We start from the raw sequence: 486,932 nt of genomic DNA on the forward strand, positions 1-486,932 counted from the left end.
TTCTGATTTCTAAGACTTAGATCTCGTAACTTGTGCTTCCTTGTTGCCTTTTTTTTTTGTTGATGGAGCTTCCAAATGTGCTGCCTTTTCGATGATGGTGCTTCCAAATGTGCTGCCTTTTCGTTGTCGGTGCTTCCAAATGTGCTGCCTTTTCGTTGTCGGTGCTTCCAAATGTGCTGCCTTTTCGTAGTCGGTGCTTCCAAATGTGCTGCCTTTTCGTTGTCGGTGCTTCCAAATGTGCTTCCTTTTCGTTGTCGGTGCTTCCAAATGTGCTGCCTTTTCGTTGTCGGTGCTTCCAAATGTGCTGCCTTTTCGTAGTCGGTGCTTCCAAATGTGCTGCCTTTTCGTTGTCGGTGCTTCCAAATGTGCTGCCTTTTCGTTGTCGGTGCTTCCAAATGTGCTGCCTTTTCGTTGTCGGTGCTTCCAAATGTGCTGCCTTTTCGTTGTCGGTGCTTCCAAATGTGCTGCCTTTTCGTAGTCGGTGCTTCCAAATGTGCTGCCTTTTCGTTGTCGGTGCTTCCAAATGTGCTGCCTTTTCGTTGTCGGTGCTTCCAAATGTGCTGCCTTTTCGTAGGCGGTGCTTCCAAATGTGCTGCCTTTTCGTAGTCGGTGCTTCCAAATGTGCTGCCTTTTCGTAGTCGGTGCTTCCAAATGTGCTGCCTTTTCGTTGTCGGTGCTTCCAAATGTGCTGCCTTTTCGTTGTCGGTGCTTCCAAATGTGCTGCCTTTTCGTTGTCGGTGCTTCCAAATGTGCTGCCTTTTCGTAGGCGGTGCTTCCAAATGTGCTGCCTTTTCGTAGTCGGTGCTTCCAAATGTGCTGCCTTTGCGTTGTCGGTGCTTCCAAATGTGCTGCCTTTTCGTTGTCGGTGCTGCCAAATGTGCTGCCTTTTCGTTGTCGGTGCTGCCAAATGTGCTGCCTTTAAGTAGTCGGTGCTTCCAAATGTGCTGCCTTTTCGTAGTCGGTGCTTCCAATTTTTTTTCCTTTTTTGAAGGTGCTTCCAAGTGTGCTTCCTTTTTTTGATGGTGCTTCCAATTTTTTTTTCCTTTTTTGAAGGTGCTTCCAAGTGTGCTTCCTTTTTTTTTTGATGGTGCTTCTATTTTTTTAATGTTGTTTTGACTCTAGTATTTTAGTAAAATGTTCTTGGTTTGACTAGCGTATTATTCCATACGGTGCATGTATATAAGCGAGTCCTAGACAGCAGGACGCTCAGTTTTGTTACTGACGTCGACGGTGTACGGATCACCTAGTTTGTTTCTTCTGGTGCATAAGACGTGTAATTGCTTGTTCTTGAGACTTCGATGGCATCTTTGCCGACTTTAACGTCGTACTCGATGGAGGATGTACCATCGACTACGGGAACCATGACGTCGGCGCCGACGATGTTGGAGCAGATCCCGTTGGCAACGCCTCTGACAACACTGGAGGAGACTTCGATATGTGCTGTTCCACCATTAGCTGAAGTTTCATCAGCATTGAATACTTCAATTAATGAAGAGCGTACTTCGCATCAGTGCAAATACTGTGGTGTATCATTTACTATCACCTCAAATGCTCGCAGACATGAAAGAAGCGGTTGTTCTTATAATGTTCAAATAATACAATTTCAGTGCAATAAGTGCAATAAACTAATTTCACGTCTCGATAGTTTACATCGTCATTATAAAAAATGCTCCGAGACGTATAATGAACATGGTTATTGATTTGACTCATGTGTTGTACCGGCTAATGAGACTATATAAGTGATATGAACTTCAGTCCGTCTCTGGCTGCGGTGATACCGGATCGGATAGACATTTAAAGTCATGTAAAAGGCTTAGTCCGTACAATAAGAAGACTGTTTGAATCGAGGAATCCAAAAGGCTTTAGTAATTTGTCAGTGTTTTTTTTTTTTGTACTTGTAGTAGTGTATTGAATTTATGTAATAAAATTTTTTTAAAAGAACTTGTGGTGTTTTTATTTTCTCAAACCTAACACTTTTTTAGTATTTTTTTAAATTAAAGTTGTTTTGTATCGGCCAGGGATTGAACCAAGGACCTAAGTCGATCCAATCAATCATTATATGGATTAGAAATTTATTTAATGAATTTTGAACTTTTTCCCGAATCTCTAGCATTACAATTACGAATTTCCAATATGGTGGTCTTGTTGTCTGATAGGATGATGGTAGTAGATGATTTAAAGTCTCTTTACGAATGTTGAACATGGTTTATTGAAATTATTATTTTTTACATAAAATTAAACATTATTGCATCGATCGGGTATCGAACCGAGGACAGGAATCGATCGAATCAATATGTAAGTTAATGAGTGATTTATTTAATGAATTTTGGAACTTTTCCCGAATTTCTAGCTAAATAATTACGGATTTTCAAGATGGCGGCCAAATTTCAAGATTATGGGCACCTTAGTAATAAATGATTACTGCACTCTAGCGGGTAAGAACTAAACTAACATGGCGTCAGCGCACTCTAGCGGCCGAAAACAAGATGGTGGTCTCCAGCAACGAAGACAAGATGGCGGATTTGACGTCATAATAGGTGACGATATATATGCTTTAAGAAAAGTGGTGGGAGTCAGTCTGCTAGCACCCACCTAGGGGGAAGGATCGGTCGCCATTTTTAATTTTTTTTGTACTCGACGGGTTCGAACCGATGACTCCGAGCTCCGTGTCGTTAATGTATGATTTTTTAATTTTTTTATTAAAATTTTATTATTTAAATTTTTTTATAATTTAAAAAAAATTTCATTAAATTCGGATAATAAATAAAAAAGTTAAAGATGGCGGCCGTAACGTAAATTGCAACGGTGACGTCATCGTCCAATATGGCGGAAAACACAATGCCGGAATTTTTCGAGAACACAATGACGTCATCCAAGATGGCGGATCCAAGATGGCTGATCCAAAATGGTCGCCGGGGTCAAGGTCAAGGTCAAAGGTCAAGGTCACAACCATCCAAGATGGCGGTCATAATCCTAGATGACGTCAGAGGCTTATCGGAGGCTGTAGACAAGGATGCTTAAGCCTCTTTTAGGAATTTGGGTTCTTTCTAGGGCAAAACGACTTTTGAGGATTTTCGAAATCCGAATTTTTGAATTGTGGAATTATTTGAGATTTTTTGGCGGAAATTTTTTTCAAAAAAATTGAAATTTGGACGATTTTTGAGGAATTTTGGGCAATTTTTGCCCAATTTTGGTCATTTTTGGCGATTTTTGAGGATCAAATTCCAGGTCAAACTTGTCCCGTTACGATGTGTCCCGTTACACTCCTCCAAGATGGCCGCCGTGACGTCACAATGTAAACAATCTTCAATCCTCCGCCTGGCGCCTGCGCCAGAAAATACTAACCTATACTACTGGTCTTGTATTTATCTAGATGCCGCAATGGCCATAAATGTCAGCACTGTCGAAAACAAAACTGATTTTACATAAAACGACACAGAATTGTAATGGGAATTCGAATGAATACACTTCGAAAATATGTATTATGAATATTAATAAAAATAGAGATTGTAAAATTTCAGGATGCCGGCAATAATGACCAAAAATATATTTAAAAATATATTTAAAACATATTATTAAACCAAATAGCTATAAAATATTCAGCAAAAAACAGCTTGCAGGCATTACGCTGAGAATGTACTGAGCGATGGTCCGTGCAAACTACTCGTAGTCAAGACAGGAAACAAAGATGTAATAAGTGCAGGTGTGTGTTTAATTCATGCGAAAGGTCAAATACAATATTAGGCAACTCCCGGAAAATATTGCAGGTATAATATATCCACTGTATTTTTTTGTAAATGGAACAGAATATTCGTGTAAAACTACAGCTATTTGGTAATTTACATAAAAACAACTTTATCATTCCAAAACAATATTGTTTGCAGTAATACTGGGTTTGGATTATTACCCGGGCATTTATGCTTTGTGTTGTCCAAGTACCTCCAATACTTAAAGTTATTTGTAAAACTTCCCTGACTACCTTTCTGGTATCAACTGCGCACATTAATAAGCATAATTAAACAAAATTACGTCAAATTATTGAATATTCGATTATCTTTTCTAGGGTTTGAAGAAATTATGCTTGAATTAAACATCGAATAAAATATAAAATTGTGCGACAATAATTATTACTCGAAAAACGTAGTTCATATATGCAATAATAACCATAGCCATGTGATGTACAAAGTTACAATATCTTTCTTGTAGTATTCAGTGGCGGATTCATAGGGGGGCGCAGGGGGCGCCCCCCCCCCCCCTTGACCAGGGCAGCCCAGCACCAAGCATGGTTCTTGGCAAGGGGAGGGTGCGCACCCGGCCGCCGATGTTATACAATACACATTCATTCATCATTTGAACAAAAAAAAAAACGAATTCACGCACATGCAGGGCCATCGAGAGGGTGGGAGCTACTACGTTTGTCAGGCCCCCTCCCTACTATTTAATATGCAACGTTTCAAACTCTTTCCGTAAACAGACCCCACTCAGATATAGTGAGTAGTTTTCAAATCACGTTGCGGTTCTGAAGCTCTGCACGTCGTGTGTCCAGGTAGGCGCGGCCCTTAACGACAACATGGTAGCATGGACTGGCTGGTAAGAGAGTTCAAGCAGCATCGACGGTGCTGTAACCGCTGTATGACGGCTCGCCTGCGGGGGAACGCAGCACTCGCTGCAGTGCCTGGGTTGGAAGGGGTGGTGGAGGAGGGGGATGCGCCGAGCCGAAAGGTGCCGGCTGCGTGAGTCACGTGCCGCCCACGTGGGTTTGCTCGCGGGGGGGGGGGGGGGGATGGGGCGTGGCGTGGGTCACAAGGTCGCGAACTGCGTCCCTCTGGAATGCTGCGACCCGCACGCTCGGGTTCACAGACCTCCGCCAGGCGCGCTGGCATCACGGCAGCCTTTTGGAGATACCCGGCGCCTCCACCTTTTGAACTGGGAAAAAAAAAATTAAAACAAGCAGCGAGAAGCTGTGCTTAGAGACGATTTGGAATCATCACACAATAATGTTCAAAGACTATTTTTTAATAAAAAAACGTTCTTCTTTTTGTTATTGTTTACTATTGTTTTTTTAATAAAAAAACGTTCTTCTTTTTGTTATTGTTTACTATTGTTTGGCACCATTGACCCCCCTCCTCCCTCGGAAGTGTTTGCAATCCAAACAACGTGACTACTCCTTGCGCTACGTCACATGTTTTTGTCAATTCTGTTGTGTTTGCAAATAAGCCGTTTAAGGCCACCGCATACCCTGACACAAAAACGCTGCGCAGAGCTTCAGAATAAAACCAAGCGATTAAAAAACTGTTGAAGATATTCGAGTGATATATTTTTAAGGAAATAATTTAAGAGTACGCTGAGATTGGATGAGTAGTTATATTTTGTTTTTTATGTGTATTTAGAGGAGAGTGAAAATAGTTCAAACACGTGTATTCAGAGAAATTTTTAGACATGAAACTCCCAATACAGGTTATCTAGGATTATACTACCTATATCTATATTCATATGCCACATAATGTTATGGTTTCCGCTAGAATCTCATAGTTCCCCAATGCACAATGCGCACCAGTTCATAGCCTTGCGCCCAGATGCGATACCGCGCTAGAAGCACCAGCGAGCGCGCATTTATCCCGCCTCGCTAATACAAATCCACCTTGACTAGGCGGGCCCCTTAAATTTCCAACGCTTTACGCTGACGTACACTCTACTAAACACGCTAGTGAATGAAAGTTAACTTTGAGAAACGTGCACAGCTGAGTCATTTAATTTATCAGCGATGCAATTTCAGGGGCAGGTAAGTGGAAGACTGAATACTGGGACTGCAGGGCGGGCGCTGGCGCGGTTAGTGACGACAGCGACGTGTTTCGCCAAGTAGAGCATGATTGCGAGGACATGTCGTCCCACGTCCCTTTGACGAGACCGGGACTTCATGGACAGCAGAAATGCCCAGCATGGACATGTCACGCGGTAAATGCAGAATAACGCGCCTGAACAATCTCCTTACATAGCGCGTTCGTGCAATTCCCGAGCAATGATTGTAAGTTAGATTAGGTTTGCTTAGGTGAAGTAAAGGGCATGGATGTAAGATAATAGGTTGTTGATGAGTGCAATCTTTGCCGTGTTAATAATTGAGGTCAAAATTAGATCGTCTCACCTCCCCCCCCCCCCCTCCCTTTTCCTGGCTAGCAAGAATTATGTTATATTGAAGCTAAACGATAATTCCTTGCTGATATATTGTTATTCTCTTTGTAACATTTTGCCTTTATACCAGCTACGGTTTGCTTCGTTCACTTGGTGCTAATCAGATTGATTTCAGCTTTAGAACGTTCACCCGCTCCATAGACTAAGGCTGGGTTTAGAAGCTACGCGAGGAACGGCAACGACGCAATAACGCAATACGTAACCTTCGCAAGACAATCGCGGTCGTTTACATAGCACTCAAGTCGCAAGACGTCACCAACCATAGAACAAACTTCTTCGCCTGGCTTCTTCTGATGATTCACAATAATAATAGAAATTGTGAACAATCTATACACATAATCTATGCACATAACGTCATGGTTTTTTTTAAAAGTTTGCGAAACGCTTCTCTTCAAAAATGACCGTCGTAAACGCAAGAAAGTCGGAAGTTGAACAACGCTTGCGTTACGTTATTTCGCCCCTGCGCAGTTTACAAATCGGTACTCTTAAAATGTGGTTGCTGAACATTCAGCGTCTTGCGTGCTCGTGATGTTGCGCAGCTCGTAAACCAGGCCTTACACAGACTTGAAATCAGGTAAGAACCACCGTAAACCAACCGAACTCCAGCTGGTCGCAATGGTGTTGGTCGACGGCGGGCAGGAAGGCTGCGGCGGCCCGCTTCCCGTCAACAGGAACCGCGCGGTCGGGCCTCGGGGACGCGCGGACCGCCCTCCGAGGGGCGTAGCTCACGACCCGGGACCCGGCTAGGACGACCCCGCCCCGCGCCGCGCCGGCTGCGAGCCGCGCTCCTCCTTGCTGTGCAGCGTTCCAGCGGGACTTCTTCGCAGCCGGGGGCGATCAAGAGTGCATGCAGAGGGGGATGGAGGTATATCCATCCCCCTCCGAACATCAAATACTAAAAAAATAATCTATATAAATATTTAATTCCCATAAACAAAAAAATATTGAAAGCTAACAATGGGCAAAATGGTTCTAACATCCCCTTTCCCCTTTCCCGAAATGAAATCTGCGTAGGCTAAGCTCCCGGAGGCGTAACGAAAACTGCAACGTCCGGGATTGAAGGCGCTCAGTAAATCTCTTTCACAAGATTTTTTTTGTCGCCATGTTTTGTCACGAATAATTATCGTGAGCGTCTGTTTTGTACTTAATTATTGTTCAGTTTTATCGTTCAAGTTGAATTATTGAAGGTTTTGTTCTATCCTTCGTGTGGTATTATTGATGTGTGAAGTTTCGCACGTGACGACATTACGCCAATATTATAGCAGTATTATTATCCTCATCTTATTTTTACATTAGACCTATTTACACAAATACACTATTCTACGTGAAATATAACACTCACAAATTCTGTATTTTTACTATCAATACCATTATATAGAAAACCAAAAAAATAAAAACTTACAATGCTCCATCTCTGTCTGTCACTGATCCACGTGGTATCCACATGACATGACCAATGGATAAAACCTAACTATTCTCTGACATGAGGTCTTCATGCGCTTTACAGATGCCACAAGACGTACAGAGGAACATATATTTGTAGCAGTGTGGTAGTAAAATACCTATACCGCGAGATGGTAGAGTCCTCAGAGGGATGCATTTTTCGCTATAATAATAATAATAATAATAATAATAATAATATCTGATTGTTCATTAGACAGCAGTAAGGTTTGCCCGCGCTAGCGATTGTTTCCTTGTGGTTGGCGGCCGTTTGTAAGAGAAGTCTCTGCCCTATTTGGCCGGGCCATTCGTTCTGGGTGGCTATGATTGGTGTGCTGACGGTAGGCGTGTACCTGAAGAAACCCAGCCAACCACGGAACACATTCAATACTGCAAAGATATAACAAACAGCTAGTCAGGAAATATTTCCCGCGAAAAATGCATCACTTAATTTTCAGATGGTTGCAGTTTGCGAAACTCGGAAAACTAATTTTTTTACGTACTGTACTACACTTTGCGTCAGTATGTGAGTATGTCCACACCACCAGGTTATTCACTTGCCAGACTTTAACACGGCGTCTTCCTTGCGAGTAAATATCCCGCAGGAGTTGGTGCTTCAGACTTACGTATATAACGAAACAAACACTGTCCGACCAGTTCTTCAGTCAAGTATCTACATCAGCAAGAAGTGACCTTGACAACGCTATGGCGGAAAGAAAAATGAGCCGGAAGGAGGGGAGGGAGGGAGTAGAAAGCAATTTGTGCTTGCTAACGACCAGCATATTAACGACCAAGCGTATCTTAATTAGCCGCACAAAAAAAAATACAGACGGAATGAGTTCCGTCAAAATATTTACCGAGTTCTCTTGCTCCAACAGTCAAAGTGCACTGTATTCTGAATGTTACAGAGTTTCAAGACGCTTATATGCATTAAGAATTTTTCTTTCAAGAAACCCATACGTAAAAATCTCATATTTTAGTCCATCCGAAAAAAAAAAACATTATCCAGGTCTTTTTTCAGCAGTAAAAATTTCAGAAGCTAAATGCACCACATGTATTTAACAGTTAAAATGTAAATTAATACTTGAAATTAGTGACAGTAACTATTGCTTGCATTTTTCTTTTGTTTCACACGTTCATGCCACCAAAAAATAGTACGAAGTTAAGGATACAGCCAGCACGCCAAAAAAAAAAAAAAAAAAAAGTGGTACGGTAAATCTCAGATCGTTTGAGTCCATGAAATTCCCTTTTGAAAAGTGGCAGACAAATTATTTGTTGAAATAACCATATACAAAATAAAACACAAAAACAATTCTTACCATTAGATCAGAATATTAAAATTAATACCAACACCAGTAACCCAGAAAACTAGACATTGTTTGGACTAGGAGTCTAAACATGGCGTCCTTCGATAAATTTTCTGTGTACGTGAAGGATTCTTAAATGAACTTTGGTATAATTACTATACGAAGCAGCTTCCATTGAATAGTGGACACGATGCGTACAGAATTCACATACATGTGTAGTTTTTTAGCTTTAAACGAATACTTTATTAATCTTGTTTAATAAAAGTTTATATACTTTTAATATCGTACCGCCAAATGTCTCAACGACAGATACATGGCCCGAGTTACTATGAGCATGCATGGAGAAATTTAGTAAACAATATGCAGCCAATTCCAGTGGCTATCAATCTATTTTTTAGTTTAATTTGATTTATTTATTTTCAACTTGTAAAAGTAAGCGCTAGTTAGGTTCCAGCAAGTGAGTTAAAGGGCCGTGAAAAATCTCTTAAGTAGTTCCGTAAAATTCTCACATAGCGCAGTGTCGTGGCTGCCAATCACAGAGGAAACTGGTTGCAACGCATTCTATTGGACATTTCGCAACCATCGATACAATTGTTACGGCATAAATACTACAGATAGCAGCACCGCCCCACGAATCAAATTATGTTATTTTAATTTTCTCAATGACTTTTTAAGTTGCAATTATTTCTTGTTATGACCATCAAAGCGTACAAAATGTGTTCCAGGATAGTTTCGCTACCATAAAGTTTCATTTGGCACACCAGCACGCTTGTTACGTCCCCCGATGACCACAAAAATGACTATACACGAGTTAATGGCGCCAGACGCGGGTCCGCCATCTGGACGAAATCAACGAAAAAGTCAGCTCTGCGCATGCGCGGAATTTCGGCAACAGATCGGCAACGGATAGTACACCAAAATCCGTCCCCTAAAAATAAGGGACTGGCCGTGTCCTATCGTGCACTGGGATTACAGGTGTAGCGTATTGGAATACCGGCCTGAAAAGACTAGGCAAGAGCAGCAGTTCTTGTTCGCTACCTTACCCGGACGTCTTGGAACACAGACTGCACGCTAATGACGCGACTACTCACACCCGGGGGTTGCCTGGACAGCGCGAGGCCCGGAGAGGCTGAGCGCGCCCGTCGGCCAATCAGAGGCCGTCACGTGCGCGGTGCGCGCTGCTGATTACAAGCCGCGGTGGCTTTCGTGACCGCGTCCACCCCCTCCCCCTCACACCCTCTAGCTGGGTCACGTGCTCAGACTCGTCGCAGCTGCCACAGCTCAGACATCCCGCGCATGCATAGCGGCCCAGAACTCGACACACGCCGAGAGAAGTCCATGGGCTTATGATTAAATATATGTGTATATGTGAGCCAGTCTTTCAGAACTCGCCAGAGACGCGTAACATCTGACCTCGGTTAACGAGAAAATTCTTGTGTGTTCTCATGTCGCAAATACACTTATGAAACGAAATTTAACGCAGAATTCTTTAAAATAATGCTGAGCGTGATGAACGTACGCAAAGTGTGTTTTTGGCTACATTTCTGGACGCGTATCACACGTAGTTTCCGCACCCGCCGCTAGAATACGCTGCCGGAGCAGCTACGTCGACTATCGGATCATCCAATTTGAGGACCGAAATTTTAAACTATGTAATGTAAACGGCTCCGATAAAAACGAAAAAAGACTTGAATAAATACTAAACCCCGACTTTGGGCCTGATTTCCGACAAGGAATTTTGTTAAAATCTTGTTAAAGTTCACTAAGCAGTTAATAGTATAATGTTTCCCTTTGGCAATGTGAACTTTGGTTCGCACCATCCGCCACAGATGGCAGCACTGTTGTCACACATTTTCCGTTCCATGTGACTTCCGTTCCATTTACGAAATTACTACTACCAAATGCCGTATACCGAGAGCTGAGATGTTATACTTACATCAAAGAAATTAAGTATGTGTCGTACATTTGAGTTGTAAGCATTTTTTTTCGCTCAATAGTTTTATAATCCCCCCACTCTTCACCAACTGATTGGATATTGTGAGTACAAATTTTTGCTACGCAATCACGAAAAACACTACTACTGATAACAATTCAAAATTAAATCAAACATGCTATATACTTTTAGGGAAAAAAAATATTTGCACAACTTAAACTGCGAAAATTTTTAATTGGGTAACTTAGAGTATTCATACTGTAAAAAAATACCTTCTTTTCTTAAATGAGCTATCTTTTCAAATAATTCGCTAAAGTTACCATAGCAATTTGTTTTACAGTATGAATAGTTAAAGAAACCCGATAAAACATTTTTTCTGAATAAGACGTACAAAGAATTTTCTTTCCAAAAGTATATTGTGTTTATTTAATTTTTAATTGTTATTAATAGTATGGTTATTCATCATGGCGTGGCAAAAATTAGTATTAGGCTACATGTATCTTAACATTTGGTACAAGGTAGGGATTAAAAAAAAAATTGAAGGAAAAATGTAATAACTCAAATTATAAGATTTTAAAATTTAAAAAAAAAATTCTTAGAACTTAAAAAATTATGATAATTACTTTTTTTTATCAGAATAGTAATCAAGTGGCGTATTAACTATACTTGGCTTGCTGTTGAGTTGACATTCTTGAAGCATGGTGTTTGTATTTGAACAATTTGAAAGTCAGAAATATGAAATGCAGGATAGTAAACGGCATGCCGGACCGAGGGCTATCGAGCTGAATGGAGGCCACCGTCCCTGCGCGCGCACACGGCAGTTCCGACTGGAGTTCGGACTGGTCGTGTGTGTCACGGACGCACCACAACGCCGACATACCACAACGCCGAAATGCCAAATTGACCACAACGCCGACAGCTAGAAAACTGCTGTGTACCACAACGCCGAAAAATATCATTGCAGGACTGCCACAAAGGTTAGGTTAGGTTAGACTAGGTTAGGTTAGGCTAGGTTCGGTTAGACGAGGTTAGGTTAGACTAGGTTAGGTTAGGCTAGGTTAGGTTAGGTAAGGTTAGGTTTGATTGTGGTATTTCGGCGTTAAGGTACATTTAAGAAACACACACAAATTCATTCAGTTGTTATCTCGGCGTTGTGGTACACATCAGTTTTCTAGCTGTCGGCGTTGTGGTCAATTTTGACGTTCGGCGCTATGGTATTTCGGCGTTGTGGTAACGACCCGTGTGTGTCGACCGACAGACCTGGCCTCGTGAGAGCGCCGCTGCGAGCAGGACGTACCGACGCCGACCTCGCGTCGAGTGCAGCGTGGGCGGGGGCGAGATGGCGCGGCGGCCTTGGAGCTTCCCCGCGTTCCTCCCGCCGGCTACCTACCGCCATTAGCGATGCCATTGTCGCCATTGCGGCGAAGATGCTTTCAAGTGCGGCTGAAACTTTTGGTTTTATAAATGAAAATTTGGAATGAGAATTTCATGAACACATTTTTTCTGTTGTATCTCATCAAGAGCACCATCTAATTACTTTAATTTTTTTTTTGATGACGTTAATGAAAAACATCATCTCGGTTTCAACTAAGTATATTTTAACCATTTTTTATACAATTAAATATTAAAAATGTTGGCTTCGTGAGCACAGCACATACTCTAATGGAATGAATGCCTTGTTATTGATATTGAGTGACTCCTCCGGTGAAATAATAATAATTGGTATTTAGAATTCAATTTGTTTTCTGTCGGAATGACTACAACGGTAATAATAATAATACTGCTAAAAGAAGTATAGTCTTAAAAAGTAACAAATAGTAAAATTAAAAATATTAACACCTGTTATAACTAACGATGGAAAAAAAATTAATAAAAGTGGTTGATGTATAAATTTAAATGTTTTACGTTTTGACTCACGTATTATACCTGTCTCCGCGAGCCGGCAGTGTTCCCATTAGGGGCGCTTGCGACCCTGGTCACGAAATACAGCCATGGATAAATTATAAAGCGGACCATGCGTCCAAGTGTCCAATCGCCAGCATGGTAGATTCTTTTCTATTCTGTCCAACTCTTCATCCAAAACCAACCTCTGTCTCCTGTATTCTCATACACTCTGTACCCATTTATGGTCTATAACTAAGAGTGAGGGGTTAGTCATGGCATCAATCGCTGCCATGGCTGGCCGATCCTCTCCTAGTACACGATGCATGCGACCCTCTCCCTTCATGGCTAATCCCAGCATGTCTAAGGCTTCGGCCTGAGACGCATTTAGGTCCCTCCCCCACCCGGATCCTCCCAAATACAATTAGTTTTTTAGTTAGGCTAGGAAAACAATTAGGGTTATCAGTTCGCTTGCAGCTTTGGTAGAGTGAAGATTAACTCTCTCTTCTAACTATTATGGAATCTAGTTTTTTATGCTTCCGAATTTGACCTCGATGGAAGATGTACCATCGCCAGCAGAGATCCAGATGGTAGCGAGACCGACGACTGCGGAGATCCCGATGGAAGGTGTGCCGTCGTCACCGACAATGGTAGAGGAGACTTTAATGCTTGCAGTGCCGTCAGCTGAGGAAATATCTATGACGCCGTCATTATTGACTTGTTTGACTATGGTGAACTCATCAACGATGACCATTGGAGGTACAACAGCGTGTTCGGTACGGCGAAGTCACCACTTTTTAAAGATGTTTTCGAACTACATCAATGCTCGTCGACTCGAGGGGATGTGCCAAGAATCCGCCTCGCAAAACATATGGCTGTAAGAAATTTAGTAAGCAATTACCATGAAAATACAAATTAAAATGACACTCGAAGACATGCAAAGGTCCTGCTGCGAGGCATAAAGTAAGATAGCGTTGCAAATATGCGCTTATGAGTACACCGGTAATTAGTACAACAGCAGTAAGTAACGTCAGCATCGGTCTCGGGCATAAAATATTATTGGCATCAATTTACATCCTTGAAACTACTATATGTTTTTCCCATTTTTCCAAAATGCATGAAGACATGATAACAGTAAATGCCCAAAGAATTCTCTTAAAATGAAGTTTAGCTGTGATAAAAATTATCAATGGTTTACAATTATTGACTGTTTGAGAAGACCTGCAAAGGTGAAGTTCGTTTCCTTACTGTGGAACTACCTGCGAACATTTCGTCTCCTCAGTGTAAGTTGGATACTCGTATGCGTACAAGCACACTAACAGATTTGATGCAACCGATTGCGATGCCGCCTGGAAATTAATCTAAACCTAAGACTGGCTTGTTTAATTAACGGTAAGTGATAATATGTTCTACTTTCCGAAATCTGTATTTCGTGGAATATTGAAAGACTACTATTATCTAAATACCTTAAGTGAGTCGAAATACAGTTTTACTTATTTTTGGCGATATCAAGCAGAACATAATTATTAACTCATGAATCTTTAATATATAACTTGTGGTTGGACTGCGTGCACGGTAAACCATATTCATTCGAGGACTAAGTAAAGAAGTGCGCTTTCAAGACAGTAAATACTGTAATTTACAATTCCAACGAAGTGAAGCAGTCTGTTTAACAGAGTATCGAAAAACTCTGCTGGAAAGACGGGAGTAATCAGATCGGAGCTAAGAGTTATTCAGTTCATCCCAATGCAGAACTAAATGCTTATTAGATTGCTAACTTCTTACATGTGTTCCTGTAGTAGAGTATAATTTATGTATAAAATTAATATTTGTAAAAGTTATGTTTTATTTCTTGCAGCTGTATCCCAGACTTTCGTGTTCAAATGATTATTGGAACTTTTTTCGGAATTTCTTGTTTAACAATTACGAATTTTCAATATGGTGGCTAAAATGGCCGTCAGGATGGCAGATGCAACGATAGCTGACAATCTGGTGATTGACATTACTGCATTCTAGCAGGTAATTAATAAACCAACATGGCGATACACTCTCTAACAGACTACAAAACAGTTCATGATAGAGGATCCAAGACGGCCACCGTGACGTCATACTGGTTGGCATATTATATCTGCTTATTATTATTGGTGGGGGTCTGTTTGTCTACTGCTAGGAAGGAGTATTTCTATTTGCTCTCAGTAGGGTCGAACCGAGGACTCCAAGGTCCATGGCGTAAGTTTTTTTAATTAAACTTTTATAAAAAAAAATTGTATAATTCTTTTAATATTTTTTATTATAACTATGATTTTTAAGATGGCAAACATTACATCATCCAAGATGGCGAAGTCTAGCAAACGAAATAAATTGATAAATTCGTATGACGGAAAGTTCTAGAACAAAATGGCGTACATGATGTCATAATCCAAAATAGCGGCCAAGTCATTTAGAGTCTCTGACATTTATGGGGAAAAAAATAAGAAATTTTCACTCAAAACGGGAATTCACCCCTTTAAAATGGAATATTTAAATTTTTTGAGAATTTTGGTGGGAAATGTGTCCTAAAAACTTGCGGTTTTTGTCATTTTGGCCAAGTTTAGAACAGTTTTGGCAGATGTTTGGCGAATTTTAGTGAAGGTAATGGTAAAATTTCAAGGTCAGTTCATCCACGATGGCGGCTGGTCACAATCCAATTTGGCGGCCGATATATACTGGAACTATATATATAAAAAATTGTAAAAAAAATTGTTCAAAAATTACTTATTATTATATTGATTGATTCAATCGATTCGAATCCTTGGTTCAAGACTTGGTCAATACAGAAAATGGAATTTTAGCATACAAAATATTTATTAAAATTTTATTAAATACATGCTAATATTATAAAGCGGAAGAGTTTGTTTGTTTGTTTGAACGCGCTAATCTCAGGAACCACTGGTCCGATTTGAAAAATTCTTTCAGTGTTGGATAGTACATTTATCGAGGAAGGCTATAGGCTATATTATATTATCAATAACATTAGGGATCCTTACTAAAAGTCCAATTTAGAATCAAATGCGTTCGAGGGGTTAGAAACAACATGCAGTACACGTACGAAGTGTATGTTGACAATGTCGCAGGCGCTAGAAGTTTATTTCATATTGCCTATTAAAATTGTTGCCACGCACTAGATGCCTTATCATTCTTAATTTTCCCATACAAGTAAAAAACACCCGTGTGATATTAACAACGAAGCAATCAGTACCCTCATAAGAGTTCAATTAGTATTTAAATACTTTTTATCACTTTAAATCGCAAACCTAAACTATTGTTTTTTTTCCTCTCTCTGTGTTTAATTTGTTTTTTTTCTCTTTTAGTAGAATTATTTTTATTAATTTTAATTAATTTTCATTTTTCGGACCATCAATAATTTTCCTCTCCCGTTACAATTCTGACAAGGACTTGTGTGTGTATATATATAAGCGAAATACCACTCACTGACTCACTCATCACGAGATCTCTAAAACTATACACCCGATTGACTTGAAATTTAGCATACTTACTCATTTTGTGATGTAGGCGCTCACTAAGAACGGATTCTGCGGAAATCCGATCCCAAGGTGAGTTTCGGGGGCGTAATATATAAATATTTCCAGTTTTTGGTAGGAAATCACCATGGCAACGGCTGTTGCTTTGTTGATACTTCATTCGTCTCTATGGCAACGACTATTTCATTGTTAGTGCAGTCCTCATCACCGTTGAAATTTTGCGGGTACTTTAAATATCAAAAATTGCCCTTTTTTTCAAGTAAATATATTTTACAGACTTGAAACTTCACAGTAATGTTCCTTATGTTACGCAGGATGACATTTTCCGAAAATTAGATCCCATGGGTGGTTAAAACCAGGCAACTGTGGGTACTTTGTCTGCATGAGAACAGCATTTTGCATTGCTCATGCCTTCTGCGTCTCCATGGCAACGGGCATCGCGCGGCAGTGGCGTACCCACAAGGAGGGGAATGTATAATGAGCGGCGCAAGAGTGATCTGCCTGTAGACTGCCGTAGCGAAGTACGGGTAAATCAGTTGTACGTTGCGTGCACGAGTCGGGAAACCATCGGTGCTATTCATTTTCTCTCCGGTACTTTATACAGCATGTAATAAATTTTCACTGAATTTTTTTTATTTACAATTACTGTAAATGGGAGATGTGGCTTAATTTTTTTTCTATTCGTATAGCCGTGCGAAGCCGGGTCGGGCAGCTAGTATGATATAAAGTTTCCAAAGCGGTTCGTACATCATTCTTTAACAACATATTTGTAACGTATTAGAAAAGCCACATGGCGATGTGTCATGCTGTTGAATATTACTGTTAGCGGAACTAACGGTAAACAACTGTCTCTTCTTTATCTTTCTTCCTTTCTCTCTCTCTCTCTCTCTTTTGAAACTCCATGGAAGAGTTTGCGCTCGCTGACACCCTGCAGCACTAGCGCCAACTGTGGGCGCTTCTGGGGACGCACCACAACGCCGAACGTACAATAACGCTGAAACCATAACGCCGAATGCCAAATTGACTACAACGCCGACAGCTAGAAAACTGCTGTGTACCACAACGCCGAATTACCACAACGCCGAAAAATGTCATTGCAGGACTGCCACAAAGGTTAGGTTAGGTAAGGTTAGGCTAGGTTAGGCTAGCCTAGGTTAGGTTAGGTTGTGGTATTTCGGCGTTAAGATACATTTAAGAAACACACACAAATTCATTCAGTTGTTTTTCATTTTGCTCATGTGGCCCTCCCTCCCCGCAGCAACATTTTTCGGCGTTGTGGTACACAGCAGTTTTCTAGCTGTCGGCGTTGCGGTCAATTTGGCATTCGGCGTTATGGTATTCGGCGTTATGGTATTCGGCGTTATTGTACGTTTGGCGTTATGGTATTCGGCGTTATTGTACGTTCGGCGTTGTGGTATTTTGGCGTTGTGATAACGACCCGGGCGCTTCTGCCTGCTTCCTGTTACACATTTCCGTCGCATTCACGAAATTACTCTCACCAAATTCCGTATACGGAGAGCTAAGAAGTTATACATCAACAAGACCAAGCCGTGTAGTATCAGTCTGGCAACAGTGTTCGTCTTTTATTCGGTACTTACAAACTAAGTATGAGACGGACTATACTAAGCTCTCTCTTCTTACATATAAAAATCTGACTCTCTCTCTCTCTCTCTCTCTCTCTCTCTCTCTCTCTCTCTGTCGGAGCTCAGCCAACAAGGAAAACTGCTTCCGCGAGCGCGGAGGTTTACACAACAACGTCAGCATAACAAACATGCATGGTCGCTGAAGCAGAACATGGATCGAACCGAGGGTATATATAGCTGAAAACGTAAGGTGTAAAATTATTCGGAAGCCAACCTGTTTAATGTGGGTCTATGAAGGATTTCGGGGGGGTGGGGGGGGGGGGGGAAGAGACACTTGTAGATAAACAATGAAGCTGGATCACCATAGAAAAAATAACAGAGTAACAGTAGGTTTTGCGCACAATATATTTGACCGCCATGTTTTTCGAACCTGTTGATTCACAACAACTCATAGGACGATCGTGTGCTGGGAGAGAGGTCGTGTGCACAGGAGGAAAGAAATGAATATATTTTTATTTCTGTTACGGACGATTGGCGCGACAGCCAATGGGATTAGATTAGGATGACATTTTGTACTAATTGTCGCAAGAATGCTCAGGTGTGATTCCTGCTTTAAAATAATTAATGATATTTATTGAAAACAGTCACTAGCAATTAATGTAAATAAAAAAATAAAATCGTTTAGTGGTTAGATTGGTAAACTTAAAATTTTATAAAACCTAAATTAATTCATAGTTTTTAAAAAAAAACGTGTTCCCAAATTACTAGCCAGATGTCACGGGATAAATTTTCGGTAGTTAATATTAGTTATTCACTAACCCTACCAACATAATATGTCGGATACATAGCGAATTTGGAATTAACAGAAATATTTCAATTGTGATCCCATTGCACACAGGTCGTGTGCACAGTTGTGTGCATGTCCTGTTATGCACTCGCTTGTGTTTTTTTTTTTTTCAATGGTGCCCAACCACAGCTTAACAGACGATAACAAAAGGAGGAATGCGACATTCCCTCTTCAGATCTTTCCTCTTGAAAGCTCCGTGTGTTGTGTTCCGCTGGAGCGAAGGAGGCCCCCGCCTTGCAGAAGTCTCTGGCTCCAGTCCCGTGGTTTCACCAGGTCATCCGAGGCGAATGTCGCGATGGTTCGTTGCCACAGACCGCAGCCGAGCTCTTCCCCAACGTTCTAGCAGACCTCCGGCTTACGGTGCGAGGGATTCTGGGTTTCGAGTCACGGGTAAGGCATGGGTGTAACATACACACGCTGATATTTTATTACGATTTGATAACAAAGTTTGAACGAGGACGTATTGACACTTTAGCTGTTGGCGACAAGCTGTAGGCCTCATAGCAAAATAATAATAATAATTTTAAATTCCCCCAACATTCTTGATGTGTTTCGTGTTTCTCCGTCCGTGATTGCCTCGCTGTCCACGAGGCAGGGCTTGCAGTGTCTAACCGCTGCACCACTGAGCTCTAGGCGGCTTTGGAACGTTCCCATTTAATATTGAGGCGTTTGCCACGCCTCCTTTTAATTTGGTTATTAATTATATCATATGTTATGATAGATTGTTTGGCACTTGGTTCATTTTCGTCCTGAAGATTGATTAAAACATAAGCATTACGGACATTCACGGCGCTGCGCTTGTGTGTGTTTCCGCGAGCCAACACCGCGCGGCGCGCGAAGCCTTATGACGTCATGGTGACGCGTTAACCTGCGACGGTCTGCGGCTGGCGAGCGGGGAGACGGTGCTGGCGGCTGGTGGAGTCGACTTCGGCTCGTCGGGTGCAGGCGTGTTGCGCCGCTGCTAAAATGGAAAAGGCTGTTCCATTCACCTACGCATCGACCAGTGCCCAGCCCGGGTTATCGTCCACCATGCTGCGCAACTACAAGTAAGCCTCGACGCAACCGCTATTAACAACCGGGCACCGGGTTGGTTTTTTAAGGAAAAGCTATGAGCAGAGAGACTTGACTGATCATAAACTCAAATTCATTATCTTGCTAGTTTCTTGAATCGTAATGTGGCGAAATAAACTCGACTTCTCCTTTTTACGCTACGTGAGAATTTACGTAAACTGCAAGCCAGACTTATCACGTTGCTGTGGTGCGGGATCTGAGACTCGCATAATTACGTCGAAACGAGAGTCCGGTTAGACCAGAATATTCGGAATTGTGCCTAAATAACATTTATAGACAATTACGTCATCCAGGAGTGTAATCAACGGACCTGTTAGGGAAAAACTTATCCTTTATAAATGTTTGTAAAATTACCCGTAATATAGTGTTTATAATATGTGATTACATTAGATGTCCTTTTCTTTAATGCGAGATCTAGATCTTCTGTAGATTTGTGTAAATGGTTCTGTATTTTAATGTACCAAGCCGATGCCAAGCAGGAATATTAAATAGTAAACAGGCAGTGATGTTTTCAATTATTATCCAGGTCATTCTTTTTTGCCTAGGGATCGTACTTCTCACTGCATTTAGTTGGTACACCCTTCTGCGGCTCCCGACTTTAAACTCGAGCGCCTTAAGTAAGGCCTCAAAACTGCGCTACTCTGCTAGTCAGAGTCGCAGACGCGGTAGTTTTCGGTGTTTAAGATACTTATTGATTTTTTATATCACCAGTATGGCATTGGCTTGGATATATAAATTACATAAAGAGGAGATAATGACTAATTTAAAAGCTGCGTCAGTCGAGCACAGTGCGGACGAAAGCATAGATGTTTTAAGACAAAAGTTTGTGGCGCATTTGAAAGGAGAAAGAGTTTCGTGGCAAACGGAACAGGCAGAAGCGAGTGGGTGTGGCTCGCTTAGTACAAATTTTCTAAAAAATAAGTTTGCTTTGCGATCACTAGAAAACGTTCCGAAACTGCAGTCAGCAAATGTAGAGGATATATTAGAGTTTTGCATGGCCGTGGACAAGCTAGCTAACGCAAATTATTTTTCCAATGAGAGTGATTTAATTTTGGCTGTTGCTTCGCGTTGCACAGGCTTAGCTTACGATATAGTCATTGCGGGTTATAAGAGTCATATGTCATGGGTTGATTGTAAGGAGGCGCTGTGGAATAAGCTTTGTCCTCGGCGGGTTCGTGAGCAATTAATTATGAGTAAAGTTTATAGATTTCAGGAGTTAAATGAAACCGTCTTGCATTTTGTGCAGGAGATTTTGGATTATGCGAAGGCACTAGGAGTGAGTAAGACTGAGGAGGAATGGGTTAGTCTTGTTCTCGAAAATGTTTGTCCACAGGTGCGTCATGAGTCGTGTTACGTGAACAAGCCACATAAGTTGTCAGATTTATTAGAGTGGGCAGTGGCGGTGGAAAACGTTTGTTTTACCAGTTTCCAGTTCAAAAAGCAATTAATGCAAGGCGCGGTGGGCAAAAGTAGTGAAAGTTCGCGAGGGCCAAATAAAGTTAAGAAGGCAGGTACGTGTTTTAGGTGTGGGCGTTTAGGGCATTTTGCTCGTGACTGTCGGGTTTGACTTGAGGTCTAAAAGTTTTTTTTTTATCGTCGTATTGGTTAGTTTTTTTGGGGTTTTAAATTTTTTGTTTTCTTTTTGGGTGGCTGCTCGACTTAAGTATAGGGCTTATGCTGCTGAGTAGGTTTCTTATTGCGCCTTACGTGTCTCAGAGGTGGATTACGGTTACTACCCCCTAGTTAGGAATTATGTTGCTGTTTGTTAACGAGTAAACGGGAAAGTGGCACAAAGCATTGTTTGGTCTTAATCATTGTTTTTTTTTTGTCTCTCTCATGTGTTTTTCTTCGCGTGTTTTTTCTCACTGTGTGCTTTTTTCTTCTTGCTTTTCTTTGAGGTCGTTTGTTTGAATGGCGTGTTTTGAGTGCTTCCCCGTTTTCTCGCCTTATAGTGGCTCGAAGCTACCTAAATTTCTTTGGTTTTTGGTGTTAATTTAGAATTTTTTTTAAGGGGGGGATATTGAGGCGTTTGCCACGCCTCCTTTTAATTTGGTTATTAATTATATCATATGTTATGATAGATTGTTTGGCACTTGGTTCATTTTCGTCCTGAAGATTGATTAAAACATAAGCATTACGGACATTCACGGCGCTGCGCTTGTGTGTGTTTCCGCGAGCCAACACCGCGCGGCGCGCGAAGCCTTATGACGTCATGGTGACGCGTTAACCTGCGACGGTCTGCGGCTGGCGAGCTGAGAGACGGTGCTGGCGGCTGGTGGAGTCGACTTCGGCTCGTCGGGTGCAGGCGTGTTGCGCCGCTGCTAAAATGGAAAAGGCTGTTCCATTCACCTACGCATCGACCAGTGCCCAGCCCGGGTTATCGTCCACCATGCTGCGCAACTACAAGTAAGCCTCGACGCAACCGCTATTAACAACCGGGCACCGGGTTGGTTTTTTAAGGAAAAGCTATGAGCAGAGAGACTTGACTGATCATAAACTCAAATTCATTATCTTGCTAGTTTCTTGAATCGTAATGTGGCGAAATAAACTCGACTTCTCCTTTTTACGCTACGTGAGAATTTACGTAAACTGCAAGCCAGACTTATCACGTTGCTGTGGTGCGGGATCTGAGACTCGCATAATTACGTCGAAACGAGAGTCCGGTTAGACCAGAATATTCGGAATTGTGCCTAAATAACATTTATAGACAATTACGTCATCCAGGAGTGTAATCAACGGACCTGTTAGGGAAAAACTTATCCTTTATAAATGTTTGTAAAATTACCCGTAATATAGTGTTTATAATATGTGATTACATTAGATGTCCTTTTCTTTAATGCGAGATCTAGATCTTCTGTAGATTTGTGTAAATGGTTCTGTATTTTAATGTACCAAGCCGATGCCAAGCAGGAATATTAAATAGTAAACAGGCAGTGATGTTTTCAATTATTATCCAGGTCATTCTTTTTTGCCTAGGGATCGTACTTCTCACTGCATTTAGTTGGTACACCCTTCTGCGGCTCCCGACTTTAAACTCGAGCGCCTTAAGTAAGGCCTCAATATGTTGCATAACGCACCAGCTGCGTTAGTTGTGGCACGCAGTCCCGACAGTTATATTGGCCAATAAGCAGTTCAATGTTGGGCTCTGGGTGTTTTTTTTTTTTGACATGACAACGTCTAATAAATCGATGAACGCCGGCTGCACGCACGAAAAAGTGTCCCGTCACGCACATTGTTCCGTTACGCTGTGTGCCGTTACGCTCATTGTACGCTTGCGCCGCATCTATCTCTCTTCCACTCGACTGTTTATAAAGTGAAGTGAAAAGTTAATGTGGTTTTCATTGCTTATTACAACAACAATTTCGGCAATAAAGATTAATTATTCTTGCTTTTTAAAAATCTGATTACTAGTATAATTATGAATTAAAATAAAAATGATTCAATTTTCTTCATAAAAGTATGCAATAATTTCATCAATGTTTTGTTATGACGTCACGTTAAACTATCGTCCGTAAACCGACTTTACAGACAACCAGTTATTTTTTTTAATACAAATTGACAGCCGGTAGGTGCAACTATCAATACTGGGGTTCACGATGGGGGGAAAGGTTCTTGGCAGGTTGCTCGTCGCCGTGTTGTTTGAACCGCCACCGTGTACTGAAGCAGCTGTCCACTCCCGTGCTTGCAGCATGCAGGCGACGGTGGCGCTCCTGGCGGCGGGGCTGGTGATGACTGCCGGCGGGGCGGCGGGCAGACACCGGGGGACGACCGTCAGACCGCACGGCGAGTTCGAGTGCCTGAGCAGCGCCGAGTGCGGCCCGGACCACTGCTGCACCGTCAGTGAGTGCGATGCCCCGAGACGTCTCGCCACGATCACCGTCTCACACGGGGAAGCCTACAACTCACGTAGTGCAAGCATTTCCGAAGATTTCCGATGTTTTGCGTTTTGGTATTAACGCCACTTCAGCCGCTAAATCAGAAGTTTCCAATGAAGACAATCATGTTGTGACTAACCTAACCTTACCCTTCGATTTTTTTTTAATTTCAATTTTTGAGAGAAATCCGAAGTTGCACGAACGTAGTAGGGAACAGAAACTACGTGAGTTGTAGGCTTCCCGTCTCACACGCCAGCTTGATGTTTGAAGTGTAAACATATTGGCATTTGGTAGGAGTGATTTTGTAAAAAAACAATAGAACGGACGTCGATGAACGGAAATGTGTCACAAAGACGGCATACCCATGTGTAGCACCATAAACACGTAGCCTATATGGTCACTTTCGTAAACATTAGGGTGCTTACTGAACTTATTGGTGTGCCAAATGAAACTTTATGATAGTGTAACTACCCTGGAATACATTTGGTAAACTAAAATATTCATAGTAAAAAGTAATCTCACGTTTTAAAATACATAAGTAAACTGGCATTACAATAATTATAATACGTATTCTCCGTTCGGTAGCACATCGGTGGCGCGCGCGCTTGTTAACCACAAGTGACGTCATTCAAATCTCGCCATTAAATTTTTTTTTTTTGCTTTTTACTGTAAATTTTTTAATAATAATGTAGAATCTGCCTAATAAGGTTGAGGTTTGTTTTCAGTGATTATTTACAGACAGATTTCAGTCGTTTAATCAAAACAAATATGTAAACATATACTTAGGGTTATGATATGTAATTAAAAATGTTTCCTGTTAAAATCATAGTAATGCCATAAAATTATAACTTCTAACATGTATGGAAACTTTAGAAAGTATTAAATGTTCATTGAATTTCAACAATATAGGCAGTAAACAATTCTTTGTCGAAAATAGGCTCGAGTAATTGTCAAGGATAAAATGTCTCCCCGGGCGATGAACTATCACGCTATCACGTTACCAAAGTGCATCATGGTTACAAGACTGTTGTTTCCATGCACATGCATGATAACACACCTGCTACTCATTGTCATCGTTGTTAATTATGATAATAATCAGTTCTTGGTAAAAAAAAATGTACTGAAACATTTGCAAAAAACTGTTTGTGTCTATGAATAAATAACTCTAAAACGAGTGTAATCATAAAATGTTTATAATACTAACATAGCAATTAATACTGAAATTTTTTTACATAACTTTACAAAATATCTTAAAACAGTGTTTACACAGCCGATTCAAAAAACAAAACATTACATGTGGTATTTTAACCCTTAGAATGCAATGATATGACAACGCAGTGATGTGAAAACTAAACAATAAATACAACGTAGTTCATGCAAGCTGGCAAAATATAGCTGAAACGCTCGCACCAAATCTCTATAGCAATTTGCACACTGTCCACACAAGCGAGCACTTCTCGTGCGATGTCTTGGAGTGTCGGGAGACCGTGCCCCCTTCGTCGCTCAGGCATGCTGTCGGACACGGTTATGTCTAAGAGACCCGCCCCTCAGAGGGTGCATCTGCCCCGAGTCCCAGTTAGCTCACTCGGTTCTCCGAAAAACATATATAACACTAATTGGTACTTATACAACAACAAATTATTTTTCCTTACGATGCTGGGTTATCACGAACACTTGTACAACAGCTCGACTGTATTGAAAAGGGGGGGGGGGCTTCCCAATTGTTCCAATAAGCATTTCGTAATTCTTTTGGTTTCGAAAGGCACCACTCACAGTCCATTTGAAAGTTCCCAAGTATATGTTTGGGTCTTCATGGATGTGCACGGTGTTCAATACATTGTAAAAGGTATGACCCGTCCACTGTTGTCCGTCGTGTACCCCGAAGATAACTGTTGTGGCTTTGAACACGCTCGAGTTTCACTCTTCTTTGTACAGTAAAGGATATCTGAAATATTTAAGTTTACGCATGCTAATCCTTTTTTTTTTTTTTTTGACTGTATGAAACTTTCGCGCATATCTCCTGGTTGTTCCTGCTGCGATACGCCTGTTTTGACACCTTTTATAGTTCCCAGGTCCAATGACCCCTACTGTCCATACACATTCGGGTCACTAAGGTCGGCTACACGACGGCCCGTGCTGTTGGGTCACTAAATGCCTCCGACCCAACCGCTCAGTCATGAATACGGTGCGGCAACGGAAAATTGGAACAGGCATATCGTCACTCGATTATAACACATTCGCACGCATTGTTACTCTCAAGGCATGGATAACAACCTCAACTGTCAACTAACAAAGAGATGACTATAAATGCTGAATTTCACAGTCACACGCGAAACATAACTGAGCCCGTTTTTTTTTTTTATATAATACCTGCTACCCATGCTTACAAAAATTTCTTGTATTTAAAACCCTGTTCAGATGATTCATGTTGACCTCAAACGGAAGTATTGACAGCATAGCCGAAACTGGGTCTCTGACAAGTCCCACTATTATTTCTCGCATTATTTTCGCACCAGGCTTGACTCGATAATTTGGGCTATAAATATCAAAAAACATTTTCATTTGGTCATTGACTGATACCAAGGTTCTAATTCATTTGGAGTGGGTAGCTTACGATTTCGTTACACATCATTCCGCTTGTTTCTCACTGGTCAGGTTACGGAGTGGTTGTGTACCAACTTCGCCGTGTTAATCATCGAAAGTCAAATTGAGAACGAACGAACACCAACCCTTTCTTTCCCACGTGGATAGTAAAACATGTTTTTGTTAACGTCTTTGTTTAACACCACTCACTTAAAGATGGCATTTGTAAGAGTCTTCCTATAGCTAGAGACCGGAATAATTCGCGGGTTCAATGACCTCCAGGATAGACTCCGCTACACTCTACACACTCGGGCAAATGCCACCTGTTCATTTAATTGGCTGCTGACTTGTGAGTCGTCTCGACCGAGTGTCTGTGATTCGACACTTCTATGAGTGAGGGTCTCTAATTGGTAGGGACCGGAAAAATTCGCGGATTCAATGACCTCTAGGATAGCCTCCATTATCCTCTGCACAACTCAAGTAAACACGCGTGTTCATTGGTTACTAAATTGTGAGTCGTCTCCACTGGGTAGCTTGTGATTCGACGCTTCTTTGGTCGATAGTCTCTCATTGGCTCAGAGAGCTCCAGTTAAACCGGGAGCCAATAGCAGAACCAGCAGAATTATACACATGTTTGAATTTCAGCCTATCACGAAATGAATCCGCGAATTTTTCCGGTCCCTACTAATTGGCCCTCATTACTCCAGATTAACAGTGAACCAGTGGTGGAAGCAGCACTAAAGTATTGAATTGTAGCATATCACGAAATGAATCCGCGAATTTTTCAGGTCTCTACCTAAAGCGGGTTCAACTGAACAAGCTTCTTGCGCTGACGCGGACCGGGGAAAAGCAGGATGTGGTGTGTTCCCGCAGGGCCGGACCGCTACAGCTACCCGTCCTGCCAGCTACTCGGCCAGGGCGGGGACACGTGCAGACCCTCCGCGCGGCCCTTCAACACCAGCCTCGCCTACCCGGACGGCCTGGTGGTCTCCGCCCAAGACGTGCACTACATCATGTGCGCGTGCGCGCCCGGGCTGGTGTGTCGCCGCGGCGTCTGCTCGGAGCATCTGGCGCCGACCCGCTCCAACTCCCTCGAGGACTAGCCCTGCAACACGCCGCACAGCTTCACTGCACCTTATTTATTAGTCACTTCCGTGCCACGGGGCTCCTTGTGGAAGCACGAATACGCCATTTATATTCACCACTTTTAACGTGTTAAACGTTAAGGCACTGCAGATAGTTTTTAATCAAACACCTTGCGTCCATGAGATTTTAGTAAAACAATTATTTTTCCCTCTGAATTCAACAAAACATTTTTTTTTTCTTTTACTCCAACAAACAATATAATAATTTCTTACCTATGCCACAACGAAGCTAAATTTTAAGCAATGTATGGCAAAATACTATTATAAAAACGTTGAATCCAAATTGGCGTATTTCGTCAAGGTTCATAATCTGCCGAAGTATCCACAGGAATTTCGGAATACATACCCTAAAGAACTGACTTCATCAAAAGCCATAACCGGTTTTCTAGGCAAAATACAACATCCACACACAAATTTATGACAGTTAGAAGTTTTAAAAATTAAAAGATTAGCAGGGAACACGTTCTGTACTTTGTATACAAGATAATAAATACTTCCATCGCGTTTGCAACGTGTTTGTGAAAGCTGAAGGGTTAGGTGGACTCAACGGTGGAAGAATCCCCGTCTAGCTGCAAAGTATGTATTTAGGTTTGTGTTTCACAGTTACGTAGGCGACGGAAAAGAACCTGGCCGGACTTAACTGCAAATGTGTGGGCCGAAACCACCGCTAGACCAGTCTGTACCACCGACGATGTGACACTGCAGCACAGCAGATAATTCGTTCAGTACTTTTACTGTCTTTAAATATGGGGGAATTTGGCTAGCATCTGGATTTAATTTCAATGAAGTATTTGTATATTTATGTATTTATAAGAGGTGAAAGGTAAGGTTTCTGATTATTTAAAACACTTGAGAAATAGCACCCGTTCTGATAAAAATAGAATGACATTTTTTACAGATGTCTTATCTATTAGTGCTCTTGGAGTACGGATTCCTTCCAAAGACCTGCTTTTCATATTTCCAGTAACACATCAGCCTCAGCTATAAACACGGTTTTAGGGCTTTACATGGTATGGTGATATATGTATGTTTCAAACACGTATACCTATTACGTTTTCTCCCATGGTGCAGAACTGTAGTTCACTTTATTATTGTTGTGCACCCTCTTGATACATAAAAAATCGTTTGTTAATGGGGTCTGAGATAAAGTAGACGAAACAAAAACGCAAGTAACATTGCACAGTATCAAAGTCTAGTTTATATCACAAATCCATGATTATTTCGCGAATTTATTTCACTCCAGGTTAGATTCAACTTGTTTATAAATAATCAAGCCGTTTTTTTGAGTGCTCATTGGTCAATAATAAGTAACACACATCATTTGACGGGTTATGCGCATGGGTAAACTAGCACATAGTAGTCAAAGGCATGTCAAAAGCACTGTAGTCCAAGAAAAAACGGGAAGCAGATGTTTATGTGCTTAAAGTCTAATTTCCACTTAATGAATTCGCGAAATCATCATGACTATAGTTTATTCTTATCTAGCCTTCTAAGCCCTGTAAACTGAACCATATGGAATTACTGTGTAATATAAAATATTCTGTATAAATTTTTTTCCTAATAAACAATTTATTCCATGTAAATATTTTTTTTTTCATATCGAACGTTATGTTACAATAACCAAATGTGGTATTCAACGTAAGAGAAATACATAATTAAAAGTAATTCCTAGTTTGCAATTTTCTAACGAACCTCACAGACGCCAGTGAATATTAAAAATAAACCAATAAAATCTTCTCCCAGTATAAAAAAAATATTAAAAGGTTTCTCTTGACAACACATGTTCTGTCTCTTGTTGTATGCAAACACATTTAACTATTTTTAATAATTGGCTATTAAAATGGCACTCATCCTAATGAATAAACATTTGAAATTAATCATATTGTTTCATAACAAACTAGCCGTTAATGTTCCTGGAACCAGTAAAAACATACTGATTATTTTATTGATGGCTTAACTGATGAAGTGAATTCAACTGTTCCATCCATGGAATCCCAATGCTTGGGACTGATTCGCCAGTGAAACTTAATTAGTTAACTTAAGTTAAAAAGAGTTTTGCCTAATGTCATAGTCAAACTACCTCTAAGGGTTTGAACTTTAAAGAAGTTCTATCTGTAAAGAAATCTAAGAAAATTATTGCATTTACTTGTAATTGTTTTTATTTGGTGTTTACTTTTTACGTGTTCTTACTATTTTAGCATGGCATATAGTTTTTTTGCGTATTTAATCTAACCGCCAGACAATCATGTCATGTAATTTGTTATTTGCATGGAGATAGGCAAGTATTCACGATTAAACTTGAAGTATTATTAATATTGCATCGTTAGTTACCTGTGTTTCCACAGCTGTGAAGTCCTACTTTCTAAAAGTTACGGTAAACAATTTGGAATAAAACTTTAAAATATTTCATGTATGTTGTTTACAGCATTCAACTCTTAGATTGCTATACTTGTTTCTTCGTGCGCTGTTTTTCATATACCATATTAATTTAAAATTATATTTTTTGGACAAAGCATTTTTGCATATTGTAAAGCACAAAAATACGTATTAGGCTATATATACACGTATAAATTGCATAATCAAAAACATTTTAAGGGGACGAAAAAATAAAAAAATAAATAACTTTCTCACTGGGAACTGTTTTAAAATATTCCAAAATATATGACATAAAAAAATTAACCTACAGGTGTATTTATTTCCGATTTTTGTTGTTGATGAATTCATGTTTTTGGACTCCACTGAATATAACTCATGTCAAAAATGCTTTATGTTTCAATTATATAATTATTGTTTTTAAATCCTAAAATGCATTTCTTCAAAAATTGACACATCAAAAAGTTGATCAACGTTAGTTTTTTGCGATCAAAGTTAGATGGGGGTCGAAAGCATGAAATTTGTTCACAATGAATGTAATTAGTTTTTCAAAGCCGCACCATCTCAATTGCTCCTACAGTTTTCGTGCCCGTATCTGTGAAGACTTGTCTTATCAGCGCAAGAGCGCGCTGTAATAGAGTTGAGGCTCGCTCCCAAACTGCTTCGTAAGAGGAAACACTGCCGTGCGTTTGGAGAAGTGGGGTTCTATACTACAAGGAAGTTCAAAATAAAGGCGTCCTTAGTTCAGCTGTTTCCTTCGACACGCATTTCTTGAGACCAGCCAGCTAGTCAGTGCCGTGTCTCGCGACCAAGCGACGTGCCGTGACCGGTGACTCGTCACAGTTGCACTTTAGGCGGATTATTTATTCACAAATGTGATTTTATCTTCTGCCATTATGTGGATTACATAAATTGTAAACTATGTAAGGTGCAAATTTAGTAGGTTTTGTTTTCGTTACTGTAGGTTTACCCACATCTAGGTGATTGTATCTAAAACCAAAGTTTAGGAAAATTTTAAATGCTCTAAAATAGTGAAAACATATGAAAGAATTGTAAAGTTATATATATATTTATTCCGACGTGAAGTTGCACGAGTGACTTTAAACATTTGGGTATGTTCGGGAACTGATCGGGGGTCAATGAACCTTAGACTCCTTTAAGAATAGGTGTGTGTGTGTGTGTATGTATGTGGAGCGGAGAATGAAGGGTGGAGTGTGGAGAGTAAAGAGTGTACAGTGAAGAGTGGAGAGTGAACAGTGAACAGGAAGAGTGGAGAGTGATGCATGAAGAGTGGAGCATACTTAGAGGAGTGTGGAGAGTGGAGAGTGAAGGGTGGAGTGTGGAGAGTGAAGAGTGAAGAGTGAAGAGTGGAGAGTGAAGAGTGGAGAATGAAGAGTGGAGAGTGAAGAGTGGAGAGTGAAGAGTGGAGAGTGGAGAGTGGAGAGTGGAGAGTGAAGAGTGGAGAGTGGAGAGTGGAGAGTGAAGGGTGTAGAGTGGAGAGTGAAGGGCGGAGAGTGGAGGGTGAAGAGTGGAGAGTGAAGGGCGGAGAGTGGAGAGTGAAGAGTGGAGAGTGAAGGGCGCAGAGTGGAGAGTGAAGGGCGGAGAGTGGAGAGTGAAGGGCGGAGAGTGGAGAGTGAAGAGTGGAGAGTGAAGAGTGGAGAGTGGAGCGTGAAGGGCGGAGAGTGAAGAGTGGAGATGAAGGGCGTAGAGTGGAGAGTGAAGGGCGGAGAGTGGTGAGTGAAGGGCGGAGAGTGGAGAGTAAAGGGCGGTGAGTGGAGAGAGAAGGGCGGAGAGTGGAGAGTGAAGAGTGGAGAGTGAAGGGCGGAGAGTGGAGAGTGAAGAGTGGAGAGTGAAGGGCGGAGAGTGAAGAGTGGAGAGTGGAGACTGGAGAGTGGAGAGTGGGTAGTGGAGAGTGAAGGGAGTAGAGTGGAGAGTGGAGAGTGGGGACTGGAGAGTGGAGGACGGAGAGTGGAGAGTGAAGGCAGCCCACCTCAGGCGCAGTACACGGACGTGACGGCGTGGCTGTCGGCGCCGTGCTGCCTCAGCTGCACGGGCTCCACGTCCACCGTGTAGTTGCCCGGGAACCAGCCCGTCTCGCCGTCCCTCGCCCGCCGGCCCTGGTACCAGCCTGCCGGGCACACGGCGACACTCGCACGCACAATGCAACCCAGTACAACACTGGTTATTCGTAGAGACCGGAAAAATTCGCGAATTCATTTCGCGATAGGCTAAAATACAAATCGTTATACCTCAGTGCTGCCTCTGCTATTGGTTCACAACTCACATGGGTGTCTCTCGGCCAATGAGAAACATCCGACCAAAGCTTTATCGAATCACAGGCTGCTGCGCTCGAACGTGTCACAAGACAGCAGCCAATGAGTGGGTGGCATTTGACCGAGTGTACGTAAAACAATGGAGTTCATCCTAGCATTGGCGTAGCTGTGTTCATAAAGTTGGGGGGGGGGGGGGACAAATAATGATTTTGATGTCATGTAAACCCATTCCCCTCTTACTAAGACGGGGGTTCCGGGGGTCCTACACCGGAAAATTTTTATTTTAGAAGTGCAAATAGCGCTTTTTAAGCAGTTTTTGTATCCAACCATTGGATACATCAATGTTAAAATTACCTAGTATTGTTTCCTTAAGATAAAATTTGAGACTGAAGAAATTACAAATAATTTGGGCAGAATAATATTATAAAATAAAAATATCACGGTCTAGAAAGTTGGGGGGCACAGTCCTCTCCACCCAAAAGGTTCAGGGGGACACGTCCCCCCTGTCCCCCCCGGTTCCTACGCCCCTGCATCCTAGAGGTCATTGAACCCGCGAATTTTTCCGGGTCCCTAGTTATTCGTGAAGAGCTGGGGCGGTTGACGGCGACTCACCGTCGGCGGACCGGGTGAGCACGTGGATGAGGTCGGACACCTGCAGCGACAGCTCGTCGGGCTGCTCGGCGACGTAGGCCCACTTGACGACGACCTGCGGCCAGTCGCGCGCCGCCTCCGCCGGTTCTGGAGGGTGCAGCGCGTCGGCCCAGCGCCGCCGCTCCGACTCGCACGCGAAGTAGATCAGCTGCGCAGGTCACACGCTCCGCTTCGCTACCGACCGGCAAGCCAGTGGCGTAGCAGGCGGGTGGCAGGGATGGCCTCCGCCAGGGGCGCCGGAGCAGTTGGGGGGGTCGACGGTTTCGCGGTTACTGAACACTCCCCCCACTCTCTTTTAATCCAAGAGGGGGCGCCATTTTCAGTTCTGGCCAGGGGCGCCAGTCGCCTTAGCTACGCCACAGCTGGCAACCACCTGAGGCGCGCTCGGAGCTCCACATGCAGTTGTAGTATAGACAAACCCTTTAAAACGTTTCTCGAACGATTCTTGCAAAGGGAAAGTTTTATTAAAAAAAATTGGTTGTCTGTAAAGTCGGTTTACGGACGATAGTTTAACGTGACAACGTCATAACAAAACATTGATGAAATGATTCCATACTTTAATGAATAAAATTTAATCATTTTTATTTTAATAATAAAAGAATAAATACTTGAAATTATACTAGTATTCATATTTTTAAAATGCAAGAATAATTAACCTTTATTGCCAAAATTGTTGTAATAAGCAATGAAAACCACATTAACTTTTCACTTCACGTTATAAACAGTCGAGTGGAAGAAAGATGGATGCGGCGCAAGCGTACAATGAGCGTAACGGGACACAGCGTAACGGAACAATGTGCGTAAGGGGACACTTTATCGTGCGTTCAGCCGGCGTTCATCGATTTATTAGACGTTGTCACGTCAAAAACATTTTTGATATACTGCGTTTGATAGGAGTAGTTTCGTGAATGGAACGGAAATGTGAAACCACAATGCTATCATCTATGGCGGATGGTGCGAACCATGGTCCACAAAAACAAAAAGAAACTTTACAGAATTAATTGTTTCATGAATATTAACAATATGGGCAGATTTTAACAAAATTCCTTGAAGGAAATCAGGTCCAAAGCATTGGTTTAGTATTTTTTTTTGTCATGTATTCTTCGCTTTAATCGGAGCCGTTTCATTATATATTTTAACCTTTCGCTCTGCAAATCGAATCATTCGATAATCGACGTAGCTGCTCCGGCAGTTAATTATAGCGGCGGGTGTGAAAAACTACGTGTGATTCGCGTCAAGAAATGTAGTTGAAAACACAATTTTCGTGTTCTAAGTTAAATTTCGTGTCCAAGTTTCGTATCATAAGTTTATTTGCAACATGAGAATACATAAACTTGCTCTTTACTGAGGTTAGTTGTTTACACATCAATTGCGAGTACTGAGAGACTCGCGCACATTTTTTTGTATGGACGTGCGCCACAAGAATGTACAAGAATGATGAATACCACAACCGCACAGAAAACAAGCCAAATCAGCCGATGTAAAATTTTAAATGAATAGACATCATAAATAGTTCCGTCGAAGAAATTAGCCAGAAAAATATAACACGGCAGAAAATACATGGTAGGCAGTTGTAACATAAACATAAAAGAACAGACGAACGACAACCTTGGACAACACAGGGATAAACGCACGAACCCAGCGATCAAACTAAACAGGTATCCCGGACAACGCAACGACGAAGTCACATACGAAGTCACAAAGTAGGCTTCCTAGGACACAACAGTTGCGACGTTTCGGAAACTTACATCTGTTCCCGTCATGCAGGCACAAAAGGTCAATTACAGAATCATTATGAGCATTAACACACACTCCAATCATATTGTACCGGGTGGGCACAATGTCCCATCACCCCCCTACTAACATGTTAAATGGTGAATATGTTGGACCAATACACAGTACCACCAATACATATACACCAGTTTTGTCTTTAACTGTCCACAACATCTGTTTGCATCCCGTCATTCTCCGAACACAAAATAATTCGGCGTCACGTTCTGTGCGACAATTTGCGCAGCATCGCTGGAGTAACCCTTTGAAATGCATGCCTCACGGCCTCCTTCAAGTCATCAACATTTTCATACCGCTGCTCAGCAACAATGTCTTTGATGAACCCCCAGAGTGAATTGTCACATGTTGTGAGGTCGGGGCTACGGGGTGGCCAGACATGTGGAGCTGGTAATGCAGGTGATCGGGTCATCACATATATATGTCCGGCTTTCAGGGAAAAAGGGGGGGGGGGGGTAACGGGACTTTGTGCCCACCCTGTATGTTATGTTACTAATTCTAGTTTAATTAGGCGCAAAAACCCGAATTTGTAAATGCCAAGTAATTGATAATACCACCTCGTTACCAATGCACACGATGTTCAAAGAAAGGGCTACCAACCTTGGAGACTTTCTTCTGGCGGTGGTTGCTGAGCAGAGTGAGCAGCATGCAGAAGCCGGAGCTGAGTCTGTCAGGGAGGTGCAGAGTTCCCTCGGTGTTCATGAGCCGCACGTCCTCCCTGCTGCAGTGGTCCACCACCAGGAACCTCTCCACGTGCTGCGGGAACAGTCTGCAGCAGACACCACCATCCCCCCGGCTGTCAGCAGCGAGGCATGACGCTCGCTGCAGCGGGGTGCGCACAAGGGAAAACTCCCCACTCTCATCCTTCCATCCAGCTACCAGCATGGGCGTAGGAACCCGGAGGGGGGGGGGGGGACAGGGGGGACGTGTCCCCCTGAACTTTTTGGGTGGAGGGGAATGTCCCCCCCCCCCCCCCCAACTTTCTAGACCGTGATATTTTTATTTTATAATATTATTCCGTGCAACTTTATTTGTAATTTCTTAACTCTCCAAATTTATCTTAAGGGGCCCGCCTCGTCAGGGGTGTATGTGTGTTAGTGAGGCGGGGTGATAAGCGCGACGCTCGCTGGTGCTTCCAGCGCGGTATAGCCTCTAAGCGCAAGTCTCTGAACTGGCGCGCATTCGTCTCGTCGTCACAGGATAACTGTGAAATTTGAGCGGTGACCGTAACATTATATGGCGGAGAAATGAAGATAAAGGTTTTATGCAAGCCCCTTAAGTGCTTTCAAGAATCTGTACTGATTGTTTTATGCCTAAAAATTACTCTGAAAACACGCGTTTTAGGCATTTTAACGCTGCTAAAAATACAGTTTAAAAACATGATCCAAAATTAAAAGTACTTTTCGGGCCTCAGCTAACTCTTAAATGCTTTTCGTAAACATACCCCACTCGGATATCTTGAGTAGTTTTGAAATCGCGTTGTTTTTCCTGAAGCTCTGCACACCGTATGTGTGCCCAGGTAGGCGGGCCCCTTAAGGAAACAATAATAATTTTAACATCGATGTATCCAATGGTTAGATACAAAAACTGCTTAAAAAGCGCTATTTTGCACTTTTAAAATCAAAATTTTCCGGTGGAGGACCCCCGGACCCCCGCCTTAGTAAGAGGGGAATGGGTTTACATGACATCAAAATCATTATTTGTCTCCCCCAACTTTATAAACACAGCTACGCCAATGGCTACCAGCAGTAAAGCATGGTGGTGCGCGGGACGTTTGCCGAAATGCGCACAAAAGAATATTCCCGCATGGTAGAGAAGAACAAAGTTTATTGTTTTTAAAGATTTCCTTTTCATAAGATTGCTTCTTTTCTTTTTCCTCCTTACAAAAGGTCGTATTTCAAATTAAGTTAAAAATCAGAACATAAACGCTTATACAGGAAAATTACTTCTTAAAAAATAAAGTAATTTTCTCTTTTTTTTTTTTTTTGAAGAACTACAGAGGAAGAAGAATGGATCACGAAACTAATTACATGCGTTATACGCGAAGACTACTTATTAGCAATTCTTGTTGTAATGATGCATTACCTAACATTTTCAAGAATGGTGATAGTGGCTTAACATGTTGAGATGGGCAGAACATAGTATTTTTTGAGATATCCCACGGTTGGAAAATTATGTGGCAATTAACCATCAGCTTGCTTGTTGCAAAAGAACTTTCGACCTTGTAATGAAGGTAAGACATGATGGAGGTGATGATTATCTGGCGAATAGACAGAAAATTTAATTGGGTAGCAACTATTTCCTTCATCGTGAACTCTGTCGAGACTGCACTCTGTCACGGTGCCAGCTTCACTCACCGATGTTAGATGGAAACTAAAAGCAAATCTTGAATGTAATAACACGGTCAAACACTTTGAAAAATAGTGTCAGAATAAATTCTACTACTTAGTAAGTACGCTAAATTATTGACATCTACATGAAACTGGTACTATTAGCAAAATACTCGTCCTCATAAAAAGTATATACATAATAATATATAATAATGCTTACTGTCAAAGAATGTTTATCTGAGATTGTACTATAAACTTCACTGACGATCATCAATGAGTGCTAAATTAAAAGGAAAAAATGATGAGGCTTCACCAAAATACTTGTTAGAATATATTCCATCAAATATTTTATGGAATATAATAATATGGAATTCCATAATTTTATGGAATAATTCTGTAGCCCGCAACCATGGCGCAGACCATCATCTGGACAGAAAGCGGCTTCAAGCAGTGTCCATGTGGTAATGAATGAATGGCCACGCTCTGTTTGTAACAGTTTCGTGTGTTACAGGGACAATTGCTGGGTGCCAAAAAACCATAAGCTAACAGTCCCTATTTTAACAGATCTTATTGGTTGTTTTAAACAATTTTTGTGTGGACATACAACAAAGCTACACTAAAACCACAAGACATTACAAGAAAAAAAAACACAAACACAAAGAAAAACAAGCCATTGCGTTAGGTCAGCAACATTTAAAATACTCTAAAGTAGTGTAAATGTATGAGACAGTTATGTTCTTGTTACAGATTATTAGCCCACAGTATTCTACTACTGCTTATTTCTTCCACATAATTCTCTGTGCTGTTTATGAATATAACATTTGACATCGCCTGAGTTAGGCTTTTTTTTTTTTGTATTTATCTTTCTTGTAAATTCTTGTGGTTTCTTAGCGGCATACAGTGTAGACCAGCAATTACGTATATTCATAAGATTTTCAAAACTATCATCCCCAAAGCAGGAATCGCTCAAAGAACTGACGGGGAGTGCGCGACGACAAGCATGCTTCACTCTCGGGCGCGCCCACCTGCGCTTCTTGGCGAGGAAAAGGACGTCGTTGAAGATGAAGAGGTAGATGGACCTGGCGGAGAACCACTCGGGGTTGAGCTCGGTCACCTTGCCGCGCTTCACGAGCCAGCGGTTGCTGCAGTACAGCGGCAGCATCCTCATGCCTCGGTCGAACTTGAGCTGCTTGCTGAGCGCCAGCAGCTCCTCCATGCGCTCCACGGCGCGCACGCCCTCGTTGCACTCGTGCACCACCTGCACGCACGTGCACGTGCCTGCACTGCCCTCGCGTGCCCCACACAGAGACAAAGGTTTGCTTGAATCAAACAAATATTTGTTTATATATGGCGAAACAAATATTTACTTGGTGGAACAAAATTGGTAAGTAACAAAAATGATTTGGTACACCTAACCAAATATACATTTGAGTCGACAAAATGATTTTGTTGGGTCAGCAGAGTCTTTCCTACTACAAAATATTTGTTTGAATTAACAAAATATATATTTATTTCGCCATACACAAACAAATATTTTGTTGAGGAAAGCAAAACCTTTCTTTCAGTGCAGGCCCCTTTTAGACGAGGCGGTCACCATAGTTGCCGTGTGCACTACGAGAAGACTGCGAGGAAGTTCAGAGCCTTAGAGGTGATACTGTGCTAGAAGCATCAGCAGGTTTCGCACTTATCATACCACCTCACTAACACAGATACACACCTGACTAGGCGGGCCGCTTACTGGAGTCATTCCCAACAGTTCTTCAAGAGAAGAACTGCTGCAATGATTTAGCATGTGGATTTACTGGCATATACTTCTGTGAGGGCTGTAAACTACCAACACGAGCTCCCTAGAGCCGTAGAGAATCCCTCCAGATGTGTTCTAAGCGATCAGAGCCACCAACTGCCCGTGCGAGACCTCAATATTCGACCGGGCCGGTAGAGGTAATCTCAGCGGGGAGTCCGAGTATCAACAGAAGGTCGTTCCGCATTACTGCCTAAATTTTTCATGCACATGCGGGCTTGTACGGTCTGTTAGCCTATAAGCTAGTATGGTAACTGCCACGGTGCAGGACGCATGAGATGCCTCGGGAACTGGTCCCATGGGGTTAACCCCTCGGATACTTCAACGGCTCCTATGCCCCAGAGTTACATCATTCCTTCATGTCCGGTTGATTCCTTTTTCACAGCAGAAGCCACACCCAGACTAGCCTTTCCCATTGCACCAAAGGTTGTTCACAGTGAGCTAAGGTCTTTGGCACCCAATGCCCTGAGGACCGGCAGTGGTGACCACTTAGGTAAAGTTCCTAAAAAACTATCTGCCGTTGCCTGCAGAGAGGGCTTTTCCACATCACCAGATACATCTTTGCAACATCTGAGGATGTCGAGGGAGGGGGACTCCCAGGTATAGCTCACTTTAGTAAACACCCTTGCTATCATGAGGAGGTAGTGAGTTGCCTTGGGTGAGGAGAGGCTATATATTCGTATCAACACACTCTTTCCGTGATCCTGAGAGTAATTCCCGACAGATATTTCAGGAACAATCATAAAGGACCTGCAACTGCGTGCAGATTTACTGGCGTATGCTCCTGTGTGTCCAACTGCACGAGCTCTCTAGAGCCATAGGGAAATGGATATTCCATTTCAACGCAGTCCGGAGGCATTGGGGAAGAGCTATGTAGAGAGGATGAGGAAACCCATCCCAGCACCGGTACTACTACAACCTCTAGCCCATTCAGCAACCAAGGACATTCCTACTGGCTAGCCCCTCCAGCAGGCAGATAGCCCAGGGAGCCCAGAGAGCCCGTGGTCCCGACGGTGTACCTCGCTGATCTGCCGGAGCGCAGCCTCGCAGGCGCCCCGCTCCTCGTCGTCGGGCTGCATGCAGCTGAGCACGGCGCCCGCCAGCAGCTGCAGCTTGGTGATCCTCTGCATGGGCACCAGCAGGAACGACTGCAGCGTGAGGCCCTGGCACAGAGGGTGCGCCTCCAGCGACGCCAGCGTCTGCGCGAAGGTGCTGGTCTGCTGGCCCCTGCTGACCCCATCCGTCCTCGCTCGCCTCACCCTTACCAACACGATAGCCTGACGGCGGCGACGCCAACATTGATTGATAACTAGGGGCATGAATATAGACCGGAAAATTTCGCAAATTCATTTCGCGATAGGCTAAAATACAAATAGTTATACCTCAGTGCTGCCTCTGCTATTGGCTCGCAACTCACCTGGATGACTCTGGGCCAATTAGAAACACCAAACCAAAGCTTTATAGAATAACAGGCTGCTACGTTGGGACGTCTCACAAGACAGCAGCCAATGAGTGGGTGACATTTTACCGAGTGTACGTATAACTATGGAGTTCATCCTACAGGGCATTGAACCCGCGAATTTTTCCGGTCCCTAGGCATGAATATTTCGCGAATAAATCTGAGAGCCTATTAGACTACAACAAAGTATACCCGTACCAGTCGTTTCTTCCTTGTGATTGGCGGCCGTCTGCGAGATAAGTCAATGCCTTATTTGACCGGGCCAATCAGGACTTGTTTGATTCCGCACTGGCTCGCACGGTGATTGGTGTGGTAAAAATCTACATTGACCTGAAAGAAACTCACCCAATTAAGAAACACAGATGATGCTACAGTGTTTTAACTTTCAGCTAGTCTCGGAATCTTTTCGCGAAATTTGCATGCCCCTATTGATAACCAATCGTTTTCAACACAGCTAAGATTTCCGCGCGACAAAAATTGCGGTTGAGACAGAAATTCCATTTTAAAACATTTTCTATTTCTATCGCGTCGCGGGCGCACTGTTACTGAAATGCGTGTCAGAATTTTGTTTTCGAAAGATGATTAAACTGGTGCATTGGTGATCATATAATATTTCTTGTAATTTTAATATTTTGTTAACTAAATGTATCTGTGAAATCTATTTTAAATGTTGCCTCACTGTGATTTTGAAAATGTAATGTTAAATATTAAATAATCTAATTACGCTCTCAAACATATATATTAAAAATTTCTGCAAGCATTTACGACTGGCGTATATTTGATGGGTATATAACCCAGTAAAGCATACATACCATCGTTTATAGGCTATTTGATTGTCGCGCGGATAAAAAAAAAACCGCTATATTTTGCTGTCGCATCGCCATCTTTGCATAGCGCCGTCGCGTCGCGCTGTCGTGACTCCAGCGTGAGAATATAGAAGCTATTTTGCATGCGAGACAGAATGACCCCATAAAAGCACGAACGGCGAAAATTTCAATTCTACATATTTCACTCGCCTTTTACAAGTAGCAGATAACATGTACCGTATACCTGGCTAAAACATTGAGTACAAACAACTCAATGCAATGCTTTCACAGTGAAACATCTGTTACAATTGTCCAAAATACATTTTATAAAATGGTGCGTAGCTTCCAAGCACCTTATGAGTGGCACTTCATAGATAATGAAGCGGGGAATGTGTAGTGTGCACATAAATTAATTTGAAACACGTGTAAATGTGTGCAATGTGCGAGTTGAAGGTATGCGATTGTATAGGAACAAGTGCAAGCATCCGAGTGCGGAAGTAAGTGCATGAGCAAGTACGCAATTGTGTAATTATACAAGTGCGCAAGTATGCTGGTATACAAGAATGCAAGCGTGCTGTAATGTGTAGCTGCTACCATTCGTAAAGTTAATAGATCGCTAATACAGTCTACAAATAAGCTTAACTCTGAAGTATCATAAATGTAACAAACATGACAGCGAAAAGCCTGCTCATTTACCTGACTCAACTTTATTCGCTCTCAGCGTTATCCCTTTTGGTTTGTTAATATTTTTCGCTGCGCTCTGATGATGTCATTGCCTCGATCTACCCTACCAGCTGACAAAAAGTTTTATTTAAAAAATAATGGCATGAAAACTTAACATGTGGACCTTTTTTTTAATATTCTTCAGTCTTTTAAAATCATTCAGGAAAGAAATAAAATCCAGTAATAAGAATTGAATTGTAATTTTCAGAGCCACATCAGGTGTAAAGTAATTTTCTCCGAAATTTCTGTTGACATTGCAGACACCATCTTTAGGGTAGCAGTCACCTAATAAATTCCAAAATCAACGCGGCTAGAACCCAAAAGCGCAGATAATGACTGCGAAATCGTGCCTATCTAATCAATAGTAAAAATTAGTCAAGCAAAACTAAATTGAATGTCCCATCTAAGGACAATTCAAAAGACAATTTACTCTTTAGGCTTTAGCAAAAAGTACATAATACTGAGATAATAACGTGACACTGTCTAAAAAAATTATGATCACCGCACTCAACATTACCGAGAATGTGCCTACAGGATGGGTGACCACCCCTACTTGACTTAAGAGACGCACGCAGAAAAATGTTTCGAAATGTTTCAGGAATTTTCACACGATTCACTCAGCGCAGAATATTTGAAAACTTGACAACAAATGGAACTGCCCTTTAACAAGAGCAATATGTTATTTTTTTATGCTCAGAGTTCTTGAACTGTTGTGTAGAGAAGTGACGGCAGAAGTGAGAAGTAGTATTCAGTACTTTTGTTAAAGGATAGGTCCTGTAGTTACCAAGCTTTCAGAGAAATATTAAATTTCTGATATGACTCTAAAACAAAATTGTGTTTCTGGGGGAGGGGGGGGGGCTAGGGGGAATCATATAGCTGTATTGTTTTTAAATCTTCCTGTTCAGTTGTGAACACAAACATGACGTAATTATACCATGCAAACGACATTAAAGGCATCCGAATACACATACAAATGACAGTATAATTTTTTCCCCTGACAACTAACGACCACAAAACACATAGCAGTATCCTTAGCTAGAAAGACTGGACACGACAACCCTGGGACATAGTTATGCGACAGCTAAACACTCCACGAGCAAACAGTGATGTTGTTGTGTTTCCCAAACACAACCTCGCTATCACCACCACGCAGTGCGAGGAAGACGGACATTACACCCCGACACGGACAGCCAGCACACGGGTCCCAGGATGAGACGGAAGCGACACCGACGAGACAGTTAGGTACCTGCTTTCCTGGCTCCATAGAGAACTCAGTCGGTAACTCACTTCCTCCATGGCTAACCCGCCGCGCGTCGTGGTCGTCGGCTCGAACCTCCTCGATCTGCCACCAGGAGCGTGCCAACACGTCACCGCTCGGTACATAACAGCTCGTTAGCTCTGCTTGGCTTGGATAGAAAGGGCACGGGGGAAAAAAAACCCTTACTGAGAAATATGAACGAAGAATTCCCGGTGTACAGCTTCCCAACAAAACGTGGGGAAAATACGATCACACTGGTTTTCATAATGGAGAGTGTTGAACATAAACTGTACCTCGGACATTATTTGAGGATGAAAAAGACCTAACATAACATTCCCTAACCTAACTAGTCTAAAATGACCTATCCTTTCTATAACAAAAAAAAAACTACCTTTTCACACTACTCGTGTGCCTTTAATTTATTCCAATTTTTTATGCAATGATACATCACCACATGTGGTTAGAAATTTATTTTGTTCCTTAAATTCCTAGCCAAAGACTTTACACTCAAAGTTACCATTGCATCATTACTCGAAGGATTAGTACAATAAGGTTCAACTATGATTTCAAATGGAATGATAACTCAATATTCAACTATTTTGGTAGGCCTAATCAAGAAATACTGAAAAATGCATGCGAAGTTCTAGATGAGCTAGCACAGTTGCAAACACCTTATTGGCCTTTGCTCTATGACCAGCTAGCACAATCGCTACCGAGAATTCTACGTGAGCGGCGTACGTTGTTCATAAAAGTCCGAGTGTTAGTGCTTCAGTGCCTCATTTATAGCATTCTCGGAAGTTTAGCTCGGGCAAAGCTGTTAATAATTTGAGTAACCAGCAAGATTTTCTTGAATAGAGTACAAATAACCAATTGAAATACTGATAAGCATGCGTTTGTTGACAACTGATCTAAATATTTATTTTTCTTAAAACTGTAAAATTACAATTTTTTGACAATTTTACAACTTGTGCTAAAGTACTCTTAACGACGAATCTTTTAACATCAGGATTGTTAAAAAAAAAAACTTCCAGCAACCAAAAGTTCTTCTTTGAAGTTAGAAATTTTGTATTTTTAGCCTTCGTCTTGATTTTTATTTTATTACTGTTAAGAATTAATTTCGGCAATGACAACCTTTTTATGACGCAGTTGACTGAAGCATAAACTTTTGTGCCAGGGGTTCTGAGTTCAATTCCCAGTGAGACACGTATGTTTGCTGCGTATTTTTAATGTATAATTAGGTATAGTTTAGCTCATAAACCACTCCTACCAAAAAACAATCCTCATTAAGTTCAATTTTAAAAATATTTTGCAATATTATGTAAATTTAAGTTCCTGCCGTAATTGTCATCCCATGCCTTGAATTCTACCCAATACGACAGTCATTGTAAATAAAACAATAAATAAATATAAAAAATAAAATGCTGTTATATATTTTTAGTTTCTGGTTCCTCGGTTCCAAGAGTTTGACCAGTTTGTTAAAGAACCATAGTTTTTCGAAGGAAATTGGAAATCAAAAGATTGTATGATTCTAGTATCTTTCTCATGTGCTATTCACATGCACTAGCTTTGTATTTTCACAGGAATGTACCACGGAGAACTCTGGACCCTTTTACTTAAATCCAAAATAAATGTGTTATCTTTAAAAGATTTGTGCAATGGGAGTGCATGACTTGATGTAAGTTTTTGGACATACGCCATTGCTAAGAACTTTTTCTGTTGAAGAAAAACTAATAAATAAAATAAATAAATAAAAATAAAAATAAAAATACTCAAAAAAAGATACAAAAATCACACAAAATTAAGCAAACAATTGCTGTTGTCAACAAGGATATGAACACCACAAAATATTCCGAAACAGGAATATGGTCAGCAAGCAAAGAAAAAAAAAAAAAAAAAAAAAAAACAAAGAAAAAAGTACTAAGAGAACGAAAAAATCCCCACAAATGATGACAACACAAAAATATTGAAACCCAAAATAATTCAGCTGAATTATTTTGGGTTTCAATATTTTTGTGTTGTCATCATTTGTGGGGATTTTTTCGTTCTCTTAGTACTTTTTTCTTTGTTTTTTTTTTTTTTTTCTTTGCTTGCTGACCATATTCCTGTTTCGGAATATTTTGTGGTGTTCATATCCTTGTTGACAACAGCAATTGTTTGCTTAATTTTGTGTGATTTTTGTATCTTTTTTTGAGTATTTTTATTTTTATTTTTATTTATTTATTTTATTTATTAGTTTTTCTTCAACAGAAAAAGTTCTTAGCAATGGCGTATGTCCAAAAACTTACATCAAGTCAAAATAAATGTATTGTTGGATTCACTCTTGATAAGCACCTATAACTGTAATATTATTTGAACAGATTAATTTAGCCCAAAACAAAAATGTTCAGTGGAGTTACTGTAAGCTTGTTTTATTCTTCTATTAATTCACCAAATATATTGGCCAGCCTCTACTTTTAATAAACTAGAATACCACGCTTTACCTCTAAATTCGTAAAGAAAGAGACTCTCTTATTCTACCACTGTTCTAATATTTTCAAGATGATTAAAATTCGTAAGTCTCCGCTTATCGCCTCTGGAGCCCTGTCGTTAAAAAAAAATTGTCGAAGAGCGCATAATTTTTTTTGAATAGTCTGAAATATTCCATAATTACTTTTAAATGTTTTAATTGTTTCTATATATCTTTTGACATCCTATTTACGCACTATTCTAAATAACGATCGTTTTTTACATTTATCGCCGTTGCCATCGTTGTAGTCAAGGTACTTATAGGGACATCATGAATTATTATCTTTAGAACGTCATCCTCAAAATTATCATCAATGTCTTCAACACCATCATCAACATCATCAACGTCATCACCTTCTTAATTATCAATGTCATCATCATTCTCGTCTTTTAAAGTGCCACACACCGTTAACGTCATCATCAACGTCATAAAGTGACTGCGAGGAGACTCGAAGGCACATCTGGGCGCAGGCAGCAAGACGCACTCACGTGAGTCTCTCCAGGGTCCTGGTGCGGCAGTTCTGGTAGGCGCAGTAGTCCACGTATATCTTGAGGTCGTCGCGGGCGACGTCATGCATGGCCTGCATCATGCCCCGCATGAAGATGTCCTTCTTCCTGCACGCCTCCAGCTGCGACAGCATCTTCTCGGCCACCTTGCGCACTGCAACAACCACATGCTCTGGAGCAACCTTCCATTCCAGAGGACTCAGGTTTCAATCCCTGTCCATCCATTTGCATGGTGTCCCACGATCCCTCCCGACAAAAGTCACGATGATCCCCCACTATCGTACAGGAAATTATTTTAACCAATTTATTGTTGAAGTATCGTAGTATTGGCAGTTTTGGTGGCAAATTGGAAGCCAATGATAGATTCATGCTCAGAAGACAACTATCGGCCAATGGGTATATATAATAGGCTACATTTAGTGTATGGTTCCCGCCTGGTAAGTCACAGAATTCTATGGGGAAGTCTAAGATTCATTGACTTCCGTTCGATCCCGAACATTACAAAATTTGCCACACTCTCGTGTCTGGATTTAAAAAAAAAAAACTCCATTCTGCGAGAATTCATAAATTCTCTAGGTTTGTAAAGTACTTATTTCTAAAATCACCGAGTTCCGTTCACTTAAGATGTGAGAACTCGGCGATGGAACGCAACTGACCCAGCACAGGAGCGAGTGAAGTGAGCGCACCTGGCACGACGTCGCCGAACACGAGGCGGCGGTCCTCCTTGCAGAAGTCGGCCTCGTCGCACTGCTCCAGGTGCACCATGAAGTGGTTCTTCAGGATGTTGAGCGAGCTGATGTAGGACGCCTCCGAGGTGATGATCTCGAACTTGGCCTCCATCAGCTTGCGCACCTCCGCGCTCAGCGTGTCTGCGGGAAGCGCCGTTAGTTCGTGGCAGGGGCGCAACAACTAAATTTCCAAAGGGGGGGGGGGGGCAATATACCTTTTTACAAAGAATCATCGATCCCCCCTATTGAAGCGGGGGGTCCGGGGGTCCTCCCGCGGGAAAATCTGTATTTCAAGGTGGAAATGGTGCTATTTAAGCAGTTTTATTATCTAAAAATTGATTACACAGCACTTTCTTTGCCCCCGTTTGCCCCCACTTCAAGGTTTCAGAGGGGGGGCAAAATACCCTTCCCCCCCCCTGTTGTTGCGCCCCTGGTTCGTGGCAACAGTCACCAACTACTTTCTGGCTCCCCGAGGTTTCGACTTGCCTTGTTGCAGATATTTCCTGAGAATGCCTGCAACAAGGAATTATTTTGAAACGTATGGGACTGGCCTAGACTCAGAAGCCAAAGAGTACCTAGCTAACCAGCATTGACAGGGGCAGGTTTTTTTTCTCGCAAAAATAGACCTCAACAGTGTTTTGTCCACGAAAGCAGTTACTACCTAGTGATTGGAGACCGTATGCAAGAGAAACAATAGCCGTGTTTGGCCGGGCCATTCAGGACGCGATTGTTTCCGCACAAAATTACTGTGATCCGTGTGCCGACAGCTGACATGTACCTGAAAGAGATTCAACCAATCACGAAACTCAGATGATGCTACGGTGTTTTAACACGCAGCGGATCTCAAAAAAACCTTTCGAGAAGAATACACGCTCCTAAGCATTATGCCTCTCCTCACATCGGCGTGCTGGTCTAACGATAATAAGCGCTTTTTACGATCTGCGTTACTGCGTCTTTGAGTTGAATCTTACATTTACTTATTACATTCCTTAACGAATTAGTAAAATAATAATCAACGGAAAGAACAAATGTTGTGTCTTACCTTACGATTTCCAGAACATCGCACATATTAACAGGTATAATGGGTTCCGTCTAACCAGTAAACATGAAAATTATTGCCAAGTAGTTATTTCAGTCAGGAAGGCGTTAAAACATGAAAATACGTGGCATGTTCAGAAAGTAATAGTACTGTATTATCATATTGTCTTATAATTTGCGAGTTGGAACAAGTGCAATGAAGACTATGTTACAGGTGAACGTTGCACAGTTTTTGGCAGTAATGACTATCAGGAGTGATTTTAAAATGTTCAAATTAGCTAGATCACACTTCGGTTCAACTGCTAAGATTTGGCGTCCATGCCAAAAAAAAATAAGAACTAAGAATGATGATTGATTGCATTCTGCTTCACTTCAACAAAACTTCGCTCTGGATTGTTCAAACTCTATATTTTGTTTTTAATTTTTTTTTCTATAGTCAAACAAATTGTTGCCAATTTGTGCTCATCGGAAAGTCTTAGTCTCACATTATCAGTTCACTCATTTGGTTTACGTCCAAGGTCATGGTCAGGGCGGAGCAGGTAGGTGGTCATGACCTCACTCTAAAGCACCTCAATGACAATGTAAGGCTTAATTAATGGCCATCGAATATGCAAAATTAGAGAGTAGCCTTCTATTTCAAAAAAAAATATTAGGACATAATTATAAGCATTTTTTTTGTATCTACCTATCAAAGGTGACAATTTTTATTTAATAATTTCAGGTTTTGAAAAAGCACTTAAGGGTCCTCAGATAGCCTAGAAAAGCATTTTAAAATATCAGGTTATCTACGGAGAGGGGGGGTCTTCCATAGTACAGTCTTCCCCACCCTGAACCCCAGGAACAGGCCTATCAAAAATGTACTCTTATAGCTTCTTGCAGTCCCGGCTACGCCCATGCACTCCAATATGCGGCGGCAAGATGCAGGTTTAGGCTGTAGACGGCCTGGTGGTGGTCGTGTACAGTGGCGTAGCCAGGATTTGTGTATGGGGGGGTGTTAAGAAGCATGCCCCCCCCCCCCCGTATTAAACCGGGGGGTCCTCCCCCGGGAAAATTTGGATTTTAAGGTGTAAAATAGTGCTATTTTAGCAGTTTTCGGTTCTTGAATTTAAATATTGTATTGGTAAAATTTTTATTAATTTTAATATGAAATTTGTTTGAGTGATGAATAAGAAATTAATTAAAGATTTGTAGCTAAGTTGGGGGGTGGGGGTTTGAACCCCTTGACCCCTTCCCCCTGGCTACGTCCCTGGTCGTGCAGACGCGGACGCACCTAGCGCGCGGCTGGCCTGCACCTCCGGCAGCTGGCACCAGAGAGTCCGGAACTGGCCGCGCGCCGCGCCACCTGCGCCGCAGTCCCTCGCCGAGGCCGGCGGGTTGGCACTCCTGGGTGAGCAGCTCTCGAACTCGCGGCTGATGTACTCCCGGGCCAGCTGCAAACCAGGGGTGGCACCATAGATGACACAAACACAGAGACGTCACTCTCATGTTAGCAACACTTCCTCATTGCAGGACCCTAGGGGGTCCAGTATAACCAATATATCACATTTATGAGTAAAGTTTTCTTTAAAATTGTTTTTAAAGGAAATCGATATAACATCTCAGGCAGCAGGAGACTTTCAGAACTTGAACGTATACACATGTGATTATTTGGTTTTAGAAAAGAAAACTGAACCTTTATTGTTTTGGTTTTTATTTAAATTTTTTTCAATACTTTGTTCAACCATCAAAACTTTGAAAATTTCGTTTAAAACAAGTCGTAAAAACAGAACACAGCTCAAATTTATGTATATGAGATATGTCGGTCTATAATGGAGAGGGGAAAAAATGCTGCCCACTGAGAAATATAAAAACCCTTCTAAAATAATCTCTCTGTAACCTTATGCGCTAATTGTCTTTTTCTGTCTTTGCTTCTTTTTTTTTAATCCTTGAAGAGAGGGGTCCGGATCCCACGAACCTCTCCCCCCCCCCCCCTGTCTACGTGCCTGCTTATTGCATTCACTCTTTTGGGGGTGGTGGGTAGTAGGTCTCTGTATACGTACAAACCTCAGTCAGTTAAGACGGGAAACAAAATCGCCAAATACTATGTAAGAAATTAAGCAATTTTTATTATGTAGTAGTGTGTATATCCGGCATACTAATGCCAATAACCATTACATGTTTAATGTCTTCCGTTTGTCAAAATACATTTTATATCTACATGCTCAAACATATATTTTTACAGCCATGTAGAGCGACATTTTCGTTGATTACTTTTTATACAAGCTAGTTCCCCCCCCCCCCTCTCCAATAGTATTTCGTTTAGGGGAGGTTTTTGTTTAGAACGCGCATCCAACATATTTTCTGTCCTAGTTTCGATTTTTTAAAAAGGAAAAAAAAAATGGATTTTTCAAGTTACCTAGGAACTAAAGCATCGAAAGTATACACATGCTTGCGACTATAAACATCTTCCACAAAAACAAAAATCAAGTGTAACAGTGTGACCAACCTTTCGAATAGTTTTATATATGCCCACATTAAAGGTGATGATTTTGGTACACTAAAATTAGAAAGCTTTACAACAATTGAATATTTAAAGATGCAGAAAACAAATTTGAAGGTGACAGAAAAATAATTATTATCTCTCGATTACAAAGCGTACATCATACCTGTTGGTGCTTTATTTGAAGGTTGGTAATAGCATAGTGACTAATTTTGAATAAGATATTCGTAGCGCCTACCTAGTGTCAGGCCCATTGGCGGGGGGGGGGGGGGGGGGGGGGGGGGGGGGCACTGCTGTGCTGTCCGCTCCCTCCTCGAGCGCAGAGAGCGGTCATGGTATATAGTGCGGGCCAAATGTCTGGCGAACTGTCAGTGCCGTGATGAAGAGCGTGTTTAGTAAAACTAGACGGAAGGGAGACGCGGCTAAGGAGGTTGAAAAATATCCTGGGGCGTGGCATTTTTCTTCGGGTCCTATACTCAATTCAAACACTTAATGTAACTACATAAAATATTTATGTTCTCCAATATCACAAAACGATCGATTAAATATTTGCTCATTTTCCATGCAGAGAAAATATTAAGACTATTTTTAACTCAATGTATTGAATAACTTAGATCGCATTTCATACTATATGCCAAATAAGGTAATTATATAATTATTTTAACCTTCACACACAATTTACATCCCTTGCACTAATAAAGTGGTCGTATAAAAATTTGCTTTGCACCAAGGTTTAAGATAATATTAATATGGTTTAAAATAAAGTCGAATGAATTTGATACTAAGAAATTTTTTTTAAATTTCAACCCCTGTTTTTACGGTAATAATTCGTTTCATTAAAAATTGTTTCAGCCAAAGTATTAGCTGAAGTTTAGGATTCATGCAATAAATAATAATGGATTATATGGTAAATCTATTTAAAAAGTAATGATCATTTGTAATATAAAACACTGTTATTTCGACCCCTTGAAGTAATAGTTGATTAAATAAAAATTTATTTTAAGAATAGTTTTTGTCAATATTTAGAAAGTTAACAAAAATTAGAATGGTTTCGGTAGTGTGCATACATGGTTCTAAAGTTATATTTATTTTCTTATTCCAGCCCCAGGCTTTTTCAACCCCTTGCAATAATGGTTTGATTTATAAAAAGTTGTTACAGACAAAATTTTTAGATAAAAATTATAAGATTTACAAACAATCCAAACGGAATAGATTGTGTCTTTACTAAGGGAGTTACAATTTTTTTTGTCTTCCAGCATCCTTTTTTTTCCACCCCTTGCAGTTATGGTTGGTCGTATAAAAATTGTTTCAGACAAAAATTTTAATTTATGTTGTTTACAAACAATTCGAACGGATTTAATGGTGTGTATATTAAGGGAGTTATGATATTTTTTTTTTGTCTTTCAACCTCTGTTATTTTTCAACCCTTGAATTAATGGTTGGTCATACAAAACATACTTTCAGTATAAATTTGTAGATTTATTTTAACGTTTTTTTAGTAAATAGAAAAGGATTTAATAACGAATAAGGAACGTATTTTATGAAATTATGTTATTTAGAAAAACTTTTTTTTCTCCCCTTGCAGCAATGGTTAATCTTATCAAAAATTGTTTCAGACAAAAGTTTTAGATAAAAATTATAATATTTACAAACACTTTGAACAAATGCGAAGGTGTGCCAACGAACAGAGAAATGATTATTTTGTCCTCCAACCCTTGTTTTCCACCCCTTGCAGTAATGTTTAGTCGTATAAAAAATCATTTCAGGTTTTATAATAAAACAGAACGGATTTGACAGTGGACATGGTACATATATTTTGACCTTTTTTTTTTAAATTCTACCCCTTAATTAGTTCAGTCCCCTTATCAAAAATTGTCACAGACAAACGTTTCAGATAAAAATTATAATATTTACAAACAATTTGAACGGATTTGATAATGTACCTACTACGGGAGTCATTAATTTTTTTTTAATTCAACCCATTATTTTTTAACCCCTTGCAGCAATGGTTTGTCTAATAAAATATGTTTCAGGACAATGTTTTAGATAAAAATTATAAGAAATTGTATTAATTCATATACATTGTTTTAATACATAATTTATAATTGGTACGAACTCAATTTTGTACCTACGAAGGGAGTTATGATTTTTTCTTGACATCCAACCCTTGTTTTTTCAACCCCTTGCAGTTATGGTTGGTCGTATCAAAAACTTTTTAAGACAAAAGATGTTGGTATTACTCCTACGAGTAATAATGCGTCCAAACAAATGTGATATTTTCCATATGATGGGAGTTACAATGATTTTTCCATTTTTCAAAAAAACCTTCTCCATTACTATCCCTTTGGTCCGATATTGCCTATTAACAAACTCGACTGAATTTTCACTACTAGATTTTTACATCACTTTGGAAGTGATTTGTGAAAATATTGCGACAGTTAACTTGTCCACAAAATTGTGATACACACACGCAAACTTTTGAGTTGACGATGGTTTTGTGGTCTAGCCTAGACCACAAAAGCATCGTCCCTATGTAGCTATTTCCGTAGTGTGTGTTACTTTCGGAAAATTTTTATATATTTTTTTTATTTCCTGGTCCCTAGACCGTCTAGGGACCAGGAAACAAAAAACTATATAAAAATTTTCCGGAAGTCACACACACACTACGGAGACAGCTACATAGGGATGGGAGTATTTATTTGAAATCTACCTAACATGTTAAATACACAGAAAATACATACTTCACTCTTCCGTTCATGTCTTTGTTCATATCGTTTAAAGCGGAAAACAAAACTCTCGGAATCATGTGTAGTCATTTATGGATTTCCAGTTATCTAGAACTACAAAATAACTGTTCAAGATGCATTCTTCGGTGATAAGTTTTTGAATTTGCCGTTTTTCTAACAGTGCAGTCCTGTGTTAGTTGAGGTATGATGATTAATACTCTTTCTGTGATCAGTGTAAGAGACAAGGTCCAGTGTAAATCGTGCCCACATTATTCAAGCAATGTAAATTACTTTATAACAGGGCCTAATTGTTGAGCGAGGAATGGCAACGAAAATAACAACAGCTACACACTGAAAAAAAGTGCTTCCAGCTTCAGAAAAGTACTAGTAACTAAAATTGATTAATTTCTTCTGTAAAACTAACTTAAACATTTTTAAGGAATGAAAATCATTACTGAACGAGTTTTTAAAATGAATGTAACACCAAAGAAACTGCCATAAAAAAAGAATTTATGACATTCTTGCGTTTGATTCTCGAGAGAACGATCTCAGTAAGATCGACTCACTCCTGAATCATCCCGAACTGTGTGCGCGCATCGCTCACCTCTTCCGCATTTTGGTTGTAGATCTGATACAGAGGCTCGTTGGCGTATGTCTCCATCTCTATGCTTCCTCTCAGAGTCTCGTAAATATTTTCGTAATCATCTAGAATGCAATAAACACAACAATGTTAAAGATTATTGCAAGGAACATGTACTATAAACTATACTCTAAAAAAAACTTTAAAATATTTCGATGAGCATTGACTGCTGAACCACTTAGAGTTACTGTGCCATATTCTATATCTATGGACAATAAATTTTAAAGAAGAATTAAATGGCCATGAATTTTTCTGCGAATTATGTCTGATACCCAAGTGTATAATACCAATTCATTTTAGTTAATAATATCAGCACAAGGGGAAAATATGAAAATTGCATATACTGGAAGATCACCAATACTTACTATTATCATGAGATCGTTAGTAAGTTAAAGTGATAGAGACAAATATAGTAGTTGGTCCTTAAATACTATGCTAACTTTAATAATGTCTTAATATACCTAAGAACCTGTACAGGTCAGCCTTCACCCGATATGTGGAAGCGACAAAATCACTATTTCGTCACCACAGGGAGAATAGTTAACACCCTATTTCAACAGTGGTACAATGCCATTTAAAAAAAAATTAGTGTTATCTACACTTTCATGCTCATAGAAGTCATATGAAAGAAAAAAAGGTTACCTAACATTTTACAACATGCTAAGGACTGCACTCTCATACACAGGATTTTCACCATTCATATATATGTATATTAAACACTGTTATTAAGGGCGCCCATATCATGTTTTGTAAGGAAAGGCATATACCTGGGCGTATGGAGTATTTTTTAATATTTTGGAAGACGAATGGCGACTTGTAAGTGGTCATAAAAAAAAAGTTCCAGATCCGACCCCTGTTAAACACTTTGTCCTGTTAGTAAAATACTCGGCCACGGTATATGTAAAAAATTGGTTGTCTGTAAAGTCGGTTTACGGACGATAGTTTAACGTGACAACGTCATAACAAAACAATCATGAAATACTTTTATGAATAAAATTGAATCATTTTTATTGAATTATCACTATTTTGTATGGATACAAAGAAGGAGTGAAATGAAATCTACAATTTGATAAATTTACTTTTATTTGCACTCATTAATTCAAATATGTTTATTACTTTAACGAAGAGATTATTTTAACTATAACTTTTATACATGTTTGCTATTTAACTTCTTCCAATCTGTGTTATTGTGTTAAGGATAGGACGATGATAAGAAAAGTATGAAACGAATGGGAGTGTTTGAAGTTTAATGTGCCTCGAAAAAGTCAAATCGATGGTTGTTCCAATCGAGTGGAAGAGAGATAGATGCGGCGCAAGCGTACAATGAGCGTAACGGGACACTTTTTCGTGCGTGCAGCCGGCGTTCAACGATTTATTAGACGTTGTCACGTCAAAAAAAAAAAAAGCTTTATAAAAATATTTGAGTGTTGAACCACTTCTATGTAATACCGAATTATAAATCATTTGCTTAAGAAAACACCTCACTACACTATATTGTTCGTTTCACCGGGCATGTATCTCAAAATGAAGGTGACTGGAGATGTGCTGCTGTTGACGACTCTAGTAAGTACCGCCGCCTCCCGGCAGGAGCGCGCGAGGCCACTGACCCTTGGGCGAGGCCGGGGGCGACGGGCGGACCACCTCCTGCGCGCGCGAGTTGTTCCTGGAGGGCAGCGTGGACAGCGGCGGCGGCGGGGGCGGCGTCTGGCCGGCGGGCGACGGCGGCGGCGAGTCCGAGTCCGAGTCGGAGCTGAAGGAGTCGCGTCGCAGGGTGAGCGGCGGAGGCAGCGGCGGCGGCGGCGCGGGCTGGGCGGGGGCGGCGGCGGCCCGCCTCCACGGGGGCGGCGCGGAGCCGCTGGACGACGTGGAGGACATGGACGACGAGGACCTGGTGGGCAGCCGGGGCGCCGTCGGCCGACCTCCGCCCGCACCTGCAGGGCCGCAGTACACGTCTGTGGACACTTCCTTCGTGTTCTTCTTCACATCTACCCCGGTACCCCGGCACCACGAACCGCAGGTTTGGGATGCATTTCAGATAACTAGGGACCGGAAAAATTCGCGGGTTCAATGCCCTGCAGGATGAACTCCATAGTTCTACGTACACTCGGTCAAATGCCACCCACTCATTGGCTGCTGTCTTGTGAGACGTCCCAACGTAGCATCCTGTGATTCGATAAAGCTTTGGTTTTGTGTTTCTAATTGGCCCAGAGTCATCCAGGTGAGTTGCTAGACAATAGCAGAGGCAGCACTGAGGTATAACTATTTGTATTTTAGCCTATCGTGAAATGAATTCGCGAATTTTTCCGGTCTCTATAGATAACATAAACTTCAGAAACCACTTCTGACGTTCATTCCAAGAAGTGTAAATAAAATACGGACTGCTGGGATAATGTTATTCTTATGGGATTATGGCTTGGTGGCGTATTTACTAAGTTGTGCCTTGACAATCGTAACTATTCGGCTATGTCCGGGCGTGTCCACCGCTCTTTGCCTATGATCGGGACCCCGGGGACCATATTGCATGACGTCACGTCTGCCATTTTATTTTCCTGCCATTATCCAAGAAATCGGAAATAATTTTTAAATTATTAAAAAAAATAGCTATATATTTCAATAAAATTTTAATAAAACTTTTAGTATAAAACGTTGGCCATCTTGAAAATATGTAATTATAAACTAGAAATTTGGAGAAACGTTTCCAACAATCATCAATCAATTTGCCAATTTATTTACTGATTGATTTGATCGATTCCTGTCCTTTCGACTATTGCTCGATGGAAAAAATTTTATTTTAGGTAAAAATACTTATTTAATCAAATATGGTGACAAATCCTAAAGGCGGCTTAGATTCCTCATCCACCAGCCTTCAGTAAGCCGATGATTACATACTGACCGCCATCTTGGAAATTTGTAATTCCCGACGGTGGACACGCCCAAACATAGCCGAATCCTAACGAATGTCAAGCCACAGCTCCATTAGAATAACATTACCCCAGCTGCCCCTATTTTACACTAATATTCCAACCAAAAATAGCCCATAATTCAACATAAATATTAATCCACACGACGTTTTGCTATATCACGAAATATTTTAAAGCCGCTGCCGTAACCTAACCAAACTCAAACTCTCAAAATTTTTCACGTACGTTCAGGTTTAACTACGTGCATAAAAAATACCCATTTAGAATTTAAGTATTACCGAGCTCAAATAATGTTTGCAGAACCTCGAAAGTAATTGGAACAACTAAAAAATATATAATTCGCTGCTCTAAAAAAATTGCCTTACTAAACTGCATCACTGTGGACGCGACCATCTTTGCGTTGCTTCCGAATTCTCACAAGGGAAGCCGATACACCCCTACATGCGTCTACTAAATCAAAATTTCTAGGTTTGCGTCATTCGCGTCCACTGATGCGTCCTGACTTCCATTAGATTCGGAATAGTGTTGTACGTAGTCTGTGCATAACACTTCTTAAAAAAATAAAAAAACATAAATAGTTTAAATTTTAGCGCGAAAAAAGACAACGGAAAAATTAAATAAAAGTATTATGTACTGGTGTTTTAAATCTTATAAGGGTATTAAAAACTCTTAATTATTTCTTAAATTATGGGATTCATAACCGAATTTTATTTTGATAGCTACGTTAAAATTATGTGATTGTGTGTTATTTACGTTTTACTGAATCTCCGTAGATGTCACGAATGTAAGCGCCAGCGCGCACATTGTGCTACCAACTGTCAACAGGTGGTGCTGGCAGTGAAAGTATTCGGACAGCATCCATGCTTTAGAAATGCGTCCTTTACGTCGTAGCTGCATTTGCTAAGGGACGCCAGGACGTGCGGGCTACGGACGGGTCGTTACCACAACGCCGAAATACCATATAACGCCGAATGTCAAAATTGACCACAACGCCGACAGCTAGAAAACTTCTGTGTACCACAACGCCGAAATAACAACTGAATGAATTTGTGTGTGTTTATTTAAATGTACCTTAACGCCGAAATACCACAATCATACCTAACCTAACCTAACCTAGCATAATATAACCTAACCTAACTTAACCTAGCCTATCCGAGCCTAACCTAACCTAACCTGGTCTAACCTAACCTAGTCTAACCTAACCTAGTCTAACCTAACCTAGTCTAACCTAACCTAGTCTAACCTAACCTAGTCGAACCTAACCTAACCTTTGTGGCAGTACTGCAATGACATTTTTCGGCGTTAAGTGTATTTCGGCGTTGTGGTAATGCGGCGTTGTGGTACACAGCAGTTTTCTAGCTGTCGGCGTTGTGGTCAATTTGGCATTTCGGCGTTGTGGTGCGTCCCCGCTGCGGACGCATGCCTGTGTGTTGTGCGGCTGTACCGTGCGGCGGCGAGGGGACCGGCTCCTCCACGGTGATGGTGATGACGGGCGGGCGGTCCTCGGCGACCCCTCTGCCCACCTGGGACTTCGCCCCGCGCGGCTCCTCGCCCTGGGACAGCGCCTCGAACCTCATGGCCAGCAGCTTCACCGACGTCGGCCTGCGCAGTCACCCCAGCGGGAAGCCTAAGATGCACATAAAGTTCTGCCATTCCCGATTACACCCGAACAATTCACCTTCGGCCAACCTCGGGCTTATTTATATATATATTTATATTCTTCTGTTTATTTTAATGTAGCTATACTAACCTAACTAACCGTCCATAGTGTTTTAATGTAGCTAACCTAACCGACCACTTTTAATATTTGAATTCATTTTTTTCCTGCGCAAAAATAAAACAAATCCCGAAGTTGGCCGAAGGTGAATTGTTCGGGTGTAATCGGGAATGGCAGAACTTTTTATGTGCATCTTAGATCTCCCGTCACCCAGCGGCGACTCTCATCGCCAGAGTGGTCGCTACAGTCACGCGCGCGCGCACACACACACACACTCGAAACACGGATCAAGGGAACTGGGGAAGCAAGCGGCCGTGTCTTCATTGGTGACTAGAACACCCTGTTCTTACCTGCAGAGATTTAGTAAGACAATGACTGGTAAAAAAAAGAAAGGGGAAGGGGGGGGGGGGGGGAGATTCATGATGGCGAGAGCCGATTTCGAGCCGGTATCACAAAAACAAAAAAAAAAAAATCTGTGTCTCAGCACTGCACTTACCGCCTTGCTAAGGGAAACTAAAAGTATTGTAAGTAAGTATGATGTTACTGAGTACTACCAAATTCTGGATAAACGGGTGAATTTATTTAGGTCCAGGTATCTCATCCCAAATGTGTTTAGGCTTCCACGATCCCTCGAGAATAGTTTAGTAGTCTTGCCTTCCCGACACCTCCGAGTAGCTGCCGCTTTGAGCTGGAAATCGCTCACTGTCGCGAGGCTGTGCCTGGGATGAAGTCGCGAAGAGTCCAAATGCGCTGAGAGTGATTTTTTTTTTTTTTTTTTTTGGTTGGAGAGTGGGGTCCTAACTCCCCCAGATGATATGTCATTAAAGCGCACCAGCACGGATGAAGACATCCCACCCCAGCTACGCCTCGGCCAGTAGGGTCATACGTCTCTGGAGGAGGTGTGAAGGATTGGAGGGATATATATATCCCTCCCGAAGCCTATCATTCCCACCAACAACACTAAGGAATTTGAAAGTAAATATCAGGTAAAATTGTTTTCCTCTTCCCCATCTTTTACTTTTATTTTTAATGCCATACCGAAATGAAATTCTATGTACGCTCATGTCGTTCAGAGCAACTGACAGGCGGTGAAGGTCAGCCAATGGGATGTGGCTACACTTGGCAATTCGAAATGCCTTTGGGATTGAATTGCAATGCAAGTTTATGTGCGTAAGAAGCACTTAATCAAAAATCAGGAGAAATGAAAAGTTCTCGCACAAGTAAATTAGTTACGACTTCATAAAAGTACGAGAATTTTTTTTATAACGATGGAATCCTCTAAACGGTTCTGTTTCATACACCTTATCAGCAGAAGTTAACTTATCAGTTTTAACGTTATTTTTTCTTCTAATATCAGCTCAATTAAATTTCAGCACGCAAGTTCTTGGCATCGTGCTTAGATAAACACAACATGCTAAATTTTTCTACATTGAAATAGGCCACAGTAGAACCAATTATACAAAGCAACGGGCACTTCAGGTGAAATATTACAAGAGTAGGTAATTATGATAATAACTTGTTAATTTAGTGTTAATATATTAACTGTGCGATTGACTACGTCTTGTATTACATAAATTTAATACCCACATTTATCTTTAAATTATTTTCACAATTTATCTTAGTCAACGCATGGATAGTCACGAGTAACTAACTTGAAAATGTTAAGAGAATGAATATGAAGTGAAAGACATCTTGGTTTTCAAAAATTTACAGTTCATGAACAACATTTTAACGTTTATTTATTGGTTTGCCTTCCTTTAGGCAGATAACACAAATTAAAAGATTAAGTTTAAGACTGTAAAAGAGAGCCTGTTGATATTATAAAAAAAGGTTCAGTCATTCTTAAAAATAAATTTAGTACTGAACGTCAATAATTTAGAAAGAATATTTGTTGTAGTCTACTACTTAAAACCTCAGATTTTTTCTTATGAATTACAATGATTTAACAAAGTAAAATTGTCAACGATAAACGATTGAAAAATTGTATGCCCTAAAAACTTGTTGAATCCAAGATGGTGTCTTTCCGGGCATACGTAACCCTCCTTAATTGTACATGTGTTGGAAGGGTTCTCAATTATCTGAAGGCATGTGTATCAGTCGTACAGAAAGGACTACGGTCATTGTTCAGTTTGGCGTTGGAAAAATATGTAGGTATTCTGGATTTTTTTTGTAAATATTTCAATGGTCATAATGTCATGAGCGGGTGGGGCAAACTGTGTGTATCGGTTTTGATGAGCTATAAAAATACACGGAGCAACGTACAGAAATGAGGTTTAATTTGTTGGAATACTATACAGCCCCATTTTTTTAATCACGTTTTGTAGATCACATCAGGAAGATGGTGGTCATAGCAGCGAGGGATTGATGAAGGCAATTTTGTAACTCTTCGGCCTGCTTTACGGCACACTGAGTGAGGAAACAGATCTGGGAGACATCTGGTTCCAACAGGACGGCTCTAGTTGCAGTGGCTAATGTTAGACAGGCGTCCCTGCGCGCCTCGTCTCTCCTTTGAATATATATACTGTATAGAAGTCGCCAGCCCAGGTTAAAATTTCTAATACGGTTTTGAGGTAGTTGGTTAATTCACCGCCGCAATCGCCACACATCTCTAGGGCATCGATTTGTGGTGGTCCCTAGCGGACGAGTGTCTAACTCTTCAAACACCCCTTCCCCCTCCCGTTGAACGACCTCGAGCTGCAGTGAATGATGGATGAGGGGTGCGGGGAATGGCAGCGGGCGACAGTGCTGCGCTCTAACGTGTAAATAACAACATAAGACGATACAGGGCGTTACGGCAGCGCACTGCAGCGGTGAAGTTCATAAGGTGCTGCTCATCATACGCTTCTGAAAAACGTAGAGTAAATCCTATCCACTCGCGACTTCTATACAGTATATATATTCAAATGTCTCTCCGAGGTGACGCGGGGTGGCCCGCTCCGCTCCCGGGTTCAAGCGTCTGTGAATTCTCCCTGCGGGGAGACCTCGAGGTAAAGGTTTCCAAACATCGCTCTCACACGCGGGAAGAACTGACGACGCCAGTTCGGGGGGGGAACCGCTGTACCTTTCGAAAATGTGCCGAAACAACGCGGTCGAATAATTTCCGAAATCGCCTTCATCGATTCATCGCTGCTGATGACTACCATCTTCCTGATGTGATCTTCAAAACTTTAAAAGAAAAATTGGTTGTCTGTAAAGTCGGTTTACGAATGACAGTTTAACGTGACAACGTCATAATTAAACATTGATGAAATGATTGTATACTTTTATGAAAAAAATTGAATTATTTTTATTGAATTACCACTATTTTGTATGGATACAAAGGAGTGAAATAAAATCTACAATTTAATTGATAAATTTACTTTTATTCACACTCATTAATTCAAATATGTTTATTACTTTAACGAAGAGATTATTTTAACTATAACTTTTATACATGTTTGCTATTTAACTTCTTCCAATCTGTGTTATTCTGTTAAGGATAGGACGATGATAGGAAAAGTAGGAAACGAATGGGAGTGTTTCAAGTTTAATGTGCCTGGAAAAAGTCAAATCGATGGTTGTCCCAATCGAGTGGAAGAGAGATAGATGCGACGCAAGCGTACAATGAGCGTAACGGGACACAGCGTAACGGGACAATTTGCGTAACGGGACACTTTTCCGTGCGTGCAGCCGGCGTTCATCGATTTATTAGACGTTGTCACGTCAATAAAACCTCATTTCTGTACGTTGCTCCCTTCAGAACCGATACACACCATTTTGCCCCATCCTTTATGTTTAAATTATGGTTGTGTTTGAATACACGCATTTGAGATTTTTGTTTTTAGATTGAAAGTTCAATGGCTGAAGTCCTTTCAGCACGGACCACACGAACGTGGACCCTCTGAAAGGACGACTGGCGCGGGGACGCAGCTGTCTCCTGACCTGGTGCTGGCGGCGCCGTCTGCCGAGTCCTGCGCCTCGCGGGCCGAGTCCTGCGCCTCGTTGGCCGAGTCCTGCGCCTCGCGGGCCGAGTCCTGCGCCTCGTTGGCCGAGTCCTGCGCCGGGATCATCGCGCCGGTCCCTGCCGGCCCGCCGGCTGTCTTCAGCTCTGCGCACAGGCAAGTTCGCGCCCACCTCTCACCGGCTCCCCTTATCGCGGCTGATAACGACCGCCTCCCATCACGTCACGTGTGGGACATCGCCGGCGCAAGCTTCCCCACTCCTCCGGGCCTGTTCCACACTGGCGCGGAGACGAAGAAGGATCTCCCGGGACGTTTCAACATCGCGTCTGCTGCTTCCAACAATGCACGGAAACGTAACAAATGGCAACCAATAGGCTTGCGTTCAAATATTAATTTAATTTTAAAAAATACATATTATGTGTCTAGATCAAAACACAGGAAAGAATTTGCACATATAATAAATTAAAGTACACAAACCGAATAGAACACTACGTATTCTTGTATTTGAAATATATATTTAACGTATTTAGAACATAAACAAAAAATTGCTATCACCGCAGCCAAGCAGGCCTACTCGACTTCTATTGGTCGCACGGAGAAACGTAGACGGAAGATCTCAGCATTGCCGAGCTAATCCGTGCGTGCTACTGTAGAAACTCTTGTTTCGCGAGATCTGGTTGTGTTTCCGTGGCACTGTAGAACGGGCATGAGTGCCGAAACCACTCAGGGCAGCCCCGAAGTCGAGAGTAACGTCCACACGACAACGATGTGATTAGAGGCGGTGACACAAGACGACACAAATCAAGGCAATTTAAGTCTCGGTCTCACAAGCCGAGTGGTTTATTTAGTTTTCTTGTCATCACTTTTAACTAAGGGATTTTTCTGTAAATTAATTTTGATAGCTATCTTGCCATTTTTGTTGATTCACACATTTTCAAAACCAAATATTTGCTAAACGTTATTTTCGAGCAGGAACAGATATCGCAAGTGATCACAATGATGAACTGATGAGTGTTTTTTTTTCTTTTATCGCTATCAAATGATATTAAAAAAACATATCTTAGAAGATTATAGACGATACATGAAAGCCAAGAAAGCTATCGGAATAAATTTACAGGAAAAGCACTAATAACAGTAATGCCAAAAATAAACTTAAAAAAAAAAAACCAACTCCAACTCGGCGTGTGAGACCAGGCCTTTAGAAGGAATTAGCGATGGCCGAATGGTACAAGGCGCCGCTATCAGTTTGACCCAAACAAGGATTATAATCTGGTTCATCTGTAATGCGAGTTCAATGACATGCCTTCGTGATCTTCATCACATGCAATAGTTTTAAAATCGACCAGTTCAACATAACACCAATTTCAACATTTAACATCGACACAACTCTCATATTATTACTACTTTCTACCTCGAAATCACTTCAGGCAAAAGCGAAAATGATTGCAAGTCATAGCCTACAACAGGAAAAAATATTTTCTTTAAATTAAATATTTAAAAAAAAAAATTCTAGACAAGTATAAAATGAACTCACACCAAAAAAAAGTCCGAAAAGGTTTTTTTTTCTTGAAGTTTTGCTGTTTAACATTTTACACAAATATCATTAAGATCCCCATCTACCTGTCCACACATACGGAATATAGGTACTTCAAATACCAAAATAAAGGTCCTCTAAATGATCCGAATATGCGCGAGCATATCCTTGTTTACAAAACATTTGGTATCTCAAGACGAGACCAACCATCTGGTAGGCAAGATTATTATTTGGAACTCCACTTACGAACACTTACACGAAGTTTATTCAAGATTGCGCTTCACCAATAAGTTACTGGGGTAATCTACAAGTCCAAACAGAGAGAGCGGGATTCATGACTGCTCATACATAAAGAGCCAAAAACACGCGATACCAATACTATTCGTGCGGATTTAGTCCACCGCTACGCAAGAAAATCTCGTCGCACTGTACATGATAAGAAGAATCGCGCCAGTATACTAAATAATTAGCAGCTTCACAATACCGCGTGTTAGTCCCTAATAATTTAGTAGTGAAAGAATCCTTGCAGTGTAATAACGAAGATAGGTTTTTTAAGAATCGGGAATGTATTTATTAGCCAAGTATTAAATTTTTTTAAAAAAAGGGACGAACTCTAGCTGAAACCTTCGAAAGGGTTTTTTTTTTGTATAGGACAGTGTCATTCACCTAAGTGCACGCACGCACTATAGGAAGCGACTTTTTTTGACGTGACAACGTCTGATAAATCGATGAACGCCGGCTGCACGCATGAAAAAGTGTCCCGTAGCGCACATTGCCCCGTTGCGCTCATTATACGCTTGCGCCGCATCTATCTCTCTTCCACTCTATTGGAACAACCATCGATTTGACTTTTTCGAGGCATATTAAAATTGAAACACTCCTATTCGTTTCCTACTTTTCCTATCATCGTCCTATCCTTAACAAAATAACACAGATTGGAAGAAGTTAAATAGCAAACATGTTTAAACATTATACTTAAAATAACCTCTTCGTTAAAGTAATAAACATATTTGAATTGATGAGTGTAAATAAAAGTACATTTATCAATTAAATTGTAGATTTCATTTCACTCCTTTTTTGTATCCATACAAAATAGTGATAATTAAATAAAAATGATTCGATTTTATTCATAGAAGAATGCAATCATTTCATCAATATTTCGTTATGACGTTGTCACGTTAAACTGTGGTCCGTAAACCGACTTTACAGACAACCAATTTTATTTTCCTGTTGTATTTAAATATTTGTAGCTGAAAGAAAAGGAATTCAGAGTGTTACTTAGATGACTAACACCTTTGAATATATATACTGTATAGAAGTCGCGAGTGGATAGGATTTACTCTACGTTTTTTCAGGAGCGTATGATGAGCAGCTTGGGAACTTCACCGCTGCAGTGCGCTGCCGTAACGCCCTGTATCGTCTTATGTTGTTATTTACACGTTAGAGCGCAGCACTGTCGCCCGCTGTCATTCCCCGCATTCCCCGACCGATCATTCGCTGCAGCTCAAGGTCGTTCAACGGGAGGGGGAAGGGGTGTCTGAAGAGTTCGACACTTGTCCGCCAGGGACCACCACCAAGTCGATGCCCTAGAGATGTGTGGCGATTGCGGCGGTGAATTAACCAACTACCTCAAAACCGTATTAGAAATTTTAACGTTGGGCTGGCGACTTCTATACAGTATACATATTCAAAGCTGCAGCTCAAGGTCGTTCAACAGGAGGGGGAAGGGGTGTTCGAAGAGTTCGACACTTGTCCGCTAGGGACCACCACAAGTCGATGCCCTAGAGATGTGTGGCGATTGCGACGGTGAATCAACCAACTACCTCAAAACCGTATTAGAAATTTTAACGTGGGGCTGGCAACTTCTATACAGTAAATATATATATATATAGCAACTCCAGACTGGTGCAGGGGGCATGGCTGACCTGGCGGCTGCTCGTAGCGCGGGCACTCGTCGCTGAGCGCGGAGCCGCTGTCGGCGCCCGGCTCGTGCCAGCTCCACACGCCGCTCGTGGCAGAGGACCTGGTGGACGAGGAGCGCGCCGGCCGCTCCGGGGGACTCTCCTCGAAGCCGGCGTCCTCCTGCGCCGCCGCCTCGCGGCCGCCCGCGTCGTCGTACAGGGCCTCCTCCGCGCCGTCTGCAACGACTACAGCTATAGCCAGGGCCGCGCGCGTGTGTGTGTTTCTGGTGGCTCGTTACCAGAGACCCGGAATATTAGCGGGTTCCTCTGGCCTCCTGGATAGAATTCAAACACATATACCTCTTAGATAATTTTTCTATTGGCTTACTGTTCATCTGGACGAATCTCAACCAGTTTATAAACCCTCAACCAAAGAAGGGTCGAATCACAGACACACCATCTGAGACGACTTACAAGTCGGCAGCCAATGAACTTGCGTTATTTGCCCCAGTGTACAGGGGTGTGTGCAGTCTATCCTGAAGGCCATTGAAACCGCGAATTTTGCAGGTCTCTACTCATTACTAGAGACCCGGAAAATTCGTGGTTTAATGACCTCTAGGATAGACTCCAATATCCTCTACACACTCGGGAAAATGCCAACTGTTCATTGGCTGCTGACTTGTAAGTCGTCTCAGATGGTGTGTCTGTGATTCGACACTTCTATTGAGTGAGGGTCTCTAATTGACCCTCAGTCCTCCAGATTAACAGTGAACCAATTACAGAAGCAGCACTAAGGTATAATTATTTGAATTTTTAGCATAACACGAAATGAACCCGTGAATTTTCCTGGACTCTACTCATTACTAGGGGCAGGCATTTTTCGCGAAAAGATCCGAACAATTATTAGACTGCAACGAGGTATACCCGGACCTGTGGTTTCTTCCTTGTGACTGGCGACCGTCTGCGAGAGAAGTCGTTTCCTTGTTTGACCGAGCCACTCAGGACGCGTTTTCTTCCTCACTTAATTACTGTGATTGGTGGTGTAACAATCGATATGTACCTGGGAGAAACTCGCCCAATCACGAAACACAGACGGTGATACAGTGTTTTAACTTTCATCTAGTCTCGAAATCTTTTCGCGGAATCTGCATGCCCGTACTCATAACACTGCTAAACTTTTCACCTTAAATATACGAAGAACGCTGTTTGCAAACTATCCAGCAATCTTCGTAAATTTACGGCTATCTTCTTAAATGTACGGACACTCAGTTTACGTTTTTTTTTTTTTTTAGAAAATGAATCCAACAGAATTTCCTTGTTATATTAACAAAAAATTCCAAAAAAAGGTACATCTACAGCAATAACTCTATTTTTTTTTACCCACTGTGTGTTTACCTATGTTTTGAACGAATCATACTACTCGGAAGTCGAAATACAAAGATTAAGTTATTTTACATGAGGAAGATCCCTTCGTTTATGCGAGGCAAAGTTCTGCGTTAAAAATTCCGTTAACTTAATGTAATTATAACAGTCTAGAGACTGCAATAAGGCATGCCCGTGCTAGCGATTGCTTCCTTGTGATTGGCGGCCGTCTGCAATAAAGTCACAGCCCTGTTTAACGGGCTTTTCAGGACGAACTGTAAGGCTATTATTAGAGACCGGAAAAATTCGCGGGTTCAATGACCTGTAGGATGAACTCCATAGTTATACGTACACTCGGTCAAATGTCACCCACTCATTGGCTGCTGTGTTTTTAGACGTTACAACGTAGCAGCCTGTGATTCGATAAAGCTATGGTTGGGTGTTTCTCATTGGCCCAGAGTCATCCAGGTGAGCTGTGAGCCAATAGTAGAGGCAGCACTAAGGTATAACTATTTGTATTTTAGCCTATCGCTAAATTATTTCGCGAATTTTTCCGGTCTCTAGCAATAAGGCATGCCCGTGCTAGGGATTGTTTCCTTGTGATTGGCGGCCGTCTGCAATAGAAGTTACTGTCCTGTTTAACGGGCTTTTCAGGACGACTGTAAGGCTATTATTGGTGTGCTGAAGTAGATATGTAAACCCAACCAACACACAAAGTGCTACGATGTTTTTTAACACACAGCTGGTCTGGAGATCTTTTGACGAAAAGTACTTGACCCCACGTAGAGCCTCGTTGGAGACCCCCTGCCATGTGACTCAACCATAGGCAACCTGGTATGTACATCAAAACTTCGAACCAATAATGGCAATGACTAAACAACCTGTCGTGCGCATGCCACGTGGTAAGAAGGAAAATCACTTCGTGATATGATTAAGTTAAAATATGTAAATATACCTCTAAGCTTATTACTAGGGGCATGCATTTTTCGCGAAAATATCTGAATGCCTATTAGACTGCAATAAGGTACACCCGCTTCAGCGGTTTTTTCCTTGTGATTGGCGGCCGTCTGCGAGAGAAGTCGTCGCCTCATTTGACCGAGACACTCAGGAAGCGTTTGCTTCCGCGCTGAGTTACTGTGATTGGTAGACATGCACCTGAAATAAACTCACCCAATAACGAAACAAAGACGATAGTACAGTGTTTTAACATTCAGCTAGTCTCGGAATCTTTTCGCGAAATATGCATGACTTATTACTAGAGCCACGGAATTTTCGCGCATTCATTCAGTCGCAAGCTAGAATGCAAACTTCCAAACTGTGGCACTGTGTTCATGATTGGACCGCAGTTATCTGGACACGCCCCTCTACGACCGTCAGCCAACGATGTCCAGCCAGGAGAGAAGTAAGCGAATCAGGTAGTGCCAAATAACAAGGATAAAAATGTTCTCGCTTAGAAATCAACCAATGGGAAAGTAAACATGGGTCGATCACACCTATAACATTGAATTCTAACATGAGGCCAGAGGAATCCGCGAAATTTCCGGGACTCTACTTATTACGCTAACGGCACACAGTTTATAGGGAATACTCTTTACCAATGAGAACCCCTGCACTAATAATGTACCGAAACCTCTTAGTCGGTAGCCAATGAACACGTGGCATTTGCCCGAGTATACATAGGTTGGTGGAGTCTATCCTAGAGTTTTTTAAAATACGAATTTTTCCGGTCCCCTAGAGGTCAGTGATGGAGATGGCGTCTAACAGCCGATACGCAGGTCACTATACTTCGAGTATGAGCAGCACACTGGAGTCTAGCGTGGTGATCTGAAGTACAGATAAATGATAGGTAGAGACCTGTAAAATTTGCGGATTCATTTCGCGATAGGATAGAGTCCAAATACTTTTCACATTATTTTGCTTCAGTGATCGGGCCACCGTTTATCTGAAGGACTCTGGGCCAATGAAAAATCTTTAACGGAAGAATTAGCGAATCACGATCATTCCAGTCAACAGGTGTTTGGAGTCTATCCTTTAGGGATTTGAAATCGCGAATTTTTCCGGTCTCTAATGATAGGGTCTCTAAGTATAGTGCATTGGGGCCAATCTGAACATTTTGGAATCCACGTCGTCTGACAGATATTGCTGCCAACCACCACACACAATACAGCGTATTCGGATAAGTAGTTTCGTACATGAACGTCTTCTTGACTGAAAGAAAACTCTTGGTAATAATTGCAAAGGTGTTCGAACTGGCTGGAATGAATGCACTATGGACGTCACACCGGGGCACGCCAGTCCATCCATTGCGTGGAACGGAACACACGAACTGACTGGCCGGAAATCCATTGTGTCCTGAGAGAGTTTTCCTGCCTGGCAGCTGCGGTAACCAGTGTTGCCAATGCAGTTGTTCATTTTCATCAATGTGTAAAGCAAAAAAAAACACGCAGAAGTATAGTTTTACGCCAGCCAAAATGGAACAAAAGAGCAGCGAAACTTAATTGTTCTGGAGTTATAACTGTTCCTTAAGTGATACCCGTGACAGCTTAATGCAAATAAAAGGGCAGACAACTAACTGTACACACTTCTTATATCATCTGAAAAAACTGAAGGCGTATTACTAAAGGGAAAATTACATAAAGACAGACCACCTTTAATAAGATTTCAAGAACGAATAGTGAAGATAAAACAAAAAGTTAAGTATCTAGGGGTACAAATCACAACGGGAACAGGATACCAAGAACACATACAAGAAGCATCACAAAAGGCCCTACTGTTAATGCAAAAAATAAGGAGTCATAAACCTACAAATGTAGGATTGAGCACTAATACTATGACAACACTGTACAATGGAGTATACCTGGGCATACTTACCTATGCTTGCTCAGTCTGGTATGAACTACTACGCAATTCACATGTAAGAAGAAGGTTAAACTCATCCCAACGAACAGCTCTAATTGCTGTAACAAAAAGCTACAGAACTACGTCCTTAGAAGCACTGCAGGTTATCGCTGGAGCCTTACCTATAGACCTACTAATACAAGAAAGAGCAAAAGTTGTGATATTAAAGATGAACAAGGAATACACTGCTTCAAAATATCGCAGAATTCACATAGAAAATATTGAAATCTGGCAAGAAAGGTGGCGAAACTCTGACAAGGGAAGGCATACACACAATATATTCCCTTCAATAGAAGAACGGATGAAATTTTCATGGATAAGTACTGACCACTACACTTCACAATTCCTAACAGGTCACGGGAATTTTAAACACAAATTAAACTCTTTTAACTTAGTGGAAAGCCCTATGTGCCCTGTGTGCATGGAAGAAGACACAGTAGAGCATGTTCTAAATGATTGCGTTAAAATAGAAGACATACGAAACAAGTACACAAGGAAGATGGCTATGGAGGATGTTGATATTAAGGATATTAATCAAATTGTGAGAGATAAGAAGACTTATGACATATGGAGAAATTACACCTTTGAAGTATCCAAGAGACTGGAGCGTTTCGATAGTTGGATGCACGAACAATCTCTGATGGAAGATCTGCTTTCCGATACGGAATAACTTACTACAGAAAAATAAAATAACTCTTTGAATCTCCTACACAAGTTTCTTTGGCTGTTCTTCTTGTGTATAGTGTAATCGAACAGCCGGAATATTATATCAAATTAGATAAATGAACTGAAAAGAATTAATTAAGAATAAGAGAATTAAAAATATACACCAGATCTCTCTTTGAAAATAAGAATAAGAATTATGACAGAATAACGCCCTGGAAACCTGTATAAGCAAGCTAAAAGGATATGAATTATTATATAATATAAACTGTATTATATTATATAATATATATATATATGTGTGTTAAAAATATAATCATGTGTGCAATAAATATAAATAAACTACTCTTGCAAACCTTATAAAAAGGATTATATCCAGAGTAGTCTTTAAGTAAACATACATAATCTATAATATGATTATTTTCTATAAAGCTACAAGATAATCTGTACACTCTATTGAGAATCAGCTGTACTGATTTCGACAGTCCTTAAACATACATTATTACTTTGACAACTGAATACTTATCAAATAAAACAAACAATTATACGCGTAGCATTAGCCTAGCCAAATAGCGTGGAATTTTTTTTGTTTTGTTTTATAAGAACTGAAAGATGTCAACGTCAAAATTTTGGCATAAATATCTTGAGGTTAAGTAGTTCAAAAAATTATATATATATATATATATATATATATATATATAATTATCGCCTCTGCTGAAATGCACTGATAAATTTTCAAGCTTAAATATTGAACAAGGTTATACCTATCTGGAAAATATACTTCCAATGGTTACAACAAAAACGTTTATCTTTATTTCTACTTTCAAATGTGTGCATAAGTTATTCGCCAACTTTACGTCAAGCTAGAAACCAACTTACCATATGCTATACATTTTTATGTGATGTAGAACAAATACTGTTTTCTAAGTCACAAATGGAGCATAATTTGTGACAAAGTTTCACTTCGAAATTCTGATGTGTGGTCTCCAGCTGTCAAATTGCTACAATCATAATCAAGGACTGTAGCTTTTTTGTTTACTCAGCACAAATTTTGAAATGTTGTATGTGGGCAGTACTAATTGACCACTAATTCGTGACAAAGAATTCGTTCTAAAAACTTGACGTCAAGTTGGCGCCCAACTTACTATATGTTGTAACTTTTTGTGTACTGTAGCATAATTTTTTTTAAGGACACAAATTAGCACAAATGGTGCACTATTTCTGACAAATTTTTAAATTGAAATTCCAAAGTGTGGTTTGCCAATTTGGCACACGTTCGAGGAGGCGACAGCTGGGCAGGCTCCGAGAGGCGCCCATAGCAACGAACTTCAGTACTAGCACATATTCGTGTTAGTGTATTGGGCTAAAGGTTTTTTCAGTATGAGCCAAACGCGGTGAGCGTGTCAGGCGGGAAAGGATAAGTAGGAGGGGGGAACACGTACTGGGGCGCGGCCAAGGAGGTTGGAAAAAATCTCCTTGGATGCAGCATCCTTTTTTTCAAGCGCTCTCCCCGTTCAAGATATATGTTGAACACGTAGTGCTTAGCTAGAGGTACGCATAAATACAAACAAGCGTCGTTACGACAATTGATGTTTTAAGAACAGATGATGTGTAACCGTAGGGGCCACTGTGAGTAACGCATTTCCATCGCACTACGGAGCCCAACTTGCAAGACTTTTAACCCGCACTATACACTTACCTTGATTTACACGACTTTTCCTGTGATGCCTACAACATGCATAAGTATACATTCAATAAAATTGGGTTATTACTATGCAATTGTACCTCGGAATGTTAAGTCATGTAAAATGTCACTTAATGGCGACAGTGTTTATGGCTCTAACTCGTAAATTAAAATTGTGTCCACTTTCTCGCCCGTGGTCGTCGCTTGTTTTTGGATGAGTGCCCACCCGTGCACTGTCTTGCATCAGCGAGAGAAAGTGAACTCCGCGCCGACAGACGGACGCATCACGTTGCGTGGACTGGGCCATCGAACTGCATGTGCAATGTTTTCTTAGATTTCCCTTCGATGCCACGCCTGCCAGTTCCGCAAGCTTTATTTACAGTGGCATCCTGGCCACTTTAGTGTTGTCATGATGTCGTCTCACAAAAAAACCACGTTTACGAAATAAATTAACATGTGATACTTTATTTTGGTCTCACCATGTCAAATATATTTAAGTGTGATAGTGCATTATCAACATAATTAGGGTTCAGGGATACAATAACATCTCCTCAATAAATCATATGACCTTGCCGCAATAAAAAAAGGCTCGCGCTTATGCAGCAGAGTGTGAGAGGGGAAAAAAAACCATTCACATCAGCTTGAATGCAAGAATGAATGAGTGGATGAATAAATTAATGGCCAGTAGCTGGGGAGAATACAGGATTAAATTCGGAAAGAGGAAGACGCAGCACACTAGGAGTCTGGAATACCCGCTTCCCAATAAAACCGAAGGAACGGGACTTAGTATCTAATAACATAGATACTAATATATATATGATATATATACTAATATATATATATGTATACTAATAACATAGTCCACACATGATAACCAGATTAGATTTCAAACAATTATAAATCCGTCTTAGTTTAATATTTAAAATATAAAAAATGGTTCCAAATTTTACTTCAGAAGTAGGTATTTGGTTTTATTCTAAGGTATCTTTTATAATTCTGGGGGGGGGGGGGGGCGGCCACGTGCCCCCTCCCCCTTTTTCCCTACCCTCTCTTTGTGGATCCGCCTTTTGACTCACTAGAGACGACAGAAGTGAAACGGACGCGACTAAATGCAAGGTGAGGGAACGAGGAACTGTATACACACAAGGAAACCTGCTGGCCATGCTGTCAACTGCGACTGAATACATAACTGAATCCGCTGGGAGTAACACGGGAGGCCTCAAGCGCGAGGGGAGAAGTGCAGGCTGGTCGCGAGGCCAGCGAGGCGACTCCCCCGCCGGGCATGAGGACAGCGAGGCGACTCCCCCGCCGGGCATGAGGACAGCGAGGCAACTCGACCTCGCGGAGAGGAAGGCTGTCTGTTGGTGACACACGCGGGACCGCCAAGAGGCGCGCGCATACAGAGCAGGCGGGCCGAGGCGGGCCCGCGAGACGCGGCGTGACTCAGCAGTCACCTCACGCGCCCCATGGCCTTACGGCCGTGCGTGCGTGCGTGCGTCATCCGGCGCCGCGTCGCAGGAGTGCCGACACGCGTGTTCCCCCGGGATGGCCCGCGCGCTCATGCGAGCTTCCTGCGTTCCCGCGCCGCGCACCTGGTCCCGCCCGGCTCCACCCGGGCCCCGTCACTGGATGCGCTTGTCGTACACTAACGATTCGTCCGTGCCAACATCAGAATGTCATTCACATTCAGAGCAAAACATTAAGTACGTACCTATTTTATTATCTTTGAAAGATTTGTGCAATGGGAGTGCATGACTTGATGTAAGCTTTTGGACATACGCCATTGCTATGCACATGTATGTCTGTGGAAGAAAACTACAAAAAACACAAATGACAAAAAAACATACATTAAGCAAAAAATTGCTGTTGTCAGGATATAAACACCACACAATACTCCACAACAGGAATATGGTCAACAAACAAAGAAAAACAAATGTTGTGGAGTATTGTGTGGTGTTTATATCCTGACAACAGCAATTTTTTGCTTAATTTATGTTTTTTGTCATTTGTGTTTTTTGTAGTTTTCTTCTACAGACATACATGTGCATAGCAATGGCGTATGTCCAAAAGCTTACATCAAGACGTACCTATTTTTTTATAACGTGACTTGTGAATAGGTAACTGTAATTTTACTTTCTTTATATAATTATTTTGACTCGTACAACATTTTAATGTTGAAAATACTTTTTAACTTTTTCTATAAAGTGTGTAACAACAAAGTTTAGACCGTCAAGGTTGATGTCCTTGAATTTTTTTTAATCGCTCTATTCATCAGATGATTTTGTTTTGTATTTATGCCTCTCTCGTGTATTTAAAATTATAATAGAATGCTTTGTTATGTGTAGCGTCTAAATGTATAGGAATCGGAAATCTCGGTTAACGATTTTGTTGAAATAGAAACATTTATGTTAATTTTTTCGTGCCCACGCGTGTATACAGTTCTTTCTTGAAGTCACTAGTTATTAGTACAATTTTTTTTTGCTTATTTGCGGTATTTATAGATGCCACTTTCAATAAAGCTAGTTTGTGTAATCGCATTAGATAGACATTTATGTAAATTAATATCGCGATTTTAGGAGCCAAAAATGGTTAAGTATTGTGAAACAACTAAGTTAACCTAACATTCTTTTAGTTCATCAAGAACATAACCTTCCATCGCTAGTAAATCCTTTTGAAAATCCTTAATTTTAATGTCATGAGTATCAAGACACGAAAATACCAATTCGACGATATTTTATTAAAATATATAAATGTATTAAAGGGTCCTAGATCCTGGACCCGAAGAATTCAGTGACAGCCTAGGTCCTGGTATCTTCCGCGACAAACCAAAATTCTTTGGTTTTATGCTGTGTGGTTGGTAGTGTCAGAATCGTTAGTGACCGATTCAGAGGGAAAAAAAATAGGAATTATGTTTAACCCGGGAGTGAAATCTGTTTACTTCTATACTCCTTGGTCCTCATCTCTGTTACCTGTGTGAGGGTTCCTCGATATAGGCTCTAGGCTAGTCCTGCTCTTCTCTGAATGTGCAGGTGTGTTCCACCGTCTCTCGATTCCTAGCTGTCCAAAATAATGTATATACAGCAAAGTGTTATATATTTTTTTTCCGAACCCATTTCCTTGGCTGATCTTCGATGCCCAACCCTTACCAAGTCCTTCGACCGCCGGGCAGCTTGGGAGCAATCCAAAACGGGGAATGGTTATAGTTGCAATTTACCTTCACTCGTCAGGTTTACAAAATGTCTATGCAAGAACATCCGCCACACTAACTATCGTTAGTCGTAATCCCAGCTAAGTTAACAATTTATCAACATATCTCATGCGATTCACCTAACCGCCTCGGAATACAGCAGAAGGGGGAGGGGCATTTTCGGAATTCAACATCTTTCACGGGGAGGAGGCTCCGTGGTACAATACATTAATAAACATTATCGAACGGAATAACATCATTTATTTAAAAAATTAACAAAAGTTTATGTAGTTTCGTTTCAAATCTTCCCTAACTACAGCTGATTGTCCCCTTTTAGAAGAGGCTCGGCTATCTCTCCTCCCTCATACAGCTAGTTTTTAAATTTTTTATTTTATAAAATGCTGTCTATCTTTAACGTTGCACTCAAAAGTGAGGTTATGTTCTAGTGTAGATTTCAAATTGTCGTGAACGACTTGTATGACTCCATCTAAAAGGCAGAAACTCACTTCCTGCGTGTTGCAGGAGGACACTTGACACCCAAACGACAGTCCCATGGAGTCTGTGGAGCTGCAGTTGTGAAAACCACGGCGACTAGATCGTATGGATCTGGCGTAGCTCGCACTTACGAGCACCCTGGAACCCTCCTGTCCTGACCGCTAAACCGTGTCACGTGAAACACTGCTTGTCCCCTTCTTTCACGTGGCTTCTGCGTACTAATGCTGGGATCACATACGTTCGAAGGCCCGGTACGAAGATGGCTAAGCGACAGCTCGGTATCGCGTTATTGTGAACATGCTAGATTCGCCCACGCGACAACTAAAAATAAACTGATGTAAATAAAATGGTTTCTTGTTGTTACATACGTGCCAAACATGCGACAGCCATCAGCTTGAGGTGCCCACATGCGCTTTAAAAATCGTGGCTATGAAACGAGGTGGATAAACGTAAACGTCAAAACTATATTTTATGGAAAACTTTCTGTATGTTTAAAAGTTTTCTGCTTATTGCGTGCATATAGGCCAACATATTGGCAGTGTACAACATACAAGATGACCTGAGTCGGTTAACACTCACGCGCAAAACTCTCGGATACGCGTGGGGCCCCCTGCGAATTTCCGCGAGACCCCCTTGCGAATCCTGAAGATTTGCGCCCATGAATGTAGGTAAACACATTTCAGAGATTTCACACATAATTTAGTAAACAAAATCTTAACATTTCAATACAAAAATTTCGAAAACAAAAATTCTGACATAAATTTAAAAAATGCCACGCCAGCGAGGCGTCTAAAATAGACAATATTTTTTAATCAGAAAGTCTGTCTTAAGAGACTTTTTTTGTCGTGCTGACGTCATAGATGTATCTCACGTGATTGGTTAGAAATGTACGCGTCATCCGTCGTTGCGCAATCGTGATTCCAGCATTACAGTGCAGACATCTACGGACAATAGAATTCACTGCTGCTGAAAAGAACAAACTTTTCTGCGGCTGTAAAACAAAGGAATTCTCGTTAATCAAGTTCAACGTCAGGAACCTGTAACTGAACATGGGGCTCAGGTATAATAGACCGCGTGTGATCTCACTTGCTGCGCAACGATAGTGAAACAAACGCACTCTGCCAGAGCATTACATACAGCACGAGACTATCTTATCTCGGGTATTTAGCAGTTCCGATAACATCACAGCACGTGACCGCCACATACCGCGCTCTTCCCAGAAACAAACACGGGATTAAGGACAGTAAGATCGACGCTTCGCGAAGCTCACCAGCGACTTGATAACAAGGGGGATATGTGGGTGGGGACAACCGTACTCTCTTGAGGCTCATAAACGACCTCAGATGTACTTTGCATTACTTTACTCACAAGCTTTGGAGACAAACCTCGCCTTAAATTTAGCTTTGCCTCAGAAAGTCCAATCCCTGTAAATAGTGAGTGAATTTGAGATTTTTTTTTCAGTAGCCACATCATGCACGACTCACCTTACTTTTGTAGCACGATGTATTAAACGAAGACTTGTAGTAATATAGTTTAAAATAATGAGCGGAGTGTCAACTTGTGCTTATCCTGGTGATAGCGACTGCATTTACGACCGAAACGACGGGGACAAATTCTTCAAACATGAAGCGGCTAAAACCATCAAACCTAACCAATTCAGACAATGGCCACGAAAGGCAACGAACTTCATTACGAGAGGAATTTGACGACGAAAGGTGCATAACAGCCAGCTATGTAGGGCGTCAAGTCCCATAGTTTTATCTTGCATGCAGAGGCGATAACAGTACTACAAGCGCGTGCTGGTGTCGCCACTACAGCAAAGAGGTTCCTGGGATTCAAGCGCGACCAGGACCTCAGTGTGGGCAGGCCCATTACCATTAAATCCCGTTTCTGAAAACGATTTTTTTGTGATAACTAAGGCGAATAAAACTGCTTGTGTACAGAATAAGTCAGAAAATGCATAGCGTGTTTTTTTGAGAATGTTTCAGACTTTGAAGATTTTTGGCAAGTACAATTTTGACTCACTGTCGACAGGGGCGGTCCGAGGGCAGGGAAAGCCGGGCAATTCCCTGGGGCACGCCAGTGATTATAATTGTTTTTGTTTGTCTAGTATTCTGTTAAAGCTATGGACATTAATAGGAAAAAAATTTAAATTTTATCTTCATGCTAATTAAAGTACTGGTCAAAAACCAATTATAATAATGATTTGATATGAGAAAAACCTTAAAATAGTTTATTAGCATGTATAATTAAACGATTCTACCAACATTTGATAGCAAGCATTAATAAAACTGACCAGAGGATAATTTATCACGATAGATAGATGGATAGATGGCAAATCCATCGTTAAAACTTAGGTTCCAGGTTGGCTAAAAATTTTGTTCGAAAGAGATAATTTTTTCCAATTTGCCCGCGGAGGGCCTCCATAAATGTAAATAGTGCAAGGGCCCCACTAGGTCTAGGACCACCACTGACTGCCGACATGGAAGTGCTGTTACCGGTAACCCCAGCGGAGGGCCTCCATAAATGTAAATAGCGCAAGGGCCCCACTAGGTCTAGGACCACCACTGACTGCCGACATGGAAGTGCTGTTACCGGTAACCCCAGCGGAGGGCCTCCATAAATGTAAATAGCGCAAGGGCCGCACTAGGTCTAGGACCACCACTGACTGCCGACATGGAAGTGCTGTTACCGGTAACCCCAGCGGAGGGCCTCCATAAATGTAAATAGCGCAAGGGCCCCACTAGGTCTAGGACCACCACTGACTGCCGACATGGAAGTGCTGTTACCGGTAACCCCAGCGGAGGACCTCCATAAATGTAAATAGCGCAAGGGCCCCACTAGGTCTAGGACCATCACTGACTGGTGACATGGAAGTGCTGTTCCCAGTAACCCCAGCGGAGGGCCTCCATAAATGTAAATAGCGCAAGGGCCCCACTAGGTCTAGGACCACCACTGACTGCCGACATGGAAGTGCTGTTACCGGTAACCCCAGCGGAGGGCCTCCATAAATGTAAATAGCGCAAGGGCCGCACTAGGTCTAGGACCACCACTGACTGCCGACATGGAAGTGCTGTTCCCAGTAATCCCAGCGGAGGGCCTCCATAAATGTAAATAGTGCAAGGGCCCCACTAGGTCTAGGACCACCACTGACTGCCGACATGGAAGTGCTGTTACCGGTAACCCCAGCGGAGGGCCTCCATAAATGTAAATAGCGCAAGGGCCGCACTAGGTCTAGGACCACCACTGACTGGTGACATGGAAGTGCTGTTCCCAGTAACCCCAGCGGAGGGCCTCCATAAATGTAAATAGCGCAAGGGCCGCACTAGGTCTAGGACCACCACTGACTGCCGACATGGAAGTGCTGTTCCCAGTAATCCCAGCGGAGGGCCTCCATAAATGTAAATAGCGCAAGGGCCCCACTAGGTCTAGGACCACCACTGACTGCCGACATGGAAGTGCTGTTCCCAGTAACCCCAGCGGAGGGCGTCCATAAATGTAAATAGCGCAAGGGCCGCACTAGGTCTAGGACCACCACTGACTGGTGACATGGAAGTGCTGTTCCCAGTAACCCCAGCGGAGGGCCTCCATAAATGTAAATAGCGCAAGGGCCCCACTAGGTCTAGGACCACCACTGACTGCCGACATGGAAGTGCTGTTACCGGTAACCCCAGCGGAGGACCTCCATAAATGTAAATAGCGCAAGGGCCCCACTAGGTCTAGGACCATCACTGACTGGTGACATGGAAGTGCTGTTCCCAGTAACCCCAGCGGAGGGCCTCCATAAATGTAAATAGCGCAAGGGCCCCACTAGGTCTAGGACCACCACTGACTGCCGACATGGAAGTGCTGTTACCGGTAACCCCAGCGGAGGGCCTCCATAAATGTAAATAGCGCAAGGGCCGCACTAGGTCTAGGACCACCACTGACTGCCGACATGGAAGTGCTGTTCCCAGTAATCCCAGCGGAGGGCCTCCATAAATGTAAATAGTGCAAGGGCCCCACTAGGTCTAGGACCACCACTGACTGCCGACATGGAAGTGCTGTTACCGGTAACCCCAGCGGAGGGCCTCCATAAATGTAAATAGCGCAAGGGCCGCACTAGGTCTAGGACCACCACTGACTGGTGACATGGAAGTGCTGTTCCCAGTAACCCCAGCGGAGGGCCTCCATAAATGTAAATAGCGCAAGGGCCGCACTAGGTCTAGGACCACCACCGACTGGTGACATGGAAGTGGTGCCCCAGTAACCCCAGCGGAGGGCCTCCATAAATTTAAATAGCGCAAGGGCCCCACTAGGTCTAGGACCACCACTGAATGCCGACATGGAAGTGCTGTTCCCAGTAACCCCAGCGGAGGACCTCCATAAATGTAAATAGCGCAAGGGCCCCACTAGGTCTAGGACCACCACTGACTGGTGACATGGAAGTGCTGTTCCCAGTAACCCCAGCGGAGGGCCTCCATAAATGTAAATAGTGCAAGGGCCCCACTAGGTCTAGGACCACCACTGACTGCCGACATGGAAGTGCTGTTACCGGTCACCCAAGCGGAGGGCCTCCATAAATGTAAATAGCGCAAGGGCCCCACTAGGTCTAGGACCACCACTGACTGCCGACATGGAAGTGCTGTTACCGGTAACCCCAGCGGAGGGCCTCCATAAATGTAAATAGCGCAAGGGCCCCACTAGGTCTAGGACCACCACTGACTGCCGACATGGAAGTGCTGTTACCGGTAACCCCAGCGGAGGGCCTCCATAAATGTAAATAGCGCAAGGGCCGCACTAGGTCTAGGACCACCACTGACTGCCGACATGAAAGTGCTGTTCCCAGTAACCCCAGCGGAGGGCCTCCATAAATGTAAATAGCGCAAGGGCCCCACTAGGTCTAGGACCACCACTGACTGCCGACATGGAAGTGCTGTTACCGGTAACCCCAGCGGAGGGCCTCCATAAATGTAAATAGCGCAAGGGCCGCACTAGGTCTAGGACCATCACTGACTGCCGACATGGAAGTGCTGTTCCCAGTAACCCCAGCGGAGGGCCTCCATAAATGTAAATAGCGCAAGGGCCCCACTAGGTCTAGGACCACCACTGACTGCCGACATGGAAGTGCTGTTACCGGTAACCCCAGCGGAGGGCCTCCATAAATGTAAATAGCGCAAGGGCCCCACTAGGTCTAGGACCACCACTGACTGCCGACATGGAAGTGCTGTTCCCAGTAACACCAGCGGAGGGCCTCCATAATTGTAAATAGCGCAAGGGCCCCACTAGGTCTAGGACCACCACTGACTGCCGACATGGAAGTGCTGTTCCCAGTAACCCCAGCGGAGGGCCTCCATAAATGTAAATAGCGCAAGGGCCGCACTAGGTCTAGGACCACCAATGAATGCCGACATGGAAGTGCTGTTCCCAGTAACCCCAGCGGAGGGCCTCCATAAATGTAAATAGCGCAAGGGCCCCACTAGGTCTAGGATCACCACTGACTGCCGACATGGAAGTGCTGTTGCCGGTAACCACAGCGGAGGGCCTCCATAAATGTAAATAGCGCAAGGGCCCCACTAGGTCTAGGACCACCACTGAATGCCGACATGGAAGTGCTGTTCCCAGTAACCCCAGCGGAGGGCCTCCATAAATTTAAATAGCGCAAGGGCCCCACTAGGTCTAGGACCACCACCGACTGGCGACATGGAAGTGGTGCCCCAGTAACCCCAGCGGAGGACCTCCATAAATGTAAATAGCGCAAGGGCCCCACTAGGTCTAGGACCACCACTGAATGCCGACATGGAAGTGCTGTTCCCAGTAACCCCAGCGGAGGACCTCCATAAATGTAAATAGCGCAAGGGCCCCACTAGGTCTAGGACCACCACTGAATGCCAACATGGAAGTGCTGTTCCCAGTAACCCCAGCGGAGGACCTCCATAAATGTAAATAGCGCAAGGGCCCCACTAGGTCTAGGACCACCACTGACTGGTGACATGGAAGTGCTGTTCCCAGTAACCCCAGCGGAGGGCCTCCATAAATGTAAATAGTGCAAGGGCCCCACTAGGTCTAGGACCACCACCGACTGGTGACATGGAAGTGGTGCCCCAGTAACCCCAGCGGAGGGCCTCCATAAATTTAAATAGCGCAAGGGCCCCACTAGGTCTAGGACCACCACTGAATGCCGACATGGAAGTGCTGTTCCCAGTAACCCCAGCGGAGGACCTCCATAAATGTAAATAGCGCAAGGGCCCCACTAGGTCTAGGACCACCACTGACTGGTGACATTGAAGTGCTGTTCCCAGTAACCCCAGCGGAGGGCCTCCATAAATGTAAATAGTGCAAGGGCCCCACTAGGTCTAGGACCACCACCGACTGGTGACATGGAAGTGGTGCCCCAGTAACCCCAGCGGAGGGCCTCCATAAATTTAAATAGCGCAAGGGCCCCACTAGGTCTAGGACCACCACTGAATGCCAACATGGAAGTGCTGTTCCCAGTAACCCCAGCGGAGGACCTCCATAAATGTAAATAGCGCAAGGGCCCCACTAGGTCTAGGACCACCACTGACTGGTGACATGGAAGTGCTGTTCCCAGTAACCCCAGCGGAGGGCCTCCATAAATGTAAATAGTGCAAGGGCCCCACTAGGTCTAGGACCACCACCGACTGGTGACATGGAAGTGGTGCCCCAGTAACCCCAGCGGAGGGCCTCCATAAATTTAAATAGCGCAAGGGCCCCACTAGGTCTAGGACCACCACTGAATGCCGACATGGAAGTGCTGTTCCCAGTAACCCCAGCGGAGGACCTCCATAAATGTAAATAGCGCAAGGGCCCCACTAGGTCTAGGACCACCACTGACTGGTGACATGGAAGTGCTGTTCCCAGTAACCCCAGCGGAGGGCCTCCATAAATGTAAATAGTGCAAGGGCCCCACTAGGTCTAGGACCACCACCGACTGGTGACATGGAAGTGGTGCCCCAGTAACCCCAGCGGAGGGCCTCCATAAATTTAAATAGCGCAAGGGCCCCACTAGGTCTAGGACCACCACTGAATGCCGACATGGAAGTGCTGTTCCCAGTAACCCCAGCGGAGGACCTCCATAAATGTAAATAGCGCAAGTGCCCCACTAGGTCTAGGACCACCACTGACTGGTGACATGGAAGTGCTGTTCCCAGTAACCCCAGCGGAGGGCCTCCATAAATGTAAATAGTGCAAGGGCCCCACTAGGTCTATGACCACCACCGACTGGTGACATGGAAGTGGTGCCCCAGTAACCCCAGCGGAGGACCTCCATAAATGTAAATAGCGCAAGGGCCCCACTAGGTCTAGGACCACCACTGACTGGTGACATGGAAGTGCTGTTCCCAGTAACCCCAGCGGAGGGCCTCCATAAATGTAAATAGTGCAAGGGCCCCACTAGGTTTATGACCACCACCGACTGGTGACATGGAAGTGGTGCCCCAGTAACCCCAGCGGAGGGCCTCCATAAATTTAAATAGCGCAAGGGCCCCACTAGGTCTAGGACCACCACTGACTGGTGACATGGAAGTGCTGTTCCCAGTAACCCCAGCGGAGGGCTTCCATAAAAGTAACTAGCGCAAGGGCCCCGCTTGGTCTAGGACCACTACCGACTGGCGACATGGAAGTGGTGCCCCAGTAACCCCAGCGGAGGGCCCCGCTAGGTCCAGGACCACCACCGACTGGCGACAGTAGCCCCAAGGACTGCGCCGGAGGCTCACCGGCGACTGAGGCGCTGCAGGCAGGCCCGCGGCCCGAACAGGAAGAAGACGTCCTCCAGAGGAAGGAGGAGGGCGCGCCGTCGCGGCTGCCGGCTGCTTCCGGCGGCTTGCCGGCCGGGGCCTGCGCCAGGCTCCACAGGAACGACTTGTTGGAGGTCATGGTCGCCAACCTGCCGCACACAAAACACACGCTTGTCGTCGTTTTCCTGCTGGGCTGCGAGTCTTTGACGACACCGTGGTCGTCAGCAATGGCGGCGACCTGGGGCCCTGCACCAGTCGCCAACTGCTTGTCTAGTAATGTTCGCAGGCTTTCACGGCCATTGTTGGAAGTAGCTTAGCTTCTGGGCTGTAGCCGTTTCCTTGGCGAATAATTCACCGACGTTTCGGTCGACATTACAGTAGCCATCATCATCAGGGAGGTAACTGCTCCCTGATGATGGCGACTGCAATGTTGAACGAAACGTCGGTGAATTATTCGCCAAGGACGAGGCTTCAACCCAGTATCCAAGCCACTGTCTGTCTGGTATTCCGTGAAAATAACGGACATGGGGAAAGGATGAATGTAATTGCTATTGGCATGTAATTTAAAGAAAGACGTGGGAAGAAGAGAAAATAGTTAAAGGAGTGCAGGAGAAGACTGGAACAGAGTGACTGGTGGCTTGGCAGAGGAATATGGAGGCAATTTACTTAGCTGACCTGGCCGCTTTGATGATAATTATGTCGATTATGTAATTTATATTGCTGGTCAATACATTTTTTTGATTTCAAATAAGTTTTAATGGTTTCGTACTAGGAAAACTTCAAAAGATTTTATTGACTCGTAAAATGACGTGATTTCACCGAAATTTGATCTTTAACATTAATAAAAGTAACTCCAGTATAATTTATTCAGAAATAATATAAACATTTCTCAAGGTAAACAATCAAAAACCATGGTCAAAATTTAACTTACAGGTTCTCTTAGAACGTTGTTTTTAAGAGTTTATTATTTAAAATATACGGGAAGGAGGGTAGGAGAACTCAAGCCCCCTTTTCTCTGGTGGCTTTATTCACAAACCCCTCCCCAGTCCCACTGCAAGGCCCCTCTTCAAAACATCAGGACCTTGTGAAGTCTGGCGCCGTCAATGTGGAGCAAAGACGGAAGGCACTGGAGGGGGGAACTGGAGCACTCGGAGGAAACCCAACCGCCTCAAAGGCAGCTCTGCCTCGCCTCCCGCCGGGAGTGGATCCAGGCTCGTCTTGGCTGAAGGAGAGAGATCCGACCACCCACCCACCGAGGCCACGCGACACACATTGTGACGCAAGGAGCGATAACAAACGTCGTTCCCACGGCCTCGTACTGGTTAGGATGCATACTACCCTGAAGTGATGACATGTCTGGTTATGCGTAGAGACCTGTAAAATTCGCGGATTCATTTCGCGATAGGATAGAGTCCAAATACTTTTGACATTATTTTGCTTCAGTGATTGGGCCACAGTTTATCTGAAGGACTCTGGGCCAATGAAAAATCTTTAACAGAAGAATTAGCGAATCACGATCATTCCAGTCAACAGGTGTTACGATTCGGTAACCAATCAGCAGATGTCATTTACACGAGTGCATAGAGGATCATGGAGTCTATCCTTTAGGGATTTGAAATCGCGAATTTTACAGGTCTCTAGCTTATGCGGTAGCGAGTCTGGGCAACATTCAGGCCGTGATTTCGGTGCTAAACGGCTGTATGCAAGAAAGGGTTATGAATATTTTTCTTTTATGGTTGTCTGCCCTCATTACAGTGAAATGTGTAAAATAATTTTTAAAAAATATAACTTAAATATATAACCCTTCCTGTTATAATATTTAATATGTTTCTAAAATGGGACCCTATGTTTTCTGCAAGATGTGTTTGAAAATTACAGTATTACACAATTAGAATGTATATCGTTAACTAAGAAACGTATTTAAGAGAGCGTTTTTAAAGAATCATCTCAAATTTATACAGCCTTCAGGCCTATTTTTTTAAAAATACTAATTTTTTTTTAAATACTAAAGTTTAAAAGACACATTTTTTTGTAATTCAGGTGAAACATTGTTTCTTTAAGTGTTTTGCTGGAGATTATTTTTAAAATTAGTGCTTTAGTGCATATGCCTCCAATTACTTAAATGTTGACGTTGTAATGCTCCTTGACAGTGGTTTTCCGACGGGAGCTCCACCGTGTATAGTGTACTCTGAGACATTCGGGTGCCGAAGTGGTGCTCTTAAGTGGTATTAGGCCCCGCCATTTTGCATATTTACATATTTTTGGCATAATTATATTTTGAATGTTAAGTCATAAATCATATCCCTCCGACCATGTTGCAAACCACACATTTACTAACAAGTAATAGTCTCTAAGCGCCGCGAGGAAATAACTTATTACTTCACGCGGGCGACTAAAACTATAATGATAATCACACCGGTTAACAAGTGCTGGCTTTAACAAGTAGCCAAAGCTGAGTCCTATGCCACGTAAAATTAAAATAAAGTTAGTACCGAGGCGGTATTAAAGTAAGTTCTTTAAATGATTCATGCAATGGGGAGTTTTGATTTGATGCAGTATTTTGGACATACGCCATTGCAGTTTTGCATTGTTTCTCATGGAAAAATTCCGAAAAAAAAAATATGAAGATAAAAATTTCACAGAAAACAAGACTGAATCAGATAAATACTTTGATCTTCGGAATTTTTTCCATGACAAACAATGCAAAACTGCAGTTGCGTATTGTCAAAAAAAACTGCATTAAATCAAAGTATGTATTTGTAACTGAAAGATGGCGAGGCGTGATCCCCCTTAGAGCTGAACGGTGCCGTGCTGCCGGGATGGAAGCCAAGGGCCTTGCCCCAGAGTTGACTCGCCGGCGGAGCTCGCCCGGCTGCGAGGGGGACGCACCACAACGCCGAAATACCACAACGCCAAAATACACTAACGCTGAAAAATGTCATTGCAGGACTGCCACAAAGGTTAGGTTAGGTTAGGTTAGACTAGGTTAGGTTAGACTAGGTTAGGTTAGGCTAGATTAGGCTAGGATAGGCTAGGTTAAGTTACATTAGGTAATATTATAATAGGTTAGGTTAGGTAAGGTTAGGTTTGATTGTGGTATTTCGGCGTTAAGGTACATTTAAGAAACACACACAAATTCATTCAGTTGTTATTTCGGCGTTGTGGTACACAGCAGTTTTCTATCTGTCGGCGTTGTGGTCAATTTTGACATTCGGCGTTATGGTATTTCGGCGTTGTGGTGACGACCCGGCTGCGAGCTGGGCGCGTGTCGTAACGGAACTGGACCTCGCTCTAGCGGCTCGCCTGGCCCCAGGGCGCGCTTCGGGACGGGCCGTCGACCATTCACTCCCTCTTTCCCTCGGGGATTACACGGTCAGTGCAGCTAACTGTCGCGCCAAAACATTGCCTCAAGTGCATTGTGGAAACAGTTTTAACTGACCTTTTTTTATTTATTTTAGAATGAAACTGTTCTTGACGACGAAGTTCTAATTCATACTTAACTAACCATCATCAGAAGTTATGAAGCACAATTGCCGCAATGTTTTTTGCGTGGGACAATATGACAATGGCGGGGTTCAACTACGTCACAGCATGCCGTCTCCCGACAACTCCTAGCTACGTGCTCTTTCCAATGCTACTAGCGCTGTCCTTGTTTCGGTGTGTTCTGATGCCATATATCACAGAAGTTTTAGACACGCATTTATAATATAATTATTTTTTTATGTATCTATAAAAAAAATTTAATGAAAATTTGTTATGAGCTTCTTCCTGTAAATTTATATGTCCTTGTTTTTTTATAAAAAAAAAACATCTGATAATATTTTTAAATTTTTACTTCTAAAATGTAACTGAAGGATGCCATTCTGGTTTTGATCGATTTTGGCAAAATAATTTTTGTATCACATTATATTAAAAACATTTGCTCTAATGCCCAATCATTAATAGTAACGGATTCCTAAAAAATGGTTTCTCCTGTGGTAATAATTATTGGTGTTTATCAATGAGTTATTATAATTTTTATTACTACAACTGTAAAAATTCTATCAACAGAAATGTTATGATCTTTTAAATACCAAAAATAATAATCATATTTTAAATGAATATTAAAAAATTGTATAAATAACCGTAGTATACGAAATAATAATATTTTTTAATGTTAACAAACCAGGCAGTAGCAATCTGGCAACAATGGGCGCTGCAGTCTCAACGTGGGACACGATATAGGAACGCGCCTACGGGATCACGCATCGCGCGGGGGCTCGGCTCGCATCCCCCGGGCGGCGGCGCGAAGCAGGCAAAGCAGCCGCAAGCAGGAAGCCGCCCGCAAGGAGTGGACGTGATTCGGCCGGCGCAGCAAAGGACCGACACCACGGTGGGAAGCCTACATTCATTGAGGTGGGGTCAGGCTACCGAACTGTCCTCAACATAACCGAAATTTATCGCTCGCTAGTGCAACTCCTTGGTCGTATTAAAAAAAATTTAAAAAAAATCACGACAAACCATCCATTTCTACGATTTTAGAGTATTCTAAATGTCGCTGCCCTTACGTAACCAACCTTTCGTTTAGTTACGAAAACCTACACGTGCGAAAACCCACTCGAATTAACTCAACCACAATCCTATAACAGATGTCACTAGTTTAACAGTAGAATCTTGCTTACCAAATATTCTGAAAGTGACATTTTACTCGTTGGAAAAAAAAGTATTTGAAGTTTAGGACTATTTAATGTTCCAATATCGTCTTCTAGAGGATAAAATAAAAACATTCGTTGTTTCAAATATTACTTTATTTAATCTATAGCAAAAAATATTACTTCGTTGCAATATCTTAAATATTATAATTGTGATTGGTCCTCTCTAACAGGTTCACCAACTACTGTGATCATCTATTCGGTGAATCCTACCTTAGTTATATTATTTTATAAATCGCGTACTGGCTTAAAGTGATGACTGACTTACGTAATAATTATGCTAGAAATTACGTGAACGTTGCAAGTAAAAACAAAAACTTGGAATATTATTTTTCTTTAGGCAAGAGATCTTCGTACGAGTTAAATAACATTAAATTTATGTTTTTATTATTAATTTTCAAAACATTTATCGTGACAACTCAACGTGACATGAGGAAAAATAATAAAAAATATTTCCATAGAGTACGTATTTGTCTAACATTGTAAGTGCAGCAAAAATAATTATACTAAAGCATATTAGTTTCAGTTACAGCAGAAAACATTTTCATTTTTTATTTTTTAGTTTTGATAGGCATCGGAGATAGTTGATTCGTTCACGTTAGGCGTGCGCTGAAAATAATGCAAATGGATTTAGTGTCATCCGAGTGACCGAGGGTTTAGCAAACACGGCGCGGCGGACATTAGCACGGCACGAGTCCGTACAAGTCGGTGTCGCCTTGAAGCTCTACGAGGATGGCTCTTGTGTATGCAGCAGTGAGTTCCCGCTCAACCAGACGCTTCTCAAACGACCTTCGACCAAGGATAGCTGTCCGTTCCCGCAAATAAATCATCACGTTTAAAATCAGCGGAGTCTGAAGGAAATAAGTATTTGTTTCATTTCTTAGCCGCTTAAGACTTCTGGTACAGCCAATGAAGTCATTTTTTATATGTATAGCAAAATAAGCGACGCAGTAGCAAAATATTTAAATTGCATTCTTGTTAGACTGGAGAAATTAAGGTATTCCTTAAAGTTCGGTCTCATACGGAATGGTGAGATTTTAATTTAATATTTTTGTTTCAAATTTTCCTGAAGTCTAGTTATGTGAATTTTTACAACATTAGCTTCCTAGCACTTGTTGTTTGGTGTCACGTTACGCCGTCAGATATATGCTTAACTTTATTCGCGTGCTGTTAAACGCCAGACAAGTAATAATCATTACGAACACACGCGTGACTTATAGAACTATTCAGTAAACGATTTAAAAAAATCACTAAAGTGTTCACAATCATTAAATTAACACTTTGCATGGAATTTTACATCTCGCTAATGAACAGTTATTACTAGAGACCTGTAAAATTCGCGTATTCATTGACCTCTAGGATAGACTCCACAGTCGTTTAAATACTCGCGGAAATGACACCTGTTCATTGGCTACTGACGCGTGAGACGTCTCAACTAGGCTGTCCGTAATTCTGCACTTTCTTGATTTAGTGTTTCCCATTGGCTCACAGTTCCCCGGATAAAATGTGGACCAATCGCAGAAGCGGTACGAAGGTATAGTTGTTTTGATGCTAGCATATCGCGAAATGAATCCGCGAATTTTGCATGTCTCTAGTTATTACATATCTGATTCGGTAAATTTTCGAACAAATAACCATATCAAAAATCTATCGTGATAATGATGACAATATGTAAACTAAAATAATCAACATGGCGGGTGGGATGTTTCGTAAAAAAAGGACAATGTTATCAAATAACTAGGCTAGCCGACCCTATGGGCAGTACGTATTTATCGCGGGAATAGTGTTGGACTACTCAGCGGTCAAAGTAAAGAGGTTGACAGAATCGGGAAGGCGCGGACGACCACAACAACAACAACAACAACACGCCAACAGGGCAGGCGCTCACCTGCGGCTGTGGCGAGGCGACTCCCAGGCACGGGACTGGCACTGCACTGGCTGCGCGCCGCGGGACACTGCCCATTATCGCTGGGAGGGTCCTCGTGCTACCTGCGTGCGGAGTGGGGGGCCAGCACACTCCTCCCGCTACCTCCGTCTCAACCCGCGGCCGGCAGTACCCTCCGCCCGCTATCCCCGTCGCTAGTCGGCGCTCTGCCGTCGGCCTTCGCCCCTGCTTTGTGTGAACGATGCCACACAAGCCATAGGTAGGGGCATGCAGATTTCGCGAAAAGATTTCGAGACTAGATGAAAGTTAAAACACTGTAGCATCGTCTGTGTTTCGTGATTGGGAGAGTTTCTCCCACGCACATATCGATTGTAACAACACCAATCACAGTGATTCAGTGCGGAAGCAAACGCGTCCTGAGTGGCTCGGTCAAATAAGGCGACGACTTCTCTCGCAGACGGCCGCCAATCACAAGGAAGAACCACAGGTGCGAGTATACCTTGTTGCAGTCTAATAAGTGTTAAGATTTTTTTCGCGAAAAATGCCTGCCCCTAGCCATAGGTACTTATGTGGGTGTCTGAGAGGTCGCAAAAGGGCTGCAGGGGGTTACTTTCACACGCGCCATTGCCCTGTCCGACTTTATACACACCAAACAACGCTTTTCCCTACTATACCTACACTCGGAATGGCAATAAGTGAACATTTGAAAACACGCAATGAGGATTAAGGAGCCCGCGTAGTCAGAGGTGTATCTGTGATGATAAGTGCGACGCTCGCTAATGCTTCTAGCGCGGTATCGCCTCTAAGCGCAAGGCTCTGAACTGGCGCGCAGTCTTCTCGTCGTGCATGGGACAGTGAAATTTGAGCTGTGACCGTAACATTATATGGCCGATAAATTATGATAAAGGGGTAATGCAAGTCCCTTAAGTGCTTTCAAGAATATGTACCGGTTGTTTTACGCCTAAAAATTACTCTGAAAACATGCGTTTTAACCATTTTAACTCTTCTAAAAATACAGTTTAAAAACTCAATCCGAAATCAAAAGTACTTTTCGGCCCTCAGCGAACTCTTAAATGATTTTCGTAAGCAGACCCCACTCGGATATCTCGAGTAGTTTTGAAATCGCGTTGTTTTTCCATAAGCTCTGCGCACCGTATGTGTGCCCGGGTAGGCGGGGGCCTTATCTAGACCGGGATCCACCTGGGACACACCCCCCCCCCCCCCCCTCCTTTCTATTTTAAACCAACCAAATTAAAACCTTACCCGACAACACCTCATATCGCTACCTCATATTAATTCCACTATTCCAAATATATTGATTCAACTTAGCCGGTAAATAAACATATTTATTTGCAGTCATTTTTAATACATCGAAAGTTGGATTGTACGCGAAAAAAATACCAGTTTTTTAAATATTTGACGATATACATGTGTGTATCAATCAATAAAAATAATTAAGATCATCTGTCCCAGTGTCCTAACACTACGCTATTCAAGTAAATATCTGTAATTACTCTACCAGTTAAGCCCCCCCCCCCCCCAAAAAAAAACCCTCAAATGCGGTGCCCGGGGCAAAAGCCTTAGTTACGTCCCTGCTCATGACCGGGCCTTGAGCTAGGGGAAGCCTTCTTTTCACAGACGAGAGAGCCAAACGCCCGATCGTGCATCTTCGGGGATTTTTTTTTGTTCATTGTAACTCATGATAACTAATGGTCAATTAGGTTAGGTTAGCTACATTATAAATACTTTAAAACATTGTGGACTGTTGATTTGGTTAGGATAGCTACATTAAAGATACTGTGAAATCTTGGTAAACGGTTTCCTAGCCCTGGATAGCTTCATATTAAAAAGTTATTTGCTAAGCAACCATAAAATGATTTTACAGTATTTTTAATGTAGCTATACTTACCATATATAACCAAACATCCACAGTGTTTTAAAGTATTTATAATGTAGCTAACCTATTCTAATCGACCGCATAATTTAATGCCACACCGGTTTATACAATGAGATAGAACGGGAAAAAAAAGCTAGCATGATCTTCGGGGAACTTCGGGTAGGCTCTCTCGTCTGTGAAATGAAGGCTTCCCTTGAGCTAGAAAGAAAAAACGAACCGCTTCACCCGGTCACCGTGAGACAATGAGTCGCGGCCGCACGCTTGTAGACAATATTGTGGTGTGTGAGGGCGCGGTTTCACGGAACACAGCAACTACTTCAGGTCAACAGCTTTAAGTAAACATGTTTACAAACAAGAAAGTGCACGGTCACACGGCATTTGGTAAGAAGTGCGTTCAAATAAAAAAAAAAACGATTGTCTACCGTCATTGAAACAAATAATGTGTTGTGGATCCTATTTAATCGAGCAAGTGTAATCGTCTTTTAGAGAATTACCAATTAAAAAAAAAAAATTATAGGTCTATTGATATTTCTGTCGCAGTTGGTAAAATGTTACACTGGCTTGTGCCAGGGACATTCTCCATGTTGTTTTTTTTTTTTTGCAAAGGACTGTTTACGCTCTCAACAGCCAATCAGTGGAGACCTGCAAAAATTCGCAGTTTCGATGGCCTTCAGGATAGACTTCACATACCCCTGTACACTCGGGCAAATAACGCAAGTTCATTGGCTGCAAACTTGTAAGTCGTCTCAGCTGGTTTTTTCTGTGATTCGAAACCTTCTTTGGTTGAGGGTTTATAACTGGTTGAGATTCGTCCAGATGAACAGTAAGCAAATAGCAAAATTATATAAGACGTATGTGTGTTTGAATTCTAGCCTATTTCCCAATGAACCCGCGAATTTTGCAGGTCTCTACCAATCAGAGGCTTGTGTGGAAAAGATGTGGTTCTGAGCTACCCTGGCCACGTGTTCGGGTTGACTGGGACTGCGTGTAACCGCGCGCAGGTGAAGCAGTCGACGGTAGAAGCAGCTGCGCGAGGCACTCACCTCTCGGGCTGGCCCATGGCTGGCAGCTGCAGCCTCGCCGCACGCCACGCGCCGGCACTCTGCCCGCCTCACGCGGCGCCTGATGGGCCCCAACTGGCGGTACAGCACCGCTCACGAGCCGCTCCTCCCGGGCCCGTCCACGGTTAAAATTACCACTCGTCGTGGAGTCCATTCACGCTCCTCTCCGCTCTCTCTCTCTCTCTCTCTTTCCCGTCGGGAGTGAAATATCCCGGCCCTTAAAAAAAAAACGCCAATGAATGGACGAGTTCATTGTCTGGTCCACGCCCGGATGACGGTGGCAGCATTGCTGCGTTCCCACGAAACTTTAACCAACTTAACTTCATAGACTTTGCGAGGTCTCGGAACACTTCCATATTTATTGGGGCCCAAAATATTTTTTGGAGACGGGCCTTAATCGGCGGCGTCTTAGGGTATGAAATAGTCCCCAGAGAAAAAGTTGAACTTCAGCAAATGTTTTAATTGAAGCTGCAAAATTTTATTTTGCAGCTAAAGTGTTGCAACATCGAATTTTAAATGTGTGTATAAACATATATGTGATTATAAAAATTGAAAATATACAAATAAATTAAGTATAGCCGTGTGAATAATTGTACATAAACTGCACCAAAGTGGTTTTAAAGGGAACTAGTTAAGAAATAAAATAGAAGAACTATATTAACATCTGAACACTACGGATACGAAACAAGGTAAACTCGTAGCATACTCGTTAACGGAATTACATCTAAGAAGTCAAAAGATAAATTGCCGTAAGGAATAATCGGTATGAAATAGTCCCAAGAGAAAATGATAGTAGTTCGTGGAAACTCCACCGGCAAATTGGAAAAAACGAATTCTTTAAAACAACGTTTTTAAGCCAACGTAGAAGTTAAATTTTGATGATATATTTTTTGCTAAGAAATGTTTTTATTACAGATGCGTCGCTAATAAAAGGGCGGGGTGCTTGGTAGAGCCGCCCCTGCGCCTTGTAAATAAATCTCTTTTTTATTGATGGCCACTGAAACGTGTTGCTTTCCACCGAACTCGGCGGAAGGATATTGGAAGCACAGAAAGTAGCAATGGTCAGTTCATTCGCCTCTCGCCAAGGCCAGTCCGTGCTCGGCTCCAAGCGGGGTCACACCTGGTCGCTTCACAAGCAGGGAACTCGGTGGACGTTGTCTTGAACGGGTGGACTTTCTCGGGTTAACAATTTCCATTTCAACGCGAACCATTACAGTCGAATGCCGCTAATTTACTTTAGTGTGTGACAGATTAATATTTCAACGAGTAAATATGTTTTGGAAAGCATTATGATTAGAGACCGGAAAAATTCGCGAATTCATTTCGCGATAGGCTAAAATACAAATAATTATACCTCAGTGCTGCCTCTGCTATTGGCTAGCAACTCACCTGGATGACTCTGGGCCAATTAGAAACACAAAACCAAAGCTTTATCGAATCACAGGCTGCTACGTTGGGACGTCTCACAAGACAGCAGCCAATGAGTGGGTGGCATTTGACCGAGTGTACGTATAACTATGGAGTTCATCCTACAGGGCATTGAACCCGCGATTTTTTCCGGTCCCTAATTATGATTTTGCTTTTACGCAGTCATTACATTGATTTTTAATCTAGAAAAAGGGTAGTGTTTTTTAATCCATATAGTTCTCCTAAAATGTAAAAAAAAATTGTGATTTTAACAAAATACATAAAAATTACTTCACTTGAAAACATTATTTCCTAATATGCGGTTTCGCTGTTTCACAACAGCTAGAAGATAATTACGAGTCAGCTCCGTGGAGGGCAGGATCATAAAGCATTAGCCTGGAGAGTGAGCAAGGCTGGTAGACCAGTTTGGGAGAAAACCTCTCTCTACCTACAGAAGTCGGTTTCGAACCCACGACCTCCCGAAGGCGAGCTGTACATGATAGCGCCTGAGCCAAAACTTGCTCGGTAAAAGTCTTAACGTATATAAAGTCTAACGTGTATTTCACCGTATTGCTCGGGCCTTAGGCTGAGAAGCAAGAAGCCTGCAATCCTTCAAGACATCTGCGATTGGAGCACAGGCTGTAACACACACTTCGTCAGTGTGCTTCGAGCCAGTGGTGAAACAGTGACAAAAGAAAAACTCGATTCATGCATAACCTCTCCAAGAGGTCTCAAGTCAGAAGCGAGCAATTAACAAATTATAATTGTTCAGATATGAAGATAAATGTGGAATATAGCCTATACGGGTAATTAAACACACGAAATGTTTCAGTCTCTAATTGTAAACCCACAATTATCGCGCAAATTATTTTCGTTTTAGGCTAGACTTAACTGTTCTGTTCAAACCCACTAAAGCAATTTTTGTCTGCCCATTGGTGGGGGCATGTAATTTTCGCGAAAAGATTACCAGTCCAGCTGTGTGTCAAAACGTTGTGGCTTTGTCTGTTTCGTGGTTAACTGGGTTTATTTCAGGTGCATGTATACTGTCAGAACACCAATCATAGCCATCCAGTGCAAAAGAAAACGCGATCTGAATAGTCTTGCCAAATAAGGCAATGGCTCCCTTGCAGCCGGCAGCCAATTACAAGGAAACAATCGCTAGCGCCGGCATACCTTATTGCAGTCTAATGAGCAATCAGGTTATTTCGCAAAAAAAAAAAAAAAAAAACTGTCCCTACCCATTGATGACAGTCAAGGTCAAAATATTAATTTCCATTATGATGAGAAGTACAATATTAGGCAAACATTTATTATTAGAGCCCGGAAAAATTCGCTGATTCCTTTCGAGACATGCTGGAATCCAAACTCGTTTATCTTAATGCTGCGTCAGTGATTGGACCGCAATTTATCTGAAGGACTCTGAGCCAATGGCAAACACTCAACAAAAGAAGTATCGAATCATAAGAATCGCAGTAAACAGGTGTCCCGAGTCGGTAGCCAATGACCAGGTGATAGTTGCCCGAGTACATAGAGAATCGTGGAGTCTATCCTAGTGGTCATTGAAACCGTGAATTTTTCCAGTCCCTATTTATTGTCGTTGTTTATTGCTGGTATAGGTTTGTACAAGCCTATCAAGAGCACTGTAGTTCAATAATTAGAGACCGTATCATTGCACAGTTTATGGAACCTCCAAGCTGGACAGTTCATTAGCTATCGCTTGTGTTACTTAGGATCTGCTTGCCTGATGGTTAGGGGCAGGCATTTTACGCAAAAAAAAATCTGAACCCCCATTAGACTGCATTATGTTATGCCTGCCCAACTGTTTCTTCCTTGCTATTGGCAGCCGTTTTCAAGAACAACCATTGCACATTTTGGCCGGAACAATCAGGTCGTGTTTACTTCCGAAATGATTGCCTGTGATTCGTGAGCCGATAGAAGACATTAACTGAAAGAAACTCAACCAATTAAATAAACGCAGACGATACTACAGTATGTCCATAAAAGAATGTCCAGTTAAAAAAATTAATAGTATCAACTGTATGTGTTGTAGAGTGTTGGATCAAGGTCACAATTAAAGTGTAACCCAAACAGTTTTAGATAAGCGCATGCGCGAATACTTCTTTGCAGTTTTCTCGCTTACAGCGCGAAAAAATGGCTCTTTCCCCAATTAGTAGAGGGTGAAGATGTAAACTTTATTTGGCAGCAAGATGGAGCACCTCCCCATTGGAATCTCTTTATACGAGAGTGGTTGGACGTCGAAGTCCCTGACCGTTGGATTGGTCGTAATGGTCGAGACAACAGAGCTCTTTTTTCGCTGGCCTCCACGTTCACCTGACGTAACGCCATGCAATCTTTTCCTTTGGGTTTTTATAAAAGACCGTGTCTACGTTCCATCGCTATCTAAAGATTTGCCAGAATTGAGACAGAATTAAACAGGCTATTCCGTCCATTACTCCGGACGTGTTAACCAAAGTGTGGGAAGAATTGGACATTAGGTGGAATGTTTGCCGTATAACAGGTGCACATATTGGCCATTTGTAAGAAAAACTAGGTTTTGTTTTTACCTTCAATTTGATGTATGATTTGTTGTAAACAGTCTAAATTAAACTGTTATAGTAGTTATACCGCTGAAACTGGGCCATTCTTTTATGGACGTCCTGTACAATGTTTTAACATACAACTGGTCTCGAAACCCTTTCGGGAAAAATACATGGCCCTGGTTGGTAGTCTATAGTGTATTTCCTGTAAGTGTAGGTACTTCGCTACTTGATGAATATAAGTAGAGACCGGAAAAATTCGCGAATTCATTTCGCGACAGGCTAAAATACAATTCGTTATACCTCAGTGCTACCTCTGCTATTGGCTCACAACTCACCTGGATGACTCTGGGCCAGTGAGAAACAACCGACCAAAGCTTTATCGAATCACAGGCTGCTACGTTGGGACATCTCACAAGACAGCAGCCAATGAGTGGGTGACATTTGACCGAGTGTACGTAGAACTATGGAGTTCATCCTGCAGGTCATTGAACCCGCGAATTTTTCCGGTCCCTAAATATAAGACGTCCGTATGGACGACGGGCATGTGAAACGAGCTGTGTCGACGGAGTGGCGGCGACTCTGCGCGCTGTCTGTACCGACAATTGCCGGGGTCAGGGGGAGAGCTGCGGTCCGCCCACCCGGGGCGACGCCCCTCGCGGCCTCGCGTCCTGCTAGTGGTTTCCTGCTGCCTTCCGCGCGCCCTCCGCTTCCCTCGACCCGACGTAACCAGATACATCACTGCCCGACAGCGAGAGAGTGCAAAGTAACCTAGCGGTGACTACAAAAATACTTTATAGGGAGATTGTTAAATTACATCTTATATTATCTGGCATTAACCTGATTAACTGAAGGTTTATTTTCATCCATAAATATGTATAATGATCAAACTATATTTTTAAAGAGAAAATAAAATATTTTTCGTATTCATAATGTTGGGACCACGTGTAATAAACAGATGCATTGTTCATACTGGGAATACCGCCTTCCATCTACTGGACAGACGTGAAAAAAACGTCAGGCTCTCACGTTCGGTAGGTATTAGTCTGCAGTGTAGTTGATGTAACACTGCTTGCAAGTTATCCACGGAAACTGTGTTCGTTAACTTTAACATGACATCACGAGAATTGTCTCGGTACGTTAACAAAGCACGAATGTCAATTACTTTTTTTTCCTTCCACGTGCTTGTTCGCTCTGTTACAAACTGCATCACCGAGCTCAGAAGTTGCGATCGGAATGCAGATCCAGTTATCTGAGGCTACGTTGAAACCTTCGTTTAGACGACGCGCATTCTTCGTTGAAAAGTCAGTGATTTCTAACAGTAAACAGAAAGACCCGTACAACGCAAGCCAGGGAAATTGTAAAAGGAATCGGGCATGGCCTGCTGCAAAAGTCCCGTCACACTGTCAAACTTTTGCTTCCAACAACTTCCAATATGTTGCGTCAAATTTTGAGGGTTATGATGTCACCGAGAACTTCACTAGCGCAGCCATATTTGTTTGACAAGTTGGATGACTTGAGTTGCATGTAGGACGGGTTCTAAAACATATTGGATGTTGGATGCAATCAGCCAATCAAAATCGTGCCCAGCGAAAAAGGAAATGACATCCGTTTTCATCACAGCGATCCTTTAAAATAAAGAAGGATACATAGACGACTAAAGAGGTTATAAAAGTTAAATAACTAAAATAATGTTTACATGAATGTCGTAAGCGAAAACATTTTATGTGTAAAAATGAAATCACTTAACATTCATTTCAATACGTAACAAATATTATTGTGAATTAAGTCTTGTAAATATTAAAAATAATGTAAAAATGCACAAATATAATAACAATTTCAAAAAATTCCATGCAGCACTGTGATGAATATTTAATTTAAAAATTAAAATTTGGAGATAGCTCGGACCAAAAATAAACCTTGATTAGTGTGACGTGATTTAAAACATATTTGAGGTTATCCGTCCAAATGTATTTGTTTGAGAAAATTGAAAGCTATTTTCCGTCCAATACTACCCCTCCTACTCTATCGTTAAGTATACTGGAGACAAATATTTGACCGTGTCACAGGGCCTTACGGCATCCTGCCAGCATTAAACTTGATTGCCTTCAGAAACCCAAGCAAAACCTCACTCAGTGTTGCTGGACTGGGATTATAAGCCTGGTGTTCCCGCATGCGCTATGAGGACGACGCACACGCAAGTGAGGATGCTCTGCCATAGAGTCGTGGTTACGGAGAAGTACCGAAAATATTATATTCTTGGCAAAGGCATTTAAAAGCAAAGTGCAAATCTTTTGTTAATGTGCATCAACATCTTCCGACTAAATTCGAGTGTAAATTCATAAAATAGATGTTAAATACTTGTTAAATTTTCGTCATAATTTTCGCACACACGATCTTCACATAGCTAAGTAATTTTGCACCTATTTCGCAGTCATACCTACAACTAATGCAACAGACACGATAATTTTTTTAAGTTACAAAACGTTAAGTTGTAATTTGACGCGATTTATATTTCCATGTCCCATGACAATTGTGAGGAACGCATACATGCTTGCTCATTAGTCTTAAAATTTAATTTTACTCAGAGTAACATCGCTGTGCAAGATTTTTTTTTATTTTTTACGCATACTGTTATTTTTTATTGTTTTCAGACTGTAAAGAAAATGCAAGGCATTCAAAAACTTAAAACCAGGTCTAACACGCACGGCCGTAGATAAAAACGAAACGCCAGGGGAAAATTATTTTGTCGGGCTCCCTTCCCATTACTTAATAAAAAAATTTCAAACCCGACATTAAAAATGTACCTATATGTATATTGAAGGTATGTAAGTGTGATCGGCACATACTGCATAACTCTTAAGGCTGCCTGTGAATTCCATTAACAATATACTTGTAATTTTCGTCCTATCAGGGCAAACTCGTGCAATAAAATATCTCGAAACTCAACCGGGACCCGGGGACTTTGCCCCCCCCCCCCCTCCCCCGTTCACAAATCGATGGTCCCCCCCTTACTCACTCAATGACCAAGCTCATAAATGCCGTGATTGTTATTTATTTTCTTGACTTCTATTATCATTTAAGGCCAGCTCTAGTCATTTTACTTCAATAGCTCTTTCGCAGTTATTTGTTTGATCGCAAATTTTGCCACCATATGAAAAAAAAAAAACACTTTATGAGTGTCTTGCAACAACTATTGTCACGTAACGTATAATGAAAGAGAGCTATCGCGATATATTTACAGGAATAATACTTAATTAATGGTAACAAGAAAAATTATATAACTAATATGACGCGTGAGACCAAGCCTTATTAATAAAAAATGGGTGCTGGAACTGATTTACGCGCGTTAGAAGTTATACTTACTTGGCGTGATAAAATACTAACTTTAATTTGCCTTGCAAATAATTAATACAAATAAAATAATAAAATATTTGGAGTGATATTATAAATAAGGTTGGTAAAGTATAAATGCAATCAAATAAAAAAATTCCGCAAGCGGGAATAGAAAATGTATAGGCTACTCTAATATTTGAAACACTCGTAATCATTTTACTAGTGTCTGTCCATGTCTTCAACGGAATCTAATAATGAATCAATGGGTTAATGATAGCTAAAAAAAAAAAAATATTATTTAATAATTCTATCGGAAATGTCTGTACAAATTGTCACAATTTCAACGCTAACGCCCGATCGAACCCCTCAGAGTTTAGATTTTCGATAGTAGGTAAAAAGTATGCAAACGTATCAGACATACAAACGTTCATATACAAAATTATTTAAAAGTACATATATGAAATCATAGTAACAGGCTATCTTCCCCCCCCCCCCTCCCCACAAGGCAGCGGTAGAAAGAAACACAAACGTAAAACGCGAGAGCCTCGTATGAGAAGTAACTGTATATAAGATGTAGTAGATGGTTCCTCACGGCAGACGAGCGGGCATCACGGACGGCGGCAGCATGCACACGGCCGGGCCCCTGCAGGCACGAGCGAGAGACTGCTGACGACACGTGACATGCGCCCCGCGCTTAAGCGTGTCGACACGTGACTTGCGCAACACTGTCCAGGGCTGTGCTCCGTCACGCGCGCGCCAGGAGCTTCACGCTAGTCCGTCCGGCCTGCCGCTCCGGCCGCCAGGTCGCAGCACTGCGCTGCCGACGGTCGTGGCTCGCTCAGGGTGCACAGCGGGTGGCATACCACATTTTCACACTTGATTTTCCTGTCAAAACTACATTTTTTTCGTGTGACAGTTCGGAAAAATCGCCGATCCAACATGCCAAGATTTGTTTTTGTACTTTTTTTTTCGGAAGATACCTTTGGAAACCAGTTGCCAAGAAATTGTTTCTGGTACCATCTACTACGAGAAAGATACTGTATCTTTGTACAATAAATGGCTGTGGTCATGGCGAAGATCCCTTGGTGGGGAGGGGGGAGGGTGCCATGGGGACCCTCACATGAGCGGCGTGCCTGCAGTTGCAAAAGCGTGACTGTGAAACAGGTGTCATGTCAAAACTATGTCTTATGTAAAACTTTCTGTATATTTAAAGGTTTTATGCTTATTAGCATGCATGTATGCCAAAAGTTGGACAGTATACAACATTCAAGCACCCTAGCCAGAGATGACGTGTTTGTTAACCCCACGTGAATATCTCATTTTCCCCCCTCCTCCCTTCCCCCAGAATTTTCCAGGGAACCCCTTGCGAATTACAGTGAATTACTGACTATCTTATCTCAAAACATTTTCGCGAAGCATCTTGAACTTTAGTTGTATTATGTTGCTAACGAAACCTTGTTTTTTTAATTACTTATATACTGACACACCTAATTTAAAACTTAAAACTATCTTTTTACTGAAGATAATAATACATCCTCGTCATAAATTGTGTGTGAGTGCTTGAAGGTATCTTTTTCTACATAAATAAGCCATAGTTACTTCATCCACGTAGCTACTTGAATTGTAAGATTTGCTTGGAAAGTGTGCCTATTAAAAATCTCTGAAAGATTAATATTACCTGTGGTTTTGGATAAAACATGTTTTTTGCAGGAAAGTCACGTACCGGAAATTGTGTGGTCAGCTACGGTAGAGCGTCAGCCAATATCAGGCAGTCATGAACTATAAAAGGAATCGGTTATACAAAACTATTTTTTTTTGCAGATGTAGCTTCTAAGTTAGAATTCACGTACACTGAATACATTTTAAAAAAATTGAAAAAAAAAAATCTGAAGTGAAACTTAATTTACATCAGGCAGTGTAAGGCATCAGAGCGTGAAGAAAAGTGCAACGCTTAGGAGTGTGGCCCTGGAAGAGGGAGATGGAAAGGGCGAATATCGAGTGTCCAGACCGCCACTACTCGTGGAGACACAGCGACAGACACACCCGGGCCGTCTCCCATAACTGCACATTCCCTAGACATGATGGCATTTAGTATGTTATTACGTTCTTTATTGTGGATTGCGGAATATTTTTTTTTAAATAGATTAGGTGGATTTTTGAAGTTAAAGTCTCATTTCTAGCGTGCATGATGATCACTTACCTACCCTAATTTTTTTTTAAATTGTGTTCTTTGAAAAAAAATAGCTACAGCCACCATTTTATTAAAAAGAAAATATGCACTGCAGGCATAAGGACATGCGAAACACTTCCTCCCCCAAATAAACGGCGTAAGTGATCACCATGCACACTATGGTTTCGATGTAAGTATTTTCGGGTTAGTAGGAAAAAACCATTGAAAGAGGAAATTTGAAGAGGATTGGAAATCAACATAAGAATGATCCTTTATTGGTGATAAAGCAGATGGCGGCTACAGAATGCAGTGTGGGCCGGCTCCGGGAGGCGGGTGTCGGGTGTGACGTCATGGCCGGCCGGCGCGCTGGGCGAATACCTCCCTGAGCGCGCTCACCTGCCCGCCCGGCCTGCAAGCACAGCACCTGGTGCACAGCTGCGCGGGTCGCTAGTCGCGCCACAACACCGCGCCGTGCGCCGCAGTCCCTGCTCACTGGGGCCCGCCCGGCCTGCAAGCACAGCACCTGGTGCACAGCTGCGCGGGTCGCTAGTCGCGCCACAACACCGCGCCGTGCGCCGCAGTCCCCGCTCACTGGGGCCCGCCCGGCCTGCAAGCACAGCACCTGGTGCACAGCTGCGCGGGTCGCTAGTCGCGCCACAACACCGCGCCGTGCGCCGCAGCCACCGCTCACGAGGCCCGCCCGGCCTGCAAGCACAGCACCTGGTGCACAGCTGCGCGGGTCGCTAGTCGCGCCACAACACCGCGCCGTGCGCCGCAGCCACCGCTCACGAGGCCCACCCGGCCTGCAAGCACAGCACCTGGTGCACAGCTGCGCGGGTCGCTAGTCGCGCCACAACACCGCGCCGTGCGCCGCAGTCGCCGCTCACTGGGGCCCGCCCGGCCTGCAAGCACAGCACCTGGTGCACAGCTGCGCGGGTCGCTAGTCGCGCCACAACACCGCGCCGTGCGCCGCAGTCGCCGCTCACTGGGGCCCGCCCGGCCTGCAAGCACAGCACCTGGTGCACAGCTGCGCGGGTCGCTAGTCGCGCCACAACACCGCGCCGTGCGCCGCAGTCCCCGCTCACTGGGGCCCGCCCGGCCTGCAAGCACAGCACCTGGTGCACAGCTGCGCGGGTCGCTAGTCGCGCCACAACACCGCGCCGTGCGCCGCAGCCACCGCTCACGAGGCCCGCCCGGCCTGCAAGCACAGCACCTGGTGCACAGCTGCGCGGGTCGCTAGTCGCGCCACAACACCGCGCCGTGCGCCGCAGTCGCCGCTCACTGGGGCCCGCCCGGCCTGCAAGCACAGCACCTGGTGCACAGCTGCGCGGGTCGCTAGTCGCGCCACAACACCGCGCCGTGCGCCGCAGTCCCCGCTCACTGGGGCCCGCCCGGCCTGCAAGCACAGCACCTGGTGCACAGCTGCGCGGGTCGCTAGTCGCGCCACAACACCGCGCCGTGCGCCGCAGCCACCGCTCACGAGGCCCGCCCGGCCTGCAAGCACAGCACCTGGTGCACAGCTGCGCGGGTCGCTAGTCGCGCCACAACACCGCGCCGTGCGCCGCAGTCCCTGCTCACTGGGGCCCGCCCCCTCCCGTCTCTGCTGCGCTCTGACGGCTACTTCCGCCAACCTTGCATCTGTCGTTCCGTCACACTGCATTTTCAACAGATACTCACCAACTGTCAATTAGCTACCTTGAAAAGTCGCGCAATGGTTAGTAATTGTTATCACTGTCACGACATTTCTTTTAACTAATTAGAAAATATAATTTTAAAATATTTGAAACAAAACAAAAAATGCAAGAGAGGTCTCGTGTTAAATTTACGAAAAATGTCTTTATTACTATACTTATATTTTTTTTTTGTAAATTGAGCGGAAATTTCTTTTTAAATTACTTATATTTGTATATTTGTACATTTACATGAAAATCACTGTATCACTACACTATAGTGTTTGCAGATATGCTGAGTTCAGATTCTTACCCGGGAATTTATTCTTTGTGTTGTCCCAGTGCCTCATATGGTTAAAAGTTGTTGAAAACCGTTCATTGATCCCACACATCATGCTGGTTATGTCCTTTTCCTGTAATTAAAATTTGTTGAAGTAATTTCCCTTTAATCCAAAATTATTATGTGTTTCGTCTCAAAGTTTCACAAAAGATATTTACTAAGTGCAATCTCATAGCGGTAAAAATTCGCGTGACTGTTCATAACGTGATCACTTGCACGACTTTTTACAGTTGTAAAATATCGTCTAGAAATTGTGTACTGAGAAACTTTGTGACCCCACTACAAACGCAAGAGACTATCAGACGCAATAACGCGACACGCAATAAGTCCAAGAAAATCTCAGTTGTTTATAAGCACATAAGTCGTAAGATGTCACCATACCGAAAATTTTAAACTGTAAAACATTTGAGAACAAATTAATTTCCCTGGATTCTGTTGTTCATTTATGTTTATAATAAAAACATATTACATTTTCTTTATGTTTTAAAAGTGTTATTTTCTTTCACTGTGCTGAAATTTAACAAGTGAAAACGTCATGTTAATAATAAAAGCATCATCGCGGTCTTCTATGCACATAACGTCTGCGAGTTTAAAAGTATTCGGAACACTTCTCTAGGGCCGGTATTCCAAGACACTACACTTGTATTCCCAGAGCACTATAGGAAACGGCCAGTCCCTAATTTTTAAGGAACGGATTTTTGATGTCCTATCCGTGACCTATCTGTTGCCCAAATTGTACGCATGCGCATACTCATTGTTTCGTTGATTTCGTCCTAATGGCGAACCCACGACTGGCGCTATTAAATCGTATATAATCATTGTTGTCATCGGGAGACGTAATAAGCGAGCTGGTGTGCAAAATAAAAGTTTATGGTAGCGAAAATATCCTGGAATACATTTTGTACACTTTGATAGTCATAACAAGAAAAAAAATCGCAACTTGAGAAAATTAGAATGACGCCATTCCATTCGTGTGACGGTGCTGCCATCTCTACAATTGTTTCCATAACAATTGTATCGATGGTTGCGAAACGTCCGCTGGAATGCGTTGAAACCAGTTTCTAGCCTCGCGCAGGGCACCGTTTATTTAAACTGTTGCCAATTTCATTCCTTAACTGGGATTCGGTTTTGGACACGTTCTGTAATACGGCCCGGGTGTTAGGTTTCGGTCGTATCCCAAACAAGGCAGTGCTCATTCGCTACCTTAGCACGACGTCTTGGAACATGGCCGTCGATAACGCAGGAAAGTTGTATGTTGAACAATTCTTGCGTTGCGTTATTTTTATAAACCAGGTTTTCTGAAATGAGGTTACTGAACTTTTATTGGTGGTTGTTGCGTTGTTGTGTTTGTGGCGTAGTTCAGGCAGGAGGCCTGCCGGCAAGCAGACAGGCGGAGGGCAGAAGCCGGGGCTCTCACCTGTGGGGCGTGGATTCCCCTCGTGCGCGGCCGTCCCAGCGCCTCGCCAGGACACCTTCCTCTGCAACACGCCCCGGCGTCCGGCGGTTAGGCCCAGGGACGCCACAACTAAATTTCTAAAAGGGGAGGGGGGGCAATATACCTTTTTATAAAGAATCATCGATCCCCCCCCCCCCCCCCATTGAAGCGGGGGGTCCGGGGGTCCTCCCCCGGAAAAAAATTGTATTTCAAGGTGGAAAATGGTGCTATTTAAGCAATTTTATTATCTAAAAATTGATTAAACAGCACTTTCTTGGCCCCCGTTTTCCCCCACTTCAAGGTTTCAGAAGGGGGGGGGGGGGGGTAAAAATACCCTTGCCCCCCCCCCCTTGTTGTTGCGCCCCTGGTTAGGCCCGTTCTGCAGCCGCACGGATCAAGTAAACGGAGACGGATTCTCCGGAACATTTCACTGTCGCCTTTCAGACGCTTCCACAATGCACGGAAACGTAAAAAAAATGGCAACCAACGAGATTGTATTTCAGTGTTAACGAAACATAAATTTAAATATAAACATATAGTATTATGCTTCGAGATCATGTCACAGGCAGAATTTGCTTTTATAATAAAAATAAACCAAAAAAATCTATAGATAACACTAAATATTCTTGTATTTGAAACATATTTTAACGTATTTAGCACATAAACAAAAAGGCTACTACCGCAACCAAGCACTCGGCACGGAGTAACGTAGACGGAAGAGCTCAGCATTGCCGGGATAATCCGTACGGATCCGTCTCCGTATGCGTGCTGTTGTAGAAAATATTTTGCGTGAGATTTGGCTCTGTTTCCGTGTGACTGTAGCACGGGCCTTAATGAACCCTGTGTCTCTACGGTGGGAGAGCACAGCACTCCTGCGTCCACACCGCTCTACACACTGTCTTGCCGTCAAACAACCTAGTTCAGGGGTCGGCAACCTTTTGAGTCGGAAGAGCCAAAAATTACAATTTACAAAGTTTCAAAGTTTTTAAAGAGCCACAAAAATTTTTGTTGCCAACAATAAATAGTACTTGCATAAATAAAGTTTTCTGATAAGAAAACTAATCTATTTATTCATAAGAAATATTTATTCATATATAAGTAGTGTTTTTTCACAACAAATTAGATAATATATGGTCTTATTAGATAATAACTTATTATATATGTAAAAAATTAAAACAATCGAACACTTACAGCACTAACTTGTACTTCAATAACAATTAATTGCGCAAACAAATTCAATGGGAGCGTTTGCTTTGCATTGTTTTAGAAAGAGTGGATAAATTTGGCTCATAACTTGTGGTTTTAAGTTTCAAACACGACTCTAAACTTTCATTTGTTAGTTGGCTTCTTACTTTACATTTAATTATATTCATGCAAGAGAACGCTTGCTCGCACGAATATGTCGATCCGAAGATAGTCAGCACCTTCTTCACCTCACTGTAGCAATCAGAAGACTATTCCATGCGTCGAATATAAGTGCCTCAACTCGCGGCATTTCTTTTAAAGCTGTCCACTTTTGTTGCGTTACGTACATACATTTCTGAACCTCCAACTTTTCCAACTTGCTTTTCAACTATAAATTTTCCACTCCACAAAGCTTTACTTTTTAAATCGAATAATTGCATTTCTAGAGATCCAGTATCAACTACAAATGGCTCAATGTGGATTTCGTTACCATTTGTGTTGAGAGGATTTACTATGAATGCTAGAGTGGTTTTGTTGGTTTTGAATTGTTGAAATCTGTCAGCAAATTCATTTTTTTTTATAACTGTACTGAAGTATTTCGTGTCAACAGTTGCACTGGTTTTATCACGATATTGCTTTCGAAATTTAAAATGAAGTAATTTACCGCTCTGAATATCTTCTGCAAAAATAATTAATTTTTCTTCGAAACTAACCAATTCTTCTACCAAAACATAGGCTGGGTTTCCCTTTCCTTGCAGTTTTAGATTCAGCTCATTTAATTTCGCTGTGATATCCACCATAAAGTAAAATTTTTGCAACCATTTGCCGTCCTCTAATTAGGGTGATTAATGCCTTTTTCATTGAGGAATGTATTTATTTCATTCAAGCACAAAGCAAAACGTTTCAACACCTTACCTTTGGAAAGCCATCGCACTTTATTGTGAAGAAGGAGGTCGGAATACTGAGTCTCCATTTCGTTTAAGAATTCTTTAAACTGACGATGGTAGAGTGCTTTTGACAAGATGCTGTTAACAATCGTGATTACCAAATTCATGACAACTATTTCGGCTGGAAATGTTTGGGCACAAAGTGCTTCTTGGTGTATTATGCAGTGAAACGTAAGAATTTCGTGGTTTATATTACTCTGAAGAATCGTTGCTGTCCCTTTATTTTTCCCTGTCATACTTCTGGTTGCTAATGAAACGATTTTATTTAAATCGATCTTATTATCTTAAGAGGCATTTTTGCACGGCATTCGCTATATCTTCCCCTCTAGTTTGTCCCGAGAGAGGTAGAAATCCTAGAAGTTCTTCTTTTGGACCTTGGGAAGACATATACCTAACAAAAAGGGCAACTTGTGCAGTGTCTTTTATGTCGCAAGACTAATCTATAGCAAGTGATAAGGAAGAAGCCAGTTGAATGTCTTCCACCTGCAAATATGTTACATTTGAAGAAATTTTTGCCTTTGTCTTGTACTGTTTTAGCGGATAGTGGCAAATCAATGATTTTTTTCAAGATTTCTGGTTTGTTTTTGAAATCACGAAACAGTTCTTCAGATGCACGTATGAAGCAATCTCTGACATACTCACAATCTGTGAATAGTTTGCCTTTTTTTGCGATTTCTAGTGATGCCGCGAAGCTTGCCAGATTAACATTACTTGTAGATTGCGTCCAGTTACTTAACATGGAACTTGATTGCTGTTTTTGTTTTTGGAGCTCGTCGACAGCTTTTTTTCGTTCTTCACCGGCTGGATATTTACTAGCAAACTGAGTATGTTTTGTAGTGAAGTGTGTCTCTAAATTTGATTTCTTATTGTATGCGTGTTTTTCGTGGCAAATGAGACAGGTCGGAAGGCCATCTGAGTTTCATATGAAAGCCAACGAGTCCGTCCAATCCCGATTGAATTCTCGATGCCCTTCTTCAGTTCTTCTCTTTTTTTTTTTGTAGATGCCATGCTTGCGGTGAAGCTGTAATAAAGAATTTTTGAAATTATTATTTAGGTTTCCAAAACAGCAGATGACAAGTTTTGCAATTATTTACTATTTTAATAAAAACACTTTCGCGGTAATATCAAAAAGTGTACTTTGTTTCTTTTTTGACACTTCTTATTGACTTCAAAAAAGGAGTTAGGTATCTTATTAAAAAAAAGTATGTATAATATGTATATTAAAAATATAATACTTATTATGTTACCTAGCTTTACTTCGGTTTTATTATTATTATTATAATATATGTACATACATACCCCTAAGAAGATAATTCGCTTCTAACTCTTCTACTTGAAACAAAAAGCTATACGTCACAGCCAAAGCACTGGTGAAGACGCCAAACTGTCTTGCGTCGAAACGAATTAAATCCTACATAGAAACATCAGACGACGGCGTCATTCGAGAGCTTCCGACGGACCACAGAACAAGGAGGGAGATATAGAAGTGCGACTGATATGTTGGAAACTGAAAACATGTTTGTGCGTCAAGTGGCGCTGTCTGTTGGGTGGGCCCGTAAGTACTAGTAAAACGAAAACCTCGGGCGGATGGATAGCTTTAAATTGATAATTTAACTGCTTGATCACATATTGTTTAGTAAAATATAACAAGCGTGGAAAAAAACAGGCTTACTACTGGTTTGTAATAAAAAAAAAAGTATTTTCTGTATAAATAACCTGGTGATGCAGTATTTCTAGTACGGAACTAAAGAGCCACAGCTTCACATCCAAAGAGCCGCATGTGGCTCGCGAGCCGCAGGTTGCCGACCCCTGACCTAGTTGGATTGCCACAGTGCGTTCCTGCTTGCCGAGCCACCCGCCTTGCGTCAGGCATCCAAGGGCTCTGTGACCCCCAGTACAACCTTTTTCAACTGCTACTTCCTTCTTCCGTTGAGGAACTAAACAAAGAAAAAGCAAATATAAAAATTGTGACTAATCCTCACACAATATTGCGTATTGGGGTTTCTATTTTTCCCTTTTGTTATTGTTAGGGACCGGAAAAATTCGCGGGTTCAATGACCTCCAGGATGAACTCCATAGTTCTACGTACACTCGGTCAAATGCCATCCACTCATTGGCTGCTGTCTTGTGAGACGTCCCAACGTAGCAGCCTGTGATTCGATAAAGGATTGGTCGGGTGTTTCTCATTGGCCCAGAGTCATCGAGGTGAGTTTTGAGCCAATAGCAGAGGCAGCACTGAGGCATAACTATTTGTATTTTAGCCTATCGTGAAATTAATTCGCGAATTTTTCCGGTCTCTAGTTATTGTGTATTATTGTACGGCACCATGCACACGTTGGGTTTAACACTATATTCCGATTATAGGACTGGCGGCAGAAGAATTAGCGAGTTAACCGAGACGCAGTTCAGGGACGCTGTTGCTCTCCCCCTAAGAAACAAGGGTGGTATGAGTGGGCGGGGAGAAACACAGTACCCAGAGGCACCCCACTGTCTCACGGCAACGTCGCTACCACAGGCCGCGCCCGCGCCGGGGAACGAACCAGCACCTCGCCTGAGTAGATGACGAGTGGTCTCGACTTCAACACGAAGCAGGAATATCGACGGGCGAAGCCACATACCACAGCGTGTCTCGTCCCTAGATCGCAGTGTGCTTTTTAATGAGCATCCGTTCTCTCTTTCCGATGCACAATTTTCTGGCATTAGCGCTTCCCTTTGTTTCGGTGTGCTCTGTTGCCACGCACACACCATAGTGCACAAAAGTTTTAGACACAATTTAAAAAAAAAATGTAATGGAAAAGTTTAATAATGTATGAAAATTTTTATTTTTAAAAGTAAGATTTGGAATGAGAATTTTCGAAATATATTATTTGCTTGTTGTATTACATAAAGAGCATCATTATTAGATAATATTCCATTCATACTTTTAAGAAAACGTAACTGATAGACTTGGTTTTGCCATCAAATTTTTTATATCTTAAAATATTGAAACATTTTACTCTGTCTGACCAAAGTACGTTGAATGTTTTATTATCATAAGTGACCGGCTGCTACAAATCGTTTCTCCTTTGAAGTAATAATTGTTTCGAATATATTTTTTTTAATGTACAGTGTAATAATACTGTTAAAAGACACTATTTTATGGTCTCAGAAATATAAAAAAAATTAATGTTATTAAAATTATCGATCATATACAAAACAAGAATTATAAGGTTAGCAGGTACTGCAATCTAAGCGTTAGACAGGCTATATATAGTAAGGTACCATCCCAAAATTTTCCCGGAGAGATTCCTGGAAAACCTGGGAAAACCGATGTCAGAATGGCCAAGCCAGGATTCGAACCCGGGGTTTTCGGAACGTCACACCTAGTTCTGTTTCTCACTGCTTGTCGTCTGGTGTATTTTGCTGCAATAATTCTCTGGTAATTACAAGAAGAGCTTCTGTTTGAAGCGTCTTGTTATATATATATATATATATAATTGCGCATGTTGAAATTTTTTTGAAAGTTTGTAATTCATGTTCAGTGAACTAAAATGTACTTTTTCATTCTCTAATAGAAGTCCACTGGGAATTTTACACTCAGGCCGTCCTTGAATTTGTAGATTTGTGGTCACCAAATTGTTACCTGAACAAATTTTCCGTTAAAAAAATTAAGACGTAAGACGTAAATTATTTTTTTGTGTTTGGTTTATAACAACATTTTGTGAAATTTTCATAATCGGGGATAATATTTTATATAAGGCAGTGTCAAATTGGCTTTATTTTTTTACTTTTGATTCTTAAGTTATAGATCAAAATAAAAGTAAGAAATTACGGTATAAAATCTATTTGCATTTTGCAGCAGAATATAACTTTTAAGTAAGAACAACACAACCTACATACAAATTTAACATGAGTATGGTGATTCAAAGGTATGGGGACGAAATATATCCAAAAAAAAGTTTTATGATGTGTATTCAGTGTGACAAGTTCCTGCCATCAGTAAAGAAAATACTTTTTTTTTTACGCAATCTCGCATTTATTGCATGTGATCATCTATCCATTACTGTACTTTCAGCGATTTTTGACTAAATTTGAAGCCCTGTGTTACAGAGTACCTATCATTAGAGACACGGAAATTTCGCGCATTCATTTAGTCGCAAGTTAGAATGCAAACCTTCACACTCTCGCACTGTGTTCATGATTGGACAGCAGTTACTTGGACACGCCCCTCTATGACCGTGAGCCAACGATGCCCAGCTAGGAGAGAAGTGAGATAATCGGGTAGTGCCAATTAACGAGGATAAACATGCTCTCGCCAAGAAATCAACCAATGGGAAAGCAAACATGGGTTGAACCCACCTAAGTACTACCTTAAATTCTACTCTGAAGCCAGACGAATCTGCGAAATTTCCGGGTCTCTACCTATCATATTATTCATCTGTTTACTGCCTCCGTAATGTTGCCTGGCTCAAAGACGCCTAATAGAAGCTTGTATAGTCACTACGCTAGCGACACGTCATTGAGACACAGGGGCAGAAGGAAGCACCTGCTAGCCAGGACAGAGGCGCCGTGCTCCAGGCCACGGAGACGGGGCGGCGCGCAGGCCTGCAGGGGGCCTGGCGAGCCACTGGAGTCGGCTGGTCATCGCTGCCAGGCGGCTGGCTGCTGGCTCCCAGGTGTCTGGAAGCCACCGATTGCCCGGCGCCCACAGAGAGATGGTAGTCAGTCGGCTGCCTGGAAGCCACCGGTTGCCCGGCGCCCACGGAGAGACGATAACCACTTGGCTGGCCGGTGGCTACCACGCCTCTGAAGGCTCCTGGTGTACCAGCCTGCTGGCTCCTGGCTGCCGAACCTCTCTGAGCCACTAGCTGGCCGACGGCGGCGGGGGCGCGACGACCAGGGGAGACTCCGGGGCGGGTGCAGCCCGCCGCCGGCCCACTGGCGGAGGAGGACTCCTCCGGGACTGGGAGATGCTCGTAGCTGCCGGCGACTCCGCGCGAAGCGGCCTCCACGAGCCCTCCAGTCCTCTTCCTGGAAGGAAGGCAACACTGACTTGCATTCCGCCGGGGTGTGCGTGCCGTGACTACAGTGCCCATGTGGTCAGACCTGTGGCTACTAACATATTTATATAATACAGACTGTACAATTATTGACCAAAGTGATAAAAATTGGTAAAAATTTATTATATTTATAGGGTTGTTTAATATCAGGGGCGCAACAACTAAATTTCCAAAGGGGGGCAATATACCTATTTATAAAGAATCATCGATCCCCCCTATTGAAGCGGGGGGTCCGGGGGTCCTCCCCCGGGAAAATTTGTATTTCAAGGTGGAAAATGGTGCTATTTAAGCAGTTTTATCATCTAAAAATTGATTACACAGCACTTTATTTGCCCCCGTTTGCCCCCGTTTGCCCCCACTTCAAGGTTTCAGAGGGGGAGAGGGGGGCAAAATACCCTTGCGCCCCTGTTTCTTATGGCAATTTGATCGAGTTTTTTTTTTAATGAGTATTTCTGCACGTTATTCAGAGTTTAGAAAGAAATGTTCCACAAAACAAAGCATCCTTTAACGAGTGCAGTTGGGTGGGGGTGCAGGCGACTCACCTGGCGCGAGGCAGCGTCCCTCCCGTCTCTTGCTCTCGACCCCTGCGGAGCAAGACACACTCAGTGCGGACCAGTCTCTTGGACAGGGGGTCCACCAACAACACTGAAAGGATCCTAAGCAGAACTCCTTTAAACATGAATTCAAACGCTGCCCATCTATATAGGCTAGATGAGGCTCTCTCTCCGCACAAGCGCATTACAAAATAAAAGTAACTCAATAAAATATTTGTAGTTTGGTGTCATTCACATATAACTGATGAAGACGTTCATCCTTGTTGACACGCCAAGAGCTGTGTCACGAGTTTGTCCTACAGTTATTTTGCAAAAGACTTTGGACAATGCTTAGAGAATGTGATCGTTCACTTTTGCGTACAAAATATAAGCCACAAGAAACTCTGTTACTAAATTAAAGGCAAATTTTTTTTGTAAAATGTACATAAAGTTCTTAGAGAAGTTGATAAATAAGAAATTATTATGAAATTAATTTGAGAGGGTCAACAGTGTGATGTGTTTTCTGTCCGCTGCTGAAGTACCTAACTAGCCAACGTTTTGTGAAGAATTCGTTTCAGTGCTGAAATACTGATCAACTAACTGTTAGCTATTCCTTGAAACTTTCTGAAGAAAAAAAACTTACTCGAAACAATTTGGTGACAGTGCAGAGCGCTGTCACACCAGTGCATTCTTGGGCACAGGACGATGAAAATTTCCACTTGTAACGTTAGGGGATACATTTGCAAGTTAGTATAATAGACCTGGCCTTCCAAAAACGTTCATTTGATCGCTAACCAAGATTTACTATTTAAAGTATTTTTAAAATATAGTATATTCATGTTGCAACTAGTGATTCCTGTTCGTACCTCCTGAGTTGCAGTCTGTCGTTCAACTCTGACATCACAGAGAAGCGTGCCACTCTCTCTGTTTCACCAGGAACGCCTGAAACAGCCACATTTTCCTCGTAAGAAAGATCGACTTAATTCTCAGTGGCACAAACGTAATAAAAACAGCTTAACTTTTGTTTTTATTAATTAAATATCGCTAAGAAAGATTTCTCATTCATATATTAGAATTTTAAATAGAATATTTAGTTTGAATCTTTGAACTATCATAACTCTACATCATTATGATAAATTTCTAGTTCTCGTGTAAACTCGTGGCAGTCTGTCTTTGTTCTGTTAAGTGTCACTTTATTAAGTTGTTTTAATTTTTATTTCATTCAGCAGATATCCTGCTGGGCAATAAAATAGCGCGCGGAGCTTCAGAAGAACGCGGGTGATTCAGAAACTGCTGTAGGATATCTGAGAGACACCTGCTTACCAGCATTCAAGAGAATGCTGAAGTAGAAAGAGAAGTATTTACCTCGAGTCTCGTCTCTAAAAGCAAGTCGGTGTCGCACATAGCGCGGGTCATATGTCAGGAGCACAACTGGGTCAGTAGTGCGGAAGATATTTTCCTATCCCCTCTCCAGTGGGAGGGCGCTAGGATAACAGAGACATTCAGAGTGTCAGACACTTTCATGTGCCTTTACTTTGGTTATGGGGAAAAGAAAGGAACTGTGTTACGCCATCTTGGTTTTAACAGTTTTTGGTTATAAAAATATTATGTCATTAAAATTTTTTATTTCATTTAATCATATATAATTTAATGGAATGTCAAACGATAATAGTGGCTGGCTGCTACAAAATAGTTTACCTTGTCAAATCATTGGCATTTAGTATTGAATATTTTAAATCATTTAATGTGTGTCCTTTGTCTTAACGAAGACAAATGCGCAATATGAAACAAAACCAAATTGTTATGCTAAAAAAAATTTTTAAACCAATATGGTGTATATTGTTTCCTAAATCATCCTCTTAACGTAGCACTATTAGCATAACACCTTACAATCTGCGGCATCCTAGATCAAGGGAATGGATACACCATCTCATCGCAGTTGGAATGTTCTACTAACCAGTTATTGGTTAAGGTTCAAATCCTCATGCCTGAGTACTTTCTGGTGCTCAACTCAACTGAACACATCACTTTGGGACTTCTCAAGTCACCCAGACACTCATGATCTGGTGGAGGCCCATCCAACCCCTTCTCTCTCTCTCTCTCTATCGGGCTAGTACCGTAGATGTGTCGCTTCTCAGTGCGTACCGTCGGAATTGGGGGTCCCTGATAGGCTTGCTCCAAGCATGGAAGCTAATCTCTGCCTCCCCGAGTCCTACTCCAGACCCATCCTCTCACTTCGTGGGATTAGCCTATGGTACTTCATTGGTGCTAGCGGGGTTCCCCAGCCTGTCTGCCAGGGACTCCTTGAGGCATAGACCTAGCCGGGGGGGGGGGGGGAGAACCACCTCCTTGGAAGTACTTTGGACCACCATCAACAGCAAGTATCAGGCCCAAGGAGTTGACAGCAAATTGAGGTCCAGGCCCGACCTCATAACCGTCCAGGACTCGGTATTATCATCATCGTAACTGTATTCACATTAAAATCCTTCCCCCCTACCCGAGAAACTAGCACTTTCGCTCTGGCAGATACGCCTTCCCGACAATAGAAGATGTCTGAGGAGAGGGGAGCACTCGGCCTTGCCAAGGGAAGGCAGAAGGTTGCCTTGAGTGGTGTGAATCTATAGATATATGACGCTACAGCCACTGTGACAGTGGCCTCGTTGGTGCTTTTTTTCGTCATACAATCGGCCAGTATATTCTCTCGAAGGAGTAAAGACCACGGCAGTCCGGGGGGATGCTTGAAAATCGCGCCCGGAAAAATTGTGCCCTGGCACAAAAAGAAAAAGTTGGATAGTTGTGCCCTAGCCAGAATTGGGGGGGGGGGGGGGGGGGAAGAGAATGGTGCCCCAAAATTGTTTGCCTCTCTCCTCCTCTCCCCCTTTTCCATGTGACTCACTGATCATGAATTTTTGTTATACTCATTACTATGGGTTCTATTTAGATGTATATATGTATACTTTGTGATGGGTCAATCGAATGTAACCTAGATGGAGAATGGGAAGTAGTGTACTTTGTTAAAGGATATCACTATAGAATTAACAAGAATACAAAAGAGAAAAGTCTTGGTTTTGCTTTCAAGAGAAGAGAGAGAAGTGTAGAGAACAGTTATAGACCAAAGGGCACGAAATTATGAGTGCAACCGATCACAAGAGCAAACCAGACGTCACCAAAACGGAAGTCCGAATTCAACGAGTGGCAGCTAAGAGAGTAATAGAAGATTTAGAGCCTATCTTTGAGCTCTACCAGGAAGAAATGTGTCCTCTATTTAATCAAAGATTAGGCCTCGAAACAGATGTTTATGCATACTACAGCTCTCAATGCAGCATGGACCATGTGAGATGCAAGCACCAGGAGTTGAACGTGACCCACTACATATGGAGAGTATTGTTTTGTCTGAATATGATATAAAATGTTTCCTTTCAGTACATGAAGAAGTCTAATTGAGAGTACTCGTTTTTTCTAGCTCTAAAGTCAGAGAAATGCTGCAGTCACGAGAAGTACTACATGAATATAATTCAAAAATTAGTCCACCGACAACTAAGCGTGTATATATTGAAAAAGGAAGTATTGCATGTGAAAGATAATCAGGATTTCGTTCTGGTCATAGTAAAAATATATTCCACTTCTTGATATAACCGTCGATCACTAGACGACTCAAATGTAACCATTGTATTGTTCCTAGACTTCACGAAAGCGTTTGACACTATAAATAATGAATTACTCTTATCGAAATTAACTGAAATCGGGTTTTCTAGGGCCAGCTAGCTGGCTGTGGTTCAATAACTATTTATCAGACCGGCAAAAGCAAGTTCATGTATGCACCAATGCAGGAGAACTAGCATCAAGTAAAAAGCAAACGATGCTGTCAGTGCCACAAGGCTCTATATTAGGGCCTTTTCTATTTTCTATTTTTATATTAGGGATGCCACTATACTTCAAGCACATGAAGTGCCATCAGTATGCTGACGATACCCAGTTGTTAATATCCGTGTCTGATGAAATCTCGCCTGCAGTGGTCAAAATAAACGAAGACAAGTTTATTAAACAATTTGGGCGTTAAAACGGTTTGAAATTAAATGCTTCGAAATGTGTTTACATGATAATAGGCAAACAGAAAATTATTAATAAAATTATTAACCCTATAGATATTAAGATAAAATAATAACTGTCATCTCCGTCTGCTCTTGGTATAACATTTGATGAAAATCTCGCTTGTGTTATCGCCTTAATTACTGTGCAGGATTATTTGTTGACAAAACACTGAATTATAGAATTCAGTAACTGCAAAACGCATATTCACGTTACGCTTCTAATTTTCAGAAACACGATCATGTAAGTCAGAAATTAACTAAAGAAAACTGGCTCAACATGGATAACAGACGTAGTTTCACTTTGTAACCCAACTCATAAACATACATTTTAGGGCGTCACCAAGTTTTTTGTATTCTAAGTTTTCTGAATTATTGGTAAAACATAGCTACAACACCAGATATAGTTAAAATATTCAGATACCAATATACAATAGCATCTTCTTTAAAATATCATTTAGTTACCTGGCAAACCATCTGTGGAATGACATATCATACTCCCTTCGACAGAGCACGTCTATCGCTGTTTTCAAAACACGTAATCGCGCACTGCTTCACAAGAAACAGTCAGCTGGCACCCTGCCACATTACCAGAGGCAGCGCACTGGAGGTGTGACCCTACCCAGTCAATATTACCAAAGACAGAATGCATTAAATTAAACTCTTAAGTAGGGTTTTTACGAATGTGAACTGATTTATTTTGTTCATGGAAGGGCATGCATTACTTTTTATTATGTTTTTTTTTTTTAATAATTTTATATAGCATGGTTTAATAGTTAGTGTTAACCTGATATTTTACTTTTTGTAATGTGTAAAAAACACCTAAAAATTAATTTAAAAAAGCCTAGTGCTGACTTTTTTCGTGTATAAATAAATGGGACTTCAAAATTGTGTAACAAGTAGTTCACCCACAATTCATGCAGGTCTCGGCAGTACAGAGGACCGGACTAGCATCGATTCAGTACCATTCGCTTTAGTGCCCAACAAAAAAAATGGAAACGTACAAATTACTTTTTTATAAATAAAGGATCGTTTACCCGTATGGAAATCCGAAATAATCATGCTCGACTTAGAAGAAACTTGCGTTTCTTCGCTTGTTTCAAACTTCCCGTCTAGCACCGTAAAAAGGTGAAATTTCCACTTCAGTCAGTGTTTATTACTCAAAGTTGTAGACCTAGGATTGGTGCAGGACTACAAGAATGGCGGAGAAGTAGGGATTCACGTACGCCTGTGCAACTCTGGGTATGATACCCCGCGAGTACAGTAAAAACAGATTGCACGAAATCTTATAGATGGCGCTAGGAAAAGAGAAACTAACACAGTTATATCGTCGCCTGAGAATTGGAGTGTTCTATGTCCATTGAAGTCGGAACTGAGATATATAAGCATTTGAAAGTTCAAATAACTATGAATATCATTACATAGAACAAAATAATATTGGTCTTGAATTAAGAACAAACATTTTTATGTGCGTAGACGTGTGTGGATATAGTACAAATAAATACTAATATTAATTTCGTGTCAATAGCATAAAAAACCTAAAAAGTGGACATAGAACACTCCAATACTCAGGCGGCGATATGTATATATTTTGCAAAAATGGTTGAAAAATCCAAACATTTCCACCGATATCTGTGGAGATACAAAAGCATCGAGAAGGGTGGAACGATAAGCTTAAGAACAACGTTCATCTTAACACTCTTAACCCAAATTTCTACAACCTTTGAAGGAACTGAAGCAAGAAACGAAATTACCGGTTGCAAACATGATAGGGCTACTCTCAGCGATCGAGCATGAAACTGGACAAACACGTCCCCATAGTTTTGCACATATACAAAACAAGTATGCCAGGTGTTTGAAGAACTGGCCTGTATTTAAAAAAATTAAAATGGAATGAATCTCAACGGCAGTTACTAGCTACGTAAATACAATTGTTACAAAAATGTTTAAGCTAACAATGAAGCCAAGCAAATGTTCGTATTTTCCCCGATACCGCCAAGCTCTGTAGTCCTTCTCGTAAGGCCGTCATTTCCCCGATACCGCCGAGCTCTGCGGTCCTCGTATGGGCGCAGTTTCCCCGATACCACCGAGCTCTGCAGTCCTCGTATGGCCGTGAGGGGAGGAGCGCACTGACCTCTGTCGCGCGACGGCCGCTGCACGCCGGCGGCCGACCTCGTGACGGCGGGCTGGCAGCGCGCCGCCGACCTGTCCCCCTCTTCCGGCCCCGCCAGCTGCGACCTGCGCAGCACATCACCGCTCGCGCTGCAGTGCGCACACGCATGCGGCCGGACCTTTGAACTAATATACTGTATAGAAGTCGCGAGTGGATAGGATTTACTCTACGTTTTTCAGGAGCGCATGATGAGCAGCTTGGGAACTTCACCGCTGCAGTGCGCTGCCGTAATGCCCTGTATCGTGTTAGTTGTTATTTACCCGTTAGAGCGCAGCACTGTCGCCCGCTGTCATTCCCCGCACCCCCCTTCCCCCCCACCCATCATTCACTGCAGCTCGAGGTCGTTCAACGGGAGGGGGAAGGGGTGTTTGAAGAGTTCGACACTTCTCTGCTAGGGACACCACAAGTCGATGCCCTAGAGATGGTGGCGATTGCGGCGGTGAATTAACCAACTAACTAAAAACCGTATTAGAAATTTTAACCTGGGCTGGCGACTTCTATACAGCATATATATTCAAAGGCCGGACAGAGGAGCGAGTGCGGCACCGCGCGCGCTCACCTGCGGCGCCGCAGCTCGGAGAAGCGCGTCTGCATCTCTCGCATGATGCCGGACCAGCTGCCGTCAGACACGTCCCCGGCGCGAGGCCTCAGCTTCCTGTCGGCGGCCCTCGGCTCTGCAGACACGCGCCATCTCCACTACTTCACCTCAACACGTTCCACTGCTGCGTGCGGTCACACGCGGTCTGGGCGTGTTTCGGGGACGCACCACAACGCCGAAATACCACAACGCCGAAATGCCAAATTGACCACAACGCCGACAGCTAGAAAACTGCTGTGTACAACGCCGAATTACCACAACGCTGAAAAATGTAATTGCAAGACTGCCACAAAGGTTAGATTAGGTTAGAATAGGTTAGGTTAGGCTAGGTTAGGTTAGGTTAGGTTAGGCTAGGTTAGGTTAGGCTAGGTTAGGTTAGGCTAGCTTAAGTTAGGTTAGGTTATATTATAGTAGGTTAGATTAGGTTAGGTAAGGTTAGGTTTGATTGTGGTATTTCGGCGTTAAGGTACATTGAAGAAACATACACAAATTCATTCAGTTGTTATTTCGGCGTTGTGGTACACAGCAGTTTTCTAGCTGTCGGCGTTGTGGTCAATTTTGACATTCGGCGTTATGGTATTTCGGCGTTGTGGTTACGACCTGCGTATTTCCTTCGAGGCCATTTCTCAGGCAACCTACACATCTTGGCAAAGTAGTTCAGAACAACATCTCTTCTACACAAGTCTCTGATTGGCTGTTGAGTGTAAATAACGCAAGATGGAGAAGGTGACTGGTACAAGTTCGTGTAATTGTTTACCGACTTCAACAAAAAAAAAAAAAAAAATATCAACATGTGAATATTTTATTATTTTAAAATGGATGCTGACGGTAATTATCTAACAGAGTTACGCTTGCTCAAATAAATAGGATACACAGCACATCCATTCGATGATAGTAGACAATCGGTTTTTGGTATTGAACACAATTTACACCAACTGCCGTGTGACCGTACACTTTCGGTTTTTTAAACATGTTTACTTAAACCTGCTCACTTGAAGTAGTTCAGCGTTCCGTATAACCCAACTCTGTATACCTCGGTGTTGGTAGGTATAGTGCATCCCACTTTTCCATTGACTTCTGACACTCATTCCTATCAAAATCTGCACAGCCTGCCTTACACCTTACCAGACTGACGTTAAATAAAGTCAAGGTTTTTTTTTAAATATATAATTTTAAAAACCCACTTGTCCAAAATAGTACAGTTAGCAAGAATGAAAATGTATTCGTGTTAGTTAAAAATTATGATGGTATTTTCCTAAATTATTTTACTTCTGTTACTTTGTGTGTTTTTCTCATGATTTAAGTTTAATTCATAATGTGACTACGATTTTCTGGTAAATAGTTCCATCAATTTAATGCTTTTAAGAACAATAAGCTAATTTTCATTTCAACCCTAGCATTACCTGAGAACACCTTTTTCATGTGGGGAGGTATTTTTCACGAAAACATGTGAAGACTTATTAGACTGCAACAAGGTATGCCTACGCAGAGGTTTTTTTCCTAGCGATTGGTGACCGTCTGCAAGAGAAGCCATTGCCTTATTTGGCTAGGCCATTCAGGGCGCGTTTACTTCCGTACAGAGGTGTTGTGATTCATGTACCAAAAGTAAACATGCACCTGAAAGAAACTCAACCTATGCTACAGTGTTTTAACTCTCAGATAGTCACGAAACCTTTCGCGAAAAATACACGCTTTTAGATATAAATTTAGAATTAACCTTTGTTGGATATATTTATAATTTAGTACAATTCTTTATACATAAGCCACTGCAGTTTTGCACTGTTTGTATGGAGAAAATTCAATAATGCAAAAAAATATAAATAAATAAAAATGAAAACATACACACAGAGAACATGCCTTAATCAGGTGATGTCGCACAGATTGACCCAACAATGAAACTAAACAGGTTTTATCGACAACAACGGCGACAGTACAGAAGGACACAGTGAAATTTTAAATATTAAACAGCACAGAGAATTCCGTGAAAGGAATTTAGTCATGAAAAAAAACCAGCACGGACGCACAGTGAGCTAACAGATAATAGACAGTTTCAACAAGATCACCAAATGCAGACAGACAACGAACATGGACAGCACAGCAAACATACAAACACAACGATGAATATAAACAGGTGTTATGGACAACACGATGACAGCACCGAATAACATAGTAGGATGTCTATGACAAAACAGTTGCGACGTTTCGGTAACTGGCAACTCTTCTCGTCATCAGGCACGAACAGACTGATGATGTTTATAAACCTCTAAACATTTTGTGGTATTGAAATTCGGGAAATATGAGTTTTTCAGGGTTTGAAAAGAAACCAAATTTTTATATATTTATGAATAATCTTCCAGAAAGTTAATTATTTAACAACAATTGCTGCATGGAAATGAAAGGTGATATCAAAACATTTTGTTTCAATTTTTCATATTCTCAGTTCAGTTCAGAATTTGAAACATATAATTTCGCTTTAGGTTCATAAAAACCATTACACACACACACACACTCATTGAATTGATGAAACTATTTACGAAAAACTAATAGTATTTTAAACATAATTCCAAGCCAAACCGCGGGCCGAAACACGGAAGTAGGGAAGCACTACAGTGGAGGGAGTGTGCGCGGTCGCAACTGCAGAGGCCCGAGCAGAGTCGAGTCGAGCCGAGCTCGGCGTGGTACCTGGGGAGGAACACGCGGTACAGGGGGAGGAACACGGGGTACATGGGGATGAACACGGGGTACCTGGGGAGGAACACGCGGTACCTGGGGAGGAACACGGGGTACCTGGGGAGGAACACGGGGTACCTGAGGAGGAACACGCGGTACCTGGGGAGGGACACAGGGTACCTGGGGAGGAACACGCGGTACCTGGGGAGGGACACGCGGTACCTAGAGAGGAACAAGCGGTACCTGGGGAGGAACACAGGGTACCTGGGGGAGGAACACGCGGTACCTGGGGAGGGACACGCGGTACCTGGGGAGGAACACGCGGTACCTGGGGAGGAACACGCGGTACCTGGGGAGGGACACAGGGTACCTGGCGAGGAACACGCGGTACCTGGGGAGGAACATGCGGTACCTGGGGAGGAACACGGGGTACCTGGGGAGGGACACGCGGTACCTGGGGAGGAACATGCGGTACCTGGGGAGGAACACGGGGTACCTGGGGAGGAACACGCGGTACCTGGGGAGGAACACGGGGTACCTGGGGAGGAACAGGCGGTACAGGGGGAGGAACACGGGGTACATGGGAGGAACACGCGGTACCTGGGGAGGAACACGGGGTACCTGGGGAGGAACACGCGGTACCTGGGGAGGAACACGGGGTACCTGGGGAGGAACACGCGGTACCTGGGGAGGAACACGGGGTACAGGGGGAGGAACACGGGGTACATGGGGAGGAACACGTGGTACCTGGGGAGGAACACGGGGTACCTGGGTAGGGACACAGGGTACCTGGGGAGGAACACGCGGTACCTGGGGAGGGACACAGGGTACCTGGGGAGGAACACGCGGTACCTGGGGAGGGACACAGGGTACCTGGTGAGGAACACGCGGTACCTGGGGAGGGACACAGGGTACCTGGGGAGGAACACGCGGTACCTGGGGAGGAACACGGGGTACCTGGGGAGGAACACGCGGTACCTGGGGAGGAACACGGGGTACAGGGGGAGGAACACGGGGTACAGGGGGAGGAACACGGGGTACATGGGGAGGAACACGTGGTACCTGGGGAGGAACACGGGGTACCTGGGTAGGGACACAGGGTACCTGGGGAGGAACACGCGGTACCTGGGGAGGGACACAGGGTACCTGGGGAGGAACACGCGGTACCTGGGGAGGGACACAGGGTACCTGGTGAGGAACACGCGGTACCTGGGGAGGGACACGGGGTACCTGGGGAGGAACACGCGGTACCTGGGGAGGAACATGTGGTACCTGGGGAGGAACACGGGGTACCTGGGGAGGAACACGCGGTACCTGGGGAGGAACACGGGGTACCTGGGGAGTAACACGCGGTACAGGGGGAGGAACACGGGGTACATGGGGATGAACACGGGGTACCTGGGGAGGAACACGCGGTACCTGGGGAGGAACACGGGGTACCTGGGGAGGAACACGCGGTACCTGGGGAGGAACACGGGGTACCTGGGGAGGAACACGGGGTACCTGGGGAGGAACACGCGGTACCTGTGGAGGGACACGGGGTACCTGGGGAGGCACACGCGGTACCTAGGGAGGAACACGCGGTACCTGGGGAGGAACAGGGGGTACCTGGGGATGAACACGGGGTACCTGGGGAGGAACACGCGGTACAGGGGGAGGAACACGGGGTACCTGGGGAGGAACACGTGGTACCTGGGGAGGAACACGGGGTACCTGGGGTGGAACACGGGGTACCTGGGGAGGAACACGCGGTACCTGGGGAGGAACACGGGGTACCTGGGGAGGAACACGGGGTACCTGGGGAGGAACACGGGGTACCTGGGGTGGAACACGTGGTACCTGGTGAGGAACACGCGGTACCTGGGGGGAACACGGGGTACCTGGGGAGGAACACGCGGTACAGGGGGAGGAACACGGGGTACCTGGGGATGAACACGGGGTACCTGGGGTGGAACACGCGGTACCTGGGGAGGAACACGGGGTACCTGGGGAGGAACACGGGGTACCTGGGGAGGAACACGCGGTACCTGGGGAGGAACACGCGGTACCTGGGGAGGAACACGGGGTACCTGGGGAGGAACACGGGGTACCTGGGGAGGAACACGGGGTACCTGGGGTGGAACACATGGTACCTGGTGAGGAACACGCGGTACCTGGGGGGAACACGGGGTACCTGGGGAGGAACACGCGGTACAGGGGAGGAACACGGGGTACCTGGGGATGAACACGGGGTACCTGGGGAGGAACACGCGGTACCTGGGTAGGAACACGGGGTACCTGGGGAGGAACACGGGGTACCTGGGGAGGAACACGCGGTACCTGGGGAGGAACACGGGGTACCTGGGGAGGAACACGGGGTACCTGGGGTGGAACACGTGGTACCTGGTGAGGAACACGCGGTACCTGGGGGGAACACGGGGTACGTGGGGAGGAACACGCGGTACCTGGGGAGAAACACGCGGTACCTGGGGACGAGCAGGACGCGGACGAGAGGCTGGTCGTGGACGACATCAGCGAGCTGGCGTACCCGCTGGAGGACGCCGGCGGCGGTGGAGGCGGCGGCGGTGGCGGCGGAGGTGGGGACGGCTGAGCGTCCCGCACCACGTCAGGGAGGGGCGGCGACTCCCACGGCTCCGGAGACACGTCGAACCGGAGGGCCATCTCGCGCACCGAGCCGCCCCTGCAGCGACCAACCCTTCAGGCGCGCTGGCCAGGACGACGTGCAATACATCAGCCAACACACAAAAGAAAATGAAATGGGGTGAGGTTGTGTCATGTGCACGGCAGTGTGTTGTACGTGAATCCGTGTACGCAACAGGTAATATTTTCTATACTAAATATAAAAGACGCTGTTTTATTTATGTTATAATCATGTTGTTTTTTTAAATTTTAAAACCATATTGTTACGATTTTACCGGGTTCGTAAAGGATAGATCAATTAATAGATTTTACTACACACACACAGTTTTATTTATATCCACTACTTATGTCACTTACAAATAATCTTATAAAATGGCAATTAATCAAATGCACTTAAAAATGTTGCTTCCCCAGTCACTCAGTTTCCACACGCCACACACCTCGCCGGGCTGCACCTCTGGCGCAACTCTCGCCGCAGCACCCCTCGTGGATCTCCGCCGCGGGACTACGTCGCCACACTCCACCGCCACCGACGCACTTGCCTTCGCCGAGGATCCGCTCGACGCCTCGCTCGGAACTTCGCTCGGAACATTGCCGTGCCCGCGACACTATCGTCCGGAACTGAACTCTCTGCCCTGGAACCTTCGTCCAGGGACTTCGCCGCGGGAAAACTCCCTACTTCACTGAAATCACTCACTCACTGCCCTGGAACCTTCGTCCAAGGACTTTGCCACTCTGCCGCACCCGCGGCACTATCGCCCCGGAGACTCCGCCGTGGGAGAACTCCCGACTGAATTATCACTGCTCACTGACTCCAGGCCGGCGTCCCGGGCACGTATAAATAGGCCCAGACACCTTCCAGAACTCCCGAGTGTGACTGGGGCCAGTCGCGTCATTCCGCGCCGTCCCGACGGCAGAAATCTCTCGAAACACGTGTCGGCAGCTCGCGTAACTCCGCAGCTTTCAGGTTTCGGATGTCAAACTAACAGCGCGCGCGGGGAGCTGAGTGCTGGAGGGAGGGGAAGCGGCGACCCAGGTGCGCACTGCACATCTCATGTTACGGCGGCATGTGATGCAGCCCAGTAGCTCTGCACCTGCGCGTGATGAGGCCTTGCTCACGTTCATAACAATATATATTTAAGGTAACTTTTTACACTAATGTTATATATGTGTGTGTGTGTGTGTGTGTGTGTGAGTGTGTGTAAAATCGATAGATTTTGACGAGATCTGATGATTGAAACCTAAACGAACGTCGTAGCTTCTCCGAGTCAAAAGTTATACTATATGTAAATCTCGAAACGCGGCAAAATTACCTCAAAATGGCGGCGCTTCCCCCTCCACCGCGCGCGATGCGTCGCAGTTCTCATTTAGCGTAACGAATTCTTTGAACCTTTAGCTACCCAGTGGTGTAATTAAATTTTGGATGGAGATTATGTATATGTAGCTGCAACACCAAACCGTATCCCCCGATTTTCTTATCATTCGTTTATTGAATTGCCTCCCACTGTGGAAGCAATTTTAAAGACGTATTCACGTCAATAATTCTCGTTTTCCGTTTTCGTATTGTGATTGCTTTGTCTTATTTTTGTAAAGTGAAGTCAACACCTGTCACCTGGGCGAGAATCTGTAGAATTCTCACATAGAAATAAATTTTCTGTACTTTTACTAAAGATTCCTTTGGAAACCAGCTGCCAAAAATAGTTTGATAAAGATGGTGTAACTGTGAACAACGTATGGCTATGGTTATTTAGCATACATGAAATACCTTTTTCGAGATAATACTGAGTATATGTTACGAAAATTGCCGTGTAATTTTATAAATTAATTGAATTTTAATTCAAGCATAATTGTTTAAACCATGAAAAAGATAATCGAATATTCAATCATTGGGATTATTTTCTTTTATAATGCTTATTAATATGCGCAGTTAATACTGTAAATCTATTGAGGGAACGGTTTACAAATAACGTTAACTATTTGAAGTACTAGGACAACACAAAACATAAATGCCCGGGAAAAAAATCCTAACACAGTGTTACTGCGAGCACTATTTTGTAATGATACAGTTATTTTAAAGTAAATGGAAAAATTTACAAACATGTGTAATTTTACATGATATTTCTTTTCCATGAACAAAAAAAATACAGTGTAGGGGAGGCCCACGGAATTAAGTTTATCATTCCTGTTTCACAATTACGGTTTTGCTAACGTAAAAACGCTCCCTCAGGGAGGGGCTCTCTTATTCCAGCAAATGCTATGCTCCCCGAGGTATCTATGCCAAGACGCATATTTGGGTTGTTATCAGTTGTGTTCCTATTCAATAACTCCGTCTTCGTTCTTCATGGTCACTTGGACCGTTTTTCTAATGTTTCTTGGGCTAACGGAGGCCTGAGCGAGTTGACGCGACGTGAAAATTTTAGACTTGCGCTTGGGAGGACCCTGGTTCGAATCCACAGCCATCAATCCGTCCTGATTTCGGTTTGGGGTGTCTCTTGAGCCAAGCACAGGTTAGGCTAATTTTTATAAGGAGAGGTGGAGTGGGATGGGTCCCTTTTAGCCCCTCACTGTAGCTCCTCCTTCGAACATCTCCATGGCGTCTCTATTTCCCTGCTGCTCTAGTGATCTCGTGTTGGTGATGATACAACCCTCGCGGGAGTAGCTGCCATCAAACAACCGGTGCAGCATTGCTGAATGCCTGCTTGCCGAAATCACCGCAGGGGAATGCTGGAATGATTCCGTTTGCTACTCGTCGTTGCCATATCCTTCCTCAGTGTTCCTGACACGTCTCGTGTTTCCCAGTCTCTAACGAAATCGTAGACGAGACATAAAAACCAAGATAAACAACAATACAAAATAACGCATAGATGATGCACGTAACTGCCCGAGTCGTCGCATTATTTATTTTTTTTACTTGTGTTGGACAATGGATTTTCCGCACCAACGCAAACTAACTGGAAGGCCTCGGAGGTCATGCGGTCATCTTCAGCGACATGGGACGCTACCGTCGGCCGATGGATTTAGGCTACTCATAGAGTGCTGTCTACGTCCCATCGCAGGGATTCTTTATATATTATCTATGTGTTTGTAAATTCAAGGCATTTATTTGTGTGAACCAGCCGACAGGCATATAACATTCATAGAATTCTGAATGTGATAAGAGGCTGAAATGCTTACCCTGCCTTTGAATTTAGATTAAGTAAATTATTCAGCAAAATGTTTACTATATGGCGAGTAAGTAAACAACAACTGATACCTTACAGTGCGTCATTTGTTTTCCCTGCAAGTCACAGTAAGTCATCGTCGATTGCAAACTAGTTATTTAAGGAGAATGTGAACTTTATCTCGGTTCAACAAGAAGTTTACTGCGCAAACAGCCCCCCATCACGACACCCAAACATTCCACTCCCTGACTCACGAAACCGACTTCCTTAATCTCTGCCGTAAACAAGGGAGCGGGTCGTGGCGTGTTGTTGACGACCACTCTCCGAGTTGAGCTCGACGGGAGAATTCTTATTCGTGTTATTTACATTTAAATATTCTTTGCCAGTGCTAAATGTAGGATTTCCAAGACGACTTAAAAGCCTGGCAATAACAACTGTTGAAGTATTATCGTGCACACGCAAATGATTTTTGTCTACAACGTTGTCCGCGATAGCACGGGGATATGACTTACAGTGGTAAAATAATTTGGAAATACAGCTAGCAAAACCCCCAGTATTTACAGCACTACATATAAATACATGGAGCGTACTTATTTTATTTCTATTTTTAAGCGACACATAACAGGAAATGATTTAATATTTGTGATCAACACGTCTAAATGTATCTTTATCTTGAATAATTGTATAATAATGTGTGTAATAACTTTTCGAATGGATATTATTTATTAAATTATTGATTTTAGCATGTGGTTTCTCAAAGAAAGCTTTTTTTTTAAATATTATTTGTTTGCCGCAAAGAACTCATTCATCAAATTATAGTTTTTGATGTTATACTTATTTAGGCGCGTTATGAAAAAAATGATGAGAGTCAATTATTACGATGCGCGCGCACCATGCAACGAAATTTTAAGAAGGATGAAAAAAAAACTACATACAAAAAAAGACTAAGATACAAATACAAATTATATAGCCTATGTGCTTTTAAACCTTATATTTTAGTGATTAATATTGAATATTGGTCCATATTATTGAAAAAACATATATTCATTGAAAATATGATTTATAGGAATTGTATTCATTAACTTTTTCAAGAGTATTTATATAAGTTTCCATATGTATAAATTATTTCCAGTGTAAATTATTTAATTATTATTTAATATTAATAGTAAATTAATAAGTTAGAATAAACATTCAGTATATTTATTGGTTTTCATTATTAATTCAAAATTATCTCGAATATTTTACTAAATTGAATAATTTTATACATGATTTATATTAATAATGAATACTGAGTTATTGTTTAATTTTTTAATTTGATGAATTTATACTTTACGTTCTGTACTTATAATATCACTCCAGTCATGTTATTATTTTATATGTATTAATTATTTGCATGCTAAATTAAAGTCAGTTTTTTTATTAAGCCAAGGAAATACGTATAACTTCTAACGCGCGTACCAATTTTTTCTCTCCCCATTTTTGTAATTCTACAAAGAGGTTTCATTTCCTTGTTTAACTTTTATGCGTATTGTTTCGGGAAAGCAGAAATATAACATGAGCATTCTTTTAAAATGACAACATGGGTACTATTAACCTTGTAGGCATATGTCGCAAACAATCTTCCGTTCTTGAAAAGAGCGCTAAGTCATGACTGAAATTACCTGGCAATGGGAGCCGCCTAAAAATATTAACATTAATAAAAATAATATGATCTCGGCTTGTAGTCTGACAGAGGTGCACCACTGCGATTGGCTGGCCCCCGAGGTCCGGTTTGATCTGCACTCGGGGACTCGGCACGGCTCCGCCCAATCACAGCAGCTGCAGCTGTCACGCGACCCATCACTCAGGTGCCCCTGTGCATCAGCGACAGTGTGGCGAGACTCAGTGTGCGGACAGCTGGCCCCACTGTCTACTCCGTGGTTACCAAAGTCAGTGGAGGGTACACGAATATTTTCAGGGGATTTGGAGGGGGGGGCAGGTTGCAGGAATTTGAAAATGAATGAATAAATAAATAAATAAATAGAAGTATTTCAGTACTCGCCAGTGATGTGTAACATATAACCTCGTTAACGAGCAAATTCATGTATTTTCATGTTGTTCATGTTGCAAGTAAACTTTTCGACAAGGTACAATTAATATTTTTAAAGTTTGCGCACTCGTTAGAGTTACACTTCTATGGCATTACTAAAATATTAACCTATAAAATTTTAAAATACATATTATATTTGTTTTTACGTAAACAATAGAAATCAGTCTGTAAATTACTACAAACAAACCTTCACCTTATTGAGCTGATTTTACATTATTATTAGTATTATATTATAGTGTTATTAAAAAGGTAAAAAATACATTTACGACGGCAAGACTCGAACTACGTCCCTTGATTTTAACACGCGCGCGCCCTATTGCTGTGCTACCGTTTGACATACTGATAGGAGAATATGTATTATAACATTGCAATGCGAGTTTTCTTAGTATTTTAAAACTTGTAATTACTTTTTACTATGACTAGTTTTGACGTGACAACGTCTAATAAATCGATGAACGCCGCCTCACGCACGAAAAAGTGTCCCGTTACGCACATTGTTCCGTTACGCTGTGTCCCGTTACGCTCATTGTACGCTTGCGCCGCATCTATCTCTCTTCCACTCGATTGGCCTATGCGTCCGAGGAGAAGAAAGACAGCGGCAGCACACAACTTACATCTACACGTGAACTGTTTCGTCGACTGGTTATAAAGTGAAGTGAAAAGTTAATGTGGTTTTCATTGCTCATTACAACAACAATTTCGGCAATAAAGGTTAATTATTCTTGCATTTTAGAAATCTGATTACTAGTATAATTTCAAGTATTTATTCTTTTATTATTAAAATAAAAATTATTCAATTTTATTTATAAAAGTATGCAATCATTTCATCAATGTTTTGTTATGACGTCACGTTAAACTATCGTCCGTAAACCGACTTTACAGACAACCAATTTTGTTTACTAAATATATTCCGGGATAGTTTCACTATCATAAAATTTCATTTGGCACATCAGTGTGTTTGGTATGTACCCCAATCTTTAAGAAAATTTCTGTATAGGTGTTTATGTTGTTACACGTGGATCCGCAATCCTCGTGTCATATTTCCGTTCATCGTCTTCCGTTACATTTTCACGAAATTACTTCTGCCAAATGCCGTATACCGAGATCTAAGATGTTTACATATCAAAAACTTACATAAACTACAATGGGTTTGGACTTGTATATATCTCCAAATGATTTACTTACTGTGTATCTTTTAGTTGTGAGAGCTCACCATGTAACACCAAAAATATAATAACCACCTTCATCGAAATATCGCAAATTTTTGCTTCACTTCGCCACTGAATAAAGTGTAAATAGGACTATATCAAAGTAAAAGACTTACATTTTTTATAAAACACGTTACTAACTACTTCTGTGTTTGATAGTACTAGCAACTCTTACACAATATATAAATTGTTTTGCGCCACTTACCCATAATTTTCGCATGTAGACTTTTCGAGAACATAAGACTTGGTAGATTTGTTGAAAGCATTGGTGACATCGAGTTCACGTTCAGCTAAAAATGGGGGAAACAAAAATGTACCACGGAAAGTATTTGTACAACATAACATCCCATAATGAAATTATCTTTTCTCATCAAATACCTCTATTTTATACATATGAGCTCTTTTTATTTTTATTACCATTTTTTTACTAACTCGCTTTCGTGACCGTCTGTTTGGTACAAATTTTGTAATCGATTTTAAACTAACTCAGAACTGGATGATGAAAAAACAGACAGAAATATATATATTAATAACATTGTCCCTGTCAATATCTGATTAATATGTTTAAACTCGATTGCAAAATTTCACACACACAAGACTAAAAAGAAAAAAAGTTAGTTAAATAAAACATTTTTTTGATACACCAAGTTTTTAAAACGGACTAAAAATTATAATATATTTTTCCTTAACCACCATACAGATTCCTAACCCCATACAGATTGTCCTGAAGATTAGTGATTGTGAATTTCTATACCGATGAAAATACTTGTAAGATTTAAAATGCAGTAGATAATAGTGAGTAGTTCAGGCAGTAGTGGTCGTTGAGAAAACTCACACAACAGTTCATATCAATTGCAGTGCAATACAAGTGTTAGTGACTTAAGTGAACTATCCAGGCATCAATAATTATCTATTGCTTGCGCCCCACATTCAGGACAATATATATCGGGTTAGGGGTCTGTATGTGGTTAGGAGAAAATATTTTATACTTTTAGTCAGTTTTAAAAACGCGGTACATTAAAAATAATTTTATTTGTTTAAATAATTTTTTTCAAGGGGTCTGCAAGCTCCAAATTAACATTTTCTAACAGGTAAATAAAGGAAAAAGTATACCGTCCAAATCTTTCATAGCATATTAAGAATTATCTTGCATTTTCTGAGCTTGTTGCATGTTTCACCCATATGACTGTAACAAGCATATAAAGTATAAAAAGTAAAGTTAGCATTACATCGCTTGATAATGCTCAGATGCTCAAGTCGACGCGGAACCTCCATATTATAGTGGACTTCGAACCACTTGGACCGACTCTATGCATACATGTTAGAAATTTGCATTTCCACTTAACGGAAAATACTTTTTAAATAAGGAAAATGCTAAAGGGTTGCCAAGAAGATGAATATATTTTAAACTTTATGTATCAATAAGGATTTCCTCTGTTAAATATTGATCGTAGATGGTTTTTTGAAATAGTTCTGAAGCCGTAAACTTACCGACGTAAGGCAAGGACGTTGATACTGTCTAAAATGATAAAAATCAATAGGACATGCATACACTTAAATCTCATCACAGCTTAGCACTTCATTACTGCCATGACTAGTCCCTTTTGACTATTTATTTCAACAATGTAAATAATGTCAGAATATTGTCACGTTCTATGATACACTCGAGAAACCTACATAGCTGCAGCATTACAACTTACGTCTACGGAGTTTTAATTACAAAATAACGTATGTATACGAATCTGAACCAATTGATAGGCCTGTATTGATAGAAGTATCATCATGTAACCAACATCGTACGCCTTTCATAAAACTAACAATCGATATGCCATTTGTCATGGGAAAAAATTCTTTCAGATTCTGAAAGCAGTAATGCATTAAAATGTAACATGTATGAAGTTGTTGGTGAAGCAGGAGTCTTGGGCATGTTTGATGTGGTGCTTAATGTGGCCACCTGGCTATTTGTCCAAACAGCATGCAGAGCTCCATGTGTTAACGCACCTTTTCCAAACCGCTCGAGATTTATTAAAAGGTTCTGCTTACGAATAACATTTAAAAGCCATTGCATGTTTCTGTACAACATTTCGTTCCATTATTCCATCTATAAAGTGTATTTTTTGGACAGTGAAAAAGGCTTAAACGTATGTTTTACCGGACATTTTCAGGTATGAAAAATTCTGCACACTGTATTGTTAGTGGCATAGGAACGTACAGGAAGCCTTAATTTTCAATATTCCATCATAAAATGATGGAATACTGCACGCCAGTTTTATGCCTGGTGCGTAAAGGCGACCACCTTAGCGTTTGTGCTGCTACTCTAGGCAACAAAATGAATATCATAAATGTTCGTCTCTAACGAACTGCGGTATCTGGGCGAACGTGCTGCTGTTCTCAGCGGCGGAAGGAACTTGCGACCGCCTGCGCCGGGAGTTGACAGGAACGTGGCGCTGCGTGGTGGTGGGCTTCGGAGTCTAGGTGTTGGTGCTGCCTCGCTCGGAGATTCGCAGAACTTCCAGGAGACTACAGCTGGCGGTGTTGACAGCACATTGAATGGAGTTCCGTCAAATTGAGAACTCGTATTTCCCAGCTGTATCTGTCCGATCTCTGGGTCTGAGTGCGACTTTTGCGTGAGACGAGATTTTGTCAAGTTTGAACTTTCGTCTTCAGGCAGATTACGTTGCCGAAATTGTATTCCAGGTTCTGAGATCGCTACTACTGCTGTTTTGTCCGCGTCTTCGAACTTTTTGGCCAAATTCCTTACGGCCCCCCTGCAAAAAAGAAATGGTACTATCATTTTTCAAAGTTGTTACTTTTTACTTAAATGTTACATCCAATAAAGGGTTATTTTTTTATTTTTTGGGTTAAAATATTGCCTTATAAAAATTTGATAAAAGGTTAAAAAGAATTAGGGAAATAAAGTAGGTACTTAGTATATGTTTAGAAATTGTAAATATTACTTATGCCATGTGATATATAACTTTATCCTTTGGTATTAAAATTATGACTATCATTTCTCTAATGTCACGACTACGAAGCAGAAAGCACATGAACACCGATCACATTCCACACACAACCCAGAAACCTGAAACGATCAAAGAAATGGCTGGTTCTTAAAACACTGAATTTATTACCTTGGACAATTGAAGATATCGTTAGAAAACTTTATATCTAATATTTTTTAATAAAAACATATTCTAATGTGTTCAGGGCCGGATTTAGGGGAGGGCAACCTGGGCGAAAGCCCCGGGGCCTCCACAAACGGAGGGCCCCCACAAACGGACTCATACAAAAAGGACTATGGAAAAGACCAATCCCCGGAACTATTTTACTACCAAATTCTCGCAGATCAAAATTTCAGAGCTACATTACCAAACCTTGAAATTGCATTGAGAATGTATTTGGTTTTGATGGTTTCAAATTGCACTGGAGAGCGCTTATTTTCAAAAACGAAAATTATAAAAAATAGGCTCCGAACCACGATGGGACAAAACCGTTTATCGAAGCTTTCTCTCCTGAGCATTGAAAGCGATTTATTCCGGGAATTGGATTTCAGCGAAATCATCAACGATTTTTCGGCGAAAAAAACTCGGAAGGTTCCGTTCATTAACACTAAAATTTAATTTCATATAATTCTTGTCTCCGATTATATTTATGTATGTTTTTTTTAATATTAAGAGAATCTACTTGATTTCACAATAAATTATTTATTGGAAAACTCGACTGAAAAAAATTGTTCATTTTATTTGGAAAATAATTTGGGGCCAGGGGGCCTCCGCTCCTCTGTTGCCCCGAGGCCTCTAGACCTCTAAATCCGGCCCTGAATTTGTTTACCAAAATAACGTGTGCGTGGAGTGGTCGACGCACGACATAAGTGAAACTTCTTGCTTATTATATTATTAGGTATAGAAAATATAATTCTCTTTGGTTGAAGTCGCAGATCAAAATAAAATATATGCAAGTATGCGAGCGTTAAATTACGCTATTGCGCAAGTGTGCAGGTGTGCAAGTGTGCAATTATGCAAGTGTGCAAGTATGCCGCGTCATTTCTACTTCTCTGCCATCTGCTCCTCTACCAGTTCTCCCACAGGAAATTTCACATTCATTTGCTTATAGATTGAATGTACATAAACATTTTCGTAAGGCAGAATTTATAAATTACGCAATGACGCAGCACGTAACAAACTCAAGAAAATCACGCAAGATATTTCCACTACTTGAAATTTTAAAACTTTATAACATAATTTTCTTCCCCTTACTTAACTTGATAATTCATGTATATCATGAAAACATGAATCATTCAATAACTGGATTTAAAAGTGTTAGTTATTATCTTTCAATGTGCGAAAGTGTAACAAGAGAAAACGTGATGCATAATTTTAATTATCGTTACACAATAATTTGAAAGTGCATCGATATTTGCAAAGCGTTTTTGCGTATTGGTTAGGCAGTTGATAAAGGGTATTTTAAAACGTCGTTATTAAACATTTTGCGTCTTGGGTAGTTTATAAACCCGGCATAAATGTAAATGTTGTAAATGTAAAAGTAAGTGTCCGGTTCATGATACTTCGCACCTACCTTTGAATTTTGTGACAGTCCTCACTTGCCATGGTTTACTTGAAACTCAACGTTAAAAGCTCCCGTTTGTACTGGCAGAACGATGCATAGAAGTACACACTGTGGGAAATAACGAAATAACAATGTCAGTTATTTTGTTGCCAATCACTGCAAACTCCAGGTACAGACCTAATACTGACAATGTAAAAATGACTCCAAATCAATCCAACGTAACTTTAAATAAGAGGAGACTCGGTCTTATGAAACTACTGGAATCCAGCTTTCAGCGTCAGTACTTATCTCAATTTCAGTAATTAAAAAAAATTATTTTAATAAGTTTTCCCCTAAGCCACATTCACGTAATAATTAATCTCCTACTTAAATATTACAAGTTAATTCTACCTTCAACAAAGACAAAAAAAGCATTACAATGGTAGGGACAATAATTAAAATAATTTTTGGAACAATATAAGAATAAAATTGTATCAGTGAATTGTAAATATTTTTGTGACAATGGATATATTTTAAAACGAAACCAAAACCTGTTATCTGGGCTTGTGTTCTCATGCTATTCTACAGAGTTGGCAGCATACAAACAGAATGTCAGCTAGGTTTTCAGCGAGAAGTATCTCATATACTGCCATTCAACCTTATAAAATGGCATGCGCAGTAGACACGTGTCCAGCTGCACTCTCAGAATGCACGTTGTGACAAGCCCAGCGCTGCATTGAAGTAAAATGTGTGACTGATGTTTAATCACAGAGCACACCACAGAGTGCGATAGGGAACACCAAAGCGTCCCACTGATACTGACTCGCCGGACAGTTGGTGAGCCGCCTGACGCACTGTCCGGATTAGATCGCCTACTTGAGTCGCTCCGGAGATTTCTATTTTCGCTTCCGGACGGTCAGTTTTCTTCAGGCACATGGGCTACCGTTGCTGTGACATCGTAGACCGTAACCACATTTCACGTTAATGCATGGTGGTTACCAAAGGAAGAATATTGGTGGTTATTTAACTTTGCAATTGGGTACGAGCCTTCTTCACATTTGTAAATTCGGTAATCCGGCATCGTTTGAACCTCTCGCGTTCGAAATTTTTGTGGGGTTTCGATTTTTTTTATATTATATTCTGACAACGCCCTATTTTCAAACGTTCCTGATTAAAGAGCTGTCTGTATAAGTATTTGTCTGAATGTTTAAAAAATCATAAAAGTAAAGTTTCAAATCGCGGTAGACACACGTATGTGCTGAAGGGATTCGCCTAGTCAGGGGTGTATTTGTGTTAGTGGGGCTGAATGATAAGTGCGACGCTTGCTGGTGCTTCTAGCGCGGTATCGCCTCTAAGCGCTAGGCTGTGGATTGGCGCGCAGTCTTCTCGTTGTGCATAGGACAACTAAGAAAACTGAGTGATATATGGAGAAGGAATGAAGATAATGGTGCAATGCAAGTCCTTTGAGTGTTTTCTAGAATCTGTACCGGGTGTTTCGTGTCTAAAAAATATTCTGAAAACACGCATTTTTAGTAATTTTTAACTTTTCTAAAAATACAGTCTAAAAACGAAGCGTAATCTTAAATGCTTTTCGTAAACAGTCACCGCTCAAATATCTCGAGCAGTTTCCAAATAGCGTGGATTCTTCTGAAACTCTGCGCACACCGTATGTGCCCAGATTGTTTAAAATTATTTCCACAGGCCTGCCTAATGTTAAATAACATAAACGGACAGTAATTCAGGAAGAAAATTCCATTAAAGATATGTTTAGCCTGGAGTGCAGTTTGTGTGGTGCAGTAGGTGATTGGGACCGAGGCATGACGAGGTGTGGGGTCGGGCCCACACGCCAGTCCCGCCAGAACTGGCCGCTGACGCCAGATAAGTCCTCTGACCGCGGCGAAGGAGTCGGTTCTCACCTCCCGAGGCAGGCGCGATGAGCTGCGATCCGCCGATCAACGGACTGATTATCTGCGCTCGCCAATCACCGTCGCGGTTAGCGGGGTTTGTCTATCTTATCTCGCCATCGCCCACTCGCGCTAATCGCCGTGCGTTCTTGTTGACCGCGCAGATTTCCCAGCGTGTGGGGCACGCTTCTGGCGGGACTCGAGCGGCACTCCAGGTCGCAAACACCAGAGACACACGGGACACAAGTACAGCGCTCGCGCTCCAGTTCAGTAGTCCCTACCGTCGCATTCATTGGCGGATCCAGAGGTTCACCTCGGAGGGGGCACTCTAGGATTTCAGAATAGCCAGAGAAAAAATGTCTTAAAATTACTAAATTTGTATTTAATCTATTCACACTACACATATCATCCAACCACCAGATTTTATGATTCTACAAGAAATTCATTAATTATATTAAAATATTTTATTGGTTGCAGAAACAAACCTTTTTGTCGGCAATATTAATATAGCAGACAACTGGTTTTTCGGGGGGTGGGGGGGGGGGGCACTTACCCCTGGTGTCCCCCCTTGGATCCGCCACTGGTCGCATTCCATTTACTGTTGCTTATGCGGAAAATGCATTAAATTCGTGCACAGAAGCGACAAAAGTTTCCAAGAAACAGTTTGTAATACTGCAAGAAAGATATTGTAACTGTGTTCAACACATGACTATGGTTATTTTCGTATTTAGGGAACGGTTTGCAAATAACTTTAACTATTGGAGGTACTGGGACAGCATAAATCATTAATTTTGTAATGATACAGTTGTTTTCATGTAAATATACAGATTTATATTTTGCATGAGTGCACTTACTTTCATAATAAACGAACATTTATAATTACAATAACAATATCAACCTATTAATTTATGGATGGTGCTTATTTACAGTATTTCGAACATACGTCCAAGGTTGCAACATTAAATAAAAATAATAATTTTTATGTTTCAATTGTGTCTCGTTTTATTCTACTTATGCAGGTGTAATAAGAAATAAAAGTGCAATAAAATAAGAAGTAGAGGAACAAGCACAAATACATGTTGCTATCCAAAATGATTTACAGTGTGTGTTAAAGGGAGATGCATTTAAGATGTCAAAGTTTAGTACAGGAAAAATTACGGAAGAGAGAAAGCAAAATGTCTCCAAAAATTTACTTTTCTTTTTTTACTCCTTAGGTAAGAGCGAAGGGTTAATCGTACTTTCCGCTAATTCTTGGTGTCTTTCACTTGAAAGCCATTAGCCTACTGACTACAGTGTTCTCACAAGATACATGGTTGCAAATTATGTTTTAGCCAGTTCCACACGCCGAGTTGGTTTCCTCTTTACTTGACATCACAGTTTTTTTAGGTAAATTTTTTCCGATTATGGTTCTCCTTAAATTCTTCTCAAATGCACCAGATATTATCTCTCAGCAGTAATGATTAATTTGAGAAAACTTGTGAAGAAACGTGTCAAATTTATGCAAATATGCAGTAATTACTGTTTTGGGTTAAGGCTGTACACAGGCCATGACTGACCTGCGCGTGTGACCAGACCAGCGTCCGCTCAGCAGGTCAGCGGGGCTCGAGGTTCCGAGAGGCTGTCCAGCGAGGCACTGAGGCACTGAGGCACTGACTCACCGGCCAGGCCCTCCGTCCGACACCCGCAAACACGGCCTGTGTACCCTCCTCGCTGATAAGCCCCCCTGGACTGCGTGAGCGGGGTCGACCTCCACGTCACCGTGAATCCTCGCACAATAGTCAACATGTCTTACTTGCGGCAGACAGGGTAGGCCACTATAACTCAGGAGTGGGTGGCTCGATGCTGAGCGCCCCAGTCCTCACGACCACAGCCCGTCTCCCAGCTGCTCATTTCCCAGACATGATCCAAGCGGACTATTCAAGTGCAAAATTTCTCTTTTAATGTGTGTGGTGGCCACGCGTTCATCATACAGAATGTCCATAAAATTAAATAGTTTGCGCTTGCAGCGCAAAAGATTGGTTATTTCTCCAATTAGTAGAGGGTGAACCTGTAAACTTTATTAGGAAACTTGATCCAGCCCCTCCCCATTGGAATCTCTTTGTACGACATGTGGTTGAACATCGAAGTCCCTGACCGTTGGATCAGTCGTAATGGTCGAGGTATTTTTCGCTGGCCTCCGCCTACACCTGACGTGCGATTGTTTTTTTCCTTTTTAGGCTTTACGTTCCGCCGTTACCTAATGATCTGCAGAGTTGAGAGACAGAATTAGGTACTCCGGGCGTATTAACCAAAGTGTGGGAAGGATTGGATGTGTGCCGCATAACTACAGGTGCACATATTGAACACATGTAATAACGTACTTTCAGAATGTCACATCACACCAAAAAATCACACATTGTTTCAATTATATTGACATTTTTACTTCAAATAGTCTTCGACAGGCAAGGTCGAGTGCAGACATTAATTAAGCGGCAACAAGTGCCTATAGTGGATTCACGATGGAGATCAATACCCAAAGATTACAAAAGTGTTTAGTACCAAGATTACAAATGTACGTAATGAATTAAGTTAACCCAATTTGTTTAAAATAGAGAACTGGTATTGTCGGCCAAGCACATTTCGTCATTAACATATTTTTCAATAAATAATAATTGTTAATTTTTTATATTTCACTTTAATAGATTATTTATAATTAATATTCATTACAGTTAACACAGTTCTTTAGTGTTCATAATGAAATGTTTTAGCAGTTACAATGGCTAACAAATAAATTAACTGATTCTGGCTTTGATTTAAATAAAAATATATATTCATGATCCCACAAATGTTCTAATTATTATGTCACTCTTGTTAGCAATACCAACCGTAGCCATAATGCAAAAGTTAAAAGTTAACAGATTGAAAATATTCGGCTATAATTGTAAAACAAAGCTGTTGACAACACAAATAAAAGTTTTGATGTTAAATTTCATTATAACACACCCACACGTTTTACCTCCATCGGCCCCATGCATTTTGTGCTGTACAGTATATTTACTGTAAAAAGAAGGAAAAACCAAAATTGATAAAATAATTTTTGGTCTGAAATAACGACCAAGTTTATTTAAAATGTTTACTTTTGAATGGTATACTGTATAAGATTTGAATTTACTACTTACTAATTGTCTTTTAAACGCAAAGCAAAGTTGTGACTTGGACCACGTGCTCGTAATTTAGTTTCATCTCAACGCCGTAAACGTGACCAACCAATTTTAACTGATTAGACAAAGTTATTTTTGAAGGAACAACACCTTATAGATGTGGTGCAGTTCAGCAATTTGGGATGTCACTGGAAATACATTGTCAGATCGAAGTCGTAAACCTCTGTTCTTCACACACTCCACATCCTTTTGCGTGAGACGATAAGTGATGGAACGATGCAAGTTATCAAACCATACAATTTTATAGGATTTAAGAATAGATACTAAGTAGTAGTTGAAATGTTGTATAGTTAAAGTCATCTGTACGGCAGTTGGTTAAATAGATTAAAATATAGGCTCACAAAAAAAAATGAAGGAATTATTGTTATAGGCCTACTTCATTTATTTTGATAGGAAATGGACATTTTGGTTCGTTCTCAATTTGACTGATTTTCTTTAATAGCAAAGATTACACACACCAACTCTTTAACTTCTTACCTCCATGAGAGATACCATATTTGTAGTCAATTGTATAGGTTAATAATATCCATTAAAGGTTATAAGAGCAAAATTTTTTTTAGTGAAAAAGACATGAAATTTCCAACGCTCGACTTTCTCTAGCCAGTCCCATTTCAATTGGGGGTTTTGTCTATCACTGCTTAAAATAATCAAATTTTCCAATGGGAGTTCGTTCGGTTTGTGGTCCTCAAGGGCCTTCGCCTTTTGTTTTTCAAATATATTTATTTTAAATTAAATAATACATATTATTTATATATAATAAAATAATAATAAATAAAAAATGAATATAATAAATAAATACATTTTTTTAATATTACACTTAATTTTGATAATTACTGTTTTTTGTGTAATATGTTTTTAATAACTTATATTTGACTTGTTCTGTATCATCTGCACAACAAAATAATTTATTATGAAAGTGATACTTATAATTACATTAATTGTAGAAAGTGAGTCACTTGAATTAATATGTCGATGAACAAATATTTAGGTGTTTTTTTTCTTTGTGGAAATCGGAATATGAAGAAAAATGCAAGTAAAAAATGTTAGTTTTATGGAAAAGACATAGCATTTAATTTTACGTCAAATGACCAGTTTAATATTTTAAGTAGTAATACTTATCTATTGTATTTGCTGAGTTGTGTCGAAGTAAGATTTTAAATTTCCCCAATACGATTTGGACTTAAAAATGTATAATTATATTTTTCAATTTGAGGCGATATATTTTACAAAGTGATTGAATTGTTTGAGAAAAACCATTATCAATGAGGTGCAAATTTAGGTTTGCAAAAACACTCATACACGAAATTTAACATAGCAAGCATTCTTTAAAATAACCCCTAGCGTTATTTTCGTATCTGTACGTAATCAGTTGCATGGGTGTTTTATATGTAAAATAAGAGAGTAAAAAACTAGATACTGTTTTCATAAGTTTAATAATTGGGTCTTTATATAAAATAAAGACTGAGCTATCTAGTAAGTAAGCAATTTACAAAAACGGGCATGTTAAACTTCCATTTAAAAAAACCGTTGCGTACTAATATTTCACCCTCAATTGTCAAAAAAAGTAAAAAATATATTAATATCTTCACGTGCACCTAACTCACTAAACTTTATGTACAAAAGCAATTCTAGAAAATTGTATGATTTATTATTTGAGTATTAATAAAATGGTGGAATAATAATGCTACTGTCAACAGAAGTGAAATCTTAAAACTTTGGTATAAGTGTATTTTCTTTTTTAATAGGTATATTCTGAAAAATTAAAATGTCATAATTATTAACATTAATCTGGCACTCCAAGAATAATTACATACATTTTCATATAGTTTATTTATTAATCATAATACATGCCCGTATAAAATATCAATACAATTTAATTTAAATAATAATTAGTACACATTTGTGTTATTTATACTTTGTATTTGTATTTACATAGATGTTAAGGAACTTTATTTTCATTATGAGGGGCACTGATTTTTAAGTGATGCACATACAAATGACGCTATTTCGTATAAATGCATGTGAATGCTGAACAAACCACACGTGTCATCAAACCCTTAAGCCTCTTTGCACAGCTGTAGATGTATGTGCGTTACTTTGTCATTACCTTTTTTTTTTTTTTAATCTTTAGAAAAACTTCCATATTTTACACATAAAAAATTTGATATTTTCAATCTGGCCTTTAAAATATCTATTGGCCGTACTCAGTAAAACAAAATAAATAATAGTTTAAAAAACACACTTTATATAGAAAAGCAAACTAAAAAATAGAATTTTTTTAATAAATTTGAATTAAGAATAGTGTAAAAATTTTTAATAAATATAAATTAATAATAGTGTATATAAGAAAAAAACGTGAGGTGCATGGTGTCAATAGTTATAAATATTTTATTGACATATATGAGTAGAAGGATTATCATTTCGAAAATATCTTAAAAAAATTGGGTTCGCTGCAAAGCGTCTATTTGTAAGATAATTAAAACAAATATATACCACGCATTGTTTAACGAGGCCTAAAATAGATATTTTTTTTAATAATAAGATTAGGTTGGTAAGTTTATAAAAGGCTTTGCTCATGTTGAAATAAATAGAATATTTTATTTATATCTGGATGTTATATTGGCGCGCAAACACACACATGTATATATAAATATATACGTATATATATACGTATACATATATATCAATTCCGATTACAGTTGGAATATCATTTATTAAATATTAAAGAGTAGTTGAGATAAACTACTACTTTGCGGAACACCTAATATCATTAAATTGAAATTGCATTTGCAAATTTGACTGCTGCAAAGCATTTATTTGTAAGATAATTAAAACATGAGTATACACAGAGTATTATGTGTATGTATGTATGTACATAATACTGTGTGTGTTAAAGACGATCTTCCTGATTGAAATAATATTTTTAGAAATAGAATTCATGTGCCTATAAATAATTTTTTCTTCAAACATGCCTAAAATACTACATAAACGAGGTATTGGTCAATTGTTTGAGACTAAAATTTAACTGTCAATAATACTTCAAAATAATATATACCGATGAATGGTTAATCTCTCAACACCACTTAATTCAAATATTTTATGTACTAAAGCAAATTTTTTAAAAATGTTTAAGATTTATTTGTAACGCGGTGGAATGATAATACTACAGTTACTAAAAACTAAAACGCTACAAACCTAAAAAATATATATATGCAAAACTCCGTTCCCCCGGAGAAACCCCCGGAATGGCCACCGCATGGGGAGCCCAAGAAAAGAAACGGGCTCCCCATTTGGAAGCCACCTGGAAGGTTTTTTTCTGTTCCACCCACCGTTTCTTTGGTAGCCTGACTTGTTACAAGGGATTGTATTCCTACCAGAGAAAATGCCGCCATTTTGTCTGGGCAATCCGCCTTGCAGGAGCCGGGGCGCGAACCCGGGTCCTACAAGTCACAAGGCAGGCGCTCTACCCCAGAACCAGAGTGGTAGAGCGGATACTTGCAGTCTTCTTAACACTGACATGATGTTATTCCACAGGTTTACTTCTAGTTTCGTGTGTCATGAACACGTACATCTAACCTCGGTAACGAACAAATTTATGTGTTCTTATGTTTTTCGTTCAGCATGAATTATGTAATTTCATAACAGTGAAATATAATTTGTATAATTAGTCAGCCAATTTTTTAGTTGATTTCCTGCAAACAAACTTACAGTCCCGCTGTGCAATAATTATACAGAAATATAGACTCGTAAAAACATATGTAAGAGCTTGCACTGTTATGGTAAAGTTATTTTGAAATAAATGTTAGATATTAGAAGATTATGTTTAGTTAAAATGTGTGTGCTTACAAGCATGAAGTTATTGTACAACATTTTATTTTTTGTTTGTTTTAAAAGCCACAGAAAAGTTAACCTTGTTATTTTACTTATGGCTTTTTTTTCTTTTGTTTTACCGTGCTTAATATGCGCAGCTAATACTGGAAAGCTATTCAAACAACTGTTTGCAAATAGGCATTTTCAAAATCTTAAATTAAGTACTAAATCAATGATAGTGTTGGAGAGGAGATATCAAATTAAAAGACATCGCCGGAAATTTAGGTAATGATAGTACTGACATTAAATCGACCAGTTTCTGAAGACTAAGAATTTAAATGACGCTAGTTTTGCGAGATATGCTTACTTATTGAGAAATATTCACATTATTTGAATACAACTATATTTTATTGGAACTTACAGTACTCCTGAGTACAGAATTCTTGGTAATAGCTTACATCAGGGTTAAGCAGGAGCATAAATGTTTTATTTCATACAATTAAACATGAACTTCTATGAGTTCACAACTACAGAAAGTTTTTATTTAATATTTGCGCACAATGCAGTGACAAGGCTATTTAATTATTTGTAATTTTAATTGTAACAAAAATTGGAATTCGGTGTTTTTATTTTGTAATAGTATAAAACATGTACTAAGTTTTAACTGTTACAGTATCAAACGTTCATTTAATGGTTGTGTATGTTTATTTTCGTCCAAAAAAAATCCTACAACAAGAGATTTCACTTTCCTTATAATTTTGTTGTTGTAAATTATTATGTTCGAACCTTTCCTTCAGTTCAACAACTTAAGTAGATACAATAATTTCGTAAGGAAATTAAATTATCCATGCATACTACACTTGATATTTTAAGATCATTATGAAATAATATATAATTTTATTTTAAATACATTTTTTTTTGTAAACGTACGGGTTTCAAATACCAAATGAATACTTTAATTTTTCTTTTTTTTAACGGTTCTTGCAATTGGGGAGATTGATTATATATAATTTAGGACATACACCATTGCTGATTATAATGTATATCATAAGAAACCTCAATAACAGACAAAAAAGATAAATGTGCAAACATACAGAAAACAAGAGAAACTCAGGGAACATCAACATTTAAAACATAGACAGATAATTACGTAGAAAAAAATTGGTAAAATTTTTTTTTAATAAATATAAATTAATAATAGTGTATATAAGAAAAAAATATTTTATTTTAAAAGATAGCATGGGGTGCTTTTTAAGATATTGTCGAAATGATAATCCTTCTACTCATATATGTCAATAAAATATTTATAACTATTGAAACCATGCACCCCACGCTTTTTTTTAAATTAAATACATTACTTTATTATGTACACTATTCTTAATTCAAATTTATTAAAATTTATTTTCTATTTTTTAGTTTGCTTTTCTATATAAGCGTGTTTTTTAGTTGTTTTAAACTATTATTTATTTTTTACTTTTTAGTTTGGTTTATTTATAATTTAAAGTGATACTTCTTTATCGACGTATGAAAGAAATTTTATAACAATGTAAAAAAACTTGATAGTTATTACATCAATTTACTATTAAAGTAGATTTTGAATAGATATTGGCTGCAGTTAAAATAAAATCGATAAATATTGTTTTATCTCAGAAGTGTCTCTAGATGTGGCTCATTTTTTTATTTATTACATGACTTTACTATTAAAGTGCTTCTAAAATATATATCCAATATAGCGTGTTGAAGAACTACAGTACTCAATAATTTCAATATCCTGCTATGAAAATCAATATATTCGGGAAGTCATTGATGTTTATTCTAAGTCAGCATATCTGATGGGTGACCATCCTTTGTTTGCAAATGTCTCACAAAAAATTTTCTCCCATTTGTTCCAGTCCGATTCCACTGTAAGTTTCATTTGCATGCAGTTGTACCAAACTACACTGGAGTATTCTAAGAAATGTTTTAAAATTTCTATTTTCTTTTTGTCTTCTTTGTTCAGGAAACGTTCACATTCTTTGTTTAAATCTTTAATACACTGGTAAGCATTTGAGTTTCTGCCCGTGAATTTCTCAATCATGAAATCTTTTGCAATTTTCCTTAAATTTTGAGTTTCAGATATAGTTTTTTTTTTTTTCAAGAAATTTTTTCTAACAGTTTTTCCAATTTTTTATTTGATCCACTAGGTATAGGAATGGGGCTACTGGCACATGGCTTCTGGCTGAGGTGCCGAGGTGCCGACCGCCATATTGGATTGTGACGTCACGGCGGCCATCTTGGATGGTTGTGACCTTGACCTTTGACCTTGACCTTGACCCCAGCGGCCATTTTGGATCCGCCATCTTGGATGACGTCATTTCGTTTTCTCGAACATTCCGGCATTGTGTTATCCGCCATTTTGAATTATGACGTCATCGTTGCAATTTCCGTTACGGCCGCCATCTTTAAATTTATTATCCGATTTTAATGAAAAAAATTTAAAAATTATAAAAAAAATTAAATAATAAAATTTTTAATAAAATATTTAAAAAACAAACATTTACGACACGGAGCTCGGAGTCCTCGGTTCAAACCCGACGAGTGCAAAAAAAAATAAAAATGGCGACCGATCCTTCCCCCCGCGGTGGCTGCAGGCATACTGACTCCCACCACTTTTTTTCAAAGCATATATATCGTCAGGTAGTATGACGTCATGTCCGCCATCTTGTCCTCGTCTGCTGGAAGCCATCATCAGTGTATCGTCGGCGAGAGTGCGCTGACGCCATGTTAGTTTAATTCTTATCCGCTAGAGTGCAGTAATCATTTATTATTGCTGTGACACCCGACATCTTGTCATTTGGCCGCCATCTTGATAATCCGTAATTATTTAGCTAGAAATTCGGGAAAAATTCCAAAATTCATTAAATAAATTTGTAATCTATATACTGATTGATTAGGTCGACTAAGGTCCTTGGTACGATCTAGGACGATGCAAAAAAAAGGAAATATAACATCAATTTAACATAATAGTAACAGGTTCGAGGAATTAAACACCACAAGTTCTTTTACAAACATAATATTTATTACATAATTTCTATTCTACTACAGGATCATTTGCGAAAGCCAGCAATCTTATAATCATTTAGTTCCGCAGCGGTGTGAAATGACTAATTCTTAGCTCCAATTGGTTTATACTAGACAGAGTCCAGCCAGAACCTTTACAGACATAGTCCACCTCTTCTTGACAGAGTTTCTGGATACCGTTTATAACAGTTTGCTTCACATCGTTAGAACTGTAAATTACTGCAGCCGATGTATTGAATGCACACTTCTTCACTTTGTCATCGAACGGATATGGCTTTCCATATTGTCACGATCCACCTTCAGAGGGGGGAGAGAATCGTAGCTCTTTACATAGAAACAACTCGCTTGGCATCAACTAGTCTTAACTTCATAAAATACTTTACTGTACCTAGGATCATAGGTTCGTCATCCCGTACAGGATGTCTGGTGAGAGCTGAACTAAGGAGATTTTGCAAAATAACATAATACTTAATTAAAATTATTTTATTCTTAAAGTCAAATACTCAACATCATTTTAAAGAACATTTAAATAGCGGGATTACAATTTAAAACAATAATCTCTTTACTTCCTTAACGATTGAACGAACTTACAAGAGAGAGAATGAGAGAACTTCACTAAACACTTCCCTAGTCCTTCCGAATACCTCAAATCATAATTAATACTTAAAATTAAAACAAAGATAAGTCCATACTCACATTTTCCGAAAAGCCTTTCTTGATCGATTACTTTAAAAAAATAACGTAGGGGCCTCTCCTGCCCTTGAAATCCCGAACGAACATTACATTTTAAAAACTATGACGCGTGACCCCTGACGAGGGCCATAGCCTCCGCCCGAAAGCTTGACGACTACATTATGACCTAACTTAAATTAAACGACTCGTGGCCTCTGGCGTCGGCCATAGCTTCCGCCCGAAAGCTTGAATTCCTACATCACGAACGAACTAACAACTCGTGACCACAGGTGAGACGCATAGCCTCCGCCTGAGTGAGCCTGAAGTCACCACTCACTTGCGCTTAAATTCGCGCGCCCTGCCGCGCCTACCATAACAAAAGCTCGTTATTGAAGTCAAATTTACTAAACAACTAACTAGAACATCTGGGAAGACTACCCCCCCCTCTACCCCAATGTGCAGGCCACACCGCGCGGCTTGTTACGACAGCGCGCCCCAGTAACTGCGGCCCGTGGCTGCGCCAGCGCGCGGCCAAACAAACAAACAAAATTCTGCAAGCCCGCAGCGCGCCGCGCCGGCCCCGTGCCCCAATTACATGGTCACGCCACTTGCGCTGACGAGTGAACAGAGCAGCCAGCCCAGAGTCCCGTCAGTAAAGTCCCTAAATTTGATTTCAACAACCCTGCAAAATTTCAACCCGCGACATAACCCTCCCCTCACAGAGCTCGAGCCCCATCGAGCTACCTCAAAATTACAAATTGTCTTTTTCCATTAAACCATAACTATAAATTCCTCATTTCACAAAAATAATAATTTTCTTAGTTCCTTGCTGTCTGAACATACATCTAGATTCTGCATAAGATTTATTTTAAAACAACAAGTATTCATAAAATTAAATGTAAAACTTTTATCTGGTTTGTTCTCACAGGAACCTTCAGAGGCTCGAGTTCTCAATTCTAAAAAAATTGTTCTGTTAGTGAAGCTCTCTTTACAAATTAAATTACTGTTCTTAGTTTCTCAGTATTCGTTAAACAATGTGCAAATTCTTGATAATTATTATTATTTTTTTTTTTCGGTTTCCGTTTATTACCATACTTCTTTCGTTCTTCAAAAAAAATTAAGTGTCCTTACAGTGTTTCAATTAATTAAACTCTTATCTCGTGAAGGTTGGTGCAACTCCTCGAAGTCAGTGTTGTCGAGAAGAGTAGCTCCCTGGGCTGGCCATCAGCAAACACCACTCAACTCCAACAGCTACTGGACTGGCTTCCAGGGCAGCTCACAACTTCTCCCCACATCTGCTTCGGAGTTGTGCCATCCTCATCACGAACAGATTACAATTCTGAAACATCATCAACAGGCATTACCATCACGCCTGACAAATACAAAACTAACTACTAAACTGCAATCGATGGGCAAGGATGCAAACACACAAAAAAATAAAATTAATTAATTCAACTGCTAACATAAAGTATCCCACCCTTAGCATAATCTAATCAGGCAAATAATTTGATAGGAAAAACTTAAGGAAGGGAAACATGACCTCCAATGATTTTCCCTAACTCTTGAGTCTTGATCTTCTCTATACAGCAAATAGTCCCCACGAAGTAACTGGGTTGAAGGTCAGTTCACATGACCCACCCATAACCTCTTCTACTCTTCTTTTCTTCTGGGGGCAACCACAATGCCCACCAATCTCTCTCCATGGTGCCGAACCAGCTATCCCATGAGAGTAAACAACGTAGTCAATAGAAGCGCAGAGGGGAAACACCAATCTCTGGCTTGTCGAGTCATAAAACTGCTTTATCTTCTTCTTCTTCTGAGTAAAAATATCTGACTAACCTTGCTTCTATTCTTCCAAACAGTAAAAGTTCATCAGGTATCTTCATGAAAGAAACATTCTAACTAATAATTCTTCATTTTTCTTCTTCTTTATTTCTGTTAGTTGTAATAGAAGGCCATGTTAGGGAGGTTATAGGGAAAAAGAGTGGCCAATTCCCACCCCATCACCCACCTAGATCATGACTAATTAACTTTTAAACTTTCTATTTCAAACAAATAAAAAAAAAACATTTTTTTTTATTCAAACTTTTAAACTATAATTACTTTTACTTCATAACCTCAAAAGCTAATCAATAATTCTAAATGAAATTGTGATTTACTGCATCCTTGTTCCATCCGATCTGTTTGTTTATAACCTTTCTTGTAAAGTATAAAATTTTCAAACATTACTAATTCAAAAAAAAATTAAATTCTGGTGTCCTTTGAGTTACAATTAACTTTACTATTTCTTAGCTTGAAATAATTTAAGTTTTCAGAACTATTTCATTGTCTAATTCACAACACTTAAAAATCAACTCAAAACAACAAATCATCAAAATCAATAAGATCATCTGACCTACCTATCAGTACTGTGAACTTGAACTGTTCGTACACATTTATAATAAGCTATTGTATTTAAATTCCAACCTAAATAAGGTTTAAAAAAAACTACTAATCCCTCTGTAAATTAAGAAAATTAACTTTAAAAATTAAACTTAAGGTATTAGTTCTTTTTGACAGCTACCACAACTCACTAGTTCCATTACATTACTATAACCTAAAAAGTTCTGTAAATAATGTTTATAACAAAAAAAAACTCCAGTTACTGTCTTCCATAAAAAAAAATAAAACTTTACATGACCTTATTAATCTCCACTTGTAAGTCCATGGCTGCCAGCTTTCTCTTCTCTTGAATCTTCAGTCTTGGCTCTTGTTTCAGTGATCTTGTATCTTGTCTCTCGAACTCTTGTCATCTTGTAAACTGGACTGCTGCTCAGCTCATCTTAAGGAATCTGTAACAGTTTCAAAAATACATGTTAATTTAAATTACATAATTCCTGTTCTTTGGTCCTAAAAAAAAAATTGTATTATTAGTACACATTACCCTGAAACAACATTATTATTCATTGTTTATTACTTAAAAAAAATGCTTTACCATAAAATCCTTTTTTGTTCTTTTCATTAGGCCTATTTATTTTCCTTCTTCTTAATTAAATTCTGCTTCAAATGTTAATCCTAACTTAAGACCTACCATCTATTTATTATTCATTACCTACATTATTTATGTTACCCTAAAATTCCCATAAGTTTCTAATACTTCCTATCAAAGACATTCTCTCTAAAAAAAAATTTACTTGTGACTCTTAACTTAACAAACTTAAAAAAAACTTTTACACTAGACTTAACTTATTATTCATTCTTAGTTACTAAATTTCTATATGTAAACTTTAGTACTTACAAACAAAAACTGCCTATTTCTCTCTACCTCTTAATCTCTTTCAATTATTACAATAATAATGTTACCTTGCATCTTTAAACTTTCTTCTTTTCAATTAAATTAGACATCTCATAACAATAAAAATTCTGCCTATACTCTTCTTATGGGTGTACAAACCAACAACAAAATTTCAAATTCTCAAGTTTCCTTATATTTAAATTATGCAATACAAATAACCTCTGTGGTGCCTGTACCCTTTTAGGCCTACCACCTTCTCCTCTCACAGCATGACAACTCTTATTCCTCGGGGTCTGTATTCACTGTTCCAAATCAAATATCTCAAAAAAATTAAAAACAAATTTATTATTTTAAGAAAACAAAAATTTACATTGAATTTACTATGGAGCCTGGAAATCTTAATGTCTCACAGCAGCTAACATGACTAAATCCCATGGAACCCCAGGTTTACCTAACCTGTGCCCAAAAATTTAAGCATACCAGGCTTTCCCTGCACTGGTTTTACAGCATCACACACTATTTAGGGCCCCTGATCTGCCATCAGTCCCAAGGAGTTTTCCCACAACCCCTCTCTACACAAGCGCCTACCGCATTCCTCTCAATTGGCTATCGGTTTTACGGCATTCTTTTGGGATCCGACCATCAAGTTAGGGCTAATCGAACACTAAACCTCCATACTTCCAAACTAATGTAAATCAATTAAATTTTCTCTGTAAATTCTAAAAATCAAAAAAAATTATTCCAACATGCCAAAGAAACTTCCAAAAAAAAATTCATAATCTTATCTTCAAACCATTAAAATAAAAATAAATAGATTACTCTGTTTTCTCCTTAATAACTGTAAACTGTCAACAAATATCATGTCGTAAATTTTAACTATGCTTACTGACTCTTAATCATAAAATCTCATTTGTCCTAATTAATAAACAACCGATTTCCTTAAAATCTCACTGTATCTCTCACACTCAAACTTCACTGGTTGAATATCTCAATAAATTCAAAAACAATTATCTAAACTCTTAAAGAAACTCCTCCCCAATTATTCAAATTACTTCACCTTATTTTATTTCATTACTTAAAACACCTTACTCAAAAAAAATTAATTAATTATCTAGCTATCTTCCATTATTATTTATTTACCGAAAAAAACTTTCTTATAAATTAATTTAGTAAAATTCAATTTCACATTAGGCAAGTACACTAACTCTCTACAGCAATGTTTCTCATTTCCCTCCTTCCTAACTGAATCCAATCTTACTTAACCTCCAGGGAATTTACCTCACAAAATAACCAAAAATTTCACTGTAGTGCCTATCTGCTATAGGCCCACTACACAGGGGGCTCTAACCCCACCAACAAACTTCATTGAAATGGTACCCTATCCCATACAGGATAGCCACTTCGGTACTACCATGGGGAACTCCTGCCCCAAACTACTAACAACTCTCAGGATTCTCCTGACCCTTAATTCCGTAGTCAGCCCATCTCCTATGGTCTGCGCTACAATTCCCTTTCTTCCCAGGGACACAACGCCTCACCTTAGGGTCCCTCGCCCTAATGAAAACATTAATTTTGTCTCTCTGTTCTTTTGGAGTAAATTCCCTCTACACACAAAAACTATCCTTCCACTTTTATCAATGCTTATTGATTTTATAGTGTACCTCCTTATTACTGTTTACAAATCCCAAAAAAATATTTTTAAAACCGAGGTAGGATTTAACTAACAAAACATAAACAACTTACAACGAAACACTTCTAGCCTATACATCATACCATTCTTAAAATAAATTACTTACATACTGAAAGTTCCTCTTCTCCTAAAACACACTTAAATTTAAATTTATTAAACCAATAGTCTATTTTCTTATCGCTAAGTTACCGTACAGCTGATCAAAACAAGGTCACGGCCTGTCCACGTCTCCGTATGAGCCCGTGACGTCACCGAATTCCATCAGGTGCGCCAACCCTCGCTTGCGGTTCCTCCGTTCTCCGCTAGGTTTCAGCACCTCCCCGTCACGTGTTCATTCTGCCACGTCCACTGACGTGTCGTTCTGAAACAACTCTCAACATTTTTCTAATTAAAACAAAACATCACTATAAATTCTATAACTCTCTTTTACATAAACTCTCGTTTTCTCTTTAATTCCTTTCTAACGTTTATCCTTCCCTCGACTGATTTAATTCGTACGTCTCGTCTCCTACGCGCACGAAAACAAAACAAACTTCTCTTGAAAATAATTCCTATTTACGACAAAAAACTTTATTTTAAATTATAATTCTCTTAACCTACAATCTTAAAATGAACTTCAATTAAATTAAACCACTTGCATTATCTCTAATAAGCATTTAACTTATAACGTATTCTCCTCACGTAATAATCCCCGATATAAATCTACAATAAATTCAACGACTTAAAACAACTTATCACTATAAACTTTATCCTTACAAGTATCCTCAAATAAACATCTGTTACGTCAAAAAAAAAATCTCAAAGACTTCCTCCACTATAGACTAAAATTCCGTAATCCTCTCCTCAAGTAAACTCTTAATAACCTGCTATCAGAAGCTGAAACTAACTTAATAATAAACATAAAAATCTACCTCTCTCTCTCTCCAGAAATAGAACCTATCCGGCGAACTCTACCATTTCTGTCACGATCCACCTTCAGAGGGGGGAGAGAATCGTAGCTCTTTACATAGAAACAACTCGCTTGGCATCAACTAGTCTTAACTTCATAAAATACTTTACTGTACCTAGGATCATAGGTTCGTCATCCCGTACAGGATGTCTGGTGAGAGCTGAACTAAGGAGATTTTGCAAAATAACATAATACTTAATTAAAATTATTTTATTCTTAAAGTCAAATACTCAACATCATTTTAAAGAACATTTAAATAGCGGGATTACAATTTAAAACAATAATCTCTTTACTTCCTTAACGATTGAACGAACTTACAAGAGAGAGAATGAGAGAACTTCACTAAACACTTCCCTAGTCCTTCCGAATACCTCAAATCATAATTAATACTTAAAATTAAAACAAAGATAAGTCCATACTCACATTTTCCGAAAAGCCTTTCTTGATCGATTACTTTAAAAAAATAACGTAGGGGCCTCTCCTGCCCTTGAAATCCCGAACGAACATTACATTTTAAAAACTATGACGCGTGACCCCTGACGAGGGCCATAGCCTCCGCCCGAAAGCTTGACGACTACATTATGACCTAACTTAAATTAAACGACTCGTGGCCTCTGGCGTCGGCCATAGCTTCCGCCCGAAAGCTTGAATTCCTACATCACGAACGAACTAACAACTCGTGACCACAGGTGAGACGCATAGCCTCCGCCTGAGTGAGCCTGAAGTCACCACTCACTTGCGCTTAAATTCGCGCGCCCTGCCGCGCCTACCATAACAAAAGCTCGTTATTGAAGTCAAATTTACTAAACAACTAACTAGAACATCTGGGAAGACTACCCCCCCCTCTACCCCAATGTGCAGGCCACACCGCGCGGCTTGTTACGACAGCGCGCCCCAGTAACTGCGGCCCGTGGCTGCGCCAGCGCGCGGCCAAACAAACAAACAAAATTCTGCAAGCCCGCAGCGCGCCGCGCCGGCCCCGTGCCCCAATTACATGGTCACGCCACTTGCGCTGACGAGTGAACAGAGCAGCCAGCCCAGAGTCCCGTCAGTAAAGTCCCTAAATTTGATTTCAACAACCCTGCAAAATTTCAACCCGCGACAATATATACAGTCCAACCACAAGTTATATTTCAAAGGTCCGTTTGTTGCTACATCATCAGTAAGCTGATTGATTATGTCCTCTCTGATATCATCAAGAAAATTACAAATGTCTTTCGACTCACCTAACTTATTTAAATAATAGTAGTCCTTCAATGTTCCACGAAATTTGTAGATTTGACTCTAGTATTATTGTAAATGGTTCTTGATTTGACTAGCGTATTATTCCATACGGTGCATGTATATAAGCGAGTCCTAGACAGCAGGACGCTCAGTTTGTTACTGACGTCGGCGGTGTAAGGATCACCTAGTTTGTTTCTTCTGGTGCATAAGTCGTGTCAATTAGCTGTTCTTGAGACCTCGATGGCATCTTTACCGTCTTTAACGTCGAACTCGGAGGTTGTACCATCGTCTACGGGGACCTTGACGACAGCTACGATGGAGAAGGTGCAGATCCCGTTGGCAACGATGGCGTCAACATTGGAGGAGACTTCAACAGACGTGGTACCGCCAGCAGAAGAGACTTTAATGCCGCTAGTGCTGGCTGCACAGGGAAACTCGGCGAACGCTGGTTCGCCATCAATGGAGACTTCAATGGATGCCGAATCGACAACAACTAACGAACATCGGTGCTGTTACTGCGACAAGATTTTCTCAAACAACAGCAATGCTCGACGACATGAGAATAGAGAATGTGCCAAGAACCTATATCGTAAAATGTTTGTTTGTGAGAAATGTCATAAGCAGTTTACCAGAAAAGATAATATGAAAACGCACATGAAGGCATGCAAATGTCCTGCTGTTCGGCAGAAAGTAAAGGTTTCGGCGCAACAACGATGCATTGATGTTCATAAGAGTATGCCTGGAGATGGTGCAACTGCGGCAACGTCAGTATCTGGATCGGGTCTGAAAGTTTCGTCTTCATCACCACGGTATCCTTGCAGCTACTGTGATACGTCGTTCGCATTTGCTCATGATGCACGAAGACATGAGCGGAGCAAATGCACGAAGAATCCATCTCGCATGAAGTTTCGATGTGATGAGTGTCATGAATGGTTTACTCGAATTGATAATTTGCGACGACATGCGAAAAACTGTAAAGGTGAAGTCCGTGTGCCTACTGCTGAACTACCTGCAGAAATTTCGACTCCTCGGTTTAGGTTGAAGGCTCGTGAGCGTACAAGCAAGAAAACCGATGTGCAGCAACCGATTGGTATGACGTCTGAACAGGAAAATAAACCTAAGACTGTGTTCGGCGCATTACAAGTGAACGATAATGGCTTCTACTTGGCGCAGTCTGCATTTCGTGGAACATTGAAGGACTACTATTATTTAAATAAGTTAGGTGAGTCGAAAGACATTTGTAATTTTCTTGATGATATCAGAGAGGACATAATCAATCAGCTTACTGATGATGTAGCAACAAACGGACCTTTGAAATATAACTTGTGGTTGGACTGTATATATGGAAAGCCATATCCGTTCGATGACAAAGTGAAGAAGTGTGCATTCAATACATCGGCTGCAGTAATTTACAGTTCTAACGATGTGAAGCAAACTGTTATAAACGGTATCCAGAAACTCTGTCAAGAAGAGGTGGGCTATGTCTGTAAAGGTTCTGGCTGGACTCTGTCTAGTATAAACCAATTGGAGCTAAGAATTAGTCATTTCACACCGCTGCGGAACTAAATGATTATAAGATTGCTGGCTTTCGCAAATGATCCTGTAGTAGAATAGAAATTATGTAATAAATATTATGTTTGTAAAAGAACTTGTGGTGTTTAATTCCTCGAACCTGTTACTATTATGTTAAATTGATGTTATATTTCCTTTTTTTTGCATCGTCCTAGATCGTACCAAGGACCTTAGTCGACCTAATCAATCAGTATATAGATTACAAATTTATTTAATGAATTTTGGAATTTTTCCCGAATTTCTAGCTAAATAATTACGGATTATCAAGATGGCGGCCAAATGACAAGATGTCGGGTGTCACAGCAATAATAAATGATTACTGCACTCTAGCGGATAAGAATTAAACTAACATGGCGTCAGCGCACTCTCGCCGACGATACACTGATGATGGCTTCCAGCAGACGAGGACAAGATGGCGGACATGACGTCATACTACCTGACGATATATATGCTTTGAAAAAAAGTGGTGGGAGTCAGTATGCCTGCAGCCACCGCGGGGGGAAGGATCGGTCGCCATTTTTATTTTTTTTTGCACTCGTCGGGTTTGAACCGAGGACTCCGAGCTCCGTGTCGTAAATGTTTGTTTTTTAAATATTTTATTAAAAATTTTATTATTTAATTTTTTTATAATTTTTAAATTTTTTTTCATTAAAATCGGATAATAAATTTAAAGATGGCGGCCGTAACGGAAATTGCATATTTAAAATGGCGGATAACACAATGCCGGAATGTTCAAGAAAACGAAATGACGTCATCCAAGATGGTGGATCCAAGATGGCCGTCGGGGTCAAGGTCCAAGGTCAAGGTCACATCCTGATAGAGGCTTAACTGAGGCTTGAGTTAAGGATGCTTAAGCCTCTATCAGGACATTTCTAGCCGGTGGGATTTTTGAGGAATAAAACGGGAAATTTTCCCTCGAAACGGGAATTTTTCCCTCGAAAACGGGAAATTTTTTCTTAAAACGGGAAATTTTTAGTCATTTTGAGTCAATTTTGAGGAATTTTGAGAAATTTTTGCCGCCGTGACATCACAATCCAAGATGGCGGACCGGCACCTCGGCACCTCCGCCAGAAGCCATGTGCCAGTAGCCCCATTCCTATACTACTGGTATAGATTCAGCACTTTTTGTTTTTTCCTCAATTTCTTCCAGGTAAAAATCCTTAAACTGTAAGTTTTGCTCTCTATCCAAATACGTTTTTGATATATCATCTGTCAAAGTTAAGTAAATATGCAGTTGGGCGATATTTGTAAAAAAAAAATTTTAAAAATCGAAAATACTTTTATTATATGCTCTTTAACTTCCTCTTTTCATTCAACCCAGCGGAGATAAGAAATTCCAAATACTTTAGGAGATATAGAATGTTTTAATTTTCATAGTTGGACGATATTTGTTAAAAAAAAAATTAAAATTCCGAAAATACTTTTATTCTATGCTCTTTAAATTCCTATTTTCATTAAATCCGGCGGAGATAAAAAAAATTCTAAATACTTTAGGAGATATCGAATATTTTAATTTTCATCACAATACCTGTGTATGAATTCTTCTTTCTTTTTTTTTTCGCGACGTAGGTGAACGACTACATCATGTTCTACTAATGGCAAAGGAATTGTACCCGCCTCTAACTTAGGTGAGTTTTTAACGTTTCAAATTTTAATGTTTTATTTGTTATTTGGATATTGTTGCGCAAGTAATAAGTAAAAAAAAAAAATACGTGAGTTCCTACTGTTCATCCTTTGTCCCGGTTTGTTTGGTCAGATCAGTTACATTATAAATACTTTAAAACTAAACAACCATTATAATTAATTTACATTATTATTAATGTCCGCTTAGTTTGAAAGTATTTATAATGTAACTGACCTGACCTAATCAACCATTTTAATTAATTAGGCATTCACGAACACACGGCAAAATAAAAAAAATTGTGATGGTCGAATGATTGCACAGGTCTTGTATTGCAAAATAAGAACGGCTATATCTCCTAAAGTATTTGGAATTTCTTATCTCCGCCGGATTTAATGAAAAGATGAAGTTAAATGGCATAGAATAAAAGTGTTTTCGGATTTTTAACATTTTTTTTCTAAACAAATACCGCCCAACCACATATTTACCCAAACTAATCCATATTTTCCGTGTTTGATGTCTTTTATTTAATGATTTACTGACCTTGGCATAGTTTGGAGTATTTGTAACTGCTTTGTGTAGATTTGCAGGTTGGTGTTCGAGTGTAATTTCAAAAATCTGCCCATCAGGTGTAGCTATTGAGGTTATGCATATGGTGTTTGATTTCCTATCTGCTGTTGGTTTCACAGCAAAATCATACCTAAATTTTTCCATGTTTCGTGAAATATTTGCAGAAAATGTTGTTTTATAATAATGTTTCACTCTTGGTTAATTGGTAAAATGCCACAAAGACGTAATTGTGTTTCTCTATTTAACGAAAGAAACAACATTTAAAGCCCTTCTTTTAGGTTATTTTTTCATATTTTTACAAATACAGATAATATTCTCTTCAAGGAAGTATATTGTTCACAATAATCGTAACCCACTCTCACTTTTCATTTAATTAAATGTCACAATATTTAGTAGGTTCGTGCTCTTTTCTTTCAGTTTGTCTTTGGCGCGATAAAACAAAGCCTACTAAATATTGTGAAATGATATAGATTGACAAAAATCTTATTTTGCAAATTGAATAATGGAATAATCTTATCAAATTAGTGTATTGTCATCGGTCCTCGATAAATCTACAAAGTTTGAATGAAATCTGACCGTTTAAAGTGGGTCAAATTCGCACCCAAAGAGTCGATTACAAACAAACATACAGGTGAAGCTAATATAAAGCGTGTCATGAGGTAATACTGCATTGTGCTCCCACCATCGGAAACACACAACTCAAGTTATTGATACCATGGAGAGGGGGGGGGGGGTTATTCGGCCTTGACTCAGTGAGGAACCTTCGAGTCAGTCCGTCAACAAGCCGAGCGGATCTCAATGTGAAATACTTTTCTATTTTGATGCTGCCAACATACGTTCTTAATGAAGCACTTAATAGATAATTTATTATTTTTTTCGCCCCGATATTTATATAAAAATCTTTCAGTTGTTAAAAATGTGTTCTAACCTAAGTTAAAAACATTTAATGTTGATGATAGTAGAGGTTGCCGGAAATGTTTTGCTAACATTATGGAGCTTGGGGAGCTTTGACGGATGGATGGAATTTTTCGGGCCTTCCGATTGTCTGCTGTTCACGTGATTGACGGACTGATGAGAACTGGTATTTTTCACTTACTATCCAACATGCGATGTATTAAAAATGAAATGACTGCAAAGACTGCAAACAAATCTAAATAAATACAAAAAAAAATTGGGAATAGTGGAATTAATATGTGTGGTGGTATTAGGTGTTGTCGGAAAAAAGTTATTGTTTAGTTGGTTTGTAAAAAAAAAGGTAGACAAGGGGGAGGGGCGTAAGATAAGTTCTTGTCCCTGGCTACTTGTACAAACTAGTGACTCAAGTTGCAACCTTTAGCGATACATTACAAAGGCTTCAGATAAATCAATTAAACACAAAATAAATCATATAAAACGGGGTGTAAAATATGTATATTTATTCATACAAAAATTATATTATAATAAATTAACATATAATATTGATGTCAACACTCGGCTGGAGTTTTCTTCATCGAAGCAAGCAATGGAAAGCAGAATGGCATGAGATGAAATGAAACAGGTTTTATATAAATGGTATAGTTGTTCGACAACATACTTTCAGAATGTCACTTCGCAACAAAAATCACAAATTGTTTCAATTATACACATTATATTGACATTTTTACTTCAAATAGTATTAGACAGGCAAGGTTAAGTGCAGACGTTAATTAACCGGCAACAAGTGCCTATAGTTGATTAACGATGGGGATCAATACCCAAAGATTACAAAAGTGTTTAGTACCAAGATTACAAAAATAAATAATGAAATGAGCTAACTCAATTTGTTTGACGTAGATAACTGGTTTTGTCGGCATTATCATATTTTTCATTACATTATAATAGTTAAATTTTTCCTTTTCACTTCAATATATTATGTAAAAGTTATATTCATTATAGTTAACACAGTTTTTAGTGTTTATAATTAAATGTTTTGGCAGTTACAATGGGAAACGAATAAATTCATTTATTCTGGCTTTGATTTAATTAAATATACATAAATAAATATTTAAAAAAACATATATGCATGATTCGCAGTAACATGTACTGATCCCACCAAGGAAGGGTGTATTCTAATGATGATGTCACTTTTCATAGCAAAATGCTAAAAGAATCCACTATAATAATTGTATTCTTAAAAAAATCTGTTAACAGTGAGCACACATAAACGTTTTGGTGTTAATTTTCATTATAGCAAAAAGTTAAGAATATTGAACACACCTACACATTTTGCCTCCATTGATCCCACGTATTTTGAGCTATACGTAAATTTACTCAAAAAAAATGGATGCGTGTACTCATGTACGCGCGTGAGATGTTATACTTCTTTGGCAACATTAAAAATAGTTTTTAATCTCATGCAATTAATTAATTACAATAAAATAATAAAAGGGCTGGGAAAAGATAGTCAACACAGTCAATAATGTTCAGTTTAAATTTGAAAAATTAAATTTAAAAAAATTAGGGAATAATAAATATATGTGACATAATTTGTACTAAATATTATAAGATTCTTAATTTTAAGTATTTATATTTGATTATTTAATATTTTAAAAGAAAATAAATATTTAATAATAAATTCAAATATTTAATTTAAGTTTATTCATTTTTTAATATTTATTATTTTCTTCATTTAATATTCACTTTTCATTTTTATCAAAATGTTTTCATTAAATTTGTTAATTTATTTTTATAAATGTTTATTATTTATTCAATTTAATAATGAATATTAAAAATTAATATTTTAATTTGATGTTCGATTTTATTTTTATCACAATTTTTTTATTAAATGTTTTATTAAATTTATTTATTTATTTTTAAAATATTAAATAACCAAGAATTAATATTTAACTTTAAAAATGTAATAATATTTAGTATTAATTATATTAAATAATAATATTTTAATTTATATCAATAATTAATACATACGGATAGTTAACATCAATTATATTGGAGCACTTGAAAACGTATAAAGGCACAATTTTTTTGACGTGACGTCTAATAAATCGATGAACGCCGGCTGCACGCACGAAAAAGTGTCCCGTAATGCACATTGTCCTGTTACGCTGTATCTCGTTACGCTCATTGTACGCTTGCGCCGCATCTATCTCTCTTCCACTCGATTGGAACAACCATCGATTTGACTTTTTCGAGGCACATTAAACTTGAAACAATCCCATTCGTTTCCTACTTTTCCTATCATCGTCCTATCCTTAACAGAATAACGCAGATTGGAATAAGTTAAATAGCAAACACGTATAAAGATTATAGTTAAAATAATCTCTTCGTTAAAGAAATAAACATATTTGAATTAATGAGTGCAAATAAAAGTAAATTTATCAATTAAATTGTAGATTTCATTTCACTCCTTCTTTGTATCCATACAAAATAGTGATAATTCAATAAAAATGATTCAATTTTATTCATAAAAGTATGCAATCATTTCATCAATGTTTTGTTATGACGTTGTCACGTTAAACTATCGTCCGTAAACCGACTTTACAGACAACCATTTTTTACTAATATTTACGAATAGTAAATAATATTAATCAAAATATTTAATTTAAATCACTATTGAATATAATTTATTAGCACATATATAATTAGCACTTGTATGAAACTAAAACTTGTTGTGAATGTAGATAATAGAAACATGTGGATAAATATTATAAATATGAAAACAGTGATCAGAGGCGACGAGCGTGCCAACATGTGTGACTAATAGAGAGATTCTATTTCTATTTTGTTGGTAGCTTTTTTCGAGACTTATTGTGCGGTTTAGGGGGCAGCTTCAACCTGTTAATTTTGTGTTACAGTGATGCGCGCGCATTTTAAAATTTCACTCTCATCATTTTTTTATAACGCGCCTAAAGAAGTATAACTTCAATAACTTAAAAAAAAATTAGTAAAAACAAAATGTGATAAAATAATTTTAGGTCTCTATTTATGTTGAAATAATGACCCATTTTATTTAAACTGTTTAATTTTGAATTGTATACTGTACAAGAATTGCATATACTGCTTATTAATAGTATTTTAAAAACGACGCCGCGTTTTTACTTTTACCACACACGCTTATTTTAGCTTCATCTAAACGCCGAAACGTGACTAGTCAATTCAAATTAGACTAAACTATTTTCGAAGGAACAGCATCTCGCAAATACGTCATGGCGTATTTAGGTATTGCCATCGTTGTGGTGCAGTTTAGAAATCTAGGCGTCACTGGAAATACATCGTCAGCACGAACAGCTAATCTTCAAACATTCCACTTTCTTTTGTGCCATTCATGTGATGGAACGATGGTAGTTATCAAACCATACAATTTTATATTTAAGAAGAGATGCCACGGAGGGGTTGTGTGTTCTAAAGTTAAAGTCATCTGGTCGGCAATTGGTTAGAAAAACAAATCAAGCTATAACTGGTTTAAAATTAAAAATTGATCACAATAAAGAATCGTAGAAATTACATAATTCCCAAAACATTAATGTTATACTTCATTATAACCACAAAAAATTATTTTGATAGGAAATGTACATTTGGGATCGTACTCTTATATACTGATTTTTTTTTTAAATTCCAAATAATCCACGCACCAACTCTTTAAATTCTCCTTGAGAGATACCATATTTGTTTGATAAATTTTTGTAGTCAATTGTATAGGCTAATAACTTCCATTACAGGTTATGAAAGTAATATTTCATTTTAGTATCAAAATCCCTCACTAAATCATTTCAGTGTAAATGTCTGCATACGTTCAACGTAACAATACAATAACGACAAGTGAGCAAGTTCCTAGACTACTCTCTCTCTCTCTCTCTCTCTCTCTCTCTCTCTCTCTCTCTCTCTCGCCAGTCCTTTTCATTAAGCATTTTGCCTATCACTGCTTAAAACAAACAATTCTTTCTTTTTCAACGGAAGTTCGGTTTGTGGTCCACAAGTTATACATGTCATGGGCCCACAGCGAGCACAGGTCATAGCGATGGCTGGTCACTGCTCCAGCAGGCTGTTGGAGTCGATGTCCACGTGTCGACAGAGGCCCTCCCTGCAGGTCATGGGCCCACAGCGAGCACAGGCCATAGCGATGGCTGGTCACTGCTCCAGCAGGCTGTTGGAGTCGATGTCCACGTGTCGACAGAGGCCCTCCCTGCAGGTCATGAGCCCATGGCGAGCACAGGCCATAGCGATGGCTGGTCACTGCTCCAGCAGGCTGTTGGAGTCGATGTCCACGTGTCGACAGAGGCCCTCCCTGCAGGCCATGGGCCCACAGCGAGCACAGGCCATAGCGATGGCTGGTCACTGCTCCAGCAGTCTGTTGGAGTCGATGTCCACGTGTCGACAGAGGCCCTCCCTGCAGGTCATGGGCCCACAGCGAGCACAGGCCATAGCGATGGCTGGTCACTGCTCCAGCAGGCTGTTGGAGTCGATGTCCACGTGTCGACAGAGGCCCTCCCTGCAGGTCATGAGCCCATGGCGAGCACAGGCCATAGCGATGGCTGGTCACTGCTCCAGCAGGCTGTTGGAGTCGATGTCCACGTGTCGACAGAGGCCCTCCCTGCAGGCCATGGACCCACAGCGAGCACAGGCCATAGCGATGGCTGGTCACTGCTCCAGCAGGCTGTTGGAGTCGATGTCCACGTGTCGACAGAGGCCCTCCCTGCAGGTCATGGGCCCACAGCGAGCACAGGCCATAGCGATGGCTGGTCACTGCTCCAGCAGGCTGTTGGAGTCGATGTCCACGTGTCGACAGAGGCCCTCCCTGCAGGTCATGAGCCCATGGCGAGCACAGGCCATAGCGATGGCTGGTCACTGCTCCAGCAGGCTGTTGGAGTCGATGTCCACGTGTCGACAGAGGCCCTCCCTGCAGGCCATGGGCCCACAGCGAGCACAGGCCATAGCGATGGCTGGTCACTGCTCCAGCAGTCTGTTGGAGTCGATGTCCACGTGTCGACAGAGGCCCTCCCTGCAGGTCATGAGCCCATGGCGAGGACAGGCCATAGCGATGGCTGGTCACTGCTCCAGCAGGCTGTTGGAGTCGATGTCCACGTGTCGACAGAGGCCCTCCCTGCAGGTCATGGGCCCACAGCGAGCACAGGCCATAGCGATGGCTGGTCACTGCTCCAGCAGGCTGTTGGAGTCGTTGTCCACGTGTCGACAGAGGCCCTCCCTGCAGGTCATGAGCCCATGGCGAGCACAGGCCATAGCGATGGCTGGTCACTGCTCCAGCAGGCTGTTGGAGTCGATGTCCACGTGTCGTCAGAGGCCCTCCCTGCAGGTCATGAGCCCATGGCGAGGACAGGCCATAGCGATGGCTGGTCACTGCTCCAGCAGGCTGTTGGAGTCGATGTCCACGTGTCGACAGAGGCCCTCCCTGCAGGTCATGAGCCCATGGCGAGGACAGGCCATAGCGATGGCTGGTCACTGCTCCAGCAGGCTGTTGGAGTCGATGTCCACGTGTCGACAGATGCCCTCCCTGCAGGTCATGGGCCGCTGGCACGGGCAGCTCTCCATGTGCACGTCAGTAAGGTCGACCACGGTGGACCGAGGGTAGCGCGCCGTCAGGTTGACCGGGTGAGGGCTGCACTCTTCGCCCGGCCTCCTCTTCAGAGGCATGCACATCGGCACCATGTACCGTCCTGCCACTGCAACAACGTAGGTCACACCCCCTCTACTCCGTACTGGCGTTACCTGATTTCCAGTTTATGAATTACTTTTCCATTGGAACCTGAGACATGTGCTGCAGGACGTTATGGCCACAGACGCAATGCTCTAGAGTCAACACACTTCACTCTTTTCAAGGGCCAGGTATCCTTATTTGAAACTAATTCGATGATCATCTTTCACTATATGAAAATAGTTCGAGGGTCATATATCATCATTTGAAACTAATTCGAGGGCCATATAGTATTATTTGAAGCTTATCCTAAGACCACATCAATATTTGAAAATAATCGTAAAACCAAACCTACTTGAATTAAAACAATTTTTATGTCGTATTATGTTGAGTGAAAAATAAACGAAACCATAATAAATTGTGTTATCTCTAGATTTAAATTTTATAGTTTCTGTGAAGGTATTTTAAGCGCTGGATTTTTATTTTTACCACGGAGTTGTATAAATTAGCTTCTCCGTCATTAAACACAGTCACTTTTATATAATACATATATGTCAAACCAACATGGCACTGAACATTAGCTGTCAAAATATGGGTTCATTTTGTTACAATGTGATCACTCAGATGAGGCCAACCTTGTTGTTTTTACAATGCATATTTATTGTATTGTGATATTGATAAAAAAAAACCTGGAAAAATATTTGATCGAGTCTTTCAGAACTCGCCTGTGATGTGTAAACAATGAACCTTGGTAACGAGCAAATTCGTGTGTTCTCATAATGCAATACTATGAAACTCTGACACAAAATTAAACTATTGCTTTAAGGGAAATACTGTGAATATTTTCCCCCCTTTTTAAAGCTTATCTATAATTCTGTTTAACGCTGAACCTGTGATATTTCCCCCATCGCCTGCATTTTTGAGGTTATATATCGTTGTTGGCGTTGAGGGTGAAAATTTAGTGTGCACAATAAATGCAATTAAATATGCGCACATTACGCAACAGACATTCAACAGGTTGAAAGTTCAATAAGTTCAATAGCAGAAAGTGCTACATCCCCGAGCTGAAGACGTGTGGCAACATAACCCGTATGTGTTCGCAAACATCAGGAGATGTACAAACATGAAACTATCCTGGAATACATTTTGTAAAATTGAATAGTCATAATAGCAACAAAAAAATTATTGGTAGTCTGTATTTTGAACCACAGCCGCCTGGGGTCGGGCGAACGCGCCAGAAAAATTGCGACACCAAACCACGAAAAATTGGGACCCTTTTTCAGGGAACACCACATAACTTAGAAAGTCACAACTTAGAACTGACATAACTTAGAAAACTTGGAAAAATCCATGTAACTTAGAAACACACAACTTATAAATATCATAACTTAGAAATACACACCTTAGAAACACACAACTTAGAAACACACAACGCAGAACCACATAACTTAGAAACGCCATAACGTAGAAAGTCATAACTTAGAACTATCACAACTTATAAACACACAACTTAGAACTGTCATAACTTAGAAACACATAACTTAGAAACACGCAACGCAGAACCACACAAATTAGAAACGGCATAACGTATAAAGTCACAACTTAGAACTATCACAACTTAGAAACACACAACTTAGAACTGTCATAACTTAGAAACACGCAACGCAGAACCACACAACATAGAAACGTCGTGACGTAGAAAGTCATAACTTAGAACTATCACAAGTCAGAAACAAACAACTTAGAACGATCATAACTTATAAAAACGTAACTTAGAAACACGCAACGCAGAACCACACAACTTAGAAACGTCGTAACGTAGAAAGTCATAACTTAGAACTATCACAAGTTAGAAACACACAACTTAGAACTGTCATAACTTAGAAACACGTAACTTAGAAACACGTAACTTAGAAACACGCAACTCAGAACCACACAACTTAGAAACGTCATAACGTAGTAAGTAACAACTTAGAACTAACACAGCTTAGAACTGTCATAACTTAGAAACACATAACTTAGAAACACGCAACGCAGAACCACACAACTTAGAAACTTCATAACGTAGAAAGTCATAACTTAGAACTGCCATAACTTAGAAAATTCTAAGTTATGTGTTTCTAAGTTGTGTGTTTCTAAGTTATGACAGCACCTCCCTTTTTCACTACCTCTGGCTCAAATGACTCCATAACCAATATCATTATCATATCCACGTCCATTACCAAACTATTTTCTGCATTCCCCGTCGCCTCTCGCGAGGTAGAAGGCTGAGGCTCCCTCGAACGCGAATTTTGCGCCCAACCGGCTCATTTTTGCTGGCTACTTTTTGCCTCATTCGATACCTACGACACTTCTATGCATTGCTAATTGCTTCTGCTCTTGCGATTAGTGCTCACTCACGAGAAAATTAAAGGTCTATTACCTTTGGAGTTACAGCTCTCACTGACTTCAATTCGATGCTCATTACGTCATCAGTGCAATCTATCCTAAATATATATTTGCTTCAACTCTGTAATGGTTATTAGTTTCAAACGTTGTCGAATCCTCAGCCGAAGTGACACCCAACCCGATATTGAAGACATTCTTATTCCTGTTGGAAATTAATGTGAAAATTTATTACCTAAGATAGAGTGGCCTCAAGGATAGGTACATTATTTCGGTTATCTAAACCATGAAAAACGTAGCGCTATCATTGAAACAAAAATTTGCTGTCAAATAGATACGTTATGTATGTATATTTGTTTTAGCTTAAACGACAGAAATCAGTCTGTAATACTTCCTAAAAACCTTACTTAACTTAATCAAAAATTCAGATTTAACAGTAAAATTTCCATCATTAGTCTCTACAGTATGGCGAACGCTGCGCTATATCTTCATTTAATGTTCACCAAGGATTGTCCAAATTGTAATTTATATTTGTTTAGTAGGTAATCCTTATTTCTTTTTATGACTATATATTTATAACATAAATAAAGTATTTTTATAATATTATAAAGTTCAGTTAGGCACACAAATACGCTTTAGTACATTCCCCTATGTTCACGAAAGTTAATATTATGCGGGTCTGCCAATTTTTTTTTTTTTAGATTTCCGCGACTTACACACAGATGGCATTTCCATTCCAATCGACTTCGATACAAAGTTTATTTTCTGTCATTTATTTTGGTATAGTAAATTTTAAACAAATTCGATGTTAATGCTGCCCAGTTCGTCTACCAGTGATTGGACTAGGGTGACAACACGTGCCCAGTGGCGGATCCAGGATTTTGGTTTGGGAGGGGCTTTACCCATCTGAGGCTAGGCTTTATCAAGGCAAACCCTAAAACAATAGTGGACCCAGATGCTTTTGGAGGGGGCTTGAGCCCCTTAGCCCCCCCTCTGGATCCGCTACTGCACGTGCCCTGTAATCTCACCATAAGTATACTCGTGCTGTGTACCTCGCCTGTGGATCAGCCACTCGCTCGCCTCGGAGCGGCGACCCTACTTACTGACGGAGCAGCACCTGGCGGGCCCGCAGTCGCCCCCGTCCATGCAGCGGACGAACCAGGGCCTCCGCCCCCGCCTGGCGGCCCCCAACAGCCCGAGGCAGGCCAGCAGCAGCAGCAGCGCCATCTTGCCGTCACCTGCACAGGCAAGGCTGGCAATTGTACAGGTGTAGTTGTTTATGGTCAACAACATTGTTTTCAAGGGCTACGCCATGGGGGAGGTGGTGAAGGGGGGGGGCAGTTGCCCCCCTAGAGCCCTAGAGATTCAAAAAAGTGTAGCCAAATGCAGAAAAAGACATACTTTTCCCACAACTTGCCCCCCCCCCCCCTTTTTCCCCCTAAGCCATCGGCTCGCGACGCCCTTGATTGTTTTTAAAATATTACACTGTCAATTTGCTAATTTCTTGCAACAGGTTTTATAGTAACTTGTATTTGACGTGTTCTGTTTCATCTGTACAACAAAATAATTCACAATAAGAGCGATAAATCAATTGTCGAATGTGTGTTTTAGTCCTGAGTGTCACTTGAATAAATCTCTCGATAAAAAAAATTTAAATTTTTTTTAAATCGGAAATTACGAACATCAATATGAAGAAAAATGCAAGTAATAATGTTAGCATTATAATAAGCGTAGTTTTATGGTAAAAGCATAGCATTTAATTTTACGTCAAACAATAGATACAGTTTAAAAATTAAAGTAATATATTTCTATTTAATTTGCTGAGTTGTGTCGAAGTAATGCGAATTGGATTTAAAAATGTATAATTGTATTTTTCAACTTGACTATTGCAATGTGTATCTTCGAAATTTGAGAAAAACCATTATCAGTGAGGTGTAACATCTAACCTCTGTGCAAATACACTCAAACGCGAAATTTAACATAGCAAGCATTCTTTAAAATAACGCCGAACGTTATTTTCGTATGTGTACATAATCAGCTATTTATAGGTAAAATAAGAAAATAAAAAACTAGATATCGCGATCATAAGTTTAATAATTTGGCCATCGTAATTATCTAGTAAAAGTAAAACGAATCTAATAATGTCTTTACGTGTGACTAAGTCACTAAACGTTAAGCACAAAAGTAATTATGAAATATTTGTTTGAATGATAATATATTATTTAATTATTTATAAAATTGTGGGATCATAATGCTACAATTATCATATAAAAAACTAGCAAATATTTTTGCAAAACTCCTCGACCCCGGAGAACCCCCGCATGGGGAGCCCTAGAAAAGAAACGGGCTCCACATTTGAAAGCCACCCTGATAGGTTTTTTGTATCCACCCACCGTATCTTTGGTAGCCTGACTTGTTGCAAGGGATTGTATTCATACCAGAAAAATGCCGCCATTTTGTCTGGGCAATTCACCTTGGAGGAGCCGGGGCGCGAACCCGGGTCCTACAAGTCACAAGGCAGGCGCCCTACCCCAGATCCAGAGTGGTAGAGCGACGATCTGCAGTCTTATTAACACGGACACGGGGTTATTCCACGAGTTAACTGTCGTTCGGAAAATAAGTTAATATGAAGATTATATGATTTGAAGATAAAACTATTACTAGATTGATAAATCTCCTATTATACCCTAACAGGGATTACATATAGGAACGAAGCAATAGAAATATGCCTTTATTATTTATTGGAGAAATCTGTCGTTCGGTTTGCCATCAACACGTGCTTACTTCTGTAAGTTGATTTGGGAGGCCTTTGTAGGGTATTAAAAAAAACACGTGAGCAAATGTTTTAGTATTCGCCAGTGATGTGAACTTCGATAACAAGCACATGCATGTGTTCTCATGTTGAAAATACAATTACAATTCGAAACTCGGACATGAAATTTAACGTAGAATTATTAAAAATAATTCCGATCATTTAAAATACGTGTTTTTTTCTCATATAAAAATATTAAATATAAACTATAAAAGCAATGTTAATTTTTTTTAACTACTGCCCATATTTATAAAATTCATTAAACAGTTGATTCTATTCATTTTTATCTTACCACAAATGGCAGCACCGCGGATACACATTTCCGTTCCATTCACGAAATTTTATCTACAAAATGCCGACTCACAGTTTCTATTACCAAATTCAGCTACAAAGTAACATTTAAAACTAGCAGGATTGCGATTGCGTGACCTACAGCAATGACGAGATTTTCAAACCTTTTTTTTTTTATGCTAACAAAGGTGACGCGATTCTACATAGAATACTGAAATAAATAGCCTCATAAAAAGTAAAGGGAAATACAGGGACCCAAAACATATTTTAGGAGCTCAGCAAAATGGCAAGTAAAACAACGTTTAAATAAGGATTATATATATATATAAGTGTACATTAGGCCCTGCTACCAAAAGTAGGCCCTTATATATTAGGTCTAGTGCTTCACAAAAGTATAAATAAATAAATAAATACAGACAACTGCTTTATTATAAAGTGATAGTATATGTTATAAATAATTGGTTCAAGGAAAGATTTTGTTACAAGTGCTTTGACCGTTTGCAAGTTTGTGGTGTCCTTTTTCATCTACTTCCATGAATATTCCGGCCATATAATTAGTTATTAGTATTTTGGTTTAATTGCTTTATGAACAGTAAGTGTTTTCAATAAGCGAAAATGTGTGCACTTACATGAGATCTCTTTAATTTATCTTTTTTATTTGTTTCCTGTTATTACATGAAATAATTTAAAAAGTGTGCTTGATATGTCTCTTAGTATGACTATGACGATACTTGTCTCGTTCTGGAATTTTGGCTGCGCCGTAAACATTAAATTAGATTAAATTTTGAGCAGAAAATGTTTTCGTAATTGTCTTAAAAAATTTATTTTCTGTTGGAATCTGGGCTGTTTAGGCAGTTATATTACTAACAAAAGTGTTTTGTAATTGCTCACCAATATGTGCGAAATTTATAAGTATCTTCTATAATATAAAAATGAATCTCAAAATGTGTTGGTAAGCGCATAACTCAATAACGCCTGGACCAATTTGGCCAATTTTTTTTTAATGTTCGTTGAAGATCAAAGATGGTTTTTACGGCGAGAAAAATTCGAATAATTGCCGGAAAAACCCTAAAACCAGCCCTTTTCTTTTTCCCATACAAACGTTTTCTAACTAAAATGAGCACTCATTGTTGTTTAAACAATGTAGGTATGTTCCTAACGTCAAAGAGTAAATTTGCACTTTATTACCTCTGTACAAAGTTCAATCATATCTATCAAAACAGTGTGCGTTGGAGCACAGATAAACAAAAAAAAAACGAAATCGATTAGTTCAATTTGGTCGGCTTCGCGATATTATTTCATTTGTTTTACTTTAAAATGCATCAGTTTCAAGTCATTACATCAGTCAAACAAAACCAGCGTTACCAAAAGTATTTCATAAGTTTAAGTTTTTATTATTTCATTTCCCTATTTTAAATACGGCTTGAAGGATTTGACTCCAAGTCATATCAAATTAAAAAAAAAAGTTGAAACAACAACAAACTGTCAATGTCAGTGGGTTTTTTTTCTTGGATTTTAGGTTACCTACCCTAATGAGTTTGCTTTTGTCAACTTATACACGAAACAAATTCTTACCTATATAGTGTTTTGTGCAGTGTTTATTTACCTATGATCGCTAATTATTGCATGTGACAAAATAATCTATAATATAGATATGCCTCCTATTAGACGAATCAATTTAGGTAGAAGAACCCGAAATGCTACAAACCAAGCTAATTACCGATCTAATCATGCACTACAATGAAAATAAAAATTATTATGTTTCACATGATTAACAATAAAGAGATTACTTATTTTTTATTTATCTTTTTATTTATATGTTTTATTTAATTATATTTCTTATTCACAACACCCTATCACCAGGGTGACGGTTCTGTTCAGGAGAATTTTTTGCCCCGACTATAAAATATGTAGGAACAAAAAAATGTCACATTACAAATCATTTTGACAGGACTTTATTGCAATTTAATTAGGCAGTACGAAGTCTGCCGGGTCAGCTAGTTGTATATACAAATTAAGTTGAAAATTATTCTGAAGTGTTTATGTTATGAATGCACATACATAGTAGAAAACAATTCTTTTTAACACAAGTTAGAAATTTTAATTTTAGTACACACTTGTGTAGAATATATAGAATTCACGTTGCAATTCTACAAAATAAATATTATTTCTGGAAATGTAATTCTCATAAATAAGTTTAAAATTAACATTGTGCTATAAACAAGTTTTTGCATATATATAACTATACACACTGTGTATATAGTATATACATTATTTTGAGGTTTTGGCGTTCTCACAATTTGAAAATCATGAGCATCCTGAAAGCATATGAAAGGATGCGATTCCTTACATGTACTAATACGTGTATATTATACTGATTACCATACAAAATATATTGTTATGGAAACAATTTAACAATTTGTTTTTGTATCCTTTTGGGTTGCAGTAACAGAGATACGTTACTCTATTTAAAAATTTGGAGGTTATTTGATTTGTTTTGTTAGATACATGCATCAACGTTATATCATTATATCAATGTTATATCATTCGTTTCTCGAAATCACCGTTGCAGCTAATCAGTTTTCTGCACTAGCACTAAATATGCCGTATTTTTGTTTTGGATTTGGAAAGGTTTACTTTGGTGTTAATTAATATCTAATGTTACCGACCCAAAAAACAGCTAAAAAATTTCAAATGTGATATTATAGTCGTCAGTTTTATTACCACAACAAATAAATAAATTAGTATTTATTTATAGTTAAGTAATGTTTTTAATCCCTTCCTTTGACAAATTAGACATTTTTGCTCTCGCACTCCTGTAAGTGACTAGAGGTCCTGGCAAGTTGGAGTATCGTGCACTAAGAAAAATTACCGAGGGGAAATTTACGAAAATGTTTTGTAATCAGTTTTAATGAGAGTAATGAGAGTTTTGATGGTGCTAGTACAGAGTTTTACAAAATCTGTACTAGCACCAGAATGTGTAATATATTTACATTCCCAGATGTTCTTTGAGTAATCTTAAATATTGCTGGAACTATTTTGGAAATAGATAAGTTGCTGCGATGTAGGAACAGTAGTTTATGCATGTGAGAGAAATGGTTGGACATAGCAACGTCATTATTGCAGGGCTGTGAGCAGGTGTTTGGTGGGTACTGAGGAGCGGAATTAAAAGGTTGTGTTGCAGTTCACTCGTCCGATACTTCAGCTGAAGATGAAGGCTGTGAAAGATAATCTCGCCAAATGGTCAAGTGCGTGGAGTCATGCGAATTCTGGGTGTGAAAAATGTTCGAGCAATTTACGGACTCTGCGTGATGGGTGAATGTTTCACATGTGAATAGTATTGCATGTTTAAAGATGGATGGCCTGACGTCCTCGTCTAGGCAAGAAGTTAAATAAGCATGAGTCAAATAAGGCGTCCATCTGTCGGTTTGCTGCATCTTAAGTTTCTTTACACTTTTCCCAGGCGACAATTTTTTTTTAAATTTATACTTCTTTATGCGCGTTATGAAAACATGATGAAAGTGAGTGAATTTTAATGATGCGCACGCACTTTACATCAAAATATTCACAGGTTGAAAAAGAGGCAAAATACAAAAAAAACTACATTCAAATAAAAATTATATATGTGCTTTTAAATATTATACTTTAGTAAGTTATATTGAACACGGGTTTGTATAATTAAAACCATTTATTGTGAATATTAATTATATAAATTATGTATATAAACTTGTTCAAGTGTATTTATACAAGTGAGGTTATGTTCCCGTATGTATAACGGTGTCAGGTTGCTTGTAAGCTTCCATTGTCGCTGGCAGGGACTGTCTGTGGAAGGTTTAGTAGTCTCCTGGCCGTTTTCATGGGATTTTTTGTGAGTTTATTACATTAATATTTAACAATAAATTAAAAATAGTAAATTAATTAATCATACGGCATATTTATTGATTTTAATTATTAATTAAAATTTGTCTCATTATTTAACATTATTAAATAATTAATTTTATACACGTGTTGTATTAATATTGAATACTGAGTTTTTGTTTAATTTATGCTTTACCAACTGACTCATAATATCACTCAAGTCCTTTTATTATTTTATTTATATGAATTAATTGCAATCAAAATTAAAGCTATTATAACTTCTAACATAAGTACACGCGCCCATTTTTAAAATAACTATTTAGAAATAGTCAAACGTCTAAGTACGTATGGCGACTATATCGACAGGTTTTCAATTGAAGGCGTATATACTAAAAATTTCTCAATAGTGCGTGTTATTATAAACTCAGCAGAAGTGGTTACTAACCGCATCTGGTTGCAGACAATCAATCTCTACTATAATCTATGCTGCGAGTAATAAACTGTACAGCAATGATAAATTAACTATAATCGAGGGCACTACCTTATAGCGTAGGCTTTGTACTCTGCGAGGACCATACCCGGTTCCTTTGGTATTACTAACGATATTATGTATTGTTGTGCTGTACTACCGAAAACGTTTGGAAATATTTAGGTGTTACTGACAATCCATCAGATAGATGGTTACATATTAACTATTAAAGGTATAAGTTGGCCGTGGGTGTCGCTTATTGGTTCCTACATTCACACATTCAAATTCACACATTTGCAGAGCGGGCTCAAGCGGCAAGCGTTCACATGTGAGGATATCTGTGGTATCGTTTTCGTGCTTACTTGTTCGCTTATAACTTCACTGTCTTTTTAATTTCTTTTGAGACTCAAGGACGAAGCAGCAGTGGAATTCAGGGAGTTGCGAAACGGCGGCACCTCGAGCGAGACTCCCCCCTTTGGCGCACACGGCATCGCTTGTCAAGTTTCTCGCCTGCGAGGAATCCAGTTCCAGCGAGGACGCAAACCGAGTCACCTTGAAGAGAAGCAAGTGGCCTGATAAGTTTACCTTCTGATGTGTAACAATAACATCTGAGCTCTCGGTATGCGGCATTTGGTAGGAGTACTTTCGCGAATTTAACGGAAGACGCGTGGATTGGAAGAAATGTGTCACCAGGTGCTGTCATCGGTGAAGGATGGCGCGAAACAACGTTCACGAAGCCAAAGGAGATCTTTATAGATATTTAACTGTTTAATGAATCTTAACAAAATGGGCAGTTTTCTAGTAAAATTCCTTGAATAAATTCAGGTCCAAAGCCAGTGTTTAATATTTTTTTGTTTCACGTATTTTCCATTTTCTGCTAATAAAATTATTTCATAGTCGACGTGGCTACTCCGGCAGCGAATTCTAGCGGCGGGTGCGGATATTACGTGAGATCCATGTCCAGAGATTTAGTTGAAAATACATTTTGTGTACATCTATCGCGGTTGGCATTATTTTAATGAATTCTAGGTTAAATTTCATGTCCGAGTTTAGTAATTTAAGTGTATTTTCAACATGAGAACATATGAATTTGTTCGTTATCGACGTTAGATGTGACACATCTCTGGTGAGTGCTGAAAGATTCGTTGAGGTTTACGTTTGAATACAATTAAGATATATTTGTAAGGAAATATTAATATGGAATTGAACCGAAGTGGTCCAATACTGGGGGCCAAAATGCTTGATTGGTCCAACCAGGGGTGTCCGGGTTCGAAATCTGATTTTCCTTTGGCTGGGAAAAGTGGTTGGTTTCCTCGGGATACTCCCGTTCACCGGGCACCGATGCATTTCGTCTCTACTCCACCACCTAAATGATCGTCTCCGAAGACCTGGAAGCCCAGCAGACGAGGGGGCCTGACAGTTTCAGTCAATGTTCCGGTAGCGCCGACCACTGTAACGGGGGGAGGGGGTCTCGGGTTTGAATCCCGAGTACGGCGTGTATGTATAGGTATGTGGCGTTTAAAACTGCTTCTTGCAATTTCAAATATTCTGATACCGCTTAGCCCATTAAGAGAGAGAAAAACAGAATGTCGCCACCTTGGTATAAACAATGTTTCGGTCATTAAATATTTCTAGCGCTTGACCAAAATTAATATTTTTTAAAGAAAAATAATTTAGAGTAATGCCTGACATTAAAAGTGACTGACTACTACAAGTCGTTAGGGATTAATGTGGGACTCAATTTTAGGGAATAACTAACACTGTAATAATATTATAAATAGACCCTATGTTACAGTTTTTGAAAATCTCTAAATGTGTGATTTCAGACTTAAAGAAGGCCAATTTATATAAATAAATTATAAATGTTCGTTCATTCAAAATCTTAAATCTCCGAAAGTTCTTCACCGATTGCTTTGAAATTTTGACACAAAATTGAATTCGATCACGCGCGTTTTTTATATGCCTATGTCACACCTGTGACAGATAAAAAGTTTTATATATATATGAATGTTTGTGTCTTCGTCTTCTGTTTTGTAAAAATAAAGATATGGGTATTCTGACACAGACATAGAGGTATAGAGGGAGATAGAGTGAGGGATGTATAACGATACAGAAATGGAGATGGAGAAACACGGAGGTGTCTCGGCGGAGGAAAGCCTTCATTTCACAGACGAGAGAGCCACACCCGAAGTTCCCTAAGTTCATGCTCGCTTTTTTTTTTAATTTTTGATTTCACAGTATCTTTAATGTAGCTATCCTAACCAAATCAACCGTCCACAATGTTTTAAAGTATTTATAATGTAGCTAACGTAACCTAATTGACCATTAGTTATCATGAGTTACAATGAACCAAAAAAAAACCGAAGATGCACGATCGTTCGTTTGTCTCTCTCGTCTGTGAAAAGAAGGCTTCCCCCTCGGCGGGTGGCGGCAGGTCACGTGACGGCGCGGTGGTTGGTGTCCCTGGGGCGCCTTGTGAACACGGCGACTACACTCGCCACCTCGCTGCGTCCAAGGACACCCGCTGAGGCCAGTGGGCTGCCGCCGGCGACTGTAGCGCCGCAGTTACTCTCTTCCTCCAGAGCAACATTTCTGCCGCGAGTGTTCCACACCACTTTGCAATAAATTAAAAAAAAAAAAAAAAAAAAAAATGTATCTGAACAAATGTAAAGTCACATTTGAAATGAGAATTTAGGAAATACATTTTCCTGTCGTATTTCATCAAGATCATAATCTGATAATAATGATTATTCATTTATGTGTGCTAATCAAAAGACGCCATCTTGTTTTTAAGTGTTGTTTTTTAAACAATTTTATCAGGTCCATCACTTATAATTTAAAATGTTTGTTCTTTTGAGCATTGTTATTAATTGTGATGAACTGCTAAAAGTAGTTTCTCCCGTGAAATAGAAATCGGTGCTTAGCATTGAATTTTTTTTTTCAGAATGATTACAGCTAAACGGGAAAGTTATGACAATATTGACAGTAATTATAAATAAAGATGGTGGATGGTATCGATCTGGCAACAGTGGTCGCCATTTGCTCAGTGCTGCAATCTAAGCGTGAGACCGAATATAGCGTTTCGACAGTCCAGGCTCGAAAGAGTATACGCCGCCTTCCTCTTACCGTGACCTGGACGTCAGCGGAAATGGAACATCGCCTCACGCAACTGTCAGTATCGGGTCTGGCCGTTACAATTGATCACTCTCCATAAATCATATTACTAGCTGCGTTTTAAAATGTGCGTTCTATAAATATCCGCACTAAATTACTGCCAATGTTAAGAAAAATTCCTAAATACTGATAACCATCAGAAATTAAGGCACAGTAATCTTAATGTTCTTATCAAAAAATTGCAAATCGAATATTTTTACATTAAAGTTCGCTGACTAAGCAAAGTAAATCCTAGCGTTTATTATATAGGATATTGATATATTCTTGTGAGAGATAAAAATTTCTCACACATAATTTTTATCAATACGACCACATTTACAGAAGAAGTTTACAAAAAAAATAATTTTTATCATTTCAAAAACATTTCACTCAGCGTGAACAATATGTCTGGGTTTTCTCTTTACGTATGATACTGTTATTAGGTAGTCGTGAGAGAAACAGAAAACATAAATATTGCTAAACGTTTCGAATTCAAAATTTTAAAAAAAAAATTTAATCCATTATGAAGCATTAAACTCGTGTAGAATAAATAAAGCCGAACAATTCACTCACAAAAAATTATTTCTTAAAAGAAATGAACTGTAACTTTGAACTCAATAACATCCAATCCGATTAGGTGGAACCTCATAAAATATAGGCAGTCGTTATTAAGAAACAAAACACTAATTAATATTACTGTAAGGTACTGTGTAGAAAAAAAAGTAGAAGTAGATAGCCTACAACTTTTATAGCAATTGTTAAGTGTTGTTACGTTGCATTTTAACAGTGTATTGTTCTGATACGATTTCAGAAAATGTTATCAAAATCCAAATGTTATAAGATACATTATGACACAAAATTCCCCCCGGTTATAAGGCGAACGGCTCACTTTTATTTTTTGTAATCCATTCGAGAGCGAACTTCGTAGAACTTGCTTGGGAAGATAAGAAGCACATTTGCAGATTTACAGGTATAATCAAAAATATGACAGACTTGTTATCTGCTTTAGTTATAGTTATTGCAAACGGGATTCTTTCACTTAAATTAGGGCAAATTACTGCATGAAACCAAGAACTGTATCACCACCGCTAAAGCATTAAGGGGGTGCCTCCCATTTCAGGTCATGATTTTATATCTATATTAGTCACTGATCAACTTTTAGACTTTTTCAATTGTTTAACTTTCACGAAATGAAAAATATATACAGCGCATACTTTTTGCATAATTAGCTGCCAAAGTTACATTTTTAAAGTTTTTTGGTTGTACAAGTAAGGAGAATTTTATTTATTGCAGAACTGAAACTTTTTAGGTTTAACTGCAATACCACTGGCTACTTCATGATATGGTTTGCATTTCTATCACAAAAACTCATTTCATGTTTCTTGGCTGTCAAAATTTGAGAATATTGAAATGCCAGGTAAAATAAATTAATATTTTCTGAAAGAATTTCAAACCAGCACATATTAATTTTGCTATTTATTCATTAGGTTTAAATTTAAAGGCCGCTACAATCTAGTTGTTGTGTAGAATGACTAAACCATACAACATTCGTTACCTGCGTGTTTTGGACTAACGATGGTGCTCTTACAAACTCTGAATAAGTGCGCGCCAATATTCAACACTCACCGAATTACTTCTTACAAATTTAGACAGGGTTTCGATCCGAGGGAGGCACTGTGCACGTTTGCCAGGAGCCGCTGGTTTTCTCGGGGTGTTCCCGCCACCTCCACTGGTCACGGGCAGCAGCGGGGATGGATGGGCAGACTATAAGTGGCGACGGCACACCGCTACATGAACAGCTACCCGGCGGCGGGGCAATCCGTCATGCGTAGCTGCGCCCCGCACACGCGCGCACGATGAAGAATGAACTGCTATCTGTCCATCGCACAACAACCGTGCGCCCGCAGAGGGAAACCCCCGCCAAGACAAAGAGTAACTGATAATGAACCACGGAAAAAAAATCGAGGGCCTCTTGCGGTCACAAGCGGCATTTCCGGCCGGTTTATTCTTCTGGTGGGTTCAGGAAATCGCTCCTATGGGAGTAGTAGGTATCCTAAATTATTTTGAATATATGATTTAGTGGTTTTATACATGATTTTTAAACAGTGTCTAATATAAATATAGTTGAATTTTTATAAAATACGTATGAAATTTTAATAAACTTTTATTTTGTGGTTTTGGGAAACTTAAAAACCAATTTATATTTCAAACCTATCATGAACATACAGTTGTAAATAGTTTTTAATTAAGCGTCTATATGTGGTTCCCGTCGTAAAACTTCTTATTTTCAGGTTATCATTCATAGATTCAAAATAAATAAAAGATATCTAAAATCATATAAACTCTAGCTTTTCGGAGTTTTGGAAAAATCACATGGCGTAGTGGCTGGCTGGTGGGCCAAAGAGTCCGGGATTAATTCCCTGGGTTCAGGACTGGGTAATACTGACGTCCCTTCCCCTCCATCCCGTGGAAGGCAGTGGTAAACCACTGCAGAATCATAATGTTGACATGGACCGCAGCTGTGCGTGTGTGATCATGTCGCGACCTGTCTCTGGACCAGCGTTCTAGTTCAGCGAGTTCGCTTCCACTGTGCGCTTCACGCTCACATTTAAGGAGTTCTCTATTATATACATGTAATCTGTATCGTTATTCCAAATATTGGTGCACTTTTTGTTGGTTTATCATCTACCGATAGCTTTAAAAAGAGACTCTTCAAGAAGTCAGTATACTCATTTCGTAAATTAATTGACCGTTTTAGTTCAGAGTGCCGCTTTGTGACTTTACTGGTATAAAAGCTTGAGTTTTTGAGAATAGAAATATTTAAAAAAAAACATACTGCAAATATTTGAATTTTTTTTACAGAATATCACATTTAATTTACCGAAGGGCACTTTTCGAGATGTAGGTAAAAAGCCACAAATGAATTATAATCAGATGCTTTGATCATAAATGTTTTGCAAGAAATAGGCTATGTAATATCAGTTCTGAAAGTGTTTTAGTGTGAATAAAAAATAAATTTAAAAAAATTTGCCACAAACTAAGCATGAAATTGAGAAAAATAGGAAGAAATAAGGCATGCTTTCTTCATTTAAATTCTTCGTGGATTAATGAGAAAATTGTTTTTAAAGATTCATTTAAATGTGTATCTGACACAGCAAAAGGTCCTATTGTATTTGGCCGGTCAGCAAAGTCGTTTAATAGTTGTGCTCCTACTAAAAGACGAGTTTGGCCACAGGAATTCAGTTGAGAAAGGAAAGTAAACGGATTCGGTATCAAATATAAAAGAACTTTACCCTGCATCCCAAAATAGGGGTACAGTTACGAAGAAAGTCCGGAGGTCCTTAACATCACAAGCAATAGTTTTTACCGGAAAAAAGCACTTGCATTAATGATAAATACTAATTTTTCTAGACGTCAACATGAACTACTACGAGAGCAAGCTGCAAACTTAAACTGTACATTTCATCCCGCGTATTATGAAGTAACATAATCAACACAGTAATGTTATCCAGAAATATCGGCAGAAATACCCCTGCAGTACAAAAAACATAGACACAAGTTAGTGACGTTAAATTTTAAAAAGAACTTAAAAAAATTGGTTGTCTGTTATTTTAACTATAACTTTTATACATGTTTGCTATTTAACTTCTTCCAATCTGTGTTATTCTGTTAAGAATAGGACGATGATAGGAAAAGTAGGAAACGAATGGGAGTGTTTCAAGTTTAATGTGTCTCGAAAAAGTCAAATCGATGGTTGTTCCAATCGAGTGGAAGAGAGATAGATGCGGCGCGAGCGTACAATGAGCGTAACGGGACATAGCGTAACGGGACAATGAGTCATCCTTTTTCGTGCGTGCAGCCGGCGTTCATCGATTTATTAGACGTTGTCACGTCAAAAAAGAATACAACAGTTTATATGGTTACAAACATGCACATAAGAGGCTGTGTTTGTGGAATCATTTGGCGAAACTTGAACGATGTGTTTCGTGATCTCACGTTCGAGCGGGAGAGTTGTTTCTGAGCTTCGCAATTATTGCAGCACATGACTCGCATTGGCGTAACCAGGATTTGTGTATGGGGGGTGTTAAGAAGCATGGCTCCCCCGTATTAAAGCGGGGGGTTCGGGGGGTCCTCCCCCAGGAAAATTTGGATTTTAAGGTGTAAAATAGTGCTATTTTAGCAGTTTTCGGTACTTAAATTTAAATATTGTAATGGTAAAAATTTGATTAATTTTAATATGAAATTTGTTTGAGTGATGAATAAGAAATTAATTAACGATTTGGTGCTAAGGGGGGGGTTGAACCCCCTGGCTACGCCCCTGCATGCCTGTCTACGCTGCGACTCGGACCACGTGTGACTGAGGCCGCTCTGCGCCGCAGGAAGCAGCGGTGACGCGGCGGGCAACGGGACAGCGGGCAGACGGCAGCTGTGGCTGTGGCGGCCCGCGACACCTCTGCGAATCGCGGGCACAGTGTCAAGGTCAGGCGGGCAGGCCTACGTCACTCAAGCTCAGCTCCGGTCACGCGTGTGTGCTCTGTCGTGCGTCAGTGCCGCCGCTTTGTGATGCCTTCTTTTCACAGACGAGAGAGCCAAACGACCGATCGTGCATCTTCGGGTTTTTTTTTTTTTGATCATTGTAAATAAATATGGCGGTGTTGATAAAAGGATACTAATGGTCAATTAGGTTAGGTTAGCTACATTATCAATACTTTAAAACAGTGTGGACGGTTGATTTGGTTAGGATAGCTCAGGGCCCCCACAATGCCGGTGCTACCATTGCTATGACAACGGGGCCCATGGGTCTAGGGGTCTGCGAAGGAAAGAAAAAACTTAAAACAAAAAAGCAGACAATTTTAAATAAATCATACAAAACAATTAAAAAGTAAGGCCTAAATTTAGTTACCGATGAAATATTACACCAGAGTAATATTATTCGGAATATGCTGTGCGTACAGAACGTGTCTGAATCTACAACTGTGAGTAGCAAAACCACCACCAATTGACGTGACATCATGTTGACAGTGCAGAACACTTACACTCATTTATTGGCCATTATTCAAAATCAATTTACGTTGACAATCGAAACACTGAATTAAAACTAGTTTTAATATTTTTTTTTTAATAAATGTGAAAAGGTTAAACAATTATAATTAAAACAATATACATAAAGGAAAAAACTTTTTTTTATCTCCGTTAGAAAAAAAAGGAGGGGGGTGGGCATCATGACTTCTAGTAACGGGGCCCACAGAATGATGTGGGGGGTCCTGGGATAGCTACATTAAAGATACGGAAAAAAAGCATTAACTTCGGGAAACTTCGGGTTACTTCGGGTTTTGGCTCCCTCGTCTGTGAAAAGAAGGCTTCCCCATCACGTTAGCATTGCCAGTGCTTCTGACGTGAATACCATACGTCTTTAAAATTGGTTCCATAGTGGGATGCAATTCAAATAAACGAATGATAACAAAATCGGGTGATACAGTTTGGTGTTGCAGCTACAGTCTATCATCTCCATCCAAAATTTAATTACACCTCTGGATAGCTAAATGATCGAAGAATTCGTTACGTTAAGTGAGGACTGTGACGCATCGCACACGGTGGAGGGGGAAGCGCCGCCATTTTGAGGTCATTTTGTTGCGTTTCGAGATTTATATTTTGGTATAACTTTTGACCCGGAGAAGCTAAGACGTTCGTTTGAGTTTCAATCGTCAGCTCTCGTCAAAATCTATCGTTTGAATATATAAAACGTTAGTGTAAAATAGTTACAGTGAATATATATGGTGTTAAAATATAAAAAAAAAATAGTTGCTATCATAAACAAAACATGTAAACCCGAAGGACTTCTTAGTGTTCAAACATAATTATAACATACATAAAATAGCGTATTTTATATTTTGTATAGAAAAGGTTACCTGTTACGTAGACGTATTCACGTACGACACACGGCCGTGTCCATGACACAGCCACACACCCCCCTCTTCTTCTTCTTTTTTTTTTTTTTTAATGGACGTATTACTCTCTATTTCCAATGCGCAACTTCTGCCGCTAGTGTTGTCCTTGTTTCGGTGTGGTCTGCTGCCAGTATGTGTCATAAAGCACAACAATTTTATACACAACTTCATAATGTATTGAATATATATTTTTTTTAATTTATGTAAAAAAATTGTATCTTGTAGAGGAAAATTTGTAATTAAAATTTTGGAAATGCGTTTCCCTGTTGTATTTCATCAAGAGCATCATCTTATAATATTCATTTTTTTATAAGGAGACGTAACTGAAAGACGCCTTCTTCACTTCAACCATTTTTATTAAAACCTAATCTGATATTTAATACAACAAATTTTGGCTCTGTTTAGCATAGCACATAATTTAATGTACTGCATTGTTAGTAATATTGACCGACTGCAAAAATGTTTCTCCTGTGAAATAAAAATTGGCGTTTAACGTTGAATTTTTTTTCAGAATGACAACTGTTATAATGCTGTCAATACACACTATTTAATGGGAAAAATTAACAAATAGTAAAATTTTAAAAAATTAAAAATTATTATAATCAACGTTGGTATACAAAATATTTTTTTTTTATGTTAAGTCGTGTAGTATCAAACAGTGGGCGTAATTGACTCTGTACTGCAAACTAAAAGTGAGACATCTTGTAACTCAAATACAGAAACCTTAAAATTTAGTTTACTCGTTTCGTTATACTTATATATTATTTTTGTGGCAGTGTCGAAGTTATTTCGGCATTTCTGCGACTCTGAGCCTTTGACAACCAATTGGCAGTAGACTTTTTTTTTTCCGGCAGGGTTCACGTCGCACAGCTGTGCACAGGGGATCGAGGTTACTGTGGGATCCGAACCACCTTCATACTACCGACTTGGTAGCCCGGGACCCTCACCACGTGACGGCTGTACAAAGAACAGTCAAGTTGGAGTTCAGCCCGACTCCAAATAAATCTGCGAGATGGCTATCTCACTGTTCATATTTGCGTGGAATATTTCCCGTGAAAGCCTCGAAAGACTTGTTCGACACGAGTGTAAATTCGGCACGACAAAGAAGCACTGTTGTCGCCTCTCCCAGCGCGCACTGTGCATGCGCTAGCACAAAATAAAAATGGGGTACGTGACCGGACGTGTTTCATCGGCGATATCACGTAGGAAGCAAGCGCATTAGCTATCGCGATAGTTGCTGTTGGCGCAATGGTGCGTCCGCTAGTGGTAACTAACTGCACTCGCGTTAGTCTGTCAACACTGCAAAACAAAAAGTCCCTGGCCAAAAAACTACATGATTTAACTGGAGCACTGGGCTTGTTTGAGATGTTATAGGTACAGTTTCACGTCTAATTGCTGTGCTGCACGGACCATCGACTGGGTGCTTGGACACTGGGTCTCGCGGCGGTGGTCTGGGGGAGGGGAGGGGGGGGGGGGGCACAACGCCGATTCTTGACGCGAGAGTGACCCTTATTTACAGGATCCGTTGGAGATGGTGGTTTTATCGTGGAAACATTTCGCTAGAAGATACTGTTCAGGACGCCAAAACTTTCTTCGCTTACGGTTGGCAGAAACGTTTGTTAACGTCGTGTGGTCATTGTTAGCCGCTTTGCGGTCAACTGTGTTATCACTAGCCAAGGGAAGTGAGTGTGCGCTGATCGGAGGTATAGTAAAAACCGCGTGAACTAAGCGAATCAGAGTCTATAAAATCACTATCTCTAAGTACGGTGAATTATGAAAACGAGGCACCAGAATGACAGTTGGTCTGTTTGTGCCTGAGGACGGGAACAGAGCTCAGTACCCGAAACGTTGGTTTGTCTTGGGATGCCTACTGTGTTCGACTGTGCTGTCTCGTTGTGCTGTCCAGATTATCTGTTCAGTATCATTGTTGGGTTCGTCTGTTTGTCGCTGTGTTCTCCAAGGTCTTTTTTTTTGTCTTTATTAACTATTCTTGTTGCAACTGTGTCCGTCTGTGCTGTGGTATTTTGCTGAATTATTTCTTTCACTGAATTTTCTGTGCTGTCTATGCTTTTAACTTTTGAAATCGGTTGACTTTGGCTTGTTTTCTGTGTGTTAGCATATTCGTCTTTTTTTGTCCGGTATTGAGGATTCTTATGACATAAATGTGTAACCATGAATGTCATATGTCCATAAAACATCTTTTATCAGTCTTTCACACTGCAAGTACAATTAAGAGAACAGTGGTTTCGCCAGCAGATTTTCTTACCGCAATGAAAACTTCGACAGTCGCGACTAGAAGCAGCTGTACGAGGCCCGCTTCTGCAGCGATGACCCCAGTAGGGTGTCGTTCCGGCGAGCGAGCAACATAAAGATAACGCGCTTATTTTATTTGGAAATTAGCGAACTGTGCGGTATTTATCGGCAACCTAACAACCTAAAATTCGTTAAAGTTTCGAATGTTGGCTTTTTTTTTTTTTTTTAGTTCATTGCTGGGAACATTCACCATAAATATTTCAGATTATCTATTTTCCAATACGGAACAACCAAGAAACTATATGTTAAAGTGCTTTATCTTTTGTTTCAAAACTTAAAAACTGCACCTGGTAGCCATGCTTATTTCATTGCTACCAAGATGATTCAACAATGTCAACAAAAAAAATTCTAAAGTATAATAGTTTGCAATCATACTCAATACGCCACTACGTTAATACACAATTCCATAAATTCTGAACTAATAATGTCTGCTGTAAAATTACTTTTTTTTTTATTTAAATTATTTTGTTCAAAACTTAATTTTTTTTATGTTGGCATTTCTGAACCGCGCTGTTTTGCTAGTGGCCATGATGCGCCTCTCTGGAGCGGCCTGGCACTCACCTGGTAGCCGCGGCATGTCCGGCGAGCAGCTGACCACGCAGACCCGGGTCTCGCTGTGACCCGGCGCGGCTGCCCCGGGGACAGGATGTGCGCGCGTCGCCTCCGCCCGCAGCGCCCCGCGCGGCCCGGGCGCCAACTATCCTGTCAGTAACAACCTGTTCCCGCGAGTACGGGCTTCCTTATAACGATTTCCTCCGAGAATTTTAACTCTTGTGACATTGATTTCAACCAATTTCGATAAAGTTATATTTCATTACACTAGTAGAAAACAATTTTATTTTTAATTTTTGAGCATCAAGTTAAAAGTTATAGTATTTTAAAAAAATACCGTTAATTTGATTAATAAAAGTAAGCCAAGCAACAGAGAAATAAATATGTTTTAATGTGTAGTGATTATGAAATAGTGAACTACATATACATATATCAGATTTGTGAATAGAATACGAAAATACAGCTGTTATTATACTCTACAATAAATAATAAAGTTTAATGCAGACGTTTATCAAACACTATTGAAGAAACAATGAAATTATTTTAGTGCAAGTTTTTAAATAAAGTAGTAATTAAAAATATTTAAATGGTTTAAACCCTCACAAAACTGTTTATGACAATTTGTTTTTATTGAAATGTTGTAGTAAGATAATTATTTTTGTATATTTTATTTATAATTAATACCATAAGTTAAATTATAACGCTTGAAATAAACATAAATAAAGAAAACCATAAAAACATAAAAGTAAATAAAAATAAACAACAAATATTTAACTATTACATAAATATGTAGTGAAAAAATTAAAATTCCACATTTTAAAGAATGAGCTCATATGAGAGATTTAAATGAAATCATTTATTGGAATTTTTTTTTGTATGTATTTAAAGTAAATGCTAATTATCTATGCCAACGTTCGGCAACATTGTTTTTATTAAGAAAATATGAAATTGAAATGAATATGTAATCGTCACATACACGCCATCAACACTGAGATCCGACAATACCACAAGCACAGCCTGGCATCAACCAAGGACTTCAGCTCCCAGCCAATGAACCAAGGACTTCAACTCCCAGCCAATGAACCAATGACTTCAGCTCCCAGCTAATGAACCAAGGACTTCAGCTCCCAGCCAATGAACCAAGGACTTCAACTCCCAGCCAATGAACCAATGACTTCAGCTCCCAGCCAATGAACCAAGGACTTCAGCTCCCAGACAATGAACCAATGACTTCAGCTCCCAGCTAATGAACCAATGACTTCAGCTCCCAGCTAATGAACCAAGGACTTCAACTCCCAGCCAATGAACCAAGGACTTCAACTCCCAGCCAATGAACCAATGACTTCAGCTCCCAGCCAATGAACCAAGGACTTCAACTCCCAGCCAATGAACCAATGACTTCAGCTCCCAGCTAATGAACCAAGGACTTCAACTCCCAGCCAATGAACCAATGACTTCAGCTCCCAGCCAATGAACCAAGGACTTCAACTCCCAGCCAATGAACCAAGGACTTCAGCTCCCAGCCAATGAACCAAGGACTTCAACTCCCAGCCAATGAACCAATGACTTCAGCTCCCAGCCAATGAACCAAGGACTTCAACTCCCAGCCAATGAACCAATGACTTCAGCTCCCAGCCAATGAACCAAGGACTTCAACTCCCAGCCAATGAACCAATGACTTCAGCTCCCAGCTAATGAACCAAGGACTTCAACTCCCAGCCAATGAACCAAGGACTTCAGCTCCCAGCCAATGAACCAAGGACTTCAACTCCCAGCCAATGAACCAATGACTTCAGCTCCCAGCTAATGAACCAATGACTTCAGCTCCCAGCTAATGAACCAATGACTTCAGCTCCCAGCCAATGAACCAAGGACTTCAACTCCCAGCCAATGAACCAATGACTTCAGCTCCCAGCCAATGAACCAAGGACTTCAGCTCCCAGACAATGAACCAAGGACTTCAACTCCCAGCCAATGAACCAATGACTTCAGCTCCCAGCTAATGAACCAATGACTTCAGCTCCCAGCTAATGAACCAATGACTTCAGCTCCCAGCCAATGAACCAAGGACTTCAACTCCCAGCCAATGAACCAAGGACTTCAGCTCCCAGCCAATGAACCAAGGACTTCAACTCCCAGCCAATGAACCAAGGACTTCAGCTCCCAGCTAATGAACCAATGACTTCAGCTCCCAGCCAATGAACCAAGGACTTCAACTCCCAGCCAATGAACCAAGGACTTCAACTCCCAGCCAATGAACCAAGGACTTCAGCTCCCAGCCAATGAACCAAGGACTTCAACTCCCAGCCAATGAACCAAGGACTTCAGCTCCCAGCTAATGAACCAATGACTTCAGCTCCCAGCTAATGAACCAATGACTTCAGCTCCCAGCCAATGAACCAAGGACTTCAGCTCCCAGACAATGAACCAAGGACTTCAACTCCCAGCCAATGAACCAATGACTTCAGCTCCCAGCTAATGAACCAATGACTTCAGCTCCCAGCTAATGAACCAATGACTTCAGCTCCCAGCCAATGAACCAAGGACTTCAACTCCCAGCCAATTAACCAATGACTTCAGCTCCCAGCCAATGAACCAAGGACTTCAGCTCCCAGACAATGAACCAAGGACTTCAACTCCCAGCCAATGAACCAATGACTTCAGCTCCCAGCTAATGAACCAATGACTTCAGCTCCCAGCTAATGAACCAAGGACTTCAGCTCCCAGCCAATGAACCAAGGACTTCAACTCCCAGCCAATGAACCAATGACTTCAGCTCCCAGCTAATGAACCAATGACTTCAGCTCCCAGCTAATGAACCAAGGACTTCAACTCCCAGCCAATGAACCAAGGACTTCAACTCCCAGCCAATGAACCAATGACTTCAGCTCCCAGCCAATGAACCAAGGACTTCAACTCCCAGCCAATGAACCAATGACTTCAGCTCCCAGCTAATGAACCAAGGACTTCAACTCCCAGCCAATGAACCAATGACTTCAGCTCCCAGCCAATGAACCAAGGACTTCAACTCCCAGCCAATGAACCAAGGACTTCAGCTCCCAGCCAATGAACCAAGGACTTCAACTCCCAGCCAATGAACCAATGACTTCAGCTCCCAGCCAATGAACCAAGGACTTCAACTCCCAGCCAATGAACCAATGACTTCAGCTCCCAGCCAATGAACCAAGGACTTCAACTCCCAGCCAATGAACCAATGACTTCAGCTCCCAGCTAATGAACCAAGGACTTCAACTCCCAGCCAATGAACCAAGGACTTCAGCTCCCAGCCAATGAACCAAGGACTTCAACTCCCAGCCAATGAACCAATGACTTCAGCTCCCAGCTAATGAACCAATGACTTCAGCTCCCAGCTAATGAACCAATGACTTCAGCTCCCAGCCAATGAACCAAGGACTTCAACTCCCAGCCAATGAACCAATGACTTCAGCTCCCAGCCAATGAACCAAGGATTTCAGCTCCCAGACAATGAACCAAGGACTTCAACTCCCAGCCAATGAACCAATGTTTTCAGCTCCCAGCTAATGAACCAATGACTTCAGCTCCCAGCTAATGAACCAATGACTTCAGCTCCCAGCCAATGAACCAAGGACTTCAGCTCCCAGCTAATGAACCAAGGACTTCAGCTCCCAGCTAATGAACCAAGGACTTCAACTCCCAGCCAATGAACCAAGGACTTCAACTCCCAGCCAATGAACCAATGACTTCAGCTCCCAGCCAATGAACCAAGGACTTCAGCTCCCAGCTAATGAACCAAGGACTTCAGCTCCCAGCTAATGAACCAAGGACTTCAGCTCCCAGCCAATGAACCAAGGACTTCAACTCCCAGCCAATGAACCAATGACTTCAGCTCCCAGCCAATGAACCAAGGACTTCAACTCCCAGCCAATGAACCAAGGACTTCAGCTCCCAGCTAATGAACCAAGGACTTCAGCTCCCAGCTAATGAACCAAGGACTTCAACTCCCAGCCAATGAACCAAGGACTTCAGCTCCCAGCTAATGAACCAACGACTTCAGCTCCCAGCCAATGAACCAAGGACTTCAGCTCCCAGCCAATGAACCAAGGACTTCAGCTCCCAGCTAATGAACCAAGGACTTCAGCTCCCAGCTAATGAACCAAGGACTTCAACTCCCAGCCAATGAACCAAGGACTTCAACTCCCAGCCAATGAACCAAGGACTTCAGCTCCCAGCCAATGAACCAAGGACTTCAACTCCCAGCCAATGAACCAAGGCCTTCAACTCCCAGCCAATGAACCAATGACTTCAGCTCCCAGCCAATGAACCAAGGACTTCAACTCCCAGCCAATGAACCAATGACTTCAACTCCCAGCCAATGAACCAAGGACTTCAGCTCCCAGCCAATGAACCAAGGACTTCAGCTCCCAGCCAATGAACCAAGGACTTCAGCTCCCAGCTAATGAACCAATGACTTCAGCTCCCAGCTAATGAACCAATGACTTCAGCTCCCAGCCAATGAACCAAGGACTTCAGCTCCCAGACAATGAACCAATGACTTCAGCTCCCAGCTAATGAACCAATGACTTCAGCTCCCAGCCAATGAACCAAGGACTTCAGCTCCCAGACAATGAACCAAGGACTTCAACTCCCAGCCAATGAACCAATGACTTCAGCTCCCAGCTAATGAACCAAGGACTTCAACTCCCAGCCAATGAACCAATGACTTCAGCTCCCAGCTAATGAACCAAGGACTTCAACTCCCAGCCAATGAACCAATGACTTCAGCTCCCAGCCAATGAACCAAGGACTTCAACTCCCAGCCAATGAACCAAGGACTTCAGCTCCCAGCCAATGAACCAAGGACTTCAACTCCCAGCCAATGAACCAATGACTTCAGCTCCCAGCCAATGAACCAAGGACTTCAACTCCCAGCCAATGAACCAATGACTTCAGCTCCCAGCCAATGAACCAAGGACTTCAACTCCCAGCCAATGAACCAATGACTTCAGCTCCCAGCTAATGAACCAAGGACTTCAACTCCCAGCCAATGAACCAAGGACTTCAGCTCCCAGCCAATGAACCAAGGACTTCAACTCCCAGCCAATGAACCAATGACTTCAGCTCCCAGCTAATGAACCAATGACTTCAGCTCCCAGCTAATGAACCAATGACTTCAGCTCCCAGCCAATGAACCAAGGACTTCAACTCCCAGCCAATGAACCAATGACTTCAGCTCCCAGCCAATGAACCAAGGACTTCAGCTCCCAGACAATGAACCAAGGACTTCAACTCCCAGCCAATGAACCAATGACTTCAGCTCCCAGCTAATGAACCAATGACTTCAGCTCCCAGCTAATGAACCAATGACTTCAGCTCCCAGCCAATGAACCAAGGACTTCAGCTCCCAGCTAATGAACCAAGGACTTCAGCTCCCAGCTAATGAACCAAGGACTTCAACTCCCAGCCAATGAACCAAGGACTTCAACTCCCAGCCAACGAACCAATGACTTCAGCTCCCAGCCAATGAACCAAGGACTTCAGCTCCCAGCTAATGAACCAAGGACTTCAGCTCCCAGCTAATGAACCAAGGACTTCAACTCCCAGCCAATGAACCAAGGACTTCAACTCCCAGCCAATGAACCAATGACTTCAGTTCCCAGCCAATGAACCAAGGACTTCAACTCCCAGCCAATGAACCAAGGACTTCAGCTCCCAGCTAATGAACCAAGGACTTCAGCTCCCAGCTAATGAACCAAGGACTTCAACTCCCAGCCAATGAACCAAGGACTTCAGCTCCCAGCTAATGAACCAATGACTTCCGCTCCCAGCCAATGAACCAAGGACTTCAGCTCCCAGACAATGAACCAATGACTTCAGCTCCCAGCTAATGAACCAATGACTTCAGCTCCCAGCCAATGAACCAAGGACTTCAGCTCCCAGACAATGAACCAAGGACTTCAACTCCCAGCCAATGAACCAATGACTTCAGCTCCCAGCTAATGAACCAAGGACTTCAACTCCCAGCCAATGAACCAATGACTTCAGCTCCCAGCTAATGAACCAAGGACTTCAACTCCCAGCCAATGAACCAATGACTTCAGCTCCCAGCCAATGAACCAAGGACTTCAACTCCCAGCCAATTAACCAAGGACTTCAGCTCCCAGCCAATGAACCAAGGACTTCAACTCCCAGCCAATGAACCAATGACTTCAGCTCCCAGCCAATGAACCAAGGACTTCAACTCCCAGCCAATGAACCAATGACTTCAGCTCCCAGCCAATGAACCAAGGACTTCAACTCCCAGCCAATGAACCAATGACTTCAGCTCCCAGCTAATGAACCAAGGACTTCAACTCCCAGCCAATGAACCAAGGACTTCAGCTCCCAGCCAATGAACCAAGGACTTCAACTCCCAGCCAATGAACCAATGACTTCAGCTCCCAGCTAATGAACCAATGACTTCAGCTCCCAGCTAATGAACCAATGACTTCAGCTCCCAGCCAATGAACCAAGGACTTCAACTCCCAGCCAATGAACCAATGACTTCAGCTCCCAGCCAATGAACCAAGGACTTCAGCTCCCAGACAATGAACCAAGGACTTCAACTCCCAGCCAATGAACCAATGACTTCAGCTCCCAGCTAATGAACCAATGACTTCAGCTCCCAGCTAATGAACCAATGACTTCAGCTCCCAGCCAATGAACCAAGGACTTCAGCTCCCAGCTAATGAACCAAGGACTTCAGCTCCCAGCTAATGAACCAAGGACTTCAACTCCCAGCCAATGAACCAAGGACTTCAACTCCCAGCCAATGAACCAATGACTTCAGCTCCCAGCCAATGAACCAAGGACTTCAGCTCCCAGCTAATGAACCAAGGACTTCAGCTCCCAGCTAATGAACCAAGGACTTCAACTCCCAGCCAATGAACCAAGGACTTCAACTCCCAGCCAATGAACCAATGACTTCAGCTCCCAGCCAATGAACCAAGGACTTCAACTCCCAGCCAATGAACCGAGGACTTCAGCTCCCAGCTAATGAACCAAGGACTTCAGCTCCCAGCTAATGAACCAAGGACTTCAACTCCCAGCCAATGAACCAAGGACTTCAGCTCCCAGCTAATGAACCAATGACTTCAGCTCCCAGCCAATGAACCAAGGACTTCAGCTCCCAGCCAATGAACCAAGGACTTCAGCTCCCAGCCAATGAACCAAGGACTTCAGCTCCCAGCTAATGAACCAAGGACTTCAACTCCCAGCCAATGAACCAAGGACTTCAACTCCCAGCCAATGAACCAAGGACTTCAGCTCCCAGCCAATGAACCAAGGACTTCAACTCCCAGCCAATGAACCAAGGACTTCAGCTCCCAGCTAATGAACCAATGACTTCAGCTCCCAGCCAATGAACCAAGGACTTCAACTCCCAGCCAATGAACCAAGGACTTCAACTCCCAGCCAATGAACCAAGGACTTCAGCTCCCAGCCAATGAACCAAGGACTTCAACTCCCAGCCAATGAACCAAGGACTTCAGCTCCCAGCTAATGAACCAATGACTTCAGCTCCCAGCTAATGAACCAATGACTTCAGCTCCCAGCCAATGAACCAAGGACTTTAGCTCCCAGACAATGAACCAAGGACTTCAACTCCCAGCCAATGAACCAATGACTTCAGCTCCCAGCTAATGAACCAATGACTTCAGCTCCTAGCCAATGAACCAAGGACTTCAGCTCCCAGACAATGAACCAATGACTTCAGCTCCCAGCCAATGAACCAAGGACTTCAGCTCCCAGACAATGAGCCAACTGATGGGTGGATTACGTGTGAAGGAATCGTCAAGATGAACAAAAATCAAACCGGGAGCGACGAACTGCGTGAGCATGTCCTGTTCTGGAGCTCCGCTAGCCGGGTGCGAAGGCCAACCGGTCTACTTTGCAATTTGCGAGCCGCCCGAGGATGTCGGTTCCGCGCGGTTTTCCTGTTTCTCGTCGCCTCGGGGCATTATGTAGCGCTGCTTCGAGCACGGCCTGCCCGAGTGTCTGTGCTGCCCGCCCGAGTGTCTGTGCTGCCCGCAGGAGCACTCGCCGCTCCACCAGGCCGTGCTCTGTTCCTCTGGTGCAGTTACACCAGTGCCTGCCGACCTCCGTAGCGTAGTCGGATGCACACCGGCTTACGGTGCGAGGGGTCCTGGGTTCGAGTCCCTGGTAAGGCATGGGTTTGACATTTAGATGCTGATATTTGATTACCTACGAATTGAAATTGATGATTGCACTGAAACAAATTGAACAATTGGCCGTTTGGCGTAGAGCTGTAGGCCACATAATTCAAAGAAGAAAAATAAAAAAAACATCACTGCCTCCTCGCAGGACTCTTCCGAGAGGATGCCAGCCCTTCCGGGCACTTGCAAGGATCCTCGCGTCCTCTCGCAGTGTCTTCCGTTCAGCATCAATGATCCCCGTTTCCATGGGCCTAGATCCGGGGACCTGGAGCCCCCCTGGAATCAAAGCCCACTTACTCCTGCCAAATCGTAACTGTCAAATGGGAACGCTCAACGTTATCCCGTGGCATCTATGTACTGTTACTCCCATACCTGTTTTCCTTTTATCTATTATTTTTATTTTGTATTGGTCAGACATAACTGCCCAAATAATATTTTAATAATTTGGTTTAGTTTTATTAATTTTTAATTCAATAAAGGAACTATGAACGTTAATTTTCAATATCAACGAGCCACCCATGATAATAGTTACTTATCGTTGACAGGTTGACATAATCATCTTTATCTGACTGTTCATTGAATTTGTAGTAGATTTGTGACTATTTAAGATGGATAAAAATCCACACCCATGCCTCATCAGGAACTCGAAACCGGAACCCCTCGTGCATCCGAGCTATGAAGGTCACTAACACAGGGTTCGTTTCGAGAAGATATCTGATATACCGTGGGAAAAACAAAGTAGAATTTTGTTGAGATACATTTCTATAAATCGAGCATGCCGAGGGTAGCGGGGACAGCGGGGCATGAAGGTAACGAGGGCAAATAACCTGCAACCCCGACACTGAACCAATTATTGGCCGATCTAACTGTCGAAAACCTGTGTCGCGGCAGGCTGAATTTGACTCCATGTTTGAGATTATGAAATCTCATTGCACGTTTCAGTGGCCTTCGCCTACCCGCACACACACATTGTGTCCAGAGATGCAGAAATAAACCACGCGATTTGAAAACGGCTCAAAATATCCGAGTGGTGTTTGTTTACAAAAATCTTTTAAGAATACGCTGAGGGCGAATGAATAGTCATGTTTCCGTTTTTTCGTTTTTAAACTGAATCTGTAGGAGAGAGAAAATGATTATTAAAAAAGCGTGTTTTCTGGGGGGGGAAAAATTCAGGCACGAAACACCTGGTACTTACACTTGAAAGCACTCAAGGGCCTTGCATTACAACTCTAGCGTCATTTCTCAGCCATATAATGTTCCGGCTACCGCTCAACTCTCACAGTTTCCCCGTTTACGATGAGAAGACTGCGTGCCAGTTCACAGCCTTGCACTTAGAAGCGACACCGCGCTAGAAGCACCAGGGAGCGTTGCACTTAAGGCTAAGATCCTGAGTTTCTCGCGAGCTGGCAAAGACACGCGTAGTTATCTTTGTCCTCAACAGAGCGCACTAGTAGTACGGCTGAACGATGTAGCGACGCGCTGAAAAAGGATTTTGAGGGGGGGGGGGGGGGGAAAGAGGACGCTGTTCTCAGAATTCTTATCTCCCAGCGGGGTGTCATGTTTACGACAGGTCTGGAAGAGGGGGGTGGGGGAAGAGTGTACTCTGCCTCGGCGAGCATTTAGATTTCCAATCCCTTTGCCATTCTGTCCCTTTCCACCACACCCACTCAAGACTACTCGATCCTCAACAAAGCGCAAGGGAATAAATATTACTATTTTTGGTACATTTCAGTTAGAAACCTGTACGTAACCGAGTGCAACCCAAGGTAATTATAATAAATATTAATTTGGTGCACTACACATATACGATATACAAATTGTATGTTTTACTGCGGTGATTATGTGGCCAAAACTGTCAGATTTGGTCTCTTTTGCAAGAACGCTCGTTCACAGCTAACCACTACATTCAAATAAACTGGCCAGTAATGTAGTTTTCCTGCCCCTGTAAAAAAAATAATAATTTTTAACTGAGTACTACAAAGGTTTTGCGCTTCTACAAAATTATTTTTTTTTTCCACATTTTGTCACAGGTGTGTGCGTATGTGTATTATACAAACAGTTGAACGTTGACCATCTAATAGCATGACTTTATGTTGCAAAACGGTATTATTTGCTATATTGATATCTGATTAGAACTGTATTTTTCTGTGCAACTATATATATATATATATATATATATATAGTTGCACAGAAAAATGCATATATATATATATATATATATATACAGGCGAACTTTTTATACTATCGGATAATTTTTTGTAGCTGAATATCTGTCTTCAAAATATTGCAGGTTATTGCATTAATTTTAGTGTTTTAAATGTATTATGTTTTTATGTATGTTGGCGTCGATGGGCTTCTTTCCATTTCCTGCTGTGCTTCATTTTAAATACACGTCCACTTACTATTGCTGATACTAGTGTTGTGTTTTGACCGTTTCGAAGCGATAATATTCCCGCCTGAACTCCTGCGATATTCGAGGCATCTAGTGAGTAAACTCGGAACTAACCGGAGCTCTAGCGGCAAACTGTTGAACTCGTTCCTTTCATCAGCGGCAAATGACAGTTAAATCACAATATTTTGTACTCAGATTATTTAAATTCTGTACGTTGTATTAAAAAAATTAAACCGAAGAATTGTTCATTGTACCTCCTTTAAGTTGTGTGCAAAGTAACAGCCGTGTACCGTTTAAATATATACCTAATATTTAGTTTTGAAAATTTCTAAATTAAAATTAAATAAGAAAGAATTTTTTGAGAAAATTTTCATCATCATATTTACAAAATTCAAAGTTTTATTTACAATTCTACTGTTTATTAATTTTTTTATCTACTACGATATTCATGGGAGAAATAATTTTCTTGGAGGCTGCAAAACTAAGGATCTTAGCCTTAACATCCCGCCTCACTAACACACACAACACCCCTCACTAGGCGGGCCCTAAGAGATGCTTATTGAGACAGGTAAGTAAAATCTGAAGAAAAAAAAATAATAATACTAATTTCAGGTTAATCAAACAGGGAAATACTTTCCTTTGACTCAAGTCAAAACTGTGCAAGTCCGTTCTAAGTGTCTCATGTATAGTCTATTGGCAACGTTCTGCATCATACTACTAATTTAAATTAATTTGTTTGTTTTTTTTTAACTAAAACAAATGTTTGTTTGGCGAACCAATTTGTAAACAAACGCACATTATGGGATTTATCACATCGAGCCCGCGCACAGAACACAAGAAATTAGTCGACGTCTATCTTTAATCTACGATTCAAAAACCCTGCTCAAGATTTTCTTTCCGTGACATCATGTAGCCTGGAGCCGACACCTGCTCACGGTGCGAGAGGGTCTCTGGTTCGAGTCCCGGGTAAGGCATGACAGTACTTACATTCGAAACAAGATATTGTGATTAATAAAGAATTATTGATGGTGTCGATGGCGTGAACGTGATGACTTTCTAAGGCATAAAAAAAATTGGTTGTCTGTAAAGTCGGTTTACGGACGATAGTTTAAAGTGACGTCATAAAAAAACATTGATGAAATGATTGCATACTTTTATGAATAAAATTGAATAATTTTTATTGAATTATCACTATTTTGTATGGATACAAAGAATGAGTGAAATGAAATCTACAATTTAATTGATGAATTTACTTTTATTTGCACTCATTAATTAAAATATGTTTATTACTTTAACGAAGAGGTTATTTTAACTATAACTTTTATACATGTTCGCTATTTAACTTCTTCCAATCTGTGTTATTCTGTTAAGGATAGGACGATGATTGGAAAAGTAGGAAACGAATGGGCGTTTTTCAAGTTTTTCAAGTTCCAGTCGAGTGGAAGAGAGATAGATGCGGAGCAAGCGTACAATGAGCGTAACGGAACACAGCGTAACGGGACAACGTGCGTAACGGGGTACAGCGTAACGGGACACTTTTTCGTGCGTGCAGCCGGCGTTCATCGATTTATTAGACGTTGTCACGTCAAAAAATGTGGCCTAGCTTGTATCCATGCGCGCGCATTGCTACGCGGTAAGTAATGTTCGGTTGGTATTTGCCAGATGTTAGTTCCAGGAGTGTCGAGGGTTGGTAAAGAAGCGGGAGTGAGGCGCGGCCTGAGCTAGGGACGGAAGCTCGCGGCTAGCCCCCGGGAGACGACGGCGCGGGCTTACCTGCGGTGCGAGGCTCCTGACGGCGCGCGGCCCGCGGACTGCGGACTGGCCTTCGCCGTCGCACGCTGCCTGCCCTGCCCCGGCGCGCCGCGACTAGAGCTCCACCCCCTTCCCTCTCCCCCTCCCCTCCCTAACAACTCCACCTCCCTAACCTCACTGGTAGGGCTCGCTTGCGTCTGCAGAATCGCGACTGTGTAACCGGGTGGATAAACATAAAACGTCAAAACTACCTTTTACGGGAAAATTTCTGCATATTTTAAAGTGTTTTGTTATTGCATGCATATTGGCCAAAATCAGTAGCGTAGCTAGGATTTGTGTATGGGGAGGGGGGGTTATGATGCATGGTTCCCCCCCTATTAAAACGGGGGAATTTTGATTTTAATGTGTAAAATAGTGCTATTTGAGCAGTTTTCGGTACTTAACTTTAAATATTGTAATGGTAAAAATATTATTAATTTTTTTAATAAAAAAATTGTTTGAGTGATGAAGTAAGAAATTAATTAAAGCTATTTTAATCAATCTAAGTGCCTTGTCCACGTCCACTCAAAATCATAAATCATGCTCGAAGCTCGACAGTACAAAAAAAAAAGAATGAAAAGGGTTGGGTTTCGGCAGAACTGATCTATTCTTGGAAACAATTAGCTTTAGCTTGAAGAGTTACATGACACCATGTCGTTGTCTCAATTCTATACACACACAGCGATAATTACACTTTTGGAAGCCCAGTCAACACCTGCTTATAATTACCGCGCTGGTTAAACACAGTAGGTGTAAGATATTTGAAAGCTTGGGACCCGTCACGGCGTCACAACCTTATAGCTTCTGCTCGCGACAGGGGTAGGGGAAGGGAAGGAGAATCGTTAGGGCACGCTTACTCTTCCCCTCCAGTGCAGTGGCCGGTGATAGCAGTAAGACACCCAGACTTTTAGCTAACCTGCTTTCAGATAAGAAAAATAATGGTGGCTAAGGAAGGGGGGGGTTAGAACCCCTAACCCCCCCCCACCCCCTGGCTTCGCCCCTGGCCAAAATACGGGCAGTATACAGCATACACGCACACCATGCAGATACGACTTGTGTCGGTTGAAACCTACTACGCGCAGAACTCTTTCGGGCAGCGCGGCCCTTCTTGCTGTTCCCGAACAACAAGCTTGACAGGAGAAAGCTTACAAAAGGAATATACCCCCCCCCCCCTCCTTAATTCTTTGAAGTAATTATTGGGGGATATATCCACCCTTAAAATATTTATACGTGTGTGTGTTTTATACACACCCACGCACATATATGTTTGTGTATGTAGATATAACGTGTTATGAATGACTTGCAGCAAACTTCAAATTTTATCTTGCTTCCTGCTTAGCTAGAAGGATATATATATATATATATATATATATATATATATAGAGAGAGAGAGAGAGAGAGAGAGAAGAGAGAGAGAGAGAAAGTGCGCTCGATATATTACCGTACTTTGGTTGATCACCTCAAACGAGCACTAATAAAGTTTGACGTGTCCAGCGAGGTTTCATTTTATCTCTTGTCTTGAGATTTTGCCACAAAGATAAAATTCATTCTTTAATTATTTTATGTAGTACAATTTAGCGAGTAACTCTAAAAATTTTCCCATTGAATAAATTTGGACATATAACCTTTCATTTGTTTGAAAACCTTTCAAATATTATTTAACTATGAATAGTTAAAAACTTTTACTTTAATAAATATTTTAATATGTAATAATGTACTAAACTCAGTACGGTTGTAAGTGTCCTCAAAGACAGTGACTGCTAACACGTTTCGCTCATGTTGCAGGGTCGTGGCTCGATCCCAACACCTCGTTCTGTCTTAAACATACGAGCAATGAATCAGTAGGTACCTAAGAGTTTTGGAGCACACACATCGTGTGAGGTAAAGATCTAGATATAACTCAAGCAACTTCAAGGTTATAAAAAATATTTTTAATACTCAAACAAGAGGTTGGTTTTAATAGGCATAATTTATTTTCCAATACTTCGTGAGTCATTAACATTAGAAAGCTGTATGTTTTCTAATCATGTCGTATTTTGCGGGAATGAGATAACTAAGGGAATAAAATTTCCTTTTTTTCTTTTATTTCGAAAAAAGCATCTAAAGAATTAAATGTCTCAAGGTTGCTCTTAGGCCTCTCAGCTCTCACTACAGTATCAATTTCTTCTTGTTCCCTAATTTGGCTGGTGTGATCAAGTCTGAAACATTAGCCCTTTGTTGTATTTACTGGCGAACGAATTATACATTATCCGCTAAAAACCTTTGGGAAAATAATTGCTGCTTCCTTAAGATTTTAGTGTTTCGTAAAAGTTACTACATTATGTAAAATTTGTATTCCAGAGGAGTAATAATTTGAAAATTAATTAGAGAGTTGATTATTTCGTTGGCTAAATTAAATTTTAAAAAATAAAAATCCAACAGCGTAGCATGACCATCGCGTTTTTTTTTTTATTAATGAAAACTTGGGTGGTTGTGTATTGGCTGTTTATTCCTAGGTAATGATTGGCGAATTGCGATCCGCCGCATTGCTGTTCAGCTCGGCGTTAGGACTGAGGTTCGCGATAAACAGGCCCGCCAAACTCTTCTTACCTGGAACTTCTTCCTCTTGTCCAATAGTTTTCTTGCTTCTTGCATTAATGCATGATTAATTTATCCCTGCATCAACTGGTCCACAGTTTTCCCTGCGTCTATGCAGGATTTACCTGGCGTCACTTTAGTGAGCTTTTAGGCTAGGCAACCTAAGGGGTGCCAGCCATGGTGCCAATCGCAGCCATGACTGGCCAATAAACCCTAATAAGCACATGATGCACGCACCCTTGTTCTGTAGGTATGTTTCAAATCCCTCATGGTCGAGTGTATAGGCTTCGGCCTAAGACACACTTAGGTCCTCCCCTAACCTGGACCCCTCCCACAAACATTGAAATTAACTTAGGCTAGAGAAAAAAAAATCGATAAACAGGATGTTTGCGCTGAGCTTGAGTTTCAAAAGGGGTACTTTTTTTTTCTAGCGATTGTTGCAATTGTTAAAGGTGCATAAGTTGTCGTCAGAAAAGTTGGGTTTTTTCGGTAAATGTTGTATTCCTGTTATCCCCACGGATTCATTGCATCGCCGCTTCACTTCACTGCGGCACCCTTCAACCACCTCTAAATAGTTCGTGTTAACAAGCGCAGTGGCGTAGCCAGGATTTGTGTATGGAGGGTGTTAAGAAGCATGCGCCCCCCCCCCCCCCCCCCCCCCCGCGTATTAAAGCGGTGGGTCCGGGGGTCCTCCCCCGGGAAAATTTGTATTTTAATGTGTAAAATAGTGCTATTTTTGCAGTTTTCGGTACTTAAATTTAAATATTGTAATGGTAAATTTTTTATTAATTTTAATATGAAATTTGTTTAAGTGATGAATAAGAAATTAATTAAAGATTTGGTGCTAGGGGGGGGGGGGTTGAACCCCTAAAGCCCCCCCCCCCCCCCCGGCTTCACCCCTGAACATGAATATAAATCATAATTTATTCTTTCCATGAATCAGATGCAGCCCCCATCTCGGGTCTTGGGTATCCCGTTCGAAACCGCTCATGGCTTTCGATTTTTATTTTAACTAAATATACGAAGTTAATATTTCCATTCGTTTATCTCTTTCATGTGATTATTCTAAATAATTAATGTTAAAATCACTACAAGCCAAAATTTGAAACAGCATTTTGTTTATAGATAAAGTATTAGCTAAAAAATTTATTCACATATGTTCATCTGCAATCTACCGTAATATTTACGATATTACGATTGAATAGTGATTAAGGTGGCAATAGTTTTTGTAATGTTGGCGAAACTGCTGTTGAAGTTTGAGTTATTTATTATTTCATTGAAGAGGCAAAATCTTGTGCGCTGGCGCACAGAGATACGGTGGAATTTGTGCTCCATAATGTAAAGTGACACAATATGTATTAAAAAGATCGGACGATACAGATTTGATTACATAAATGTGTAGGCACTCAAGTGGTCATAAACATATGTTTATTCGTTCTAAATTACATAATTGGGATGGTGTATAAGTTTAGGTGTGGTCTATTTGTGGTATTAAACTAGTTTTTGATCTTAAAAATATGCAGGTAGAGGAAACACCAACCCTCATACCACCAAAAAAAAGACTCGTCAAGAAGTTAGGTGGGCTAAATGGCCATGTGGATCACATTGTGGTTTTTCAGGTCAGTGTGTGTAAACAATATATAATTAAATGGAACACATTTATCAAGTAAAGATTAAGCACCCGAGACATGGATTTCCCATGTTTTGTACCTTTCCCCCCTCCCCATTCTATAGTTTAAATGATATGCAAGTGAAAAAGTGGGAATGTTGTGTTAATACTCAAAAATAAAAATGTATGCATATCAAACTAAAACTTGCAGTGATTATCGTAGCATCCTGTGCTACTCCCTATTTTGGATTGGATCATACTTGCTATAATAGTGGATGAATGTGGCAACTCAGTGTGCAGATCCTGACAAAAAAATGGTGAGGGTAAGTATCACCACCGGTAAATATTTACAATCGCGGTAGATGCCAAAAATAATGCTAAAAATCCGAAAATACTTTTATTCTATGCACTTTCACTTCCTCTTTTCAAATCAACCGGCGGAGATAAGAAATTCCAAATACTTTAGGAGATATCGAATTTTTTAATTTCATGATATGTAGAGTCGCGGTAGATGCCAAAAAAAATGTAAAAAATCCTAAAATACCTTTATCATATGCTCTTCAACTTCCTCTTTTCATTAAAAGCGGCTTAAAGAACAGACATTGCAAAGCCTGTATTTTTGTAGGTTTTATGAGTCAATGAACAAAACCACCAGCAAACAGCATTATACTGAAATTTTGTAAAACATTAAATATTTTTATTATTTTAAAAGCATGCCTCCTTTTAAGGGACTGCTTGTATGTAACTGTGAGATTTGTTTCCTAACCAGGGGTTCTAATCATCATTGCTACACTGTAAATGTTTATAATTCTTGTCTGAAAAAAAAAATTGTTTACTTGCAGAAAATTTCTTTAAAATGACCAAAATATTAGGTAATCCATGAGATAACTCTACTCAAATAGGTATTGCTAAAATATGAATGTAAGAACTTTAAGATAAAAAAAACTAGATTTCAAAATTAAAATAATTTGTTTTACATTTATTGCATGTAGGTTTTTTATCTCTACACCTCAAAAATTATTACTAGATAAAAATGTATTTGGCTCATTTTTAATTATGTGTTTCATAAACCAAAATTGAAAATGATTTCAGAAGAGTACACCTAATATTTTTTTTCCACATAATGTATAAATATAGTGAAACTCAATACTGGTATTTCATACTGCCTGAAAATCCTAGTTTTGACTAAGACTTTCAAGTATCATTGAGTTCTTTCAGTAATCTGATCAAATTTTGAGTGCATTGAGTGGTTGAATTAAAAGTGAGCACTGCAATCTCATTAGTATGGAGTTGATGCACCAGGTAATTGGATGCTTTGACACACTACTTGAAGCAAATAATGTGGAGTGTGTCACAATGTTGTAGGGACACAAGGGTAGCCCACCAGGCGACAGTATTTCTTCTCCAGTGAGCGAAGGAGGGTTGCTGGCAGACATGAAGGAGGTGTCTCAGGACAGGATGAGCACGCCAGTCCTGAGCGAGGCAGGCACCAAGGAGACGCTGTCTCCTGTCGTGGAGAACGGCCACCCGCTGGGGTTGGCGGGTCTGCCAGAGCTCGCGAGCGTCACTACCGGCAGCCTGAGCCAGAGCGACCAGAGCCTCGACCTGGACATCATCCGGGACGTGAAGAAGGCCAAGACGAAGAAGCGCGTCAACATTTGCACGGACCGCGGAGAGCCGGAGGACGAGGTCGGGGCGGAGACGGCGGCACTCCGGAGGGGCTCCGAGACTTCGGACTCGGTGGCCGACCACTCAGTGATCAGCAGCAGCACGGACGGCTGCCTGACCATGACGGGGACCATCAAGCGCGGGAAGAAGGCAGGGCAGAGCGTGGATGTGCGTCTCAACATCTCCCGGGAGGAGCTGGAGGTTCTCGAGGCCACCATCGCGGCCAAGAAGCGAGGAGGCCCCGCTCCCGTCTCTTCGTGCTTGCTGTGCGGACCGCGTCACGGACCGCACGTCGCCGTGTGGACTGCTCTGTGCCTGCCGTTTGCAGTCGCCGTGTCAGGGGCGTACTCCTTCTACATGGGGACTCTCACCTGGTATAACGTCTTCACGTATTACACTGAGGAGAAACCGCTCATTTGCAGGATTCTCGTCTCTCCTTTCGTGATCCTCATGTATCCATTTCTTATTGTGGTGTTCACCCTGGGACTGGGGCTGTACGCGGGCTTCACCCAACTGTCCTGGTTTTTTGACAGCTGGCTCAAAGAGATCACTGACTTGGAGAAGGGCTTTTACGGCTGGTTATGTGCCGCTCTCAAGCACGAAGACTGTTCACCATATGAAGTTGTGGTGCTGACTGACATACAAGGCTCACTTGAAGGGGGTCCCACCATAAGGTCATCCTCTGAAGACTCAACTATCTGAGATCACGTCACAAGATTCTTCGCCTGTTCTGCCCTTCTTGAAACAATTTATGATATATACAGTTTAGACTGATAGCATCACCATATCTTTAGGATTATGTCTTACTGTCATTCATTGAATAATTGACTTGTTCACCTTTTCTTAATCACCTCTTATCTTTCCTTGGTTTTTCTCTTTCAACTACATTTGCCATAACCTTCCTCAATTTTTATTTTTGTATTTTAGTTGTAATGTCATTCATAACTTGCTTTACTATGCAGTATTTGAACTTCACTCATTATGCAGATTCATATTATTTCTTCTTTCATTTTATTAAAAATATAAATGTTGAATTAAGAATAAATGTTTTTGTTCTCTAGAAAAATTTTAATCAAACTTTACAACAACCTTCATAATAAAGTATATATGTCCGCATGTGTGGTAATCAACCATAAGGTGGGTTTAATCCTACCTAGCGCTGGAAGTTTACATTTGAATAGTACATAATAGGTACTAAACTATTAGACCTAACTTACAGAAAAAGTTGCAGTACATATAACGAAAACATACATAATCATATTTTATGTTTTTGTCACAGTTACACATCAATAAAAAGGCCCTTCAATTTCGTCTGCTTTTTGGATTCATTTTCCTTCTTACGAATATTGTAAAGAATTCCCAGTGAAACTATTTTTTTCATGTCCAGGTAGTTGAGAAGACCTTTGGTATAACTGCATGCGAGAGAGTGCGACACTTTTACAGGCTGTCCGCCTTCATACTTGCTTCCAGTTTCTGCCTTGTTCTCTTCCCGTTTGATTGTCTGAATGATACCATCTAACCAAGCTGGTTTGCATCACATTCAAACCATGCCACAATGTCCTGCTCACGTACTTGCTCACCGCCTTTTACATCATTTTCAACTTGCGCTGAATGTGCAGCTGAAATTACCATTTTGTCATTAGCGAAAGCTAGGAAATCGTCTTCTTCATTATCTGTAATAATTTGTCTTCAGAATTTTATTAGTGTTTATGGCTTTATTCGATCCCATGCTGCAGCAATTTCGTAAATAGTTTCCAGAACACTGTAATTTTTCCAAAATGGTTTTAAGTAATTTCCTTCGTCATTGTGTTCCGGGAGCAAACTTGAATGATAGATTCGTTTCAAGGTAGAAATCACACCATGATCCATGGGCTGGATTAGTGCAGTGACATTTGGTGGCAAATATGTGACGAAGATTCCACCAATGTCTGTTTTTAGTATGTCAATCTTTGCTTCTCAGAAATTCACTGATTTTAGGTTCAAAAGTTTTATCAAACCATTCCTTAAGTATGACTTGTCAAGTCAGCTCTTGTACTGGTAAAATATTGAGGCTTTTCTGCTTTTCCTATGACAGCTAATTTTACCTTGCGTGCCCCTGAATCATTTGAGTGACACACAACTGTCAATCTTTCTTTACTAGTCTTATGGTCTGGGCGCTCTGTTCACTCTCAGATGCTAGAGTTCGTGTGTGTAGACATTTTCATAGTGTAGCCCAGTTTCATCTGCATTGTAAATTTGATCTGGGATTAAATTTTTAGTGATCTATGATTGATTAGAGAAATTTAAATGATTAGTATAATTTGTCCCCAACAGTTCTTGCTGTATGGACCGAACTGATATTCACAAAAGTCACACATAACCCTTGCAAAGCTGTATTTTTAGGTTTTTATTGGATTATCATCACTCACTATCAAAGTGAGGAATTTTGTGTATTCATCATGAGTTTGGTAGCTAAAATAAGATTTTTAAGTGTGTAGCTTCAAAAACATTTGAATACCCAAGATAAACCAGGATAGTTTTAAAGTATGCATACATTTCTTCCAAATTAATTAAATCTTTTCAGCTCTTAGATATTGTCTCTGTTAATTCTTATTAGCTCAAAATATTTTTTCCTGTCATTTTTCTGCTTGTTTTATGAGTATAATAAAAAGATAATCTGGTTTAGCAACAAATAGACTGACCCTAAAGTTGTTTTTGGGGCATTATATTACACATGAAAGTTCTTTTAACAGTGAATCAGTGTCTTGTCTCATGTTGCACCTCTCAGAATACTTGGACGAGAAGTTAATCTTAAACATATGCTGTTTTATAATTTAAAAAAATACAAGATTTTTTATTTTCAGTAGAAACCATGATTAATAATTTTTTTTTTTGAAAATAAAATAATTGTTTTTACCAAAAGTGCGTAGCTGTGTACATAGCATGAAACTTTCAAATAAACACATTTCATACGTAGTACCCGCACATCACAAAAAAAAAGTTTTGGCTTAGTATTTATCAGCACTTCATGTACAGTCCATGTACAGTCCGTATAATAATGGCACTTGTTGCAACTTTTTTTGCTGAGATTATGTTGCAGTTTTCCGTGGAAAGCTAAATGTGGTCATTCTGTTGTGTTCAAATTGTTGCTTCACATTTTATTTATTAGTATCCATTTAATATTATTCAACTTGTTTGATTCGCTCATACTAACTGTAACTATACTTTATTGACTTGCCTCATTTTTCATAATAATATAAGATATTGCATCTCTCTTGTACATATCTTAATGTAATTTTACTAATTTATGGAACCTCATTTTAGCTAATGTAAGTTTTAATTAAATGTCTGTTGTCTGTGATTATAATAACAGAGGTAGTTGCCAGATGTCATAAAGTTTTGTTCGTGTATTTGTTGTACATACAAACCTTAAATATGTATGTACTCATAGGTGTTTTGAAACACTGGCTACTATTTTAACTGTTGTGTGTAAAGTATTTATTTGAACTGTTTTGTAATAAAAAAAAAGTAGAATGTACTTGTGAATTGTGTAGTTTTATAATATAGATGGTTATTCTCAGTGAATTTTTGGTGCTCGAACAAGACAAGTTTTGAAAATTGACTATGCACAAGCTTCTCGGTCGCCGCCAGAATTTTCTGGCTCCCCGCTCAATATATTGCAGAGTCCCGGGTACTGTTATATTTATTTACTACTATTTATTTGGGATGATCTCATGGTTTTAGATGTAGTTATCGTCTTGTTCTGCTAAACCCAGCGGTAATGTTAAAGGGGCTAAGTTCATTAAGACTTTGCTAAAATGTGTTGACACATACTGGCAAATTTTTTTTATTTTGAAACTTAAATTTTCTATTTGAAAATACTGTATTTTGTAAAATTTAAGAGTAAATAGTTACTTGTCTTGTTTATTTTTTTACATTTATTTTATGGTTAGATTTTTGAACTGTTATATTCTCTGTGAGAATTTGTTGAATATACATAAGTACTTTCTTGCATCCGACTATTGCAAGTTGTGTTTAGGAGGACTGATACATGGTCATTAAGGCTCTCTCTCACACCATGTTGGCTGTTTCCTTTTCTTATCATTACAATTAATTAAGGGATTTTTCCGTAAACTTATCACAATAGCTCTCTTCATTTTTATTTTTCAACCCAAATTTTCTGAACAGATATTTTCAAAATATTATTTAATAGCGGTAATATGTCACATAAGTGTTCATGATTACTATTACTTGCACGACCTTTGACAACTTCTAAATAACATTTAGTAAACATCTGGTGAGAAAGCTACCGTAGTAAATTTACATTAAAGTAGTTCAATTAATTGTAATGACAAGAAAATTAAATAACCAAGTCAGCTTGTGAGACCGAGACTAAAGCTATGCTCGCTATGTTCACAATGTTTGTTACGCGAGTAAAATATAGCCAGCTGCATCTCGGGTGTCGCTGGCTACACAAAGCCGTGTTCCCTATGTTGGCGACCTCACCAGATGTTTGGTTCTCGGCTATTTTTCTAAAACATCGCTGATTTCGTGTATGCGTAGATAAACCAAAACTTCTGTTTTTGTGAGGAGTTTGCTGAACTTCTGCATTTACTTTTTATGAAGTTTAATTGTATTGTGCTTTAAATAGTCAAGTTGACAGAAAAGTTATTTTAAGATTACGAAAATATTCACGTTTATGGAATAAATCAATGGAAGAATATAGAAAGGCAAATGCTTGGGATTTGAATTTTGTTTCGTCTTCACAATCAACTGCTTCATCAAATGATGAAATTCATCAAATCCTTTTGTTTTTTATATTCAATGCATGAACCCATTTCTTCTTACGTTTATATACTGTGAGAGTCAGCAGAATGTTATCATCATCAGAATCCTCACTTGAATCCCAAGGCATACGTCTCTCCAACATCGCGAACTAGACTATCCTGTCTGGCCACCTGGCACAGCGAACATCGCGAACATAGCTTAGCTTTCTGTTTGGCCTCAGCTTAAAGCACTACTTTACTTTGGCATGCTTACAGCCAGTAAACCAGAGTTCATGTTATGTTGCACTGGCAGCTTTCCTGTTTCTCATATACTTCTGTCCCCAAGAGAACGTATTTTCATGTTTTTCAAAATCTCACATACTTCAAGAACATCAGGATAGAATATCCATTAGGTCTGTGGAAATTGATGTGATTTGAAGATAATTACTGTCACGAATGACTGATAAGTTGTAAATTAATTTAAGAACTGTAACATATAATGTAATATTGCATACAGATGGTAAATTTATTTATAAGTTTTAAGGATAGTGCATTTCATTGTTATTATTTATCAAGTACATATTGATTACACCTTAAAAAAGACTGATAGTGTATATGCGAGGATCTAGAAGGCCTTCTTCACAATTTTTAGACAGAAAAACTGATTCTGTATGCTAAAAAGTAAAGATTTGAGTCTATGTAAAAGCTATAAAATGAAAACTAAGTTTATGTAGTAATGCAGAAATAAATTGCACCGTTAATTCTTTCTTTTAAATATAATTTGTGCTTGAAAATCTACACACTTCAGTCATTAGAAATACGTGGTACGAGCATTTTGAAATTGATTTGTTTGCATTTTGCTTATAAAATTTAGCATTTAGGAGCAAATTGTATTTTTTGGAAGTTAGAATTCATTTGCATTGCGTCCGATAGTCTTTTGCATTTTCCATCGTAATCCAGAACTACACTTGAGTAGTATGTGGTGCTACCAATGTGAGTGCTTTGAAGTGTGCACTGCAAGGAACCATCTCTGGTTAAGTTTTTGCTGTAGTTCTAAACGACACTGGTGAGGCATGTGGAGAACAATAAAATAGCTATGTGGAATAAAACTTAAATAAAAATCCTAATTGTGGCTAACTTTTAAGGTATAGCTACAGTCAATACGTAGTTGACAATTATTAACAAACAACTTTCATCTGAAAAGAATTGTCAACTCATCTTTTGTTAACGTTTTCGTCACACTACCTGAAGTTAATTTACAGTGGAGAATGCAAAATGTTAAACACTTGCGAACCAAGCCATAAATATTTACCAGAATTGATTATAGTTTTGGTAAGAACCAACCCTGTGGGTGGAAAAGATAATAGAAATTATTGCTCCTTGTAAACTAACATAAAATATATGTTATTTATATCTATGACCAAAGGTAGCATACATAGCAATTACAAACAGTTGATTTTCTAAATACATAGCAATTTGCTATTTTCACATACCTCTAGTCATCATTGTCTTGCTTGCCCCTGCTGTCTTGAGTGTGTTGATCTCGCAGGCGTGCCTTCTCCCGAGTGCCAAGGTCGCCTCGCCAAGACTTGTCAGTATTCTTCCAAGTGGAAGCTAGGAATCATGTACGAGAACCATTCATTGCACCCGTCATAGCTAAGGTTTCATTTAAATGCTGTTAGGAACAGGGACGTAACTAGTTTCCACACGGGGCAAGAACTCATCTTGGCACCCTTTTTTTTCTTTCTCAAACCGAAACCTCTTTCCCGACCACACCTCATGCCGCCACAACATATTAATTCCGCTATTCCAAATATTTATTGATTCAACTTAGTTGGTAAATAAATAGATTTATTTGCAGTCGCTTCATTTTTAATGCATCGCAAATTGGATAGTACACAAAAAATACCTGTTCTTAAATTATTGACGATATATACTTATGTATCTTTCACTACCAATAATTCAGTTCATCTGCCCTCCAACTTTTTTTTTTTTTTTGTGTTCTAACGTTATGATACTCAAGGAAATATCTATAGTAAAAATTACCCTGCCAGTTTAGCTCCCCCCCCCCCCCCCCCCCTTTCCTAAAAATGTGGTGCCCGAGGCACAAGCCCCTAGTTACATCCCTGGTGAAATAGTTAGTTCTGTATTTATAAAACTGCAAAATTGCTCGTGTTTGTGTCTCGTCACTTGAACATTGTGCAGGAGACTTGTCTCAAGCATTATTGACTGTTTGCTAATATAAATCATTTTATTTATAGACTGAAAAAAATATTTTAACGCAGATTTTTTTGTAAATCTAGTTTAGTAATGGATGGTATGTTAAATGAATTAAATGTGTTTTTGAGAAATTTATATTATACATAGTTTGTACAAATGTTTTCAGATTCAGGATGCACCAATTTGTTTGATGTATTTTTTTTTATATTGTCTTTTAACAAGTAAGACACCTTACAGTTAATGTTGTGTATTTTTCCTTGATTATTCATGTCAGAACTATTGTCTATTATTTAAAATTTTGGTGTTAAATAACATTATTTTTACAAAAATTGTTGACAAATCCGTGAGGCAGTGAATCAAAGGACTTAGATTGCTGTGACAGACTTCATCAAGCCTGATTCATGCATGCTTTATTCATCACGAGATCTACGTCATCAGTCCGCACTTCCCATTTAGATGTTTGGTTGGAAGCGCAGTTCCCAGCCATTCAAATATTCTATTGATTAAATACAGTAAAACTTTGATTAACTGTCACCATCTGGACAGGGCTGTGACGATTAACTGAATAGACATATAACAGAACTCTCTTAAAACATATGTACAGTCATGTGATTTCACTGAGGGTTTGGGATGAAAATGAAATTCTTTACAATTGAATAATACATACATATTCCACCGTCGTACTATACAGTAGGTGTAAAAAAATCTGTGGATAACTTTAGTGATGTCTGTTTGTTCATACACATTTTTTTGACCGTGACAGATAACAGAAACTGGCATTTAATCAAGTTTTTGTGTGCCTTGAATGATGGTAAGTCAAACACAAGCACTTTAAGTGTACAAACTCAGCAGAGTCCTCTCATAACATATTAGTTTGCAAGAAATTGTTTATAATTACACTCACATAGTCTTTAATTTTTTTTTTTAATTTAGTGGTAACTTTGTGTTCTTTGATATTTATTCATCTATAAGAACAAATGTTTTTATTTTATTTTAATTATTTTTATATTCAGGCAGAAATATAAAATGTGAGACCCACCATAACAGGTTAGGATGTGCTAGTTGCAAACGAACAGCCTAATTCAGGAGGACATGTAAGTAAAGTTGCGTCAGATCAGCCCTGAAGCTGCTGACGTGAACAGTAAAACAGTTGAATGTAGCAACATATCGTCAAAAAAAAACTATGCAGCCTATCATAGGTGGGCTTAAAGATATATCACAGTTTGGTGTATGGTTAGTTTAGTGGGTGGAATTACTAAACAATTATCAGCAATAGGAAGTAACAACTTTGTTTAAAAGCTTATTGTGAAAATTTTGCATTTGAAATGAAATTTGTAAATGTGGTAGTCTTTAACAGGCTCAGGTAGCGTTTGCTTTTAAGAGTTCTCATTTCCACCCTTTCTTCAACTCACAGTTCTATTAAGTACCTACTGCGGGCTCAAAATAACTTGCTTGCTGTGTTTATCGTGACATTTTGACTTGAGGAATGCTGATGTAATATACTGAATTGTGATGTGGTTTTCGTTATAACAAAGTCAACTTTGCTTTAGAATTGTAACTGGAATAACTGTATTTAATAGTAATAGAATTTGAGGAAAAAATGTGGTGGCATATCCTGAATCTCTGAACGAAGAGGGAAGGGTATATTTTGGTGTTCAGAAACTAATGAGTTTCTTTTTTTTTTTAAACATTCCATCAGCAAAACAAAGTGGTGTTAATTTCTCAAACTTTTTTGTCATTGTAGCTGTGCTCTTTGAGGTGGGACATCAATATTACCTGGCCCTGGAATTTTGGGGTGTATGTACATTTCTTAAACCTCTGTTCTAGTCACTGGCACTATATTTACGTTCATTAATTTATTCATGCTATAGGGAATTTTGCTTTAATACAGTTCTTTGGAGATATACACCACTGCAGATTTGCACTGATTGTCATTGAAAAACTTCAGGAATGAAAAATACAAAATAAAAATGAAAATGTAATCCCACAGACAAAAAGCCTGAATCAGCTGATGTCAAATTATAAATATCATACAGCACAGAAGATTCAATGGAAGTAATTTGGTCATGAGAAAATAACAGCACAGACGAACACAGTGGGCTAAATATGATGAGACAGTTCCAACATAGCAGACAAACACAACAATGAAAATAAACAGGTATTATGGATAACACAATGATAGCACATGTGAACACAGTTGCAATGTTTCTGGAACTGGCATATCTCTGTCTGATCACCAGTCTGTTTGTGACTGATGACAGGAACAGATGCCAGTTGCCGAAACGTCGAAACAGTTTTGTCATAAGAAGTGTACTGTGTTGTCGTCATATTGTCCACTGTTTATTTTCATCGTGTTTGTCTGTTTGCTGTGTTGTCCAGGTTTGTTGTCTGTCTGTATTTACTGTTCTTGTTGAAACCATCTCATCATTGTTAGCCCACTGTGTTTGTCAGTGCTTTTTTTTCATGACTAAATTCTTTCCACTGAATCTTCTGTGCTGTCTGATATTTATAGCTAGACATCAGCTGATTTAAGCTTGTTCTCTGTGAGTCGATATTTCATTCTTGGAGTTTTTTCATGACAAACAGTGCAAAACTGCAATGGCATTATGTCCAAAGAATTGTACTATATCATTAATTTGTCAGAAATTGACCATTTATTAAGCCATTCAATTTGCTAATGTGTAAAGCAATTACAGTATCTTGTATGTTGATGTTTGTAAATTATTAATGTTGTATATCTGAAAGTGCTATTCATATAAGTATTACCTAATGTTTGTCTATAAAACTATTGTGTGTTTTTGATATTCTAGTTTTTCTTTTGTACTTTTACATTCTTGGTGTTTAAAAGATTTTGTGCAAAAGGTATAGATTTAAAAACCGTAGTAGTGGAAAATTTATGTTTGTGAATACATAAATATGTATTAATGATTTTTTTTTGTGGACTGTGTGTTTTTATATCTTAAAGACAAAGTATGAAAAAACAAAATGTAGTAATTGAATATGTATGTACGGAAGAATACATTTTTGTAATCTTGTTTTAAATGTTTGTGTAGAGCATGTATATCAGTGTGTGTGTATGTATGTACAGACAGGTACCATGAATATATATATCTTAATTAATTATGGTTCCTACATACAAAAATTCATTGATACAGATATGCCAGCATTTATTACAGCTACCAATTATACTAACTATTTTAGCGGTAATTGATATTAAACACTCCTTGGAAAGTCAGTTCCTTAAAATTGCAACAAACACACAAAAAATTCAAATAACATATTATATTCAAATATACGTACTCATAACTTCATAATTTTGTCTTACTTTCAAATGTTTATGTGCAGTGCAGATTAACGATCAAAGTTAAATTTAATTCTTGAAGTGAAACTTTTTTGTTTAGGGGATTACAATTTTCTGAGCTTTATAAAAGCTCCGATCGCAAAATGGGAATAGTTAGGGACGTGGTGGGGGAATTGGTACAGGAGGAGAGTTCGTCAGTTACTACACCATTCCAACACATGCACTAGCGATCAAAAGAGAAGACAAGGGGTATATGTGTGTAGCGTAGCAAGCTACAATCACAATAATGATTGCCTCTCCCTTCAATGTGTTCTGAATACACCATTGGCCCATAATCATCTGTTGCTTGCAGTTCACATAGCTCTGCATTATATCTAGGAAATACTGAACTCAGTTTTGCCCATTTTCTTGATTTACTCATAAAATATTCCTTGAAGTTCTACAAGTAAGAGCTGTTTAAAATCTCATCCTGCACTTTCTCATGTTGTCAAATTTTTATTAAATAAGTTGCCACTCAGATGGTAAGTTATACATTATACATGCTGAAATACACCAAAATATGTTCGGTAAAGTGTGTTAAGTAGTATGTACTATGTAGTTTCACCCATTTCAAAGCACTGTGCAACGTGTATCTTCCTGGTAGGAGAGTTTCCATTTGAGTTGATTCCTCTCACTTCCAGGCTTAACACACACTTCACTCTGCATTCCTCCTCCTGTCTGTAGGTCTCCTGTGTGCAGAGGGAGGCAAAGATGTGAGAACACTGAAATAAGTCATATCAAGGTGAAACTTTCAACACCGTCAAACACGTCTTTCATTTCAGAAAATCCAGGTTCAAATCTCAGAACAGTTTTCACATCACTCAAGGCAAATTGTGGAGTGCTTCAGTACGACTATGACTGATATGAGGCATCATGCTTCAGCCCCGTGAGGTTCAGCCGTCTTACTGCCGACAGTGTGATACTCTGGCCATTTACTCTATTGCAAGGAAAAACAAACATTTGTCCTTTTTACTACATCAGAATTAATTGAATGCTACCAATTTAATGAATTTCTGGAATAATCACTCTTCAATGATTGAATTCAATACAAAATGGAAAATACAATTTGTTAAATCTATTGATAAGGATTTTTATGTTTATAGAGATGTTGGGAAATGATATTTTGTTTTATATAGTGACATTTACATTTCTGGGACTAAGTGCTTCACATCTAGAAATTATGTACAGGTATGGTCTCTCGTACTGCATTTATGCATAGAGGCTTAAAGCAATAGACCTACAATAGTGTAGTGAACTCTGAGCAACTTGGGGTAACACTTTTAAAAGTCCTAGGTCCTGCTCAGGTTCTCATCTTGTTTATTGTGAACTAACGTCATGAGCCCAGGAATGTTTATGTATGCTGGTGCAGAATTGGTTATTTTTTATTTCATGTATCATTGTTTACTTTGAGTTGTTTGGGGAAATATTAGTTTTCAGTGAAAGTATGTTACTGAAGCCATGAAAAGGTTTGGACTCAAATATATTTTTATGTCACTCGTGAAATAACATAGCGGTATATGAACATACACTGATACATGCTGTATGCAATGTAATTTTTGTGTTGCAAAGTTTTGATGAAGTTATTCAACTTTTGTTTTATAACTGGAATATGTACCAGTAGTATTATAACTAGCATATCAAAAGCCATATTGGCATGAAATATTTGGGATATCTTTGATTGGACCAAAAATAATGTAGACTGACAATATTAAAAACTGTGTATGTACAATATGTGTGTGAGTTTGCCTTCATAAAATAAGCTATTTCGGCTACTCCTGTTATAAAATTCACGTAAACAAAGAATAAATTTTAATAGGGTCAATGTGTATAGTGGGACCAATGAAATAAGTTTTTAAATCATTGAAACTCGAATTAAAACTTACATTTCTAGAGTCTCCAATGAGTTTGGTAACCAGCTAATTGTCCTAATTTTGTTCACATTATAAAATAGGAACTATTTAGAAATATTTTCTATCTAAATTATTTTGCTAGTGTAGTAATGTATTCTGAAAATCATGAAGGAATTACACATGCTTTGATTTTCACGAAGTTACATTTTTAAAACATTTTATGATACAAGATTCCAGTAACGCATCATACAAGCGCTGCTCAGAGCCTGTATAACAACCACAATGACTTTGAAGGCTTGGTATGGGTGTTTTGCTACGAGTTATGAAGTTTTTTTATTTAATGGGCATACTTTGCATTAGCTGCAGTTGTTAGGGTAGTAATTGACGCAGCTAATAAACTCAGTACAGTGGAAAGACTTCAGTCTGGCTTCATGGTTAGGTCTTGTAATCCAGCTCTTTCTAGCTGCCCACTTTCACAGTTTGATGGATTGAGACTTTTGACCTGGGAAACTTAGGTTGCATTACCTATTGCGTTCTTGGCATTTTTTAGTTTGCTCAGAGTTTATTGTTACTGTGCTTTGACGTGAATACGTCTAAAATCGCTTCCATAGTGGGAGGCAATTCAAAAAACGAATGATAACACAATCGGGGGATACAGTTTAGTGTTGCAGCTACATGTCTATCATCTCCATCCAAATTTAATTACACCACTGGATAGCTAAAGGATCAAAGAATTTGTTACGCCAAGTGAGGACTGTGACGCATCGCGTATGTTGGAGGGGGAAGCGCTGCCATTTTGAGGTCATTTTGATGCGTTTTGAGATTTCCATTTTGGTATAACTTGAAGCTACGACGTTCGTTTAGGTTTCAATCGTGAGCTCTCATCAAAATCTATTGATTGCATATATAAAATATTAGTGTAAAATAGTTACAGTGAATATATATGGTGTTAAAATAAAAAAAATAGAGTAATTTATATTTTGCATAGAAAATATTACCTGTTACGTACACATATTCATGTACAAACATGGCCGTCTCCATGACACAGTCACACCCCCTTTTTTTTTCCCCCTTTTTTTTCCCCCCATTTTAATTTACAATGTTTCCTAACAGCAGGTTGCATTTCAGATTTCAGAGTTACATTTCCATAATTATTTTTTTTAGTGACCAATGGTGATCTGTATTTTTTCCTTCCAATAGAGCAGCTTTCTAAATATATATTTTGTACTTGTTTCTTATTGGATAGCCAGTTGTATTTTAACACACATCAAATTAAATAAATAAAGGCATTGGATGTGTTTGTGACAAATATAATTACCAAAATATATTTGGTATTGAAAATAAGTTTAAATCTTTGAGGAACATAGTTCCTGGGAGCAATAATTCTGTGAAACACATCCAATTGTACTTTAACATAAAATATTGTAAGAAAGTAAACAATGGAATATATATGTTTGTGACTTGAAACTGAATAATTACCAAAATATTTTTTTTATTTTGAAGATATGCATTATAAAGCTTTGATATATAAACTTGACGTCGTACTGATCATGGCCGTTAAGCCCGTGCTCCGCACCGCCAGTACCCTATCCCGTTTTCGGAGCGCGCCCCTTGCCCAGCCGGATTGAGTCAGGCGAGCACCTTGGGCGTGACCCCAATAGACATAATGATATTTAAAGGTACGGAACCCCGGAGGCTCGAACCCATAATTCAATTAAGGGAAAAGCCATTAGTACGAAATTACTAATTACCCGACATGTAATAAGTGCGTCGTAGCCACTCCGGGCGAGTACACCACGCACGGAGCAGACAACAAACCTCATTAACAGTCACCGCGGCCACTGGCCTTAATTAAAATGCCCGTGACTATGATCAAGTCAGAATAGGAGAAATCCCTCTAAAACAATTCACAGTGGGACAATATGTTAGTAAATTTACAGTCGCCAACTTGATGTCACAATTTAAATAATTAAATACATTAAAACCATTGTTAAGCCTTAAGCACCCAATTACCAGGTGCTACATTTTAATTGGGCACCTGGAACATGTTTTAACTGGTAAAAGAGTAAATTCAATTAATATAAGTTTTTTGACGCCGACTCACAAAGAAGAGAAAGTTTCTCTTCCTTGCAAGGAGGCCATGTTCGGCAGTCTCCAACCACTCCGCGCCGGGAACAGACGTTTGTCCGTGGGCAGCATCCAAGTTTTCTTTCTTTGATTATTTTATTCTATACTAAATCTTTAAATTTAAAACCTCTTATTTTAATTCATCGCTGCCCAAGTCGACTCGGCGTGTATTTTACGGAACCGGGCCTATCCCGACCGTCTTCATCGTGATACCGCGCTGCGGATCGTATCACTCACATAAGTGTTTCACCGAACCTAGGAGCCCGCTCATCGACCCCCCCCCCCCCCCCCCGCACCCGTTAACTTTCGACGCTGGCCGTCTCCAGCGAGCATCGACCCACGTCCCGCGAGACTGCCGCGGTAACCATTGTCACGTAGTGTGTTTAGTGTTGGTGAGAATTTTTGTAGCGGGACTGAACCGCGGAGCGGACTTGTAGAGTGTACCGTGTACCCACATGGACCCCCGGTGAAACTCCCAAATTAAATGTATTCTCGCCAACTCGTATATCATTTTCCGTAATTCCCCGTCCTCCACACGGCCGAGCGGCCTTCAGTCAAGGTAGAACCATTCAGGTTACATTCAAGCCGTGTACCTGGCGGGGCACGCTGGGGCAGAGTACCCACGACCTCACACCAACGGCCTAGCAGCCCGCTAGCCTGGCGCTCCTCCGGACAAGAGCATCGCGACGCCCGTAGCGCCCGTCAGGTACCCCCCGGGCCTTTCACAGAGGTCGGGTGACTGCAAACTGGATAAATGATAAAGAACATTGTCTTGGAAATTGTTCCATGTAATGTAGCCAATTGTATTTTAATGTAAAATATTAAAATAAAGTAAGCAATTGGATGTGTTTGTGGATATAAACTGGATACACAATAAGAAACAATAACTTGTGTAAAAAATAACATTGTACTGTTTCCTGATTTTTCTTTGTTTTCTTGTTTCTATGTTGACATTCGATAATCAAGTAAAATTACTTATCTGGAATATAGTCCCAAACATGTTAAACTGTCAACCTTTAACTGTAGATGAGTTACTGCAATATAAACAGCTGATTACCTCAGTGAAGCTAAATTACATTAAAATGATTTATAAGGGAGAAAAAAAGTCGAATAGTACTGATGTTGAACACGAGCAAATAGGTAATCCATTGAACCAAAGCAACCATCTCTTTTCCTACTTTTAGAGATAAATACTATTTTGTCTTGTCACCTTGATTCAAAATTGTTTATTCATAAAGTTCTTTCAGAACTCAATTTAGTTATTCTGTCCTCTTCTCCACGTACCCAAAGTGACGGTATAGCTGCACAAAGAAACAGAACCTTAAATTTTCCCCACTAGTGTCAACACTTAAAAAGTGTGTATATTATGAAATAATCTGTAGTTAATGTATGCTATGCTGTTTTGAACAGTGATTTTGAACATATTATTTCAGCAAAAGTGGTTCACACAACCATGAAGTGAAGCAGGTGTTGGCAAAGGCACAAGAGAGCGTCCAAACAAGATGCTAGGCTGGCAGACATGCTGGACAGTGTCATTACACATTGTAAAATTTCAGTTTACACATTTTTATAGCATGACTGTCGAAAAATAATTTTTAATGGATGCTGAATTTTGGCCACATCACATACTACTGGTTTGGAAGGCGTGGCTTGCTAGAGCACAGCTAGTAGGTATTTAGGCTGCATATGATTAAAATTTACTAATACTTAACATTATAGTGTTCTAAAGTCTCACCTGAGGCGACACTTTAATGGGCTAAAAGAACTTTTATTTTATAGTAATAATGATTACTTCAAGTTGATTTATTTGTTTAGTAATTATAAAAATAAATACTTGAACTTAGTATTGTTTTTAATTTTTTTACAATCAAGTTGAGTATATGTAGAATTACTTTATTGAAATTATAAGAAGATTAATTTTTGTTAAAATTATAAATTAAAAGTTGTTATAGTTTTAAAATACGCACTTTTGTCAGTAATGGACTAAAAACGTAAGGGGTTTACTAGTAGCCATTCAAGAGTTACACCTTCCACCTCATGGCCCCATCAGATCAGTTTGATTGTACCTAATTATTGTATTGTGATTCGAATTGCATATACCTACTTGCAAAGTTTGAAAACGATACGACAATTAGAAGTTGGTTAAAATCGACTTCCAAGATTTGTTTACATAGTTTCGTAGTTACAAGTGACGTTAATAAAAGCATGTTAAAATACAGGGCAAGCATTTTCCTACATACCATCAGTGGCTGTTGAAGAGAAATGTTTCACTGTATAAGTTATATGTGTTTCATATATACCAAAGTGTAACCACTGACAATGCATTAATTCATTTCTAAAAATCAAATTAATTGCTTGGAGATATTTTCAACAACATTTTTATTAATTTAATTTTTTAGCATGTTAGTATCATTAAAACTACAGGTATACCCTGTAACTACTACCAACTGCACAGCAGCTTAATTTAAATGCTACATCAAACAACTATCAACAAGTAGGTGCATAATGAAAATAATTCAACAAATTAAAGATGTACGATTAAATATTGTAATACGACAATATGGGAAACTCTGGGCAATTAACATTGGCGAAGTGCGAGACAATTTACTGCATTGCTTTCAAGCTATTTTCACTCCATGTTGCCAGGTTTGCTTACATCATTTGTCTCGTGTGTTTCTTATGAGTTATCTATATTGTCCCTATTACAATATTTGGTATGATGCAAGTAGTTTGCCATGTCTCTCTTGGAACAACAAAATAACTCCCATCAAAATTTGCAAACAATTCTAAAGAATGAGTTAACCAGCCTTTTTTTTTTTCTTGAGTGTTATTGTTCTTCACCAACATGCATAATATTGTACATGACTAGAACCACTTGTTCCAATAACATTCATAACAATATTTTACAAGTACCAAGTTTGGCCAACATACAAAAACAAAATAATCCTGAAATATTTGTAGTTATTACTACATTATACAAGTTGTGTTCAAATTGGGAGATTTTGTGGACAAAATAATCACATGACCCCATTTTGTAACCAAAAATATCTTTTAACATTCAATTTTTGAAGCATTTATATATACAAAATTAAAAATTGTATAAATTGGTTCAAATCTTAATAATGAAAATTAATTAATTTAAAGATGTATTTTGTAAACATACTCAATATTAATATAGCTTCAAAGTCAAGAAGAGAAGGGTACAAATTTAAAAAAAAAACCTTAATAATTAAATGTCACCTCACCATCTGTACAAAAGTTGGGTCACATGACCAATTTGTCTACAAAATACATAATCAAATATAAAACTTATACAAAATTACAGAATTACAACTTTATAAAATCAAAGGCCAAAGAAAACATTTCACCTGAATTTCATCTTTATAAGAATTTCTAATGAATATTTTTTTTTACTGATAATTTAACTTGAGATGTTCCCTAATTGTTAATTACCTAAATTAGCAGCTTCTGCATAAAAAAAACCAACAAATAAATTTCATATACATTCTACAAACCAGACTGCAAAATTTTATTAATTATGGAAACAGTTATTTTTTTTATTATATGGTATGTGATTGTTACTATAAAAAAAATTTTTTTAGGTTACTTGTATTTGAATTAATTTAAAATTGCTGTGCAATGATATGTATCATGACAGATAATTTTTATTTGCATTTTAAAAAGTATTCTGACCCATGTAGTGGAATGGAGGAAAGAATCACCAAATTGAATTTGTTGTTTGCGTATCATTAGGTATGTTTATTGTTAAGTAAAAGCAACAAATTTGTTGGGACCAGAAATTTATGGTCGTTCATACAGCATTTATCGCTTTTGTTTACTTTCTGATAATGTTTTGTTTTTATATGTTGATCCTATAGTACATGATGCAGTTTTAATTTACTACTTAGAACACCCTGTGCCTATCCTGATGACTTGATATTGTATGAAACTTACTAGCTGAAAACATCCTTGCAGTCTGCAAACATTATGAGTGTTTTAGCAAGTTGAAAACGAGTAAATATTCATGTAAAATTACTGTTTTTGCTTCAATATCATTGTCACAGTAAATTTTATAATTTTCCCAGTCATTTTTCTTCTTTTTTTTTTAATGGCATTTGTGACATAAGTTTTCCCGACATCATGGTCCAGCCCACTAGAAAGTATCATCAAATTCAGTAGGAATTTTAGACCAGTTTAAGGGGTGAATAAAGAAATGTTTGCAGTGTACAAAAATACATTTGCAAAAATGATTTGCTCTAAATGAAAAGCTGCCAATCTAAGAACAGTAATTTAGCCCCTAATACAAGAACTTCATGATCATAGTTGCAAGTACCAAGTTAAATATAAACACTATTTTACTTCCCTGACATATGAACATTCCAAATATTTCTGCAGTAATACCTAAAGTTGTGCATTATTTAGAGAACAAAAGAAGGAATACATAAATAATTGCTCATAAAAACGATGTGCACTACTTGCTTCAAGTTATTCTTGCTTCTCCAGGTGACTATACGAACGTATTTGAATTGTATCACAGTTACCTCTGCATTTAGCCTTACTGTAAAGCTGTTAGCCTAGTCTACAACACAGGCCAAAATAAACTGCGCTACGTATTTTCACTAGATGGCTTGTTGCGGCCACCTTGATCTGCACTCTTCAACTCCTCGTCCAGTCTCTCCTTGGCGCGGAACACCTTCGACTGCAGGTAGAACGAACTGCCATTGCTCTTATCATTGATTTTGAACAGATATTCGTATTTCTCCTTGATATTCTCGGGATCCAGATCTTCCACATTCAAAATCTTCTTCGCCTCTTCGACGGTGATTCCCGTCCTCGCATTCTCCGCAGCTCGACTGGTTCCCTGGTCTCCGCCCCCAGCCCGCCTTGCAGCTTGCTCGCTAGCCGCAAACTCCTGTCGTAGCGCTCGGGTGAATGCACGCCCTACTACCTGCACACCCAGAACGATTATTTGAGCGATATACTTTGCCATGTAGTGCTCTATTTCTTATAAAAGCATAGCATAACCTCAAAAGTTATGTTTCACATACCATGATGTTGCTGTACAGCAAACAAGAAAATAATGAAAATTGTTCAGTTAGTACCAACATAATATTAGTACATCTATGCCAAAATTTAATTATTTTTAAATAAGCATAAACGTAAAAAATTATTTGTATTCTCTTTGCATGAAAACACAAATCGTTAGTGGAAAAAAATCCAATGAATAAATAAGATACCCAACAAGTATTATTGTAACCTCAAATAAAGGAGAAAATAAGAACGAAAATTTGCTATATTGTTTTCAAAAGATGTTGATGCCGCCGTTGGTGCTCCCTCTGAGAGCACAGGCCGTTATGTGTCCTCAACACCTGAGCCAGTGCTAGTGCTACGAACACGCCCGCGCGTGTGTCATAGTGCAAGGGGAAGCAGTGCCTCGAACGGCGTGACGTCAGTCACGGCCGGCTAGGTGTACAAAGCGCCCTGCCGGGTGTGGCAATGCGCATAAGGGAATCCAGTGCATGTGTAATTCAAATAACAAATACAAACTAAAACTCTTAATAAGCCTAATAATTCTTGTTAATTAATTAATGATATTGTAAACTCTTTTCGTTCACAAAACTGGCCGGCATCATCTTCCCGTGCTCCCGTCTTTTTCCCGCGGGTTTTTCACCCCTCCCTGGCCGTCGTCAGTATCCTTCCAGCACTCACCAGGGCCGGCAGCCCCGCGTACGGGGAACATCCAGATTCCATATGTAACATCCATAGGTAATATTTCTAAATCTTCTTTCATCAGCTCCACGGTCGGTCCTAACCCGGCCGTACGGTCCATAACTAAAATGTGCGACTCGACTCGGAGTATTATATATAGGGAGCGCGCTGCCCGAGGCAGGCTTCGCGAAGATTCGTGCGCCATCGATGGCTCGGTGGAGGGAAGCAGAGAAGTGGCGAGTCAATTCGGCAGCTGACCTTGGTGCCATGGTAATTATTATTGGCACTATAGTGGTGAGACAGAGATTAGGCTAGCCGTCAGCTCTACCCTTGTAGCTAACCTGTTGTCAGATGCAAACAGTTGAGAACAGGCAGTCGTGTGGTGCTTTTACAAGTTCTGGTTTTGTGTAGTTTTGATAGTGAGGTCGTTAGTAATAAATGTTTTTTCAGAGTATCCACGTGTGTGTTATTTGTCAGTGTGGCGTTCTGGTTGCCAGAACCGCTAGAGTTAATCTGTTGTGCATCGTACATCCAGAACACCTTGTCGCGTACCCGTCTCCGCAGAATACGTGGAGACGTGGCGGATGTCTCTCGGCCGTTTTCTTGTATAGCCCGGCACCAGCTCTCTCGCGTAGAGCAGCCTCCTGCGGGGAGGCAGGGGTGGACCGTCCGGCCCGTGTAGCTGCCGAGGGACGTCTCGCGCGCTGGAGAAAGGTGCGGTGCAGGCTAGTTGTGTTAGTCCACGTGTTTTGGCCCGCAGACATGCCAGATACAAAACAGCACTCACGCACACGGTAAAGAAAACGATATATGAGATTATAACACACTATAGTACAGAAAACAAAAGCGATAATAGCGGCGAGTTTATGGAGCGTCTCACGGCCGCGTCTAGCCTCGAAGGTGGCTCGCACGGGACTGGAGACCAGGACGCCGGCACACTGCTCTCGCGCGCACGGAGCGGAAGTGACGTCATTCCCAAAGCTGCGGCGCGCTGCGGACAGGGCTGTGATCCGGGCTTTAACGCCGAGGCACGGAGGTACGACGTCTACCTTAACTTGGCCTGTAGGTGTTGAACCCCTGACCCTGAGTAGTCTTATGCCCCGACTTTGTACTGGATAACAGTCAGTTGTATATTATCCTCCATCTGAGGCCCTGTAAATAGTAACTTAGCTTTATTAACTTTAAAAATGTTAGCGGAGGTAATGAGAGTATCATTCTTAAAATTAAATTTGTAGGGGAAAATTTGTATCTTCCAGGACCTATTAACTAAAGTCATTTCATTCAATTATATAATAATGCTTTAAATATGTTGAATTTTTGAAAACTAGCGATAGAAAATTGTTTTGACCAAAAAACTATTGTAAACCAGATTGTTTCATTGAGTTTATCTAACCCCTTTAAGTGCCTTCAGAACATCAATCACTTTTTGAAAAGGAAAAAAAAAAACGTGAGGAATTATTAATTAAATGTTGTCCTGCCATCACACACAGTTTCGTGGCTGAAATCCGGGTGAGCCTAGTGGGCTGGAGGGTTGTCTGGGAGGGCACCAGGCAGTAGCGGTTATTGCATTAGAGCACACTTGCACGTGAACCCTCTAGCCTCATTTAAATAGGCACCTACTGTAATACTTAAATATCATACACATCGAATAATAAATAAATGCAACCCATTTGGTCTTATAACCATTAGCAATATTTTCCAAAACCGCCGCTATAGAGTAAGCGCAGCTTGCCGCTGCTTTGTTTGCTGGGATTGCACATGCGATGGTGGCTAGGCGGGCGACGGCGCGCCGCTTGTCTCGGAGCGACGTGCAGGGGGTAGCTCCCCATAAGCCAGCCTAGGAGCACAGTCCAGTCGTGCGCAACACTAGCCTGTGCACTGCGCGACATTTCTTGTCCTGTTTCTCCCATTTTTGCTCGCTCTTCGAGAATGATGACGGCGCTGTTTGTCACGTGTTATTGTTCTACTTAAGTGCATTTAGTGCAACGTTTAAAAAGTTGGGTTTAACTACTAAGTTAAGTTACTCGTTATGGCCTTGAGTAAGTTAACAGTCTCGGACATAAAAACACTGGTGTTTCTAATTTGTCATTGGAAAGGAAAATACATTTTAAAAAAAATTCATGTGCAAGTTTTGTTTCAGTGATTGCAGACGAAACGACAGACATATCATCTTTATTTCAATTGGTTATAGTTTTTCGCTATGTTTTACCTAACGGGCAAGCAGTAGAACGATTCTGGCAGTTTGTAAGTCCTCCAGGACATGATGCTGCGTCAATCGCAGAATGTATTCGCATTGTTTTGGAAAGTATTGTTGACAAACCCGAGAAATTGATATCTCAGAGTTATGATGGGACTAGTGTAATGAGTGGGCATTACAATGGTGTTCAGGCCATTATTCAACAAAATTATATATATGCACATTACGTGCATTGTTATGCGCATCTGTTGAATTTAATTTTAGCACAATCTACAAGCCAAAACTAACAAGTCCGTGTATTCTTTTCCAATTTGAGTGATATAACTAACTTCTTTAGCCACTCACCACAGAGAATTGCTGTTCTTGATGGCGTTGTTGGCAGGAGAATTCCTCGTGCTTCTTCTACAAGATGGAATTTTAAGAGTCGTACTGTTAACACGGTGTACAAGTACAGAAAAGAACTGATTGAATGCATGAACGAAATTGAGTCGTCATGCAAGCAGTCAACAACAATCAACCAGTAGGGAGCTATTCGGTGTATGTTGAATGATCCAGTGTTTGTATTTTGGCTGACAGTTTTTCACAATATAATGCCGCATGTATACATTTTTGTTTAATCAGCTACAAAAAAGGAGCATCGATGCCGATAAAGTCAGGAAACATGTTGACCGTTTTCGACTTTCATTTGAGAAAGAAAGAGAGAATATGGATAAAGTGAGAATGCGAACTGAAATGTCGGTTCCAGAGCAGCATTCTAAAAAAAGGAAAGTGGAAGATGTTCATGTAAATAGAACTGTTGCAGCCAAAGAAGTATGTGATGTGATTACTAATCAAGTAAAGGAGAGGTTTTCTTTCACAACATATTATTCTGCGGTATGCCTTTTTGATTCCGAAAACTTCCAGGAATATGATAAGCAATTTCCTGTTCATCTTCTTGAACAAACAACCAAAACGTATCCTTTCTTAGTTAAGGCTCGTTTGAAAACTGAGCTAGCAGTATAATTTACAAGCGACACGACTTCCGAGATAGGGATGGATCAGCTAGTATTCTGCAGTTTGTCCTTGAAAACAATTTACAGACCACGTCTACGGAAACACACAAATTGTTACTTATTATTTCAACTGTTCCAATGACTACAGCTGAAGCTGAACAATGTTTCTCAACCCTGAAGAGGATAAAAACATTTTTAAGAAGTACAATGTGTGAAGACAGACTCAGTGCGTTAGCCATGCTTTCAATAGAAAAAGACATGATAAACAAAATACCAAATTTTATTGTCATGGTCATTTAATTATTTTCTTCTAAAAAACATAGAAGGATAGATTTAGTTTATAATAACTGCACTTAAGCATTTCAATTTCAATAATATTATTCTAAATAATATCCTCACATTATGTTTTCCTATGTTGTTTAAACCAGAGTTCGTAAATTGTTCAACTTAATTTTTGGGTGAAATGAATTGTTCAGCTCATTTTACAGTGAATGGTTCAGATTTGTTTCAAGTTAAGATGTATATAGTGATGCTCAAAGAATGTTCTCTCAAAGGAAAAGATTAAAAACTAAATTAAAATTGTGAATACCATATTATGTTTATATTACTATTGTACTACTGTATTTATATTATAGTGCTTAAGGAAAGTAAGTTCAAAGGAAAAATATAAACTACTGGTAATTCAAATTTTAAAAGTCAATGCTGTATTTAAATATTGTAAATGTAATGCTGTTGTAAATACAATATATCTATTTATATATAATTACCAACAAAACAATGGATAAAATGATAGACCTTATTTACAACTGGTCACACCAATAACACTCTTGCTAGCAAACTGTATCAGAATTTTGTGTACTTAACATTTTATGGTAATCATTTTAATTTATTTTAAAAAGACTTCACACTGCATACTTTAACATTTGCTATATTATCAGTGTGAGCGGCATATCCGGTGGCTATTTTGGAGGTAAAAAGATATTTTTCGTGCCACAATAACTTGGAAAAAATTGTTGGTATTTATATGATTTAAAATGCCCAAAAAGCACCATTTTACACCTTAAAATCCAATTTTTTCCAGGGGGAGGCCCCCGGACCCGCCGCTTCAATAGGGAGGGGGGGTCGGTGATTCTTTATATAAAGAGCCCAATGCTGTGAACCCCCATTTTCAAAAGGCACCAGCCACCACTGGCACCAGGCTAGCTTAGAACTAACTAAATGCTGTAGTGTGAGTCATCAGCCCCAGGCTTAGGCTGTTGAATGCTACTAACTGGATGAAGTTAATTATGGAAAAAGGTGCACACTCCTTACACAGCATAGGTGGGTGATTCCTGGCTGTATTATATCAAAAACTACCGTAAATAAAAAAAACAAACATTTTGAAAAGACATGGTTTTGATTCACATGCATTCGTTGCAGTTACATGGCTTGCACCAGAAAATATAAATAACATTTAAATATGCTGCATGTTGCGCTAGTTAAGATGTAAAATAGTTGATCCTAGCAATTTCGCTAAGAAAGAGTTTGCGGTTGGAGGTGGCCAATCCCATAAGTTTGTTTGTTTAACTGTGACTCGAAACATGTGACATAAATATATTGTAGGACAATTAAGAGATATGTCTGTGAGGCTGGAAAACACACACATGACTTAATTAACAAAAACTATACCCTGGAGTCGGCCAGTCCCATACAAGTTTGACCCTGCAGCAGGGTCACGTAGCGAAGTTAAATTGAAGAAGGGCATGATAAGCCCGGAACCACAAAATGACCCTTGGGAGTTATCTAGAAAAAGATTTATGTCGATGAATTATAGTTACAAGATTTATGAATCAATGATAAAGGCTCCCAACGAAATGATGTGTCCACCCCTGGTCGCACCCTGAGAAGACTGCCGGAAAGGGATGGCGCGAGAGAAGGATACAGCGTCACCTCGCGCCAAAACCCACAAAAAAATAGTAACTAGAGAAACCTTAAAGTTAAACAATATTAGTTGGCACACTTGTCCTAATAAGATATTACTAATTTATGTCATAGTTGAGTTCTTTATAATAACTTAAGTTTATAAATATTTTATGTTTCACACAAGGGTTCAAGTGGGTGACTATTGGGAGGGTTGCTTATCTGAGCCATGGCTGTCAGCCGGTTGGTGTGTTCCTCAGGCAGGGGCGACCACTGGTAGCGGGTTAGGGACTGGGCTCCAGGCCTCGATGCGAAGCACGACACCAGATCTGTATATTATTGTATTTTTAATTTACAGTATTGTTTTGACACCAACGTCGGTGATCTTCTGGTCCGCACAGGCCACTATGGCACATCACCGCCTCGTGAGAGCATGTGCAACCCGAACGCGCCCCAGCATAGTGCAGGACAGGCAGGTGTAGTAATGTGAACGTCAGCCACCATGGCGTATCGATTGTCACCAGAGCGGCAATCGACCAGTGTTGTTACTGCTACTTTGCTCTTTATTAATACTCATCAAAATTAAAATAAGCAATTATTAGTCAATATTATCTGACGTCGCCCCAAGTGCTCCTCCGGCTCGCTGAGGCCATTATTGCCCGTTGCTGCTTCAGGCTTGCGTGTGCGCCGGCGCCCGTGCGCAAAAGTGTAACAAATGGCCTTGGCCGAGAGGGGAACGCCCTGCAGAGGCACCACCATAACAGTAATGTGCCTTTCATAAGGGAAGAGGGGGGATTCATGTGCGCGCGGCAAGGGGGGAGGCCGCGGAGACGTCGCGGAGCGCGGGTCGAGTCAGTCGCCTGAGTGGGATGAGAGAGTGCGGTCGCGAAGTTGTGAGTGAGAGTCGAACGGACACTGGCAGTCGTATCACCGATGTCACGTCACCGTCATTCGCGTTGTCAGTCACGTCACCATCAGTTATGTCACAGTCGTTCGCATCGGCAGTTACGTCACAGTCTTTCGTGTCATCGTCATTCGCATCACTGTCAGTCACGTCACCGTCAGTCACATCACCATCGTTCGCGTAGGCAGTTACGTCACAGTCTTTCGTGTCATCGTCATTCGCGTCACTGTCAGTCACATCACCGTCAGTCACATCACCGTTAGTCACGTCACCGTCAGTCACGTCACCGTCAGTCACATCACCGTCGTCCGCGTCGGCAGTTACGTCACAATCTTTTGTGTCATCGTCATTCGCATCATTGTCAGTCACATCACCATCAGTCATCACTCTCAGTCACGTCACAGTTGTTCGCGTCGGCAGTTACATCACCATCATTCACGCCACTGTCAGTCGTGTCACCGCCAGTTGCGTCACTGTCGTGTCACCGCCAGTCAGGTCACTGGTAGTGTCGTGTCGCGCTCAAAGTGCGTGGAGCCGGGCCTCACCCTGATGGACTGTCACAGAGGGGAGCCGTGACAGCCCATGTACAGTGTGTGACGTGTGCATTAAACCCAGCTTAACGTCATAAACTCTTTTATTTCACCCGAGTTAGGGTAGTTCCCTTGCCACGTGGCACGTACCCTCTCTACCGGAGCAGCTGGGCAGCGACTCCGAACCACGGGAACCCTAACGTCGACATATCATTTTAATTATTATTTCTCTAGAAATTTCGACTTTTACTTAAGTCTTAGTGACAAAAAAGGTTTTGACAACAAAAATGATTTAGCGACTTATCTGGCGACTTTTGGAGTACAAATCAAAACAGTTTTAGACAGTGGATACATTTTTTGTCAACTTGGAAGAAATAATAAAACTTGCAATTTTCATGTAAGTATTTAACTATAGAGTAGATACTACACTGACTAGAGAATAATGCACTATTTACTAGTGTTATCATCGATAGGACTTATTGATCTATACTTAAATTTTAAACTATTGAACTTAAATTTTTTTTTCGATTTGACAAAAAAATACGTAATATTAAATAATAAAATATATTTCTGTCCACAACACATTGTTTTTCGAAAAGTTAACTCTAAATAAAATTATTTTTACCAGTGGTAACACATGAACAATACCAATACGGTTTGAATCCCTGGATTTTATTATGTTTTGTATGGTGAACAATCTGACTGATATTGTCTTAATTGATTTTTTATATCCTCTAGCTCGAACACTTTTTAATTCATTTAAAGTTATTATAAAGAGCTTAAACTTTTGTTTTGGTGGCTTAAATTATGGATTTAGCTCAGAAAAAAAATGTTCAAAAATATTGAGATACGTGGGAAGCAGGGCCTGAATTCAAGGGATGGCCGAAATCAATCTTTGGAGACTCATCTAAGGCAAGAAGTCAAATATGTGTTACAGAGTTTTATGTATAATAGAGTGATATTAAAAAACATTCAATAACTAATAACCATAAACAAAAATGGATTTAAAAAAACAGGTTATCTTAGCTATAAAAATTGTCCCGAAAACTAGAGTTAGAATATCAAGCAAAGTGGAAGCTGTCCTTTCTTTAGTCATTGCGGAACACTGCTCTATCTTAGCTGTGCATCATTTAGGTGCACTTTGTGAAAAGGTGTTTTCCAGTGATGAGGGTGCTAAAAACGTGCAGTTACATAGTATAAAGTGTAGGCCTACTAACATTATAATCGAAGTTATGTATCCATAATTTACACAATCATTGGTTGAAGATAAAAGTGATCAAAAATACAGTGTACTAATAGATGAATCCACAGATGTATTGTTTAAAAAACACTCGGAATCGATATACAGTACTATAATATAATCAAACTTATAGTTTAAAAAACTTTAAAACTTTAAGTTTTTGTCAAACAGCTAAATAATGCACAGCTGTGTAAAGCTAAAAACGTGGGCTGCTTGATATAATTTGTCTTAAATTTTCTATCAGTAATAACAATATGTTTTGTAATGGATTTTCTATCACTAATTATAGGATATAGTCATTATGAAAAAGAATGTATGAACTTAATAACAATAATGAACTTAAAATTAGTAATGGCGTGCTTCAGGGGGCAAAATCTTTAGGCTTCGCAAGTGGGGCTCATGAAAATTTTCAGGGGGGGAGGGGACGAGATTTGGCACGTGGGGTTAACCAACATGTTTATACCTGGATGTGATGCCCGTATGCTGTACACTGCCCATATTTTGGCCTACATGCGTGCAATAAGAAGAAAATTTTAAATTATACAGAAAGTTTCCATAAGACATAGTTTTGACATCAAACACATTTCAAAGTCACACTTTTGCAAGTGCTGGCAGGCTGCCGTTAGTGAGGGGCTTCTTAATTCCAGGGGGGCCCGAGCCCCCTGCCCCTCCCACGGATCTACGCCTAAGAGGGTGCTCAATATCACTTGTCTTAAATTTTCTATCACTAATTTTAAGATATAGTCATTACGAATATGAAAGAAGAAAGCTCCCCACGCTTTTAGTTATACACAGTTGTGGTACATTATTTGGCTGTTGGACAAAAAACTTCAAATTAAATTTTATTTTTTTTAAAGTTTTAGTTCATTCAATGATAAAAGCAGGTTTTTTTTTTAAAAAGTTTTTTAAACTATAAGTTTTTTATTCTTTTAAGTTTCAAAATAAAATAAAAATATTAGTGATGGGATTTTCGATACTTCTATACCTTCGATACTTGACGGTATCGCAAAGTATCAAGTATCGAAACTGTAAGTTCGATACATTTTTTCAATACCGGAATGCTTGTTCATTTGTATGAATTTTTGATTCACCATCATACAAAATACAACTATACTAGAACAGCTTATTAGCCGTAGTTATGATAACCAATAGGCTTACATCAGAATAAATTATAATTATATAATTCGTTACTGCAACTTGCCAATAGTAAACAAACGGTAAAGTAAGGTTAAGTTGTTTTTCTGACATTGAATTCACAGGAAATTTGAAGAAAAAAAAAATTGTAGAAATATTGAGCAATTAAAATTCACATTAATGGACTCCACTCGCAATCCGTCGCAATAGTAACAATAACACGCCTAGTAATAATAGTCAACATCATAGAGTAAGTACGTGTCTCGTCTCTCGTGTATGGTAAGTACCAGAGATTTGTATCGGTATTATGAATGTTTTCAATTGCCACGGTCGTATAGTGACGTAAATTGGCGCCACCAGCGCGAACTATCATTGTTTGCGGCAATTTTATTTAATAGAGCGCTATCTTTATTTACATTTGTTCGTGGTAAAGAAAAGTGTACTGGAAAATAAAGGGCTAACTCTCATGAAGATATTTTGTATTTTGCTTCTATTTTTTATATTGATTTTTATACTGAAGTCTTTAAAGTTGTTTGCAGTTTGAATTTATGTAATAAAGAGGGAATTTATATAGGTAGTTTAAAACTAATTTATGTTATTTGTAATAATTGTTACTTAATGGGAAAATATTTTTCCCTGGAGTATCGAACTGAAAAAACAATACAGAATCGAGTATCAAAAGTGTGGTATCGTCCTACCTCTAAAAAATATTGAATATGATTAATTGAAACAAATAAAAAATAATAAATACTCCAAGGGGGAGAAAGTCAAACCCTGGGCACATTTGCACCATAATACAACCTCGGAAAAACTCTAAATCAAAAAGAACATACTTTCAAATTCTCAAAATTTAGGGGCCTTACCCGAGCACATTTCTCCACCAAAGCCCAATCTTTTGGATCGGAAACACTCGAAACTAAATTTCTCTGTGCGCTCCTGCTGTGAGAGGTGTCGCCAGTTTTCCCTTTTATGGGCCTTTCAGCCTCTGCGACTAGCGCAATGCGAGAGACAAGATATGATTCAAGCATTTTGTATACATTGAGTCAAAATGGCAAAGATTTTAATGCATTATGAACGAGAAATTTCAAAAATAAAAAATGTAACAACATTCAAAGAATAACAAAAAATTGGTGCTAAATAATCACTTCTTTTTTTTTTCTCGTAATAATATCTTAATCCATAGACTGTCATTTGAAATGGGTTGTGGTGTATTCTAACTCATGTGTTATTGATATGTAAACTGTTGTTATCTTCTAATATTAAGGGATGCAGTTCAAAATATTCAACATATGTAAAAATTAATTTGCAATAGAGTAAAAATGTGTTTCTTTGTTTCACGGCATCTTCAAGAGAAATTACAGAAGTCCAAGGTTAGGGATAAGAAAACTTACAGAAAAAAAAAGAGGAATGGATTTTTATCATTGCAAATAAATTATTCTTTTATAACAAACTTAGCTTTTTATATACACTTCGTATACACATGTTTACAGTAATATATATAAAAAACTATTACATATGAGTACATATTATGTACAGGTTATTGTGCATATAAACATTTAATTTACATGAGTGAGTCGGTGGTTATATTACAATGTTCACACACTCAAAACATTTGTAAATAGCTACCAGTGTAATATCACAAAAAGAATATATAACATATTTGGATATTAACTCCAGCAAACAATGTTTTTGAATACCACTCCATGGGCTTACAAAATGAGAAAATAAATTTTGAAGACTAGAAAATGTTATAAAAAATGTTCCTTGATATCTAATACCTACTTTTAAAGACAGATGATCAAAATCATTAAACAGAAGATCCAAATCATTAATTGCGATTCTAGGAAAAAATAATTTGTAACTGACATTCTTTTTAGTTAAAACTTTTAAAATTAAATAAACTTTGTGCAATTTTCCTGATTTATTCATTTCAGGTTTTAACTGAAGTTTTGCTTATAAACAAAATAAATAATCACAGCCAAGATATACAGGATGGAGTTTTGTTACAATATTTTCATCTCAAATTTCCAGTTAACTAAAGATAAAATCTAAATTATTTATAATCCTTTGCAAATTAACTTGAATGGTTTGGAAAATCACTGCAAATTTTGCAAAGTATAAAATATTTTTTTCTAATGTGATTTAAATTTCTTCCCTCACTTGGAAATTATTTCCACAGGTCCTTCACTCCACTGGGTGTGGAGCGTCACACAGAACAGAAACACGGTATACTGTACTGCAGTGACAACTTTGTTCACAGAAATGCATTCCTACATCACTCACCTGCAGCAACTCTAGCACTCTTCAACGATACGAATGGGGCATTTTTCAGCAAACATCATTCAGCATTGAATTTGAAACTTAGTACTTTTCATCAACTATGATGAGGAGTTAAGCTGAACAATTTCACAGAATGGTTGAACAACTGTGGCTGGAGTACGTATACAGCGAAGGAACAGAAATATGGTGGTATGCTATGTCACGTAGGTTTAAGGTTTGTATGAAGACTATGCAGAATAGTAATAATGATTAAAAGAACATTCCTTATTTTACTAATAAATCTTGTGTTTTAAGGATACAGTATCGGTTTTACAGCATTGGCTACTAATAGTTTTGAATTTTTCTTGTTGACGTATTTTAGAATGTTTTTACATATAAACAAATTTTAAACTAGGTACGCGGTTTTAAAAAGCTTCCGTACGATTACAACATAAGAGTTATTTTTGTTTTCCACTGTGATACCATGCTAAAAGCTACTGTATCATTACAGGAATATTTTTAATTTGTGAAGGAAAGAAAGTTGTAAAAAGAAACCAATCAGAAGACACCACGTACGGCCCGGCTCGTCAGAAGAAGCCGGGGTTGGTGTGCTCTATGACGCACCGCTTGCAGTACTTCTTGACGGAGCGGTAGCCCTCCAGCGAGATCTGGCAGTCCTGGATGTTGAGCTGCTGCAGGCCGCGGCAGTAGTAGGCGACGGCCTGCACCCCGCGGTCCGTCACCAGGTCGCAGCCCCGCAGGCTCAGCTTCTTGAGGTTGGGGCAGCTCTCGGCGAGCGCGCGCAGCCCTGCGTCGCTCACATCGCACTTGCCCATGTCGAGGGCGCGCAGGCGCGGGCAGGACTGCGCCAGCACTGTGATGGCGTCGTCGCTGACCGCCTCGCAGCCGCGCGCGTTCAGGTAGCGCAGCTTGTAGCAGCGGCGCGCGATCACCTTCAGGCCGGCGTCCGACACCTGCGACACAGCCCCGCGTCCTGCACCCCGCCTCCTGCCACCTGCACCCCGCCTCCTGCCACCTGCACCCCGCCTCCTGCCCCCTGCCCCCTGCCCCCTGCCCCCTGCCCCCTGCCCCCTGCCCCCTGCCCCCTGCCCCCTGCCCCCTGCCTCCATCCCCCTGCCTCCTGCCTCCTGCCTCCTGCCTCCTGCCTCCTGCCTCCTGCCTCCTGCCTCCTGCCTCCTGCCTCCTGCCTCCTGCCTCCTGCCTCCTGCCTCCTGCCTCCTGCCTCCTGCCTCCTGCCCCCTGCACCCTGCCTCCTGCACCCCGCCTCCTGCCTCCTGCCTCCTGCCTCCTGCCTCCTGCCTCCTGCCTCCTGCCTCCTGCCTCCTGCCTCCTGCCTCCTGCCTCCTGCCTCCTGCACCCTGCACCCCGCCTCCTGCCTCCTGCCTCCTGCCTCCTGCCTCCTGCCTCCTGCCTCCTGCCTCCTGCCCCCCGCCTCCTGCCTTCTGCACCCCGCCTTCTGCACCCCGCCTCCTGCCTCCTGCCTCCTGCCTCCTGCCCCCTGCACCCTGCCTCCTGCCTCCTGCCTCCTGCCCCCCGCCTCCTGCCTTCTGCACCCCGCCTTCTGCACCCCGCCTCCCGCCTCCTGCACCCTGCCTCCTGCCCCCTGCACCCCGCCTCCTGCCTCCTGCCTCCTGCCTCCTGCCTCCTGCCTCCTGCCTCCTGCCTCCTGCCTCCTGCCTCCTGCCTCCTGCCTCCTGCCTCCTGCCTCCTGCCTCCTGCCCCCTGCCCCCTGCCCCCTGCCCCCTGCCCCCTGCCCCCTGCCTCCTGCCTCCCGCCTCCCACCACCCGCCCCCTGCCACCTGCACCCTGCCTCCTGCCTCCTGTCCCCTGCCGCCTGCACCCCGCCTCCTGCCGCCTGCCCCCTGCACCCCGCCTCCTGCCTCCTGCCCCCTGCACCCCGCCTCCTGCCTCCTGCCGCCTGCCTCCTGCCCCCCGCCTCCTTTCTCCTGCCTCCTGCCCCCTGCCCCCGTCCCGGGTGGAATATGACCACTAAATAAACTGTGCGGTTGAGAAATGCCGACATCAAAAATTAAGTTTTAAATCTAAAGAAAACATAGAAAGTTATTAAACATAATGACACGTAAAAAAGTAATTTTTAAGCCATTATCAGTACGGAATTTATGGACTGGTGTATTAATGAAGTGGCGTATTGAGTATATTTTAAAAATATTAAACTTTGGAATAATTTTAGACAATGTTGAATTATCTTGGCAGCAATGAATTAAGCATGGCTGCCATGCGCACATGTGCACAAGTGTGCTTGTGTGTATTTTTTTTGTAATTTAAATTGAAGTTATGATTTTCAACACTTATACTTTACGGCTATGGAGTTTTTTTAATTTCTGAAACAGAAGGTGAACCACTTTAACATAGTGTATTGGTTGTTCATATTGGAAGATAGATGATCTAAAAAAATTCAAGTTTGCCAATATTTACTTTGAAAATTTACCACTTTTAGGTTGTTAGGTTGCCTCTAAATACAGCACATTTTGCTGATTTCCAAAGAAAATAAGAGCGTTAGTTATAGCATTGAGTTGCGACTCTCTATCTCCCTCACTTTGCGGTCAGTCCTATAGATGGCAGTCAGAACCACCAGTATGAACATCTCTATTTAATGAATATTTTACCCTATGGTACCCACAATATGACAATGCAAATAACTTTCTTTTCTCTTAAAAAAATTTAATCATACAGATTTATGGGATAGTATTAACTTCCAGTTCTTGGAATTGCTTAAATGAAGTTAATCAATATTGACAGCAGATAATACAATGCATAATAAAACTATTTATCACTAATACATTTTTGTGGTCGCACCTCTTGCCGCTAGGTTATCTTTCACACTCACGCCTGTGTCGTCAGCTGTCCGGTATTAGTATCCAGTGTATCTGGTAGTACTAGGATCCCTGGTATTACCAGGATTACCCTGCACAATATCATGTTTACTGCTGTTCTCATGTAATAACTTCTTGTAGACTGTAGAAATTGGACGCTTCCAAGCAACTATTGATGCACAGTATTTGGAAAAAAAAATTTTTAACTCAATTCTCTTCAATTGCAAATACAATTTTCTCATAACATGAATTAACCAATTAGTCAAAGTAACCTACAAGAAATATTGCTGGGCCAATATTTAAATTTATATCTATTGATGTTCACAATATTTTTCATCGTAAATATACAGTAGCCTATGTCCAAAAATGAATGTCCCAGCTATACATTTTAATAGTATCAATTGTAAGCATTGTAGTGTGTTGGTTCAAGGCCACAATTAAAGCGTAACTTAAAAAGTTTTAGTTAAGCTCATGCATGAATAGGGCTTTGTTGTTTTCTCACTTGCAGCTTAGAAAATGGCTCCTCCATTGGAATCTCTCTGTACAAGAGTGATTGAACCTCGAAATTCTTGACCGTTGGATTGGTCGTAATCATCAAGACGACACAGCTCTTTTTTGCTGGCCTCCACATTCACCTGACATAAGGCCAAGCAATTTTTTTTTTTCCTTTGGGGCTTTATAAAATATTAAATAATGTGTCTACGTTCCATCGCTACATAATGATTTGCCAGAGTTGAGATACAGAATTGAAGAGGCTACTGCTTCCATTAATCTGGAGTATTATACTCGTTCAGAACATGTTAATCATGTCCTTAAGCGCAAGTGGAATGTAGATCGCCACACCAGCGTCAGTATTATTTTTAATGTTTTTAAAACAGTTGATGACCAGTAGAGACCCTAGACTCAGTGGGTCCTGGGTTATTTACGTTTATGGAGGCTGTGCCCCATAAAAAATGAAAAACTTACTCTTCCAAACAAAATTTTAAGCCAACCAGGAACTCAAATTCTGACAATGGTTTTTGCTAATTTATCTTAAGAAATTTTTATATTCTTTCCTGATAAATTACCTCAGATCAGTTTCATAAATGCTTACAGTAAAATCTTGGTGGAATTGCGAACTATACGTGGCAATAAACATAAAATTGTAAGGATGAGATATCATAATCAGGGGATACAGTTATACATCCCCCCCACCCCCCGAAATACTAAAAATATCTATAAAAATCTAGCACTCCCACCAAAAAAAAGAAATATTTTGAAAGGAAACGGCACAGCGGGCAGGCAAATTGATTATATTCCCCCCTCCACTTCTCATAAATGAAATTCTCTTTATGCTCCTGATAATAATAGAATTTCAGACTCAGAGCTAATTAATTACACGAACATAAGTATGCACAGCGGAGAAATATATGTTGTCTTTATACTTTAAGTGCCCCTCAGAAAAGTTCTGCTAGCAAAAAAAAAACCTATAACTTTCAAAAAAATTTTAAAGTAATGAATCTTACTAACTTTTTGAATAACTAGTAGGCCTACTAATTAAAATAAAATACAGATGCTTAAAACATGTAATTTTTTTTTAGCAGTAAATAACGTATTTTATGTAACTATTTTGAAACAATTCAAAAAATTAATGTATATAGATGTTGCTTGTTGTAAAGAAAAATCCATACAGTATAAATAATTAATCAAATAATAATTTAATTATTCCAAGAATTATTCAACACAAAATTACATTTAGTATCACAGACATATTTATTTTAATTGCTCAAAAATAAAATCACACAGAATTTTAAGCCCACATCAAAAATTCTGTGAATAGTTGAATAAAGAGATGCATGAATAGAAATTAACACCATTTTGTTTTCCTTACTAAGGAAGTTTTCCAAGAAATTTACAAGGAATATTCTTGCAGGTTTTTAAGACATAGGTACTTAATAATGTCCTCAAGCTATGACAGTTATAAAACCAAAACACTTAATCCTCTCACAATCCTACATAAATATAGGCATAAGCATATATACTAAGTTTTGAACAGATTTTAAAGTTTAGCTTTGATTTGTTGAGTGTGAATAGTGATAGGCATGTATTATTATTAATTACAATTTATGGAATACAACTGATCAGTCAACACTATGAGAGAAAATTTTATAAAAATCCTTTAATAAATCTACATCAATTTTACTTGTGGCATGGTAAAATTGATGTAGATTTATTAAAGGATTTTTATTAAATTTTCTCTCATAGTGTTGACTCATCGGCTGTAGAAGTGGCACGTACTTGATCACATTTTGCGACAGACAGATATCGCAGTGTCGCTCCTAGTTTCGCGAGCTCGTACAGGCCGAAGTCCGTCACTTGGTTGCAGTCTGACACGCTGAGTTCACGCAGCATGGAGCAGAAGCTTGGAACATACTTTATTCCACCATCTACAACACAACCAACAACCACCATGTTTATTCACACAGCCAGCAACTTATGAGTGCACACATACAAGTACTTTTTTCAATAATATTTTACTTTCCAATGCTAGTATATATTTCATATTTTAAGTATTCCACTACACATTTTGAACAGTGTTTGAAAATCAAGTAAACATACAATTAATGTACTGGAAGAAACATCAATCAACAATTTGAGTGATTATTAATAGAGATAGGAAAAAACACTAGGTTTCAGTTTTTGACTCAACAACAATTCAGTAAAAATTAGTGCAAGATCATTTATAGCTCCCTAGCAGGGATGGGGGAACAGTTTTATTTAGAGGTGTTTGTAGGTGTTTAAGGCTTCCTTGCTACCTTTGTGCAGCACATGGTCCAGCAAATGCATTTTAGTTTTACCTGGTCACTAGTTTGAGTGAGCAGTAATTGGCCCTCCCAGAATGCTTTGTGTGACGTTAGTTTTAAGGATATGGCTGACTATGCCATGTTCTGTCTTACAGCACAGGATATTTCAAAGAAATGGCGTGTACAAGGGCTGAAGCCACCCCTTATAACCGCATATTAAGCTGGATACAATTATTTTTGAGGAGGGGGTGGGGGGACATTTAGTTTTGTCAAAAATAAAGCCATTTCCCCTTCACAAGCTTCTGGATTCACCATTGCTTCAATATCCCAAAATTAAATCTTGCTAAGAGATAAAAAAAAATGAGTGTATGTACTTCTGAACTCGCATTACAAGTTATACTTACTTGGCACAATAAAGAAACTAACTTTAATTTGCATGCAAACAATTAAGAGAAATAAAATAATAAAAGGACTGGAGTGATAATATAAATAACGTTGGTAAAGTATAGGGGAGGGTGGGGCACAGTGAAACAGAAATTATGTTTTTCATTACATGAATTTTTTATTGAAGACTGTAAGTAAAATGTATATACAGATCATACGAGAGTAGTTTTCTCTTTCACATACTATAGGTACAAAATTTTTAAAATCAATTTGTATAGTCCAAAATTTAGTTTAAATTATCTTCCACGTTTGTTTCACTGTGCCCCAGGTATGGGGCACAGTGAAACACACCATGGGGCACACTGAAACATACTCTCTCTTTGCAGCGACATTTTACCAACTGATGTTTTAAACTATTTCAGTATGTTGTTCACAAATACTTTTTTTTTAATAGGATAACAGACCAATATTATTAAAACAGAGCTTCACTTGTAATAAAAACAGACAAAAAGATTAATATAAATCGTGAATAAATGTATTATCTTCATAATTGTCCACAACAATGGTTTATTACTAACTTAGCCCATATTAAGTGAATTAAAATCAATTCCGAAAGTTATATAACCTTGCTGTCGCATCGTTTTACCACCACAAATTGATGCAGGGAGAAGCATCTTTATTTGCCTGTGATGCACTGTTGCTAATCTTCAATTTGTGGTTTCATGAATGTGTTTGCCTTCTTAGAACTTGCTCTGAAGAAACTCACTTCGTATTCATTGTCACTGTCCTAGTCTTTGGTAACGATTCCTATGTAGAACTTCTTTCTTCCTGAAGTGTCAAATTCCCCTAAAACATAATCATCTGCTACTGCATGCAACTCGCTCAAATTCTTCGGAAGCATCTGGCTTTAGTGATGATAGCATATTCTCTACAAATTCTACTTCATTGTCTGAATCAACTAGCACCATAGCTTCAGTACCACCATATCTAGATTCAGAATCCTCCTTTTCTCCTTCGCAAATAATTTCCTCTTCACTATTTTTGGCTTGGCAAATTTTTTTTTTTTTTCGTTTGTGCTCGTGCCTTAAGTTCTGGTGTGCTAGTAGCAATAATACTTTTTCCTTTCTTGCGGCCCTTCTTCTCATGTTTCCTTTTACTAGCTTTAGGATAACCATGTACAAGCTCAGGGCTGAAGTTAAATGTTGTCCTCGTGTCTTGGATAGGATGTGATTCAGACGATGCTTCTTCATGTGCATTGATAGAGCGTGGTTCAGACAGATTTTCTACTGCTTCAATATGATTTGATTCATTGTCATGCCTACTAGTTGACTGCCCTTGTTCAACTGCTTGAACTGCTTGGATAAGATGTGATTCTTTATCATGCCTACTAGTCGACGCTCCTTGTCCTTCGATTGTTGGCTGTGGGTCTTGTTCCAGGAGTGCTTCATAAGGTCGGTCAGTAACAAAACTGCAAGCAAAGTCTGCTTCAGTAAATACGTCCCTGTTGTAAGGGAAAATGCCTGTTGTACGAAAAGCAGCAGTTATATTTGCTGGCGTCATTGCCTTTTGATGAGCTACACTCACTGCACCAGCAACATTGTAGATGGAGAAGGTTTGGTCAGTGTGTTGCATTAGCCAGTTGTCAACAGCAACATTATAAAATGTTTTGAATGTTTTGAAAACCCCCACATCTAGAGGTTGCTACTTGTTTGTGGAGTGTGGGAGGAATGTGAGCACTGGGACACCATTATTCTTTGCTAACTCTAGAACTCCAATAGACAAGTGGCTCTCGTGGTTGTCATAGATTAGCAGTGTTGGAGTTTGTTTTGAGCTTTTAGTGTGCTGTATGAAGTGCTGCATAACTCGAAGAAAGAGTTTTATAGAGGAATTTTTTTTATCTTACATAATATATTTCTAAGTGCTGATTAAGGGGGAAACGTTTCACTGTACCCCATCCAGGCATGTTTCAGTGTGCCCCATAGGTAGTGAAAGTGAAAACTAGGTTGTGACATTGAAAAAAAATCACAAGATATAAATTTAACTCACTTGTTTTGTAGACAGTACTTAGAAGATTCCGCTAAAATTAACAGATATTAAAAATTAACTCACAATTATTTTTAATAACAAATAATGTAAACATTGGAAAAATTACTTTTACTGCAAAAATATGCTACAGATAACGAACGAAGTATCCTCTGTATGGCAGCCATGTTGAAACTAGTTTTACATGTACAAGGCAACAACAGAACTTACCACTAGGAGCGCCAGATGTGTTCGTGCCAACTGTCCAAAATTATCGCGTTTGTTTCAGTCTGCCCCATGTTCCACTGTACCCCACCCTCCCCTACATTGTATTAGCATAACAAATTAAATACTCAGTATTCAATATTAATATAAACACATGCATAAAATTAATTGTTTGATTTAGGAAAATAATAGAGAAATTTTTTATTAATGAAAATCCATAAATATGCAGAATTTTATTAATTTCAAATTTTTATTAAATAATACAATAATTTTAACGCAAATAAATTACGCATAACGGAACATAACATTACTTATATAAATACATTTCAAAAAGTTTATAAACATAAATTCTATCATTAAGATTCACAATGAATAAATATTTTTAATTATATGGACTAGTATTCTATATAAATCACTAAAGTATAAGATTTAAAAGTACCTACATATACAACTTTTATTTGTATGTAGCCTTTTTTCATCCTGTCAATTTATGTTGCATGGTGCACGCTCATATTAAAAATTCACTCTCATCGTGTATTCATAACGTGCCTAAAGAAGGTCATATAACTTCAAAAAACCTAAGGCTCTGAGAATCTTACCTAAGACAGTGATTTAGTAGCTTATTTAGACTTGCTTGGCCAGAATGTCAGGCTAATCAGTTAACGAGGTCCTAACTAGGGAGCTGGCCTACTCAACCCTTGTTTGGTCAATGTCGCTGACCTGCCAGTTGAGAGCTGTGGTCCATTTCCTTCTGGTATGCAGACCACTGTACGTGAATGTGCACTAGGAAGGTTGGAGGTAGTCTCAAAGCTCTTTTTGGGAATATTCCTAGGGAAAAACTTCATCACACTTGCCTCAGAGTGTGTACCTTTTTGAGGAACCACAGACTCTTTTTCCTGAGGTCAGGTACTATTACCTAATATCTTAGAGGTGCACATGCAGTTAAAATTTTAATAATTGTACCTAATTTCGTTTAAGACCAAATTTCATACACAATACAGTTAAACCCATGCAACAGGTAATAATTTTATTACTTTTGATTAATTAACATTTTGATAAATATGATACTTGTAGTAAAATAATTGTAAGTTTAGTGCAATATGTAGTAAGGGACTGAGCACCACTGTTATACACTGTAATGCATATGGAAGGTAGCCACAATCCTTTTTCATCAGGGCCTTTTGGGTTGAGGAGGGGGGGGGGGGGGGGGGTTAGAACAACATTTCCCACTTTATGCTTTCATCCAGTTCTTTTCTATCTGTTGTGGTGGGAATGACAAATTTTTTTAGGATTTTGGACTCGGGGGGAGGGGGGGAGGTGGTAATAAACCACCTTTTTCCGTAGTTTACTTTCAAATTCTGTCTATTTTTTGGTGGGAATGACAATTTTTTTAGGATTTTGGACCGGGGGGGGAGGGAGGGAGGTGGTAATAAATCACCTTTTCCGTAGTTTACTTTCAAATTATTTTCTATTTGTTGGTGGGAATGAGGGGATGGAACTACCTTTCCTAAAATTTGCTTTCAAGTTCTTTTTATTTGTTGGTGGGAATGGCAGATTTGTTTATGATTCAGGGAAGGGGGCGAGGTGAGCTGGAGGACTCACCGGTGATGTGGACGCAGCGACGCAGGTAGAGGTAGACGAGCTGCGGGCAGTTCCTCACGATGACGCGCAGGCCGCCGTCCTCCACGGCCTGGCAGTCCGTCAGGTCCAGGTACTGCAGCGCGAGGCGGCGCGGCGGCTCCGGCCCGGGCGGCACGCTGATGCACGAGATGCGCGTGCAGCCTGCGAACACGCGGCATCTCCCCGTCACCAACCGCGTCTGTGCAACTGGTGGCATGTGGCGGGTCCAGGATCTAGGTTTGGGAGGGGCTCGACCCAGCTGAGGCTAGGCTTTATCAAGGCAAACATAAAACAATAGTGGACCCAGATGCTATTGGAGGGGGGCTTGAGCCCCTTAGCCCCCCCTCTGGATCCGCTACTACTGGTGGCCTACTGACAATCATGGCTACAACAACGCGGAAGCCGAGAAGCAATCAGTTTCAGCTCATTTAATTTTTTTTTTGAAAACTATATTTTTTATGGTAGATATCGCAGTTGCATAATATAAAAAATTAAAACTTAAACGACTATATGGTATACTTATTTAAAGGCGCTGTTTTATTAAATTCACGGAGAAAACACTGCATCTCTAAAATCAAAATTCGCCCTCTCGGAAAAACATATCTGGAGGAAACACAACATCAAATGATCGTGCCCTACCTTTACAAAAAAAAAATTAAGCTCCGAATCAAATAGATCTAAACCAAAACTGCTTTGTAACTATATCTTCTATAAAGTTTTAAAAGTTTGTATGAGTATGTAATCAAATAACTAAATGGGTAATTTTTTTAAGCAACTTACAAATAAAATATAATGTAATTGGCCGTGGGTAAGTAATTTGATTAATAGTAATTTTAATTTCGCAATAAATATGCAGAAGGATAAAAGCTACAAGCATTATTGCCGTTTGCCCTTCCCTTAAATAAATCCTGATTACGCCATGGTTAGTGACAGCGAGTTGACTAAGAGCGACAACTAAGAGTTGAAACAGTAATCATTCGATTTGTTGTGTACTCGTACAATTAAAAAAAAATCTTAACTTCCTGGTATGTAACTGGTACATTTCTAATATATCTGTACACATATACAGCCTACGTCACAGAAATGCAACTGTCTTCACCAGATTTTAGTTATTCATATGAGTATTGCATCTAACATTAAAATGTACATACTGTTTACTAATTATTATGTCATTTTTCCTATTACAAACGTATTTGAGAAATGACATTTTGTAAGCAACTAATTTACTCAACTGCAATTAAAGGGGCCACCTAGTCTGTGTTAGTGAGGCGGGATGATAGCCTCTAAGTGCAAGGCTCTTAACTGGTGCAAAGATTTCCGTCGTGCATTGAACAACTATGAAATTTGAGCGGTGACCGTAACATTGTTGGCGGAGAAATGAAGACAGAGGCGTAGTGCAAGTACCTTAAGTGCTTTCAATAATATGTACCGGTTTTTTTATGCCTAAAAATTACTCTGAAAACTTGCATTTTAGTCCGATAAAAGCTGAAAAGACTTGAAAAAAAGTCTAAATCCCGACTTCATACCTGATTTTTTAAAATACTGCCAATATTATTATAAGTCATTAAATAGTTAATGCTATAAAGTTTCCCTGTAGCTTTATGAATTTTGGTTCGCGCCATCCGCCACAGATGGCAGCACCGTGGTTGCACATTTCCGTTCCATTCACGAAATCACTCCTACCAAATGCCGTATACCGAGAGCTAAGATGTTAGGCCAACACATCAAAAAAGCTCCAACATAACCATCAACTCACGAACCTCTTGCCATCGATTTTCGAATCAAGTATCTGCGCCGCACTTGCGGCCCAAATGTCTGCAGCAAGTAGTTTTGAGGGCAAAAAGAGAAAGCAGTTAAAAAAGAGTGTTCTCCATCCTCGGACATCTCATTTCACTGGTTGTTGAAAAACGACGGCCGCCTACTACATTAACTTATGTCCACTGTCAAAGACACAAGCATTAACATATTGTATTGCAAATTTCCTTTCGAAATTCCTCGTCACGGATCTATTAAGCGCGCAAAAGGGAAAGGTTGCGCAAGCCAGTCACAGAAGCAAAGTGCGCTCAATTGTGTAGGCCGACTTGGCAACCCTAGCCCGTGCTCAGTCACGCCAGACGTCCGTAACTCTTAAGCTAGAGGGCCCTCTTGTAACACTCAGGATGTTAAAAGGCCCTGCCACACTGTCAAACATTTGTCTCCAACTATATTTGACAATAGATTTGGAGAGGTAGTATTGGTCGGGAATTGGCTTCCAATTTTCTCCATCAATTAAATTTTGACGGATCACCTCAAATATGTTTTGAATCTTGTCACACTATCAAAGTTTAATTTTTTTTGTTTGAGCTATCTCAATCTCTTTCAATTTTAATTTGATTTTGAAATTAAACAATGCATCACAGTGCTGGATAGAATTTTTAAAGCCTAATATTTTCGATCATTTTTAAATTTTTTAAAATATCGATACATTTAACTAACGATAATAATTTTCCATTTACACATACAATTATTTCGTACGTAACATTCATATTAATAATATTTTAGTGATTTCAACTTTATAACCTCTTTAATCGCCCCTGACCTTTTCGCCATTTTAACGATTTCTTGTAACGTAAACGGACTTTTTTTTTTTTTCGTATTCACTAGGCACGATTTTGATTGGCTAACTGCACCCAACATATTTTAGAATTCGTCAAACCATCCGACTTGTCAAACAAACATGGCTGCGCTAGTGACGTTTTCGGTGACGTCACAGCCCCCCAACCTTATTGGACACAGCATATGGGAAGGTGTTGGAAAGGAATCTTTGACAGTGTGACAGGGCCCTGACCGGCACTTAACGACCGAAGCACGTCAGTTCCGAGATGGCTACACCCGGCGCGTCTAATCGACCCCACCTCCCCCGCTCACACCCGCTCCCACACGCTCCCACACGCAGCTCCACTCACTAGACAAAGTTGTTCTGTCCAGGAGACGACGTGGCGAACTGGGCGATTTATCGTCCGGATCCGTATCTTTATTGGTTCACGCCGAGGAACACACTGTCGAGAAACAACTGCCCTCCACTTGTCCCCCCCCCCCCTCCTCCTCGGTGAAATGTTATTCCCAGGCTCGAACTTGGGACATGGTCCGACGTCGATGCGCAACGGAAGAATGGGGACGAAGAAAAATAAGAAGAGGGGAGGGGAGGGGGAGATAATTTGTAAACACTTTAGACGGCGTCGGTGCACGCGCGAATTTGTCCGGCCGCTGCGCCGATATCTGGCGCGGCTATCTGTTGCAAGGCTTCAGGGAAATGTTGTTTTATGCTAATCGCGACGGAGGCCCGTAATGCCGGCCATTTGTCTCGCGCGGCCGGGCGATGGCGGGGGTTGCGGGCTGTGGGTCACCTCGGCCCCGCCCCCTCCCCGCTCCCTGCAAGAACACCGCAACAGCCACGGGAGGCGCGCGCGCTGGAGGCGGTCTGGTGGCAGACGTGTGCCCAGGGGACGCAACTGAACAAACTAAAAAAAAAATCTGTGAGGATGAGAAACGCCATAATCAAAAATTAAGTTAAAAAAATAAAACATAGACATTTTTTTTCTTGAACATGGCTTAAATAAAATATAATTTTACAAACATTATTAGTTCAGAATTTATGGAATATGTGTTAACGGAGTTGCGTATTGAGTATACTAATTGCAAACTATTATACCTTAAAAATGTTTTTGACAATGTTGAATTATCTTAGTGGCAGTGAAATAAGCATGTAATGTTCAAATGTGCAGAAGTGTGCCCGCGTATATTTTTTGCAATTGAAACTGAAGTTATGATTTCCGATTTCCAACACTCATACTTTGCGGCTATGCAGTTTTTTTTTTAAAGTTTTTAAACAAAGTATAAAGCACTTTAACATTGTGTTTTGGTTGTTCCGTATTGAAAAATAGATAATCTGAAACATTCATGGTGAATTTTCACAGCAATGAACAAAAAAAAAATTAAGATACCCAACAGTTTTTTTTTCTAAAAGTTAACGAATTTTAGTTTGTTAGGTTGCCGAACATTGTGGATGGTTGGTTATATTAGGTAAGTATAGCTACATTAAAAATACTGTTGGTTGCTTAGCAAATAACTTTTTTAAAATGTAGCTATCCAGGGATAGGAAACCGTTTACATGATTTCAGAGTATCTTTAATGTAGCTATCCTAACCAAATCAACCGTCCACAATGTTTTAAAGTATTTATAATGTAGCTAACCTAACCTTTTACGATGAACCAAAAAAAAAACGAAGATGCACGATCGGGCGTTTGGCACTCTCGTCTGTGAAAAGAAGGCTTCCCGCCAGCCCCGCCCCCGACACTCCTCCTCCCCCCGGCAGCCACCAGGCAGCGCGCAACACACACCTGCCTCCGCTGGCTGAACGAGCGCGTCAGGCGACTCTTGCAGGTGACGAGCGACTGTCCCTCCGTGTAGGGAGGGAGGCAGACCCGAGGGGGCGTCACAGACGTGGCTCGAGTGAGCGCAACAGTGGCACGGACAAGGACCAACAACAGAGAGTCAGACTCCACTGGCGAATGTGAGCAGATTAGTAATTAGGGTGGTATTCCTTTCTGGACAGATGTTGAACTGAGTTACACATTAGAGTGAAGTACAGCAAAGGTAGTTAAACAAGAGATTTGTGTAAATATTAGTTATTGAAGATAAAACCTAAACAATTGGGCTATCCTCCGAACCCTATACTCCCAACTCGTAACACACACATACACATAACTTGTAAAGTGCGCTTTCATTCGAAACTCAACACAATATTTAAAATATGATCTTTTACGTTATCACAATACAGCCTTAAACTTCTCTTGCCGTAATATACCCGTAGTTACTTGGAAGATTTCAGTTAATATGCACGTGATCACGTGAAAATCTCTCAGGAATTCGGGTGGATAAAATCAATCCTAACATGCAGGGCGTATGGAAACCAATGCTGATACGCAAGCGTGCGCTTGTAAGATTGAATATCCCAATGCATTTAACAAAACTGGCCAAAGGTTTTTATTTTATTTTACACACATTTTTTTTTTTTAATATGCCAACTGTTTGAATGGCGACCGAAGCATCGCAGATTAGGAAGGTGAGCGATGGGAGATTATCCCCGGCACCCAGCTGCCGTCGACGTGTATTGGCGGTAGTACAGAGTATGCACAGTGCATTCATGAGAGGGAATGGAAGCTTGCTCTGAGGTAATCAAGGGTGCGCTAAAAGTACACGAGAGAGAGCGAGAGAGAGAGAGAAAGAGAGGCAAAGAATACTGCGACGAATAAGTACTGTCAGCCTACCAGCTCTTTAGACCCGACTGGAATGCAGTGGTTGGTGCGTGAGCGTCAGAGAAACAACTTTCTTTAAAGGAGCTGTGACATGACAGTTATTGCTAGCTTATGAACACATATCTCTTGTCATATTACTTATCACTTTTGACGTGAATACGTCTTTAAAATTGCTTTCATAGAAGGAGGCAATTCAAAAAACGAATGATAACAAAATCGGGGAATACAGTTTGGTGTTGCAGCTACATGTCTATCATCTCCATCCAAAATTTAATTACACCACTGGATAGCTAAAGGATCAAAGAATTAATTACGCTCGCGCATCGCGCGCGGTGGAGGGGGAAGCGCCGCCATTTTGAGGTCATTTCGTTGCGTTTCGAGATTTACATTTTGTATAACTTTTGACTCGGAGAAGCTACGACGTTCTTTGGGGTTTCAATCGTCAGCTCTCGTCAAAATCTATCGATTGCATAAATAAAACATTAGTGTAAAATAGTTACAGTGAATATATATCGTGTTAAAATAAAAAAGTCTATTTTATATTTTTTATAGAAAGTATTGCCTGTTACGTACACGCATTCACGTACAACACACGGCCGTGTCCATGATACTGCCACACCCCATTTTTGTCATACATCTGCGTATTCCAAAGCAGAACTAGGTAGCTTGTGGGTAGACTGTTTTGCGAAGACAAAAATAAATGGAAGAAAAGGGGATTAAAATGTAGTATTTACGCTAAAAGCATGCATGCACATGCTGTTTCTTTGCATGTTTTATGAATAAAAGCTATGTAAGTTGGTCCCGCAGTCGAGAGTTTTGAGACCGCATTGCAAAACAAAATACCCGCGGTCGGTAGTTGTATCAGGAAGGACTATCGTGTGCGCGGTGTAAGTGCCGACATACTGTTGCTTGATTACGTCGTCTGTGTAGCTGCTGTTTAACCAACAATGACGAACACAAAATAACCGCTATAAACAGTTAGCAAGAATTTAAAAAATATATATTTTTAATTTATCTTTGTGATTCCATTGGCATATTGTGTATAATCCACAACGAAAAGGTATTACAACCTGGAGTTTTCCCAATATGACATTGTTTTGAACATAAATGTTACTATTACAATTCGAAGGAAAAAAGGCTGTGTAAAACAACAATATAAGAGACGTCGGAGTGTGTGTAGTTGTCGACGCAGCACCGCCGCCCTGCCACGCGCTGTCTCTCGCTGACCAGCAGCTAGGCGCCGCGGGCTCAGTGGAGCTGACAGGGTGAGCTCAGTAGAGCTGACGGTGAGCTCAGCTAGCTCACGGGCCGAGCTACACAGAGACTGTGACCAGCAGGCCGCGAGCCTCTCCTAGCGGCGGGCACTCGCCACCGGGGTCCTGTGTTCAAGCAGCGACCCGTCCATGTGTGGGGCAGAACAGTGTCGAGCGAATAAACGAGAATCACGACCAATCCAATCCCTAACCCCTCCCCTACCAATCCCAAAACCTACCTTATCCCTTTTCTTCCAGTGGTACGTCGAAATCTACCTACGTCTGTAGGCTTTGCCAAAGTTTTTTTTAATTTAAAAAAATTGCAAATTAAATATTGTGAAGAAAAAAAGGGTGCGGGGGGGGGGGGGGGTTGCTGCCAAAAGTATTTGCCGCGGGGATCTTGGTTTCTCTCGACGGCCCTGTTGTCATCTGGTCATTATACGGGCAAACATCTCCCAGTTACAATAATTCCGCGAGCGCGAGCGGGCTCTCCCTGGACGAGGGGCGAGGAGGGGTCCGAGGAGCGGGGCCGTGCTCGTCTCGCGGAGCGCGCGGCCGCGAGTAGGCGTCGCCGCGGCCCGGCGTCCTTGCCGCGCGGCGGCGGCGCTAAGCGGGGCGGCGACACGGCGGCGCCTGGCCCCCGACGGCCGCCCCCAAGGCCGCGCTCAGCCTCGGCGTCCACGACTGTGGGTGGAGACACTCCCCACTCCCCGCTGAGCTTCCTTCTGGGAGGAGCGGCAGCACACAACACACTCGCAGCTGCATTGGACGGCAAGGCAACATAATGCCCGGGGTAAGGCTTACTCTAAAAGTTGGGTACTAGGAACCGTAGCCGATATTCAGAACCGGGAACTTCGGTACTAGTCTTCCACGGAACCGAGAATTCCTGGTACTTTCGGTACTAGAGGGCTTATGTTTCATTAAATGGTGCAGCAGTTGGTGACTGAAGTAGGTAGTAATAGCTTTAAACGATTAAACACTTTCTAGTGAAGTTGAAAGATAAACATTTATGTTACATTTTTTTTATTGCAAAAAGTAAAAACTACCTACTAACGTGAACATATAACTTTAATCTAAGTTTTACTCTCCATCTTTAACTTTGGAAAGAAATAATTTAAACAAATAATCTTTTTAACGCATGCCTAATCACAGAATTATTAATTTAGAATAACACTTCTTCTTTTCCTGACAAAATTAACTGAAATAATATCGTTATTCAAAGACTACTGGCGCAACAACCTCAGGTAACAGCGCACACAGCAGACAGCAGTCCGCACTCTTGACTGGCGACTGAGGAGCGACAGACTCCCTCCCCTCACCCGCGCATGGTCGCCTCTTCTGAGGAGAGTACGACGACAGTAAGCTTGGCGCGCAATAAAAAATAAATTTTATGCTGTCGATGTCGAGTCCCGAAAGTACCGCAAACACCGGGAATCGATTTTAAATACCTGGTTCTATTACTATATCAAAAGTACCGGGAATTCCCGGTACTTTGGGGACCGAGTATTCCCGGTTCTGAACCCTAACTAAAGGGAATCAAAGACCAAAATTTGGCTGCAGGTTCATCACGTAAAAATAATTTGAAAAAATATATACAACATGTGGTCTAAAGTGCTTCCCAAGACTGGTTCAATTCACAAACGAAACAGTCGTTTATTGAAAATAATAAATAAGTATTTAAGATGGAATGCTGAGCTGGATAATAATGTCTAATTGAACAAAATTATACAAAAACTGGAAATTTTGTCGCTTTAGTTTATTTATTTAATTAATTAATGTTAGCACCCGTATTTCCCATAAATGTTTGTGACGCGAAGTAATGTGTTTTTTTAAAGTCTTATATTAATCTACAAGTGAAAAGTAACGAAAAAGGACGCCTTGTTGTATTGCATGTTACCCCAACGTTTGAGAAAAAATACTAGTATAAAATTTAGAACGAAATACTTCGACGCCTGGCATATACCCAACACACAACACTCAGTTTGACACAGCTGCCTATAATTAGAGGCACTGATTAATGCAGTTTTTTTGGACATACGCCACTGCAATGGCGTATGTCCAAAAAACTGCATTAAATCATAATTATCAATTGCATGAATCATTTAAAGAACAGAGGCACTGATTTTTAAGTGATGAACACGAATGCTAAACTAACCATGCGTGTCATCTAACACAACCGAGAAAACAATGTGGGCGTAACTTTATTTGGGAGGAAATATCTTCTCAGAAAACATTACTCGATAACTAACGGAAGTTTTACTTTAGGCACCTCGGGTCACAAAACGTAGCACTTAAAATCTAAAGATTGCACGTTACTGTCGAATCGGGGAGCATGTTTAACAACTGCCCGCACTTATACCAACATAAACACCACTTATTAGTGGCCGTCAATGTGGCGTGGTGACTTCCAGAACTGAAATGCTTTCCTCACATATGCGTTCTGAATTACGCAAACTGTGGTACGTAAAGTAAAACGTCCTTGAATTATTCAGCTATTTCCTCGCAAAAAGAGGCGCGACCTCTTTTTTCTCTTATTTTGTTTGATGACACGTGTGGTTGGTTGAGCATTCACGTACAGTTGTTTTTAAGATACATCTGCAGTTGTTTTAGTTTAATTACTAGCTCAATGTTTTCTTCTAAATACCTTCATTAGCGTGTACATCACTTAATAATCAGTACCCTTGATTTGAAGCAACTCTTTCAAACTGAGTGTTGTGAGTGGCGACGAAGTATTTAATTCTATTTTTTTCTTCTCAAAAACGGTGGTGTAAAGTTTTGTACAACATGGCGACCTTTTTTCGTTACTTTTGACATGTAGATTAATAATCATTCTTTAAAAATCACTTTCGTTAGCGTCACAAAAATTTATGGCAAATAAGGGTGCAAACCTAAATTATTTAAATTGAATAAATTTAATTCCGCGACAAGATTTGCAGTGTTCGTATAACTTTGTTCAGCTAGACGCTTAGCGTTCCACCTTGAATACATACTTATATATATTTTTTTTTCAATAAACAACTGGTTCATTTGTAAATTCAACCAGTCTTGGGTGTATAGGTGTTAATTTTATATCTACGTGATTAACGTGCAGCCGAAGTTTGTCTGTTAAATTCAGACTCATCCTGCATAAATAAATATATTTGTTTATGTACATAGATAAGTAAGTCTACGAAGTCATTTGGCTTCACGTCTCCCACGGGTTTCCAGGCAGCTAAACCCGGGTAGCCAACGCACTGGGCGAACTCAGAAGGGATAAAGGCGATACCTTAAGCGCATCAAGATAGGAGCGTACGCAAAAGGTAGGGGGGGGGGGGTAACATATTCCAACAAAAATCCTAATATAAAATAAAAATCATTCCCACTAACAAATGGAAAGATTTTGAAAGCAAACAGCGGGGAAAAGTAGTTCTACCCCCCCCCCCCCCCCCCCCCAATCCTCCTCCTCCATCATCACAGAAATGAAATTGTGTGTAGCTTCTAGCGTCAGGGCTTTCGAAAAAAGCTAAGGAGCTGGAGAGCAAATCATTTGGTTTTGTCCCTTCCTATAAATACTGGGTAAAATTCGTCCTAACATCAAAGAAAATTAGGTAAACATAAAAAATTTCGTAACTCAAATATCCACCTTCCCCCCCCCCCCCCATTTTTTCCCCTATCGAGCCCCTGTACATTGATGGCCCTATCATTTTACTGCAAGCTATAAACGAAAAACGTACCTATGAACCATTTTGGTAATGCTCGCGAATACACACGAAAAAGACGTTTTGGCGAGAATATTCGCTGGTATGCGTATATAAATGTCATTTTTCTCAAATGTTGTCTCCATCCAAACTACACAATTATATGTTGAGTGGATTTTCAAGGTCGGACGAATCTTTGAAGCTGCGAGGTGCCACGGAGACCCGCGAATATTTTCAAGGCAATCTGTCAGAACGGAAAATTTCCCCAAACCCACTAATTACTACATTATTATAGTACCTAGGTTATTAATTTTTATGTGTTTTAATTGTGCGTGGTAATTGTCCTGGTTAATTAATGTTTAAAATTCATGCATTCACTTCGATAATGACCGTCAAATAATCTTACATTCTAATAGAGAAAATAATGCGGGTGGGCAGTGTTCTGATTAATACTGGTATAATAGGTGTAACATTTTTTTTTTTAGATCAGGCTTTATTAGTCTGTTCAGTCGACTACCGAAAGCTATCAATCACAAAATGACTTAACCGAACACAGTAATTTACCCATGAAGTAACGTAACATTACGCCAAATTTTCCAACACGTCCCGATGAAGTTGTCTGGGCTCCATTCATTTCGCGACGATGTAATTTCGGGGAAACAAAGTTTACGCGATATTTCACCCGGGGGGAAACGCGATGGTTTTTTTTTTTTTTTTACCTCAGAGCCGGGCTGCCTCGCGTGACGTCACCCAGCGTATCAGCACCGCGGCCTGTACTCCCTGCACTCCCCTCGAGCAGTAAGGAAAGCAGCTATACTTACACGTGTGTGGGAAAACAACCTTTCGCGGACGAGCTGTTCCTGGTGGCGCGCCGGTTAAAATGCGGTTAATTTATGATCTTCGGGGTAGAGGAGAGAGGAGGGGGGGGGGGGGGGGGGGGGGGGCTCGGTGGCGCAGCTGGGCTCCTACCTGCCTCCCTCCGCCCGCTTAATTGAATTAAGGCGGCCGCCCACCCACGAGCTCCAGGTAACTGCCCGACACCTGAGCGCCGGCCTCGGTATTCCAGGGACTAATAGCGGTCGTGACCACGGGCGTGGATCCTGGAAGGGGGGGGGAGAGCAGGGGAGCCCCCCCCCCCCCTTCTGAAATCAAGGAGCCCCTCACCGATAGGTGCCCGCTTGCGCTTGCAAAATCGTGATTGCGAAACGGGGATTGTTAACGTAAACATAAAAACTATGTTTCATGGAAAACTCTCTGTCTTTTTGAAAGTTTTCTGGACAAAACATGGGAAGTATACAACATACAAGCAACCTTGATCAGAGACGACTTGTGTCGGGGTTAAGACCCACGCGCGAAACTCTGCGCTCCTGGTCGTGACCATCTTTTGGATTCAACAGTTGAAAAAAAAAAAAATAGCTGCTCGTAAACTGGGAATGAGAGTTCCGTGTTCACACGTGGGTATACGCCCAATTAGCTTGGCAATACATCAAGTGAAGTAGTTCCTCTACTCTTCTTACAAAAGGTTCTGCGTTACAAATTAGTGTGGTTTCCAACACCATTTTATTTTCGTTGTTTCATTAATGCACGCCAGAGAAAGATTCAGCGTGTACATCAACATTTTCTGTATCTTTCAAACAACGTAGCAGTTGTACCTCGCTCTACGCGCCTCTGTAGATGTAGGTCTCCCGATAAGCGTGAGGCAGCTGGGGGTGCATTATTCAACAAGGCGGTCTCGTTCAACAAGTCGCTGGGATGGTGTCTCGTGGCACACTTAGGACTATCAGCAGCCTGTTCATGGATTTTAATACAGTCCACAATCTTCGTCAACTGTGTGCTAGGAACTGAATAACATGTAGAATACATTATCAGTATCGACATGTACCTACTGTTCCCGAAAATACTTCAATTAGTTTTTTATTGTTAAAAAAATTAATCTCATAAATGTTACATTTATCAACAAAATGTTTTAAATTTTTGAAGTCATATTTCTTTAGGCGCGTTACGAAAAAAAAATGAGTGAAGTTTTACGATGGCGCGTGCACCATGAAACCAAATTTTCACACGATGAAATTAAAGGCTACATACAAATAAAAATTATATATAAATATACATACTCGCTGTGGTCATTTTAAAGTAAAATATTTTTATAAATAAAGCTTAGTTTGGACTTATAAACTAGTAACCATAATTTTACCCTGTATTTTCAGGTTAAATGACATTCTAAAAAGAGTGTGGGTAAGAACTAACCATGCAATTATAATGTAGCACGTGACTGTAAAATTGTGGGGGGGGGGGGGGGGGTCTTTAATCCTGGGTCCAGGGCCCGTAATCGAATGTGGAGGCCATGCCTAGGGACCGGAAAAAATTCACGGGTTCAATGACCTGCAGGATGAACTCCATAGTCCTACGTACACTCGTTCAAACGTCACCCATTCATTGGCTGCTGTCTTGTGAGACGTGTTCCATCGTAGCAGCCTGTGATTCGTTAAATCTTTGGTTGGGTGTTTCTCATTGGCCCGGAGTCATCAAGGTGAGTTGTGAACCAATAGCAGAGGCAGCACTGAGGTATAACTATTTGTATTTTAGTGTATCGCGAAATGAATTCGCGAATTTTTCCGGTCTCTAGCCATGCCTTCTCTAGATTATTTACGACAGTGCAATTCTTGCAGGGTCGTGGCATGTCACCTGTGGCGACATGTGCGCCGAGAGGGCAGTAAAGGTACTCGCAGCAGACGAGAGCGGACGAGAGCCACCCGACACAGCCGCGACCTCTCCCGGGCCCGCGCGGCGACCCTCCCCGCGGCAAGAAGACCCCGCGCGGCTCTAGGGGGCACAACCGGTCCGCGACGGGCGCATAAACACCGCGGCGAGTGATAAATGTCCGCGGCTGATCTCGACCGCCGGGATAAATCACGCGCCGTTTTCCCCCAGCATTTCTGCCAAACGCGACCGCTTGCGCAACAAGTTGCTCAAGGTCGTCTTTTCCCGGAGACGTTTTCTCTTCTCCTGGCCGTCGCGTCGCAGCTCCGAAAGGGCAAGTTTTTAACTGACCAATCTAGAACCAATGTTTACGTCTTTGACATACATTACGAACCTGACGAACATTAACTACCGTCCGTATTAGCTTCATTCGTTTCGTTTCTTGCTTTCACTGCGAAAGGGTGCACGATCCTGATATCCCACCTCCGTCTCTCCGAGAATCTATACTAGCGCAATCAGGCAATGCTGTGGTGATGTATCAGTTTACGTTTTTAATAACTCGCCCGAAGTATATTTCAAAGAGCTTCGGAACTTAAATCACGTTCTTTTCCGCCACAGTGGGATGAGACAAGCAACATTACGATTGTAATTGTTCTCGGTTCTACAGTGATGGTTTCATGTAATTAAGCAAACTAACTTTGTCAAGTTTCTTTTTGAAATACGAAATCTAGTTTCACAAAAGTTTCCCCGTGGTCAATATTTCATAGTTTTTTATGTATGCCGACCGGATCACGAACGAAATTGTGTAGAGGATTGGAGTTAGGTTGGTAATGGGCTTAAAAACATGTCTACACTCATGGCGACAGTTTCATTTGGGGGTGAGAGAAGATAAAACCATTTTGCCTGCTGATTTCTTTTGATTTCTTTCCTTCTGTTTGTGGTTATGATATTGTTTTAAGGTTTTAGGAGGGGGAGTAGTGGGATAACACATTCTCCCAATTTCCCCCCCCCCCCCCCCCAAATCCGCGTACGACCACAGTATTTTAAAACTTACTTCTTGACGAACTATGAAGAGTGTACACACGAGAATATCATCTATTCTTTAACTATCGCAGTCCTGATTTATGAAGTTGTTACGGTTAGTTTAATTGGCCTGTCAGCTGGACGTCCGGCCTCGCAGTTCCATCCCAGCCCGTTAGGGCGCAGCACTAACGGTCGGGTCTTCCCCGGCCAAGTTGTTGGGTCGACGCCCGTTTTCCGACAGCGACATAAATTATACGCCATATATAGCGGTGCAACCAACTGCATTCCACCAACACTGCAGGCTGGGTTAGTTAGAACCAGAAGGCTGACAAACATTTATCTGGATGCGCTTTGCCAGAGAGTTTAACAAGCCTTCTACAACTTGTAGTACCTGGTGGACAGTAAAGATTAATGACGTCGACAGCACAGCTGTCTTTTTACGTAACGTTAATCGGATACAGTTGGATTCAGGGAGTAGAACGAGATGAAATAATTTTATGCTATGTAATTGGCATCGTAACAAACATGCGCAGTTGAGGGTCTTTTGAAAGTCAAAATGAACACTAACACTTCCACGAAATTAATACGTACTTTATACATATATTTTGCAACTCAAAAATAAAGTTCAGAAAATATACGGAGAGAAAATCTGTGAACAAACAACAAATGCGTGAAAGCTATCAGAATGAACGACAGAATAATCCCGTAACAGGAAAAATGAAATAACCAACTTGACGTACCAGACCCATCCAAGACCGACGGGATCAGGAATGCCTCACTGAAATGTCAGTTCGGACTATTCAGTCGGAACTGCCGTGTGTGAGCAAGGACGGTGGACTGATCAGTCGGAACTGATGGACTGACGAAATGATGGCACTCCATACAAATCATCGGACTGTGGGCTCCAGACCACTCAGTCCGAACAGCCGTGTGTGGGAACAGCATCTCGCCAGTCCAAACTATCCATCCAAAAGAAAAAAACAGTCCATCGGCTGAGTGTCGTGGTAAACATCTTTTATTTGCACTCTTTGGTCGCTTTGCTATTTTGTTTTCCTTTTTCTAACTAAAAGTGAAACTACAATTGCATCATCCAAAGTTTCTTCCATATTCTACGATGAAATGATACATCCAACGGCAACCAAAAGACATCGTGTGTGGGGGAAGGCTTCAGTTCAGTCCAAACTGTCAGTTGGGACTGATAGTGTGTGCACAGGGCCTCAATTCAGTCCAAACTGTCAGTTCGGACCGAGCAGTCCGAACTGGGAGCTGGCCTGATTGTGTATAGGGGCTTTTATTGGTACAGCTGCTCAATATAAATAATTTAGAAAAAAAGCTAGTGTGTTGTCACTTTTAGGACACTAATTTATACAATACCTATTTTATTTAAAGAAATCCCGCAGCTTTCTTTTTGCGTGGTTGCAGTGCTTCGATCGCAGTTTCGGTATGGGTGGCAACTTTTCCCGAAATAACAAGTACAGCCTCGACGTAAACTTCTAGCCACGATGAATGAATGGTTCGCGCCGTCGTGAAGCTGCACACACTTAGTTTCATTACACTTGCGCCTCACTGTACCGTGGGAAGATGCAGCGTTAGTAATACAGTGGCGAGTCCTGAAGACTAAAGGGAAGGATTGAGTGTGTCCAGAAAATTGTTTTCTACCCTCTTTTCACCACTCAATCATAACTGTATTCGCCACTGAGGTTGTCAGGTGACAGTAGTGTATTTCACCAAGCAAGTTCTCCAGAAATACTCTTACTGCTATTGGGACAACCCCAAAGTCAAACGATAAACCTAAATTCTGAATTTAACTAAGCTAATAGTTCAGTAATGGGAAAAATAAAGGTAAAAACTTCAAAGCAACTCAAACTGATAAATTAGCTCAAATCTAAATTAATTAATCTAACATTGCAAAAAAAAGTTTCAATTATCGAGTGTGCAGCTGGGTTCGCACCCAATGCAAGCGTTGCTTGCAATGATTATAACTCAGCTGAATGCGAAGTCGGGTGGGAGTCGAGAAGGTGTGTGGGAAAGGCGGGAGTAGGAGGAGGGGGTGTAGTTATATTCTCGGACGTTAATAACGGGTTTCCTCCCACCCCCCCTCTTCACGCACGTAAGTGGAGCCGAGAGCGCAGGAATGCCACGCCGTAATTTACCAGAGCGTTTTCCCCTGGGCCGTAATGAGGCGCGGCTATGCATGCGGCGCGTGGGCTCGAGGCCGCAGTTGGGCAACTGCAGCGGCGCGGTCCGGTGGCGGGGGTTGGCAGCCCTGCGCGCCGCGCGCGTGTGCAGTGCCGTCACACGGCGCGGTGTCGCGCAGTGCGGTTCCACGGGAATTCTTCTTTTCACAGACGAGAGAGCCAAACGCCCGATCGTGCATCTTCGGTTTTTTTTGTTCATTGTAAATAAATATGGCGGTGTTGATAAAAGGATACTAATGGCCAATTAGGTTAGGTTAACTACATTATAAATACTTTAAAACATTGTGGACGGTTGATTTGGTTAGGATAGCTACATAAAAGATACGGAAAAAAAGCACGAACTTCGGGGAACTTCGGGTTTTGGCTCTCTCGTCTGTGAAAAGAAGGCTTCCCGTATCGCGCAGTGTGGTTCCACAGGCGTGACGTGTTTCAATGTAACCACGGCGGCCGTTTGCGAGTCAGAAATTCAAATATTTAACATATATGTTAAACATTACAATAATTTTGGTTTCTGAATTACAAAGACTTAATCTTTATTACGGAGTGATTTTAAATTTTGTTTTGAAAAATGTATGTGTTTGGTTTTTGTGGCCGTGTGCTAAGCTTGGTGTAGTAGAAAGTACGATTCTGACGTAAGACAAATAAATAAGATCCCGAGGGTGAACACAGTAATATATATTTATTACGTATGTGAGATGATGTACCCAGCATGCTTGGAGCATCGTAGAGGCGACGAGGTTGCAAGCCACTCGCTCCAGACGCTCCAGCAGTACAGTCTAAAGCCACGGCCACACAGGGCGCTATGCTCGCTATGTTGGCGACTTTGCCGGGTTTTTCGACCTCGGCTATTTTTCTAAACGTCGCTCACTTCATGCATGCGCAGATAAACAAAAACATCTGTTTTCGCGCGAATTGTTTTGTACTTCTACGTTTGTATTTTTTATGAACTTTATTTTCTCTCAGTATTGTGCTTTAAATAGTCAAGTCGACGGAAAAGTTAATTGAAAAATTACAAAAACATCCATGTTTATGAAATAAATCTATGGAGGAATATAGAAGGCAGGATATGCAGGACAATGACTGGGATTTGATTCCGAGGGAATACTATCGATTTGAATTTATCCTGACATAATTCATAAATTTGTTTTCGTCGTGATTTGTAATTATTTTGTTTTACATTAAATTCATGAACCCATTTCTTTTCACGTTCACATGCTGCGGGAGCCAGCAGAATGTCATCATCGTCGGAATCATCACTCGAATCCCACGGCATGCGTCTGTCCGACATCGCGAACTAGACTGTCCTGTCTGGCCTCCTGGCGCAGCCAACATGGCGAACATAGTGAACATAGCGAACATAGCGCAGCTCTCTGTGTGGCCTCGGCTTACACTCGTGCCTGCTGACTGGAGGCCCGCCCACACAGTGCGCACAGCTTCAGAACAAACCACGTCATTTTAAAACTGCTAGGATATCCGAGTGGTCTGTTTACGAAAACACATTTAAGAATACGCTCAGGGTGGAAATTCAATGGTAGTTATGTTTCCGTGTTTCGTTTTTAAAACGTTTTTTCAGGAGAGTTAAAAGGGCTAAACGCATGTTTTCAAAATAATTTTTAGACGTTCTTTTTTTTTTTTTTTTTTTTTTTTAAGTGAAAACATTAGAGCATATTTTTGCTTTGTTAGCTGCCAAAGTCGCATTTTAAACGTTTTCGGGAAGTTACCTATAAGGAGAACTAAATAGCCTGCTGAATAAATTTTGCAGGCTAAAAGTAAGTGTTACTGACTATATAATCATGTAATTGGAACTCCCACTTACATTTTCTACCTCTAGCAATGAAAATTTTGTGTTTCGTGTTGTGGTTGGTAATTGGGTAAAACTGAGAAACTTAAGGCTTTTTTTTTTTTAATTTTCTGGTCGTACTATTATTTACTATTATATAATTTAATTTGATAGTTTCATGCATTTTATGTTTCGTTCCAAATTTTGTTACTTCTAATAGTCGTAAAAAGTCACGCAACAGCTCCTGCTTATAAGTTGTTGACCTTCGAAGAGCTTGCAAACGACGCTAAGTAAATATCCGATGGCAAAACATTTGTGACCAAACAACGAATGCAAGAGATCTATCGTTGTGGATGTAAAAGAAAGGCTCATGAACGGCCGGTGAGTGGGGAGACTTGCGAGAAGCAGTCACGCGCGAGCGTGGTCGGACCACCGCGAGGGTCGCTCTTTTGACTGACAGCCTCGGCGAATCCTGACATCTGCACGGTCTTGCCGCCGCCGTCCCAGCTGTCCGTCAGGGCTCGCCAGTTGTCCGCGCTGGAGCGAGCGCAGTCGCCACACAAGACACCATGCGTGCTACCGCGAGCCTATACGGGGGAGAGAAGACGGTCCTGAACACTGCAGCCAATGGGATGGAATACTGTCTGCGAGATTACCTCATCTGCATTTACTGTCTCACATAAGGGAACGGATTTCAAATCAAGAAATCTTTTTTTTTTTTAAGTTATACTTCTTTAACCGCGTTATGAAGGAAAAAAAAACGGAGTGAATTTTTACGATGAGTGCGCACCATGCAATGAAATTTTTAAATGATAAAAAAAGGCTACATACATATAAAGGCTACATACAAATAAATCAATTTGTGCCTGAAAATGTTACCAATATACTTAAGTGATTGGTATTAAATACTAATCCATATTATTAAATAAATATATTATTTATTGTGAATATTAGTGATACAAATTGTGCCTATGAACATTTTCAAGCGTATTTTCAAGTGGATTTATAGAGGTGGGCTTATGTTTCCGTGTGCATGATTTATTTGCATTAAAAATTAATATATAATTGTTTAATAAATAATTAAAATTAATAAAGTAGAATAAACATTCAGCATATTTATTGATTTTCATTATTATTTAATACTAGCTCTAGTATTTTGCTAAACTAAATAATTTATTTTCTAAATGTGTTTATATTAATATTGAATACTGAGTATTTATATTTTTTTTTTTAATTTGTTTGAATGTATACTTTACTAACCCTATTTATAATATCACTCCAGACCTTTTATTATTTTATTTATATGAATTATTTTCACGTAAAATTAAAGTTAGTTTTTTATTACAAGTAAATATAACTTCTAACGCACGTAAATTAAGTACATGCACCCAGTTTTTAAAATGTACTTCTGTATTTTTTTTGAAGATGTGTGTTCTTTGTTTTTGGATTTGCTTCTTATCACGGTTAATATTTTTTTGTCAATTGTTATTCATAGTTCGATCGTATTTTGGGCCCTTATATGTTACTTTCTTATTATTTTACGAACCAGAATTTACCTCACTAATGTAGGCTTGTTTCATATGCTTAGTTTAACCCATTTATATGACTATTTAATCGATATAACTTACGTCGACTACAATGGTCTCTGTTATTTGATTAGTCCAGTGATTATTTTCACATTTATTTACATTGTTTTGTAATATGTTCTTTTTACCGACTCAATTCTGACCATAAAAAACGCAATTAAAATTCCCACAATAATTTTGCAGTACCTATGTATCTAAAGCTGACTAGGAGTTTTTAAAAAATCTAATGATGCGAAATCTAACTGAACTAGCTACACGGGGTTTTCGACCCATCAAAGCCAGTTGTTCGCGTGGGATGTGCCTTCCATACGTCCGCAACCAAACGATAATCATGCGTTCTTGTTACCCGCTCATGTTACTATAGAACCAAATATTCTACAAGAAGTGGAACTACAGCTTCTATCATACCAGGGTGAAGAAGGTGGGAGATCGCGAGAATTGAGCATTTGAAAACTGGGTTTCGTAATGTAGCATTTGGACTTAGGTTAAGTATAAAAAAAAAGTTGTTTGTAAATAATGTTACATAGACTAGAAAAATATTAATTTTAAATGCATAATTTAATAATAAATATTAAACATATATTTTACAACATAATGGTCATTTCTAAAATAAAATTGAGTAAAAGTTCATAAATTGCAGCCAGAGTTTATTTTTGCACCGAAATACAGAATAACTGGCCATCTTTGTTTTTAGTAGTCACTTTTTTTTTGTTGCGAAATGGCGACTATGCAAGAGCGTGCGCATTGAGTGGCTTGAGCAATCACAGATTAGGTAATACGCCACCTCCGGGTGACTACACGTCAAGACTCTGGCAACGGCGTTTCCTAGAAGCCGGTGGCACACGGTCACAAAAGTGCAAAGTGGCCGATCGGGTGTAAGTGATAACAGTGTCGCCAGATCCAGCCATTTCATAAATTGCTTTATACAGTATGTTGCATGAGATATGGAAGTGATGTTAATCCAAGGTCCAGTTGGTGCGACAAATGAGGCTGGTAATCATATCGCGCGTCAACAATTCGCAGAATAAATACTGGACCGTGTTCACCTCGAACGATCCTGCACATTACAAAAAAATATCACAATACAAACAATGTTAGGAAGTAAAAAAATATATATGCATTTTCGGATTTCTATTTGATCTGATGATACGATCATTATTCATTGTTACATCTCAATTTTTTTATGACTGGGATATTTCGATTGACTAAATAAAAACAGCTCAGCATCATGTAGAAAGGATCAATGTATACAGAATCATGCCATCAGGATCAAGGAATAAACTTGGATACGTGATACACAACTTTTACCCCTCGACGTGTTGATTTTAGATAAACAGAGAGAGAGAAGAAGAAGAAAAACTACGAAGGAAAAAAAAAAACTAACACGCACGAACGCGGCCTAGAAATGCGACTCTTAGGTTTCCCTTGCTATGTACCACCTTCCCGGGAAAGAACACTCCGAGGTAAGGAAACTCGGAGCCCATAATTTGAGGAAGAGACGAAGATGCCTGAGCGAGGAGGCAATGGTAAGCGGAGTAACAGCCGCCGCCGAGGAAGACCGGAGCTGGCCGGCGGTGACGAATGGCGGCCGCGGAGTCGTGCTGCGGGCGACGTTTAGTTGTGGGAGGGCCGCGATTGGCCACGCAGCAGGACGATGGGGGGAGGGGGGGGGAGAGCCCGCCGAGAAGCCTGGGAACCCGCGCGTTGCTGTCGGAGGGTGACGGGGAGTGTTTTTGTACGACGGCCTCGATTCCGTCAAGCTTGTCGGCGACCCGGTCTCGCCCAGGTGAGCCGAGCTCAGTCCCTTGTAGAGGCCTGGTCCCTAAGAAGTACTGGCCTGCATTTCATTTTATTGTGACGTCAAATACATCAATGCGTACATCGCTTGTACTCTTCTTGTTGGGGATTCATAAATAAAAAAAATAACAAATATAATCTTTGGTTTAGATTTTCTTGAGGACAGTTGGTGGGACAAAGCGAGAACAAAATATACTAATCTGCGATGTTCACTTGGAACATGCTGAACCAGTAGCTCAGAATTAGGCTCAGCGAGTGATTGCTTAGGGGAGAGTCTTACAGTACCGACCGTCTTACAGTACCGACCATTCCTAGTTCTCACTTCTGACACTAGATAGCAGCACTTTGCAGGCGTTCGTGAATAACTTTTATCTTCATTTATTATATTCTTTGGCGACTACCGTCTTTGTTAATAGTTTGGGGAACTGTGAGCCAGAGAAGGTGTTCGTTTACATTTCGTGCGCGATAAGTTGATTTGACGAAAGCGTATCTCCTTTTTGGGGTATGTTATGGTTTCTTTTTTAACATCCACATAATCTCTTGAGTATAAGGTCAAATTACATGGTATTAAATTCGTGATATTTCACGAGATAAATGTGCAGCTTGCATTAATGTTACCACCTTGCTGTCGTACAGTACCGACCACCCAACCGTCGTCCAGTACCGACCAAGAAATATATCAACAAAATAAAATCATTTAAGCTTTTTTTTCTTTTCAGAGAAAAACGGCTAAAAATGAAAGAAGAAAGAAAGGAAAATGGAAAGACGACGATATTATATCGGCAATATAAGGAGTTGTTTCGCACAATATGACACAACGTCAAGCAGCTGAGATGTTTTCTGTTCCCAAAACCACATTAGGAGATAGACTGAGAGCCATTAAAACTATGGAAAAACCGTAAATTTAACCCCTGAGATGGGCAGATTTCAAATAACTGTTGATGGAGAAATGGAAAAACAACTTGTTTTTTTATATGCAAGACCAAGATGACAGATTCATTCCTTTCAGCAGGAGAGAATTTATGAAAGTAGCATTCGATTTGGCTGAGTATTAAAGTTGCCTCACCAGTTTAATAAGGAACACAAAATAGCTGGGAAGCTGTTTTATTATGACCGGCATCCCGAGCTTTCTTTGAGAACTCCAGAGTCCACAAGTCTTCAGAGAGCTTTAGGATTTACCAAACATCAAGTAGATCGCTTCTTTAATAAGTATTCCGAGCTACTTTCTAAACACAATTTCCCAGCCAATAGAATTCACTGTGATGAAACTGGGGTCTCAATTGTTCATGACAATGATGTGATCTCACAAAAAGGGAAAAGGCAAGTAAGCAAGATTACATCAGGAGAAAGAGGGGGAAATGTTACAGTTTTACTGTGCATAAATGCTGCTGGGGATATTTTTGTTCCCCCCTCTTTGTTTTCCCTAATAAACAACGAGCAAATACTGTTCTGAAAAAAGATGCTCCTTCAGGAAGTATTTTTGCAGCTGAGGAAAGTGGCTGGATCACTGCTAAAGCATTCTTGAAATGGTTGGAATTATTTGTTGAGAGGACTCATCCCACTAAGGAAGAACCAGTCCTCCTCATTCTTGATGGGCACAGCAGCCATAAAGATCTCGATGTTATCATGTTTGCTAAGAAAAATAATGTTCACATGATAAGCCTACCTCCACACTACACATCAGTTGCAACCATTGGATCGGGCGGTTATGCGGCCTTTCAAAGGAGCATTCAATCAAGCTTGTAGTGCCTGGATGAGGAAGTATCGACCTGTAAAAATTGCTCAGAGGGATGTTGCTGGTCTGGTTAACACTGCATACACTTCAATCTGTAGAATGAATTTGGCACAGTCAGCTTTTGCATGTACAGGACTTTGGCCTTTGAACCCAGGTGTGTTCTCAGATTTAGATTTCATTCCTTCTGAGCACTTTCGAGAGTCAAAGATTACTGATGATGAAGATACTCCAGTAACTTCGGAGGATCAATGCCAGTCTGCAACATCGATGCCAACTACAAATTTGAATGTTTTCAACTGTCTAGTTTCCAAATCGGGACCTGCATTACCTCTTCCTCCAGCTGATCTTACTGAACTGCAGCCAGGTCCTTATTAGCTCTCTCCAAACAATCGATCAGAACAGGGAATTTTATCGGCTCTCACACCGACCTTTCGAACTGAACCACAACCAAAATATTCTACAGTTCTCACTCCAACTAATCTCATTGAACACCAACCAGAGACTTCATCATCAGCTCCCGATTCAATCTCAAATATAAATAGTTTACTAGCTTGTTCTTCGTCTTCTTCTTCAGCAACTGTTGATTTCAACAAAATAATTGAAAAAATATCTCCTTCCAACAAACCTTCAGAGGTCAAAGTGAAAAATGAGTCCAACGAACACAACAATCAGAGATCCTTACCTCAACACCTTATAAAGATCTACTTGTGGAGAAAAGAAAAATTACTGAAGAGAAAAGAATAAAAGCAGAGAAGAGAAAGGCTGAAAGAAATGAAAAGAGGGATGAAAAAATCAAGACGATAAAGTTCGGCGCCACTGGAGAAATGGAAAGGAAGAAAGGCGAGAAGATCACTATAAAATATATGAAGAAACTAGACTTTTGTGAAAATTCTGATTGGAAAAAGCATACAGAAGACAAAACAGAGTGTATCATTTGTCGTGAATCATTTGAAGAAGACTGGGTTCAGTGTGTCCAATGTAAAGGTTGGGCACACGTTGAATGTACAGCTCAAGAAGGCATATTATATTTTAAATGTGACCTTTGCAGAAAGTGAACTCATCCTTAAGCAAGTGTAGTGAATTTTTTTCATTTATTTGTTGGATTAAAATGTTATTATTATTAAAATATTAGTTATAAGAACTTAAAATTTTTAAAATAATTGTTGGTCGGTACTGGACGACAATTTTTTGCACTCTACAAAAATAAGCTTTTTTATATTTGGAAATATAAAGGCTTTTAATATAATTCAAGAAACATTATAAACGTGTTTTTATAAAGTACTAGTTAAGGTAACAGATTAATGTTTTAAAATGCGATATTTAATCACACAACCTAAATTAGCGTTAAAAAACTTAAGGTGGTCGGTACTGTAAGACTCTCCTAATGAAGTTCCACCCCGTGGAGCCATTTCTGACAGCAAATGGGCTGATATGGTTTTAATGAGAATTCATTTGATTAAGTCAGGCTGTACAGAAAAAAAATTGGTTCTTCAAGGTAACCACTGGATCACCGACTCAATGTTCGTGAACTGAGTCCTGCCGTAGGGTTGGTAACTGCACCCACTACCCTCGCCCCAGAAGAGGGCCGGGGGAAAAAAACATAGTTGGAGGAGAAATACAACCAAACCCCGTTACCTGAGCGATGTAGATAGACTACGTGAACTTGGAACCAATGCTTGATAGGTGCGTTCGAAGCAGCAGAAAGAAAAATAATACTTCACCGAACAGCTTTAAACTTTCCACACAACACGTTCAGTCATACCTTTAGCAAGAACATTATACTTTTAAATAGCTGTAAATGACACCTACGTATTATCTTACATATCAAAAGTATGTCTGTATCAATATAAAACTACTTTACAGAAAGCCTACGTCTTATTTTACTTAAACCATATTGGCGTCGTTTTACTGCAAGATCTCGAATCAAGCCGCTTACAAAAAATCGTACAGTTCTTCTCTCTATAATTTTTGAAAACATTTTTTATTGAAATAAATTTTTTTTACCTATCAGCTTTGCAGAAAGTTATTTTATATTGCGATATGTTTAGGTACTAGTAAAGACTAATATTGAAGAGAGTTAAATAAAATAACTAGTTTAGCATCCGAATATACTACTTTGTGGTTTTATTTTATGTTTATTTCACTTGCACATTCCAATCTTTTTTTTTTTTTTTTATGATTTACACGTGAACTAGGAGACCTTCACACTTAAAAGTTAACAGACCGCACCATGAGAAAATTGGTCGAAAGAAGTGTGTTGTTTTAGGCGCAGCGGCAGAATCGCGCAGTGCAGCACCGAGAGAGCGGTCGAACCACACTCGGGTCTTCGCTGGAGAACAGCGGAGGGTGGGGGGGACTCCCGTGGCCTCGTCCCGCGGTGGGGCAGGTCAGTGCGCGCGTGAAGGGCCAAGGGCGGGCCCTGCAGCGACCCGTCATTCCTGGTGAGGTGCAGGGAGCGGACAGCCACGCGGGATTCAGACCCTAGCTCTTATGAAGTAGTTTTTGCCCCACCCGCTAGATAGCAGTTTTCATTATATATATCTATCATTGATTGTGAGGAGTAATGCATAAGCTATTATCAGGCAAACAAACCAGTGAAAATTGCTTCACTCTATTTTAGTGGCTACATATTTTGTGGTGAGGCATACCAGAAAATTTGCATCGCCTACTAATTTATATAGAAAATGCTTTTTTTTAAATTACAAAACAGTATTTAATGTTTCTCAAACAGTATAAATATCTGTTATTAAGCAATTAGTTGCCAAGTAATTAGATTTACATTATAAACCTAACACTTCGAATTTGAACCTACCGTCCGATATATATTTTTTGTTAGTTACGTACCCACACAAAAGGAAGCGTGACATGTCGCGCAAAACATGGTTTCGATTTTCACTGCAAGACTCAAACTTCTATATCTGCCTCCTTGTTCTGTGGAGAGGGCTCGGCTAGAGGTAACGGTCGCTTCCCGCCAAAGATCGCACCTGACAGGGCCTACGATGCGCTTTTTGTACACTAACGATTCGTCTGTACCAACATAAGAATGTCACTCACATTCAGAGATAAATTATAAGAAATTTTTAATAATATGACTCGTGTACAAACTGAAATTTTACTTTCTTAATGAGATTATTTTGACTCGTGCAACATTTTAGTGTTGAGAAAACCATTTAACATAAGTTATTTTTTTTAAATAAAGGTGTGAATCAACAAATTTTACACCGTCAGGTTGGAGTCCTTGTTTTTTCAAATCCCGTTCGTCAGATGATCATTATGTTTTGTATATGTATGATGTCTGATGTATTTATAACAATAAATAGGTTTCATAACCAATAATAATGTGTAAAGCTTAAATTTAAATGTAAAGGAATCGAGAAACCTAGGTAAACTTTTATGTTTAATTACCAACATATATATTAATTTATTTTGTATGCATGTGTTTTTGAATGTATTAGTTCATTCTTGGAGGCACTAGTAAATTCCTATTTGCGTATTTGCGGTATTTATAGCTACCACTTTCAATAAAGCTAATATGTTTGTATTGCATTATGTAAATATCGAGATTTTAGGAGCCAAAGAGGGTTATGTATTGTGAAACAACTTGAAGTTAACATTCTTTTAGGTCATCAACGAACACCAATTAGGTATCTAATAAAATCTTATGAAAATACTTAGTATTTATGCGTGGTTGGCAGTGTCAGAATCGTTTGTGGCTAATTTCAGAGAAATAAACAAATAGGGAATCAAGTTTAATCTGGGAGTGAAATCTGTGCTTACGTCTTTACTTCTTGGATCGCGCCACATGAGCGAAAGGGCCCGCTCCGAGATGCCACCACTAGAGCTTCTTCTGGCTCCCAGAGTTGGCAGAATTGCGTATACGGGAGGTAGGAGTCCTGCCAACTTGGATGTTTCAATATTTTAAAATTACCTCGGGGTTTCAATTATTATTAATCGAAAGTTTTGGCATGACGAGGCATAATATTTTCCTCGAGCTTTTTTTTTTAAATACACTGATATTATTAATAAATATATGACGGCAACTACGATGGGAAATGACTTAAGGTTTGAACTCACACGCCATGTTGATTTAATTTTTTTTTTGTTTTTGCGTCATTATAGTTTTATTTAAGGGCTATGTCCACCATTTTAACTCTATGCCGCTCTTGTATTTGTTGTTCTGCCATAAATATTTTCAACGGATATCCGTTTAGTTGAATATCATGGGTGTAAGGTAAGAGTGTAATGAAAGTCCCTTAAGTGCTTTCAAGACTCTGTACCGGTTGTTCTACGCCTAAAAATTACTCTGAAAACAAGCCTTTTAGCCATTTTAACTCTTCTAAAAATTCAGTTTAAAAACTTAATCTGAAATGAAAAGTACTTTTCGGTCGTCAGCGAATTCTTAAATGCTCTTCGTAAACAGAAACCACTCGGATATCTTGAGTAGTTTTCAAATCGCGTGGTATTCCCTGGAGCTCTGCACACCGCGTGTGTGCCCGGGTAGATGGGGGACTTAAAGAAGTAATGACGAAATAACGCCAGAACCAATAGGACGTGTGAGACCGTGCCTTTATTATAATTTCACGCACGCAAAAAAATTGACATGGTCACTGAGCAAACACCAACAGCTGTGCTCAGCACGGGACAAGAACTTTATGCTACATCTGCTCGGCGAGGAGAAAAGAAAATAAAGAGTAGCGTTTAGGAACTGCAGGCTCAAACGGGTGTTTTCACGGGCGTCTTTAGGTATTAAAAAATTCTAAACATTGTATTGTTAATGGTAAAGGGAAGTGCAGGTAGCCCTTATCTTTAATATTCTAGCATAAAATGATAAGAGGTGCGCTACCGTAAGACTGCACGCAATTTATTTGCCTGGCGTGTAGAGGCTGTGAGGCGTGCGATGCGCGAGCCAGAGTCGCCCTTAACGCCCGGCCAAGCGTCACCGGTCATGTGCCACAACGTTTACACCATTGGTCGCGCGTGACAATATTTCTCGCATTCTTATCTTTCGTTATAAAAACGTAGGTATATGAGTAAATAAAATAGCACTTATTGACTAGTTTGTTATTTGTTTCTGTATATTCTTTGCCATAAAATTATTTCGTTATTACATTTACATGAACATAAATTTATAAAAACAAAAATAAACCTGTTTAAAATAAGTACTTTCTTTTTAACTCTACAAAATAGTACCTGATAAGTATTGAATTAAGCCTGTAAACATACCTTTTGATTTAAAAAAAATTATTAATTTTAAATAGAGACCTGAAAAATTCGCGGATTCATTTCGTGATATGCATCAATTCAAATAATTATACCTTAGTGCTGCTTCTGCCATTGGCCAAATTAGAGACCCTCACTCATAGAAGTGTCGAATCACAGGCTGCCCAGTCGAGACGACTGACAAGTCAGCAGCCAATGAACAGTTTGCATTTGCCCTAGTGTGTGGAGTATACTGTAGAGTCTATCCTGGAGGTCATTGAACCCGCGAATTTGTCCGGTCTCTAATTTTAAATATAAGTGAAATTTTTAACCACACGCAGTTATCTTCGCAGGTGGCCAATAAAGGAAATGCTCAGAGCGCGACCAGTGACCGGTTCCGCCGCAGCGGGCAGAAGCGCATAGCGCCCGAGCGCGCGGGACAGTTCCCGGCCACGCCTGGAGAGGGCACTGAGGGAGCCAGCGAAGGGTGGTCGGGCCGCGGCGTAACTCGGCAGTCGCAGGAGGCGCGCGCCCGCTGCGGCGAGAGCAAAGGGGGGAAGGGCGGGGGGTGCACTACACAGAGCGGGGCAATTACCCGCCGGGGCCGCGTGCTCGTCGGCAGCGCGCCGACCTCGCGAGTGCACGAGCGACACGAGCGACACCGGCCGGGCGAGCATGGTTCTCTTTTTCGCCCGTCATAGGGTTGACGCGTCAGCGGTATGACGCTTCGCTACTAAAAGCGAGCATGGATCTTTTTTCGCCTTCTGGAAGACGCCTTAGCTACGACATGCCCGTCATAGGTAAGGCGGGATTGTTTGCCCGTCGTAAGGCCGTCATAACCGTCATAACCCCGTCATACAGCTGACTACGTGTGTAACTTTCATTTAATACTGGTAAATAATTCTTTCAAATGAGTTAAATAATATATTTTCGTGAAATTTAAGGTTTTGCCTCAATTCTATTTACTCAGAAATTACGTGTGTGAGATATACGATGTATCTAAAAAAAAGTTATGTTTTTCTCTGAACAAACTTCGAAACAACTTGTTTCCGATAATAATCACGCCGTATAAATAAATAGTTTCTATTTTTCGTGTGAATAAGACACACTGATTCTTTTTTCTCGTTATTTTTAACTGCACAATACTAGGTTTACCAAAATATATCATACTAAAAAAAACTGCCAATCTGCCTACTTTTGTCATATCACTTAATAAAAAAAGTAAAGGTCAGGACAAAATAACGGAATATTTCAACTAGATAGAAGATAACATCACATTAGTTAATTATTCTGTATAAAAGTTAAGTGTAAAACACCTACATCATGTGGCTCATTAAACTTCTAAAAACAACTACTAATTTCCCCTTCAGCTTCCATACGTGTAATTTAAAAAATCACTTGTAAAAATAAAATAAATGCATTGATAAGGTTGAAAATACACAAGAATACCCCTGATGAATACATAGTAGTCTGATGGTTATTTTAAACCTTCGTTTTATCGCATTTTAAACAGAAAGCATTTCCTCCAAAGATTAAGTGACTTTTAGGTTAGGCCTACTCCCCACCCTCGTTGGTGGCTAGGTTTGCGCCTGTTGTATCGCATATTGAAACGTATTTTATTAACCTAAGATTCGCTCAAATACTTTCAGTATGATAAAATGGTAACAATGTAGGAATAATAGTGTTTCACGTAGAGTTTAGAGGTTTCGTGTTTATAGTTCATACGAAAACAGTAATTTGTGAGAGGAGCGGCTTGTGTGAACAAAAAGTAATTAATTGCGTTAAAGGGTATTTTTAGTTCCTCTACTCTTCTGGTAGTTTTAAAATGCAGACACAATACTGTCAACTACAGTTTACTTAATAAATTATATTCAGGCATTTAATTAACAACACCGACTTCGTGTTATATTGTTCAAGCTTGCAAGATGCTAAATAAATAATATTATCAGCGTATTCACCCAATAGATATGCTACGATACAAAATAGTGTGAATAAAACTTGCAGTGCACTAGAAAATATGCTATAAACCAGTCTAAGGATAATGTAATTAAATAAAACAGTAGTATTTTTTGAACAGTCTTTAAGGGACGTATAGCACACCGAGTTGTTTCGGTACCTTCAAATCGGCAAATTAACTTAAACGGTGACGAAAATTACCAAATAATGATTAAATCAAGTCTAGTATTGTAATGTTTCACGTCGAGTCAGAAAAGTGTTTTTAAATTTATTTTTTTCATCATATGATTTAAAGTAATAACAACTGACCATTGAAAACAAAATTAATAATAACGGGCAACACGTTTCACAAGATCGCTAAATAATATTTTCATATTAAAAACTATAAACTTTCACAGTTTCTAATGCACTCCTTAACCTTCTTAAATACTATCTATTTAATAATCATAAAAGACTTTGCTATGTAAAATGATTTTATTATATTTTGAGACTGAGACGTGACGAGTGTTTCACTGGGCAAAAAATAGTCTGTAAAACTTATATTTACGGAAAACCAACAGGCGTACAATGAAAAATGATATAAATATTGAATATAGTTGTGGAAAATATATAATTCGATAGACACATCATGCCTAAGTTTTATGAATGTCCACTATCTTGTTTTTGTGTAGGTAGTTTTCTATTGGCTGTAAATTGCTAGCAGATAAACCAACTGCCAAATAAAACACCTCCTTTCTGTAAATTCACTGCCAACCTCTGCATATTATCGATTGTCAAGCCGTCGTAGGTAAGGCGCCTTAGCGATGACGGGAGAGATATGACGATGGGATCCGTGCTCGCATTTTCACGCGGCCGTCATAACTCAGCCGTCATAGCGACGACGCGTCGTCGCTATGACGGTGGCGAGCGAAAGAACCATGCTCGACCTGCGGGCACACCCGATCTGTCCCGAACATTACCTGAGTTCGCCACTCGCTCGTGAAAATTAAAAGAAGAAGAAAAAAAAATCCCCCTTCGGCGTAAGTAGATTTTGAAGTAGCTATTTCTTCGGGAAATAATTTGGAAACTTCTATAAACTTCTGGAAAATTTTAAGAACTTAATGTACATTAACATCTTTATGTTTTCCAATATTAAAAAAAAAAACGAATTTCATATTACGGCAACTAAGGTATTTATTCTTTTTTTTTTACCTTCTTACACTATGTTTCATCTCTTGCCCTAATGGCGTGGTATATATATATATATATATATATATATATATATATATATATATATATATATATATATATAAAATTGCTTTGCACCAAGGTATAAGCTAATATTAAGATGGTTTAAAATAAAATCAAACATATTTTAAACCAAGAAAGTTTTAATTTTTTTTAATTTTAACCCCTGTTTTTACGGTAATAATTCTTTTGAACAAAAATTGTTTCCACCAAAAGTTTTGAATAAAGTTTAGGAGTTATACGACGAATTATAACGAATTTTATGGTATGTATATTTTTAAAAGTATTTTTTTTTTTTTACTTTCAAACCTTGTTATTTCCATCCCTTGCGGTAATAATTAGTTAAATAAATAATTCATTTTAACAAAAGTTTTAGATAATATACTGTAGGGAAGTTTTATTTATTTTCTTATTCCGACCCCAGGTTTACGCAACCCCTTGCAATGTTTCAGACAAATTTTTAGATAAAAAATTATAAGAATCACAAACAATTTGAACTGATTAGATTGGGTGCTTTCTAAGAATTTCGTTTTGTAATTCAACCCCTCTTTATCCACCCTTTGCAATGGTTGGTTGAATCAGAAATTGTTTTATAAAATATTTGTATGGTTTACAAACAATTTGAACTGATCTGATAGTGAGACTAATACATTATGATTTTTTTTTTTTGTCATTCAACCCCTATTTATTTACCCCTTGCAGTAATGGTTGGTAGTATATAAATTTATTTCAGACGAAAGTTGTAAATAATAATTTTTGGTTTTACAATAAATTAGAACGAATTTAATACGTAGTGTACATAGTGCGGAAATTATGAATTTATTTTTTAATTCTACCCCTGTGTATTTCAAACCCCTGAAAAAAAGATTTGTTTTATCAAAAATTGTTTTAGTCAAAAATTTCAGATAAAAGTTATAAGATTAACAAATAATTTTAACGGATTCGGTGTGCATACGAAGAGAGTTATGAACTTTTTGGTCCTACAACCCTTGTTTTGTGAACCTCTTGTAGTTATAGTTGGTCGTATCACAAATTTATTTAGACAAAAGTTGTTGGTATTACTCCTACGAGTAATTATTAAACGTTCTAACGGATGTGATACTCTTCACATTATAGGAGTTACAGCATTTTTTTTGTAACCAGTCCCATTTCTACCCTTTTGGTCGGATATTTCCAATTAACAAACTCGACCGAAATTTTCCATTATGTACTTTATTTTATGTACCAGTTTGGAAGTGATTTGTGAAAAATTTCTGCAGTCTTCGTGTCCATAAAAAAGTGATATAATATATAAATTTTGAGTTAATGGTTTTGGGGTCTATGGAGCATGAAACGAAAAACTATAGGCTATAAAAATTGTCCGGAAGTCGCACCATGGTGATGGCTACAATAAGTAGTATTTCTCTGAAATCTAACTTTAAAAAATTTTTAAAAAAAATTGTGAGATTTCGTACATTTCCCAAATTTTTGAGTATCTTTAAAAAAAACGCTAACCTAACCCAACCAAACTTTCATTTTAGTTTCATCAACTAGACGAGCGAAAACCTACCCTACAGGAAAAAAAAAACATTTTGACGAGAATTTTATTTATGAGAAACACATGACTTAACCTACGTTTTCCTTTAACAAAAAAAAAAATCGAAAATGCAAGAACTTGTATTATTCTGGTGTTTCGAAGTTAATGAATGTCGTGGACAGTGTTATTCCAAGTTCTACTCTCTGAATAAATAGGTGTTAGCCTCACAACTAATGGTTACTAACTACTGTATGGAGTGGGAGTGGTATCGTATTCTAAGTTACAAAAGAGTCGTTTGTGATGACGTAAACCACCACTGCCTACTATATTTCAGCGTTCGGTAAGGAATATTTTTTCAACTCATCATGGCGGTCGTGTAAGAGATTTTTGTTTCGCTCGTAAAATGCAACAGGCGTGCAACCATGCAGCTTTAAATGCAGGCAAATTTTAAATTTTAGGTACATTTACATTAAACTGACATGATGTTTCTTAAACGCTGATTAAAAAAATTAAGTTGTTTTAAAAGGTATGCTACTGAGAAATTCAGAGAATAAGTAGGCAATTAGGTTATTGGTGTTATGAAATCCAAAATTTAAACCTTCAACAATATAACAAATTAATGTACAGACGTTTCAAAATAATGTCACGCGGATATTATAATACACATTAATACACATCTTGCCTTGTAATGATAAGTTCGCATACAGAAAAGTGGTTAGAATCGTTGCTTCTCATTTTGAGAATACAAGATGTAAACAATTTTTTTTTAAATCATGACAAAAATTAAGACATAACCAGAAACGCGAGTCTCGTAATTAAAAAACTTTAAAAATGACAATTAATTTCGTATTATTATGAAATTACTAGCAATAAATGTTTGGGCTTTACTTTGATTTTCGGATAGCTAGTTATTTACGAGTATGTTTTCTATAAAAATAATTAGATATATAATTATATCTCATTCAAAAAAGGTTTCACGCTCTTACTGACGTAAAGGTCGTGTAAAGGACCTTAATTTGTTTAGCTCATGACGATTACAGTGCTTTCCACAATATTAAAAAATAAATATCGGTAATGAGTTTTGAGTCTGAGTGAATTTATTATGATGGGGTATCAGAAAAATGGATATTTAATACATTTCTTTAAGAAACCAGCTAATTTATTTTATGGAAAAAAAAATAGAAATAAGTAGCTTAGAGCAAAATATGTCTTACTATAATTTGATGTAAAGGTAATGGTAAACAAACGAGAAGTGGCCATAAAACCAATATTATTTCCTCGCACTTTTCATTAATTTTAAGGCGACTTGATATTATACACACGTAATTTAAATGCATCCTCAGCAAAAAATATTACATATTTTATATAAGCTGTAACTCATTAACTTTGTTTCTACGTGAAGTTTAAAATCAATTTTAACACTATTTGTTCATTCCAATCCAAAACATTCTGCAGGCTGTCAAACATGCTAGGAAACTATCGTGTTCGGTTTGCTGGAGTTGTGCAGCCAAAGATGCTTGAGTGAGCCTGCCTTCGCAACGTCTTCAAACCTCTGAATGCAGAGATTCGGTAGACGATAATTGCCGTACCAATGCAACGATCAAACGCCAGAATACCCCCAAGGCAAGCTGCGTGCGACGGGACATGGGAGGATTGTAACCTGCCTCAGATTGCAGGGTCGTCGAGACAAACTGAGGGCCCGGGGGAAAACAATTTTGTCGGGGAGCCACCCCATTATTTAATGTACACCTTTACAAAACCCAGAATTAAAAAAATTGGTTGTCTGTAAAGTCGGTTTACGGACGATAGTTTAACGTGACGTCATAACAAAACATTGATGAAATGATTGCATACTTTTGTGAATAAAATTGAATCATTTTTATTTTAATAATAAAAGAATAAATACTTCAAATTATACTAGTAATCAGATTTTTAAAATGCAAGAATAATTAACCTTTATTGCAGAAATTGTTGTTGTAATAAGCAATGAAAACCACATTAGCTTTCCTTTGAATATAATTATGAACAAGTTTTCATATAAATAAACTGTAATCAAATATCTAACATAACCTATTATTACTGCAATCGCCGACAGATGCTATTTTTTTTAATAATGAAAGAATAAATACTTGAAATTACACTAGTAATCAGATTTTTAAAATGCAAGAATAATTAACCTTTATTGCCGAAATTGTTGTTGTAATAAGCAATTAAAACCACATTAACTTTTCACTTCACTTTATAAACAGTCTACGAAACAGTTCACGTGTAGATGACTTTTAATTAATTTTAAAAACTGGCGTTTAGCTATAAAGTTTAAATATAATTATGAACAAGTTTTCATTTAAATAAATTGTAATCAAATATCTATCATCAATTATATGAATCACCATAATTTTTTAGTCAATTTATTAGCGTAACGGGACACAGCGTAACGGAACAATGTGCGTAACGGGAGACTTTTTCGTGCGTGCAGCCTGCGTTCATCGATTTATTAGACGCTGTCACGTCAAAAAAAAATTAAGACTGTATACTTTAGCATGGACATAACTGTAAACATGATCTGTGCGAATCGCATAACTTTTAAGATTGCCTGTGAATTCTATTAACAATAGACTTGCAATTTTCGTCCTATCAGGATAAACTCGTGCGCTAAAAAAAATATCTCTAAACTGGACCTGACCCCTCCTTTGTACCTAGGCTTACAGGGACTTCTCCCCCTCCCCCTCCTCAACATTATCCTCTTACATTTCCAGGTAACGACTCGTTGGCTAAAGAAACGTATATCGCGTCTAAAATGGGACATGAACCCTTGCTCCTTACGTTACCCTGAGATTTTGGTAATAACGTCACTGCATAGCTAACTGAAATGTCTAAAGAAACGGGCACATTACTGAACGAGCCACTCAATTCGTACATAATAAATGTAGAGCAGGAACACCACTGTTCAGATAAATCAATGTTTCAAAATGGATTTAATTTAATTTTTCTCTTTCAGACTGTTTCTACAGGATTTACATACTGTATAACACGATTAAAAATTAAATAATAATTAAATATATACAAATTAACGTTCTGTTTTTAAGCTTACTGGATGATTGTACAAGCATGAAAGTAAGCTTAAATTATTTTGTACTAAGTTACAGTAATCATTAAATCTTAAACTTAGAGCTGGTACTATAAAAAAACTTAATGAATGAAATGACGTAAGAAAATGAATTTATCTTATATCTAATGGCAGTTTTCCAAACTATCAGGTGGGGTCTAGTCAACTCCAGCCTTTGTGGGTCTTGGTGACCTCAGAGAGGACAGGAAAAAGGGACGTCAAATGCCGAGGCCAGAATAAATTATTAGCGTAGTCTTAATTGGTGTGTACACATAGTACTGAAAACTATTCATATAGGTATATATGTATAATTGTACGAACCTACTTAATTCCTTTTCGGTCACGTCGCAAATCAACAACCGCCCATCTGAACGTCAAAACTGCGACAGCCCTGGGTGTGGCGGCCCACGTCCTCTTGTGCTCCCTCTGCTAGGAAAACCACGCACGTGGCAGCGAGGAGGGTAGGAACCGGCCGTTGAGCGCGCGGCCCGCCGCCATCTTGCCGGCCGCTACCAGTCTTCATCTCGGCGCAGGATGCCCCACGCAACAGCGACTCATGTCCTAAGGACCGGCCGTCTTCCGTTGACCAAAGTGGCGGTCTCCCCCCCCCCCCCCCCCCCCGGGTCTTTCCCATACTTTTCACATAACACCCTCAGATATTAAAAAAACCCAGAGAGATAAAATACAACCTACTCCAGACAGCAAAAGACCTTCGAAGTAAGCCACATTGTACGATTTCAAGGTAGATGTAATATTGGTGAACAATTTTAATTAAAAAGTTTTAATTATTTCCCTTTGAATACATTTTCTTTATTTCTCTGGGTTATTTTTTTGAGTTATTTCCCCGCTTCGCACGGATATGATATATTTAATAAGCAAGTGCTTACACGTGAGCATCAAGTTCTCGTCAGTGTCCAATGTTTTCAAAAAATGTATGCATGCAAACACGTACTGCTCAATACCAACGAATTGCATTGTAAACAATGTCGGCAGCTTTTTTTTTCTTACGAGACAGCACAAACAGTTTTTGGTTTAGAAGTCACACTCGAAAGGGCTACACATAGCTGTCCATGTGAAAAGCACTCAGCGCTCAAATATTTTCCAGCAACATTAAATGATTGAACCTACGCTTTATTTACTGTCATAGAAAAAAAATTGTTACTGCTGACGTGTACTTTTCTGTAGGCCACGTAAGCGCCCTGAAATTGTCATTTTATAACTTGATTACAAAACATTGAGATTCCCTTCCCTAATATCTTTAGATTAAATATGGATGTATTGTACACTCAAACCTTCCGGAAAAGAAATTCTCTAAATTATGGTGAAACCCGCATCGAAATCCATTGTGTAGTTTACGAGGAGTAAGCGAACAAACAGACAGACAAACGCGAATAGCTATTTTGTTTTATACTATTGGCATTCTGAAACTCCGTGGTTTGGGTTATAACTTTTCAAGACGTCAGAAATAAGTTAAAATAGTTTTTTAAGGGACTATATTTGTATTTATTTTTTCAAAATTTCGAGGTCCTTTATTTATTTGTAAGGTATTCCACTCACCCAAAACCCTCTTGCAACCCGTCCCTCCCTGAATTCGAAGCTGCGTCCGCCACTGGTCGGCACCGTGATCGCGCCGTCAACATCCTTGGCGCACGAGTTCCCGTGAACTTCGACTCGGAACACGTGCGCGTTTTGAGACATCTTCCGTCGGTTCATTGCTGTTTCGACACGTCACGAGCAAGGCGAAACCAGTAAGACGCCAGCAGCCACTAAACGGACCAATCACACACAGTTCGTTTGGAACGAGAATGTGTTCCCTCGAGGAGAGCGGCCAGTCGTCAATAGAATGTAATCCGACACTTCTGGGTCCACGGCCTGCCAGACTAACGAGTACCGGTATAGTTTTATCGGGAAACTATATAAATAAAAAAATGTAAATGTTCATTCGTCCAGAATCTTAAATCTCAGAAAGTTATTCACCGATTGCTTTGAAATTTTGACATAACATTGCATTCGAAAACGCGCGTGTTAACTTGTCATAGGTAAAAATATAGAAGATAATAAAGATGGTTAGATTTTTAATATTTTCATTGCTCTAGAGTGACAGATATAGAGATATATATATAATATATAGAGGGATATATATACACACATGGACAGGCTATAGGGATCTATATATATATATATATATATATATATATATATATATAGAGAGAGAGAGAGAGAGAGAGAGATAAAGAGAGAGGGGAAAATATATGTAAATTGAACTATAGAGGTATACATAAAGAGACAGAGACTTATAGAGAGACAGAGAGATGTTTTGTACATGTGTGCTTACTTACACAACAAATTGACTCAGGCACTGCAACGCATGCCGGGCATTAGCTAGTACAAAATAAAAATCAACACAGTACAAAAAAAAATTTGGAACAAGTTGTGATAACATGCTCCATGGCAAGATAAAATACACATAAGACGTTGCGTCCATGGTTCGGATGTCTTTTTCGAAACATTATAAAGAAACAATGAGTGAACTTAAAAAGGCAGCGTACTTTGAATGATTCTTACAACGGGGAAGCTTCATTTAAAAGATTTTCATTGACATACGTCATTGCTGGTTTAAACTGCATGTCATGGAGAAACCACAAGAATGAACAAGAAAGATGAATACACAAACACACAGCAAACAAGCCAAAATCAGCCGATGTTAAATGTTAAATGCAAAGACAGCAAAGAGAGAATTCCGCGGAAGAAATTAGTCGGGAAAAATACCACAGCGCAGACAAACAGTGGGCTGACAACAACGAAACAGTCTGTTTGTGTCTGATGACGGGAACAGATGTCTGTTCCTGAAACGTCGCAACTGTTTTTTGTCGTAGGAAGCCTAGTGTCCGTCAATGCCGTCGTCGAGTCTTCCAAATATAAATGTATCAGTTTTGTATCATCGTTTGTTTCGTCTGTTTGTCATTGTTTTTGTTGTTTGTATTTTCTGTTCTTGTTACAACTGTTACGTTGTTGTCAGTCCACTGTTTGTCTGCGCTGTGATAATTTTTTTCCGACTAATTCCTTCCACGGAATTATCTCTGTGCTGTCTGCGAGTTTAACATTTGACATCGGCTGATTTTTGCTTGTTTGCTGTGTGTTTGTGTATTCATCTTTCTTGTTCATTCTTGAGTTCCTCTCTGACGTGCAGTTAAAACCAGCAATGGCGTATGTCCATGCATATCTTTTAAACTCAAAACGCAGCGCAGTGGCGAGACTGGCACCCGAATACGCCTCAAAAAATTCCGAACGCAAGCAACTCGATCAGTGCCGGATAACAAAATGTACAGGACCGTATAGTGCCGGATTAAAGAGAGAGTCGACTGTACCTAATTCAAACGGACATGTAATTGAAGTCCATTCTTTTCTAAAGTAAATTCGTTCATTTTTCAAGTCGCATTTCCCTTCCAGAGTTATTAGCATATATCCATTTCATTATTATCGTTCGATCATCCGTTTTGGGCTCGTTTTATTTGTGAGAATACCTACTGATTTTTTAACGAGATTTTTTCCTTCGTGCGTAACATGTTCCACGTAAAATAAGATTTTGAAACCGATTATTTTTAACCACGTTTCAAAATAATCTGAAATGTTTTACACAGGTAGCGCAGTACAAACGAATGCGCTTCAAGTCATGCTGAGTTCAATGGCACCTCAAGTTAAGTCATTATGTTGTCCAAGCACCCGTGGCAACCATTAAAAAAGCATTAAACAGGGACGTTAATAAAGATGGCTCAAAACTACGAAAGCGTTAATAAATAAAAGTGACAGATGAGTGCCGAAGTGTTTGTGGTGACTCTACTTCTCCGAATCCGACACTTGGAAGACAGGGTCTTCTTTTTTTTCGCCCATATACGGGATGGTAACAGTGACGTGGGGTTCGGATACGTGAATAATGATAATAGCTGGTCGGCGAGCCGCGGTCCAAGGTCAGGCGCCCGGGGCGGGAAGGGTGGGAGAGAAGGACTATGGAGGAAGAAACAGAAGAGAGGGGAGGGGCAGTCACCGTCTCTCTCGCGCGGCCCGCACGCCGCCCATATATCACCGGCCCGGCTCCGACCAGCGAATAGCGAGCGGCCCCGAAAAAAAAAAAACACCTCGCCGTCTGCATTCAGTCTTCCTGGAGGACCATGTGGTTGTTTGTACCACGTGATCAAATCCTTACTTACAATGGCGTATCCATGGAACGGAGGTAGCGCGTCGGAATGCTTGGTTCTCGGTGCGACAATTATTGTTTCGCAATGTTCTTTCCGCTCCATGCTCTAACTTACGTGCGGTCCTGCGCAGAATGTCTCAAAATTAGTGTTACAAACGTTAGGGGGTATTAGGACGCAACGACACAAACATGAGTCATATACCAATCAGAGCGACCCGGGGGGGGGGGGGGGGGCGGATATATGTAGCCTCTCACGGCCCGAGAATTGCGCGTGGTTTTCAACAGACACAAGTCATATCTGGACAGAATGCTTGTATGTTGGCCTGTGTGCATTCAATAAGCAGGAAACTTCAAAATATACAGATCCCCACCCACCTCCTCATAAAACATCAGTTTTGACGTTTACGTTCATCAACCCCGTTTCACAAACACGATTTTGGTGCAAGCACATGCGGGGCCCCTTGGTGAGGAGCTCATCCTGGGGAGCGTGCCCCCCCCCCCTCCCCCCCAATCACTCCGGAGAGACGGCCAAGTCGCCGCCAATGCGAGCTCACGCACGGGGAGTGTCGCGCCGGGTCTCTACTGGCCAGCCTTCCTCCGCGGTGATCGGAGCTCGATTTCTGATTGGTGCGATTTCGTTTTCCGCTGCTTGCTGGAGGTATCGTCTCGTCTCACGCCACGTCACAGTGGATGGCGGGCAAGTGCGGTAATTCCCCGTTCAGTTGTCGTGTTTGGGTGTTCGGCGTAGAAGCAGGTAGACAGGGAGTCTAGACCGGATCCTCTCGAATGAAAGAACAATGGTTTAATGTAGCGCCACCTCGCTAGTGCCAAACAGAAATACAACCAATAACGTTGGCTTTAGTAGGTGAAAAATCCTAATAAATAACTACAAAAAAAAAAACACGAAATATGTATTAATTTGTCCATATATATCGAATTTTATTCAGCCGGTTTTTTTTTCGTGTTACCAACAAATTCAAAAACTAGTCTTTAAATTAAACAAAAAAAACAGTCCGAAACTTATTCAAAATACACTGTTTTTCCACTATATTTTTTCAAAAAAAATTACTCCCTTAGTAATAACTTCTCTATATAATGATTATTAGAGGCTATATATTAGATTATAATATATAATAATATAACCATAATAAAAAACCATAACCATACCCACACTTTTTTCAATATTTATTTATAAAAAAGATGGTAGAATATGCTCTATAATAAAAATTTAATTCATAATACATTTCCAGTTTTAATTATATATAATAATTTAATTAGCTTATATTTAACTTTAGTATAATTAGTATTATTTATAGTATCAATTATATTTTCTCCACGATGTAACAACTACGGAACCTCTCAAAAATTCATAAAATAGAAGCCTTTAAAAATTTGCAGTTTTCCACCGCTGCTAGCTGAAAATTGCTGTTCCTCGGGCCACGAATAACTTTTATTTCAGTAAATTGGGACCCTAGCGAGCTGATTATGACCACAAATTTTACGATATAAAACGTGGAAAACAACAACAGTAGTGAATATTACCGCAGAATGAATTCAAGCTAGTTCGAACACGACATTTTTTCATTAAAGTCCAACTACTGACGACGTTAAGACGGAAAACATCGTAACCTCCGAGTATGAACACACATTCCCGATGCTATTTATTGCACCATTGTTACGTTATATTCCAAGTGTGTATAGTTGGTGGTATGAAGAGAATTTAAATTAACGATGTAATTTAACTACAAGTATGGAATTGAAAATCCACGATTTTATTTTCATATAGTTTAGTGTGTTAGAAAGCCAACGTTATCAAAACTGAAGTTTAACGCAACCAATAATTGAGGTTAGACTCTGTTAATTATATACTTTTATTTTTAAATATATATTTTCGTGTTAGCTTTCGCAATGCACTCGTTCAGCAACAATGGCGATACAAATTATTTACAGCAGCTGCGACTCACAAGTCTCACGGATTACAATGAAACACACTCAGCGTTTTGGTTTGCAATGAAAGAATGCGGCACGTGTTTCGGTAGAGCGAGTCCCCGCGCAACGTTCATTATCCGCAGGTCCAAACTTTCGAAAACTGAAAATCCGTAAATGGAGCTCAACATTCTGGATATAAAATAGCTATTTCAAAGCGACGGCTCCATAAAACATCTGTAGCTTCGCGCCCATGGTGGTCTTTTTCGGATTATTTTACTCAAATTCGAATCCCTAAGTCATGAACATTTTGATGTGTAAACATCTTAGGTCTCGGTGTACGCGGTAATTTCGTGAGAATGGAACGGACATTGTCGGACGGAAATGAGACACATAGATGGCGGACCTACGTGTAGCTACATAAACCCGTATATAGTCACTTTCGTAAACATTAGGATACATACCAAACTTATTGGTGTGCCAAATGAAACTATGATAGAGAAACTGCCCCGGAATATATTTGGTAAACTAAATTAGTCATAGTTAAAAGTAATCTCAAGTTTTAAAATACCTAAGAAAACTGGCATTACAACTTTTATAATACACAGTCTCCTTACAATGTGAAAACGGGGCCTATAGCACAGCGGTAAAGCGCTTGTTATCATCAGGGGACGTGGTTCAAGACTCGCCACTGGCTATTTTACTTTTTTCAATAATATTATAATAAAAATTAAGAATGTTAAATCATGTTTGTGTGGGGTATTTACAGACTGATTACAGTCATTTAAGCAAAAAACAAATACACAAACATATACTTAGTGTTTAATTAACGGTTCAGCGAATTTTAACGAGATGGGCAGTATTTTAATAAATTTCCTTGTCTAAAAGTTTATTTGCAACATGAACATCATGAAAACACACGAATTTTCTCAGTATAGAGGTTATATGTTAACACATAACTGGCGAGTATTTAAAAACTATTGTCCCGGATTATGAATGTGTAGAATTTAACATCGACCACTCAAAATCCGGTACATACTGTCCCTGACGGAAAACTCGTCCAGCGCAAGTGCGTAATGAGGTGTGCGTGAATCACCCGGGGAGAATGATTGGCCGGCGCTGCGGCGACGTAACGGGAAGCGCGCGGATAGCCCGTCCAGCGACGCGCGTAATTGGCGGGCTGCGGCTCATCGCAGCTCCCGTTCGGCGGCCGCCGTGTAATTAGCGCGTAACCGCAGAGGCCGCCGGTCCGCGCGCCGCGCCGCGCTGCGCCCTGGCGGCCGGCGCTCGCACTAGCACCACCGCGCCACAGCTTCAACCGTGGAGCTAGGTGACAGCTGGAGTCACTTTTGACGTGAATACGTCTATAAAATTGCTTCCATAGCGGGAGGCAATTCAAAAAACGAATGATAAATAATTGGGGGATACAGTTTGGTGTTGCAGCTATATCTATCATTTCCATCCAAAATTTAATTACACCACTGGATAGCTAAAGGATCAAATAATTCGTTACGCTAAGTGAGGACTGTGGCGCATCGCGCGTGGTGTAGGGGGAAGCGACGCCATTTTAAGGTCATTTCGCCGCGTTTCGAGATTTCCATTTAGTATAACTTTTGACTCGGAGAAGCTACAACGTTCATTTGAGTTTCAATCGTCAGCTCTCGTCAAAATCTATCGATTCTATATATAAAACATTAATGTAAAATAGTTACAGTGAATATATATGGTGTTAAAATAAAAAATAGCGTATTTTATATTTTGTATAGAAAATATTGCCTGTTACGTACACGCATTCACGTACAACACACGGCCGTGTCCATGACACAGCCACACCCCATTTTTTTTATCCTCACCAACGCCATATTGTTCCGCCCAAATAATTGTGGAAATTGTGCTTGATAACGTCTGATAATGGTTAGTAAGTATAAATTAGAATGTCCGGCGTTAAAAACCTCCTTTTTCAGTATTTTAAAACTGTTTAATGCTGTTTCCACAATGCAAAAACTACATTTCAGCCAATGTTTTGGGCGTCTAACTAATATGGCACAACAATAAGCTGAAGGAAAATAACGGCTTCACACACCGGCCATGTAATACCCAGTTGCGGACTCCCTTTAACTTCAACAATAGCAGCAGACGGAGACAGATCTGTACGGATCAGCTCGGAAATGCTGAGATCTCCCGTTTGCGTTAATCCGTGTGACCAATAGAAGCAGAGTACTTGGCTGCGGTGGTAGCCTGTTTGTTTATTTTCTAAAGTCGTTAAAAATTGTTTCAAGTACAAGAATATCTAGAATTCTATTATTACATCGTCGTTTATTTTTCATTATTTATGTAAATTCTGCCCGTGCTATGATTTCGAAACATAATATTTTTTTGACGTGACAACGTCTAATAAATCGATTAACGCCGGCTGCACGCACGAAAAAGTGTCCCGTTATGCACATTGTCCCGTTACGCTGTGTCCCGTTACGCTCATTGTACGCTTGCGCCGCATCTATCTCTCTTCCACTCGATTGGCCTATGAATCTACTATTATATTAAATAGGTTAAGGGATTTTCAAAAGTAGCTTTTAAATTTAGTACTTTAACTAAACTACAATTTCATCAATGTTTTGTTATGACGTTGTCACGTTAAACTATCGTCCGTAAACCGACTTTACAATTTTTTTTTTAGTTAAATTAATTTATCGTAATCTTGAAATAAATATTATTGGCTGCCATTGTGGAAGCAGCAGACACGATAATGAAATGATACCGGAGATCCGTCTACGTTTACGCGCCACTGTAAAGTGGGCCTTACCAATAGCTCTGTCGAGGTCACCTTGTGTGAACAATGACGCGTGTGTTTTTTTACACCTGATGTTACCACATTAATGTTCTTGTTAATTACTAAAAACTTAAGTTGTAATTTGATGCAGTACAAATTTTAATTTACCAGTCAACGAACGATCAAGCATTGTAGTGCAAACTCAGACATATGTAGTGTTCAGAGTTTTCCCAACTTTGAAAATGTACCAACTGAGTTTGCTTTGACACACATGTTTAAACTCAACGGGCAAAATAAAAAATAATCCGACCAAAATGTGTTACTGCGAAACATGCATGTTTGCATTAAAAATGAAGTTTTACTTATAGATATAACTTTTCGGTATTTCGTAGTTTCCACTTATGGAAAAAAAAAACTTTATAATGTTTTCCTTCGAAATACTGTTAGTACTCCGAATCCGCTATTGTGGAAAACTGACTCGCGAAGTCGCTTCGTTAGATGATTCATGTTGTAGAACGGTTCCTTACGCCTGCTTTTTATGCAACATGCAAAGCGCGCGTGATCAACAGGCCGTCTAACCACCTGGCCACCCAAATAGCTCTCTTTCTGTGAAGGTTGTATGGCCTGGTTGGGGAAACTCATGGAATTTTCGGAAATGCACCGATGTTGTGGTGTTTGCAAACAGGTGTTTGCAAACAGGTCTGATGACTGCCATGATGCGTGGAGCGTGCAGAACACCACATGTTTCCACGAGTATTCAACCCACAGATTAAAAAATTTAAAAACAAAACCTGATCACCCGTAAATGGAACTCAACATGGATACAAAATAAATATTTCGAAGTGAAGGTTCCGTACATAATTTGTAGCTTCACGCCCATTTAAATCCCGTAAATCATGAACAAATGATGCAAGTTTACGAATGTAATTTTAATTTCTTAAACGTATAACATCTTAGCTCTCGGTATACGGCATTTGGTAGGAGTAATTTCGTGAATGGAACGGAAGTCGCTTGGAACGGAAATGTATAAGCACAGTGCTGCCATCTGTGGCACGGCGTGAACCAAGTTCACAATGTCAAATGGAAACATTATAGTATTAACTGTTTAGTGAATTTTAACAAGATGTGAAGTGTTTTAATCAAATTTCTGGTCAAAAAAAAAAGGTCCGAAAGGCTGGGTTTAGTATATTTTTTTTTAAAGTCTTTTTCACTTTTAGTTTAACTTTTTACTCCACCAATCGAACGATTCGGTAGTCCACGTAGCTAGTGGCGGTTGCGGAAATTACGTGTGATTCACGTCCAGAAAAGTAGTTGAAATCATAATGGGCGTATATATATTTATCACGCTCGCATTACTTAGAAAAAAAAGAAGAAAAACTGTATGTTATATTTAGTGTCAGAGTTTCGTTTTAAAACTGTATTTGCAACATGAAAATAAATGAATTTGCTCTTTTTTTTTATCACAACACTGCAAAAGTATACCTTCGACGACGCTTCCCTGAGAAGTAGGCACTAAACTAATGCTACTTAAATCGCAAACTGCCTATCTACCAGGCGTGGTGTAGTGTTTTATAAGAACTCCCAGTGTTTCAACTAGGCGTCTCAGATGACAACCGTTACCCAACAATTCATGCAACCAATTAGCCTCTCAAGTTCGTCGCAAAGTTCCTGGAACACTCGCTGAGGAGATGGCACCAGAGAGAGATGATCGATTTGATTTGACAAAGTGGAGAGCGTATCTTTCTCAAGTGATCTCGTGTTTTTTTTTTTTGTTTCAGCGTTTCCTTGGAGTTAATTTTCATCTTTATTTTACTTTTCCTTTCCGGTGGTAGTCCAGCTGAACCTGTTTTCTACACCTTGGTCGAGTCTGCCTTCAGGGGCTCACCTGCCTCGTGGTTACAAGTGCGTTTAACCGCCTCAGATCCCTCTCCCCGTCCCACCAATTACATAGTTGTGCTAAATATTATTAATTAGAATACATAAAAATATAGGGTCGACGCATACCTACCAACGTTTTATTTTGAAAATCCACTTTACATAAATTATGAAATACCCATCAATTAAAGTTGTACCCCCTCCGCGAAATTCCGTTTCGAACGTATAGTTCATGAAAAAAAAATCAGTTACACAAACTTTGGAGTTACGAAGGTAGGAAGTGGTTGTCTGATGTATATTCTGAAGTGAGTTTGCGTTCCGGGACACGCCCCCTCAGAATACGTAAACAAAGGGTAGTTACAAAGGAATTAATTGAGGATCGTGGAAATGTGTTGTGGTTATCGTTGTATAACCAAAGTAGGAGTAGGTTTACAGATACTGATCTCTAACGTTTAAAGGGCAGAGAAAGAACAAGGCGCCTACTTGGAACTGAAAATTATTTCAGTAGCTGAGCACGAAACATTTGAGTCCCATTTCAGAAAGGTGCAATTCTTGTAAGTAACAACTGTAAGAAATAACAATTTGTAATCGCATTATGTATATGAACCGGTATTTTATAAAGTTTGTCTAAATTTGTCACTAACAAGGCAGACTTTTCACTATAACTAAAAAATTTGGTTGTGCGACACGATAAGTACCTTGCAACTAACATAACATAGTTGAATTAATGAAACGGCAAGAGTTATTTTTGTTTGGTTGCAGCATAAATTTGTTTTTGATTTTATTCCACTGTTTTTTTTCCTACTTTCACATGAAAGGGGATTAACTAGATCACAATATATTTCTAGGATGATTTTTATTATAAAACTTGTAATTGTAGCCTACCTACCTATCGAATGTAGGACATTTAGTATTAGACAACAAGTGTCAGATATAAGCCTAAAAGTTTATTAGATACAATTATCAATAACCCAGAGTTGTTAGGTAGCCTACAAGGAAATAACTTGTAAACTTGTGAAAATTCTTTTGTCTTTATAATTTTACAAGAGTGCAAGCGTGAAACACTTGCAACTGTATATTTTAAAGGAACTTGAAAGTGTTACCTGTTAGTTACGCACTTTTACTTTTGTGAAACGTGCGACTGGCTGTGATCTACATTTACGCTGTGAGCTTCTGTACCGAGCGCATTGGCTGATGGCAGGCACTCTTGGTACGCCAGACGGTTGGAGATTATCGCCCACGTCTTCAGTGACGAGCATTGACTTGAGCAGACCGCGGCACTGATCTCGCCCCGGGACCCAGGACAAAGAGCGCATTTGTTTTGGAGCTTGTCCGAGTGACGAGGCACAGAGCAACGCCCAGCAGACCCCAGCCCCGGGTTCCGAGAACTCCCGAGCGGAGTTCCGGGGACAAGCCCCTCGGCGGCGCGGCGGTTTCTCCGCACAGCGCATTCGCGGTAATCCGAACACACTTCAAGAAAAAATACTCCACAATGAAATAAACAAAACACAACCTGCTGGTAACATAATTTAAATTTAGATTATATGCTGTCCGCTGAAGTTTAAGACAACTAGTAAAATATGGTTCGTGTTGTATACGTTTGAAAACAAAATAATATATATATATATTACTTTCCCAAAATTCCTTCACGTGTAGTTTTTTTACTACCAAAACTTTGTCGGACTGTTTTTTTTCTTATTGAAATGTTTGTTTACTTGTAACCCGAGGACTGTTACAAGCATATCTGAATTGTTAACGCAAAAAGTAGTTCAATGCTTAACGTGCAATTTGTAACTTTTATCTTTGGCGACGCTACTATCTTCAAATGCTTACCGCAAGAGTTTTTGACGTGACAACGTCTAATAAATCGATGAACGCCGGCTGCACGCACGAAAAAGTGTCCCGTAACGCACATTATCCCATTACGCTGTGTCCCGTTACGATCATTGTACGCTTGCGCCGCATCTATCTCGCTTCCACTCGATTGGAACAACCATAGATTTGACTTTTTCGAGGCACATTAAACTTGAAACACTCCCATTCGTTTCCTACTTTTCCTATCAGCGTCCTATCCTTAACAGAAGTTAAATAGCAAACATGTATAAAAGTTATAGTTAAAATAATCTCTTCGTTAAAGTAATAAACATATTTGAATTAATGAGTGCAAATAAAAGTAAATTTATCAATTAAATTGTAGATTTCATTTCACTCATTCTTTGTATCCATACAAAATAGTGATAATTCAATAAAAATGATTCAATTTTATTCATAAAAGTATGCAATCATTTCATTAATGTTTTGTTATGACGTTATCACGTTAAACTATCGTCCGTAAACCGACTTTACAGACAACCAATTTTTTTCAACAAAATTTTTTGTCTACATTTTTTTCAACATTGACTTACTGTTTTTTTTTTCCTTAGGGTCGCAAGCACCACCTAATTCCGTCACAAAGGTAGAAACTGGGGCTGTGTCGCGAAGCATCGCCACTGCGCGCGGCCAGGTGTATCGACACTTTGTTACGAAACGAGAACCCAAACCCGTCAACGTCTGGCGGGCCTACGGGGGGGTTTATGTTCCTAACAACGTGCCAACGTCGCGTGTCGGACGCGGGGTTACAAGTCATTAGGCCGATGCTAATGCGGGTTCTGACAGGTGGCGTAAGGACGCGCAGTGGCCTGGAAGCAGATTACAAAACTGTTCAACTGACCGCGAGGCACCGATGGCGACATCCGCCTCTCTGGACGGCCGGCCTTCCGGCACGCGGTTCTACCTGGAAGGGGACAGGGCATAACCATGCCCCCCTCCCCCCAAAGAAACTCCTTAACCAGCTAAAATAACGAATACACTGTTCAATTTAAGGACAATGAATAAGAAAAATTTATAAACATCCTTCTCTTTGAACACGTATTAGAATACGATCATAAGCGGTAGTACATAGTAGTACGGCAGTACAGTTTCTAAGTGTCAAGCTTTATTTTAAAAATTTCTAGTATTAATAAATTAAAAAAAGCACTTGAAGTTCGTCGGATAACCAAAAATGCGTATCAAAGCATCGTCTTTTGTAAACGTTTCTGGAGGAGGAACACAGGACCAGGTGCTTTTCTGTGAATGTGAATGTGTGTGTAGGTGTGTGTGTTTGTGTGTGTTGTGTGTGTTGTGTGTGTTGTGTGTTGTGTGTGTTGTGTGTGTTGTGTGTGTGTTTGTGTGTGGGGGGGAGGGGTTGGGGGGGGATTATTATTCCACACCACTTCCCTCAGACCCTCAAAAACAGGCATATCAAGCATTTATTATTGTTATAGCTTCATTTGGTCCCCCTTCTCTAACGAAATTCCTGGCTACGCCCACGGGAGAGTGTGGTCCAGGCTGGCAGCCGTGTTCTTCAACTAAGGGCCTTCGCTATGATTGCACACCAACTATTCCGTTCATACCGACATCGTAGCATCAGTCACATTCGAAGTTGATGTGTATAGATATACTATAAATCACGTGACTGATAGGCCAATTTTAATGCTTCCTTTTTAAATCTGATAAATTTTACTCGTACAAAGTTTTAGTGTTGAGGAATTTTTTTTTTATGGTTTGAATAAAAAGAAAATGAAAATGTTACATCGACAGGTTAAAATCACGTTCATCAAACATCGTTTTATTTTTCACGTACTGTATCTGATTTTAGTACTTAAAATTAACGATTAAATAAATGGTAGCGCTTCAAATGTGAATTTATCTGGAGAAATATGTTAACTTTTATGTTTAAATACAAACATTATTATTAATGTTAATCTACTGTATGCTCTTGAGAGTTGAAGACAATAGTTGATATTTAAAATAAACTAGTTCCCAATTTTTTTTTATATATAGAGTGTTTAAAAGAAGCCGATTTGTGTGCACTGTATAAGATGGACAAATTTGGAGAACCAGAGGGTTTCGTGAAAATAATTGGTTTTTAACATTTTAGTTTAACATCATTAACGAATGTAACCATTTAGTAACAATAAAACCTTATGGAAATCATATTTATTAACGAATATCAAGAAACTTAAGAACAGTTTACAAAATATTTTCATACAACGTTAAAATTTATTACTGAGGCCTAGATCATGAACCAGAGGAATTAATTATCTAACTTAGATCCTGACGTGGTGCAGGACTAAACTATGTGCATATGGTTACATGATGCACGGTTGATAGTGTTGGAATCGTAAGTGGCTTACTTCTCAGATAATAAAAAAAGAGTTATGTTTAACCTGGGAGTGAAAGCTAAGTTTACTTCCATACGTGGGGAGGCAACGGCAGCAGAAGATGGCTGCCACGCACGACAAACTGGCCAGTGCTTCTAGAGAAGGAAACCCTAATGGAATACAGTAATACCTCGAATAACGTTACCCCGTCTTAACGCGAAACCGGAGTAACGCGTCGATTCGTTCGTCTTTTGTTTTAACGTCTCGCGACTTTCGGTTCTTCACTCCGTCCACACCAGCGTATAGATTGTTTCTCTGGCTACGAGGAAATTTTGCGTGAGAAGAAAAAATCTTCGATCCGTCAGACGACTTGGTTGAAATTCTTAACATTCATGAAGTCCTCTACGTCGAAATACGTCGGTTTTACGTTTTTACGAATCACGATATAATTTATTGTGTTATCTAAGATATTATGACAATTATGATTTAATTTGTTTTCTTCAGTTTCCGGTCCCAATTATTAAACATAATAGTTACTCTCATCACATCCTCACTGACTCTGTAACGCCCAAAAAAGAGATATGAATACATTGGAGACCAGCGTCTTATGTTACACAAATATTATCCTACTCCATAGATATGTGTATAATATAGAAAATTGTAACAGTAGAGCAGCATTTGGAATACAGCTACATAAGTGGAACACGCCTTGATTATTACATTAATGTGTTGGTTATACTCATCATTTTTCAATGGAGACTCCTTAGGCTCCTTACGAATAACTATGCTTATAATTATTAAAAAGGCTTATATCTCAAAGTTTATCTCTAAACAAAAAAAAGGTAAAAAAATTCCTTTTTTTTTTTTTTAAATACAAGTTTTCGTCACTGGGAATATTTTTATGATATTTTGAATTTTTTACTTATGCCCTTTCATAAATATTTGTTTTTATTTTTTTAATATACTTATATCTTTAAAGTTTATAATTTTATCGAAAAACCATTGGTATTTTTGTATTTTATGTATATAATATTTTTGAATACCCGAAAGTTTTTTGGCAGATTTGCTTTTGTAGTTACGCCCTACTGAATTTTTATTTTATATTCTTCTTTCGCAGTCACTTAATTTCTTCCTGCTAAAATTATAGGTAAATAGCACCGATGCACAATATATATATTTTTTAAATATAATTTTATGTAAAATAATATTACATAATTTCATATATATAAATATAATATAAATATTCTACCAAGGATGTTTCTTTTTCAACCTCCGATGGGCTATAAAAAAAAGACAAATTTACATGAGGGCCTACATAACAATTTTACTACCAAAAGTTCAACAGGGTATTACTTTTTTTCTACATAATCGCCAAAACGATCGAGGCATTTGTCATATCGTGACACAAGCTTCACGATTCCTTCTTCGAAGAAGTTAACCGCCAGTGAATAGAGATACAGGGCCAGCGCCTGGATACACCTCTCCCTCACGACGCCGCTGTGAGGCGGGTGGACTAAGACATTGCAAGAGATACGAATAGTAAGACAGAATGCGCCCAACGATTAGTCCGCCCGCCTTACAGCGGTGTTGTGAGGGAGAGGGGTATCCAGACACTGGCCCCGTTATCTCTCTTCACTGGCGGCTAACTTCTTTGAAGAAAGCATCGAGAAGCTTGTGTTAAGATGTGACAACTGTCTCGATTGTTTTGGCGATTGTGTAGAAAAATAAGTAAGATCGTACTGAACTTTTGGTAGTAAAATTATGTTATATAAATTAGTCTTTTGTTATAGCCCATCGGAGGTTGAAAAAAAAGTCCACGTATATATATACACATTATAAATAATTTTCATTTGCATAATATTAAAAGAAATTGGATTAATAATAAAAATTTCGTTTATATTGAATTATAAAGTGTTTTTTATATTTATAATTTTTCAATGCGCGCTTTACAACCTCTTAGTTAAACATAATTTGTATGTATGTATTTACATGCACAATTGTACCACGACTAACGCGTATTTGACTTATACAATTATCGCTCCGTCCCACATATCGCGTCAGTTCGAGTATTACTATCAGCAAACGGCACTCATGCATGCAGAGACAAAGCGTGCAGAGACATTAAAAGAGGAATGTGGCGGTGAGGGGAAAATGTGAAGAGGCGGCGATCAAGGTCACCGAGGACCCTAAACATAAAGATCAAGGTTCAATAACTATCCCGGAAGGGTAAAATTGTTAAAATGTTTTTGCCTTGAACCATTACGTAATATTGAGCGAGTTTCGGTTGATGTTTAACACATATTTTAAGGTACCTGCAGTCAGTGATAACTAAGTAACTTAAAATAAAGATCAAAACGAAATGATAAAAGATGTTATATTAAACCGAAGCTTAAATTAGGACATTCTATGACCCGAAGTTGACAAAACTCCAACTAATTTGGGCTCAGACGTAGACGTGACGTCACACTATCAGCAGTACCGCACAGTTCAACGGTATCAATTTTAAATTTATGTTGGAATAAAAGGGGCATGTGTCGTTTTGCCTAAAGGCGTTTTGCCTAATTTTAGGTAAAACGCAGTTAGGCAAATCGCCGTTAGGCAAACAGCTGATAGGCAAAACGCAGTTAGATTAGCTTAGCTTAGGTTAGGTTAGGCAAATCGCCTGTTACTCGAATGAAAGCGAGGCATCACAGCGACTGACCGGTGACGTCGAGGTGGCGCAGGTTGGAGCAGCGCGCCGCCAGCTCGAACAGCGCCGGGTTGGAGACGGCGTGGCAGCCGTGCAGCTGCAGGTGCGTGAGCCCGGGGCAGCGCCGCGCCAGCAGGCTGAGCCCCTTGTCGCTGAGGCGCGCGCCGTCGCTCAGCAGCACGCGCTGCACGCCGGGACACGCGCCGGTCCTGCCCTGGCCGCACAGGCGCCGCAGCACGCCGCGCACGGCCCGGTCCCCGCACACGCCCTCCCCGCTCAGCCGCACGCAGCGCCACAGGCGCGGCTCCCACGCCAGCGCCTCCCAGCGCCGGCACACCATGGCGCACGAGCACAGGTCCGCGCTGTCCAGCCACGCGAACACGCGCAGCACGGCCTCGTCGGGCAGCAGGTCGAAGGGCGACGGCGGCGCGCCCTTGCGCTTGCCGGGCGGCGGCAGCGGCGTGGGCGGCACCAGCGTGTGGTAGCCCTGGTCCGGCGAGGGCGAGGCGCGGCCCAGCTTGGGGTAGGAGCGCAGCTGCAGGTCCAGGTGGTAGGCGTAGCCCTGGTGGTGGCGCGGCTCGGAGCCCGGCGAGGGCGAGGCTCTGCCCAGCTTGGCCAGCGGGCACACCATGGGCGAGAGGCGGCCTAGCAGGGCGGACCTGCCCCCGGGCGGCGGCAGCTCCCTGGCCGACATGCCCGCCTAGCGGCGCCTGCGAGCACCACACCGCACCACACTCCGTCAACACTTATCCTGCAATCCACGCAACACACCTACTACTGACAGCAGTCATGTTCACATCTCTAACTGCCAACGCAACTAATAAAACCTCTTTCAAACATCACATATTATATGTAATTGTACATATAATACGTATACGGGGAGGGAAGAACGTGAGATGTGCGCTGGAGCGACGGTGACCTCCCCTCTCCAGATGATCTCACGAGCCTTAATTCTCTCAAATTTTTGACAAGTTGTCGAATGAATTTGGTACTCGTGGTACCCATTTATACCAATTGTCACTTGCAAAGCAACAAATGGTGGTCGTTTGTTTACTACAAACACTGAAAATCACATAAAGTTTAGTTCGCAAGTGTTGTTGAAAGGATGCTCAGATCCTGTGTATTTCTTTTGAGAATTGTAAAATTTTCAGACACGTTATATTAATCCAATTATAATCGTCAGTCTTGTCTTTGCTCTGCGCACGCTTCTTGTATCGTACCTTGTCATCCGGTGGGGGGAATAGACTTGAGGGGCCGGGATATTATGGAGCTTGGGAAGGCGGAAGGAAGAGAAAAGGACGTTAAACTCTTTGAAACACATGGAACTTAAATTTCTAGGTTGGTTTTGTTAATTTGGCTTAAGAATTTTAAATATTCTTTCCTGATAAATTATACACTGCTTTGTTTTTAAAAATGTTGAAGACGCATTATTACCCGAGGCAATAAAATCTTTGAAAGTTTTATTGAAGATATACTTCTTTAGGAGAGTTATGGAAAAATGAATAGAGTGAATTTTTACAGGGTGAAAAAAAAATGCTACATACAAAAAAAAGGCTATGAACTATTTAATTATATATGTGTTTTTACATCTTATACTTTAAAGATTGATTTTAAATACTGGATCATATAATTTAAAAAAAAATATTTATCATGAATATAAGTGCTATAAATTGTGTTAATAAGCTTTTACAAGTGTATTTACTATTTATATAAGTGAGGTTATGTTCCCGTATGTACAATTGATTTTCATTATTAATTACATTAATAGTTAATAAATAATTAAAAATTAGATCATTTTACTAAATTAAATAATTAATTGTATACGTATTTATATTAAGATTGAAAACTAAAGATTTATTTAAATTTTGTATTTGATTGAATTTATAATATCATTCCAGTACTTTTAATATTTTATTTCTATTATTTGCATGCAAAATCAAAGTTAGTTTTTTTTATTATTATGCCAAGTAAGTATAACTTGTAAAGCTCGTACATAAGTAAACGCACCCTTTTTTTAAAAAAATACGAAATCATAGAAACCCAATTGAAATCGGAAAGTATTGGACCAAAACTTAATATACACGCTGGTGACAATCTAATTATTTTCCCCATTAATTTCCATTAAATATAGTCACAGAAAGTTATAAAACCAGGAAAATGAGAATGAAAAGGGTCGACGCGGGGCCCCGGGGCCGAGTACTGTTTTCATCGTCCCGCGGTGGTGGAGGCAAGGTAGCAGCCGGTGAAAAAATATTCTCGCTTACAATTATTCCACATCTAAATAGCTCTCTCTATATATATCTGTGTGTGTATCGATATTCCCGAGATGGAAACAAACCGGTCGGGCAGAAGTCGCGCCGCGAGACGGGGAAGTCTAAGATGTACATCAAGTTTATGTCCCTGCCCGAACACGCCCGAATATTCACCTTCGGCCAACCTCGGGTTTATTTATATATATATTTATATTTCTCTGTTTATTTTAATGTAGCTATACTAACCTAACTAACCGTCCATAGTGTTTTTAAAGTGTTTTAATGTAGCTAACCTAACCGACCACTTTTAATATTTGTATTCATTTTTCCCCTGCGCAAAAAAAAAATAAAACAAATCCCGAGGTTGGCCGAAGATGAATATTCGGGCGTGTTCGGGCAGGGAGAGAACTTGATGGACATCTTATAGGCTTCTCCGCGAGACGTGGCGACGACGGAGCCCAGACCTGCCCGCTAGCTCGTCAGGCTCGTCAGAGAGCTGCATATGTGTGTAGTGGTTGTGACGATAACCCCGACTGCCGCTCGTTAACCACGGCGCGCCTGTGTGTTCACGTCGACAAACCCCGCGCACCTGCACCGCGCACGCAGGCTGTTGCACTCGTTTCCAGAGCCGCGCCGTGCGTGCCTCGGATCTTTCCCTCCGCGTCCAAGCACCCAGACTGGTGCGTGTTAACGACAGCGTGTTGGGACCGTGAGGGCCCGCTTGCGCTTGCGTAATCGTAACTGTGAAGCGGGAATTATAAACCTTCTACACCCTCCCCCCCCCCCCCCGAAACTTTTCCTTTTCCCTTCCGATAATCCTAAAGGTTTTCGCCCCTGAACAATAGAAATATATAAATTACAACTGTGTTCATTTATAAATATCTTACTAACTTCATCGTGCGATTCTCTTAATGTTTTGTCAAGTTTTATGTATCTAACGTGAACATCACAGTCAAACGACACAAAAAAAAAAATAATGGGTGCGTGTACTTATCTACGCTCGTTACAGATCATTTTTTACCACCTCGGGATGGATAAATGCAATCAGTTCTGAATTCCAGCCGAAGTAGCGCCCTGCTGTGCTCTCGTTGACTGTTACGCCATGCGTCCGTAACATAAGTAAAATGTATTAACTTCCCTCCTACACGCGCGACCTGCTGTTAGGTTTCCGATGGTGAATTCCCAAGGTTGAAAACATTTTTAGTAAGACTGAGGGGCCGTATGACATAATTACCATACAATACCCGTACACTTCCCCCCACCCCCTACAAATGTGTCCGTAACCAACCAAGAAGCCTTTCCCCCCCCCCCAAAAAAAAAAGTAGAACAGTAAATATCAGAAATATGTTTCAAGAAACCATAATTCAATTAAATACAACAATAAAACAAATTAAATCTACATTGCTAACATATAATAACGTATCATAAAGTTCCATTTTACTTAAGCTTGAAATTAATGTTAATACACAAATAAGAAACATTTTGAAATTACCTCTTCTTCCGAGAAGATTTATATTTAAATTAAATGTGCACATTATTTCTGAGAATTAAAATATACAAATGTTGGCAGAGATGTTTTCAATCGTAATTATAAAAGATATGAGTGCATGAGATTAAAAAATTAAATCTCTCACGATTAAATCTCTCATAAACGAACAATTCAAATTATTCTACTTGCGCATTGCCAGCCAGGAATCCCAGAATCCCTGCAATGGTACACCTATGAAATGTAAGAATACTTCATAATTTTAGAACATTAACGAATAAAACTTTAATTTTAACTTTTACTACCGTTTGAAAAAGAAAAAAAGACGGAACATGAAATACAAGGTGTTACACTAAAAAAGCCCGGTGGAATTGCGAAGTTCTTCAGTAGTGCAATGTTTATCAGTGCAACGTTATCAGTGGTCGTGTCCATGCAGTCCTTAAGTGCAACGACGGTCCCGCGACCCAATCGCAAACCACATCAGATGTTGTCGCGTGTGTTTCAATGTAGTACATACTGTAGCCTTCAATTTATTTAATCTAATAACCAGAATGTTTTTTGACATGACAACGTCTAATAAAACGATGAACGCCGGCTGCACGCACGAAAAAGTGTCCCGTTACACACATTGTTCCGTTACGCTGTGTTCCGTTACGCTGTGTTCCGTCACGCTGTGTCCCGTTACGCTCATTGTACGCTTGCGCCGCATCTCTCTCTCTTCCACTCGACTGCTTATAAAGTGAAGTGAAAAGTTAATGTGGTTTTCATTGCTTATTACAACAATTTCGGCAATAAAGGTTAATTATAATTATTCTTGCATTTTAAAAATCTGTTTACTAGTATAATTTCAAGTATTTATTCTTTTATTATAAAAAAATAAAAATGATTCAATTTTATTCATAAAAGTATGCAATCATTTCATCAATTCGTTATGACGTTGTCACGTTAAACTATCGTCCGTAAACCGACTTTACACAGACAACCAATTTTTTTTTAATGCAACTGGGGAAGGGGGGCGGGGGTGTTTCTGCTAATTTTTACCCAGGTTTATGTGTAGAGACACATCGTGGTGTCAATGAGACGTTGTTTGGAAACAGTGAAGCACGAGTGTGGTAGCGGTGAATACGTACGGAAAGTGGGTGTGCGATGACCGTGGGAAGAGCGGGAGAGGAGGGGTGCCGGCGGCAGTTTCCCAGCCCGCGCCCGCTCGCGTGTCCGCACGCCGCCGCCCGTTCCCACGCCGAGCGGCAGCTGTGCCGCCCGCCCCTGTGGCACGGTTCCAGGCCCACCGAGCAACTGGCGCGGTTGTCAAATACCGTTTTAAATATTAAGTAAACCTAGAAACGTCTTAAACATAATGACATATAAAAAAATGGTTGTCTGTAAAGTCGGTTTACGGACGGTAGTTTAACGTGACAAACGTCATAACAAAACATTGATGAAATGATTGCATACTTTTATGAATAAAATTGAATCATTTTTATTTTAATAATAAAAGAATAAAAAACTTGAAATTATACTAGTAATCAGATTTTTAAAATGCAAGAATAATTAAACTTTATTGCCGAAATTGTTGGGTGTAATAAGCAATGAAAACCGCATTAACTTTTCACTTCACTTTATAAATAGTCGACGAAACAGTTCACGTGTAGATGACTTGTAATTAATTTTAAAAAACTGGCGTTTAGCTATAAAGTTTAAATATAATTATGAACAAGTTTTCATATAAATAAACTGTAATCAAATATCTATCATCAATTATATGAATAACCAAAATATTTTAGTCAATTGTAACGTAACCTATTATTACTGCACTCGCCGACAGCGTAACGGAACACAGTGTAACGGAACAATGAGTGAACGGGACACAGCATAACGGAACAAAGTGCGTAACGGGACACTTTTTCGTGCGTGCAGCCAGCGTTCATCGATTTAATAGACGTTGTCACGTCAAAAAGTAATTTTAAAGACGTTATTAATTCAGAATTTATCGACTGGTGTATAAACGGAGTGGCGTATATAGTTTGAAAAAATGTTACTCTTTGAAAGAATTTTTGACAATGTTGAATTATCTTGGTAGCAATGAAATAAGCATGGCTGCCATGTGCTCTTGTGTATATTTTTTGCAATTTAAACTGAGCTTATGATTTTGAAAATTTTATACGTTGCGGCTATGCAGTTTTCAAGTTTGGAAACGAAAGATAAAGCACTTTAACACATTGTTTTTGTTCGTCCGTATTGTAAAATAGATAATATGAAACATTCGTCGTGAATATTCCCAGCAACGAACGACCAAAAAAAGAGACCAAGGTAGCCAATATTTACATTCGAAAAGTTAAAAACTTTTAGGTTGTTAGGTTGCCGATAAATACCGCACATCTCGCTGATTTACAAAGATGATAAGAGAGTTAGTTGTAGCATTGAGTTGCGACGCTAAATCTTCCTTGCTTTGTGGTTAGTCTCATTGGCAAAAAAACAATGATCTGTCTCATCCGTCCGTCAACACAAGACATGCTGCAGCCAATCAGATGGTCCGGAAAATTCCATCCGTCAGTCCGTCAAAACTTACCAAGCTTTAACTTTCGACGGACGGATGAAATAACTTCCAAAATGTTAGCAATTGCCGGCGACCTTTAAAGTTTATTTATTTGTTTAACTGCTTCAACTGAAATGTTTCTAACTTATCCTGTACAAGATAAATTTTCACAGTTATTTAAGCCTTCTAGTATGTTGGCAGCATCGAAATGGAAAAGTGTTTGATGGACGTGCGGGTCATTGTGAATCGCTCGGCTTGTAGACGGACGGGTGACCTTTACCTAAATCAAGACTAATTCTGGAAGTTGGTTCAGCGGAGTGAAAGGAACTCGCTAGAAAGGATCGTGAAAAATGCCGTCATGTAGCTAATGAGTATTGTAAAACAAAGATGAAATTCTGATCATTTAGCAGGAATGTGTGTGTGGGTTGGAAGAGGGGGGGGGGGGGGGTATTTTTCGAGGCCAGCAGTGTAGAAAAACACTGTAGCATCGTCTGTGTTTCGAGATTGGTTGATTTTCTTTCAGGTACATGTCAACTGTCGGCACACGAATCGCAGCAATTTTGTGCGGAAGCAAACGCATACGGCAGCCAACTACTGGGTGGAAATGGCTGGCATGGGCATACTTTATTGAAGTATGTTGAGCGGTCGGATATTTTCGCGGAAAAATCCTTCCCCTATTTATATGGATAGCAGATTCTCACCACATTATAGTTCGGAAACTTCATAACGCATGCCTACGAATGCATACAACTTGAATACAAGGCATTTGCAACGTTCTAAATAGCTAAATATGGAAACTAGGCGACTGCTACAACTAGGCAAGTAGCAAACATTAAATTCCACACGCAGCTTAAATATATGTTAAAAAAGCTAATGAAAATTAAATATAAAAAAATCATCTCGGTCATATCACCAAGCATATATAAGTGCAGTTTACAGAAAATCATCTACGTACACATCCAGCAAACAGGAATAATTTACCCATAACTAAGTCCAAACAAAAATTCCCTTAAGAGTATTGCTGCAGAAGAGCAATGCAAATGAAATCTAAAATCTACTTTAAACATAGTAACGTAATTACAGTTAGTTTAAATAATTTGCTTTTGTTTTACCAATATTACTTACAAGATAAATTACAATTAAAATGTTAAATGTAGGTGTATGAAAAAGACATGAACTTGTTGAAATGCTGTCCTTCGCCTAACTGTAAGTTAGTAAATAAATTAAAAAAAAGTAAAAAAATACTAATCAATGTATTGGCGTTAAAACGTCATTAAAAGAAAAACGGGGTGAGGATTGATGTCATTTTGACATCCATTATCAACATGGTAAATATTGCACACACCCTCTCCCTATGGACGAATGCCATCACATCGACGTCAACTGTGTGTCGCGACTCCCATCTCACGAACTGCGTAAACCAGTGAAACTTGACATTTTTCAAAGATTAGGTATGTACGCCTACTGCTCTGACCAGAAACTCAAAAGTATGTTCAATTAACAATACGAAAATTAATTTTTTAAGGCGACTTCAAAGTTGAAGAAATGAGCGAACAAAAATTAATGCATTTCATATAAATAAAAACTTTGTGAACGTGCCGTAGTTTATTCCTTGTAACGTTGAATATTATTATTTTTTTAAATTATAGCCCTAAATAGAACATACTGCATCAAATATTACTGCTACGACCTTAAATATTTTGTTTGTTGACAACAAACATTTTTGAATGCCACCGTACCAAAAGAAAATATAACTGCATGTATCTTAAGAGGCCAGTCTGCCTGGAGATATATCTTATGAGCGACAACTACATTCGCTTATACCTCAAGCCTACACTTGGTAACGCTATCGAGAAGTGGCAAATTACAAAAAATACTTTTAGTAGTTTTCCGTCACGTTCGGAGTTAATGTTGTGTGACCTTGGAACAGTGTTGGTTTGCGTCACGAATTTAAGGGGAACAGTTTAAACGGAATTTCCTTGAGAAACGTAGAAAAAATTGATGTGAACTTTTCCGTAAATTACCCGTGCATGTACTTCAAGGCTATTTCAAGGCTTGTCGGTGGTCATCACCTAGATACACACCGGGGCTCGAAGCCCGAGAGGCAGGCAGGAGGGAGGCTGTACCAACTGCGCCACGGAAGAAGATCCGGCTCCCCGCGCCACGGCGGTCGCCACGGTCGAGGGAGACCAGCTCCCACCCCCCACCCCCTCCCCCGCGACGAGCCCTGCCCGGCCAAGGTCGTAAATCAGACGCCGAATGGGCGCGAATACCGGACGCGACACTGCGCCGTGGCCAATAAAACGAGCGCGAGGAAAACTCAGTTAAAACGCGCCGTGCAACACACGATCACTCCTGCTGGCGAGGTACTTACTTCGTCTTCAGTGGTTTCCTGATGGCGAGCGCGCCGATGTGTGCCAGTGCGGCCACACAGTGTCGAGAACACGGGGCCACGCCCCACTCGCGCCAGCCCGCCGAGGCGACACCGAGACTGAGACCTAGCTTGTTCAAGTAGTTCCGGGCCCATCCGCTAGATAGTAGCTTTCATGATAGATTTTTAACATAGCTAATTAGTTGTGAAAAGTACCTAATACATAAGCTATTTTTAGGCAAACAAACCAGTGCAAATTAATTTATTTTATTTTTATAGCCATATATTTTGTCGTATGGCTTACCATAAATATTTCATCTCCTACTCGTGTATACTGAAAATCCTTTTTTATATATTTATTAGAAAGCAATGTGTTTTAAAAATCTTTAATAAGCAATTGGTATTATAGCAGGTAAGTTAACATCCTAACACGGTGAGCGAATAAAGCAACATAAAAGTACTCTGTTAATAGTACGTACTCCCAATCCCTATGAACAAGTGCACTTTGAAACACACGCATACTGTGTGTGCTCAGAGCTTCAGGAACAACCACGTGATTTAAACCTGCTCATCCGAACACAAGCTTTTAAGAATACGCTAGAAGCACCAGCGAGCGTCGCACTCACAATCCCGCCTCACTAACACAAATACACCCCTGACTAAGCAGGCTCTGCCATACACGCCATGTTGGTTATTTCATTTTCTTGTCATTACTATTAATTAGGTGATTTTCCAACATATTTCTTTCGATAACTACCTCGCATATTATGTTTCGTCTCAAATTTTCTCTATAGATATTCACTTAATATTAAATGTCATGCAGTTGTTCATAATTATGATCATTGGTGTGACTTTTAACAGTTCGAAAATTTAGTTCAAGTGAATACCTGATTAGAAAATTTGTGAGCCAACAACAAATACAAGATAGTTATCAAAATAATTTACAGGAAACACCTTTGAGTAAATAATAGTAATGACTAGAAAACAGAATACCCAACTCAGCTTGTGAGACCGAGACTCATTATTCCGTTAAATACAATGGTGGTAACTGGGCTAAGATGGAGTTACCAGCACTGTCGTGACAACTGAAGATGTGAAACTGGAAACCTGCCGGGGAAGCCTACAACTCACGTAATTTCGGTTCCCTGCAAGAATTTCCGAAGATTTCCGAAGTTTTGCGTTTTGGTATTAACGCCACTTCAGCCGCTAAATCAGAAGTTTCCAATGAAAAACAAGCATGTTGTGACTGACCTAACCTAACCTAACCCTTCGGTTTTTTTTTAATTTCAATTTTTGAGAGAAATCCGAAGTTGCATGAACGTGGTAGGGAACCGAAACTACGTGAGTTGTAGGATTCCCAACGTGCCGCGTGCTGCTGGTTGCCGGGGGCCTGCAGAGCGCCGCTCCGGCGCGGACTTGGCGGCCGTCCGTTTCCCACGGCCCGGCCGCAGTTCGCGAGGTGGCCGCCGCGCGGCGCGGCGGTAGCAGGCGACACGTCCCGCCGCGTGCTGCGGGTCTCGGGGACTTTACTTGGAGTTTACCGTGACTCGTTCGAATCCGTTTGCCATCAGACGGTTTGAACCGAAGGATGATGCATGCGACCCTCTCCCTGCATGGCTAATCTCAGCATGACTAGGCGTATAGGCTTCGGCCTGAGACGCACCTAGGTCCCTCCCTAACCCGGACCCCTCCAAAATACACTTAGTTTTAGTTAGGTTAGAAAATCGAAGTCTTCGAACAAGTCGGAATCGTATTATTCACAACGGCTCGACTTCCGGAAATTCCGTGTTTCCGTTACGCGAAAGACTTGAAATAGTAGCTCAGCCACTGAAACATAGAAAGCAATTTATAATTATACTTATAAGAACTGAAATATTGTACATAATTTTTAAGTGAAACTTCTTTGCTGAGGGGGTAAAATTTTTCGAGTGTTACGAAAATTCCGATCGCAAGTCGGGAACAAGGGTGGTATGTGGTGAAGGAACCGGGTGAGGAGGGGAATAGTTAGGTACGTGGTGGGGGAACCGATAGAGGAGACGGCAGGGAAAGGTAAAAATGATGCAGCATACTTGCGCTTTTAGAAAAAGAACTCATCCCCCTCGGAAAGGGGGGGGGGGGGGGGTAGTCGACCCCTGGTAAATTCCTCCGCCATGCCCCGGCCTCATGGACACACAAAAATCATTGTTATTGCCCATATATCGAAAGTAGTGTTTTTTCAGTAGCTGTAAAGTAGTGTTTTTTTTCAATAGCTGTAAAGTAGTGTTTTTTTCAGTACCTAGCTGTAAAGTAATGTTTTTTTTTTGCCCATGGTCATTAAATAATTGTACTTTCATCTGGATTACAAATACTTGCAAAGTTGCAAATCGACACGACAGTTAGAAGTAGGTCAAAATTAACTTTAAAGATTTAATTACAAGTGAAGCTAATAAAAGTTTGTTAAAAAAAATGACACAAACAGCAATGTTTAGACGAATAACAAGAGTGGGCATCCCATATTCATTAATAACACTGCCAAGTGTTCCAAATCAAACTGATAAATTCAAACACAGTACATAGTTTATTTTTTTATTATTCCGTTTTGCAGAAAATCGATGACGATTTGTCAGTGTTCTCAGTGTTCATTAACAATAAATATCAGAACCTATGAAATTATATGGCTGTTAGGAGTAGAGAGGAAGTCTATTGGCCGGTTTCACCAATGTCCCCTAACTTTTAAGAGCTGCTTAAGGCATGTGTAAGGGCTGCCTAGCACATTGAATCGTTTCACCAACAGTTAAGGAACTCTTAAGTAATCTTAAGCATTCCTTAGTTTAAGTGGTGGAAATCGGGCCCCTAACTATTTAAGCGGCACTTACTGTCACAAAACAAGAAAAATAAAATGGATGCCGTGGAGGAATACGAAGAACTAACCGAAGGTGTACATTTTATTTTTGATATAAATGTTATTGCTGAAGTTGTGGAACATTTTTAAGGTGAACTTAATGTGAAATCCTTTATTATAAATACATTCGAGAATGTTCGCATACTCCACTTTTATTTAAGAACTCATTTAATAAGGAAGTAATTAAAGGTTTTTCTTTTGAAAAGTCTTAAAAGAACATTTATTACAAGGAATTTTGTATGTTCTAAAGGAAAAAAAACTGTTCTTTTTTTATTTTCATCTGCTATTAAAACTTAGTTTAAACTTAGACAAAATTACAATAGCGATAAATTCTCCCATGCTGCGTCCTTTTCTTTGCTCGAAACAGCATCCGTCCTCTTATTTTCTATTATATTTTTATGCCTCTCAACTAGGCTCAACACCTTCATTTTCTCATCAGAAGAAAAGTTTTGCGTTTTCATTCTCTTTGTTTCAAACATTTTCACACTACTTTGCGACGACCATATAGCTACTACTTTCCGTGAAAATACACTAACATCGTAACATCCAATTACCGCGAAATTAATAAACATTCAGATATTTGTTTACTGTTTAGTTAAAATATTTGATTGGCTTATGTATGTCACGTGACAAAAAGTTCGAAGTATCAACCCGAAAACTATTAGTACTTATATCTGTACGAACCCTCGCTCTATGGCAAGCCAGTCCCTAACTAAGCAACCCCTACATAAGTGAATGTGACGATGGTGAAAACAAATTTCGTGAGAATTGACTTTAAGGAACGCCTAAACTTAAGCAGTCCTTTGCTGAGGGTGTGTTTAGGAGGCGTTGGTGAAAACGGCCCTATATCATTGACACTGAAACTGAATAAAACATACAATCCACTGCAATGCCACATCTCAAAATCTTATAATCTCCTAATACCTCAATGACATAAATATCACTACTATCTAGACGAATAACAGTGGGTTCCGATATCAATTGGATAGTAATTAATAACACTGGTAAGCGCTCCAGAACAGCAAACAGTAGTGTACTTGTTATTGTTCCATTGGCGATCGATTCATCATTGTTCTCAGCGTGCTAGACAATACTGGAACCCACTCGCTGTAAATATTCTGTTTGAGCGATATGATAGTATAAGGCTGCTAGGATCAGTGAGGAAGTGGACATTGGTTGTAACCAGGCAGTGACGAGTCGGCACTGCTTGGTTCCGTACGGCTCCGCCTACTGTTTGGTTCTGCCGGTTCGTTCTAAGCAACGTGTTTCCATCGAACTATGGAGCTCACACTATACAGCTCGCGTGCAACAGATAGCACACAGTGTTCACTGGCAGCAGATATCATCCCAATACAAGAACTCTGTGATATTAAGGGTCATCCTCACACACTTTGATATATATTTTTTTTCATTACTTTAATTTAAGGGCGATTTCTAAACGTTTAATTAGATATCTCACATTTATTGTTCTGCCATTAATATTTTCAACATATATTCACTTAGTGTAATGGTTGTAAAAAGGCGCGTAAGTCTGCGCAGTGATCAATTGCCCCATAAATATCTAAGTGAATATCTACTGGAAAAAAATTGTGGAATAACAAAAATGCAAGGAAGGTATCAGGTAAAAAGTTTATAAATAGCACTTAAATAAGTAATGACGAATATACGAGCAAAAAAAATCATCAAGGCGTATGAGACCGAACCTCGCGTACTACAGACGTCCGTGTGTTCACCTACGCAGACGCAAAAAAAAAAAACACGCCTGCCTCTACAAGTGGGCGGTAGATGCAACACTCTTACGCCCGGTCGTTCGTGGCTTGTGTGGTCGCGCTTTACATCGTGTGTTTTTACGTCGCCATTCGGTCGGGAGGATAATGAAGATACGCAACCTCGCCCGCGCGCCTTGAGCATTGCGGAGCGACTCCGGCGACGATCTTCCTCCGCTGCTGGCAGTGCTGTTGTCACTGGGCAGAGGGCAGCATTCGAGAACACCGTCGGCCAATCTGCGATCTAGCCATGGCGTCTGCTCTGTTCACACCGTTAAATCATTTAAATAATCGACACTATTTAACAGTCTGGTTGTACCTAATGAAGGGGAACAGATGTCAGCTCCCGAAAGTTCTCCAAACATCGCAACTGTTTTCTTAGGAAGCCTACTACTGTGTTCGTCTGTGCTGTCGTCGTTGTGGTGTCCACAATACATGTTGTTCAGTGTACGTCGTTGGGTTCATCTGTTTGTCACTGCATCGTCCAATGCGTGTGTTTTTCTCAAAGGGCGGTTCTTGTTGCAACCGTCTCGTCGCTGTCAACCCACTGTGGTCGTCTGTTCCGTGATATTTTTTTTCTCTCTAATACCCTCCACGTAATTCTCTGTGCTGTCTATGCATTTAACTTTTGACATTGGCTGATTTGGCTCGTTTTGCGTTTTCATTTTTTTTCACCCGTTTTATGTATGACAGTGTAATCAGCAATTTCGTATGTTAAAAAACATTGTAACTCTTCCTGTGTATTTGTTCACACATATATACTAGTAGGTTGTTATCGTCTTATATTACCCCCATCTAACCCCGTCGTCTGCAGTATGTTCAGCTAGACGTACAGCCTCCAACCCAGAGACAGAAGCCTCGGGATTTAAGCGAACGCTCTTCAGCGATATCGTCTGCTGACAGTCGAAAAGGTAAAACTGCCCCAGACAGTTTTCTTGTGATCATACTGCCTTTGGGGCTCTTCCAAACACACGCGTCATGTAAGCAATGCTTTTCTTCGCCCAACGTCACACCCTAGCGAGCCCAGACAATGGTGCCTCTCTCGGCAGCGCTTCCAGAAGACGCAAGGGGCCATGGCGGTGCGATGGGCGGATAACTCGCCCCTCGACGTCGACGCGGGTTTGATTCTCGGCGGAGACAAACTCTGAGTTCCTCCCTGTGGGAAAAGGGGGAGGGAGGAATGCGGACGTCGCCGTTGGTCGGCGAGTTTCCTCGGCGCACTGAGCATGCTCGAGGTTCATCGGTCACCTCCGGGCTACTCCTGTGGCTGCCACGATAAAGCTCGCATTATGTACTTAAAACGTTGAACGCCCAGTCTCTCTCGACAGACCGTTACACGATCGCCGGGCGCGACGGGTGGTGGTGGTGGTGGCGGTCAGACTTGTTCCCGCAGACACGATAAGCCGAATAAACAGAGGTCCGGGGCGCGAAATTGCAGCGAGGGGCTGGAGGAGATGTGGCCTGGCGGGGGGAGAAGGGGAGGAGCTTCTCGATAAGGGCCCGAGCGCGGTTATTTACGGGCGGGTAATCGGCGGGGCCGGGCTTACACGGTGCGAGCGCCTATCCGCGGCCGCATCGGCCGGCGAGTCCCCGGGGCCCCCAACTGGAGCGCGACCGACCCGCGCCGCGGGGCCCTGCTCGCCAGATACCATCGCGCGCCTCGCGAGGACCGCATTAACAGATGGCCGCGGTCCGGCTCCATTACCCGTCATTACCATCCGACATGCCGCCGTGCATGCCTCGGAGGTGACGCCGCGGTGGACTGTTCCGCCATGCGTACCGTCGCTAGTGCCGAGCTGTCTGCTGGCATGGCCGTCCAGTGAACTGCCCGGCCGAACAGGGCGATGGCCCCCAGTCACAAGGAAACCATTGCCTACGCAAGTCTAATGAGACATCAGAAGTTTACATGTCCCTACATATCGCTTCCTACTACTTACGACCTTCCTATATCCCGATATATACTTTAAAAAAAATACGCGCTGCTCGTAGAAATGATGGATATTTCGCGAGTTACCAACACCCACATTGTACACGTTGGTATTTATGATTGTTTTCAATATGTTTTTTTTTTAATTTCATACCTGCAGTATTATTTCAGCTCAGAACAGAATAGTATTGTTTTCATCGGCCAATAACCGCTGCAGACAGATTGATGTTGTAGAGCAGACTTGTCAATAGCCGGTACTATGCAATTGCGCTTATCAAACTAACCTATCAAACTTGGGAAGACAAAGTGTCACTGAAATATTCAGACGCCCCAACGCGATGTTGCGTGCTGAGCGACCAAGATGCATCGCAGGGTTCCCACGCCCTTACTCCGGACAATTTCCCTGAGTTCTCCCTGTTTTACCTGCCCAACAAAACCCTCCCTCCCCCCAAATTCGTTACGTAATACTTGAACGCTCCCTAAAACCACTATATTTTATCAACATTTGATACAATATACTATTGATTCTGACCAAGTGAATGACTGTCGACACACACACAATTGATTCATTAAGTGATTAAAATAGACTAGTTTTTAGACATTACAGGAGCAAATCAGTATTATGAATTACCAAGCCCAGCTTGATAGCCAACAATTGGTCAAATGTCCCTGAACAGTGCAGTTTTCCCGCGCGTCTGGCAGCGAGCGTGGAGCAGCGGGCTCCAGTTGTGTGTCCGGCAGTGTACCGCGCGGGAGGGTGGCCGAGGGCGGCGCGGTCACGTGACATGTCCAGCGGCGCGCAGGGCTCGCCCGGGCCGCGAGAGTGGGCCAGACAGCAGTGGTCAAACAACAGTCCATTGTGTTGCACAAGATGGCGGGGCGCCTCCGAACATAACTCACCGGCCGCCGCGGCGGCAGGCAGAAATATGGGTCGTTACATCCTCCGAGGAGAACAGTTTACACGGATAAAAAAAAAATTAATAATAAATTCCGGCAGACACGGCGTGGGCGTGCCACTTCCAGCTCCAGCTCCGAGCTCGTATCTGATGCCGTCGTAACGCGCGGCACAACCATCCCCCCTTCCTCCCAGCCGGGATCCGCCCGGACAAACGACCTCTGCTCTCTCATTTGAATGTTGATGCGCCGGCACAATTGTTAATACACACGACGCGCGCGGTGGGGAAGGGCGGGGTTTGCTTCTCTTCTCAATGCAGGTAAGGTGAGTGGGAGAGATAGGAGCAGAAACACGCAGCATTGGCTTCAAACGATTTTACGGTAAATAACTTATGTCACTAGGAAAAATTGTAAATAAAAAAATGTGTCGTGGATAGAATGGCTACCTAAAAATTTTATACAACACTTATTTATTTATATGTTGAAAAACTGTGCTCAGAAATTTCTGGTCAGGTGTTACGGGATAATCATTTGGTAGTTACTATAGTTACTTACTAACACTGCCAATAGATCTCGGATACACACTGGCTGGAAGTAACAGTAATAATTCAACTGTGAACCGACTTCGCACAGGTCGAGCGCGTGGCCTTCTGTGAAGCCAGCAAGATGGCGGGTACTCGTCCCGGCCAACGGGCTAATGAGGCGGCTCGCAACCCCCGGCACAGCTGCGCACGCGCGAGAAGGCGCTTGCGAGATGCCCGGCAATGAACTCGCAAACCCCTGCGCGTTTCTAGAATGTTTCATTACGACGGTACGTCTCGACGACAGCCTGGTCGTTAGACAGAGGACACGCGCTACTCGAACCAGGGACTCGGGTGTGTGCCCACTGCTTTCAGCCATACACTGTTAGAAATTACAGTAGATTGGCGGAATTTTCGACGAAGAATCTACCTCCAATAAACAAAGATTTGCTCGTAATTTCAGATAACTAAATTATTCTTCTGGATTTATGCTCGAAGTAAGTAAACGTAATTTAACGAAGATACCCATACATTAACGAATATTCCTGGATAATTTGTAACCAGCGTTCTCAGTAAATGTAAGGAGAAAAATTTAACAGTGTAGCATTCTAATGAACGAATGACACAAACGCCACAAGCGTATTTGAATGATTTATCAAAATGCTGTCACAAACTGTGAACATTTGAATATTTGGGGCCAAAAAGGTTGTTAAATTTCAATTTTAAATGGGTGCGTGGCCACCACGCGCGTTGGAAGTGAAACTTCACAGATCAGAGGGATAAGAAATTCGTAGGGTACACAAACATTTGAAACACGTGTTCAAGTGTGCAAGTATGTGAGTGCACAGGTATGCGAGTACGCAAACATGCAAGTGTTATTGTAAAGCAAATATGCTATTGAACGTTGCTGTTATTTACGAAAAGTGAATTGATAGCTAAAATATGATTAATAAATTCGCCTTCAACAAATTACACGATGGATATCGTGCATAGAGTCTTACAGTTGTCTTACTCTCTACTTACTCGTTATTCTTCATCTCCCTCTCCAACATCGAACGCCCTACTCATGAGCGATGCACTTTTCTTCACGTTCTGATGAGTCATCGCCTTAACGTATCCTGCAAGCCGTAAATAAGTTTCGTTTCAACAAGGTTTTGCCGTTTGGAAATCAAACTGAAGCGAGGCACCAAAGTGAGGAATTTTTCAACACTAACGCGTATGTCGCAGTACACTGGTGGTTACACGCATGTCAATAAATACTATGTTTGATGTGTAAACATCTTAGCTCTCGGTATACGGCATTTTGTAGAAGTAATTTCATGAAAATGGAACGGAAGTCGGAAATGTGTAACAAAGATGGCGGACCCACGTGTAACAACATGAACCCGCACACAGTCACTTTCGTAGACATTAGGGGACATGCCAAACGCACTGAAACTTTGTTATAGTGAAACTACCCTGAAATATAGTTGGTAAACTAAAGTAGTCATAGTAAAAAGTAATCACGAGTTTTAAAATACCTAAGAAAAATTGCAATGCAAAAATTATAATACATATTCTCCTTCTGAATTCTCAAGAGACTTACTAGCACAGCGGCAGAGCGCGCACTCGTTTACCTCAAGGGGCGTGGGTCAAATCTCGCCAATTGATTTTTTTTCTTTTTTAATAACGTTATAATATAATTATAATAATGTTGAACCGGCTCAACAAAGCTAAGGTTTATTTGTAGAAAGTATTTACACACATGCTGATTTCAGTCTGTATTGTATTGAGAAACAACGGAAGAAGTTGATTGAAAACCCCTGGATTAAGACGCATGCTTTCTGCTAGTTACTATATAAAAGTGTCTGAACTGCAGGTAATAATATCATCCTACCAAAGATGTTTCCTCCTGCCTAATCACCTAGGGGAAGGTAGTACAGTGTCGACGCCCAGTCCTGCGACATGTTTTTACATATATCGTAGCCATCCGCTATATTCTACTCGAGCCCAACTTAACGCAAGTTGTTCGGAAACTGAGTCCCATCACTGAAGTGTGCAATAAATAATTTAACGAAATTAACAGTTACAACCACAAATACACTATATTGCACAGTAGTACATAGACAGCCAATTATGATTGCGTTGCACACAGTCACCATGCAATTAAAACAGAAATTACTTGCTTACTTGTTCATACCGAGACGCACACCTAATTAGACGTCCACTCCCAACTGGCAGTGCCGGCACATTACGTTCATGCGCGAGCCAGACCGGAAATACCGGTTCTCCAATTTGGCGTGTGGGTGGAACTGACGTTCGTACTGATCTCCTACCTGTACGGACAATTACCGTTTGAGACGTTTCTTCCACTACTACCTAACATGTTAACACATGGATTTCACAGCTTCCATGCCCGTTCCTAACCACAGCACACCACAGCAGACTGCGTGTAGCCTAATACAATTATAACCGCTCGACTGCAAGATGAAAAATTTTCAAAGCGTATTTAAAAGATGGGGATCCATACAAATAACGTACACATTATTTCGGTTTAGGCATGAACGCCATATTGTGACGCTAGAGTCCTGAGTTTGAAACCTGGAAACGTTTTTTTTGCACCTATAAGTTTACACAGCGTCCATCTTAAGCAACATTAAAATCAGAGGGTCAAAATGATATTCCCTACAATCTGACTGACACCTTTAATAAATTAATGTAACAAACGATTTCATTCAAGCTTAATATTTAAATTTACGGTTGGTTCTTTTCAAAATAACCCCCTTCTGATCGCCCTGCTTGATATCTGTGAAACCATTAAGAAATTATATAAACGACAGCGAGCAGAGCAGAGCAGAGCAGCGCCAGAGACGGTGTTCTCTCGGACAAATCCTAGATCAGCAGTGATCGACTTAGTGTGGTGGTTGTTGACTGGCTTTTTTTCCAGTTTTATATATATATATATGTGTGTGTGTGTGTGTGTACGCATTTTTATGTTTCCGTTTATGCTATGTTACAATACACAAACTTTTGCCAATTCATTTTTGTTCATATATATATCTGCATGTGTGTGTGTGTCATTTGTACCACGGTAATGTGACACTATTTTGATGAAATAAGTATTAAGTTTTTTTTACATATTGTATAATGAATATTGCACCATCTTCATTAACTAAAAATCAATTTAAAATATAACCACAACATTGAAAAGTTCCATTTTAAATATGAAATTACGCCAAGAAAAAATAAATAAAACCATTCAATGTCGTCTCCAGCAACAACCTTGGAGGTACGTGCTTGAGGCTCGCTTTAAGGTGGACACTGTGTTCCCAAGAGTTGTTCAGGGTAAACAGTGAGGTTTCCTCCCTTGTTTGGTAACCACGCCCTTGTCGCTCTGGGGCCCCCCACGGGCGTGGAAACGGACACGCCGTTTACGCAATCGGGAAAGCCGTTACAGACTCGGCTACGATGAGAGGCAGAGGCTACCCACACCAGCATCGTCATCACCAAGAACCCTCAAGCTCCCTCAGATAACCAGATAGTTGACCGTGTCCTTAGCCCTGAGACCTGATCAGTGCTGCTGTAGCTTACCGCAATCTACCCCCTCCATTCTGGGACCACTCAAGTCGCCCAGAAAACCCGTGGTCCGGTGGAGGCCTAACCACCCTCTCCTGGCTGTCCAGGCTAGTGACAGGAGCTGTATCGCCGCTCAACGAGTCAGCTCTTATCAGGGCCAGGGAGTCCTCCAGTGCTTGCTCCAAGCGATAGGAGTACCACCGCTGAGTGCGGAACCTACCCTGTCCGAGAAAACCTCAGCGGGGATTCACTTACGTCAAGCATCAGCCCGCAAAAATACCGATCACAGGTTTATATAACTGTTCGCTTCAGCTAGAACTAACCGTCAGCGCCGTTGTCAGAACGCAGGAGTTCCTCGGCATGCCCCGAGCTCTTGTACCTCGGCCAGAGGGGTTCACAGCCGGTTGGGGCCCGGGTGCGCCCGAACCCACCAACGGTGTTTCAGTCCTCTCCTTTCCCCGTTAGCCTTTGGCCTTTTGGGGCCCAAAGGCCACTAGGGCTCTGCATTCGATCCCCACAGAAAAAGGTTTCAATCGCGTCTGCTGTTGCCCGCAGATTCAGCCCGTTGGACCCTTCCAGTGCTCGTTCAGGCAACTGAGGATGCCTCAGGCAGAGGATTGCCCCGAGTGTCGAGAGGCTGTACGCACCTCCTGTGGACCTGTCGGGTCGTGCCAGACGGCAGTAGTTGCCGTGCGGGGCGCGGGGAGGTTGTTACCTCGCAGCCCCGGAGTCCCCGGAGACCGCCCGGGCCCCGCCAACACTCGATTTATGGGAAGTGGTTCGGCGCGCACTGTAATCAGAGGGCGCTGTCGCCTTTGGCCTCGCCCCAGCCACGTGGGCCCGCGCCATGTAAAGCAGGGCTATTATGTGAGTGGCAGCCAGTACCCTCGGCGCTTCCGTGATATATGTGGCCCGGGACACTCCACAACTGATGCAGCGAAAATTGCTTCCCTCCCCATCGGTGCAAATTGCTCCAAATCATTGAAGATTGCCTGGATCAGCAACATTTGACGGCAAAATTGTGAAGATTGTCCCGCTCCAAGCACTGGTCTCCACGTTCACTAAATCCCATTAATTTTACTTAAGATTTATGCTGATTTCCAGTGAATTTTACTGACTCGACACATTAATTCCCAGTTAACTCGCCCTTAGGATACAGTCTTATTTACTGATGTAGAATTGTAATGTATGAAGCTATATTATACGTTTCCATACACTAAAACCAAAACCAACGTTCGCTGAACGCCACAAGCCCCAAGGTCATAAAATGAAATACAAAATCGAACATAGCCTGTTTTATACAAAATTTTTTCGGGAAAGTTATTTCTTTGTGGGTCTGTAGCTTAGAATACAAACACTAACGACTTATTAAAGAGTACTACTGCAACTGCCAGAATACTGCCCGAATAATTAACACTATTTATATAGAAATAGAATAATTTTAATCATTCAGAACATGTATGAAAAAAATTTTCATATAGGAAAAAAAATTCTACTTGCAAAATTAAATAATGTTTTTAGTCTTGTAGCCGTGAAAAGTTATGAATGACAATCCTTTATCTGGTTCTAAGATTTTTATTTTATTTTTATGCGTCAATTTTTTATATCAAGAACACAATAATATTGTTCATGGATAGTTTACATGGTTATAAATCATACACTTTTTTTTCAGTACAGTAATTAATAAATGTTTTTTTGCGAAAATTCTGGTAGTTTTTGTAGACTATCAAACAATGTTCAACATTGCTAGTATACTATCTCCATTCAGTGTCCTTCAAATAATTGCTGGCGTACCCTAAGTGATAAAGTGAAAAATTTTGAACATAAGTAATTTCAGGGCTATACGTATGTCACTGATGCAGTATCGGCTCTCTGGAATACAAGCCTGCGATAGTGTAGCTTAGGCCAAGGTTTTTCACTGGGTTTTACACAGTCAAGTTGCTATCTTTATAGTTGTAAATTGTTGTAATTTTTTAATTGGTGATCAGTTAAAATAGCATTTTTTTTTTAAATAAAAGTAGCATATTTACCATTCCGCGGATTTTACATCTTCGCGAGACTGAAGTATTTATGTAAACAATAAAAAAAACATTAGTAAAGTTCTCTGCAGATAATTCATTAATACATAAGTTATCGCCTTAGAGAATATTTTTTTTATTACTGTGACATGAATTCCGATTCTGCTTACATAAAAAAAAACCAGTTCCTATCCAGAATAAGTAAAACACGTGAAGCCTTGAAATTGTACCATTATTGATCTAAAGGAAAGCCACGAGATCGTTATAAGCAAATAACTTTGGGATAAAAATTAATAAATACTAAAATTGGGGGAGGGGGGGGGGTTTACGCTACAACGATAATAATTAAAATTCCAGTGATTTCGACGATTTGACAGAACTACGTATAGGTATTAGACAACCTAAAACAACTAGCATATTGCTATGTATGAAGAATATTTAATTATAGCCTATAATACTAAATGGTTAATTGTTTTACTCAAAAATTGTACGTGAATTAACTCTTTCTGCGTCCAGTCGTTCAGGCAGTACATATAAGTTTGGTTACAAACCAACCCTTTGATCTTATTTCTCAAAACCACCGTTCCTTATACTTTGCAAGATGGGCTAACTCCTCGGCTTCAACGATTATGCAGTATGTCATCTCCTGTGCACTACTAACTCCATGATCCAGCAGACGTTCGGGTAAGGTAGCGAATAAATACTGCCTTGTTGGGATATAACAATAACCTAACTCACGGGCCGTATTCCAGAAAATATCCAAACCGAATCACAGTGAGAGAACAAATCGGGAATCGTTTTAATAAGCGGTGCCCTGCGCGAGGCTAGAAACTGATTTAAACGCATTCTAGCGGACTTTTCACAACCATAAATGTAATATTTACTGCAAAAATGCTATAGATAGAAGCATCATCGTACAAAAATTCTAATTTTCTCAAGAACTTTTATATTCCGATTATTTTTTATTAATGTTTTCCAGGATAGTTTCGCTGCCATAAAGTTTCATTTGGCACACCAACACGCTTGGTACGTCCCCCGATGACCACAATAAAATGACTATATACGAGTTAATGGCGCCAGACGCGGGTCCGCCGTCTGGACGAAATCAACGAAAAGGTGAGCTCTGCGCATGCGCGGAATTCGGGCAACACGTCGGCAACAGATAGGACGACAAAAATCCGTTGCCCTAAAAATAAGGGACTGGCCGTGTCCTATCGTGCACTAGGAATACTGTTATGGTGCAGGTTTAGAATATTCAACACCTAAACCTTTATTTTTCCGTCTCAGAATCCCGGCATGAGTTACGGTTTGGTGATTTCTGTGGAAGTGACGTCCTCTGTTCTTCATCTCTTACAGCGGTGTTTGGCGAGAGAGAGGAAAAGGCGTTGGCAACATGATGACTGACTGTTCGCTGGTAATCACGCTGAGAACCGGAAATGGCTCTACATCCGTCTTCAACGTGGCTCGAATATCTAAGAACAGAGTCGGCACACGGGTGTTGCCAGATCTACTGAAACTTCAGTGAATCTAAAATAGACCTACTCGAGTACCTACTGAAAATTTTTTAAGCCTATTATTTCAAACTTACTTCTGTTTTAATATTTTGCCAGTAATTTCACAAGCGAAGCAAATTGTAGTTTCAGTTTAGCTAAAACAAATTCTTTCAAACTTCCTTGAAATCACTGAAACATGAACAAGTAAAAAAAAAATGTATCACATTATTTTGTACATTAATATCACTGATAACAGAAAATTAAACCCATTTTTAAAATATTTTAACACCTAAGTTTGATTTTTGGACGGTATTTGAATTATTTTAAATTTTAAATGTTTATGATTTAAAAATCTAACTTACTACAATAGTTAGCTGTTAACATTTTTATAATATTTTTTTCTATTCTATGCATTGTTTAGTGTACAGATGCAATATTGTCGCCTATGCTATGCAATTTGAAAATCAAACGAATTTGTATCCAACCAACTAAAATTTTCTACTGAATTTTCTCAATTTCATCTGAAAACACAGCACTAGAATCAGAAAAGTTCATTCGTTTTTAGAGTGCTTGTACAACGCGTCTTGTGTTAGGAGGAAATGAAAAGCACATACAGTATGTAGTCACAAACTCACAAGGTTAAGAATTATGACTCAGGACTTTCATCATTTGAGTTGTAAAAATACAGGTAAGATGATATTGCTATTCTTTGTGACTATTTAAAATTTTCATTATATATATATATAGTCTATCCTAATAAATGGACGAGCACGAACTTAGAATGATGTACTTTTTGTTATTGTAGTTTGCGTTCACATTACACAACATGCACATGCGCTGGATGACATATGGAAAGTTGTATATATTTACAATCTTTCATTCTTAATTTTTATTCACAAGAATAAATTCTTTAAATACAGTAAATTCGTTAGTTTACAAAATATAAGGTTTTAATTTTTGACGTGACAACGTCTAATAAATCGATGAACGCCGGCTGCACGCACGAAAAAGTGTCCCACTACGGATGTGTCCTATTTGCTCATTGTACGCATGCGTGGCATCTCTCTTCCACTCGATTGGAACGACCATCGATTTGACTTTTCAATAATATTTTCGTCGTTTGAATTATTAATATTATGTAATTTAACGATTGTCCACCGATTTTCAGCACAATCGGTACAGTTATTTAAAAGTAATGTTGAATTTTCAAATACGTTTTTGTAAGAACAATGGTGTTTTACAGTTACACATAATAATTCAAATTACAACCGGGATCTTTTGCACAATGTTTTAAAAAAATATTGTAACACATTATAAATAAGTTTGGTGTATTTGGGATGCGTATTTGTTATAAAATCGAGTTATAAAAACGAAATAATATTATTCCCCTACCGTGAACAAAATTTTTATAAATATATATGTATATATAACATCTGAAACTATTTAATATTTTTAATGCCTAAATGGTTTGGTTGCAAAAACCTATTACGGCTCAGTCTCAGGCCGAATATGATATATCATTTTCTTCTGGATCAATAATTTCATCAATGTTTTGTTATGACGTCACGTTAAACTATCGTCCGTAAACCGACTTTACAGACAACAATTTTTTAAGTTATACTTCTTTAGACGCGTTTTAAAAAAAATTATGATAATGAATTTTTGGGAGGCGCGCGCACCATCCAACGAAATTTTCACAGAATGGAAAAAAGGCTTCATATAAAAAAAGGCTGCATACAAAAATAAAAATTATGCATGTGCTTTTAAACCTTAGATTTTAGTGACTGATATTTAATACTTGTTCTTGTAATTAAAAACATGATATATTGTGAATATGAGAGATAGAAATTTTTTATAATTTTTTCAAGTGTATTTATTTAAGTGAGGTTATGTTCCCATATGTAGAATTTATTTGCATTATTAATTATAAATAATTAGAATTAATAAATAAGAATAAACATTTAGCATATTTATTATTTTCGTTATTAAAATTTATCTAAATTATTATATGTACTAAATAAAATAATTAATTTCATACACATGTTTATATTAATTTTAAATATTGAGTATTTATTTCTTTTAATATTTTGATTTAATTTATTCTTTACCAACCGTATTTATAATATCACTCCAGTCTTTTTATATTATTTTTATTAAATATTTGCATGGAAAATGAAAGTTCTCCTAACGCGCGCGCATAAGTAAACGCAATTATTTTTTTCAAATTATATAAATTTTTATATAATTTCCTATTACTCGGACCAAGATTCCTGGATCTAATTATTGCTACAGATAGTTTCTCTGTATGGTTTTACGTCGCACGGTTATGCACCGAAGCTCAATAAGGGACCTCCTGATTATAGCGGGCCCCGAACCGCTACCGACTCAGTGCTCGATAATATCGGGTCACGCCGGGTTGCATGGGGTTGACCCTCACCACGTGAGCGAGACGCGGTAACGACCTCGGCCAGCTCCGACCAGTTGCTCAGTCGCAGGACACGACGACAGTGACAGTACTGTACCGTCATCACGGCAGCTGTAGGCCACAGGCCCGCGGAGAGCTACAGTCGACGGAACACTGCCATTACCGTTACACCGTATACTAGGGATTGACTGCATGTGGTATAATAAATAACAACAGCGACTAAATACTTTGTGCTCGATTCATACAGAGTGGATGAGAAGTCACGAAGGGGTTATAACTGTGAATTACTTTTTTGTTTATCATTAGTTTCCATTGATTTTCACGGACTCAAAGACCAAGGATGGGAGATTGCTTACATTTATGTGTGGAATACAATTCGAGATAATTTACTAGGTGATTAATTTTTGTTTTCCCCTTTATTTCTTTTCAGATTCTGACAGAGAAAGGACGGAAGATTGACCATGGAAAAATTCAGCACCGTTCAACGAACCAAAATTGTGGAGCTTTGAAAACCAAAGGCCAGTAATTTGTTCTCTCGCAGTGAGCATATCGCAACCATTTCAACTACAGGACCGGACCATCGGAATCCGTGATCCGTCGCTTGGTTCAACGCTTCAGACAACAGAGGGTTCGGTGAGCGACTTACCACGACGAGAGACAAGCACAAGGACGACATTCGTGCAGAAATACGGGCACTCGGACCAGAAGTGTTGACTCCTGTCACGAATCGTGTGCTACACAGGACCCGCATCTGTGAGGTCCATAAAGGCGGACACCGACCTGTGATTACATTCCACACACAAGTTTACACTCTCGTATCCTTGGCCTTCGAGTATGTGAAACACCAATGGAAACCAATGATAAATAAAAAAAAGTTTTTTTTTTTTTTCACGGTTATAACCCCTTTCGTGACTTTTGGCCCACATTATATACGCAGGCTGCGGTCGGTGATCGAACCTGCGCTGTTCACGACCAGCGAGGACCCTCGCAATAGTTCACCTCGGTGCAGAGGTGATGAGGTCCGGACCGACAGCCAATGGCGTACGCGCAGGATTGAATTTCAGAGAATGCTAGATAGAACTTGTGATCAAGTAATTTACAACCCGTACTTAAATTCATTAATTTAAAAATGCACTATGTGCGCTGACACGCCACGAAGCATTCATTTGCAGCGCTGTAACATCTCTTTGCCGGCTGTTTGTTTTTAATTTCTTTCCTACTGTCGGCAGACCGCGGCGGCTCTTTTCATAGGATTTCACGGCTCTGCAGCTCACAGCGCTGCCACAGCACAAAAACAATGCCGAACAAAACCAAACGGCCCAATCACAACGCATGTCCTCAACCTTCTCGCGCCCTACCATCGCACCGCCCGCCCCGCACTCGCTCTGGTGTCTATATTATATTAATACTTAATTTATTATAATAATTTAGGGTTTCCTGTTTTATCAGTAGAGCTCTACTAATGACTACCATATTTTTACATGTACTTTTTTTTTCCCTACGTAGCCTTTATTTTTAAGACTTTATGTTAAATAAAATATTCAGATTTTATCTCTTTTTTTTATTATCGTCTCTAATTCCATGCAGATACGGATAAAATACCTATTGCGGTTATCTATTTTTTTTTAAAAAAAAATCCGTTTACTTAATATTTGGCTGATCTCACTCGAAAGTCTGCCGACCCGATGAGGGAAGTAAGGGAAGGAACAGAATAAGGGGGGGGGGGGGGGGGGGATACGTGTACGCCACTGCCGGCAGCGGCTCCCGCCCGGCGCGATGCGCGATGCTGGGGGACGCGCATGGCCGCGGGTCGCCATGGCAACGGACGGCGCTGCGCACGCGCGATTGCGGGCGGCCTTGAGCGCGTCGCCGCGCCGCGAGCTTGACCAGGAGTGGATATTGGTGGGGGGGGAGGGGAGGGGAGGGGCCGTGATGCAGTCGGAGGAGGAAGCTGCCGGGACGCTCGTGTCTCTGGACAGGCCGTGCGCCGGCGTCCAGAGCTTGCCGCACGTGGAAACAGCTTAGTTCCAACCATTTGGTCGGCATCCTCCATCAGTCCTCCCACATGTGCGCCCTATAAGAGTCGAATGGGTGTGGCTTACAGATAATTTTATTAATTCCATAGCAAGTAAAATTACGACAGAAATGTCACGGGATTACTCCCCCCTTTTGATCAGGAAGGTGTTGGAGCCTCAGCTTGACCGAAGTCATCACCTTAGATGACCTTGGACAGTTGGCTGTCTCCTGAGCCCTTAGACTTTATCAGCCTTAATCAGACTGGAAACAGAACAAAGTGTGGCAGTCGTTGAAAACTACACTCGCATTCCGGAGAACGTAGGTTCAAACACCCGCCATCGTGATTTCAAGTTTCCCTGTGGTTCCCGACTAAATCCAGGCAAATGCAGGGATGATTCCTCAAGATTGGCCATCAGTGGTTCTCAAAGTGTGCGCCCTGTGGTATTCCAGGGGGAAAAAACATGTATCCAGAGAAGAAAAAAAACTATATAGTTACTCTATTAACACAATTTCATTGTCAGATATGCCGCTCTTATTGTTAGCACATCAATATTACGTGTTATTTGAAAGACTACATTTTTTGCTGGAACAATGATTTTGTTTAGAACGGCGCTGTAGTTGACCATCCGCATATATGTGAGGCGTTAATTACTATAACGCATTTCTCAGAAATTTTGGTAATGTTGCGTCAACAGTTATTTGTAAGATATTAAATTCACGCCGACTTCAAAAAGTTCGAGAACCACTGCTGTATACAATGGGCGAATCCTTCCCCCAGAATACCTTGTTCTGTGTAGTTGTGAGTAATCACCTCACTGCCGAGAAGACTGATAAATAAAACTTTCCCCGCCTTTTTTTTTTTGTGTGTCGTATGTTTCTGTGGTCGCATTGGAAATGATTGTTGACAAGAAATTATTCTTTTTTAATACTGCCCCTCTTATAAAAATTCATTAAACAGTTAATACTCTAGAATCTCCCTTTTGCTTTGTGAACTTCGGTTCGAGCCATCCGCCACAGATGGCAGCACTGTGTTTACGCATTTCCGTTCCATTCACGAAAATTACTCTCACCGAAAGCTAAGATGTTACGCATCAAAAATGCTAATGTGAAATGTTCTATATTTCGAAGAATCGAAACAAAAACAAAAAATAGCCATCGTCCCGCGTGCTGGAGGCGGGGGGATAGCGAGGGGATGGCGAGGGGATAGCGAGGGGGAAGGCGGCGCAGGCGGCCATTACGCGCCTCGCCTCGCCCGCGGGCCGCGGCAGCCCCTGCGCGCTCCACCCCGCGACGGCAGCGCGCGCGGCGGTATCGCACCAACCCATCTCGCGTACAGTCCGCGCCGCGCTCGCGTCCACTACAGCCCGTTCACGCGCCTCACCTTAATACACGCGAACAGTTCTTCCGTCGTTTCAAATATTCAAGTAACTGAATCTTCGAAGAAGCTACGCCGTGTTTCGACTTCCAAGTTGTATTTTTGACGCGACAACGTCTAATAAATCGATGAACGCCCGCTGCACGCACGAAAAAGTGTCCCGTTACGCACATTGTTCCGTTACGCTGTGTCCCGTTACGCTCATTGTACGCTTGCGCCGCATCTATCTCTCTTCCACTCGACTGTTTATAAAGTGAAGTGAAAAGTTAATGTGGTTTTCATTGCTTATTACAACAATAATTTCGGCAATAAAGGTTAATTATTCTTGCATTTTAAAAATCTGATTACTAGTATAATTTCAAGTATTTATTCTATTATTATTAAAATAAAAATTATTCAATTTTATTCATAAAGTATGCAATCATTTCATCAATGTTTTGTTATGACGTTCTATCGTCCGTAAACCGACTTTACAGACAACCATTTTTTTTTTCTTTCTAAACAAAGGTAGGCACACGCGTGGACAAAAGAGTATTCTTACTGTAGACCACCACAGTTTTTTTTTTTTTTTTTTTTTAATGTTTTGTTAATACATGAAGAAAATTATTTTGGATTCATACTCAAAGTAAGTGCAATCAGTGTCCGTACATTTATGAAGATAGTCGTAAATCCACGAAGTGTACACTGTTAGAAATTTTCACATTCAATTTACGAAGAATGCTGGTTACAGATTATCCAGGGATCTTCGTAAATTTACAGACACGATGAGCATGGATCAAAAACAATATTCTTCATATATTAATCAAAAATTAAAAACACTGTTTAAGTATACACCAAGACACTCTTTTTTCGTCCACGTGTGCTCTTACTAATGTTTAGAACGAAACGCACAACTTGGAAATCGAAATACGACGTAGTTTCTACGAAGATTCGTTTATTTGATATAAATACTTCGTTAAAAATTCCGTCGGTTTACTGTAATATCTAAGTTTAGAGGCACGTATTTTTGCGAAAACATTTCTTACGTAGATGTTTACTGTTGGTACACGAATCTCAGCCAGTCGGAGTGGAAGTAACAGCGTCTTGAATGGCCTGGTCAAATAAGGCACTTGCTTCTCTCGCAGACGGTCACCAATCACACGGAAGGAACCACTGGCGCAGACATACCTTGTTGCAGTCTAATGAGCGTTCAGATTTATTTTCGCGAAAATACATGGCTCTACTTATCCGCCATCGGATCTCTCAAAAACACGTGTCGCGGTGATGTAGTTGCCAAGTTGTTGAAAGTGTATAAAATCTTGATCTCACTATGAATGTTCGAGTTTCGATGCAAGAAGTGTTCCATAGTTCGTGTCGACAGTGCAGTCCATCTAAATTGGGCACTTAAAATTTCTCGCTAAGTATTTTATTTATTTTTTTGAAAATAAAACGTTGAAGATTAAAACCAATTTGTCAGTTGGAATAAGTGTTGGAAAAATCGATGTACACGCTGACTTTTTTTTTTGCAGTTGACAGGAATGACTGATGTTCAGATTTGCTGGCACTATCTCAAAATTTATTTTTTTACGCGTAATAATTCTAACAGAAACCTGTTTAACTGGTAGTCAGTGTAAAAAAAAACATGCGTCATTGTTTGCATCAGCTAATTTTGACAGATTTGTTGGAAAATTGTAGGTCAATGTTATTACCACGCACAGAACTTAAGAATACGTGTACATCATCATCGTCCCCGGGGCTGCAATACTTGTCGGTCGCAGAGCCCCAACCATCCATTTTTGGGCAGTGAGATACTTGAAAGCACCTACGTAATTCACCCAAGCATTTACGATGTACCACACCCTCCAAAATCCACTCACCATTTCTGAGCGCCTACTTCCCGAGCACTGCGCGTGCCGTTTTCGACCGTGAAACTGAGAGTTTAGTTGAGAGTTTCCCCACAGCCTGTGTTTACGGCCCTAATCAGCACTCCCGCCGCAGACGAGCCTCGCGCGCCGGGAGGAAGACGTAAAGCATTCCCGCGGCGCGCCCGGACTGTACCCTCGTCGGACCTCAGGTTACGGGCGTCCATATTCTTCCCGTGACGCGGTCGGCGCTCTCCGAACAATGGACGCGGCTGCCGCGCCACACACAGATATCAATCGTTAATTGGGGAGGCACATTCTAAATACCGTGGGCATCTTTATTACCGGCAGCACTTACAGCCTCTTCGGCTACCAATTCAACCCTCCCCCCCCCCCCCCCCTCCGGTACAGATTGCGCTTTGTCGCTGGCGCGGGCAGCAAACCCCTCGCTATCCTTATCTACCCTTCTCCCTCCGTTTATTGTACCCCTCCACTCCCAAAACATCCATTCCGGGCCCGAGTGGACTGCGGCTGCCCCCACAAACAGCGGCTCGGTGAAGCGGAGGGTCGAATCTGATAAAAACGCGCTGGTAAAAAGCACTGCCTCCTGGTAAAATACTTTTAACGTTCTCCCACGACAACCTTGTTAAAATCTTGTTTTTTTTTTTTTTTTTAGTTTAGTTCTTATGGAAAGTAAAATAAAGCACGTAAAGATAAAATGTCGTTAAAGCTTATGTACCTGTAGCGATCATAGATGTGAGCACAAACACACGCACATGCGCACACACACAGAGTGAGGCTGACTTCGACCGACAAACTTGGGCTGCAGGTTCAACACGACCAAATAAGTTGAAAGCATATACGATCCATGGCCTAAAGTGCTTACCAAGGCTGGTATACGTCTTTTAAGTTGGAGCTGGACAACTTTTTTGTTGTTGTAAATAATAGGGAGAGTATGTGAGACAGAACACTGGTCTGCTTAGTTTTGTTTAAATAATTGAACGAAGTTCTACAACTATTGCGAATTTAGGCGCTGTAGCAAAAAAAAAAAAAATATCATTGAAATAATTGGGAGTAGTATCCCAAAAACATATGTGACAAAAAAAAATGTGCTACCCTCAAATATTTAAATGAAATAATTTTGCTGAACTGACAAAATTTGCGGGGGTTGTAGAACTTCATTCAATTAAACACATTCCAGCAACTCTAGCCGGACACATGTAAAACTTGAATGAACGATTGTAATAAACTTTGATACAGACTTCCCACCAATCGTCTCTTCAAGTCCTATACTGTTGTGTTTCAAATAATAAGTCAATACTGTGTAATCAGTAAATGGATTAGAATAAATAAATGTATATCTTGAATTTTTTTCTAACATAGTAGTTATGTTGTCTTCGAAGTAAAAGTTACGTCTGTTCCAGTCTAAAAGTGAGGGTAAACTACTTTGTAAATACTTAGTAAGGTTTAAATATATTAAGGAGTTAAAAAAAACACGTGCTTCAAAGAGGGTGTAGCTACTTTTGTGTCAAGTTTTCATGCATTGTGTTAGTTTTTAGTGAAATATAACTGCTATTAAAATGAAACAGAATATAAATATCAATAGTTAACATAGGCATACAAATGAAGTACCTTGGCTTCTGAGTTGTAGCCGTGTCCTTGGCGAATAATTCACCGGCTACAACCCAGAAGCCAAGCTACTTCAGACAATAGCCGTGAAAGCCTGCGAACATTATAAGGCATGCAATTGTTCATAAACTATTTTATGTTAATCGTTTTAAGGAGTGGCTTCACTCCGAAAGAGTGGCCACACGGCCACTTAATGCACCAGGCCTAGACCCGCGGTAACGGAGTAGTCAGATCGCCCGCCTCCCAACAAGAACATCCGCGTTAGGTTCTCGATCAAACCCCGTTTTTTCACCTGTGAGAAACGTAGCGGACACTGCAGTGTCAGTGGGTTTCCACGAGATGTTCTTCATTAATTTACTGACATAGAGATCACTTTCTTTGAATATGAATCCAAAAGAATATTCTTAATATTTTAACAAAACATTCAAAAACTGTGGCAATCTACAGTAAGAATAACCCTTCTTTTGTCCGCCCATGTATTTACTACAACTTGGAAGTCGAAATACAGTATAGCATCTAAGAAGATTCAAAGATTCAGTTATTTGAAATTACGAAGAACTCTTTGCGTATTTGAATTAAATTCTTCGTTGAAAAGTTCGTAAATTTGCTGTAATTTCTACCAGTGTGCGTAAAGAATTTTCTGTAAACTGCTCTTCTACGTGCTACAAATCTTAAGTCGTTTCTTTGCTTGGTGAGATGACCGCGATAATGATTAGTAGCATTAGCTTACTGAATAGATATTTAGGCTTCCAATGAATTTTTGATTTCGCTACCTGCCTAGTTAGCTGGAGCAGTGTTTAGCCATTTAGACTGTTGCGAATATTTTGTGATATACTTACTGTCTTATACTCAAGTTGTATGCAATAAAACATTCAAATACTTTTTAAGACTAATGCAAATGCATTCTTATTTCTTCCACGTGTGCTTCTGCTCTTTTTGTACCATAAAAAAAACAGAACTTGGAAGTAGAAATAGGGATAGTTTCTATAAAGATCATTTTATCTGAAATTACAAAGAACTCTTGTTTACTTAAAGGAACATTCTTCGTTGAAAAGTACGTGAATTTATACAATTTCTAACAGTGCTGTAATGGGTTAAATTACTCATCCCCATCAACTTCGATAGACAACTACTTTTGTTAAACTTATTTATAGTAAAGCTGCAATTTAACGCAGTAGGTATGATTATATTTGTTTACTTATTGAAATGAAATATGGGCAAACAAAACGCAATGAGACTTTATAAACAGCATATTTGTAACTGCATATGCCATGACACACTTTTTTTTAAAATTTCAGGCAATTACAGGATGCACACACATTCAATCTAGATCATCACCCTGAGTTATTCCTGCTTTCCCTGTCCAACAAAATATTTTCCCCTGTAGCATAAATAAATTTTGCAAATGAGCATTAATATATTAAAACACAAATACCAATTGAACCACATGTTAACCAAACATAAATAAAATGTAAAATTCATCATCAAAACTTTTCCAACACAATTTTTCAATGTTACCCTTTCTATCAATGCTACGCTACAAACGTTGTACGTCTATCATTACAGACTACATTAATGAAAAACTACTAAGTTATATTTTATCAAACTTTGAAACAATACATTATTAGTTTTGACAGTGTGAATGATTTAATCGTAATTTATATCATTAAATGTATACACAGTTGTTTCTCTTCGTTAACTAATCACCTAAACATATAACTTTATGACATATGAATTTTTTATTTAAAAAAGCCTATTTTTAAGATATCACAGTTTTAAGACACTGGTATTAAAAATTACTTATCCAGTTTGGTAACTAGAATTTTTAATTTCCCTGTGTTTTACAGGTTTTGAAGTTATCTTTTCAATTACAAGTGTTTTCCTTTTTCTTCTTCTTCTTTTTTTTCAGATTCAGTGTTGGGACCACAGACGTGGCACTGCCACTCGCAAGCGCGGTCTCTTGTTGCCATTAGTCTATGGAGTAGGCGACAGCTGCGCGCTCGCTCGGACGCGGAGAGGAAGGAGTGCCGTACCGGCCGAGGATTGTCCCCGGGGCAGCGTGTGGCGGGGCGGGCCGAACAACCGCTCCGAGTGCGGCCGCCGTCGAGTCGAGACAAATCGGTCATGCAGCGGTTGAAATGCGACCAGTATCCTGTTCTTCCTGCTCCGCCCTGCCTCTTTCATGCCCCGTCCACGATTCCTCGTCCGTGCTTCCTGATCAGCGAGCGTGCCGTCCCCGTGAGCCGTGGTGCCAGTCTAGCCAACCTGACTTCAGTTTTTCAATGGTTCCCCAAGAAAACTTATAGATTCCTTATCCGACATCCCTGATTTGTATTGTTGTCTTTTCCGTCTAAATTTACCTCACTGTCCACGAGACTTAAGCGCAACTAAAATAGGTAACTGTCCCAACACTCCTGAACAGTTCCTGGCCAGTACCTCGAGAACCACTCATCCATTGTCCCTAACAAGTGCGCCATCTAATGCCCTCCATAATTTATTTACAGGTCTTACCTAGTTTTCTGCTCATCCACCGTCCTTGTTCAACAACTGGTCAGCACCTCCATGATGATTCCTGCGAAGTACTGTAACTATCATTCAAACGTTTTATTTTGATTAAATAGGGCCGATGCTACAAGATAAAAATAAAGAACTATCAATCCATCTTAAGGGGCCCGCCTCGTCAGGGGTGTATGTGTGTTAGTGACGCGGGATGATAAGCGCGACGCTCGATGGTATTTCTAGCGCGGTATAGCCTCTAAGCGCAAGGCTCTGAACTGGCGCGCAGTCTTCTCGTCGTCACAGGATAACTGTGGAATTTGAGCGGTGACCGTAACATTATATTGCGGAGAAATGAAGATAAAGGTGTAATGCAAGTCCCTTAAGTGCTTTCAAGAATCTGCACTGGTTGGTTTACGCCAAAAATTACTCTGAAAACATGCGTTTTAGCCATTTTAACACTTCTAAAAATACGGTTTAAAAACTTAATTCGAAATCAAAAGTACTTTTCGGCCCTCAGCAAACTCTTAAATGTTTTTTCGTAAGCAGACTCCACTACCATATCTTGAGCAGTTTTCAAATCGCGTTGTTTTTCCTGAAGCTCTGCGCACCGTGTGTGTGCCCGGGTAGGCGGAGCCCTTAAAGCGAGAAATGTTTTATTTGGCTTAAATGTAATTCAATTTCAATACGTAGAATCTACTTTGTTTCTTATTGCTGTTGGCAATAGACACGAGACGAGAATAATAAATGTAAAAGATATATTTATAGACAAATTCACGAACACTTCATTGGAGCTGGGTGTGGATTGAACTAAAATTGCATTACTTTAACGACTAGAATGTTCTCGTGAAGTGGGAACACTCATATTTTTAATGGTAGCCGTTGTGAGACCTTGAATTGAATTGGATTTGATAACGATCCCACAAGCGTTATTCACAACAACAATATTCGCCACAGAAGAAGAAGAAAAAATACGGTCAGTAACAAAAAAAAAGTCACCAGTGATCTAAATGAAGTTTCAAACGAAGTGTTAAGTGGTTGTTTAACCTTGATACAGACGTAGAAGTCATGATGGAAAATCGCCGAGTCACGAGGTGGCGAGAAGACTGGAGCCGTTCACAGCGGACAAGTACAAACACAAAGAGTGCGCAGGATCCGTGAACTCCACATTATACGCTCAGTCATCTGAGCCCATAGACTTTCGATTGGACTGAGGACTGGGGGATGTGTTTCGAGAACCATCACAACACGTCCCCAAAGCCCAGACCTCGGTCCTATCGAAAATCTACGGGCTTAGCTGAAAATATGAGTGCGCAGGATACCAATAATTTGGAAAGAAGAATTCAGGACAAGCAAAGTCTTAATTCAAGCTGACGACACAAGAATAATAATTTCAAAAATGCTGAAACACTCAAGAAAGGTCATGCGCAGAAAGAGATGTCCTATACAAAGTACTATGTGTTGACTGTTTTGTATTATTAAGAGGTGGTATTGATTTTCACATTTGAGCGGCAAAATATTTACTTGACTGAGATAGTTCTCATAAAAGATATACATTTTTTATGTAACTTTCAAGAAGAAATATTTTTTATTTAATGATATGGCACAAGGAAAGTGTATTTTAAGTGTATTAATTATTATTAATTTTATTACTAATAATATTTTATTAATTAATTGTAGTTAATAAAACTATTCAAAATATTATAGTATGACAAGTGGCAGAATATTATAGATATTCTTGTATGTATAATTAATACTTGTAATCGGGGAGATAATCATATGATTAAATAATTTATGAAACTGTTACGAGGTCTCTGGTGACGAGGCTGGCCAGCCAGCCAGCGCGCCTGACTGCGGGCGGGGCGCGATGCAGATAACATTACCGTTACACGCCGGATTCGATTAGCAGCGGCACCCTGCTACCCCCTTCCCCTTCCCGGAGCCCAGGAGATTCTCTGCGGATCTCGAGGGCCCCGTCTGCGCGAAGTGGCGGCAACTGGCACGCCACTGTTCGCGGAGCTTCGGGACGCTGATGACGCGGCACTTGGGGAGGGCCGCGAGACCTCCCCAAGGCAGTACAGGGCAGGATCTTCTAGACTTAAAAATAATTCATTAGCATCGAATAAAAGAGCGATTTTCATTGCTACATTATACAAATAATCAATAAAATTGCGGATGAAAAATTTAAATCTTAAATTAAATATTAATGTTCTTTAGCAAGTTCATCAATATCACAAATCTAAAGCACAATAATAAAAGAAATAGGATTTATCGTCAATATTTCGTGTGTGCTAAACAAAAGTGTGGTCATATTAATTTTTCAAGGGTGCTCCCCAGCACATAATATAATAACTGGCATGTTGACACGTCGGGCAATGGGAACGTGGCAACAGCGCGAGACGGGCAGTAGTGAGGAGCCGCGACCATGGGGGAGAAACTGTAACTGCCGAAACTTGAGACCTAGTTTTTTGAAGCAGTTTTGGGCCCGTCCGCTAGATGGTGGCTTTCATAACATGCTAAAATAGCTACATTGATTGGGAGAAGTAATGCATACGCTATTATCAGGCAAAAAAAACCGTGAAAAATAATTCACTCCATTTTGGTAGCTACATACTTTGTGCTCTGGCAAACCAGAAACGTTTGCATCTCTTACTCATTTCCACGTAACATGAACTTTTTTATTACAAAACAGCCTTTATGTGTTCTTCGCAGCTGAAATCACTTTTACTAAGTAATTAGTCAAGTAGATAAATTATCATTACTAACATAAAACTTTGCACTAGAACCTATATTCCGAGTTTTTTTTGCTAGTAGTTATGGACCCACCCAACAGATAGCGTCACATGTCGCGATGGCTTCAGTTGCCAGTGTAAGAGCCGCTGTTCTGTGGCCGCGAGGCACAGAGCGCTATAGGTGTAAAAGTAACGAAAAAAAGCGTACCCGTATGTATTCGTTACTATAACAATTAGTACTCGTTACTATCGTATCATTACGTTACTCTTTACTTCTGATACCGCATAACATGCTATGTTATGTTGCAGCAACGAATCGAATCGTATTGCGTACGCGTAGAGTATGACGTCGCGTAAATAATAATAAATAGAATATAAAAAATTAACAATATTTGATAATTAACAGTTTTTGTTAACCAAGAAACAATTAAATCTCATTAGAGCGGCTTTATTATATTATCTCTTTAAAGATAAGAACAAAAAAACGTGAAAATACGCGATTATAAAAAACAAAAAACTTACATATTTCTAATTTGTACAAAATACTTTCTTAAGTTGTTTCTGTTCCAATCTCAAACTTTGTCTACACATACACATACGGTTTGCTACAGCTCTACAGAGCGCGCGACGCGGGCGGCGGACTGCGAAGGGACAGCGCCTGGGAACCGACCGTCACGAAGAATGCAGAGCGGGGCGCGGCGGGGACAATGGCGGGGGAAGTAGGAAACATTCCTGAGTGGCTGGTGACGGACCGTGAAGCGCGCGAGCCCCCCCACCCCCCGCCATTACATTCGGACAAAGGAACATCCCAGCGCCCGCAGGGGTCGCCGCCAACAACGCCATTCTCATGGCCCGGTCCGGGCACAACGTTTTCAGAGAGAGAGAGAGAGAGAGAGAGTTGTCTTTCAGTACTCGCCAGAGATGTCTAACATCTAACCTCGGTGAACGAGAAAATTCATAATTCCCATGCTGCAAATAACACAACACGAAACTCTGGCACGAAACATAACGTAGAATTCTTTAAAACAATGTCGGAGCGTGCCATGATATATAAAAACAAACTGTGTTTTCAATTACATTTCTGCACGCTGATCACACCCAGTTGCCGCACCCGCCATTAGAATATTGCTGCCGGAGCAGCTACGTCGACTATTGAATCATGTGATTAGCAGACCGAAATATAAATCAGATAATGAAAAGACTTCGATAAAAGCGAAAAAGACTTGGAAAAAATACTAAACCCCGGCAAACAAATGTAAACTAGGTGTAGTGTTAAATTTATAGCAATAGTCCTTAACTAGTAGTAAAGCCAAGAAAATGAAAAGAAAATATATACAAAATGGCGTGTGTGACTCCGCCTTAAGTTCATTGAAAAAATTAAATAAAGATTTTTTATTATGAAAACCCCTTTTATAAACAATTAAATATGGTATAAAATGAATTTATTTGTAAAGAAATGTGCAAAGACGCAAAATATTACAAGGTAAATAATTTAGGGTACTCACTACACGGGATGACGTACGACCGGCGCGCGGATGACTCTTCCGGAACCCCCCCACCCGATCACGTTATGGGCGCAGCGGGTCCGACGGGGAACCTGCCCTGTTCCGAGAGACAATGAGGCAGAGTGGTGGACCCCGGGAACCTGTTCCACTCAACCAGTAGTCAACTGCCGCCGCTGCATTAGTCATCTCGCTGCGGGCGTGTCCGGACTCGCGCGGCCGGCCGCACATCGCGGCAGTCAGTCGTGCGGTGCATCTGGGTCACGTGACTGCGCGGCCCCGCACCCCTTCCTCAAGACTGGATGGGAGGGCTACACCTCGCCGTCTTGCAGTTTAAAACCATTGTGACAACCGCTTGCAATTAAGCTTCCGTGATAAATTATTGAAGTGAAACTTCTAATGCGACTTCCAACAAGGTTGCGTTAAACGTTTACCGCTACCATGGAGGGGGGGGGGGGGGGGGGTATGAAAGCACTGTTGCGTTAAACGTTCAAACTCTCCTGGGGAGGGGGAACAGAAAGAGACAGAGCGAGAGTGAATGCGTGGCACTCGAACGCATGCGCGTAGTATACCTGTTACAGGCCAGCGCGAGCGTTAGCAACGAGTAGCAATCCCATTGTAAATGTTATAGATTTTGATATTTCTCCACTCGAAAATGATAATTAAAAGATGCGATCAATTGTGAATTGTAAGCAATGTTAATAAAGTTTGTCTTAAAGAAACAATATGATTTCACTAAAAATCAATTTCTACCCCTTCCTATTTTCATTTCCACATTACGAAGTTTCACTTCTTCCGCGCGGAGGGACTCCACGCACTATTTTTTTGTTTTGTTTGACATGACATAGGACTTAGCTTTGGCTACTTGTTGAAGCCAACACTTGTGAACTGGTGTGATTATCATTATAGTTTTGGTCGCCTGCGTGAAGTAATAAACTTTCTGTATATTTACAAGTTTTCTTCTTATTGCATGCATGTCGGCCGAAATATGGGCACAGCATACGGGTATCGCATCCAGGTATGACGTGTCGGTTAACCCCACGTGCAAACTTCTCGCCCCCCCCCCCCTTCCCCTTCTTTGTAAATTTCCGCTGGCCCCACTTGCTAATACTACACATTTGCGCCCCTGAAGCACCCCCTTTACTAATTTTAAGTTCGTTATTGTTATTATGTTCGTATGTTCATTTTCGTAATGAATATATCCTAAAATTTTCGAAAAGACTATCTAATACAAATCATATTGTTATTACTGATAGTAAATTTACGACAAATTATATAAAGCACCCCGCGTTTTTAGCTATACAGAGTTGTGGTGCATTAATTGGCTGTTGGACAAAATTTTAAATTTGAATTTTATTTTTAATTTTTGTTCATATAACGATAAAAGCAATTTTTTTATTATTTTTTTAACTATAAGTTTATTTTTTCCTCGCGGCGCTTACAGACTAGAGCCTGTTTGTCAGTATGTGGTTGCAACAACGTATAGAAGGTTTGGGCGATATGTGTTATGCATTGACATGCCAAAAAAAATTGGGTTAAATTGTTCAAAATAAGAATTATAGCAAAAAGATGGAAAAATCTAAAATAGCAGGGCTCCTTAAGAACGAATACTCGTTGCTCTTGAGTATACATGGACACATACTTATAGCTCTGCTTAACTTACTTCTAAAATGCATTAAAAACTAAAACGTGTTACGGAATGCAACACTACCCAAGACTAATTTTCGGCCTGGTTCATGAAGCAGCCACGTGGGGTTTACCGAGTGTTTCAGATCCCAATTTAATCGTTGTGGTATCATCGCCTTAATATTTTTGTTTCCATGGTTTTACATCGCAAGGTAATGCACACAAGCTTGCGGCGACGAGACCTCCAATATTACAGATTATTATAATCTAGTTGCTAATTTTTTAATTACATATCTTCTTCTAGATTTGATCCGTGATTAGTGGATACTAGGATTATTTTTAACTGTAGTTCTTCACTTCTGTAATTCTTGATTGTCAATTAGGTATTATTAATCTTTTTTTTTTCATACGGGTGGCTGATATGGGCGCATCTTATGTTTCACTTCTTTGGTATTAGCTTGATGCTTTGGCTTGAATATTTTTTATCGTACTTGTACTTTATTTCTTTTCGATATATTTTCTTCTTCTTCTTCTTCTTTCTTTGTCCAGATATCATGGAAAAAATTCTTCATTATGTATTTCGAGATCTCCGACTGATTTGATGCTTAAGCGATCTTTTCATCTTCTTGCTTCCGTTGTCCTCTTTCCTTGCATCTTCTGCAGTTTTGTCTGCAAGCAGCCCTCTTTTGCTTAGCTTCTTGCTCCAGTTCCTACCTCCGAGATCGCAGCGGGCTCCAGGCCTCTCGGCTGCCCACTCGGTGCTCACAGACACGCGTGAACTCACGACCCTCGCCACGTGAGCGGGACTCCGGGTATCCAACTGTGGAAGACACGGGGGGGAAACAGTAACGGAACACGCAGCTCGTCATGGAACCTCCCCGGAGAAGCGGCACGCGACGTCGGTAAACATGCCGTCGGTGAGCCGACAGAGAGAGAGAGAGAGAGACGCTTCGACGGCGCACAGAGAACGGAGGAGGGAGGGAGGAAGGAAGGAAGAAGCAGGGTGGAGGGGAGGACGGAGAGTGGCGGAGAAGGCGCTCAAGTAGGTCGACCGGTCGCCGCAGCTGTCGCAAGGGCGCGTACGGGCGCCTTTTCACCGACCCCCATTTCCCGCATACCTCGCACGCCACTGCCGCAACGTTGACGACTTCCCCGGGTCACGGATCAACAACCACAGCAGATGGAACATTCTGTCTTCATTTCCTCGTGCTCTCGTTTGTTTGCTTCCAGTTTATTAGACGAATAACCTCACAAATAAAATTAACTTGAAAACATTGTCTTAAACATGTTGACACTAATATTGTAGGCATGTTTAAATTTTATTGTGCATTTGTAAATTCATGTTTGATGTTATTATAACATAAATTATCTTAACCAAAAGCTAAAAAAATACAGTTGATCATCAAAAAGTAACTTGGGCCATGAAGGAAATTTAATGTGTAACTGGGTAAATTCGTATCCTACACGAAAATTAGAATAAAATGGTTACGTCAAAACTGCGGTGCACTTTTCGGGAGTAATTAAAAAACACGGATTAACAATGATTGGAAAAAAAATGATTTAGAAGGTTTGTTGCAAGTTAGAGAAAAAAACTACCTGCTTTATCCCCGCCAGCCAAGGCCATGAAAGACTGAATAAAGGAATATAAACTTCATTACTGTACCTTTCTTTCCAGCCCCAATTAATAACCTCTTTATCCTACACACAACAATTATTATACGTGCACCTTCAATGTCAGCAACGCAAGACGCAAGCAGTGTGTTGGGATATTACTCGGAATTACCAACTTCGATCAAAGATAAAACGACCATGTTTCTTTTCAATAACAGCATTACAGCCAGGTTAAGATATAACTGAGATAAGTGCACCATTCTTATCTCTGCCACCTTTCTGAAATTTTTAATATTTTTTTTAATACCGATAGAAGTTCATAATATAGATACAAGGTTAAACATGGGATTTCTTATGACAATTTATATATATTAAAGTTTAACTGGCCATTACATAAATGAAATAACCTAGGTGTTGATCGTCAAATTGTCCCGAGTTGACAGGTTCTTAGCGTCTCCAGCCTTTGCTCAGGCCACTATAATAACTAGTGACAGGTACTATCCCCTTAATCGATAGTATGAAACTATCATCAATCGCGACTAACATGAAAATCAGTCGATTAAATTTAGTCATTAGTCATTCACTCTTTCCTAGCCAATCGGTATGTTGTGGTTGTTTGTGTTTAGTATTACCTAAAGTTAATAATTCACTTTGTGCTACATCTTCATGATTATAGGTTTTGATGATGCTATCTGACAAATCTCTATATCAATGTAGGTAAACTTTGGGGGAAAAAAAAATCTGTTAAAAATGTTTAAAACGAATATAAAGCACTAACTATTTGTTGTACTTTTTAATTACTTTGCTGTTTATATATGATCATAATCACTGCAAGTGTTGTCTTAAGAAGTAATCCCATTATTACATTTCTGAGCTTAGGTTCCTAAGATTTTTTATACTGTTTAGTTTGTTATAAACAATTTTTTGTAATTACTTAGTTAAATTTATTCAAATATTTTACATTATCATTGGACTAAGATTAAACAATATTAATATAATTTTAGTTAAATCCTTATCACGATATATTTGGTACTCTGTAATTTTCGGTATGTCAACACTAAGCCGGTACCAAATATAGTTTTAAAAAATGGTATTTAACAAAAAAAAATGATATATTTGCAGAGTAAATAGTAATTGGAAAAAATTTTATTCGAACAGGCATATTCAGACGACAATAATAATAAACAACGTTGCAGCTTGCAGCGAATGACAAGGTATTCTACTAGAACTATCGAATAATTATTCGATAAACGGTACGAATAATGATAGATTATGCAACAGCAGAAATTATTCGATGGTGCCCAACACATCAGGCAGTGGTACCCGCACACACCCTGTCGTCCGGGGGTCGAAGCGGCGCCCGCGCGCAGGCGCAGAGAGAGAGTCGTCGCTGGGAGGGGAGGACGGCGCGCGCAGCAGATAGGCGCGCTGATTGGTGTAACGGGCCGTTCGTGACCCGCGCCCCCGGGCCCTGCTTATTACGAGCCCCCTCCCCATGCCGGTCTATCGCGCACGAGCAGACCTGCGCCACCGCAGTCCCGGCGTACACCCGCCCGCTTGTGTCGCGAGCTCCCTCCCCATGCCGGTCTATCGCGCACGAGCAGACCTGCGCCACCGCAGCCCCGGCGTACACCCGCCCGCTTGTGTCGCGAGCTCCCTCCCCATGCCGGTCTATCGCGCACGAGCAGACCTGCGCCACCGCAGCCCCGGCGTACACCCGCCCGCTTGTGTCGCGAGCTCCCTCCCCATGCCGGTCTATCGCGCACGAGCAGACCTGCGCCACCGCAGTCCCGGCGTACACCCGCCCGCTTGTGTCGCGAGCTCCCTCCCCATGCCGGTCTATCGCGCACGAGCAGACCTGCGCCACCGCAGTCCCGGCGTACACCCGCCCGCTTGTGTCGCGAGCTCCCTCCCCATGCCGGTCTATCGCGCACGAGCAGACCTGCGCCACCGCAGTCCCGGCGTACACCCGCCCGCTTGTGTCGCGAGCTCCCTCCCCATGCCGGTCTATCGCGCACGAGCAGACCTGCGCCACCGCAGTCCCGGCGTACACCCGCCCGCTTGTGTCGCGAGCTCCCTCCCCATGCCGGTCTATCGCGCACGAGCAGACCTGCGCCACCGCAGCCCCGGCGTACACCCGCCCGCTTGTGTCGCGAGCTCCCTCCCCATGCCGGTCTATCGCGCACGAGCAGACCTGCGCCACCGCAGCCCCGGCGTACACCCGCCCGCTTGTGTCGCGAGCTCCCTCCCCATGCCGGTCTATCGCGCACGAGCAGACCTGCGCCACCGCAGTCCCGGCGTACACCCGCCCGCTTGTGTCGCGAGCTCCCTCCCCATGCCGGTCTATCGCGCACGAGCAGACCTGCGCCACCGCAGTCCCGGCGTACACCCGCCCGCTTGTGTCGCGAGCTCCCTCCCCATGCCGGTCTATCGCGCACGAGCAGACCTGCGCCACCGCAGTCCCGGCATACACCCGCCCGCTTGTGTCGCGAGCTCCCTCCGCCCGTTCGGCGAACGAGACAACGAACAAAGCAACGAACTAATGACATACAGAACGGTACAAAGGACAGTGTAGGCCCTAAAGGCATGCAAGTACCGATCCCAGGTTAGGCACCACCTGCAGACAGCCTACTGAAACTAGCAGGCACTCCATACCTGCAGGGACTACGGCACACAAGACAAACACAAAGAACTATATAATTAAAAGACAAGAACATACATAACAATTACAAATATCATCAAATAATACACCACCAAAAGATAATATACATATTAACATGACGACAATCAACAAAAAGAACAGCACGACAAGCCGGAATCTATACCACTTTATATAAAAAATAAATATAGATTTCGTAATAGACACCGCTTGATTGGAATATTTTATTACGTAAACTAGCATACCTCTTTTTCAAGCCAACTTTGATGTCAAAAAGGTTAGGTTAGCGTATTTATCTACGTTATTGTAATTGATTATCAATATGTATATAATGTCATTAATATTTTAAGAGTAGAGTGTTATGCCTGTGAACGACTGTTAAATTGAGGAACTGTGGGCACATAATTATCAAGGGAGTAACTACAGCTTATCGAACCGGGATAGTCGTGACGAGCTGGCCGCTCAACCGCCGCGCCAGCCCTCCAAGGGCGTGACCACGGTGCATCGGTGACGTCACCCGCCTCTCAACGCGCGATCAGAGTTTCATTTCCCGGCGGGGTCCAACGTGTCGCTAGGTTTGCTCGGGGTGCTCCCGTCATGCAGGCGTCATTGCGTCCACGCTATCTGTCCCTACAGCATCGGGCACTGCTACCTGCGCTGGTTGGCTCTGCATCGCGCCGAGAGAGACTGAAATTCCCGCTGCCGCGCTCAAGATAAACAACGCCGAGAGTGTACAGTCGCCCGACTTCCGCTTCTACTAGTACTCATGAGCACTGCGTCAGTCGGTTCAGAGTCATATAATTATTATTATTTTGAGGTAACTTCCAGAAACGTGTAATTTGTCCCGTGTGAATTGGAATTCACTACCATTACAATTCCTGAATCGCCTCCTCGCATACTTGCAATTCTCGAGAGAGGTCATATGACATACATGAACAATAAAATGTCACTTTTTCAGTCTAATGTTCAATATTTCATTTACTTTTGTATTTAGCACCATTGTGATTATTTTTTTGTACAGTTCCACATAAAAAAATCAATATATATTAAAATACATTTAACATAAATGCATTTGTTACGTTGGCGGTTTTATTTGATTAGTACTGGTGTTCTGTCTCTGTGTTGGACTAATAATTTATTTAGGTCAACTGTTTCTTTCGTGTTTCGTGTCGCATTTTTATTTTTTAACGAAACTTCTTTATACTTACTTAGCTATAAATATTAGTTGTTCATTACTTTATTATGGCATATAAATAAATATATAGCTGCTGACTTTTAAGGCATACTATGCTCTTGTTTTAAGTTCCAACAACAATTTGATGATTTTTAGGTTAGTTTACATTTGAAGTTACTTGTGTGCACGTTTTGACTATCCTACTAACAGATGGAAACAAATGTATTTCACGAGAATTTTTTTTTGTGCCAATAGGTACTTTTATCTTAATGCTGTAGAGCCTACTCACTAGAGCAACCACGTTATTTATTTTCCAAGTATAACAAAAATTAAAAACTTAGTGCGTTCATTGATCCTACAAGATGTCCTCCGCATACTTGAGACGGTGTCGTTTCCTCTTTGGCTCTCGACTGTGACTCAAGAACTGAATGGCTTGCGCGTGATCCGGTCTTTATTTCGTAACTCGTGTATCACTGGCTCAAAGGTCACAGCGGAGTGCCAGACAATACCTGGGCCAACCACCAGCACAGCGCAATCTCACGTGTTCAGCCTGTCAAACAAGACCGTTTTTACAAATAATTTGGATTGTTTTGCAACAGTGTTCATATTTTAAGTACTATAATTGGATACACCTTTTTTTTCTTAGTTGGTATATTTTAATTCAGCATGTAGAATTCCGACAGTTGAGCCAAACAAAAAAAAAATCTGTTCTCACGACGCATGGTAGACAGAAGAGAAGCAGAAATGACTGAGGATCTCCGGCCCTACCACATTCGCGCAGTCTCGTCTGTCTGATCTGTCTGTTCTGTCTGATCTGTCTGATCTGTCTGACCGTGTTGTCCGATACGTCTTCTGTAGCAGCGTGCCACATTCAATTGTCTGATGCATCTGGTTCACATGATTCAGCATATAGAGCAGTTTCACACCAAATAGATGTTAATGTAAATGTTTATTAATTTAACTTCTATACATTTGAGTTTAAAATATATTTGAGCCAAACCTATTATTTGTACGCCTACGCACTTCTACAACTTTTATTTTCATTGCCGAATTATTTTTTTTTATTTCAGAGAAACTTAACGGCAAACAAATAAAACAAAATGTTGCCCAATAAGAAATTATGAGAATTGAAAATTTAAACATTATAATTATTTTCGCACGAGTTAACTTGTCTGTACTCAACATGCTTCTCAATGGCGAATATTGTCGATGACGTCAGATGCGGATGGTGCTGTCTGACCTCGGAAGTTCCAGTTGGCCAGTTCTGGTCAGACACAACCGCTCCACGCGACTGAACCATCAGCACCCGACGCCCTGGGTCACGTGAACCAATCAGATGCCATGTCCGCATCTGCACCGCCAGCTCCGACCCGTCAGACAGGCGGGGCTGCGGGGGGCCTGGACGGCGGGGCGCGGGAGAGTCGCGTCTCTGGATGGCAAAGATGTATCGATATATCGGAAATATAGATACTTCAGGTTCAAAATATAAACATTCTGGTGTCGATTTTGGTTCCGATATCGATATTTTGTTCCGATGATATCGAATTTGAATAAAATTATATATTTCAAATAAAAACCATTTTATTAAAATTATCTGCAAATACATTTGGCAGAAAAAATAAATTAAATAATCCATAAAAATGACCTACTCTATTAAAATAATTGGAGAAAAACTATCGAAACATAGAGCAGGTATTATTAAATAATAAAAAAATTGAAAAATAATCCAAATTAGTTGTGTTCACTTTGGCTAGAAAGAGCTAAACTTGTATTAGGTAATTCATTTGTATTGGTTTAGATTTATATGTACATAACTTTATATAACACATATCTACTTAAATAATAATCTTATAATAAGTAAAGCATGGATAAAAGTTGGCATATCTTAATAGTAATAGACCGATATACCAAAATTATCAATATATTCAGGCCTATATTTTATCAGTATCGATATCATTCAAACGATACATCGATGTGTTGAAAAGTTTTGCCATCCCCAGACGCGCCATCTGGCGACCCGCTCGCGCATGTCCGCGTTTCGCAACGACGACCTATCGACACGCGGAGCGCAGCTTTCTCCCCGGCCGCTCAGCCAGCCCGGCCCGCCAGTCGGCACGGGGCGGCGGGAAACTACCATAATGACAGAATTCCGCCTGGCCTCTTCGAAAAAGGCGGAAAGCTGCCACAAAGAAACGGAATTCTTCCATATATATTTATTTATACACTCCGCGGAATGAGTACAACTGGTTTTCTCTCGATGTAGCGTATATAACTTTTTTTTTTCTTCCAATTTTTATCTGTTAAGTTTCATCGTTGAGTTATTCTGTTTGCCGTTGTGGACCGTAAATTTTCTTTGTAAATGGAAAAGAAATATTCATGTAAACTTTCATATTTGTTAATTTGTACATTTACATGAAAATAACTGTTTCACTACAAAATAGTGTTACCATTTATGCTTTGTGTTGCCCCAGTACCTCCAATATTTAAAGTTATTTGCAAACAGTTGTTTGCATAGCTTTCCAGTATTAGCTGCGCATATTAAGCACGGTAAAACAAAAGAAACTTAAATTTCCTGTGGCTTTAAAACCAAATTAATAAAAAGTTTACAATAACTTCATGCTTGTAAGCACACACATATTTTAAATTTTAACTAAACACACCATCGACAGTGCAAGCTTATATATATTTTTTACTAGTCTATATTTCTATACAATTACTGTACAGCGGGACAGTAAGTTTGTTTGCAAGAAATCAACAAACAAATTGCCATACTAGTTATACAAATTATATTTCATTGTTATGAAATTACATAATTAATGCTGAACGAACAACATAAGAACACATAAATTTTTTCGTTACTGAGGTTAGATGGAACTGCTCGTACTGCACGTGTTAATGACACACGAAACTACAGTAAACTCGTGGAATAACATCATGTCAGTGTTAAGAAGACTGCAAGTATCCGCTCTACCACTCTGGCTCTGTGACTTGTAGGACCCGGGTTCGCGCCCCGGCTCCTCCAAGGCGGATTGCCCAGATAAAATGGCGGAATTTTTCTGGTATGAATACAATCCCTTGCAACAGGCAGTGGGTGGTAAAAAAAAAAACAACCTAGGGTGGCTTCCAAATGGGGAGCCCGTTTCTTTTCTTAGGGCTCCCCATGCGGTGGCCATTCGGGGGTTTCTCCGTGGTCGCAAAGTTTTGCAAAAAAAAAATTATTTTTTATTTTAGTTTTTAGTAACTGTAGCATTATCATTCCACCATGTTATAAATAAAGCTCAAACAAACATTTTCAACATTAAAAAAAAATTGTTTTTGTACATAAAATATTTGAATTAAGTGTGTATCAGTCAGTGAGTGGTTGTATACCGATGTTGTGTGTTCAACCATGTATCGGTATATATGTTCTTTAAGTATTATTGACAGTTAAATTTTAGTCACAAACTATTGACCAATACCTTTGTTATGTAGTATTTTAGAAGTTTTCGACGAAAAAAATATTTATATGCACATGGATTTTATTCCTAAAAATATTATTTCCAAAAAACCACATCGTTTTCAATCAGGAAGATCGTCTTTAACACAGACACACGCGTATTTTATACATATATGTGGGTGCGTGTGCCAGCATAACATCCAGACATAAATAAAATATTTATTCCAGAGTAGTTTCACTATCATAAATTTCATTTAGTACACAATACGTTTGGTATGTACCCTAATTTCTACGAAATTGGCTACATACGGGTTCATGTTTCTACACGTGGGTCCGCCATCTTTGTCCCACATTTCCGTTCATCGACTTCCGTTCCTTTTTCACAAAATTACTCCTACCAAATGCTGTATACGAGAGCTTAAGATACTAGCAAATAAAAAATCAGTACGTAATATATTAGTGTAATGATTTTTATCTCCTACTCTAGTAGTTTCGGCGGAGGGCAGGTGTAGTTGCGTGGGTGGAATTAAATTTAACGAGATATAAATTGATATAGTGTGGTGATTCTCAGCAGGTGTGTATCAGGAGTGAATAGTTTTGTAGCAACGGTCATAAAGAATCGACGGGCTAAAAGAGTTGAAGTACGTGAAAGTCGGTTGGCGAATCTTGGTGGCAAGCATGTGGGGGAGAGGTTAGGGATGTGTGGGAAGGTGAAATGCAAGGTCTGCGGCAAAGAGTGTAGGAGGAGGGACAGTGGTGTCCAGTGTGATGAATGCGACGAATGGTTTCACCTTGCTTTTGGAGGTTTATAGAAAGTATTGAGAACGAAGAGTGGGAAAGTAAGGAATTGGGCTTAGTAAATCAGCAGATGAGGAAAATAGTACTAGAAAAGAGAAGAAAGGTAGGTCGGATGCTGGATGTTTGACGGATAATGGAAGTCACTTGCAGGTATTGGGAAGGGAGTGTAAACAATTTTTTTGGGGGGAGGGGTAATTGTTTTGGAATTTGTTTTGTGAGGGGGGTGGTTAAATGAGAGCAGATGCGGAAAGAGGAGGAAGCTAAAGGTAAGAAATGGGGGCAGAATGAAAACGGCATATTGAGAAGGTTAGAATCCTTAGAGATGAGTATAGGACTGATAGAAAAGTGGTCAGCCGACTTGATAGACTTGAGGAGGAGATCGAGAGGTTAAAAAGGATCCTAGCAGTAACGGAGGGCAGATATAAAGAGGGGCACGATGTAGGTGTGTCCAAGCAAGGGGAACAGATGGGGACGAGGTGGGACGAGCAAACGAGGAGGGTGACCTACAAATAGTAGTAAATCAGTTAAAAACAGATCTGAAGGTGTGTAAAATGAGAGAGGATGCTAGCTGAGGGAGCATACTGATATTGTGAGGGGACTGGAGGAAGAAATCAGAGGACTGGTGAGACTAAATGGCACTTTATAACAGGAAATATAAAAGGAAGGGAGTCAGGAATGAATAGTATCGAAATAAAGACTAGAATTAACGAAATAGTGAAGGGAAGCGTGGAAAGTATGGCTGAGGTGGCTAGTAATGGGAGTGTAGGCGGGCAGAGGAAAAAGGACATGGCACAAGAGGATGCGCAGGAAGATACCAACAAATGGCAAAGACCTGGCAGGAATACGATAACCTGTTTGGAAGCTCGATGCTCCGGTATGTGAAGGTTCGTGGGGTTTACAAGGTGGTCAGAAGTGGGGAGATAATTGCGGATGTACAGGGAAGGGTGTAGGAGTGCAAGCTGGAAGGCGTGAAGAAGATAGTTGTGCATGTAGGCACGAATGACCTTAACAGGATGGAGGGTCAGGAAAATTTGATAGCGATATGAGAGGAATGCTACGAGAAATCAGGCAAAAGATCAGTGGGATCATTGTAGTGAGTGGGGTATTACCCACAATGGAAATTTACTTGGAAAAAATTAATGCTGCAGGATATGGGGAGCAGGTTTTGTGAATGCCAGGAGCAGGATAGAGAGGCGGCATAAGGCTAGAGACCAGGTCCATCTAGATGGCGTGGAAATATTGACACAGGTGCTTGAGGAGGGGCTGAGACCAAGAAGTGCAGGGCAGGGAAACTGGCACGGGGGAGGACACAGGCAGGACAAAGATAGTAGTAGAGTCTGAGAGAAAATAAAAAGAGGGGAGGGGGGAAGCAGGAGTAATACGAAGGTAGGGAGGAAGGAGGAAATGGGGAAGAGGATGTGAACAGGGAAGAAGAGGGGATAATGGTTGAAGGATTAAATGGGAAAGAAACACGAAATGGTGAAAGGAGCAGAGGCACTGCGGAAATTTTCGGTTCCTCTCCCCTCCTTTCCTTAACCCTCGGGTGTCTTGTTTTTTCCTTTGACCTCCCCTCTTGCGTAGTTGTGCCTGCGCACGAGTAGCAACAGGGAGTATATATGGACTTGAGCCCTTGTAATTGAGTCTTGTTCGTAGGATGATTTTAAGTTAGGTAGAGATCGAGTATCTTGTAGGGTTAAATACGTGGACATAAGTGATAACATCGCTACGTAAGTATTCTTGACTTTGTGTTGATTGGCAAGAGAAGAGAGGGTCTTGCTTTCTTCAATGTAATATTGCATCATTAATATTTGATTTAATATTTTTAATTCTTTTTTGGGGGGGAGTTGTACCGCCTTTTAAATTGCGATCGGGCATCAATATTGTGTTGATGTCGGGAAGACGATGTGTAGAGTTCTTATGTTTCGATAAAAAGCCATGTTTCCCGTTAGTAACGCGTGCGCCGGGGCAATGTATTACTTTGTCATGTGTTGCCATAAATTTATTTCATTGCACTTAAAATGTATGTATTTGGAAGTCGTTTTTGGTAAATGGTAGGTCAAGCCCTTAATTTTGATGTGGAGCCATGTACCACTTGCATCTTTGATGGCCTATTCATTGCTCGCTCAGGAGGCGCTTCTGATTGTGGGAGCGCTTACACAGCACCGTTCATGAGTTTATTGTAAAAAGTAAATTCTCATAAATAATTACGCGATTACCAGGTTATTGAGAGTAACTATATCGCCCACTACTGATGTCTGTCGTAATTTTGGATGTATACACATGAGTATGTGGAAAAATAATTTTGTAGTGGTTCGTACATGTTACGTTTTTCTGAAATGGAGCTATTTGAAAGACTAGCTTGGCGTAAAATAATCACTGAACTATCTCTGTATAATAATGATTTTTGTGTAAATATTTATTAAGAGTTATGTTACATTGCAGTAATAAAGCTATTGGCTTAATACATATTCTAGTCCTCCAGCACATGTATGTATCGGGAAGTATAGTATGTCCCTGAGTGGTCTAATAGCTTGCGCATAATTTACATGTTAAATCTAGGAGCAAATTTTATTGTATGTGCGCAGATATAACATTTTAGTGTTAAAAAAGTTGTGCTCTGGCTAATCTGAGCTTATTTAAGTACACTGAAGATTTTGCATGCATTTTTGTTACTTTCTCTTTAACACGTCAATTGAGACGAAACTGTTACACATTAAATGTAATTTAAACGCAATTTATAATTATTAGTTTGGTTGTGATGTGATGCCTTTGTATGAACGAGCCCTTGGCCGCTAGTTCTTTTCAGATGATATGCAGCTAACTTTGCTGAGTAATTAAATACATGTTGCTTGGTTTTGGAATAAATCACTACTTATTAATTTACTTTGCTAGGCTTCTTTCTCAAGAGTGTAAAACACCCTTTACTCAACTTCTCTTGGTATCAGAACCGAATATGTTTGGTTGCTGAATAGTTTTTCCTCCTCATTCCCGTGGGATTTTGGAAGTTGCCTGGATTGCTTGATAGTTCAAGGAGGTTGCAAAACGAAAGGAAGAATACCCTAATGTGAAAGTAGCAACGATCAATTGTAGGAGTATATATAGAAAGGCTGACATGTTCTGAAGCAAGGTAGAGGCTTATGGGACTGATATTGTTGTAGTGGTAGAGATGTGATTGGATGAGGAAATTGGGGATGGGAAATGCAGAGAGCCATTTATGAGATATTTAGAAGTGACAGAAACAGAAATGGAGGAGGAATAATGGTAAGCGCGCGGGAGGGATATATTGATAAAAGAGAATGGGTGGGGGAGAAAGCGGAAGTAATGGAGTTGCGGATCCAAGGATGGGAGAGTCAAATAAGACTGAATGTGGTGTACAGACCTCCAAGGCAAGGGTATGAAGCCATTCATGTGGTAAAGGTAAAGGATAGGTTGGCCATACTGGAGGAAATAGGTGGGTGATAGTAGTGGGCGATCTAACCATGCCAGGGGTGGTGTGAGAGCAGACACCGAAGGAGATGGGGATGAGGAAGCATAGATGGGCATCCCAATGTGCTGGGGCAGGTGGAGGGTGCATAACAGAAAGGGTAGTGGAAGGGAGAGAATGGAAATCTGATAGATGTGGTGCTGGTGACACCAGTGGAGGTGGTGGTAAGCAGTTTGATGATGAAGGGGATCAACGACCAGAGGATCCTTATGGTGGGGATTGAAACGGAATGACGGGATGAAAAGGATAGGCGAGAGAAAGTGTAAAAGTATTGAGTAGAACTTTATATGGCGTGTTTTTGACCGGGACTACCGGTTGACCTTAAATGATGCTCTAACCGCGCGCTCTCCGCCCTCTATCTCGAAAACGATTCAACGTATAAAAAATTTATGAAACAACAATTTTGGGAATTTAACCCTCTACAAATAGCGAAAAACCCATAGGAAACAAGATATTTGCAAAAAATGTGGGGAAAAAAATCATTTTTTGTGACCTTTGACCTTAGATTTTAATAGTCGCGTACACCCTACCATATGTAGGTTTTGAGACAACTTTTAGGATGTCAAAATACAAGTTTATATGAGTTTATAACTGGGTATCTCAAAGGTGAACTTACTAAGATGACTGGACTACTAGTAAATTATAGTTTTCCCTGGTATATTGTTGATAGTAATTGAATTCCATGAATCACTTATTAATGAAGAATGATTTTTTGAATTAATTTAACTTCCCATCACTAGTTACACAGCTCTTATTGCATAAAAGAATAATTCTTCTTATTCAGATTCAGAATTATTATGAATCAGTAAATGAGTACTAGTTATAAAATATAAATCTCGTTAACCATTCTGCTACGTTCGCCATATACATACATAAATATTACTATATGATTATTTTGTACATGTGAGTTAACTGAAGTTAATTCACTTTAACTGGCACACAATAAGCAATGCCACCGCCCGGCGGTCCCGTGACTGAGAACCGGGTTGAACTCAGTGGCGCTGGAACAATTCACAATAATCTAAATATGAGCTTGGTCCAGAAGGGCGCCAGGTTAGCCCGGACGTCTGACCCCAGGGCTGGTGTGGGTCGCCGACCCCCGTGTGGCGTGTCTGTTACACACGGCGAGTAAAACTCCCTTACTGAGAGGAGTTTGAGAGAGATTTCAGGTTCTTGACACATGTTTCCTAGATGTTCTTGTTTTGTTTGTTTTTTATTTACGGAACAAATATTTTAATTTATATTTTTTATATATATTTGTATGTGCTCAGGAAGTATACTTGGAATTTTTGAAAGTATTCTAAGAATGAAGCAAAGGAATAACATCTGCATATTTATTCCTCCTATGCAGTTAGGGAGGGCAGCTCTATATTAAATGTACGAATCCCATTCATTATTCTGTATTGAGATTCCCGTCGTATGTCAAGACGACTAATCCCACACGCACCCACGCCGAGGCACGACTAGAATTCAGGCTCCATGTTTGGATTAACATCGTCGAGGACGTTCATATTGTAGCTTTCCAAGGGTAGCTTTGAACTATTCTACGTGACACGTGACACTCAGGAACCTGAGCTGAAGTCAGCAAGAATGCGGCTGGTGTGATGAATTCAATTGATACTTAATGTGTGAGTATTAAGCTCGCAGCACCGTTTGTGTGGTGTCTACAATGAATCTGGAGCAGTGGTAGCCAACTGGCGGCCCGCGCGCCACATCCGGCCCTCCTAAACAATCTTTCAGGAAAGAAATATTATCATGTTCAAGCAGTATTTTTTTTTGTATATGTAGATTAAAACTGTCAGCTGACACTATGTAGGAGTTACGGTATTCACACAGCAATACTAAAAAAAAATTAATATCTATTCGTGTAGCCTATGGATTGTTCAATACCTTTTTAGGTTTTATGTAAAATGACTTATATTTCGTTATTTCATCACTTGCCACATATTTTATTTATTGATCACTATACAGAACATATAAGACATAAAATTTTGTTTTGAAAATTAAATATTAAATCATATGCAACTGGGCCTGGGATTAGTTTCAAACGTAAATATCTGGTCCACACAATGAGTGAAGTTGGACATCACCGACCTAGAGAGAGCTTTGAATACAAGCATGCGGGTGGATGAGCCACATTCGCCAATGCTGAACTCCCGTTCGAGCCCAGTAGCAGAGAACAACATTATCACAAGTTTATGTCACTTGGAGGATGGGGGGTGGGAAACTGGTTTGCAGTTGAGATATGTTAATGGATAAACCATCAGCTCGAAGGTCTTCCAAGGCACAAGACATTTAGCAGGAGACGTTAAAAAGTAGTGTTAATTTTCTCTCTCACTCTCTTTCGGCAGTCAGCGCGTTAAGACATGTTTAGGTTCCATTAGCACACGCATGCCGCTACGCTGCTGGTTCCCGGGGCCGACACCAGGCGGCAGCTACGTGCAGATCGTGCCTGCCGCGCACAAAGGAACAATGGATCCGCGCTTGGTGAGCGAGAGAGAGAGAGAAAGCCCGTGCCTTCGGCACAGAACAGCACGAAGTGCTGGGACGTTGCAGTTCATCATGTTTTGTTCGTTAACTTGCTAGTTGATAGCACTGCTGGCATCTGACTAGCTATTTATTCGTTACTGGCCATTCGTTACCGTTCCCACGCATTTACTCTCGGAGCTCTTATATAATAAGAGGAAGCAGAGTTTCTTGATGGGTCTCTAGTGCTTGAGGGCATTCACTAAGCAGACATATTTCAAAAAATAATTTATAATTAACAATGCAATGGCTAGTCAGACTCACTCACAAGGGTTCCGTACTATAACTTACAAAATAATTAAAATTGAATTATTAATAATGTTTGTTTAAATATGGAATATTTCTTACACTGTACATGGATCTCGTAATTTAAAGTTTTGGCCATTTTACATTTACAGCCACAACAGAAACAATGCCGAATTCACGCCTTTTGCTTCATCAAAGAAAATCACAGAAATGATGTATTATTAAAACAAATATAATATCCATGTGAAAAAAAATATTCATAATTACTTTTCCACATAGAATATTATATTAATAGGAAATTCTACAAATTAAATTTAAAAAAATTTATTCCGTTCGTGAGTGAGAAGCTTGACACAACGTACAGGCAGGGAGCAGTGAAAACAATTTTTCTAGCTGAGAATTGAACCCTAAAAAATAAGTATATATTGCGCTCAAACAATGTAAACCGCATGCCAGGACATCATTCTGTAAGCTAGGTTTACTTTTAATGCTTAGTTAAAAACAGGCAACATTGCCGATATTATTGAAACAAACTGCAGATAATAGTGCATGTAAAACCTATAGGCATTTATGTTTATGATATAATCATTGGCGAGTGAAGTCAAATATTCACAAAATTGTAACTAAAAAAACTACAAAAAAAGGGTTGTGCTAAACAAAATTAGTTGCATAAACGAAGCAGTATCCCGTTGCAATCCGTTCAGTTTGGAGCAGGTTTAGAGATAAGGGCTATATATGAATTAGTCTTGCAGTTATATTCGCTTAAAAGAGAGTATACAAACGTTTCACTCATCATTCCAGAGTATATCTACAGTGTTGAGTCTCTCAGTCAGGAAGTGATAAGTCAGTAGCCAAGGACAGGTATTCTATTGGTTCCAGTGCCAGCCAATCACAAGTCATTCCCTCCTCTGTGAGCCAGCCATGTATGACTCTTCTTGCAGTTTTACCGTTGGTACGAGCGAGGCGGAGACTCTAGACTCGCAGTGTAGAGAACTCGAGTTCAAACCCCGATACGGCCATCCATACTTCTGTCTTCCATGGTTTTGCGAAATCCCCCCGGGGCAAAGCTGGGATGGTGTCTTCCTACAGGCAAGACCGACTCATTTCCTAATAGTATGTGGTCTGTGTAGTCTCTAATGACCTCGCTGCCAACTTTAGCTGGCCAATAAGAGTTATTCTCAGTGTGGCCTATCAATTTACAATACGCGGTACTCTTTTATGCTCAGATTATAAACACTTTATATTATGATGTTTGTGTGTTTGCAGATTACCATGGCTAGTCTCACATGCTCTTCTTGCTGCCTCTGATTTGAAACTGGTTGAAATGTACACCAAGCTGGGCACTGCGGATCTCCAGGTGCACCGTGTTATCGATCCTCCCGCCGCGCAATCCACTCCGTCAGAGCGACCGGAGCGACCAGAGCGACCAGAGCGACCAGAGCGATCAGAGCGACCAGAGCAATCAGAGCGACCAGAGCAATCAGAGCGACCAGAGCAATCAGAGCGACCGGAGCAATCAGAGTGACCGGAGCGATCAGAGCGACCGGAGCAATCAGAGCGACCAGAGCAATCAGAGCGACCAGAGCAATCAGAGCGACCGGAGCAATCAGAGTGACCAGAGCAATCAGAGCGACCGGAGCAATCAGAGTGACCGGAGCGATCAGAGCGACCGGAGCGATAGGAGCGACCGGACGAGCCCGCGCTCGCAGCGCTGCCGGCAGAGAGAGTGGCGCGTGAGTCACTGGACCTGTTTGGAGCACCGCGACGACATTCCGGGCAGGCGCGGCGTCCCCGGGCGTCGGCGCTGCTGGCCCCGCCCCCCGCGGCGCCGTGTTGGGGGGGGGGGGAGGCTGGCCCCCGGCCAAGAACAGCCCCTCGCCCGACATGCCAAGTTTTCTATTCTCACAGATTCTCACGAAGATACCAACGTGAGGTTTCCGTGAATACTGCTTTCTTTGACTTGACCATTGCAATCAGGTTGGCCGTCTACGGTACCGCTAGATTCATCTGGACAGTCTTAGTTCATCGGAGGCTGTTCCACTCCCGTAACTTCCCCCCTCCTAACCCCCCCCCCTCCCCCCAGCAACACACGCCGCTAGGTACCGGTGCCAACCTCGCTCCCCGCATGGCGTTTTATCAGTTGTTGGCGCTCACATTTTTCCACATTTCCGATTGGCTCTGGTTTATTTATACCTTTGTCTCGCTTATTCTGCTTCCAGATTCTTTCAACGCACGGCGACATTTCGTTCTTTTACTGCACTGTTAAAAATTCTCACCTTAACTTTTCGAAGAATCTGGTTACAAATTAACCAGGTATTTTTGTAAATTTACGGTTTATCTTCGAAAATTGACGGTACTGAGTTAACGTATTTTGAACATGCATCAGCAATAATATGCTTATTATATTAAGAAAGCATTCAGAATCTGGTTGAATATACAGCAAAAAAAAATATATATATATATATGTTTTCCTCCCACGCTTGTTTTCAACGAAATACGCAACTCGAAGTCTGAATCGGCCCTAATTTCTAAGAAGATCCAGTTATCAGAGATTACGAAGAACAGTTCGTTTATTTCAGAATAATTCTTCGTTGAAAAAATCCGGAAATTTACTGTAATTTCAAACAGTGAACTTAAAAATTATCCAAATTTAATAGCTTCTACACGGCTCCAAATAGCCGTAAAATGTCCGCATAAGTATACATATCTATACATAACATTATTACTTTTTCCAAATCACGCAATTATTGATTACACCCGCTCTCGAAGGCCGCTCGGCGAGCACTGACTCGACTTGTGTTTCGTCGCCCGGCTAAACTCACCCCTTCCCCGCGCCATGCGGCTGGCGGGGGAAGGTTACGCTGGCTCCTTTATTGATGCTTCAGACTCCCTCTACCTGACGCTGCCCTCCCCGTTGACCACTCTCGTGGCCCAGGGACGTCGAAACGGGGGGGGGGGGGAGGGGGGGCAGCAGGGGCGAGTCGACCCCGTGCTGTTATGCATGGGGGGGGGGCGAGAGTAGCAATTCGCCCCCCTCCTTTTCCCAGAAAAAATGTTTGGTCCTAGTAGTAGTAGTATATATATTGACATTAAATTCCAAGACCGAAGCTAAGGGGTAGATCACATGGGTTAGGTTGTTTGTCACCCAGTACCCACGACATTTTAATCCATATTTAATACATACTACCTCATCAAATTCTTGGAATGGTATATTTAATATTTTGGTTCGGAAACTCATTAAATAGCACAATTTTGCATCTAAAATTCCAAATTGTTCTGGGGGAGGGCCCCCGGACCCCCCGCTCTAGGATTGAGGTAAGTGTGATACATCTTTTGCCCCCCCCCCCCCCCCCCCCAATTCATGAAAACGTTCCGACGTCCCTGTCGTGGCCTTCCAGAATTGTTCGTTTCAAACTCGTCAGTATTTTGTGTGCCTCATTTCGAAATGACACCCAGCGTTCGTGCCAAACTTGGAATCGCCTATACGTGAGAACATAGAAATGGGCACTTCTGTTGGGTCACCCAGAAAAAATAAATCAAACATTTATACATAAGAATAAAATTTACCTGGCAAAAAAAAGTGAAAATCACAATACGCAATGCTTAGCCGAAACACATCCGCAGGAACTGTGCTAAAACAAAAAAAAAATGGCACGAAAAAAAAGCATGAAACAAACAACTACGATAGAGCAGAGCCTTAATGTGAACAGTCATCTTAATTGTTTATCGATCATTCCGTGAGAACGTCTCATGATAATCTGTACTTTAATTTTTTTTTCCTGCAAATTAAGTCATAGAAAGCTTAGACCACTTCTCCGCTTTCGGTTGTCTACCTGAAAATTCTTGAAATTTTCTGCGCTTAAAAATCTTACTGTAGTCTTAACGATCCATCGGCAAGCTATAGGTGTCAGTAGCTGAATATGACCGGTGTTCATTTTACTAAGTTTATTGCCTAATGTCCGACCGGAGTGAACTTAGAAAGACTTTATTACGGGACAATACTAGACATTAAAAATAAAATAAGTATATTAAAATCGGACTCAGTTAAACAAGACATTTGTACAGAGTGAAAATGGCGTAGATATATCTAACGTCGGTTACATGGCCAACTATTGAACGACTCGCACTCAACAATTTTTTCTCCAAATAAAATGTTTTTCAGTTCATTTTCTCTTTTTGCGCTTAATTCGCCATCAACGAGCTTCATTTATAAACAAACTCTGTAAAGCCATCCGCATGTTACAGCTCCTAACGTTAGGAACGTAAACAAGCCCATCATACAGTGGGTTCGCAGGTCGTGACAGACGTGAAGTTGCAATTATATTCCCAGTTCATAAAAAATATAATGTGTTGTTCGTAAATACCTTGTTCGTAAATCTTTGTAAGAACCAATCAAAATGTAGTAAAGATACTTAAATCAAAATTATATCTTAATATATACGTAGTTTTTTCGTAGTTTATACGTGGTTTTAATTGGCAGTTCTTGGCAGTCTTAGTCGTAAGAGTTGTATTTTATCCTAGTTAATAAGTACTAGCCTTCTTATATACTTATATACGACCATTTATGCCTTCACATATTTAACTTATGTTTCCTCGGTGTCATTGTACGGCTTGTTATTCTGTGGTTGTCATTGTAGTCCGGACTTCAACAGAACGCATAAACACTTAGTAGTGGCTGCTAAAACTGTCGAAATTTACTTATATAAAATGGAAAATATCACACAGTAAATTAATGAAAAAAAAATTCCCATTTAAAAATCGGAAAATAAATATTAATCACAATCGAGTACACGACAGGCAAATGATTTTCCGACACAGGCCTGACTGAAATATCTACCACTACCTATCTTAATAAAAGTGTATTTGAATTATGTCTGTAACTTTCTAATTTTCGCTCAATTTCTATACGGATAGTTTTATAATATAAAACAAATATTAATATCGTACTTTTGAAAAGATTTGTTCATTCTGAAATGTTAGTTCACTTATATTAAACTCGAGAACAAAATAAATCTCTAATAAACTTTTAATAAATAGTATGTTTTTCAAATAACAATCCTCGATTCCCTTCAGGCGATAATTCTAATAACTAAGATATAGTAAAAGCAATAACTACAAATTTAAATAAAATAAGCAAAATTTCGAATTGCATAGCCCACCTAATCTACAAATAACGAAGATAAAACATACTAAATGGCTTTAATGTTTTCACACATAACGTAATAAAATTTCAGGTGATAAATCAAAGTATTTAGTTCTCACGGTTTATATCCAATATAATTCATTTCGTTAGTATCCACTAAATAGAGAGAGAGTATTAACACCCGAACTGTTTTCCCTTTGCTCTCAACACCCAGGCGGTAGTGACGTAGCTGTTTGTTAGTATACTTATTTTTTGTAACAAATATCAATTTTTGCGTTCGTTAAAAGTTTCACGAGTTCGTGAAATTATTAATAATATATATTTTTTCTAGCTGTCCCTACAGTCCTATAGTCACCAGCATACTTTAGTGGCTATTCACATAGCACAAGTTCGCTACAAGTCGAGGTATAGCATACAGAAGGTGTGTACATTATTGTACAAGAAAGTGACCAAAAAAAACAAGTAATGAACATAATTTCAAAAATAACTAGTATCCAAAAAAAACAGTGGACAATACACACGATTACGTTTGTGCGCTTATTATTTTCGGTGAGGTCTAATTTGTTCCAAATTTTACTGAATTGATGGGCTATATTAAGATATCTTTGAAAAAACAAATGTAGAATTATCATTTATAAGTAGCTATTACTAATTCCATGTTTGTTTACACTTAGCTAGTATACAAGTACTAGAGCTAGGCCCCGCAATTTTTATAAAAGAAGCAGATAATAACAGCTAACTAAATATAGACCATATCTTAAACAATTACAAAATTATCTGGTAAAATTAAAAATTATGAAAAAACTTTCGTAACTGTTTTTTAAAATGTGGAAATTTCGCCAGCTAGCGCAAGACATCCTACCTATTATTAATGGACGACAGTAAACGTAATATTTGATCTTAATTAACATAATAATATATATTAATTATCGTGTATTACGTTATCTACATAAACTAATGAACATAATCTCGGCTTGATAACAAGACGATTTTAAAAACTGTTCCCTTTTAACACTTGTGTATTTCTCTAAAACATCCTTTGTACGTAATTTGTTTATCATTTTTAAATAGTAACATTACCACTTACTAATTGGATGATTTAAATCGTACTTATGAACAGTTTCTCATCATTATCAAAAATCGCAGTTCGCTTATTTTGTTCACAGTGCCCAAGACCACCCTAGTACCTATACTAAGAACAAAATAAGTTATTTTAAAGTTCTTGGTATTAGGTGAATATACAGATTGTTCAATAGAGCGGGAAGCAAGGACAGCATTTCTGAGCAAGCTTATTTTAAAGGCTGTACTTTTACGTAACGTAACGCAGTTATGCTTTTCAACGAAATATTGGCCTATGTACAGTGGCGTAGCCAGGATTTACGTATGGGGGGTGTTAAGAAGCATGCCGCGTTCCCCCCCACCCCCCCCACCACCACCTCCCCGAGGTTTGGGGGGGGGAAGGGGGTCCGGGGGTCCTCCCCCGGGAAAAGTTGGATTTTAAGGTGTAAAATAGTGCTATTTTAGCAGTTTTCGGTACTTAAATTTAAATATTGTAATGGTAAATTTTTTATTAATTTTAATATGAAATTTGTTTGAGTGATGAATAAGAAATTAATTAAAAATTTGGTGCTAAGGGGGGGGTTAGAACCCCTAAAACCCCCCCCTGGCTACGCCCCTGCCTATGTAGCAGTATTTCGAAAGGCCGTTAACTTAACGAGTCCAAATGTACACACCTTGATATAGACTACAGACCTATGCAAATTATCCATGTTTATGTACCAGGTTATTGCAGAATATACGCTTGAACAGTCGCACGTTAATAAACATTAAAAAAGCTAATCACTTTCAGAAATTGTTATCATGGATTACATTCAGGGGGATGTCATTTCAAGATTGTTACATCAGCTCTACTGAAAATTGCTATGCTCGTTATTGTAATCGGGTTGAACAATTATGAAATGTTCTAATTAAATTTATTTGGAAGTTTTTCCAAATTAAATTGATTTGTTTTTAATTGTAGGCTTGAAAGCCTACCTCTATTCGATCCAAATGTTTTTTTATAAGTTACCTATTATTTTAAAAGGGTGGTCAATTACTGGATATATTTGTTAAATGTATGTTTTGTTAAATAAACTTACACGAAACTTAATAGGCAAATTAAATGCTAGTAGGTAACTTAGCATAAATTACAATAGTAACAAGATATATATCGGGTTACTTTTTTTTAATTGTATACTTAGAAAAATCACGTTGTTTGGTTTTGTAAAGGAAAATCGCCGTGGAATAGAAAATGGTTTAGGTAAGAACAAAAATCAGTATGGAGAGAGGAAACCCACAAAATCTATAAGTGGAAGGAAAGTTTTTTTTTCTCGATTATCCCTGGGTATTACCAAATTGGTTAAAATAATTAGTTCTTAAAACAGAAATTCAATGGTTTGCTTGATTCCCGCCATCCAACTGAAACAATGACAATATTGCACGGAGACTTCAACGGCTGATTTTTTTTTACTGTGTTTTGTGCACGTCTACTACAGTTGCCGGTCATGGATTTTCATTTTCTTAACAACACTTTAATGCACACAGTACAAACGTATTGGCCAGTGGAATTTTCCACGTCGTTCGGACACCGAAGCAACAGGTGGGATGCGCGCAGACTCGAACGTGACGGGAAAATGGTGGACACCGGACGGGACGGTTGGCCCGGTGTTGTTGAACCCTCACCTGCACAGCTGCTGCCACGTCACGTCCCGCATGGCGTATCCGGCCGTGTGTTGCAACGCGCTCGTTCGCAGCAGTCCCCGGCGCGTAGCCCTGCACCACCGCACCGTCGACACTCGTCCAACCGGCCCTAGCTGCGAGACCGCACCCTCGCGCGTCGACTGCACTCAACTGAACCACCGGCTCCGACAGACTGTCTGCTGACCTCTCGTTCCCCCACTCCCTCCGTCATTGCTCCTTCCTCGCTGGAGAGCGCGGCGGCGTGCTCATCGGCCTGGACCGAACCCGCCCGAGAGCCTCTCTCCGCAACTGTATACGTGGAATAAGGCCTCCGAAAAACTGTGCGGTTGAGCGATCCCAGAATCAAAAATTAAGCTTTCAACGTGAAGGAAACACATATATTTCTTAAAAATAATAATATAAATAAAAAATAATACCTACGATCATTCTTGGTTCAGAATTTATGGAATGGTGTATTAGCGAAGTGGCGTATTAATTTATAATGGCAAAAACACTTTGAAATTATTTTTGCCAATGTTAAATTATTTTGGTAGCAATGAAATAAGCATGCCTCCAAAGCAAAATATATTGAGTGTGCTTTGCTCGTATTTTTTTTTCAATAGAAACCGAGGTTATGATTTTCAGCGCTCGGACTTTGCGACTATGCAGTTTTTAATATTTTAAACTAAAGATGAAGCATTTTAACATACTTTTTAGACTGTTCTGTATTGAAAAATAAATAATTTTAAATTTAATACGGTTAATATTTCCAGCAACGAAAGGCCACATAAATAAAATCAAGTTTGCCAACGTTTTCTTTCGAAGCGTTAACAACTTTCAGGTTGTTAGGTTGCTTCTAAATCCCGCACAGTTCTCGGATTTCCAAAGAAAATTAGAGCGTCAGTTATAGCATTGAGTTGCCACTCATAATCTTCCTTGCATTGTGCTCTCAACCCTGATTTGGACTTTGTCACTAACTATAATCGGTTCATGGTTGACTTGCTTAGGTTATTTTAAAGGAAGGGGGGACCCTAGATGCCTATTTTTTCATCACATTTCGAGATAAAAGTGGTATTTATCCATACATAAATCACGTAAGCTCTGGAAAGTTATGGATATATTTCAGTTACCTACCATATCCGAGAAGAAGATAGGACACGGCTGAAATTATAACTTTGCAAACTGATAACATAAATCGTTGCTGAATAAAATCAACTATATAGATAGATGATTGAAAGTGCAATTGAGAAATCAAATTCAGCACGTAGGATTAACTACTTCACAAACTTTAAGATGGAGATACTAATTTAACAATTAATTAACCATACCAGATAAGCATTTTTATTTACAGTTGTCGGATTCAGGTGTTTTACCCGTCAGTATGGTGATGACGTAAGAGAAAACTAAAGTATATTTAAAGTAGCAAGTTGTGGAGGTTCCTTGGTTTTTAGTTCTCCTCGGTTGAAGTTTTCTCCATCAGCTTTATCTTGAAGGTGTTTGGCAATGAATAGTGTAGCAAACTATTACCGAAACTTGATTTAAATTCAACTCTGTCCACATATTGCACAGTAGGAAAACACCTCTTTAACTAACCAAAAAAATGTTCAATGATGACTCGTTCAGTTTTTAAGATACCGCTGATAGAGTTCTATTAATTTACATCTGAATTTCTATGAACCATCATTAACCATTGTTCACTTCCGTATTCTGAATCTGATAACAATACATAGTTTGTTAAATTAATAAGTTCTGTGATAAACTCACGCACATAAACAAGTCAGCAACTTGACGTCCAAACTTGTAAACATTTCTAGTTCGTGGCAAACATTTTGTACCCATATTTATTTATTTATTTTACTGGCTTATTTTATGTGGTGAAGTTAAGGCGTGCCGCCCTGTTTGCGATTAACCACATAACTCTTTATAAAGTATGTAAATGTAAGATAAACTCAATAAAAAACTATAACCATGAAAAGCGAAAAGTACTTACAAATACAATAAAATACAGATATACATGCTAATGCTTTCCTGCTTATGTACTCAAAACCATGCAGCCGAAGAGGTTTTCAAATTCGTAAGTGAGTGCAGTACAAAGCTCCAATAGCCTAAATGTTGGAAATTTTAACTGATTGTTGCCACGATTTCTTAAATTCAAGCACTTGTTATGGAGAAGGAAACTTTATTCAGGAATCTGCTTTATTATTTAAGCCTTTTGCAGAGATGTTTCGCATGTTTACTCACAAGAATCCAATGAACACTATTTTTTTTTTAATGCTATTCCCGATAGGAACCCAAGATCTGCCAAGTAGCGGAGAAAAGTTATACCTAATGATTTTAGAGCTCTTTCTTTCCATAGTTTCTCCAAAAAAAAAATTATAATTTATCTACACATAATTTGGCTCGCAAAACCCAATTTTCTCTGAAAACATTTTATACGCGTTTTTCACTACGTAGTTTTAGAACTGGTGCAATTTCAGAGACGATTATACAACTGAACGGTCTTTTTTATTAAGCAATTTTTTTCTTAACTGGACTAAAAGCTTAGTGTATTGGTAGGCGGGGTCGAGGTTAGAGAGAGGTCTAAGTAAGTTTCAGGCCGAAGCCTACACGCCTAGCTATGATTAAGTTTAGTCATGCGGGGAAGCATAGCATGTGCCGTGACTTACTCGCGATTTCTTGTATTAGCTCGTTCTTATTTTTAACGCGAGAAATTATTTGTGTACATCCAAAAAGCACATGCTCCTCATATTTTTGAGCATTAGCACTTGTTTGTTTTCATTCAATGAGCCATGATGATTTACTTCAAAATGGAAAGTAAAAGGCAATGATTGCTTTTATTAATAGTTCATTGATAATCTACAGTGTAAACGAGTACCACAAAGCATTCGTTTAGGAACTTCGTACACGTAAACGCTTTTTTTTTACTTGAAAATTGTAGTCATAGAATAAATAAAGTATAAATGTAGGGGCCTTTGTAGTCCAATAACGTGAAACAGGTTTATTTATATGTGTTTTTAGGGGTCGTTCATTAATTACGTAATTATTAGTATGGCCAATTTTTACCCCCTCCCCCTTTCCCAACCTTCATGTAAGGATAGATAAGATTTCTCGGATCCCCTCCCCCTTCTTACATAATATTTTACCTAGAGTTTCCCTAAAAAGCGTTTAATAGTAAATGCAGTTTTAAAAGTTTCGGTTACACTAAGGAAACATTGTTTGGCTTAAATCAAAGATTTTTTTTAAATTTTATATTTGGAAAATGCGTATTATAATTAAAGGTAAGATTTAAAACAATCTTAAAATAAGGAAATAAATCATTCAAAAAACTACAAACGAGGAATAATTTGCGTAACATGAAATATTATATTTGAACTAATATTAAAGGAAATCAGTCAGAGAGTAAAAACCGGTTCAGTTCTGATGCGTCCTGGTGTTACTAGGGGTATTGATGCTTGAACTCTTGCGTTACAAAAATTGTTCCGCGCAGGCAAATTTTGACACGTAGTAATCTATTACGTAAGAAAGGCTTTTTAATCCCCTTCGCCCCAAGCGAAGGTCATGTAAAGTTTTTTTCACCCCCCCCCCCCTTTCCCACAAGGGACACTTGCGTAATTAATGAACGACCCCTTATTCTACTTTGCTACGTTATGAATCCGCGAGAAAATTTTGGCTCTAGGGATGGACCTGTCTGGATAAAATGATAATTTTCTGAAGAAAGTGGGAGGGTAAATAATCATGATATTCTTGATCCACCACTGCTTGTCTGCAATATTGAACAACATAAAGAAATGTACAGAAAAGTACATAACGTACGTTTTAATGCATTAATATATGAAAAATGAAAGTAATAGAAGAATAAAAAGAGGGGAGAAGTTTAGTAGTTTTAACAGAATATATATATATATATATATATATATATGTGTGTGTGTGTGTGTGTGTGTGTGTGTTTTTAAATTGTCCATTGTCAGTGGTCGGTGTGCTGACGACGAGCACACGGCCCCGTGGCACGCTGGCGCGCTCTCGGGCAGGCTCGGGGAAGTTGCATGCGTTCCCCGCCCGTCTCTTCCCAGCGGCAGCAGCGACGGCCATTCACGGCATCGGCAGAGCGCTCTAGCGGCGAGACGGGGAACCAGCTCTGGCCAGCTGACCGAGACCGCCTTGGCCTCTCCCCCGTCCACGCATCCGACCTGTGGGTTCGCTTCACCGTCACGTGCGTGAGATGATCCAGGGTGGCACCCCTCACTCATTTACATATCGAGTGCATGTAGCCATCACTGGCTTTCCATTCGCCAGCAGAAACTCTCAAAATCATCTGATTTGGGCAATGAAACTTGCGTATGTTTACATCCGGTATTTCGAAAGCCAGGGTTTTTGGTTAAAATTACGACGCTATCTGCGTATGCCAAGACAATATATATATTGACACACTTCTACTGACAAATAAACCAATCATTGTTAGGCCCACAGCTGTTCACTGTGCAACTTGCGAGCTTTTGGAACCAAGCAATGAGAAAATGTAGCACATGTAAAGGAATAGAAAATAGAAAGTTGTTTTATACATATATACAGGGCTGCTCACAAAAAAAAATGGGGGCAAGAGTTGTATGGCGCGAATTACGCCATTGAGAAAAACTGGAAAAGGGTGGGGGTGTAATAGAACTCTTGGGAGAGGAGGGAAATAACAAAAAAATAATAAACACAAAATCTCAAAATGTTTATCAGTTGACATTAATTTCCCCTAAAGTGCAATATTTCACTTGATATTTTAGTGTTATGCTTGCATTAGGCCTACACGTTTTTGACAAACAAATTTTCAAAAATTTCTTAGGTTGGGAACTCAGACCACCACTTGCGACGCTATCAAATTCAAAGTCCTAGGAAGGTATCAGTTCTTGGGGGGGGGACGGGGACGATTTTTGGTTAAAAGGGTGGGGAGGGGGAGAATGCGCCATAATTTCATCATTGGGGGGGGGGGGGGGGGGGGGGAATGTCCACCACTGCATGTATATGTATATATATAAAGCCTGTGTCGTACAACTTGGGTGCAGATTTTGTTATGATAAACGGAGTCACGCCAGTAGATGGCATCTATCCATAGACCTTCACATCAGAAACGCATTGCCTCAATGTTTAAAGCCCCCTGCTATAGTATAGTTAATGTTTTGCTATAATTCCCATTTGGAATTATTTGTCCATATTTTAAGCATGATAGGCCGTACTTTCTCAAAGTTTGGCTGTAGGCTCCGGGTCGTGCCCCACACGGGCGACTCGCAGCGCCACGACAGGTGCGCTCGGCCGAGACGTGCGAGTGCAAGCCGCAGCTGAAGGTGCAGGAGAGCCGCGTGGCGTGGCGTGGCTGGACAGCGGTGTCGCCCCCGCGCTGTTGGTCCAAGGCATTAGCAAGCGCGCTCTTCGCGGTCCCGCCAGAGGGCCTCGTCAAACAACCTCGGCAAACTGGCGCTGCAGGCCGCGGTCGGACCCTTCTCCGTATCAGCGCCGGACCCAACGGCCGCCTTCGCGCCCCAGTCTGCACTGCTCAGAAACGGGGACGCACCACAACGCCGAAATACCACAACGCCGAAATGCCAAATTGACCACAACGCCGACAGCTAGAAAAATGCTGTATACCAAAACGCCGAATTACCACAACGCCGAAATACACTAACGCCGAAAAATGTCACTGCAGAACTACCACAAAGGTTAGGTTAGGTTAGACTAGGTTCGGTTAGACTAGGTTAGGTTAGACTAGGTTAGGTTAGGCTAGGTTAGGTTAGGCTAGGCTAGGATAGGCTAGGTTAAGTTAGGTTAGGTTATATTACGCTAGGTTATGTTAGGTTACGTAAGGTTAGGTTAGTTTTGATTGCTGTATTTCGGGGTTAAGGTACATTTAAGAAACACACACAAATTCATTCAGTTTTTATTTCGGCGTTGTGGTACACAGCAGTTTTCTAGGTGTCGGCGTTGTGGTCAATTTTGACATTCGGCGTTATGGTATTTCTGCGTTGTGGTAACGACCCCTCAGAAACATTACTACCTTTAACACTTGTCCTCTACATCAGCTCGTGGTTTCCGTAACTGGCCATAACATGTTTCCTATATCCCTCCGACGGATGGAAAATTTAGTACTAACGTGGACCTAGTGCTTGGTATGCACGCAACGATCAGCTACAATTGTCCAGTCAGGGGTGTATTTCTGCTAGTGAGGTGAAATCGTAAGTGCGACGCTCGCTGGTGCTTCCAGCACAGTATCGCCTCTAAGGCTCTGAACTCGCGCGCAGTCTTATCGTCTTGCAACTGGTAACTCAAAGATTTGAGCGATAACCAGGGGCGCAACAACAGGGGGGGGGGGGGGCAAGGGTATTTCTCCCCACCCTTATGAAACCTTGAAGTGGGGGCAAACGGGGACAAAGAAAGTGCTGTGTAATCAATTTTTAGATAATAAAACTGCTTAAATAGCACCATTTTCCACCTTGAAATACAAATTTTCCCGGGGGAGGACCCCCCCCCCCCCCCCCGGGCTTCAATAGGGGGGATCAATGATTCTTTATAAAAAAAAAGTATATTGCCCCCCCCCCCCCTCTTTTGGAAATTTAGTTGTTGCGCCCCTGGCGATAACCATAACATTATATGGCGGAGAAATGAAGACAAAGGCGAAATGCAAGTCCTCTGATGCTTTTAATGATGTGTACCGTGTTTCACGCCAAAAAATTATATTTAAAACACGAATATTAGCCATTTTCACTCTTATAAAAATACAGTTTAAAAACCGAAATACGGAAGAAAAAAAACTACTTAACCGACCTTACCGTATTCTCAACTGTTTTTTTCGTAAACATACGCCACTCGGATAACGAGCAGTTTTCAAATCGCGTGGGTTTTTTTCTGAACCTCTACACACTGTGTTGTGCTTAGGTAGGTGAGGCCCTTATACTCTACAACTCCAACTCTTACTCTAAAGTTAATAAATTCAAAGAAACACACGTTTTATATACCAGCCATTTTAGCGTAGAGGTCTAATAATACGCTAAATCGTGAAAATACTTCTCTTGATTGCTGCCAACTCGACGGAGAGTAAATCTGGGTAAGTTTTCTTTGCATTATAAAATGCAGTTAAAGGCTGTGATATTTTTTTTTTCAAAGGTTTGTGTTCAAATGTTGCTGTAGAGGCGCGAGCTTTCACGTGTTCATTTTTGGAAGGCTAGAATTCCAACGCATATAGTAATACATTACTTAAATCAACGGACCACATGTCTTGCGACTCTTCCTGTACGACCAACTAGAAGAAGTGTGATTGAGTCTTGGGCAGACCAGCCCAACAGAAGAGAAACCCTCGACCGAGGTAGCTGGTAATAAGCGCAGTTCAGTGGCTTCGGTAGACATAAAACAATTAAGTTAATCCTGGAGTGAAAATAATAACTGTGAGTTTATTGCCACTGTTTAGCCAAGAAATGAGTCCATTGCTTCAATATGCTCCAAATCAATAAGGCATCATCTTAATGCTTTTAAATTATTAATGGAGACCTGAAAATTCATGTATTGGTTTGGTGATAGGACAATCCCATACTCTTCTTCAAACTAGTTCTGCAATTGGAGTATAGGTCATGACACATCCTAGATGACTCATATGCTTTATCGCTAGCTCAACCAGTGAACAGTAGTTGTCATCACACAGAGTAAACAGAGATAGCATTACAGATCTAGACTCTTGGTAATCGAAACAGCCAAAAAAATTATATTTCCAATCTCTAAGTATGACTAAGTAGGTAGCTGAAAAATTTATTTGTTGTCAGCGTACATTTGTGTTACTGGTCATGAATAAATAACGTAACTAGTTCCGGGCTAACAAACACTTGGGAAGAATGACATCCCGAAACGTAAGATCAAAACTGGATTCTTAGCTGTGGTAGCAGCCATCGTCCACGACAGCTGCATTTACAGAAGTGTTTTCCCAGCCTCCTATTGCGAGTCATCCTGGGAGAGGGGGAGGCCCGAGTGCCGCCATCTTGCTTCAGGGCGTCGGTGCTTCAGCGATCACAGCCACCGGGGCAAGCCTATCTAGCGGGAGAAAATAATGTCTCACAGATCAACAGCATTACGTGCCAATGTACTACCCAAAACAAAATATTTTAACGTGATTAGAGAGTATCTTCTGAGAACTAAATACGCAAATGAATTCTCTCTCTCTCTCTGTATGTATGTGTGTGGATGTATGTATAAATGTGTTTGAATGTATGTATGTGAATATACTTATGTGTGTTTGGGTGTTTTATTATGTGTGAGAGAGAGAAATAAATAAATAAAGAGAGTTGATTTTAAACTTAGTTCACTGGGTTATACTCTCCTACAACTGTTATTTTATATATAAGTATATATACATATATATACATCAATAGAAAAAACATATGTATATAGGTTTTTTTTAGTTTTTGTTTGTTTATTAGTGTATTTTTACATTTTAATAGCATTGTATATATTGCAAAATTTTGCTAAATTTAGAAAGAAAAATTAGTAATAGTAATAATTTGGATATGTTTTCATAATTACAACTTGAGAGTGTTGGATATATATGAAAATGCAGAAAAGTATCATTAACTTTGATGGAAAAATATTTATAAACATTCTATTTAGCAAACCAAGATAATTACAAAAGAATAAAGATATGTACAGTCCATTTCAGGATTATCTCAATATTTTTTATATCAACCTCTAAGAAGTCACTACCCGTAAGTATATAAAATTAAACATAAATATATTCAGGTTTTGCACCCTGTGAAATTGGCAGCAAATCAAGAGAATTATTTCTGCGAATAAACCAGTTATTTAATGTGATGCGTCACAAAATGCCCAGAAAATAATCTCCCCCCCCCCCCCTTGCTAGTATAAACGTGATAGAAGGATTTGGTGCAAAAGGAACATTTATAATTTGGTTTTGGCTATTGAGCAGCTTCACGTGAGCAACGCATGCATACAATTAACTAGGCCCATGCCCATGCTGAATTTGCAATTTGGCGGAGAGATACTGAAAGTAGATTATAGAAAGGTTCCAAATACTATGTTTAATTAAAACTTAACCAACCGTAAGCTTTATTAATTTAAGTTTCCTTCTGACGCCAAAGTGATAGTTCTTATCATTCACTTAGCAAGCAGTTCTGCGCTCGCCTACATTATGCCAGAATTGCCTGCAGCGTGTTCGTATTAAAATCACTACTCAAAAATTTCTGCGACGACTTTGTTTCTCAATAATAACCTCACTTTGTACCTGTAAAGACAGAACTGATATCAGTGAGTGTTTATCACTGTCTTAGCATTCATAAAATTGTTAAATAATGATCTGTCACAGCAAATGTAATACAAATAAGTACATAATATTTTTAGAGTGTTTTTCATTGAAAAAATTAATTAACTTCTTGGAAGAAACTATTTTTGTTTTGTTTCGTCGTGACTCGTGTCAGGAGCCTCCCCTCCACCACGGACTCTATGACCCAGCTAAAATACTGGAGACACGTGGAGATACAGATAGGAGGATACACGTTGTCTCGTGATGAATTCACCGTCTCTAATCTCCCCGCAGCAGCCACGCGAGCGGACCGAGCTCTGTAAATCACGCGATGGTTACGATCGTAGATGCGCGCGGCCCCGTGACCCGCGAGGACAAGGAATGTCCCGACGGGGCGACACGAGACCTCCCTCGCCGGAAACACGCCTGTTACTCACGTCGAGGCGAACAAACTGTTCGCTGCTTGCGGACCTGGTGCGCGCTTCCCCCCTCGGCGAACACACGCGGCGGACTCTCTGGACGCGGGAGATATATTTATGGCGCGGCCTCCCGGAATCTCATGTCGAACAACGTAAGGAAACGTGTTCCCGAAGTTCACCACCGCTGATGGAAGTTCACGACACCGCAGGGCGTGAGACCATTCACAATTAGCACTTCACGTTGGATTGGCCTGCAGTTCGAGGGCAGTGTCATCTTTCACTCCATAGCTCATTGGCAACAGTTTTACCTGGGCCGAACAATTATTGTCATTAAATAAGATAACATATTGTTATGTGTAGTAAGACAGGTCCAGAAAGGATAGCCCAAATAATTAATACAGTTTGTTTAGAAACCACTATTACACCTTAAATTTAATAAGAACACAAACTCCCATCTCTGTCCGCAAAATTACCAAACACTAACACTGCCCACTGGAACGTGGCTCGACAGTGGCTAGCTCTTCACACACACCACAGTCCTCGACATCTACCACTCACCCGCGCCGCGCCGCGACACCGTCCCGAACTTAGCAGATGGCACATATCACCCACCCAACTCCTCTCAGTTTGTGCCCAGGCTTTGCTATCACTCTGTGCAGGAGAGTCAGTGGATTCACCCGCTTGCGAGGCTTGCCTTGCTGCCTTCTGCCGCTGCAGATATCACCAGCACCGAGGCTGCTCGCGGGCATAGCCACGGCTCCGGCGCTAGGGCTGCTGACTGGCTGACGGGAGGGTTGACAAGTGTAGTCGCGCATGCGCCCCGGTATCGCAACCCAGTATTAATGCTGGCTGAGAGGCCCAAGTCCCAACCCCAAATGGCTGATTTTTCTGTCCCGCCAAACTCTTCCTACCTGGACCTTCTTCCCTTTGTACAATAATTATAACTGCTTGCTTTAATGCATGTTAATTGATCCCCGCTTGACCAGGCCCAGGGTTTTCCCTGTGTCTATGCAGGTTTTACCCGTGTCACATTAGCTAGCTTGAAGCTAGGGCGACCAACGGGGAGTCAGCGATGGCGACAAACGCTGCCATGACTGGCCAATAAACCCCAATAGCACAAGATGCACGTGACATTTTCCTTCGTGGTTTAAACCCAGCATGAGTAGAGGGTATTATAGGCTTCAAGCCTGAGACACGATTACGACCCTTTTCACACACTTTAGATTTAATTTAGGTTAGGAAAAAAAAAATAAGTTTCACAGCAATGTTCCACGAAAATGTTGAATTAAAATCGGCCTTGAAATTTTGCTCCCATCGCGCCAAAAGAAGTTTCACTTCAAAAAGGCTGTCCACTTTCATACGGCTGTATTTAACTAATAGGATACAGTCAACAGGGATGAACGCTTCAATCACAACACGAACTGCTCCGAAGTTTACCGAAGTAAAAGGTTGGGTTAGGTTCGGTCAGTGTAATAAAAATAATAGTTCTTTATTTTTTTCCCCTTAGGGTAGTTTATGTTAGGTTATCGCAACTAAAATTAAAGGTTGGTAAGGTAAGGTTAGCGTTATTTGAAATACTCTATGACAGTAAAATATGTGGGTTTTATTTTTTCACGAGCTATCGGTCAACTTGGGAGAACTTCGGAACGGTTCGGGCGTGGCTGTCGTCCCTCTGAGCTGTAGGCTTGTCCGTATTTAACGACGCACTGGAGGTGCACATGTGTCTGCAGGAGGATCGGAACTGTGAAGAGGATGGCGGCTGAAGAGCGGTGGGTGGCAGGGAAGGGCCGAGGGCGTGGTCCCAGCCGCGTGTCAACAGCCCGCGCCGAGGGCGGCTGACAGGCCCTCCAGGCCGCGGGCACTCGTCCAGCACACCCTGCACTGTTGACAGTGTTCACCCCCAGTTTACCAGTCATCCAGGGATCTCCGGAAACTTACGGACACCCAGTTATTTTACTCTGAACATGGATCCAAAACAACATTCTCGGTGTTTCAACATTCAAACGCTTGTTGAGTCTACAGTTAGAACACTCTTCTTTTGTCCACTCATGTCGAGAACGAAACACACGACGCGTGGTTTCCACGAAGTTTCAGTTATTTGAAATTACGAATAACTCTTCGTTTGTTTCAGGTGAATTCTCCGTTGGGAAGTCTGTAAAAATTGCTGTAATTTCTAACAGTTCGCCGTGATTTAAAACCAACGCCATTGCTGGTTTTTCTCTTCATGTCAAGAGAGAAATCACAAGAATGGACCAGAGATATGAATACACAAACACACGGGGAAAAAAAACTGCTGTGTCTCAGGAGCCGTCGTCGTTGTGTTGTCCAGAATATGCGTTTAGTTGCATCGCTGGGTTAGCTTGTGCGTCGTTGTGTTGTCGTTTTTGTGTCCAGTTTATCTGTTTTTTTTATCATTGTTTGGTTGGTCTGTTTCTCATTGTGTTGTCCAAGGTTGTAGTTTGTTTTTCTTCTGTTCCTGTTCGCGGTTGTCAGCTCACTGTGTTCGTCTGTGCAGTGATATTTGTTCTGACTAATTCCTTCCACGGAAATATATGTGCTGTTTATTCATTCAACATCTGATATCGGCTGATTTTGGATTTTTTTTTGTGTGTTTGTGTATTCATCTTTCTTGTCCATTCTTGTGATTTCTCTGTGACACACAGTGAAAAATAGCAATGTCGTTTGGACATAAAAAGGTTTTAAATTAATTTCCCTATTGCAACAATAGTTCAAAGAATATACACTGCAATCTTGGATTTATAGATATTTGTTCCTTATAATTATTGTCATGAAAAAGCATAAACCACATCTTCGCAAGGTTTTTTTATTCTGGTACTAATGAACAATCTTCAGCGTGTAAACTCTGGGAGGAAATCAATGGTTATATCACGTGAACGGCAAAATAAAAATAATAATTACATTAGCCCAAGAATTTTGACGTTAACAAAGGTCAAAATATAGGTCATATTTCGAGCCATCAACTTAAATAATGCATCTTTCTTGCAAGCTGTGGTCAATTTGTGTTTTTCAATACAATATGCTATTTGGTGTATTGATACAGATCAAGTGTCATCAACTTATTAAATTTTATGTCCTTAATAATTGGGCTGGATACCATCTCCGATTTTATGTCACTAGGCTGATCAGGAGACGGCTTACTTGCTAAACTTAACTTAATCTTACGCCACACACGCACGGCCATGTCTTACGCGGGACTTGAAACCAGAATCTCTCACACCAAAGTTGGCGCTTTAACCAACTGTGACAGAAATTCTAAGTTGGAGGGAAGCTTTGTATTGTAAGGCACGGCGTCTGCTTGCAAGTCAATAGCTTTCTTACTTGGTATTTTGATTTTTATTATATATGTTTTATGGTCAACAGCTTTGCGCCAAAGACTCAATCCTTAATCGACACTATTAATAATTATAGCATGTTTATTAAGCACTGTATCTTCTTTAAAATGTACACCGGGACTGCGTCTCGGAGGTGGACAGTTCTTTATTCGTAGAGCGAGAGTGTCGTGTTCGTGCGCCTCGAACACCCAAGGAGGTTGCTTCCCGCGGCCAAGAGACATCGCGGGTCACCGCGGGGGCGTAGCGATGCCATCTGGAGGCTGCCCCGCGGGGGGTTGGGGGGGCCTGACCCCCCTCGTGGATCTGGCCGCGCCGCTCTTCTCTGGGCGGCCGATACCTGCGCCAGATGCCACCCTACCGCCGCCATCCAGGCTTTTGTCCTGTTTGTTTACTAACCGCTGCATTTCCATTTCGTGACATGGCGCTCGAATGCGACCAGGCACGTGGAATAATACTTTCCATCATCATCCATCTCCCGTTTCTTACGGTTTAAAAAAACAACACGTCCAACTTTTGTCACAAACCAAATTTAGGTATATGCTGCGGGAAGGAAAAAAAAAGACGAACAATATTGTTGAAACAACTCTGATCAGGCTACATTATTGTTCACGTGACTTTGACTAATGACATGCAGTACCTTCAAGTACCTCATATTTTAAAATTGCTTGTCTCAAAACCGCATTGTTACCATCATGCTGACGGTGTAGACCAGGTATTTATGTAAAGCCTGATAATTTAAGTGCTCGTGTAGGATTGATCAGCTCAAACATTCTACCGACAGAAGGCAGCACACTTCTTTTCAAAGGATGTAACTCTATTTTCAGACTTTAACGAAACCACTATTTTATTATTGCTTTCATTTTTATGGGTCATTAATTGAGATACTACATGTCCTGAATATATACACAAATTAAAAAAAAATACATTTACGTAAGACCCAATTATTTTCAATTGATTATAATACTTAAGTTATTTCTACAAAATTTATAACTTAATAAGAAGAAACAATAAACAAACTCTAAAAATTAAGCATTTCTATATCCATGCTATGACTTCAATGAAATACTATTTTTGAAATGTTTATTGAATGGAAACTTATCATCATGGTTCGTTTTTTCATGCTATACGCAAAAATTAAATTACGCAATATTTCACAATACACAATTCATACTTCACATTTTAAATTATGTTACAAAAATTATTTACATAAAATTTTATTTGGTCAATCATTTCTCTTTGCACATGAGTTAAGCATCTGAGATGCAACAAGTTGTAAAACACCAATTGTGTCATTTTTAAAATTTTTATTTAATAGAAGGTTATGACTGCATTTGTTTTTTTATTAAATTGGCGTAAATATTCATTTAAAAATTTTTTTCCAAAACTTTATCCACAATAATTGGATTTTTTTTTGTATACTGAGGAAGAATATACGTCTAGATCACAGTTGCAGGAGATGTTTATTGCTTTCCAGCTTTGACAGTACTCGTTACGTTACGCTGGTAAATGCATTTCTCAACTAGGGGTTTGAGTCTGCGCATGCGAATGATGTCCAAGAAATATAGAATTTAATTGCCATCGTGGAAGCAACACCGTAGTCTGGCTGCCACTGTCCAGGACCGAGTGAGTGGTGATGGTGATGGTGATGGTGATGCGATGGAGGCTGGGTCCAACCCCGAGCCACCGCCGCGGAGTCTCCAGGACTGACCTGCTGGAGGATCTGCGGCGGTTGTAGCCACGGCCTCCCGGTGGCCACGGAGAAGGGACAACGCATAAACCACTCCTGAAACCTGCAACAAGAATCTTCACAGTTGATAATATATCATTTACAGGTCAGGAATCCTTTTTTTTATTGTGCTTTTGCAATGATTATTTTTTTTAAAATCCAATTGCCAATAAATTGATATTGTAACTCTGAACAGAACATGGCTATGTTTTTTTTTCATACGTGAAATATGTTTTTTTTTTCAGAGATAATACTCAGTATTTCATTCAAGCATTATTTTTTTTTAAAACACTGGAAAACATTATCGAATATTTAAACATTTAAACAATTATTTTATTTATTTTACTTCATTGTTATTATTAATGTGCGCAGTTAATACTGGAAAGTATAGTTGAAAATAAATTTCGCTTGTAAATAAACCTGTGTTTGTGGTGCATAAGCTGTGGATTTTCAAAGTTCCTTATGTGATGGTTCGTAGAATGTGGCCGGCTCCTTAATAAAGGGCCCCGCCTACCCGGGCACACATACAACTTGCAGAGCTTCAGAAGAACTCGTGCGATCTGGAAAATGCTCAAGTTATTAGAGTGGCGTCTGTTTACGAAAAGCATTTAAGAATACGCTGAGGATGAGTAGTTCTGTTTTTTCTGTTTACGTATTTCGTTTTAAACTGTATTTTCTTGAAAGCATCAAGGAACTTGTATTAACACCTTTAACTTCATATCTCCGACATTTAATGTTATGGCTACGATTAAAATATCATAGTTGCCCTATGCACGAGCGCCTTGCGCTTAGAAGGCGACACCTCACTAGCAGCACTATCGAGTGTGGACCTAAACATTCCGCATCTCTAACACAAATACACCCTTGAATAGACGGTCACGTTAAGGGAATAACGGAAAAAAACTTAACAATGAAGAGATGATAGAAAGCTTGTTATGGAAGAAAATGGGACTACCGCGAGAAAACTTCCCGAACTTCTGGGTAGGACCCGCGATTCCGGCACAGCCCGCTAGCAAAGGGCCAGTTCTCGAAGCTGGAGCAATGCAGATTGTAAACTCCACCGCAGGTACTCGTCCTCTGGAGCAGCGGAGTCGCCCGTCGAGGAGAGTGCTCGAGGACGGAGAAGAAACAACACGAGGGCCGCGACAGACGACCAGCAGGAGTCGCTTGTGGCACGGAAGACATCGGCACGCCCTGGGTGGTCCAGCGCTCGCCCTGCGCCAGGCAAGGAGGGCAGGAGGGCGGGTGTCGGAGAGCACCCGTGCAGCCGTGACGGCCGCAAGCCGGAGGAATCTGACCACAGGATTCCTCGTCCCTAACCCCCCTCTCTCCAGCCCCTCCCCAACACTGCACCCCTCGCACTCCCCGGGGGCTGGTTCCGCCAGAAGACAATCAGGCAACCTTATCTGGTCGAAGCACCAACCCTATCTCGATTATCTATCATTAAGGTTTCGTCACTAATCTTATCTACTTCCTTTCATCTGATCGAGTGAAAATGGGCTTATTCAAACCTTGGTTCATTGGGATGCTATTTTTTATTATTTTTATACTCATAGGGCTTAACGTCACGTTCACATCGAGGTCTAGAGACGTAAACACAGAAAAACTCAAACCAGGCACGTGGTAAAGGAGTCGGCGATGGCCTAAGGCAGGGGTCGGCAGACGTTCCATTGAGATGAGCCATATATTAAGTAAACATAGCCTCTAATTTTTTTTAGAGAGCCGCAACATGCATTTTCTCTACATCTACATGGGATTTTAGGACGATAAAAAAAGAGATAAGATCAAAATTTTTTATTCACAAATTCAACATAAAGTCTTAAAAATAAAGGCTACTCAGGAAAAAAAAGAACACGTAAGTGTAAAAAAATAATTATGTTAGCATTAGTAGAGCTCTACTGATAAAACAAGAAAACCTAGATTATTATAGTTGATTAATTATTAAAATTAAAAAAAAAACACATGGGCTTTGCAAAATTTATAAATTAGTTGGAACGGTGATATTGCATAACTTTCGAAAACTTAGCTATGCCTGGCAAGTAAGTAATTATTTTAGGTATGATTGTAAGTTATCATCGGTTAATTTACTTCTTAATTTATTTTTTATTTCATTCATTGAAGAGAAGGTATGTTCATATGAATATGTAGAGCCAAAGATTGTTAGAATAGCAGATGCTAGTTTTATTGTTTTGTCCCCGTATCAAAAATATCATTTTTCCGTTGTTTTTTTTTTTTTGCCTTTGTTTTGTAGCCGTCTGCATATGGTGAGATATCAAATTTGATTGTGCATGCAGTGATTGCGGGCAACCGCAGGACACACAGGGAAAAGAAAATTCTGCACTTTTACAAAAGATTCATTTAGAAACCAGTTACCAAGAAATATTTTCTAATATACGGTGAAGTTATCCTAACTTTATCCAACACATGGCTATTGTTATTTTTTGGATAAATATAATATAATATAATGAAATATGTTTTGTATTCCTTGTTATATTTTTATGCATTATATGTATATGACATGTATCATACCCCAGAAATAGGGTCAAAACAATAAACTAAAATAAAATAAATATCTGTTCCCTCACCGAAAAGTAATTTATTTTGATTTCGCGCTGTACGGCGAAGTGCACTTTAAAACATTATGTGCTTCTTTGACGGGATAAAATTCGAAGTTAATTTTTTTAACAACAGGATGTAATGATTTTGAATATTTTTCATCCATTTAGTCGTTGGCTTTTTCAGCGCGCGAAAAGGTTTCGAACTTCCCAGCGCATCGCCTGGCTGGAGTTGTCCGGAGGCGCACAGACAAGTGGATAGTTCTGGGTATCGATGCTGGCCGCGGACGACCTGTCGTACGGCAGGGGGCGTGACGGATAGGGCAGCGCGCGGGCACAAAGGTGGCCGCCATCGCGATGAGGACGTCTGGATCGGTCCGCGCGCACCGCGCATGTCGCGCCGCCCGCCCCCTGCCGGGGGCTTTGTTCCCCCTGCGCTCCCCCCCGCCAACCGGCTGAGTGATGGGACGACGGCCCCTCGACATTCCTGCCCGGGTCCTCGCGGAGGGGGGGGGGGGGGGGGGGGCGGCCCTTCCCGACACCCCCTGCAAGGGAAAACATACTTCACCGTCTCACGGAGGCGAATAAAGAAATTTATGTCATACTTAAAACACCCGCATTCAAGGAAAATATGGAGAATGCTCGTAAATGCAATATACATAGTTTACTATTAAAGTTAAGTTTCAAAATATCATCCATCGCATTAATCTAAAACTGAATGTCCAGTATAAAAAGGAGAAAAAAAAATTATAACAAACACTTCAAATTAGTGCCAAAAAAAATGTTTTTACTTTGGAGCTCAAGTAGAACATGGTTGCGTTAAACTGTTAAAATGTATTTTAATGACGCTAAAATTTGACAATTTCAGATTGTTTATGTTGTTAGGACTTGCGGTTAGAACTAAATGTAGGTGATGGTCAGAACGGGACATGTTAATATCTATTTAAATAGTAAATACTAAGAATACGTTGATATAAAAATATTTGATTACCAAGAGTGAGCGAGTCTGACTCAGCCTTGTTTGATTTATTTAAGTTCTTATTTAAACTTGATAAAATTAATTCTTTCGATAGTTTGGTTAGGACAAAATTTATTAATACGAATGAGAGCCATAAGTTGTACATTTTGTACTTGTAAAGTTTTGCTGTGTAGAATTTAATGAAATAAATATTTTTTTGTGGCTTTCATTTGTGTCACTTCGTTTGGCACGAGCCAGTGATTATATTAAAGTCATATTCAATGTTAAGATTTTGTATTGCATATGACTGCAGGAAACAGTAATTAATTTTATAAGTATACAGAGCTGAAATTTACAGATGATAGAGACTTTGCACCAATGACAGTTATGATCAAAATGACAACACTCAGTGATGCCAACTCCTACAGTGTTTTCCCCCTAGGACCAACTTCAAATACCCCTAGATGTCGATTAAAAATCCCTAAAGTTTTCATTGTACGCTCTGTTTTCAATCCCATAAAACTCGTGAGTAGACAACCAACTAACGGACACAATCTCAACGTGACAAATGACAACGTGAAAATGTTGAACGGTAAAAGTAAAAACGGAATTCTCTTGATCAGCAAGTTATTGGTTTTAATTCAAAATTCGAAATAAAATTCGAAATAAAATACATAAGCAGACAAAAAAAAAAAACTAACGGGCAGAACCTCAACGTGACAATGTGAAAACGTCGTACAGTAAAAGCGATAAAAGTGAAAACGGAATTTGTTGCTCTTGACCAGCAAGTTGTTGGCCGTAGTGCGAAATTCAGCAACCAGCGCCACTTGTGTTGCTGTTCTTTTTTCACTTTTTTTTTTTTTCAAGATATACACTTTAATTTCACGCCCTGAAAAAATTTCCTAAATAATGTACCCGCTACAAAATCCCCCTAAATAAATGTACCCCCTAAAAAAACGCTTTATATCTTGGTTCCCCCTTAATTTGGGGGGGAAAAAACCAAGTTGACATAACGGACAACACTATACCGATTAATTAGTGAAGGAAGCAGATAGATTTCTGACGTCGTCCGTGACTTGTCGTAGATTGAAGACTGCATACGTGTAGGCACAAAGGTTTGTGTCCTTCGAGAGGAACGGAGCTAATTACATGAAGACATCATCCGAGTTGGTTCCTGCCTGCTGCCGGCGGCTCTAGACGCAGAAGCCGCGACTCCGTGACTGTCGCCAGCAGGAGGGCGTGGTTATCCATCACAAGGACCATGCGACGGTTGCTGGAGGGAGGAGTGGTCAGAGAGACCGCCTGGGCTTGTAGGCGAGCCCGCTCGCCGGGCCTGTTGTGCGGACCAGCATAGCACCACGTCCGCAGGCAGCTGCGCGGCGATCACGTGACCAGCAGCAGCCGATCAGAGGGCAAGACAAATTTCATTCCGTTCGTCAAAATGAAGGCAAACTCATACTTTTCACAGACGGATTGTATCTATTGTTTAGGTCGTGCCAGACAATTGTTGCTGGAATGCAGTCCTATGGAGTTTGGTATTTGATCGTTCAGATTTTTTTTTTCATAATAACACTACGATTTGTAAAAGCCACGTCCAAAAATTTAATCATTCCGAGGATTTGCTAATACAATACGTACAGGAGGACGAACAAAATAGCAAATAACTTTTTTTTTATAAATATCACAGAAAAACCTGAATTTTTGGCAGCACTTTCTTGGGACGTTGTCTGACGCAAATCGCTTGGCTAGTTACGTGGCGTTGACGGAAGAAAGAGTGTCGCACGGTCGGATGTCGGATGAAGGCAACGGGCTATCGTAATAACGACTAAACACAAACATGTACCGGTTTATCTATGGCCAGGAGCGTACGCAGAATTTTATTTCGGTGAGTTGGGATATGTGTATATATATGACCAATTTTCCTGCTGTTTGCTTTCAAATTTTTCCATTTGTTGGTGGGATTGATAGCTTTTTGGCTGAGGGAGGGGGATACACCCCCTTCTCCTGCGTGCACCAATGCATTAGGCCGTGCAGGCCAGCCTCGCACCACGGCGCTATAATTCTGATGCCGTTTGTAGTATTTGTTAATATATAATTACAGGTCTTCGTGAAGAGATATTTTGTATATATATAAATTAAGTTTTACACATCACCCAGCTGTGAAAAAACACAGAAAATGCACTTCAAGTGAGTAACCGTGACACTATTAATCAGGAAAAACATTTTATTGTTAATGCTTGCGTGACATTTTTTTTACAAATGACAGATAACGTGCAGAAAATATTCAGAAAAAAAATTAAAATAAAAAGCAAATTTCAATGCACGTATGGCTTAAAAAAATTGTAAAACTTTTAAAAAAAATGAAAATATAATAATACACCACGGCGGGAGAAAATGAGCCTGAACACGTAGGAGGGAATTCTGGATTTCCGGCGGAAATTTTTCTCGTTTAAGAATCGTGATGGACGTTGTCATTGGCCAGTGTCTGTAGCTACTCAAGCTTCCATACTAACGGCATTCAAGAGGACAGCAGAATATTGTGCGCCCTCCTCCCCTCCCCTTTTCTGATGACAAAACTGCCCCTCATCTAGCTGCATGCCACTCACTACTGCTCCATTCAGAAATCATTCGATGCCACTTGCAGGGATGACGAGGAATTCACAGTCAGTATGCTTTACGCCCGCCATAAAGTGCGCCACCCCGCTTTTTTTTCCTTCGAAGTAGAATATATATTTTCCCGAGCGAGACGAAAGTGAAACACTTCCCCAACCAAGAAGACGAGTGAACCCGACAGCCACGAGAGAAATAAAATTGAAAGCATTGGACACTAGTGGTTTACTATTTCAGTCGTCAACTCGTCAATGATTCATACCGGTACAAATATAATGCGTCAAGAATAGAAAAAAATGTCAATAAAACTTTAATGTTTAAAATTTATCGCATGTGGTGCTCACCGCAGCGGTTTAACGTAAAAATGAGGAATGGGAAGGGTTTCTTGCTCCGGGCGGTTTCCACAGTCTGACAGCCGATAGTCGCTATCTGCTTCAGGTATCGCGGGTCGCCTCGGCTTGATGCTATCGTACAGATGCCGCGCACAGCTTGTCCCGTCTGGGAACAGCAGGTAGCGAAGATGCCAGGGATACCTACAACTTTTACAGAAGGCAACCCCTCGGCTATTGTTTTTATTTCTTTTGCATACTTTCTATGCTGTCCTACAGCACTAGGCCAATAACTGGACAGCCCATTTTTTTTGGACTGTTCACATTATATACACACACATATTGAATAGTGTTACTAAACTATTTTTCTATAAAAGGGTATGACAATTATTTACTATGTATATACGGCCAGTATTGAAAGCATGACCTACCAAAAGCTAGTTTTTAGTTTGGAGTGTTACTCGAAGACCTGGCCGACTAACACGCGGGTCATCCTGGCAACAAAACTCAAATTAAAAGTTAAAAATTTATCACTAGAATCGTATTCGTTGTTTTAAAAGAAAAACAAGTACAACAGCTTGTATTTATGGGAACCGTTATTACAAAAAATACTATGGCTCAGTCGTTATAGGTGAGACTTTTGAAATTAAAATAAAACTCTCATTCAGTCCGGTTTATAGTTTAGTTGAGTTTTCAGTTGGGTTTTAATTAGCCCATATTTACATTGTATAGTGTACGCAGATACCTAATAAATTTTTGAGACAGTATTGGAGGCCACCAAAACTGAGTAAAGACAACGTAAGCTATTGTATCCTACTTCGATTCATAATAGCCAGGGCCGGTGCAAAGTAAATTGGCGCCCTAGGCGAAAAACCTTAATGCCCCCCCCCCCCCCCCCCCCCCGGGCCGGACACCCCAAAAAAAAATTTTCCTTGCCTCAAAATACATCATGTAAGCCTAAGATTTTGTCAACAATCAAATGTAAGCATGCTTGTGTTTTTTTTTTACTTTTTTACTTATTACATATCATAATCATGTCAACGTGGACTTTAAATAATTACTTATATCAATATAAACATTCCAAACTGTTACAAAAATCCATTTTCATCTAGTTTCAATAATCGTTAAACATATTATATCAGCTGTTATGTGTCGTGCTGCGCCGCCCCCAGCTACTTGGCGCCCTAGGCGGTTGCCTAGTTCGCCTATATAGACGCGCCGGCCCTGATAATAGCTCCCGACCCTTAATGCTCTCTTGTGTTTAGGTAAACCACTGCAGGCTCACAAACTGACAACAGTCACTCAACAATTCTTATTCTTACTCATATTTATAAAAAAAAATTAAGGTTGGTAGCCAATGTAAATGACGCGGATATATATATATATATATATATATATATATATATATATATATATATATATATATATATATATATATATATATATATATATATATATATATATATATATATATATATATATATATATATATATATATATATATATATATAAGGAAACCTATCACGGAACAACAATATATATTATTTTACGTTTTTACTATATGTCTCATGTTGCCAACCTAAACATAAATAATTACCTAACAGTTTTGTCTACATAGTTGGTAAGACTTAAAGATTCACAGAAATTAAAAAAAAAAGTGTTGTGATATCTTTAAATTAAAAATTACAGCTGTACATTAAATGTTTTAGAAATTGTTTGTCACTTTTCACCACTTAGACCCTATTCAGCCCATTTTACGGTATATAGGTACCACACACACTAATCACAAAATCAGAATGAAATTCATTACAGAAGGAAATTTGCTAGCGTCTTTACACTCCCCATCACTTTTATTTACCAATTAACCATTTCAAAATTGGTTTCTATCAAATACGTCATATACACAACATAACATGAAATGGATGACAAAAGGTCTACTTATTTCAGATAAAAAAATTAAATCACTTAGATTAAATTTAAGGTCGCAATCTAACCCTGCCCAAAAGGCATACTATAAAAAATATGAAAGTATTTATAGTAAACTGCTATTACTGGCAAAAAAAAAGTACAATACAGAGAATATAACTTCTGCTGTCAATAAAACAAAACAGATGTGGAATATGATTAATAATGAAATAAAACCTGGTAAAAGTTGTAATAACTTAAGTAGGTATTAATATCTCCGGTGTAGAAGTGACTGACAGTACAATAATAGCGAATAAATTTAATAATTTTTTTATTGAAATCCCACAAAAGATACAAATGGAAACATACCTTAAATACAAGGACTATAATCAAGATATTGACCATCAGAAACCTATGCATATGCATCATAAGTCGTTATTCATAAAACCTATTACTACAGATGATATTGTCAATGTTATAAATAGCCTAAAAAATAAAAATTCCTTTGGATTAGATGGTATTCCAGTCACAATCTTAAAAAAATGCTCCAATTGGATTAAATCCCCATTAACATACATATTTAATGAATGTCTATCACAAGGTATATTTCCTGATAGACTTAAGTTTGCAAAAATTGTACCAATCTATAAAAAAGGTGACAAAAAACAGATGGATAATTACAGGCCTATTGCTCTTCTTTCCTCCTTTTCAAAAATTCTAGAAAAGGTTATAGCAAATTCTTTGACTAAATTTCTAAATAACCAAAGACTAATAACTAACCATCAGTTTGGTTTCATGGTAGGAAAATCAACAGAGCAAGCAATTTTTCGTTTTATTAATAATACTCTAACATCTTGTGACAAAAAATGTTTTACTAATTGCATCTTTGCCGATCTTTCAAAAGCATTTGACTGTGTTAACCATGATCTACTTTTGATTAAGCTAGAAAACTGTGGTATAAGAGGTGTGGTTCATGACTTATTTAAATCATATCTTAATAATAGAAAACAAGTTACGTCAATCATATTTACTGAAAATAATTATACGACAGCATGTTTTTCTGAGCCAAAAAATGTTACACAAGGTGTGCCGCAAGGCTCTATTTTGGGTCCCATCTTATTTAACATTTATGTAAATGATTTCCCAACAAGCTTAAAATTAGGTTATCCAATATTGTTTGCCGACGATACAAGTATATTAATTATGGACCCAAATAGACATACATTAGAAACAAAAACCAGGCAAACACTTACTGATACATTGCGATGGTTCTCTACAAATAATCTTACCTTAAACTCTAATAAAACTGTTATTATGCAATTCGCATTGCGGAGAAGCAATTCATTAATACAAAATAACATTAGGATAGGTGATGATATTTTTTATTATGTAAAAAGTAATAAATTCCTTGGTCTTACTATAGATAACACTCTCTCCTGGACTGCACATGTTGATAACATCTGCAAAAAATTAAGTTCAACATGCTTTGGTATATATACATTAACAAAATTGTGCTCCAGTAGTGCTGTTTTATCTTATTATTATTCAAATATACAATCTGTTATTAGCTATGGTATTATATTTTGGGGGAATTCCTCAAATTGGAAAAAAATATTTATTTTACAAAAAAGAATTGTGAGAATTATATGTGGTAAGGAACACAGAAGTCACTGTAGACAAATTTTTAAAACAAATAAAATAATGACTGTGGTAAGCATATATATATATAAAACAATATTGTTTTATAACAATAATATACAATTAGTAAAAAATAGTGATATACATAAATATTTAACAAGAAACGCTGATAAAATACATAATGTACAGCATAGAACCAAAAAATATACACTAAATCCATTTTATATGGGCATGAAATTAATTAACAAACTCCCAAAAAGTATTATGGAAAATAGTAATAACCATACATTTGCATCTCAACTTAAAACCTTTTTACTACAAAAAGCTTACTACTCATTAGAAGAATTCTTTGATAAATAGTATTTTATTTTATTTTTGTATCATGTAAATATGTATTTCTGTAGTGTTGTATTTTAGTGATGTTTGCTATATGTAATGTGTTTTTATAAATTGTTTATTTGTCTACGATCATATGTGTAACATATATATATATATATATATATATATATATATATATATGTTTCATTGTTGTTTTTTAATGATGTTTGTTATATATATTGTGCTTTTAAACTGACAACTTCTATCTGTTTGAATTTGTTTAAATATGTATTTGTTTTCATATGCAATACTTATGTAGTATTTTATTGCGGTTCTCTAATGATATATGTATGTGAAATGTGGTTCTGCAAATTGACAACTTCTTCCCATCTGCTTGGGTTGTATAGAAGGCCATATTAAATAAATAAATAAATAAATATTGATGGGAACCAATGTCGTACAAAAATTTTCAATCCTGGGTGACGTCATAATTATTCAACTTTGTTTATTTTTTTATTTATTTATAGTTACGTTCCGTCGACCATGAATGAGCAAATGCTCAATGGTGTAGAACATGTCAGTATATACAATACAATACAAAATAAAAAAATAAATCCATAACATAGTAAGATAAAAGTTATAAACAATATCATGATTATATACACATATCACAATTAAAGGGATAGAGCATACTGGTATTGTACACATATAATATTAAGGTGTCCGTGTCCGTACACAATGATATTTTATACATAAACACACAAATATACACATAACATAACTATTATATATATATATATATATATATATATATATATATATATATATATATATATATATATATATATATATATATATATATATATATATATATATATATATATATATATATATATAGACACACACACAATTCAGATGTTAACACACAAGTTATGATTATCAATACAATTTAAAAATTCATCAACAGAATAAAATGTTTTTGAGATAAGATATTCTTTTAATTTATATTTAAAATTTTTACTTTTACTTTTACATAGTTGTTTTGAAGTTAATGGAAGATTATTAAATAACTTCAAAGCAGTATTATATATGCCTTTCTGCTGTAAAGTAGTTCTTGCCCGAGTTATATGCAAGTCATCACATTTTTTAGTTTCGTATTTCACTAATTATTCGAAGAAAGCTTCACAGTAATAAATTTGACAGCGTGACACTAGGAAATTTTCTCTTTATTTTTTTTCTTTTTTTTCTCAATAAAGTCGTTTACCATACTGTAATGGGAAAATGGCGCATTACTTGATTTGTATTTTATAGGTTTTTGCGGGAAATATATTTGATACAGTTTATATTTTTGATGCTTTTTTTTTTAAGTTACAGTTATACATTCATTATCACGGTATTTTATTAATTGTTATGGAACAGTATGTCATTACACTGTTTATCTGCGAAGACAGCGTCGTTGCTGAAGAGTTCTCAGGTTATAACCTCGGTTTCTACCGTGGTCAAGGAACTTACGGAAAATGCTATTGACGCGGGGGCAAACAATATCGAAGTTAAGCTGGTGCGAAATTAATTTATGTTTATTTTAATACTGTAGTGTGCCAGTGGAAAAAAAAAATGTAGGTTTTGTCGATAGTCAGCTGGTACTGTGTGGTCATTTTACAGGCCTACATTTGAGTGATTATGTGTTTGAATTTAATTGGATAGTTTTAATGATTAGGGACCTTAACATAGCTCGTGTAAAAATTGACATGCTTTGGAAAAAATATGGGACGGCCATTGGGGTGAAGATTTGTGGAAGGGGAAGGCTATAAAAGAATGTATTTTGGATAAGCTTGTTTCTTGGGGGTACCACTGTTTAATTTATGTCCTAATACATGTTGAAAGAAAAGGCTACTCTCAAATTTTGTATATCCAGTGGAATGAACCATTTAAAGATGGTTAATGGAATGCATTATTATTGAAAAAATAAAAATCACTCCCTGGCCTCACTCTACCCCTCAGACATGTTGTGAAACACCATGAATTTGGTGAAATAGTTAAATAATTGTGTATTACCCCACAAATTCACAGTCACTTATTTATCAAATTACTATAAAACTCTTAATTACATACTTATTTTGCATTCACAAATAAAGTTAATGTTTCTGCATTACCATATGATGATGGGTGTTTTTTTTTAAGTCTTACCACAGATAAAGAAAATTAGAACCTTACATACATAGGAAATTGTACACATGCTAGAATGTTCGAGTGGAATCATCCAGTTATTTAGAAAACCTTTAGATACAGAAAATCTAAATAAATACTTGACACTTTTATAAAAATGTATATAGTAGAAATAGTATTGCAGTAGAGTCCTGTTATCCCGGACTAGATGTGACAGGACCCTGTCCGAAACACTGAAAGTCCAGATTAAATGTAATTTGCCTTATAATGCATGTAATACAAGTTTTAGATGGGTAGAACTATAAAAATGGATGTTTTTTCTTTCATGAATACAACTTTTCCAATAGCTTAATTTTAGTTTTGCACTACTGTATGTATAAATAAGACAGTCTGCATGGTGGAGAAAATGAGAGGAAGAAGAATAAGTCAGAATAGAGCCAACTTCAGCCCAGTCTTTTTTCTTTCAAAAATCTTATCTGGATTAAAAATGTCCGGACAAGCAGGGTCCGAATTAGCGGGACTCTGCTGTGTATGAATTCCAAAACTTCTGAAAAATCACATTAAGAGGCCACTCCAGTGTTTCAGGGGCACTACGCAACCCGCGTTAACCTCAAGATTCAATGCTATTTTCATTTTGCTTATAACTAATTAACTAATATAGATTTCGAAATGATGCTTGCTTGATATGTAAGACAACGATTCTCTTATCAAAGCCCCTTTCTTCAAAAACGTGCATAAATTATGGTTTTATACTACTCTTTACTAATATGCATAAGTGTATTGTCTAGGTTTGAACCATAATTTATGCACGTTTTTGAAGAAAGGGGCTTTGATAAGAGCATCGTTGTCTTACATATCAAGCAAGCATCATTTCTAAATCTATATTAGTTAATTAGTTATAAGCAAAATGAAAATAGCATTGAATCTTATGAGGTTAACGCGGGTTCCGTAGTGCCGCTGAAACACTGGAGTGGCCTCTTAAGTTGCACAAATGTGCTTTCAGTGGTATTTGTGCATGTGTGGATAAATATTGTGTAAATATTAAGTTTCACGTCTATATTTATTTACATCAATATGGATAAAAATGGTTTGATAACGTAAATAATTCATCAGAAAATGAAATTGTTTACAGGTTTAAAATAACTAATATCGCTATGCCTGGTGGTAAAATAACATAGTGTTAATTGTAGATGCTTAAAAGCAGCTACTTTCAAGTATCATAACCAAGTAACTCTTGTTGGTTGGCATGTCATTATTAAGGTGCCCTTTCTGGCCTTTCTTTCAGGAGTACCATGGCATGGGTAAGATTGAAGTTAAGGATGATGGGTGTGGCATCAAGCGAGATGACACATCTTATGTTTGCCTTCCCAGCTACACATCAAAAATAAAGGATTTCTCAGACCTGGGTGAGTATACTTTGCAGTCATTTGTGTTTAATAATTAATTGTGCTTGAGATTTTAGGGCCAGCAGTCTGATGTGGAATAGCCTACATATATTCATATTTTACCCAAGGTGAGTAGTTAAGGGTATTTGCAATGGCAGTTTTTTTTTTTTTTTTTAAATAAAGCCAGTGGTGTTTTATAGGTACTGCTAATGTTAATTGATGATCCTGCAAAGCAATTTTATTTAAAATTTTGGCTGGATATTAATTTATTATTTTATTAAAAATCTGCAACATTGCTAATGGGATGGTGAGGGGATTGAGCACCTCTCTACCTCAACATTTGTTAATTATGACGTGTTGTATCTTTTCTGGAAATTGAACAAAATAATGTTGGTAGACCGGTATTTCTTCCATGTCCACTCTGCTCACACTTCTGAAAGTGTGATAGAACAGTGAAGTTTTGTAAAAGAAAAAATAATAATTTTCCATCTGAATTAAAAAAATTGCCTCATGCCTGTGTGGAATAGTCCATAAAGATTAGTATAACTGAAAAATAACCTTTTTGGTAATTATTTCAATTAAAAAAAAAGAATTTCATAGCCCACTTGACATCCATAGCTTATCTCTTTTAAAACAATTTGAAGTTTTAAGTTAGCATTTTCTAAGCTCTATGAGGCAGTTGAATATCAAGTTAAGTATCCAAGAATGATTTTATTATGAAGTTGTGTTTGAATAATATTATTTTAATTAATTTCTCTGCATATTGTGATTCAATGATCCCAAGAGCTGGTCAAGTAAAGACTAGTTCAAAATATAAAAAAATTGTCTTGTATGTGACCACCAGAATATTTTAAAAGACATACAAACTGCAAATACTGCTACAATTTATTCTCTAATCTTTAAAAAAAGGTTTCAACAAAAAAAGTTACTGAAAATTATATAGAGTAGACTTGAATTAATCAGGCTCATTGGGGGCTTCCAGATGTCGGATTACTGAAAATGCCAGATTATCTGGCATTGTCTCCCGCAGTCATGCTAAATGCTGAGTTGTAGAGCAACTGCATCTGTAAGATGTTTGAGAGCAAATATAGTTTAGCATGATCACAAGGATAAACATTTCAACACAAATACAGTCCAAAACTAAATTGTATATTTTAAGTGTTCGTATGTACTCTTCTGAACAATCCTGAATCATGCTGAACGCTTCCCAATTAATTCCGAGCTCCGTCAAGCGCTTCTCACTTCCACTTATTTGCGTAATGTCAAAACATTTTTGACCTTAACTAAAAATTATAGGTTTTTATCTTAGTAGCTGAGTTGGCTTAAGTCCGTACATTCCTCACTGACCATCTGGTATCGTGGACCATTGAATGCTAGACTATCCTGAGTATACTGTTCAATTATCTCGTAACTTTTAAATCACTCAAATGTTGTATCTGTTGTAGGTATACATTTTTATGGAGAAAAAAAAGTATGCCTGCTTAATGCTGTGGATTCAATCAGACAAAAAAGGGAAAAACCATTGCATGTAATTTGAAACCAAATGGTTCACCCAATGTACGCTACAAATCTTGAAGTATTGGTATTTTGTCACTCCGATGGAATGGAGGTGCCAGATGTTTCAGAAAAATACAGTTTGAACACTCACTGTCTCACTTGGTGAAGGAACACAACCTTGAAAACGAGCCTCTTTATCCTGCATTGCAGATGAGCTCCGCAGCTATGGTTTCCGAGGTGAGGCATTGAATGCCATCTGCCGTCTTGCAGACGTCACCATCACTACGCGGACAGACGTTGATGACTATGCTCTGTCGTACACCATGGATGCAAAAGGGGAAGTCAAGTCTCAGCAGCCATCACACATATCAAAAGGTAAAATATACTAAAGTAAACCTACTCAAATTTTTTTTTTTTTTTTTTGCTGTATTAAGGTAAGTTGGGGTAACTGGGCCATAGATTTTCAACTTTTTTCATATACTATACTTTTAACACATTATAATTTTACTAAAATTTATAGTTTTCAAAAATCCATGTATGACACGTATGTTAGTAATTCTTAGTCTGATTAAGCTATGATATTTATTTTTATTATATTTATTATATATATAAATATTTTATATAATTTTTAAATACAGGTGGGCCCAGTTACCCTGATAATGGGGGTAAGTGGACCACCCAAGTCTATTTCTTATAAGAAACTACAGAATCTGTGACTGGGTAACTGGGTCCAATGCTTGCAAATGTACAAATAAAAATAAAAATTTACCCCCATTTAGAAATAATTTTTCAAAGCAATTACCAATGTTGCAAGACTGATTTTTGTGAACATCAGCTATAAATTAATACAAAAACAGTTAAAAAATATAATGTAAAATAAGTAAACTTACTCATACTCAAATAAACAACCTTTTAACTCAGGAACACTAAAAATTCCACGTTTGTTCATAGGGATAGGGGGTCTAATCAATCTTAAAATATCTTCTTCTTCATACCACAAAATGTCCTCCTCTTCTGGCCATCGCCAGTAAGTTAAACCAGCACTCTTCATGTGTTTTATTTGCACTTGGTCTCTATCTAAATCTACAACTTGTCCAGGATATTTTATACCATTATACAATACAATAACATAGTCATCTTTGATAACAGAGATACCGGGCACAACTTCGTCTGATTCACAGTCCGCAATGCTCATACCTGATGAGCCATCATCATCAGAGTCTGAATTCACACTTGAAGGTCTCGCCTTTTTAAACTTACAGAGGCCAGAAGTTGAAGGTAATGGGTTTTCTAAATCTACTGAAGTCAGTGGCTTAGATACAATCTTTCTTTTCTTTTTCTGATTTTTTTCCTCGCATTGCATCTTCAATTTGCTGCTTCCCTTTTTGTTTTTACTTTCCAGTTTGTCTTTGAGTTTTTTCTTCACAATGTTATTCTTTTGTTTAAGGAGCTTTTCTTCTATTTTTGTATTTTTTTGCTGTAAAGCCAAATGTTCCAATCTCTTTTCTTCCTGTCTTTTTTCTATGTACTCAGATGCAGTCATAATTTCAGCTCCCGAGCTTACTTTTTTCCTTTTTGGCTTGGCAGATTCCTTGCCAGAATCTTCTCGAGTTTTGTTTTTGTGGAAAATTTCGACAATGATGTCTTCAAAACTTCGTTTTACATTTACATTGTTGGGCATCTCAACAACATCAGAGCTCTTGTCAGATACTCTATGAGCATTAGGCGTATTGTTGGCACCTGCCTGGCCATCAGGAGTCTTGTCTGCATCAGGATGGTCATGAGTACTGTTGTCTGTATCAGTAATCTTGTCGGCATCTGCCTGGGCATCAGGAGTCTTTCCAACATCAGCCGAGTCATAAGGAGTGTGTTCCGTATCCATGTGGGCATCAGGGATCTTGTCGGCATCTGTCTGGTCATCATGAATTTCGTTGGCATCTGCAACCTTTTTGAGCTGTGCTTTGTTGTAAGCCTGTACTTCACAAGGTTTGAATTTGCACTTTTTTATTGCTTCTTGCCTGTTTGGGCCCCCTGTCTCTTCATCATAAATTCCAGATGCTTTAAAGGCATTTGTGATATTCTGTTTGTTAACATCATGAAATGTAGATGTCAAAATATTTACAAATTCCTGTTTAGGAATTTTTTTCCTAGGATTTTGTCTCTGCCACTTGGTCAGCTTCTTATCCCAATCTGATTTCAAACCTTTGAATACTCCAACATCCATGGGCTGAGTGACGTGTCATAGGGAGACTTACATGACTTGTGCCCATCAAGGATAAGAAGTACAGGCCGTTCTTCTGGTATGTTGGGCAGAAACACTTTTTTAAACCAGTTCAAAAAAATCTCTCCGTCCATCCACCCACTTTTTGAAGCTGCATAACCAGTACGGGCATCAGAGTTTGTGTCAATCCAGCTTTCCATTACATTCTTCCCTTTGAAGACACAAAGGAGAGGAAGCTTGTCTCCTGCAGCAGAACAACATGCAAGAACAGTGGTATTTTCACGCCCAGCAGAGCTTATTGTTCTAGTGCACTTTACACCTTTGCCACCTACAACTTTGGTTTTGCTTGGGTCGTGTCCAAACCCTGTTTCATCGCAGTTAAATATCAAGTGTGGTTTGTTGATCAAAACATTCTCTTCAATTGTTTTCTGAAGCAAATCAAACAATCCATTGATTACAAATGGGTTTTCTTGAGACATGCGGACATATTCTACTCCTTGTGGTTTTTTTATTGATAGGTTATGCCTTTTCTTAAAAGCAATGAACCAATCCGGACCTGGCCTACCCTCTTTAAATCTGGTTTTTATGTTGTTTTGTTGAACAAATGATTGCACCATGTCCATGACTTCATCTCTTGACAGTCCAAATCCCCATTGTTCTAACACTCTTAGGCAATCTGCAAGTTGAACCTCATACACATGTGGAATTGAAAGTTTTCCACCACCCCCAAACCCATCTCTCGAAATAGACCCTGAACCTCTCGAACCATGGATGTAGTGACGCAGTGTACTTCTTGGAATGCCATGAAATGTCGCTGCTTCTCTTTGTGTGCGGTTTCCATTCCTCACATCTGCAAGCGCCAACTCTCGGGAGTATGAATTTTATGAATTTTCTTGGTCTGCACCCTTGGTTGTTCTCCGGTAGTACTTCCTTACCATGGTCTACAACATAAAAAGTAACTTATTAAGTTATAATTTAGTTCTTGGATGAGTTGTAAGAAAAAACTCTTTTTTTGAATTTTTACAAGCTTTAAAAGAATAAATTTCTCCAAAAAAATTCTACCTAAACAGGCCTTCATCTTGATTAACTTAATTGCAACTTATTAAAATAACATAAATAGTATAGTTACTTATATTAAGTTAGGTTAGTAGCAACTTATTTAATATAAGCATAAGTGGTTCAGTGTGGGGTAACTGGGCCATACATGGACCCAGTTTCCCTGAATGTATGGCCCAGTTACCCCAAATCACTAAATATGATGGGGCAACTGGGTCATAACACTCCACAGACCTATAAAATGCACGATAGGTTAAAACACTACACGGGATGTTATTTTGACATTAACTGAGCTAAAATTTCTTACATTTGATTTTCAAGAGATAAAAAAATACTTACCAAAAATTTTTGAATTCACCTTTGTAGAGACATGTTTTGCGATCACAAAAAATACAAAAAACATTAGCAGCCATAAAACATTCTTCAATCAAGCTGGAGACCAAATGGCTGTTGTTTTGTATACTTCTGCTTACCAGTGTTGCCACAACAGAGTTCAATTTCCCTCTTATATGTTCAGGGAAAATCTGGGAAGGGATGGCCCAGTTACCCCATGGGCCCAGTTACACCAACTTACCTTATATTGGAAAAAAATCTGTACTTACAAACATTGAAAAGATCTTTTAAAAAGTTGTAAAGTATAGTTCAAAAACTGTGATAGGTCAGAATTATTGAGATTTGTTTTGATAATATTTTAGTTGTTATGCACCAAGCAGTTTATTTCTGCTTATTCTGATGATTGTTTTGTTTGGCCAATGGCAAACACGTGTGGTCCGATTTGGCAACTTTAGTATAAAAAAAATTGCATGAATTATTTTATCTTCAAATAATTTTCTCAAACAGAAATTCAGTGTTAAGATAAATTTTTGACAAATTTAGGATGTCAAAGTAATCATACTTAGTGCTGAGATACGGAATTGTTAAACTACGTTAACGTGTGGCAGTGCCAAGAAAGGTGTTAGGATGAAGGTTCCAAGCTGTGCTGGAAAGGCACAAAGAAAAGAAGCATGGCGTGAGACAAAGTCAGAAGTTGACTGTATCCGTTGTTCTGGAGTCATAATGGATTGTGCTTGAGAAATTCTTACAAGATTTTCTTCCAAACAGTGTCCATGCCGTTTGTCAGTCTTATTTACTCGACAATCATGTAGTTGGCTTGCGTTGCTTGTTGCTTGTACACTGACCAATATTTGTATGCCTCACTGGTGGCATTTATATCAATTAACTACCAACTGAAATCAATTGAATGTTCCAATTTGGTAATTTTAACGGTTATGTTATGCTATGAAAATGTTATGGTTTTGAATACACCAAAGATATGATAACTATATATTGATAAATCTCTGAAAAACTAAAAGTGGAATTTGATAAATTTTAAGATTATGTTGTGTTATGAAAACATGTGATGGTTTTGAATGTACCAAAGATATGATAACCACTGATTAAACACTGAAATATTTAATGCCGAATTGGTGGTTTTTATGAAAACCTGTGACGGCAGAACTCTCAAACTGAACCAATGTTATAGAATTTTCTGGTGGATTATCCAAAGTTTTCTTTCATACTAACCTTGTCTTGACAATTATGAACACAAAAAAAAAACAATATTGATTGAACAGTTCTCAAGTGGTGATCTTTAATACATGAGGCAATTGATATATATATATATATATATATATATATATATATATATATATATATATATATATATATGTATATAAATCAAACTACTGTGTTTCGTTACTTTATTACCAGTCATAATTTCATTGGTAATGAGTCATAAATTTTCTGAACTGGCCATTTGGTTGGGGATATTATAACAATTAATTATATTTTAATAACATAGTTTACCTGAGTCTATTTATTCATGAATAACAATAAATAAGTTTTAACTTTTAGAATAATTGATTGCTGTGTGGTTTCAAATAAATTCACATTGTAAAATATTATCCATGTTCATGAAAATAAGACACTCCTACATTTCCTACTTCTACTCCTCCTCCTTCTTCTCCTCCTCCTTCTTCTCCTCCTCCTCCTCCTCCTCTTCCTCCTCCTCCTCCTCTTCCTCCTCCTCCTCTTCCTCCTGTTTTTATTCCTCAATTTCCTCATCTTCCTCCTGTTCTTCCTCCTGTTCCTCCTCCTCCTCTTCCTCCTCTTCCTACTCCTCTTCCTACTCCTCTTCCTCATCTTCCTCCTCTCCCTCCTTTTCCTATTTCTCTTCCTTCACTTCCTCCTCTTCCTCCTCTCCCTCCTTTTCCTCCTCTCCCTCCTTTTCCTCTTTCTCTTCCTCTTTCTCCTCTTCCTCCTCATTCTCCTCTTCCTCCTCTTTCTCTTCCTATTTCTTTTCCTTCACTTCCTCCTCCTCCTCCTCCTCTTCCTCCTCCTCTTCCTCCTCCTCCTCCTCCTCCTCTTCCTCCTCCTCTTCCCCCTCCTCCTCCTCCTCCTCCTCCTCCTCCTCCTCCTCCTCCTCCTCCTCCTCCTCCTCCTCCTCCTCCTAATGCAGTTGTGTCAAAGATGTCACAGGTGAAGCACCTGTGTATCCACTGTGTTTGATTTTTGATTGTAACTTTGGTGTGAGGACAGGAACGATCGTGAGCGTAAGTGGGTTGTTTCGGTCACTGCCGGTGAGACGGGAGTACATGCGGGACCAGCATCGGGCCGGGGAGGAGCTGCGGAGGGTGGAGGCAGTGGTGAAGGCACTCGCCGCGATACACCCACCTCTGCGGCTGACGCTAAGCCACAACAGGTGCCTGGTGTGGCAGAAGTCGACAGTGGCGACCCTGCGGCAGTCGCTGCTGCACGTGGTGGGGCACCGGCTGTTGGCCGGGCTGGAGGAGCACAGCCTCCAAAACACCCAGGTGAGTCGCTGCTGTGCCAGAAATTAGGTATTTCGGCAAGTTTTTTTAATTTTATCATAATTTTATAATTATTTTTGGAAATAATTTTATTTTCCATATAAATTAGTTACATAAGGGCGTAGTTTTTTTTTTAAGTTGACTGTACCGCGACTCGCCCCTGGTCGACCTTAGTGCGTGCAAACTCCGACAGAGGGAAGTCCTTTACGATAGTTCACTTCGGGCCGGACGACGAGAGTTGCCGAAGGTTTCCGACGCCCCTCCACCCTCTAGGACGAAGACCTTGTTTTAATTAGCGACGCGGTGCGGATGTGAGGGGACTCTTGCTCTGCACTATGGAACGACTGCGTCGGTAGTCTGCTGATCGCGTTTCGGGCTCCATCCAGTTAAATCAAATTGATGCCGAGCAGCAGTACTAAGATGTAGTCTGATCAGAAAAGGGATGTTTTCCTTTTTACGTTTTGGTTTTTTATTTTAGTCATCTCAGCATAGCCTCTACGTAGTAATCCAAGTTTCTCCGTGAACCAAATTTCTTTTCTGGTGCCGCATATTTTTTTTTCTTTTAACCGTGACGTCGGCCACGCATCACCCTCCATCTTCCTACCAGGCAACATGGCTGTGCCTAGCAACTACTACCCTGTTTTGGTAAGTTCTCTCTTCGGTCCTTTGAACTTTGTCTCTCTTCCGGTTGTTTTCTGACCCGACCTTGTTCTGTCTGTGGTGCAGATCTAATTTTTTTTTGGTTTGGTCTGTCCACAGACGTCCTAGTCCCCCCCCCCCCCCCCCCTTCCCAAAGAGAAAGAAACCATCATGGGGAACTAAGCAAGACCGGCGACCTCCAATTTTGAATTGTTGGTTTCGCCAGTGGAAGCCCTCTCTCCCGGCCTTTTCGCCATCAGCTACGAACCGCCAGAAAATCTTCAGTTCGTGAGAGTTTTTTTTTGTTAATTTCCAAATGTAATTTCAGATATCAGATTCGAACCAGTTTAACAGTTTTGGTCTCTTCAGCCATCTCGAAATTGTAAATGGTTATAATTAACCAATGATAAGCTAATATGGTGATTACAGATTATTGTAAAATGTTAAAACTTTACGGTTTATTTAAGAATGATGAGTTGGAAAAAATAATTTTCTATTCGCGGCCTGGGTCGGCAAATGATTAGGTAAACTGAGCTCTCTTTAATAATGGTTAAATTATATAACTGTTTTCTCTTTATAACTTGTAACAGAAAATCTTGAATGAAACTTTGATCTTAAATAAAAGGATGCCTATAAACATAACTGTTTGTTTGTATTACTTAAGGCAATAACGATCCACACTATGCTCCCAGGTCTTGATAGGGAGTTTACAAATTTTCGTTGGACCCACCCCGTGTCTGCCTCTGATGTTTAAACTTTGTTCTTAATTATTCTTTTCTGCCTGCCACTTCCAAGGCCTGTTTTGTCGACATCTTGTTAATATTAATAACAAGGACATGAGGGGCGTTTCACTGCGTCAAGTTACTTGCTGGCCGTAACCTTGCTGTTAACTCTGTTGATGTGATAGAATGTTACAGCACATCACCTATGTGGTTTTGGTTTCTTTTACTTACTGTACCTAATAAAAAATACCTAATTAGTATAATAATAATGATAATTTTTGTAATGAATATTATAACAATTATTAAAAGGCTTATTTGATTAAAAATTACATTATGAAAGCTCAAATTCCTTTAATTTTACTTGTGGCAATGTCTTAGATTTTAGTGGAATTTTTTTAATGCTCAAAAATATCTTTGATCAATGATTGTTTTGACATAGTTAACCCCAGTTGTTGCTAAATTATTTTTAATATTATTTATTGTTGACATATGAGGATTGTCTGAAAAATATTCGACCCCAACATGAAGATGGCAGCACTTGTCAACAAAAATTAGGGAATGTGTTTGCTCATGCTTTGGAACACACCATCTGAAATTTCTGCCATTTTGGATGTACAGTTGTTTTTTAACATCATTTGCATGAGTCTCTGGCAAAATAGTTGTTTTCAAAGGTGATGGCCTCCTCATTCGACAAAACTCTGTCCTCCGAGCATAAAATTTAGCCTAGGGAACCAAAATAATGTCATTTGGTGAGTAAGGAGGGTGATCAAACAGTTAGACCACAATTTGTAGATTTTCGCAGTGGCAATCGCGGAGGTGTATCTGGTGCATTGTCTTGGTGAAACATAAGTTTTTGTTTCTGAAAATGTGACTTTTTTCTGTAATTTCTGCCTTCAGCTTGTCAATCAATGATGCGTAGTATGCTCCTGTCATGTGCTCTTTTTTCAAGATGATTGACTAAGACAATTCCATGATTAATTCAAAAAAAACAGTCACAAATACTTCCCCATTAAAAGGGACAGTTTTTGCTTTTTTTTGGGACTGATTTTCCCTTCGCAGTTATTGGTGTCACAAAAGTTCATCGAAACCCAACCTGATACGGCCATGTTAGAATTCAGCTGCCCAAAATATCACGCTGGTAAATGATGATGCAGAGTCCCAGTACACAGCCCTCAACTCGTCTTTGATTTAACATAGCCATATTGACTTTCAAAAACAAATATCAATGACAGCTTAATACTCAATTTTACATTTTCACAATAACATTCATGCAAACGATTGTTAAAAAACTAAAGCATATCCACAATGGCTGAAATCTCAGATAGTACATTCCAAAGCATGAGTAAACATATTCCCCAATTTTTGTTGACGAGTGCTGCCATCTTCATTTTGAGGTCAGAAACTTTTCCAGTATTATGTCAAGTGGACAGAGTAAATGACAGATGCTTCAATTTTTTTTTAGAATAATTTTTTCATGGATATTACTGTTGATAGTTTAATAAACAAACAGTTATTTTCAGATATAAATGTTAAGCCAGTATTAACTGTCCTGAAATCCAGAAATTTAATTACAACGTACTTGTGCATAAATTATCATCTTGATTTATGAACACATATATTTTGACAGATGAAGCTGTTTTACTACAGTGTTCATTAAATTTGTTTGGATAAGAAGCTTGAAAACTGATTTCATGTAGTGAGATTGAGTTGGCATTATAATTTGAATGTACATCGGATCGTGAGCTCATTCTGCTAGTGCCATCATTAGATATTTATGCCTGTAAGAACAGACTACCCACGACAAGTTATGTTGGATTTCAATGTGCTGCCTGCCCAGCCAATGTAGTTGCCAACTCATTGTATCCACAAGGCAGTGCTTATTTTTATTCATACTATTGATTTGAATTCAAAATATATGCAGTATATTTTACGTCCTGTTAAATGACTTAATTTACAGAATTTTAATAGAAAGTTTAAAATTTTGCTGCACATGTATATAGATATTAATTTATTTTTGAAGTTGTAAGGGATTTTTGAAATATAAACAGTAATTGGCTGTTGTATTTGTTAGATGTGAACCAAACCAGATCAACAAATGTGCCTGTAATGAGATGTGGATGAAGAATTTGTCTCGAGTTAAGTGTAGCATCTGTGTTTTTTACCGTCAGTTTACAGCTATGATGATGCTTCCGAAGAAAAGTTTGCCAGCCATTGCAGAAATTTGTCAGTCAAGTGTTGATTGCATGTTGGTGTACATCAACAAACGACCTGTCAGGCACAAGAAAATAGAGAAGGTATTAGTTTTGTCTCCTTTTTATCTTCCGAACTTCGTAGAATGTGGTGTAAATTAGGAAATATTTAGTTCTAACAAAAAAAAAATCTATGTTACTCTAGGAGCAGAAAACTTAATTATTTTATATTAAAAAAAAATTGTTTTAAAATTATAATGAAATAGGTTCAGCCGTACAAAAATTGCTTAAAATTAATTAAGTGATTTGAAAAATAAATAGATTTTGTTATTATATATTTGTAAGTGATAATTCATAACTCATTTGAGAGAAATGTATATCCACCCAAATGTTTCAAAGTCCACAGTTATTTACATGGTCCTGTTTGTCTCTGTGCATAATTGTGTGAAATAAAAACCTCTATTTTTACCAGTAAAAAACATTATGTTTTATTAAAGTTGTTAACAGTGTGAATTTGTATGTTACATAATTTGTGACAAAACAAATTTTTTTTTAAAATTAACTTATCTTAAAGTTTCCGTAATGCTGATTTCACAATGTCTGTCTTGCCTATGTCCTCAGAATTTTATGTTTTCACACTCCCTTCAAAACAGTTACTGTTGTTTCCGCATGTTAATTTTTATATGCCCCTTTTTTTAAAATAATGAAAATATAATGCTATTTAAATACAGCTCATAAATTATTAAAAGTATTGTACGGTAACTAAGTTAAACACAATAATGTTTCTTTGCCTTTCAGGGCGTGTTTGAATTGGCCAATCTGTAGTTTTATAATTAGGTAGGTTTCAGTTTGAGTGTTTTTATCATTCAATTATTTTTTACTCCCTTAGATGCTGCATTTATAAAATAGAGTTAAAGCTTTTAGAGTAAGAATCTCATGCTTTTTTTAAAGGGTTAAAACCAAATTTACTAGAAAAAATTGACTTTTTCACATCTAATGGTTATCATTTAAATAGTATTTGAAAATTATTTTTCAGCTAAGTATTTTGGCTAACTGTATTGATGTTATTTACTTAGCTTGTTTGTAACATCTCATTTATGAGTTTACAGTAAATAGTAATAGACATGTATTTATTTAAAATTTAAAAATCAACATTGAAAATTCATATTTTTATATTTTGTAATTTGAGTTTTTTAGATAAAAAAAATGCAAAATCAAACTTTTGAAACTTCATAATTTTTGTACACAAAATCGGGTCACTTGTCCACCTAATCTGCCAAATCAAACATAACCTTTGTTTTTTATTAAATGAGAAATAACAGTCCAATATAATTTTGAAAGAAAATGTTAACTTTGCAAAGTACTGTAATATATTATTTTAAATGAATTTATTGCTTTCATGAACATACTTTGCATAATACAGTGAAAGGTCTTAAACCCGGCACAGTCAGGACCACGGCCAGGCCGGATCAGAGATTTTGCCGGTTATCAAAAAATAAAATAGTTTTTTTTCTTGCGAATACAAAAAAAATATGTACAGTACGATGGTTTTTAAAACAAGTTATAATAAATATATTAGTGTCGTTCTTAAAAATATCATTGTGGAAATGTTCTAGTGAAATATGAGATGTAACCCACTAGAAAAAGTGAATGCTGTAGTACTGAATTAAAAACCGGCAGTAAAGCCGGTTCTACATGATACCCATTTCCTTAGCAGTTTTCATACCTATTTTCTATTAGCGTGCCTGCTACCATGTAGGTAACATTTCAGGACCCTTTCAAGTGGTCTGGCTCTGGGTATAAAAGTTTTAGCTAAGATCATCATAATAGAATATAATCTATTTTTCTGCTATACCCACGAGCCGAATTCGTCAAGATGGCAGACCCCTTGTAGCAATATAAACCCATATATGTTCCCTTTTGGGTTTAGAGAATAGGTACAGTTAGCTTTTGGAAGGCTGAGCGTGATCCGTTGTTGTCCGTGTGCCTGGAAGCTGGTGGTGAGACACATGAAAGAGTTCTACCATCAGTTCCCCGCGGGTAAACACCCGACCTGCTTCATAGCCTTGGATCTGCCTCCAGCGGAGGTGGATGTCAACTTGGAGCCCAACAAGACTCGTGTCTTCCTCAAGGATGAGGTATGCGAGGTCGACAAGTACAGTGATCTTGATTTGAACTTAATTTATTGTCATGGACTCGATGTTTTAACAAAGTACAATAATTATCTGTAATATTTATTAGTAAAATTAATCTTTTATTAATACAATTGGTTATAATTTACTAATTTCATCCTAAATGTTCTTTAAAAACAGTAAATACAGTAGAACCTCGATAAGTCGAAAACCTCCCTTACTCGAAAAAATGTTGTATTCCCTTCCAATACAAGCCCCAAAACCTCCGTTGCTCGAAATCTCAACCCTCTATTAGTCGAAATAATCAGTAAGTCCCTCCAAGCCATTTCGGTACATATTTTCCCTCCATAACTCAAAAAATTAAATTGGACCTCTGTGTCTCGAACATAGCAATGCTTTATTTTACAACCTTTACAACTCGATTATTTGAAACTTAATACCTCTATAGTTCAAAGAAAAATAAGTTACGACTTTAGAATTTGTCGACAATGTAAGTACATCATTGTTTCTTAGAAATTAATTTAGGAGTATACAATAAATAGGATTACCACGAATTATTGACTCACGTGTTTGCTTGTTTGGTGTCAGGTGTTTAATTTTATTATTTTTGATTTCATTTGAACTTTAGTGAAGCAAGTCATTTGTTGTCGACTGTTACGACTGCTACACATAAATTTGTACAACAGTTTACAAATAAAATTGTTAAAACATGAGTGCTGTGAAAACGTAAACTGAAAACTTTGAATCTCGCTGAAAAATTGGAAGTGCTCGAAGCCGTAAAGAGCTGTCAAAAGAAGAAACATGTTGCTGAACAATTTGGCCTGCCAATGAGTACTCTGTCAACAATAATAAAAAATAAATCAGAGATCATGAGAAAAATACAAAATGGTCAAAGTTTGTCCTGCAAAAGACAACGAATTGCAGAATTTCCAGGCTTGGAGGAGTGCTTACTTAAATGGTTTGAGCAGTGTCGGAACCAAAATATCAGTGTTAGTGGACCACTGTTACAAGAAAAGCGGAAACATACTCTAAATTATTGGGACTCGCTAATTTCAGGGCCAGTAATGGATGGCTAGAAAAGTTCAAAAGAAGACATGAATTTGTTTTTAAAAAAGTTTGTGGGGAAAGTGCAAGTGTAACAAATGATAAAGTGAATTGCAAGATTTATTATATGGTTATGAACCTGACAATATCTTTAATGCTGATGAAACTGGGTGGTTTTTTAAATTTATTTCTGATAAGACTCTTAACTTTTAAAAATGATAAATGCCATGGTGGGAAGCATAGCAAGGAACGTTTGACTAGCAACAAACATGTCGGGCACAGAAAAACTCTCACCATTGGTCATTGCTCATCGGCAAATCTAAAAAACCTTGTTTTTCAAGGTGTAAATCACTACCTTTGCAATATGAAGCAAATACAAAAGCATGTATGACTTCTGCAATTTTCAAAAACTGGCTCATAAATATTGATAAGAAAATGGCCAAAGAAAAAAGAAAAATCTTGTTATTCCTTGATAATTGTACAGCATATAATGATATTCCACAACCAGGGTTGCCACTGGTCCCTAAAAGTCCCTAAAAGTCCCTATTTTTCCATAGGTCCCTTAAAAGCCCCTATATTTTGATAGGTCCCTAAAGTCCCTTTTTTTAAATTTTGAAATGGATTCATTGGAAAATTAGCATATTTATTTAATTTTTTATGAATGTAATGAACAGTGGCCATCAACACGCTTCCACACATCCATAAAGTTTTGCAGCTGTCGAGCTACATTTTCCTGCATCTTACTACATGTAAGTTTTACAGTATTGATATTGTTTTATTATTCTTTCAATGTTTTTATTAAAAAATATTGTGTGAACAAATTAAAATTTTATGGGGGAGATAACATTCTTAAGCCCCAATGAAGATTAACTGAGGGGCACACATGCTCCAACTTGGTATAACACAAGTTGTTTGTAGCATTTTATTTCAGGTACCTTCTTTATAGCTTATAATCTAGTTGCAGAACATATAATGACAAAAGTCGTCATTACTTAAACCAATACTGAAATGTTTTCAGTGTCTTCAGCCTAACAAGAGAGTGTTAGACCAGAGTTCACTTGATATTGTTACCATCAGCAAAACTCTTCCATTGAACATAAATACAAACCTGCTTTTTGATGAGTGGAAGTTATTGCAGTCAGAACCAGATCAAGACATAATTGACAAGTGTGAAGTAAGAATTGACAAATACTGGTATCATTTCATGACATTAAAAAATGCTTTAGGGTCTCCAAAGTATCCAACAGTTTCAACTGTAGTCGAGCTGCATTGGCAGTATCACATGGAAATTCAGATGTAGAGAGAGGGTTTTCAACTTCAGTGAGAATTTTAACAGAAGACAGTTCTTTGTTGTCAGAACGCACTCTCAATGCTGTGTTAATTGTAAAGTCAGCCTTAAAAATGTATGACAACAAGCCACATTTGGTATCTGTGACAAGAGAGCTCCTGAGTCTTGCAAGGTGTGCTCATCAGAAATGTTGTGCTTATTTAGAGGAGCAGAAAGCATAAAAAGGATTGGAAGCAAAAAAAACTGGAAGAACAGAGAAAAAAGGTTGAAGAAAAGCAGCATACTATAATGTTGGAGGAAAAAAAGATGTATATTTTTCAAGCTGAAGAGAAGTTGAAAGATTTGAGAAATAAAAAAGAGAAAAAAAGGAAAACTGCTGAAAGGTTATTTTCAGAAGCTAATAAAAGACTTAAAGAGGCACTTAAGTCAAATGATATTGCTGCTTTAAAAGAAGAAGCAAGTCTTGCACAGGCAATGATTGAAGGGGTTATGAAAGTCCAAAATAAAAGTTATGGTGGAAAGGGAATGGTATGAGCAAAATATATAATGTTTTTCCTCCTAAATTAATTTATAATCAAAAACAGCATTTATTTGCATTACTTGTTAGTAATATTTGACAAAATGTTTCTTAAATATTTTCTAACACTGAAGATTGCAAGACTTTAAAAGAAAAATAAGAAATTGACATTTCTTACCGCAAAACTTCAAGGTAAATTCAACTATAAAGTATAATATTATGGAATGACACACACATTGTATTTTTGCTCATTTGGGAGAAGGGTGACCATTCTTTTAACGACGGTATTGAACACATTATCTATTGTGGTTTTGGTTGTAGCAGAACAGGGACTCAAGTTTTATAAACTGGATTACTTGGTATGCTGAGTTAATCCTGTGTTATTTGTTGTACTCGACCTTAAAATTGTATGAAAAATTCTAGAAATGTTATGGTTTCCGCAAAATTTCAGTCCCTAAAAAGACCCTAAAAGGTCCCTTTTCTTATTCTCAGTCCCTAAAACACCCTATTTTTGGAGGTCCAGCTGGATGGCAACCCTGCACAACTGAAAGCTGTTAAAATCCAATATCTGCCTCCAATACCACATCAAAATTACGGCCTATGGATCAAGGTATCATTAAAAACTTCAAGTCATATCGGAAAGAAGTTTTCAGGAAGATGTTGGATAATATGGAAGAAAAAAAGAATTCTACTATAGATTTATTGCAAGCTATGAGAATGGTTGATAAAGCTTGGCGAAATGTAACTGTTACTACTCTAAAAAACTGTTGTGTACACTGTGGTTTTTCATCGTCGTCAACAGAAGCTGAAACCGAAGATTTTTCTATTTCACCTCCTGCAGAATGGAATATAGTGGTGTCTGAATCAGGAATATCCTTTGAGGACTTTGTTAAGTGTGATGATGGAGTTATGACTGCTGGGACATTATCTGATGACAAAATTATCGATTCAGTAGCTCAGAAAACCGATACTAATGATTTAGATGACATAGAAGACTCGAACAATACTACATGCGCTCCATGGGTTTCCATCAAAGAGGCAAGAACCGCATTGAATACTTTACGGAATTTTATAGAGCAAACCAGCAACTCTGAAGAACAAGAATATTTTCTGCTCTTTATACCTTAGACAGTGCTATAGATAGAGAACAACCGAATTATGTAAAGCAAAAAAAAATTACTGACTTTTTTTAATGCCATATTTTTTTTATTTTAAGGATGTTTTGAAATAATGTTGATTTATAATAAATAAAAATATGTTTGTCACCTCTGCAACTTGAATTTTTATTTATTTTACCTCTCTAACTCAACATGTATAAGAATGAATCTCAACCTCTTTATGTCGAATCAAAATCTGCTTAAGTTGAAATCCTCCATAAGTGGAAAACTATAACTTGAATTTTTTGGCGTCTCCCTTCGAGTTCGACTTACAGAGGTTCTACTGTACATTGTAGGAAGTTTCTCAAGGTACTTAGACATTTAGACTTATTATCAGGAAAAAATTATTAAAAGAGTAAAATTGTATTTATTAAAAAGTCAAATGCTAATTTTTTTTATGCTTGTGCAGGAAATTTTCTTAAGAGGTAATTAAATGTGACCAAAATGGATATTTTTCATTGATTTGTTCATGATGATATAAAATATTTCAAAATTTTGGTTTGTATATGCTTTAAAATATGTTAAATATGTTACTATAAGTACTTTTGTTATTACTGTGGTATTTAATAACCGACAAGAACACTTCGGGTCCCTGGCAAAATTCAATTTATATTACTCACAAGGTATGTAATTTGGGATAGTACTATTTTACTTTAAGCATCTTTTTTATGAACTTGTTTGATCTCCATCATTGGCTTGTGTCTCCAATATTGTTTTCAAATAATTCTCTCAAATATATATTTTAAACAGTCAACAAAAATAGACACTTTATTACATTTGGCAATTTTAATATTTTTTGAAAAATAGTCTTAGAAAGTGACTTTTGATGTCAACAAGAAAAGTTATTGAACCACAGTAGCACATGAACAAGTTGGCTGTATCTATTATCTATGTTCACATTTACTATTTTTGCCTACATGCTGCATCTTTGGATTCTTTGTCCTATGTGTTGATGAAACTGATTATCAATAAGTTTCTGTGTCTGTAATTTTTCACTGTGTTGTTTCGTTAGAAATCTCATGTTTTTGTCTTCGTAACATCAAAAACCATTGGCTCAATACACTAGTTAGTCAGCAGTATTGTATTTTGAGTGTTTCAGAGAATGGAAAAATCTTAATTTTTTTTTGTGGTATAATTCACAGTAAATCTAGATACAATTTCAAATCTGGTCTGGCAAAATTGATAACAATTTTATCATGCTTAGTTTTATCAGATTTATAAATATAAATATGTTGAGACTTTTATGATTTCAAACTTTGCAGTAGTTTAAGAACTTTGAAACCAACTGAAATTAATTTATACTTTAAATGAATTTTTCAAAAAAAATTTATATAAGTGTATAAAATGCATGATTAATTTTTTAAGAAAATAAATCTTTTTGAATACATGTTGGTTATAAATGTGTATGTAACTGAAATATTGGTGTTGGGCTCTCCAAATGAAATCCATTCTGACTCCATTTCCAGACACTGTGTTATTCCAAGAATTTATTTGTAAATTTGCAACGTAGTAAATCAATTCAGTGAAAATAAATCCACTTATTGTTAATAATAGATTTAAAAAAATTTTAATATTTGCAGGATAAGTTGCTTTCCAAACTTGATGAGTTCTTCAACTTCCACTATGAACCAAAGCTACCAAAACTGAATGCTGCGAAAGACCACAAGTCGTCAAAGTGTGAACAGAACCACGATGGTTCCCCCGGCACCCAGGGAAACGGTCCGGCGAAACGCCCGAAGCTGGACGCCGCCCGCCCAGCGGCCTCGCAGAAGACAGTGCGGGCTGCGTACAAGATGCTGCAGGCCGAGAGCAGTGCATCTCTACAGTGGACGCAGCAGTGCACGGGGGAGGGTGGGGCGGTCGGTGAGAACCAGTTGGCGCTGACAAGGAGCACTCCCCACCACGAGGTAGCCACGCCACTCAGAACTGCGACAGAGCACGACCTCGGTGTCGCTGACTCGAGCATACGCGTACCCTTCCAGGCCCAAACTGACTTGGAGTTAGCAGTTGAAGCAGTTGAAGCAGTAGAAGTCGGTACTGAGGCACCTTCGGGCGATGGTACGTTTCAGCAGTTAAATAGCATTACAGAGGATAATGCAAACTGTCAAAATAACACTCATAATGTTTTGGACACCGGTGAGTGCATTTCCCAGTTCTTTTTCAACATTGATGCTCCCATCGTGGACCCAGTAACTAATATTTCAAAACAAAATGTGGACACAAAAGTTTCAGAGAACTATAACAACGGTTACTCCGGTGAATCAAGTTTGGTAGAAGAGCAGAGGGTAGTTTGTAGTAGGGCACCACTGATGCAGCACGATGGTTACATTGTCAGCACAGAATATCCATCACCTGGCGCAGATGCACCTAAAGAGTTAGGTTACTGTGTGGAAGTAAACACTGTCGAGTGTGCTGATCCTAACACACGTAGCGATGCTCGTGTTCCTGGTGCCGGTGCCGAGAGGGGCGAGGGGCTGGGCAGCGGTTGTAACGGAGCCGTGGAGAAGGCAGAGCCGTGCAGGGCTGTGAGCCAGAGCGTGTGGGAGGCCGCTGATGCCGCCGCCGGCTTCTCGGGCCACGTCGTCGTGGAGGAAGAGAGCAGTGTCGGCGAACAGCCCACGGCCCGGTGTCCGTGGCCCGAGGCGTGGAGCAGGGGCAGTGTGGCCAACAAGCAAGGTCGAGCTTTGCAGGTGCGTGTTCCCTTGCATTTCATCCTCTTGGGTTTTATGTTGCGCTGCAGACCTTGGCGATACCGGTTCATAATCTGGGCTACCATTCTCAGTTCGAGTTTCAGTAGGTTACAGGCAAAAGTTAGGAGGGTTCTTTACTAGTTAAGACCATAGGTTCATATCCTATTTCTTAGCTCATATACCTGATGTATGTTGTGTGTTTTTATCTCTGATGACCTGCTATTGAGATGTAAACCTCAGTTTAAGAAAATACTCCTAATTGTATATTTTTATTTTTTTTATTGCTGATAAATTTGAGTAGGTAATGTGGATGTGATCACAAAGGAGTTATAATGTTATAACTTATTAAGTACTAGTTAATAAGCTTAAGGGTGTCTGTGTAGTCAATAGTGTATTTGTACAGGTAGGTAATGCACATTGTTTAGTCTGCCTTGGGTGTGTCATATTTGAAATCCGCCTTTAAAATTAAATAACGTACATTGTTTTGTTAGTGAAATACAATCACTTCATTTAATGTGAAAGAAAAACTTATATTAAAACTTTTTTTTGAATTTTTTTTATCAATCATTTAATATACCAGTACTCTCTAAAGATGTGTTTTAAATATGATGGCAGGGATAAATGCTGAATTGTACTTAAATACATTAATTGAAAATGCTGGAGTGGAAATAATTAATAATTCTGGAGGAAAAAGTATCAGCCACATGTCCTCATTTACTTAAGGGTGTATGTCCTGTTTCAGATCATTATTTTATTTTTATGTTTAACACAGTTAATCTTGTAGACGTTTTGAGTTGCTGAAACTTCAACAAATTGAAAAAATATATATATATACAGTCCATACTTTTTGCATATTTATCTGGAAAAGTTGAATTTTTAACATTTTTGTGCAGTATGGATAGGGAAAACCGAATGGAATAAATAACTGAAATTTTTTTGTTTAAAGGCAATGCTGGTAGCTACTGCGTGGTATGGTTTAAGATTCTTCCAGAATAATTCATTTAATTTAATTAAGCTATTTAAAATTATAAAAAAAATCTGATGATGGTTTGAACGGTCAGTTTAAATTAAATAATTTTTTTTTCTTAAAGAAATTAAAACCATATTTGCAGCCAGTAAAATTGACTTTAAACCTAAAAATATCCAGTTTTATATTCCATTTCCATTCTCCTTATCCATACTGCACAAAAATGTTATAAATGAAACATTGCTAGCTAATTATGCAATAAGTGATATATATATATATATATATATATATCATTTTGTGAAAGTTCAGTCACTCAAAAAGTTGACAAGTTTAACAGCGTGGAACGTAAATATAAAATAATGAATTGAAATTGGTGAATTCGTTCCAGGCCTGTCTATATGTGGTATAGGTAAATAGGCATTGAGAGCTTTAGGAATGCAACTTTAATACTTGTAAATTTCTGCAAATACATTGCTTGAGTTTAAAAGCAGCATTAAAGAACATTTACATTAATGTTTACTTCCATTTTAGGAAGTAATATCTATAGAATACATTATGTTTATTGCCATGCACTTCCTACAAAGCTCCATCGTTGCACAACTGTGAGACTGAATGCTAGGTGAATGCCTTATGCAAATGAGCTTTGAGGTTTTTAATCTGTAAGACAGTCCTTTCCCTTTACACTTCACTCTTATATATACAAGGGTCATTCAAATATAAACCGGAATATTGTTATACAGATTTATTCGTGATTTATGAAAATACAAATGAAATGCCTTATTTTTCTACATAGTTTCCTTCAACAGTAATACTTATCCTCCATTAGATAGAAAGCTTTTTGATCCCTTAATGAAAAAAAAAAAAAAAGAGGATGTTTGCCTCAGTAGCCAATTGCGCACGTATTGTTCGACCACAGAGCCGTCTTCAACTTTTTCCCCTACTAATGCCTCCTTCAGTGGACCAGACATATGGTAGTCACATGGGGACAAGTCTGGACTGTATGACGGGTGTTCAAGAGGTTGCCAGATGTCATTTGTGGCTTTGCCGTGCGTAGGGTGGAGCGGCGTTGGTCACCAACACCAGTTTGAACGACACCATCCAGAGTGCGAGCAGCCAGATGGGGTGCAAGGAGCAAAGTGCATTCACCAAGTTTTCACGCTCCATGAGGCCCAAAAGTTAGTTCTTCTCACACTCTGCAGTCATAGTGATTTGGAGTAATTATAAAATAATATTTGATTATAATATGATCACACATGATATCACAGATATTATCTGAAATGTGTGATTTTTAACTATCCATGTACCATGCCTTCAACGTCACAGAAGTACCGAAGAAGTCACAAATTGCAATGTGTAAATTTTTTATTGCCTGAGGAGACACAGTATAAAACTTTGGAGTACCCAAGAGTACGTAGCAGTACCCGGTTTTGAACCTGATTTGGTTTTCCATTCTTTCCCTAAATAACAATAGTCTAAACCAGGCTGGTTCCTTTTCGAATTCCCTTCAACTATGTCGTCATGGAGGAGATGTTAAGTCTAAGTCATATAAATAAAATAATTATTTATTGCCACTACTTATGTCACTTACAAAAATCTTCTAAAATGGCAAATAATTAATTACACTTAAAGAAAGGTCTATTCCCCAGTCACTCGTTCCACACACCTCGCTGGGCCGCACCTCTGGCGCAACTCTCGCCGTGGGACTCCATCGCCACACTCCGCCGCCGCCGACGCACTTCCCCTTCGCCGAGGATCCGCTCGACTCCTCGGTCGCAACTTCGCTCGGGACTCTGCCGTGCCCGCGACTCTATCGCCCGGAAACTCCGCCGCGGGAAAACTCCCGACTCCACTGAACTCACTCACTCCCTGCCCTGGAACCTTCGTCCAAGGACTTCACCACTCTGCCGCACCCGCGACACTATCGCCCGGAAACTCCGCCGCGGGAAAGCTCCCGTCTGAACACTCCGAACTCACTCCCTCGAGGCCGCCGTCCTTGTTTTATCTATCAGCCACAATTTCCAGAACTTGGGAGCGCGGCCGGGGCCTGTCGCGTCATTCCGCTCCGACCCAACGGCAGAAATCTCTCGAAACACGTGTCGGCGGCTCGCGTAACTCCACAGATGTCAGGTTTCAGTTATGTGTCAAAAGCAGGGCGCCGCGCGGGGAGTGGAGGGAAGGAGGGGGGAAAGCGACAATCCTTGTTATCTTCCAGGCGCGCGCGGCGCATATCATGTTGCGGCAGTTGCCAGCCAGCTCTGCACCTGCACGTGTACCGGCCTTGATCACGTAACAGTATCTTTAAACAAAGCAATTGAAATATTTCGAATCACTTTGTGAAAGTTATGATATTGCATGCTTTATATTTCTATGTGACTAGCTTATTATGAAAGTGTTGTTCATACTTTGAGCTTCGTCCAAAAAAGAAAAAAAAAACAATTATTTTGTAAAGATCATTTTATTTCTTTTTCTCACTTCATTCATTGTTACAGAGACCTCATGATAAACTATATTTTTAAAGCTAACACCTATGGTTGTTATTAGCGAAAGTGACTATTCCAGCCACTTTGTGTGTGTTTCAGTCCTTGATGAGAACCCAGGAATTGCGTTCACGAAGGTGGCAGGCTTGCTGGTGAGTCGGTGGCGTGCGCTCTCCCCGGAGGAGCAGGCTCGCTACGAGGACCTAGCTGTGCAAGCAGAGCAGCAGAGGCGTTGCGAGCTCGACCGTCGCTCACTGACGCTCGTCAGGGGCAAGAAGGCAGTGAAGAGAGAAGCTCAGCAGCCCAGGAACACTCTCGACGGCGTGGTGCAGAAGAGACCGCAGTGCACCGCCTCCACCAAGCGAGAGTTCCTGGTTACAGAGACGCTTCCCATCACCATAGACAACGTTAGAGTGCGGTTCAGCCACAGCGCTTCTAAATGGTACATGCTTGTGAGTCATTCTGGCATTTTGTGATGGGTTCTTCTGTGTAACAGGATAATGTTTAGTTATGTTTTCTAGATTTAATAATTGCAAAGCTGGAAATTATCAGTCTCTGGGAATACAAGGCATGATTAATATTGTTCAAGTTTGTGCTGTGCAATGCTTACATTTTATTTAGTCACTTTAGATTTTCTTTACGTGTCATAGTTTTCCTTTGAGTCTTGTAATGAGCCTGTATGTTTGGCCATGCAACAGAGTAAGCGAGTGTTTCAGAAGTTTATTGATTATTATTTTGGCTAGTGCTGTTGATATACATATAACAAGATTTCACCATAAGTTCACAAGCTGTACATCAAGAGCACCTAATATAAATATATATATATATATATATATATATATATATATATATATATATATATATATATATATATATATCTGTGTGTGTGTGTGTGTATATATCTTGGCAGATGAAACACATAGAAGGGCTAGCTGACGATGAAATGTGTGCATTGCTCAGAGGTGAATCCTGAAGGAGGAGGGGTGCAAAAGATTCAATGCATAAAAAGACTTCTGAAGTAAATTTTGGGCAATTTTTTATATTAAATACTTATCAAAGATGGCAGTATAACTAATTATAACTTAGAATGATTCCACTATATTTAGACTATATTACTAGTAGCTAAATATTAAGTTTTGTTCCCCCAATTTTATTGGGGAGGGGGTATTCAGACTTCTGGCCCCTCCCAGAATTCAATCCTGTATCCGCCCCTGGTCTTGCCCAATGTGGCTATGAGTGTTTGCAATTGTTAGTTTCACCACGAGTACACCAATGTGAATGAAGCGCAGCAGTGGGGTGGAGTGATGGATTGCACTGGTGGAGACAGGAGAGCCAGTCAGGGTTGTCTTGATAGGAGGCAGCTATCGGACCACTGGAACTGTGTCCAGCGGAATGCTGAGCGGCATGCCCGTGTGTGTGGTGCAGTGTGGCGGGGGAAGCTCTCCGGGAAGGGGAAGTGCAGCTGCTCGGGCAGTTGCGGCCAAGTGGGTCGTGGCTGTACTTGCGTGGCCGGGAGCTGGGGTTGCTGCGTCACTGGGGCCTGCAGGAGAAGGTGTTGTACCACAGGCTGATGTCAGAGAACACGATACCAACCAAGCAACTGCAGGAGAAACTACCCATTTCTCAGGGGTGAGTGAAGCACTCCTTTGTTCCCTTCCAGATGTAATCTATGGTGCCATTGGAATATTATGAGACTTAGTGTATTATTGTACTGGGATGTGGAAAGCTTTAACTTTTAAAATTAATGTAATCAAAGATTTCAACTCAACTTCAAAAAGCTTTTGATGAAAAAGTTGAGGTTTTGATTTGCTAAAATCATATTTCAGTTTACCAATATGTAGACTAAGATTTTGGAATGATTATGTAGACTGTTTATTTCTTGCCTTTCGAGGCAAATGAGATATTGTTCAATGTTGATTGATAAAGTATGATTTTTTTGTAGGTAGGTTTGTTTTAGTTAAATAGACATGCAGGCAAAATACTTATTACATTAATTAAAATAAGCATAAAACTGACTGCTGTATCCCACATAGGTCTAATGGCTCATGCATAGCACACAATATGGCTGTGTTTTATTGCTTTTTTTTGCTAACTTTGATGTTATTGGCAATGGTGGTAGACCTGTTGATGTTAACCATAGAAATGCAAACACATACAAGAATGTGGTACATATGTAATTTATGTACTTTTATTTCAGCTCTCTTGGCACAGACTTGTGGGAGCTGCTGTTGTCGATGGACAGGAAATTCTGCCCAGAATTGAGGTGCTTACTGCTATCCAGTCCTGCCTTGGACAGAAATGGCTTTAAGATTGAAGTGAAAGAAAGTAAGCACCTGCTCTACTTGATTGTCATACTTTATTACCAGCCAATAGAATATAAATTTCATTGTTTAATCGTTATGGGCTCTCACTGATGATTGTGATCAACAAATTCTAATTGAAAGTTCTGAAAAAGTTTCCTATTTGTACTGTCCAGACCACAGCTGTGAAAATTACTTCTCATAACTACATTAACTTTTTATTTTTCGAGCCATTACTTGAGCAAGAACTTTGGGTACCATGATCACTCAACAACTGGGTGACCTAACTACCTCCATCCAAGAAGGAGGTCAGGTGTCTCCAACACCCAGTTACAAAAAATCAGCCAATCCTGGCAAATGTTACAGTACCTGAAAACCATTTACACATATACACATATAACTGGGGACTTTCCCTTATTTGTCTCTTTCTAATCCTTTATCATTCCTACTTCATGATAACATTTATTGTCCTGGGGTTCCCACGCTCGGCTGGGAACACCCTCTCCTGTCTCTTTCTCGCACATGAGGGCCTCACCTCTCTCTCTCAGCGACCACTCTTACACCATGCAAATGCTGATAATCACACAAACTATGTAATAATATACAATAAAAAATAGTATGTTCAGTTACCTCTTAACCAAACCTACATGCTGAAATGAGTAAAAATGATTTTAAGGGCTTTTATCAAAATACATAAACAAATAACTTACAATATCACCAAAGTCAATAAAAATAACATAATGTTAGTAAATTTGTTGAGAATGACTTTAAAAACATCACAAAATACTATGCTATCATATAACAAACTTCAAAAACAGTAAGTAAATTGTATTAATGCCATTAAAGTATAGTCCAAAATATGGGGGAGGCATGATCCTTTGCAACGCCACATGGTTCTTATATCTTATTTATTCACATGACACGAATGACAATCATGTAGAAAACATTAATCAACTTTGATTATAGTAATTTTGCAGTTCCCCTTGACAAGACTATCAAGCATAATCAGTATAACTCAGAAACACTATTTTTTTTTTTTTGGAAAGATACTTTGTTTAATAACTAGCAAAGAAAAACCTCAGCAACTACTCGAGCTCGACTAAAAAATTAAGTGTCTGCTCGATTCAATGATATTGTCGCGGGTTGAAATTTTGCAGGGTTGTTGAAATCAAATTTAGGGACTTTACTGACGGGACTCTGGGCTGGCTGCTCTGTTCACTCGTCAGCGCAAGTGGCGTGACCATGTAATTGGGGCACGGGGCCGGCGCGGCGCGCTGCGGGCTTGCAGAATTTTGTTTGTTTGTTTGGCCGCGCGCTGGCGCAGCCACGGGCCGCAGTTACTGGGGCGCGCTGTCGTAACAAGCCGCGCGGTGTGGCCTGCACATTGGGGTAGAGGGGGGGTAGTCTTCCCAGATGTTCTAGTTAGTTGTTTAGTAAATTTGACTTCAATAACGAGCTTTTGTTATGGTAGGCGCGGCAGGGCGCGCGAATTTAAGCGCAAGTGAGTGGTGACTCGGGGCTCACTCAGGCGGAGGCTATGCGTCTCACCTGTGGTCACGAGTTGTTAGTTCGTTCGTGATGTAGGAATTCAAGCTTTCGGGCGGAAGCTATGGTCGACGCCAGAGGCCACGAGTCGTTTAATTTAAGTTAGGTCATAATGTAGTCATCTTCAAGCTCACTCAGGCGGAGGCTATGCGTCTCACCTGTGGCCACGAGTTGTTTAGTTAGTTCGTTCGTGATGTAGTTTAAGTTAGGTCATAATGTAGTCGTCAAGCTTTCGGGCGGAGGCTATGGCCCTCGTCAGGGGTCACGCGTCATAGTTTTTAAAATGTAATGTTCGTTCGGGATTTCAAGGGCAGGAGAGGCCCCTACGTTATTTTTTTAAAGTAATCGATCAAGAAAGGCTTTTCGGAAAATGTGAGTATGGACTTATCTTTGTTTTAATTTTAAGTATTAATTATGATTTGAGGTATTCGGAAGGACTAGGGAAGTGTTTAGTGAAGTTCTCTCATTCTCTCTCTTGTAAGGTCGTTCAATCGTTAAGGAAGTAAAGAGATTATTGTTTTAAATTGTAATCCCGCTATTTAAATGTTCTTTAAAATGATGTTGAGTATTTGACTTTAAGAATAAAATAATTTTAATTAAGTATTATGTTATTTTGCAAAATCTCCTTAGTTCAGCTCTCACCAGACATCCTGTACGGGATGACGAACCTATGATCCTAGGTACAGTAAAGTATTTTATGAAGTTAAGACTAGTTGATGCCAAGCGAGTTGTTTCTATGTAAAGAGCTACGATTCTCGCCCCCCCCCTCTGAAGGTGGATCGTGACAGAAATGGTGGAGGCGCCGGGTAGGTTCTATTTCTGGAGAGAGAGAGAGGTAGATTTTTATGTTTATTATTAAGTTAGTTTCAGCTTCTGATAGCAGGTTATTAAGAGTTTACTTGAGGAGAGGATTACGGAATTTTAGTCTATAGTGGAGGAAGTCTTTGAGATTTTTTTTTTGACGTAACAGATGTTTATTTGAGTATACTTGTAAGGATAAAGTTTATAGTGATAAGTTGTTTTAAGTCGTTGAGTTTATCAGGGATTTTTACGTGAGGAGAATACGTTATAATTTAAATGATTAATAGAGATAATGCAAGTGGTTTAATTTAATTGAAATTAATTTTAAGATTGTAGGTTAAGAGAGTTAAAATTTAAAATAAAGTTTTTTTCGTAAATAGGAATTATTTTCAAGAGAAGTTTGTTTAGTTGTCGTGCGCGTAGGAGACGAGACGTACGAATTAAATCAGTCGAGGGAAGGATAAACGTTAGAAAGGAATTAAAGAGAAAACGAGAGTTTATGTAAAAGAGAGTTATAGCATTTATAGTGATGTTTTGTTTTAATTAGAAAAATGTTGAGAGTTGTTTCAGAACGACACGTCAGTGGACGTGGCAGAATGAACACGTGACGGGGAGGTGCTGAGACCTAGCGGAGAACGGAGGAACCGCAAGCGAGGGTTGGCGCACCTGATGGAATTCGGTGACGTCACGAGCACGTACAGAGACGTGGACGGCCGTGACCTTGTTTTGATCAGCTGTACGGTAACTTAGCGATAAGAAAATAGACTATTGGTTAAATAAATTTAAATTTAAGTGTGTTTTAGAAGAAGAGGAACTTTCAGTATGTAAGTAATTTAATTTAAGAAGTGTATGATGTATAGGCTAGAAGTGTTTCGTTGTAAGTTGTTTATGTTTTTGTTAGTTAAATTCTACCTCGGTTTTAAAAATATTTTTTTGGGATTTGTAAACAGTAATAAGGAGGTACACTATAAAATCGATAAGCATTGAGAAAACTGGAAAGGATAGTTTTTGTGTGTAGAGGGAATTTACTCCAAGGGAACAGAGAGACAAAATTAATGTTTTCATTAGGGCGAGGGACCCTAAGGTGAGGTGTTGTGTCCCTGGGAAGTAGGGATTGTAGGGCAGACCCATAGGAGATGGGCTGACTACGGAATTAAGGGTCAGGAGAACCCCTGAGAGTTGTGAGTAGTTTGGGGCAGGAGTTCCTCAAGGTAGTACCGAAGTGGCTATCCTGTATGGGATAGGGCACCATTTCAATGAAGTATGTTGGTGGGGTTAGAGTCCCCTGGTGTGTAGTGGGCCTATAGCAGATAGGCACTACAGTGAAATTTTTGGTTATTTTGTGAGGTAAATTCCCTGGGTTAAGTTAGAGAATGTGTAAAAAGTTAGGAAGAAGGGAAATGAGAAACATTGCTGTAGAGAGTTAGTGTACTTGCCTAATGTGAAATTGAATTTTAATAAATTAATTAATGAGAAAGTTTTTTCTGGTCAAATAATAATGGAAGGGAATTAATTAATTTTTTTTGAGTAAGGTGTTTTAAGTAATGAAATAAAATAATGTGAAGTAAGTTTGAATAATTGGGGAGGAGTTTCTTTAAGAGTTTAGATACTTGTTTTTGAATTTATTGAGATATTCAGCCAGTGGAGTTTGAGAGATACAGTGAGATTTCAAGGAAATCGGTTGTTTATTAATTAGGAAGAATGAGATTTTATGATTTAGAGTCAGTAAGCAGAGTTAAGTTTACGACATGATATTTGGTTGACAGTTTACAGTTATTAAGGAGACAGAGTAATCTATTTATTTTTATTTTAATGGTTTGAAGATAAGGTTATGAAGTTTTTTTAAGTTTCTTTGGCATGTTGGAATAATTTTTTTTGATTTTAAGAATTTACAGAGAAAGTTTAATTGATTTTTATTGTTTGGAAGTATGGAGGTTTAGTGTTCGATTAGCCCTAACTTGATGGTCGGATCCCAAAAGAATGCCGTAAAACCGATAGCCAATTGAGAGGAATGCGGTAGGCGCTTGTGTAGAGAGGGGTTGTGGGAAAACTCCTTGGGACTGATGGCAGATCAGGGGCCCTAAATAGTGTGTGATGCTGTAAAACCAGTGCAGAGAAAGCCTGGTATGCTTAAATTTTTGGGCACAGGTTATGTAAACCTGGGGTTCCATGGGATTTAGTCATGTTAGCTGCTGTGAGACATTAAGATTTCCAGGCTCCATAGTAAATTCAATGTAAATTTTTGTTTTCTTAAAATAATAAATTTGTTTTTAATTTTTTTGAGATATTTGATTTGGAACAGTGAATACAGACCCCGAGGAATAAGAGTTGTCATGCTGTGAGAGGAGAAGGTGGTAGGCCTAAAAGGGTACAGGCACCACAGAGGTTATGTGCATTGCATAATTTAAATATAAGGAAACTTGAGAATTTGAAATTTTGTTGTTGGTTTGTACACCCATAAGAAGAGTATAGGCAGAATTTTTATTGTTATGAGATGTCTAATTTAATTGAAAAGAAGAAAGTTTAAAGATGCAAGGTAACATTATTATTGTAATAATTGAAAGAGATTAAGAGGTAGAGAGAAATAGGCAGTTTTTGTTTGTAAGTACTAAAGTTTACATATAGAAATTTAGTAACTAAGAATGAATAATAAGTTAAGTCTAGTGTAAAAGTTTTTTTTAAGTTTGTTAAGTTAAGAGTCACAAGTAAATTTTTTTTTAGAGAGAATGTCTTTGATAGGAAGTATTAGAAACTTATGGGAATTTTAGGGTAACATAAATAATGTAGGTAATGAATAATAAATAGATGGTAGGTCTTAAGTTAGGATTAACATTTGAAGCAGAATTTAATTAAGAAGAAGGAAAATAAATAGGCCTAATGAAAAGAACAAAAAAGGATTTTATGGTAAAGCATTTTTTTAAGTAATAAACAATGAATAATAATGTTGTTTCAGGGTAATGTGTACTAATAATACAATTTTTTTTTTTTAGGACCAAAGAACAGGAATTATGTAATTTAAATTAACATGTATTTTTGAAACTGTTACAGATTCCTTAAGATGAGCTGAGCAGCAGTCCAGTTTACAAGATGACAAGAGTTCGAGAGACAAGATACAAGATCACTGAAACAAGAGCCAAGACTGAAGATTCAAGAGAAGAGAAAGCTGGCAGCCATGGACTTACAAGTGGAGATTAATAAGGTCATGTAAAGTTTTATTTTTTTTATGGAAGACAGTAACTGGAGTTTTTTTGTTATAAACATTATTTACAGAACTTTTTAGGTTATAGTAATGTAATGGAACTAGTGAGTTGTGGTAGCTGTCAAAAAGAACTAATACCTTAAGTTTAATTTTTAAAGTTAATTTTCTTAATTTACAGAGGGATTAGTAGTTTTTTTTAAAACCTTATTTAGGTTGGAATTTCAATACAATAGCTTATTATAAATGTGTACGAACAGTTCAAGTTCACAGTACTGATAGGTAGGTCAGATGATCTTATTGATTTTGATGATTTGTTGTTTTGAGTTGATTTTTAAGTGTTGTGAATTAGACAATGAAATAGTTCTGAAAACTTAAATTATTTCAAGCTAAGAAATAGTAAAGTTAATTGTAACTCAAAGGACACCAGAATTTAATTTTTTTTTGAATTAGTAATGTTTGAAAATTTTATACTTTACAAGAAAGGTTATAAACAAACAGATCGGATGGAACAAGGATGCAGTAAATCACAATTTCATTTAGAATTATTGATTAGCTTTTGAGGTTATGAAGTAAAAGTAATTATAGTTTAAAAGTTTGAAAAAAAAAAAAATGTTTATTTTTATTTGTTTGAAATAGAAAGTTTAAAAGTTAATTAGTCATGATCTAGGTGGGTGATGGGGTGGGAATTGGCCACTCTTTTTCCCTATAACCTCCCTAACATGGCCTTCTATTACAACTAACAGAAATAAAGAAGAAGAAAAATGAAGAATTATTAGTTAGAATGTTTCTTTCATGAAGATACCTGATGAACTTTTACTGTTTGGAAGAATAGAAGCAAGGTTAGTCAGATATTTTTACTCAGAAGAAGAAGAAGATAAAGCAGTTTTATGACTCGACAAGCCAGAGATTGGTGTTTCCCCTCTGCGCTTCTATTGACTACGTTGTTTACTCTCATGGGATAGCTGGTTCGGCACCATGGAGAGAGATTGGTGGGCATTGTGGTTGCCCCAGAAGAAAAGAAGAGTAGAAGAGGTTATGGGTGGGTCATGTGAACTGACCTTCAACCCAGTTACTTCGTGGGGACTATTTGCTGTATAGAGAAGATCAAGACTCAAGAGTTAGGGAAAATCATTGGAGGTCATGTTTCCCTTCCTTAAGTTTTTCCTATCAAATTATTTGCCTGATTAGATTATGCTAAGGGTGGGATACTTTATGTTAGCAGTTGAATTAATTAATTTTATTTTTTTGTGTGTTTGCATCCTTGCCCATCGATTGCAGTTTAGTAGTTAGTTTTGTATTTGTCAGGCGTGATGGTAATGCCTGTTGATGATGTTTCAGAATTGTAATCTGTTCGTGATGAGGATGGCACAACTCCGAAGCAGATGTGGGGAGAAGTTGTGAGCTGCCCTGGAAGCCAGTCCAGTAGCTGTTGGAGTTGAGTGGTGTTTGCTGATGGCCAGCCCAGGGAGCTACTCTTCTCGACAACACTGACTTCGAGGAGTTGCACCAACCTTCACGAGATAAGAGTTTAATTAATTGAAACACTGTAAGGACACTTAATTTTTTTTGAAGAACGAAAGAAGTATGGTAATAAACGGAAACCGAAAAAAAAAAAATAATAATAACTATCAAGAATTTGCACATTGTTTAACGAATACTGAGAAACTAAGAACAGTAATTTAATTTGTAAAGAGAGCTTCACTAACAGAACAATTTATTTTAGAATTGAGAACTCGAGCCTCTGAAGGTTCCTGTGAGAACAAACCAGATAAAAGTTTTACATTTAATTTTATGAATACTTGTTGTTTTAAAATAAATCTTATGCAGAATCTAGATGTATGTTCAGACAGCAAGGAACTAAGAAAATTATTATTTTTGTGAAATGAGGAATTTATAGTTATGGTTTAATGGAAAAAGACAATTTGTAATTTTGAGGTAGCTCGATGGGGCTCGAGCTCTGTGAGGGGAGGGTTATGTCGCGGGTTGAAATTTTGCAGGGTTGTTGAAATCAAATTTAGGGACTTTACTGACGGGACTCTGGGCTGGCTGCTCTGTTCACTCGTCAGCGCAAGTGGCGTGACCATGTAATTGGGGCACGGGGCCGGCGCGGCGCGCTGCGGGCTTGCAGAATTTTGTTTGTTTGTTTGGCCGCGCGCTGGCGCAGCCACGGGCCGCAGTTACTGGGGCGCGCTGTCGTAACAAGCCGCGCGGTGTGGCCTGCACATTGGGGTAGAGGGGGGGTAGTCTTCCCAGATGTTCTAGTTAGTTGTTTAGTAAATTTGACTTCAATAACGAGCTTTTGTTATGGTAGGCGCGGCAGGGCGCGCGAATTTAAGCGCAAGTGAGTGGTGACTCGGGGCTCACTCAGGCGGAGGCTATGCGTCTCACCTGTGGTCACGAGTTGTTAGTTCGTTCGTGATGTAGGAATTCAAGCTTTCGGGCGGAAGCTATGGTCGACGCCAGAGGCCACGAGTCGTTTAATTTAAGTTAGGTCATAATGTAGTCATCTTCAAGCTCACTCAGGCGGAGGCTATGCGTCTCACCTGTGGCCACGAGTTGTTTAGTTAGTTCGTTCGTGATGTAGTTTAAGTTAGGTCATAATGTAGTCGTCAAGCTTTCGGGCGGAGGCTATGGCCCTCGTCAGGGGTCACGCGTCATAGTTTTTAAAATGTAATGTTCGTTCGGGATTTCAAGGGCAGGAGAGGCCCCTACGTTATTTTTTTAAAGTAATCGATCAAGAAAGGCTTTTCGGAAAATGTGAGTATGGACTTATCTTTGTTTTAATTTTAAGTATTAATTATGATTTGAGGTATTCGGAAGGACTAGGGAAGTGTTTAGTGAAGTTCTCTCATTCTCTCTCTTGTAAGGTCGTTCAATCGTTAAGGAAGTAAAGAGATTATTGTTTTAAATTGTAATCCCGCTATTTAAATGTTCTTTAAAATGATGTTGAGTATTTGACTTTAAGAATAAAATAATTTTAATTAAGTATTATGTTATTTTGCAAAATCTCCTTAGTTCAGCTCTCACCAGACATCCTGTACGGGATGACGAACCTATGATCCTAGGTACAGTAAAGTATTTTATGAAGTTAAGACTAGTTGATGCCAAGCGAGTTGTTTCTATGTAAAGAGCTACGATTCTCGCCCCCCCCCTCTGAAGGTGGATCGTGACAATATTTCCACATTCACCCAAATGCAAGACGGGGATTTTTTCTAAGCTGCAGCATATAAATTCAAATTTGTCTTATATTGGTGTATTAATACTACATTCTTATTGTATATATTCTTTTCCTGCTTGCTACTTAAATTGATTTTAAGCTTCACCACAGACCTATTATTTCAGATAGATGAAAAATAACTGTAGTATAATTAAATAAAGTTAAACTTAACATGTGTTTGAAAGCAATAAAATAAGTGGTCATGAAATATTAAAAATACACACTACCTGTATCAGCTGCAATGTTTGTTTTATCAAATTCCCATAATATATACTTTTAAGGGTGCCGTCTGGACGCTGGATGCTATGACACTCATTTAAAAAGTACTTCATATTTTTAATTTTTGTTTGCGCAGGAAAGGAATAAAAAAGTACATCCAATGTCAGTCTGGTGGATTTAAGTTGCCCTGTACCCGCAATCACAATTTTCTGACCCCACCAATATCACGAAAATGACCTTTTTCAACCTACTTTTTTGTGGAATAAAAATTGTCAGAATTTAAGGGACTCACCAGTCGGACATGCCCTGGACCTTCTTGCATTGATTCCTGCATTTTAACAGGCATGACACCACGGAAAGTTCTTAATGGCAATACTAGAGGTAAACATCTGCATCGGCAAAACTGCTCGCCGTCTTGTGGCGTCCTCTGTAACGGCCTGCCGAATGCTTCCCCTCCCGCAACGCTGTAAGAGTGGAGGTGGGATTGGGGCAGAGGCATATTGGCATATCAATTACATCTCGTACGAATGCTCACATGAAGCTCACTGCTCAATGTTACATTCTGTTTGTCAGAACCAGACTAACGGATCATGATGTACACGAAGGGTTAATTTCAACTTAAATATTGGGTTATACAGTCTACTTTTTACAGGACTAGTATTTAATTTACGTATAAAGATAATATGCCAAGTGTCATTCTGATTAGAAATGACCATTTTAAAATGTGCATGTGTATGTGTGTGCTTGTGTGTGTGTGAGAGAGAGAGAGAGAACTGAATGCCGAAGGTGTTTTCATATGGAACATGTAAAATTGGTATCTGCATAAATAAAGTGAAGGTGTGGACATTGTTTGAAATTATATTTTTGATTGTATTTATATACATAGATTAGATGTAATTTACGTTATCTTTAACACATTTCTATATTTGAAAACAATTTTGCTGTTTGGGTTAATCTCTACGTATTACTTTTTTCTTCTATTTTGTTTAATTTGTGGATTCTTAAAAGATTTTCAAAGAAAACCATTGCCATGATACAACTTCAGGAAAATTTTAATATAATTTTTTGTTTTATGTTCCATAGACCCTGAAACCATACATACATATCTTTACAATCGCTAAAACCTCCATAGTATGACAAATATTGCATCTTTTGAATGTATTATAACTCGTAGGAGTAATACCAAAAACATTGGTCTGAATACATTTTTGATACAACCAACCATAACTGCAAGGGGTGGAAAAAACATGACTTGGAGGACAATAAAAAAATTTGTAACTTCCTTAGTAGGTACACAAATCTGTTCAAATTATTTGTAAATTTTACAATTTTTAACAAAACTTTTTGGCTAAAATTATTTTTGATAATAGCATAATACAAATGATTGCCCAAGGAGTTGAAAATATCAAGGGTAGAAATATATTTAAAAAAAACTATTTCCATACCATAAACACTATTAAATCCGTTATTATTTATGGTACAACCTTAAAAAAATTAAATATATAAGAAATAACTGTAGATCTTTTAAAAATTATCGAAAACTTTGATCCAAAACAATTTTTGATTGGACTTCAAGGGGTTGAAGGAACCTCATGTGGGAATAAAAAAAACATAACTTCCATAACATGTACACTATTGAAGCCATTCTCAGTTTTGTTTAAGTATTGTCAAAAACGTTTGTCTAAAGTAAAATTTTATGTAACCAGCCATTACTGCAAGGGTTGGAAATAACAATGATTTAATGAAAAATAAATAATCATAACTTTTTAGTATATATACTATCATATCTGTAATATAATTATTAATTGCAAAAATTCTAAACATTATCCAAAACCTTTGGCTGAAACAATTTTTGATGAGAGAAACTATTCACTGTAAAAACAGGAGTAAAAAAAATTTCAAAACTTCCTATTGAATATGTTAAAAATTTCTTTTTAACCATCTTCATATTATCTTAAATCTTGGTCGAAAGCAAATTTTTGGTGTGACCACTTATTAGTGAAAGGTATGAAAAATACTAAAATAGTGTTTGAAGGTTAAAAATGTATAAATACCTTAGTAGGCATAATATGATTTGTTCTACCGTATTTACTCGTGTATAGCGCGCCCTCGTGTATAGCGCGCACCACAATTTTGGAACAAATTCCAAAGAAAATTTTTTTTTTCCCCATAAATAAATTTTAATAAAATTTTGTGGTACCTGTTAAGTAATTACTTATGAAACAATGATTATTTACAATGATGTGTGGTGATGTGTCAGGAAAATACTTAAATTAAATACTCTTCCACCTGAAAAAGCGAAACTTTTGTGGCATACTGTACCATCTGAAACGACAAGGGCAAGCTAACTCTGCTGTGTAGACGAAAGATAATGAAGCGCTGTATCGTCACAACTGGTACGATGAGTGGGAAGGGAGGGAGGCAGGCAGGAACAGGACTATAACCATCAAGTAACTTGACAGTTGACAGGACTAAACACCACCTCTCCCGTCACCGTTGCTAAGCTGGCGCCGACGACTAGATGACTCACCTCGCGCGCGCACGCGTGTGTGTGTGTGTGTGTGTGTTTGTGAAAGAGAGGCCTTGTTGCTTGTGTGTATGCGTGGGGGCTGGCCAGAAAAAAAACACACCCGGCAGTTAACGACTACCACTCCTCCTTCCCGCCCACCCCCTTTTTTTTTTTTTTCCCCGTGTATAGCGCGCATCCTTGATTTTTTTCCTTTACTTGAGGGAAAAAAGGGCGCGCTATACACGAGTATATACGGTATGTTATTCAGTGCTGGATGTATTGAGCTAAAATATTTTAAAACAGTTTTGTGTCATGGAATATAAGAAAATGTTTTGTCGATGAATTTGGAATATTGGAGAACGTATTGGATGTTATATACATTAAGTTCTTAAAATGTTCCAGAAGTTTATAGAAGTTACTAGAAATTTTCCAGATGCAATAGGTACTTCAAAATCTACCTATGCCTGTAGGGTGTGTCGAGAAGGATGGATTTCTTTTACTCCATTTATCATACTGACCAAACTGTGTGGTTCAGTGCTTATGAAGAAAGTTAAATGACTTTAATTTCTTTTGCAGCTGACTTTAAGAAAAATTTTTTGCTGTAAGGTACATTTTTATTTTGTTACTTGAAGGTTGAACGATTATTGAATATATATTTTGCTTTCAAGATTTAGCATTTGGAAAACATTCGGTTAGATTTGTTTCAGATTACGATGTGGTTGTTATTAAATGTTTTTAAAACACTGTACTTTTTATTTTATACCAAACATCCTAAAACTGAAATGTAAAAAATTCCATTATCACATCCCTAAATGTAAAAGCCGTTATTAACAAATATGAGCTTGTTAAATTATTTATATTCCGAATATCCCGACTACTGACTTCAGTCTGGAAACTTGCCTGTTGCCAATGTTGTAATTTAGAAACCCTTGTGCCTGAATAAAACTGCCCACGCCACTGGTGCAGAAATGCTGTTAGTTTAGAAACTGATTAAAATTTTAAAAATATACAGATAAGAATTAAGGAAAATTTCAATAGTTAAACATTTTTGGTATTAAAAGTTTGTAAGTTAAAATGCTCATTCACAGCGCGGCTGTACTGGTGGCACCATAGAGGTTTTCAAATAGTTTTGCAAATAACCGAGAAACAATCACATTGAAATCAACAGTCTATCTATAGTAGTATACAGACATGTATTTCTAAGACAGTGACTCCAACAGAATTATTTTAACGCACACAGTCACAAGTGTCTGTGTAACATATACACAATACCTTACAGTGTTAACACATTATTATTAACCACTAAAATAAGTATTTGGCAATATCGCAACACAAAACATGTAGTGTTGTAATTGTCGCGCCAACTATGGCAAACTGAACTGAAGAAGCAAAGAGCGATTCGGGTGCATGACAAGGCGGCGGCCCCAGTCGTCTCAAGGCCAGCAGCACTGGGGGGAAGGAGGGAGGGTACTAACAGCAGGGGCAGGGAAAGGGAGAAGATAAGAACGCGACAGAAGAGGGTGGTGAGCAACAGTATACTTCCTAAAGTCGTCACCCAATTCCTAGCAAGAACGACATGCTTTATACGCCATAGCGCGTTTACGCTCCAGCCAAATGGCGCCCTTAAATATTATTTTCTCCTGATGAAAAATGAAAATGTGGATCTCATCTTGCTTTGAACTGTCTTGCATTCAATTGAATACAGTACTGCTGAATTCAACTCTGTCCGACCAAAACATTTGCAGACTTGTTCTACACGTTAACATATAAAATATTTGATTCCACTAAAAAAAAAACTATTAATTATTTTTGAAACAAATTTCGCAGGTGGCGACCAGGTATCGTGCTACCTAAGCAGTGTGGCTAGCGTTACTCGCTTCTTCGGGATGGTGGACCTGCGGGAAACACTGCAGCTTGTTCAGTTTCATGGTGCCGAGCTGGCACAACTCAAGTACTGCCGTCCTCCCAAGATTGCCAACTACCTGCGGGTGAGTTTCTTGCTGCAATATTGATGCCTTTAAGTCAATTAGATTTGATAAAATAAGTCTGTGAGTTTTCGAAAAGTAGAATAATTTGATATTCATTATTTTACATCAAATATATTTTTTTAAATTATTTGTTACTGATCAATGCAATAAGTCGGACACATTCACAAAAAATATGTTAAGGAAAAGAGTGTAACATTATTAAGCCAAAAGATTTACTGGGAACTGTATTTTTGTTGTCTGCAACATTAAATAATTAATTTTGTGATTATGATTAAAATTTTTAAATGATTAAAAATTTTAAATGATTAAAAATCATTTTTAAAATTTTTATGTACAGAATCAGTTGTATCAACAAAACAATTTTCAAACTTAAAATTTTACTGATTTAAGAAAATGTTTTTACTTCATTTTGTATTTTTTTGCATTTTTACATTTCAGTTTTAGGATGTTTGGTATAAAATAAAAAGTACAGTCACGTTTTCACCTGCGCCAAATCATGGTTGGACCCCGCTGGGAATTGAATCCATATCGCCTCGGCCCCTTATTCTTAGTTCGTCGACCGTGTTGGCATTCCTGGTGCCAGCACAACTTGTCATGCCGACGGGACCGGGCACACGGTTGTTGCAGTGCGAGGCAGTGCGGATGGCACAGCAGTCTCCTGGCACAATGGACCGTGATGATCTGCTGGAGCTGCTACGCTTCTGGGACTTCCACATGACGCAGGAGGAGCCAGTGTGCCTCCACCACAAGCCTATATACATGCCCCTTCACTCCCTGGGCTCTGTGTCGTGACACCCGCCGCTGGATGCACCAGTCATGCTCAGTATACTTCTCCTGATGTATTTGCATACGGAATCATGTTCAAAAATTTAATTAAACTTTTAGGATAAGATATGTTGATAATTTTGCTCCAGAGCATTATCAGTGGTTGCTTGAAACATTATATCTCAGTATTAAATATTTTGACTACTTCTTAGTGAATCTGTCACAAACCTTTTTTTCCTACCATACTGTTCAGCTGTAAAAGTAAATTTTTTGAGGATCTTGCCACGTTGACAATTTTTCATCTCCGACTATATTTGACAATAAAGTTTTTTAAATAAAAAAAAATCCATGTTTAGCTAAGCTCAAATATGTATGTACTACAACCTGCCACAATGTTAGTGTTTAATATTAATACAGTATTAAACAAGTTAAAAATTTTCAAACACTATTTAGACATTACAAAATGCATTACATTTTTGTACATTTCGTAACATTTAAAAGTTAAAATCAAATGTTATTTAAAAAAAACATGGATACTCTTTGCAAGTTGGTATCGTGCCTAAGTGTGCTAATATCAACCTGGTGGTCTGTCATAATACCGAGGAAGAAAGGTACCTATGCACAAGGTATTGCCTCTAGTGGTGACCAGCTAGAATGCTACAGGACACCTTTGTGTACTTTGGAATGTACAGAGAGAGACAGGCGAAACACACTGTTAAATAAAATTTGCCTGCTTCATTCAATAATACTGCGTACCGTGTTTTCTTGCATAATTTTCGCACATTCTATTCTAAAATCAAGTTTGACAAGTAGGGGTGCGACGATTATGCGGAAAAAAAAAATAATTTTGTTAGGTAAAGTTATTTATAAAAACAAAACACATTCATGGAAAGTACGTTTATTTAAAAAAAAGGTGGACTATACAAGAGCACGCCAAACAATTCATATTAATAATTCATTATACAAAAACCTTTCTTCAACTTTAAATAGAAAAACCAAATTGTAAAGCCAACACAAGCCACTTGAATCTGTGACGTGAACCAACGCGTAACTATTGCCGTAGTACACATTTACCATGAAAGAATGCGGGCCATCAAATCTAGTTAACTTGGCTCTCGACAGAGAGTGCGTGTTGCATGCAATCGGCGAGATATCAATATTCAGCTACATGCGCGCGCTCTATACGGAAAGCAACATAACCAAACATGAATGATGCCAACTAGCGCTGGCTACATGTTCATAAGCGGTACACTGCGGAGACGCAGACGATAAAGATAATAATGTTTAAAAAGTCTTTAAAAGAAAATTTACACGTCAGATAACTTCGTATTTCCGTTAATTAAATAAGTGGTAATATCCGAATAAATATTAGATTTCTACTTTAAAATACGTAGTTTTATATGGAAAATATATCTACATCGGTACACCGCGGCGACGCAGACGATCAGATAAAGATAATAATGTTTAAAACGTCTTTAAAAGAAAATGTACAGGTCAGACAACTTTGTATTTCCGATAATTAAATAAGTGGTAATTTACGAATAAATATTAGATTTATACTTTAAAATAAATCATTTTATACGGAAAAGATACATACACAAAGCGCTCGGCATCTAATAGTGGGACCAAAAACATCATGCGACGTTTACGCGAGAAGGTTTTTTATCCCAATTTTGACTGCCAAAAATATAGGTGCGACGATTATGCGATTGTGACAATTATGCTATAAAAGAGGGTATTTGCAATGTTATTACAATTCTAAAGGCATGGCTGCACTGTAATGTAATAAATATTTATTGATAGATAAATAAATGCAGTGAACTTAAATTTGAGCTGCATGATATTAAAGCATGAAAACATGGTGGATGAGGGCACAGCAAATACCAGCTTGTTCTTTGTTTTGAGTTAAAATCCTGTTAACTGCAGTGCATGTCCCGGAGAGGTATTCCTTTCTGACTGTTGCCTGATTGAGAGTGGGAATGGCATCACTCAGCAGAAATGCTTGAGTATTAGTATTTGTTTGTAGAAAGTTGGTGTGAATAAGACAGGGGAGGCATAATAAATCTTACAAGCATGCTTCATCCTTTTGTTTATTTATTTTTTGTTTCGACAGCAGTTTCCCGATTGAGATTTTATTTTTTTAAAAAACAACATGCATCTGCTGGCCAGTGAATACTTAACACTATTCTTATTGTGCTAAGAACAAATATAAAAAACCAATAGTCTTCTCTTCTTCTTTGCTTAGAAATTCTGTATCTGGAAAAAGTGTTCAAAAAATACATATTTAATAATTAAAAGTACATGATCAGGATAATGAGTAGTTCTTTAAAGCACTGATACATTTTGTACAGTTAACATACGAACACATGGTATTTTGAAAGCTCGACCAGTACTGTTCCTGGACGGAGTGGGACAGCCGAGGTCCGGCGGACGCTAGATGTAGGTGCCAGTGTCCAGGTAGTTGCCGTAGCTGCCCCGGAAGAAGCTGCCCGCCAGGGTGGTGCGGTTGTGGAGGGTGGTCTGGTCGTCGCAGCCCAGCTCGATGCCCAGGTCGGAGCCCGGGAGGCAGTGCCACACGCGGCGGTGGTTCTCCGCCGTGCTCCCGCTCCTGGGCCCGTGCTCTGACGTCGGGGGGGACTGCGACCCAACAACAAGGGGGGTGCTGTCGCGTGTCTCTTCACCGCTGCCGTGCTAGCACGGCATCGCTTGCAGCATGGAACTGCTCAATGCATGTTTTATACTTCACACTCGTAACTACGTGATGCTGTGGCTAATGCCAAAATATATTTATACAACACTATAGGTATAGAACGTCATCGTCAAAAACCCCACGCAGTAACATTAAATGGATAAAGTACGTGCTATGTGTTTGTAAGCTGTAGAAATATTGATCCACGCTTCATTTTTCACCCCAGCAGACCTTGGAAAGTAGGTGTTAGGAAACAAAAAAAAAAAAAATAATTTAAGTTTGAATCTGCATAATTTAGAAATTTAAGTTCATTTATGTAAAATCTAAAAATTAAATCATGTATGTAAAGTTAAATTTAAAGCAGAACTAAATAATTTAATCTAAGTAAAAAAAAGTGTAATGTTTTTGATAACAATTGATTATTTTAAGAATTTTTGACTGTCTTTATATATAATAGTGTTATATACATATATACTATTAAATGCAATAATTCTCAGCTACTGCTATATTACCTTAAATACACATCTATGTGCTGGAATTAGTTTACTAGAAATTTATTTTGCTTTTAAAGTTTTAAGTACTTTACTTTATGGTTTTATAAATTACCACTTATTTTTGTGACATTAGAGAATTCCTGTAACTAATTTTTAATTTAATATTAAAGTTCTTAATGTTTGGAAAGTAAATATTCACATATACGAGCAGTAATTACAACAAAAAAAAATATTGTTCATGCGTATCTAGATTAATACCACAAAAAATTTTCAAATGCTTATTTTACTTTAAAAATTTTTTGAGTGGGGCTTATATGATCGCAGAGAAAAGGCAATATCACAAACCATTCTTGTCACAAAAACTACTGTATATTTAGAATGATAACCAGAATCACATAACTGGAAAAGTACAGTACACTCCCTATTTAACGCGGTTGTCGGGGGACATAACTTTTACCCGCGTTGTTGCATAACCGCGATGTTTCGATGTGACCAAGGTCAAAAGGCATAAAACACCGCCTGTGTTCTAATAGGTCGGCAAGCACGCACAGTATAGACGGCCCGCCTTTGTGCGGACTTTGCATCCGCAGTTTTCACTAAACTAAAAAATAAAAATAATAAATTTTAAAGATAAATATTAAATGATTTTTTTTCTTTCCGCATGCCGCGCACAGTTTGTCGCACGGCCTACGAGCGCGCCACACGCCGCCATACACACGTGCGGCACACAAGCTGCTGCCAGTCTCGGGGTGTCAGCCACAGTATCTGCTTCGTCTGAGTGTCCGTAACAAAGTGCAGTGTGTGCGGTTACACACGATTCTGTGGTCAAAGTCTTCTAAATAGAAAGGCCATAGTAAGTAATACTTCAAACCGAATATGAATCGCAAAGTACCGAGTTTGATTGACAAAATAAAAATTCTAGATTTACGTACTTACAGATAGCGTGTCTTTTGCAAAAGTATGCAGCAGATACGTGAAAAACGATTCTAGCATTCGTACAATATAAAATAAAGGATCGTCTATCGTGTAAAGTGGTTAAACTTTGTTATCCATGCTTACAGTAAATTATAAATGGTCACATGTGGGTTACAAAAATTGCGCCAAAATAATTTAAGCGCAATCAGTGGCGCCGTATTAAAAAGTCTGTTAAACGTTGTCTTTACTTATTCCATCAAACGCTGTGTCGAGTTGCTGAGTGTGTGTGGCTCGGATCGGCAAGTGTTATATTCCCCAGCCTCTGGTTAAAGGTCGGGAGGCCGCTACACATAAACATTTCCGGGGCTTGTTTACTACCTCACGGCAAAAGTGGTACAGTATGGTTCACGTAAGTATTGGACCACTGGGAATTCCTCGGCAAAGATTAAAGATTAAAAATACGCTAGCTGATTTACTTTACTATTTAATGTTAAAACATTATACCAAAGTAAAAAGATGAACGTGTATAATACAACGAATAATATTACGTCTGTAGGTTCAAGTTGTAACAAAACATTTATATGTCTCCGCTTGTCAACACACGTGACCACGAGAAGTGTGCAGACGGAAATGAGTGAACTACTCAAGGTCACCAGACTTCCCCCCCCTTTCGGCTTAATCGCTCGCCCCTCTCATCACTGGCGCTTATATTCCACTCCTCCCGTCTACCCGGGTGTCTTGGTCGCATATTCTCGGCTCGCCTCTCCCCTCCCAGCGCTTGCCGTCAACCAAACCTATCCAAAATCAATCCCCAGCCGAGTCACGCTGGATAATGTCGCTGGACGGTGGGCTTTATCGGGTCCCCTGTCCGATGCTTTATTTGTGGGTTAAAAAAAATGTTAAGAACTAGTGTTTCAGAAAATAACACTGGGCTGGATTGGACCATAATTTGAAAACACTACAAGATAGAGGAATAATGTACGGAGATATCTTTTTTAGAATTTCACTGCGGACATTTTCTACGCCTAGGCTTTTTTCTGCCCGATGCTTAGTTTGTGAGTTACAACGCAAAATTATCCTAATCGGCTGTCAACCATTTATTCCATTATTATTACAGTAGAACCTCGTTAATCCGTGACGCGCTAATTCGGGAATCGGATAATCCGGGACGATTTAAAAGTGCAGAAAAAAAAAGAGAAGTAAAAATTGTCAGCGCTTAAAATTAACGTCACGCGGGCCGTCCGCCGGCAAACACTGCAAGCCTTCGCATGGGCCGCCAAACTCTGCAACGCTGTTTGTACCGACCCTTTGTGTCGTCCACCTTTCAGCTGTCACATTTGTCACTCTTTAAACTTGAGGGGGATGTCCTGACTTCTGCTTCCCGTCTCCCTTTGTTTGTTTCCACCCGCCAACGCACGGCAGGCGCCTGGCGAGTGACGTGTCTGGCTGGCATTCGGCTGGACGAAGTGGGATAGGTGGGGGGAGGGGGGGGGGGGGGGGTAACCCAAAATTTATGTGTGCAAGTTCAGCACAATCTTATCTTTCTCTCTTCGGCTGTTGTAAATGACCCTGAACTAATGGCTAGGCAGTGCCGTATTATTTTAAGCCGAGACTAATTCGAAGGCGGCCCTTACCGTGAACAGATTATCCGGGTTTATTACTTTTTTTTTTACAGGATTTTAATTATCCGGGCATCGGCGGGTCCCAATTAACACGAATAATGGAGAGTTTACTATTTTTTATCCATCTGCTGCCAAGGCGCAGTAAGCCTCGGTAGATGATACGTCACATGACCTTGGCCGTAACCCAGCTGCACGCCGGTGTCTGAGAAGCTTGACAAGACCTTCCGGGCTTTTAATCGTTAGTCCGTGAAATTCGGTAATCCGTGATTATCTCGGTCCCGACCATCACGAATTAACGAGGTTCTACTGTGTTATTATTATTATTACTATTCATTTCTGATTGGGGGACATGGTTTGACCCGCGATATACCCGATTCCGCGATCCATCGGGGCGCGGTATACCGGGAGTTTACTGTATTGGTTTTTAACACTTGGGGGGAACGCCAAGTATCTGTAGCACTACTGTGGTTTACTTCGCAGTTATGGTAAAGCGGATTGCAAGACAGTGCGGCCTGCTGCAAAGATGGTGGACTTTTTGTGTTTTTGAAGTGAAACTTCTTTTCTGAGGGCGCAACAATTTTCGAGCGTTACGAAAATTATTATCGCATGAGGGGAATAGTTAGGTACGTGGTGGGGGAACCGGTAGAGGAGGAGAGTGCGTCAGTGGCAACGCCAGTCCAACGCATGCACTAGCGGTCCAATGGGACAACATCAAGGGGGAGGGGGGTGGAAAAGTGCGTAGCATAGTATTTTATATGCTAGTTGTAATGGCTGGAAGAGGTGACGTAGGGGAGAGGTAGAAATGACGCAGCTGTGATGCTATGGAATTCTTCTAACGCTGCTTGTATTTGTCTACTCATCAGTTTTCGTAACGACTAGTGTTTGACGCTACCGTATTTCTTTTATTTTAGTTAAATTATATACAATTTATTTATTCATATGGAAAAGAGTTATTGATTTTTGCAAATAAAGTATCATTCATTTTTATGTGAATAGTGTGATTGAAAATTTAAAAAAAAAAAGACGTATGGACTCGAGAGGTTAGCTTTATGAGTGTAATTTATTTTTGGTATGCGAACACTGCGATTTTAAATGTCAAAAGGACTTATAGACATGTAAGATAGACTTTAAAATTGCAATTTATGTTTGATTGAACTGTCTTTATTGTTCCTTCATTCATTCAGTTGGAGATTGTGATTTCGCAAAATGCCTAAAAATAATATAAGGGCAGAAGCAACGTGGGAACTAACCGCCAAAAGAGGCGCCAAAAAGTGCCTGTGAACAGATGCGAGATTACAGGGTGCGGACAAAGGCATTTTTTCATTTGATTTCATACCTTCACCCTTACTTTTCTCAATTCTCTTGTTCAATAATAAATACTAATAATTTATCTCTATCTATATCTAAAAAGCAAGCAGTTTCACTTCAGTCACACGTGGACTCCACGCACACATAATTTATATATTAACTGATGTGCTGATCAGTCTTTTGTTTAAACATACGTTAAAAATTAAATGATACGTGTGAATGAGTTACAGACAATCGGCAAAGTATGAAATATGTTTTAGTATTGGATTGTTTAATGAAAAGGTGAGTCATATCATGGAAAGTTTTCAACACAGGTGTAGTTAAAAACAATACATTTTGTAACATAGTTTTGAAAACATAGTTAATAAAATTGTAATAGTTTTGTGACATTTTAAAATATGCTGTTGGCGCAGCTGTTATACAACTTAAACAGGACAACTTAAAAAAATGTCAGAACCACGTATTCGGTTGTCATGAAAACTGTGATGAAAAATACTGCAAAGTAAAAATACTAATAGCAAAAATTTTGTGCCATTGAAAAGGCTCTTGATCCCATGGTGATGAAAGCTGATAGGCTCATACTGAATAAAAGTTAAAATCAGACTGGGTGGTATATAAGTATGGTAGCTGTTTTCAGATGGAAAACAGGTAAACTTTGCTAAAAGGGGCTCTTTTCTCGCATGCTGAGTAGAACCTGGGCTGGTCCATGTCTCTGGTCTTAGTTGGCACTTTAGCCCATGGAAAAAAAACTAATTTGGTTTAAATCCAGGAAAGTACTTAAAAAAAGTTTTAAAACGAAGAGAGAAATGCTGTTCACTTCTCTTCCTCCAGTATGAATATGGCCCAGATCGTTGCCTCCAGTAAGAAGATGGCCGCCCAAAGAAAAAGAGATGACCAAACAACACTTTAGCCCTGACGTACAGTATGGTCCAAATGCTGAAGACATGCTATGTCCTGAAGATACATATGTTAAATCCTGAAGAACTGGATAAAAAGAAGAAATTAGTTCTCAAAAACCTGAACTGGATGCAACATACAGCATGTTTATGAGTTGGAAAGATGTACTGTGGGTCAACACAAGAACACAAGGATGCTCGTGTGAACAGACGTTCGGATCTGTTGTAAAAGAACACACACATGCTGATACTGTTTAGTGAAATTAATTTTGTAGCACAGAGAGGTATTTCCAAGGCCATTCTGTTTGGACAAGTCAACGAAGATGTAGTTAGAATGTGTATTCCCAATAAAAAGACGTCAAAAGTCGAAGATTGTGGCATTTTTTGAACATCCATGCATTCCATTTTTGAGAGCATCTCAGGATAGACTAGTGGCGGAAATTAAATGCTTATTTTTACCTGTAGACGATAAATTAAAGGACTTAGTACAAAGTAGTAAGCAGCAAGACTCTATTAAATTTTATGTCTTGCTGCTTACTACTTTGTACTAATTATTATTTTAAGTATTATATTTGTATTTGTCCTTGTGTTGTCTGTGTGTATGGATGTCTTGTCCTTTGTTTTTTGTTTCTTTATGTATTTGTGTATATTTTGTATATGTCGTGCCCACCACTAAAGTCCCCGGACTGTTGGTGCGCATGTAACAAAATTCAAATAAATAAAAAATAAATAAATGTCTAGAAGAAAAACTTGGATAACAGCAGCAGATACATTAATTGCACGAGGCGAAAATATGTGAGAACCTAACTTTATAAAGTAAGCTCAAGAAACACAAAAGAAAATATCAAAACATCAAAAGGTTACTTCTGGCAGTGCTTCCAAAATTCACTTAATTTCTATGCATTTGTACTTCTATTTTTAACACTGTCACATCGTAGCAGCAATAAATTTTTATTTATTTTTTAAGAATAGTATGTTAACAGCATTAGCTGACAATGCCTGGCGAATGTTTACAATGTTGCCGTTGCCACCGCTGCTTCTTGCTAGTATGGAGTCACAGGCAGCACACACTACAAACTGCAGTAGTTTATGTTTTGCATTAGGAGACTCACCTTGCCAGTGCTATGTTCTGCACTCTCTTGTCCGGAGTTCTCAACCTTTGGTATCCATTTAAACATGTTGTGGCTGTGGCGCATCACTGTCCAGCGTGGAACTGCAGTTCACGAGATAGCAACGAACACAAGTCATGGCACGGCAAGCCGAGGCGTGATTGGCGGTGGCATTTTAACTGTCGTTCGTTGAGAGATAACCATTACTGTCGCCCGTGACGCGACTAGAGCAATAACTGCCACGGTCGTGCATTAACTCCCTGACCTTGGCGGCCAGCGGAGCGCGACGTCGCGCCTGACCTACTTGCCGTGCAGTGTCTCACGTTCCAATGTCTGGGCCGACTGCTTTCCCTTGGCAGCTGCCCCAGGCTAACTTTCTCAGGTTCATCTTGCAACAGGTTTACAGTGCTGCTTCAACAGTTTCCACTGCTGATATGCTGTGATAAGATAAGGAGCATACAGATTTGTAAAGTACTTCACACACTTGTTGGTGATTTATAAACTTCAATCTGCATTCTTTCTCATTACAGTTAAGAATAAAGTAAGGGGAAAAAACTCTCATAACTTAAATAGAACAAATTTTTTTTTTTATTATGTAAAAATACACTAATATTAATAATAACAACCGTTTGAGGTAATGAATCAAATTTTGGAGAAAAAACTATTGGAAATGTCTACGAACATTATTTAGAAGAACCCAAAAATATAGCTTTTAAAATTTTTTGTGTTTGCTTGTTTATTTTTTTTTTGTCTGTATGTTTTGGCATCTCTCGAAAACTGATTAATGGATTTTGATGACAATTTTTTATTAGTAAGGTTTTTGGCTAAAGTAACAATATATAATTAAAGAATTCTCTTCCTAAAGGGGTTAACATGTGACAAATACAGTTTTAAGATAGTTTATTACATTTCAGAATCTAATCAAGCATGATAATAGATATTGGGTAACAATAGTAATACTATGAAAACTACGAACTACAATTTTACCATTTTATGAAATTAAACCTCTAAAGAGTGGAATTGGGATGAATATTGTTTTAAGATATATAATTATATCCCCAAAGCTAATCAAGCATAAGAAACTATATGAAATACCATTAATAAATAGGTATACAAAAAACTAACAACAACAATTTAACTATATTTTGTGAAATCAACCCCTAAAAGATGTGATAAAGGGGTAAATATGGTTTTAAAATAATGAATTGTATCTTCTAAGCTAATCAAGCTTCAGAAAGATATTGGGTACCAATGAAAACTACTAACCACAATATTACCATTTTGCGAAATTCTACCCCTAAGGGAAAAAATTGGTTTTAAGTAAATGTTCATAACTATAAGGATAATCAAGAATAAGAATAGATATTGGGTACCAATAATAAACACATAACTACCAACCACAATTTTACCATTTTACAAAATGCAGCCCCTAAGAGGTGTAAAAGATAAAGTTTTGTTTTCAGATGAAAAATGAACACTCAAATTCATTATAACAGGAGGTATGGAACTAAGAAAGAATATGCATGTTTAGTTCAGTAGGTAATGTATTTTTTCAATTAATAAAAATTCATTTTTAAGGGTGTTAAAATTAAAAGGGGGTGAGTTTTGTTTTGTTTTAAGAAATTTTATCCCCGGAACTAAATAATAAGATGGAAATTATTTGGTAAAAATAATAATAAACCACATATTATTAATTTAACACTTTCCGAAATTCTGCCCTGAAGGGGTGTAAAAGGGGTAGGATTAAAACTGCACACTCTAAAAAAATATTAGATCTAAGAGTAAGAAATTTAGAATAAACAAGCATATAGAGTTAAGGTTTTTTTTTCCACCATTTTTCCAGAATTCAAACTTTAAGGGGGGTGAAAAGAGGTTATTATTTATCATAAAAAAAAAGTTATATCTCCATAGCAAATAAAGCTGGATGTAAGAAACTGAGCATGAATAACTTAAATAATGAATTACATAGTGCGATGTTACCATTGTTCGAAATTCTACTCCAAGGGCAGTAAAATGGGGGTACATTAGTAAGAATAACTTATATTATATGATTTCATAGCATGTTTTTACTTTTCCATTTTTCTATATTCTAAAGGGGTTGAAAATAGTCAGTTGTGTTTTATTATAAAAAGTCTTATCTCTGAACCTAATCAAGTGGTATGTAACTTATGCGTTATAATTTATAAACATGCAAAACCTGCCAATTTTTTACTACTTGCTGAAATTCTACTTCTTAAGGAATGAAGGATTGTAAATATGGTTTAATATTAAAAAAAATATAATACATTTTGATCAAACAAAATTTAATTTAGTATATTGGCAATGATTATTAAAACGGATATTGCCATATTTACAAAAGCCATTGTCCTGAATTTTCACATTAGCTTCTATGTGGGAAAAAGTTGGTATTTTTGTTTAAATATTCTAAGCACAACGAATAAAGAAAAGGAATTTGATACCTGTATTTTACATTTCAAAGAAGGATAAAATTGTTTTAAAAATCCTACAATAATATAGGTATTGGTAATAAGGAGAAATTATTTTATTATATAACCAACTAAATGAACATGTAAATGATAAATTATGGCATAATCTTAATTAAAATTGAAAGTGTACGTGTAAATGATGGCATAATCTTAATTAAAATGAAATGGGTGCCTGTTTTACATTTCTTCAAATTGACTACCTACTCAAATTAGAAAGAGATGTAATGTAATCACGGTAAAATAAATCTACTAACACACTAAAACTAGAGTTATAAAATCAGATAATTTATACCAAAACTAAAAAGACTTATACATAACCACTTTAGAAAATATCATTCTTAAATGGTTTTGTTATTAATTAAGTATATTCTATGCCTGACAATTTGTTCTATTTATTCCTTTAGTTAAAATTTTTTGGAGTTAATCACGTAACTATCTAAAAATGATGAAATATTAGCAATTACCCAAAATTATGCGAGCGATGCTGCGGGTTATTTGTTAGTCTCTAATACATGATCAAACCAAAATTCTTCATACGTGGAAGGAAATGTGAACACTGCTGTGAGCAGGTAGGTTTTCTCAGGTTGCTATCATTTCCGCTACCCATTCATTCCGTCATTAGTACTCTGTTCTTCTCTCGTATATGTCTGCAGAAGCATCCACATTATGACCTGTGAGTACTAGTTTTTAGCAACAATTCTGCTAACACCATTTCCAGGATTGAACAAACCATTTTTTTTTGTTAGCTATGTACTTTACTATTAAGTTGCTTGGATTTATTAAAAAATATATTTATAATTTACATAAAAACATAACATGTTCACTAGATATGTTCGTGGCCATTATTAATGCGAATTACAAGTACAATCCCTACAGTTCTACAACCAAACTTAAAGTGACTCATCTCATTCTAGAGCCAAAAACAAATTTAGTTTTTCACTTTTGACACAAATGATCTGGTTATTCTAAATAATCAAATTCAATTAGAATTCAAGCCGCTAATTAGTCGGCTGAAAATCTAGACATTTACGTAAATTTATACAAACAGAGTTACCCATTATGTCCTGCCTCCTAGTTTTTAAAGCTCAAACCATTTCATAAAACCTTTACATTCAATGAAAAAAAAAAAATTAAAAACTGCAAATTGCTGAAAATTAACTGAACATATTAAGATGGCAAGAACAGCTCACTGCTAAATGAACAAAAACAGATAAATAAATGAAGGTTTAACATCCCAAAACGGGTCATTAGAGACAAACAAGGATGAGCTGGTTCAGTAATGGAATGCTGTCATGGGGGAACACGTTAGAACTCTATGAAAACCTGCCTGCTCATGAACACATTGCAGTTTTTTTCCCACTTGCGGAAAATCTGGGTTTGACCCCGCCAGGACTGGATCTCGGATCACTTTTGAGGGAAGTGAACGATCTGACCATTCAGGCATGTTCCTCCCCACCTTCATTTTCTTTTTTGTTTTTAATAATTAAAAAAATTTGGTTATAAATCTGTTAATGTGAGTTATGTAAAAAACTGTAATATAAACCCAAGAGGGTTCATACAAAATCTTGTAGTAGTAGCAGACAATCTAGCAATCTTTCTTTTTAAAAAGAGAATGAACATAATGTTTTCTCTGAACTGATGTCACTTAATGCCTACTGTTTCTGCTATAACCGATAAAGGTATCTTGTAACAAATAAAGAACTATGACCAGCTCAAATTGGTTCGACTGTTACAAACATAAACACTTGAAGAATTTGTTGGGTTTCAAAATTACTGTTAAAATTAAGTAAAACTGTTGCTCTGAAAGATTTATGATGAAAATGAAGTCTCTCGAGACCAATTACTGGTTTTAACTGTTCTCATTATCCTTGGTTGAAATTTCACATAGCACAATGGTGGCCACAACTCTGTTCCAAGATTATCTGCAAAAAACACAAACAAAGCTTATTGCTTCAAAACACAATTCAAACTGCAATGGCACTGAAATGTCAGATGGAAAAAAAAGATTATTTAAGACTGAAATTACTTCCCGAGGTTGCACATGAACTCATGGTTCAAGCCAAGGACTCTGTCCTTGAAACAAAGACAAAAACGACTTCCATTTGCCTTGTGGGCTCTCACCAACGACTGCAGTCAATTAATTCTAATTAAAATGTCAAAAAATGTTTATAAATCGGCGCTGCCTGGACTGCAGCAACCTTTTGGTACCAGGACTACTTTAATAACTACTAGACGACTTACTTCTTTCATCTACTAAGGAGGGAGGTGATCACGTGTCCCCCACAACCAATCACATACAAACTTTAAACATATGTACCTACTTTACAAAATCGCAAATCAAAACACAAGTTGAAAGAAATAAAAAAATTGCATACATATAACTAGAGAATTTCTCTTCTCTGTCTCTTTCCAATTCTGATGATGCATTGGTCGTTGAGTTTCCATGCTTGGCTGGAAATTCTCTATCTCTCTCTCTTTCTCACTCTCTCTCACATTTATATAAGTCTGATGCTGTTGGTTGTACTAGTGGGAATATATTAGATACCAGAACTGAAATGCACAGATGATTCACATAGAAAAGGTTGTTAAAATGAATGGTGCAATGGAAAAATAATCAAATGCCTGACAGGACCGATATGAACTAATCGGTGATGCATGCATAAGCACTTTGATTTTTGAAAAAATTTAAAATATAAATATTCTGACAATATCGGTATCGCTCCCAGGAAAGGATAGTTTGAAAAGTTCACGGAAAGGTATGCAACGTCAGTTGAAGGTTACGCTCGGATGTGCTAGTCAACCAGCCGACTGACGATAACTAACTCCCCGTTACGCTGTGTCATATTTGTCGTACAAAGTATTCGATGGTAGGCTTATAAAGATAAATGGTGTGACATATTTATCATTGAGTGTTATTCTATGCATTTATATAACATAAAATATTTCCCCACACATTTTGGAACATATTAAGTAAATTAGCTTTGCTATTTATGGAGACCAATGCTTCAGAATATGCGATTTTGGATAACACAATCATACTTAGGAATGCATTAGTCATGCTGAGTGAGGGATTGGTGTATTGGGTGTTTTGATAAATGCAGCATGTATCCAAATAAATATTAGAATAATTATAAGGTTATTTACCGCTCATTTACACTGTAGTCATACATATGATGTCATCATATATGGTCTTGCAAATACAAATTGATATAACACCCGGGCTATTCTTTCATGATTTTAATGTCATTATTTTTTTTATTTACACTTTTTGAAGTCTTTTAATTTAAATAATGAGGTCAGCAAAAATTTATTAATCATTTGTGGATTTATCTAGATCAGCGGTTCCCAAACGGTGGGTCACGACCCAGAGTTACAGGTGGGTCGCGACTCTATCCTAAAACTATCAGAAACCATCTAATAAACCTTCAGAAAAGATAAGGAAAATCGAAACCAATCGAATTGTGTGCAAACACATATCTATTGTTAGATAAATAACTGTTTTGCTACAAAAAGCTTATATTTTTTCAACCATTTTCAAATCAGAACACAAATTGTTTATCAATAATCAATCGGTATCTTAAAAAAACACACATATATATATATATGAAAATTTTGATGGTAAAGTATATAAGGAAGGGATACGATGCAAATAAGGTTGTTTACTCCACCATGGACCAATAAACCATGGAGGTATTCCTATAAGGAAAGGTGGGTCGCCAGCTGAAAAAGTTTGGGAACCACTGATCTAGATCACACAAGAGCTTGAATCTTTTGTCAACAATTTTTACACTTCTTTTTATGCTTGAAATTGACTTAGCTAATCACTCTAAGTTTTTTTTTGTGTCAGATGTTCAAGTTCTGCTAAAAATTCATACCTCCTTTACCAGATTTGAAAAATTAAAAAGTGTGATTGTAGTAAATTATGGCTGACATTTCAAAAATCACAGAAAACATTCTAAGTAATTTACTTTCTGCAGTAGTTACATTTACCGATTAAATTGCAATATCTTTGGGATACAGAGTTTAATTACAAATACATAATGTTGACTTATCTCCCAAATAGTATACATATTTACAAGTTGTCACAAGGTCACAAGGAATAACAGTTTCCCTGTACGGCATGACCTGCGCAAGAGACGAGCCCACGGCCCGGTCAGTACTTGACCAGAGGAAAGCAACTGGACCACTTCTTGGAGCCGCTGAACTCGACGGGGCAGTCCGAGCTGCGCCACACCACGCGAAACTCCCCCTCCTTCACGCTGAACACTTCCAGAAACAGAGTCTCGTCCTCGTCATCCGAGGTGAAGTTGTATATCAAGTCCCCGACAACACACGTGTAGGCAGCGTTGCCCTTGAAGGTGCCCACGGAGTCGACCAGCTGCTCTCCCTCCATCGTGCCAGGGTCGGGAGAGTATCTAGCCAGCAGCGTTGAGTACATGCCTGCAAATATTTGACAGGAAAATGTACTTAACTTAATAACTACAGTCATATAGTTTCATAGGTAACCAAATTACAGAGCACTTGAAAATTTAAAAGCGAAAAAGTTGTATTCTAAATAAAAGCACAATTCATTAAAAATTTGAAGCATAGTATTATGGAAATTACAATTAAATTATTAGCATTGAATTCATGTTGAAAGTAGTGTGAAGTCATGTAACCTACATGACAACGAGCGAGCAACTAGCAGGGCTAGCCGCCACTTCAAACTCGGACAATACCTTATTCTCCCACCAAGGCCTTTCCTCTCCCTTCAATATTCATGTGTAGACAAATAGCAAAACACTAGTGACGGGTCAAACCCCAATTTTATTGAATCTGTATCGAATTCAATTCCAAAAGGGTACTTCAAAATAAACTCCTTGGGTTCAAATCTAGGAGTCACGGATCAAAAATAAAATAACAGACTTGAAATTTAAAAAAAATTTGAACTAGTTTTTGAAACATTCAAATATTTAAAATGTTTATTACACAAATTTTACAGTCTCAAAGTATACAATTTTATTTACAAAATTACATATCAAAAGTACAATATCTTAGAGAAAGGTAATGGAATGATTTGAAGGGGAAAAAAAATATAAACTTCAGACTTGTCAGTGCTGAATTTACGACATTTCCTCCAATAATTATCTTAGGATTTTTTTCCCTTCAAATCTTAAATGTTTCAAATACTCTAAATATGAGGGTTCAAAATTAGACCGGGTAAATTCCAAACATTTACATGTTCAGGATGTAAACAATGTTATTGTCATAAATTTTCCCTTAAACAAGCAACATCATAGTAGTGTAGACAGGGGCTAGTAAAAACATTTCTTTGTTATCTACTTTTAAGGATTAATAATTTATTCATTTTTAACTACATGATGCTGAAGTTTAAATTTATAATTTTTCCTTCCACAATTTTTTTTTCTTTCCAAATATTGAATCTTTTGAATATATACTGATGGTTTGATAGTATTTGAGGACTCCCCCCTCTGATTGCTCCAAGATACTAATGTTTACAAGAGAGGCCCCTCAAATGAGAAATGTGATGAGACAGGATGTCCACACAAATCTGGAATAAAATTTCCCTGTCTTTCCATAACCCAAATTTCAAATTTCCCAGACCCCTATTTTGCAATTTTCTGAAGGAAATAACAAATATAAAAATTTAAACAGAATCTTGCATATGCCATTTTATAGTGTGGATGACTATGAGCTAAAATGCCATTTATTTATTTATTTATTTAAAAAAAAGTTCACAGACTAGGTGATGGTAGACTGGAGCATGAAATTTCCCCCTCATATTACTACCAATGGGGAATTTCCATGACTTTTCCAGGATGTCAAGTGAGCTCCCTGACTTTCCAAGATGAGGACATGATGCTCATGCAATATGATGGTAACACTCTCTCCATCACTATATAGTATATACACTAATGGTAATGGATCACAAAGGCTAACCTGTCAGGAAGACTACATCCCCATGAGACATGGCGGAGTTGAACCCTAGGCACGTAGAGCTGGTATGCAAGTTCAGAGACGTCCACATATCACAATCAGGGCTGTACACAAACATCTGCTGGGAAAACACCAGTATTCGTCCCTTATGCGCGACGCACGCTGCGTTGTACAGAGGCTGGGGCAGCGGGGTGCATCTGGTCCACTTCCCTGCGACCACACACATCACAACTCCAGACCGCGCAACAATTAAAAACACTACAATATCAACAACTGCATAAATACAAGCTGAAAAAAGGTTTAAGGCTCTATCTCACATGCAATGTTGGTTATTTCATTTTTATGGCATTACATCAGTTTAAAGGCCATTCCTAAATATTTATCTCGACAACACCGTCTCACATTTTACGTTTCGTAACAATTTTTGTCACAGATATTTGCTAAGTGATATCTTGTAGCATTGTTCAATGAACCATAAAACTAGATGAGTAGAAACAGAGCATTAAATACAAACAGTTCACTCACGGAATCATTACGTACAAATCCTTCAACAAAACTGACTCTAAATAATACTGGTAAATAAGTTACAAAACATTAGAATTCAAACTAAAGATATCACACTGAACGATTCAAACACAACTACATCACAAACTAAGCAACTCGTTACCTCAGATGACTGGCATAGCCTCCGCCTGAGTGAGCCTAAAGACTCCTACATTCCGAACTAACTAACTCGTTACCACAGGAGAGAGGCACAGCCTCCCCCTGAGTGAGCCTAAACGTCTTTGCCCCTGAGAGCGTGCCTCCTGCTCGGAAGGGGTGCGTGGTGAATTGCCGAGCCAGTCTGGCGCGGGGCGTGTGCAGCTGTGGGGACGCCTGCTGTTGCTGCACCAGTGCCGAGTTTGCTGTCGGCTGGGACAAACTTTCTGCGCTGCATAGAAGATTTTGGCGTTTTGTTGAACTGTCTTGGGACATCTCACTACTCAAAATTACTCTTCAGCGCTGAAGAAAGTGGAATTTTGTATATGTTAAAAACATTTATTCTACATGTATTCGTATATTTTATCTATCTATGCACCTAGTTTTTTTTCTGGCTTTTGTAATTAGCCTTTGTATTCAAGAAGCCTATGTACTGCAAGAATATTTTGAACTTGTAAATATTATTGCTAGAAAAACTTGTAGGTGTTGACCGTTTTGGACACTTCAAGTCTATCAGGGTGGTGTGTGCGTCGCCAGCGGATACGGTTCAAGGGCAGGGGAGTTGAAGCAGTCGGGTCCGCTGCTTTTGAACTTTGCGCGCCGCGGCGGGCGTTAGCGCTTCCTTCCTCCCTCTCCCCTCCTCTAATTAGTACATTGTCGGTCTTGGATTCCCCTCCTGGGGTTTGGCGCATGCATGCTGCATCATGCCGATCATTTATAAGGCTTGGTTAGCCATTTTTCGACCTTATTCTCATAGGTAGTCTGGGTAGAGCTCATCTGAGAGCTAGAACCAAATAGGTATCATGTAGTCAACTTTCTGTAATTTAGTAGTATGCAGCTTGAATACCTTGCGCCTTCATAGGAAAGGCCTTCAAACACATTACAATCTAACGGACTTGTTACCACTGGAGAGAGGCATAGCCTCCCCCTTAGTGAGCCCCGATATTACACACCCTTGCGCTTAAATTCCCGCGCACCGCCGCGCATACCATAACAAACGCTGGTTATTGAAACAAAATTTACAAAACTAACCACGACAGCTGAGAAGGCTACCCCCCACTACCCAGACGTGCAGGCCACACCACGCGGCCTGTTACGACAGCGTGCCCCAGGAACCACAGCCAGTGGCTGAGCCAGCGCGCGGCCGAAAAAACAAACTACAAAAAAATGTGCGATCTGCAAGCCAGCAGCGCGCCGCGCCAGCCCCGTGCCCCAATAACTTGGTCACGCCACTTGCGCTGTCGAGTGAACATCGCAGCCAGCCCAGAGTCCCATCAGTAAAGTTCCCAAATTTGATTTCAAAAACCCTGCAAAATTTTGAACCGTGACAATATACAGTATTTTCCCTTGTCAATATGCACAAACTTCCTTCAATTGTTTTGGACCATGAAGTTGACTTGACTGTATATTATGTCATACAAAACCAGAGTTTAAATCTACACTACCTAATTTTTTTATTACTATTTGTGATTCTAACTAGCTCATTAGAAGCTGAAACACAAAGCAACCTCAATCAGCCACAGGCTGTGATAGATTTGGAGAAATAACGGGGCAGAGTGAAATCAAAATGGCTGATCAGGACTCAAACTGGTGTTCTCTAACATGTGATTCCAAAGCCTTTCTACTGCACCACCTTGCTTCATACACACTTTCCACCTCACAGATGTTTGTGAAATGAAAATAAGCTAAAATTATTTCCTAAACGCTTTAAAGTTAAAATAGTGTAAAGTGTAAACAATATCACAATATGGTACAATCACTTTCTACAAGATATCTCTCTTCCTCTTTACATTGCTATTTTTAATCTATAATTTGTAATTCTCTATTTATGTGGCTGTCATTTTGTCCACCTTTTTCTGTGTGTAAGGCAAGCGCATGTTTTTTGTGTCAAAGCTTAAGTTAATTTTACTCTGCACAAGTATTCTTAGAAAAAACAACGGCCATCAGGAGAAACCAAGGTCCCAATTTTTCAAAACCTACAGTGAAAAAAATCTAGACTATAAACGTTCCTGTGACCATAACTGTAAACGTGATCAGTGCGTAATGCATTACTTGTAAGGTTTCCTAAGACTTCTTTTATAGAGAGACTTGTAACTTTAAACTTAACTCAAAACTTAACCCGGGCAACTCTGGCACCTGAGCCCTGGGGATTTTGCCCCCAACCCTTCATCATGATGGCCCTGAGAAACCATTAACACAGAAGAACTTCAACGATTTTAGTTGTAAACTCATTAAGCACCAAATTGTGCTAATAATTACTAGAGGCGTGACAAAATCATCTCTTTCTCTCTCTCTCACACACACACACACACATGTCAATGTGAGACATACTTGAGGTGACATTGTACTTCTCGACTGAGGACATGATAACACGATGCTTGCCAAAGCCACCGATCAAGTAGAGGTCGTCATCCATAAAGCACACAGAATGGTGCCTTCTGACAGATGGTATGCTGTGAACATAAGTGATACAATACAACATACTAATCTCTGCATATATAATGTGCTAATTAAAAGTGAATTGATTTAAAAAAAACATTCATTCAATTTGGCTGATGTAACTACCGGTACTGTAAAAAAATTAAGTACTTTTTTCCAAAACTCAAACTTTTTTGGCACTTTATTTACTATCCCTGTGTTGTAGAAGATAAAAATTGTAACATATCTCAGAATCTGAATAAAAATTAATTTTAGGGTAGGTTGTATTTTGGACTACAGCCGCAAGGAGTTTGTTTCACGGATTTCCATCACGCTGAACGGGAATGATATGTATGAAATAAATAAAATAATTTAACAAAATTGGTATTGCTTTTATTTTTTTCACAATTGGGCGGCCACACCTCAAAAACTATGACACTACAAATGTTTTGCAATTCCCATCGCTTCTCGCGAGGTAGACGGCTGAGGCTCGCTCGACTGCAAATTTCATACCTCATTTGGGGGCTTGTTTCGTCCCACTGGCTCATTTCTCTTGGCTACTTTTTGCCTCATTCGATACCCACAACACTTCTCTGCATTTATAATTGCTTCTGCTCAGGTGATTTTATTGTTTTCTTTCTTTTCTACAACATAACCTGTTTTGGCTCAGGCATTTTGTGATTATTGGCTCCAAAACCGTTAGTAACTTTATAGTTATTCCACTCAACTAGCACCACTCGGTGCTCACTCACGAACAACTTAAGAGTTTAAATCACGCAAATCAGTCTATTATTTTAGGAGTTACAGCTCTCACTGACTTCAATTTGATGCAAATATTGATTGGGGTGTCATACGTAGAGACCTGCAAAATTTGCGGTTTCTATGGCCTTCAGGATAGACTGCACATACCCCTGTACACTCCGGCAAATAACGCAAGTTCATTGGCTGCTGACGTTACACCTATTACACCATTCCTATGGCTGTTTTAATGTGTTATTTATTGTAATATTGATTGAAATAGCTAACATTATGCCTCCCTGGACTATGTGCTAGTAGTGTTAATCACCTACAAAAGAATTACCTACAATAGAAATAAACACTAAATACGCTAGAAAAAGTATTAACTACTTAATTACACATATTGATAAATATGAAAGCATAATTTTTCAACTACAAAAGAAAAATTAAGTATAGCTCACAAAATTTAACAATAGATAACACTTTTACGTAAAATTAATTGAAACAAATTAGTATAATATTATACTAAATACAGCTGTTTTGTTTTTTGTTAGTGTTTTTTTTTATAAAATGTGGGTGGGGGGGGGGGGGGGGGGGGGAAATGCTGTCAATAAAACAGTTGTTTTATCATTAATTTGTAACAAGATAAATGTGATCTTACATAAAGTAGTGAAACTGACCGAGTGGTATTGGAAACACTTAAACTTTAACAATTCTGTTAACTGCAATTATAAAATCATCTTGATGTAGGGATGGTTATGCACAATAAAAAGCCATCTTAAACTTACATTCTGTGGTAATAATAACTAGCATAAGTTGTAGTAAATACTAAAATGAGGATGTAACTTTCATTCAACATTACTACTGAAATTTAACAGGTTTACTTTATCTATGCAAAACAAATTATAGGAAAATAATCTTAAAATATGTGACAGATTACAAGTTACTATATTATCGAAGAAATCCATAGTGATGACTTAATAATACTGTACCTTGTTTCATACCCCCAGGACTCACTGAGGAGACTGTACCGCCACACAGTCCTGTTCCAGCTGCCGTGCCCCAGAAGGAATTCCCCGCCTGTTATGAAGATGCTCGGACCTGTCGAGGCAATGAAACCACGTCATCACAGGTTGTGACACTGCATTACCGAGTCTCAACTGAGCCAGGAATGAAGTTGGCACCTACGAGTGTGTTCCAGCCAGGTGACTTCAATGCTTGCAATCTACTTATGACAGGAGTTGCTACGCTTATGGTTTGTAGCCATGTCGAAGCCGAAGTTCAAACTGAGGACAGTCTAACCCTAATTTACTGCAGACAAGAAACGTGATGGATGTTACCAAGAGTCCGTTGGTTTTTCAAGTGTACCTTATTTCCTTCCTTGTTGTTTGTTGCTGCTTTGTACCGATCCCACCTCTAGTTAATTAAACCCTCAAGCGGGCTGCAAATTTCAGGTCTGTCCCACGTGTAGGGAAACTATTCAAGCTGGCCCTCTTCATCTTAGTTGAGCAAGAAACTACTTGTGAAAATGTTAGCCATTTGTACATGAGAAATAATTATTACTGCTTCTACATTAATTAGTACTTCCTCTCACGTTATAAGGTACAGTGTTTTGATTTACCATGAAGCAGATATATGAAAACCATCTTCAATTGTATTTATCCTAAATGACAATAGAAAGTACCAGTAAGATTTTGAATCAATAAATACTGGTTTAAGTGGTGAGAGATTGCAATCAATCCTTTGTTTGAAGGTTTGAAAATACAAGCGGAAAACTCCTTCCAGGTAGCGTAGCAGGGCAGGAATTGTATAACTTCACCTTTGCACTAACACAGCAAGAGCCAATAGAAGCTGCCATAGATTCCACTAGTTTTCAAACTGCGCATTAAGGATCATGGTAATTTAAATTCTTCATTTTTAAAAATGCTTATGTCATTAGCAAACAATTTATTTTAGTTATCAGCTTAGACTTCGAAATGATAAATTCTTCCAGTTGGTGATTCATGTTTAGCATTATTGACAACCGATAACCATGTTTAAATATTAACTAACTGATGCTGTTTTTTTTTAAATTATAAAGTTTTTATCAACAAAAACAAAAGAAATCATAGTTTGAAAAATCTGGAATGACTACACTTATTTTATTTAAATGCAAAACTACAACTAGGAGAACTATATCACCTCTGCTAGCTATCTTGTAACCAGACAGTTCGACTGGTCCATCACTGATTTTCGCCAACTGCACAACAGGGACCACATCTCCCTTCTCCTCGTCGTAGCAGAACACGAAAGGTTTCCCCGCTGGCAACGATGCACCTCGAGTTTCCTCGACCGTGTGGCCGACGATGCAAGGCAGGACGGGCCACCAGCGCGGGGACTGTCGCAGCAACCTGCCTGCCACATCGATCACCGTCGCACCCCAGCACTGCTCTGGCAACTCCACGAGGGATGAACAGCTCGGATCTCTCTCCGGGTGACTACAGTCCGCGCCAACACTAGAAGGCCGAAGACCATTTTGGAGGAAGTTGCTGGACACTTTGAAACTACCCCCTGAGAAATACGCACACTGACACAACCTCTCATAACAACCTGGGGCATTATCCGCAGAGAGAACTGGAGCCAAGTATTTAGAACCTTCCAAAAGTGAATTACTCTCAGACTCAACATCTTCACGTACAGAATGCTGGCACTCATTACGAGAAATAGATTTCATGTTACAAATGCATTCCAGAAGCTGCACAACTTCTGCATCCTCCGTCACCAAAGGGTACAACAGCATCGTCTGTACATCGTCACCCAGCACTTCAACAAACCGTACGCACTGAATGACATGCATCAAGAACTGAGCTCTCTCCTCCACGGCTTCCTCCACCCAACTGATGCCCGCATCGAACACCTCAAACTCCCCGTGCCTGACATTCAAGCCATCGGCCTGCAGGTACACCTCCAGGTCTGCTATGGAGAGCTGGATGAAGGAGGTGGTTCTCTTGACCTGCGAGAACTCCCACAGAGCGAGAGCCAAGGCCTTGCTGTGAAGCTCGCACAGATCTAGTTGCAGCGCAGTGTGGACGATCTGCAGACAGCTGTCCACCGCCAGCCACTTGCTCATGATCAGGTCGATGCAGCTCCTCTTCACTGCCTCAAACTGCAGCATGCAGGCCGCTTGGAGCACCGAGAGCACGTTGGCCGACTTCAGGACATCCACTTCATTGGCTTCCGTCGAGTGCAACAGGATGCCCATTGCATCTGTGTCCACGCCCTGCAATTAAAAACCACCTGTACTTATTTACTGCATACATTTTTTCACAAAATGGTAGGAAGTTCTACAAACTTGGTGACTATGACTATGTGAATTTCAACACTCTGCAAGACATCTGATAGAAAGCTGGAGATCTTACTGAGAATATAATTTTTTTAAAGATTAAATTTATTTTATACATTTATCAAGCACTGACCAACAGACATAATACAAAAAAAAAAAAGGCTGGAGCTATACAAATATAAAACAAATATAAACAACATAAATATAGACAAGAAATAAGGGGGGGGGGGGGGGGGGGGGGGAATCAAAATGTGAAGGGTAGATGCAGGTATCCAAACAATCATTCATAAGTCATAACACATTGAAAAGTGAATACAGTTAATATAAAATAACAAATAAAAATATATTAGTACTAAATAGGATATGATACACAAAGGAATTCACTATTAAATTTGCATTAAAAATACATATATTCATAAATTATTTATGGAAATTAATAATTTATATTACTAAAAGTGAAAAACAGTATATTTTATTATCTATACTAAAATAAAAAATGTTCAAAGTAAAACTGGAAATGGCTATTTAAGCTACATTATTAGGAACTGGAAAAAAAAATTTTTTTTTTTCATTTTTGTCTGTTCCACTATCAACTGAAAACCACCAGATGGATTTTGATAAATTTTTTTTTATTAGAAACATCTCTGGCTAACTTAAAAATGAGGCAATATACAATTACAAAATTACACCCCTAAGAAAGTGAAAAAAAGGTAAATATTATTTTAAGATAAATAATTATATCTTTGAAACGAATCAAGCATAAAAAAGATATCTGGTACCAATAATAAACATACAAAAACTACCAATTACAATTTTTCCATTTTGCAAAATTCACCCCTAAGGGGTGAAAATTGAATAAATATGGTTTTAAGATAAATAATTATAACTCCAAATCTAATCAAGCATAAGAAAATATAGAGTACCAATAATAAACAAACAAAAACTTCCAATAAAATTTTACTACTTAGCGAAATTCAAATTCTAGGGGTGAAAAGGGGTTGAATATGATTTTAAGGTAAATATTATATCTTTGAATCTAATTAAGAATATTAAAATATATTATATAATAGAAATATATATTATATAATAGAAATATATATTATATATAATATAAATATATATTATTTATAATATATATTATATATTATATATAATATAAATATATATTATTTATAATATAAATATATATTATATATAATATAAATATATATATAATAATAAACTTACAAAAACTACACACTACAATTTTACCATTTTGCAATATTGAAACCCTATGAGGGGTTAAAGAGGTGGGTATGTTTTTAAACTAAAAATGAACAATTTTGATTCGATTAGAACTAAAAGTAAGAAGCTAATATTAAAACAAATTTCATCTAGAGTTATGTAATAAATACATATATTTTTAATTTATAGAAATTAGTATTTTAAGGGGGTGAAAAGGGGATAAGTTTTTTTTATTTAAAAATAAATGGTATCCTTGGAACTAATTGATTAAGATGTAAATTATTTAGTACGACTAATAAAAATAAAATATATATTATTATAATTTTACTCAAGATTCTGGCCTTAAGAGCAGTAAATGGATTAAGTTTGGTTTAAAGAAAAAAGTGCATATTTCCGAATCTACTAGATCTAAGGATAAGAAATTAAGAATAAACAACAAAACTTTCTCAACAAAATGGAATTAATTCATATAATAAAATACTATCAATAATAATGATGAAATGAAAAAATTTAAAGACACCAAATTCCTTAGGCTGTATGTAGATACCTAATAAAATAAATTGGAAAAATCATAACTATATTCTACAGAAACTAGCCATGCATGTTTTGCCTGACATAATACTGTATCTGTAATAATTACAGAGATAACAATAATAGTTAATTTTACATATCTCCACAATCATGAACTATAGCATGTTTTAGGGATTTTTTTTTGTCAGTAAAAAAATCTCTCAGAATATTTTTGATCTTGCAAACTCCTTTTAAAAAGCTTTAAATTATTACCTACTAACATCTACTTGTTACTAGTGCTTGTATATCCCCTAAATTATTTAAGGAAATTTAAAATTTTTCTATCAGTAATAACAATACTATACAAGAAATAAATACCATTTACAAATCAATGGCTTAGAATGAAAACCTCGTATCTCAATTTTTGGACGAAAATACGTTTTTTTATGTTTTTGGCTGGAAAACCTCGTATCTCACAAAATGTTTGGCTGAAAGAAATAAAATGTGCATCCTACTACTTTCTAACGGGAAAAAAAGAAACCACGTATATCAGTAGCACGGTTTTTTGTCTCTGCTGTAAAATTTGCATTTTATGGGATACAAGGTTTTCATTCTAAGCCATCGAAATGTAATTTGTATACTGAACTTTGTAACAAAACGATTCTTCTTAATCAGTAAGCAAACTATACAACAAACTGCCTTACCATTTACAAATTGACGTCAACCGGGGCTACGCCCTCCCTAAGCCCGATGTGCCTCACGCCGTCGACACCCCTCTCTTCCCACCACCACCCTCTATTTCAAACCTCCCGCCCCGTGTGCAGGTGTGTGTGTCGTGTGAGGCTGCCGACAAGAGGCGGGAGTAAAGTCTGTGCCACGACCCCTTTTATTTTATTATTCAATTTTTATGTTTACCTACCTGTCTTTTCTTTAAATAATATTCCCTAAGTGTTTATGTTTTAAGTGCTAGTTGTAAGGACGGCGCAGCGCCCCACGCGGCAGGCAATGGAACTACTACCCACAACTAGTTTGAACCATAATCATAATTAAAATAATCAATACTCAACTTAATAATTAACGAAACCTTGGTATGATTTTATTATAGAATTTTTAGTGTATTTGTTTTAGTTAAAATATGTATTAATAAATAACAGGAGAGGCTAACGGTAAATTTAGCGCTTTCCGGCCGCCATGCTGCCATGGCCTCTTCAGTCGGTTCCGTTCGTCACCTGGGGTAGGATGCTTGGTGAGCACCGCGCAACTTCATATTTTTCTTAATTAATTGATCTTTTAACATCCGCCGGACTTTTTATCATTCTTAAACCTTTTTGTATCTGCGAGACCTATTCCGGGTGGCCGACTCGTTTTAATACATATTTAAGTTCAATTCGAACATTTAATCACGAACCGCATCCTAAACTAACGAGGCCAGGCCACGAAGTGACCTGGTCAGCCTGTAAACTTATTCTCTCCTGCCGTTGGTGTTAATAACAGTTTCATAGTGTATGTAGGTGTAGCGCGATTGGAGACGTGTTGTAACATTGCTGAAATAAAAGGAGTACGGCGAACGTGTGATTTTTAGTCGAGTGACCACATGTCCCTGCTCCTGAACCTCGAGGCGTGTGGGACGCCGTAAGAGCCCACTGTAACGATATCGCGTGCTAAGGGAACCAAGCCTAGCCCTACACGGGTCACGTCACGCCCTGAAGAGAGTCTCCGCCGGGTCCACGTGGCCACATCACGTGGTGGCGCCCACTCCGACAATTAATTTGTTCGTTCCCTTACATCCCTAGTACGACAAAATAATGAGTTTTACAAATAAAATACTTAATTGTTAGCCATTCCTAGTATTCTGTTATTGTGTTATAAATAATAATATATCTGCTAAAGTAATTGCAAATTAAATTATTTCAATTTCTATGCTTAAATAGTGGTCCAGTAATACTGAAGAAGAGTCTCTTTTCTAATTTAAAAACAATTCTAGAATGCCTTGACGTCGAACCAAGTGCCTACCTTGCTCCCTCTAGGCCGTTATGACGAGGCAACGCCCCTCCTGCCAGTTATGCGTGTGTGGTGCAGTGTAGCTAAGGTGTTGTGGTCGGGGGGGGGGGGGTGGGGGGGGGGTGTAGGGGCCAGTTAGGCGCAGTGGTACCAAGTACGACAGTACTTCCCAGCGACGAGGGCGATGTGTTTTTTTTTTCAGCAGACAATTTATGTATCACAGAAGAAACTGAATTTGTATGTATTTTTACTTTTATTTGAAGGGTCTTGTTCTGATTGTGCACTGGGCGACTTAGGTCCCGCCCCGCCTGCGACATGTCACAAGCTCCGTGGGAGACGGTGAGGGGAGGGGGAGACGCGTCAGGAGGGGTAGCGCCGCGCGCGGGCGGCGGCAGTCACGAGCGAGTCACGGGCCCGGTCGGTCACGGGAGTGAAGAGGTCGCGGTTTTTTCCCCAGTGCGGGTAAGCATAATCATTCAGCGTCGCTGGTCAGGACGAGGATAAGCCTTTTGCTAGACGCGCGGAACTATGTGGCATTGCCAGGAAAATCTAGGCTGTTGTAATTCATTTAGAATATAAATACAGGTTGTGAGAACCGCGATTGGCCCTCGTGGTACGGGCGCCCTAACAGACAGTCACGAGTCAGACCAGAGAGACACGTCTCGTCACCCACAGAGACTTGGAGTATATCCTGAACATCGTGTAGCCAGTAGACTTCGTGTCAGAGCCAGTAGTGCAGCACAGATCGGCGTGGCACAGCTAACGGAGCCGGGCTTCCCCCTAAGACGTGCACAGACGGGGATAGGGCCAGCCCCATGTATCAGGGTCGGTGTGTCAATAAACCAGCAGTCGCCCGTTGAACTTGGACGTTGTCATTACGAGCACCAGGTTAGCTTCCCCCGGAGGCCACGAGGCCTGAACCCCCCTCTACCTCGAGCAGTCGGGCAGCTGCACCTTTCCCGAGGAATAGCCTGGACGACGACAGCCTTTTTTTTACTTCATGCTTTATGACGTTTTCCAAAAATTCCCTAACATTGCCCCCTCCTTAAACCTGTTCGTCCCGAACAGGTAATGCATCTCCTCCTGGAGGTCCCAATGCTACTCGAAGTTTAGGCCTCCTGCCTTTCCTCCATCGCGGGCTGTACAGTCTCACCAGATAACCCTCTCTCTCATTAGATGTAGCTTCTCTTGTCACCCGGCGACACTTCTGCGTCGCAGATGCCCCATGTCGTTCAGCCAGCTGCCCGAGACGGGCTGACGACAGCCTTTTTTTTACTTCATGCTTTATGACATTTTCCAAAAATTCCTTAAGAGGGCGTTAAAATACTTTTAGTAATTAACCATTTTAACACGGATTTAGGATAGGTTAGGTACATTAAAAAGCATAAAATTGTGAGAATGGTTGTTGCTAAACCAACTTATCAGATGGTTTAAAAATAATTTATATGGAGACAACCTAACCTAATCAAACATTCACGTTATTTTAATGTAGATAAGCTAATCCAACCAACCATTCTCACTGTATCACAGTATTTGAAATATTTAAACCTAAATACTCCAATAAATGGTTAACTACTGGTATATAGTTAAGTACTGAAGAGTCACAAACAAAAAATTCCAGGAAATAAAAAACAACATTTTTGAATTTTTAATTATTTTTTGAAAAAATATATTGTCTTTGAATTTCTTTAGTGGTGGTTTAAAATGTTTATTTATAAACATACAAGTACATAGATATTAAGCTGGGTTAAAGATTGACAATAAAGAATTATCAATTAACAATTAGTCGTGTACTTAACATATGACTCTATGTATACCTACTAGTGGAATGGTTCATGATGGTTGTGTAGGAATTTTGACGGTTTGTGTGTGCACCATATGATGACTACAGACTTAACAGAGATGGGAATATTTTATCTTTTTCCTTAAGAATTAAGGGAAGCGCCAATCAGAGCACAGTAGAATGTGTTCTTGGCGCCAAATAATGTTTCATTGGGAAAAGTAGGTTATGATTTAGTATGAGATGAGTTGGAAATACAGAATTACTAACATCATGTTTAAAATTATAAAATACACCTATCCCTCACTTAACACATCTTCAGATTGCACAGATTCATTTAGCACGATGTGAATTTTACTGCCCCAGTCTCGAATAGCACATCTGTAAATTTCAGTTAGCACAAAATCTCAGCAGGCAAAAAAAAAAAAAGTCAAGTACGACAGCACAAAGTCTGTTTCAACTTCTGTAAACAACAGATGTGCCGTGGGATACAGGTAGCCTAACAAGGGGGGAAGAGATGTGTGCGCAGGTCTGTCTATGCTATCGGCTGTTGTATAACCATCAGCTATGGCAAGTTAAATTGCAGCCATGGAGTGTAAAGGACCAAATGATTTTAGATCCGCGCGTATGCTGCCGTGCCGTACCGTTGTCGCCTGGCCACAAACCGGGCCGTGAACTCAAGTCTAGCCAGTGGCAGGGAATTCACTCAAACAAAAGCAACGTCTGCCCATTTAGCTGCAGGTAACTGTACGTGCTTTATCACTCATAATGCATCGTGTTCAAGTATTGAGACAAAACTAGAAGTATTACAGCACGCAGATTGTCATGAAATCCACACTTATGTTGGTCACACTTTAGTTTTAAGCAAGTCAACTGTGCACACAATCGTACGAAATAAGGACTCTTACCAAAAGTTTATATAAGTAAGTCTAATGCTGTTGGTTGTACTAACGGGAATATATTTGGCATTACTATTAGATACGGTACAGAAATGAACAGATGATTCACGTGCAAAAGATTATCAAATGAATGTTGCATTGGAAAAAAAAATCATTGGCCTGACAGGATTGGTGTGAACCAAGTGGTGAAACGCAAATAAGGATTTTAATTTTTGAAAAATTAAAATGTAATGATCCGGACAGTAATATCGGTTTCACTGTCAGTAAGGGATGGTTTGGAAAGGTACGCGACGTGAGTTGGAGGTTACGCCCAGGCGGGCAAGTCAGCCAGCCGACTGACGATAAAGTACAAAACCACGTATCTCCCATTATGCGGTGTTGTATTTGTCATACAAAGTGTGATGGGAGGCATATAAAGATAAATGGTGTGACACATTTATAGTTGAGTGTTATTCAACACATTTATATTATGTAAAATATATTTTCCTACACAATTTTGGAACACATTAAATAAATTAGCCTTGCTATTTATGGAAACTAATGCTTCAGAACACACGATTTTGAATAACACTAGCATTTTTAGGAACGAATTAGTCATGCTAAGTGAGGGATAGGTGTACCAAGAAGAACATAGCACAAAAATTTAAAAAAAGCAATGATTGGAATATTTATTTTGTTTTATGAGTTCGTAAATTAATTATTCTCATTGTCCTTATTTTTTGCCCTTACACGAGTACATTAATATTACCTTTACATGACCTAGTATTTATATATTAAAGATAAATATCCTCGATTCTGAATTGTGTATGGATTCTAGGATATGAGCTAAAATGTTGCAATTTTTAGGTTCAATCATAGCCATGTGTCTGGTTTTTCAAATACAAAGGTGAATAAAAAATTTCACCATGAATAAAAATGTTAAGCTAAGCAAATTATTAAGCAACAACGATTATACAACAGATATCCATTTTAAAATGCAGACAACACCTATGAATACAAAAATTCAACTAAAATTACATAGCTGCTTTCTCACTTGTTTTATTGGCTGGAATTAATGACCACTAATTCAATCATAAATTTTGATATTGCTTAACCTCCTCAGACCCAAACACCTTTTAACTAATAACACCTTCTCAGTCTAAATGTACAGAATAATGTACATATATCTTCGAACAGTTAAAAAACACATTTGAAAAATTTCCATGAATTCAGACCAAATGTACACAATACCGTACATGTATAATTGAGCTAGTTCATTTGTTGATACTGTCTATGGAAATAAATAAAAATAGTATTAACATTTGTTTGAGTGCTTGCAGCTATGGTGACATCCTTGTAGTTGCACTGTTTCCTTGGTAAACAATATTCTCTTATTCTTTTCAAATTATTACTTGTTGGCTTTGTTGGTTTATTAGGTATACGATTTATTAACTAAATAATGCTTATGATCCCAGAAAAAATATTTTTGTTATGTGACACAAGTGAAATATGATGTACACTATCATGTACATTCGGTCTTAGCTGCAATTTGTAACATTTGGCACTTCGCAGCATGTAGGTTATGTTTGTTTATTGTGTACTTGCGACGAGAAGTATATTGTGATTGATTATGGCTCCCAAGAAGTTAACTGCATCACAAATATTAGATTTGATTGAGAGTGGTGATGTGTCTGATATTGAAGGGCTAAGTGGAGAAGAAGATTATGAGAACATTGCAGTGTTAGATGTACAGAATGTAGAAGAGGTTGCAGGTGAAGATGTTCATGACGATATTAGAGATATGTTGGAGTTGACCACAGAAAAACAAAATATAACATGGCGAAGGGGAATTTTTACCACCCGAGAACCACCAGAATTTCAAACTCAAGTTCCAGAACCTGTTTTAGAGCCCTACGAGTACTTCCAAAGGTACATACCACTGGACTTTTATGAGAAAGCAGCCATGTTCACCAATATATATGCGCTTCAAAAAGGTGCAACAAAATTAAAGCCTGCGTCAGCAGTTGAAGTAGAAATTTTATTTGCACTTCACAAAGCTACAGGATGCCTGAACTTACCTAGGATCCGCATGTACTGGGAGTCTGTGTTAGTTCTGGGATTGTCTGTGTACAGGTTGTTTATAATTCTTAAGTTTTACAATCGTAAACCCACCTTTCCAAGAATCCTACAAAAAAATTTAAGTGCAAATAAGTTGTCTTCATCCTCTCAAAACTGCTGATTCTGAATAGTTTACCGTGTACCTATTTGTAAGCATAATATAATTTTGCTTTCATATGTGAGATTTCAATATGTAACTTACCTTAATTTCAATTACGTTTTTGTCCTTTTCCAAAAAGTCTGAATTGAACATGGCATCGAAGTACGGACTACATTCAGCTAGGACTTTACGACAACATGCAAATGTCTTATCGGCGACTTTTAAAGTAACGTCAGCTTCCGTTGAATCAAGTCTACGTTTCATTGTTGCCGCTTCCGAACGGATATTATTGTAGTTTAGCGATTAATTTATTATTCTTATTTACAGAAGGGTACAGACACATCTTACAGCTCACTTCAACACGTTAAGTACTTCTACATGTTGAGTAAACAAAAATAATAAACAAATCACGTGCTTGTCAAAGGTTTAAATGATCGTCACATGTTTATAAACCTAAAACTACCTTAGATTTCCATCCATATAATTATTTTCACGGCGGATTACAAACTAACGGCGCTAGTAGTAGCAGAATACATTGGGTTGAACAAAAATTTAGTATAAAATAAAGGGCATTTTTTTAAAACTCCTCTTTCGTTATAAAAGTCGGATACAGTTTAGGATTTTTAATTTTTGAAAGATTTTTTGGTGTTCTATGTATGGCATTAATTTGTAACTTTGCCGCAGTTATCAGTTGAAAGTTAGGAGTGTTCAGAATGCAGATCCAAAACAAACAGGGACCTCCCATAAGAAAGCTTGTTTTAAATATTAATTGCGTACTTAAATAAATAAGATATTTTTTTCTATACAATTGAATCTGCAAGAAAGTTCAATTCTTTTAAATGTGATTTTTGCGATGCATTATTTATTTTTAATATAAGTACACAAAGTTTGTTTGTTTTCACGAATCGGATTTCCGCGAGGAATGCCAAGATAATCTCCAGAGATATACCCGAGTAAGGAGTGGGTCTATTCCCACGTGTGGCACACTGAGTTTAAGGCTGCGATATTTCGGGAACTATTATAACTATTATTGTGGCATTCCCCTGCTCAACTTAAGATGCTGATGCCTAACTAGCATCGACAGATTAAAACACTACAAATAATTATAACTGTTCGGTCAATAAATTTTAATTACACATGTTTGTCGAGGGCTACACAGCCGCGTTGAAATATCACACAATATAAAAACATATACTGTAAACACTTGGGACCTGATTCTGTGCCAGTCTTTTAACCATGCGTTCTGCGGGCAGTGCGCAAGATACTCACTGTGACATCGTACGGCCCAAGGCCACCCCAAAGCCCGACCTGCACCCGCCAGTACTCAGCTCCGCTAACAGAAAGCACCCCTAGCAATGGCCCACCTGAGTCAAGTGAGCGGACCGCAGCCCAAGGTAGAGAATAGCGAACAATTTTAATTACACATGCAACACACTCCCCGTGCCTAAAAAATTCCCCACACAATAATTAATTAATCAGAAACAAACAAAAGCGCCTAACTAATAGAGTGCGACGTAGGAGTGCCCGGGTCACTCACACGTATTAAGTAAACAATACGTGTGTGAGTGCCCCCCTTGCGGCCTTCAGCCTAATTTGAATACAGCAACTATTTAACATCAGTGTGCAACCCAGTGCTTACATAATTGATTAGCCCCGGAGCAGTTAACAAGAGACAGACAGTCTCTGGTGTGACGTTACAAATTCAAACTTTACTACGTGAAACACTAAATTGCAATTATTTAAGAGTGTATTTTGTCAGAACTTGTCATTAGTAATAATATTAGGAATTTTAAGCGGCCTTCAGCCTTTTGTAAACATAGTAATTTCCGAATAACGGAACTTGGGAAACTTTGGCGCGAGAGAACGGCCGAGCCCTTCCCTCGCGCCAGGGTCACACGCCAGTTGAAAGCAGCTCGCGGGGCCGGGGCGGACATGCGTTCCACGGGGAGTCATCATCCTTTGTTCACCGACCGAGTACTTCTGGTAAATATACTCATTTAAACATCAACCTTTTCTCTTACAATTAAACTCCCCGTGTGTCCCCGGTCCTTTTTCCGGTGTAGGAACTAACCCAGCTACTCATTAATAAAACTCCCCGCACCAGTTGCTACGCGGAGCAGTTCAGCGAACGGCACGGGCCGACTCCCGCCACCGCAGAACTTTAACTAAAAGCCGTGTGCACCGGCACCGGCAACAACATCACTTCGCTTGTGAACCTAATTTAGCCTACGGACCGCAACCCAAGCAAGTGGCCCGGCCCACAACGTAGAGACAATTTACGGTGCCGTCGTCCGGGGTCTCGGGCTCGAGTCCCGGTGCGGCTCCTAGCGGGAATGGCTGTTGAGGATGTAGTGTTTCTGGGTGGGCGCCAGACTAGCTCTGTTTCTAGTCGATAGGTGGGTCGTGTGGTCGGTTGCCCTGCGTGGCCCACCAGGACCGTCGGCGGTGTTGCGTGGGTTATGAGGAATTCCCTACTTGGCGGTGGTTGGGAGTCGTATGGTTAATTAATCAGACGCTGACATGATGCAACAAATGACGTGCGTCGTTTATTCATGCGACTGTGGTTTTGGTGTAATACCGTTGATTACACACCATGTCGTACAGAGGGTGACGTCACACAATACATGAGTTACACAATTACACAAAGTTAGTCTGAAAGTTGACGTCGTCCGGCCGACGACCCTCCCAGAGCCCGACCTGCACCCGCCAGTATACGCTCCTGCTAACGGAACACACCCCTGGCCATGACCCAACCGAGTCAGGCGAGCCGAACAGCGATTAAAGGCAAACCCGCGAAAACCTGAGTAGACAAGAGAAGAACCGTACCCATTCCTCCTGGAACATTAAATTAGGATTTTAGCGACAATAAAGTCTCTTCCAGACACACCCATTTAGAGTCTAGCGTAATGAGGTCAAACCTGACGCAAGAGAGGCCGAGCCTCCCACGGACGCCATGCCAGTTCGGCAGTTCAGCACAGCTCACGGACCGGGGCGGACCTACGTCCCACGGAGGGGCAATAGCCTTTGTCTTCATCGAAAGTAACGTCCGGTAAATATAGTCACTAATTAACAGAACCCCTTTTTTTTACTTAACCTCTCCGTGAGTACCCGGTCCCCCTTTTCGGTCCAGGACCTAGTCCGACCGCATCAGTTTAAAGACACCCCGCACCACACTTGGTCAGCTGGGTTGATCTTCAGTATACGGCACGGGCCACCTCCCGCAACTCACAGAACTTTACTTAAGGTCACGCGCACGGCGCTGACCACAAACCCGCAAGGGAGCTTGGACAAACTTAATTGCGGTGCGTGTTTCACCACAGTGGGCACAACACCCGCGCAGAGATATTCGTATACGGGATTGGCCGTCTCCAACCGTCCACCCCTTAATTCAGTGTATTTTGTTTCCCGGATTTTGTATTACCAACTTACGTTACCCGAGTAACGAGTGCCACGTAACTTGTGCGCGCCCTCTTAATTCAGTGTATTTTGTGTCCCGTATTTTGTATTACTAACTTACGTTACCCGAGTAAAAAGTGCCACGTAACTTGTGCGCGCCCCCTTAATTCAGTGTATTTTTGTGTCCCGTATTTTGTATTACTAACTTACGTTACCCGAGTAACGAGTGCCACATAACTTGTGCGCGCCCCCTTAATTCAGTGTACTTTTGTGTTCCGCCTTTGTGTTACGAAATTACGTTACCCGCGTACCCAGTGAGACGTATGAGACGTAACAGCGTCCGAGGCCCGCGTAACGCGGAACACAAACAATACGGTGCCACGGAATAACGAGTAAACCCCCCCACCCTCCCGGGGACCTCTGTAGAGTGTTGTATTGTGTACGACTCGCTCCTATGAATAAAAGGTATGACACCGCCACCTCAACTCCACGTCTCTTATTTAAACATCATCTCACGCAACACCGCCGCCGGCCCAAGTGGGCCACGCAGGGGCACATACATCCACGACCCCAAATTCACGACTAGAGCCGATCTAGTCTGGCGCCCACCCGGACAATACGTATCAAGAGCCGCCTTTCCCCACTAGGAGCCACACCGGGACTCGAGCCTGAGACCCCGGACGACGGCATTTGGCGCCCGCTGCGTGGGGCAGAAAATAACATGAAAATTTTTTTTCCCCCCTTCTGGACATTTTCGAGATAAATTCACCAACAGGCGACAGCGGAGACACGAAACGGCCATTTTGGACACAGGAAGGGTCGAAGGCCAGACAGACCGGCGCGACGAGGCGAGCGGACAAAGGACACTCCAACCCCCCACCCCCGCACGTCATCACGGCGAGGCGAGCAACGGAGCGACGTCACCACCCCCACCTTGCGCAGACCGTTTTCGCCTCCTCTTTGTGCGGCTGTCCGGGCACCTGCCCCCACCTCGTCACCCCTCTTCACGCTCTCCGCTTCGGGCAACCATCCTGATACCCCCACTCGGCACGGACTCTTCGCACTCCCTTTTGTGCGGCTATCCGGACACCTGCCCGCCGCCGATCTTAAACCCGCGCGCTACAACACGCGCTCAGACTACAAACAGCCCGTCACAAACGGCGAACTTGAACGTACAACATACAGCTCAACATGCAGGCACCACCTACAGACCTCGTGTGCACGCGTTGCCTATTACCAAGGGAAATAGACCTATTGACGGGATCACTGCCGTGGTATAGGACATGCCAATGCGCGAACACCCGGGACGACGTCACCGACCATACCTGGGGCAAGCCCTGGAGCGAGACGTTACTCGGCGAGCAGCACACCCAATTACTGTGGTCATGGGCACCGCTCAAGACGGAGGCACCAGCTAACGTCACACTAGGAGGCATACTACCGACTACGTGCCTCACGAGTGCCCGGACCAATCTGGCACCCAAATACATCCAACCACCAAGTGCAATCACCGGGCCAAACACGGGGATGCACACACGCAACCCGTGCTACACAGGGAAGTTAGCACTAACCGAGTTCAGCGGAATAGGGCACGAAGTACCCAGAGACTTCCTAACGCACTGCGAGGTCAGACTGGCGCGGTCCGGAATACCGACCGACGAATGGTCGGGGCGAGCGAGCGAACAGCTGAAGGGGACCGCCCGCCAATGGTGGAGCCTCTGGGGACGCTTCGGCATGCCCTGGGAGGAGTTTGCCACGTCATTCAACCGCCGATTTGACACGGACCACGCACTGGTCCAATGCACTACGCAGTTCTATGGCGAACGCCAACGCGACGGCGAACCCGTTGAACAGTTTCTGGCCAAGAAAATGCAGCTGTTCAACCGAGTAGCACCCGGCGCCGCACCAACCGCCGCGCTCGCAACCATAACCACCCTCCTACACAATGAACTGCAACCGTTCATGCGGTGTTACCGCGCGGAGGAAGTCGAGGACTATGTCCGACAAGCCATAGACACGGAACGGAACATCCGGGGACTACAGCACTACGACCCCACGAACACCGATCGGGGCCTGGTCAGACGCCCAATGGGTCCGAGAATAGCCAGTGTCCAGAACCGGGAAGCAGGGGGCTACCCACCCAACTACCCGCGACGAGCCATCGAGGATGCACCACCACCCGGTAGGCCCGATGGGACATCGACGCAACAGGAACCCCCACTACCGCGATGCCAGTTGGGCTGCCCCGCAGGTACACGCCACTGGCATGCCGACTGCCCTTCACGCCGACAAACACCACCCGTCACCAACACGTCGGAAAACGCCCACCCGGGGGCGCGGCGGTAAAACCCGCGCCTCCGAGCAACCTGAGCCAACCCACACCCGCCGCGGAGGCAGCCACACCGCAGCTAAACCAGCTAGTCCGCCCACGCGACGGCCTACTCCGCATCCCAGTGGAAGTCAACGGACGACCCACGGCAGCCCTAGTATAGACGGGCGCGAGCCACGTGTTCGTGGCCCCCCACCTGGTACCTCCCGGCGCGCTGCAGCCCCACCAAGCCGAATTGCGGTTGGCAACCAGCACACAACCGGGAACGACAGTGGGGCAAGCCGAACTCGAGGTACGCCTTCGGGACGACGTCACCACAGTAACCGCCCTGGTGGTAGAGGACTTACACGAAGACTAGGCCAACCATGGTTAGCAAGACAAGATGCGGTAATCGAAATGAAACCCAGACGAGTTTACATTGGCACCCGCGAGCGACTCACGGTGTACGCCATAGGCACTACCCCCGAGAGTCAGGAGGAGAAGGTAACCTTAGACCAGTTCCGTCACAACGTCCCCCACGAACACCCAACAGCAGTTGAACGCGTGTTGGCAGAAAGACAGGACGTCTTCGCGGTAGCCGACCCACTGAAGCGCACCACCATCACCGAACACCACATCCCGACCACCGACGACAACCCAGTACACGAGCCCCCGAGAGGCTACGGGTTCCGGGAGCAGAGGGCCATCCGGGAGCAGGTGGCGGACATGCTTCGCGACGGGGTAGTCGAACCGTCCAACAGTCATTACAACGCTTGCGTCGTGTTAGCCCCAAAGAAAGACGGTTATCTACGCTTCTGCGTCGATTTTCGGCCGTTAAACGCAATCACGATTAGCTCACCCCCACCTCAAATCAGCGTCGACGCCGCCGTAGCTGGACTCGGCCGCGCGAAAGTCTTCAGTACGCTCGACCTGAAGGCTGGGTATTGGCAAGTGCCCATACGAGCGGAAGACAGGGGAAAAACCGCGTTCACGATACCAGACGGGCGGAAGTTTCAATTTCGCGCCATGCCTTTTCAGCTAAAGTGCGCACCGGCCACGTTCCAGGGAATGATGACCCGAGTGTTGGAGGGGTACCTGGGCCGGTTCGCGATCGTGTACCTCGACGACGTGATCGTCTTCTCCGAGACGTGGGAGGACCACGCCAGACACCTGGCGCTGGTCATGGAACGCTTAGAAACACACCATCTAACGGTCGCACACCACAAGTGTCATATAGGGACCCAGGAGGTCGAATTCCTGGGCCACCTAGTAAGCGCGGCTGGCAACCGACCCCAACCCGTTCACTTGCGCAAGATCGCTGAAGCGGCACCACCGCGGACGAGGAAGCAACTCCAACGGTTCATCGGCCTAGTAAACTGGCTCAGGGGGTACATTCCCGACTTCTCCCGTACCATCGCACCGCTGACCGACCTCCTGTCACCACGGGCACGGTACCATTGGGGCAAACCCGCGCAACGCGCCTTTGAAGAAATAAAAGCCGCCTTCACTCGCTGTCACATCCTCACACGAGTAGACCCCGGACGCCGCCTCTACCTCCAGACCGACGCCAGCACACTCGGTGTGGGCGCGGTTTTTTTTCCACACGGACCCGAACGGGGACTCGAGCCCGAGACCCCGGACGACGGCAAAGTTACATAATAAGACGTGGTACAAGTTCACAAAAATGTTACGCGAAGGTGCGTTGCACAAGTTTATTGAATGTTACGCGGTGTCGCGTCGCACAAGTTTACAAACGAAAACGTTCCAGATTCATGGCGTCGCACAAAGTTACTAAATATTACGTAGTAGTGTGGCACTAGGAGGTTCTGAGCCAGGTTACTCAAAAGAGGGGTGAGGGCGATTGGAGGCGGCCAATCCCGTATATCAATGTCTCGAGGCGGTGTTAGCGTTCACTGTAGTGGAGCGCGGACCGCAGCTAAATTCGTCCAAGTTCCCTTACGGGGTGGTGTCAGCGCCAGAGCGACTGGTTTTAGTTCAAGTTATGTTCTTCGGGAGGCGGCTTCATTCCGTATGCTGAAACTACCCCGCAGACCAAGTGTGGTGCAGGGGTTTTAAAAGTTATGCGGCCGGATTAAGTCCTGGACCGAAAATTGGACCGGGTACGCACGGAGAGATAAGTAAAAAGAGGTTTCGAGGAAGTGACTATAATTACCAGATGTGAGTTCAATGCAGACAATGAATGATGTCTCTCCGTGGGACGTGCGTCCGCCCCGGTCCATGAGTCGCGCTGTACTGGCGTGATGTCATGGCGCCCGGCCGAGGCTAGGTGGCCCTCGCGCCATGGTTGACCTCATTACGTTAGTTTCTAATGCGACACACGTTAATAAGAGATTTTAAGAGCGCTAAATTCCTACATTAATTATTAAGGCTAAATTAACATCACTCGTCCCTTCTACAAATTGGAGTTAGTATGTTTACGAATTATGTCCTCTAAATTATACGTTACACCAGCAACTGTTCGTCTCTTGCCGGACTGCTCTGGTGGGGGTTAATAACGTACACAAGGGGTTAATAATTATGTCACATGGTTAATTAACTAATCTAGGCAGAAGGTCGCCAGGGGGACACTCACACACGTATCGACGTATTTACACACGTGAGTGCCCGGGCACTCCTTCGTCGCACTTTCGTTAATCAACTTTTAATTTATACATAATATTGTTTAATATTCTGTGTTTGTTTTTGCAACGTGGTCGGCTGTAATGTCGGTCTGTTTATTAGGGAGCCGGGTTCTACCTTGGTTGCTGGTGGCTCGCCTGACTCGGGTGGGCCATGGCTAGGGGCGCGTTCCGTTAGCGGGGTTGAATACTGGCGGTTGCAGGTCGGGCTTTAGGGTGGCTATCGGTCGGACGACGTCAACGGGATTGGCCGACAAACAATCAAGCTTCCCCCCCCCCCTCGACTGGCGTGAGGGCTTAATAAGTAAACACACATAGAGGCATGCAGGTGTCCCCCTTAGATAATGTGTGGAGTGTAATTGTGTACGTAAGAACACCACAGTGTGCAGTTTTTTCAAGTGTAATCGTGTAATAGTGTAACAAAAACTTCTACGTGTTCCGACGCCTCACTGGCAGTCATGTACCGCCGAGTAGATCTCGCGCCCAATGTAATGAACCAGTGTAAAACGTGAACAAAAACGTCTACCCCGCACCTCCCGTGCGCGACGTGCGACCCGTAAACCAGTGCTGATAGTGCTGTCGGTAGGTATGCGCACGACACAATTACCCGCAGATCTCGGAAGGAAGTCGGCCAGTGATGTAAATAAGCAAACTGCGCGCGGGAGTCACCGGGTAATTGAGCTGTAATCGGACAAGGTTGATCAATTACTGTGAAATGGTTCAGAGATATGTTGGTTAGCTTTGACCAAGGCTCCAGCTAAATTACTCAATAAAAAGAACGACTCGATGAAAGAGGCAACACTGAAGACACTCCCGCGAAACGAACCGCACGTGCTTCAGACAGTGGCTGGATGCATGTTGCCGGAGACAGGGAAGGGGCGCGAGAGTGGAGTTAGCACCTTCTTGCGCCAATTAAATGCAAACAAAACTTAACTATTCTTTCATATACTTACAAAATAAGAGTCTTACAGCATTCGTTGACGTCGACCCAAGTGTCTCCCCTGCTCATACAGACCGTTATGCTGTGCCAACCCCTGATCCACCCCTGCACTGGCCGTGTGATAATGTGTTAGTATTAAGAACATACTTATATGTTTAGTTTTTAATATGTAATATGTTTAATGTGTAATGTTTTATATATTTCGTATGTCTTGACGTCCTTCGGCTTTAGGCCCCTGATTTCCCGTTTACGTAATTGTCCTGTTATGCCCGTACTGCTCTCGTCGGTGAGGTGTGGGTCCAGGCCAACGTGGCTGGGACCGGGAAATGCAGGACCTGGAGGGAGAGTGAGGTGGAGAGGAATGTTGGTAGGCTGTCGCAAGGAGAACACGGCATTGACGATTTAACGAGCCTCTTTTATTAACGTCTTAAAGCCTGCCGCAGCCTGGCGGAACCGTCGCGGAACAAGCGCCCTACCCGCGGCGACCCGGACTCCCTGAAGACCGTACTGTCCGTGAATACGTTTCAACACGAATTGGAAAGTTCCCAACGTAAAACTGACCCCGTTAGAGATGACATGGTGACGAAGCGCTGTACGTACGCGGCCTGTTACGTAATGTTCCTTAAGGCGGCGAAGGTTCAGAAACCTGTAATAACACGTTCGCGTTCCAGAACTCTCAGCTGGACACGTCTCCAGAAAAACTCGTAAATTAAGCAGGTTGATGGTTCGCGGAGGCAGCTCAGCTGCCGCGGCAATCTGTAAACTGAACGAATGACTAGCCACGAGCTCAAGGTACGCGCCTCGCGAGTAGCGCGGAGCGGCGTACACGTCTGTCTCCGCTCGAGACCTGAACACGAATGCCCTCCCCGCCCGCCAGCGGGCCGCAGCCCGCGGGCTGCGGGGGAGGGGAGGAGAAATCGGCCGGCGTGGGAGAAGCCCCACCCCGCGGCGCGCCAGGCTGTGGTTACATATTAACACGGCGAAACCCTTCAGAAAAGTTACAAAATTATTTATACAACTTAAATGAGACATTATTCAAACAGCGAATTTACACAAGAATTAATAAATAAATTAGGTTATTTACATACTTTTAAGATCCGTGATCGTTTGAAAATATATACACACAGAATTACAATTACACAGAGAAAACCTCACTGGCATGCTAGGGCGCACGCGGGTGCGTCCCTGGCCGTCGCACTCCACCGATGTAGCACTGGGGAAACACACTACCTCAGGCCCCCGTCGGTGGCCAGGTACGGCCTCTGAACCCGGGAGAGCACGACGGCTGTCGTCAGTATTTTTTTTTACGTAATATTTCGTAATATTTATACAGTAGCATCCCGAAAACTTGGCACTCGATAACCCGGCAGTCCGGATAACTCAGCCACACCCTGACAAGGGGAAAATCCCAGCGCGCAGACTCGTTCAAGGTCAAGCATTCCTTTGTCTCGTGCCACACCCCCACTCCTCCCCCACATGTCTTGCGCCGGCGAATAATCCGGGACGATTTAAAAGTGCAGAAAATAAAGAGAAGTAAAAATTGTCAGCGCTTAAAATTAACGTCACATGCCGGTGGCCGGCAAACACTGCAAGCCATTACTTGGGCCGCCAAACTCTGTAACGTAGTTTGTACCCACTCTTTGTGTCGCCCCGCTTTCAGTTGTCACATTTGTCATTCTTTAAACTTGAGGGGGATGTCCTGATTTCTGCTTCCTGTCTCCCGTTTGTTTGAATTGTTGTTTCACGTGCTGCGAGTAACTTTCCGCCTGCCAACACACTGCAGGACTGCAGGCGCCTGGCGAGTGACGTGTCTGGCTGACATTCGTTTTGAGGAAGGTTTGGGTAAGGGGGGGGGGGGCTACCCAAAATTAATGTGTGCAGGGTCAGCACGATCTTATCTTTTTCTCTTCAGCTGTTGTAAATGACCTGGCTCCACACCATGCAGGGGAGGAAGGGGAAACTGATTCGCTGGGCGCTACTCCTACAGTCGTTCGACTTTACGGTCGAGCACGTGCCAGGCGCGGAAAACCAGCTCCCCGACCTGCTCTCGCGCGAGCCAGACGGCAGACGGGAGGTGCTGGACGAGGAGGAGTGGGACGAAATCCTGCCTCCATCCCACACCAGCAAGACTGCCGACGGACACCCTACCTGCACCCGCCTCACGCTCGGTGTAGAAGGGACCGAAGACCCTCCCAGTACCGAGGCCGACCTGGAGCAGCGCGTCCTCACGGCCCAGCGCCGCTCGCCGGACGCCGACCGGCGCCGCGAGACAGCGCGCGGAGGAGAGCACCCCGCCTGGCAGCTCCGGGGCGACCGGGTCATGGACAGACCGCCGGGGGAAGAGGATGAGTGGAGGACCTACGTCCCTCCCGAAGCGCGCGAGGCAACACTGCGATTCTACCACGATCATGACCTCGCCGGACACCCGGGCTCGGACCAGACCCGGAGAGCCGTCTGCCGGTACTACCACTGGCCGGGGGTGAACCGGGACGTCCGGGTCTACGTCCGGGAGTGCGAGATCTGCCAGCGCCGCAAGGCTCGCAGAGGCGACGGCACGCAGCAACAGCAGCCTCGCCAGCCGTCAACACCGTTCCAGACGCTCGCGCTGGACGTGATGGGGCCGTACCCCCGCTCGCCGCGGGGTAAGCGCTTCCTAGTGGTCGTGACCGACATGTTCACCCGCTGGACAGAAGCCTACTTCTGCGGCAATGCACGGGCGGCCTCCATCATCGAAGTCCTGACGCGCGAGTTCCTCACTTGGTTCGGCTACCCGGAGTCCGTCTTGACGGACAACGGCAGCCAGTTCCTGGGGGCCCGGTGGAGAGAGTGGTGCCAAGAGGCACACATCATCCACCACACCACACCCTCATACCACCCCAGGGCCAATCCGACCGAGCGCAGGAATCAGGATCTGAAAACTCAACTGCGGCTGCGCCTAGGGGAGGACCACACCCAGTGGGACCGCCACGTCGCCGACGCACTGTTCTGCGTTCGGCGGCGCGTGAACGCGGCCACTGGGATAACCCCCGCCGAGATGATCCAGGGGCGTAACCTGCCGCTGCCCGGCGAGCTGGCAACACACGGCGTACCGCACCCAGGAGAGCAACCGGAGGAGCACGACGAGCGACGAACCCAGGAGCACGACGCAGCACGCGCAAGACAAGCCCGCTACAGTCAGGGAATCACGCCCCAGACAGCGCGACCCCCGGCACAACTGCGGGCCGGCGATCGGGTGTACGCCCGAGCGTAACCCCTGTCGGCTGCGCCGCGCAATTACTCCGCCGGACTCGCTCCCCGATGGGAGGGGCCCTACACTGTGACGCAGCGCCTGAGGGCGATGTCTAATATGGTGGACTTGGGCGGCCGCCGCGTGCAGAAGATCCACCGGGACCACCTGCAAGTGGCGGCGACCCCCGGGGAACCACTCCCGACCGAACCCGAACATGGGGACACGGCAGACGGACCAGACATCCCACTTGATGCACTCCCTCCTGGAGGACTGGAGCAACAGCGAGAGGAAGCCGAGGACACCGCTCCAGACGAGCCAGAGCACATTACCGACGGGGAACTGGACGTGGACGCACTCCACGACCCCAGCGAGGTACCCTGTCCCGCAGAAACCGCGCCACGAGAGGAGGCCCCCGAGAGCGAGCCGCCCCCGCGGCATAAGGAACCTACGGAGACTCACACCACGCCGCGCCGGCGGAGAAGGGGCCGGCCCCGCCACGCCAGGTGCAGGGTGACAGAAGTCGCGGCGGACGACTCCGACGACCCCGCCAGAGCGACCCCTGACTCCGAACCCATCATATCCGACCCAGACGAGGACGAAGAGGAATCGCCCCCCAACCCGACCAGAGGTGGTTGGGGGCACGCGGCCTCCCTTGCCGACGCAACTTTCCGCGTCACCGTCACACAACCACGCGAGGAGGGGGCTGGACGTCCCCGTCGGACACGACGCAGACCCGCGAGGCTGCGGGAGTTCGTCCTGAACACCACCCCGGGGCGGAGCTCACCCAGCCCGACGCTGATACCCGAGCGGGAACGCCAGCCCTACGGAAGGCAAGGCCCGATGAGCCCTACGGAGAGTAGTCCGCGAGAGCGCCCCCGACGGGAGCGCCGACCCCTGGCCCACCTGGCCGAGTACGTCCTGGGCAGTCTTGTCACGCCGCCCCACACATCACGCGCCGCGGCTCCTCCTCTCGGCCCAGCTGCCCACGCAGCGACCGAGGCGACGTCCGCCTGCGCCAGCATCTCATGTGCCGCGGCGCCGCCTCCCGGCCCAGCTGCCCACGCACCGACCGAGGCGGCGTCCGCCTGCGACGACACTCCTTGCGCCGCGGCGCCGCCTCCTGGCCCAGCTGCCCACGCAGCGACCGAGGCGGCGTCCGCCTGCGCCAGCACCTCATGCGCCGCGGCGGCGCCTCCCGGCCCAGCTGCCCACGCAGCGACCGAGGCGGCGTCCGCCTGCGCCGACACTCCATGCGCCGCGGCGCCGCCTCCCGGCCCAGCTGCCCACGCAGCGACCGAGGCGGCGTCCGCCTGCGGCAGCACCTCATGCGCCGCGGCGCCGCCTCCCGGCCCAGCTGCCCACGCAGCGACCGAGGCGGCGTCCGCCTGCGCCGACACTCCATGCGCCCCGGCGGCGCCTCCCGGCCCAGCTGCCCACGCAGCGACCGAGGCGGCGTCCGCCTGCATCAGCACCTCATGCGCCGCGGTGCCGCCTCCCGGCCCAGCTGCCCACGCAGCGACCGAGGCGGCGTCCGCCTGCGCCAGCACCTCATGCGCCGCGGCGCCGCCTCCTGGCCCAGCTGCCCACGCAGCGACCGAGGCGGCATTCGCCTGCGCCGACACTCCATGCGCCGCGGCGCCGCCTCCCGGCCCAGCTGCCCACGCAGCGACCGAGGCGGCGTCCGCCTGCGCCAGCACCTCATGCGCCGCGGCGCCGCCTCCCGGCCCAGCTGCCCACGCAGCGACCGAAGCGGCGTCCGCCTGCGCCAGCACCTCATGCGCCACGGCGCCGCCTCCCGGCCCAGCTGCCCACGCAGCGATGAGGCGGCGTCCGCCTGCGCCGACACTCCATGCGCCGCGGCGCCGCCTCCCGGCCCAGCTGCCCACGCAGCGACCGAGGCGGCGTCTACCTGCGCCGACACTCCATGCGCCGCGGGCGCTAAGGCGCCACGCGCTATGGGATCGCGTGTCGAATTGTGCCGGCTGAGCTAGGGGGTCGTCTTACCGCGGGAGCGGGAACACGGTGCGGAGACGGGCTTCCACTGGGGGGGGCATTTGACGTCGTACCGACCATGGCCTTTAAGCCCGTTTTATGCACCGCCAGAACCGTATCCCGTTTTCGGAGCGCGCCCCTTGCCCAGCCGGATTGAGTCAGGCGAGAGTCCTGGGCGTGACCCCAATAGACAACTAACCTTATTAAAAGTCACCACGGCCACTGGCCTTAATTAAAATGTCCGTGACTAGGATCGTGTCAGATTAGAAGAAATCCAACTATTACAGCTCACAGTGAAACAATATGTTGATAAATTTAGTCGCCAACTTGATGTCACATTTTAAATAATTAAAGACATTAAAACTATTGTTAAGCCTTAAGCACCCAATTACCAGGTGCTACATTTTAATTGGGCACCTGGAACATGTTTTAACTGGTAATATAGCAAATTAAATTAATATATGTTTTTTGACGCCGACTCACAAAGAAGAGAAAGTTTCTCTTCCTTGCGAGGCGGCCATGTTAGGCAGTCTCGAACCACTCCGCGCCGGGAACAGACGTGTGTCCGTGGGCAGCATCCAAGTTTCTTTCATTTTATTAGTTTTTATTCTATACAAAATCTTTAAATTTAAACCTCATTAATTCATAGCTGCCCACGTCGACTCGGCGCGTATTTTACGGAACCGGGCCTATCCCGACCGTCATTCATCGTGATACCGTGCGGCAGATCGTATCACTTATGTAAGTGTTTCACCTAATTTAGGAGCCCGCTCATAGAGCCCCCCTTGCACCCGTTAACTTTCGGTGCTGGCTGTCTCCAGCGAGCATCGACCCGCGTCTCGCGAGACTGCCGAGGTAACCAATAGTGTCGCGTAGTGCTATGTTTTTTCTGTGGTAATTGTGTAACGGCTAGCCGTCGCCAAGTGTTGGTGAGAGTGTTTTGTAGCGGAACTAGATTAAAGGTAATTCTCACCAACTCGTGCATACTAATTTTCCGGAGTCTCCCGTCCTCCACACGACCGAGCGGCCTTCACAGTCAAGGGAGAGCCATTCAGGGTAGATTCAAGCCGTGTACCTGGCGGGGCACGCGGGGGCAGAGTACCCACGACCCAACACCAACGGCCTAGCAGCCCGCTAGCCTGGCGCCCCTCCAGACAACAAGAGCACCGCGACGCCCATAGCGCCCGTCAGGTACCCCCCGGGCCTTTCACATAGGTCGGGTGACGGCAATGCAAGTAGAGTACCGTATTTTCTTATGTAGCATTCATACTTATTCTTTTTGAACACCATTCCAGATAACTCGGCATATTCACAAACTCAGCCAACCGATCCACATTAAGCCGAATTTTCGGGACTCTTCTGTATAATATGTTTTTTCTAAACACTTTGTGGAATAATTATATGACTCTGTTCACCGGGCGACGAAGCCGAGACCAACACCCGGAATCTCTCCGAGCGCTGCACGTGTCGCGAAGATGGGGTAGGACGGGCGGAGAGGCAAGACACGTGGCTGGAGAGGGGGTAGGGATCTAGCGGCTGGACGAGGCAGACGCACGCGGAGACAAGTGTCGCAGAGCAAAGACGGGTTAGATCGAGTCTGGGGATTGGAGATTTCGCGACCACGTGTGTTACGCCGCAAGTCATCTTTGTAAATAGTTTATAATTGTATATAAGGTTTTTTTTCCTTGTGACTAGACATTGCGCGTACCAGTGGGCGCGTTATTACCCTAAAGAGATGGACTCTATGTCTCAGGCTCCGGCATTCAAACTTAACTTTTTTACAGCTATCATTTAGAAGGGGCCATAGAGAGATCTTCAAACATATGTACCACGAGGCCACGGGGGGCAGTCCACACTTGGCGCCTGCCCACCGAAAGACCTGCAGCCGAGCTTCACTCCGCGGAGGGACGGTTGTTGTGCCGCGGGCAGCCCATGTAAAGGGACTGTGTAAGGGGCTAATTAAATCGTTGCATCCAAACTGACAAACTTTTATTGTAGTACGGATAGTGATATATTTCCCCCACCACAAGGCTTGAACCCCGACCCGATAACAGAACGCAACCAGGATCACATGGGGATGATATCCATGAATACGACATCATTTATACTTTAATTTAATATTACATACTTAATCTTTCCCCATTAAATAGTGTTGAAGGTGGTACCAACAAATAATGAGTGTTGATTCTCTGTAAAGCTCTGATGAGGTCACACTCATATATCCTAACACCGCACTTCCCTTTTTGGAGTTTTTCGCCAGATTAAAATGATATATACATACTTTTAATAAAAAAAGGGGTGAAAATAAAGGCGGTGTAAATATACTGGAACCTCCCTACCGTTCTTCATAGGCACTGTACAGACAGAATGCGAGGGTTTATGCCACCAGCGGGGTTGGATATTAGTGGGTTGGGGACTGGGCATATTGAACATAGGAGGTACAAAGTCAATACATGATAAAAATTTTATACATTATATTTATTGGAATATATTATCTTACTTCTTTGAATGAATGTTATTTTCAAATTACACTTTTTGCCCAGAATGTCATTTTCAATATAAAATTAATTTTGACACATTACTTGACTTGGTTCAGTCCCGCTACAAAAACTCCCACCAACACTTGGCAGCATCTAGCGGTTACACAATTACAGTTACAAAAAGATCAAAAACAAAAATAAACACAACACTACGCGACACTGAAATGATTACCGCGTCAGTCTCGCAGGACATGGGTCGATGCTCGCTGGAGACGGCCAGTGCCGAAAGTAAATGGGTGCAGTGGGGGCTCAATTAGCGGGCTCCTAAGTTCGAAGAAACACTTATGTGAGTGCAGCTGGCAGCCATATGCACGGCGTCCTTAATTAAAATACTTTTGCTGGAGTCTGCCAGTACCATAAGTTCCGTGATCCGATACGCAGCGAGGTATCACAATGAAGACGGTTGGGATAGGCCCGGTTCCGCAATATACGCGCCGAGTCGATGTGGGCAGTGGTGAATTAATAAAAGGATTTAGTTGTGATTTTATCGTGCAGAATTAAAAAATGAATCAGTTAAATTAACTTGAATGCTGCCCACGGACACACATCTGTTCCTGGTGCGGTGTGGTTGGAGACTCCCGAAAGATATCCGCCTTCTTCGCAAATTTGACCTCCTTTGTGAGTCGGCGCCAAAAAGTTATAATAACTTAATTTGTTATATGATGACTAAAAAACATACTCCAGGTGCTTGATTAAAACTTTGCACCTGGTAAATAGTTGCCTAAGGCTTAACAGTTGTTATAATTGATTTACTAATTTAAAAAGTGGTACCATGTTGGTGACTGTAAATTTAACTATAAATTGTTTCAACGTGCACTGTTTGGGTTTGAATTCCCTTCGATTGGCTAGACCACTATCATAGGCCAATAAATCAAGATCAGTAGCCGCTGTGGCTAGTAACGAGGTTTGCTTTCTGTTCCGTGCGTGCCGCGCATGCACGGAGCCTTTTCGATGCACTTGCCCACTGCTTGTGATTAATTAACTTTGTTTTAATGCCTCATTTGGGAATTGTTTTCCATAGTCGAGTCCTCGGGGTTTCGTGTCCTGATGTTTAATTCTGTTAATTGAGTTCAAGCCCAGGGCATTCGCTTGACTCATTCCCGCTGGGCTTGTGGTGCGCTCCGAAAACGGGATACGGTATTGGCGGTGCGGAGCATGGGCATAACGGCTATG

At 40.2% G+C, this 486,932-nt stretch overlaps 8 protein-coding genes and 1 long non-coding RNA gene across 17 annotated transcripts; 3 read left to right on the top strand and 6 right to left on the bottom strand.

The window, feature by feature from the left end:
- Positions 1–21,994: 21,994 nt before the first annotated feature.
- On the top strand, positions 21,995–28,958 carry LOC134530389 (astakine-like). Its single transcript, XM_063365164.1, has 3 exons — positions 21,995–22,178; positions 23,461–23,612; positions 27,104–28,958. Exons 1-3 carry the CDS (start codon positions 22,099–22,101, stop codon positions 27,331–27,333), a joined length of 462 nt encoding a protein of 153 aa, XP_063221234.1. The 5' UTR covers positions 21,995–22,098; the 3' UTR covers positions 27,334–28,958.
- A 2,781-nt stretch (positions 28,959–31,739) lies between these two features.
- Positions 31,740–100,975, bottom strand: LOC134530034 (ephexin-1-like). Its single transcript, XM_063364562.1, has 16 exons — positions 100,906–100,975; positions 83,479–83,648; positions 65,499–65,711; positions 62,020–62,185; positions 57,826–57,983; positions 55,068–55,391; positions 53,425–53,525; positions 48,886–49,045; positions 46,536–46,718; positions 45,832–46,003; positions 42,826–42,921; positions 39,611–39,818; positions 37,816–38,048; positions 35,061–35,229; positions 32,634–32,820; positions 31,740–31,876 (listed from the first exon to the last, which is right to left on the bottom strand). Exons 1-16 carry the CDS (start codon positions 100,938–100,940, stop codon positions 31,740–31,742), a joined length of 2,712 nt encoding a protein of 903 aa, XP_063220632.1. The 5' UTR covers positions 100,941–100,975.
- Positions 100,976–102,718: 1,743 nt separating this feature from the next.
- On the bottom strand, positions 102,719–201,158 carry LOC134530391 (espin-like). Of its 5 annotated transcripts, none has more exons than XM_063365168.1 (12): positions 201,114–201,158; positions 188,766–188,920; positions 170,464–170,598; positions 132,465–132,549; positions 125,627–125,841; positions 120,453–120,567; positions 119,855–119,958; positions 114,499–114,574; positions 113,642–113,683; positions 112,586–113,070; positions 105,911–105,971; positions 102,719–102,892 (listed from the first exon to the last, which is right to left on the bottom strand). In XM_063365168.1, the coding sequence occupies exons 2-12, from the start codon at positions 188,779–188,781 to the stop codon at positions 102,832–102,834; spliced, it is 1,395 nt and encodes a 464-aa protein (XP_063221238.1). In that variant the 5' UTR covers positions 188,782–188,920; positions 201,114–201,158; the 3' UTR covers positions 102,719–102,831. The 5 variants fall into 5 exon arrangements, with proteins under 5 accessions (XP_063221238.1, XP_063221235.1, XP_063221237.1 ...); XM_063365165.1 differs by lacking the exons at positions 170,464–170,598; positions 188,766–188,920; positions 201,114–201,158 and adding exons at positions 134,621–135,027; positions 136,835–136,933; positions 140,265–141,377; XM_063365167.1 differs by lacking the exon at positions 201,114–201,158 and having other exon boundaries at positions 188,766–189,075.
- LOC134530390 (uncharacterized) lies at positions 148,755–156,502 on the bottom strand. The gene is made up of 2 exons (XR_010074807.1): positions 154,521–156,502; positions 148,755–152,281 (listed from the first exon to the last, which is right to left on the bottom strand). It is a non-coding gene; the product is annotated as an uncharacterized LOC134530390 (long non-coding RNA).
- A 3,772-nt stretch (positions 201,159–204,930) lies between the features above and the next one.
- LOC134530392 (transmembrane protein 169) lies at positions 204,931–219,021 on the top strand. Its single transcript, XM_063365170.1, has 2 exons — positions 204,931–205,327; positions 206,683–219,021. The coding sequence occupies exons 1-2, from the start codon at positions 205,226–205,228 to the stop codon at positions 207,685–207,687; spliced, it is 1,107 nt and encodes a 368-aa protein (XP_063221240.1). The 5' UTR covers positions 204,931–205,225; the 3' UTR covers positions 207,688–219,021.
- Positions 219,022–223,629: 4,608 nt separating this feature from the next.
- Positions 223,630–226,390, bottom strand: LOC134530393 (mitochondrial import inner membrane translocase subunit Tim16-like). The gene is made up of 2 exons (XM_063365171.1): positions 226,316–226,390; positions 223,630–226,215 (listed from the first exon to the last, which is right to left on the bottom strand). Exons 1-2 carry the CDS (start codon positions 226,373–226,375, stop codon positions 225,874–225,876), a joined length of 402 nt encoding a protein of 133 aa, XP_063221241.1. The 5' UTR covers positions 226,376–226,390; the 3' UTR covers positions 223,630–225,873.
- A 10,880-nt stretch (positions 226,391–237,270) lies between these two features.
- On the bottom strand, positions 237,271–367,017 carry LOC134530394 (F-box/LRR-repeat protein 7-like). Of its 3 annotated transcripts, none has more exons than XM_063365172.1 (5): positions 366,848–367,017; positions 301,720–302,417; positions 248,003–248,182; positions 243,264–243,412; positions 237,271–239,105 (listed from the first exon to the last, which is right to left on the bottom strand). In XM_063365172.1, exons 2-5 carry the CDS (start codon positions 302,399–302,401, stop codon positions 238,719–238,721), a joined length of 1,398 nt encoding a protein of 465 aa, XP_063221242.1. In that variant the 5' UTR covers positions 302,402–302,417; positions 366,848–367,017; the 3' UTR covers positions 237,271–238,718. The 3 variants fall into 3 exon arrangements, with proteins under 3 accessions (XP_063221242.1, XP_063221243.1, XP_063221244.1); XM_063365173.1 differs by lacking the exon at positions 366,848–367,017 and adding an exon at positions 341,427–341,543; XM_063365174.1 differs by lacking the exon at positions 366,848–367,017 and adding an exon at positions 310,356–310,430.
- Positions 367,018–393,184: 26,167 nt separating this feature from the next.
- LOC134530395 (uncharacterized) lies at positions 393,185–435,678 on the top strand. 3 transcript variants are annotated; one of them, XM_063365175.1, is made up of 13 exons: positions 393,185–393,490; positions 395,384–395,504; positions 397,191–397,355; positions 402,835–403,109; positions 406,636–406,761; positions 408,651–408,794; positions 414,375–415,484; positions 417,506–417,626; positions 419,031–419,370; positions 420,354–420,557; positions 421,126–421,253; positions 434,546–434,706; positions 435,334–435,678. In XM_063365175.1, the coding sequence occupies exons 1-13, from the start codon at positions 393,353–393,355 to the stop codon at positions 435,496–435,498; spliced, it is 3,198 nt and encodes a 1,065-aa protein (XP_063221245.1). In that variant the 5' UTR covers positions 393,185–393,352; the 3' UTR covers positions 435,499–435,678. The 3 variants fall into 3 exon arrangements, with proteins under 3 accessions (XP_063221245.1, XP_063221246.1, XP_063221247.1); XM_063365176.1 differs by lacking the exon at positions 435,334–435,678 and having other exon boundaries at positions 393,207–393,490; positions 419,031–419,380; positions 434,546–434,634; XM_063365177.1 differs by lacking the exons at positions 393,185–393,490; positions 395,384–395,504 and having other exon boundaries at positions 397,272–397,355; positions 402,881–403,109.
- Positions 435,679–450,212: 14,534 nt separating this feature from the next.
- On the bottom strand, positions 450,213–469,148 carry LOC134530396 (kelch-like protein 40). The gene is made up of 6 exons (XM_063365178.1): positions 468,818–469,148; positions 458,964–460,041; positions 457,775–457,883; positions 455,958–456,079; positions 452,931–453,137; positions 450,213–451,430 (listed from the first exon to the last, which is right to left on the bottom strand). The coding sequence occupies exons 1-6, from the start codon at positions 468,977–468,979 to the stop codon at positions 451,144–451,146; spliced, it is 1,965 nt and encodes a 654-aa protein (XP_063221248.1). The 5' UTR covers positions 468,980–469,148; the 3' UTR covers positions 450,213–451,143.
- Positions 469,149–486,932: the final 17,784 nt, after the last annotated feature.

The sequence above is a fragment of the Bacillus rossius genome, chromosome 3 (genome assembly GCF_032445375.1).
Source record: "Bacillus rossius redtenbacheri isolate Brsri chromosome 3, Brsri_v3, whole genome shotgun sequence".
NCBI lineage: Eukaryota > Metazoa > Arthropoda > Insecta > Phasmatodea > Bacillidae > Bacillus > Bacillus rossius.

Excerpts from the sequence above, each read along its gene's own strand:
- LOC134530389 (XM_063365164.1), top strand. The coding sequence starts at position 22,099 with ATGGAAAAGGCTGTTCCATTCACCTACGCATCGACCAGTGCCCAGCCC. Across the intron at positions 22,179-23,460 it reads ACCATGCTGCGCAACTACAA|CATGCAGGCGACGGTGGCGC; the intron begins GTAAGCCTCGAC and ends CCGTGCTTGCAG. Across the intron at positions 23,613-27,103 it reads GGACCACTGCTGCACCGTCA|GGCCGGACCGCTACAGCTAC; the intron begins GTGAGTGCGATG and ends GTGTTCCCGCAG.
- LOC134530034 (XM_063364562.1), bottom strand. The coding sequence starts at position 100,940 with ATGCTGCCGCCGTCCGTGATGCCCGCTCGTCTGCC. Across the intron at positions 57,984-62,019 it reads GACGGCGCCGCCAGCACCAG|GCCGACGTCGGTGAAGCTGC; the intron begins GTCAGGAGACAG and ends GTGACTGCGCAG. Across the intron at positions 35,230-37,815 it reads TTCCTCGCCAAGAAGCGCAG|ACTGTTCCCGCAGCACGTGG; the intron begins GTGGGCGCGCCC and ends TGTCTGCTGCAG.
- LOC134530391 (XM_063365165.1), bottom strand. The coding sequence starts at position 136,866 with ATGGCAAGTGAGGACTGTCACAAAATTCAAAG. Across the intron at positions 132,550-134,620 it reads ACGTTCGCCCAGATACCGCA|CTGAACGTGAACTCGATGTC; the intron begins GTTCGTTAGAGA and ends CCCCATTTTTAG. Across the intron at positions 120,568-125,626 it reads CGCGTCCTGCTCGTCCCCAG|AGCCGAGGGCCGCCGACAGG; the intron begins GTACCGCGTGTT and ends GCGTGTCTGCAG.
- LOC134530392 (XM_063365170.1), top strand. The coding sequence starts at position 205,226 with ATGCAGGTAGAGGAAACACCAACCCTCATACCACCAAAAAAAAGACTC. Across the intron at positions 205,328-206,682 it reads ATCACATTGTGGTTTTTCAG|GGACACAAGGGTAGCCCACC; the intron begins GTCAGTGTGTGT and ends ACAATGTTGTAG.
- LOC134530393 (XM_063365171.1), bottom strand. The coding sequence starts at position 226,375 with ATGTTGGTACTAACTGAACAATTTTCATTATTTTCTTGTTTGCTGTAC. Across the intron at positions 226,216-226,315 it reads TGCTGTACAGCAACATCATG|GTAGTAGGGCGTGCATTCAC; the intron begins GTATGTGAAACA and ends CTGGGTGTGCAG.
- LOC134530394 (XM_063365172.1), bottom strand. The coding sequence starts at position 302,401 with ATGTCGGCCAGGGAGCTGCCGCCGCCCGGGGGCAGGTCCGCCCTGCTA. Across the intron at positions 248,183-301,719 it reads GCGCCACCTCGACGTCACCG|GCTGCACGCGCATCTCGTGC; the intron begins GTCAGTCGCTGT and ends GCGTGTTCGCAG. Across the intron at positions 239,106-243,263 it reads CTGTCGCAAAATGTGATCAA|GTGTCGGACGCCGGCCTGAA; the intron begins GTACGTGCCACT and ends GCTGTGTCGCAG.
- LOC134530395 (XM_063365175.1), top strand. The coding sequence starts at position 393,353 with ATGTCATTACACTGTTTATCTGCGAAGACAGCGTCGTTGCTGAAGAGT. Across the intron at positions 393,491-395,383 it reads ACAATATCGAAGTTAAGCTG|GAGTACCATGGCATGGGTAA; the intron begins GTGCGAAATTAA and ends CCTTTCTTTCAG. Across the intron at positions 417,627-419,030 it reads ACGCTCCATGAGGCCCAAAA|TCCTTGATGAGAACCCAGGA; the intron begins GTTAGTTCTTCT and ends TGTGTGTTTCAG.
- LOC134530396 (XM_063365178.1), bottom strand. The coding sequence starts at position 468,979 with ATGAAACGTAGACTTGATTCAACGGAAGCTGACGTTACTTTAAAAGTC. Across the intron at positions 457,884-458,963 it reads TTACAAGATAGCTAGCAGAG|GTCCGAGCATCTTCATAACA; the intron begins GTGATATAGTTC and ends TTGCCTCGACAG. Across the intron at positions 456,080-457,774 it reads TCCTGGGGGTATGAAACAAG|CATACCATCTGTCAGAAGGC; the intron begins GTACAGTATTAT and ends TTATGTTCACAG.